The sequence below is a fragment of the Myotis daubentonii genome, chromosome 4 (genome assembly GCF_963259705.1).
Source record: "Myotis daubentonii chromosome 4, mMyoDau2.1, whole genome shotgun sequence".
Classification (NCBI taxonomy): domain Eukaryota; kingdom Metazoa; phylum Chordata; class Mammalia; order Chiroptera; family Vespertilionidae; genus Myotis; species Myotis daubentonii.
Window position 1 is genome coordinate 4,310,847 of NC_081843.1, and position 436,974 is coordinate 4,747,820.

At 41.2% G+C, this 436,974-nt stretch overlaps 1 protein-coding gene and 2 non-coding genes across 3 annotated transcripts; 1 reads left to right on the forward strand and 2 right to left on the reverse strand.

The window, feature by feature from the left end:
* Positions 1-1,852: 1,852 nt before the first annotated feature.
* On the reverse strand, positions 1,853-1,959 carry LOC132234044 (U6 spliceosomal RNA). The gene has a single exon (XR_009452857.1). It is a non-coding gene; the product is annotated as a U6 spliceosomal RNA (small nuclear RNA).
* Positions 1,960-107,336: 105,377 nt separating this feature from the next.
* Positions 107,337-430,376, forward strand: LOC132232635 (phospholipid-transporting ATPase ABCA3-like). The gene is made up of 30 exons (XM_059692030.1): positions 107,337-107,815; positions 108,115-108,367; positions 114,214-114,341; positions 143,455-143,596; positions 159,142-159,401; positions 161,516-161,632; positions 162,373-162,490; positions 190,276-190,449; positions 200,994-201,175; positions 207,833-207,970; positions 219,552-219,669; positions 254,155-254,309; positions 284,251-284,406; positions 284,756-284,966; positions 296,146-296,296; positions 304,640-304,738; positions 313,836-314,007; positions 314,751-315,045; positions 373,480-373,726; positions 373,868-374,072; positions 381,778-381,997; positions 384,198-384,362; positions 414,659-414,846; positions 422,842-422,967; positions 423,182-423,376; positions 424,362-424,549; positions 425,008-425,178; positions 425,582-425,772; positions 429,742-429,815; positions 430,196-430,376. The coding sequence occupies exons 1-30, from the start codon at positions 107,756-107,758 to the stop codon at positions 430,334-430,336; spliced, it is 5,040 nt and encodes a 1,679-aa protein (XP_059548013.1). The 5' UTR covers positions 107,337-107,755; the 3' UTR covers positions 430,337-430,376.
* Positions 323,516-323,622, reverse strand: LOC132233889 (U6 spliceosomal RNA). The gene has a single exon (XR_009452744.1). It is a non-coding gene; the product is annotated as a U6 spliceosomal RNA (small nuclear RNA).
* Positions 430,377-436,974: the final 6,598 nt, after the last annotated feature.

Sequence of the window (436,974 nt, forward strand, 5' to 3'; positions counted from 1 at the left end):
AAACTTTGCAGGCCAAAAGGAAGTGGCAAGAAATATTCAAAGTGACCTATAAGCAAGATTACCCAGCAAAGCTATCATTTAGAATTGAAGGTCAGATAAAGAAATTTACAGACAAGAAAAAGCTAAAGGAGTTCATCACCACCAAACCAGTATTATATGAAATGTAAAGGGTCTTATTTAAGAAGAAGAAATGAAGATCAGAAATATGAACAATAAAATGCAATAAATACCTATCTATCAACAATGGAATCTACAAACAAAATGAACAAGCACAACATAAATAATATGGGAAGGGAGAGAGAGAGGGGGCAGAAAAGGTGAAGAGATTAAGAAGTACAAATTGGTTGTTACAGAATAGTCATGGGGATATAAAGTACAGCATAGGGAATATAGTCAATAATATTCTAATAACCAGGCATGCTGATTGATAAGTACAGGATTTATTGGGATAATCATGCATTAAGTTATGTTAAGTCTGGTCACTGGGGCACACAAAATGTTTTAAAAATATAATAAAAATAAATAAATAACACTTAGAAAGATGAGTACAAAAGAAATATGAGATAACAAGATGGAAAATATTAAATAAATGTGAAAAACCATGGAAGATGGAGTGAGGAGATTTGATATATTGGTATAGAAAGAATTAGTGGAAGAGGAAGTAGTGTTAAAAAGATAGTTGCTGATAATTTCAGAATTGTTTAAAGACAGACATCCTAAGTTTCAGAAAGCCCACTAAATCATTTTGAAAAATTACTTGCCTATACATATCATCATAAAACTTCAGAACACCAATGCTAAAAAGATATTTGAAGCAGCCAGAGAGAAAATTTATGTAGGCATGATTAAATATTCAGTGTAAACACTAAAAGGATATTTTAAAAGAATAATTTCCAAAACATGAAAAAGAAGGAAGAAAATAAATTCAGTCACATCCAAAAAGGATAGAAATAAAAATGAAATAAAAATAATAAATAGCAAAGTAATGTGATGATAGTAATTAGCCCAAATATATCAGTAATAAAAATAAATAGCATCAAAAGAGGCTTATTAAATAAATGACAAAAACTGCTATTTTGGATCAATTTTAGCATTATTCCCTTTATAGGAGACATTGTTAATAAATAAAGATACAGAAAATAAAGGAATGTAGAAAGATATATTAAACAAGTGCCCACAAAATAATACTGATATCAGGAAAAAAGACTCGTTGAGATAAAAAGTATTACTAGAAATAAAGAGGCTCATTACATGATAGCAGATTCATTTGCACATTAAGTTGTAACAATTATAAAATTTTATTTAGCTAGTAATATTATCTAGAAGTATATTTAAAATTTCCAGAGCTACTTGAACTAGGCAAACTATACATAATAGAGGAGATATTAGTATACCTCTCTTGTAACTATAGAGAACATAGAATTTCAAACACATGTTTTCAAACACACATGGAGTCTTCACAAAACTGACTAGATGATACACAATGAAGACTAATGAATGACACATTCAATACCATTTTGCAATTAAATTAGACATTAGTAAGAAAAATAACACACAAGCCCTAACCGGTTTGACTCAGCAGATAGAGCACCTGCTGACTCAAGGATCCCAGGTTCGATTCCAGTCAAGGGCACGTTCCTTGGTTGTGGGCACATCCCCAGTGGGGAGTGTGCAGGAGGCAGCTGATCGATGTTTCTCTCTCATCGATGTTTCTAACTCTCTATCCTTCTCCCTTTCTCTCTGTAAAAATCAATAAAATATATTTTAAAAATATAACACACAACTGGGAATTTTAATACAAGTTTTTTTGGGGTTTTTTTTTTGGTTTTTGGTTTTTGGTTTTTTGTTTTCAAAAAATATGGAACGCTTCACGAATTTGCGTGTCATCCTTGCGCAGGGGCCATGCTAATCTTCTCTGTATCGTTCCAATTTTAGTATATGTGCTGCCGAAGCGAGCACACAAGTTTTTATACAAGTTTTTAATAGGCTAATGAGGGAATCATAATGTAAATTTGAGAATATTTAGAACTGAAGAATAACATAAATACTGTGCAGCTAGATATTTTATAGCTTTAACTATTACCATGAAAAAGGTTAAAACTTAACAAACTGTTCAACTTAATAAGTTAGGAAAAAAAGCATAGTAAACACAGTTGAAATAATGAGCAAATAAGTGCAAAAATTAATCAAATAGAAAACAAATATATAACAGAGAAGACCGACAGCCCCATGAATCAGCAGTTGGAAGAATTAATAAAATTTACATAAATATTAGGTATATATATATACCTGTGTATATATAGAGAGAATATATGTATATGCTAATTAGACCAGATGTCCTTCTGGACGTCCTTCCTTCTGGACAAAGCCGCAGCGGACAGAGGCCATGGCAGAGGCCGCAGAGGCCCTTGGCCGTGGTGGCGGGCGGGAGCCAGGGCCAAGGCCCTTGCATGAATTTCATGCATTGGGCCTCTAGTATATATATATTTGTTACACATTGAAAAATAAGAGAATATAATAAACAATGTAAGGACAAGTCTAAGAACTTTGAACAAATTGTTGTATTTCTAGGAAAAAATGAAATTCACTAAATTTGATTTAAGAAGTATTAGAAAATTCCAGTTGTACTACAAGAATCCAAGTAGTTAATAGTTTAAATTATTTTCACAAAGAAAACATAAGGCCTAGGTGACTACTGGTGAGTCCTGAATTGTCCTCCAGGAGATACAGAAGAGTAAGATCACACTTCCAGCCCCTTCTACAAGACTAGCAAAAGCCTCATGTCAAAACCTGACAAAATAATCATGAACTAATTTCATTCATAAACATAGATTCAAAAATGTTAAATAAAATATTAGCAAACAATCTAAAAAGGTTGTTTTTATATTAGAAAAATCTATAAATAAAATTCCCATTTTAACGGGTTAATAGAAGAAACATAATTATCTCAATAGATGCAGAAAAATAAATGATACGTGATAAAATTTCTTAGTAAATAGGATTAGGGGAGAAAAGTGCCTAACTTTATAAAGGACAAAACTCTATAGCAGGGGTCCTCAAACTTTTTAAACAGGGGGCCAGTTCACTGTCCCTCAGACCATTGGAGGGCCAGACTATAGTTTTTAAAAAAACTATGAACAAATTCCTATGCACACTGCACATATCTTATTTTGAAGTAAAAGAACAAAACGGGAACAAATACAATATTTGTATTTGCATGTGGCCCGCAGGCCGTAGTTTGAGGACCCCTGCTCTATAGCATAATATTTGATGATTCATTGAAAGCATTTCCTTTACAAATGAAGAGCTGGATAAGAGTGACTGCTGTTGCCACTTGTATTAAACATTATACATTAGGCTGTGTAATGTAGAAGAAAAGTAAATAAAACAAATGCAGAGTGGACAGAAAGAAACTACCATAATTCTAAAATGCGACAAACCAAGGAACTGCTACTGGAGTATATAAAACAAATGCTGGGGCTGGTGAAGTGAGCACATAAAATATGCCTTCGCTGGGAGTCTCTAGAGAAGAGGCGTCCCATCATGTACGTCCAGATGGCCACACCAAGGGTACAGTAGTTTACAATTTAGTTGATTTATAGTCTGTTCTGAACAGTCAATGCCCGTGCTGAGCTGGATGATAATTACTTTTAGTAACACTTTTTTTGCCAGTTTTTCCCTTTTCCCATCCCTAAAGAGTCTTTCATCGTTTGCCAGGTAAGATATTTTGTTTCTCTTCCTCACCTAAGATTTTTCTCTACTCTTTGGAAGAGAAGACACTCATGATTGCTACAGGGTGAGTTCACAAGATATCAGACTATATCTGAACTGTGTAATATGGTAGCCACTAGCCACATGGGGCTTTTTAAACTTAAATTTATTGAAATTAAATACAATTTAAAATTCAGTTCCATAGCCACACTAGCCACTTTCTAGTCCTCAATAGCCATACTTATATCTGAGTGCAGACATAGAGCTTCCCATGATTAGATATATTAGATAGTGCTAGTCTATAAAATTAGTGCCATTTTTTGCATTTGTTCAAGTAGACAATAAGCAGAATTCTTTAATCTGGATCAATTGTTTGCCTCTATATCAAGTTAATATCTCCACAGGACAGAATCACCATGGCTTTGGCACTGCTTGGTCACCTCTTCTTGCTCAAAGTGTCTTATGTGAACTTTGTGTTTAGGCTAGCCTGTATCTTCTTCCCCAAGAACAGAATTATCAAAATTCATAAATTAAGCATGTTCACATCTCCAGGCATTTAGTCTAATTATTATTCATATCCAATACATTCTTTAGAGAGATATCAGTTACACATCAACTGGTTTCTTTGAAGATTTTCCTGCTCTCAAATATATCATAAATTCCCTATGTGTTCTCTATTGGTGAATTCTAGGCTGCATCTCATACGTTGCCTCCCTGATTGATTTGATTCATTTAGAAATGTGGAAAAGAGACCGTAGTTGTTTTCTGTTCATAACGGTGCCAGGAAGACTTATGCTGACATCCACTTCATCAAAGAGACTTTCAGACTCTTCCGTTATCAACACAAACTGTTATTAGCTGTCAGCAGGAACAAACCTATTGGGAAATAGTGTTCTTCAAGCATAATCATCTGACTTTTGATTCCCTGCGCTTGGTTTGATTATAAATTGGGGATTTTTTTTTCCTGGGATAGTTCATTTCCTATAATGAGGCTCAATCTTATCATCTTTTTAGAAAATGAAAGTATGGTATCAAATTCCACCAGAACCTTCATACTGAGATCATTACTGCTCCTTCCCAATTACAACCTGGGGAAGTGCATCATGAACTATTTTGATTTCTACAACAATAAAAAAGTGTGCATGGAAAATCCTTATGCCTTCTTAGACTGTGATGAAAAAGGTAAGTATCTTGGGAGTCCCTAAGTATCTAGGAAGTTAGTTTCAGGGTCAGCCCATGGGACATGTGGGGTCTGCCCATATTTCAAAGGAGTCAGGCTACCTGTATTTAGGTCATTTTACAAGGCTGGGGAAAAGAACTTTTAAATATAATAAGCCTCAAAAGAAAATCCAAGGTAAGTTTGAAGTTGTCATCAGAACTAGGCGGTGCTAACAATCAACCACCTAATAACTTTATATACATTATTCTAAATCTTCACAAACTCAACCTTCTTAAAAGTCACTTTGAGGAAGTGCCTGTGCCCAATCTTACACAGCTTTCCTGGGCTAGGGCTGGGATTCACAGCTACGTTCTTTCCTTCTGTGAGGTACTTCCCCTATGGCAGGAGTGGGGGACATCCGGCCCACGGGCTGTCTAAGGCCTGCAAAGTCATCTGGTCTGGCCCTGCCGAGGCATTAGGGGTGAGTTATTTAAATGTTTGACCAAATACTAATTTTTAAACTGATAATTTTGTGTGGCCCACAAATTTTGTTATAAATATCCAAATGGCCGTTGGTAGAAAAAAAGTTTCCCCACACCTGACCTATGGGAAAGACCTCTAGGGGAAGGCTTTGTATTGTAATTGTATTATATTTACTTGTATTCCCACCAACACCATCACCACTCAGAATCACACATTAATTGGCACACAAGTTATTTCAAGGAATGAATCATTTGGGTATCCTATTAATAATTTGGAGCTCTAGCCAGTTTTGCTCAGTGGATAGAGCATCATCCTGCAGACCAAAAGATCCTGGGGTTTGATTCCAGTCAAGAGCACCTACCTCAGTTGCAGGCTCCTCCCTGGCTGGGGCGTGTGCAGGAGGCAACCAATTGATGTGTGTTTCTCTCACATCAATATTTCTCTCTGTCTTTCCCTCTCTCAAAAAATCAATGGAAAAGTATCCTCAGGTAAGGATTAAAAATAATAAATAATATGATAATTTGAGGAGAGGCATTATAGAATTTTTCTAGGATCATTTAATTTACCTACATTTTAAAATTTATTGGAGTAAATTTGTTTATAATATATTATGGTATTTTAACAATTATAAGTTTGAATAGTGATGTTGCCATTTACATTTGTGATATTCCTAATCTTTCCATTTATATTTTTTCTTGATAAATCTTACCAGAAGTAAGATTTTATCAATTATATTAGTAGTCTTTTAAAGAAGCAAGCTTTTACATTTATTGATTCTTTCTATTGTATCTTGGTTTTCTAAATTTTTTTAATTAATAAATCTTTATTGTTCAGATTATTACAGATGTTCCTTTTTTCCCCCCATAGCTCCCCTCCACCTGGTTCCCACCCACCCCATGCCCTTACCCCCCGCCATTGTTCTCAACCATAGGTGTAAGATTTTTGTCCAATCTCTTCCCGCACCCCCCACACTGCCTTCCCCCCAAGAATTGTCAGTTCACTCCCTTTCTATGCCCCTGCTTCTATTATATTCACCATTTTAATCTGACTTAATTTTTAGGTTCACTTGTTGATAGGTATTTGTTGTCACTTTATTGTTCATAGATTTTATCTTTACCTTTTTCTTCTTCCTTCTCTTCTTAAAGAATATCCTTCAGCATTTCATATAATCCTGGTTTGGTGGTGATGAAGTCCCTTAGCTTTTTCTTATCTGGGAAGCTCTTTATCTGACCTTCAATTCTGAATGATAGCTTTGCTGGGTAGAGTAATCTTGGTTGTAGGCTCTTGCTATTCATCACTTTGAATATTTCTTGCCACTCCCTTCTGGCCTGCATGGTTTCTGTTGAGAAAACAGCTGACAGTAGTATTGGTACTCCCTTGTAGGTAACTGTTTTTCTCTTGCTGCTTTTAAGATTCTCTCTTTGTCTTTAGCCCTTGGCATTTTAATTATGATGTGTCTTGGTGTGGTCCTCTTTGGATTCCTTTTGTTTGGGGTTCTCTTCACTTCCTGGACTTGTAAGTCTATTTCTTTCATCAGGTAGGGGAAGTTTTCTGTCATTATTTCTTCTAATAGGCTTTCAGTATCTTGCTCTCTCTCTTCTTCTGGCACCCCTATAATTCGGATGTTGGTACATTTGAAGTTGTTCCAGAGGCTCCTTACACTATCTTCATATATTTCCATTCTTTTTTTGTTTTGCTTTTCTGGTTGGGTGTTTTTTGCTTCTTCATATTTCAAATATTTGACTTGATTCTTGGGATCCTCTTGTCTGCTGTTGGATCTCTGTATATTATTCTTTATTTCAGTCAGTGTATGTTTAATTTCTGACTGGTCCTTTTCCATTTTTTTGGCATTCTCATTAAGATCCTTGAAGGTCTCACTAAGTTCCTCAGAGATTCATAGAAGATTCTTGAGTAGCCTTATAACTGTGGTTCTGAACTCTATGTCCTCCATTAGTTTGCTTTCCTCCATTTCTTTCATTTGTGACATGTTTCTTTGTCTTCGCATTTTTGGCTGACTGCGAGGACCCACTGTGTCTATAAGAAGAACTGCTGTGCTGGAGACACCCTTATGGGATAGGACTTGCTTCAGTGGGGCTTTGGTGCTCACTGAGTCTGCCTCTTGAGTGTGTCCCTTATGGATGTGAGGAGTTGAAATCTGGTATCTGACCAGGGGTACCCTGGCTCCTGGATCTCCAAGTCAACCACTGTGTGAGTCCACCCAGCAGGAGCTACAGCAATATCAGCAGATTTCTCCTCTTTGTTTGGAATTTGGAAGTTTTGGAGCTCTCTAACCCAGCTGCAGTTAGATTAGGCTGCAAAAGCTGAGGTGATTCCTTTGCACCGCTGAGCACAGCTTGGGAGGGATAAATTGACCAATTTGTAAATTGAATGGGGCGGGGTCTCAGAGCAGAGCGACTGTCGTCAGTGTGTCTGCAACTCCTGGCGTCTCTGCGACTCTGTGTCTCTGTAGTCCCACACCCCCACAGCAACAATGATCCCTCTAAGCAGCTCTGCGAGAAAGCCCCCCTCACTTTCCAAACCACTGAAAGGCAGTCCAGTTTCTCCCCGTAAGAGTCTGGGACCTCAGAATCTTGCCTTAAATGAGCTCAATGCATTCTGATTGAAAAAAACCGCGCACCAAGGTGCAGCCTCCTCGCACACACCTTCATACCTCTGTTCTTGGCGCCTCTGCACCTCCTACCTGTTCTCAATGAGCTTCATTCTTTCCTTCTAGTTGTAGAACTTCCACTCGGCCAGCTTTCCTGTGGCTCTGGATGATAGCTGTTTTGTCTTATAGTTGTAATTTCAGTGTTGTTGTGGGAGGCAGCACACACAGGTTTATACCTTATGCCGCCATCTTGGTTCTCCTGTTTTCTAAATTTTTAATTGATGTTATTATTTTCTTTCACATTCTCCATTTTGGGGGATTACTTTTCTAACATCATAAGATGGGTTCTTAAGTAATTTATTGTCAGCCTGTCTTCTTTTCATTACTAGGATATATCTCACTGGAGTTTGGGAGGTTTGTATTTTTCTTAATTAGATTCTCTGACCTTCTTGCCTCTGTGACTTGATGTCTCAATACTTTTGGAAAATTCTTATCTTGGGAAGGCAACACTTTTGAGAAGAGCAACTTGAAAGGCTGAACAATCCCTTAGAGGCCTGATATATAAAAAGGTGACAACAGCATAAGTTAAAAGTACTGCAGAAACAAAGGATTAAAGGGGAATTAGAAAACTTCATCCACACCACCACTAGCAGAAAAGCATTTATTAAAGAAATTATATTTTGCCGAAACCGGTTTGGCTCAGTGGATGGAGCGTTGGCCTGCGGACTGAGGGATCCCGGGTTCGATTCCGGCCAAGGGCATGTGCCTGGGTTGCGGGCACGTCCCCGGTGGGAGATGTGCAGGAGGCAGCTGATGGATGTTTCTAACTCTCTATCTCTCTCCCTTCCTCTCTGTGAAAAATCAATAAAATATATTTTTAAAAAAAAGAAATTATATTTTGACTTAACAACAGAAATAGCTTTCATATAGTAAGCAACCAAGTAATCATCCCAGAGCCATCATCACCACCCCATAACATTGTTGTTTTGATTGTGCAACAGAAAGAGACAACCAATAGCTATGCAAAGTTGATATGATTATAAAAATATAAATAAAAATATAAGAAATTAATCTATTAAAAACCATGGATTCAAGTTAATTAAATATATACATTTGGTGGGGGTAGGTATGGGGAGGAAATATGGCTAAGATAGTTGATACTAGGTGGAGGAAATGGTCTTTATTATACAATTCAATTTCACTTCATATGAGAGATTTTTTAAAATGACAGCATGGAGGGGGTATCCAAGATAGCAGCAGAAGTTACAAAGTTCAAGGTGGAATTACAAAGGAGTCAGCAGGGAGAAGCCATGACCCAGTGCCCCTAGACCACAGACAAACTGCTGGGACAAGAAACCCTCAGACACATGGGCCTGATGTTGCAACCTGGTGTGCCTGAACCATGACACTGGGATGACCGGTCCCACTGCCTAGCTGAGTACATGCCCAGATGCATAGATCTGATGTCCTGATCTGGCAAGCAAACCCACTGCCACTGGATGACTGGTCCCACTGCCTTGACATGGCGCACCTGGCCGTGCCACTGTGATTCAATGACCCCAGATGCATGGTTATGCCATCAGAACCCACTGTGCCTGACCCGGTGCTCCCAGATGACCAACCAAGCTGCCTTGAGACCAACCCTGCAGTTATGACCCAATGTTCCCTGCATCCATGACCTGATGCCCCTGGACATATGGACCCGCCACCATGACCCAGCACACCTAACCTAACAGAAGATAGGACCCACCACCACAAACCAGTGCAACCCATTGTCCCCAGATGCACAAACCTGCCCCTTCAATTGGTCCACCTCACCTGGTGCCCCAGACAACTGGACAGCTAAAATGGGGAGACAAAAACATAATTCCCAAATGAAAGAAAAGGAGGAATCTTGAGAAAAAGAACTAAATGAAATCGAGGCAAGCAATTTGTCAGATAAAGAATTCAAAGTAATGGTTATAAGGGGGCTCAAACAAATTAGTAAGAACTACAAGCAACTTAATGAGAACTATAAAGAACCTACTGAGAACTACACCAGCATGAAAGAAGTGGTAGACAATGAATAAGAATCAAGCAGAAGATTCCAACATGGCAGTTGGCAGGACTGGAGTGAGGGAGAGTGTGTGAGTGAGTGAGTGAGTGAGTGAGAGGGTGCATGTGTAGACGTGTGTGTGTGTGTGTGTGTGTGTGTGTGTGTGTGTGTGTGTAAGAGAGAGAGAGAGAGAGAGAGCGAGAGAGAGTCCTATGGTGCAGGAGTCTCAGGGGTGGGTGGTTTGGGCTCTCCTGGCCAAAGAGTCCCTGCTATTGCTACATGCATGCCCCTGGGTGTGGCTCTGGCTTGGAAACCATGCCATCTTGAAGGATTTACAAGGTCTTTCTTCGGAGAAGGCTGCAGGAAGTTTCAGAGGCTAAGCACCCAACCTCACCACTCCCCCAGACTAGCTGTAGTCAAGGCCTGAAACCACGAGCACCCCACCTCAAAACCCACACAAACATGTGCCCCAAGGACACAACCCATACCCAGTGCATGCCAGCCAAAGACACTACCAGACAGTACACTTAAATGAACACCAACTGGACTCTGTGTGTGCCTGCCACAGGCACTGCTGGGGCCCTGCACCTAAGTTAACATTAGCCCAGACACCCCTCTAGTCTGTGCAGCTATGTGAACATCAGCTGAAATCTCTGTGCACCTGCCACAAACACTTCCAGGACCAGCTCCATGGGGGAAGGGAGTGCTGCTCAGAACAGGAACAATCAAGACATGAGACTCAAGGCAGACCCAGCCTCTTGACTGAGGAGTCTCTGTCTTCTGGACAACTAGGGGCTTGATCCTCTCAGACCTCAATCAGGTTGCCCAGGGCCAGAAAGGAACAGTGAGTAACATTCGCCTGCACCAGAGAAGCTCCCAGGAGGCTCAGGATAGACACGCCAAGGGACCAGACTGAACATCAGAGCAAAATGCAGTGAGCAAAATAAATTGTGTACCCAAAGGATTGAGTGTGTGTGTGTGTGTGTGTGTGTGTGTGTGTTGTTTTTGTGTTTTTGTTGCTTGTTTGTTTTTTCTTTTTTCCTCTCTTCTCTTTTTTCTTGCATCTCTCTAATTTCTCTCTTTGATTCTATTCAACTTTTTTCTATTATTATTAATTTTTCTTATTTACCTTGTCTGTCTCCTTTTTTCCATTTCACTTTTCTATCTATATCTTAATATATCAATTATTATTATGTTTTAAATTTATTTTGGTTTCTTTTTATTTTTTCCTTCTATATTAGCTTTTTTTTTATATTCCTCCTTGCTTCCATGTAGCAATTTTTGGTCTCCTTCTTTCTCCCATTTTCTTTACATCACCTCTAAGTATTTGGTTGAGTGTTTTATGGTATTCTTTTTATATTTTCTTTGCTTTGCTTTCTTTTGTTTTTCCTTCTTAGTTTTCCTTTTGTTGCATTGAGTACCTTGATTTTCATGGTGTGATTAGTTTGGTCCTGTTGGTTCTTATTCTATTATATCAGCACCTGTATAATAGTTGGCACAATGACGTTGGGGTTGAATCTCACTGGCAGCAAGTCAGAAGAAAAATTTCTCCTACAAATGGGACATCAACAATCAAGTCCCAATTACAATAGGAGATCCCAAATAATACACACAAGAGGCATTCCTAGATATCAAGTTCAGGTGAACAAAGAGACTGTACCACTGAATCCCTCAAGATACTTTCTACATAAGGCCATCCCCAAAACACTGGAAGGCATAGCAGTTTTATCTAATATATAGAAGCAAATACAAAAAGACTGCTAAAATGGAAAGACAAAGAAACAATCTTCAAATGAAGGAGTCTCCAGACAAAGAACTAAATAAAAGGAGGCAAGCAACCTATCACACATAGAGTTCAAAGTAAAGGTTATAAAGGTGCTTAAGGAGCTTAGTGAAAATTACAAGGAACTCAGTGGGAACTATAGCAGCATGAAAAATGAAATAGAAACCATGAACCAGAACCAGATAGAAATGAAGAATGGTATATCTGACATCAAGAACACACTGGAAGGCATTAAAAGTAGATTGGATGAAGCAGAGGATCAAATCAGTGATTTGGAAGATAAGGTAGAAATTAATACTCAAAGCAGCAAATAGAAAAAAGAATGAAATAGCAGGAAGATAGCTTAAGGGAGCTCTGGGACAGCATGAAACAACAACCTTCACATTATAAGAATGCCAGAAGGGGAAGAAGATGAATAAGGAACAGATAACCTATTTAAAGAAATAATGGCAGAAAACTTCCCCAACCTGATGAAGGAAAATAGCAGTTTTATCTAATATATAGAAGCAAATACAAAAAGACTGCTAAAATGGAAAGACAAAGAAACAACCTTCAAATGAAGGCGTCTCCAGACAAAGAACTAAATAAAATGAGGCAAGCAACCTATCACACAGAGTTCAAAGTAAAGGTTATAAAGGTGCTTAAGGAGCTTAAGGAGCCCAGTTGGTGTTCACTTAGGTGCACTGTCTGGTAGTGTCTTTGGCTGGCATGCACTGGGTCTGGGTTGTGTCCTTGGGGCACATGTTTGTGTGGGTTTTGAGGTGGGGTGCTCATGGTTTCAGGCCTTGACTACAGCTAGTCTGGGGAGTGGCGAGGCTGGGTGCCTAGCCTCTGCAGCTTCCTGCAACCTTCTCCAAGGAAGACCTTGTAAATAATCACACAAATTCAGGGGGCAGAAGGGGTCCCAATAAAGATGAACCCAAAGAGAACCTCACCTAGACACATCATAATTAAAATGGCAAATGTTAAAGACAAAGAAACAATTTTAGGGGCAGCGAGAGAGAGACAGAAAATTATCTACAAAGGAGTTCCCATCAGAATGTCAGTTGACTTCTCAATAGAAACCCTTCAGGCCAGAATGGAGTGGAATGAAGTATTCAAAGTAATGAAAAACAAGGGCCTAAATCCAAGACTACTGTGTCTAGCAAGACTATTATTCAAAATTGAAGTTGAAATAAAAAGCTTTACAGAGAAACAAAGGCTAATGGAGTTTATTACCACCAAACTATAAATAGATGCAAAAAAAGCATTCAACCAAATCGAGCACCCTTTTTTGTTAAAAAACAATCTCAGTAATGTGGGAATAGAGGGATTATATCTCAACATAATAAAGGCCATATCTGACAAACTGACAGCCAACAGGATACTCAATGGTCAATAACTAAAAGTATTTCAGTTAAGAATGAGAACAAGACATGGATGCCAACTTTCACCACACTTATTCAACATAGTACTTGATTTCCTAGGCATAGCAATAAGATGAGAAGAAATTAAAGCCATCCAAATTGTAAAGGGGGAAGAAAACTGTCATTATTTGTAGATGATATGATATTGTACAAGGAAAATTCTAAAATCCCACAAGGGAACTACTAAAGTTAATAAATGAATTTGGCAAGGTAGCAGGATACAAAATCAACAACCAGAAATCAATGGCATTTTTATATACCAATCATGAACTCTCATTAAGAGAAACTTTAAAAAAATCCCATTTACCATTGCAACAAAAATATAAAATACCTAGGAATGAACTTAATCAAGGCAGTAAAAGACCTGTATTTGGAAAACTATAGGACATTGGATAAAGAAATAGAGGAAGAAAAAATGGAAATGTATACCATGTTCATGGATTGGAAGAACTAACATCAGTAAAATATCTATACTACCCATAGTAGTCTATAGATTTAATGCAATTCCTATTAAAATACCAACAGCATACTTCACAGAACTATAAAAAATACTCCAGAAATTTATATGGAACCATACAAGAACCTGAATACTGGTAGCAATTTTGAGAAAGAACATCGAAGAGATCACAATATTGCATATCAAACTCTACTACAAAGCCATTATAACCAAAACAGCCTGCCACTGGCGCAAAAACAGGCAATGGATCAGAACACAAACCCCAGAAATTGACCCACACAATTATGGTCAATTAATATTTGACAAAGGAGGCAAAAACAATGGTGGGAAGATCATCTTTTCAACAAATGGTGTTGGGAAAACTGGACAAATACATGAAAAAACCTCACTCTGAGCAGCAATTTGGGTGGGGGGAAGCAGTAGAAGAGTTTAACAGAGCTTTGGGACAACATTCTCATCATAGGGGTGACAGAAGAAAAAGAACATGAGTAAGGAATAGAGAACCTGTTTGAAGAAATAATGACAGAAATCTTCCCTGATCTGGTGAAGGAAATAGTCACACAAGACTAGGAAACACAGAGTCCCAATCAAGATGAATGTCAAAAGACCCACACAAAGAAACATCACAATTAAAATGGCAAACTTTAAAGACAAAGAAAGACTCTTAATGGGAGCAAGAGAGAAGCAGAAAATTATGTGCAAGGAGTTCCCATTAGGTTGTCACATGATTTCTCAATAGAAACACTTCAGGCCAGAGGGAGTGGCATGAAGTATACAAAGTAATGAAAAACAAGGGGCTGAACCCAAGACTACTATATCCAGCAAGTCTATCATTCAAAATTCATGGTGAAATAAAGAGCTTTACAGAGAAACAAAGGCTAATGGAGTTTATTACCACCAAACTATCCCTGCAAGCAATGCTAAAGGGACTGTTGTAAGAAGAAATGGGAGTGGGGTGGGGGGAGAGAGAGACACAAATATAAGTAATAAAAATGGCAACCTATCAATAACAATCTTATGTAAATGGCTCAAGTGCTCAAATGAGACTATACAGCATAGCTGAAGGGATAGGAAAACATGACCCATATATACATATCTTTATAAATAAAAGCCTATGCGACCATTATGACTGAACAACTGGAATTACCAGTCGCTATGATGCGCACTGACCACCAGGGGGCACACGCTCAATGCAGGAGTTGCCCCCTCGTGGTCAATGCACTCCCGCAGCCAACCTCCTGTGGTCCTTTCCACCCCACATGCAGGAATTCGTGCACCAGGCCTCTAATGCTATATATAAGAGACCCACCTCAGAACAAAAGACTTACACAGGATGTAAGTGAAGGGATGGGGGAAAATTTTTATGCAAATGGAAACAAAAAAGATGTGGGATAGCAATACCCACATTTCCCAAAATAGACTTCAAAATGAAGGCCATAAGAAGAGACAATGAAGGCCACTTCATAATACTGAAGGTATTGATCCAACAAGAGGATATAACCCTGGTAAACATATATGCACCCAATTTAGGAGCACCCAGATATATAAAAACAACTTGTGGTGGACTTAAAGGGAGAGATCTACAGCAATGCAATCATAGTAGAGGACTTTAATATTACTGATATTACTGGGTAGATCTTACTGATATTACTGGATAGATCTTCCAGACAAAAAATCAACAAGGAAACAGTGACCCTAAATGACACAATAATTTTAATGCATTTAATTGACATTTATAGAACATTTCACCCCAAAGCTGTAGAATATACATTCTTCTCAAATGCACATGTGACATTTTAAAAAATAGACCACATGTTAGGACAGAAACTAAGTCTCTACAAGTTCAAGAAAATTGAAATCATATCAAGCATCTTTTTGGATCGCAATAGCATAAAACTAGAAATCAACTTCAATTTAAACACCCCAAAGCATTAAAATGCATGGAGGCTAAATAGCATGTTATTTAACAATGAATGGATTACCAATGGGATCAAGGAGGAAACCTAAAACTTCATGAAAATGGACACACAATAGCAAAAGTAGTCCTGAGAAGGAATCTCATAGCATTACAGGCTGGGGAAACCACACCAGGGTCCCCAGATAGTCAAGGCCAATGGGAGCACAGAGGCCTTGTTGTCAATACACCAGAATGGCCAAGGCCGCACTGAGCATGAGCCTAATTGGGGTGCCCAAGGCCAAGATACCATGAGCGGGTGCAAGGACACTGTGCCCTTCTGTAGCCAAAATACGGTTGATGTAACTATTGGCACGAGCCTTCTTTGTCTAAGGAGTAATATACAAGCATATTACTAAGGCCAGTGTGTTGGGCAGAGCGGAGGCTAGAGAGCTCAGAGAAGCAGAGGCAGTAGGCACAGAAAACGTAGCTCCTATGTATGTGGGCGGGAGAGGCTAGAGAGCGCAGACGGAGCTGAGAGCAGCTGCTGTGATGTAAGATGAAGACTCATAGCTCAGAAGTAGCTACTATGTGAGGCTACAGAGACCAACCAGTGTGCTGGGGGCAGGGGAGACAGGAGAAGCTGCTGAGGCAAAGAGCCTAGGTACCACTATGATGTGAGGCGGTGAGTCTAGAGGCCAGCGTGCAGCTACTTAGATTAGTAGCTGTGGGTACAGAGACTGATACTGCTGTGTGGAAAAGATGTACAGGTTAACCAGCCAGTGTCCAGCTGCCTGCCCATAAGAGACTTTGCTGTATTGGACTGTCTTGTCTGATGGCTATGTGGCCACTGGCTTCTGCAATAAAGACGCATTCTTAGACACCCACAACCTCTCATGGCTTCTCCATCTAAGACCTGGTGTCCTAGGAGGTCCAGCCCCAGGCAGAGGGCTCAGACCCAACACTTGTAGCTAGTGAGCAGAGGACAAAGGAGGAACTTGGACTAAGTTCCCAACAGTTAGTACAGTGGGCAGGGTTCCAGAAGGACCTTCCCTGGCATAGTCCGGAAGCATTTAGAAGAATATATGGACTCAGGGCAACTCAGAGCAGCAGTGCTCAGGCAGTGATCCTGCTGTCTCTGACACAAGCCTACCTTAAGAAATAAGAAAAATTTCTAATGGACTATATAATCCTACAATTTAAAGAATTAGGAAGAGAACAATAAGCAAAGCCCAGAGTAAGTAGAAGGAAGAAAATAATAAAGTTCATAACACAAATTAATGACATAAAACACAGCACAAAAAAATCAATAAAACCAAGAGCTGGTCCTTTTAAAAGAGAAACAAGATTGATGAACATTTAGCCAAACTTATGAAGATACAATGAGAAAGACCTATATAAATAAAATCAGAAACAAAAGAGGTGAAGTATCAACTGACCCCACAGATATACAAAGACTTTTAAGAAAATACTGTGAGCAACTATATGCCAACAAAATAGACAACCTGGATGAAATGAACAAATTCCTAGAAAAATACAATCTTCTAAAACTAAATCAGAGAGAATCAGAAAACCTGAATAGGCCAGTAACTACTGATGAAATTGAAGCAGTAATTAAAAAAAACTCCCAGCAACAAAAGCCCTGACCCAGACTGCTTCACAGGGTAGTTTTACCAAATATTAAAAGATATAACACCTATATGCCTCAAACTATTCCAAAAATTCTAAGAGAAAGGAAGACTTCCAAACTCTTTTTACAAGGCCATCATTACCCTAATTCCAAAACCAGATAAAATCAAAGAAAGAATTACAGGCCAATATCCCTGATGAACATAGATGCTAAAATCCTCAACAAAATATTAGCAAATCGGATCCAGCAATATATTCAAAAGATCATGCACCATGACCAAGAGGGATTTATTCCAGTGATAAAAAGATGGTACAGAGAAACCAAGATGGCGGCATAGGTAAACACTGGAAATTGCTGCCTTGTACAACCACTTCAAAAATACAACTAAAAGACAAAACGGACATCATCCAGAATGACAGGAAGGATGGCTGAGTGGAAATTCTACAACTAGAAGGAAAGAGAAAAGCACACTGAGACTCAGAGGACGTGCGGAAGTAAAGTGCAGAGGTATGGAGGCACACGTGGAAAGGGCTGGCAATTGAGGACACGGTTGTCTTTTTCAATTGGGAGGGAGCCTCAAGCTCCTGACTGCTCTGAACTCCAGTTCTGGGTGAGTCTCTGGGGACCTAGACTCTTATGGGGAGAAACTGGACAGTCTGGCATCAGTTGGAACTCGAGGGTGGCTTTCTCTCAGAGGTGCTTGTAGCAATTACCAAGACACTGAGAAGCAGGACCTCTTATGGCAGGACTGAGGATCTGCCATAGCTGTTTGCTCCACCCTATTGATCCCCTGAGACCCCGCCCCACCCAAGCTGTGAGCAGAGGCTTTTGCATATGAAAGGCCTGGCCCTTTGCAATCTGAAAACTACCTAACAAACTGCAGCTGGGTCAGAGAGACCCAGAACTTCCAAAAGAAGGCCCAAGGCCCCACAGCAGCTTGCATTGCTTCACAGCTGGGCCTCATCTGGGCACCTCCAAATCCCAAACAAAGAAGAGGAATCTGCAGATCTCTCCATAGCTCCTGCTGGGTAGCCTCAGGCAGAGGCTAGATTAGCACCTCCTTAGAGATCCAAGAGCCAGTGTATCCAGTGGTCAGAGTGGGACCATCAGACTACAACTCCTCAGATCCATAAGGGCTACACTCAGGGGGCAGACTCAGTGAGCACCAAAACCCACTGAAGCAAGTCTTGCCCCAGAAGGGTGTCTCCAGCACAGAAGTCCTCCCACTGTAGACACAGCTGATTCTCACAGCCAATTGGCCTGGAGGTCAATTCCTCCCAGTGATACCTACAACAATCAAGGCTTAACTACAACAAGACTGTGCACAAAGTCCACAAAGGGGTGCACCAAGAATGTCCACCTCAGGTAATTGGGGAGGCTGAGCCACTGGGCCCTATAGGACACCTAGCACAGAAAGCCACTCTATCAACACAGGGAAGCATAAAAAAATTCAGAGACAAAGAAACAGGTCACAAATGACAGAAATGGAGGAAAGCAAATGACTGGATATAGAGTTCAAAACCAAAATTACAAGGTTTTTCAAGAATTTTCTAGAAACCGTCGATAAATTCAGTGAGACCCTCAAGAAATCTATTAAGACCCTCAAGGATATGAACAAGGACCAACTAGAAATTAAGCATACACTGACTGAAATAAAGAATAGTATACAGAGTTCCAACAGCAGACTAGAGGATCTCAAGAATCAAGTCAAAGATCTGAAATACGAAGAAGCAAAAATCACCCAACCAGAAAAACAAAAAGAAAAAAGAATCCAAAAATATGAAAATAGTGTAAGGAGCCTCTAGGACAACTTTAAGCGTACCAACATCCAAATTATGGCGTGCCAGAAGAAGAGAGAGAGCAAGATATTGAAAACCTATTTGAAGAAATAATAGCAGAAAACTTCCCCTACCTGGTGAAAGAAATAGACTTACAAGTCCAGGAAGTGCAGAGAACCCCAACAAAAGGAATCCAAAGAGGACCACACCAAGACACACCATAATTAAAATGCCAAGAGCAAAAGGCAAAGAGAGGATCTTAAAAGCAGCAAGAGAAAAAATGTCAGTTACCTACAAGGGACTACCCATATGACTGTCAGCTGATTTCTCAACAGAAACTATGCAGGCCAGAAGGGAGTAGCAAGAAATATTCAAAGTGATGAATAGCAAGAACCTACAACCTAGATTACTCTACCCAGCAAAGCTATCATTTAGAATTGAAGGTCAGATAAAGAGCTTCACAGATAAGAAAAAGCTAAAGGAGTTCACCACCACCAAACCAGTATTATATGAAATGCTGAAAGGTATACTTTAAGAAGAGGAAGAAGAAAAAGGTAAAGATACAAATTATGAACAACAGATACACATCTGTCAACAAGTGAATCTAAAAATCAAGTTAAAAAATAATCTGATGAACAGAATAAACTGGTGAATATAATAGAATCAGGGGCATAGAAAGGGAGTGGACTGAATATTCTTGAGGGGAAAGGGGTGTGGGGGGTGCAGGAAGAGACTGGACAAAAATTGTACACCTATGGATGAGGACAGTGGGGGGGTTGTAAGGGCAGAGGGTGGGGTGGGAACCAGGTGGAGGGGAGCTATGGGGGGGGAAAAAGAGGAACAACTGTAATAATCTGAACAATAAAGATTAAAAAAAAGATGGTACAATATCTGCAAATCAGTAAACATGATACATTACATAAACAAATTGAAAGACAAAAATCACATGATCATATCAATAGATACAAAAAAGAATTGGACCTATTCTACCACCCACTTATGATAAAAACTCTCAGTAAAGTGGAATAGAGAGAACATACCTCAATATGATAAAGGCCATAGATGACAAACTCATAGCTAACATCATACTCAACGGGGCCAAAGTAAAAGTGTTTTCCTCAAGATCAGGAACAAGACAGAGTCATCTACTTTCTCCACTCTTATTCATCATAGTAATGGAAGTCCTAGCCACAGCAATCAGATAAAATAGGAAAGGAAGATATAAAACTATATTTGCATATGGCATTATATTGTACATAGAGAACCCTAAAGATTCCACCAAAAACTATTAAAACTGATAAATTCATTTATTAAATACCAGGATACAAAGTAAATATTCAGAAATTGGTTGCATTTTTACACACCAAAATGAACTGGCAGAAAGGAAAATCAAAATATATTCTCATTTACAATTGCATCAAAAATACAAAATACATAGGAATAAAGTAAACCAAGGAGATAAACAAACAAATAAACAAACAAACCTGTATTCAGGAAATTATAAGACACTGAAGAAAGAAATGGAAGCAGATTCAAATAAATGGAAGCATGTACCATGCTCTTGGATGGAAGAATTAACATAATTACTACCCAAAGAAATCTATAGATTCAATGCTATTCCTATCAAAATACCAATGGTGTATTTCACAGAACTAGAACAAATAATCAAAAAATTTGTATGGAACCACAAAAGTCCCTGAATAGCCGCAGCAATCTTGAAAAAGAACAGAGTTGGAGTTATCATGCCACCTGATATAAAACTAAACTATAAGGATAAAGTAATCAAAGCAGCATGTTCCTGGCATGTAAATAGACACATAAATCAATGGAACAAAATAGAGAGCCCCAAAACAAGTCCATCGTTTATTAATAATTCACAAAGGAAGCAAGAACATACAATGAAGTGAAGACTGTTTATTTAATAAATGGTGTTGGGAAAATTGAACAGTTATGGTCAAAAAATGAAACTAGATCACCTTCTTACTCCACACACAACAATAAATGCAAAATGAATGAAAGACTTAAAATGTAAGACTCAAAACCATAAAAGTCCCAGGAGAAAACACAGGCAGTAATATCTCAGGCATTTTTCTTAGCAGTATTTTTTCTGATATATCTCTTCATGCAAGAGGTAAAGAAAAAAAAGAAACAAGTGGGACTACATGACACTAAAAGGACTTTACACAACAAAGAAAATCACCAACAAAATGAAGCCAGCCCACTGAAGGGGAGAAGATATTTGCCAAGGTTAAAAACACTCCTAATACTCAACACCAAAAACAAACCAAACCAACAATTGCCTGAAGGATGGGGAGGAAAAGGAACCTCATGCACTGTTAGTGAATACAGATGGGTCTGGCCACTGTGGAAAAATAGTATGGAGGATCCTTAATAAATTAAAAGTGGACCTGCTTTATGACCGAGCAATTCCACTTCTGGATACATATACAAAACATTAATTCAAAAGAATATATGCACCCCTAAGTACATTGCAGCATTATTTACAAGAGCTAAGATATGGAAGCAACTCAAGTGCCCATCAGTAGACAAGCGGATAAAAATGTGGTGGTACATATATACAATGAAATGCCACTCAGCCATAGAAAGGAACGAAATCTTACCACTTGTGACATGGATGGACATGAGGATATTATGCTAAGTGAAAAAGTTAGACAGAAAAAGACAAATACCATATGATTTTACTTATATGGATCTAAAGAACAAAACAAAGAAACAAACAAAAATTTAAGCAGGTTCATAGACACAGAGCATAGAATGATGGTTGCCAGCACGGAGGAAATTGGGGACCTGGGTGGCAATGGTGAAAGGATTAAGCAGTGCAAATTGGTTGTTACAGAATAGTCATGAGGATGTAAAATACAGCATAAGAAATATAGTTAATAATATACAATAACTATTTATGGTGTCAGGTGGACACTAACCACCATACTATAAACCTGAAACTAATACAAAATAATATTGAATGTCAAGTTTAATGGAAAAATAAATACTAAAGATTAAAAATAGAGAGATCTTCCCTGGCCAGTTAGGCTCAGTGGATAGAGCATCAGTCTGTGGACTGAAGGGTCCCAGGTTTGATTCTGGTCAAGGGCATGTACCTTGGTTGCGGGCACACCCCCAGTGGGGGGTGTGCAGGAAGCAGCTGATTGATGTTTCTCTCTCATCGATGTTTCTAGCTCTCTATCCCTCTCCCTTCCTCTCTGTAAAAAATCAATAAAATATATTTTAAAAAAATAAAAAAAATAGAGATCAGAAAAAAATAACATGGAGTAACAATAGTTTCCAGAAGACCACATTAAGTATTATACTATTTTTATGAAGTTCAAATTTTAAAATTAAAGTATTATTTACTGAATATATATAAATGTATAATTGTCTACTTGTATTTAAGATATGAATTCGAACGCAATTATTCATAGTGGTTACTTCTAGAGGATGGAAAAGTGAAGGAGCACATAAAGTATGGAAAGGGAGTGAAAGGAGTAGCTTGACAGCAGAGAGAGCTGACAAACTACCTCAATCAGGTGATCAAGGTCAACATCAACAGTGATAAATCATACTGATAGTATGGATTTTTTTGATGATATACAATGGTACTTCTGTGATATTCCTCCCCAAATCCCTAATTATTTTCATAATTAGATTTGTCTAATTATGGAAAAAAATCGATCCCAATTGAAGAGCATCCTATAAAATGCCTGACCAATACCACTCCAAACTGTCAGTGTCATCAAAAAGAAGGAAAATCAGAGAAACTGTCACAGCCAAGACATACCTAAGGAATCATGACTACTAAATGTAGTATTCTGGATTGGATTATGGAACAACAACAAAGGAACATTACATTATTTATTTTATTTTGAGAGAGAGAGGAGAGAGAGAGAGAGAGAGAGAGAGAGAGAGAGAGAGAGAGAGATTTGCTGTTCCACGTACTTATGCATCATTGAGTGTGCCCTGACTGGAACCCACAGCCTCGGCTTATCAGGACAGCACTCTAACCAACTGAGCTACTGCCCAGGGCAAGAACATTACATTATTTTAAATACTAGAAAATCCAAATAAATTAGGAACTTTAGTTAACAATGATGTATTAATATTTGTTCATTAATTGTAACATGTACCACACTTATGTATGCTGCTAATAATAAGAGAAACTGGATGCAGGGTATATGGATTTATTTCTCTGTACTATTTTCATTTTTTTGTTGTTGGTAAATTTAAAGCCATTCTAATTTTTTTAAAATAAGGGGCATTTGCAATTCTATCATAAAAATCATTCTGTTCTTTTTACTCAACTTTCTTCTCAAGAAAGTTCAGGCCCTGGCTGGTGTGGCTCAGTTGGCTGGGCGCCATCTGTGCCCAGAAAGGTTGCCAATTTAATTCCTGGACCACGTAGTCTGTCTCTAATAGGGGCCTGTGTGCAGGAGGCAGATGATTGATGTTCTGCTTTCATATCAGTGTTTCTCCTTATCTCTCCCTCTTCCTTCCTCTTGCTCTAAAACTCAATAAGCTATTCTTTTAAAAAGAAAAGAAAAGAAAAAAAAAGTTCACAAGTGTCAGGTGGTTATTTTTTTTTTACCATTTTAAAGCATAGTAAAAATAAATAAATAAATAAAATAATAAAGCATAGTATGTTATCTTTTTCAGTAGTCTTTACATTTTAATATTTTCCTCTAATTATCAATGTAAGATTTTACACTTCTGAAAGGATTTAAGGAATATTTTTATGGCATGAAATAATTATGAAACATATCAATTAACATGTCAATAGTCATAGGCTTATTTGATTAACTTGAAAATAAGCTTTCAAAATTTATTATTCAAATGGTATTTGTGTAGCAGAACAATCACTTCTCACACTCTAAATGCTTGTCAACTTAGCCTAACATTTCATTTTATCCTATATTTCTTACTATTTGCTGTTTTTCTTAGACTGTATTTATTCTGTCAATGTCCTGCAGTAAGCTCTCTCTCCCTTTGCCATTCTCAGATGCTGCAAAGACTGTTTATTCTTTGGAAAAGAAAAGGATTGGACTACATATGGTCATGATGAGTACCATAGGCTTTATTTGCCTTCTCTTGGTTTTTTTTTGTGACACAGCTTTGTGGAAACTAAGAGCATTTCTCAATCAATACATTTACTTTGGTATCTATAAGATATACCAGAAGGTGAGTAATTAATCATGTACCTTAAGAATAACTCTAAAAAAAATGGAGCACTAGACCTGAATAGCATGTTACTACATATAACTAACTCAGTCACTAGAGAAAAGAAAATACTATGTCTCCAGAAATATATTTTCTTAAATAAAATTTATTAAGGTATAATTTACCTACAGTAAACTGTATTCATTTTGTTGATCACTTCAAAGAACTAAATTTTATCTGTTAATTTGCTCTATTATTGACTATTTTCTCTTTTATTGAATTTTTTTTTTGGGGTCTTTATCATTTCCTTCCATCTACTTTTGGTTTACTCCCCTTTGTTCTAGTTTCTTTAGGTGAAACCTAAAGCCATAGCATTTATGTCTTTCTTCTTTTCTAATATAAACATTGAATGCTAAACATTTCCCTATAAGCAGTGCTCTAGCTGTACCCTGAAAAAATTTGATTTCTTATATTTTTATTATCATTTAAATGTTCAAAGTATTTTCTAATTTCCTGTATGATATCTTTTTTGACATATGGATTATTTAAAAGTTTGTATATTAACTTCCAAGTATTTAGGAGTTTTCTAGGTATATTGTTGTTATTGATTGCTAATTTAGTTCCTCTATGGTCAAAGAACATACTAGCATGTAATTTATTTTATTTTATTTTATACTAGAGGCCTGGTGCATGAATTCATGCATGGGTGGGGTCTCTAGGCCTGGCCAGTGATCAGGGCTGATCAGGACCTTCCAGCTGCCAGCCAGGACCTTCCTTCATTCCACGCCACCCCCTGGTGGTCAGCGCATGTCATAGCGAGTGGTCAAACTCCTAGTCGGTTGAACTCCTGTGGGGGAAATTTGCATATTAGCCTTTTATTATATAGGATTTAAAATTCTTTATTATTGAAAATATTATATATGTTTCTGTTTTCCTTCAATGATCTCTCCCAACCTGCCCCATCTCCCAGCATATGCCCTCACCCCCTACTGTCTGTGTCCATGGGTCATGCATATATGCGTACAAGTTCACTGGTTGATCTCTTCCCATCCATCCTCCCCTACCATCCCTCTGAGGTTCAACAGTCTGCACATGCTTCTATGTCTCTGGGTTTATTTTTGTTCATCAGTTTATGTTGTTCATTATACTCCACATATGAGTGAGATCATGTGATACTTATCTTTCTTCGACTGGCTTATTTCATTTAGCATAATGCTGTACAGGTCCATCCATGCTGTTGTGAATGGTAAGAGTTCTTTCTTCTTTACAGCTGCATAATATTTCATTGTGTAGATGTACCACAGGTTTTTAATCAACTCATCTACTGATGGGCACTTAGGCTGTTTCCAAATCTTAGCTATTATAAATTGAGATGCTATAAACATAGGGATGTATACATTCTTTCTGATTGGTGTTTTTGATTTCTTGGGATATATTCCTAGAAGTGGGATCACTGGGTCAAATGGGAATTCCATTTTTAATTTTTTGAGGAAACTCCATACTGTTTTCCACAGTGGCTGCACCAGTCTGCATTCCCACCAGCAGTGCATGAGGTTTTTTTTTTCTTCACATCCTTGCCAACACTAGTTGTTTGTTGATGATAGCCATTCTGACAGGTGTGAGGTGATGCCTCATTGTTGTTTTGATTTGCATCATTTGGATGATCAGTGACTTTGAGCATTTTGTTATATGCCTCTTGGTCTTCTATATGTCCACTTTGGAGAAGTATTTATTTAGGTCCTTTGCCCATTTTTTAAAAAATATTTATTGTTCAGATTATTACATTTGTTCGTCCTTTTCTGCCCATAACTCCCCTCCTCCCAGTTCCCACCCCACCCTCCGCCCTCACTCCCCACCCACTGTCCTCATCCATAGGTGCACGATTTTTGTCCAGTCTCTTCCCACATCTCCCACACCCCTTACCCCCCAAGAATAGTCAGTCCATTCCCTTTCTATGTCCCTGATTCTATTATAATCAACAGTTCATTCTGTTCATCAGATTATTTATTCACTTGATTCTTAGATTCACTTGTTGATAGATGCGTATTTGTTGTCCATAATTTGTATCTTTACCTTTTTCTTCTTCCTCTTCTTAAAGTATACCTTTCAGCATTTCATATAATACTGGTTTAGTGGTGATGAACTCCTTTAGCTTTTCCTTATCTGTGAAGCTCTTTATCTGACCTTCAATTCTGAATGATAGCTTTGCTGGATAAAGTAATCTTGGTTGTAGGTTCTTGGTATTCATCACTTTGAATATTTCTTGCCACTCCCTTCTGGCCTGCAAAGTTTCTGTTGAGAAATCAGCTGACAGTCGTATGGGTATTCCCTTGTAGGTAACTGAGTTTCTTTCTCTTGCTGCTTTTAAGATTCTCTCTTTGTCTTTTGCTCTTGGCATTTTAATTATGGTGTGTCTTGGTGTGGTCCTCTTTGGATTCCTTTTGTTTGGAGTTCTCTGCGCTTCCTGGACTTGTAAGTCTATTTCTTTCACCAGGTAGGGGAAGTTTTCTGCTATTATTTCTTCAAATAGGTTTTCAATATCTTGCTCTCTCTCATCTTCTGGCACCCCTATAATTCAGATGTTGGTATGCTTGAAGCTGTCCCAGAGGCTCCTTACACTATCTTCGTATTTCCGGATTCTTTTTTCTTTTGCTTTTCCGGTTGGGTGTTTTTTGCTTCTTCACATTTCAGATCTTTAACTTGATTCTTGCGCTCCTCTGGTCTGCTGTTGGGAGTCTGTATAATATTCTTTATTTCACAATTTTTTTTTAATATTTTTTATTGATTTTTTACAGAGAGGAAGGGAGAGAGATAGAGAGTTAGAAACATCGATGAGAGAGAAACATCGATCAGCTGCCTCCTGCACATCTCCCACTGGGGATATGCCCGCAACCCAGGTACATGCCCTTGACCGGAATCGAACCTGGGACCTTTCAGTCCGCAGGCCGACGCTCTATCCACTGAGCCAAACCGGTTTTGGCAGAGCTGCCTCAAACAGATTGTCAAACTGCAGTGGGAAGGCCGGGGAGGGTTGGGGGGCAGGAGGTAGGGGGGTAAGAGATCAACTAAAGGACTTGTATGCATGCATATAAGCATAACCAATGGACATAAGACACTGGGTGATAGGGGAGGCTAGGGGACTGTCTAGGGCGGGGGGATAAAATGGATACATATGTAATACCCTTTGTAATACTTTAAGCAATAAAAAAAAATATTCTTTATTTCAGTCAGTGTATGCTTAATTTCTAGTTGGTTCTTTATCACAACTTCAAGGGTCTCATTAGATTTCTTGAGGATCTCACTATATTTATCGGCGGTCTCACCAGGCTTTTCGAGGGCCTTACTAAGTTTATCGGTGGCTTCTAGACAGTTCTTGAGACACCTTAAAAGTGTGGTTTTGAACTCTATATCCTCCATTTCTGTCATTTGTGTCCTGTTTCTTTGTCTCCGCATTTTTTATTCTTTCTTGGTGCACCCCCTCGTCCTTTGCCCATTTTTTAATTTGAATATTTATCTTCCTTTTGTTAAATTTTATGAGTTCCCTATAAATTTTGGTGATTAACACCTTTGCCAATGTATCATTGGCAAATTAGTTCTCCCATGCAGTGGGCTCTCTTGTTATTTTTATAATTTTTTTTCTCTCTGCAAAAGCTTTTTATTTTGATGTAGTCCCATTTGTTTATTTTCTCCTAAGAAATGTATTGGTAAACATATTGCTATGAGAGATGGCTGAGATTTTTCTGCCTATGGATTCTTCTGAGATTTTAATGGCTTCCCATCTTACATTTAAGTCCTTTAACCATTTTAAGTCTATTTTTGTGTATGACATCAGTAGGTCATCTAGCTTCATTTTTTTGCATGTATCTGACCAAATTTCCCAACACCATTTATTGAAGAGACTGTCTTGACTCCATTGTATGCTCTTGCCACCTTTGTCAAATATTAATTGAGCATAATAGCTTGGGTTGATCTCTGGGTTCTCTGTCCTGTTCCATTGGTCTAAATGTCTGTTCTTGTGCCAGTACCAGGCAGTTTTGAGAACAGTGGCTTTGTAATGTAGTTTGATATCTGGAATTGTGATCCCTCTGAGTTGTTCTTCCTCAGGATTGCTGCGGCTATTTGGGGTCTTTTTATATTCCAGATGAATTTTTGGAGAGTTTTTTCTAGATCTTTGAAATATGCCATTGCTATTTTAATGGGGATTGCATTAAATCTATAGATAACTCTGGGTAATATGGACTTTTTAATGATGTTGATTCTACCAATCCATGAACACAATATATTCTTCGATTTGTTTATGTCTTCTCTATCTTGTTTTTCAATGTCCTGTAGTTTTCTGAGTACGGGAGGTCTTTTACCTCCTTAGTTAAATTTATTCCTAGGTCTCCTAATTTTTTGTTGCAATGGTAAATGGGATTTTTTGTTTGTTTGTTTTTGTTTCTCTTTCCATGAGTTCATTACTGGTGTATAAAAATGCCATAGATTTCTGGGTGTTAATTTTGTATCCTGCTACATTGCTGAATTCATTTAAATCTAGTAGTTTTTTTATGGAGTCTTTAAGATTTTCTATGTATAATATCACGTTATCTTCAAATAATGACAGTTTTACTTCCTCTTTTCCAATTTGGATGCCTTTATTTCTTCTTGTCTGATCACTGTGGCTAGCATTTCCAGTACTATGTCAAACAGGAGTAAAGAAAGTGGGCATCCCTGTCTTGTTTCTGTTCTTAGGAGGGATGGTTTTAGATTTTGCCCATTGAGTTGTACTCAATTCTTTTAAATCTAATCATATTTGTTCTTTGGCTCAACATATGATCCATCTTTGAAATGTGCCATGTGTACTTGAAATAAATGTGCATTTTGATTAGTTTGTTGTAATGGTATTGCTTATATCACTTAGTCTTTCACTGATATTTTTGTCTGACTGATTATTGATTGCTAACAAAAGCAAAATTTCCAATCTTGATTGTAAGTTTGTTAATTTCTCTCTTTAATTCTGTGAATTGTTCCTCTATATATTTTAATCTCTATAATTATTTCAATAAGCATTTATTATTGTATATCCTCCTGGTGAATTGACTAATGAAATGTCAACCTATATCTCTGGTAATATTCTTGGTCTTGAAGTCTATTTCCTCTGATATTCAAATGGCGCCTCCAATCTTCCTGTGCTTACTATTGTATAGTATATCATTTTACACCCATTTATTTTTAAGTGCCTTTATATTTTCAGTGGCTCACTGTAAACAGCATGTAGTTAGTTCCTAACTTTTAATGTATTTTGATGGTTTCTGGCGTTTAATTTGAGCATTTATTTCTTCATTGAGATGGCTGTATTTCCGTCTATGACATTGATTATTTGTCTTCTCTTTGTCCCTTCTTTTTCTATGCTTTCCCATTCCTGGCTTTCTCTGGGTTATTTTCATAAGCTTGGAATTCTATTTTAATTTTCAATTGACTCTTTAGCTATACTTCTTTGCATTAGCTTTAGTGATAAGTGTAGGGTTTACCAAATATGTACATAATGTTTCATAGTCTTTTTAGAGTTAATATTTTAAACTGTAGATGAATGAAACCATAAATGTCCATTTTAACTCCCTTGGCTATAATGCTATAGTTTTCATATGTCTTATATGTCTATGTCATTGTGTTATTTATTAACTATGATGCATAATACTATAAGTGTGGCTCTGCTTTCCACTTCAGTAATCATGTCCATTTATTTTTGGTGATGGAAAGCTGTCATAACATATTTCAAAGTAATTAATAGGAAAATTCTTTTGTATTTATCTAGATATATGGCATCTTTGGTGCTATTCATTTTTCCATTATATGTGAGTTTGCCTCTGCTATCATTTCCCTCTAGACTGAAGACTTTCTTAAACATTTCTTAAGTGAAGAACTGGAGAAGAACTATCTTAGTTTCTTTTATCTGAAAATTATTTGCCTTTATTCTTTTTTTAAAAATATATTTTATTGATTTTTTACAGAGAGGAAGGGAGAGGGATAGAGAGTCAGAAATATCCATGAGAGAGAAACATCGATCAGCTGCCTTCTGCACACCCCCCACTGGGGATGTGCCCACAACCAAAGTACCTGCCCTTGACCAGAACCAAACCCGGGACCCTTCAGTCTGCAGGCCAACGCTCCATCCACTGAGCCAAACTGGCCAGGGCTGTCTTTATTCTTGAAGTACATAATTTTAAAAGTCTGGATTTGTAGTGTTTTTTTTTCTTCCTTTCTTTTTTTTCTCAACACTAACAATGTCATGGTACTTCCTTCTGGTTTTTAAAAGTTCAGATGGGAAATTATCACTCAGATCATTTTCTTCTATGTAATGTATTGTGTTCTTTGCTTTTTCTCAAGAGATTCCCTTTATCTTTAGTCTCCACACCAGTTTGATTATTATGTACCAAGGCATGATGCCAACGGGGCTGAAGCCATGTTTCCCAGAACCCCATTCCCTGCATTATTCCAGTCTAGAGTTGGTGATGAAAAAATTCACATGAGACTGTGAAGACAGGACTGAAGCAGCACAGTGCTCTCTTAAAGTCATTGTGGTTAGTGGTAGTGAAGACAGCTGCAAAGGGCTGTTGGAGCCCAGCCTGTGTGTGCTCTCCCCAGCCTCCCTTCACTTCTGACAGCTTGCCCCTCCCGACAACAGCCAAGGCTCTAATGCACAGACCCCAGAGCCTCTCTATCCACTTTCCTCCAAAGTTCCACCCACCAGCTGGAAGTGGCTGGCTTTAAAATTCCCTGGCAGGTTCTGAACTCTCTACCTGCACTATTGCTACAGCATATCTGTTAGTGACTTTTCTCTGCTTTGCCAGTGTTTCTGTTTATTTTGATTTACATCTATTTTTTTCCTTCTTGAGTCAATTTCAGTAATTTGTGTCTTTGAAAAACTATAATTTCACCTAAGTTATTTAATTTATTTGTCTGCAATTGCTTATCCTATATAATAAAAGAGAAACATGCAAATTAACCATCCCTCCATTACACTCAAGCCATGCCCACAAGCAATCAGGAGCGAGTATGTAAATTAACGCAACTAAGATGGCGGCGGCCACAGAGCTGGAGCGAGCAGGAGGCTTGGGTTGCCCACGGCGATGGAGGAAGACAAGCTTCCCACCTGCCCTGGCCAGCCCTGGGCTCCACTCAAGGCTACAAAGTTTCAGGTATAGAAGATAAATAAATCCCAGATACCTGCTTCCAGCCGGCCGTGGCCTCCACTCAAGGAGGGGCTGGGATCCTAGGTTGCCAGGTGCAACCTTGGCTCCATTCAAGGCTACAAAACTTCAATTATAGAAGATAAATAAATCCCAGAAAAAAAGAAGAGGCTGGCAGCTTGGGTCGACTGGGGAGTGTGGCCAGCCTGAAAACAACCCTCAGCCCCTCACCCAGGCTGGCCAGGCATCCCAGCAGGACCACCACCCTGATCTGGGTCACCCTTCAGGGCAAACCAGCTGCCCCCCCTCCCACCATACACCAGACCTCTATCTACACTAATAAAAGACAAAGATGTTAATTGACCGTCCCTTTGCTATGCCCATCAGCCAATCAGAAGCATATGCAAATTAACCCAACAAAGATGGCCATTAAATTTGCATACTGCAGGAGGGGGGGACAGCACAAACCACCATTAGGGCCTCCTGTGTGCGACCCAGGGTGGTGGGGTGGGACAGCGTGAGCCGCTGCCCGCCCCTCTGCCATCCGGGCCTCCCATGAATGAGCCAGCAGGTGGTTATCCCCTGAGGGGTCTCAGACTGTGAGAGGGCACAGGCTGGGCTGAGGGCCCCCCCACCGAGTGCACAAATATTTGTGCACCGGGTCTCTAGTCCTATATAATAAAAGGGTAATATGCAAATTGACGCTAACAGCAGAATGACTGGGAATAACTGGTCACTGTGACACACATTGACCACCAGGGGGCAGATGCTCAATGCAGGAGCTGCCCCCTGGTGGGCAGTACACTCCCACAGGGGGAGCTCTGCTCAGCCACAAGCCAGGCTTGTGGTGGTGGTGGCGGGAACCTCTCCCACCTCCTCAGCAACACTAAGGGTGTCCAACTGCAGCTTAGGCCTGCTCCCCACTGGCAAGTGGACATCCCCTGAGGGCTCCCAGGCTGCTAGAGGGATGTCTGACTGCCAGCTTAGGCCTGATCCCCCAGGGAGCGGGCCTAAGCCAGCATGTGGACATCCCCCAAGGGGTCCCAGACTGCGAGAGAGCACAGGCCGGGCTAAGCCCCCCCCCCCAGCCCCCGAGTGCACAAATTTTTGTGCACCGGGCCTCTAGTTCCTTTATAAGCCCTATATATATGGATATATATACACAATACAGACACACACACACACACACACACACACACACACACATCAGTAATAATATCCTTTTTTCTTATTTTTAATTTTAGTAGCTTTAGTATACTCTCTTTTTGTCTTGATAATTATAAATAAAGGTATTGGGATGTTTTCATCTTTGCAAAGAATAAACATTGATTTTATTGACTTTCTTTATATTTCTACTAGAGGCCCAAGGCAGCAGCCCTGGCTGCCACCCCAGCCCTCGCAGCCCCGCTTTATCCAGAGGACATTCTATCTAATTAGCATATTATGCTTTTATTATTATAGATTTTGTTTTTATTAATTTCTGCTCTACTGTTTATTTTCTTCTTTTGCTTGCTTTAGGTTTAGTATGCTTTGTTTTTTTTCAGTGTCTTAATATGGCAGGTTATGAAGCTGATTTGAGATCTTTCTTCTTTAAATACAGATGTTTAGAGCTGTAAATTTCCCTCTAAGCCAGTGGTTCTCAACCTTCCTAATGCTGCGACCCCTTAATACAGTTCCTCATGTTGTGGTGACCCCCAACCATAAAATTATTTTCGTTGCTACTTCATAACTGTAATTTTGCTACTGTTATGAATCATAATGTAAATATCTGATATGCAAAATGTATTTTCATTGTTACAAATTGAACATAATTAAAGCATAGTGATTAATCACAAAAACAATATGTAATTATATATCTGTTTTCCGATGGTCTTAGGCGACCCCTGTGAAAGGTTCATTCAACCCCCAAAGAGGTCGCGACCCACAGGTTGAGAACCATTGCTCTAAGCACTAATTTAGCTGCATATCAAAAAGTTTGTTATCGTGTGTCTTAATTTTCATTCATCTCAAAAGAATATGGGGTACATATATTCTTTTAATTTTCTTATTAAATTTGTTAGGGTGATATTGATTAATACAATTATACAGGTTTGAGGTATACAATTGTACAATACATCATCTGTACTAGTATTGTGCATTGTGTGTTCACCACCCCAAGCCAAGTCTCTTTCCAGCACCATTTATCCTGTTTGCCCTCTACTACCTCCCCCTCAATCCCCTTTCCTCTGGTAATCACCATACTTGGTCTGTGTCTATAATTTTTTTTCTTTGCTTAATCTCTTCATCACTTTTTTTTTATCTACTTGTCTATTGATGGGCACTTGCATTGCCTTTATATCTTTGCTATAAATAATGCTGAAATCAGCATGGGGTGCATATACTCTTTCAAATTAGTGTTTTGGGATCCTTCAGGTCTATACCAAGGAGTGGAATTGCTGGGTCATAGGCAGTTTCGTTTTTAAGAACTTCTGCACTTTTTCCCATGGTATTGCACCTATTTGAATTCCCACTAACACTGCACTATGGTTCTCTTTTTTCTACATTATCAACACTTCCTTGTTTGTGGGTTTATTGGTGATAACAATTCTGACAGGTGTGAGGTGGTATTTCATTGTTTAATTTACATTTCTCTGATGGTTAGTGATGTTGAGCAAATTTTGATATGTCTATTGACCATCTCTACGTTCTCCTTGGAGAATTATCTATTCAGGTTTTCTGCCTACAATTTAACTGGATTGTTTGTTGAGTGTGTGCATCTGTGTGTGTGCGCACGTGTGTGTATTGAGTTGTGTAAGTCATTAAAAATTTTGGATTAATTCCTTATCGAATCTATCATTGGCGAATATGCTCTCTCATACAATCTTTATCTTTTTTTTTGCTGATGGTTTCCCTTCCTGTGCAAAAAAATTTAGTTTAATGTAGTCCCATTTATTTTTTTTTACCTTGCCTGAAGAGATATATCAGAAAAAAAATATTGCTAAGAGAAATGTCCGAGATTTTACTGCCCACATTTTCTTCTAGCAATTTTATGGTTTCAGGTCTTACATTTAAGTTATTAATCTATTTTCAGTTTATTATTGTACTAGAGGCCTGGTGCACAAAAGTTTGCCCCTCAGCCCGGACTGTGCCCTCTTGCAGTCTGAGACCCCTCCGGTGATGACCACCTGCTGGCTTAGGCCCGCTCCCCAGGGGATTGGGCCTAAGCTGGCAGTCAGACATCCCTCTGGCAGCCCGGGAGCCCTCGGGGGATGTCCACTTGCCAGCAGGGAGCAGGCTTAGCTGCAGTCGGACATCCTTAATGCTGCTGAAGAGGCAGGAGAGGCTCCCACCACCACCGCTATACTGGCAGCCATCAGCCTGGCTTGTTGCTGAGCAGAGCTCCCCCATGTGGGAGCACACTGACCACCAGAGGGAAGCTCCTGCATTGAGTGTCTGCCCCCTGGTGGTCAGTTGCCGGAAGCCGGTCCATCCTTGCTGTCTACACAGTTGCTGCAGGGAAGAAACATCTACACAGCATATGTTTCAAGGGACCTGGCGTATATGGCATACTGTTCTTAATATGTTTGCTCCCCTTCTTGGCCCTATGTGTTTTAACCAAGGTCACCTCTCTGAGAAAGGTTGTTTCCCCAGGTAAGGATTTTTCCCGGAAGTTAGGGATAGAATAAAACCCCTTAACTAAGTGCCAGGCAGGTAATTAATCACTTTAACTACAAACAATCACCCTTAAGCTACATAATCTTTACTCCCTGGAATGGAGATAAGAAACGCCCTAACCTTTGGAATAGAAATTGACAGGATTAAAATCAACTGGTATAAATACAGATGTAACAAGACAATAAAATACAGAATCTGGCTGGAGATCCTGGCTAGAACCAGGCAAGAGAACCTAGCTATGATGATCACCTGAATGCTGCCTCTGTGTCATTCCTTCTTTTCCGATTTGTCCACACCTTTGGGAACCCCTGGACCTGATGAGGCTGGACCCCAACAGTCAGTGTGTGTCATAGTGACCACTAATTCCAAGTTGCTCTGCTGTTAGGGTCAATTTGCATATTACCCTTTTGTTATATAGGATAGAGGCCTGGTGCATGGGTGGGGACCAGCTGGTTTGCCCTGAAGGGTGTCCCAGATCAGGGTGGGGGTCCGGCTGGGGTGCCTGGCCAGCCTGGGTGAGGGGCTGAGGGCCATATTCCGACTGGCCACACCCCCTTTAGGGTGGGGGTCCTCACTGATGTGAGGGGCTGAGGGCCGTTTTCAGGCTGGCCATACCCCCTTCAGGGTGGGGGTCCCCGCTTGGGTGCCTGGCAAACCTGGGTGAGGGGCTTATGGCTATTTGCAGGCTGACCAAGCCCCCCAGCAGGGACCCTTACCCCATGAGGGTGTGGCCAGCCTGGGTGAGGGGCTTATGGCTGTTTGCAGGCTGGCCACAGCCCCTTCAGGGTAGGGGTCCCTGCTGGGGTGACTGGCCAGCCAGGGTGAGAGGGTGATGGCTGTTTGAAGGCTGGCCACAGCCCCCAGCCACCCAAGCTCCCATTGGAGGCTGGCTGGAAGCTAGTATCTGGGATTTATTTAGCTTCTATAATTGAAACTTTGTTGCCTTTTGTGGAGGCCACAGCTGGCGAGAGCAGGCAGGAAGCTTGGCTTCCTCCATTGCTGGGGCAACCAAGCCTCCTGCTTGCTCCAGCTCCATGGCTGCCGGCCACCATCTTGGTTGGGTTAATTTGCATACAGTCACTCTGATTGGCTGGTAGGCATGGCTTAGGCATAGCGAAGGTATGGTTAATTAGCATCTTTGTCTTTTATTAGTGTAGATATGGTATGTGAAGATGGTCTAGATTCATCTTTTTTTCATATATTTGTCCAATTTTTCAAGACCATTTATTAGACTGTCTACCAAATTGAATGTTCTTGATTTCTTTGTCAAATATTAATTGACCATATAGTTTCTGTCTAGTTCCATTAATCTATGTGTCTATTTTTATGCCGGTAACATGCTGTTATTATTATTATGGCCTTGTAGTATAGCTTGATATCAGGTAGTGTGATACTACTTTGTTCTTTTTCAAGATTACTCCAATTAGTATTTGAAAAATTTTGTGTTTCACACAAATTTTTGGATTATTTGTTCTCATTCTGTGAAAAATGTCATTGGTATCTTGATAGGAATTGCATTTTTATCCAGTCATCTATCAGTGGACACTTAGATTGTTTCCATGTCTTGGTTATTGTTAATAATACTGCAATGGACATAGGGGTACATATATCTTTACAAATAAATGTTTTCATATTTTGGGGGCAAATACCCAGAAGAGGAATTTCTGGATATTATGGTAGTTCTATTAAGTTTTTGAGAAACCCCAATACTATTTTTCATAGTGGCTGCATTAATTTATATTCCCAACAGTGTACAAGCTTTTTCTTTATTCCATATCCTCAACAATACCTATTTCTTGTCTTTTTTACAATAGCCATTCTGAAAGTATCAGGCAATATCTCATTGTGATTTTGATTTGCATTTCACTGAGGATTAGTGATGTTGAACATCTTTTATTTTTAGTTTTTAAAATCTTTATTGTTGGAAGTATTACATATCTTCCCTATTCCTCCCCATTGGCTCCTTATAGCCCGCCCAGTCCCGGTCCCAAGCTTCCACCACCCTCTTATCTGTGTCCACGGGTTATGCATATATGCATACAAGTTCTTAGGATGATCTCTTCCCGCCCGCCCACCCACCCACCCTCTCCTTTCTTGTTGGCCATCTGTATGTCTTTGTTGGAAAAATGTCTGTTCTGATCTGCCTGCTTTTTAAACCAGACTGTTGGATTTTTGTTATTGAGTTTTAGGAGATTCTTATATATTTTGCATATTAACTGTTTGTCAGATATATGATTCCAAATATTTTCTACCATTTCATAGTTTGTCTTTTCAATCTGTTGATGATTTTATTTCCTTGCAGAAACTTTTTAGTTTGTTGTAGTGATGTGATAGGCATGAGCAGAGAAGAAAATATGGACCAAGTACAGATGGTCACAAAGATATAAAGGCCCGGGTGCCTAGCAATAGGCAAAATTGGGAAAAGAACTTGCCCCCCAGGATGACCTTTCTTTCTTTAGCACATTGCCGGACACGTGGTTTACATCCCCTGACCTTTCCTCCCCTGGCATATTGCTGGTCATGTGGTTTTAGACCCCTTAGAGGGGGAACAAGGGACAGGAGAATAATTTCATGGGCCTCCCATACAAGTCCTTGCACAACCACTCCCTTAACACGTTAAGCATCCAGTTAGTCACCGGTGACTGACACTATACGTCCGTCGGGAAGAAAAAACAGGCTGGGTGCTTAACGTGTTAAGCATTAATCCCTTGGATGGCCCAAGAGTGAGTGTTAGGTGGGGAAAAGGCTATATTGAAGCTCAGGTTCTCAGGATTTGAGCTCTCAGGAGCCAGGAAAGAAGGTGGTTGCTGGTTAAGAGGGTATGGGTTTTGGGAATCTACTGTGGGGGTGTATAAGGGGTGCAGGGGTTCTTGTCCCAGCATCAAGAAGGGTTCAGGAATCTGGAGAAGGCTGTGAGTAGATGTTAAATAAGAGTCCAGAGACTAATAAAGAATCTGGAGACAAGATATAATTTTGAATGGCATTTTGGGGGTCAGAGGAGCTTAGCTAAAGGAGCTAAGTTCTATGGTCTTAAGTCTAAGGCCTTAGGTTCTCTCCTCGTCCCCAGGGCCCCATGCTTTTTATTAACACAACTTGTCCTGAGGCGAGGCAGAGATATACACTTCAAAGGGTCAGGGTTTGGTACAGAGTCCATTGTCAGAATGCAGAAATTAGCCTGCAGCTGTTCCCGTGTTTGGCCAGTAGGAGCCAATAACATGTAGATTAAGATGCCCTTTAACTGTCTGGCAGCCAAGCAATAATCCCTTTTCAGGTTTGGGGAAATGCCTTCAGCCATTCCCAGATGCAGCCCTGCTGTCATGCTGGAATTGGTCTCCGGCAAAGCGGCTGGAGGTCGGTGGGTCAAAAGTAGATTCAGAATCAGAAGTGTTAGGGTAGCCCTAACTGGTTTGGCTCAGTGGATAGAGCGTCGGCCTGCGGGCTCAAGGGTCCCGGGTTTGATTCCGGTCAAGGGCATGTACCTTGGTTGCGGGCACATCCCCATGTAGAAGGTGTGCAGGAGGCAGGGATCGATGCTTCTCTCTCATTGATGTTTCTCTCTATCCTTCTCCTTCCTCTCTATAAAAAAAATCAATAAAATATATATTTTAAAAAAAAAGAAGTGTTAGGGTATGAGGTTTTGTGTGAAGGAGAAGGATCTGATGGGTAGAGAAGGACTGACAGAGAGAGGGTCTGAACTGAATGGTGAAAACAGCCTGGATGTAGGGAATCACTGACCAATTTCCATTGTGGTGACAGCATGATCTAAATCATGCAATGTGTTAAAATTGAAAGTGCTGTTTTCAGGCCATTAAGACTTATTATCTAGTTTATATTGTAACCAAACAGTGTTACAAAAGAAAATGAAGTGGTTGGGCATGATCTCCTCCATGAGTGTGCAGAGGGAGTATAGCATGGCCCACAAGAGAGGAAGGGTGACAGACCACAAATCCAAAGGTTACTGTTTAGGGCAGGCATCCCAACTGCTAAACCAATCATCACAAGAAATGAGGAGTGACCCTCCAGACTGGGTGTCCCCAATCCAGAAGGACCCAAAGCCAATGGCCGAGGATTCTTCTGACCAAGTGCTAAGACTTTTGCAATGAGAGGATTTTTAAGACGTCAGTGAGAGTGAGTTGGCAGAAGACTCAAGACAAGGGAAATTGTGGAACATCACTCACCTAGAGAAGATTGTTGGTGTGAGATAGAGGGTCAGCAATGGAGGAGAGACTCCCAATCCGCCATCCTCCTTGGCTGGTTCCGGAGGGCCATTAAGAGAGGGCAGTCTAATGGAGGCCAGCAATAGAGTCACCTGAGTAGATTCAGAAGCTAGCCCAGAATGAGCTGCTACTGCCTACTGCTCTCAGAGTAGCAAACTTGGGTTGACTGAAACCAGGGCAATGGCTCCCTGTGCAGTGCCAGCACAGCCAAGGGTAAACCTGAGGAGGGGTGGTGAAGGATTGAAGAAAAGACAGACAAGAGAATATAGCTGGGGCTCGGTGGATCTCCCATGCTTGGATGAGGACACAAAAGACCCAGCCTGCAAGCCGATGCTTTATTTTATAGTCTGATTAAAACAAGGGTAGAGTAACATGTACACAAATGTTCTTGTTTTGGCAACACTTGCTGCACTTCCCACAGCCAATTAGCTACTTAGGAAGGAATTAGGGAGGGCTACAAGGTCAGGCTTAATTATGCTAGGAGAGCTCTGCCCTCCATGCTGGGACTTGTTTGTGGCCCTGCCACAGGTCAGCCGGAGGCTTGACTCTAGTGCCACTCCCTACATCATCCCCTTTTTTGTTTTTAAGCTACTACAATAAAAATAAACTTGAACATAACTTTGGCTATTAAAACAATAACAAAACAATCTTAAAGCAACACAGCAATAAGAGAGAAATCAAACTGCAGTCATGTTTAACATTTTGGGCTACAAAATGATAGTTTCTTTTTTGCTCTGGTGTATATTTATTCAGAGTCCTCGGACTTGGCTGTGCAAGACTTTGCAGAAGACTGGCAGCTAACCAATGCTAGCACAGCCAGACACATGGCTGAAGGAGTAGCTTCCACTCCTTGCTTTTCTACCATCTGCTGGGCCTCAGTTGTTAGCTTCTTCAGCTGACCCCATGTTGGCCCCTTGCATAGCCTGCGTTTTCTTCTTCTTCCACGTTGCTATCATTGGGGCAACTCTCAGTCTTTTGAACGAAGAGACAAGGAGCTTCTCTGGGTCCACGTAACGCTCTGGCACCCAAATTAGCTGTACTGCTCCTTCTGGAAAGATATGAACACAACCTCTGCCCCACATCATTACTGGACAAAACCATTGTCCGTTTTGTGCATCCTTCCACTGGGCTAACCCAGTGGAGGCTATTGTACTGGAGCCCGATGCCTTTCAGCTGCTGTACGACCCTCTGCATCGCAATTCAAAAAATTTAAAGTATAAAGAGCATGACTGAGTTTATTTTGAGGTAACATTTGTCTCCCCCTTTTTTTGTTTTAGTAATTGCATTTTAAGAGTACGATTGACTCTTTCCGCTATTGCTTGAACTTGAGGGTTGTGAGAGATACCAGTTTTATGACAAATTTGATATTGCTGACAAAAGTGCTGAAAAGCAGAACTAGCATATGTGGGTCCATTGTCTGTTTTTAGCTCTAAGGGAGGTCCTAGTACCGCAAAGGTGGCTAAGCAATGATTAATTACATGCTTGGCACTTTTCCCTGTTTGAGGAGTTGCAAAGATAAAGTGGGTGCAGGTATCTACATTAACATGTACCCATCTATGCTTGCCAAACTCTGGGATATGGGTGACATCCATTTGCCAATTTGATTAGATTAAAGACCCCTAGGATTAACCCGTAATGATTGTACAGGGCAATGAATTACACACTGAGAGCACTGCTTAACAATTTGATAAGCTTGCTCCCGAGAAATACTGAATTGTTTGTGCAAGGCAGCAGCATTTTGATGATGCAATGTGTGGGAGGACTGGGCAAGAGAAAATGGGGTAGCCTTTTGCATTACAGCAAGGAGGCGATCAATAGCATCATTGCCTATAGCTAACGGACCAGGGAGACCTGAATGAGATTGGATATGACCAATAAAGCAGGAAAATTGTTGTTCTCTAATAACCTTTTGAAGGCTGAGAAATAAATGAAAGATTTCCTCTGAATTAGTGTGCCATATAGTAGCTGTTTCAATAATTTTGGCCATACTTATCACATAAGCACTATCACTATATAGGTTGATGGGCTCCATAGCAAAATCTGTCAAGGCATAAATAAGAGCTTGTATTTCTACCCATTGTGCTGAAATATAAGGGGTTTGAAGGACTTTTGCTCCCCTGTTGCAGTAGATCCAGCCTTTCCAGAACTGAATCCATTTGTAAAAATGGTTAGTGCTTGAGGTATAGGTTGTGATTTCACTATCTTTGGGAAGGTAAACGTAGTAACTGAGAGAAAATATAAGACTTTATTTGCAGGATAATGGTTATCAACCTGTCCGGAGTAATTAGCAAGGGCAATTGCCAACTTGATCATTGCCAGAGCCAGTCTTGCTGTATAGCTGTAAATGGCACTACAGTGAGGTCAGGGTCTTGGCCCACTAACTGGCCTGTTCAAAGGCGGGCTCAAGCTATTTGCTGGGAAACTGAATCATGGAAAGGAGTTAATACCTTGGTCAGAGAATAAGCCAAATATAGCCATTCAACAACTCCAGAAGCTTGCCAAATGACCCCAGTGGGTGTATGTGTAGTAGGGAAAACTAAAACCTGTAAAGGAACTTAAAACCTGTGCTGAACTTTAGGCATCCTCAACTTTATGTAGGGCTGTCCAAGCAGTGTGGGGACGATGGAGATGAATCTCCCCTAAGTATATTAAATAAAGGGCTTAAGTCAGCAGTAGTTAATTTTAAAGCAGGTTGAATATCTCCTAATAATTTCTGGAAGTCAATTAATGTAAGTAAAGTGCCAGTCTGAATTTGAATTTTCAGAGATTTTATTGTTTTCCCCTCAATAATGTTGCCAAAATAAGAAAATGGAAATGTCCTTTGAACCTTTTCAGGTGCTATGCATAATCCTGCACAATGCAGGGAACCCTGAAAATCTATATAGATAGTATTTAGAAGCGTTTCATGATTATGAGCTAAGAGAATGTCATCCATATAATGAATAATATAAGCCTTGGGATATTTTTTCCTTATAGGATGTATGGCTGCGGCCACAGAATCCTGACATCAGGTAGGACTATTGGCCATGCCCTGAGGCAATACTTTCCATTGATACCTCTTTATGGGCTCCTTAAAATTTATTGCAGGGACACTAAATGCAAATCTTTTGCAATCCTCAGGATGAAGAAGAACAGTAAAAAAGCAATCTTTAAGATCTAATACTAATAAATGATATTTCAATGGGATACCTGTAGGGGCTGGTAACCCCGACTGAAGGGGCCCCATAATCTCCATGGTTTTATTAATTGCCCTTAAATCTTGCAATAGTCTCCATTTACCAGATTTTTTCTTTATTACAAATATGGGTGTGTTCCATGGACTGTGAGTGGGTTCAATATGCCCTGCCTCAAGCTGTACTTGAACCAACTCTTGTGCAGCTTTTAACTTCAGGGGCCATCGATCAACCCAGAAAGGGGTATCTGCAAGCCAGGTCATTTTAGCTGCTGTACGCTGGGTGGGAGAGATAATCAAGGTCCCTGTTGAAAATTCTGGTAACCTAATCCGTGCCTCCTCTTTTGAGTGGACATGGGAATAGATGAATGCCTCCCTTGCTTATTCTTTCCTAAATTCCCTTAGGGGGTGAAATCCTTGATTAAGCATTTGAGAAGTAACAATGGAAATGGGACTTGTTACTAAAACCCCCATCTGCTCCAGCATATCTCATCCCCATACGTTAACAGGTAAATGTTGCAATACATAAAGTTGAAAATAGCCTGTATTTCTACCTGGATCTTCCCATCCAAGGAGTTGAGCATGCTGCAAGGGTTGAGTAACATGCCCCACTCCTTGCAATTCGGAAGCCATGAGGTTTAAAGGCCAGGCCTGCAGCCAGTGTCTGAAAGCTCCAATATCTATAATCCCTTTAAAAGGCTTCCCATTAATCCTTAGTTCTCACTCAGGCTAGCCCTGCTTAACTATTCTTGCTCAGTATACCGAGTCGCTGGATCCAAAGCCCACTGCACCACGGGGCTGACCGGTTAAAGGCGGCCCTTCTGGATAGTAGGGCAGAAGGAGAATTTGTGCTATTTTTGTTTCCGGTAAGACCTGAATTATAGTATTAGTTGTTTGTGCCATTACTTTAATTTCTCCAGTATAGTCACCAGGGAGAACTTGAAATCCTTTCAATGTCAAATTGCTCCTCCCTAAAATTAATCCCATCGTGCCTGTGGGAAGGGGACCATACACTCCCGTAGCAATGGCCTGAGGCCCCATCTCCGGGGTTAGTACACATCGGGAGGTGGGACTGAGGTCCAATCCTACACTTCCCGGGGTGGCACAGTAAAGGTTTCAAACAGTTGGCTTTGGGACTGAGTCGGCTGTAAAGGCTGCAGTGGGGTCAAGGATAAGGCCCCTACTGTTTGGTGGGACCGGGCCCTGCCTAGGGGGCATTGAGTTATCATCAACATCAGTCTTGGAGCGGCATTCATTTGCCCAATGCTTTCCTCTCCTGCATCTTGGACATGGTCCAGGCTGCTTGTTTCCACGCCCTGTAGCCTGTTGACTTCCATTTCCAGCACTGCAGTTTTTAGCAAAATGCCCTAGTTTGCCACAGTTAAAGCACCCCCCTTTCCTTTTCTGCTGACCAGCGAACAACATTTCTTTTAAGGCGGCAGCTAATACTGCACCTTGCACGTAGGCTGGTCCAAGCTCAGCACAAACGGATGAATCATGTCCAGGACCGTTCTTCCTGTGGGGACGTAAAGCCTCTTGACATACTCCATTTGCATTTTCAACAGCTAATTTTTTCACAGTATCATTCCAGCCTCAGGGTCAGCCACAACCCTGCCTACAGCTTGGGACAAACAGCCACAAAATCCTGATATGGCTCCTCAGGGCCTTGCCTAATCATGCTTATGTCTAGAGATTATTCCCCTTTTGTTGGTAGTTGCCTCCAGGCTTTGGCGGCACAGATTTTTATCTGCTGATAAACTCGCATGGGGTATACTAACTGAGCCTGCAAAGCCCCATGAGGCCCGGTGCCCATGAGCATATAAATTGTAATGGGTACCCATGAGCGTGGTTTCTGCTAGCCTGCTCCGCACTAAGCTCTGCCCAATTAGATTTCCACAGTAAGTAATCTCCAGGTGAGAGACAAGCCTTCGCGACAGTATTCCAATCACTAGGAGCCATAGCTTCCTCAGATACTGTATCTCGTAACCCCGGCACAAAGGGGGAGGTTGGTCCATACATAGGACAAGAAGTCCTTAACTCCTTCAAAGTTTTAAAAGGTATAGACTGATGGCCACGGAGCATCTGGCCTGGATTCTGAGGGTCAGGCTGCTCAAATATAGGGTATAGACTGAATGTTGAAGTGTCTTCCCCAGCCTGCCTGGCCTTTACGAGTCTGCTGGAGTAGAGACAAAGGCACTATATTTGTTTCTGCTTGTTTTGGGGGTGAAAGGAGAGGTGTATGAGCAACAGTAAACTCCCCGGATGCTGGCATCAGACCCCCACCATCCCATTCCCACTGGCGCTATTCCCTTGCTGCCTCCTCCTCCAATTCTCATTCATTTTGGGGAGGAAGCACATTGTTCAGAGGCTCTCCCCCACAGGAGCTGTAGCCCCAGGGACTGGAAGGGGCAGCGGAGGCACCAATGGTACAGGTGGAGTCGGAAGCCTCTGGTAACCTTCCCCCATCTGTCTTTTTTTTTTTTAATTGTTTTATTGCTTAAAGTATTACAAAGAGTTTTATATATGTCTCTTCTTTTTCTCCCCTTGACCTTCCCTTAGCCTCCCCTACCCCCCAGTGTCTTGTGTCCATTGGTTATGCTTATATGCATGCATACAAGTCCTTCGGTTGATTCCCCTGCCACATTCATTCATTCCTTTTCTGAAGTGGGCTCTAGGCAGTCCCAAATCTGGGACCACAGACTAAAAGGAGAGGCCGAAATTCCCTCTGGACCTTCAGCTATGTAATGATCTATAACTTGCTTTCCTACCTTCTCCCATGCCTCTACATTTACCTTTCCTTCCTCAAGAAACTACGGGCAAGTTTTATTTACAAAATCTAACAAATAAAGGAGCTGTTGATGTCTAACAGAACAGCCCCATGCTTGGAGCATAGCTTTATTTATTATTTTTTAAAATAAATCTTTATTGTTCAGATTATTACAGTTGTTCCTCTCCCCCCCCCCCCCATAGTTCCCCTCCACCCGGTTCCCACCCCACCCCATGCCCTTACCCCTCACCACTGTCCTCGTCCATAGGTGTATGGTTTTTGTCCAGGCACTTCCTGCACCCTACACCCCTACCCCCTGAGAATTGTCATTCACTCCCTTTCTATGCCCCTGATTCTATTGTATTCACCAGTTTATTCTGTTCACCAGATTTTTTTATTCACTTGATTTTTAGATTCACTTGTTGATAGATATGTATTTGTTGTCACTTTGTTGTTCATAATTTTTATATTTACCTTTTTCTTCTTCTTCTTTTTCTCTTCCTCCTCCTTCTCCTTCTTCTTCTTGTTCTTCTTCGCAAGAATACCCTTCAGCATTTCATATAATACTGGTTTGGTGGTGATGAACTTCTTTAGCTTTTTCTTGTCTGTGAAGCCCTTTATCTGATCTTCAATTCTAAATGATAGCTTTGCTGGGTAGAGTAATCTTGGTTGTAGGTTCTTGGCATTCATCACTTCGAATATTTCTTGCCACTCCTTCTGGCCTGCATAGTTTCTGTTGAGAAATCAGCTGACAATCATATGGGTACTCCCTTGTAGGTAACTAACTGTTTTTCTCTTCCTGCTTTTAAGATTCTCTCTCTGTCTTTTGCTCTTGGCATTTTAATTATGATGTGTCTTGGTGTGGTCCTCTTTGGATTCCTCTTGTTTGGGGTTCTCTGTGCTTTCTGGACTTGTAAGTCTATTCCTTTCATCAGGTAGGGGAAGTTTTCTGTCATTATTTCTTCAAATAGGTTTTCAATATCTTGCTCTCTCTCTCTTCTTCTGGCACCCCCATAATTCGGATGTTGGTACACTTGAAGTTGACCCAGAGGCTCCTTACACTATCTTCACATTTTAGGATTTTTTTTCCTTTTTGCCTTTCTGGTTGGGTTTTTTTTTTCTTCTTCGTATTTCAAATCTTTGACTTGATTCTTGAGATCCTCTCATCTGCTGTTGGATCTCTGTATATTATTCTTTATTTCAGTCAGTGTATACTTAATTTCTGATTGGTCCTTTTTCATATCCTTCAGGGTCTCACTAAATTTCTCAGAGGTTTCTAGAAGATTCTTGAGTAACCTTATAACCGTGGTTTTGAACTCTATATCCAGTATTTTGCTTTCATCCATTTCTTTCATTTGTGACATGCTTCTTTGTGTCCTCATTTTTTATGCTTCCCTGTGTTGATAGAGTGGCTTTTTGTGCTAGGTTTCCTATAGGGCCCAGTGGCTCAGCCTCCCTAATTACCTGGGTTGGACACTCTTGGTGCACCCTTTGTGGGCTGTGTGCACAGTCTTGTTGTAGTTAAGCCTTGATTGCTGTTTGTATGACTGGAAGGAATTGACTTCCAGGCCAATTGGCTGTGAGGACCAGTTGTGTCTACAATGGAAGAACTTCTGTGCTGGAAACACCTTTATGGGGCAGGACTTGCTTCAGTGGGGCTTTGGCATTCACTGAGTCTGCCCCCTGAGTGTGTCTCTTATGGATGTGAAGAGCTGTAATCTGGATGGTCTCACTCTGACCACTGGGTACACTGGCTCTTGTATCTCCAAGGAGGTGCAAAGTCAGCCACTGCCTGAAGCCACCCAGCATGAACTACAGAGAGATCTGCAGATTCCTCCTCTTTATTTGGGGTTTGGAGGTGCCGAAGCCACCCAGCATGAACTACAGAGAGATCTGCAGATTCCTCCTCTTTATTTGGGGTTTGGAGGTGCTCAGATGAGGCCCAGCTTCAAAGCAATGCAAGCTGCTGTCAAGCCTTGGGCCTTCTTTTGGAAGCTCTTGGGCTCTCTGACCCAGTTGCAGTTTGTTAGGTTTTAGATTGCAAAAGGCCGGGCCATTCATATGCAAAAGTCTGCAAACAGCTACAGTGGGGCTGTGAATTGGGTGGGGTAGGGTCCCAGGGAATCACCAGGGCAGAGCAAACAACAATGGCTGCCCGTTAGCCCTGCCCCGAAGAGGTCTCTGTGTCCCGCGGCACCATGCAGGAACAATGATCACTGCAAGCACCTTTGAGAGGAAACCACCCTCGTGTTCCGGCCCGATGCCAGACAGTCCAGTTTCTCCCTGTATGAGTCTGGGTCCCCAGAGTCTCGCCTGGAACTGGAGTTCAGAGCAGTCAGGAGCTTGTATCTCCTTCCTGATTGAAAAAGACAACCACATACCCAATTACCAGCCCGTTTCCACATGCACCTCTGTACCTCCACACCTCCTCCCAGTCTCAGTGCACTTTTCTCTTTCCTTCTAGTTGTATAACTTCTACTCAGCCATCGTTCCCATGGTTCTGGATGACATCCGTTTTGTCTTTGGTTTTAATTTTGATGTGGCTGTGTGAGGCAGCAAGTTCAGGTGTTTACCTATGCCATCATCCTTGTAGCATAGCTTTAAGCATAGATACATATAAGTTCTTTTCCTATGACCCTGAATTTTCCATTTTTTACACCTAGCTATTACTAAACTGCGTAAACTGCTCTCCTTACCTTACTTTTTGCTTTTTGCACGTGATTCACTGGAGCGTCCTTTCACCTTGCAATCATAGTTCCTCCCATACTCAGGCTCCATGTTGGGCACCACATATGCTGCACCAGCACAGCCAAGGGTGAACCTGAGGAGGGGTGGTGAAGGATTGAAGAAAAGACAGACAAGAGAATACAGCTGGAGCTCAGTGAATCTCCCATGCTTGGATGAGGACAGAAAAGACCCAGCCTGCAAGCTGATGCTTTATTTTATAGTCTGATTAAAACAAGGGTAGATTAACATGTATACAAATGTTCTTGTTTTGGCAACACTTGCAGCACCTCCCACGGCCAATTAGCTACTTAGGAAGGAATTAGGGAGGGCTACAAGGTCAGGCTTTATTATAATAGGAGAGCTCTGCTGGGACTTGTTTGTGGCCCTGCTATAGGTTAGCCTGAGGCTTGACCCTAGAGCAGCTCCCTACAGCTCCCTTTCCTTATGGAACCCTCCCAGGTTTTGGCAGCAAATTTTAGGCTCACCAAAGGAGAAATGCAGGAGGCAAAATGTATTAAGGGATTATGAATTTATTAGATCATCTTGATACCAGATGGGCTGAGCCCCAGAATGGCATCAGCCCCCAAGGACAGGAAGTCAGAGATTTTAAAGGACCCTAGGCAGGTTTTTTCTGGGTGGAGAATTCTCTGGGAGGGTCCAGATTCCTAGGAAGATCCGGAGGGGGAAGGAGAATAATCTTAGCAAGTGGTATGTGGTCTGAGCGAAATAGAATGTGGTCTAAGCCAAAGGGAATGTCGGCTGTGAAGTGGCCTAAAGGTCAGTTCCCTGGAGTAGGGGGATGGATTCAATTTTTTGGTCAGACCTAACAGTTATTTTGCAATATCTATCTTGAAAATATAGAGCATAGGGGGCTTAAGAAAAGTCTAGTTAAGTCTTGCTGATTTTTTTAGCTCTCACTGTTTCTTTTTGGCAAAATTTATTTATTATTAAAATTTTATGACTGTATTTTTTAGAGTTTTTTATCCTCTTGAGATAACTTCCTTCTTAAGAATCTGAGTGATAAAAACAAAACAAACAACAAATAAACCACACCCACTTACCTGAATATTTTAAATTCTGTCTTTTAAAGATTTAAATTTTACAAATTAGCATGTTAATTCACACTCTTTCTAGTATATGAAATAACCTTTCCTTATCCTCTGGGCTACCCCCTCATTCTAGTGATGAACTGTTTATTATTTTTTTAAAATATATTTTATTGATTTTTTACAGAGAGGAAGGGAGAGGGATAGAGAGTTAGAAACATTGATGAGAGAGAAACATTGATCAGCTGCCTCCTGCTCACCCCCTACTGGCGAGGTGCCCGCAACCAAGGTACATGCCCCTGACCGGAATCGAACCTGGGACCCTTCAGTCCACAGGCCGACGCTCTATCCACTGAGCAAAACTGGTTAGGGCTGTTTATTATTTAAAACTTAGTCAAGCTGTACATGGGATGCTGAGCTGATATTCAGAAATTTCTTGAATTGACTCAAACCTTCAGTTTTGACATCTTTGAGACTATCCTCCAGTCTAGGTTTCATGAAGCCATTCAGTCTAGACCAGAGGTCTAAAGGGTATCCACTTCTGTAATTTTTGTCTTGAAAATATAGGGGAAAGTGTCTGAGGAGTTATCTGGGGAATGTAAAGATGAAGACGTAGAAAATGAAAGAAAGAGGATCCTGGAGCAGCCGCAGGAGCTGCTGAATTCTTCAGTACTTATTAAGGAGCTCATAAAGGTAACATCTTTCACTGTCCAGCATAAGCTGGCTCCTTGCCACCCCAGAGCATGCCATTGGTGTCCAGGGTTCACTGTACTTCTTTGGGATCTGTGTATATTTCCCAGTGTAATGGAAGAATTTTTATTGTCTGAAGATAGTGGTCCATGGGGTTGTTTTACTTGACCTACAAATATTCTTTACTATATTGCTTTTTTTAGATCTATTTTAAGTGTCCAGTCATTCTGGCTGTGAAAAATATCTCCATTACAATCAAAAAGGGGGAGTGCTTTGGATTGCTTGGACTCAACGGAGCTGGAAAAACTACTACCTTCCAAATTTTGACTGGAGAAGAGACTGCTACCTCTGGGCATGTGTTCATTGAAGGCTTTAGCATCACTGACAATATCCAAAAGGTAAGACTCTATTACTGTCTGAGATGTGAGGTGCATGATGAGTGGGGTACTGGTAACAGGCAGATGGCAGGAGAGAATAGATAGGAATTATGGTAGGATTTGATATGATACTGTTGACACAGATTCTGGAGAGATAGTGAAGCATCAAAAGCAAAATCAACAGTATGTTTGAAACTGTTAGCGTAAAGGTAAGTTCTATCAATATCTAGAATATGCCAGACAGGATGCTGTAAGGAAAGAAAGACTGGCCTGAAGGAGAAGGTGACCTGAAATTGAGTTGCAAACTGAAGCTTTGATTCTCTTGTGGGGGAACAGGATGGCCTGACTGAGTAATCCCAAATTAAAACCAGATAGCTGGCTTCTGTATCCCTGAAAAGCCAGTCATTAGCTGCGCATGCTACATGAGAGGACATAACCTTGAAAAGAAACCAAGTGGGGAAAACATTCAAGAAGGAGAAAATGGTCAAAGATATCAAGTTCAAGGAAGTCTCAGGCACGGTAAAGCCCGAATAGGGTCCATTGGCTTTAGTGACTAGAACCGCACTGATGAACCGCACGATGCACTGGGGCTGCACTAAGGTGGTAATGGGAGCCGGGATGGTGCATTCTTTCCTCTCCAGTTCATTGAGAACCGCCATCATAACATCAGAAGATAGTGCTAGGAGAGCCTGCATATTGTAGGACAAGCATGTCAGAGTCAAAGGCTAACACGGGCCAAATAATCAAGGTGTAAGTTTCTGTGGGCCACAAAAAAAAACCCCAAAAGCTTCAATTTTCATAGAAACGTAGGTTTATTTCGATAGAGACATGCTGAATACAAAGGGCTGAAATAAATGAGTCATCGTTAACATAAAATAATAGAACATTTTAATACAAATTAATATTTTTTCTTGAACATTAACTTACCAGACACTGAATAACTGCACAAATTAATAAGCGTAATGCAAATAAACCTATTTTTCTTGTTCTCCAAAAGCAAAATATTTCCTGTTGTGCACACCACACAAGTCAGTCCAAGACTAATGACGTGGCAGTCGGCTGCTATAATATTCGCTGCTAGTATTAGTGGAGAGAAATGGTGCGCCTGCGCATAAGGCTCATAAGGGAAACGAATGCAACATGATTATAGTAATCAGTCATTGGCAAAAATTGTAGTTCATCATTAATAATTATGTATAACAGGATATTGTAAAAACTAAGTTACAAAATTTTTTATTAAAACATTTCTTACATACCATTATATTGGCTGGGCTGCAAAAATATTTGACAGTAGTCTGGTAACAACGGTGAAGCTAAGAATTTGGATTATAGTTTGAAGAAAGTTATCTGTGAGACAAAGGGGAGACTTAGAATTTATTCAGAGTTGTGAGAATGAGACAGCGGTCATTTTACACATTGAGCCATTTGATCACTAGACTGGAAGAAGTTGAGGAACTAGAGGAAGAAGTGATAGATGATGAAGAAAGGTGAGCGGGTCCTGTCAGGTGGTTCTTGGATGGAAGGGTGAGTGGGGCTCATCCTAAGTATCCCCATCCACACCACTGAGCAAGCCCCTGGGGGGACATAGGTTTGTGAGGAATGACAGAAAAATCAAATGAAGATGGTGCCAAACAGAAAAGGCTAACTTGGGAACAAAAGAGATAGTCCATATAAAGTGTCAAATTTAAAAAGAGATCATGCAGACAAGTAAGGAGCCTTTTGCAGTGGTGCATTCAGTGAGTCTGAGAGAGCTTTTCAGTCTTCAAGGAATCTCTCCAAGTTGGCTCATCTTAAACATGAAAGATGATCTTTTCATTTCCTTGGGCTTTAAAAATGTTTCTAACATTGTCCATTTTATTGTGGTAAAAATATGTAACGGGAAATTTACCCATTATAAACATTTCTGAATGTGCAATTCACTGGCATTCAGGACATGCACATTATTGTGCAAACTTCACCACTATCCATCTCCAGAACTTCTGCATTTTTTTCAAAATGAATGTCTACCAGTTAAACAGTAACTCCTCATCCCCCTCCTTCCCTGGTATCCACTATTCTACTTTCTGGTTTTATAAATTTTAGTATTCTAGGTTCCTCATATCAGTAGAGTAATATAATATTTGTTCTTTTATGTCTGACATTTTATCTAGCATAATCCTTTCAAGGTTCACATATGTATCAGAATTTTATGCCATTTCAAGACTGAATAATATTCCATTATAAAAGGACCATGCTTTGTCCATTAATCTATTGATAAATATTGGGGCTGTTTCCACCCCTTGGCTATTGAATGCTATTCTGAACATGAGTGTACAAATATCTTTCAATTATTTCGGATATATTTCTAAAAGTAGATTTTCAGACTATAGGGTAATTAGTTTAATTTTCTGAGGAAATGCCATCCTGTATTTTAAAGTGGCTGCACCATTTTATATTCTCACCAGCAATTCACAAGAGTTCCATTTTCTCCACATCATCACAAACACTTGTTTGTTTTTTTGTTTGCTTGTTTTTTATCGATAATACCCACCCTAATGGGTGTGAAGTGGTATGTCATTGTGGTTTCACTTGCATTTCTCTAATGATTTTGATGTTGAGCATCTTTACATGTGCTTATGGGCCATTTGTATGTCTTCTTTGAAGAACTTTCTACTCAATCCTTAGTACATTTTAAATTTGGGTTGTTTGATTTTTATTGTTGGAAAAGTTCTTTACCTAATCTGGATAATTATCCCTTACCATATGTGTGATTTGCAAATATTTTCTTTCATTCTGTTGCCTTTCCAATATCCTTTGATGCATAAAATTTTTAAATTTTGATGATGTACAACTTATATACTTTTTTTATTGCCTGTGCTTTTGGTTTCATATTCACACATCATTACTAAATCCAATATCATGAGCTTCTCTTACGTTTTTTTCTAAGAGTTTTATAGTTTTAGAACTTACTTTTAGGTTTTTAATCAATTTTAAATTAGTTATTATATAACAGAAGGTAAGGGTCAAAATTCAGTCTTTGCACCCTGGCTGGTGTGGCTCAGTTGGTTGGGCATTGTTCAGTGCACCGAAAGGTTGCCAGCTTGATTCCTGGTCAGAGCATATGCCCTAGTTGTGGGCTCATTCCCTGGTAGGAGGCATGCACGAGGCAGTTGATTGATTTTTCACTCTCACATCAATGTTTTTCTCTGCCTTCCTCCCTCTTCCTCTCTCTTGCAAATATATCATTTTAAAAAATCTTTTTTAAAAAAATCAGCCAGAACCGGTTTGGCTCAGTGGATAGAGCGTCGGCCTGTGGACTCAAAGGTCCCGGGTTCGATTCCGGTCAAGTGCATGTACCTTGGTTGCGGGCACATCCCCAGTGGGGGGCGTGCAGAAGGCAGCTGATTGATGTTTCTCTCTCATCGATGTTTCTGGCTCTCTATCCCTCTCCTTTCCTCTCTGTAAAAAAGCAATAAAATATATTTTAAAAATAAATAAAAAAAATGAAAAATCAGTATTTTCATGTGAATATATAGGTGTCCCAGCACCATTTGTTGAAAAGACTACTCTTTCTCTCATGAGTGTCCTTGGCACCCTTGTTGAAAATCATTTGACTATTTTTGCAAAGGGTCGTTTCTGAGCTATGTTGTTTCATTGTTCTACATGTCTGTCTTTATGCCAGTATTACAGTGGCTTTAAAGCAAGTTTTGAAATCAGGAAGTGTGAGTTCTCTAAATTTCTTCTGTTTTGAGATTGTTTTCACTAATTAGGGATTCAAGCTCCCCACACAAAATTTAAGAATGGGCTTTTCTATTTCTGCAAAAAAAAAATCATTAGGATTTTGCTAGAGATTGCATTGAATCTATAGATAATTTTTGGTAACTTTGACATCTTAATTTGAGTCTCTTAATCTATGAACATTGGATGACTTTCCATTTATTTATGTCATCTTTAAATGTTTTGTAGTTTTTAGTGTACATGTATTTTGTTATTTTCTTTTAATTCTCACCCAAGGATATTTTTTTCCATTGATTTTTAGAGAGAGTGGAAGGGAGGGGGAGAGACTGAGAGAGAAACATTGATGTGAGAGAGACACACCAATTGGTTGCCTCTTGCATGCAACCCGACTGGGGCCGAGGATCGAGCCTACACCCAAGGCATGCTTTTGACTGGAATTGAACCCAGGACCCATCAATTTGAGAGCCGATGCTCTATACACTGAGCCAAACCAGCCAAGGTTAGTGTACATGTATTTGGATTCCTTGGTTATTCAGAATATTTCTATTCTGAAGTATTTTATTATTTTTTTTGTTATTGTAGATTGAATTGTTGTTGTTTAATTTCCTCTTTGGATTATTCATTGTTAGTGTATAGAAATGTGACTGATTTTTGCATGTTGATTTTGTATTTAATAACTTTGGTAAATATGTCTCTTGTAACTGATTTTGTGTGTCTGGGGTTTCCTACATATGGGATCATATAATCTGTGAACAATGGTAATTTTACTTGCTTTTAATTTGAATGTTTTTAATTTATTTTTCTTGAAAATGTCTCTGTATAGAATTTCAGTCCTCTGTTAAATAGAAGTGGTGAAAGCATGCATCCTTGGTTTGCTCCTGATCTTTGAAAGAAAGCTTTCAGTCTTCCACCATTGAGTGTGGTGATAGCTGTGTATTTTTCTATATTTACTTTTTTATGGTGAGGAAGTTTCCTTCTATTGCTAGTTAGTTGTGTGTTTTTATCATGGACACATATTAAACTTTGTCAAATGCTTTCTCTTCATTGATTAAGTTGATTATTCATTCTGTTAATGTGGAGTATTATTTTTTTTAGTGTCTTTTTTTGTTTTTTTTAATTAAATCTTTATTGTTCAGATTATTACATTTGTTCCTCTTTTCCCCCCCCCCCATAACTCCCCTCCTCCCAGTTCCCACCCCACCCTCCGCCCTCACTCCCCACCCACTGTCCTCATCCATAGGTGCACGATTTTTGTCCAGTCTCTTCCCACATCTCCCACACCCCTTTCCGCCCCCAGAATAGTCAGTCCATTCCCTTTCTATGTCCCTGATTCTATTATAATCAACAGTTCATTCTGTTCATCAGATTATTTATTCACTTGATTCTTAGATTCACTTGTTGATAGATGCATATTTGTTGTTCATAATTTGTATCTTTACCTTTTTCTTCCTCTTCCTCTTCTTAAAGGATACCTTTCAGCATTTCATATAATCCTGGTTTGGTGGTGATGAACTCCTTTAGCTTTTCCTTATCTGTGAAGCTCTTTATCTGACCTTCAATTCTGAATGATAGCTTTGCTGGATAAAGTAATCTTGGTTGTAGGTTCTTGGTATTCATCACTTTGAATATTTCTTGCCACTCCCTTCTGGCCTGCAAAATTTCTGTTGAGAAATCAGCTGACAGTCGTATGGGTATTCCCTTGTAGGTAACTGAGTTTCTTTCTCTTGCTGTTCTTAAGATTCTCTCTTTATCTTTTGCTCTTGGCATTTTAATTATGATGTGTCTTGGTGTGGTCCTCTTTGGATTCCTTTTGTTTGGGGTTCTCCGCGCTTCTTGGACCTGTAAGTCCATTTCTTTCACCAGGTGGGGGAAGTTTTCTGTCATTATTTCTTCAAATAGGTTTTCAATATCTTGTTCTCTCTCATCTTCTGGCACCCCTATAATTCTGATGTTGGTACGCTTGAAGCTGTCCCAGAGGCTCCTTACACTATCCTCGCATTTTTGGATTCTTTTTTCATTTTGCTTTTCCGGTTGGATGTTTTTTGCTTCCTCGTATTTCAAATCATTGACTTGATTCTTGCGCTCCTCTGGTCTGCTGTCGGGCGTCTGTATAATATTCGTTATTTCAGTCCGTGTATGCTTAATTTCTAGTTGGTTCCCCAATATAAGATCGAGGGTCTTATTAGTTTTCGTGTAGATCTCATTAAGTTTATCGGCAGCTTCTAAACAGTTCTTGAGAGACCTTAAAAGTGTGGTTCTGAACTCTATATCTTCCATTGACAATTTTGTCCTGTTTCTTTGTCTCCGCATTTTGTTATGCTTCCTTGGCGCACCCCCTAGTGGTCTTTGTTCGAAGTCTTATAGTTAAATCTTGATTGTTGTAGCTAATTCCAGGGAGGGTTTGACCTCCAGGCCAAGTGGCTATGAGAATCAGCTGTGTCAGCAGTGAGAGAACTTCTGTCCTCTAGGGAGGTGCTAATCTAGCCTTTGCCTGAGGCTATCTGGCAAATGCCTCTGTGCAGGGCTTGGGCGGGGCGGGTCGCACAGGATCAACAGCGTGGGCCAGAGAGAGCAGTTATGGCGGCTCTCAGTCGTGTCCCCAGGGGCTCTGCCTCTCTGAGTCCTAGCACCCGCTGCAAAGCTCGGAGAGAAAGCTGCACTCGCTCTGACCGAAGCCAGACAGTCCCGCTTCTCCCATTTGAGTCTGGGTCCCTAAAGACTTGCCTGGATCTGGAGCTCAGAGTCTGCGACTCCCTCCCGATTAAAAACGCCAACCGCGCCCTCCGCGGCCAGCCTGCTCCGTGCACTCCGCACCTCAGAATTTGACTTCAGCACTGCGCCTCCTCTGAGTGTCCGTGTGCGTTTCTCTTTCCTCCTAGTTGTAGGACTTCCACTCAGCCAGCGTTCCTGTGGTTCTGGGTTATGTCCCTTCCGTTTTTTGGTTTCACTTTTGAAGTAGTTGTTCAAAGCAGCAAACTCCGGCGTTTAACCTCAAATGTGGAGTATTAAATTGATTGATTTTCATGTTAAACCATACTCACATGCCAGAAGTAAATCCCGCTTAGTCATTGTCTATAATCCTTTTAACAGGCTACTGATTATGTTTTGTAGTATTATATCAGGGGGTATTGCATCATTGTTCACAAATGACATAGGTCTGTTGTTTTCTTTCTATGGCTTTGCTTCTAGGGCAGTGGTTCTCAACCTTCCTAATGCCGCAACCGTTTAAGACAGTTCCTCATGCTGTGGTGACCCCCAGACATAAAATTATTTTCTTTGCTACTTCATAACTGTAATTTTGCTACTCTTATGAATCATAATGTAAATATCTGATATTTAGGATGTATTTTAATTGTTACAAATTGAACATAATTAAAGCATAGTGATTAATCACAAAAACAATATGTAATTATATATGTTTTCTGATGGTCTTAGGCACCCCCTGTGAAAAGGTCGTTCAACCCCCAAAGGAGGTCACGACCCACAGGTTGGCGACTCACAGCTTGAGAACTGCTGTTCTGGGGCATTGCTGGCATCGAAAAATTAATTAGAAAGTGTCCTTAAAATTTTGGAACAACTTAAGAAATATTGTTGTTAATTTGTAACTGGATAAACAATGGGTCCATGTTGCCTGTCACTACTTGAGCCAATTAAGCAGAGACAGGGTTGAATCATTATGAGCGTTTATCCCAATACTGCCAGCAGTACGGGAGAGCAGCAGGTCATCCACAAAAATCTACTCTGCCCCCCACCATAAGCCGGCTGTTTATATTGGTAGAAGTACAAAGGAAAGTAGGCAAAAGGGCAAATGGGCAGTTTACAGATATGTAAAAGAGCTAGGGTCTTCAAAGGGCTGGAGATTCTGGTTTCTGGCTTTAGTTTCTGCAACAAAGTTGTTAATCTTCCATGCTAATAGGCAGCTCCAAATGGAAAGGTTGGACCGCATTTCCAGGTGAGCTCCCAGGTCCAGAGTGCGGCTGCCAGCCAGGTTAGAATGTGCCTTCCTTAATCAGAGCAAAGCAATCACAGTTAACAGAGCAGGATTAATATTTCTCACAATCCTAGCTGGTTCCCCAGCATCCTGTTTCTGCCCTATCAAATTCTTCTTGAAGTGTTTGGTAGAATTCGCCAGTGAAATCATCTTGTTCAGGACTTTTCATTGTTGAGAGTTTTATGATTAGTGATTTGATCCCTGTTCTAGTTATCAGTCTATTCAGATTTTCTTATTTTTTTAATTCAGTCTCAGTATTTGTGTCTCTAGGAATTTTCCCATTTCATCTAGGTTATCCAATTTGCTGCTGTGCAGTCATTCATGGTAGTGCCTTATAATCTGTATACAGGGGTGGTGTCAGCCAGCATCAAGAGCACTGCACAGCTCTGCTGGGCTGACCGGCTCTGAATGGCTGAGTCCATGTATTCTTCTAAATCTCCCTATCTGACTATGCCAGGGCTGGTTCTTCTCGAACCCTGCCCACTGTGCAAACTGTTGGGAACTTAGTCCAGGTTCCTCCTTTATCCTCTGCTTGCTAGTCACAGGGGTTGGGTCCGAGCCCCTCTGCCTGGGGCTGGACCTGCTAGGACCCCGGGTCTTAGACAGAGAAGCCATGAGAGGCTGTGGGTGTATAAGAATGAGTCTTCATTGCAGAAGCCAGTGGCCACATTGCCATCAGACAGAACAGTCGTCACAGACAGTCCATGCAGGCAGGCAGCGGACACCGGCTGGTGAACATAGATTTTTCCCATAAAACAGCATCAGTCTCTGTACCCACAGCTATTATCTGAGCAGCCGCATGCTGCCTCCTAGACTCACCACCTCCTGTCATAGTGTGATCTGAGTTCTCTGGCTCAGCAGCTTCCCCTGTCCCTCCTGCCCAACTGCTCTCTCTAGCAGACTTCTTCACACTCCATCCCAGCTGCTCTCTCTTCATACTCCAGCAGACTTCTTCTCACTCCTGCCTCAGACAGCTAGACTGGTCAGTAACCCATTTTTATACCATTTAGACAAAGAAGGCTTTGTGCCAACAGTGACATCAGTTATATTGGCTATTGAAGGGCACAGTGTACCGTGTGTTCTTGCACCTGATCATGGTATCTTGGCCTGATTAGGACTCTCAGGCTCAGAGTCCTTGAACATTCCATGTAGGCACATGCCCAGAGCGGCCTTTGGCCATTCTGGTGTATTGATAACAAGACCTCTGTGCTCCCACTGGCCTTGTGCTCCCATGCCTGTGCTCCCACTGGCATGGTTCCCACAGGTGAGCAAAATATGTTTATAGTTGTTTGTATGGAAAAGTAATGTAATAATTAATAAATTACACAAGAATAAACTGTGTTTCACATATTCACAACTGTAAACTTACTTTTGCCCACCCCATATTTGTGTAAAAACAGTACTAATGTTCACATTTTACTTCTGATTTTAGTGATTTGTGTCTTCCCTTGTTTTCTTAGTCCATGTAGTAAAGGTTTGTTAGCTCTGTGATCTTTTCCAAGTACTAACTTCTAGTTTCACTGATTTTCTCCAGTGTTATTTTAGTCTCTATTTTACTTATTTACCTTATTCTAATCTTTATTATGTCTTTTGTCAACTGATGGTCATTGGCAGGAAGTCAAGGCCATCAGGAATTCCCAATTTGGGGTGTGATGAAGAAGAAAACTCTATTCAGTGCAAAGCAGCTCAACGGTGATACAGCAGACAACTCTGTTCTGCTCCATGCTGGTCTACTCGGCACCGTGCTGGTTTGCTCCCGGTGCTTTGGTCTGCTCTGCTCTGCCAGTCTGTTCTGGCCTGCACTGGTCTGCTTCCCTCTGCTCCAGTGAGACAACCTCAGTGTTTTAGCTCAGCCAGGGGATGTAGTCTTCAGTCTTGAAAGGAAATTACTCTCCTAGAGCCAGTGGGGAGCTGGCTCTCCTGGACAGAAGTCCTCACCCCTGGTCCCTGGTTGGACTGAGAACTCTAAATCCTTGCAGTTGATTGATCCAAAAGGGACTGTCCTGATTGGCCAAAATAGGGCCACTCTGGTTGGTCAGAGCTGTGCAGGTCTGATTGGATGGGAGAAGCCTCCGTCCTATTGGTTGAAATCAGATTCCAAGGACTCCTTCATAAGGGCTGGCTCAGATGCAGAAACACCATGCAGTGGGCAGTTTAGTCCAGAGGCAAGAAGTCCAGGGAAGGCTGCTCCCTGAAGTGCATTTAGTGAGAGATCCTCTATGTAGAAATGGCTGCTGGGTTCTGTTTTTCAAAAATGAGCCCAGTTAGCCACAGGAGCCCTTCTTAGTAGGTCTGTTTTTTCTGCTAGATTTGAGTTTAGATTCTTCTTTTGTGTACTTGTTAAAGATGTAAAGTTAGGTTATTGATTTGAGATTTTCCTTTAAAAATAGTTTTCTATTGATTTTTTTAGAGAGAGGGGAAGGGAGAGAAACATCTATGTGAGAGCAAAACATCTCTCAGCTGCGCCCCACACCCACCGTGAGTTTAACCGCAGCCCAGACATGTGCCCTGACTGGGAATTTCCTTTCTGTGCACAGATGACACCGAACCAGCTAAGCCACACTGGCCAGGGCAAGATATTTCTTTTTCAATGCTAGCATTTATAGCTATAAAGTGTTCCCCTTAGTATTGCTTTCAATGCATTCCATAACTTTTGGTGTGTTGTTTTAAGTATTTTCTAATTTCCTTTGTGACTTCTTCTTAACCCATTTGTTGCTGAAAAAAGGGTTGTTTAATTTCCACATATTTGCAAATTTTCAAGTTTTCCTCATGTTATGACTTTCAACATAATACCAATGTGGTCATGAAGATGTTTTGTATATATTTTTAAAGTATTAGACTTGATCTGTGGCATACTATATGGTCTCTCTCAGGAATACCTCATATATACTTATAAACGATGTGTATCCTATTGTTGTTGGGTCGAGTATTCTGTATATGTCATTAGTTCCAATTGGGTTACAGTGTTGTTCAAAAATTCTCTATTCAAGACTCTAATTCAGTGGTTCTCAACCTTCTGGCCTTTTAAATACAGTTCCTCATGTTGTGACCCAACCGTAAAATTATTTTCGTTGCTACTTCATAACTGTAATGTTGCTACTGTTATGAATCGTAATGTAAATATCTGATATGCAGGATCGTCTTAGGCGACCCGTGTGAAAGGGTCATTCGACTGCTAAAGGGGTCGCGACCCACAGGTTGAGAACCGCTGCTCTAACTCCTATTATTCAGCTGTCTATATCTCCCTTCAAATCTGTTACTGTTTACTTCATATACTTTGAAGCTCTGATGTTTGATGTACGTGTATAACTGTTATATCTTCATGGTGAATTGGCCTTTTATCAATTTATAACATTGTATTTGTTTGATTCTGAAATTTTTTTTATATTTTTCAATTAAAGTTTACAGTCAATATTATTTTGTATTAATTTCAGGTGAACACATAATAGTTAGACAATCATATACTTTACAAAGTGGTTCCCCCAATATTTCAAGTACCTACCTGGCACCACACATGGTTATTACAATATTATTTACTTCCTTATGCTATAATTTACATTCCTATAACTATTCTCTAACTATCAATCTGTACTTCTTCATCCCTTCAGTTTTTTCACCCATATTCCCAAGGTCCCTTCATTCTGGCGACCATCAGTCTGTTGTTCTCTGCATCAATGAGTCTGTTTCTATTTTGTTTGTTTATTTTGTTCTTTAGATGGCACATATGGCATTTGTTCTTGTAACAGTTATTGACTTAAATTCCATTTTGTCTAATAATGGTATAGCCATCCAGATCTTTTGGGCACTATTTGCATAAATTTATTTTTTGTCCTTTTACTTTCAACTTCTTTATGTCCTTAAATCTCAGTGAATCTCACTGATATCATATAGTTGGATCATTTTGTTGTTGTCTTTTTACATTCATTTTGCCAATATGTGCTTGTTGAATGAGGTATTAAATTCATTTGCATTCAAAATGAATATTGCCTTGCCAGTATGGCTTAGTGGTTGGGCATCAACCATGGGCCAGGTGATTGCAGTTCTGGTGTTGATCTCCAGTGGAGGGCATGCAGGGAGCACTTGATCAATGATTCTCTCTCAATATGATGTTTCTATTTCTCTCTTCTTCTCCCTTCCTCTCTCTGATATCAATTTAAAAAACATATTAAAGTGAATACTAATAGGGAGAGACTTATTTTTGCCATTTTGTTGTTTTATATATGTCTTGTTTCCTCCATTACTTTTTTCTATTGTATAGAGCAGCGGTTCTCAACCTGTGGGTCATAACCCCTTTGGGGGTCGAATGACCCTTTCACAGGGGTCGCCTAAGACCATCGGAAAACACATATATAGTTACATATTGTTTTTGTGATTAATCACTATGCTTTAATTATGTTCAATTTGTAACAATGAAATTGGGGGTCACCACAACATGAGGAACTGTATTAAAGGGTTGTGGCATTAGGAAGGTTGAGAACCACTGGTATAGAGTATTTTTTAAATAAATCTCTATTGTTCAGATTATTACAGTTATTCCTCCCCCCCCCCCCCCCCCCGCATAGCTCCCCTCCACCCGGTTCCCACCCCACCCATTGTCCTCATCCATAGGTGTAAGATTTTTGTCCAATCTCTTCCTGCATCCCCCACTTTCCCTTACCCCTGAGAATTGTCAGCCCACTCCCTTTCTATGCCCCTGGTTCTATTATATTCACCAGTTTATTCTGTTCTTCAGATTTTTTATTCACCTGATTTTTAGATTCACTTGTTGATAGATATGTATTTGTTGTCACTTTGTTGTTCATAATTTTTATCTTTACCTTTTTCTTCCTCTTCTTAGAGAATACCCTTCAGCATTTCATGTAATACTGGTTTGGTGGTGATGAACTCCTTTAGCTTTTTCCTGTCTGTGAAGCTCTTTATCTGACCTTCAATTCTACATGATAGGTTTGCTAGATAGAGTAATCTTGGTTGTAGGTTCTTGCTATTCATCACTTTGAATATTTCTTGCCACTCCCTTCTGGCCTGCATAGTTTCTGTTGAGAAATCAGCTGACAATCGTATGGGTACTCCCTTGTAGGTAACTAACTGTTTTTCTCTTGCTGCTTTTAAGATTCTCTCTTTGTCTTTTGCCCTTGGCATTTTAATTATGATGTGTCTTGGTGTGGTCCTCTTTGGATTCCTTTTGTTTGGGGTTGTCTGTGCTTCCTGGACTTGTAAGTTTATTTCTTTCACCAGGTGGGGGAAGTTTTCTGGCATTATTTCTTCAAATAGGTTTTCAATATCTTGCTCTCTCTCTTCTTCTGGCACCCCCATAATTTGGATGTTGGTACGCTTGAAGTTGTCCCAGGGGCTCCTTTCACCATCTTCATATTTTTGGATTTGGTTTCCTTTTTGCCTTTCCGGTTGGGTGTTTTTTTCTTCTTCGTATTTCAAATCTTTGACTTGATTCTTGGGATCTTCTCATCTGCTGTTGGATCTCTGTATATTATTCTTTATTTCAGTCATTGCATACTTAATTTCTAATTGGTCCTTTTTTACAACCTTGAGGGTCTCACTAAATTTCTTGGAGGTTTCTAGAAGATTCTGGAGTAACCTTATAATTGTGGTTTTGAACCACAATTTTTTTCATTTGTGACTTGTTTCTTTGTCTTTACATTTTGGCTGCTTCCCTGTGTTTGTTTCTATGTGCTGGGTAGCTGCTAAGTCTCCTTGAGTTGATAGAGTGGCCTTGTTTGGTTGGTGTCCTATAAGGCCCAGTGGCTCAGCCTCCCCAGTCATCTGAGGTGGACGCTCTTCTTGCACCCCTTTGTGGGCTGTTTTCACAGTCTTGTTGTAGCTAAGCCTGATTGCTGTTGGTATCATTGGGGGGAATTGACTTCCAGGCCAATTGGCTGTGAGGACCAGCTATGTCTACACTGGAAGATCTGCTACACATGAGACACCCTTATGGGGCAGGACTGGCTTCAGTAGGGCTTTGGTGCTCACTGAGTCTGCCCCTTGAGTGTGTCTCTTATGGATGTGAAGAGTTGTAATCCATTATGGTCTCACACTGACCACTGGGTACACTGGCTCTTGGATCTCCAAAGAGGTGCAAGGTTAGCCCCTGTCTAGGTCCACCCAGCAGGAACTACAGAGAGATTTGCAGATTCCTCCTCTTTGTGTGGGGTTTGGAAGTGCACAGACGAGTCCCAGCTGTGAAGCAAGGCCACTGCTGCTGCCAGGAAGTGGGCCTTCTTTTGGAATCTCTCAGGCTCTCTGACCCAGCTGCAGTTTGTTTTAGGCGAAAGGACAGGCCATTCATATGCAAAAGCCGCAGCTTGGGTGGGTTGTAAATTGGGTGGGGCGAGGTCTCTGGGAATCACCAGGGCAGAGTAAACAGCAATGGCTGCCAGTCAGCACTGAACTGGAGAAGTCCCTGGTTCTCTGCATCTCGCGCACCTGTGCAGGAACAATGGTCACTGTGAGCACCTCTAAGAGTAAGCCGCCCTCACATTCCTGTCCCAATGCCAGCCAGTCCAGTTTCTCCCCATATGTGTCTGGTTCCCCAGAGTCTTGCCCAGAACTGGAGTTCAGTTTGTATTTCCCTCCTGGTTTAAAGAACAGCACACCCAGGTGCTAGCACTTTCCGTACCTCCGCACTTCTTGTCGGTCTCAATGAGCTTCCTTCACCTCTCTAGTTGTGGAATTACCACTCAGCCAGCTTTCCCGAGGTTCTGGATGGTAGTTGTTCTGCCATTTAGTTGTAATTTTGATGTGGTTGTAAGAGGCAGCAAGTATAGGTTATTACCTATGCCACCATCTTGGTTTCTCCTTCTGTATAGAGTATTTTTTGTATTTAAATGTTTTGATACTTTTCTTGTTTCCTTTCATGTGTATTCAAAGATATTTCTTTGTGATTACCATGGGGATTTCATATAACATTCCAATGTTATCACAATCTGCTTTGAGTTGATACCAACTAAATTTCAATCACATATGAAACTCTGCTCCTATATAGCTTTGTTCCTGCCCCCACACTTTGTCATTGTTGTCACAAATTACAACTTTATACATTGTGTACCCACTACAAATTATAATTATCTTTATTCATTTTTTTAAAAATCCTGTATAAAATACAGTTGAGTATAAGTAAAAATTGCAATAGTATTGGTTTTTATATCTGCCAATGCACTTAGCTTTCCCAGAGAGCTTTATCTCTGCATATGCCTTTGATTTACTGTCTAGTGTCCTTTAATTTCAATTTAAAAGACTCTTTTTAGCATTTATTGTAGGGTAGATCTAGTAGTAATGAATTTCCTCAGCTTTTATCAGGGAATACTTTGTTGTTTCTTCTATTTTTGAAGGACAGTTTTGTTGGCATAGAATTATTGGTTGACAGGTGTGTGTGTGATTTCTTACAGCACTTTGTATCACTTCATTACTCTACAGCCTCCAAAATTTCAGCAGATGATCATATTAAGGATCCCTTCTATTGTGACTGCTTTCCCTTACTGTTTTCAGGGTCCTCTCTTTTATTTAGTTTTCAACGGTGAGATCATTATTATTTGTCTCATTGTAGATCTCATGCACTTTTCTTAGAATTCATAAGTTTCTTGAATTTGTAAATTTATGTATTTCATTACATTTGGGAAGTCTTTTTTTTTTCTGTTCATCAGATTATTTATTCACTTGATTCTTAGATTCACTTGTTGATAGATGCATATTTGTTGTTCATAATTTGTATCTTTACCTTTTTCTTCCTCTTCCTCTTCTTAAAGGATACCTTTCAGCATTTCATATAATCCTGGTTTGGTGGTGATGAACTCCTTTAGCTTTTCCTTATCTGTGAAGCTCTTTATCTGACCTTCAATTCTGAATGATAGCTTTGCTGGATAAAGTAATCTTGGTTGTAGGTTCTTGGTATTCATCACTTTGAATATTTCTTGCCACTCCCTTCTGGCCTGCAAAGTTTCTGTTGAGAAATCAGCTGACAGTCGTATGGGTATTCCCTTGTAGGTAACTGAGTTTCTTTCTCTTGCTGTTTTTAAGATTCTCTCTTTATCTTTTGCTCTTGGCATTTTAATGATGATGTGTCTTGGTGTGGTCCTCTTTGGATTCCTTTTGTTTGGGGTTCTCCGCGCTTCTTGGACCTGTAAGTCCATTTCTTTCACCAGGTGGGGGAAGTTTTCTGTCATTATTTCTTCAAATAGGTTTTCAATATCTTGCTCTCTCTCATCTTCTGGCACCCCTATAATTCTGATGTTGGTACGCTTGAAGCTGTCCCAGAGGCTCCTTACACTATCCTCGCATTTTTGGATTCTTTTTTCATTTTGCTTTTCCGGTTGGATGTTTTTTGCTTCCTCGCATTTCAAATCATTGACTTGATTCTTGCGCTCCTCTGGTCTGCTGTCGGGGGTCTGTATAATATTCGTTATTTCAGTCCGTGTATGCTTAATTTCTAGTTGGTTCCCCAATATAAGATCGAGGGTCTTATTAGTTTTCGTGTAGATCTCATTAAGTTTATCGGCAGCTTCTAAACAGTTCTTGAGAGACCTTAAAAGTGTGGTTCTGAACTCTATTTCTTCCATTGACAATTTTGTCCTGTTTCTTTGTCTCCGCATTTTGTTATGCTTCCTTGGTGCACCCCCTAGTGGTCTTTGTTCACAGTCTTATAGATAAATCTTGATTGTTGTAGCTAATTCCAGGGAGGGTTTGACCTCCAGGCCAAGTGGCTATGAGAATCAGCTGTGTCAGCAGTGAAAGAACTTCTGTCCTCTAGGGAGGTGCTAATCTAGCCTTTGCCTGAGGCTATCTGGCAAATGCCTCTGTGCAGGGCTTGGGCGGGGCGGGTCACACAGGCTCAACAGGGTGGGCCGGAGAGAGCAGTTATGGCGGCTCTCAGTCCTGTCCCAAGGGGCTCTGCCTCTCTGAGTCCCAGCACCCGCTGCAAAGCTCGGAGAGAAAGCTGCACTCGCTCTGACCGAAGCCAGACAGTCCCGATTCTCCCGTTTGAGTCTGGGTCCCTAAAGACTCGCCTGGATCTGGAGCTCAGAGTCTGCGACTCCCTCCCGATTGAAAACAACAACCGCGCCCTCCGCCGCCAGCCTGCTCCGCGCACTCCACACCTCAGAATTTGACTTCAGCACTGCGACTCCTCTGAGTGTCCGTATGCGTTTCTCTTTCCTCCTAGTTGTAGGACTTCCACTCAGCCAGCGTTCCTGTGGTTCTGGGTGATGTCCCTTCCGTTTTTTGGTTTCACTTTTGAAGTAGTTGTTCAAAGCAGCAAACTCCGGCGTTAACCTATGCTGCCATCTTGGTTCTCCGGGAAGTCTCTTTTAATAACCTTTCCTCCTCTTTCTTTCTCTCACCTTCTCCTGAGACACCAAAATATATATATTGCTTTCAATGATGGTGTGCCATAAGTTCTTTAGGCTCTCTTTACTTTTCTTCATTCTTTTTTCTTCTTACAAGTCATACTGAATAATTTCAAATTTTCTATACTCATCATGTTCACTGATTCTTTATTATACCTGCTCACATGTTCTGTTGAACCCCTCTAGTGAATTTTAAATTCACTTATTATATTTTTCAGGTCCCAATTTTCTCTTTGTTTTCATTTTATAATGTTTATTTGATGATTTTTCCATTTGTTTATGTATAATTTTCCATATTTTCTTTAGTACTTTGTGGTTTTCTTTAGTTCTTTGAGCATATTTAAGAGTTATTTTAAAATCTTTATCTAGTAAGTCTGATGCCAATTTATTTTCCTTCAATTGTTTGAGCTTATTTTCATGTTTACTTATGTCTTGAAAATTGGCTTTTGAAAATTAAAAATGTAACTGCCTTTGACTCAGTAATTCCACTTCTGGGAATATATCCAAAGAATAGTGAAATACTAATCCTAAAAAATATATGTATTCCTATGTTCATTGAGGCATTATTTGAAACTAGAGGCCTGATGCACGAAATTCATGCAAGAGTTCACCTTCCTTCCCCCGGCTGCGGGCACTGGCTTTCCTCTAGCATCTGGGACTTGGGCTTCCTTCTCAGCCCTGGCTTCATCCAGAAGGTCGTCCAGAAGGACATCTGGACTAATTAGCCTATTATGCTTTTATTATTATAGATAGCCAAGCTTTGGAAGTGCTCATAAGTAGCTGAGTAGATTAAAAAAGCTGTGGTACATTTATACAATGGAATATTACTTAGCCATAAAAAAGAAGGAAATCTTATCTTTTGCTACAAAATGATGGACCTAGAGGGTACTATACTAAGTGAAATAATCCAGTCAGAGAAGAACAAGTACCATATGATTTCATTTATCTGTGGAATCTAATGAACCAAACAAACAAACGAGCAAAATATAAATGGATTCATTGATATAGAAAACAGACTGACAGCTGTCAGAGGGAAATGGAGTGGGGGGCTTACGTGAAAAAGACAAAGGGATTAAGAAAATCCCAGTATGGTGATTACTGGGAAAGGGGGGTGGGGCAGGTAGAAGAGGTTAAATGGGGTGGGGGGGTAAATGGTAATGGAAGGGGATTTGATGTTGGGTGGTAAACACACAGTACAACATACAGATGATATATTATACAACTGTACACTTGAAACCTATGTAATCGTATTAATTGTCACCCCAATAAATTCAATACAATTTTTTTGATTGGCTTTTGAAAACAAGTCACCTCTCCCATCTTTTCAGACTGGCTCTGTGCCAAGGCACTTTTTCACTATTTAGCTAAGTATATTCCAAACCAGTGATGGCGAACCTTTTGAGCTCGGCATGTCAGCATTTTGAAAAACCCTAACTTAACTCTGGCACCATGTCACATATAGAAATTTTTTGATATTTGCAACCATAGTAAAACAAAGACTTATATTTTTGATATTTATTTTATATATTTAAATGCCATTTAACAAAGAAAAATCAACCAAAAAAATGAGTTCGTGTGTCACCTCTGACACGCGTGTCATAGGTTCCCCATCACTATTTAGCTAAACATGTTTTAAACCTAGGGATCAGCTCTAGGTAAAAATGTATGTTATTCTCATGTCCTTTCTGTGCATGCAGCTTGCCTGTGCCTGTTTGTGTGGGTTTTTATATTCTTCTATATACATGGCTTTTTAAAAAAGTCTTAATTTATTAAAGAGTGTCACTCCTGCTTGCCTTCGAGAACTTAGATGTTCTGTCTTCACCTGTAATCTCTTGGCCCAGGAGTCTGCAGGTCTGTAATCCCCCTGCAGCTTCCATGAGAAGTACCCTCTGGTTTGGGGCCGAGTTAAAACGAACACCAGTCCTTCAATCAACTCCCCAAACAGGTTAGGCCGCTGAAAATAAGGCTGGCTTTTCTTCTGATTTGAAAGAGGCAATAGGAAAATGGGCCGCTGCCTCCTCCCGACCAACACTGTCCTGAAACAGTGTTGTGGCAAGGGTGCGTAAACATGCCGCAGCGTTTCCTAACATTTTTGGAAATAGCTTTTTCTTGATTTTTCTGGATATCCACTTGGTTGCTGTAAACTTGACCTGTGTTCTAGGGTTCCTGTAAAGTCATTTCAGTCACTTTCTGGTTGTTTTAGTTTTCCCAGGAAAAAGGACTTGGAGCTGCCTTATCTTCTGTTTCACTAGTGTCACTCTGTAATATGTATTGTTTTGTAATTCTACCCCTGAAGTCTTTTACAGTTTAGCAGATTTAATTCCTTGTATCTTACATACCTTACTGATTTTATTTATGCTCTTAAGGCTGTCTTTTTTTTTTTTAATCATATTATAAAATGCTAGTATTTAGAAATGTTATTGAATTTTACATGCTGATCTTATTATCCAGAAACCTAGATCAACTAATTTTCTAATTAGTTTTTACAGTTTTTATATGATTATCTTGGCTTTCCTAGATAGACTTTTAATCTAGAAATAATGACACTTTTTCTTTCTTTTAAATTATCAAACCCCATTTCTTGTGCTATTGCATAAAGTGGGACCACTGGTACAATACTGAATACTGGTAGCAATAATAGATATCTTTTTTCTTTTTTTTGCTTTTGAATGGAATACTTTTAAATTTCTTCTACTGTATATTATATTTGGTAGTTACCCTTCATCAGTTTAAGAAAATTCATTTCTATGCCTAGTTTACTACAAGTTTTTAGCATTTTACTGTTGGTTTTTATTGTATGCATTTTTGGTATCATATGAAAATATTATATAGTTTTCTCTTTTAATTAATTACTATTTATTGTTAATGTAAATATTCATTTTTAATCAATCAATTCCAATGTAAACTACCATGCTGACTTTTTAATTACACATTAGTCTCACTTATTTATGAATATAATTGTACTGTATACTTCTTCCTGGCTTCTTTATTTCAATATTATGTTTGTAAGCTTCATCCACATTGTCACTTATAATGGTAGTTTGTTTATTTACATTGTTGTATAATATTTAGTTGTATGAATCTAAAACAATATATTTATTTACTGTAAGTTTGAGGAACATTTATATTGTTTCTGAACTTTAGTTATTATTAATTTGCCATGATGTCTTTTGGTACAAGTATGTACACATAATTACTGGATCTTAAAGTATATAAATATTCAACTTTAGTCAGTACTTCCAATACTTTCCATCATTCTACATCCTTGCCAATATTTGGTGTTGACAGTCTTTTGGACTTTTAATTTTGAACATTATGTTGAGATTTTGTACTTTCCATTTTTTCTTTGATAATGTATGAAGTTGAATAGATCATCAAATATTTATTGAAAACTTAGATATTTAAATCATTGACCCATTTTTCTATTGAATCACCTGTCCTCCAATAATTATTTGAAGAAATGCTTTGTATATTTTTCTTTTGATGGAAAGATTTTTTAAAAAAATTTCAATGCAGTCTCTTTTTTCCCTTTGCTCATTGTTTTATGAGTTCTGTTTAAGAATTCCTCACCAGTCGAATATTTAAATTAAATATTAAACATCCTTTGTTCTTGTGCTTAATTTCATTGCATTGCATTATCATTCACTTTCAATATTTTAAAAAATTCTTTATTGATTAAGGTATTACATATGTCTCCCCCCCACACACACTGCTCCCTCTGCATATGCCCTCACCCCCTTTGTGTCTGTGTCCATTGGTTATACTTATATGCATGCATACAAGCCCTTTTGTTGATCTCAAACCCCTTCCCCCACCCTTTCCTGCATTCCCTCTGAAGTTTGACAGTCTGTTTCTTTTGCTGTGCAGAAAATTTTTATTTTGATGTAGTCCCATTTGTTTATTTTCTCATTAGTTTCCATTGCCTTAGGAGTTGTATCTGTAAAGATATTGCTATGACATATGTCTGACATTTTGCTGCCTATGAATTTCTCTGAAATTTTTATGATTTCCCATCTTAGCTTTAAGTCCTTTATCCATTTTTATGTGTGGTGTAAGTTGGTGTTCTAGTTTCATTTTTTTTGCATGTATTTGTCCAGTTTTCCCAACACCATTTATTGAAGAGACTGTCTTGACTTCATTGTATGTTCTTGCCTCCTTTGTCAAATATTAATTGAGCATAACGCTTGGGTCGATTTCTGGGTTCTCTGTTCTGTTCCATTGGTCAATATGTCTGTTCTTGTGCCAGTATGAGACAATTTTGCGGTCAATGGCTATGTAATATAGCTTGATATCTGGTATTAAGATCCCTTCAACTTTGTCTTCTTTCTCAGAATTGCTGCAGCTATTTGGGGTCTTTTTTTGTTCCATAAGAAATTTTGGAGTGTTTGCTGTAGTTCTGTGAAATATGCTTTGGTATCTTAATGGGGATTGCATTGAATTTATAGATTGCTCTGGGTAGTATGGACATTTTAATGATGTTCATTTTACCAATCCATGAATACAGTATATTCTTCCATTTGTTTATGTCTTCCTCTATCTCTTTTTTCAATGTCTTGTAGTTTTCCAAGTAGAGATCTTTTACCTCCTTAGTTAAGTTTATTCCTAGCTATCTTAATTTTTTTGTTGCAATGGTAAATGGGATTTTTAAAAATTTCTCTTTCTGTAAGTTCACTTTTGGTGTATAAAAATGCCATAGATTTCCTGCTGTTAATTTTGTATCCTGCTACATTGCTGAATTCATTTATTATATCTAATAATTTATTTTGCAGTCTTTAGGGTTTTTTATGTTCAGTATAATGTCAATCATCTGTGAATCATGATAGTTTTACTTCTTCTTTTCCAAATTGGATGCCTTTTATTTCTTCTTCTTGTCTGATTGCTATGGCTAGCTCTTCCAGTACTATGTCGAACAGGAGTGGTGAGAGTTAGCATTCCTGTCTTGTTCCTGATCTTAGGTGAAATGGTTTTAGTTTTTGCCCATTGAGTATGATGTTGGCTGTAGGTTTGTCAGAGATGGCTTTTATTATGTTGAGGTATGATCCTTCTATTCCCACGTTGCGTTTTATCAAGAAAGAGTGTTAGATTTTGTCAAATGCTTTTTCTGCATCAATTAATATGATTATGTGATTTTAGTCTCTCAATTTGTTTATGTGATGTATCACGTTTATTGATTTGAGGATATTGTACCATCTTTACATTCTGGGAATAAATCCCACTTGGTCATGCTGTATGATCTTTCTAATGTAATGCTGGATCTGACTTGCTAGAATTTTGTTGAGGACTTCAGCATCTATATTCATGAGGGATATGGGCCTATAATTCTCTTTCTTTCTTTATATTGTCTCTGTCTTGTTTTGGGATTAAGGCAATGCTGCTTCATAGAAAGAGCTTGGAATTGTTCCTTCCTCTTGAATTTTTTGGAATCATCTGAGGAGGATAAGGTGTTTTTTTTTAATATATTTTATTGATTTTTTTACAGAGAGGAAGGGAGAGAGATAGAGAGTTAGAAACATCGATGAGAGAGAAACATCGATCAGCTGCCTCCTGCACATCTCCTACTGGGGATATACCCGCAACCAAGGTACATGCCCTTGACTGGAATCGAACCTGGGACTCTTCAGTCCACAGGCTGACGCTCTATCTACTGAGTCAAACCGGTTTCAGCAAGGAGGAGGATAAGTTGTAGTTCTCCTTTGAATGTTTGGTAAAACTCCCCTGTGAAGCTGTCTGGTCCTGGGCTTTTGTTTGCTGGAAGTTTTTTTATTGTTGCTTCAATTTCCTCCTTAGTTATCTTCCTATTGAGATTTTTAAATTTTTTTCTGATTTTATTTATTTGGGTCCTCTCTCTTTGCTTCTTGGTGATGAGTCTGGCTAGAGGTTCATCAATCTTGTTTATGCTTTCAAAGAACAAGCTCTTGGTTTCATTGATCTTTTACAGTTTTTTTTTTGGACTCTATGTCATTTATTTCTGCTTTGATCTTTATTATCTCCTTTCTGCTCATGCTGGGCTTTTCTTGTTGCTCTCATTCTAATTCTTTGAGTTGTAGAGTTAGATCATTTATTACCAGTTTTGTTTGTTTTTTTGAGATAGGCCTATAATGCTATGAATTTCCCTCTCAGGACTGCTTTCATTGTGTCCCATAGATTTTAGATTGTTGTATTTTCATTGTCATTGATTTCCAGGATGTTATAAATTTATTCTTTGGTCTCTTTGGTAATACAATCACTGTTTAATAACATACTACTCAGCATCCAAGTGTTTTGATTTATTTTCTTGTTTTTATTGTAGCTTTTTTCTAATCTTGTGCCATTGTGGTCTGAGAAGATGCTTGATATTATTTCAGTCTTCTTGTATTTAGAGAGACTTTGCCTGTGACCCAATAGGTGTTCTATATTTGAAAATGTTTCATTTGCACTTGAGAAGAATATATATTCCGGAGCTTTGGGTGAAGCTGTTCTGAAGATGTTCGAAGATGTGAAGTCTATCTGATCTTGTGAGTCATTTAGGATTGAAGTTTCTTTGCTGATTTTTTGTCTAGAGGATTTATCCAGTGATATTAATGGGGTATTAAAGTCCCCTACTATGATTGCATTGCTGTCAATCTCTCCTTGATATCTTCCAGGAGATTTTTTTATGTATTTGGGTGCTCCTGCATTGGGTGCATATATGTTTACCAGAGTTATATCCTCTTGTTGTATTGATCTCTTTAGTATTATGCAGTGGCCTTCCTTATCTTTTATTATGGCCTTCAGTTAGAGGTCTATTTTGTCAGATATAAGTATTGCTACCCCAGCTTTTTTTTTTTCATTTCCATTTGCCTGAATGATATTTTTCTATCCCTTCACTTTCAGTCTGTGTGAGTCTCTTGTTCTGAGGTGGGTCTCTTGTAGACAGCCTATATATGGGTCATGTTTTCTTATCTATTCAGCCACTCAATGTCTTTTGATTGGAGCATATAGTGCATTTACGTTTAAAGTTATTATTGAAAGGTACTTGTTTGTAGCCATTTTTATTTTAGTGCCTGTGTTACTTCTTCCCTTTTTATTTCTTCTTTTTAAAACAATCCCTTTATATTTCTTGCATTGGTGGCTTGGTAGTGATAAACTCCCTTAGCCTTTTTTTGTCTATGAAGCTCCTGATTTTCCCTTCAGTTTTGAATGATAGCCTTTCTGGATAGTGTAGTCTTGTATTCAGTCCTTTGCTTTGCATCACTTTGTATACTTCCTTCCATTCCTTTCTTGCCTGATGTGTTTCTGTTGAGAAATTATTTGATAATCTAATGAGAGGTCCCTTGTGGGTAACATTCTGTATCTCTTGCAGCCTTAAAGATTCTCTCTTTTTCATTAATGTTTGCCATTGCAATTATGGTGTGTCTTGGTGTGGGTCTTTTCAGGTTCACCTTGTTTGGGACTCTCTGGGCTTGTGTGACTTTTTTCTTCCCCAATTCAGGGAAGTTTTCTGACATTATTTCTTCAAATAGGTTTTCTAACTCTTACTCCTCTTGTTGTTCTGGCACCCTTGCTATACATATGTTGCTTTGTTTCATGTTGTCCCAAAGCTCCCTTAGGCTCTCCTTCTTTTAATTTTTGTCTCCAATTGCAGTTCATACTGGGTGGGGTTTGCTGCCCTTTCTTTTAATTCACTAATTCGGTTCTCTGCTTCTTCTAATCTAGTGTTGAAATCTTCCATAGTGTTTTTTTTAATTTCCGCTTGATTCTTACATAAGTTGTTGATTTTCTCATCCATCTGGTTTATGAGCTATATGACCCTGATTCTGAATTCTTTTTCTGACATATTGCACGCCTCCGTTTCATTTAGTTCGTTTTCTGGATTCCTCCTTTTCTTTTTTTGGTGGTTATTTTTTGCATCCCCATTTTGCTCTCACCAAAGGATCTAGGTATTAGATTGCACGGTCATGGCTCCTGGGTCAATTTTTTGGGCTTGGCAGCAGATCGCACCGTCACGGCTCTTGGGGTCAATGCATTGGGCTTGGTGGTTCTTTGTGCAATCACTAGGCCCAGGGTTGAAACTGCTGGCTTGGCTTGAGTAGTCGTGGTGATGCCTGCTCACGTGGCTGCTCCTCAGGCATTTGCAATGGTGGCTGCACGCGTGGCTGCTTTTGCAGTTGCGTGGCGAATACTTCTCGGGCATTTGAGGGCAGCGGCTGCTCCTCTGGCGGTCATGATGATGGCTGCTTATGCAGTTGTGGTGGTGGCTGCTGGCCTGGTTGCAGTGCCCAGGGCTAAAACTTTGGGCCACCGTTTTCTAACCCTGCCTCTGGTGTTTCTATCTGAAAACTAGATAGAACCTGCCTCTGTGGAGGATGAAGTCCCAGTCGTGGGTTCACAGCCAAGGCCTACCTTTCACCTTTAAATCTATAATTCATCTGCATACTGTCCATAAGGGTAAATATTCATTTTTTCCCCTAACATATAGCCAGTTGACCCAGCACATTTTGGTGAGAGATTGTCATTGCTCCAACTCCTCTACAATGTCAACTTTGTCAACTATCAAGTATTACCTAAATATGAGTCAGTTTCTGGACTATGTTGTTTTTCATAGGTTTATTTGTTTAGCCTTTAGCCAGTACTACACTTGCTTAGTTATAGTAGTCTTATAACAAGTCATAATATTTACTAGTGAGAAGTGTTCTTCAATGTTACTTTGGTTATTCTTGAACTTTAAAAAATTATAGATATATTGAGGAAATATCCTATCTTTGCATATACTTACTGAGATTGGGCATTCCAGAAGATTAACATATTTATAGTACATATGTCATTTCCATAAATTTTTTTCTCAGTAAGTGCCTCAGAATAATAGTTTAATAGTTGTGCATGGATGATACATTAATAAGAGAATTCAGCTTATTGTGTACAATTTATTTCAATATATTTTGTTTTAATATTAACTTAAATGATTTTATTTTTATGCCTTATTGATGGTCTATAAATTTACAATAGACTTTAAATACTAAACTTGTTCAAAAAAATGCTAAATTCTATTAATTCTAATATTTATTTATAAATTTTATTAGAATCTTTACTTACACAATCATGACCACCTGCAAATAACAAAGATTTGTTTTCCTTCCCAATCCTATGCTTGTTTCCCTTGTTTATAGCAAGGGCTAGAGCCTCTACCCCGCATTGAACAGCAATGGCAATTGCAGACAATTTCTCCCTCTCAATCCCAGGAGAAAACCTTTTATTATTTGTTTTCACTTTCTTTCTGAAAATGCCATTAATTCACCCTAACTGGCAAAAGATATTTTCACTGTGTGTAGAATTTGAGGTTTGCAATTATTATTTTTAAAATATAGTTTTATTGTTTGCAGAGAGGAAGGGAGGTGGTGAGATAGATAGAAACACCAATGATGAGAGAGAATCATCCATTGGCTGCCTCCTGTATGCCCACTACTGGGGATGAAGCCTGAAACCTGGGCTTGTGCCCTTGACCTGAATCGAACCCTGGATCTTTCAGTCCACAGACCAATGCTCTATCCACTGAGCCAAACCAGCTAGTGCTGCAATTATTTTTAATGAGCCAGTTATTATGTTGTTTCACTATCACCTAGCTTCCACCACTACTTTTAAGAAATCAGCTGTCAGTATGACATACTTTATATTATAATCTTCTTTCCTCTATGGGCTGCTTTATAATTTTTCTCTTTGTTTTACATAAGATTCAATATGAAGTACTTAGACGTGGATCTTTAAATTTGTATTCTCTTGAAAGTTATTGGCATTCTTGAATTCATTAATATGTTAAATTAGTTCTGTATAATTTTTATTAGTTTTCAGATATTTTTCTTGTTCCCATATTTTTGTCCAGATGCAATTCTGATGATCCAGACGTGATATTTCTAGTTTATCATCCCAATCTCTCAGTGTTATTTTGTTCGTTCCCCACTTTTTATTTTTGTGCTGCATTCTAGGAACTTTCTTATGACCTATCTTCAGCAGATTAATTTCTTCCATTGTAATTAATTCAACCCATTCACAGAAATTGTAACATGACTCTTTTTTTTCATTTTTAGATATTTAGATATATGGTTCATTTCTAAAAGGTCTACATGACTTTATACTTTCCTCTTTTATCAAATAGTTTTAAACTTTTAAAATTTATTTCAATATAATAACTACTATCATTTTTTTCATCAGATCTACTAATCCCAATACCTGAAGTTATTACAAATGTTTCTGATATTGGCATTCATGTTATTTTTTTCCTAGTTTGTTGACTTATCTTTGCATGTAGCTCATTTATTATATGAGAGAAATTATATGAGAGAATAATTTCATATCTAAAATAAAGAGTTTAGTTCATTTCTGCCAAGAGTCTAGGATCGCTGTAAATGAATTCATAAAATCCCAGAGAAAAGCTATGAATTTTACTTATTTAAAATAACTTTATTTAAAATGTTTAATTAATTAATTTTAATAAACTAATATTCATCTTTTCTCTGGATATGTAGTCTATGTACATCTGAAGACAAATATACAAAAGGCTTGGTTAACTGATAAAGCAACTCATTGATTTACCGTGCTTATGAGCATGGGAAAGGCCTGCTTCCAGTTCAACCTTCCTATGAAACGAGGTCTACAATGACTGTGCAACCTGTGCAGGGCAAGAACATCCTTTGTGGCCATGTGCCTTGGAATTCTTCATTAATGAGGAGAGAATTTAATATTCTAATGCTCCAAATTCAATGGTGCTATAGGATTTTATTTCTAACTTCTTCATCCTCCAGATTATTAAAACTGAATTGGGGAATCTGTTATTTTAATTTGAGACAATAGATCCACTCATCATAATTTGTAGTCTTTAGGAAAGAAAATTCTTGGTAGTACACTTAGAAGCATAGCCTGGAGAAGTGAAGGTCTTCTATCTTATTAAAAAATGCTCAGTGGGACTGATGACTTGGGTCCTTATCAAGGCAATTCTTATAATCAGGTGAAGTCAAGAGTTGGCTATTGTCCTCAGTCTGATGCCTTGCTGGAATATATGACTGGTCGGGAAATAATGATCATGTATGCCAGATTATGGGGAGTCTCGGAGTCCCAGATTCAGCTGTATGTGAGCAAATGGTTGACTTCACTGCAACTGGAGTCCCACGCTGACAAGATTATCAGAACCTATAGGTGAGTCAATATACTGATCTTTTCATTGTGGCTGCTAATGTTGTGATGCTTCCCTGTGCTTCTGATGTTTGAAATAAATGCTTACAGCATCACCTAATTCCCTCTATCACACAGTTATTTAATTGTGAAACTGTCTAATGAGTTGTTAGGTTAAAATGCAGTAATAAGACAGGTCAATGTGGTTCCATGTCTTTCCTATACAGAGATGAAACTCCAAATCTTAGTTATGATTGAACCATAGCCTCTGAATCTCAAAGGGGAGCATCTTATTCTTCCTAGTGGCCACATGGTTCTTTGTGTCCCAACAAATTATGGTGGAATTTATGTACCTGGAAAATCAGAACACCCTAAGAACTAGTAAATAAATGTCAGGGATAATACTGCTAAAATCAGTTACATAACAGTCACTCCTTTTCATTTCAAATGAAAAAAATTATCAACACTAATAAAAGAGAAAAATGGTAATTGGCGTACGAGCTACCCTTTTCATTGGCTAATCAGGGCTATATGCAAATTAACTGCCAACTGAGATGGCAGTTAACTGCCAACAAGATGGCGATTAATTTGCATATGTAGGCACAATGCAGGGAGGCCAAAGGGAAAGCAGGAAGAAGCCCCCTGCCACTGACAGTGATCGGAAACCCAGGGGGGAGCTAAGAGCTGGGGGGCAGGGCAAAGGCGGCCGCCTTTGCCCTGCCCCCCAGCCATGATCGGAGAATCAGGTGCCTTTTCCGCCCTGGCCAGTGATAGCAGGAAGTAGAGGTGGAGCCAGTGATGGGAGCTGGGCACGGTCGAAGCTGGCAGTCCCAGGAGCTAGGGGTCCCTTGCCTGGGCCTAAAGCGAAGCCCACGATCGTGGGGCCGCTGCAGCTGTGGGTCCCCGCTGCCCGGGCCGAACGCCTAGGCCAGAGGCATCAGACCTGGGCAAGGGGCCGATTCTGTGATTGGAGGGTGATGGGGGTCAACGCCTGAGGGCTCCCAGTATGTGAGAGGGGGCAGGCTGGGCTGAGGGACACTCCCCCCCCACACACACACCCAGTGCACGGGGATCAGCGGAGCCGCGAAGCCTCCCGGCACCGGCATCAGTGTGACAGGGGGCAGTGCCCAAACCCCCTGAACCCCCTGATCGCCCTGCGGCTCTGTGTGCGACAGGGGGCGGGGCCACAACCTCCCTATCCGCCCTGCTCTGTTCGGGACAGGGGAAGGCGCCCCAACCCCCTGATCAGCCCTGCTCTGTGCCTGATAGGGGGGAGCTCCCCAACCCCCTGATCGCTCTGCGGATCTGTGTGTGACAGGGTGCAGTGCCCCAACCCCCTGATCGGCCCTGCTCTGTGTGTGACAGGGTGTGGTGCCCCAAAACGGGTCCTGCTCTGTGTGTGACGGGATAGAGCCATAACCTCCCCTTCGGCCCTGCCCTGAGTGTGAGAGTGGCGGCGCCCCAACCCCTCTGATGGGCTCTGCTCTGTGAGTGACAGGGGCCAGCGCCCCAACCCCCTGATTGGCCCTGCTCTGTGTGTGACAGGGGGTTGCGCCGCAACCTCCCCATCGACCCTGCCTTGAGTGTGACAGGGGGCGTTGCCCCAGCCCCCCAACCCCCCAATCGGCCCTACCCTGAGCATGACTGAGGGTGGCATCGCAACCTCCTGATCCTCCCTGCTCTGTGCATGACATGGGGCGGTGCCCCAACTCCCCAAATGGCCCTGCTCTGAGCCCGACCAGGGGCTGCACCTAGGGATTGGGCCTGCCCTCTGCCACCCGGCAGCAGGTCTAAGCCAGCAGGTCGTTATCTCCCGAGGGGTCCCAGACTGGGAGAGGGCACAGGCCGGGCTGAGGGACCCCCCCCCTCCCCGAGTGCACAAATTTTTGTGCACCGGGCCTCTAGTATATATATATATCTGTACTTGAGCCTGCTACTTCATTGAAGTCACATTTAACCAGCACTGTGGATATCCATGTTTTGTGCTTGCTGAGACTCTCAACATTTGAAATGTTACTATCCTATAAGCAACTGATTTATATATCCTTCCCTTTCCCTGCATTCTCTCTCCTTCTATGACCATGAAGTGGAGGAAACAAACGTAGGCTGAGTACTGCTATTGCCCTGATGGGAAAACCCACAATCATTTTGCTGGACGAGCCATCAACTGGCATGGACCCAGTAGCCCGACGTCTGCTCTGGGATGCTGTGATGCAAGCACGTGAAAGTGGAAAAACCATTATTATAACCTCCCACAGGTGTGACTCATTGGGAGGCTTGGAAGAGGGTTGGCAAGCATTGTAGTGGTTGTTCAAGAGAATTATTTGGGGCTAGGAATATTGGACAGCAAACTTGCTTGAGAATGTGAGTTTCTCATTAATCCTAATCAGTGGAAGAGTCAAGAATCCATTAAGTTACATAACCAAGAGTGGGGAGAGGACAAGGAGTTCAGATGTTCTATGTGAGGGTTTCATACTCATTATTTGAAAAATTTCCATTTCTCAAATATGAGCTTTATGATTGGCAAATTCCACTTCCCTTTGGAAATAGAATCACAAAATCCTGAATTATAGAAGGTCCTCCAACAGGAAATGTTTCAATTTTACATTATTCTGGTACCTTATTTTGCTAGAATGGAGGAATGCGATGCCTTCTGTACCAGGCTGGCCATCATGGTGAAGGGAAAGTTTGTGTGTCTGGGCAGCCCTCAGCACCTCAAGAACAAGTTTGGCAACGTTTACATCCTAAAGGTCAAGGTCAAGACTGATACACACGAGCATACATTAAATGATTTTAAAGATTTCATCACAATGACATTCCCAGGTAAATTATATTGGGCTGTTTTGTTCAAGATGTATTATATCATATTTGTTGTTCTCAATATGCATAAGTTTTATGTCTTCAGTAACTGTTCCCTATGGGTTACCAATATAATTCCTTTTGGGATTGTTGTTTCTATAACTTCTTGTGTCTGGTTATGCTAAGAAATTTTGCAAACACAGAAAAAGGGTTCACACTAAATTCCTATATCACTTTAATAAGACAGATTTGGATTTCTTCTGTCCATGTAAACTATATCTCTAAGTCACAATTATCATCATAATTCTCAATTATCTATATACTAGAGACCCGGTGGACAAAATCTGTGCATGGGGTGGGGGGGAGGGGTGTGTCCCTCAGCCCAGCCTGCACCCTCTCCAATCTGGGACATCCCTCTCACAATCCAGGACTACTGGCTCCCAACCACTCGCCTGCCTGCCTTCTTGATTGCCCCTAACTACTACTGCCTGCCAGCCTGATCTCCCACTAACCACTACCCTGCCAGCCTGATTGAAACCTAACTGCTCCCCTGCCAGCCTGGTCACATCTAACTGCCCTCCATTGCCAGCCCCGTTGCCCCTAACTGCCCTCCCCTGCTGTCCTGGTTCCTCCCAACTGCCCTCCCCTGCCAGCCTTGTTGCCCCCAACTGTACTCCCCTGTAGGCCTGGTTACCCCCAAGTGTCCTCCTCTGCTGGCCTGATTGCTCCCAACTGTCCTACCTTTCAGGCCTGGTCCCTCCCAACTGCCCTCCCCTGCCAGCCTTGTTGCCCCTAACTGTCCTCCCCTGCAGGCCTGGTCACCCCCAAGTGTCCTCCTCTGCTAGCCTGATTGCTCCCAAGTGCCCTCCCCTGCCAGCCATCTTGTGTCCACATGGGGGTGGCCATCTTTGACCACATGGGGGCATCCATCTTGTGTGTTGGAGTGATGGTCAATTTGCATATTACTCTTTTATTAGATAGGATATATATAAAAGCCTAAGTGACCATTATGGTGGAATGACCAGAACAACTGGTTGATATGATACACACTGACCACCAGGGAACATCTCCTGCATTGAGTGTCTGCCCCCTGGTGGTCAGTGTGCTCCCACAAGGGGAACACTGCTCAGCCAGAAGCCAGGCTCACAGCTGGTGAGTGCAGCTACCATGGCGGGAGCTTCTCCCGACTCTGCAGCAGCAGTACTGAGTGACGGCAACAGGCACAGCGGGTCGGGATGAGCATGAATGGCACGGCCCCCGGCCCCAATTCTGGCTCCTCTCTGGCTGCCTGCCACTTGGAGCACTGCTATATCCCCCGAGGGGTCCTGGACTGCGAGAGGGATGTCCACCTGCTGGCTTAGGCCCCATACTGGTGCCGTTCTCTGTAGAAGGCAGTCAGTCAGAACAACTCAGTGACTCAGGGAAGTGCAAAGAACTCAGGGTGAGCCTGCCTCCGCATTTGACTCACCCACTCGATGGTGTTCACAGGACAGACCATGGTGACCCAACCCGTGCACGTGCAGCAACTGCTGAAGCTCATACAGCAGGCCGTACAGCAGCAGAAGGCCATCAAGCCACAAGCCAGCAGGCAGACATCCCCTGAGGGGTCCTGGACTGTGAGAGGGCACAGGCCAGGCTGAGGGACTCCTGCTCCAGTGCACAAATTTCATGTACCAGGCCTCTAGTTTTTATATAACATCCATGCAAAGTTTGAAGGCTTTTTCCCTCCAGCTGAACATGTAACTCTGGTCTTTTGGTCTTAGCCAGGACATGATATTACAACACAAAGAAGAACCACTAAGCTTTTCTCTCCTTTCAAGAACATATCTGCTGGCAGGGGGCAGGGGTGGGTAGAAGGGGTCCATGAGGGAAAGAAGGGCCATGTGTAATTCTTTCAACAATAAAGATTTTTTAAAAAGAACAGGTCTGCTTCTGTATGTTAAAATCAATAAGCCTCTCTCTGCCTACACGTTACCAGAGATAGAAACTCTTTCTCTCCTTTATTGCTCTTTCCTAAACATAAAACAGGGACATGGCAAGGCTCTTAATAGTTCTGTTTTTTATCTTAGTTTCTAATTTTCTAGGTTGTGCAAACTACCACAGAAGTTCCCATTGTGTGTCAGACTGAGGAGTTAGAAGTTTATTCCTAGGCAAGGGGAAATAGTATGATTAATTACACAGTAAAAATGGGGATCATAAAATTGATAAGAACTGGATGGTAGAGCAGATGTGGAGAACAGATGTATGGGAAAACAATTCCTCACTGCTGGTCATAGGGAATATGAAGTGCCTATGACACATGCACGTTGATATATTCATTCAGCAAATATTTTTGAATACTTTTTGCATCAGAGTTCTATTTCATGTGGCCTCTAAATTACCACAATGAGAAGTTGTGACCAGAAAACCTCTTTTACTGTCAACTGTCCTAGCAACTTGCTCTTCCTGAAGGAGAAACACTAAACTCCGACCCAAGACCTATCCTCAACAGTGTGGACACAAAAATGTGTCCTTTAATGGGAATGTGGGTTAGAGGCCCAGTTTCAACACTAAGGTGGTTGTTGCCAAGTCCTTCCTCACAATATCCTTAAACAAATAGCCATTAAAATATGACAGAATCAAAAAGAAATTAATATGAAACCTATACCTAAATATTGATTTTTAAAGAAAATAAATAAATATTACAAAATAGTCATCTAGAATATATATTTTTAAAAGGATCAAAGTAATGAGAATATTTAGTAATGATTCTACATAATCCCAAGGAAAATTAAGTAACCATGTATTTTTTTTAAATGCACATGTAAGATGATTTTGTTTCTGCCATATGGAAGATTAAGTACTCTGAAAAGCCATCCTAGTGAAATAAAACAAGAAATTGGTAGAAATTAAACGCCTATATCTTTAATTGAGAACTGGCTCAGAAGCAAAAGTCAGAAAACTCTTTTTAACAATCAACAGAGAAAACAGGAAAAAAAGAAGAAAAGTAAAAGAAAGGAAACTGAGCTGTAAGAAAATGCAAATCCTGGAAGCAAATACCATTGTCAGCACTGGGATCAGTGATAAAGCTCTGGACCCTCCCGTTGGGGAGCTCATGCTGAGATGCCCTGTGAAGGGGGCTTCTAATGGGTGGTCAGTAGCACCCTCTAATTCCAAGCAGGAGCACACGGCGATCTTCTGTTGAGAAGGGCATCCCTAATTTAGGTTTGGACTGAGGCAGATAGCAGGAAGTCCCAGAGAAAGATCTACACTGAGAAGCCACATGATTTAGTACATCCCAGAACACTCTGAAGAGGGAACCCTACAGTACAACCTAAAGCTAAGAAAGTTTTTCTGGGGTCCAAGATAGAGTATGACCAAATCTACAGCTATGTATGGAACAATTTCTGCTGAAAAAGACTAAAAACTAGCTGAGAAGCTTTTCCACACAGGAACACAAGGGCCACATCGAGATGTGTGGGAGCGGCAGAGGCACAGTCTCACCAAAACCATCCCTGGTGCAGAGTCCACAACAGGGGGGGATCTCCATGCCTCCGCTTCTCCCTAGGAGCGAGAGGCTTGAGCCCACACTGAGTACTCCAACCCTTGGGACCTGCCCTGAAGAGACGAGGCCCTCCAGGACATTGTACATGGGAAATCAGTGAGGCTATGCCTAGGGGTTGGGGGATCTGATATACTTCTTCTGGGGGCATAACATGACCCAGGACCTGGTGCAAGGGCAGCCGCAGTTTGAAAGGTACATGGATTATGTGTGAAGGCTTATTTGTTAATCTTGTGTGTGTGTGTGTGTGTGTGTGTGTGTGTGTGTGTGTGTGTGTGTGGCCTTGGAATTAAAGTGTTCAGGTCTCAGATCTGCTACCTTCATTGGTGTCTTTAATCTAGTGACTTATACTCTCTCTCCCTTGCCAACCTTTGTTTCTCTATCTGTAAAAATGTAGATAATTATTTTAAGCATAAGATTATTGTGAGAATTAAGTGAAATGATGTAAAAGTATTGGGCAATACATGCACTTTATGCAAGTATAAGGTATTATAATCATCAAATATTATATTAACTAGAAGCCCAGTGCACAAAATTGTGCATGGGGGTGGGGGTGGTGGTGTCCCTCAGCCCTGCCTGCACCCTCTCGCAATCCAGGACCTCTCGGGTAGGGTTCCTAGGCCTGGGCAGTAATCAGGGCCTATCAGGGTTTTCCTTCCCCTGGCTGCCAGCAGCTGGCCCTGCCCCCACCACTGCCACTGCTTGTGATCTGTGCGGTGCCGCCCCCCTCCCATGCCACCAGTTGCCTCCCTCTGCAGGCAGCAAGTGTGGGGTCCGATTGGTTGGCTGGCCTGGGCTTCCCTCTGCGGGGCTATCGCTGGCCGCCCTGCACACCTGCCACAGCGCCGCTGGCCAGTGGCCTGGGCCTCCCTCTGTGGGGCAATCAATTGCCGGGAGGTGGGGCGGGCTGATCGATGGCCCCAAAGAGGGAGGCCCCGCCCACCCAGCTGGACTCAGCAATTAATCGCAGTGCAGAGGGTGGCCTGGGCATCCCTCTTTGGGAAGATCAATCACAGAGCCCTCCCATTGATTGCCCTACAGAGGGTGGCCTGGGCAATCATGGGGTGAAGGCAGGGGCCCCTTGCCAATTGCATTGCACTCACTTTGGCTGGCTTGCGTGTCATAGTGTGGTCGTCCGTAAGGTCGTCCAGACAGTCGTTCTGCTGTTTGGTTGTTCAGTCAACTTGCATATTATGCTTTTATTACTATAGATAATGATATAATTCTAGGCACTATGATAGATTGTGGCCTTCCTGTGGCCACTCCCTTTATACTAGAACATGTTCTAGACAAAAATCTATCTTACTAAGGTAACATACAATGGGTGGAAAGGGATGCTTATTGGATTTTTCCAAGTATAAGTATCAAAACCATGACCACAATAGTAGAATGAAATCAGCCTAGTCCAGGTAAGTGTCTATAACAATTCCTGGAGGATTTCTTTAATTCTGAACTTTATGAAGTAAACAAGAGATAGTTTAGGAAGAAGTATCCGAGTCTACACAGAATCTATTAAAAGAGGCTGGTAAATAGTGTCTGCAGGCAAGGATCAGGAAATTGCTGGCAAAACTAAATCAACTCATCACAAATTGTCCAGTGGATATTTGATTCCTATGTATATTTCTTAATTCCATCTACTTCAATTATAATAATCAGCATCTAGACAAATATTGAAAAAAAGTTGAGTGATACCTTCATTTTTGCCTCCTTTCTCCCAATAGAAAAGTTCTTTGTCCAGTGCCCAGAGGGATCTGGCCAAATATACACCCTGGCGTTTCCCCAGGGACATCTCTTCCCATCATTCAGATAGTCACCCTTACAGAACAGTCACAGCATGCTCAGAAGGAGTGGCTGAGGCTGTGTGCCTACTTTATGGGCAAGACTTCAGTTTCCCCAGTGCTTTGAGTTTCATGGGTCTGCCATTTATGAATCTCCAAATCAGGATGTGTACCTTAAAAATGTTTTAAATTTGTGAGCCTCTTTTTGTAGAAAACCTGACAAATCACACATTTAGAAATTGCCTTACTTGAAATAAAAGTTGAATTCCATGAAATGGGACCATCTTTAAAAATGTGAAACGGTATTGTCCAATAGAACTTTCTGTCATGATTGAAATGTTCTAGATCTGTGCTGTTCAATGTAGCCATTAGCCACCTGTGGTAATCAAACACTTGGAATGTGGCCAGTGCAACGAAGGAAACTAATTTTTATTTTATTTTATTTTAATTGATTTAAATATTTATGGCCACATGTGAGTCAGTGTAGATTTTGGAACATACAGTAGCTTCACGTATTTAACTCTATTAGGGCTTTTTTTTTGGTTACACCTTTGTACCACCTTCTCTGTGGGCTCCTTCACATTCCTCTAACACCATAAAATGATTACACTTGCTGATATGAGGCTTGGACAGTAGCATAAAAATGTGTCCATTCTCTGAACAACTATATCCACGTGTCAAGAGTTTTATCTTGGGAACTTAACAAAGAAGATTTAAGAAGATTTATCATTTAATTAATATTAGGATAACAGTATGTGTCAGGCACTAAATGCTTTATCAATATGAACACATTTAATACCCATTACAATTCCATTTGGTAAGTACTCTTTTTTATTTTTTTAGTTAAAATATCTTTATTTTATTTATTTATCTTTTTTATTTTATTATTTTTAATATTTCAAGAAAAAGTATTTTAAATATAATAATGTTACATGCAATAAACATTAATATTTCAAGAAAAACTTTTAAAATATAATATTACATGCAATAAACATTAATATTTCAAGAAAAAAATTAATATAATAATATTACCAAAACTGTACTAACATAGTATAATATCATAAAAGTTATAGGAAATATAAAAAAACTACAAATAACAGGATTACTTCTATTATATTCTAGAATATTTTTTTTCTCTGGCTCTATTTTTGTTCATCAGTTTATGTTATTCATTATATTACCCCAAATGAGTGAGATCATGTGATATTAATCTTTCTCCGACTGGCTTATTTTGCTTAGCATAATGATCTACAGCCAACATCATACTCAATGGGCAAAAACTAAAACCATTTCCCCTAAAAACAGGAACAAGACAGGGATGCCCACTTTCACCACTCCTGTTCCACATAGTACTGGAAGTGCTAGCCATAGTGATCAGAAAAGAAGAAGAAATAAAAGGCATCCAAATTGGAAAAGAAGAAATAAAACTGTCATCATTCACATAAAAAACCCAAACACTCCATCAAAAAACTATTAGACTTAATAAAAGAATTTGGCAATGTAGCAGGATACAAAATTAACAACTAGAAATCTATGGCTTTTTTATACACCAATAATGAGCTCACAGAAAGAGAAACTAAAAAAACATTCCCTTTATCATTGCAACAAAAAAATTAAGATACCAAGGAATAAATTTAACTACGGAGGTAAAAGATCTGTACTCAGAAAACTGCAGGACATTGAAAAAAGAGATAGAGAAAGATATAAACAAATGGTAGAATATGCCGTGTTCATGGATTGGTAGAATCAACATCATTAAAATGCCCATACTACCCAAAGGAATCTACAGATTCACTGCAATCTCCATTAAAATACCAATGGCATATTTCACAGACCGAGAACAAACTCTCCAAAAATTCATCTGGAATAAAAAAAGACCCCAAATAGCCTCAGCAATCCTGAGAAAGAAGAACAAAGTTGGTGGGATCACATTACCAGATACCAAGCTATATTACCAAGCCACTGTTCTCAAAACTGCCTGGTACTGGCCTAAGACATATAGACCAATGAATGGAACAGAACAGAGAACCTAGAAATCGACCCAAACCATTATGCTCAATTAGTATTTGACAAAGGAGGTATGATCATACAATGGAGTCAAGACAGCCTCTTCAATAAATGGTGTTGGGGAAATCGGACAGAAACATACAAAAAAATTGAAACTAGACCCCCAACTTATACCATACACAAAAATAAACTCAAAATGGATAAAGGACTTAAACGTAAGATGGGAAACCATAAAAATCTTAGAAGAATCCATAGGCAGCAAAATATCAGACATATGTCGAAGCAATATTTTTACTGATACAGCTCCTAGGACAATGGAAACTAAGGAGAAAATAAACAAATGGGACTGCATCAAAATAAAAAGCAAAAGAAACCATCAACAAAACAAGAAAGCCCACTTCGTGGGGGAACATATTTGTCAATGCTATCTCAGATAAGGGTTTAATCTCCAAAATTGACAGAGAACTCAAACAACTTAACTTTAGGAAGATAAACAATCCAATCAAAAATGGGCAAAACCTAAATAGACACTTTTCAAAAGAGGACATACGGAAGGCCTAAAGACATATGAAAACATGCTCAAAGTCACTAATCATCCAAGAAATTCAAATCAAAACAACAATGAGGTATCATCTCACACCTGTCAGAATGGCTATCATCAACAAATCAACAAACGACAGGTGCTGGTGAGGATGTGGAGAAAAGGGGACTCTAGTACACTGCTGGTGGGAATGCAGACTGGTGCAGCCACTGTGGAAGACAGTATGGAGTTTCCTCAAAAAACTGAAAATGGAACTCCCATTTGACCCTGTGATCCCACTTCTAGGAATATATCCCAAGAAACCAGAAACACCAATCAGAAAGGATATATGCACCCCTATGTTCATAGCAGCACAATTCACCATAGCTAAGATTTGGAAACAGCCTAGGTGCCCATCAGCAGATGAGTGGATTAAAAAAAGGTGGTATATCTACACAATGGAATACTACACTGCGGTAAAAAAGGAATTCTTACCATTTCCCAATCTTAAAGCATCTACTAGCAGCAGTTCTCAACCTGTGGGTCCTGACCCTTTGGCGGTCGAACGACCCTTTCACATGGGTCGCCTAAGACCATCCTGCATATCAGATATTTCCATTACGATTCATAACAGTAGCAACATTACAGTTATGAAGTAGCAACGAAAATAATTTTATGGTTGGGGGGTCACCACAACATGAGGAACTGTATTTAAAGGGCCACAAGGTTGAGAACCACTGTGAGGGTCAGGGGCCAGCTGAGATTTTCTTGGGTAGTGGAGGTGCTGAAAGCTGCCACTTTTGTGCTCTCCCTCTCCGTCGCTAGCCCAGGTGGGCATGCAGGCCAGGCATGTCCCTCTTCGGGTGCTCCTCCTCTGCCGGGAGCCGGTCTATGCTTGCTGTTTCAAGGGACCTGGCATATATGGCATACTGTTCTTAATATGTTTGCTCACCTTCTTGGCACTATGTGTTTTAACCAAGGTCTCTGAGAAAGGTTGTTTCCCCAGGTAGGGATTTTCCCCTGAAGTTAGGGAGGGAATAAAACCTCTTAACTAAGTGCCAGGCGGGTAATTAATCATTTTAACTACGAACAATCATGCTTAAGCTACATAATCTTTACTCCCTGGAATGGAGATAAGAAACGCCCTAACCTTTGTAATAGAGATTGATAGGATTGAATGAACTGGTATAAATACAGATGTAACAAAACAGCAAGAGACAGAACTCAGAACACAGAACCTACTACACTCAGAACCTAGGCACAGAACCTACACAGAACTTATAAGACAGAACTTAGAAGAGAGCCAAGAAGACAGAACCTACACAGAACCTACAGACAGAAGAACTTCGCTGGAGAGAACATGGCAAAAGATCCTGGACTGAACCTGACTACAGAAATTGGCAAGAGAACCTGACTAGAACCTGGTGACTGAACCTGGCTGGAGAACCTGGACAGAACCTGACTGGAGAACCTAGCGAGGGAACATGGCTACAGAACCTGGCTGGAGATCCGAAACAGAACTTTGCTGGAGATCCGGACCAGAACTTGGCTGGAGATCCTGGCTAGAGATCCTGGCTAGGCTGCTGATCAACTGAACGCTGTCTCCGTGTCATTCCTTCTTCGCCGACTCCGTCCACACCTTTGGGGACCCCTGGACCTGCCGGGGCAGGACCCCGGCACTCCTCTGCATCGGTAAGGCTGTGGGCACCTTTCTTCAGCCGCACTAAATCTGGGAGTTCAGTCCACACAGGGACCTCCCTTGATCACACTGCCCTTGTGACCAGAGGAGCTTGTGTTCCTGGGCCCCTAGCCTGGTGACTGCACCCAATGCACTGCACAGACAGCGCACTGACACACCCCCCCAGTCTGCCTACGAAAAAGACTCCTTAGTTATCCTGGAGCTCAAACCTGAGATCAGGCTTCAGGTTTGCCACACATCAGGAGACTATAGAGGTGCTTAGGGAATGAGGGAGGGAGACGCCATCCTGGGGCCTCACCACAGCTCATTAGTTTCTCCCAGAAAGGAACTTACACACTCATCTGAAGCTGATTTTTTGCAGCTGTCACCCAGGAGTCACTTCCAGATTTCCTGGTCTAGAGGTCAGCAGCGTTTACAATGGCAGACCCACCAGACTGTATTTGCAACTTTAAAAGCTGCTGCCTGAGGATCTGGCTTCCACCCAGCCTGGAACTAGGTGCTGGCTGGGATCACCTGAGACCTACTGAGAATAAATCAGGCGCGGCTGGTGTTGCTCTGTGGTTGAGCATCAACCTATGAGCCAGGAGGTCAGAGTTTGATTCCCGGTCAGGGCACATGCCCAGATTGCAGGCTCGACCCCCAGTAGGGGGCATGCAGGAGGCAGCCAATCAATGATTCCCTCTCATCTCTGATGTTTCTATCTCTCTCTTCCTTTCCCTTCCTTTCTGAAATCAATAAAAACGTATTTAAAAAAAAATAAATCAGGCTACTAAAATAATCACAAAGGTTGAAGAGACAATCAAAAGCTAGGGCAAGGTTGAGTGATAAGGTTTATCTCCTATACAAGGCCATTCCTTCAAGAATGAAAGATGTCACTGTTTTCCTAATACATAGAAATAAGCACAGACAAGCAGAATACGGAAACAAAGGAATACATTCCAAACAAAAGCAGACAAGGAAACATCAGAAAAAGACCTCAGTCTTTTTGGAGATTAATATTCTTATACAGTGGGGCCTTGACTTACGAGTTTAATTCGTTCTGTGAGGGAGCTCCTTAAGGAGCTCGTTAAGGAGCTCGTTAACTCAAATTACTCTGTCAACTCAAAGCAAAAAATCAGCAGAGAGATGGCTCCTTTCTCGGAAAAACTCATTAGTCGGGACACTCGTAAGTCAAGGCCCCACTGTAGTTTCAGTGGCTAAATGGAAAATACATTGTGGAATATTTAGAAGCCAGATTATAGTTTAGAAAGGAAAATAAATGAATTGTAGCAAGATGCAACCACATAAATGAATCTTAAAAAACTGAGTGAAAGAAGCAGAAAGAAAAGAATGTATCCTACATGACTCCATTCACATAAGGTTCAAAAGTAGGAAAACTCTGCCTAAATTTTTAGGGGCACATATATAGATAAGAAGACACTAAAAAAGAAATGTCCACAACACCAGTGGCGGCATTGGCTATTTTTTATGGGGGCCAGAGGCTGGGAAATGGCACATGGAACTATCTGAGTTACTATTACTTGACCTAAATGAGGTAGTTTCATCAGTGTTTGCTTTGAATAACTCATTAAGCTAGCTGAAGTATTTCAACAGGCAAAAACGGAGCTTTATGTGATCATGGAGATAATACATGTGTTAAAATTCTTATTAAGAAAAGCCACACATCATTGTAACATGTATTTTTTTTTACTTTAATACATTTTAATTACAGTTAATCCAATTTGCAGTAATCTGCAAATATGCATTAAGTGTAAATACCTCAGTTCGTTCTAAATTAGAAATGGTTTCTTACCTGTAAAAGAAACAATACAGCCTCATGTAGGTGGTGTACTTGAATGGTGGCCCCTCTCACATGGTGTGTAATCGCAGCCAGGAGTACTTGTCCTTCTCTCCTCCCCAGCAAACACACTGTACAACACTCCTCCTCCTCACACAGGCAGGCTGAACGTCCTCCCAGTGCAGATGCTCAGCACATGTTTACAAATAAAGTCTACTAGTGATAACCTTAGAATTGCTGAAGGCTTGGTTTCATTCGCTGGGCATGTGAGCTGATATTTTGTGTGTGTGTGTGACTGCAAGCCAGCCTTAATTATTATAACCCTCACATAATAAGGCTATTTCTTCAGGAACAAATCTGCTGACAGGAATGAACCATGTCATGTAAATCAGAGAGAGTGGGCTATTTGATCATACCGCCTTTGTTATAACGGCATCTACTCATAGTTCTATTATATATAACTAATAAATGTAGCAATATCTTGGCAATTTTAAATGAAATCTGTAAGATTACTCACCTATGTGTAATATATTTACTTTTTTTAGGTAGTGAATTAAAGCAGGAGAACCAAGGGATCCTTAACTACTACATTCCCACGAAGGACAATAGCTGGTCCAAGGTGACTATAGAAATCATGCCATTCTAACATCACATGTTAAGAGAGCACTAATGATGGGGCAAATATTTGCTATTCAGGCATGGGTAATGGCAGCCTGTTATAGGAGCAGAGAGTGCAGGTTACTCTTCAGACACCCTAGATTTTAATTGCTTCAATTTCTGCTTCCTAAAGCCCATTGTTAGTCCATGTCCATCAACAGAACGGGGACAGAGAACTGCTTTCTCTCAGGCTCTCAGTTACGATGTCCTCCCATGTCCTCCCCTCCCCTCTGTGCCTTTTCCCCACGTGAACTTCGCAGCGGCTGGGAGTGGAGGAGAGGCGCATTTGGGTTGGGGCCGGAGGGGAGGACAGAGATGGTGATTGCACTTTTCTGTCGTTGAAGGTGTTTGGTGTTTTGGAGGAAGCGAAAGAGCAATTCAATTTAGAAGATTATTCTGTCAGTCAGATAACGCTGGAACAAGTCTTCCTGACCTTTGCCAACCTAGAGAACAATGGACTTGATGGCAACGAGGAGGTGCCCTGAGATTCAGTTACAACCCGAGGCCTGTCTTCTTAGGCCTCTCTCTGCTACACCTGGATACGTAGAGGGGCATTCCTATGCGTGTGTAGATGTTGGCGTAAATATGCTTATGCAATAAAGAGTCCCCCAAAGGACCATATGTCCCTTCTTTGTAGACTTACATGGGTGGCCTGTGAAGCCAGCATGTGCAAATCTAAAGACATGTGGTGAAATTCATGCTCTCTCTCCTAGAAATATGTAAGACCAGCGTTCATCAAGGTGGGAACAACCTATTTCTGAGAATTCTGAGTATTTGAACAGAAACATCCAGAAATGATGGCGCTGTTAGATGGGACAGCTGGAAGACCATGAGATTTATTTTTAAGTTGAGTTATGGGTAAGAGAAGCATTATGCCTGGAACAAAGCATATTTCCCGTGTGTGTGTGAATGCGCGCACACACACACACACACTCACCAATTTTATACCAAAAATAATTTAATACCAAAAGTAAGATATTTGTACCAAGACCATTTTAGAGTCCAAGAACATAAAGCAAAAACATTCTTTGAAAATAGAATGTTTTCCTTCCTACTCTTGCCTACCTCTGACTAAGAAGGAAAGAGGAGAAACTGGATTGTTAGGTAGGATAGATAGATACTAGGGCAGGAGAGGGGGCATATTATCACCCCCAAGTAGTCCTGAGACCTGCCAAGACAAGATTATCAACAGTTAATGACAAAGGGGAGCTTGCAACCCTGCATGCTAAACCCAATACCAGGCGAGGGGTACTTTGAAACTTGCAACAAAGAGATAGATAACCCTTATAACCCCAATGGGTGGGGTGCTCAGACTAGATGAGTTGCCTGTTTGTGCTTCATGCCAAGTATCCTATCTGATAAAAGAGAAACATGGTAATTGGCGTACAACCGCTACCCTTCCCATTGGCTAATCAGGGCAATATGCAAATTAACTGCCAGCCAAGATGGCGGCCGGCAGCCAGGCAGCTTAAAGCGAACATGAGGCTTGCTTGCTTCAGTGACGGAGGACTGCAACGTTCCCCACCTGCCGCTGCCGGCCTCTGAGCTTGCAGTTTAAAAAACATTGTAACAAATATAGAAGCAAAACAAAACCCCAGAAACCAGCTTTCAGAGAGCTGGGATCTCAGAGCTGGAGTTGATACAGTGTTTCGATTATAGAACCGAAACAAACCAGATACCTGTTTTCAGCAGCTGAGGCCTCAGAGCTGGAGCCAAGCCTCAGAGATAAAGCTGGCCCAGAATAAAAAAGAAAAAAGAAAAAAAGGAGCAGTTGGGAACTTCAGTCCCAGCCTGAAAACAGCCCTCAGCCCCTCACCCAGAATGGCCAGGCACCCCAGTGGGGACCCCCACCCTGAAGGGTGTGTGACCAGCTGCAAACAGCCATCATCCCCTCATCCAGGCTGGCCAGGCACCCCAGTGGGGACCCCCACCATGATCCAGGACACCCTTCAGGGAAAACCAGCTGGCCCCCACCCATGCACCAGGCCTCTATTCTATATAGTAAAAGGGTAATATGCCTCCCTGCACCGGGATCAGCGGAGCTGAGAGGGCTCCTGGCTCCGGGATCAGCGTGGCAGGGGGCAGCGCCCAAACCCCCTGATCGCCCTGAGGCTCTGTGTGTGACAGGGGGCGCGGCCACAACCTCCCTATCGGCCCTGCTCTGTTCGTGACAGGGGAAGGCACCCCAACCCCCTGATCGACCCTGCTCTGTGCCTGATAGGGGGGAGCTCCCCAACCCCCTGATCACCCTGCGTCTCTGTGTGTGACAGGGTGCGGCACCCCAACTCCCCCACCCCACGGGCCCTGCTCTGTGTGTGAGTGTGGTGGTGCCCCAACCCCCTGATCGGCCCTGCTCTGTGGGTGATAGAGGGTGGCGCCCCAACCCCCCCCTCCTCCGCCCACGGGCCCTGCTCTGTGTGTGATGGGGTAGAGCCATAACCTCCCCATCGGCCCTGCCCTGAGTGTGACAGTGGCGGTGCCCCAACCCCCTGATCGGCCCTGCTCTGTGGGTGATAGAGGGTGGCGCCCCAACCCCCTGATCTGCCCTGCTCTGTGTGTGACAGGGGGCGGTGCCCCAACTCCCCTATCGGCCCTACTCTGTGAGTGACAGGGGGGAGCTCCTCAACCCCCTGATGGGCCCTGCTCTGTGCGTGACAGTGGGGAGCTCCCCAACACCCTGATCGGCCCTGCTCTGTGCGTGACAGGGGGTAGCTCCCCAACCTCCTGATTGACCCTGCTCTATGCATGAGAGGGGGTGGCAACGCAACCTCCCCATCGACCCTGCCTTGAGTGTGACAGGGGGCGGTGCCCCAACCCCCCAATCAGCCATACCCTGAGCATGACTGAGGGTGGCATCGCAACCTCCCAATCCGCCCTGCTCTGTGCATGACAGGGGGCGGCGCCCCAACTCCCCAATTGGCCCTGCTCTGAGCCCGACCAGGGGCTGCACCTAGGAATTGGGCTTGCCCTCTGTCACCCGGGAGCAGGCCTAAGCCAGCAGGTCGTTATCTCCCAAGGGGTCCCAGACTGCGAGAGGGCACAGGCCAGGCTGAGGGACTCCCCCCTCCCCCCTGAGTGCACAAATTTTTGTGCACCGGGCCTCTAGTCCTATACAATAAAACCCTAATATGCAAATGACTGAATAGTGGAAGGACTGCCCGCTATGATGCACACTGACCACCAGTGGGCAGACGCTCAACGCAGTCATTTTGGGATGGTTTGTTCATGGTTTGTTCATCTTGTCTTACAGTACAAGATGATATCCACCAGGTATTCTCTGTTCTATTGTTTTTAGCTTAATATAACTTCCTGTGAGTCCCATTCCCATACTACCATTGGTCTCCCAAAAGCGATTTCTGTAATTGTAAAATTTGTTTCCCGAGCTAGCCGCGTTTCAAAGGGGGAGAGAAGCTACTTAGTAGCTCTTGCATCTAGTCTCCCAGTTGGCTTCCTCACTGACCCTTGAAGACATTCCCTTCCTCTGGTAGCCCCTCCCACTGTCCCTCCCTGCGCCCAGCTCACCTCTTCATCTTCCAGCAAGAAACAAAAAATATTATGCATCAGGTCCTCTGCTGAGCACTTTCACAGGGTTAGCTATAAGGAGGCACCTAAAGAGCATGCCCTAAGCCTAAGGCTATGGAAATGACCCAAGGAAGAAACAAATCTGAAGAGAAGGTGGGGATGTTGACTGGCCCTGGGCCAGGCCTGTTTCACACCTGCCAGCAGCAGGAAATGCCCTCAGGGCCAGCCTGGGCTGGCAAACAGGATACACAGTTCTGGGGTGGCTGGCAGGCTGGTGGGAAGCCACACTTAATGGGGTGGGGGGAGGTGAGTGAGGCGAGCGTCCTCAGGCTGCACAAGAGGATCCCAGGGCAAACGCCTGAAGCAACAGCGGAGGCCCTCGTCCAGCCGCATCCTCCAGCGCCCTCTCTGACAGCTTGACCTGTGGCTCCCAGAGCCCAGCTCCTGGCACCGCGAGGCAGTCACGGGACACCCGACAGCAGGGTCAGCATTCGGAACCTGTGACCCAGCCTGTAGGTGCACCGGAGGTGGAGGTGCCGTTGGGGCGGGGTCGGCCCAGAGGAGCGTCTGCGGACTCGGGGAGCAGGAGGAGGGTTTGCAGGTGGGTCAGCCGAGTGGCCGGCGGCGGCCCGGCAGCGAGTGCAAGGGCACGGGCGCAAGGCCTGAGGGATGTGGGGGGTGGGGAGGGACACGTGCTGGGAGGGGAGGGACACGTGCTGGGAGGGGGCGTGTCGGGGAGGGGCGGAGCGGAGGGGCGTGTCCGGGAGGGCGTGTCGGGGAGGGCGGAGCGGAGGGGCGTGTCCGGGGAGGGGCAGCGCGGAGGGGGCGTGCGGTGCGGTGCGGTGCGGTTGGGCGGGCGTTGGTTGCCGCGCGAGCCCTGCCGGGCCGAGGCGGTTGAGAAGTCCGAGGGGTGAGTGTCCACTGCTCCAGCTCCCGGTCCCCCGGCGCCGTGCCCGCCCCGTCCCTGCTCCAGGGGCTGCTCCTCGGACTCCCCTGGAGGCCGCCCGCTGTCCGCCCTCTGAGCGGTGAACCCTGAAGTGCGTACCCCTTCCCCTCGGCGCCGGAAAAGGACAAGCTCGGGCCTCCGCAGCCTCTCCCTCCCCAGCAGCCCCGGGCGTAGGTCACTGTCCCGACCGGGCCCGACCCGCGGGCCTCCCGGCGCGGCCCCTGGGGGTTCAGGGCGGAGGCGGCCGGGCGGCGGGCGAGGCGGGGCGGCAGGTGCCTTCCTCCCCGCGCAGCCCGTCCCGCCGCCGTCCCGCCAAGGGGCCGCCTGCGGAGCTCCCCGCCTTCTTCCCGCCGGGACCTTACAGTCTCTGAAGCCCGGGGCGTGGGACGCAGGACCAAGGAATCGTTCAATTCATTGTTAAAACTGTCCATTGTTCTAGTCTCTGAATTCAGAAAATCTGTTTGTCAGGTGTTTGCGGTCTAGCTTGGAACTTGGCTTCAGTGGTGTTTGCGATTTTAAAATTTGATCTGAGCCTTTGAATGAGGAATAAGCTCCCTTATTGTTTATTTTGCGGACGTTTACCAAACGCGCAATACCAACTACCGTGAGGGCACTGTTTGTACAGAATTTAATGATTATTTTGAAGGGAACCGAATAAAATATAACCGGTGAATGAAATGAAATTATGTAAGCCCTCCACTACCCCCTCCAATTAAAAATTCTCTTAATGTTAGAAGCCGCTGGCAATGGCCTAGAGCCGTGGTCTGCGAACTGCTGCTCGGGAGCCACACGCGGCTCTTTGGCCCCTTGAGTGTGACTCTTCCTAAGCCTTAGGAGTACCCTCATTAAGTTAATAACAGTGTACCCACCTATATAGTTTAAGTTTAAGAAATGTGGCTCTCAAAAGAAATTTCAGTCGTTGTCCTGTTGATATTTGGCTCTGTTGACTAATGAGTTTGCCGACCACTGGCTAGAGTACTTTGTTGGTTTGTCTAGTGTGTTTCCTTGGCCTTGGGAGATGACTTTGGGAGTGTTTTCTCCTCAATGTTTTTAGAGAGTTTATTCACAGTAAAACTATCTGGTCCTGTTTTTTGTTGTTGTTTTGTTTTTAATTTATTTTTTATTTTATTTTTTCCCATCACCATTTATCCCCTCTATGCCCTCTTCCACCTCCACCCCCTAACCCCCACAAATCGCCACACTTCTGTCCATGTCCATGAGTTCTCTCTCTCTCTTTCTTTTTTGCCCAACCCCTCCCCCCAAACACACACACACACACACACACACACACACACACACACACACACTCTGGAGCTGTCTGCCTGCTCTCTATCTATGAGTCTGCCTCTATCTGGGTTTTATTTTATTTTTTTGTTAGGAGGCTTTTGATTACTAATCCAACCTCCTTATTCATTATTGGTTTGTACAATGGCCAATTTTTGAAAATAACTTCATCGTGGTAGGTTGTATATCTAGAAATACATCAGTTTCTTCTAGATCAGTGGTTCTCAACCTTCCTAATGCCTCGACCCTTTAATACAGTTCCTCATGTTGTGGTGACCCCAATTTCATTGTTACAAATTGAACATAATTAAAGCATAGTGATTAATCACAAAAACAATATGTAATTATATATGTGTTTTCCGATGGTCTTAGGTGACCCCTGTGAAAGGGTCGTTTGACCCCCAAAGGGGTCACAACCCACAGGTTGAGAACCACTGTTCTAGATTATCAAATTTGTTGGTGTAGAATTGTTTATAAGTCGTCTGTCATGACCCATGGTATTAGTGTGGTGTCATTTGTCAATTTAATCTTTAAAAAAACCCAATTCTTAGTTTTGTTGATAATTTCTATTGTTTTTCTGGTCCCTGTTTCATTTATTTCTGCTTTTAAGCCTTGTTATTTCCTCCCCTCTACTAATTTTGGGCTTAGTTTGTTCTTTCTCTAGTTTCTTCAGGTGTAAAGGTAGGTTATCTATTTCAGATCTTTCTTTTTTCTCAATGTAGATGTTTATAATTATAAAATTCTCTCTTAGAATCGCTTTAGCTGCATCCCATTAATTTTGGTATGTTGTGTTTCCTGCTTCCTTAGTTTCAAGATGTTTTTTGATTTTCTATTTGATTTATTCTCTTTATTTTTTATTAAATTTATTGGGGTGACTTTGGTTAATAAAATTATATCCTGTGTCCCATGCCCCATTCAACCTTTACTTGCTTCAGAGAAGATTACTATATAGGTTTTAAGTGTATAATTACATCATCTATAATTGTATTGTGTGTTTACCACACAAAATCACATCTTCCTCTGTCACCATGTATTTGATGCCTGTTACACTTTACTGCCCCCTCCACCTCTTTTCCCTTTGGTAACTACCATACTGATGTCTGTGTCTGTGAGTTTTTGTTTGTTTCTTTTTCTTATTTGTTCATTTCTTGTGCTCAGTTTTATATCCCACATATATGAGTGCAATCATATGGCTCTTGATTTCTGTCTGACTTATTTAACTTAGCATAAAATTCTCAAGATCCATCCATGTTGTCACAAATGGCAGTATTTTTTCTTTTCTTATAGCTGAGTAATATTCATGGTATGTGTATACGTATGCATCTTCTTTATCTAACCATGTATGAGGGACACTTTCATTTTTTCCATGTCTTAGTCACTGCGAATAATGCTGCAATGCTTAAGAGTATATATAGTGGTCAAAGTATTGTTTTAAAATTTTGCGGGTAGTCAGAAGATGGGTTCTGGGTCATATGGTAACTCTATTCTTTAATTTTTTTGAGAAACTTCCATACTGTTTTCCATAGTGGTTGTACCAGTCCACATTCCCACTAACAGTGAATGAGGGTTCCTTTTTCTCCACAATCTTATTACTTGTCTTGTTGAAAATAGCCATGTTAACAGGTGTGAAGTGGTATCTCATTGTAGTTTTGATTTGCATTTCCCTAATAGCTAGTAATCTTGAGCATCCTTTCACATATCTGTTAGCCATTTGTATGTCTTCTTGGGAGAAGTGGATGTTGAGTTCCTCTGCCCGTTTTTTAATTGGATTGTTTGTTTGTTTGGTGTTAAGTTGTATGAGTTCTTTATATACTAGTATAGGATGTCCAAAAAAATGTATACACATTTAAGAGCTGATAGCTCAATTGATATTTATTTCTTTTCAGATTTAACAGATTGGAATTAATAATTATTCAAAGTGTGTATACATTTTTTGGGGGGAGCACTGTGCATTTTGGATATTAACCCTTTGTCAGAACTTTTGTTGCAAATATCTTTCCTGAACCGGGTTCAGCACGGCCAGGGGTGAACCTGAGGAGGGGCGGTGAAGGATTAAAGAAAACAGACAGGAGAACTCAGTTGGGGCTAGGTAGCATCACTGTGCCTGGATGAGGAAACCGTGACACAGCCTGTAAGCCGAAGCTTTATTTTATAGTCAGAGCACACAAAGCAAAACAAGGGGAGTGGTCAACATGCATACAATGTTCTTGTGATTTTTAAATCTATTTTGTTACTCAAGCCTTGTTTTGGCAGCACTTGCTGCACCTCCCACAGGCCATTAGCTACCTAGGAACAAGGGAGGACTATTAGGTCAAGCTTAATTGTGCTAGGAGGGCTCTGTCTTCCAAGCTGGGACTTGTTTATGGTGGTGCCACAGGTCAGTCCCAGGCTTAACCCTATAGCCACTCTCTACACTTCCCCAATTAGATTGGTTGCTTTGTTTTGTTTTGTTTTTTGTTGGTAGTTTCTTTTGCTCTGCAGAAACTTTTTAGTTTCAGATAGTCCCACTCATTTACTTTTCCTTATACTTCCCTTGCCTCTGGGATTAAATTCAGAAAATCCTCTCTAACACCAAGATGCATAAGTTTAGTACCTAACTTTTCTTCTATGTAATTTATTTTTCAATTTATATTTAGGTCTTTGATCCATTTGAGTTAATTTTTGTACATGGGGATAAACTGTAGTCTAGTTTCATTCTTTTCAATGTGGCTTTCCAATTTTCCCAGCACCATTTATTGAAGATGGTTACTTGTCATATATATATATATATATATACATATTTTGTTTTAGTGCTTAAAATATTACAAAGAGTAGTACATATGTCTCCTTTTTTCCCTACTGACCTTCCCCCGGCCTCCCCTAACACCCAGTGTCTTGTGTCCATTGGTTATGCTTATATGCATGCATACAAGTCCTTTGGTTGATCTCTTACAACACGTCCCCCCCACCCCCCTGAACCCTCCCCAGCCTTCCCACTGTAGTTTGACAGTCTGTTCGAGGCTGCTCTGCCTCTGTATCTATTTTTGTTCATAAGTTTATAATGGTCTTTATTATCCATAAATGAGTGAGATCATGTGGTATTTTTCTTTCATTGACTTGCTTATTTCACTTAGCATAATGCTCTCCAGTTGCATCCATGCTGTTGCAAATGGTAAGAATTCCTTCTTTTTTACAGCAGCATAGTATTCCATCGTGTAGATGTACCACAGTTTTCTTTTTTTTCCTCTAACAACAATAATTAGTTTTATTTATTTATTTATTTATTTATTTATTTATTTATTAGGTATTACAAATGTGTCCTCATTCCCCCCATTAACCCCCAACCTTCCCCCCACCCCCGCCCCGCACACTCATGCTCCCATCCCCCTGTTGTCCATGTCCATTGGTTTGGCTTATATACATGTATACAAGTCCTTCAGTTGATCTCTTCCCCTTACCCCCGCCCTCCCCTACTTTCCTTCTGGGGATTGATAGCCTGATAGCTGTTTCTCAGTCTTTGGATCTGTCCCTTTTCATCAGTCTATGTTGTTCTCTATAATTCACAAATGAGTGAGATCATGTGATATTTATCTTTCTCTGACTGGCTTATTTCACTTAGCATAATGCTCTCCAGTTCCATCCATGCTGTTGCAAAAGGCAAGAGTTCCTTTTTTTTTTTTTTTACCTCAGCATAGTATTCCATTGTGTAGATATACCACCGTTTTTTAATCCACTCATCTGCTGATGGACACTAAGGCTGTTTCCAAATCTTATCTATGGTGAATTGTGCTGCTATGAACATAGGGGTGCATATATACTTTCTGATTGGCGTTTCTGGTTTCTTGGGATATATTCCTAGTAGTGGGATCACTGGGTCAAATGGGAGTTCCATTTTTAGTTTTTTGAGGTAGCTCCATACTGTTCTCCACAGTGGCTGCACCAGTCTGCATTCCCGCCAGTAGTGTACGAGGGTTCCCTTTTCTCCACATCCTTGCCAGCACTTGTTTTTTGAAGATTTATGGATGATAGCCATTCTTATAAGCATGAGGTGATATCTTATTGTGATTTTAATTTGCATCTCTCTAATGATCAGTGACAGCATCTTTTCACATGTCATTGAGAATCTGCATGTGCTCTTTGAAGAAGTGTCTATTCAGGTCCTTTGCCCATTTTTTAATTCGATTGATTTTTTGGTGTTGAGTTTTGTAAATTCTTTATAAATTTTGGATATTAACCCTTTATTGGACGTATCATTGGCAAATATATTCTCCCATTCAGTGGGTTGTCATTTCATTTTGTTGATGTGCAAAAATGTTTGAGTTTGATGTAGTCCTATTTGTTTATATTTATTTATTTTTGTTTCTCTTGACTGAGGAGATATATCAAAAAATATTGCTATGAGAAATGTCCAAAATTTTACTGCCTATGTTTTCTTCTATGCCAGTGGTTCTCAACCTGTGGGTCATGACCCCTTTGGCAGTCAAACGACCCTTTCACAGGGGTCGCCTAAGACCATCCTGCATATCATATATTTACATTACGATTCATAACAGTAGCAACATTACAGTTATGAAGTAGCAACGAAAATAATTTTATGGTTGGGTCACAACATGAAGAACTGTATTTAAAGGGCCAGAAGGCTGAGAACCACTGCTCTATGCTTTTTATGGTATTAAGTCTTACATTTAAGTCTTTAATCTATTTTGAGTTTAATTTAGTACATGGTGTAAGTACATGGTCTAGTTTCATTTATTTTGTACATATCTCTTCAATTTTCCCAACATCATTAAATGAACAGACTGTTTTTACCACATTGTATATTCTTGCCTCCTTTGTTAAATATTAATTGACCATGACTTTATTGAGGTTGGGTTTATTTTTCTGCTTTCTATTCTGTTCCATTGATCAGCATGTTTGTTTTAATTAGAATAATATGCTGTTTTCATTACTATGGCCTTATAGTATAGTTTGATATCAGGTAGCATTATTCCTCCAACATTGTTCTTCTTTCTTAAGATTGCTATGTATTCAGGCTCCTCTGTGGTTCCATATAAATTTTTGGAATACTTGTTCTATTTCTGTGTGGTATCCCATTGGTATCATGATAGGAATTGTGTTGAATCTATATACTGCTTTGGCTATTACGGAAATTTCATGATGTTATACTAGTATATTCTTATGCACGAACATGGTATATGCTTCCACTTATTTGTATCTTCATCAATTTCTTTTTTCAGTGTCACATAATTTTATGAGTACAGGTCTTTTACATCCTTGTTTAAATTTATTTCTAGGTATCTTTTTTGATGCAATTATAATTGGGATGATTTTCTTAGTTTCCCTTTCTGATAGTTTATTTTTGGTGTATAAAAATCAACTGACTTCTGGCTATTTTGTATCCTGCCACTTTACTGAATTCATTTATTTGCCTATTGTTTTTATGAAAGGACTATGAGCAGTTTTCACAAATATTTCATGTGCGTTTGATCAACAATATGAATTTTTGTGTAGAAAAATATATCTATATATATAAAAGCCAAGTGACCAGAACAACTGAAACAACAGGAATGACCAGTCACTATGACATGCACTGTGGTGGCCAACTGCCCCGAATTGGGGCCCCAATCCCCCCCACAACTTCCCACGTCCCCTCGCCTCCTCCCCACTGACCCGGCCCCAGTCAGTCCCCATTGGGACAGGCTGGTTGGATCCCACCCATGCACGAATCCATGCACCAGGCCTGTAGTGTGTGTGTGTGTGTGTGTGTGTGTATACATATACATATATATATATATATATATATATATATATATACATATATATATAACTTGTTAATTATGTTGTGTTTGGATATTCTCTATTTTTCCTGGTATTTTTCTGCGCCATAGGTCTATATCAGTGATGGCGAACCTTTTGAGCTCAGCGTGTCAGCATTTTGAAAAACCCTAACTCTGGTGCTGTGTCACATATAGAAATTTTTTGATATTTGCAACCATAGTAAAACAAAGATTTATATTTTTGATATTTATTTTATATATTTAAATGCCATTTAACAAAGAAAAATCAACCAAAAAAATGAGTTCGCGTGTCACCTCTGACACGCGTGTCATAGGTTCACCATCACTGGTCTATATCTTTGTTTTTCTCCTAGTACCATCCTATTTCAATTCCTGTAGCTTTTTAATATATTTTGAAATCAGGAAGTGTGATGCTTTTAGATTTCACCCCTCCCCGCCCTCAAGATTGCTTTTGCTATTAAGTCTCTATGTCAGTGGTTTTTAACCTTCTGGCCCTTTAAATACAGTTCCTCATGTTGTGACCCAACCATAAAATTATTTTCGTTGCTACTTCCTACCTGTAATGTTGCTACTGTTATGAATCGTAATGTAAATATCTGATATGCAGGATGGTCTTAGGCGACCCGTGTCATGACCAACAGGTTGAGAACCGCTCCTCTATGTGTACTTTAGGGTTGTTTTCTATTTTGGCTTTAAAATCGTTTGAATTTTGATAGGGATTGTATTTCATTTGTAGATCCCTTTATTTTTTTTTAATTTACTAGTAAAGGCAGTGTTTATTAAAATACATTTCATTTTCAAAATGTAGAATTAGCTGTTAAGTGCATATACATTTTTTGGGGACACCTTGTATTTTCCGGGTAGAATGACAAGAAGAGTGAAAGTGAGGTGGAAATCACTTTTTAACTTGCTCTAATCTTACATATATTTATGGTATTTCTCAAAATATTTTCCAAATGTGTTAGATCCTAACATGTGAGGTTCATGATACCACACTTAGAAACAAATTTTAAAAACCAGTTGGAGAAAAACATCCTAATATGCCTCCACTTTAGCATTCCGTCCTTCCTTCCTCCGAGAGTGAAAAAATAAGAGCCCTTCAGACATTTCTTAATTATAACAGGAGGCTTGGTGAGGCAGGCACCGAACCTCAGAGCCTTCTGGAAAATAGAACAGAAATAGCCTTCCTCCCCTTAACGTTTGTATCCACTTATTATCATTGGGATTGAAGAGTGTCCTGAGGAAAAAAGACTAGAACGATTGCACTATTGGAATTCAGACATAAATGTGATGAATGGGTGGCCCTAGTGAAAGACTACAAGTAGGAGCCATAGGGCTTCTGCGGGAACATTAGAGCTAAAGCATAAAGTCAACATGTTACAATCTTCTATTTACACTTAGAAACATCAGAGTTGGTGCCAAGAATTGGTGAAACTTCTCTTAGACTTTTCGCTTGTACAGAGGGCATAAAAACACCTGGACTCAGAGGGCTTGGGAAAGGGGTTTTCCCTGAAGAGAACTGTGCTATGCGACCTTTGGGTTCCCCGGTTTGGAAGGCGGGGGGGACACTTGCCACTCATCACAAGCTAGTGATCAGGATTTCAACAGGCCTGCAGAGAACACACGCACTGCTGTCTGACTCTCACTTTAAACTTAATGAGTGAATGAATACAGCAAAAAGTAAATGGCGGCATGGGCAGCCTGTACTCTCAGGTTTGGTCAATGGGAAAAATGGGTGAGTGTTTCCCAAGGGCAGGGCTACCTAACCAAGAATGAATGTGGGGTCAGCTTTGGTTCTGTCCAGTGAGACTTCCTGGAGGGTCAAACCGGCCCTAGTGGAGAGAAGCTACAGATCGCACCAGGGATCTGTGGTGTTCCTAGACTGATGACCTTCCACTCTGTGGCTTAATCCCTTGTTTCTCCTGCTCCCTTCTCCTCCTTTCTCTCCATTTGTAGATCCCTTTAGATTATATGGACAGTTTAACAGTTACAAATCTTCCAATACATTAACACAGGACATCTTTCCACTTACTGGTGTCCGCTCTAATTTCTGTCATCAGTTTTATAGTTTTCAATGTACAAAATTTTTACCTCTTTGGTTAAGTTTATTTCTAAATATTTTTTTTTGTTTTTGATGCTAGTGGAAATGGGATTGTTTTCTTAATTCCCTTTTCAGTTATGTTATTAGTCTCTAGAAACTCAACTTATTTTTCTATGTTGATTTTGTGTCCTATAACTTTGCTGAATTCATTTAATTAGTTCTTTTAGTTTTATTAGTTCTAATACTGTGTTTTTTGTGTGGAGCCTTTAGGGTTTTCTGTATATATGATTATGCCACCTGGGAACAGAGACAATTTTAGTTATTTATTTGGATGTATTTGATAATCTTGAATATTGTTCTTATCAGGACTGCTAGTATTATGTTCAATAGAAGTGACAAGAGTGGGCATCCTTGCCTTGCTTTAGATTTACCAGGAAAAAGCTCTCTGTTTTTCACTTTTGAGTATGATGTCAGTTGTGAGCTTCTCATATATGACCTTTATTTTACTGAGTAATTATTTTTGTATATATAATTTGTTGAATGTTTTTATTCTGAAAGAGTGAATTTTGTCAAATGCTGTTTTTGCATCTTTTGAGGTGATTAGATGATTTTAAACCTTCATTCTGTTATGTGTTATATTACATTTAATGATTTTCATATGCTGAACCATCCTTGCATCCCAGAGATAAATTTCATTAGATCATGATGTGTGATTTTAATGTACTGTTGGCTTCAATTTGAACACATTGAGGATTTTTCATCTGTGTTTATCAGAGATATTGGCCCATTGTTTCTTTTTCTTGTAGGTTCCTTATCTGGATTTGGCATCAAGATAATGGTGGCCTCCTAAAATGAGTTTGGAAGTGTTCTTTACTCTATAATTGTTTTGGAAAACTTTGAAGAGGATTGGTATTAACTCTTATTTAGATGTTTGGTAGAATTCACCTGTGGATCTACCTGGTCCTAGAAACTAGGATAGGAAACATCAGGTTCTGGAGAAATAGAACCACTTCTTACTGTTATTTCTTTATTTTCTTGTGTTTTAAAAACATATTGGAATTTCATTAGATATTAAGTAAATTAATAGATAGAAAAATATAAACTATAATTTTCTTTATCTCAAATACATAATTATTCTTGTATCAATCTTTAAGTCTTAATAAGGAGAAAGTTAGGAGAAAGGAGTAATGCTGTTATTTGCTTGATCTTCACATTATTAGGTAGCTTAACATTAAAAAAAAAAAAAAACCTTTTCTCCATAATTGGAGTTGAATATACACTCTTTGTAGAAGAATGGATTTCTTGACATTCAATCAATTTGCCGTGCTTCTCTGGAAAAATTTTACCATAAAGGTAGGTAAAAGCATTCAAGGAAAATATCTATAAATGCCTGCCTGTTGCAATTCAGGATATGTGTGTTTTAAAAATCAATTTAATAGCTGTAGGTAGCTCTTCCAAACCTATAAAACTATATTAATCAATAGTATAGTCTGATCTATAAGAAGGTTGGTAGTGGAGAGGAGAGGGGGTGGTACAAGAAAGTCCAGGAAAGACTAGTATTTTCTAGTGTTAAATTAGAAGAATATAATAGAGCTATTTATTGGCATTTAATGTGGACTCTTAATTAACACTATCTTTTGTTCCTCTTCTAGAGAAGGCATTACATTAATTTATTGTTTGAAGTCCTAACAGCAGTGGTGTTTCCAATGCTGCTTTTGCTATTCCGTTCACTTACTACTATATATGTTGCTGGACCTCAATATTTTAAACCTCTACACGTCAGTGGTTTGCCTTCTTTCCTCCAAAATCCTCAAGAGTGGGAATTGATTTACGTGCCTTCTAATATTAATGTGGTAAAAGAGATCATTGAGAACATGAAGATGAATTTAAACATCAGTATAAAAGGTTAGAAATAAAGGTTTTCTGTAAAACTTATCCTTAATTTGTTATAGAACTAAAACAATCCTATATAATAAAGAGGTAATATGTAAATTGACCGTCACACCCTTGCACAAGATGGCTGCCCCCATGTGGTCAAAGATGGCTACCACAAGATGGCCAGCAGGGGAGGGCAGTTAGGGGTGACGAGGCCAGCAGGGGAGGGCAATTGGGAGGGACCAGGCCTGCAGTGGAGTGCAGTTAGGGGGGACCCAGGCATGCAGGGGAGCAGTTAGGTGTCGATCAGGCTGGCAGGAGAGTGGTTAGGGGGTGATCAGGCTGGCAGGCAGAAGTGGTTAGGGGCAGGCAGGCAGGCAGGCAGGCGAGTAGTTGGGAGCCCACAGTCCTGGATTGTGAGAGGGATGTCCGACTGCCTGTTTAAGCCTGATCCCAGATGGATCAGGCATAAACAGGCAGTCGGACATCCCTCAAGGGGTCCCAGATTGGAGAGAGTGCAGGCTGGGCTGAGGAACACCCCCCCCCCCCGCACAAATTTCATGCACTGGGCCTCTAGTGTAAGAAGTAATAAAGTTGGAGGAATTACACTTTAAAATTACAATTTTAAGACTTATAATAAATTGTAGTGTTAAAGACACTGTGCTATTGGAGGAATAGACACATAGAACAAAGAACCCAGTGATAGACCTACACAAATAGTCCAGAATATTTTTTATAATGGTGCAAAAGAATTCAGTGGAAGGATAATTTTTCAACAAATGTGCTGAACAATTGGACATCAATAGACAAAACAATAAAAATTGCATCAAAATGAATCAGATCTAAAAGTAAAATGATACAAAATTTGGAAAGAAAATATTTGTAACTTAGAGTTAGTTGAAAAATTTTCAAATATGACACCAAATGTATCACCCATGAAAGAAAAAAAATGGATTAATTATGCTTCTGGCATATATGGTTGATCTTGGAGTTAAAATATACATACTTAATTTTCACACTTTACCTAGTTTACCACTTGTCATAATGTCAAATGATTACCAATATATATAGATCCCTTTATTTATTTCTCTTTATGTTGTAGTTTTCAAATCTACATAAGTTGAAAATCTTACCAGGAAATGTTATAATTCACACACATATTTTAAAGAACATAAGAAAACTATTTTTTGCATATTTACCATAACTGTGGCTCTTCCTTGATTCTTGAAGTTCCAAGTTTTCTTTTTTCTTTTTCTTTTTTTTAATATATTTTATTGATTTTTTACAGAGAGGGAGGGAGAGAGATAGAGAGTTAGAAACATCGATGAGAGAGAAACATCGATCAGCCGCCTCCTGCACACCCCCTACGGGGGATGTGCCCGCAACCCAGGTACATGCCCTTGACCGGAATCGAACCTGGGACCTTTCAGTCCGCAGGTCGATGCTCTATCCACTGAGCCAAGCCGGTTTCGGCCCAAGTTTTCTTTTGATATCATTTTCCTTCTTTCTGAAGAAATTCCTTAAATAATTTCTTAGAATAGGTCTATTAGTAACAAATTCTCTTTGTTTTCCTTCATGTGAGGATGTGTGTATTTCAACTCCATGGTCTTGAGGTTATTTTCATTTGTTATAAAATTCTGGATTGACAGTTATCCCTTTCAGCATAAAAAAAAAATATTTGCCACTTTCTTCTGATCTCCTTGGTTTCAGGGAAAAAATATCTGTGATACTTTGAATCCTTGTTTTCCTATAGATAATGTGTCATTTCTCTCTGGGTGCTTTTAAGACATTTTCTTTCTTTGTCTGTCAAAAGTTTGATTATGTAATGTCTGAGCATGGATTTCTTTTGCTTTATTCTGTATAGAGTTCACTGAGCCTTTTGAATCTGTAAGTTTGTCTCTTTCAACAAATCTGGAGAATTTTGGGCATTCTTTCTCAAAATTGTTTTTCAGTAAGGCCTTCTTTCTCTTCTAAGACTATGAAGACATAAATGCTAGACATTTTGTATTTCCCAAAAGAGGCTCTATTCAATTTCTTTTCAAATTTTTTCCTCTCTTGTTTCAATTAGGTAATTTCTTTTTTTTTATCTTTTTTTTTTAATTAAATCTTTATTGTTCAGATTATTACATTTGTTCCTTTTTTCCCCCCCATAACTCCCCTCCTCCCAGTTCCCACCCCACCCTCCGCCCTCACTCCCCACCCACTGTCCTCATCCATAGGTGCACGATTTTTGTCCAGTCTCTTCCCACATCTCCCACACCCCTTTCCCCCACAAGAATAGTCAGTCCATTCCCTTTCTATGTCCCTGATTCTATTATAATCAACAGTTCATTCTGTTCATCAGATTATTTATTCACTTGATTCTTAGATTCACTTGTTGATAGATGCATATTTGTTGTTCATAATTTGTATCTTTACCTTTTTCTTCCTCTTCCTCTTCTTAAAGGATACCTTTCAGCATTTCATATAATCCTGGTTTGGTGGTGATGAACTCCTTTAGCTTTTCCTTATCTGTGAAGCTCTTTATCTGACCTTCAATTCTGAATGATAGCTTTGCTGGATAAAGTAATCTTGGTTGTAGGTTCTTGGTATTCATCACTTTGAATATTTCTTGCCACTCCCTTCTGGCCTGCAAAGTTTCTGTTGAGAAATCAGCTGACAGTCGTATGGGTATTCCCTTGTAGGTAACTGAGTTTCTTTCTCTTGCTGTTTTTAAGATTCTCTCTTTATCTTTTGCTCTTGGCATTTTAATTATGATGTGTCTTGGTGTGGTCCTCTTTGGATTCCTTTTGTTTGGGGTTCTCCGCGCTTCTTGGACCTGTAAGTCCATTTCTTTCACCAGGTGGGGGAAGTTTTCTGTCATTATTTCTTCAAATAGGTTTTCAATATCTTGCTCTCTCTCATCTTCTGGCACCCCTATAATTCTGATGTTGGTACGCTTGAAGCTGTCCCAGAGGCTCCTTACATTATCCTCGCATTTTTGGATTCTTTTTTCATTTTGCTTTTCCGGTTGGATGTTTTTTGCTTCCTCGCATTTCAAATCTTTGACTTGATTCTTGCGCTCCTCTGGTCTGCTGCCGGGCGTCTGTATAATATTCATTATTTCAGTCTGTGTGTGCTTAATTTCTAGTTGGTTCCCCAATATAAGATCGAGGGTCTTATTAGTTTTCGTGTAGATCTCATTAAGTTTATCGGCAGCTTCTAAACAGTTCTTGAGAGACCTTAAAAGTGTGGTTCTGAACTCTATTTCTTCCATTGACAATTTTGTCCTGTTTCTTTGTCTCCGCATTTTGTTATGCTTCCTTGGCGCACCCCCTAGTGGTCTTTGTTCGAAGTCTTATAGTTAAATCTTGATTGTTGTAGCTAATTCCAGGGAGGGTTTGACCTCCAGGCCAAGTGGCTATGAGAATCAGCTGTGTCAGCAGTGAGAGAACTTCTGTCCTCTAGGGAGGTGTTAATCTAGCCTTTGCCTGAGGCTATCCGGCAAATGGTTCTGCGCTGGGCTTGGGCGGGGCGGGTCGCACAGGATCAACAGGGTGGGCCAGAGAGAGCAGTTATGGCGGCTCTCAGTCCTGTCCCAAGGGGCTCTGCCTCTCTGAGTCCCAGCACCCGCTGCAAAGCTCGGAGAGAAAGCTGCACTCGCTCTGACCTAAGCCAGACAGTCCCGCTTCTCCCGTTTGAGTCTGGGTCCCTAAAGACTCGCCCGGATCTGGTGCTCAGAGTCTGCGACTCTCTCCCGATTGAAAACAACAACCGCGCCCTCCGCCGCCAGCCCGCTCCGCGCACTCCGCACCTCAGAATTTGACTTCAGCACTGCGCCTCCTCTGAGTGTCCGTATGCATTTCTCTTTCCTCCTAGTTGTAGGACTTCCACTCAGCCAGCGTTCCTGTGGTTCTGGGTGATGTCCCTTCCGTTTTTTGGTTTCACTTTTGAAGTAGTTGTTCAAAGCAGCAAACTCCGGCGTTAACCTATGCCGCCATCTTGGTTCTCCTCCCAATTAGGTAATTTCTGCTGATCTGTCTTCACTGACTCCTCTCTCTGGTATTTCAGTACAGCTATTGATCCATAAATAGTGTTGTTGTTTTTTAAAGCACAGTTTTAAGTGATCTCCATCTTCTGATTTACCTAAAAAAAGAGAAAAAAACCCAATAGCTTTTTTGAGATATAATGCACATACCATACATTCACTCATTTAAATTCAATGGCTTTTAGCATATTTCCAGAGTTGTGCAACTATTACCACAATCAGTTTTAGTGCATTTTTTCATCAAAAATAAAGTCTCATAACCTTCAGTCAGGACACCACAATTTCCTATCTTCACCAGGATTAGGAAAACATCTACATTTTTTCCAAATACATTTGCCTATTATAAACCTTTTATATAAATTGTTTATATACACCCTTTCCATATTGATTTTATATAAATGCAATATGTAAATTTTTGTGATTGGCTTCTTTCACTTCATATAATGTTTTCAGAGTTTATCCTTGTTATAGCATGTATCATTACTTCATTCCTTTTTGTTGTTAAATATCCCATTGTATGAATATACTGTATTCAGTTGGTATATCCTTCATCAGTTGATGGGCATTTGGGTTGTTTACACCTTTGGGTTATTATAAATTGTACTTCTGTGACTACACATCTGTTAGTTTAATGTAGATATATGTTTTCATTTCTTTTGGGTATACACCTAGGAGTAGAATGAGTACCTCATGTGGTAACTCTGTGTTTAACTTTTTGAGGGACTGACAGGCTTAATTTAAAGTTGTACCATTTTACATTCTGGTCAGCAGTGTATGGAGGAACCAATATTTCAACATCCTCACCAGCACTTGTTGTCATCTATCTTTTTATTGTAGCCATCTCAATGGATGTGAAGTGGTATCTCATTGTGATTGTTATTTGCATTTTCCTGATGAATAATGACTTACCTGTATACAGGGGTGGGCAAAACTAGGTTTACAGTTGTGAGTACATGAAACACAGAGTTTATTTTTATATTATTACTAGAGGCCTGGTGCATGAAAATTCATGCACTGGAGTGGGGGTCCCTCAGCCTGGCCTTCCCCCTCTCACAGTCCGGGAGCCCTCAGAGGTGGGAGGTGACCCAGTGATCAGGGCAAGGCGATGCCCCTATCACACCTCTGCTGCTGCCACTGCCGGCAGCGCAAGCCTCAGCTGGCCATGGTTACCTGAGCCTCGGGCGGCCCTAGGCAGCTGGGCAACCACCATCTGAGGCTTCCCTGCACCTCGGGATGGTCCTAGGCTGTTGGGCAGTTGCCATCTGAGGCTTGCTTGCGCCTTGAGCCAGCCCTGGGCAGCTGGGGGGCTGAAGGGTCTGGGGGACTCCAGGGGCAGGTGCGCGGCAAGGCCGGACCTGTCTGAGGGAGGGCCTGGCCTTGCCGTGCACCTGCCACCCTGGCGGGGCTCAGGGGACTGGGTGCTGCCATCTTGTGGCTGTGGGCACTGTCATATTTGAGAGTGGGGCAGTCAATTAGCATATTCCCTCCTTATTGGCTGTGGGCACTTCCATCTTTGCAATGGTGTGAGGGTCAATTAGCATATTCCCTCTTTATTAGATAGGATTTATTAATTATTGTATTATTTCCCTTCTGAACAAGTCTAAACCTACTTTTGCCTACTGTATATGCTTTATAATGATTATTTAAAATTGTAGTAAAATTTTATAAAATACCTAAAATTGTTTTGAACTCCAAATTCCATTAAGTAGTTATGATAGCAATATTTGAGAAACAGTGTTTTTAAACTTATAATATTTAGACAAAATTTTGTCCATGTAAACTAGTATCTCCCCCCTCATGAGGAATTATCAGACATTTTTATTTAAGTGAACACTTTTCCTCTCTACAGTTAAAGGCTTTTATTCAGAAAGTGAGTTTGAGAAGTATGTGAAGTATGACTATAAATCTCAAAAAGTGCTGGCTGCCATTGTTTTTGACAATGACTTCGAAAACATCAATGACTCTCTGCCACTTCAGGTGAGAAAGTTTTATTTATAATTTTCTAATAATTGCCCTTCTAGTTCCTAAAATTTTAATGAATTTGACAAAATTAACTCTATTTTATAAATGAAAAAACCAATTTTTCCAAGAGGAAACTGCTAGTATACGGTAGAACAAGAATATGAATCCAGATCTTGTGCCTTAGATTTATGGGAAACTTTGACTACTCAAACAATGCTTCTAGTTCTATGAAGCATGGTGGTGTGATAAATAAAGCAGATGCATCTTCACTAATAGACAACCAGTCATGAGAAAAAACCCTCTTTCTTTGAATGAAACAGAATTTGAACCCTTTCATAAATCTCTAGGGAAAATTCAAAGGCTTTGCCACACTGATTTAGAATTAGGTCATCTATAGGCATTGAGAATCTGATTATAGCATAGCCACTGGGAAGGAGAGAGAAAGCGCTTTGAAATTGTTATCTCCTAAGAAGATCCTATAGAGATTATATTGGTGGTAGTGATGGAAATAAATGGTCAGTCTGCAATATATAAACACTAGAAGCCTGTTGCACGAAGATTCACGCAATAGGCCTTCCTTCCCCTGGCTGGCGGCACTGGTTTTCCTCCGGCACCCGGGACCCAGGCCTTTGGTCCGGCCGCAGCGGAGAAGCCAAGCCTCTTCAGTTCTTCAGTCTTTAGTCTTCACTCTTCACTCTGGCTGGAGCCTCCCGTCTTTGCTCTGTGCCTGTGTATGCAAATTAACTGCCATATTGTTGGGTTAATTTGCATACTCATCTGATTGGCTGGTGGTGTAATGGAGTGACACCAATTTGCATGTTTCTCTTTTATTAGTGTAGATGGAGCCAAATTCTGTGTTTAAAATACAGATGCTTGTCAGTTTAAGGCAAGATTAGTAAAGCCACTACTAGAATAGTTCATGTTATTTCTGTGTGTCCCATCCTTACATCCTTCTGTTCCAACTTCTTTCCATTTATGGAATCAAAATTAATATACATTGGCTTAAAGTATATTCAGTGCTATTTCAACTTTTATTTTTATCACTGATTGACTGTGCTATGTCCCCAAATATTTGAACTCGATTCCTGACACCAAAATTTCTCAAATGTTTTGCTCAGGTGCTTGGCCTTCTCCCCCAGTTTTATTTAGATACTAGTGGCCTGGTGCATGAAATTCATGCACGTTAAAAGGGGATTAATTAGATTTTAATATTGCTATTTGCCCTTTCTCTATAATATTATATTTAGATTTTTTTCTCTATAATAGAATTATCAGAGATGAAAGAAAATTAGTAAAATGTATATAAAAATCTTCCTCCTGTCAGAGTCTGGGGTGCACCTCGGGACCCAGAGTCAAGTCCCCACCCACCCGCGTGTACCTCAAAATCGTGCGACGCCAGACCCAGTCAGCCCCCCTCATTGGGCTAGATCCAGACCTGGCTGGTCCCACCCTTGTCAAGCCCCACCAGGTGGGGGGCACAGCCTCAGGTCCCCTGGCCTGGTGCCAGGGTGAGGATGTGGCCTGAGGTCCCCCAGCCTGGGCTGGGGCAGGGGGCATGGCTTGAGATCCACCGTCAAGCCGCACTGGGCAGTGGAGTGGCCTGCCATCCCCCAGCCTGGCTCTGGGGCAAGGGGTGCAGACTGAGGGTCCCCTGTCAAGCCCCACTGGGTGAGGGGTGTGGCCTGAGGCCCCCTGGCCCAGCACCAGGGTGGGGGGCACACCTTGAGGTCCCTAGTTAAGTCCCGCTGGGTGGGGGGCACAGCCTCAGTACCCCTGGCCTGGTGCCAGGGCAGGGGCATGGCCTGAGGTCCCCTGGCCTGGCACCAGGGCAGAGGGCGCAGCCTGAGTTCCTCCAGCCTGGAGCTGGGACAGGGAGCAACCTGAGGTCCCCTGGCCCAGTACCAGGGCAGGGGGTGCGCCTAGAGGTCCCCTGTCAAGCCATGCCTGGCAGGGAGCGCAGCACCAGGTCACCTGGCCTGGCACCGGGGTGAGGGGAATGGCCTCAGGTCCTCTGGCCCGGTGCCAGGGTGGAGGGCATGGCCTGAGGCCCCCAAGCCCAGCACCAGGATGGGGGGCGAACCTTGAGGTCCCCTGTTAAGCCCCTCCATGTTGGGAGACACGGCCTCAGGTCCCCTGGCCCAGTGCCGGTGGGGGGCATGGCCTGAGGTCCCCCGTCAAGCCCCACTGGGCGGGGGTGTGGCCTGAGGTCCCCCCCTTAAGCTGTGCCAGGTGGGAGGCGCAGCCTCAGGTAGCCTGTCAAGCCCCACAGGGGTCAGAAGGCGCAGCCTCAGGTCCCTGCTGGGAACTCGGCCTCACCTGTGGGTGCAGCCATCTTTGTGGCTGAGTTATGGTCAATTTGCATATTCCCTCTTTATTTTATAGGACTAGAGGCCTGGTGCACAAAAATTTGTGCACTCGGGGAGGGGGAGCGTCCCTCAGCCCGGCCTGTGCCCTCTCGCAGTCTGGGACCCCTCAGGGGATGACCATATGCTGGCTTAGGCCCACTCCCTGGGGTATTAGGTCTAAGCTAAGCTGGCAATCAGACATCCCTCTGGCAACCCAGGAGCCCTCGGGGGATGTCCACTTGCCAGCTGGGAGCAGGCCTAAGTTGCAGTCAGACATCCTTAGTGCTGCTGAGGAGGTGGGAGAGGCTCCCACCACCACTGCTGTACTGGCAGCTGTCAGCCTGGCTTGTGGCTGAGCAGAGCTTCCCCTGTGGGAGCACACTGCCCACCAGGGGGCAGCTCCTGCATTGAGCGTCTGCCTCCTGGTGGTCAGTGTGTGTCATAGTGACCAGTTATTCCCAGTCATTCTGCTGCTAGGGTCAATTTGCATATTATCCTTTTATTATATAGGATAGAGGCCTGGTGCACGGGTGGGGGCCGGATTGTTTGCCCTGAAGGGTGTCTCGGATCAGGGTGGGGGTCCCTCTGGGGTGCTTGGCCAGCCTGGGTGAGGGGCTGATGGATGTTTGCAGCCTGGTCACACCCCCTTCAGGGTGGGGGTCCCCACTGGGGTGCTTGGGCAGCCTGGGTGAGGGAATGATGGATGTTTGCAGGGTGGTCACACCCCCTTCAGGGTGGGGGTCCCCACTGGGGTGCCTGGCCAGCCTGGGTGAGGGGCTGATGGCTGTTTGCAGGCAGGTCACACCCCTTCAGGGTGGGGGTCCCCACTGGGGTTCTTGGCCAGCCTGGGTGAGGGGCTGATGGCTCTTTGCATGCTGGTCAAGCCCCCCCAGTTGGGACCCTCACCCCATGGAGGTTTGGCTAGCCTGAGTGAGGGGCTGATGACTGTTTTCAGGCTGGCCACCCCCCTTTAGGGTGGGGGGTCCCCACTGGGGTGCCTGGGCAGTCTGGGTGAGAGTCTGAGGGCTGTTTTCAGGCTGGCCAAGCCCCATGGCGATGGAAGCTCCCAGCCTCTCCTTTTTTTCTTTATTTTTTTATTCTGGGATTTATTTATCTTCTATAATTGAAACTTTGTTGCCTTCAGTGGAGCTCAGAGCCCCGCGGTAGGCGGGAAGCTTGGCTTCCTGCTCGCTCCAGCTCTGTGGCTATGGCCAGCTGAAGGAGGTATCTGGGGTTTATTTACCTTCTATAATTCAAACTGTGTTGCTTTGAGTGGAGCTCAGAGCCAGCCACGGCAGGTGGGAAGCTTGGCTTCCTCCAACACTGGAGCAACCAAGTCTCCTGCTTGCTCCAGCTCCCTGGCTGCCGGCTGCCATCTTGGTTGGGTTAATTTGCATATAGTCATTCTGATTGGCTGGTGGGCATGGCTTAAGGCAGGGGTGGGCAAACTTTTTGACTTGAGGGCCACAATGGGTTCTTAAACTGTACCGGAGGGCCGGAACAAAAGCATGGATGGAGTGTTTGTGTGAACTAATATAAATTCAAAGTAAACATCATTACATAAAAGGGTATGGTCTTTTTTTTTTTTTTTTTTTAGTTTTATTCATTTCAAACGGGCCAGAGACGGCCCGCGGGCCATAGTTTGCCCACGGCTGGCTTAAGGTGTAGGGAAGGTATGGTCAATTTGCATGTCTGTATTTTATTAGATTAGATAATTGACATATAATATTGTATATGTTTAAGATGTACAAGTATATATTGCAAAATGTTTACCACAATAGGTTAACTACATATTCATCCCCTCACAGAATTACCATTTTTGTTGTGTGCTGAGAATATATCTATCTATCTATCTATCTATCTATCTATCTATATATATATATATATATAGATATACCCCTTCCCCCAGCAAATGCCTTCACCCCCCTAGTGTCTGTGTCCATTGGTTATGCTTAAATGCATGCATGGAAGTCCTTTGGTTGGCTCTATTGCAACCATCACAACCCCCCCTTCTTCCCTCTGAAGTTTGATGATCTGTTCCATGCTTCTCTGTCTCTATTTTTATTCATCAGTTTATGTTGCTTATTATATTCCACAAATGAGTGAGATTATGTGATAGTTATCTTTCTCTGAATGACTTATTATGCTTAGAATAATGCTCTCCATGTCCATACATGCTATTCCAAATGATAAGAGTTCTTTCTTTTTTACAGCAGCGTAGTGTTCCATTGTGTAGATGTACCACTGTTTTTTAATCCACTCATTTGCTGATGGGCACTTAGGCTGTTTCCAAATCTTAGCTATTGTGCTGCTATGAACATAGAGGCACATATATCCTTTCTGATTGGTGTTTCTGATTTCTTGGAGTATATTCCTAGAAGTGGGGTTACTGGGTCAAATGGGAGTTCCCTTTTTAATTTTTAAGGAAAGTCCATACTGTTTTCCACAGTTGCTGAACCAGTCAGCATTCCCACCAGCAGTGCAAGAAGGTTCCTTTTTCTCCACATCCTTGCCGGCCCTTGTCGTTTGTCGATTTGTTGATGATAGCCATTCTGACAGGTGTGAGATGGTACCTCATTGTTGTTTTGATTTTCATCTCTTGGATTATTAGAGACTTTGAGCATGTTTTCATTTGTCTCTTGGCTTTCTGAATGTCCTCTTTTAAAAAGTGTCTATTTAGGTCCTTTGCCCATTTTTTGATTGGATGGTTTATCTCCTTTTGTTAAGTTGTATGAGTTCCCTATAAATTTTGGAGATTTGAGATTGAAAAAGACACAATGAAATGGAAAGATCTTCATTGTTCATGGTTTGGAAGAGTCAACATAGTTAAAATGGCCATATTACCCAAAGCAATATACTGATTTAATGCAATTCCCATCAAAATCCCAATGAGAGCCCTAGCAGGTGTTTTCAATGGTTAGAGCATTGGCCCATGCACTGAAGGGTCACAGGTTCAATTCCTGGTACCTAGATTACAGGTTCCTCCCTGGTCCACTGGGGGGTGCACAGGTGGCAACCAATTGATGTGTTTCACATCGGTTTTTTTCTCGCTCTTTCTTTTTCTCCTCCCCCTTTCTCTCCCTCCCTTCCACTCTCTCTAAAAAGCAATGGAGCCCTAGCTAGTTTGGCTTAGTGGATAGAGCATTGGCCTGTGGACTACAGGGTCCCGGGTTAGATTCCAGTCCAGGTCACATTCCCCGGAGTTGCAGGCTCGATCCCCAGTAGAGGCATGCAGGAGGCAGCCAATGGATGATTCTCATCATTGATGTTTCTATCTCTCTCATCTCCCTTCCTCTTTGAAATAAATAATAATATATAGTTTTAAACAGCAATAGGAAATCTATCCTCCAGTGAGGATTAACAACAATAAAAATAATCCCAATGACATTCTATGAAGAAATAGAACAAAAACTCATGAGATTTGTATGGAACCACACACACACACACACACACACACACACACACACACAAAACAACAACCTGAAAAGCCAAAGAAACCCCCCCCCCCCAAAAAAAAGGAAGCTGGAGGTGTCACACTCCCTGACTTCAAATTATACTACAAAGTGACAGTAATAAAAACTGTACGGTATTGGCAGGAAAGCAGACACACATACAAATGGAACAGAATTGAGAGCCTAGAAACAAAACTACATGTGCATAAGCAAATAACTTTTGACAAAGGAGCCAAAGACATACAATTAAGAACAGAAAGCCTTTTCAATAAAACATGCTGTGAAAATTGGAAAGCCACATGCAAAGAATGAAATTAGACTTTTTTTTATTCCCACATATAAAAGTTGACTCAAAGTAGATCCAAGACTTAAATATAAGGCCTGAAGCAATAAATCATGTAGAAAAAAAACATAAGCACTAAACTTATGGATGTTGGTTTTAGAGAATATTTAAAGAATTTGATCCCAAAGGCAGGGGAAGGAAAGGCAAAAATAAATGAATGGGAATATTGGACTAAAAAACTTCTGCACAGCAAAAGAAACTGCCAAAAAAACAGAAAGGCACCCAAGCAAATGGAGAAGGTATTTGAAAACAGTTCCAACATTGGTTAATGTTGGGACTGTCCAGCAGACCCTGAGCAACTGATGAATGATTACTCTCACACATTTCTGTGAAAAAGAGGGCTAAGGGACTGCCTGGCTAAAGGAATCAGACAGCCCTATTCGCCTGCCTCCTTGGGCTTTTATTGTAGCAACAGTTTGAACTAAAATCTAGATGCTATCAGCAGGGTAAGTCTCCTTGTAGTGTCTTTAAAACAAGGACATTTTGAAGTCTAAATATAAAGATACCAGAAAAATACCCAGGCGCTCAGACTTGTTTGCAAAAGTCAAGGCAGGGTCTGCCACCTTTGGCAAGAATCTTTTAGAGCAGTGGTTCTCAACTTGTGGGTCATGACCCCTTTGGTGGTTGAACAACCCTTTCACAGGGGTCGCCTAAGACCATCCTGCATATCAGATATTTACATTATGATTCATAACAGTAGCAACATTACAGTTACGAAGTAGCAACGAAAATAATTTTATGGTTGGGTCACAACATGAGGAACTGTATTTAAAGGGCCAGAAGGTTGAGAACCACTGTCCTAGAGGCCTCCAACCTTTCAGTGAATCCTCCTTACAGACTTTCCAACCAAGTCTCTTCTTCCCCACAGGTTAATATTCAAAATATGTAAAAACTCATACAATTCAACATTACAAAAATAAATAATCCAACTAAAAATGGGCTGAGGACCTAAACAGACTCTTCTCTCAAGAAAACATACAAATGGCCAAGATATATATGAAAAGATGCTCAAGTTCACTAGCTATTAGAAAATGCCAATAAAAAATAAAATAAAGTGAATTTAAAATAAAAAACGATAATGAGATACCACCTTACACCTGCTTGAATGGCTATAATCAACAACACTAGTAATAACAAGTGTTGAAGAGGTTGTGGAGAAAATGAAACCCTAATTTACTACTCACTGCTGGTGGTTCAGGCACTAATGAAAACAATATTGAGGTTCCTCAAAATATTAAGAATAGAGTTATCATATGACCCAGCAACCCCTCTTCTGGGTATATACCCCAAAACTTTGAAAACATTTATTCATAATGATATATGCACCCCTATGTTCATTGAAGCATTATTAGCGGTGGCCAAGGCATGGAGAAAACCAAAGTGTTTTTTAATAGATGGTTTGATGAAGAAGAATGGTACATATATACAATGGAATACTACTCAGCCATAAGAAAAGATGAAACACTGCCATGAACAACATCGAAGGAGATTGAGAATTTCATGCTAAGCGAACTAAGTCAGAAAAAGTCAAGCACCATATGATTTCACTCATAAGTGGAATATAAAACTGAAAGCAACAAATGAACAAACAAGAAAAACATACAAAACTCATACACTCAGACAGCAGTATGGTTACTAGATGGAGGTGGGGAGTGTGGTAGGAAAGGGTAAGGGGGTCTAATACATGGTGATGGAAGACTTGACTGGGCACACAATGCAATATACATGACCTGATGTATGAAAGAAATGTACACTTTTTAAATTCACCAATGTCACCCCAATTCATGTAACTTTAAAAAAGAAACATTAAACAAATAAAACTAAAAAGATACCATCCATGGAGAGATTAATATTTAGAATATATAGAGAACTCCTAAAAGTCCCAACAAGAAAAATTTAAAAAAAGAAAATGAATTCAAAGATAGGCAATGGACATCAACACATTTCTTCAAAGGGGTTAAATAAGTAGTGAATAAGCACATGAAAAATGTTCAGTATTGCTAATCATGAAGGAAATATGCATCAAAACTACACTGAGATGCCACCTCACATCAGTTAGGATAGCTAATATCAAAGCATGGAAATAGGTCTTGGTGAGGATGTGGAGAATTAGAGCTTTATGGACCTTGCACTGTTGGTGGTAAAATGGTATAGCAGCTGTGGAATCACATGGAGGTTCTCAAAAATTAAAAATAGATTACTACATGTCCACACAACTCCACTTCTGGGTATATAATTAAAAGAATTGAAAGTAGGTCTCTTTGAGACCTCTTTCTACCCAATGTTTATAGAAGCATTATTCATAATAGCTTAAATGTGGAATCCACCTGAGTGTCCATGGGTGAATAGATAAGTAAAATGTGGTTTATACATACAGTGGAATGATATTCAGGCTTAAATGAAGGAAATTCTGATACACAATTTAACATGTATGAATCTTGAGGACATTATTCTAAGTGAAATAAATCCCAAATGACAAATATTGCATGATTCTACTTATGTGAGGTATTTAGTCAAAATCTTAGAGACAGGAAATATAATGGAGGTTCCTAGGAGCTGTGGCTGGAGGAAGAATGGGTAGTTATTGTTTAACTAGAGGCCCAGTGCATGAAATAATGCACTGGGGTGCAGGTGAGGGGATGCCTCAGCCTGGCCTGTGCCCTCTTGCAGTCCAGAACCCCTCAGGAGATGTCTGCCTAAACTGACAGTCAGGCATCCCTCTTGCAATCCAGGATCCCTCTCTCCTTACTGAGCACCTGCTCACTCCTTACCACTCGGCTCACTGCTCCTGAGCACTGCCGCAGAGGAGGGAGAGGCTCCTGCCACCACCACTGCACTCGCCGCCATGAGCCCAGTTTCTGGCTGAGTGGTGCTCTCCCTGTGGGAGTGCACTGACCACCAGGGGGCAGCTTCTGCATTAGCAAAATTCATGCTCAGGTAGGGTCCCTACACCTGGCCAGCGATAAGGGCTGATCTGTGAGGCGACTGGTGGGGTTATTAGGGGGACCCCACTGGCACCCGCCTTGGCTGGCCTGGGGCCTGCAGACTGGGGACAGCTCCTGTGTTGAGCCAGTCTGCCCTCTGGTAGTCAGTGCACAGCATAGTGACAGGTTGTTCCACCGGTCGTTCTGCCATTTGGTCAATTTGCAAATTAGGCATTTATTATATAGGATAGGTATAGAGTTTCAGTTTTACAAGATAAAAAGAAGTATAGAGATGAATGATGGAGATGGTTACACAGAAATGTGAGTATATTTAAAACCACTGAAGTGTACACTTAAAAATGGTTAAGATGATAAATTTTGTTATGTGTCTTTTATCATAAATTAAACAAACAAATAAATAAGCATACACAACTATTTAGCTAAATCTCCAAGGAATTATGTGGGTTGAAAAAACAATTTCAAAATATTACTACTGTGATTCCACGCATACAACATTTTTTACAATACAAAATGTTAGAAATGAAGAACATATTCTTGGCTGTCAGAGAATAGCTAGCAGGATACAAAATTAACACCCAGAAATCTATGGATTTTTTATACACCAATAATGAACTCACAGAAGGAGAAATGGAAAAAAAATCCCATTTACCATAGCAACAAAAAAATAAGATACCTAAGAATAAATTTAACCAAGGAGGTAAAGGACCTATATTCAGAAAATTATAGGATGCTGAAAAAAGAGATAAAGACATAAACAAATGGAAGAATATACAATGATCATGGATTGGTAAAATCAATATCATTAAAATGTCCATACTATCCAAAGCAATGTATAGACTCAATGCAATCCTCATTAAAATACCAACAGCATACTTCAAAGACCTGGAACACTCTCCAAAAATTTATCTGGAATAAATAGCTGTAGCAATCTTGAGAAAGAAGAACAAAATTCCAGATATCAAGCTATATACTACAAAGCCACTGTTCTCAAAACTTCATGGTACTGGCACAAGAACAGACATATAGACCAATGGAACAGAACAGAGAACCCAGAAATTGGCCCAGGTCATTATACTCAATTAATATTTGACAAAGGAGGCAAGAGCGTATAATGGAGTTAAGACAGTTTTCAATAAATGGTGTTGGGAGAATTGGACGGATATATGCAAAAAATTGAAACTAGACCACCAACTTACACCATACACAAAAATAAAATCAAAATAGATAAAGGACTTAAACATACAACAGAAAACCAGAAAAATCTTAGAAGAAGCCATAGGCAGCAAAATATCAGACATATGTCATCTTTACCGATACAGCTCCTAGGGCAATGGAAACTAAGGAGAAAATAAACAAATGGGAATTCATCAAAATAAAAAGCTTCTGCACAGCACAAGAAACCATCAACAAAACAACAAGAAAGCCACTGCATGGGAGAACATATTTGCCAATGTTATCTCCAATAAGGGTTTAATCTCCAAAATTTATACGGAACTCACACAATTTAACAAAAGGAAGATAAACAATCCAAAAAAATGGCCGAAGGAACTGAATAGACAGTTTGAAAGAGGACCTACAGATGGCCAAGAGACACATGAAAACATGTTCAGATGCAAATCAAATCAACAGTGAGGTACCATCTCACGCATGTCAGAATGGCTATCATCAATAAATCAACAAACGACAAGTGCTGGTGAGGATGCGGAGAAAAAGGAACACTCGTGCACTGCTGGTGGGAATGCATATTGGTGCAGCCACTGTGGAAGACAGTATGGACTTTCCTCATAAAGTTAAAAATGGAACTCCCATTTGACCCAGTGATCCCACTTCTAGGAATATATCCCAAGAAACCAGAAACACCAATCAGAAAGGATATATGCACCCCTATGTTCATAGCAGCATAATTTACAATAGCTAAGATTTGGAAACAGCCTAAGTGCTTATCAGCAGATGAATGGACTAAAAAACAGTGGTACATCTACACAATGGAATACTACGCTGCGGTAAAAAAGAAGGGATGCCTACCATTTGCAACAGCATGGATGGAACTGGAGAGCATTATGCTAAGTGTAATAAGCCAGTCAGAGAAATGTAAGTATCATATGATCTCACTCATTTATGGAATATAAAGAACAACATAAACTGATGAACAAAAATAGAACCAGAGTTGAACAGACTGTCCAACCTATGAGGGAAGGCGGGGAGTTAGAGATCAGCCAAAGGACTTATATGCATGCATATGAGCATAACCAATGAACACAGACAGGGGAGAGGGAGGACATATGCTGAGGTGTGGGGGTGGCGGGGGAGTGGGCAATGGGGGAAAATGGAGACTTAACATAAATATTATTTAAAGTATTACGTAAGTCTCCTTTTTCCCCCATTGACCACTCTCCCAGATAAGGACACGTGTAATACCTTAATAACAAAAGGAATCCAAAGAGGACCACACCAAGACACATCATAATTAAAATGCCAAGAGCAAAAGACAAAGAGAGAATCTTAAAAGCAGCAAGAGAAAGAAAGTCAGTTACCTACAAGGGAATACCCATACGACTGTCAGCTGATTTCTCAACAGAAACTTTGCAGGCCAGAAGGGAGTGGCAAGAAATATTCAAAGTGATGAATACCAAGAACCTACAACCAAGATTACTTTATCCAGCAAAGCTATCATTCAGAATTGAAGGTCAGATAAAGAGCTTCACAGATAAGGAAAAGCTAAAGGAGTTCATCACCACCAAACCAGGATTATATGAAATGCTGAAAGGTATCCTTTAAGAAGAGGAAGAGGAAGAAAAAGGTAAAGATACAAATTATGAACAACAAATATGCATCTATCAACAAGTGAATCTAAGAATCAAGTGAATAAATAATCTGATGAACAGAATGAACTGTTGATTATAATAGAATCAGGGTCATAGAAAGGGAATGGACTGACTATTCTTGGGGGGGAAAGGGGTGTGGGAGATGTGGGAAGAGACTGGACAAAAATCGTGCACCTATGGATGAGGACAGTGGGTGGGGAGTGAGGGCGGAGGGTGGGGCGGGAACTGGGAGGAGGGGAGTTATGGGGGGGAAAAAAAGAGGAACAAATGTAATAATCTGAACAATAAAGATTTAATTAAAAAAAAAAAAGAAAAAAATTTTTTTTTTTAAAAATTGTGTGTTGTAAAAAAAAAAAAAGAAAATAAACCTCTATAATAAAAAGGGTAGTGTCAGGGAATAACTATCAGAAAAAAGGGATGTTGGAACTGTTTTGTATCTTGAACTTTCACATCTGATAAAGTTGTATAGAACGTAATACATGTGACATGTGAGTACAAGTAAAACTAGGGAACTCTGAATAGGATTAGTGATTTGTATCAGTGTTAATACCCTGGGTAAAACATTTCTTGGGGGAGAAACCAAGATGGCGGCATAGGTTAACGCCGGAGATTGCTGCCTCCAACAACCACTTCAAAAAACAACTAAAAGATGGAATGGACATCATCCAGAACCACAGGAAGGCTGGCTGAGTGGAAACCCTACAACTAGGAGGAAAGAGAATATCATACCCAGACTCAGAGGAGGCGCAGTGCTGAAGTGAAATACTAAGGTGTGGAGTGCGCGTGGAGCGGGCTTGCGGCGGAGGGCGCGGTTGTTGTTTTCAATCGGGAGGGAGTTTCAGACTCTGAGCTCCAGATCCAGGCGAGTCTCTAGGGACCCAGATTCAAACGGGAGAAGCGGGACTGTCTGGCTTTGGTCGGCACTCGAAGGCAGCTTTCTCTCCGAGGTTTGCAGCGGTTGCTGGGACTCTGTGAGGCAGAGCCCCTAGGGACGGAACTGAGAGCAGCCATAACTGCTTGCTCTGCCCGCCCTGTAGATCCCCGGGGACCCACCTAGCCCAAGCCCTGTGCAGAGCCATTTGCCGGATAGCCTCAGGCAAACACTAGATTAGCACCGCCCTAGAGATCCAGCACAGAAGCTCTCCCACTGCAGACACAGCGGACTCTCATAGCCAGTTAGCCTGGAGGTCAAATCACCCCCAGTATTGCCGACAACAATCAAGGCTTAACTACAACAAGACTGCGCACAAAGACCACTAGGGGGTGCATCAAGAAAGCATAAAAAATGCGGAGACAAAGAAACAGGACAAAATTGTCCATGGAGGATATAGATTTCAGAACCACACTTTTAAGGTCTCTCAAGAACTGTCTAGAAGCCGCCGATAAATGTAGTGAGATCCTCAAGAAATCTAATGAGACCCTCGATGTTGTGATAAAGAACCAACTAGAAATTAAGCATACACTGACTGAAATAAAGAATATTATACAACCACCCAACAGCAGACCAGAGGAGCGCAAGAATCAAGTCAAAGATTCAAAATGCGAAGAAGCAAAAAACACCCAACCGGAAAAGCAAAATGAAAAAAAGAATCTGAAAATATGAAGATAGTGTAAGGAGCCTCTGGGACAGCTTCAAGCGTACCAACATCAGAATTATAGGGGTGCCAGAAGATGAGAGAGAGCAAGATATTGAAAACCTATTTGAAGAAATAATGACAGAAAACTTCCCCCACCTGGTGAAAGAAATAGACTTACAGGTCCAGGAAGCGCAGAGAACCCCAAACAAAAGGAATCCAAAGAGGACCACACCAAGACACATCATAATTAAAATGCCAAGAGCAAAAGACAAAGAGAGAATCTTAAAAGCAGCAAGAGAAAGAAAGTCAGTTACCTACAAGGGAATACCCATAGGACTGTCAGCTGATTTCTCAACAGAAACTTTGCAGGCCAGAAGGGAGTGGCAAGAAATATTCAAAGTGATGAATACCAAGAACCTTCAACCAAGATTACTTTATCCAGCAAAGCTATCATTCAGAATTTAAGGTCAGATAAAGAGCTTCACAGATAAGAAAAAGCTAAAGGAGTTCATCACCACCAAACCAGTGTTATATGAAATGCTGAAAGGTATCCTTTAAGAAGAGGAAGAAGAAGAAAAAGGTAAAGATACAAATTATGAACAACAAACATGCATCTATCAATAAGTGAATCTAAGAATCAAGTGAATAAATAACCTGGTGATCATAATAGAATGAGGGCCATAGAAAGGGAATGGACTGACTATTCTTGGGGGTAAGGGGTGTGGGAGATGCGGGAAGAGACTGGACAAAAATCGTGCACCTATGGATGAGGACAGTGGGTGGGGAGTGAGGGCGGAGGGTGGGGCGGGAACTGGGAGGAGGGGAGTTATGGGGGGAAAAAAGAGGAACAAATGTAATAATCTGAACAATAAAGATTTTTTTTAAATTTTTTATTGATTTTTTTGCAGAGAGGAAGGGAGAGAGATAGAGAGTCAGAAATATCGATGAGAGAGAAACATCGATCAGCTGCCTCCTGCACATCTCCTACTGGGGATGTGCCCGCAACCCAGGTACATGCCCTTGACCGGAATCGAACCCGGGACCTTTCAGTCCGCAGGCTGACGCTCTATCCACTGAGCCAAACCGGTTTTGGCAGAACAATAAAGATTTAATTAAAAAAAAATACCCTGGGTATGGTATTATATTATAGTTTCATGAAATTTTATCATTGGGGAAAATTAGTTGAAGATTATACACAATCTGTTTATTATTTCTTAAAACTGCATGTAAATTTACAATTGTCATATCTATCTTGCTCTATAATGCCTAATATGCTAAGTGTCCGGTTGTCCGATCATCTGTTCAACCAATCAAAGCATAATATGCTAATGATATGCTAAGGCTGCTCAACTGTTGGCTATGATGTGTACTGACCACCAGGGGGCAGACACTCAATGCAGGAGCTGCCTCCTGATGGTCAGTGCGCTCCCACAGGGGGGTGCTGCTCAGCCAAAAGCTAGGCTCAGGTGAGAGCAGCGGCCACGACAGGAGCCTCTTCCACCTCCAGGGCAGCGCTAAGGATGTCTGACTGATGGCTTAGGCCCGCTCCCCCGCCATCAGTCAGACATTCCCCAAGGGCTCCTGGATGGTGTGAGTGTGCAGGCTGGGCTGAGGGACCCATCCAAGTGCACAAATTTCATGCACTGGGCCTCTAATATGTTATATTACATTCAAAAAGAATTGTTTTCTTGATTGAGAAAAGGACATGTAATGCAAAATCACACTTTTGATAGTTGGAAATTGCCGATTGTTTTGCAGTACTTTATTATATTGGGTGTCTTGTCTTTCTTGCGTTTTTTAGTTAGCTAATGAATGAATATATTAGATAATTTGGGGTTTTAGTTGGGATTTTACTTCTTTGGATCTTTGCTGTTTCTATTAACCCAGTGGTCAGCAAACTGCAGCTCGCGAGTCACATGCGGCTCTTTGGCCCCTTGAGTATGGCTGTTCCACAAAATACCATGTGCAGGCACACATGTACAGTGCGGTGAAACTTCGTGGCCCATGTGCAGAAGTTGGTATTTTGTGGAAAAGCCACAGGGGCCAAAGAGCCGCATGTGGCTCATAAGCCGCAGTTTGCCGACCACTGTATTAACCATGGCATTATTTTAATAAATGTTATACTACCAACCTAAAAAATTAAAGTTGTTTTAATATTTAAATTAAAAATATTTTAAAAATCTATATAAGGAGGTAATGTGCAAATTTGTCCTAATGGCATCATAGTAATGACCAATTTGCATATTAACAGGCCAGCAGGAGGCTGCGCATGCAGCAGGGGTTTTTCTGTGCTCGGGCACTCACAGCTGCGGGAGTCAGGCCTGTGTCCCGGGCGCCTGCAGCGGTGGGAGTCAGGCCTCTGTCCTGGGTGCCACAGTGGCGGGAGCCAGGCCTGTGTCCTTGGCACGACAGCAGCGGGATTCATGTGTGGTCCATCACCAGTTAGAAAGCATCTCAGGGTGAGGACCATCACCTCAACTAGAACTCAAGATGGTCCCCTGGCCTGGCCTGGGCCCTCCTCAGAGGCAAGCCTTTCCTCCATATTCACTGCACAGGACAGACAGGGATGCCTAAGAGGTTGGAGCCATGGTGCCCCATCCCTACCCTACTTCCCTGGCCTCCTTCACTGTGGCCTCCACAGAAGGGTATGTATGAGAGCCCTTCCCCTGCTACCTCTCACCACTGTCTCCGGCAATCCTCAACACACAGGCTTTCAAGTGAGTAGTGCCCTACTCACTTCCTCTCACTCCATTCCAGGGCCTGTGCTCTGGATGGGGCCTTTGGAATCAGGGCTCTGGGGTTTTACAACAGAGCTGGGGTGGGAAAGGGTAAACAGCACCAAAGTTGGCTGATATGGCCACCCACCTCTGCCTCAGCTTGACCAATTAGTTCAGCCTCAGAACATGGCACTCAGGGAGGATCCCTACTTCCCCAGCAATGGCTCTAGGGCAGCCGTGGGCAAACTACAGTCCATGGGCCGGATCCGGCCCATTTGAAATGGATAAAACTAAAAAAAAAAAAAAGACCATACTCTTTTATGTAATGATGTTTACTTTGAATTTATATTAGTTCACACAAACACTCCATCCATGCTTTTGTTCCGGCCCTCTGGTCCAGTTTAAGAACCCATTGTGGCCCACCCCTGCTCTAGGGCCTTGGCCCCAGTACTAACCTCCTCTTCCCCTTGGCCCTCCCCACAGCTGGTGCTTGCTGAAGCTCCGTGTGCCTTACTTAACCACCTTCCTTCCTGTTCCTACAAAGGAAGCTGCATCTTTGTATGTTATCCTATATAATAAAGAGGTAATATGCAAATTGACCATCACTCCAACACACAAGATGGCTGCCCCCATGTGAACATAAGATGGCCAGCAGGGGAGGGTAGTCATGGGCGATCAGGCCAGCAGGGGAGGGCAGTTGTGGGGGACCAGGCTGGCAGGGAAGGGAAGTTAGGGGTGACCCGGCCAGCAGGGGAGGGCAGCTGGGGGCGATTGCGCTGGCAGGGGAGCAATTAGGCGTCAATCAGGCTGGCAGGGGAGTGATTAGGAGGTGATCAGGCTGGCAGGTAGAAGCAGTTAGGGGCAATCAGGCAGGCAGGCAGGTAGGCAGGCAGGCGAGCAGTTGGGAACCAGCATTCCTGGATTGTGAGAGGGATGTCCGACTGCCTGTTTAGGCCTGATCCCGGTGGGGTCCCAGATTGGAGAGGGTGCAGGCTGGGCTGAGGGACACACACACACACCCATGCATGAATTTCATGCACCAGGCCTCTAGTATTCATATAAACTTTGTAACGTTTTTTGGGGGGAAAAACGATGACCAAGAGAATGCCACAGTCACCGTGTCCGGAGTCCGGCTCAGGAGAACGGAGAGACGGGAGAATTCCATAAACTGGCCGATGCCAAGATATTTCTGAGTGACTGACTGGCGTGTGACAGTTGTGTGACCGCAGAGGAAGGAGTCCAAGTTTCTCAGCAGAACACCCAGGACTTCTTCCATGTTTTGAACCTTTGCTTTGGTTTTCAGAATTCCCTGCTCCCCATCTGTTGGCTCCCTCCTTCTGAAAGGTGCTGTCGTCATCACATGGGTGCAACTCGAATATTGTATCTCAAAAGGATTGCCCCAATGTATGTATCCTTTTATCTGACGATGAAAAAATCCCAAAGAATAAGAATGGAGACAGACTACTGACCTTTAGGCTTAAAAAAATCTGGAAGTGTCCTGCGAAGAGCTGAGACTTGGTTCTGTCCATGCACCTCAGAGAGATTAGATGAGGAAATAAATGGCCCTGTTTGGCCCTGATTTTACCCATTTATGTTACTCTTGAAGGTGACTTTGCCACAATGTGAATAAACTGCCACCTTTTGGAGGGGCTCATCCGAAAGTCTGCATTCCCAACTTTTCTTGAAACAGATCTATGTTCTGCAGCTGTGGCCATCATCCTGAGACCAGGTCCCGTCGCTGGGATTTAGGGGGCACTGGAGTGGAGGCTCTCCCCACCGTGCCCTTTTACATTCAGGGATTGAGCTGAACTCACTTTGGGGGAGGCCTGGCAAGGGTGACAGATGTCACAGATAGAAGGAAAGAGAATGGAGATGCAGACACCCTGCTTGGTCCCTGCCTGGGTAGGGTCAGGCAGATGAAGGTCAGCCAGCCTGCCCCATAATTGGGTGAGATAGTGTCTTATGTGTCCACCTCTCATCCCATGGACCCGGCCACACCCCTCAGCTCTGGACAGCCCACTGTGTTCCATGACAGCACGGTCTGCCCTCACATGTTGCTCGCCCTAAATGAGTAGGAAGAGAGCAGTTGGCCTATAGACAACTACACAGAAAGATAGGGCTCATGGCTGGTGAGTGCAGTAGTGGTGGCAGGAGTCTCACCTGCCTCCGTGGCAGCACTAAGGAGCAGCAAGCCAAGTGGTAAGGAGCAGTGAGTAGGCAGGCGGTAAGAAGCGAGGGGTCCCAGATTGCGAGAGGGATTTCCAACTGTTGGCTTAGGCCCGGGCCTAAGCCAGCAGGTGGACATCCCCTGAGGGGTCCTGGACTGCAAGAGGGTGCAGGCTGGGCTGAGGGAATTTTGTGCACTGGGCCTCTAGTACATTAATAAAATGAATTATCAAAGCACAGTGTTGGAGCATTTATTTACATATATGTGACAATGTATTAGCAGCGAAGATACTTATTTTTTATTTATATATTTATTTATTTTAAATCTTTATTGATGAGAGTATTATAGATTCTCCCAGTTTTCCCCCCATTGCCACCCTACACCCAGTTCCCACCATGCCCCAGGCCTTCATCACCCTATTGTCTGTGTACATAGGTAATGCATATCCTATGTAATGAAGGAAACATGCAAATTAACTGTCCCTCCACTATGCTCAAGCCATGCCCACCAGCCAGTGAGGAGTGAGTATGCAAATTAACCCAACAAAGATGGCGGGTAATTTGCATACACAGCAGAATGGGAGAGCCAGCAGCTTGCGGGGGGGGCATGACTCTCTTGGTCGCTACCTTAGGGGGACATGGTTCCCTCAGTCACTGGACGGAGAGCCGGAGGCTTGCGGGGACATGGCTCCCTTGGTTGGGGAAAACCCAGAGCATGGGGAGCACCAGGAATTCTGCGAATAGTAGTTTTGATGGCAGCCCCAGGACTGGAAGTGGAAGCCCAGAGCGCAGGGAGCAGTAGGAATGCTGGGAATTGTAGTTCTCCTAGACACTAGAGCAAAGTGAGCCTGGAGCAAGTTACTGTTGTGGTTGGGATGGAGGGAAAGCAAAGGTGAGAGACATAAGTAAAATCAGAGTGTCTAAGAAAAATTAAAGGGAAGATAACCTAAAACTTCCAGGAAATCTCCACCAATAAAGCAAAGAAAAAAAAAAAGCCTCTATTATTCTGTGAGCAACAAACCAAACTAGGTTGGGGGTTTCAGACAATTCACGCATATGAGTGCAAAGACAGACAGAAACTCCCGGATTGGAGAGGGCTCCCAGATTGGAGAGGGTGCAGATAGGGCTGAGGGCCCCCCCTCTCCACCCCTTTCCCAGTGCACGAATCTTCGTGCACTAGGCCCCTAGTATGCATATAAGATCTTTGGTTAATCTCTGCCCCCCTTCCCCTTGAGATTTACCAGTGTGTTCCATGTTTCCATGCCTTTGGTTCTATTTTTTTTATCAATTTATTCTGTTCATCAGACTCCTTGTTCATTTATTTTGATTTATAGATCCATTTGTTGATTGGTATGTGTTTATTGCCATTTTATTGTTTACTAGAGGCCCGGTGCATGAAATTCGTGCACTCAGGGGGGAATCCCTAAGCCCAGCCTGTGCCCTCTTACAGTCTGGGAGCCCTCGGGGGACATCTGACTGACGGCTTAGGCCCGCTTCCCACGAGGAGCGGGCCAGAGTGAGCCTAAGATGACAGTCAGACATCCTTAGCACTGCTGTGAAGGCGGGAGAGGCTCCTGCCACCACAGCTGTGCTCGCCAGCCGTGAGCCCAGCTTCAGACTGAGCAGTGCTCCCCCTGTGGGAACACACTGACCACCGTGGGGCAGCTTCTCCATTGAGCATCTGCCCCCTGGTGGTCAGTGCGTGTCATAGCAACTGGTCATTCTGCCATTCAGTCCATTTGCATATTAGCCTTTTATTATATACAATATTTTTTATCTTTTTATTCTTCTTATTAAAGAAGACCCTTTAAAATTTCTTGTAATATTGTTTTGGTGGTGATGAACTCCTTTAGCTTTTCCTTGTCTATGAAACTCTTTATTTGACCTTAAATTCTAAATGATAGCTTTGCTGGATAGAATAATCTTGGTTGTAGGTCCTTGCTTTTCATCACTTTGAATATTTCTTGCCACTCCCATCTGGCCTGCAAAGTTTCTGTTGGAAAATCAACAGTCACATTGGGCACTCCCTTGTAAGTAAGTAATTGCTTTACTCTTGCTGCTTTTAAGATTCTCTCTTTGTATTTAAATTTCTGCATTTTAATTATGATGTGTCTTTGTGTGAGCCTCTGTGGGTTCCTCTTTTTTTGGAACTGTCTGTGCTTCCTGGACTTGTAACTCTTTCTGGACTATTTCTTTCACCAGGTAGGGCAGCGGTTCTCAACCTGTGGGTCGCGACCCCTTTGGTGGTCGAACGACCCTTTCACATGGGTCTCCTAAGACCATCCTGAGTATCAGATATTTACATTACAATTCATAACAGTAGCAACATTACAGTTATGAAGTAGCAACGAAAATAATTTCATGGTTGGGTCACAACTTGAGGAACTGTATTTAAAGGGCCAGAAGGTTGAGAACCACTGAGGTAGGGGAAGTTTTCGGTCATTATTTCTTCAAATAGGTTTTCAATATCTTGCTATCGCTCCTCCTTCTGGCACCCCCATAATGTGAATATTGGTATGCTTGATACCAATTGATATGCTCGAAATTGTCCCAGAGGCTCCTGACATTATCTTCGTATTTTTGGATTCTTTTTTCATTCTGCTCTTCTGATTGGGTATTTTTTTCCTCATATTTCAAATTGTTGATTTAATTCTCAGAATCCTCCACTCTACTATTAAATCCCTGTAAATCATTTTTTATTTCAGTTAGTGTATGCTTAATTTCTGACTGGTCCTTCTTCATGTCTTTGAAATTCTCACTAAGATCGTTGCACGTCTCACTAAGTCCCTTGAAGCTCTCATTAATTCCCTTGAGGCTCTCGTTAAGATCCTTGAGCATCCTTTTAACCATTGTTTTGAACTCTGTATCTAAGTTTGCTTGCTTCCATTTCATTTAGTTCTTTTTCTGGAGATTTCACCTGTTTTTTCATTTGTGACACTTTTTTTGTCTGTATTTTGGCTGCTTTCCTGTGTTTGTTCTATGTATTAGGTAGAGCTGTTATGACTCCTGGAATTGGTAGAGTGGCCTTGTGTAGTAGATGTCCTGTATGGCCTAGTGCAGTGATGGTGAACTTATGACATGCGTGTCAGAGGTGACACACAAGCTCATTTTTTTCGTTGATTTTTCTTTGTTAAATGGCATTTAAATATATAAAATAAATATCAAAAATATTAATCTTTGTTTTACTATGGTTGCAAATATCAAAAAATTTCTATATGTGACACGGCACCAGAGTTAAGTTAGGGTTTTTCAAAATGCTGACACACCAAGCTCAAAAGGTTCGCCATCACTGGCCTAGTGGCTCAGCCTCCCCAGTCACCTGAGTGGGCACTCTAAGTGCAAACCTTTGTGAGCTATTGTGCACAGTCTTGTTGTAGTTGAGACTTGATTGCTGTTGGTGTCACTGGGAGCAATTGACCTCCGGGTCAGTTGGCTGTGAGGACCAGCTGCGTCTATAGTGAAGCGCTGCTAAAAAGACACCCCTAAGGGGCAGGACTTGCTTCAGTGGGGCTTTGGTGCTCACTGAGTCTGCTTCTTGAGTGTGTCCCTTGTGGATGTGTAGGCTTGTGATCTGGTTTGGTCTGAAGGTGTCCACCAGGTGCACTGGCTCTTGGGCCTCCCAGGAGGTGCAAAGTCAGCCACTACCTAGAGCAGTGATTCTCAACCTTCTGGCTCTTTAAATACAGTTCCTCAAGTTGTGACCCAACCATAAAATTATTTTCGTTGCTACTTCATAACTGTAATGTTGCTACTGTTATGAATCGTAATGTAAATATCTGATATGCAGGATGGTCTTAGGAGACCCATGTGAAAGGGTCGTTCGACTGCCAAAGGGGTCACAACCCACAGGTTGAGAACCGCTGACCTAGAGCCATCTGGCAGGAGCTACAGAGCCCCTTACAGATGGTTACTACTTGAATTGGGCTTGGAAGTGTCCAGGCCAGGTCAAACTGTGAAGCAAGGCAGGCTGCTGCTGGTACAGGGTCTGGGCCCACTTATTGATAGGTATGGGGCACACTGATGCCAACTACTACTTGTTTGAGAGATTTTAGAAAAGTCTGAAGACTGATCCAGGACAGGCCATTCATATGGAAAAGTCTCTGTAAACAACTTGGGTGAGGCTGCAAATTGGATGGGGCAGGGTCTCAGGGAATCACCAGGGTGGAGCGGACAGTGTGTGTCAGGCTGATGGAGACTTAGATATGGCTGCCAGACAGCTCTGCGACAGGGAGGTCCCAGCATTAGAACAATGACCCCGCAAGTACCCCTGTTTGGGAGAAAGCCATCTCCAAGTTCTTGCCCTGATGCCAGACAATCCAGTTTCTCCCCAAGTGTCCCAGGTTCCTTTTAAGCCATAGCCACGGGGCTGGAGCTCAGAGGGAGCAAGTCTGACTAAGACAGTGATGGCGAACCTTTTGAGCTTGGCATGTCAAAATTTTGAAAAACCCTTAACTTAACTCTGGTGCTGTGTCACATATAGAAATATTCATAATTTTTTTTAATATTTGCAGCCATAGTAAAAAAAAATTTATATTTTTGATATTTATTTTATATATTTAAATGCCATTTAACAAATCAACCAAAAATATATATAAAATGAACAAAAACAGAAAAACAATGTACATTTAGGAAAAAATAATAATAAAAACAATGATAATCAAATGGTATGAAAACTAGAAATTAGTGACTTTTTTGGTGCTGAAGTTTGTCTGCTAATTCTTCGATTGCAGGTTCATACTTGGTGCACTTCAAGGCCAAGCAAGCGCCACTAACTTCATCTGTTAGCCGGTTTCTTTTGTTTGTTTTAATATTATTTAATGCTGAGAACAAAGTATCACAAAAATATGTTGATGAAAAAATTGTTAGCAAAGCCATCGCTAGAATTTTTATGTTGCCAAAAGTGTCAGGTACTCTGTTCCAAGCACTCAAATTTCTTGTTCGTAGTTGCACTCTTCTTCATTATTCAAACGATTTCATTCGAGATTTTTAAGTTTCGACCTTAAGTCGACAAACACATGAGTCCAAATGCTACCTTGATAATTTGCAAGTTGCATCTCTAAATCGTCAATTTGCATCCATTGGAAATCCTTTAATTACAAAGTACTATAAACAACTACATCCGGATACTTAATTATTTTAATGGTCTGTTCTAGGCTTCTAAATTGGTTGAATCTTTCGCGGAACTGTTCAAATAACGAGTTTACTATATTCTGGTACATAAGTATGGACTCCATTACACTTGTTGTAGTGGCCTTCTCAAAATACTTTTTTATACAAGGAAAATACTTAATAAGTTTTAGTTTCAATATCTCGCTTGAAAATTTTGAGTTTACTTTCAAAAGATTTGACGTATCCAAACATAACGTCAATACTTTTGCCAAAACCTTGTAATTTTAAGTTCAGTTCATTCATATGAACAGTGTGATCTTAAAAAAATCTCAAATTGCTGACCCACTTAATGATCATTGATCTGAAGAAAGTTTGCCAGATCCTTATTCTCAATAAATGCCATAATTTCTTCAAAGCACTCCACAAATCACTCAAGTACTTTACCTGGACTCAGCCATCTCACATTATTGAACATCAGTAGTCCGCTGATGGTTTAATCAACTTCTGTTGAAAGTGCATAAAATTCTCGCTTGTGAAGGGGTCGAGAAGCTATAAAATTCACAATTTTTGTTACAACTGACATGAAATCATTCAATTCTGAGAATCCCGATTTGGCATACAACACCTCCTGATGGATAATGCAATGAAAAGGTACAAGTGGATGTCTAATAGCTTCCATAAACAATTTCAGGAATCCCACATTTTTTCCCACCATATTTGGTGCCCCATCTGTCGTGACTGACACAATTTTAGAGATATCAATGTTTAGGTCACTGAATGTTTTTATAACAACCTTACATATTTCGTTTCATGATGTACTTATTGGTACTGATTCTAACTTTATCAACTCTTCTCTCCTTGTGAGACCATCAGAATATCTAGCAATAATGGCCAACCGAGCATTTGATGTGACATCAGTAGTTTCATCAAGAGAAATCGAAAAATATTTACAACTATTTAAGTCTTTTTTTAATTGATGTTGGACATTTTTGTTAAGATCTATTATTCTGTCTTTGATAGTATTTCTACTGAGTGGTAACTCAGAAATTCTTTTAATAATATCATCTTTATTTTTCATATTGTGAAATAGAGCTGGTGCACATCTTAGAAATGTTTCCTTAATAAATTCTCTCTCACTGAGGGCTTTTCCATGCTGAGCTATGGAGTGAGCAATACAGTAACTTGCTGATGTTAAATTTGTAGAGCATCTTACAAATTTAATGATGGAATTTGATTGACTTTTATAGAGGTGTAGCTGCCTAGAAATGTATTCCTTCCTTTCATCAATACTTTTTTTCAAGAGCTGACAATGATTAGTTTCAAAATGTCTATTTACATTCCACGTTCTGCATACTACCGTTTCATTACACAGTATGCACAATGATCTGTTGTTTCTGTCGACAATCCTGTACATCTCGGTCCCTATATCTTGAAAGGGTCGGCTACTGCTGCTTCCACTTCCTTTATCATTCAATCTTGCTTTTTTAAAATATTTTTTTGTTTCTCCATCACAAGGCTGCAGAAATAAATAAATATAAATCACAGCGTCTTTTATAAAAGGTTGATAGGTTTCTTACCTATTAACTTTTTGCAGTGTTGTTGCACTGACTCCTGGTGCAAAACAATTCAAAGATAGTATGTATAACCAACTAATATATGGTGCTGTAATCAATTATCCGACACACAGAATGTCTCGTCGAGCCCTCTTGCACTGTATATCTTGTTCTTCTAACCCTCCCACTCCTGTCTCCTAACGAACATGGCGATCAAGTGCATCTGTTTGCCGAGTGCACCCGAACACACCGGAAGCTTACCCGAGGCACATGTTGACAATAAGGAGGCCGTTTCCAGAATTGGGCATTTTGTCATTCGAAAAGGTACAAGTGGATGTCTAATAGCTTCCATAAACAATTTCAGGAATCCCACATGTATCTTTGCTATACAACACCGATGTACATGTTTACATCCGGTTTTAGAATTGCATTATTGATCATGAGTAATGTGAGTGATGCCCAACTCTGGCCATTGCTAGAGACAGATATTTGAATTATGCAAATTTTTGTCTCTGTCAATGCGTGTCATCCAAAATGAGTTCATGTGTCACCTCTGACATGCGTGTCATAGGTTCACCATCACTGGACTAAGACCATGTGCTGGCCCTTTAAGAGGCACTGCTGAGTTTCCAGCAGCCTCAGTGTTACTCGCCACAATCCCCGCTGGTTTTTAAAGCCTGAAGTTACAGGGACTTCTCTTCCCATCTCTGTCACCTTGGAGTGGGGGTCTGGTGTGGGGCTGGAACCGCCTGCTTCTCATAGGTGGCCTCCGCAGTGAAGATATCCCTCCTGATTAAAAACACGACGCAGGTGGGTGTTGGACCAGCTCCTTCTGCGCCTCTGCCCCTCCTACCAGCCTCAATGTTCTTTCTTTTTTGCTTCTCTATTTGTAAAACTTCCATTCAGCCAGATTTCAGGTGATTCTGACTGATGCTGGTTCTGTATTTTAGTTGTAATTTTGATGTGGTTGTGGGAGGCAGCAAGTATCGCCATCTTGGTTCTCCCAAGATATTTTTAAAAGTCCTACAACTCAATAATAAAGAGACAGGCAGCCCAGTTTCAAAGATAAACAAAATATTCAAATAGTTTATCAAAGCAGATATACGAATGACTAATAAAGACATGAAAAGTATGCAATGCCATTATACATCAGGAAAACACAAATTTAAGCCATATGAGACACCTCTACCCTCCACCAGGAAGGCAAAAATTAGTCTGACGATACTGTTAAGGATGTGAAGCCACTGTTGGTGAGACTATAAAATGGTATGATCAGGTTAGAAATATGTCTGCCATTTGTTTGCTCAAATAAGTCTAAACACACATCTATTCTATATGAGTCATCAGTTGCACTCCTATGAATTACCCTAAAGAAGGAAAACATATTTTCACAAAAGAGATGTGTAAGAATGTTCATAACAGCATTATCCATATTAGCCGAATGATTATTGGGAACAGTCAGGTAATTTTCAACCAGAAAATTAATGACCTCTGTTATATTTACACTGTGAAATATTGCTCAGTGACAAAAATGAATTAACTACTGAAAAAAGCAGTTACATTAATGAATCTTATTCTTTCTGATAAAAGAAGCCTTATGGAAAAGAGTATAATCTTGTGGGTTTTATTTATATGAAATTATATTACAGGCAATATTACCCTATGTGCCGGGGTCCAGCCCCAGCGGGTCCAGGGGTCCCCAAAGGTGTGGACGGAGTCGGCGAAGAAGGAAGGGCACGGAGATAGCGTTCAGTTGATCAGCAGCCTAGCCAGGATCTCCAGCCAAGTTCTGGTCTCGATCTCCAGAGAGGTTCTGCTTCGGATCTCCAGCGAGGTTCTGTAGCCATGTTCCCTCGCTAGGCTCTCCAGCCAGGCTCCTTCCAGGCTCTCCAGCCAGGTTCTGTCCAGGTACTCCAGTCAGGTTCAGTCACCAGGTTCTAGTCAGTTCTCTTGCCAATTTCTGTAGTCAGGTTCAGTCCAGGATCCCTTGCCATGTTCTCTCCAGTGAAGCTCCTCCATCTCCAGGTCCCGCGTAGGTTCTGTCTTCTGAATTCTGTCTGAAGTTCTGAGTTCTGTCTCTTTCTGTCTTGTTACATCTGTATTTATACCAGTTGACTCAATCCCATCAATCTCTATTACAAAGGTTAGGGCGTTTCTTATCTCCATTCCAGGGAGAAAAGATTATGTAGTTTAAGCATGATTGTTCGTAGTTAAAGGGATTAATTACCCGCCTGGCACTTAGTTGAGGGGTTTTATTCCCTCCCTAACTTCAGGGGAAAATCCCTACCTGGGGATTCAACCTTTCTCGGAGAGGTGACTTTGGTTAAAACACAGCGCCAAGAAGGTGAGCAAACATATTAAGAACCGTATGCCACATATGCCAGGTCCCTTGAAACAGCAAGGATGGACCGGCTCCCAGCACCTATGGTGAAATCAGAAAAAAAAATGTATCTCTGAGGGAGTGTGATCAGGATCGACTGGAAAGGAGCATGAGAGAACTTTCTGGTGTTGAGGCTCTTGTTTATCTTGTATGTGGTTTGGATTATGAAAACTGTATTTGCTGAAATGTATGTACAGTTAAGCAGATATACAGTTAAAATTTGTCCATTTTATTGTATCTAATTTTACCTCAAATAAGAACTATAAACAAGTATTGAATTCTAGTAAATGCTGAAGTATTTTGGTGGAAGTGTACTTATATTTCCAACTTCTTTGGCAGTGCATCCAAAGATTAGATGTATTGATATATATAAATTACATAGGTATTATATATGAATGTATGGAGATATATACATTTAAATTAATATGTTATGTAGGATAAATTACACATGTATACCTCATTTTTTTAATGTATACTTGTCAGTCTCTTTTTGAGCCATAAATCCATTCTTTTACTCTGCTCTTTAATGCTGTAGCTACACTTTTGTTTTTTCAGCCAGCTCTATATAAGATTCTACTGTTAAAGCACAGGACTTGGGGAAGAAATTTGATCTTTCCTGTTGGCTTTCTGTCTGCTTGTAGTTCCTATGAGTGACATCCCAGCAACACTTCTTTTTTGGCAGTAGCACTTTCTTCCTATAGCAGCAGCCAAATACAGTTTGCAGATTGTCCAACAGTTTTCAAAATCAGCCTCATCACACCCTCTCAAAGGTGACCAGCTCCAGGTGGCTGGAGCTCCTCCTCAGAAATCTAGGTCCAGTCCCAGAGGGCCCTTCTCTCACACTCTGGGACAGCACCAGCTGACTCGTGCATTCTCCTCAGAAGTTTGGTGTTCAGCCCCACAGGACCTCTCCTCTAAGTTTATAATTTTTAGTAATTATAAACTCTTGCTCTTGTTCCCTTAGTCCTAGGGCTGGTGGCTGCTTGCTGCTGTTGCTACCTGATACCTTAGAATTTTCCTACCCTTTCTATTTTCTGCTGTACTTTGAACAGATACATAGCTCTCTATTATGTGCATATACCATAGTTTATGCAGTTTCCTATTTATGAGCAATTGATTTCAATATATTTCCACCACAGATAACATTAACAACTAACGTGTACACACCTTTTCTTCATATTGTTGGAGATATATATTTCAAGTCTGTTCCTGGAAGATTGCTGAATCAAACAGTAAATGCATATGTAATTTTGTTAAACATTACAAGATTCTCCATTACAGTTGTGCCATCTTGCATCCTACAAGCAATGAATTAAAGTGCCTTTTTGTCTATAATCTTGCTAACAGAGTGTTTGGTTAAGCTTTTTGATTTTTCCAGCGTGATAGATAAGAAAAATATCGCTGTGGTTTTAATTCGCATTTATTTTACGTGTGACATTGAGAAACTTTTCATGTATTTGTGGGCCACATATATATCTTGCTTTTGTGAACTGTCTGCACATTGAGAGGACTTCAGATGTAGATGTGATTGGAGCATCTATATTATGTTGGGAGTCACTGCCATTTCCAGGCATTCAGTATCATGTTGACATCAGATGAGTCTCCTCTTTCAAATCACATGGTTTTCCTTATGTTCTTAACTGTCCTTTATTTCTAATATTTGCTTTTCAGTTTGTTCAGTTTTAAGCATAGTTTGTTTCCTGTTGCTACTTCTAGGTAAAATACCATCTGCGTTTTGTTAGGATACAAAGGACTATCCAACATCCAAACCCGTCAGGCTGGAAAACATCCTTACTCTTTCCTATTTACCCCTCTTCAGGACCCAGGAACCCAAAAGACCATGACGGAGGGAGTCCTGGTGAGTAGATATTTAAGCAAACATATTTTATTATCCCAGTTGATACTAGCATATACATATATATACATACACACACATATACATATATACACACACACATAAATATGGTTTTATGTGTGTATATACATATACAACTATCCTATATAATAAAAGCCTAATATGCTAATAATATGCTAAGGCTGCTTAACTGCTTGCTATGATGTGCACTGACCACCAGAGGGCAGACAGTCCACTGGTCGACCAGTTGCTATGATGTGCACTGACCACGAGGGGGCAGATGCTCTGACTGGTACAGTGATGGCGAACCTTTTGAGCTCGGCGTGTCAGCATTTTGAAAAGCCCTAACTTAACGCTGGTGCCGTGTCACACAGAGAAACTTTTTGATATTCGCAACCATAGTAAAACAAAGACTTATATTTTTGATATTTATTTTATATATTTAAATGCCATTTAACAAAGAAAAATCAACCAAAAAATGAGTTTGCATGTCACCTCTGACACATGCGTCATAGGTTCATCATCACTGGACTGGTAGGTTAGCTTGCTGCTGGGGTCCTGCCAGTTGGGACTGAGTGAGATGGGCCAGACGTGCCCTGGAGCCCTCCCATGTCCCCTCCCCAGCTGGCCAACCTCCTGCACCCCTCCCCGGCCCCAATCATGCACAGATGGGTCCCTCAGCCTGGCCTGTGCCCTCTCTCAATTTGGGCTGAGGGACATCCCCCAAGTGCATGAATTTCATGCACCGGGCCTCTAGTACATAATAAGTTTGTTTATTCTTGTGGTAATTTTAAAAATTAGATTTATATTCTATGAAAACCACTTTTCAATCCCATATATTTGACAAACTTAAAAAATATATATAATATATCTATATCATGCTTTATTCTCTTTCAATTCTTTTTAAAAAAAATATATATATTTTATTGATTTTTTTACAGAGAGGAAGGGAGAGGGATAGAGAGTTAAAAACATCGATGAGAGAGAAACATCGATCAGCTGCCTCCTGCACACCCACTACTGAGGATGTGCCCACAACCAAGGTACATGCCCTTGACTAGAATCGAACCTGGGACTCTTCAGTCCACAGGCCGATGCTCTAGCCACTGAGCCAAACTGGTTAGGGCTCTCTTTTGATTCTTATAGCAATATATCTATCTTTATATAGTTGTGGTTTAGTGTTATGCTTTTCAAATGCGCATATTTTCATGTGTTGGCATTGCTTGCCTATTTATTTCTATATATAATTTTATTGATTTGATCTAAAAGTTTTTACATTGGGATGGTAATTTTTAAGTCAAATTTTTCACTTGGCATATTATCATATGTGAAAAACCCTTAATGAGGAATTTGCATTTACTGAATATCTTGAGATTTTATCTTTGGCAAATATTAAATAGAAGGAAAAACTATGCACATTCTAGCATTAGCAACAAAAATTGGAAACAACATAACCAGTAAGAGAATAGGTGAACCTGTTAGGCAGTCATTAAAAATACTCTTTTATGATATAATCTGTTGAGAAAAAAGTATTTAAATTAAATCTAGAGGTACCTGCATAACTAGCTAAATGGAGATGGATGGGGTTATTCCAGGCAATGGAATTAAACTCATGAACACATGTATGATAGGAGGCCACATTCAGGGAGCTACATGACCTTCTGTTTACTTTTTAATAGCTAGCATGGAGGGTGCACATGGGAGACTAGTAGAGATGAGGCTAGGAGGAAAATAGGTCATTAAAGATCTAGTTTGTAAAGTGAAAAAGTATGAAATTTCTCCTGGAAGTTATGAGAGAGAATCAGAATAATATTTAACATGAATTGGAGAAATGATATGATGTGGTAGTGGATGCATCTCTCCAAGTTTTTGTTTGTATCTGAACTCAAAAGTTTTGTTTTATACTCTTGCTAAACAAAGAATATTGTGACTTATGTTTTGCAATACTATATAATAAAAGCCTAGGTGGCGTCAATCCTCATGTGACATCCTTGTGCGATGTCATCACAAGATGGCTGCCACAAGATGACTGCCACAAGATGGGCAGCAGGAGAGGGCAGTTGTGGGCGATTGGGCCGGCAGGGGAGGGCAGTTGGGGGCCATCTGGCCAGCAGGGGAGGGCAGTTAGGGGCAATCAGGCCAGCAGGGGAGCAATTAGGTGTCAATCAGGCCGGCAGGGGAGCAGTTAGCGGGAGATCAGCTGGCAGGCAGAAGAGGTTAGGGGCAATCAGGCAGGCAGGCAGGCGAGCAGATAGGAGCCAGCAGTCCAGATTGTGAGAAGGATGTCCGACTACCAGTCAGTCCCATAGGGGTCCCAGATTGGAGAGGGTGCAGGCTGGGCTGAGGCACCTCCCCGCCCCACCATGCACGAATTTTATGCACTGGGCCTCTAGATTATATAATAATTTGTGTAATTAATAAAATTATTTTAGCTCGGCCATAGTGGCTCAGTAGGTTGAGCATTGTTCCATGCACCACAGGATTGCTAGTTTGATTCAGTCAGGGCTCATACCTGGGTTGCAGATCTGATCAACAGTGGGGGAGCATATGGAAGGTAACTGATTGATGTTTCTCTCTCACATCAATGTTTCTGTCTCTTCCCCTTTCTTCTCTCAAAGCATGTCTTCAAGTGAGGGGAAAAAAACCCTACAGTATTTAAGAGAATGACTTGTTTTTCCTTGAACATTGGGATTTTATTTTGTCATCACTTACCAATTTTGGGTGGCATATTACTTGAGAACAGGCAGTATACCCTTAAGTTTCCTTAATGCCACACTATTTCTGGGGGAATGTTAAATATAGAGAAAGAAGGATGAAAGACTGAACATTCAAATTAAGGAGAAATGACAAGAGACAAGGGTACAAGGACTAAGAAGGATTGGAAGGAAAACAAGTAGGAAATTTAGATATACATTACATGAAATGAGGGAGAAATGGAAAACTATGCCTAATATTTTAGTTCAAATCCACAAAAGACCTTATTGATATTTTTTCCTTTTTTATTAAATTTATTGGGGTGACATTGGTTAATAAAATTATATAGGTTTCAAGTGACATTTCTGTGATGCATGATCTGTCTATTACATGGTGTGTTTACCACCTAACGTCAGATAATCTTTCATCACCATATATTAGGCCCCTTTAACTTTTACTATCTCCTAAACTCCTTATCTCTGGTGACCACAATACTGTTGTCTGTCTATGTTGTTTGTTAATTTGTTGCTTTTAGTTTTATACCCCAAATATGAGTGAAATCATTATATGGTTTTTAACTTTTCCTGATGGACTTATTTTGCGTAGCATGATATTCTCAAAGTCCATCTGTGTTGTCACAAATGGTAGTATTTCATTTCTTATTATATCTGAGTAGTATTCCATTATATATATGGACCATATCTTTATCCAATCATATATCAAAGGACAGTTCAGTTGTTTCCATGTCTTGGCCACTGTGAACATTACTACAATGAACATAGGGGTGCACATCATTGTGAATCTGTATTTTCAAATTTTACCCAAAAGGGAATTTTCTGGGTCATATGGTAAATCTATTCTTAATTTTTGAGGAACCATCCTACTGTTTTCTATAGTGGGAATACCAGTCTACACTCCAACCAGCAGTGAATGCAAGTTTCTTTTTTTTCACATCCTCTCCAATACTTGTGATTACTTGTCTTATCCTATATAATAAAAGGCTAATATGCAAATCATCCCCTCGGGAGTTTGACTGACTGGGAGTTTGACCACTCGCTATGACATGTGCTGACAACCAGGGGGATGTGCGGAATGAAGGAAGGCCCCTGTTGGCAGCCAGCAGCCGGGGGAAGGAAGGCCTTGGCCAGCAGCTGGCAGCCTAACCATACATGAATTTAATGCACCGGGCCTCTAGTCTCTCTATATAACAGGCTAATATGCTAAGTGTCTGACCATTCGACTGGTCGCTATGACACACACTGACCACCACGGGGCAGGTGCCAACACAGAAGCTGCCGAGCTGCAGTGACTTAGCAGCGGCGGTTCTCGGATGACACACCCCGAAACCAGACAGGAGAGAGCCCAATTTCTTGTGGGGGCCACGCGATTCCACCTTCGGCTATGAATTATGTTGTTGCTGGGGCACTGTTGGCCCTGCATCTGGTTTACTGCACACTTGCATTTGTGTTCCACACCCTGTATGACTGCAACTTTGCAGAGTGCCCTCTCACACTCCGGGACCCCTTAAGGGATGTTGGAGAGCCCGTTTCAGCTCAATCCCCGCAGGACAGGCCAAGAGACCCTACCTGCTGGAGGGACCACACTAACTCCACAGACGTCTTTCGAGCCATGGCACCCCAGCTGCAGCTGGCTGGGGAGGGACCACAGAAGGTTGGCTCCAGTGCATGTCTGGCCCATCTTTCCCAGTCTCGCCCTGCCAGCCACCTTTTAATTAATTTCCTTTCAGTGTGCATGAATCTGTGCACTGTGTCAACTAGTTTATAGTAGCCATTCTAAAGGTGTGAGATAATATCTCATTGTATTTTTTTGTTAATCCTCACTCAAGGATATTTTCTCCATTTATATTTAGAGAGAGTGGAAGCGTGAGGGAGAGACAGAGCGAGAGAAACATTGATGTGAGAGACATATATCAATAGGTTGCCTCCTGCACAGCTTGGGACTGAGCCTGTATCTGAGGTAGGTGCCCTTGACCAGAATTGAAGCCAGGACCCTTCAGTCCACAGGGTGATGTTCTCTCTACTGAGCCAAAACAGCTAGGGCTCATTGTAGTTTTTATTTGCATTTCCCTAATAGCTATTGAAGTTGAGCATCTTTACCTGTTGGCCATTTGTATGTGGCCTTGAGAGAAGTGTCTGTTCAGGTTCTCTGCCCATTTTTTAATTGGATTATTTGAGTTGTATGAGGTCTTTATACATTTTGGATATTAAACTCTTGTCAAAACTGTTGTTTGTAAATATATTCTCCTATTTTGTTGGTTGTCTTTTGTTTGTGGTTTCTCGTGCTGTGCAGAAATTTTTAGTTTGATACAGTCCAATTTTTTAATTTTTCCTTTGTTTCCCTTGCCCTTTGAGATATGTAATAAAAAAATACTGTCTTTGCTCCATTGAGTGTTCTTGCCTCCTTTGTCAGATATAAATTGACCATAAAGATAGGGGTTAATTTCTGGGCTCTCTGTTCTGTTCCATTGATCTATAGGCCTGTTCTCATCTCAGTAACAGGTTGTTTTGATTATGATGGTTTTGTAGTATAGTTTGATATCTGCTACTGTGATCCCTCCAACTTTGTTCTTCTTTCTCAAGATTGCTGAGGCTGTTCAGGGTTTTGTCAATTCCATACAAATTCTGGATTTGTGAAGTATGCCACCGATATTTAAATAGGGATTGCATTGAATCTAGATTGCTTTGGGTAGGATGAACGCTTTAATTATGTTAATTCTTCTAATCTGTGAACATGGTATATATTGACACTTGTTTGTTGGTTAAGTTTATGACTAGCTACCTTATTTATTTTGTTGCAGTCATAAATGGGATTGTTTTCTTGGTTTCTCTTTCTGAGAGTTTGTTATTGATGTATTAAAATACCCCTGGATATTAATTTTGTATCTTGCCACTTTGCCAAATTCATTCATTCAATCTAATAGTATGTTGGTGGAGTCTTTGGAGTGGTTCTCAACCTCTGGCCCTTTAAATACAGTTCCTCATGTTATGACCCAACCATACAATTATTTTTGTTGCTACTTCATAACTGTAATATTGCTACTGTTATGAATCATAATGTAAATATCTGATATGCAGGATGGTCTTAGGCGACCCCTGTGAGTCGTTTGACCGCCAAAGAGGTTGCGACCCACAGGTTGAGAACCACTGCTTTAGGGTTTACTATGTATGATATCATGTCATCTACAAATAATGTCAGTTTTATTTCCTCCTTTACAATTTTGATGACTTTCTTCTTATCTGATCACTGTGGCTAGGACTTCCTGTACTATCCTATATAATAAAAGGGTAATATGCAAATTGACCCTAATGGCAGAACGACCAGGAACGCTATGACATGCACTGACCACCAGGGGGCATATGCTTAATGCAGGAGCTGCCCTCTGGTGGTCAGTGCACTTCCACAGGGAGAGTGCTGCTCAGCCAGAAGCCAGCTCATAGCTGGCCAGCGCAGTGGTAGTAGCGGAGCCTCTCCTACCTCCGTGGCAGTGCTAAGGATGTCTGACTAATGGCTTGGGCCCGATTCCCCGCGGGGGAGCGGGCCTAAGCCATTAGTCGGACATCCCCCGAGAGCTCCCAGGCTGCTAGAGGGATGTCTGACTGCCAACGGGCCTAAATGGATATTCACCTGAGGGCTCCTGGGCTGCCAGAAGGATCCCAGACTGCTAGAAGGCACAGGCTGGGCTGAGGGACACCACCCCTGCACCGAGTGCATGAATTTTTGTGCACTGGGCCTCTAGTGTTGAATAAGAGTGGTGAAAGAAGACATTCCTGTCCTGTTTCTGACAAAGGAAATACTTTTAGTTTTTGCCCAGTGAGTATGAGGGTGGCTGTAAGTTTGTCAAATATGTTGTGGTATGATTCCTCTATTCTCACTTTGCTGAGAGTTTTTATCAAAAATGGGTGCTGGATTTTGTTGAATTCCGTTACTGCATCTATTGATATGATCATGAGGTTTTTATCCTTTATTTTGTTTATGTGATGTATCACATCGATTTATTTACAAATATTGCATCATCCTGTACCCCTGGAATAAGTCTTACTTGGTCATGTGTATGATTTTTGTAATGTATTGCTGGTTCCAATTTGTTAAGATTTTGTTGAGGATTTTAGCATCTTTTTTTTCAGAGATAATGACCTATAATTTTCTTTTTGTATTGACTCCTTGTCTAGTTTTTCAATTAAGGATAATGCTGACCTCATTAAAGAAAGCTTGGAAATCATCCTTTATCTTAAATTTTTTGGAATAGTTTGAAGAGAATAGGTGTTAACTATTTGAATGTGTAGTAAAATTTACCTGTGAATCCATCTGAATCAGGATTTTTGTTTCCTGGGAGTTTTTTTTATTACTCTTTCAATTTCTCTTTTTTTATTATTAAATCTTTATTGTTCAGATTATTACATTTGTTCCTCTTTTTTCCCCCCATAACTCCCCTCCTTCCAGTTCCCACCCCACCCTCCACCCTCACTCCCCACCCACTGTCCTCATCCATAGATGCACGATTTTTGTCCAGTCTCTTCCCCCATCTCCCACACCCCTTTCCCCCCCAAGAATAGTCAGTTCATTCCCTTTCTATGTCCCTGATTCTATTATAATCACCAGTTCATTCTGTTCATCAGATTATTTATTCACTTGATTCTTAGATTCACTTGTCGATAGATGCATATTTGTTGTTCATAATTTGTATCTTTACCTTTTTCTTCTTCTTCCTCTTCTTAAAAGATACCTTTCAGCATTTCATATAATACTGGTTTGGTGGTGATGAACTCCTTTAGCTTTTCCTTATCAGTGAAGCTCTTTATCTGACCTTCAATTCTGAATGATAGCTTTGCTGGATAAAGTAATCTTGGTTGAAGGTTCTTGGTATTCATCACTTTGAATATTTCTTGCCACTCTCTTCTGGCCTGCATAGTTTCTGTTGAGAAATCAGCTGACAGTCGTATGGGTACTCCCTTGTAGGTAACTGACTGTTTTTCTCTTCCTGCTTTTAAGATTCTCTCTCTGTCTTTTGCTCTTGGCATTTTAATTATGATGTGTCTTGGTGTGGTCCTCTTTGGATTCCTTTTGTTTGGGGTTCTCTGCGCTTCCTGGACTTGTAAGTCTATTTCTTTCACCAGGTAGGGGAAGTTTTCTGTCATTTTTCTTCAAATAGGTTTTCAATATCTTGCTCTCTCTTCTTCTAGAACCCCCATAATTCGGATGTTCGTATGCTTGAAGTTGTCCCAGAGGCTCCTTACACTATTGTCATATTTTTGGATTCTTTTTTCTATTGCTTTTCCAGTTGGGTGATTTTTGCTTTTTCGTATTTCAAATCTTTGACTTGATTCTTGCGCTCCTCTGGTCTGCTGTTGGAACTCTGCATAATATCCTTTATTTCAGTCAGTGTATGCTTAATTTCTGGTTGGTCCTTTTTCATAACCTCGAGGGTCTCACTAGATTTCTTGAGGGTCTCACTAAATTTTTCGGCAGTCTCACTAGATGTCTTGAGGGTCTCACTAAACTTATCGGTGGTTTCCAGAAAATTCTTGAAAAACCTTAAAAGTGTGCTTTTGAACTCTATATCCAGTAGTTTGCTTTCCTCCATTTCTGTCATTTGTGACTTGTTTCTTTGTCTCCGCATTTTTTATGCTTCCCTGTGTTGATAGAGTGGCTTTCTGTGTTAGGTGTCCTATAAGGCCCAGTGGCTCAGCCACCCCAATTACCTTAGGTGGACACTCTTGGTGCACCCCTTTGTGGGCTTTGTGCACAGTCTTGTTGTAGTTAAGCCTTGATTGTTGTAGGTATCACTGGGAGGAATTGACGTCCACGTCAATTGGCTGTGAGAATCAGCCGTGTCTGCAGTGGGAGAACTTCTGAGGTTGAGACACCCTTCTGGGGCAAGACTTGCTTCAGTGGGGCTTTGGTGCTCACTGAGTCTGCCCCTGAGTGTGTCCCTTATGGATCTGTGGAGTTGTAACCTGGATGGTCCCACTCTGACCACTGGGTACACTGGCTCTTGGATCTCTAAGGAGGTGCTAATCTAGGCTCTGCCTGAGGCTATCTTGCAGGAGCTATGGAGAGATTCCTCTTCTTTTTTTGGAGGTGCCCAGATGAGGCCGAGCTGTGAAGCAAGGCAAGCTGCTGTGGGGCCTTGGACCTTCTTTTGGAAGTTCTGGGTCTCTCTGATTCAGCTGCAGTTTGGTAGGTAATTTTCAGGTTTCAAATGGCCAGGCCTTTCATATGCAAAAGCCTCTGCCCACAGCTTGGGTGGGGCGGGGTCTCAGGGGATCAACAGGGCAGAGCAAGCAGCTATGGCTGCTCCCCAGTCTTACCCTAAGAGGCCCCTTGTCTGAGTGTCCTGGTAATCATAGCAATCACCTCTGAGAGAAAGCTGCCCTCGAGTTCTGCCCGATGCCAGACAGTCCAGCCTCTCCCCGTATGAGTCTGGGTGCCCAGAGACTCACCCGGAACTGGACTTCAGAACAGTTGGGAGCTTGAGACTCCCTCCCGATTGAAAAAGACAACCGTGTCCTCAGTTTCCAGCCCTTTCCATATGCGCCGCGTCCTCAGCTGCCAGCCCTTTTGGCGTGTGCCTCCGTACCTCTGCACTTTACTTCCGCACATCCTCTGAGTCTCAGTGTGCTTTTCTCTTTCCTTCTAGTTGTAGAACTTCCACTCAACCAGCCTTCCTCTGGTTCTGGATGATGTCCATTTTGTCTTCTAGTTGTATTTTTGAAGTGGTTGAGCGAGGCAGCAATTTCCGGTGTTTACCTATGCCGCCATCTTGGTTTCTCCTCTCAAATCACCCTTATTTTTATTAAAGACTAATTTACTTTCTGTATTAAGTCTAGTTATAATTTGGCCTGGTTGTTTGCATGATTACATAGGCTATTAAAAAAATGCTTTGCTGGAATTGCATGAGAAAGTTTATTCCCAGGGCATAGAAACCAAGCCACACAGTTGCCATCAGACTTCGCCTGTAATACCTACAGAATTGGGGTGCACTCCTCAAGTTGAGGTCCCTACAGGTGTCTTGAGGTTTCTTTCATGCCATTTCTCAGGAAAGCCACCTTCATTCCTTACCTGGAAAGACTGCCATGAACTACGTAACCAAGCAAGGGACCAGGCTATTTATCCAAGGGGCTTATCGGCTTCAAGATCAGTCTTCATTCCTGGGAGCTTTCTGGTGACATCCAGAGTCCTGGCATGTCTCATTCAGACATGACATTCCAGCAAAGTTTTGGTTAATAAAACTATAATTGGAAACTGACTTATGTCCTGTTATGAAGAAATCAGATTCTTACTGGATTCATGCAAACAAACACATTACCATGAGAACAATAATTGCTAAAACTATAATTAATTTTAGTTCATTTAGTCCTATAGTAAAATTCTTTTTCTCCTGATTTTTCTTGTCAGTATTTCTATAAACCAGATACCCTATAGTGTTCTAATAAATTTTTATCCAATTTGAGGGGATGATATGAAAGTTTATTCTCAGAGATATGTAAAATAAATTGGAGTCCTTTCTATGGATTCCTCTAAAGATGTAATTTTGTTAATGCATTACAATTAAACAGTGACTGTCTTCAAATGACAAGAAATTTAAAATGACATGCTTATTGATTTGACTATAATGCAAATGACATGGAATCTTATCCTTTCTGTAAAACACAATATTCCACAATATTATAACTTGTAACTATTACTTATAAATAATTATAATATAATATATGTAATATGCATATGTAAATATAATATAATTATTATTTACTTATTTCACAGAGCTTCTTATATACCTCAAGTATAAAATTTTCCTCATAAGGAGAGAAAGCAAATCCTTGAAGCATTCCAGGGCCCATTGGAATGACCTAAAGCCAATTCTAGGTTAAGGAAAAGTTTCTTAAAATTCAAACCCTGGGAAGGTAGTCAAATACATTAAACTAAAAGATTATATATTATTATTATTACACTATTAAGTAATCTATTCATGTAAAGTAATAACTTCCTGATTAACATAACATAATCATTTTAATAATATATATAAAACCTTTGCTTCCTAGGCAAATACAGGAAAAACTTTTTTTCCTTACTTTCAGGAATAAGCTTATTTTTTCCAATGGAAAATATATTCACATTCTTAAGAAGCATAACAGAGATAGTGAATTCCTTAGCTGAGAATTCCCTCCAACTTGGAAATCCCAAGCGGGTTCTGATGACTTACTGCACAGTTACTTTTATTTTCTTACTCTTCATTTTCAAGGACTTCGTCACATTTCATTGCATACCTGGGTCCTCACATGGGGAACCACTTGCCAGGACTGACCACCAGATCCTGAGTGACAGATGAATGGATTACTCTGAAAACACATTCCTTTGAAAGAGAAGGCTAAGGGACTGCTTGGTTATAGCAACCAAGCAGCCTCATTCGCCTGCCTCCTTAGACTTATTGTAGCAACAGCTTGAATTAAAATTAACTATTAGATACTATGAGCAGGGTAAGCATCCTTGAGAAGGCACATGCATCTGAAGTGTCCTTTAAGCAAGGAAGTTTTGAAGTCTAAACATAAATATTCCAGTAAAACACCTGGGGGCTCAGACTTGTTTGGAAAAGTCAAGGCAGGGTCTGCCACCTACAGCAAGGTTCCCCTAGTGGCCCCCAACCTTTTGGGAAATCCTCCTTACAGACTTTCCAACCAAGTCCCGTGCTTCCCCACAATCTCTGTGGGAGTGAGGTCAGCCCCCCTGGGCTCAGGAGGACAAATCAAAAAGCCTCCCATTAGGATGATACCAGCCCAGCTCACAGGAGGGGACTAATTACCTTCACCCAGTCCTAGATAATAGTCTCTGAGGGTCTCATACTTTGATTGTCCCCACTTGAGCCTCTCTCTCTCTCTTCCCCCACAGAACTGTGCCAAGTGTAGCAGGGTCTAAACCAGGGGTGGGCAAACTTTTTGACTCGAGGGCCACAATGTGTTCTTAAACTGGACCGGAGGGCCGGAACAAAAGCATGGATGGAGTGTTTGTGTGAACTAATATAAATTCAAAGTAAACATCATTACATAAAAGGGTACGGTCTTTTTTTTTCAATAGTTTTATTCATTTCAAATGGGCTGGACCTGGCCCGTGAGCTGTAGTTTGCCCACGTCTGGTCTAAACTCACAGGGGAGCTTTGATATGCCTCCCCACAATGTAGCTGCAGAACTTTCCACTCACCCCTCTGATTCCCAGACAGAAGCCTCCCTGGGAGATACATTCCGAAAAACCCAGCTCTGTGTGGATCTCTGGCACCCCCATGCCATCAAACCCAGCAGGACAAGCCAAGAATCCCAGCCCTGTGTTCTTCCTCTGTGCCACTGAGCCCAGAAGGATGGGGCAGACCAAGTAGTTTAGCAGAGGGGAGAGGAGTGTGGACCATGCACTTGAGGTGGGTGAGTCTGATTTTCTTTCCCAAGTCACACAGTTTAGTCACTGACCGACTCTCTGCCCAAAGCCTTTCCAGAGAATCGAGGGCCCCCCTAAGAGGAGGGAATTCTGCAGCCACAATATCCCTCTGGCTTCTCAGCTGCAACACCTACACAAGGGTGCGCTCCCTTTAAAAAAATCTGTGTGTAAAATGATTCCCCTCAAATTTAGTTTTCTCTTGGTATCTACTGGCAATTGGTTACAGGACTTCCTGTGTATACCAAAATCCAAAGATACTATTAAAAAAAGTCATAGATCAGTGCACACAGTTGGCCCTCTCCTTTTGTGGATTGAAAACAGCATAGTTATTTTGTGGAAAACAAATATACTGTAAGTAGACCTAAGCATTTCAAATCGTGTTGTTCAAGGTTTAACTGTAATCAGAAAAATTTCAAATATGAGGACATATCTATAACATATCTATAATAATAACATATCTATAATAATAAAAGTATAATATGCTAATTGACCAGACAGCCAACAGCATATCTATAATAATAATCAACCTATCTATAATAATAAAAGCGTAATATGCTAATTAGACCAGATAGCCAAACAACCTTCTGGATGACCTTCTGGACAAAGCCGGGGCTGCAAGGCAAGCCCGGGTCCCAGGTGCCAGAGGGAAGCCAGTGCCGGCAGGAAGACCTACTTTTGCATGAATTTTGTGCTTTGGGCCTTTATAAGTAATTCATGAGTCAAAGAAGAAGTTACAAAGACATTGGAAGATATTTTAAATTGAATAATGAACAAAATATGACATGTTCAGATTTAGAAGTAAAATTTGGGGGACACAATGCTTTGAACTTTACCACTTTAAGTGTCTACACCATTGGTTCTCAACCTTCTGGCCCTTTAAATACAGTTCCTCATGTTGTGACCCAACCATAAAATTATTTTCATTGCTATTTCATAACTGTAATGTTGCTACTATTATGAATCATAATGTAAATATTTGATATGCAGGATGGTCTTAGGCAACCCCTGTGAAAGGGTCGTTGGACCACCAAAGGGGTCGCGACCCACATGTTGAGAACTGCTGGTCTACACTAATAAAAGAGAAAGATGCAAATTAACCATTATCTGTCACTCTGCCACTCTGCTACACCCACAAGCCACGCCCACCAGCCAATCAGGAGTGAGTATGCAAATTAACCCAACTAAGATGGCGGCTGCCATGGAGCTGGAGTGAGAAGGACGCTTGGGTTGCCCCTGGCGATGGAGGAAGCCAAGCTTCCTGCCTGCCCTGGCCGACCCACAGCTCCACTCAAGGATACAAAGTTTCAATTATAAAAGGTAAATAAATCCCAGATACCTGCTTCCAGTCCACCGTGGTCTCTGCTCAAAGAGGCGCTGAAAAAAAAAAAAGACAAAAAGGAGTGGCTGCGAGCTTGGGTCGCTGGGGGGCATGGCCAGCTTGAAAACGGCCATCAGCCCCTCACCCAGGCTGGCCAGGCACCCCAGCGGGAGCCCCCCCACCCTGAAGGGGCTGTGGGCAGCCTGAAAACGGTCCTCAGCCCCTCACCTAGGCTGACCAGGCACCCTAGTAGGGACCCCCACCAATAAGTATAGTACTGGCCAGTCTGAAAATAGCCCTCAGCCCCCCACCCAGGCTGGCCACACCCCCATGGGGTGAAGGTCCCCACTGCGGGGGGCTTGACCAGCCTGCAAACAGCCATCAGTCCCTCACCCCGGCTGGTCAGGCACCCCAGCGGGACCCCCTCCCTGATCCAGGACACTCTTCAAGGCAAACCAGCCGGCCCCCACCCATGCACCAGGCCTCTATCCTTCTATATAATAAAAGGGTAATATGCAAATTGGCCCTAATAGCAGAACGACTGGGAATGACTAGTCACTATGACACACACTGACCACCAGGGGCAGACGCTCAATGCAGGAGCTGCCCCCTGGTGGGCAGTGGCTCCCACAGGGGGAGCTCTGCTCAGCCACAAGCCAGGCTGACGGCTGCCAGTACAGCAGTGGTGGCAGGAGCCTCTCCTTCCTCAGCAGCGATAAGGATGTCCGACTGAAGCTAAGGCCTGCTCCCTGATGGCAAGTGGACATCTCCTGAGGGCTCCCGGGCTGCCAGAAGGATGTCTGACTGCCAGCTTAGGCTCAATCCCCCGGGGAGCAGGCTTAAGCCAGCAGGTGGACATCCCCCGAGGGGTCCCAGACTGCGAGAGGGAACAGGCCAGGCTGAGGGACCCCCCCCCCCCCGAGTGCACAAATTTTGTACATTGTGCCTCTAGTTCATATTATAAACACAGAAAAGTCTAAAATTAGTTACCTGAATTCCAAACTTAAAAATTAGTAGAAGAAAATAAAATTAAAGCTTTAGCTACCTTTTAGTTGTTTGGCTGACTTGATTTCAGTGAGACCATGTTCCTTGGGGCCATCTTGCATTACTAGAACAGTGGTTCTCAACCTGTGGGTCACAACTCCTTTGGGGGTCAAACAACCCTTTCACAGGGGTCGCCTAAGACCATTGGAAAACACATATATAATTACATATTGTTTTTGTGATTAATCACTATGCTTTAATTATGTTCAATTTATAACAATGAAATTGAGGGTCACCACAACATGAGGAACTGTATTAAAGGGTCGCGGCATTAGGAAGGTTGAGAACCACTGCACTAGAATATAGCTGTCATTCTGAGTTTTAGTTCTTTTATTACATTTCCAAGTCTTCATTCACCAATGTTTTATTAAAGCTGCATTTTACAGAGAGGAAGGAAGATAGAGAGTTAGAAACATCGATGAGAGAGAAACATCGATCAGCTGCCTCCTGCACACCTCCCCCCAGGGATGTGCCCGTAACCAAAGTACATGCCCTTGACCGGAATCGATCCTGGGACCCTTCAGCCCGCAGGCCAACGCTCTATCCACTGAGCCAAACTGGTTACAGCTAAAGCTGCATTTTTAGTAAAACTAAATTGCATTCAGCAAATCTACTGCTTTCCTTTAAGATACTTAGTTTTCAGAAGATATAAATCAGATTCAGCTGAAAAAGTCAAACCTAGAGGGAAGGCAAGGGGAGATGGGATGGGGGGAGGGTGAAAAGAGAACAACAAAATACTTTGTATGCATATAAGCATAACGAATAGACAGACAGTAGGGTTGTGGGGGCCTGGGCTGGGAGAGGACAGTGGGGAATAAAGGGGACATATGTAATACTTTCAACAGTAAGATCTTTTTTAAAAAAACACACAAAAAGAAGTATCCCTTTAGTGCCAAAACTGTGATATGTTCTCAGAGTAATTATGTTCAGTTGGCCTTGGTACAAAATTAAATTTATGTTCTGTAGATGACAAGCTATGACTTACTTGAATTGCCTTGTTCGTCGGAGCTGTCCCTCAGTCTGTTTTATTTGACACTGCTTTGTCATGCAGGGTACATCAGAGAAGGGTTCGTGGCTGTGCAGCATGCCTTAGATAAGGCCATCATGCTGTACCATGGGGGCCGTGCTGCCCAGAAGCTGTTTGATGGCATCAGTGTTCTTATACAGAGATTTCCACATCCAGCTTATGCTGAAGACAGGTTAATTAGGATCCTTAGTGGCTTCTTCCCTTTGATGTTCATACTCATGTTCTCTCCAACTGTACTTTCCACCATGCGAACCCTTGTGTCGGAAAAAGAAAAAAGATTGAAGGTAATCCCAATTATTATCTGATAAAGTTTCTGTAATTATATTTTTATGCCTATGGAGCTCTTCTAAATGGAGACTTAGACTATTTCTGCATATTCAGCATTGGTAGGTAGATGTTACGCCTCGTGGCAGCAAATTACATCTCAGTAACAGCAAATGTAGAACAGAAAGTGATGCAACTTTCTAATTTTTCAAGCTGGCAGAATTGCAGAGGCAAACCATCTCTGGGAAGCCACAAAAAGGAAAATCCTGAAGGCACGGAGGTCACTGGGGGAATTTGTAGTCTGTAGTACCTAGGAACCCCAAACACAGTTCACCACCTACCTAAATTAACTTAAATTCCCACTCTTTCAGTCTATTTACCTTGATAGCTACAGCCCTAGATAACATGTCTGGGTTTCAACAAAAAAAAATTACAAAGCACATCAAAAATTAAGAAGTGACAATCCAAAGAGTCAAATTAGTTATCAGAACGAGACTCAGATAAGACAGAGATGTTGGAAATATCAGACAAGGAATTTAAAATTATTATGGTTAGTAACTTAAAGGCTCTTAAGGAAAAGGTATATGTGTCCAGCATCAAGACCATCCCCATTTTCTGAAATGCAGTGGGACTCAGCATATAGTTATACTCACATCTGGAATTTCTTAGAGTGGTGTAGTAAATACCCATAGCTAGATCGTAAGAGGAAATGACACAGGAAAAGCCTAGAAAAATTGACCTTGCAAACACGACTTCCTAATTGTCTCAAGCCTCTTTGTTAGCTCTTTTCTGCACAGTAGAAAACATGCAAGATCAGACAGTTAATGCTGTTAGAGAGAGAAAAACTATAAGGAGTTAAAGGAACATGATAGAAGTAAAATTATGCTAGCAGAAATGAAGAATGCTTTTGACAGGCTCATCAGTACATTTGACCTTGATGAGGAAAGAATCAGAGAATTGAATAAAACAGTTGAAATTATACAAACTTTAATTAAAGAGAAAACAAAATTTAAAAATTCAGAAAAAAGCATACAAAAAGCGTAGGACAATATTAAATGGTATAACATGTACATAATTGGAATCCCTCTAAGAAGATATGAGAGAATAGAGCTAATGTGCAGAGTATTATGCTAAGTGAAATACCAGTAAGCTAGTGAGAAAAGACAAATATCACATGATCTTTCTTATATGTGGAATCTAATGAACAAAATAAACTGACAAACAAAATAGATACAGAGACATGGAAGCATGGAACAGATGATTCTCAGAGTGGAGGTGGGGAGTGGAAAGAAATTAACCAAAGAATTTATATGCATATGTGCATATCCCTTGGACACAGGCAATAGTGAGGTAATGGCCTGGAGGGAGGTTGGAAGTGGGGAGGAGGGTATCAATGGGGAGGAAAAGGGAACATCTGTAATACTTTCAACAATAAAGATAAATTTTAAAAAGAAGTAATGGCAGAGAGTTTTTTCCAAAATCAGTGGTACGTATCAAACCACAAATTGAAGAAGCTCAGAGAACACAAACCAGGATAAATACAACACTACACACACACACACACACGCGCGCGCACACACATGCATGCACACACGCGCACACACATACACCTAGACATAATTATATTTAAACTTCTGAAAACCAAAGACAAAGAGAATATATTGAGAGCAGCCAGAGGTGGAGAAAAGGCCACATTGTCTACAAGAAACAAGCATAAGAAGTATAACTGACTTCTAACTTACAATTGGATTTTTAAAATAAAAAACATAGACACATTTCTCTAATATTTTAATTTAATTTCTCTAATATTCCAGAAAGTATACTATAATATAAAAGAGATCTTAATATTTCAAAGTTTAATTTGAAATGCTTTCCATTTTGGTCCCATACTAAGTATAGTACTGAAAAAGATGTCTGAAATCAGGAGAAATATCCTATAATGCTAATACTGTCCTTATTAACTCCATAATTTTGACCAACATACTTGACTTTGAGCATTGCTTCTTCTCATTCACAAAATAGAGATACTACCTATTTACATAGGATTTTATGGGAATTTAATTTTAAAATGTATGTGAAAGCACTATGAATTACTGTTATATGTTATATTTGATTTGTGTTGACTTTCCTACAGGAGTACCAACTCATAATTGGACTTAGAAACTGGATGATCTGGGCTTCCTATTTCCTCATAGTCTTCTTTTTTTATATCATTATCATCTTTTTGATATGTATATTATTCTTTGCCAAGGCAAGTGTCTAATTTTGTGCTATCCAATAGATATTTGAGTCACTATGAAATATTAAATCTTTAGTAGCCACTATACATTTTAAAGAAAGAAAGAACAGGTGAAATTATTTTAATAATATATTTAATTTAACTCAATATATACAAAATATATCAACACGCAATCTATTTGAAAATTAAGATATTTTATTTTACATTCTTTTTGTACTGTCTTCAAACTGCAGTCTGTGTTTTATATTTAAAGCACATCTCAATTCATATGCAATATCATCATTAGAAGTACCTAATATGTACTTGACACTGTATTTGTTTTTTAATTTAAATTAAAGTAATTAAAATTAAATGATATTTACATAAGCTACCTTCTGAGTGCTCAGTAGCTAATGTGGTTCATGTCTGCCATATTGGATATTTTCTTCCAAGATGGTAGCCTGCTGCAGCTGTCCTCTGAGAGGGATAAAGTCATTCCTCTCAAGTGTGCACTGATTGGTCTCAGGAAGATGAAATATGGCTTATATTGTCTCCACTACGGAGACTCATAGGCTGCTGAATCTCCAAGGGAAAAAAACACCAGAAACCCTTCTGTAAGAAATAAGTTATTTAGTTAACTTTCCCACAAATTAAGCTTCAGTAACTGAGTAATGTGACCTATTTCTTTAGGGCCTTCATTTTCTCCTCCTTCCCTTGTGTTTATGTGACAGTACTTATGGTGTGCCTTAAATTGTCATATTGTTTTATTGTAGATTGTCAATGAGCCAATTTTCCGCCACAGTGACTATAGCTTCATCTTTGTCTTTTTCATGTGTTATGCCATTGCTTCAATATTCTTTGGCTTTATGGTTAGCACATTCTTCAATAAAGGTGAGTCACCCCATACATAATGCAATTTCTGTTCTAATTGACCAAAATGGGATCTTATTTGGGTGCTCCTTCTAGACATCTCATATGTAGTCTTTGTGTGTGTGTGTTGATTTTAGAGAGGAAGGGAGAGGGAGAGAGGGATAGAAACATCAATGATGAGAGAGAATCATTGATTGTCTGCCTCCTGCATGCCCCTACTGGGGATCAAGCCCACAACCCAGGCATGTGCCCTGACTGGGAATTAAACCATGACCTTCTGGTTCATAGGTCAACACTTAAACACTGAGCCACGTCTGCTGAGCTCATATGTATAGTCTTGACTTACATTCTATCATAGAAGATGAATTGTATATGAAATCATTTAACAGGAGGTAAAGAGAACATTGAAAATTAATGTGGCCCAATGTATATATTAAAAAGGATATAAAATAAAATTGTGACCAGTTATCACTTAGGATAAATAAACAATTCTTCCTGCAGAAGAATTGACTTTTTTAAAAAAATTTTTTATTTTCCCACCTTTTTATTGAATTTATTGGGGTGACACTGACAAAATTAAAATTATACAGGTTTCAGGTACACAATTCCAGAACACATCATCTGAACACTGTATTGTGTGTTCACCACTGTAAGTCAACTTTGTGACCATTTATCCCCTCTATGAATGCAATTTAAATTGGAGATTTATTTCACATTAAAGACTTTAATCCATTACTTTTTAAAAATTCTTTGTTGTATAAAGTATTACGTAAGTCTCCTTTTTCCCCGATTGACCTCTCCCTGGATACTCCCACCCTTCCGGCACATGCCCTCACCACTTAGTGTCTGTGTCCACCAGTGATGCTTATATGCATGCATACAAGTCCTTCCGTTTATCTCTTACGCCCGCCCCACACTCCCCTGCCTTCACTCTGAGGTTTGACAATCTGTTCCATGCTTCTCTAGTTCTGGATCTATTTTTGTTTATGTTGTTCATTATATTCCACAAATAAGTGAGATCATGTGATATTTATCTTTCTCCAACTGGCTTATTTTGCTTAGCATAATGCTCTCCAGGTCCATCCATACTGTAATGAATGTTAAGAGTTCTTTCTTTTTTTTTACAGCAGCGTAGCATTCCATTGTGTAGAGGTACCAATGATTTTTAATCCACTCATCTGTTGATGGGCAATTAGGCTGTTTCCAAATCTTAGCTATTGTAAATTGCGCTGCTGTGAACATATGGGTGCATATATCCTTTCTGATTGGTGTTTCTGGTTTCTTGGGATATATTCCTAGAGGTGGGATCACTGGGACAAATGGGAGTTCCATTTTTAGTTTTTTGAGGAAACGCCATACCATTTTCCACAGTGGCTACACCAGTCTGCATTCCCACCAGCAGTTAATAGTCTGTTTCTCCACATCCTCGCCAGCACTTGTCGTTTGTTGATTTGTTGATGCTAGCCAGTCTGACAGGTGTGAGATGGTACCTCATTGTCATTTTGATTTGCATCTCTTGGATAATGAGTGACTTTGAGCATGTTTTCATATGTCTTTTGGCCTTCTGTATGTCCTCTTTAGAAAAGTATCTATTTAAGTCTTTTGCCCATTTTTTGATTGGATTATCTTCCTTTTGTTAAGTTGTATGAATTCCCTATAAATTTTGGAAACTAGGCCCTTATTGGAGATAACATTGGCAAATACTGGTATGTTTTTTCATGCTTTCTTATTGTTTTGTTAATGGTTTCTTTTGCTGTGCAGAAGCTTTTTATTTTGATGCAGTCCCATTTATTTTCTCCTTAGTTTCCATTGCCTTAGGAGCTGTGTCGGTAAAGATATTGCTATGATATATGTCTGATATTTTGCTGCCCATGGAGTCTTCTAAGATTTTTACCATATGGCTTCCTGTCATACATTTAAGTCCTTTATCCATTTTGAGTTTATTTTGTGTGTGGTGTAAGATGGTGATCTAGTTTCATTTTTTTGCATTTATCTGTCCAATTTTTCCAACACCATTTATTGAAGAGACTGTCTTATTCCATTGAATGCTCTTTTAAAGGTGTGGGTTTATTTCTGGGATCTCCATTCTGTTCCATTGGCCTATATGCCTGTTCTTATGCCAGTAACAGGCTATTTGGATTATAATGGCCTTGTAGTAGAATTTGATATCCAGTATTGTGGTACCTCCCATCTTATTCTTCTTTCTCAAGATTGCTGTGGCTATTCAGGGTCTTTCTCAGTTCTATATAAGTTTGGGGAATATTTTTTCTAGGTCTGTGAAATATGCCATTGATATTTTAATATGGATTGTGTTGAATCTATAGATCACTTTGGGTGTAATGGATGTTTTAATGATGTTAGGTCTTCCAGCCATGAACATGATATATGCTTCCACTTATGTCTTCCTTAATTTTTTTCTTCTATATCATATACAGATCTTTTACCTCCTTGGTAAAATTTATTCCTATTTATTTATTTTGTTGTAATAGTAAATGGGATGGTTTTTTAAGTTTCTCCTTCTGAGAGTTCATTATTGGTATATAAAAATGCCATTGAATTCTGGATATTGATTTTGTATCCTGTAACTTCTGTGAATTTATTTATTAAATATAGTAGCTTTGTTGAAGTCTTTAGGGTTTTCTATGTACAATATCATGGCATCTGCAAATAATTATAATTTTACTTCCTCTTTTCCAATTTTGATGCCTTCTATTTCTTCTTGTCTGATTACTATAGCTAAAACTTCTAGTACTGTGCTGAACAAGAGTAGGAAAGCAGACATCCCTGACTTGTTCCTCATCTTAAGGGAAATGCTTTTAGTTTTTGCCCATTGACTATAATGTTAGCTGTGGGTTTGTCATATATAGCGTTTATTATGTTAAGGTATGATCCCTCTATTCGCACTTTGCTGAGAGTTTTTATTATAAAACTAGAGGCCTAATGCACGAAATTGGTGCAAGAGTAGGCCTTCCTTCCCCCAGCTGCCGGCACTGGCTTCCCTCTGGCACCCGGGACCCAGGCTTCTCGCTGGACGCTGGCAGGCACCCAGGACCCCCCGGGCTTCCCTTGCAGCCTTGGCTTCGTCCAGAAGCTCATCAGGTCTAATTAGCATATTATGCTTTTATTATTATAGATAGTACTAGATTTTATTGAAGGTTTTTTCTGCATTTATTGATATGACCATGTTGTTTTTATCTTAACTTTTGATTTTGTGATGTATGACATTTATTGATTTGCAAATATTATACCAACCTTCTATTCACAGAATACATCTTTCTTGGTCATGAATATATGGTCTTTTTATTCTATTTCTGGATACGATTTGCTATTATGTTACTAAGGGATATTGGCCTATAATTTTCTTTCTTTGTTGTGTCTTATCCGGTGTTGGTATTAGGATAATGTTGGCTTTGTAAGAAGAGCTTCAGAATCTTTCTTCCTCTTGAATTTTTTAGAATACTTTGATCAAGAAAGGTGGTATTTCTTGAATGTTTGCTAAAATCTGCCTGCAAAGCCATAAAGTCCAATACTTTTGTTGCTGAGAGTTTTTAATTATTGCTTCTATTTCATCATTTGTTATTGGTCTGTTCAGGTATTCCGCTTGTTCCTGATTGTATGTTTCTATGAATCTGTCCGTTTCAAATCACTATTTTGTTTCCATATAGTTGTTCATAATATTTTCCTAAAATCCTTTGTATTTCTGTGATGTCAGTTGTTACTTTGCTACTTTCATTTCTGATTCTATTTATTTGGGTCCTCTCTTTGTTTCTTGATGAGTCTGTTTAAAGGTTCACCAATCTTGTTTATCCTTTCAAAGAACCAGCTCTTGGTTTCATTGATCTTTTATATTTTTGTTTGTTATATATCATTTATTTCTGCTCTGATTTTTTATTACTTCCTTTCTTCTACTTACTGTAGGCTCTTCCTGATGTTCTTTCCCAAATTCTTTTAGGTGTAGGGTTAGATTGGTTACTAGAGATTTTATTTGCTTCTTGGGGTAGGCCTGTAATGCTATGAACTGGCAGCACTGCTTTTGCTATGTCCCATATGGGGGTTGTTGTATGTTCTTCATTTTCATTAGTTTCCAGGTAATTTATTTATTTATTTATTTTTTTAATTTTAATTTTGTCTCAAGAGTATAATTTATTTTTAAGATAGCATCAAAACTATGCTTTAGTTTTTCCCTACAACAATAGTAGACTTCTTAGAACACAGATTGCTGGGCCCTACCTGAAGAGTTTCTGAGACTGGAGGTCTGGCTTGTTGGCCATTTTTCATTTCTCAACAAATTCTCTGGTGTTGCTGATGCCACTGCTCTGGAGACCACATTTGAGAAGCTCTGATTTAGAATACTGAGTACATTCTAGCATGTACAAAGATTCACAAAGAAATGAAGATCAAGTCAATAAATATATTTGACCCACCACCTAACTGTGCTGGGCTGCATATCTGGCGCTTCGGCCAGGCGGGCACGCTGTGCTCTCTGTTCCTCGGGCACATAGATAGGAATGTGCTGGCGCTTCGGCCAGGCGGGCACACTGTGCTCTCTGTTCCTAGAACACATAGATAGGAATGTGCTGGCGCTTCGGCCAGGCGGGGCACGCTGTGCTCTCTGTTCCTAGCACACATAGATAGGAATGTGCTGGTGCTTTGGCCAGGCGGGGCACGCTGTGCTCTCTGTTCCTCGGGCACATAGATAGGAGTGTGCTGGCGCTTCGGCCAGGCGGGGCCCGCTGTGCTCTCTGTTCCTAGAGCACATAGATAGGAAGGTAGTCACTGTACTGATGCTGTACTGTGTCGGGAACAATTGTGTAAACAAGGCTTTGTAACTAACTTTGTGGTTTTTGCAAATAAAAACGCTGTAACTCCTATAGTCGGCACTGCAGTTCAGCCTTTGCTTCGGCAGAGTGCCATAACTGTAGTTGCTGGCCAGTTTAATAAAGGCTCCTAAATCTTCATCTGAGTCCCTGGTGGTCATCTCCGCGGGTCGCCCCATTACACTAACCATTTGCCACAGCATGGATGGAACTGGAGAACATTATGCTAAGTGAAATAAGCCAGTCAGAGAAGGATAAATACTGCTGGGGTCCAGCCCCAGCAGGTCCAGGGGTCCCCAAAGGTGTGGACGGAGTCGGCGAAGAAGGAATGACACGGAGACAGCATTCAGTTGATCAGCAGCCTAGCCAGGATCTCTAGCCAAGTTCTGGTCAGGATCTCCAGCGAAGTTCTGGTTAGGATCTCCAGCCAGGTTCTGTGTCCATGTTCTCCAGCCAGGTTCTCCAGCCAGGTTCTCCAGCCAGGTTCTGTAGCCAGGTTCTGTAGCCGGGTTCTTCAGCCAGGTTCTGTCCAGGATCTTTTGCCATGTTCTCTCCCTAGGTTCTGTCTCTAGGTTCTGTCTCCAGTTTCTGAGGCCAGTTTCTGTCCAGGATCTTTTGCCATGTTCTCTCGCTAGGTTCTGTCTCTAGGTTGTGTCTCCAGTTTCTGTCCAGGATCTTTTGCCATGTTCTCTCCAGTGAAGTTCTTCTGTCTCTAGGTTCTGTGTAGGTTCTGTGTCTAGGTTCTGTATCTAGGTTCTGTGTGGGTTCTGTGTCTAGGTTCTGTGTGTAATTTATTATTTATTTCTTGATCTCATTGGTAACTCATTCATCCTATATAATAAAGAGCTAATATGCTAATTAGACTGAACAGCAGGATGACCTTCCAGGCAAAGCTGGGGCTGCAAGGGCTGAGGCAGCTGGGTCTGCCAGGGCCAAGCCCTTTGCACCAATTACAAGCATCAGGCTATTTGGCTTCCATGTGTTGGAATATTTTTGAGCTTTTTCATCATGGTTGATTTCCAGTTTCATGCCATTGTGACCCAAGAAGATGCTTGGTATGATTTCAACCTTCTTAAATTTATTGACTTTTTTGTGTCCTAACATGTGGTCTATCTATGAGAATGTTCCATGTGCACTTGAGAAGAATGTATATTCTGATGCTTTGGGATGAAATGTTTTGTAAATATTAGCTAAATCTATCTGATTCAGTGTGTCATTTAAGGTTGGTGTTTTTTTCTTGTTTTTTTTGCCTGAAAGATCTATCTATTGATGACAGTGGGATGTTAAAGTTCCCTACTATGACTGTAATGCTGCTAATCTCTCCCTTAAAGTCCTCTAGGAGTGTGTGTTTGTGTGTCACACACACTAGAGGCCCAGTGCATGAAATTCATGTACGGATAGGGTCCATAGGCCTGGCCAGTGATCAGAGCCGATCGGGACCTTCCTTCTCTTGGCTGCCAGCCAGGGCCTTCCTTCCCCTGGTTGCTGGCTGCCAGTCAAGGCCTTCCTTCATTCTGTGCCGCTCCCTGGTGGTCAGTGCATGTCATAGTAAGTGTTCGAAATCCCGGTCAGTTGAACTCCCGAGGGGACAATTTGCATATTAGCCTTTTATTATATAGGAGATATAATACACAGACACACACACACACATATATACACACGCATATATACATATATACACACACATATGTATATATGTATATATGATATATATTAAGGTGCTCCTCTATTGGGAGCATATGTGTTTATAAAGGTTGTATCCTTTTATTGGATCAGTCCCTTTATTGTATAGTGCCCTTCTTTGTCTCTTTTTATGGTCTTTGTTTGAAGTCTGTTTTCTTAGATATGTGTATTTCTACCCCACCTCTATTTTTGCTTCCATTTGAATGAATTATAATTTCCATCCTTTCACTTTCAGCCTCTTTGTATCTTTTGTTCTGAAGTGGGTCTCTTGTAGACACATATATATGGGTTGCATTTTATAATTCATTTCTTTTTTTTTTAATCCAGGCATTCTAACTCCAAAGACCTAGTTCTTTTTTTCTTTTTCTTTTTTTATTGATTTCAGAGAGGAAGGGAGAGAGGGAGAGAGAGATAGAAACATCAATGATGAGAGAGAATCATTGATCAGCAGTCTCCTACATGTCCCCCACTGGGGTTGGAGCCCGCAACCCAGGCCTGTGCCCTTGACCAGAATCTAACCTGAGATACTTCAATCTGAAGGCCAATGCTCTCCCTACTGAGCCAAACCAGCTAGGGCTATAATTCATTTCTTATCTATTTAGCTACACCATGTCTTTTGATTGGAGCATTTAATCCATTTACATTTAAATTTGTTATTGATAGGTACTTATTTATTGCCATTTTTTTCTTTATGTCTTTGTTCCTCTCTATATGTATTTCTTCTTAAACAGTCCCTTTAACATTTCTTGCAGTGCTGGGTTGGTGGTAATAAACTCCTTTAGCCTTTTTTTTTTCTATAAAGCTCTTTATTTCTTCCATTTTAAATGACAGCCTTTCTGGTTAGAGCTGTCTTAGTTGCAGGTCCTTGCTTTTTATTACTGTGAATATTTTATGCCATTCCATTCTGGCCTGAAGTGTTTCTGTTGAGAAATCAGCTGACAGCCTTATGAGAACTTCCTTGTAGGTAACTACAAGGTAGATTGTTGACTTAAGATCCTTCTTTTTGAATATAAGCAATTACAGCTATAAATTTCCCACTTAGTACTGGCTTCAATGAATTCCATAGTTTTCTTGTGTTTTCATTTTCATTTATCTCTATGTAGCAGGCAATTTCTCTTGTGATTTCTTTTTAATCCATTAGTCATTTAAGAATGTGTTGCTTGGTTTTTACTAACCTGAATTTTCCATTTTTCTTCCTGTTATTGTATCCTAATTATATACTATTGTGGTCAGAGAAAATAGTTTGTATAATATGTCATTTTAAGTCTTATAATTAGATTTATGGGCTTGAGAAGACTGTATGATCTGTCGTTGGGTAGAGTGTTCTGTATATGTCTGTTAGACCTAGTTGATTTAAGTCCTCTGTTTTCTTATTGATATTCTGCCTAATTATTCTACCCATTATTTAAAGTGGGATCTTGAAGTCTGAAACTGTTACTGTAAAATTGTCTATGTCTCCCTTGAATTCAGTAAATTTTTGGTTCATATATTTTGAAAATGTATTATTAGGTGTGTAAATGTTTACAATTATTATATCTTCCTTCTGCATCAAACCTTTTGTTAGAAGATAATGTATTTGTCTCATCACTTTAATAAAAAATATATCTTTTCTGATAATAGTATAGCCACATTGACTAGCTGTTCTGTTCCATTGATCTATATGCCTATTCTTATGCCAGTGCTAAGCTGTTTTTTTAAAAGATATTTTTATTGATTTCAGAGAGGAAGGAAAAGGGGGAGAGAATAGAAACATCAATGATGAGAGAGAATCATTGATCAGCTGCTTCTTGCATGCCCCCACTGGGGATTGAGCCTACAAGCCGGGCATGTGCCTGACGTGGAATCAAACTGTGATGTCCTGGTTCATAGGCTGACTCTCAACCACAGAGAGCCACACCAGCCATACCAGACTTTTTTTTTATTACAGTGGCTTTGTAGTATAATTTTATATCTGGTATTGTGATTCCTCCAACTTTTGTATTGGGAGTTGTCCAATTCGTTGACATACATATTTGTTCATAGCATTTTCTTACAATCCTTTATATTTCTGTGACGTCCATTATTTTGCCTCTTTCATTTCTGCTTTTATTTATATGGGACTTCTCTCTTTAACTCTTGGTGAATATGTCTAAAGGTTTTTCCATCCTGTTTATCTTTTTAGAGAACCAACTCTTGGTTTCATTGATCTTTTGTATTATTTTTTTTAAGCTCTATGTAATTGATTTCCACTCTAATCATTATTATTTCCTTTCTTTTACTTTGTGCTTTTCTTGTCTTTCTCTTTCTAGTTCTTTTAAGTGTAAGGTTAAATTGTTTACTTGAGATTTTCATTGCTTCAGAGATAGACGTGTAATGCTATAAACTTCCCTCTCTGTACTGCTATCTCTGTATCCCATAGATTTGGGGTTGTTGTGTGTTCATTTTCATTTATTTCCTGGTAATTTTCATTTCATTCTTATTCTCCCTGGGAACCCCATCATCTATACTAATAAAAGGGTGATATGCTAATTAGACCGGGTCAACCGGCCATCTTCCGGACGTCTGACTTCCTTCCCGGACAAAGCCATGGTGGTGGGGGCCAAGGCAGAGGCAGTTAGGGGCAATCAGGCTGGCAGGGGAGGGCAGTTGGGGATGAGATCAGGCTGGCAGGGGAGGGCAGCTGGGGGCAAGATCAGGCCCGCAGGGGAAGGCAGTTGGGGGCAACCAGGCCAGCAGGGGAGGGCAGTTGGGGGCGAGATCAGGCCGGCAGGGGAGGGCAGTTAGGGGTGATCAGGCAGGCAGAGGTAGTTGGGGGTCGAGATCAGGCCAGCAAGGGAGAGCAGTTGGGTACAAGATTAGGCCGGCAGGAGAGGGCAGTTAGGGGCGATCAGGCAGGCAGGCAGAGGGGTTAGGGGCAATCAGGCAGGCAGGCAAAGGCAGTTAGGGGTGATCAGGCAGGCAAGCAGGTGAGCAGTTAGGAGCCAGCGGTCCCAGATAGCGAAAGGGATGTCTGACAGCCGGTTTAGGCCCGATCTCTGTGGGATCAGTCCTAAACTGGCAGTTGGACATCCCTGAAGGGGTCCCCAATTGGAGAGGGTGCAGGCTGACTGAGGGGAACTCCCCCACCCCTGTGCATGAATTTCGTGCACCAGGCCACTAGTTGTTTAATAATAGGCTATTTAGCCACTGTGTGTTTGAGTGTTTTTTGGCTTTTTTTATTGTAGTTGATTTCTAATTTTTTGCAATTATTATCTGAAAAAATGTTTGGTATGATTTCAATCTTCTACAATGCGTTAAGATATATTTTGTGCCCCAATGTCTGGTTTATCTTTGAGAATCTCCATGTACACATGAGAAGAATGTATATTGTGCTACTTTGGGATTAAATGTTCTGTAAATATCAACTAAATCTATCTGATCTAGTGTATCATTTAAGGTCACTGTTTCCTTGTTGATTTTGTTGATGACAGTGGGGTGTTAAAGTACTCTACTATGACTGTATTGCTTCTGATCTCTCCCTTAAAGTTCCCCAATTGTGTTTTTAATATATACTAGAGGCCCAGTGCATGAATTCGTGCACAGGTAGGGCCCCTAGGCCTGGAGAGCGGTCAGGGCCTATCTGTGCGGTGACCAGTGGAATGATCAGCCAAGAGACATATGAAAATATGCTCAAAGTCACTAATCATCCGAGAGATGCAAATCAAAACAATGAGTTACCATCTCACACCTGTCAGAATGGCTATCATCAACAAACCAACAAATGACAAGTGCTGGCGAGGATGTGGAGAAAAAGGAACCCTTGTGCACTGCTGGTGGGAATGCAGACTGGTGCAGCCACTGTGGAAAATAGTATGGATATTCCTAAAAAAAAAAAATTAAAAATGGAACTCCCATTTGACTCAGTAATCCCACTTCTAGGAATATACCCAAGAAACCAGAAATACCAATCAGAAAGGATATATGCACCCCTATGTTCATAGTAGCACAATTTATAATAGCTAGGATTTGGAAATAGCTTAAGTGCCCATCAGCAGATGAGTGGATTGGAAAAGAGTGGTACATCTACACAATGGAATACTACGCTGCTTTAAAAAGGAAGGAACTTATACCATTTGCAACAGCATGGATGGATGTGGAGAGCATAATGGTAAGTGAAATAAGCCAGTCAGTGAAAGATAAATATCACATGATCTCACCCATTTATGAAATATAATGAAAAACATAAACTGATGAACAAAAACAGATCCAGAGACAGAGAAGCATCAATCAGACCATCAAATCTTAGAGGGAAGGCAGGGGAGGGTGTGGTAAAGGGAGATCAAAGGACTTGTATGCATGCATATAAGCATAACCAATGGACACAGACACTAGGGGGGTGAGGGCATGAGTGAGGTGGGTGGGGGTCATTGGGGGGTTAAAGACAATATGTAATCTACACTAATAAAAGACAAAGATGCTAATTGACCATAACTTTGCTATGCCAAAACCACACCCACCAGCCAGAGCAACTCTATGCAAATTAACCCAACCAAGATGACAGCTTGCAGTCACGGAGCTGAAGCAAGCAGGAGGCTTGGTTGCCCCGGAAATGGAGGAAGCCAAGCTTCCCACAGCTGGCTGTAGCTTCCACAAAAGGCAACAAAGTTTCAATTATAGAAGCTAAATAAATCCCAGATACCTGCTTCCAGCCAGCCTTCACTGGAGCTTGAGTGGCTGGAGGCTTGGCCAGCCTGCGAAGAGCCATCAGCCCCTCACCCAGGATGGCCACACCCTCATGGGGTGAGTGTCCCTGCTGAGGGGCATGGCCAGCCTGCAAACAGTCATCAGCCCCTCACCCAGGCTGGCCAGGCACCCAGCAGGGACCCCCACCCTGAAGGGGGTGTGGCCAGTCTGAAAACGGCCCTCAGCCCCTCACCCAGGCTTGCCAGGCACCCTAGCGGGACCCCTACTCTGATCCAAGACACCCTTCAGGGCAAACCAGCTGGCCCCCACCCATGCACCAGGCCTCTATCCTATAAAATAAAATGTTAATATGCAAAGTGACCCTAACAGCAGAGTGACCAGGAATCACTGGTCACTATGACACACACTGACCACCATGGGGCAGATGCTCAATGTAGGAGCTGCCCCCTGGTGGTCAGTGCGCTCCCACAGGGGGAGCTATGCTCAGCCACAAGCCAGGCTGATGGCTGCCAGTACAGCAGTGGTGGTGGGAGCCTCTCCCGCCTCCTCAGCAGCGCTAAAGATGTCTGACTGCAGCTAAGCCTGCTCCCCGCTGGCAAGTGGACACCCCCCGAGGGCTCCCAGGCTGCCAGAGCCATGTCTGACTGCCAGCTTAGGCCCAGTCCCCCGGGGAGCAGGCCTATGCCAGCAGGTGGTCATTCCCCGAGGGGTCCCAGACTGCGAGAGGGCACAGGCCGGGCTGAGGGACTCTCCCGAGTGCACAAATTTTTGTGCACCGGGCCTCTAGTAACTTAATAAAGAAAAAGAAAAAAGCGAGTATGTGGGGGGTGGGAATGGCCAGGGATAGGTCAGTGGGGGGGGAAGGGAGACATATGTAATACTTTAAAAAATAGTTTTTTAAAAGGCCATAAAAGAGACAAAGAAGGTCACTGCATAATGTTAAAGGTATATATCCAACAAGAGCATATAACCCTCATAAACATATATGCAACCAATATAAGTGTTCCTAAATGAATAAAGAAAATCTTGGTAGACTTTAAGGGAGAGATTGATAGCAATAAAGTGCACTGGGTCTTTCTTTGGCCTGTGTAATTTTGATGTTGAAATACTATACTGAATTTTTTTTGTTGTTTTTGTGGTATTATTCAGCTCCAGAAATATTTTGTTTCTTTTTATGTTTTCTTCCTTATCATTGATATTTCTGTATTGTCCATACATCATTGTTTTTTTAGTTTGCCCTCTTCTTCCTTTAGTTCTATTAGCATCGTTAGAACCTTTGTCTTAAAATAATGATCTAGTAAGTCAACCTCTTGATCTTCCTCAGGGACAATTGTTGTTTATTTCTTTTTTCTTTTGGATAGCCTATACCCTTTTGTGTTAGTTTTTCTTCTGTGTTTTGTGAGATATTTTCAAAAGTTGACATTTAAACTTAAATTTTATAATGTGGTAACTCTGGAATTCAGATTCACGTATTATCACACAACTTTTAGGAAGGCTATTACCAAAAACAAAAAGAAGATAACATGTCTTAGTGAGAATGTGGAGAAAAGGGAAGCCTTGTACACTGGTGGGAATGTGCAGTGTTGCAGTCACTAGGAAACAGTTTTCAGTTTCCTCAAAGAAATAGAGCTATCATATTATCCAGCACTCTGATATTTATTACAGAATTTTTCACAATAGCCAAGGGATGGAAACAACCTAAATGCCCTCTGAAAGATGAATGGATAAAGAGAATGTAGTATATACATGCAATGAAATATTTTTCTACTTTATAAATGAAGGAAAGTCTGCTATTTACAATGATATGGATGAACCTGGAGGACATTATGCTAAGTGAAATAAGCCAGACACAGAAAGAGAAATAATACATGACACCACTTTTATAAGGAATCTAAAATACAGTCCAGAAGGAGAGTATAGAATGGTGGTTGACAGGTACTATGGGGAGAAGGAGCAGGGGAGGCATTATTCATAAGATAAAGTGTTTTATTATGCAAGGTGAATAAATCTTAGAGATATGTGTAAAATAGTGCCTTCAGTTGACAGTATTATATTGTACACTTGAACTTTGCTAAGAGTGTAGATCTATGTTAAATATTCTTAAAACGAAAAATGATAAAGAAGGCCAGAAAAAACTTTGGAAGATGATTGATATGTTTATAGTATAGACTTTTCTGATTGTTTCACGGATGTGTAATTATCTTCAAACTAATCAAGTTGTTTACATTAATTATATGCACCTTTTTTGGAAGTCAATGATACTTCAGTATGGCGATTTAAAATGATTTATAATATAGTTTTATTTGGTTGAGTTTTTACTTTTTGAGTCAATGTTGATTTCACATCATCTTGATAATCTTGACAAGAATACTTTTCCGAGCTTATGGGATTCCCATATTTATGGGCCTAACCACATTCAAATTTCAGTAATTTTTGTTTATTCAACTATTTTTTTTCTTTTGAGGATCATGCTTTATATTTGGAAGCATGCGTTAAAAAATTCATCTAGCACTTTTTATTCTACCCATAATTTCAAACTCTTTGAAAACACTAAGTATATCCAAATTTTCTAATATAGTGATGGTGTGCATTGATAATGTTTTCAGTCAAATGATCATGAATAAATAAATTTTAGTAAAAAAGGACTTTTCCATAATACATGTACTAGTAAAGGTTAATTTTGGGGGTTTTTTGTAAATATTTTTAAAATTATTTTGTATTTTTTAATTGCAGTTGACATGCAATATTGTATTAGTTTCAGGTGACTAAACTAAATGTGACTAAGCATTGTATAGTGTCCCAAAAATGTATACACAAACTTTGAACAATTATAAAGGCAGTGCTTACTAAAATGCATTTCATTTTCAAAATTGAACTATCAGATATTAAAGTGTGTATACATATTTTGGGACATGCTATATGACTTCCTAAGTAATCATCAAGGTGAATCTCAACCATCTGACAACACACAGTTATCAGAATACTAGAGGCCCGGTGCATGAATTCATACACCAGTGGGGTCCCTTGGCCTGGCCTGTAGGATCAGGCCAAAATTGGCTCTCCAACATCCCCCAAGGGGTCCCAGATTGCGAGAGGGTGCAGGCCAAGCCAAGGGACCCCACCAGTGCATGATCAGGGCCGGGGAGGGATGCAGGAGGTTGTCCAGCTGGTGAGGGAAGGCTCCAGGTTCAGCCCATCTCACTCAGTCCTGATTGGCCAGACCCCAACAGCAAGTTAACCTACTGGTTGGAGTGTCTGCTCCCTGGTGGTCAGTGCACATCATAGTGACTAGTCGACCAGCCGACTGTCTGCCCTCTGGGGGTCAGTGCATGTCAGAGCAAGGGTCTGAGTGGCCTTAGCATATCATTAGCGTATTACACTTTGATTGGTTGAGCAGATGACCAGACGAACAGACACTTAGCATATTAGGCTTTTATTATATAGAATTACTGACTATATTCCCTAAGCTGTACTTTACATCCTCAAGACTCTTCAATAACACCAATTTTTACTTTTTTTCATATGTACAATTTTCATTGTTGATAGTATTACAAGTGTCTACCATATTCCCTGCTTTATTACCCACCTCCCAGCCTCTACCCCACCCCTAGGTCTTCACCACCCTATTGCCCATGTATATGGGCTATGCCTATCTATAATAATAAAAGCATAATATGCTAATTAGACCAGATGTCCTTCCAGATGACCCTCTGGAAGAAGCTGGGGCTGCAAGAAAAGCCTGGGTCCTGGGTGCCTGCTGGCAGCCAAAGGAGAGCCCAAGTCACAGGTGCTAAAGAAAGCTAGTGCTGGTAGCGGAGGAAAAAAGGCCTACTCTTGGATGAATTTGTGCACCAGCCCTCTAGTCCTATATCATAAAAGCTTAATATGCAAATAGACTGGACGGCAGAATGACCGGTTGCTGTGATGCACACTAACCACCAGGGGGCAGACGCTCAATGCAGGAGCTGCTCCCAGCCCACAGACCTCATGCCAGCCAAGGCAGGTGCCAGTGGGTGCCCCCCGATTGCACCGCCCATCGCCCTGCAGAAGGAGGTGACCGGTGACAGTGGTGGGGGTTGGGGCTGGCTGGCGAGCGGGTGGCAGCAGGGGGCAGGGTCGGCCAGCAAGCTGGCGGTGCCAAGCCGGCCAAGGCGGGTGCCAGCGGGGGCCTCCCAATTGCCCTGCCAGTCACCCCACAGATCGGCCCTGATCGACTGGCCAGGCCTAGGAACCCTACCGACTGGCCAGGCCTAGGAACCCTACCGACTGGACAGGCCTAGGAACCCTACCTGTGCATGAATTTCATGTACCGGACCTCTAGTAGGTATATAAGTTCTTTGGTTTTTCTCTTCTTGTCCCCCCACCCCCACATCAAGGTAGCCAATCTGTTCCATGTCTCCCTGCATGTTTATTGGTCAGTTCATTTTGTTCATTTAATTCCACAAATAAGTGAAATCATGTGATATTTGTCTTTCTAAGATTGGCTTATTTTACTGAGTATAATATTCTCCAGGTCTATCCATGCCATCCCACAGGGTAAGATATCCCTCCTTTTTACAGCTGCATATTATTCCATTGTGTAAGTGTCCCATGGCTTTTTTATCCACTCATCTACTGATGGGCATTTGGACTGTTCCCAAGTCTTAGCTATTGTAAATAATGCTGCTATGAACATAGGGGTGTATATATTCTTTCTGATTGGTGTTTCGGGAGTTGAGGATATATTCCTAGAAGTGGAATTACTGGGTCAAACAGAAGTTCCATTTTTAATTTTTTGAGGAAACTCCGTACTGTTTACCATAATGGCTACACCAGTCTGCATTCCTACCAGCAGTGCACGGGGGTTCCCTTTTCTCTACATCCTCGCCAGTACTTGTTTGTTGATTTTTTTTATGATAGCCTTTCTGACTGGTGTCAGGTGATATCTCATTGTTGTTTTAATTTGCATCACTTGGATGATTAGTGACTTTGAACATATTTTTATTTGTCTTTTGTATGTTCTCTTTAGAGAAATGTCTATTCAGGTCTTCTGTCCATTTTTATTTGGATTGTTTGTCTTCATTTTATTGAGTTGTATGAGTGGTTTATATATTTGGATATTAACCCCTTATCAGATGTATACAGTGGGTTCCCTTTTCATTTTTTTAAAATATATTTTATTGATTTCAGAGAGGAAGGGAGAGGGAGAGACAGACAGAAACATCAATGATGAGAGAGAATCATTGATTGGCTGCCTCCTGCACACCCCCCATTGGGGATCGAGCCCGCAACCCGGACATATGCCCTTGGCCGGAATCGAACCTGGGACCCTTCAGTCTGCAAGCCGACGCTCTATCCACTGAGCCAAACCGGCGAGGGTGGTTCCCTTTTCATTTTGATGATGGTTTCCTTTTCTGTGCAGAAACTATTTATTTTTATGTAGTCCCATTTGTTTATTTTATCCTTTATTTCCTTTCCCTAGGAGATGTATCAGTAAAAATTCGACTACATGACACGTCTGAGACATGTCACCTCTGTTTTCTTTTGGTTTCATGCCTCATATTTAAGTCTTTTATGCATTTTGAGTGTACACTTGTGTATGGTGTAAGTTGGTGGTCTAGTTTCCTCTTTTTGCATGTGCCTGCCAGTTTTCCCAACACCATTTGTTAAAGAGTTTATCTTTACTCCATTGTATGTTCTTACCTCCTTTGTCAAATATTAATTGACCATATGGTGTGGGTTAATTTCTGGGGTTTCTCTTCTGAGCTATTGGTCTACTGGTATATGCCAGTTCTTGTGCTAGTACCAGGCTGTTTTTGTCATAATGGCTTTGTAATATAATTTGATATCCAATATTGTGAGCCCTCCAAATTTTTTCTTTTTCTCAAGATTCCTGCAGCTTTTGAGGTCTTTGATGGTTCCATATAGATTTTTGGAGTATTTGTTATAGTTTTGTGAAGTATGCCATTGGCATTTTAATAGCGATTGCATTGAATCTATATATTACTTTGGGTATTATAGACATCTTAATAATGTTAATTCTTTCAATTCATGAACATGGTATATCTTCCTTCTTTTTTTTTTTTTTTTTTTTTTTGGTATGTTCCTCTATTTCTTTTTTCAATGTCATGTAGTTTTCCAAGTATAGATCTTTTACCTCCTTGGTTAAGTTTATTCCTAGGTATCTTATATTTTTGTTGCAATGGTAAATGGTATTTTTTTTAGTTTCTCTTAATGAGAGCTCATTATCTATAATTATAAAAGCATAATATGCTAATTAGACCAGACGTCGTTCCTGACGAAGCCAGGGCTGTGAGGGAACCCTGAGTCCTGGGTGTGTGCTGGCAGCCACAGGAGGGAACCCCAAGTCTTCAGTGCCTTTCTTCATTGTAAATAAAGAACAGGACAAAGTCTATGAAACATCTGTTTGCAAACATTGGACAGCTGGCAATGCAGAATTTTGATCACTGAGAGAAGGGAAACAAAGGGAGAGAGCCCTAATATGTATGTCCCTGATTTTCTGCCTGGAGAAACTTTCTAGATCATACATAGTATGTGGAAGGGGATTCTAAACAGAGCATGGTCTCACTGAGTTGGGGAAACAGATCAGGGATCAGGGAGGCTGCAGTGGTTGGACTTTGTGGCCCATTGTATCAGAGAGAAAGGCATTGCTCAGATAAAGAGCCCCAAATATCTGCATGGGATCTCACTGAGTCACTAGCTGCATACTGTGCCCTGCATACTTAGAATGAGATTTCAAGTGGTTGGCCCAAGAACAATTACTGAGAACAGAAAAACTACTAGGAAGCTATAGGCTGAACAAGTCCCAGCACTAACAAAGAATTGAGAGATGGTAGAGTTCTGATCCCACACAGTAATGAGACCTTTTTGAACATCTGGTATAGTTAATAGAGACCCCCATAAGGGCCATGCCTTGATATTAAGGCTAAATAGCCCTAGATCAAAGGCCACCATAAGTCCATACCAACAGAGCTTAAATTCAAGTCTTGAAAGCTGATCTGAAGGCAATTTAACTGTCTTCCAAGTAAAGCTGCTATTTAAAAGAAGAACACAAAATTTAGACACGTAGCAATTATTGGGAAGAAGCAGGAAAGTGAGAATCAAAATCAGGAAATATAAATAGACTAAAAAAACCCAATAATGATCGAAAGCAGACAAGAATTTTAGACAGCTATTATAAATATGTTGAGGAACTTAAAGGAAAGCATAAACATAATAAGGAGATAAATAGAAGATATAGAAAAAAAGCAAAGTGTGCCCTAGCTGGTTTGGCTCAGTGGATAAAGCATCAGCCCATGGACTGAAGGGTCCCGGGTTTGATTCCAGTCAAAGGCATATGCCTGGATTGCTAACTTGATCCCCAGTGGAGGGCATTCAGGAGGCAGCCAACCAATGATCCTCTCTCATCATTGATGCTTCTATCTCTCTTCCCCTCTGCCTTTCTCTCTGAAGTAAATTTAAAAATATATAAAATTAAAAAAGAAAAGATCAAAGTATAACTTCTAGGAATAAAAGATCCTATGTAATAAAAGGCTAATATGCAAATCGACCAAATAGCAGAACAACAGGTTGCTATGACATTCACTAACCACCAGGGAGCAGACACTCATTGCAGGAGCTGCCCCTTGGTGGTCAGTGCGCTCCCACAGGGGGAGCACCACTCAGCCAGAAACCCTTAGCCAGGCTCACAGCTAGTGAGCACAGTGGAGGTGGTGGGAGCCTCCCCCGCCTCCGTTTCAGCGCTAAGGATATCCGACTGTCAGCTTAGGGGGAGCGGACCTAAGCCACCAGTCAGACATCCCCCAAGGGCTCCCAGACTGCGAGAGGGTGCAGGCTGGGCTGAGGGACCCCCCCCCTCCAAGTGCATGAATTTCATGCACCGGGCCTCTAGTTGGTGTATAAAAATGTCATTGATTTCTAGATGTTGATTTTGTACCCTGCTACATTGCTGAATTCATTTATTAAGTCTAATAGTTTCCTGGTGAAGTCTTTAGGGTTTTCTATATACGATATAATGAATCTGTAAATTATGAGAGTTTTCCTTTCTCCTTTCCAATTTAGATGACTTTTATCTATTCTACTTGTCTGATTGCTGTGGCTAGGACTTCTAGTGCTATGTTGAATAAGAATGCTGAAAGTGGAAAGCCCTGTCTTGTTTCTGTTCTTAAAGGAAACTCTTTTAGTTGTTAACCTTTGAGTATTCTGTTGGTTGTAGGTGTGTCATATATGGCCTTTATTATGTTGAGGTATGATGCCCCTATTCCCACTTTCTTGAGAATTTTTATCAAGAAAGGGTACAGGACTTTGTCTAATGCTTTTGGGGTTTGGGGTTTTTTTTTGGCACCTGTTGATATGATCATGTGATTTTTATCTTACAATTTATTTATGTGATGTATCAAATTTATTGATTTGTGAATATTGTACCAACCTTGCATCCCTGGAATAAATTTTACTTGATCATGGTGTATGATCTTTTTAATATATTGCTGGATCTGATTTGCTAATATTTTGTTGAGGATTTTAGCATCTGTGTTCATCAGGGATTTTGACCTGGAATTTTCTTTCTTTGTAGTGTCTTTATCTGGTTTTGGAATTAAGATAATGCTGGCTTCATAATAAGAGCTTGCAAGTGTTCCTCTTAAAAATTTTTTTGAATAGTTTTAGGAGGATAGGTGCTAGTTTTTCTCTGAACGTTTTGTAAAATTTTCCTGTAAATCCATCTGGCCCAAGACTTTTGTTTGCTGAGAGTTTTAAAATTACTGCTTCAATTTCCTCATTGTTATTGGCCTACTCAGGGTTTCTGATTCTTCCTGATTGAGTTTTAGAAGGTTGTATGTCTCTAGGAATTTTTACATTTTGCCCAAGTTGTCCAGTTTGATGGAATATAGTTCCCACAGTATTTGTTTGCAATCCTTTGTATTTCTGGCTGCCCATTGTTAAATAACTACTTTCATTTCTGATTTTATTTATTTGTGTGCCTGTCTCTTTGTTTCTTAATGAGCCTAGCTGGGGGTTGATCAATCTTGTATCTCTTCAAGGAACCAGCTCTTAAATATATTGATCTTCTGTGCTTTTTAAAAAAATTCTCTATATCTATTATTTCCACTTTGTGCTTTATTATTTCCTTCTACTTCCTCTGGGCTTTTCTTGATGTTCTCTTTCTAATTCATTTAGTTGTATGGTTAAATAATTTATTTGTTCTTTTCCTTGTTTCTTGAGGTAGGCCTGTAATGCTATGAACTTTCCTCTGAGGACTGCTTTCACAGTGTCCCATAGTTTTTTGCGTGGTTGTGTGTTCATTTTCAATTGTTTCCAGGAAGTTGTTTTATTTCTTCCATGATCTCATTGTTAACCCATTTATCAACTGATAACATGCTATTTAGCCACCATGTATTTGAGGGTTTTTTTATTGTAGTTGATTTCTAACTTCATGCCATTGTGATTCGAGAAGATGCTTGGTATTACATCAGTCTTCTTGAATATGTATAGATTTGTTTTATGCCTTAACATGTGATCTGTCTTTTAGAATATTGTATTTGCACTTGAGAAGATGCATATTCTGTTGCTTTGGGGTGAAATGTTCTGTAAATATCAGTTAGATCCATCTGGTGTAGTGTATCAATTAAGGCCACTGTTTCCTTGTTGATTTTTTGTATGGAAGATCTATCCAATGGTGTCAATGGGGTGTTGAAATCCAGTGCTATGACTGTATTGCTGTTAATCTCTCTCTTAAAGTCCATCAAGTGATTTTTATGAACTTGGGTGCTCCTATATTGGGTGCATATATGTTTACAAGGGTTATATTTTCTTATTGAATCATTACCTTTAGTGTTATGAATTGGCCTTCTTTGTCTGTTGTTACGGTCTTTGTTTTGAAGTCTATTTTGTCTGATATGAGTATTGCTACCCCAGATTTTTTTCCTTTCCATTTGCGTGGAATATATTTTTTCATCCTTCACTCACAGACTGTGTGTATCTTTTGTTCTTAGGTAGGCCTCTTGTAGCTTATATATAGGGGTCATGTTTTCTTATCCATTCAGCTATCCTATGTCTTTTAACTGGAACATATAATCCATTTACATTTAAGATTATTATTGATAGGTACTTATTTAGTGCCATTGTTATTTTCTTTCTGCCTGTGATCCTTTCTCTCTCATTTTCTTCTTCTTAAAGCAGTCCCTTTAACATGTCTTGCATTGCTATTTTGGTAGTAATGTACTCCTTTAAGTGTTTTTTGTCTGGAAAGTTTTTATTTCACCCTTGATTTTAAATGATAGCCTTGCTGGATACAGTAGTCTTGGATTTAGACCCTTGATTTTCATTACTTTGATTACTTTATGCCACTCCCTTCTGGCACAAAGTGTTTCTTTGTAAAGTCAGCTGACATTCTCATGGGAACTCCTTTGTAGGTAATTTTCTGTCTCTTTCTTGCTGACTTTAAGATTCTTTCTTTGTCTTTAACATTTGCCATTTTGATTATGATGTGTCTAGGTGTGGGTTTCTTTGGGTTCATCTTGATTAGGACTCTATGTGCCTCCTGAACTTGTGTGACATTTTCCTTCACCAGATTGGGGAAGTTTTCTGTCATTTCTTTAAACAGGTTCTTGCTCACCTTCCTCCCCTCCTGGTATTATTCCTATAATGTGGATGTTGTTACGTTTCATGTTGTCTCAGAGCTCCCGTATACTGTCTTCCTGCTTTTTCATTCTTGTTTCTATTTGCTGCGCTAATTGGGTATTTATTTCTACCTTGTCTTCCAAATCACTGATTCCATCCTCTGCTTCATCCACTCTACTTTTAATACCATCCAGTGTATTCTTGATGTCAGATATATCATTCTTCATTTCTGTCTGGTTCTTGTTTATGGCCTCTATTTCCATTTTCATGCTGTTATAATTTGCACTAATTTCCTTAAGAACCTTTATAACCATTGATTTGAACTCTATGTCTGATAGCTTGCTTGCCTCCATTTTGTTTAGTTTTTTTTCTGGAGATTCCTTTCTTTGGGAGTTCTTTGTCTCCCCACTTTATCTGTCTCTCTGTATTTGCTTCTATGTATTAGATAGAACTGTTATGCTTCCCAGTTTTTGTGGGATGGCCTTATGTAGAAAGTGTCTTGAGGGGTCTAGTGGTGCCATCTCTTTGTTCACCTGAACTGGATGCTCTAGGAATGCCTCTTATGTGCATTATGTGGGCTCTCTTGTTATAATTGGGACTTGATTTTTGATGTTTCATTTGTGGAAGGATCTCCTTTCTGACTTGCTGCCAGTGAGGTTCAACCCCAATCTCATCATGCCAGCTGTTATACAGGTGCTGACAGAACAGAATAAGACACAGTACTAATCCAAAAAAACGCACAAAAATCAAACTACTCAATACAACAACAGGAAATACTAAGAAGGAAAAAGAAGAGAAAGCAAAGCAAAGAAAAAATAAAAAGAATATTAAAAGACACACGACCAAAAACTTAGAGGGAGTATAAAGAAAAAGGGAGAAAAAAAAAGATGAAAAAAAACCCAAAAACTAAATCAGCAGTTCTCAACCTGTGGGTCGCGACCCCTTTGGCGGTCGAATGACCCTTTTACAGGGGTCGCCTAAGACCATCCTGCATATCAGATATTTACATTACGATTCATAACAGTAGCAAATTACAGTTATGAAGTAGCAACGAAAATAATTTTATGGTTGGGTCACAACATGAGGAACTGTATTTAAAGGGCCAGAAGGTTGAGAACCACTGAACTAAATGGTAGCAAGGAGGAATCTAGAAGTACTATTATAATTGGGAAAAAGGAAAGACAATAGAAAATAAGTGAATTAATAATGAATTTAAAATGTAGTGATAAATAATATAAGATATAGATAAAGTAAAATAAAAAAATGAGAAAAACAAAATAAGGAATATTAATAATAATAATAATAATAATAGATAAAAGTAGAATAGAATCAATGTGAAGAGAAAAATTAGGGATATGCAAGAAAAAGAGAAGAAAAAAGGGAAAAATAAAAAACCCCACTCACACACACAGATAGAAAATCATAATTGCACACACTGAAAAACCGTTGGGCCTGCTATTTGTGGAGCTCGCTGGATTTTGCTCTGATATTATTGAGTCTGGTCCCTGGTGTGTCTATTCTGGGCCCCTTGGAAGCTTCTCTGGTGCAGGTCAATGTGAGTCACTGTCACTTTCTGGCCCTGGGCAGCCTGATTGAGGCCTGAGGGGTTGAAGCCCCTAGTAGTCCAGTGGGCGGGGACTCCTTAGCCCAGAGGCTGGGCTGCCTTGAGTCTCACAACTTGATTGTCCCTGTTCTGAGCTGCACTCCCTTCTCCTCCCCCCATAGAGCTGGGCTCTGTGGGGTAGCCTGGTCTTGGCTGGGATGGTTTGGTCAGACTGGTGTTGGGGTTGGTGCCAGTAGCTTGGGGGTTGGTAGGCCCCTCCCCTCCTTCTAATGCCGCAGCTCTGTCTGCTTTGCTGGCAGCTCCTCTCTGCTACCTGCAGGGGCACAGACTTCCTGCTCCCCGCGGTTTCCCTCCCCTCAGGTCACTGCAGGTTGGGTCAGAAGCAGCTGTTTTGCCAGGAAAGAGGGGACCTCCCCTGTGTTCCAGGTGGGCAGGGCTGATCCTCCTTCCTTAAGCCACTGTCCAGCCCCTTTCTGCTCTCCCAAAGGAGCTCCTCCAAGAAATAGAGGGGCCCCCAGATTCAGTGTCAAGTGTGTCCTCCAGGCCCCTCCAGTGCAAGCTGGGCCTGAGCTCCACTGCCCGGCCCTTCCCACTGGTCGTAGGAGCTTCCCAGGCTGCAAGAGGGTGGGTGCCAGCGCTGCTCTATCCAGGGACTTCCGCCCAGGCTTCCCTGCCTCACCCAATCGTCTCCACAGCCAGTGCCCTCGGGCCTCCTCTCAGTCCCAGGCCTCCCGTCTCACCACAGATCCGCAGCCTCTTCAGTCTCCTCAGGTCCTCCGTTCTAGTAGGTCCAGGGCAGGGGAGGCCACACCCACCTCCCAGCCTTCAGCTTAGTTCCTGCCCCGGATCCCTGGTGCTGCAGCCGAGCAGCTGGGCTCTAGGGCAGCACTGGCTGCACCATAGCGGTGGTGGTGGGTGAGTACAGAGCAGGGCCCTGAGTCCTGCTGGGTCTGTGGCAGTCACGTGGTGTGAGGCACACGGGTTTAGGCTGGGTACATGCCAGGTGCAGAGGTCCCGCTGGTGTCTGTTACGGGAGTACGGGTCTGAGTTGTGACCTCTGTGGGCTCACGGGTTCCAGGCAGGGTGCACATGGCTTTGGACCCAGGCCAAAGTGAGTTCAGATGGTGGCGAGGCTTGGCGCCTGGCCACTGCCGCTCCCCAGGGCATCCTCCCAAGGAGGACCTCCTAAACCTTTCAAGGTGGCACCCTCTCCAAGCTGAAGCTGTGCCCAGGGAGTCGCTGTGGTGGTAGCAGAGGCTTCTTGTGCCCATAGTACAGGGCCCCACTGCTGTTTCCTCGGGTGCACGGGGCCAGGCCTTGTCTGGGGTGGGTGCTAATTTTTACTTCTTAAGCCCTCACCTTTTTCATGCATCCACCCCAACCTGCCTCCCATCTGGCAACCATCAACATGTTCTCTGTATCTATGAGTCTTTTTTAGTTCTGCTTGTTCATTTATTTTGTTTTTTAGATTTCATTGTTGAAAGATATATATATATATATATATATATATATATATATATATATATATATATATATTGCAATCTTACTGTTCATATTTTTATATTTTCTTTTTCTTCTTTTTAAAGAAAACTCACATTTCTTTTAATACTTGTCTGGAGGCGATGAGCTCCTTTAGCTTTTTCTTGTCTGGAATGTAAGTGATAGCTTTGCTGGGTAGAGTAATCTTGTTTGTAAGTCATTGCTTTTCATCACTTTGAATATTTCTTGCCGCTCCCTCTGGCCTTCAAAATTTCTTTTGAGAAATCAGCTGCACAGTCAGATGGGCACTCCCTTGCAGGTAACTATTTGCTTTCCTCATAGCTTTTAAGATTATTTCTTAGTCTTCAACTTTTGGCATTCTAATTATGATGTGTCTTGGTGTGGGCCTCTTTGGGTTCATCTATTTGAAACTCTCTGTGCTTCATGGACTTGTATGTCTTTTTCCTTTACCAGGTAAGGAAGATTTCTATCATTATAATTTTTTACATAGTTTTTCAATTTTTTGCTCTCTATTTTTTCTGGCACCGTCATGATGTGAATATTGGTATGATTGAAGTTGTCTCAGAGGCTCCTAAACTATTTTCATTTTTTTCATTCTTTGTTATTGTTGTTCTAATTGGGTATTTTTTGCTTCCTTATATTCCAAATTTCTGATTTGATTCTCAGATTCATCTATTCTACTGTTGATTCTCTGTACATTATTCTTCATTTAAGATAATGTATCCATCATTTCTGATTGGTTCCTGCTTATGGTATCTATGTCCCTCTTTATGCTGTTGGAGTTATTACTAAGCTCTAAGCATCCTTATAATGAGTGTTTTGAACTCTGTATCTATTAAATTGCTTGTCTCCATTTTGATTACCTCTTTTTCTGGAGTTTCATTCAGTTCTTTCATTTGAGACATGTTTCCTTATTTTCTCATTTTGGAAGACTATGTTTATTCCTATGTCTTAGGAATAGTTGCTGTGTATCATGGGCTTGGTTGCATGGCCTTATGCAGTAGGAGTCTTGTGGTATCAAGTGGCACAGCCTTGTTCACCTGAGCTGGGCATTCAGGTAACCCCACTGGTGTGGCTCTGTACTCCTTTCTGTTAGAGTTGCCTTGATTGCTCTTGGCAAGTCAATGGGAAGGATTTGCCTCCAGGCAGATTGGCTGTAAGGAGTGGCTGTGACCATTTGGAGGATCAGCTATATAGGGGCCTACCCCTCAGAGCAGGATTTACTTCAGCAGGGCTGTGGTGCCCACCAAGCCACCCTCCTGGATGTTTCACTTGAGGAGGTGGTTGGATGGTGCTTATCCATGGTCTGAAGCTGTCCACCGGGTGGGCTGGCTCTCGGCCTCCCAGGAGGCGCAGACCAAGGTCAGCTGCTGCCTGTGTTCTATTCTGGGCCACCCAGCATGAACTACAAAGTGACCTTCAGGTGGCTGCTACTTGTGCTGGGCTTAAAGGTTGTGAATCAAGTCCTGCTGCTGCTGCTAATCCAGACCTGGGGTCACTTAGCAAGAGGTACAAGTTCAGATGCTCCTTTTTGGGGAGATTTTCGGAAAGTCTGAAGCGTGAGCCAAGATAGGATGTTTGTATGGAAAAGTCACTGGAAACAGCATGGGTGGGCACACAAGTTGGGTGGGGTGGGATCTCAGGAAATGGTGAACAATGATAGTGAGATTGATAGAGATTCAGATATGGCACCCATCTGCTAGGCTGGGCGGGGGGGGGGGGGGGCGCGTGGAGCAGAGGGACAGGCTCAGAAAAGGAACACTGGCCTCTGCCAGCCCTTCTGTCTGAGAGAAAGCTTCCTCTAGCTCTATCCCTGATACCAGATGATTCAGTTCCTCTCCTTATGTCCCTGGTGCCTTTCAATTTGATGCCCCTTCCATGGAGCTCAGAGGGGCTGAGTCAAAGTTCCTATGCTGGCCCTTTAAGAGGGATGCCTGGGACTCCAGCAGCCCTCCTCCTCACTCAGACACAATCCTTGAGGCCTGGTATGGAGCTGGTATCCTTCTCTCCTGGGAGGAGATGGGAAAGACTTTTTCAGCTGAGATAGTCCTCTTGATTTTTATCTGCCACAGGTGAGTATGAGACCAGCACGATCCGCATCTCCACCCATCCTACCAGTCTTGATGTGGCTTCTTCTTTATATCCTTAGCTAGTGGCCCAGTGCATGGATTCCTGCACATTGAAAGGAAATTAATTAGAAGGTGGCTGGCAGGGCAGTACTGGGCGATACAGGCCAGACACGTCCTGGAGCCAACTTCCCGCAGTCCCTCCCCAGCTGGCCGCACCTGGGGCAGTGCTGTTATTCAAAAGAGCATCTGCGGAGTGAGCAGGGTCCCTCCGGCAGGGGGGGTCCCTTGGCCTGGCCTGCAGAGATTGGGTGGAAACTGGCTCTCCAACATCCTCTGGGCAGTGATGGTGAACCTATGACACGCGTGTCAGAGGTGACACACGAACTCATTTTTTTGGTTGATTTTTCTTTGTTAAATGGCATTTAAATATATAAAATAAATATAAAAAATATACATCTTTGTTTTACTATGGTTGCAAAGATCAAAAAATTTCTATATGTGACACGGCACCAGAGTTAAGTTAGGGTTTATTAAAATGCTGACACGCCGAGCTCAAAAGGTTCGCCATCACTGCTCTGGGGGGTCCCAGACACAAATGCAAGTGTCCAGTAAACCAGATTCAGGGCCGATAGTGCCCCAACAACATAACCCTCGGCCGAAGGTGCCTCTCCAGTCTCAGGGTGTATCACCTGAGAACTGCCACTGCCAACTAACTGCAGCTCAGCAGCTCCTGCATTAAGCATCTGACCCCTGGTGGTCAGTGCCTGTCATAGCATCTGGTCAGGCAGTCGGACACTTAGCATATTAGCCTTTTATATAGGTAAAAAGTTATTTGTAATTCATTATTTTGCATATTGCTTAAAACTGACCTTATAATTTCCATTTTATTTGCAGTCCATTTGGCTGCTTCTGCTGGAAGCCTCCTATATTTTGCCAGTTTCTTTCCATTTAAATCCATTATTGGTAAGTATGGACAGATAACCATCACCAACAAGGTGGCTGCCTGTCTCAGCTCAAATGTTGCACTGGCACTGGGGCTTAATCTTCTGCTCAACTTAGAAATAAAGGGTAAGTGTTTGCCTTGAAAATTTTGCCTTTACTTTTTGATTCCCAGAAAGGTAGAATAAGGCAGGGTGTGTGAGACAGTGGGAAAGAAGGTAAGAAATGTAACAAATATTATTTATTCCCAGATTTTCTTATTTTTTATAAAGACAATTATGTTAGCTGTAAAAGAAATCAGAAATGTGTAAAATTAAAAGTTCCCATCGCTTCACAATAAACCCCCAGTTATACTCTTGAATAAAAGAATTTTAAACTTTCTAATCTACACTGTGCTATATTTACCTAATGCTTTATATTTTCCTCTTCCCATATAGACACACTCCTTTTTTATTACAAAGCTGTATATTTCATTGTGAAGAAGTACTATAATTAACTAGTTTTCTCAATGCACATTTACGTGGTTTCCAATTTTTTGCTATTACTCTCATAGTACGTATATATTTGCTCATACAAAATGCATACTAATATAAAAAATTATGAGATATAAAAATGCTATCTTATAAAGTATTTGTAACTTAATTTTTTCTGATTATAATTATTATTAATAAGGCTAATAATAAGAAAGATAACCATATTTATTAGTAAATTCTCCAGATTTGAGATACAGAATTTGGTTACCACATTCATATTGGATTTATCTACATTGCTCTCCTCAGATAAGGCTGACCCAGACAAAAATCCACTTAGCTATTGCCAGTGTTATGATTAGCTATAGTGAACCTGCTCCTAAAATCACATGCTCAGGAATCCACTGTCACTGATGGAACCCTTCATAGATTTGGCTTGGTTGGACTCCATTAAACTAGAATGGAGACTCATAGTTTCATAATAGGATCCAAATTGCTCTTTTCATTGTACCTATTTTTGTCTGTAAAAAACAACCATTAGTTAACAACTCCACTGATCTCATCAGAGAAGTCTAAGTGTACAGAAACTCTCCAGCTTGTGGTGACAGACAATAGCTTCCCAAATTCTGTCTTTCATGTGAAAGCTTGACTTTATCATTGATAACATATTCAGGTGTGGGCAAAAGTAGGTTTACAATTGTTCATATGGAAAAATACAAACAAATAATTTAAGAATAAACTTTTGTGTACTCACTACTATAAACCTACTTTTGCCCACCCATGTATACTGTCAGTCAGATTTTAAGCACTTGATTATTAGCTAATCAAAAAAGTTTCTGGAATATTATTAGTACTTCTTTTAGTTCTTCATTGTTGAAAGTATTATATATATATCTCCCTTTTCCCCCCTTAACCTATCCCCACCCACTCCCACACCCCAGCACAAGCCCTCATCTCCCCACTGACTGTGACCATTGGTTATGCTTGTATGCATGCACACAAGTCCTTTGATTGATCTCTTATCACCACCCCCTCCTAAGTATCTCTGCCTTCCTTCTGAGGTTTACTAGTCTGTTGGATGCTTCTATGTGTCTGGATCTATTTTTGTTCATCAGTTTATGTTGTTCAGTATATTCCACAAATGAGTGAAATCATGTGCTATTTATCTTTCTATGACTGGCTTAGTTCACTTTGCATAATGCTCTCCAGGTCCATCCATGCTGCTGCAAATGGTAAGAACTCCTTCTATTTTACTGCAGTGTAGTATTCCATCGTGTAGCTGTACCACAGTTTTCTAATCCACTCATCTGCTGATGGGCACTTAGGCTGTTTCCAAATCTTAGCTATTGTAAATTGTGCTGCTGTGAACATAGGGGTGCATATATCCTTTCTGATTGGTGTTTCTAATTTCTTGGGGTATAGTCCTAGAAGTTGGATCACTGGGTTAAATGGCAGTTCTATTTTTAATTTTTTGAGGAAAATCCATACTGTTTTCACAGTGGCTGCCCCAGTCTGCATTCCCACCAGCAGTGCACGAGTGTTCCTTTTTTCTCCGCATCCTCACTAGCACTTGTCATTTGTTGATTTGTTGATGATAGCCATTCTGACAGGTGTGAGGTGATACATAATTGTCATTTTGATTTTTATCTCTCAGATGATTAGTGACTTTGAGCATGTTTTCTTATGTCTCTTGGCATTCTGTATGTCCACTTTCAAAGTGTCTATTTAGGTCTAGTGCCCATTTTTTTTATTGGATTATCTTCCTTTTGTTAAGTTGTATGGGTTCCGTATAAATTTTGGAGATTAAACCCTTATCCTATATAATAAAACCCTAATATGCAACTTGACCAAACAGTGGAACAACTGGTGAAACGACCAATCGCTATGATGCGCACTGACCAACATGGGGCAGACGCTCAATGAAGGAGCTGCCCCCTGGTGGTCAGTGCATTCCCACAGGGGGAGCACCGCTCAGCCAGAAGCCAGTCTCATGGCTGGCAAGTGCAGCAGTGGTGGCGGGAGCCACTCCTACCTCCACTGCAGATGGGTGGTAAGGAGTAAGGGGTCCTGGCTGTAAGAGTCTCAGACTGTGAGAGGGATGTCTAACTGCCAGCTTAGGCCCATCTCCCCCGCGGATCAGGCCTCAGCCAGCAGGTGGACATCCCCTGAGGGGTCCCGGACCAGAAGAGGGTGCAGGCTATGCTGAGGGAAACCCCCCCCCTCAAGTGCACAAATTTCATGTACCGGGCCTCTAAGTTGGATATAAGATTGGCAAATATGTTCTCCCATGCACTGTGCTTTGTTGTTGTTTTGTTGATGGCTTCTTTTGCTGTGCAAAAGCCTTTTATTTTTATGTAGTCCCAGTTGTTTATTTTCGCATATTTTGCTGCTTATGGCTTCTTCTAAGATTTTTATGGTTTTTTCCATCTTATGTTTAAGTCCTTGATCCATTTTATTTTTGTGTATGGTTTAAATTGGTAGTCTAGTTTCATTCTTTTGCATGTTTCTGTCCAATTTTTTTAATACCATTTATTGAAGTGACTGTCTGGACTCCATCATATGCTCTTGTCTCCTTTGTCAAATATTAATTGAACATAACGGCTTGCGTTGATCTGTTCCATTGGTCTAAATATTTGTTCTTGTGCCAGTACCAGGCAGTTTTGAGAACAGTGGCTTTGCAATACAGCTTGATATCTGGTATTGTGATCCCTCCAACTTTCTTTTTCTTTCTCAGGATTGCTGCAGCTATTTGGGGTCTTTTTTATTCCAGATGAATTTTTGGAGAGCTTGTTCTAGGTCTTTGAAATACTCCATTGGTATCCTAATGGGGATTGCACTGAATCTATACATTGCTCTGGGTAGTATGGGCATTTTAATGATGTTGATTCTACCAATCCATGAACATGGTATATTCTTCCATTTGTTCATGTCTTCCTTTATCTCTTTTTTCAGCATCCTATAGTTTTCTGAGTACAGGTCTTTTACCTCCTTAGTTAAGTTTACTCCTAGGTATCTTTTTTGGGGGGCGGGGGGGGGGTGCAATGGTAAATGGCATTTTTTTTTAGTTTCTCTTTCTGTGAGTTCATTATTGGTGTATTAAAAAAAGCCATAGATTTCTGGGTATTAATTTTGTATCCTTCTACATTGCTGAATTCATTTTTAAGTCTAGTAGTTTCTTGATGCAGTCTTTAGGGCTTTCTATGTACAATATCATGTCATCTGCAAAAGAAGACAGTTTTGCTTCTTTTCCAATTTGGATGCCTTTTATTTCTTCTTCTTGTCATATCACTATGGCTAGTACTTCCAATACTTTGTGTAACGGGAGTGGTGAAAGTGAGCATCCCTTTCTTGTTTCTGTTCTTAGAGAAAATGGTTTTATTTTTGCCCATTGAGTGTGATGTTAGCTGTAAGTTTGTCATATAAGGCGTTTATTATGTTGAGGTATGAGCCCTCTATTCCCATTTTGCTGAAAGTTTTTATCAAGCAAGAGTGTTGGATTTTGTCAAATGCTTTTTCTGCATCAATTGTTATGATTATGTGTTTTTGTCTCTCAATTTGTTTATGTGATATATTATGTTTATTGATTTGTGGATATTGTACCAGCCTTGCATCCCCAGAATAAATCCCACTTGATCATGGTGTATGGTCTTTCTAATGTAATGCTGGATCCAGTTTGGTAGGATTTTGTGGAGGATTTTAGCACTTATGTTCATCAGGGATATGGCTTGTAATTCTCTTTATTTTGTCTTTATCTGGTTTTGGGATTAGGGCACTGGTGTGTTCATAGAAAGAGCTTGGAAGTATGCCTTCCTCTTGAATTTTTTGGAATAGTCTGAAAAGGATAGGTTTTAGTTCTGTGAATGTTTGGTAAAACTCCTCTGTGAAGCCATCTGGACCAGAGATTTTGTTTGATGGAAGGTTTTTTATTACTGCTTCAATTTCTTCCATAGTTATCAGCCTATTCCGATTTTTTTTTTTCCTGATTGAGTTCGGAAGATTGTATTTTTCTAGGAATGTTTCCATTTCATCTAGGTTGACCAATTTGTTGGAATAGAGATGTTCACAGTATTTTTTTTACAATCCTTTGTATTTCTATGGGGTCTGATATCACTTCATTTCTTTCATTTCTGATTTTGTTTATTTGGGTCCTCTCTCTTCTTGGTGAGCATGGCTAGAGTTTCATCAATCTTGTTTATGCTTTCAAAGAACCAGCCCTTTTTTGTCTCTATGTTATTTATTCCCACTCTGATCTTTATTATTGCCTTCATTCTGCTTACTCTGGGCTTTTCTTGTTGTTCTCTTTCTAATTTTTCAAGTTATAGAGTTAGATTATTTATTACCAGTTTCTCTTGTTTTTTGAGGTATGCCTGTAATGCTGTATACTTCCCTCTCAGGACTGCTTTCACTCTGTTCAATAGATTTTCAATTGTTGTAATTCCATTGTCATTTGTTTGCAGGATGTTTTTTATTTCTCCTTTGATCTCTTTGCTAATGCAATCATTGTTTAATAATATGCTCTTTAGCCTCCAAGTGTTTGATTTTTTATTTTTTTTATTGTAGTTGATTTCTAATTGTATGCCATTGTGATCTGAGAAGTTGTTTGATATAATTTTAATCTTCTTGAATTTATAAAGACTTAGCCTGTGTCCTAATGTGTGGTCTATCTTTGAAAATGTCCCATGTGCACTTGAGAAGAATGTATATTCCATATTTTTGGGGTGAAATGTTCTGAAGATGTCAATTAAGTCCATCTGACCTAGTGAGTCATTGTTTAGGATTGCTGTTTCCTTGTTGATTTCTTGAAGATTTATCCAGTGAGGTCAGTGGGGTATTAAAGTCCCCTACTGTGGTTGTATTGCTTTCGATCTCTCCCTTGATATCTTCCAGGAGTTTTTCTTTTATGTATTTGGGTGCTCCTGAATTGGGTGCATATATGTTTACCATAGTTATATCCTCTTGTTGGGCTGATCACTTTAATATTATGAAGTAGTCTTCCTTATCTTTTGTTATGGGCTTCACTTTGAGGTCTATTTTGTCAGATGTAAGTATTGCTACCCCAGCTTTTTTTCTTTTCCATTTGCCTGAAAGATATTTTTCCATCCCGTCACTTTCAGTCTTTGTGAGTCTCTTGTTTTTAGGTGGGTCTATTGTAGATGGCAAATACATGGGTCATGTTTTCTTATCCATTAAGCCACTCAGTATCTTTTGATTGGACCACTTAATCCATTTATGTTTAAAGTTATTATTAATAAGTACTTGTTTGTAGCCATTTTTATTCTTTATGCCTGTGTCCCTTCTTCCCTTTCTATTTCTTCTTTTTAAAACAATCCCTTTAGTATTTCTTGCATTGCTGGCTTGGTTGTGATAAACTCCCTTAGCCTTTCTTTGTCTGCAAAGCTCCTGATTTCCCCTGCAATTTTGAATGATAGCCTTGCTGGACAGAGTATTCTTGGATTCAGTCCCTTGCTTTGCATCACTTTATATACTTAATCCCATTCCCTTCTGGCCTGATGTATTTCTGTTGAGAAATCATTTGATAATATAATGGGAGATCCTTTGTAGGTAACTGTCACTCTCTTGCAGCCTTTAAGATTCTCTCTTTATCATTAATGTTTGCCATTGTAATTATGGCGTGTCTTGGTGTGGGTCTTTTTGGGTTCATCTTGTTTGGGACTCTCTGTGCTTACGTGACTTTTTTCCCCAAATCGGGGAGGTTTTCTGTCATTATTTTTTCAAATAGGTTTTCTAATCCTTGCTCCTCCTCTTGTCCTTAAGGCACCCCTATTTTACAGATGTTGCTTCATTTTACATTGTCCCAAAGCTCCCTTAAGTTCCTCTCCTGCTTTCTAATCTTTTTCTCCAATTGCTGTTCAGATTTGGTGTGTTTTTCTGCCCTGTCTTCTAACTCACTGATTCAGTCCTCCACTTCTTCTAGTCTACTGCTGAAACCTTCCATTGTGTTTTTTATTGTAGCTGTATCATTCTTCATTTCCTCTTGGTTCTTACATATGTTGTTGATTTTTCTCATCCAGCCAGTTTAGGAACTGTATGACCCTTACTCTGAATTCTTTTTCAGACATATTGCTTTCCTTAATTTCATTTAGTTTATTTTCTGATGATTTCTCCTTTCCTTTCCTTTGTAGGTTGTTTATTTGTCTCTCCATTTTTGCTGTCTCTTTGTATTTGTTTCTATGTAATGTGAGTTGCTGTCACTTTCTGGCCCTGGGAAACCTGCTTGTGGCCTGAGAATTTGAAGCCCTTAGTGATCCAATGGTCCAGGATTCCTTAGTCCAGAGGCTAGGTCTGCCTTCAGTTTCATGCCTTTGTCTCTGCTCTGAGTTGTGTTCCTTTCCCCTATGGATCTGGTTCCTCAGTTGTCCAATGCAGGTGCTTGGGGTCAGCAGGAGCACGTACACACTTCTTCTGGTATATGACTCCAGCAGGGTCCCTGAAGCACTGATTCCAGGTGTGTGGCAACAGGGTGAGCTGGGTCTGGGCGTGCAGAGTCCCTGAAACTCCAGGTCCAATGGGGTCCTAAAATGCCCAGTCCCTGAAGCGGGAGCCCTAGATGCAGGGACCAGTGCACAGAGTCCAGTTTCAGTGTTGCTGGTGCTGGAAAGCGGGTGGTCCCTGAAGCTCTGGATCAGGCACGCAGAATGCGGACCAGCATGAGGTCCTGAAGCTCTGGGTCCAGTCACGCAGTGTCCACACACATGGGGTGCTGGCACAGCAACCAATCACTGGTGTGTGGGGGTCCTTGAAGCTCCAGGTCTGGGCATACAGCCACCGGGAGTGTATGGGGTTCTGAAATGCTGGGCCAGGCCTGCGGCTACCAGGAATGCTGGGTCCAGGCATGGAGTGTCTCTTAAGCTCTGGTTCTGTGCACGAGGAATGGACACACAGTGTCCAGGCGAGCCAGGTCCTAGTACGTGGGGTGCTGTCATATGGGTTGCTGGCACAGCGGCTGGGCGCTGGAGTGCTTGGGATCCTGAAGAGCCACATTCAGGCGCACCACCACTGGGTGCTCACAGGGTCCTGAAGAGCCAGGTCAGGCATGCGGGGGAGATGCACAATGTTGGAAGTCTCTCTGTCCTGCAGTCCCTCCTGGGAGCTGCCAGCAAGGTAGGTGCCACTCACTGCATGGGTGGCAGACGAGCAACTCACTGCGTGGTGCAGGGTGGTGTCAGGGGGCAGTCTGGGTGTTGATGTCACTGTGCTATTGGCCTCTAATGCTCCCCCTTCAAGATGGCATAGGCTCTTCCCCAAGCCAGCAGCAGGCCCATTTCAGTAGCAGGGGCTCCATGTCCAGGAGAGCCCTTTCCACCAGTCCCCAGACTCCTGTGAGATCTAACTGTCCCTCACTCACCCATACACACACCACACCCATCCACACCCACCCCTCTTTCTCCTTTACTCACTCACACGCTCTCCCTCACTGCCATCCTGCTGACCACCACGTTGGGATATCCCATAACTTAATTTTAGTTGCTTTTACAATAATCTTCAAAAAGAAATCAATTTCTCTTATGGTGCATGAGTTTTCCTCCATCCTTTCCAATAATACATTACACTACTCTCATTTTAAAAACAAATATAACTTCTTTGTTTCCTATAACTAATTTTCCTCCAAACTCTGCTCTACTGGGCTGAAAAAATGTCAGTCTAACCCAGTGACTTATTCATGTTCTGGATGAGTCAGTCTTCCAGGCATCTCTTCTCTTTTTATTCTTCAAAATTATATGCATGTGGGTGGGAATTTAGGAATCTCTTATGGTAGGTGAATATAGAGACCTCCAATCTATGTGGAATTTTTGCCTCTGTGGTAGAATACCAAGACTGAGCTGAAGTGTGATTATTTATGGCCCATGTAGCACAATGTACTGGTAGCTCATCTGTTAGATATGTGATTCTGGCTACTTTTCTCATCTGGGTCTCTGCCACTGTCTGGCTCTCTCTGAGAATCTTTAGCTTTCACAAACACTTAGAAAGTTCTGCAAGCTCGGACTTTTAAGACACAAGGAGCCAGTACACTGCCTTAGGCCCATGTATCTAGCTGCCTGATTTTGCCAGTACCAGTGCCACAATTACACACTGTTGGATATTTCTACATGATACCCTGAATGATTCTGCAGGGTCTCCCTGAAATTGGAAAACCTAGGATCCATATACCTGTTCTCCATCCCTTTTATTTTATTTTTACTGTGGGTCTAGGAGTGTGCCTTGCCTCCTTGTCTTTCTTTCTAGAATAGACTTCCTTTCTCAAATGACATTTGCATTGTTAGCTTCCCTAATTTAATGTAATCATTTTGTCAGTCTTTTCCAAGAAATCCTTTCATACCCAGAGTCATAAAGATAAAAATCTTATAATTTCTTCTAAATTTTATGTATGTCCATTTTTACATTTGGATTTTCAATAAGCATAGAGTTGATACATCTGTTTATTATGAGGTAAGAACTTGATTATTTTCAATAGGAAAATGGAGCTATTACAGTCATTTATTGGATAGTTTGTTCTCTGTTGGCTTCTAATTCCACCTTTGTTTTACACCAAGTTTCCATAGGTGCATAGATCTGTTTCTGGTGGTCTTTTCTGTTTTATTGGTCTTTTTTCATTTATTTTTTCTGTAAATACCCCAATGTTTTTACTCATTATTGCTTTACAAAAAGTTTTAATATGTTAGTCTTATACCTATACCTGTTCTTTAGTTACTCTTGTCACTTTGCTCTCTTCTTGAATTTTAAGTTATTTTGTCAAATCTAATGAAAATTTTTGTTGGGATTTAAAGAGAATTTTGTTGCACTTACGGATGGATAAGGAGGCTTGAATAAACATCTACTTCCAATGAGTAGTCAATTGAAAGGATATATGTATGATTTCTTTATAGATACTTATATTAGTCTTACTTTATACATGAAGCATTAAAAATTCACTAGAATTGATATAGATATGGGGTTTTCATTGATTTAATCTGCAACAGGATGTACACTTTTAGTTTTCAAATTGAGTTACTTTTATCCGGTTATTTTATTTTACTGTGTAGTTACTAAAGGCTCAGGGCACGAAATTCATTCACTGGGGTGGGAGCGTTTCTCAGCCCAGCCTGTGCCCTCTTGCAGTCTGGGACCCCTCACTCCTTACCCCCCACATGCAGCAGAGGTGGGAGAGACTTCTGCCACCACTGCTGTGTTTGCCAGCTGTGAGCCTGGCTTCTGGCTGAGTGGCACTCCCTCTGTGGGAGCGCACTAACCACCAGGGGGCAGCTCCTACATTGAGCGTCTGCCCCCTGGTGGTCAGTGCACATCATAGCAACCAGTTGCATTTGGTCAATTTTCATATTTGTGTTTTATTATGTAGGATTGTTTCTTTTCTATACTATTTATTTTCTCTTTCAGGAACTCCTGTTGTGCTTGAGTGTAGAATTTCTCCAGTTATGGTAGACTTTCTGAAAATTTATGTTATACTTTGTTTTTTCCTGTCGTTTCTAATTTAGTATTCCATGCCTCAAAATGGCTTTCATTTTGACAATCATAGCTTTCTGAAAGACGGTGTTCATGAATATTCAGCTGATGGTGCTGGTCTATAGGAAAGGGAGGGCTCATGTTGAAGGAAGGACAAATTACATGGGTCATTGTCATCTGCATATCTTGCCTCTTTGAATTAGGAGTTTACTGCAAGCCCTCATGCTTTTTTAGTTGCACTAACTTTGTCTAGAAATAGGGGAATTAGAAGAATAAAGGATTACTTGTCTTCTTTCAGTGGCTTCTTTTTTCCCTTTTCATCAGCACTATAGATAAGAAAAACTACTTTTTCTCTTCTGATTGGTAGTCAGCATCCATCTCTAGTGCTGCTGAATATTTTTCCAAGTTTTATATCCTTATGGTTATTTCAGTGGGAGTTTAGCATGAGGGGTAAAGTAGAAGGATAGGATCTTGTAGATCTGCTTTTTTTCTTGACATTTTTATTCTTTATTATTTCAGTTGTTGGTATTGTTGCAATAATTTCTATTTTTTGTAGGTTTTGAAGGGAGGAGGGATGAAACCAATGTTATTACATATTCCATTATTTTCTTAGATGAGCTACATACTAAGGGTATCAACATAGATAATTCATAGTGGCAAAATTTAGAGTATCAACTATCTTTTTTCTTTGCTGTTTTAATCACAGAGCTTTCATTTATGGTAAATATCTCTTTTTTATTTCAGGAATTGGTCTTAACTGGAATAACCTTTGGACACCGGCCAGCCTTGAGGATAACCTCATATTTGGCTATATGATGGGGATGCTTTTACTTGATGCTTTCTTGTATGGCCTTGTGACATGGTATGTAGAAGCTGTCTTTCCAGGACAATATGGTGTGTCCCAACCATGGAATTTTTTTCTTATGGTGAGTTTTAATGCTGCTGTTATTGTGAAAGGTCATAGTTCTTATTTCACAAAATAAAATCAAAAGGTCAGGTGCAGAAAATCATTTTCATCTGTATACCAGCTATACTGAAATGTTAGCCATTTCATAATCTACCTTAAAGCCTTACACATATGCAAATGCACCTATCTATGGATAAGACACTGACATCCCATACATTAAAAATTATGAGGACTGTAACCCTTCTTTAGTCAGGCAGTACGTAGTGAATTTGATTGGAGAATAAAGCAACCTAAAAGTCTCTGCAAAAGTTCTTCCCAACTAAATTAATATGTGATAGTTTCTTAGATCCTAGTGAGAAGAGCATTAAGTATTGCCCTTGCCCGTGTTATTACCCCCTGATTATTTTCAATTGCTAGACCAATGTACTTACAGTAGGATAACATCTGCATTTTAAACCTCCATGCCCCCTAACCATTACTGGATAATGGTACAAAGAAGTGCTCTGATCAAGTCTAATAAAGTGCATTGGTTATGACCTCATTTTTTAGTAATTCCATTATGTCCTTACTTCTTGAACACTAGCATTTTAAACGTTTTTGCTTCCAAACCCTGGAGTTTCAAATCATACACAATTTGCTGCAAAATATAATCTTTGAAAATACGCTATAACTTTATCCATCTCACAAAATAAACCAAGCCAAAGTGTTTTCAAGTTCTTATAATGACTCATTTCCATTTTTCACATTTTAATTGTAATTCAGATGGAATTCATATAACTTAGGGCAATGGTCGGCAAACTACGGCTCGCGAGCCACATGCGGCTCTTTGGCCTCTTGAGTGTGGCTCTTCCACAAAATACCACGTGCGGGCGTGCACGTACAGTGTGATTGAAATTTCAAGATATTTTCATCACTAAAAAATAAAACCCTATATCAATTAAGAAATCACATCTTAATTTTCCCTATCCTAAACTCCTAGCAACCACTAATCAGTCAGCTTTCTTTATATATGGATTTAACTGTTCAGGATATCCTATCTAATAAAAGAGAAACATGGTAATTAGCCGTACCTCCGCTACTCTTCCCATTGGCTAATCGGGGCAATATGCCAATTAACTGCCAGCCAAGATGGCGGCTGGCAGCCAGGCAGGTGAAGCGAACATGAGGCTTGCTTGCTTCAGTGACGGAGGAAGCCAATGTTCCCCACCTGCCACTGCCGGCCTCTGAGCTTGCAGTTTGAAACATTGTTAAAAATATAGAAGCTAAACAAACTCCAGAAACCTGCTTTCAGCCAGCTGGGATCTCAGAGCTGGAGTTGAAACAGTGTTTCGATTATAGAACCCAAACAAACCAGATACCTGCTTTCAGCAGCTGAGGCCTCATAGCTGGAGCCAAGCCTCAGAGCTAAAGCTGGCCCAGAATTAAAAAAAAAAAAAAAAGAAAAAAGGAGCGGTTGGGAGCTTCAGTCACCCGCCAGCCTGAAAATAGCCCTCAGCCTCTCACCCAGACTGGCCAGGCACCCCAGTGGGGACCCCCACCCTGATCCGGGACACCCTTCAGGGCAAACCAGACGGCCCCCACCCGTGCACCAAGCCTCTATCCTATATAGTAAAAGGGGAATATGCCTCCCGGCACCGGGATCAGCGTGACAGGGGGCAGCGCCCAAACCCCGTGATTGCCCTGCGGCTCTGTATGTGACAGGGGGTGGGGCCACAACCTCCCTATCCGCTTTGCTCTGTTCGTGACAGGGGAAGGCGCCCCAACCCCCTGATCAGCCCTGTTCGGTGCCTGATAGGGGGGAGCTCCCCAACCCCCTGATTGCCCTGAGGTTCTGTGTGTGACAGGGTGTGGCGCCCCAACCCCCTGATCGGCCCTGCTCTGTGTGTGACAGGGTGCGGTGCCCCAACCGCCCCCCCCACACACACACACACGGGCCCTGCTCTGTGTGTGACGGGATAGAGCCATAACCTCCCCATCAGCCCTGCCCTGAGTGTGACAGGGTGCGGCGCCCCAACCCCCTGATCCACCCTGCTCTGTGCATGACAGGGGGTGGCGCCGCAACCTCCCCATCGACCCTGCCTTGAGTGTGACCAGGGGCGGTGCCCCAACCCCGCAATTGGCCCTACCCTGTGCATGACTGAGGGTGGCATCGCAACCTCCCAATCTGCCTTGCTCTGTGCATGATGGGCGGGGGGGGCGCCCCAACTCCCCAATAGAGCAGGGTCTACACCTAGGGATTAGGCCTGCCCTCTGCCACCCGGGAGCAGGCCTAAGCCAGCAGGTCGTTATCTCCCGAGGGGTCCCAGACTGCGAGAGGGCACAGGCCAGGCTGAGGGACCCTACCTCCCCTCTGAGTGCACAAATTTTTGTGCACCGGGCTGCTAGTCCTATATAATAAAACCTAATATGCAAATTGACTGAATGGTGAAATGACCAGTCGCTATGATGTGCACTGACCACCAGGAGGCAGACACTCAATGCAGGAGCTGCCCCAGCCCACCGGGCTCAGGCCAGCCAAGGTGGGTGCCAGCGGAAGTGCCCCCTGGTCAGCCTGCCGGTCACCCTGCAGAGGGTGGCAACCAGCAGTGACGGTGGGAGGCAGGGCCAGTGAGCAGGTAGTGCCAGGCTGGCCAAGGCAGGTGCCAGTGGAGGCCCCCCGATTGCATTGCCGGTCACCCCACAGATCGGCCCTGATCACCGGCCAGGCCTAGCGACCCTACCTGTGCACAAATTTCGTGCACCAGACCTCTAATTTCATATAAACGGAATCATACCATATGTGACCATTTATGTCTGCTTTCTTTAACTGAGCCTAATTATTTTTAGTTTTATCCATGTTACAGTATGTATCAGTACGTTATTATTTTAGATTGCTGAATAACACTTCATTGTATATATATATAAAACAACTCCTATATCTGTTCATCTGTAGTTGAACATATAGGACATTTTTTGGTAATTTTCAATAGCTATGCTATAAATATTTCAATACAAGTATTAGTTTGAATACTTATTTCAATTCTTTGGGTAATATACCTAAAGGTAGAATATCTCACTCATATGCTAATTCAGTGTTTCATATTTTCAAGAACCACAAAATTGTTTTCTACAGTGTCTGCACCATTTTACATTCCTATAAGCAATATACAGGGTTCTAATTTCTAAACATCCTAATAAACACTTGTTATTCTCCTTTTTTCTTTTATTGTAACCACTAGAGGCCCAGTGCACAAAAATTTGTGCACTCGGGGGGGTCCCTCAGCCTGGCCTGTGCCCTCTCGCAGTCTGGGACCACTCAGGGGATGACCATCTGCTGGCTTAGGCTTGCTCCCCAGGGGGGTTGGGCCTAAGCTGGCAGTCAGACATCCCTCTGGCAGCCTGGGAGCCCTCGGGGGATGTCCACTTGCCAGTGGGGAGCAGGCCTAAGCCGCAGTTGGACATCCTTAGCGCTGCTGAGGAGGCGGGAGAGTCTCCCACCACCGCCACTGTACTGGCAGCCATCGGCCTGGCTTGTGGCTGAGCAGAGCTCCCCCTGTGGGAGCACACTGACCACCAGGCGGCAGCTCCTGCATTGAGCGTCTGGGCCCTGGTGGTCAGTGTGTGTCATAGTGACCAGTCATTCCCAGTCGTTCTGCTGTTAGGGTCAATTTGTATATTACCCTTTTATTATATAGGATAGAGGCCTGGTGCACGGGTGGGGGCCAGCTGCCCTGAAGGGTGTCCCGGATCAGGGTAGGGGTCCCACTGGGGTGCCTGGCCAGCCTGGGTGAGGGGCTGATGGCTGTTTTCAGACTGGTCATACCCCCTTCAGGGTGGAGGTCCCCACTGGGGTGCCTGGCCAGCCTGGGTGAGGGGCTGATGGCTGTTTGCAGGCTGGTCATGCCACCTCCCCAGTGGGGACCCTCACTCCATGGAGGTTTGGCCAGCCTGGGTGAGGGGCTGATGGCTGTTTTCAGGCTGGCCACACCCCCTTTAGGGTGGGGGGTCCCCACTGGGGTGCCTGGCCAGTCTGGATGAGTGGCTGAGGGCCATTTTTGGGCTGGCCAAGCCCCCCTGCTATGAAAGATCCCAGCCTCTCATTTTTTTCTTTTTCTTTTTTTATTCTGAGATTTATTTACCTTCTATAATTGAAACTTTGTAGCCTTGAGAGGAGCTTAGAGCCGTCCAGGACGGGTGGGAGGGTAGCTTGGCTTCCTCCATCACCAGGCGCAACCCACACCTCCTGCTCGCTCCAGCTCAGTGGCCATAGCTGGCTGAAAGCAGGAATCTGGGGTTTATTTATCTTCTATAATTGAAACTTTGTTGCTTTGAGTGGAGCTCAGAGCCGCCACGGCAGGCGGGAAGCTTGGCTTCCTCCATCATTGGGGCAACCAAGCCTCCTGCTTGCTCCAGCTCCGTGGCTGCCAGCCGCTGTCTTGGTTGGGTTAATTTGCATATAGTCGCTCTGATTGGCTGGTGGGCATTGCTTAAGGCACAGTGAAGGTATGGTCAGTTTGCATGTTTGTCTTTTATTAGTGTAGATTCTTATGGTTATAAAGTTGTATCTTGGGTTTTGATTTACATTACCCTGATGACTAATGATGCTGAGACCTTTACATATACTTGTAAATATTCTTTAGATAAATGTCTAGTTAGTCCTGTGTGCATTTTTAATTGGGTTCCTTTTTATGTATTCTGAACACTAGATCCTTATCAGAAGTATGGTTTATTAATATTTTCTTCCATTCTATGGACTGTTTTTTTTTCATTATTTTGATGTGTCCTTTCAAAATGTTTTAATTTTTCTTAACTCCAATTAGTTTTCCTTTTGTTGCTTATGAAATTGGTATCTTATTTAAAGAGTCATTATCAAATCCAACGTTTACCCATATGTTTCCTTCTAACGGTTTGGTGGTTCAATATTTTATATTTAATTCCTGGATCAATTTTGAGTTAATTTTTATTTAGTGTGAGGTAGGGATCCAATTTCATTCTTTTGCATGTGAATATTTGGTTGTTCCAGCACCACTCTTAGAAAAACATAGCTTTCCCCATTGGACCCTTGATAAAAATCAGTTGGCCATAGATGTATGGGTTTATTTTCCAACCCACAATTTTATTCCATTGAGATATATATATATATATATATTTAAGCCAGCACAATATTGTTCCGATTACTGTAGTTTTATAATAAGTTTTGAAATCTGAAAGTATGAGTCCTCCAACCTTTCTCTTCTTTTTTAAGATTGTTTTGACTATTAGAGGGCCCTTATAGTTCCATATGAACTTGAGGATTTGCTTTTTATTTCTGCAAAAATGGCCACTGGAATTTTCATGAATATTATAATGAGTCTGTTGATTACTTTAAATATTATTGCCATATGAAAAATATTATATTTCAATTCATGAACTTTTTAAAGATATATTTTTATTAATTTTAGAGAAGGGAAGGGAAGGGAAAGGGAGATAGAAACATCAATGATGAAAGAAAATCCTGCAGGCCCCCTACTGAGGATGGAGCCCACAACCCGGGCATGTGCCCTGAGTGGGAATCGAACCTGGGACCCTTAAGTCCACAGGCCGACGCTCTATTCACTGAGCCAAAATAACTAGGGCATGAACTTTCTATTTATATGTCTTTGAATTCTTTAACCAAGGTTTTGTAGTGACTCTTTTATTTCTTTGGTTAACTTTATTCCTATTTTACTCTGTCAGATGCAATGAAATTGTTAATATTCTTTTTTTGATTGTTCATTGATGGTATATAAAAACACAATTGATTTTTGCATGTTAATCTTGTATCCTGTATCTTTGCTGAATTTGTTTATTAGCTCTAGTAGTATGTGTAATGGTGATTCTTTGGGCTTTTTCTATGTGTGGAAATATATGTATTATGTCATCTTTAAATACTGATAGTTTTACTTCTTCCTTTCCAATTTGGATGCCCTTTATTTCTTTTTCTTACCTCATTGCTAAAACTAGTGTAGCAGTAAATACCAGAAATGAAAGGAGATATCCTTAGCTTGTTCCTAATTTTAAAGAAAAACTTTTCAGTCTTTCACCATTTGGTATGATACTAGATTTGGGTTTTCACATATGCCCTTGTCATTTTGAGAAAGTCCTCTTCTATTTCTAGTTTCCTGAGTGTCTTTAATCATGAAACCCTTTGTCAAACCCATTGATTGATGTTGCTATCTCCCATACTTATATGGTTTGTTCCATTTGTTCAATTAATGCAATATATTGCATTGATTGGTTTTCATATGTTGAACCTGCATTCCTGGGATAATTCCGCCTTGATCATCATCATGTATAATCATTTTGCTATGCTATGGGATTCAGTTTGCTAGCATTTGGTTGAAGATTTTTTTTATCTATATTGATAAGGGATATTGGTCTCTAGTTTCTTTCTTCATGATACCTTTGCCTGGCTTTGGTGTCAGAGTAATGCTGAGCTCACAGAATGAGTGAGAAAATGTTTCCTCCTCTTACACTTTTTGGAAGACTTGGAGAAGAATTGTTGTTAATCTTGTTTAAATGTTTGGTAGAGTTCACCAGTGAAGCCATCTGCTCAACTTTTCTTTGTAGGGAGGTTTTGCTCACTGATTCATGTGCATTACATGTATAGGTCTGTTCAAATGGAGTGTTTCATTTCTTAATGCATGTTTTGGTAATTACATTTTGGCTTTCTTTGTAGCGTTCATACTGGTATGGCCCTCCAAGAATTAGAAGGAAAGAGGAAGACATGAAAGGCTATGGAAGAACTCAAAGCAAATATTTTGAGGCTGAACCAACTGGTTTGGTGGCAAGTATCCAGATCAAACATTTGCACAAGGTATTATTTCAAAGGCAAATCCTTTATTATCCCTGCCCAGAGGTCCTGGGCAGGTCAGTTGAAGGGGACCATGGGCAGGCCAGATGGCAGCATCCGTAAATGAGCTAACTAGTAGGCTCTATGTGTGGGCCAGGTACTTGCATCCATAGGCAGGTAGTCCTGGTGCCAGACTCTGCATATGGTTGGGCAAGGTGCTAAGGTCCATGGGCAGCCCTGGTGCCAGGGTCCATAGGAGAGATGAGTTACTCTGCTTCTCCTTTAGTTTATGTTTGCCTGTTATATTTCCCCCATTCTTTTGCTATTTACCTATTTGTGTCTATAATTGAAGGACACTTTTATATACGTATATAAACATTTGGTTAGTGCATGCTCTTTATTCAATGTGATTCTTGCTGCTTTTTAATTGAGGCGATTTACATTTTTAATTTTTCAGTTACAGGTTACATTTCATACTATTTTGTATTTCAGGCCATTTACAGTTAATGCGATTATTTATATTTTTGGTATGGTTTCCATTTAGCATTAATTTGATTTCTAATTCTACCATATACTCTTTGTTTTCTTCCTCTTTCTTGCCTTCTCCTGAATTACTGATTTTATTCCTGAGATTCCATTATATCTCCCTTTCTATATAATTTTGTTTTGGTATTCAACTTGTTTATCTTTGATACATTATACAACTCTGACTTATCACAGTCTTCCTTCAAATGGAACCATTTCACATCTGCACTAATAAAAGAGAAACATGGTAATTGGCGTACGACCACTACCCTTCCCATTGGCTAATCCCCCTGTCACTCACAGAGTAGGACTGAGATATGCAAATTAACTGGCAGCCAAGATGGCGGCCGGCAGCCAGGCAGCTGATACGAACAGGGAGGCTTGCTTGCTTCAGTGACTGAGAACTCCAACATTCCCCGCCTGACTTGCTGGCCTCTCAGCTGCAACTCTAAGCAACTATGTTGCGAATATAGAAGCTAAAAAAAAACCCAGAAACCTGCTTTACTCAACGGGGCTTCAGCCAGCTGGACCGCAACATTCTATCAAATACAGATGGTAAACAAAGGCCAGAAACCTGTTTTTAGCAGCCGAGGCCTCAGAGCTAAAGCTGGCCCAGAATAAAAAAAGAAAAAAAAAAGAAAAAAAGGAGCAGTTGGGAGCTTCAGTCCCAGCCTGAAAACAGCCCTCGGCCCATCAGCCAGACTGGCCAGGCACCCCAGTGGGGACCCCCACCCTGATCCAGGACACCCTTCAGGGCAAACCAGCCAGCCCCACCCATGCACCAGGCCTCTTTTCTATATAGTAAAAGGGTAATATGCCTCCCAGCACCGGGATCAGCAGAGCCGCGAGGCCTCCCGGCACCAGGATCAGCCTGACAGGGGGCAGCGCCCAAACCCCCTGATCGCCCTGCAGCTCTGTGTGTGACAGGGTGCAGCGCCCCAACCTCCCCGCCCCCCACGGGCCCTGCTCTGTGTGTGACAGGGTAGAGTCATAACCTCCCCATCTGCCCTGCCCTGAGTATGACAGTGGCGGCGCCCCAACCCCCTGATCCGCCCTGCCCTGAGTGTGACGGGGTGGTGCCCCAACTCCCCTATCGGCCCTACTCTGTGAGTGACAGGGGGGAGCTCCCCAACCCCCTGATTGACCCTGCTCTGTGCATGACAGGGTATGGAGCCCAACCCCCCTGATGGGCCCTGCTCTGTGCGTGACAGGGGGTGGCGCCGCAACCTCCCCATCGACCCTGCCTTGAGTGTGACAGGGGGCGGTGCCCCAACCCCCCAATCGGCCCTACTCTGAGTGTGACTGAGGGTCGCATCGCAACCTCCAGATCCGCCGTCCTCTGTGCATGACAGGGGGCGGCGCCCCAACTCCCCAATCGGCCTTTCTCTGAGCCCGACCAGGGGCTGCACCTCTGCCACCCGGGAGCAGGCCTAAGCCAGCAGGTCATTATCTCCCAAAGGGTCCCAGACTGCGAGAGGGCACAGGCCGGTCTGAGGGACCCCCCCCCTTCCCCCGAGTGCACAAATTTTTGTGCACCGCGCCTCTAGTATCAACACTAATAAAAGAAAAAAATGGTAATTGGCGTACGACGATACCCTTTTCATTGGCTAATCAGGGCTATATGCAAATTAACTGCCAACTAAGATTGGCAGTTAACTGCCAACAAGATGGCGGTTAATTTGCATATGTAGGCACAATGCAGGGAGGCGAAAGGGAAAGCAGGAAGAAGCCCCCTGCCACTGACAGTGATTGGAAACCCAGGGGGGAGCTAAGAGCTGGGGGGCAGGGCAAAGGCGGCCCCAGGGCCGCCTTTGCCCTGCCCCCCAGCCATGATCGGAGAATCAGGTGCCTTTTCCGCCCTGGCCAGTGATAGCAGAAAGTAGGGGTGGAGCCAGTGATGGGAGATGGGCACGGTCGAAGCTGGCAGTCCCAGGAGCTAGGGGCCCCTTGCCTGGGCCTAAAGCGAAGCCCACGATCGCGGGGCCGCTGCAGCTGTGGGTCCCCGCTGCCTGGGCCGGACGCCTAGGCCAGAGGCATCCTGCAGGGGCAGGGGCAGAGCTTGCGCAATCGCGGCGCCCCCCACTGCCACTGCAGGTACCCGCTGCCCGAGCCGGACGCCTAGGCCAGAGGTGTCAGGCCTGGGCAAGGGGCCGATCCTGCGATTGGAGGGTGATGGGGGTCAATGCCTGAATGCTCCCAGTATGTGAGAGGGGGCAGGCTGGGCTGAGGGACACTCCCCCCACACACACCCAGTGCACGAATTTTGTGCACCGGGCCCCTAGTAGTATAATAACCTTACATCAGTTATACTTTTATTTTTATACTCAGACCCTTCATGCTGTTATTGTCATATATTTTACTTAAACATATATTATAAAACCTGCAATATTTTGTTACCAGTGTTCTTGATTTTCCATTTATATTTTAAGGAAGTTGAGGACAATGTGATATATAATTACCAGTGTGCTTAATAATTACAGTGTTCTCCATTTCTTTGTTTATATCTAGATTTCCATCTGGTATAATTTTCCTTCTGCATCACAGAGTATCTTTGACATTTTTTCTTTTTAATTCGGGTATGCTAAGTGATTAATTCCTTCATATTTTCTATGTCTAAAAGAGTCTTTATTTTATCTTTGCTTTTGAAAGATATTGTCACTCATATAGGATATTAGGTTAAAGATGTTGTTCCACTGTCTATTCACAGGCATTGTTTCCTGGAAGATTTTAAGGTGTTTATTTAGCAGTGGTTTTATGCAATTTAATAATGATGTTTCTTGGTAGTAGTTTTATTCTTGTCCTTTGGGTCTGTTGAGCTTTGAATGTGTAGGTTTATTGTTGTCATAAAATTTGAAAAACTTTTGGCCACTAGTTATCCAGTTATTTTAATGTCCCATACAGTGTCTGTTGGAGTTGCAGAGTTGTGTGGTCATACGCACACAGGCAATGAGAGAGGGCAGGGTCTGAACCATGGGCGCACTGTGAATAAGGTCTGAATTGCATGCTTGAGTGGCAGGAGCAAAAAGTGGGTCAGCAGACGCCCACCCTACAGAGCTGCTCCCCACTGCTAGGCCTGGCGGTTGTCTTTCAGACAGAGAAAGTAAATCACAGAGCCCTGCCACTAATTAGACTCCCAAAACTCACTTCCCGTTGCCCTTAGAGTTGGCTCCAGGAGTGTATTATCTGTAGGCCCAGAGCTGTTGCAGTAGAAAGTTTCCCTCTGTGACTGGACTCCAGAAGGGGTGCTTGGGCTGGATCCTTGGAGGGCAGGGGTCACATTACAATGAGGGAAAAACAAACCTCACCCCAAGCAGCAAAGGCTGTATAGCCCTACGGAAGCCATGGAGGCTCAAAACTGTGAGGCCACAAAGGTAAAAATCTTGTGAATCAATGCCATCTACTGGAACAGAGTAGAAAGACCACCTCAGAGATAAATGGGAAAACAAAAAACAGTGAAAATCATAAATAACCATGGTAAAGATGATGACCAGAAAGAAAATGAAAAATCCCCAGAAAATAGGCTGGAGCACATGGAATTACGTGATATGAATGACAGAAATTTCAAGATTGCAGTTCTGAAAATACTCAATGAGATGCAAGAAAATGCTGACAGGCATTTCAGTGCATTGAGAAAACAAATTAATGAACAAAAAGTATTTTTGCAAGAAAATTGAAATTTTAAAAAAGAATCTACCAGAGATCGTGGAAATGAAGCATTTAAAGAACTTAAGAGTGAGTTGTTGAGCATAGAAAACAGAACCAACCAATTAGAGGGGGAAAATTTGTGATATTGAAGATGGGAATCAAGAAAGGATGCAGAGGGAAGAAGAGAGAAACCTGAGAATAAAGAAATGTGAAAGAGCTCTATGAGACCTCTTTGATTCCATCAAAAAAAGTAACGTCAGAATCACTGGTATAGTGGAGGAAGAAGAGTGGGAGTATGGAATGGAGAGTCTATTCAAACAACTAGTATGTGAGAACTTCCGAAATCAATGGAAAGAACTAAATCCTCGAATCCAAGAAGCAAACAGAGCACCTAGTTACCTCAATCCAAAGAGGCCCTCTCCAAGGAACTTGGTAATGAAGATGTCAAAAATTAATGACAAAGAAAAAGTCCTCAAAGCATCCAGGACGAAGAAGGAAGTGACCTACAAAGGAAAACCCATCAGAATGTCACCCAACTTCTCAACAGAAACTCTACAAGCCAGAGAGAGTGGAACCAAATATTCAAACGTCTAAAAACGAGAAATTACCAACCATGCATGTATCCAGCAAACTTATCCTTTAAATATGAAGGAGAAATAAGAATATTCCCAGATGTATAGAAGTTGAGGCATTTTATTACTAGAAAACCTCCAATGCAGGGAATACTCAAGGGAGTTATTCTACCTGAAACAAAGGATATAAAGCCACACCACTATGAGTAGGGTCACCAAAAAACTTACAGCATAAATAGGGATAATTTGTGACAACAAAAACATACAAGGGGAAGGGGGAAAGGTATGAACTGGCAAAGAAAGATGAAGACCAGGTGCACTCAAAAGGGAAAAAACTATGGCATACATGCAACTTCACTCTTTATAAACCTAATGGCAACCATACACAAAGGTCCCCAAAATGGGACATACTGCTTAAAAAAGAGGAAAGATATATGGAATCCACCAAACAGACAGAAGCATAATGGAAAGGAACCAATGGTGGCACAGAGTTACCAGAAAACAAAAGATAAAATGGCTATAGGAAATCCTCATACATCAATAATTACCCTAAATGTAAATGGCCTAAACTCACCAGTAAAGAGGCACAGAGTAGCAGAGTGGATGAAAAAACATAACCCAACCATATGCTGCCTACAAGAGACATATCTAAACAGCAAAGACTAAGGTAGATTCAAAGTAAAGGGGTGGAAAATGAATCTCCAAACAAAAAAAAATCCACACAAAAAAAGCAGGTGTAGCCATACTTATATCTGACAGAACAGATTTCAAGAAAATAAGACACAAAGATGAACACTTTATAATGATAAAGGGAACACTACATCAAGAAAACTTAACAGTTCTTAGTATATATGCAACCAATCAGGGAACACTGAAATATATTAAACAGCTACTTACAGAACTAAAGGGAGAAACAGGTCAAAATAAATTATAGTTGGAGACCGTAATTCTCCATTGACAGCTCTAGACAGATCAATCAAACAGAAAAATCAATAAAGAAATATTGGCCTTAAATGAAACACTAGACCAAATGGATATAATTGACATTTACAGAACATTTTATCCCAGAATATCAAACTATACATTCTTCTCCAGCGTATATGGAACATTGTTAAGGATAGACCATATATTGGGTTACAGAACAAGTATCAACAAATTTTAAAAGATCGAAATTATACCAATTATATTTTCTTTTTAAAAAAATATATTTTATTGATTTTTTACAGAGAGGAAGGGAGAGGGATAGAAAGTTAGAAATATCGATGAGAGAGAAACATCTATCAGCTGCCTCCTGCACACCTCCCACTGGGGATGTGCCTGCAAACAAGGTACATGCCCTTGACTGGAATCGAACCTGGGAATGTGGTGGGCAATGAGGTTCCAGACCCATGAAATTCCAGAACTATCCTCTGCAGCCAGCTGCTACTGGCAGTGCAGCCTCCTGAGGTGGGAGTGGCATGAGCTTGGAAGCTGGATGGTGCCTATGTGGCTTTTTTATCCCAGTAATGGTAACTGGAAGACCTCCATAGCCTCCCCTCTATATCTCCGCTTGTCCCTGGGATTAGCCACAGAACACACCTATCACCCAGGGAAAAAATATTTCTGTTGTTCCAATTCTCAGATTTGTAGATAATGTGCTCTGCAACCCCTTTGCTACAGTTTCTTCTGAGGCCTGATGCCAGCTCTATGAGGGTGAAGGGAAGCAGCCTGGCTCTGTGACTTTGTTTTTCTATCTGGTGATGGCGACTGCCAGACAACTGTGACCATACCTCAGTGTTTTATTCATGCTCAGGTCACTGGGTTCAGCCACAGTGCATGTGGACCACTCCCGGAGGAATGCTTGTAGTTTCTCCCTGCTTCTCCCAGTTGAAGGGAGTGTTAACAGCAACCTGATTCCTCCGCCTGTCCAGAGACCCACAGTGAGCTTTGGTCTGTCATTTGCACAGTCTTAGCTCCTCTCTTTTTCTTCCTCTTTGCTTTGCTCTCACTCTATCAACTTCAGATGTTTGGAAGCACAGATCTCTCAGACAAGTTTGTGTAGTAGGCAGGAAATCCTTTGTTGAGTTACAGCTGTTCTGCTTGTTTTAACTTCAAGGGGAGAGAACAAGGGGAAGTCTCATGCCACCATTTTTCTGATGTCACTGTATTGGGTTTTTTTGTGTGTGTGTTTTTAAATTAAATCTTTATAGTTGAAAGTATTAGATACAGTAAGATACCCTCCCCCCCCCCCCCGCATTGATTCCTTCTAACCCGCCCCCTGCCCCAGGCCTTCACCACCCTATTGTCTGTGTCCATGGGTGATGCACATATGCATACAAGTTCTTTGGTTGATCTCTTCCCACCCACCCACAGACCCTCTACCTTCCCATTCCACAGTCTGTTCCATGCTTCCATGTCTCTGGATGTATTTTGTTTTATTAAATTCCACATATGAGTGAGATCATGTGATACTTGTCTTTCTCTAACTGGCTTATTTCGATTAGCATAATGCTCTCCAGGTCTCTCCAGGACACTTTTCCCATTGATTTTTTTTTTAATATATATTTTATTGATTTTTTACAGAGAGGAAGGGAGAGAGAGATAGAGAATCAGAAACATCGATCAGCCGCCTCCTGCACATCCCCCACCGGGGATGTGCCCGCAACCCAGGTACCTGCCCTTGACCGGAATCGAACCTGGGACCCTTCAGTCCGCAGGCCGACGCTCTATCCACTGAGCCAAACCGGTTTCGGCCCCATTGATTTTTTAGAGAGAGTGGAAGAGAGAGGGAAATACAGAAGAAACATCAATGTGAGAGAAACACATCAATTGGTTGCCTCCTTCACGTGTCCCGACCAGGGCCCAAGCTAAGGAGGATCCTGCAACTGAGGTACATGCTCTTGACAGGAATCAAATGTGGGATCCTTCATTCCACAAGCCGATGCTCTATCAAAACCAGACAGGGTGAGGCCCTTCTTTTTTACTGCTGTGTAGTATTCCATGGTGTAAATGTACCACAGCTTTTTTTACCCACTCATTTACTGATGGGCAACTTGGGCTGTTTCCAGGTCTTAGCTATTGTAAATTGTGCTGCTATGAACATAGGGGTGCATATATCCTTTCTGATTGGTGTTTCAGGTTTCTTAGGATATATTCCTAGAAGTGGAATCACTGGGTCAAATGGCAGTTTCATGTTTAAATTTTTCAGGAAACTCCATAGTGTTTTCCATAATAGCTGCACCAGTCTGCATTCCCACCAGCAGTGCACAAGGGTTCCCTTTTCTCCACATGCTCACCAGCACGTGTCATTGTTGATTTGTTGATGGTAGCCAATCCGACAGGTGTGAGGTGATATCTCATTGTCATTTTAATTTGCATCTCTCTGATAATTAGTGACTTTGAGCATTTTTTCTTACATCCTGGTCACTTGTATGTTCACTTTGGAAAAGTGTCTATTTAGGTCCTTTGCCTATTTTTTAATTGAATTGTTTGTCTTCCTTTTGTTAAGTTGTATTAGTTCCTTATATATTTTTAATATTAACCCTTTATCAAATGTATTATTGCCAAATATGTTCTCCCATACAGTGGGCTTTGTTTTCATTTTATTAATGGTTTCTTTTTCTGTGCAGAACTTCTTTATTTTTATGTAGTCCCAATTATTTTCTCATTTTTCTACTTGTTTATATCTTCCTATATCTCATTTTTTAAATCTTTAATTTCTTTATTGGTTAAGGTATTACAAATGTGTCTTCATCCCCCCCATTAACCCCTAACTCCCCCCCCCCACTCATGCTCTCATCCCCCTGTTGTCCATGTCTATTGGTATATCTCATTTTTTAATATTACATAGTTTCCTGAGTATAAGCATTTTAACCTCCTTGGTTAAGTTTATTTCTAAGTGTCTTAATTTTTTGTTGCAGTGGTAAATGGGAATTGTTTATTTAGTTTCTCTTTCTGAGAATTCATTATTGGTATATAAAAATGCTGTTAATTTCTGGGTACTCATTTCGTATCCTGCTACATTGCTGAATTCCTTTATTAAATCTAGTGGTTTTTTGGTGGAGTCTTTAGGGTTTTCTGTAGGGAGCAGCTCTAGAGTTAAGCCTTGGATTGACCTGTGGCAGAGCCACAAACAAGTCCCAGCTTGGAGGTCAGAGCCCTCTTAGCTTAATTAACCTTATAGCCCTCCCTAGTTCCTTCCTAGGTAGCTAATGGGCTGTGGGAGGTGCAGCAAGTGCTGCCAAAACAAGTGAAACTCACAAAAACATTGTAACTTGCCTGATATCTATTATAAATATCTATTATAAATGGAAAAAAATTGTTTCACATGTTGACCATTACTTTGTTTTTCTCTGACTATAAAATAAAGCCTCAGCTTGCTGGCTGGATCATTCTCTGTGGCCTCATCCAGGCACAGGAGATCCACCGAGCCCCAGCTATATTCTCTTTGTCTTTTCTTTAATCCTTCGCTGCCCCCATCCCCGCCCCCACCCCTCTGCCCCAGGCTCACCGAACCCTTGGCTGTGCTGGCACAGCACATTTTCTATGTACAATATCATATCATCTATGAATAATGAGAGTTTTACCTCTTTCTTTCCAATTTGGATGCCTTTTCTTCTTCTTCTTGTCTGATTGTTGTAGCGAGGACTTTCAGTACTCTGTTGAATAAGAGTGGTGAAAATGAACATCCTTCTCTTGTTCCTGGTCTTAGGGGAAATGGTTTTAGTTTTGGCTCATTGAGTATGATGTTGGCTGTAGGTTTGTCATATATGGCCTTTATTACTCTATTGTTTTTTAAATATTGTCAATATCTTAACTTTTTCAACAGATGACATACATTTATAATAATCATTTAAATGTGTCTGCTCATTTTAACATTTGTGTCAGTTCTAGTTTTATTTCGATTGATTGATTGTCATTATGGGCCAGATTTTTCTGCTTCTTTACATTTTAGGGTCTTGGGCATTTCTGTATTTCTTGAAATACACCTGAAATTTGGTTTTGGAAGAATTAAGTTACTTCCAAATGTTTTGAATATTTTATGTCTATTTTGCTTAGTCCAAAGTTAATTGTTTCCCACTATTAAGGCAAGATCCTTCTGTGTAATCTACTCACTTCTCTGTAGATCTTAAAATGTTCTAGTCTGGCTGTGGGAACAAGCAACCTTCCTGGTCCTAGATGAGTCTCAAGGACTGTTTCCTCTGAACCCTACATGGTTTTCTTTTCTCAGGCAGTTTCCTCACATGCATATGTTGATCATTTCTTACGAGAATATTCTTGGGGGCCCCACTTTTGATCTCCAAGTTTGTCTCGGCATGCTCTGTCTTTTCTTCAATATTCTCTCCTCACCAGACTCTCAGAATAAATTATTGGATTTAGTCTCTGTCTGCATTATTCAGATCTGTGTTTGCTTTGAAACTATGCTGGGGCATTTTCTGTTCAATTCTCAAGAATCATTACCTTTGTTGCCTGATATCTATTATAAATATCTATTATAAATAAGTATTTGTTTCACATGCAATACCATCACACCGTGGATTTTTCAAGCCCTTTGTTTTATTTATTATGTTGATCATAATTCATAATTATTTTATGTACCTTTGCTTTTTTCTGCCTTCCTTTACCAAAGCTTCATTAAAGGTGGAACTATGTATCACTTACTTCTAAATGTAATTCTAAAATATAGAACAATGCCTGGTATACAGTAGACATTCAGTAAATAGTTTTTGAATTAATTGGAATTGATTATTTATTGCCTACAGTGGTTAACAGCAATGAATTTTAGGGTTATATTCAGGTTTCCAGTTTGAACATCTTAGTGAATTTTGGGGTCATTCATTGACCTAAGGAGTACAGTTGAGGACTATAAGTTGAGGACATGATAATGAGCAGAGTTTTAGACATAATGAATTTGAAATATTTATAAATATTTAAACTTATGTTTCTGGTAGACATTTGGAGATATAGAGCTATAGCTTTGAAAAGATTATGAATGAAACAGTATTATCGACATCAATAAGGTAAATTAATTCATAGGAGAAAACTAGTTTCCCTAGAAAATTCATTTTAAACTGGGGATAATTATATCCATCCAGAAAATGTCTATAACAATACCTGGAGATAGTTTGGTTATCATAACCAAGGAAAAGACAGATGAGGAGAGAAGTGCTACTGGTATCTGCAGGGTAGAGACCAAAGAAGCTCCTAAGCATCCTACAGGTTAGAGGTGAGCCCTCCAAAACAAAAAATTCTTTAATATAAAGGTCTAGATTGCTACTATTGAGAAACCCAGAGTTTGTAGACACACTCTCCTAGTGTTGTCAATTTGCCAACACTAGCACCTCTTTCTAAGGTGTCTCCTACATTGCAAAAGAAAACCCATGAACTGCATTCCCCGAAATTGCCTTCTCTGTTTTCTTATTAGTTAGAATTTTTCAATTAGAGGAACCAACAGATGAGTTTAGATTCATCTAAGTGAGCTCTTAGGAACCACAGGATTTCTAATTTCAGACTGAAATATTAGAAGTTTCCAAAAGACACTTTAGTAAAGTTTTCAAACATGTTCTGTGAAGGACTGGATAAATATTTAGAGTCTTAATACAGTTGAATAAGCCCATAAATACTATATTACACTCTTTATAGATAGAATATAAAGAGGTCTTCATTTTTATTAGCAAATATAGATAAATATACATACCCCTGTGCCTTTATACTTACTTTGACTAATATACAAACTCAGTGCACCTGCAAATATTGTTTCTTGTTCAAAATATCATTATATATGATTATATAATGTTCATTGTTCTAAGAATAGAGGATATGAGCATTTGTCTTTCACAAATGAAAAATAACAGGTATCAAGTTATTTTTCTTTTATTTCATAGGAATTTGGTGCCAACGTAGCAGTAAACAACATGTCTTTGAATTTATATAAGGGGCAGATCACTATTCTTCTTGGAGAAAATGGGGCAGGAAAAAGTCTCACCTTGTCTATTCTCACAGGTATGTATTCAGCTCTGTCCAGAGCAGAAGTCAGGTTTCTTTTAAGACTGTAAATCAATCAATAACTTGTGATGTTGAGTATGTCACTTCAGCTTTAGTGTTCTTACAGTTTCAATTATTTACAGCCAAGATGCTTCATTTGATGTAAAACATTTTATTCATTTATTCAATGATAAATTTTATATATAATTATTTTTTAGGAATTTACAATACAGAGATGATTACAAGGCCATTACACTCAATTTTATACTCTGATGGAAATACAGACAAAAACACTTGAAACTAACACCATAAGTAAGATGATAGATATTATATGTAGTATACCATTCACCCAATAGAATAGTGATGAGGAATAGGGAAGTGACATCAATCTGAGGCAAATACAACATATAAAAAGCTATGAAGGAAAAGAAAGAAGAATATTATAGGTATAAGCAAAGACCAGGAGGCTCAATAGCAGAGGTCATCTGTACAACTAGATCAGATAAAAAAGAAATTTAATGGCAAAAGTTGGATGAATAATCAAAAGGTCAAATCACATCTGGAAGATGGCTGCTGATGGGACAGTAGGCTGTAAGATAGTGTGTGAGTGAGAGAGCAAAAGGAGAGTGTGTTAACATGTGGTGAGTGTCTGTATTTGTGAGTGAGGGACAGCTATATTCCATAGGACTGTTGGGGACTGGTGGACCAGGCTCCCCTGGCCGGGCAGCCTCTACTACTGCTGAAATCTCTCCCAGAGTGGCCAGCTCTGCTGCAGAGACTGCACCATCTTGAAGGGGAGAGCGGCTGTGATCAGAAGCCCAGCCTTACCTTCAACCGGGGAGACCTTGGATACCTCCCAGGACCCTAACAACCACAATGCCCAGGGACCAGTTGCCTCAGCTGTGAACCCACAAACACCGAGACTCCAGCCTCCCCAACCATGGGCGCCTAAAAAGTTTTACAGGGGAAGACAAAGTGGAGACAATACGCGGATGGGCACTGCGCCTTCTCACAGAGCAGATAGAAGGAGCAGCTGAACTGAATAACATCCACCTGGAATTGATGAATTAAACACAGCTGGTGATGCAACCCATGGATAGAAAGGTCAGAGATCAATCACCTAGAGCAATGGTTCTAAACCTTGGCTGCACATTAGAATCACCTGGGAATCTTTTTAAAATCCTGATTTCTGGGCCTCATCCTCTGTAAATTCTGTTTCTTTGTTATGGGGTGGGGCCACAACATGAGTAACGAAGAAACAGAATTTCTGGAGGATGAGGCCCGGAAATCAGGATTTTAAAAAGATTCCCAGGTGATTCTAATGTGCAGCCCAGGCTGAGAACCACTGGCCTAGAGAGAGGTGAGATCTGGGATCCAGGCTGGAGGGAGAAACATACACAATGGGATCTAGAGTCTCAGAGGAAGACTGCGCTCCACCAAACCCATGGTCCTTGGGTCAGTGTAGCCCTCTAAAGTGGAAGGGGGTCCACAGGGCTGCTGGCAGAAGCAGACTCTAGATATAAGCCCACAGCCGAGAGAATCTGTGCCTAGAAAGGAAGCCTGAGGTTCTATACCAGCTGCACAGTACCAGGAGAAACAGATGCTAGTTGACACAGTTCCCTTTGTCTTTCTCTTTCTTTTTCTTTCTTTTTTTTTTTTTTTTTTACCTCCTTGCTTTTGCTTGCTAAGTCCAGTACAGAGGATCTTCCAATTAAAAACACTCACCAAAATTGCAGGAGAAAGCTGTTTTTGTGGAAACTGGGGATCAGAATAAGGAGAATCAAGCAGGAAACCAGCTCTGGGGCAGTCCATTCCTCCAACCGAGTATTAAGTGTGGCAGGGAAAGAAGAGTCTAAACACTGTGTAGAGGGGCCATTTAGTCCTGGATATTAATACACAAATGCTGCCACCCAGGGGTTGTGTCAGAAATTGACTCTTTTGTAAATACAACGGAAGGCAGGGAGAAACAAAGTGAGCAAATAGATCCCACCTGCTTGAAAACAAATTTGTGGATTATGACACAGGAGCAGTGGATCACAGGGAACTTCAACACTGTGCTGACTATCTGACAGGAAACAGATGTGCCAAACAGAACAGTAGAGGAAGTGACCAACCTGCACTACTTCACTTATTTTATTTATTTTTTACATTTTACTTAAGAAACTAAATTTTTTCTCACTTGATTTTACTTTTTTATTATTATATATTTATTTTTAATTATTATTACTACTATTATTTTACCTTTTTTAAAGTTTTAGTTTAGTTTAGTTTCTTTTTGGATTAGTGTTCTACATTCTATTTTTATTTTACCATTATTTTACTTTATCTCAATTTTTCCTTTATGCCAATACTCTCTTCCTCACTTTTCCTCTTTTTCATCCGTTTCTCTTACCCTGTTCATGCTTTAGTTTTTTTTCTATCCTTTTTTTTTTACCCCTATTAAAAATTGATCTTACTCATATATCTAATTTCCTCTCTTCTGCTCCAAGTCCATGCACACTTCTCTCTTATTTTTCTTCCCTATCCAAAATGTTTTGCTTCCTTTTTCTTTTTTTTCTTTCTTTCTGTTTTGTTGTTTCTTATTTGATTGTTTGTTACTGTGGTTTTTTTCTGTTTTTCCTCTCCTTGTTTGTCCCCGTCTTCTACTAATAGCTTAATTAATTCCAATTACCAACTCAAGCCTATCTACTCTCTATTCTCATTTTCCAATCAATAATAGATGAATACATAGATAGACTAAAGGGGAAAATTTTATATATAAATTTGTTTTTTTATTTTTCTTCTTATACACTCATTCTCTTTTTACTTCCTCTATGCTGAATTGTGGCTATTTCCCCATTCATTCAATTCCTTGACCTTACCATCTGGAAATAAACTCTACCTCCTCATATTCTGGGTGTTTGTTGTTTGGGTGTTTGTTGTTTACATTTTTTGGATTAGTTGTTTGCATTCATCTCTGGGTGTTTTTTCTTTGCATTTATTGGATTATTAGTTGTTTTTGGAGTTTTATCCCCATATACATATATTTTACCCCTTCTTTTTTCTCTTTCCTCTCTTACACCTTATCTTTTTCTCAATATCATTTTTTCACCCTTCTCTCTCCCCTAATTCACTTTTCTCTGGTGGTCATCTTTATTTGGGGTTATTGGTATTGTGAATATGTTTGTATTTGGTGCCCTGGGTGTTGTGTCTTTTCCTGTTGTGTTTTGTGCCTTTAAGGCAATGCAGGAGAGAGAGAGCTACATAACCAGACATCCAGAGAGGAGCGATCATGGGGAGACAAAGAAACAGCCTGCACATGAAAAAAAGGAGGACTCACTGGAAAAGGAAGTAAATGAAATTGAGGCAACCAATATGTCAGAGAAAGAATTGAGACCAATGGTCATAAGTACACTAAAAAGGATGGAAGACAAATTCAACAATATGTGTAAGAATTAAGAGGAAATGAAGAACCAAGAAGAAATGTAAAATGACATCACTACAATAAAGAACACAATAGAAAGCATCAACATTAGACTAGAAGAAGCAGAGACTGCATCAACGAGCCACAAGACAAGGTAGAAAAAATACCCAAGAAGAGTGCAACTGGAACAAAAACTTTAAAAATAAAGAGGAAAACCTAAGGGAACTTTGGGACAATACGAAATGAAACAACGCCCACATAATAGTGATGCCAGAAGGAGAAGAAACTGAACAAGGAATAGAAAACCTGTTTGAAGAAATAATGACAGAAAATTTCTCTGATAATGGTAAGAAAAAACACAAGTCCAAGAAGCTCACAGAGTCAAACAATATGAACCCAAAAAGAACGACAACAAGACAGATTATAATTAAATTGGCAAACATCAATGACAAAGTAAGAATTTTAAAGGCTGCCAGAGAGAGACAGAAAGTTACCTACAAGGGATCTTCTATCAGATTATTGACTGATTTCTCAACAGAAACACATCAGACCAGAAGGAAATGGAATGAAATATACAAAGGCATCCAAAGAAAGGCTCTGAATTTAAGAATACTGTACCCAGCAAGGCTATCAATCAAAGCTGAGAGTGAAATCAGGAGCTTTACAGACAAAAAAGGACTAAGGGTGTTTATTACCACCAAACCAGCAATTCAAGAAATGCTAAACAGTACGCTATAAAAAGAAATAGGGAAGGAAGAAGGAACACCAGCATAAAGAATAAAAATGGCAACAAAAAAAATACCTAGTAATAACTTTAAATGTAATTGGATTAAATGCCCCAATCAAAAGACATAGGATAGCTGACTGGATAAGAAAACATGACCCATGAGAAACTAAGATGGCGGCATAGATAAACACCGGGAAATTGCCTCCTCCCACAACAATTGAAAAACACCTCAAAGGACAGAGGAGACATCATCTAGAACAACAGGAATGCTGGCTGAGTGTAAATTCTACAACTAGAAGGAAAGAAAAGCACAGGGAGAGCCAGAGGAGCTGCAGAGGTGAAGTGCAGAGGTACGGCGGCTCGCGCGCGCGCGCGCGCGCACGCGGAAAGTGGGTGGCACCTGAGGACCGGCTGTCTTTTTGAATCACAAGCTCCCGACTGCTCTGAACTCCGGTTCCAGGAAGTCTCTGGGGACCCAGGACTCATACCAGGAGAAGCTGCACTGTTGGGCAACGGGCGAACTTGAGGGTGGCTTTCCCTCAGAGGTGCTTGCAGTAATTATCGGGTCACTGAGACTCGGGACTCCTTAGGGCTGGGCGGAGAATCAGCCATAGCTCTTTGCTCCACCCTTTGATTCCCTGAGACCCCGCCCCACCCAGGCTGCGGCAGAGGCTTTTGCATGTGAATGTACCGGCCCTTTGCAAACTGATAATTACCTAACTGCAGCCGAGCCAGGCAGACCCGGAACTTCCAAGAGAAGGCCCAAGGCCCCGCAGCGGCTTGCATTGCTTCACAGCTGAGCCTCTTCATGGCTCCTGCTGTGTGGCCTCAGGCAGAGGCTGAATTAGCACCTCCTTAGATCCAGGAGCCACTGTACCCAGTGGTCAGATTGCAACCCCTCAGATCCATAAGGGACACACTCGGGGAGCAGACTCAGTGAGCACCAAAGCCCCACTGAAGCAAGTCTTGCCCCAGAAGGGTGTCTTCAGCACAGAAGTTCTCCCACTCCAGACACAGCTGATTCTCACAGCAAACTGGCCTGGAGGTCAATTCCTCCCAGTGATCCTACAACAACCAAGGCACCAAGAGTGCACCAAGAGTGTCCACCTCAGGTAACTGGGGAGGCTGAGCCACTGGGCCCTACAGGACACCTGGCGCACAAGGCCACTCTATCAACACAGGGAAGCAGCCAAAATGCGGAGACAAAGAAACAGGTCACAAATGGCAGAAATGGAGGAAAGCAAATGACTGGATATAGAGTTCAAGGCCACGTTTATAAGGTTTTTCAAGAATTTTATGGAAACCGCCGATAAATTTAATGAATCCCTCAATAAGTATAGTGAGACCATGGAGGACATGAAAAAGGACCAACTAGAAATTAAGCATACACTGACTGAAATAAAGAATAATCTACAGAGATCCAACAGCAGACAAGAGGATCCCAAGAATCAAGTCAAAGATTTGAAATACAAAGAAACAAAAAATACCCAACCGAAAAAGAAAAAAGAAAAGAGATTCCAAAAATATGAAGATAGTGTAAGGAACCTCTGGGACAACTTCAAGCGTACCAACATCAGAATTATAGGGGTACCAGAAGGAGAGAGAGGGCAAGATATTGAAAACCTTTTTGAAGAAATAATGACAGAAAACTTCCCCCACCTGGTGAAAGAAATGGACTTACAAGTCCAGGAAGCGCAGAGAACCCCAAACAAAAGGAATCCAAAGAGGACCACACCAAGACACATCATAATTAAAATGCCAAGGGCAAAAGACAAAGAGAGAATCTTAAAAGCAGCAAGAGAAAGACAGTCAGTTACCTACAAGGGAGTACCCATACGACTGTCAGCTGATTTCTCAACAGAAACCATGCAGGCCAGAAGAGAGTGGCAAGAAATATTCAGAGTGATGAATAGCAAGAACCTGCAACCAAGATTACTTTATCCAGCAAAGCTATCATTCAGAATAGAAGGTCAGATAAAGAGCTTCACGGATAAGAAAAAGCTAAAGGAGTTCATCACCACCAAACCAGCATTATATGAAATGCTGAAAGGTATTCTTTAAGAAGAGGAAGAAGAAAAAGGAACTCTTACCATTTGCCACAGCATGGATGGAACTGGAGAGCGGATAAATACCACATGATCTCACTCATTTGTGGAATATAATGAACAACATAAACTGATGAACAAGGACTGATCCAGAGACGGAGAGGCATTGATTGGACTGTCAGGCCTTGGAGGGAAGGTAGGGGAGGGGAGGGGTAAGGGGGAAAGATCAACCAAAGAACTTTTATGCAAGCATATAGGCCTAACCAATGGACATGGACAATGGGGGGGGGTGAGGGCATGAGCGGGGGGAGGGCGGGTAGAGGGTAACGTGGGGACAAGGACACATATGTAATATCTTAATCAATAAAAAATATATTAAAAAAAAAGAAACCAAAGAAAATTTTATCACCAAAAGAATATAATAACCAAAATAAAAAACTCAATGAATGGGCTCAACAGCATAATGGAAGGAAGAAAGGGAAGAAACCGTAAATTGTAATCTATAATAATAAAAGGGTAATATGCTAATTAGAAAAAAAAAAGAAAACATGACCCATATATCTGCTATCTACAGGAGACCCACCTCAGAACAAAGGACTCACATAGACCGATGGTGAAGCGATGGGAAAAGGTTGTTCAGGTGAATGGAAATGAAAAAAAAAAAGCTGGTTAGCAATACTTATATCTGCCAAAATAGACCTCAAAGTGAAGGCCATAACAAGAGATAAGGAAGGCCACTTCATAATACTAAAGGGATTGATACAACAAGAGGATATAACCCTTATAAACATGTATGCACCCAATTCAGGAGTACCCAAACACATAAAAAACCTCCTGGAAAATAACAAGGGAGAGATCAACAACAACACAATCATAGTAGGGGACTTAAACACACCACTGACATCACTGGATAAATCCTCTAGAAAAAAAAAAATCACCAAACAAACAGCAATCCTAAATGACTCACTAGATCAGATGGAATTAATTGACATCTTCAGAACACTTCACCCCAAAGCCACGGAATATACATTCTTCTCAAGTGCTCATGGGACATCTTCAAAAATAGACCACATATTGGGTCACAAACAAAGTCTGCCCAAATTCAAGAAGATTGAAATCATACCAAGCATCTTCTCAGACCACAATGGCATAATATTAGAAATAAACTACAATAAAAACAATACAAAAAACTCAAACACTTGGAAGCTGAATACCATGCTAATAAATAATGATTGGGTTACCAATGAGATCAAAGAAGAAATTAAAAACATCCTGGAAACTAATGACAATAACAGCACAACAATCCAAAATCTATGGGGCACAGTGAAAGCAGTCCTGAGAGGGAATTTTATAGCACTACAGGCCTACCTAAAAAAAAAAAAAAACAAGAAAAAATGATAGTAAATCATTTAACTCTACAACTCAAAGAATTAGAAAGAGAGCAACAAGAAAAGCCCAGAGTGAGTAGAAGGAAGGAGATAATGAAGACCAGAGCAGAAATAAATGACATAGAGACCAAAATAACAATACAAAAAAGATCAATGAAACTAAGAGCTGGTTCTTTGAAAGGTTAAACAAGATTGATGAGCCTCTAGCCAGGCTCACCAAGAGGCAAAGAGAGAGGACCCAAATAAAATCAGAAATGAAAGAGGCAAAATAACAACAGACCCCACAGAAATTCAAAGAATTGTTAAAAAATACTATGAACAACTCTAACAAACTAGACAAACTGGAGGAAATGGACATATTCCTAGAAAAATAAAATCTTCCAAAACTCAATCCGAAAGAATCTAGAAATATCAATAGGCCAATAACTATGGAAGAAATTGAAGCAGTCATCAAAAAGCTCCCAGCAAACAAAAGCCCGGGGCCAGAAGGCTTCACAGGGGAGTTTTACGAAACATTCAAGGAAGAACTAAAACATATCCTCCTCAGACTACTGCAAAAAATTCAAGAGGAAGGAACACTTCCCAGCTCATTCTGTGAAGCCAGCATCACCATAATACCAAAACCAGATAGAGACAACAAAATGAAAGAGAATTATAGGCCAATATCCCTCATGAACATACATGCCAAAATACTCAACAAAATTCTAGCAAATTGGATCCAGCAATACATCAGAAAGATCATACACCATGACCAAGTAGGATTTATCCCGGTGATGCAAGGATGGTACAATATCCGCAAATCAATAAACATGATACATCAAATAAACAAATTGAAAGATAAAAATCACATAGTTATATCAATTGATGCAGAAAAAGCATTTGACAAAATTCAACACCCTTGATAAAAACTCTCAGCAAGGTAGGAATAGAAGGATCATACCTCAACATAATAAAAGCCATATATGACAAACCCACAGCCAACATCATAATCAATGGGCAAAAACTAAAATCATTTCCCCTAAGAACAGGAACAAGACAGGGATGCTCCCTCTCACCACTCCTGTTCAACGTAGTACTGGAAGTACTAGCCATTGCAATCAGAAAAGAAGAAGAAATAAAAGGCATCCAAATTGGAAAAGAAGAAGTAAAACTGTCCTTATTTGCAGATGTCATGATACTGTACATAGAAAACCCTAAAGACTCCATCAAAAAATTATTAGACTTAATAGATGAAATCGCAATGTAGCAGGATACAAAATTAATGCCAAGAAATCTAAGGCATTTCTTTATACCAATAGAGAAATTACAGAAAGGGAGACTAAAAAAGCAATCCCATTTACCATCGCACCAAAAAAATTAAGATACCTAGGAATAAGCTTAACTAAGGAGGTAAAAGACTTATATGCGAAAAACTACAGGACACTGAAAAAAGAGAGGAAAACATAAACAGATGGAAGAACATACCATGTTCATGAATTGGTAGAATCAACATCATCAAAATGTCCATACTACCCAAAGCAATCTATAGATTCAGTGCACTCCCCATTAAATTACCAACGGCATATTTCACAGATCTGGAATGAACGTTTCAAAAATTCATCTGGAATAAAAAAAAAATACCTCGAATAGCTGCAGCAATTCAGAGAAAGAAGAACAAAGTAGGTGGGATCTCAATACCAGATATCAAGCTATACCTCAAAGCCACTGTTCTTAAAACAGCTTGGTGCCCGCACAAGAACAGACATATAGATCAATGGAATAGAATAGAGAACCCAGAAATTGACCCAAACCACTATGTCCAATTAATATTCGACAAAGGAGGCAAGAGCATACAATGGAGTCAAGACAGTCTCTTCAATAAATGGTGTTGGGAAAATTGGACAGATACATGCAAAAAGATGAAACTAGACCACCAACACACCATACACAAAAATAAACTCAAAATGGATAAAAGACTTAAATGTAAGATGGGAAACCATAAAAATACTAGAGGAATCCACAGACAAATCCATTCGCAAACATATGCCGAAGGAATTTCTTGTCTGATACTGATCCTAGGGCAATGGAAACTAAAGAGAAAATAAAAAAATGGGACCACATCAAAATAAAAAACTTTTGCACAGCAAAGGAAACCATCAACAAAACAAGAAAGCCCACTGCATGTGAGAACATATTTGCCAATGATATCACCGATAAAAGTTTAATCTCCAACATTTACAGGGAACTCATACAACTTAACAAAAGGAAGATAAACAATCCAATCAAAAAATGGGCAACGGACCTAAATAGACACTTTTCAAAAGAGGAAATTCAGAAAGCCAAGAGACATATGAAAACATGCTCAAAGTCACTAATTATACGAGAGATGCAAATCAACAGGACAATGTGGTATCATCTCACACCTGCCAGAATGGCTATCATCAACAAATCAACAAACAACAAGTGCTGGAGAAGATGTGGAGAAAAAGGAAGCCTCCTGCACTGCTGGTGGGAATGCAGATTGGTGCAGCCACTGTGGTGAACAGTATAGAGTTTCCTCAAAACACTAAAAATGGAACTCCCATTTGACCCCGTGATCCCACTTCTAGGAATATATCCCAAGAAGCCAGAAACACCAATCAGAAAGGACATATGCACCCCTATGTTCATAACAGCACAATTCACCATAGCTAAGATTTGGAAATAGCCTAAGTGCCCATCAGCAGATGAATGGATTAGAAAACTGTGGTACATCTACACGATGGAATACTATGCTGCTGTAAAAAGAAGGAATTCTTGCCATTTGCAACAGCATGGATGGAACTGGAGAGCATTATGCTAAGTGAAATAAGCCAGTCAATGAAGGAAAAATACCACATGATCTCACTCATTTGTGGAATATAGAGAACAACATAGACTGAAGGGAAGGGGAAAAGATCAACCGAAGGACTTGTATGCATGCATATAAGCCAAACCAATGGACACGGACAACAGGGGTATGAAAGTATGGGGTGGGGAGGTTAGGGGTTAATTGGGGGATGAGGACACATTTGTAATACCTGAATAAAGAAAGTTTAAAAAAAATAAAAAAAGATAAAAATTAAAAAATTCTGGAGGATATCAAGGGAGAGATTGACAGCAATACAGTCATAGTAGGGGACTTTAATACCCCACTAACACCACTGGGTAAATTCTCTAAACAAAAAATCAGCAAAGAAACATCAATCCTAAATGACTCACTAGATTAGATGGAATTAATTGACATCTTCAAAACATTTCACCCCAAAGCTACAGAATATACATTCTTTTCAAGTGCACATGGGTCCTTTTCAAAGTTATACCACATATTGGGACACAGGCAAAGTCTCTTCCAATTCAAGAAGATAGAAATCATATCAAGCATCTTCTCAGATTACAATGGCATAAAATTAGAAATCTACATTAAAAACAATAGAAAAAAATCAAACACCTGAAGGCTAAATAGCATGATATTAAACAATAAATGGGTTATCAAAGAGATCAAAGAAGAAATAAAAAGCATCATAGCAACAAATGACAATGAAAACACAACAATCCAAAATTTATGGGACACAGTGAAAGCAGTCTTGATAGGGAAATTCATAACTCTACAGGCCTACCTCAAAAAACAAGAAAAAATGATAATAAATTATCTAACCCTACAACTCAAAGAGTTAGAAAGAGAACAACAAGAAAAGCCCAAAATTAGCAGAAGGAAGGAAATAATAAAGAGTGGAAATAAATGACATAGAGACAAAATATATATATATATATAAAAGATGAACAAAACCAAGAGCTGGTTCTTTGAAAGGATAAACAAGATTGATGAACCTCTAGCCAGGTTTACCAAGAAGCAAAGAGAAAGGACCCAAATACACAAAATGAGAAATGAAAGCGGTGAAGTAACAACCGATCCTACAGAAATACAAACGATTATGAAAAAATACCATGAACAACTCTATTCCAACAAACTGGACAACCTAGATGAAATGGACATATTCTTAGAAAAATACAAGCTCCCAAAACTCAATCAGGAAGAATAAAAAATTAAAGCAACAATCAAAAATCTTCCAGCAAACAAAAGCCCTGGCTGGACTGGTTGGCTTTACAGGGTGTTTTACCAAGCATTCAAAGAAGAACTAAAACCTATCCTCCTCAGACTATTCCCAAAAATTCAAGACTAAGGCACACTTCTAAGCCCTTTCTATGAAGCCAGCATTACCCTAATCCCAAAATCAGATAAAGACACCACAAAAAAGAGAACCACAGGCCAATATCCTTGATGAACATGGATGCTAAAATTCTCAATAAAATTCTAGCAAATCAGTTTCAGCGTTACATTAGAAAGATCATACACCATGAGCAAGTGGGAATCATTCTGGGGATGCAAGGATGGTACAATATCTGCATATCAATAACTGTGATACAGCACATAAACAAATTGGGAAACAAAAATCACAATCATATCAATCGATGCAGAAAAAGCATTTGAAAAAATCCAACACCCTTTTTTGATAAAAAAAAAAAAAGAACTCTCAGAAAAGTGAGAATAGATGGGTCATACATCAACATGAGAAGAGCCTTATATGACAAACCTACAACCAACATCATACTCAATTGGCAAAAACTAAACTCATTTCCCTTAAGAACAGGAACAAGAAAGGGATGCCCACTTTCACTGCTCCTGTTCAATATAGTACTGGAAGTGCTAGCCACAGCAATTAGACAAGAAGATGTAAAAGGCATCCAAATTGGAAAAGAAGACGTAAAACTGTCCTTATTCACAGATGACATGTTACTATACATAGCAAACCCCAAAGACTCCATCAAAAAACTGATAGACCTAACAAATGAATTTGGCAATATAGCAGGATACAAAATTAACACCCAGAAATCTATGTCCTTTTCAGACACCAATAATGAACTCACAGAAAGAGAAACTAAAAAAAAATAAAAATAAAATTAAAAAAATCCCATTTACCATCGCACCAAAAAAATTAAGATACCTAGGAATAAATAACTAAGGAGGTAAAAGACCTGTACTAAGAAAACCATAGGACATTGAAAAAAAGAGATAGAGGAAGACATAAACAAATAGAAGAATATACCATGTTCATGGATTGGTAGAATCAACATCATTAATATGTCCATACTAACCAAAGCAATCTACAGATTCAATGCAATCCCCGTTAAAATACCAATGGCATATTCCAAAGATATAGAACAAACTCTTCAACAATTCATCTGGAATAAAAAAAAAAAAAACAGAACCTGAATAGCCACACAATCCTGAGAAAGTAGAACAAAGTTGGAAGGATCACAATACCAGATATCAAGCTATATTACCAAGCCATGGTTCTCAAAACTGCCTGGTACTGGCGCAAAAACAGACATATAGACCAATGGAACAGAACAGAGAACCCAGAAATTGACCCAAGCCATTATGCTCAATTAATATTTGACAAAGAAGGTTAGAGAATACAATAAGACAGTCTCTTCAATAAATGGTGCTGGGAAATTTGGTCAGATACATGCAAAAAAATGAAACTAGATCACCAACTTACACCATACAAAAAATCAAACTCAAAATGGCTAAAGGACTTAAATGTAAGACGGGAAACCATAAAAATCCTACAAGACTCCATAGGCAGCAAAATAGCAGAAATATGTCATAACAATATCTTTACTGACACAGCTCCTATGGCAATGGAAACTAAGAAGAAAATGAATAAATGGGACTGACTACATCAAAATAGAAAGCTTCTGCAGAGCAAAAAAAAACCACCAACAAAACAACAAGAAAGCCCACTGCATGGGAGAACATATTTGCCAATGCTATTTCAGATAAGGGTTTAATCTCCAAAATTTATAGGGAACTCTTACAACTTAACAAAAGGAAGATAAACAGTCCAATCAAAAAAATGGGCAAAGAACCTAAATAGACACTTTTCAAAAGAGGACATACAGAAGGCCAAGAGATATATGAAAACATGCAAAAAGTCACTAATCATCCGAGAGATGCAACTCAAAACAGCAATGAGGTACCATCTCACACCTGTCAGAATGGCTATCATTAACAAATCAATAAACAACAAGAGCTGGAGAGGATGGAGAGAAAAAGGAACCCTCGTGCACTGCTGGTAGAAATGCACACTGGTACAGCCACTGTGGAAGACAGTATGGAGTTTCCTCAAAAATTTAAAAATGGAACTCCCATTTGAACCAGTAATCCCACTTCTAGAAATATATCCCAAGAAGCCAGAAACACCAATCAGAAAGGACATATGCACCCCTATGTTCATAGCAGCACAATTTACAATAGCTAAGATTTGGAAACAGCCTAAGTGCCCATCAGCAGATGAGTGGATTAGAAAATTGTGGTACATCTACACAGTGGAATACTACACCGCTATAAAAAAGAAGGAACTTTTACCATTTGCAACAGCATGGATTGAACTGGAGAGCATCATGCTAAGCAAAATAACCCAGTTGGAGAAAGATAAACATCACATGATCTCACTCATATGTGGGATATAATGATCAACATAATCTGATGAACAAGAATAGATCCAGAGACAAATGGCAGGGAGGTGTAGAGAGCAACCAAAGGACTTTTATGCATGCATATTACCATAACCAATGGACACAGACACTGGAGCGGTGGTGGCTTGCCCAGGGTGGAAATGGTTGAGGGGAGGGGAGTGTCAATTGGGGAAAAAGTAGACTTATGTAAAACTTTAGACAATAAGAAAAAAAAGAAAAAAGGTCAAATCACAAACGTCTTTAGGGAAGCCATGCTATGAAGCTTAGAATTTATGAGAGCAATGAGAAGCTGTAAAGAATATTTTATGTAGGTTTATACTTTAGAAATATTGCATTCACCAGAAAGGAAGAATGAATAAAGAATACTAGGGACCATTAGGGTAGGGAATCTCATGTTGTGTGTTAACTTAGTGTAATTCCTAGGGGCTGGAGCTGGGCTAAACCTAGTAGTTGAGGTAAAATAGTTTCTTTTTTTATACAAAAGTAATGGCAAAACTAAGTCAAGAGGGGGAAGACAATACCCATATTATCTATTTTATGTATTTGACTCCCTCTAAATCTTAGTTAAAACCCTTCTTTAAAAAAATGACTTCTTATTTAACATCATAATGTTATGATAATTATCATTACTTTCATGACAACATATGAAAAAAGTATAGTTGATAAGCTTTATAAAAGTTATCTTGGAACACATTCCATGCGTTATATCAGAACACATATTATGTACTTCCTTATCTGCCTGTGCTCATGCCCTTTCTCTCATTGGGAATGCTTAGATAAACTCTGCACCTATTGAAATCTTATTTATACACCAAGATATAGCTCAAAAGCAACCATCTGAGAAAAACAGCAGAGGAGATAGTTCCAAGTTCCAGTCCCTTCACAGACAAAACTAATAAATAAGCACAAAAAGATTTAAAATGGCAGTGGATGCTACACAGACATGCTCCCAGGACCAAATTGGAATTACAGTAGGTCCTCAGGTTACATCGCAGATCCATTCCTATGGTGCAATGTAATGCAATTTTCGCCGTAAGTCAGAACCCACCTACATAAGCACCTGTGTCACTCACATGGAGCACATATACAGCAGTAATGAAATGAAACAGTTAAACAAATTTAAAAGAAAGATAACAATTCCTGACCTTTACTTGTGGTAAATAAATAATAAAAAACATAAAGCACATATGTACATATGTTGAAATAATGGAACTTTTATTTATAAATAAATGGGAGATGGCAACGTAACCGTGAAACGACGTATGTCGAGTCCGACATAACCTGAGGACTGATTGACTGTATAACTAATATTAAAAAAAAAAATCACCATCCTAAATAATCAACTGAAGACTGGTTAAAGAGAACCCCGGAATCTGAACAGCACCTCTAGCCAAAAGCCCTTTCAGAAACAGTCTTTTCAGTGACGAGGGTTGACAGCTGGTCAGCAGGCAGAGACAGGAGAAGGAAGAGTCCAAGAAACCTTGGGACATTTGTTGACCCATCCCTGGGCCCACGAGTGAAGCTTGGCCCCTCCTGCATGCAGCCAAGCCCTATGGAGAGAGATACAAAGTATGGATCATTTGACATTTCAAACAGGTTACTGAGGGCCAAAGGTGGACAGCTTCTAACAGTGGCTGGCAACAGAGTACCTCCCAGGAGGCCAAGAAACAGCAAAAACAGATCATCCTCAGTCAATGTAAGAGCAGGATCTAAAGGGAACTCCCAGGATGCACTAAACTCTGCTGAGATGAATGCTACCTCACTTAAAAAAAAAAAACTTTAAAAATTTTTTTTAATCCTTTATTGCTTTTTTATGTTTATCTCTCTTATTTTTCTCTCTTATTTTCCTCTTTCCTTTCCTTACTGTATTTTTTCTTTCTCCTTTCTGTTTTCTTTCTGTCTTTCTTCTCTTTTTCCTTTTTATTATGCTTTACTTCCTCTTTTATACTATTTTTCTATTCCTATTCTTGATTCTTATTTTTCCTCTTCCTTCTTTCATATTCCTTTTTCTTCCCCTCTCCTTTTCTATTTTTTATTATTATTATCTTTTCTCTTTCCCAATTCTCCTTTTTTCATGATTGTTTTTGTATGTTTTTGTTTCATTTCTTGTTTTGTTGTGTTTTGTTTTCTTCTGTCAGCACCTGCACAGTAGCTCACATGACATGGTTAGCTGATCTCAGTTAGCCAGCCTGAGAAGAGATTCCACCCATGAAAAGAACAACATTAAGACCCAATTACAACAGGAGAACCCAAATAACCCACACAAATCAAAGAGACTGTACCAGTGGGTAACACAGAACACTTCATACATAAGACCATCACATGAAGACTGGGAGGCACAGCACTTCTATCTAATACAGTGGTTCTCAACCTTCCTAATGCCGCGACCCTTTAGTACAGTTCCTCATGTTGTGGTGACCCCCAACCATAAAATTATTTTGTTGCTACTTCATAACTGTAATTTTGCTACTGTTATGAATTGTAATGTAAATATCTGATATTCAGGATGTATTTTTATTGGTACAAATTGAACATAATCAAAGCATAGTGATTAATCACAAAAACAATATGTAATTATATAAGTGTTTTTCTATGGTCTTAGGCGACCCCTGTGAAAGGGTTGTTCGACCCCAAAGGGGTCGTGACCCACAGGTTGAGAACTGCTGATCTAATACATAGAAATAAACACAAAGGAACAGAAAAAATACAGAGACAAAGAAACAACCTCCATATGAAAGAAAAGGAGGAAACTTTTTTGTTATGGGGTGGGGCCACAACGTTAGTAACAAAGAAACAGAATTTCTGGAGGATGAGGCCCAGAAATCAGGATTTTAAAAATATTCCCAGGTGATTCTAATGTGCAGCCAAGGTTGAGAACCACTGGATTAAGGGATCTTTGGGACAATATGAAGTATAACAACATCTGCATCATGGGGATACCAGAAGGAGAAGAAAGTGAACAAGGAATAGAGAACCTGTTTAAAGGAATAATGACAAGAAAACTTTTCTAACCTGGTGAAGGAAAAAGTCACACAAGTTCAGGAAGCACAGAGAGTTCCAATCAAGATGAACCCAAAGGGACTCACTCTAAGACACATCAATTAAAATGACAAATGTTAAAGAATCTTAAAGGCAGAACGAGAGAAAGTTACCTACAAAGGAGTTCCCATTAGAATGTCAGCTGACTTCTCAAGAGGAACACTTCAGGCCACAATGAATTGGCTTGAAGTATTCAAAGTAGTGAAAAGCAAGGACATAAATCCAAGAATACTCTATCCAGCCCAGCTATCATTTAAAATTAATGTGAAATAAGGAGCTTCCCAGAAAAATAAAAAGGCTAAAGGATTAGTACATTACCACCAAACCAGCATTGCAAGAAAAAAATTGAAAATGGAAGTACCATTTTCACTTCTGTGTAATTACCTGAAGGAAATGAAATACTTGAAGGAAAAAAAAAAACTTAATAATTACAATATCAAAGCAATAAAATAGAGAATATCAAGAAAATATTGGGGGGGGGGGGAGGAGAAAAAAAAGAAAAATATTGTAAGCCAGCCAAGTGAAGTTTATCTGGGCAACTTATGATGTCTGAAGCTCACTGTTTTGTTTGCTGATTACAGTACTCCTAGGCAGTACTTTTGTGTCAGTCAATGTCAGGTGCTGTCCAAGTTGACTCTTGGTGTTCTTTTGTAGCTGGCTGGTCTGAGGCTCTCTGCAGACCACCTCAACCTGTCAGCTACTCCGCCTCCCCACTGCAGTTGCCTGGTCTTTCTCCAGTGTCTCCTGAAGAGAGCATTTCGGATGGAGGCAACCTAGAGTGATTAAGGCTAGTGGGCCTCTTACTTAGAGATTTCACTGTCAGGTACTCACTGAGGGGAAATGAATCTCTTCTTCAAAGCCAACTCCTCAGTCTACATATCCTCCAACTCTATTCTCCCTAAAATGGACTGATGCAGGTTCAGATTGGATACAGCCTGCTGCCTTCTCGGTATGGGCAGTTTCAGCTGGCTAGGCTCACTGGGATTCATCAAAAGAGTCTCTGGTGAACACGTTGCCTGCCCGGCCCCCAGGAGGGGGTTAAGCATTTCCTCCTGTTCCCAAATAGTAGTCCCCAAGAGTCTTACTCTTGGAATGTCCTTCTCTGAGCTGTTCTCCCAGAGAGCTGATCCAGCGCCTTCCTGTTGGGAGATCCTCCTATCCTCAGGAGAGGTAGACATGCTCCACCCCTCCTTTCCCAGTTCTGGTCGCCTGAACTCAGGGTGGTTGGGTCAGACTCTCCATAATACAGACACAAAGCCCAGCTCCTGCTGGCCTGTCTCCCCAATATAAGCCTTCACGGTGGACGCTGTGGGGTGCTGTCCAAAAATCGACAACATAGAAAACAAACAAGCAGAAGGACTGCTTTGTGAGGACCCTGCATCATTGCGCCTCCAGTTCAGGTACTCGGGATTACAAAGTCAGCCCCATGCAAGCTCCCGCACAGCTGATCTTAGTAAAGCTCCACTTGTGATATAAACTCTCTTTAGCGCAGATAAAAAATCCCCACTCTGCCCTGCTGGCAGCTCCAGTCTCTTTCTCTGGCAGTTTCTCACAGTTTAGATGTTTTCTGGAGCTCTGCACAATGCCTTTCAGGAAAGCAAGATGGTCCCTTTAGGTCACTGCTGGGTGCAGCCCACAAGCCCGTTTCTATTCTGGAGCAACACACCATGGCACAGCCTTTCCAGCACTCAGAACTTGGGGTAGATCTCTCCTGCCTGGGCTGCTGACTTAGTACTTTCACTGGGAAAGTACTATAAACCACCTCCCAGGCAGACTGTCCCCATGGGTCCCTCTGCCTGGTGCTGCACTGGCTCTCCTTCCCATCTCTACTGCTCAGGGTTTGAGGTTCCTGCATTTAGATGCCAGTCCACAGTCCCAAATGGAGGGAGCTTTGCAGCCACTTTCCCTCAGACCTCTTAGCTGAGCACCAGCTCCAGGGGCCTCCCCCTTTGTGTGACTGCCCCTCAATTACAAGTCTCCGCACTGTTTCTTCGGTGCTCCTTAGACAAAAATATGTCCAGTTAACTGTACTTCTCTTGTTTTTTCAAGCGACCTGCACAGTATTGTAGCTGTAAATCCAGTCCATGGTGGGGAGAAAGGGCACTCCGCTGCTCCTTACAGTGCAGCCATCTTTGCTTCCCCCTCTGTTTCTTCTTGATTCATTGTTTCTAGGAATGCATTCATCTTCCCAGATTGCCCAATTGATAGCATATAGTGGTTCATAATATTTTCTTGTAATCTTTTGTATTTTGTGGTGTCACTTCTTTTTTATTTCTTGTTTTAGATATTCGTGTTGTCTCTTTTTCTTGATGAATGTGGTTAAAGGTTTACCATTTTGTTTATTTCTTCAAAGAACCAATTCTTGGTTTTATCGATGTTTCATATTATTTTTTAGATTCCATTTAGTTGATTTCTTCTCGGATTATTTTCTATTTCCTTTCTTCTACTCATTTTGGGCTTTGTGTGTTTTTCTTTTCTAGTTCCTGTAAGTGTAAGGTTTTATTGTTTATCTGAGTTTTTCATGTTTTTTTTTTTTTATGTGTGTGTGTTTTTTTTTACTTTTATTTATTTTTTGTTATTGTTTTTTTAATTGTTTTATTGCTTAAAGTATTACAAAGGGTATTACATATGTGTCCCTTTTTTCCCCTGCCCTTGACAATCCCCTGGCCTCCCCTAACCCCAGTGTCTTATGTCCATTGGTTATGCTTATATGCATGCATACAAGTCCCTCGGTTGATCTCTTACCCCCCTCCCTCCTGCCCCCGAACCCTCCCCAGCCTTCCCACTGCAGTTTGACAATCAGTTTGAGGCAGCTCTGCCTCTGTATCTATTATTGTTCATAAGTTTATAATGGTCTTTATTATCCATGAATGAGTGAGATCATGTGGTATTTTTCCTTCATTGACTGGCTTATTTCACTTAGCATAATGCTCTCCAGTCCCATCCATGCCTTTGCAAATGGTAAGAGTTCCTTCTTTTTTACAGCAGCATAGTATTCCATCATGTAGATGTACCACAGTTTACTAAAACATTCATCTACTGATGGGCACTTAGGCTGTTTCCAGATCTTAGCTATGGTGAATTGTGCTGCTATGAACATATGGGTGCATATATCCTTTCTAATTGGTGTTTCTGGTTTCTTGGGATATATTCCTAGAAGTGGGATCACGGGGTCCAATGGGAGTTCCATTTTTAGTTTTTTGAGGAAACTCCATACTGTCTTCCATAGTGGCTGCACCAGTCTGCATTCCCACCAACAGTGCACGAGTGTTCCTTTTTCTCCACATCCTCTCCAGCACTTGTCGTTTGTTGATTTGTTGATGCTAGCCAGTCTGACAGGTGTGAGATGGTACCTCATTGTTGATTTGATTTGCATCTCTCAGATGATTAGTGACTTTGAGCATGTTTTCATATGTCTCATGGCTTTCTGAATGTCCTCTTTTGAGAGGTGTCTATTTAGATCCTTTGCCCCTTTTTTTTGATTGGATTGTTTATCTTCTTTTTGTTAAGTTGTATGAGTTCTCTATAAGTTTTGGAGATTAGGCCCTTATCAGATATAACGTTGGCAATTATGTTTTCCCACACAGTGGGCTTTCTTGTTGTTTTGTTGATGGTTTCTTTTGTTGTGGAGAAGCTTTTTATTTTGATGTAGTCCCATTTGTTCATTTTTTCTTTAGTTTCAAGTGCCCTAGGAGCAGTATCAGTGAAGAAATTGCTTCGGCATATGTCTAAGATTTTGTTGCCTTTCGATTCTTTTAGAATTTTTATGGTTTCCCGTCATAAATTTAAGTCCTTTATCCATTTTGAATTTATTCTTCTGTATGGTGAAAGTTGGTGGTCTAGTTTCATTTTCTTGCATGTATCTGTCCAATTTTCCCAACACCATTTATTGAAGAGACTATCTTGACTCTGTGGTATGTTCTTGCCTCCTTTGTCAAATATTAATTGAGCATATTGGTTCGGGCCGATTTCTGGGCTCTCTATTCTATTCCATTGATCTATATGTCTTTTCTTGTGCCAGTACCAGGCAGTTTTGAGAACAGTGGCTTTGTAATACAGCTTGATAACTGGTATTGAGATCCTACCTACTTTGTTCTTTCTCAGGATTGCTGCAGCTATTCAGGGTCTTTTTTTATTCCAGATGAATTTTTGGAGAGTTCGTTCTAGATCTGTGAAATATGCCGTTGGTATTTTAATGGGAAGTGCGTTGAATTTATAGATTGCTTTGGATAGTATGGACATTTTGATGATGTTGATTCTACAAATCCATGAACACGGTATGTTCTTCCATCTGTTTATGTCTTCCTCTATCTCTTCTTTCAACGTCCTGTAGTTTTCTGAGTAGAGGTCTTTTACCTCTTTACATAAGTTTATTCCTACGTAGCTTAATTTTTTTGGTGCGATGGTAAATGGGATTGTTTTTTTAGACTCTCTTTCTGAAAGTTTACTATTGGTGTATAGAAATGCCTTAGATTTCTTGGGGTTAATTTTGTATCCTGCTACATTGCCAAATTCATGTATTAAGTCTAGTAATTTTTTGTGGAGACTTTAGGGTTTTGTATGTATAATAGCATGTCGTCTGCAAATAAGGACAGTTTTACTTCCTCTTTTCCAATTTGGATGCCTTTTATTTCTTCTTCTTGTCTAATTGCAATGGCTAATACTTCCAGTACTATGTTGAACAGGAGTGGTGAGAGTGGGCATCCTTGTCTTGTTCCTGTTCTTAGGGGAAATGGTGTTAGTTTTTGTCCATTGAGTATGATGTTGGCTGTGGGCCTGTCATATATGGCTTTTATTATGTTGAGGTATGATCCTTCAATTCCCACCTTGCTGAGAGTTTTTATCAAAAATGGGTGTTGGATTTTGTCAAATGCTTTTTCTGCATCAATTGATGGGACTATGTGGTTTTTTTCTTTCAATTTGTTTATGTGATGTATCACGTTTATTGATTTGCGGATATTGTACCATCCTTGCATCCCTGGGATAAATCCTACTTGGTCATGGTGTATGATCTTTCTGATGTATACAGCTCGATCAAATTTGCTAAGATTTTGTTGAGAATTTTGGCATCTATGTTCATGAGGGATATTGGCCTGTAATTGTCTTTCATTGTGTTGTCTTACCTGGTTTTGGTATTAGTGTGATGCTGGCTTCATAGAATGAGCTTGGAAGTGTTCCTTCCTCTTGAATATTTTGTAGTAGTCTGAGGAGGATAGGTTTTAGTTCTTCCTTGAATGTTTGGTAAAACTCCCCTGTGAAGCTGTCTGGTCCTGAGCTTTTGTTTGCTGGAAGCTTTTTGATGACTGCTTCAATTTCTTCCATAGTTATTGGCCTGTTGAGATTTTTAGATTCTTCCTGATTGAGTTTTGGAATGTTGTATTTTGCTGGGAATTTGTCCATTTCCTCCAGGTTGTCTAGTTTGTTGGAGTAGAGTTGTCCATAGTATTTTTTTAAAATCATTTTTATTTCTGTGGGGTCTGTTGTTATTTCGCCTCTATCATTTCTGATTTTGTTTATTTGGGTCCTCTCTCTTTGCTTCTTGGTGAGCCTGGCTAGAGGTTCATCGATCTTGTTTATCCTTTCAAAGAACCAGCTCTTGGTTTCATTGATTTTCTGTATTGTTTTTTTGGTCACTATGTCATTTATTTCTGCTCTAATTTTTTTATCTCCTTCCTTCTGCTCACTCGGGGGGTTTCCTGTCGCTCTCTTTCTAATTCTTTGAGTTGTAGAGTTAGATGATTTACTACCATTTTTTCTTGTTTTTTGAGATAGGCCTGTAGAGCTATAAACTTCCCTCTCAGGACTGCTTTCATTGTGTCCCATAGGTTTTGGATAGTTGTGTTTTCATTGTCAATAGTTTCCAGGATGTTTTTAATTTCTTCTTTGATCTCAATGGTAACCCAAACAATATTTAATAACATGCTATTCAGCTTCCAAGTGTTTGAGTATTTGGGGTTGTTTTTATTGTAGTTTATTTCTAACATTATGCCATCGTGGTCTGAGAAGATGCTTGGTATGATTTCAATCTTCTTGAATTTTGGGAGACTTTGTTTGTGACCCAATATTTGGTCTATTTTTGAATATGCCCTGTGAGCACTTGAGAGGAATGTATATTCCCTGGCTTTGGGGTGAAGTGTTCTGAAGATGTCAATTAAGTCCTTCTGATCTAGTGAGTCATTTAGGATTGCTGTTTCTTTGCTGATTGTTTGTCTAGAGGATTTATCCAATGATGAGAGTGGTGTATTAAAGTCCCCTACTATGATTGTATTGTTGTTGATCTCTCCTTTGATATCTTCCAGTAGTTTTTTTATGTATTTGGGTGCTCCTGCATTGGGTGCATATATGTTTATCAGGGTTATATCTTCTTGTTGTATTGATCCCTTTAGTATTATGAAGTGGCCTTCCTTATCTCTTGTGATGGCCTTCACTTTGAGGTCTATTTTGTCCGATATAAGAATTGCTACCCCAGCTTTTTTTTCCTTTCTATTTTCCTGAAAGATATTTTTCCATTCCTTCATTTTCAGTCTATGTGAGTCCCTTCTTCTGAGGTGGGTCTCTTGTAGACAGCAAATGTATGGGTCATGTTATTTTATCCATTCAGCCACTCGATGTGTTTTGGTTGGAGCATTTAGTCCGTTTACATTTAAAGTTATTATTGAAAGGTACTTGTTTGTAGCCATTTCTTTTTTGTGTGTGGCTGTTTTCTTTATGAGCTGTTTATTTCTTCTTTTTACACCAGTCCCTTTAGCATTTCTTGCATTTCTGGCTTGGTGGTGATAAACTCCCTTAGCCTTTTTTTGCCTGTGAAGCTTCTTATTTCCCCTTCAATTTTGAATGATAGCCTTTCTGGATAGAGTATTCTTGGATTCGGTCCTTTGCTTTGCATCACTTTGTAAATTTCCATTCATTCTTTTCTGGCCTTTTGTGTTTCTGTTGAGAAATCATTTGATAATCTAATGGGAGATACCTTGTATGTAACTTTCCATCTCTCTCTTGCAGCCTGTAAGATTCTCTCTTTGTCCTGAACATTTGCCATGGTAATTATGATGTGTCTTGGTGTGGGTCTTTTCGGGTTCACCTTGTTTGGGACTCTCCGTGGTTGTATGACTTTTTTCTTCCCTACCTCAGGGAAGTTTTCAGATATTATTTCTTCAAATAGGTTTTCTAATCCTTGTTCATCTTTCTGTTGTTCTGGCACCCTTATTATTCGTATGTTTTTTCATTCCATGTTGTCCCAATGCTCCCTTAGGTTCTCCTCCTGTCTTTTAATTCTTTTCTCCAATTGCAGTACAGTTTTGGTTTGTTTTGCTTCCTTGTCTTTTAATTCACTAATTCGACCCTCCGCTTCTCCTAGTCTACTGTTGAAAGTTTCAGTGGTGTTTTTTATTGCAGCTATATCGCTCTTCATTTTTTCTTGGTTCTTACCTAAGTTATTGATTTTTTCATCCATTTCTTTTTGATTTTTTTCATCTGTTTCTTCTTGCTTCTTGCATAAGTTGTTGATTTTTTCCTCCATCCAGTTTATGCACTCTAGGACCCTTAATCTGAATTCTTTTTCTGTCATGTTGCATGCCTCTGTATCACTTAGCTGCTTTTCTGGCGAGTCCTCCTATTCTTTCCTTTGTGGGTTTCTTTGTCTACCCATGTTTGATCTCACCGACATATCTAGATGTTGAGTCGTTCAGTGGCTGCTACCTGGGTAGCAGTGGCTCCTCAAGCTGTGGTTGCTCCTCAGGCAGTTGTTGTAGCAGCTGCTCCTCAGTTGGCAGCAGCTCCTCTGGTGGGTGCTGTTCACAGCTGTGGTGGCTCTTCTGGCTGGTGGAGGGAGGTTTCACACCCAGCTGGTGATCCTCAGACAGGGGTGTGGTGATCAGTAGGCTGCTGTTGCTTGGATCTTTCTGTCAGAAGCAGGACTCCAGGTAGTCACACCATCCCAGATCCGGTGTCTCCGGGTTAGCAGCCGATCTCTGGATGCCGGGTCTTTGGGTGTACCCCATGCATACTTGAGAAGAATGTGTTCTGCTGCTCTGGGTGAAATGCTTTAAAAATATCAATTAGCCCAACCAGTGTGGCTCAAGAGGTTGCTGGTTCAATTCCCAGTCAGGGCACATGCCCAGGTTGTGGGCTCAATCCCCAGTAGGGGGTGTGCAGGCGGCAGCAGATCAATGGTATTTCTCTCTTGTCTATGTTTCTATCTATCCCTCTCTCTTCTTCTCTCTCTCTAAAAATAAATAAAAATATATATAACATCAATTAAACTATTCTGGTCCAATGGTTTGTTTTTTTGTCTGAGAGATACATACATCCATTGGTGTCACTGGGATATTAACTTCCCTCACTATGGTTGTTTTACTATTGATCTGTCCCTTTATGTTCATCAATAATTGCTTTATGTATTTAAGTGCTCGCATGTTGGGTGCATAAATGTTCACAAGGGTTATATACTCTTGTTGGATTATCCCTTTATCATCTTTATGTTGTTTTTCTTTGTTTCAAATTATAGCCTTTGTTTTAAAGTCTATATTGTCTAATGTACACTATCCTAGCTTTTTTGTTTGTTTCTGTTTCCATGAAATATCATTTTCTATCTCTCCGTTTTCATTCTGTATTTATCTATTTATCTGAAATGGGTCTCTTGCATACAGCATTATGTATGGGTCTTGTTATTTTATCCATATAGTTATCCTATGTCTTTTGATTATAGCTTTTAGTCAATTTATATTTATTTTTTCCATCACCATTGATTCCCTCTATGCCCTCTTTCACCTCCACCCACCACCTCACAGTTATTATTAATAGGTATGTCATTATTTTTATTTTATTATTTATATTTATTTTCTTTTTTCTTCTTTTTCATAAAGCTCACCCACTAATATTCATTGTAACACTTTTAGTGGTGATAAATTTCTTTAGCTTTTTCTTGTCTGGAAACCTCTTTATCTCACCTTCAAATTTAAATTATTGTCTTGTTGGTTAGAGAAGTCTTGGTTATAGGTCTTTGCTTTTCATCACTTTGAATATTTTGTGTCAATCCCTTTTGGCCTAAAAAAGTTTCTATTGATATATCAACTGACAATCCTATGGGAGCTTCCTTATAGGTAAATAACTGCTTTCTTTTATGATTCTGTCTTTGTCTTTAACTTTTGCCTTTTTAATTATGATGTGTCTTGGTGTGAGCCTCTTTGAATTAATCATGTTTGGGACACTCTCTGCTTCCCAGATTGTATGTCTATTTCCTCTGCCAGTTATGGATATTTTTAGTCATATTCCTTTAAATAGATTCTAAATTCTTTGCTCTCTCTCTTTTCCTTCTGGTACCCTATGATGCAAATGTTAGATTGTATGTTGTTCCAGAAGTCCCTTAAACTATCCTCATTTTTTGAATTCTTTTTTTTTCTGTTCAGATTGGGTGTTTTTTGCTACCTTGTCTTCTAGGACAATTATTTGAGTTTCTCCTTCATCTAATTTGCTGTTGATCTGTTCTAGTGTATTCTTCATTTCACTTAAAGTATTTTTCTGTCTGGTTCTTTTTTATGACTTCTATGTCCTTTTGTAGCTTACAATGTCTTTGTTGAAGTTCTCACTGAGTGCCTTGAGCATCCTTATAACCAGTGTTTTGAACTCTGTATCTGATAAATTTCTTGCCTCCATTTCATTTAGCTCTTTTTCTGGAGAATTATTTTCTTTCATTGTGGTCATGTATTTTAAAGTTTTCCCTATTTTGTCAGCCTCTTTGTATTTTCTTTTCTGCATTAGGTAGATTTGCTACTTTTCTCATTCTTGGCAGGGTTTCCTTATATAGTAGGTGTCCTGTAAAGCCAAATTGTGCAGTCTTTCTAATCACCTGATCCAAGTGCTTTAGGAGTGTCCCTTGTTTTGGTTTTGTGTACCCTCCTGTTATAGTTGAGTCTTGACTGCTATTGGCACCTCCATGGGTGGGATTGACCCTCAGATTTACTGGCTTTGAGCACTGGCCATGACCACAGCATATGAGTTGCTGTGTGGAAGGTGACCCCATTGAGCAGTATTTGCCCCAATGGTGTCTGTTGCCTCCTTAGATTAGTCTTTGGGTGTGCCTCTTTTGAAGCTAAGGAGGTGGTACTCTATAGTGATCTGAAACTGGCCACCATGTATGTATTGTTCTGGGGCCTCTTGGTGGAGGGAGGCTCTGGTTCAGGTCAATGCCACCTTTTACCTGTGACTACCTGTTAGGAGATACAAAGCAGCCCACAGTTGTTAACTGTTTGTGCTAGGCCTAGATGGATGTAGGAGAGGCCATGCTGCAAACCAAGGCTAGCTGCCACCAATACTAGGCCTGGGGCACATCAACAAAAGGCAGAAGGCATCCCAAACCCTGCCACCACCTACTGGTTGGCTGTAAGGCTCAGCCACTTAGTGTCTCATGCCATACATATGTTGGGTGAGGTAGGACTTTAAGGATTTGCCAGAGTGGAGTGACTGGTGCTTACCAGGTTGATACATATTCAGATTGTCACCAGTGCTGAGCCAATGGTCACTTAGCAAAAGTTTCAGGGCACATGAGGCCACTTGATTGGGAACCTGGGGAGCATTGCAGTAGGGCAGGGTCTCAGGAAGTCTTCAGGGTGGACCTAGTAGAGTTCACCAGGCTAATGCAGAGTTATGTTTAACTGTGTTGGGTGAGGGCTAAACTGAGGGAAAAAGGCATCTATCAGCCACACAGAAATAGGGCTGTGCACTTGAATAATGGTAGGCATCCTCCAACCCATTCCCTGAAATCATACAACGTAGCCTCTCCTTGTGTGTTTCTGGCACTCCGCAAGCTTGGCTGGAATTCCTTGAGAGTTTTCAAAGAAAGATTGCAATGAGAGCTCAGACTGGTTGGCGCCTGAAGAGCCTTGGGCCATGGGAAAATTGGGTGGGGTGGTGTCTCAGGGAGCCATCGAGGTGAAGATAGCAGAGTTCACCAGGCTAATGGAGATGCACATTTGGTTGTGTTGGGGTGAGTGCTCCACACAAGAAAGAAGGCGCCCATCAGCAGTGTGGAAGGAGGGCTCACCACACGGAAAGTTGTGGCCATCACTGTAGCCCTTGCCCCAAAGCCACACAATTCAGTTTCTTCCTGTATGTCTCTGGCATCCCTTAAAGCCCAAAGTGAGTGCCTGTGAGTACAAGTTTGTGTACATGCTCCTCAAGAGGAGGCCTAGATTTCCGGCAGCTTTCTGTCTTTCCAAGATGAATGGAACCCAGGCTAGTTTTCACAGCCAGGTGTTATACGGGCTCCTCTTCCCAGCACTGGTGTTACAGGCTTGGAGATTGGCTTAGAGCTGAGACCCCTGCTTCACAGCGGGAACCTATGTTGCTAAGATATCCCTCCAGATTCTCCACCACCACACATGGTTTCGGGACAAGCCCATTTTGTGTGTCAGCCCTTTCTACCAGTCTTTATGTGGCTGCTTCTTTATATCTTTAGTTTTAAGACTTACGTTAAGGTAGTCTTCAGATGATTATACAGGTTTATTGCTCTATAATAGTGATTTTCAACTGGTGTGTAGCAACAGGTACACTGGTGTGCCACAAAACAATTTTTAGAACTTGACCTCTTTTTCCTAAGATTATCAAATTTAAATTTAAAAAATGACAACAGCTAATACAACAATAAGCTCTCCAGTATTAATGAATCTAAGTTATACCTAATTTTTGTCATATTGGCAAAAAATGTAATTTTTTTGGTATGCTGCAGAATTTTAGTAATTAGTTTATGTCTGGCATGAGATGAAAAATGTTGAAAATCACTGTTCTATAATTTACTTGTAATTTTGGTGTAATCATGGTATAAGGTGAGAACACTGTCCACTGACTCCACCATCTTCCATCTTGAGCTAGATTTATTTCTTTTGTTGCAGCATTATTTTCAATAGCAACAGCATGGGAGCAATCTAAGTGTCCTTTGCTGAAAGAATGGATAAAGACAATGTGGAGTTGATCTTCCTAACAACCTGGATTGTTCACTTTTGGATTATCCTGTGTATATAAAATTTGTCTTCTTTTAGCTCCTTTTACATAACAGTTTAACCTTTACCCTAACCCGGTAAAGGTCTGGTCCTCTGACCGTCAGAATCACCTTGGAATGTATTAGAAGTACAAGTTCTCAATGATGGATAAATGGATAAAGTAGACATGTGATATGTCTAATATATAGATATATAGATATAGATATAGATATAGATATGTATAGATAGATACACACACACACACACACACACACACACACACTAAGGGCCCGGTGCACGAAATTCATGCACAGGAGTGGGGGGAGGGGTGTCCTTCAGCCTGGCCTGCATCCTCTCCAATTTGGGACCCCTTAGGGGATAACCGGCAGTTGGACATCCCTCTCACAATCCAGAACCGCTGGCTCCTAACTGCTTGCCTGCCTGCCCGATTGTCCCTAACTACTTCTGCCTGCCAGCCTGATCATCCCTAACTGCTCCCCTGCTGGCTTGATTGCCCCTAACCATCTCTGCCTCAGCCCCGTACCTGGGACCCAGGATTCCCTCCTCCAGCCGACCACAGGCACCTGGGACCTGGGCTTCCCTCCCTCTGGTCAGCCATAGGCACACAGGACCCTGGACAGCTTTGCCCAGGCCAGCTGCAGCCACAGGGGATGGTGGGCAGGTGGCTTCGCCCGGGCTGCAACCACAGGTGCTGGTGCCCGGGACCACAGAGTGGGCAGCTTCTCCGTCTCCCGGGCCACAGCCAGACACAGGCACTGGTGCCCGGGACTGCAGGGTGGGCAGCTTCTCCGTCTCCCGGGCCACAGCCAGACACAGGCGCTAGTGCCCGGGACTGCGGGGTGGGCAGCTTCTCCGTCTCCCAGGCCACAGCCAGACACAGGTGCTGGTGCCTGGGACTGCAGGGTGGGCAGCTTCTCCGTCTCCCAGGCTGCAGCCAGCCGCAGGCACTGGTGCCGGGACTGCGGCAGACAGCTTCACCTGGGCCCAGCTTTGTCAGGAAGGATATGCGGATGGTCGTCCGGAAGACGTGCGGTCTAATTAGCATATTACCCTTTTATTAGAATAGATCATGGTTTTTTTTTTCTTGCCATCATTACCATAGTAACTGCTGCTTATGTATTAAAGTTCTATTCCTGCTAAGTCTAGAAGCAGCCTCAGAATACTTCTCACCATTCATCTTAAGTCTGATGCTTAGTTGATCAGAATTAATACCTGAGGTGAAGCCTCTTACTGCAGATGTATCCCAGAATGTGTGGCATCCTCTCTGCTTTGTGATCAAGCTAATAATACATTGCCTCAATCATGTTGATTGAGGTCATTTTTCCCCTTGCAGTTTCTGGTAGTAGATTACCATCTACTGCCTAGGAAGTAAAATTGTCTCCATGTAGATCGCAAAATAAGGCATTTTTCTCATCAATAAAATTTCATTCTTTCAGCATGAGTAATTTTGTCAACAACGTTTTGAGGCAGTAACAGTTTATAACAAATTGAGTGAATTACTGTTTTAGGTACTGTGCTGTGTCATACACAGATTTCATTTTACCTTTGCAACAACTCTATACAGTAGGTACTATAATGACACAGATGAGGACACTGAGATACAGAGAGATCAGGTAACTTGACCAGTAAAACCCAAAAGTGGCTGAGTCTCATTTCAAATCCGTGAGCCATGCCATTTAACCATTACACTCCACTCAGTATTGTGCTAGTAGAGCCTGCTCTTACTGGCTCACAAATTTTCAGGAATTTTATAAGCTGGTTGCTAAACATGTTCATTATTAAAAATTAAATTATATAATCTTAAAAGTGAATAAATTACATTACAACCAAAGGTAATACATACTCTAAATCAGGGGTCCTCAAACTTTTTAAACAGGGGGCCAGTTCACTGTCCCTCAGACCATTGGAGGGCAGGACTATAGTTTTAAAAAAAACTATGAACAAATTCCTATGCACACTGCACATATCTTATTTTGAAGTAAAAAACCAAAACGGGAACAAATACAATTATTTGTATTTGCATGTGTCCCGTGGGCCGTAGTTTGAGGACCCCTGCTCTAAATTCATCACTCCTCCATTATTTACTACACTTTACTGTTCTGACTCTTGACATTATTTATATCTTTTGGATCTTTCTGGTAGAATATAATAGTGTATTACTGCATGTTTCTCCTCAGCTCCGCATTTAGTGGCATCACATTAGCAGCTGAAATCAGTCATGGATGGAGAATTTATGCCACAGAAATTGGCCAATAGTATAAATCAGGGTTTTGTTTTCTTTGATTGAGAGCCAGTTGTTAAACATTTATCAGCACAACGCTGACCACATTGGCGGTGGTGGTGGTCTTGTCAAAATGTGTTAGATTATGCAGATGAAAATCTATTTAAACAGACTTGATGTAGATATTTTCAAAGATGGAAGAATTGTCCCTGTCAACTATTTTAGTTGATTCATATCTTCACTAATTGTCATCATTGCAAAGTTTTCAATCCCCATATGGATTGCTGGATATAATATGTCATGTCCTATCCCTGTCCCCTCCCTTTGTAGCCTTTGTTACCTTAAGGACTCTAGTTTTCCATTTATATGTTTAAGTACCAACATTACCAGCTTAAAAATGTAAGCTTTTAACACTGCTCTCTCTGTTCCGTATCCTTCCGATTAAAAGTGGAGTTGGGTTGTGGCAGAGGAGAGAAATTCAGAAGGGGAATATTGAAGTAATGACTGCAGTGGGCGAAGAGGCAACCTATATCCTGGGCCACAGGCGCTGGCGCCCTGGACCACAGGTGGGCGGCTTCTCCATGTCCCCTGTGATGCAGTGTGGGCAGCTTCTCTGGCCGGCTGCGGCCTGGGATCACCGGGCAGGTGGCTTCTTCGTCTCCCAAGACTCAGCCAGCCTCAGGCGCTGGGCCCGGGTTCTCTGTCTCCCCTGGGATCAATGTGGGCGGCTTCTCCAGCTGGCTGTGGCCTGGGATCACGGGGTAGGCAGCTTCTTCATCGCCCGGCCGAAGCCAGCCTCAGGCGCTGGAGCCAGACTTCTCTGTCTCTCCTGACTTCTGTGTCTCCAACAGGCCTGGAGCGGCCAGAGCCAGGATGCTTGCATGGTAGCCGTGGCTGCAAGGCAAGTATCCCGGCTCCAGTCTCTGCCATCTTTGTTGGGTTAATGTGCATATCACTCTGGATTGGCTGGTGGGTGTGGCTGGTGGGCGTGGCTGGTGGGCGTGGCTTAGCGTAGCAGAGGGATGGCTAATTTGCATGTTTGTCTATTATTATATAGAATATATATAGATATATATATAATTTAGGTATATAATTCAGCTATTAAAAACAAGGAAATCCTGCCATTGGTGACAACATGGATGGATTTTGAGGGCATTTTGCTAAGCAAAATAAGTCTGACAGAGAAAGACAAATATCATATGATCTCACATACATATAATCTTTTTAAAAAAATTGAACTCATAGAAGAGAGCAGATTGGTAGTTGCCGGAAGCAGGGGATAGGGGCTTGGCTAAATGAGTGAAGGGGATCAAAGGTACAAACTTATAAATATGTTATGGGACTATCCTAATAAAAGACAAAAAGGGTAATTAATCGTACCTCTGCTACGCTTCCCATTGGCTAATCAGAGCAATATGCAAATTAACTGCCAAGAAAGATGGCGGTTAACCGCCAACAAAGATGGTGGTTAATTTGCATATGTAGGCGCCAAGCTATGGAGCGAAGCCGGCTGGCCCCGAGCAGGAGCAGCGAGCAAAGGCTGGCGTGGCGAGCAAAGAGCAAAGAGGGGGTCCTGCCTGCCGCACGCCGCGGCCTCCACCACGCTCCCGGGGCCACCGAGTGGCGGGCCTGGGGCTTAGCTAGGGCTTAGCTAAGTCTTAGCGCATACTCCCTGGTGGCCCCACAGCAGGGCATCCTGGCAACCTCCTGACAGGAGGGCGGCTGGGAGAGCCAAGTGGGGCAGGGGCTGCAGGGAGCCAAGTTCCCGGGGGTCTGAGGAGAGTGCTTGATAGGAGCCCGGACTGCAAAGAAGGAAGAGGAAGTGGCCACAGGGAGCTCTTCCAATCCCCCTGCACGGACACCCTACCGCAGCCCCCATACTCCCGGGGGGACGGGGAGGCTGACCGGACAGGGAGAAGACCCAGCCTTGGGGGTAGCTGCAGCCCGTATCTCTGACTCCCAATCTCTTCCCCTGCCACCCCCGCCAGGGGTGCCCACAATAATAGCACCCCTGTGACAACCCGTCAGCGCCCCTGAGGCCCGTGGCCCGCTGCTGCTGGGCCCCCTCCGCTGGGGCCAGGCACGCCTCTCCTCCCTACAACTCCAGACCCGGGTGAAGGCAGGCCTAAGTGCCCCCTCAGGGTCAGACTCATCCCCCCCAACACCCCCTCCCTGACAACAGTGGTGCCATCTCCGCAGCAGAAGTGCACTGAACATTGCTGGGGGTGTGGCTAAACCCGCCCTCCTAGCCCACTAAGCCGTCAGTTGGACATCCCCCCCAGGGCTCCCAGACTATGAGAGGGCACAGGCCACATTGAGGGACCCCCCCCCCAGTGCACGAATTTTGTGCACCGGGCCTCTAGTAGTTAATACTGTATTGTATATTTGGAAGTTGCTAAAAGAGGAAACCTTGAATGTTTACATCACAAGAAAAAAATCTCTTAACTATGTATGGTAATGGATGTTAGCTATACTAAAGTGATCATTTAACAATATACACATATATCTAATCATGTTGTATACCAAAACTAATGTAATGTTATATGTCAACTATATCTCAATATCAAAAAGAATATATTTTAAAGTAGAATAAATTATTTATAGGGTTTAAATGATTATATAATTTCTATCTTACATATTACCAAATCGTTTCCCATAAAATCTGTACAGGTTGTTAATATTTAAATTTCTGAAGGATAAAAATTTTATATTATAAATATTTGTTTTTCATAGCATTTACACAGTACCTAACAGGTCACAAATATAGTAACTGGCTGGTTTCAATGTAAATATATTGGAATATAACAAAATATTTAAATGTTATTATTACCAATATAATCCATATCAATTGCAACAAACTAGTATATATTAGCAACAAATTAGTATATATTAGCAAAAAGAAAAGGAAAGGAAAGGAAGTTAAGTAGTATATAATATTAGTATATATTAGCGGAAAGGAAAGAAAAATAAAAGATAGCTAATTCCACCACCCAGATGTAACTCAACATTTTATTAAACTGTTCTTCTGCAGGAGATAGTGCTCATTCTTTTGAGTAATCCATAAGTGGGCTGAATTCGAGATACTAATTTTCATTGTCTTATCATGTTTGCTCACCAAAGCTCAGCTTCTATCATGTTTACTTGTAGGTTGCCATCCTCCAACCAGAGGAGAGGTCTATGTTAATGGATATCCCATCTCAAAGAACCTAACTGATATTCGAAAAAACTTTGGCTTCTGCCCACAGCATGACTTACTGTTTAATGATTTGACACTATCAGAACACCTTTATTTCTACTTTATGGTAAGTCAGAATTTTTTAAATTATACAGTAAATTTTACTTTTTTATATACAGATCCATGAATTTTAATACTTTTAACCAATACAGAACAGTCTCTTCACTCTAAAACACTCCCTCATGCTATTTCTTTGTAGTTATCCCTCTACCTCTGGTAACCACTAGTATCTTTCATTACTGTTGTTTTGTCTTGTTGAGAAATCATATAAATGGAATCATGTAGTAGATAACCTTTAGAGATTAGCTACTTCTACTGAGCAGAATGCCTTTAAGATCCATCTGTGCTATATATTTCTTTTAATTCCTGAGTAGTAGTACATGTTTGGATGTTACACAATATACCAATTGAAGGACATTTGCATTGTTTTCAGGCTTTGGTGAGTATGAGTAAAACTGAATTCTATGTATATCTTTTAAACATAAGTTTCATGTCTTTCAGAGTATGATTACTATATTATAAATATTTGTTTAACTTTATCAGAAACTGCCAAACAGCTTTCCAGAGTGATGGTATCATTTAGTACTCACACCAGCAATGTATGAGAATTATAGTTGCTCTATATCTTTGCCAAAATTTGATATTGTTAAGACTTTTAAATTTTTTAACTTTTCAAATCTATGTGTACTTGTATCTAATCATTGTTTAATCTGCATTTCATTAATTGATAATTATGTCATTATCCATCTTTCATGTGCTTATTTGCCATTTTTATATCCTCTTTGATGAAATATTTATTGAGGATTTGTGTCGATTTTTTTAGTTTGGATTATTTATTTCTTATTGAATTTTTGAGAGTCTTTATGTCATTTGATATATGTTTTATAATTTTTTTTCTAAACTGTAGCTTGTCTTTTCATTTTTCATTTTGAAATCCAATTTATCACATATTCTTAATGAAGCTTGCCTTTGCTGTCTTCCTAGAACTCTATACCTAATCCCAAGACATGAAGATTTTATTTTATATTTTCTTCCAAATATTTTTAGTTTTACATGTTACACTGAGATCTATAATCCATTTTTAGTTAATCTATGTATAAAAGTGTAAAGTTTAGGTCTAGGTTCATTTCCTTGCATACAGAAGATGAATTGTTCTAACACCTTTTTTTTGGAAAACACTTTCACCCTGATTAGTGAAGCTTAACAGTAAGTCTTAATATACTATTTTTTCAAATATATCCTTTTTTAAAAGTACTTTAGGTATTATAACTGCTTGGCTCTTCCTTATAAATATTTTTATGTATCTACAAAGTTCTACTGAGATTTTTATTGGTATTACATAAAATCTATATGTCACTTTGGAGAGAATTAACATTGTATCATTGTATCTCTCTTCATTAATTTAGGTTCTTTGAAAATTTTCAATTTATTGGGGTGACATTGCTTAATAAGATTATATAAGTTTCAAGAATACAATTCTATGATACATGATCTGTTTATTGAATTGTGTGCCTATCATCCAAGGTCAAATCTTCTGTTACCATATATTTGCCCCTTTTACCCTTTATTATCTCCAACCCCATCCCCTCTAGGAACCACCATACTGTGGACTGTGTCTATGAGTTTTTGGGTGTTTTTTATTTGTTCATTTGTTGCTTTTAGTTTTTTTGATTGAATTTATTGGAGTGACATTGGTTTGCAAAATGATATAGGTTTCAAGTGTACTATTCAATAAAACATCATCTGCAGGGATTTATAAAGATCATTCTCCAAAGGGAAGATCCATTAGATTTGCATCAAACACAAAGGAAAGGTTTATAGATCCAGTAAATAGGGCTTCTTTGCTTTCATAAAAGACTGAAATCCAGAGGTGTCTATGGTGTCACATGTAGGAGGGTACTCAGATAACACTTCATTAAAGGATATAATTGGAATCCCAAAGGCATATTTTATGATAATAAAAGGCTAATATGCAAATTGATTGAACAGCAGAACAACTGGTCGCTATGACGTGCACTGACCACCAGGGGGAAGATGCTCAATGCAGGAGCTGCCCCCTGGTGGTCAGTGTGCTCCCACGGTGGGAGCGCCACTCAGCCAGAAGCCGGGCTCATGACTGGCGAGTGCAGCAGCGGTGGCAGGAACCTCTCCCGCCTCAACGGCAGCGCTAAGGATGTTTGACTGATGGGTTAGGCCCGCTTCCTGTGGACTACAGGAGTTACATTTTATTATTAAATTCTGTGCAGGCCCAGAGGAAAATGTATCTTTCAAATTCTGGGCCCCCAGTATGGAGGAAACTCTCTTTATTTATACTTTTTCCAGTACTTTGTCTCCCAAATTTGGAATGAGACTTCCAGGCCTTCTGAGAAAGAAGGCCTGCCTGCTGGGAAGGGGCCATGAGACCATATCTCAAGGCCTGGCAACTCTCTGGGTGTCAGCACTGACAACTCTGTCTGGGGCATAGTTTACGGCCTCTCTGGAATGGGAGTAGTCTTATTTTCCTTATTATTTAAAACAGAAACCATACTACTAGGGTTAAAATTTCAAACAGCAGTTTTTATATAAGATGGATACTTCATTCCCCACTGGTTTTATGTACATGAGTCAAATCATTGACTCTTTTGGGTCATTGTTGGGGAGAGAGTTATATTGACCCCTGAGGACTATAATTAATTTTCTGCCAAATAAAGTCAGTGGGCCTGTTTATAAGATAAGGGCCTGGAATGAGGGCCAGAAGTAATCTCTAGAGGGTGCGAAGAGTCCTAGACTCTCTATTTTGCCTGGGCTGTCTTAAGCTGGGTGTGATGAAGCCACATCAGGATCCCATCAACCTTGACTGCCATGAGAGTGGTCCTTTCCAGGTAGGAGTCAGTCTTTGGGTGGCAAATTTCTTTACCCAAACAGAGTCACCAGGTTGGAAGGGATGAACTGGATACAGGCAGAGCATCTCGGACGTGCTTCTGGTCTGCTTTCTGGGTAGACTGTAAATCCTGTAAGAACTTGAGTAAAGATTAGTTGTGGATTTCAGCTTTTCTAGATTGGGTTTCCATGTAAGCTGGTGAGGTGGGTAGGTCAGGGTCTGGAAGAGTCACGAGAATCTGTAGAGGCCCCACTGGTTTTAGGGCAGCCTCCCGGGCTGCTTCGTCTGCAGCCTACTTCCCTCTTGCTTCTGGGGAGTCCCCTTGTCTTACATACATAGAGTTGGAAAGACTTAGTTACATCTGGAATGCCAATTGGCCCATCGTCCTTGCTCTGCTCATGTCTGTCTAACTGCCTACTATATTACCTCAAGGATCCTGGCTCTGAATTCTTTCAGGGAAAATGGATGTTGGATTTCTTCTGTAATTACTTCCTGCTGAGGCGGGTCAGAAGTTTCTCTTAGAGCCAAGAGATCCTTGCTGTCTGTCAGAGGGACAATGAGGTCTGGGCATAGAAGGAGGTGGGCTTGTGACAAACTGTAACAAAGGGCAAAGGGTCTGGTGGGAGGGAAAAAAAACATTTCAGTTTTAATAACCTCTATTGAAATAGAGTTTTTCTCCTTAAAATTATCCCTCTTTTTATTAAAATACTAATTTATTTACTGTATTCAATTTGGCATGATTGCATAAACACAACAAGAATGGTAACTGACTACCTTTGCTGGAATTTCATGATTGAATCTTAATGTGCCCCAGAGGGCCAGGAAACCAAGCCATCTAGCCTGCCTGCAGTATCTGCTGAGTTAGGTGAATTCCTCACCTGCTGTAATTAAAACAGGCATGTACTGGCACAAGAATAGGCATATTGACCAATGGAAAAGAACTAAGACCCCAGAAATCAACCCATGCCATCATGATCAATTAATACTTAACAAAGAAGGCAAAAGTACATAATGGGGTAAAGACCATTTTTTTAGCAAATGGTGTTGGGAAAATTGAGCAGGAACATGCAAAAAAAATGAAATTAGACTACCAACTTACACCATACACAAGAATAAACTCAAAATGGATAAATTTCAAGTCACAAAACCAAAAAATGTAAGTCATGAAACCAAAAAAACCTAGAAGACCTTGAAGAAAGCATATGTAGTAAGATCTGTGACATTCACATATTTTTGCCCCTACATCTGCTACGGCTAGAGAGACAAATAAAATGATAAACAAATGAAATACATCAAACAAAATATTCTGCATAGCAAAAAATAGCATAAACAAAATGAAAAGGTAGCCCATATTTGTCCCTGACACATCTGATCAGGGATACATAAATAACTTATACAACTTAACACCAGGAAAGCAATCCAATTTAAAAAATGAGCAGGTTGGACGGAAGATGGCGGCGATATAGGCAGACGCGTCCCAGGTCGTGTCCCGGAGCAAATGGAGTGAGCAGCTGAAACTAGTAACATTCACACCGAATTGACGAAATTGCTCAGCTGATGAGAGGGTTTGCAGCCGGGAAGAGCAGAACTCCCCTGGAAAGGTAAAAAAAACCCAGGGATTTGGGCAGGAAAGTTTGCCAGACCTCTGAGCCCAGAGGGTCGGAGGGAGACCACGTGGCAGACAGCCGCGTCCCCTGGGACAGGCACAGCCCCTGACAGGGGGAAAGGAGAACCGCGGGATTCCTGGCGCCGCCGGGGGGGGAGGGGGGGGGGGGATTGAGAGCTGGGTTCTGTGATCACGGAGGACTGAGCCTAAAGGGGGCAGCCTGAAGAGCTGACCTGACCATGCAGTCCCAGTAAGAGAAGAAGCTTACAGAAACCAAGCCTTCCCCGTTTCCGCGGCCGGCATTTGTTTGTTTGTTTTCACTGAATCCTGTTCATGGGACATTTCGGATACAGACACTCACCTGTGCTGAAGAGAGGGAGAGTGTGCGGAGGAGTGGAATCTGGGGAGAGACTGGGGAGAGAGGGGGAGCCCGGAGAAGTGGCAGCGAATTGAGTGCTGAGACACCCCTGAGCCCAGGACTGGGACAGCCATCCTCTCCAGAGAGTGAGACTCCTCCCCCCAGCCCCCAGGCAAGGAGCACAGCCACACCCAGATTCCACCCTGTACGAGATCAAGGATTAAGATAACCTGATCAGTCCCTGGGAGTTAACAGGGTCTGGCGTATAGAGGGATTTTCATTCCCAGCAACAACATAGCGCCGGTAACTAACTATTACGCAGTCAGCTCTGGGCAGTGAACTTCCACTGGACAGAGAGGCTCTATAGCCTCAGAGGCCAACCCCAGAACACTGCCACCCAGAGGCTGACCCACAAACTGACTCTTTGCTAAACACAAAATAAGGCAGTCTGGGAAATAAATGCAGCATGCTTTAAAATAAGGACTGTGGTTTACAACACAGAGGAACAGTATATCGCAGGGAAACTCAACACTCTCCTGAATACCTGGAAGGTCTAAGGCCAGCCACACTGAAGAATAGAAGAAATGAAGGACCTTCACTACTGCAATTTTTTGTTTTCTTTTTTCACTTTTTAACTAAGAAACCAATTTTTTTTCTTTTTCTTTTTTTCTGTTTTTTTTTTCTTTTCTTCTTTTTCCATCACCTGATTTTACCCTTTTAATTACTACCTTCTTATTTTTAACCAGTATTATTACTGCTACCATTTTACCATTTTTTAAAGTGCCATTTTATTTTCTCTTTATTTTATTTTGGGATTAGTGTTCTCCATTCTATTTTCATCGTTATATTATTGGTTGTTTCTAGTTTGCATTCATCTCCAGGGAGCTGCTGCTGGAATTTGTTGGGATTAATGGCTGTTCTATAGGAGTATTCTCCTCATATAAAAAGTCTCTTCCCCTCTTCCACTTCATTCTCTCTTTTCGCTCTTTTTTTTTTTCTTTTCTTTTCTCGCTTTTATTTTCCCCCCTCCTTTTTCCCAATTTCATTTTTGCACTCCTTTTTTTGGTCCCTACTTTTCTTTTTTCTCTTTTATCTTTTTCTCTTCCTTCTTCCTTATCCCCTAATTCTCTTAATTCAGGTGGTCACCTTTATTTGGGGTTATTAATATCATGAATATATTTGTGTATAGTGCCTGGTACGTGGTGCCTTGTTGTGTTGTATTTTGTGCCTTTAAATCAACGCAGCAGATCCAAGCAACAGCAACCTCCTGAGCACCACATCCTCTACTGAGGAACAGCAGCTGTACGTGAAACCTCGCCCCACCAGCCAGAAGAGCCACCACAGCTGTGAACAGCACCCACCAGAGGAGCTGCTGCCAACTGAAGAGCAGCTGCTACCGCAACCGCCCGAAGAGCAACCACAGACCAAGGAGTCACTGCCACCAAGGGAGCAACCACTGAACGACTCAACATCTAGATATGTCAGTGAGATCAAACTTGGGTAGACAAAGAAACCCCCAAAGGAAAGAGAAGGAGGACTCTCCAGAAAAGCAGCTAAGTAATACAGAGGCATGCAACATGACAGATAAAGAATTCAGAATAAGGGTCCTAGAGTGCATAAACCGGAGGGAGGAAAAAATCGACAACCTCTACAAGAAGCAAGAAGAAACAGATGAAAAAATCAATAACATATGGAAGAAGCTAGAAGAAACAGATGAAAAAATCAACAACTTAAGTAAGACCCAAGAAGAAATGAAGAGTGATATAGCTGCAATGAAAAACTCGATTGAAAGTATCAACAGTAGACTAGGAGAAGCGGAGGACCGAATTAGTGAATTAGAAGACAAGGAAGCAAAACACACCCAAAATGTACTGCAATTGGAGAAAAAAATTAAAAGACAGGAGGAGAGCCTAAGGGAGCTTTGGGACAATATGAAACGAAACAACATACGAATAATATGAGTACCAGAACAACAGAAGGATGAACAAGGATTAGAAAACCTACTCGAAGAAATAATATCAGAAAACTTTCCTGAGGTGGGGAAGAAAAAAAGTCACACAAGCCCAGAGAGTCCCAAACAATGTGAACCCGAAAAGACCCACACCAAGACACATCATAATCACCATGGCAAATGTTCAGGACAAAGAGAGAATCTTACAGGCTGCAAGAGAGAGACGGAAAGTTACATACAAGGGATCTCCCATTAGACTGTCAAATGATTTCTCAACAGAAACACATCAGGCCAGAAAAGAATGGACTGAAGTTTACAAAGTGATGCAAAGCAAAGGACTGAATCCAAGAATACTCTATCCAGCAAGGCTATCATTCAAACTTGAAGGGGAAATAAGAAGCTTCACAGACAAAAAACGGCTAAGGGAGTTTGTCACCACCAAGCCAGCAATGCAAGGAATGCTAAAGGGACTGGTATAAAAATAAGAAATAAAAAGCTCAGAAAGAAAACAGCCACACAAAAAAAGAAATGGCTACAAACAAGTACCTTTCAATAATAACTTTAAACGTAAACGGACTAAATGCTCCAAACAAAAGACATCGAGTGGCTGAATGGATAAAAAAACATGACCCATACATCTGCTGTCTACAAGAAACCCACCTCATTAGAAGGGACTCACACAGACTGAAAGTGAAAGGATGGAAAAATATCTTTCAGGCAAATGGAAAGGAAAAGAAAGCTGGGGTAGCAATACTTATATCGGACAAAATAGACCTCAAAGTGAAGGCCATAACAAGAGATAAGGAAGGCCACTTCATAATACTAAAGGGATCAATACAACAAGAAGATATAACCCTGGTAAACATATATGCACCCAATGTAGGAGCCCCAAATTCATAAAAAAACTCCTGGAAGATATCAAAGGCGAGATCAACAACAATACAATCATAGTAGGAGACTTTAATACACCACTGACAGCACTGGATAAGCCCTCTAAACAAACAATCAGCAAAGATACAGAAATCCTAAATGACTCACTAGATCAGATGGACTTAATAGACATCTTCAGAACACTTCACCCCAAAGCCAGGGAATACACATTCTACTCAAATGCTCATAAGACATATTCAAAAATAGACCATATATTGGGTCACAAGCAAAGTATCCCCAAATTCAAGATTGAAATCATAAAAAGCGTCTTCGCAGACCACGATGGCATAATATTAGAAATAAACTACAGTAAAAACAACCCAAAATACTCCAACACCTGGAAGCTGAATAGCATGCTATTAAATATTGATTGGGTTACCAATGAGATCAAAGAAGAAATTAAAAACATCCTGGAAACTAATGACAATGAAAACACAACAATCCAAAACCTATGGGACACAATGAAAGCAGTCCTGAGAGGGAAGTTTATAGCTCTACAGGCCTATCTCAAAAAACAAGAAAAAATGGTACTAAATCATCTAACTCTACAACTCAAAGAATTAGAAAGAGAGCAACAAGAAAACCCCAGAGTGAGCAGAAGGAAGGAGATAATAAAGATTAGAGCAGAAATAAATGACATAGAGACCAAAAAAACAATACATAATATCAATGAAACCAAGACCTGGTTCTTTGAAAGGATAAACAAGATTGACAAACCTCTAGCCAGGCTCATCAAGAAGCAGAGAGAGAGGACCCAAATAAATAAAATCAGAAACGATAGAGGCGAAATAACAACAGACCCCACAGAAATACAAATGATTGTTAAAAAATACTATGGACAGCTCTACTCCAACAAACTAGACAACCTGGAGGAAATGGACAAATTCCTAGAAAAATACAACATTCCAAAACTCAATCAGGAAGAATCTAAAAATCTCAACAGGCCAATAACTATGGAAGAAATGGAAGCATTCATCAAAAAGCTTCCATCAAACAAAAGCCCCGGACCAGACGGCTTCACAGGGGAGTTTTACCAAACATTCAAGGAAGAACTAAAACCTATCCTCCTCAGACTACTACAAAAAATTCAAGAGGAAGGAACACTTCCAAGCTCATTCTATGAAGCCAGCATCACCCTAATACCAAAACCAGGTAAAGACAACACAATGAAAGAGAATTACAGGCCAATATCCCTCATGAACATAGATGCCAAAATCCTCAACAAAATCTTAGCAAATCGGATCCAGCAGTACATCAGAAAGATCATACACCATGACCAAGTAGGCTTTATCCCAGGGATGCAAGGATGGTACAATATCCGCAAATCAATAAACGTGATACATCACATAAACAAATTGAAAGAAAAAACCCACATGGTCATATCAATTGATGCAGAAAAAGCATTTGACAAAATTCAACACCCATTTTTGATAAAAACTCTCAGCAAGGTGGGAGTAGAAGGATCATACCTCAACATAATAAAAGCCATATATGACAGGCCCACAGCCAACATCATACTCAACGGACAAAAACTAACACCATTTCCCCTAAGAAGAGGAACAAGACAGGGATGCCCCCTCTCACCACTCCTGTTCAACATAGTACTGGAAGTGTTAGCCATTGCAATTCGGCAAGAAGAAGAAATAAAAGGCATCCAAATTGGAAAAGAGGAAGTAAAACTGTCCTTATTCGCAGACGACATGATATTATACATACAAAACCCTAGAGATTCCATCAAAAAGCTACTAGACTTAATACATGAATTTGGCAATGTAGCAGGATACAAAATTAACCCCAAGAAATCTGAGGCATTTCTATACACCAATAGTGAACTTTCAGAAGGAGAGATTATAAAAACAATCCCGTTTACCATTGCACCAAAAAAATTAAGCTACCTAGGAATAAACTTAACTAAAGAGGTAAAAGACCTCTACTCAGAAAACTACAGGACGTTGAAAAAAGACATAGAGGAAGACATAAACAGATGGAAGAACATACCGTGTTCATGGATTGGTAGAATCAACATCATTAAAATGTCCATACTACCCAAAGCAATCTATAAATTCAACGCACTTCCCATTAAAATACCAACGGCATACTTCAGAGATCTAGAACGAACTTTCCAAAAATTAATATGGAATAAAACAAGACCCCGAATAGCTGCAGCAATCCTGAAAAAGAACAAAGTAGGTGGGATCTCAATACCAGATATCAAGTTGTATTACAAAGCCACTGTTCTCAAAACTGCCTGGTACTGGTACAAGAACAGGCATATAGATCAATGGAATAGAATAGAGAGCCCAGAAATCGGCCCAAACCAATATGCTCAATTAATATTTGACAAAGGAGGCAAGAACATACAATGGAGCCAAGATAGCCTCTTCAATAAATGGTGTTGGGAAAATTGGACAGATATATGCAAGAAAATGAAACTAGACCACCAACTTACACCATACACAAAAATAAACTCAAAATGGATAAAGGACTTAAATGTACGACAGGAAACCATAAAAATTCTAGAAGAATCCAAAGGCAAGAAAATCTCAGACATATGCCGAAGCAATTTCTTCACTGATACAGCTCCTAGGGCACTTGAAACTAAAGAAAAAATGAACAAATGGGACTACATCAAAATAAAAAGCTTCTGCACAGCAAAAGAAACCATCAACAAAACAATGAGAAAACCCACTGTGTGGGAAAACATATTTGCCAATGACATATCTGATAAGGGCCTAATCTCCAAAATTTATAGGGAACTCATACAACTTAACAAAAGGAAGATAAACAATCCAATCAAAAAATGGGCAAAGGACCTAAATAGACACCTTTCAAAAGAGGACATTCAGAAAGCCAAGAGACATATGAAAACATGCTCAAAGTCACTAATCATCCGAGAGATGCAAATCAAAACAGCAATGAGGTACCATCTCACACCGGTCAGACTGGCTATCATCAACAAATCAACAAACGACAAGTGCTGGAGAGGATGTGGAGAAAAAGGAACACTTGTGCACTGCTGGTGGGAATGCAGACTGGTGCAGCCACTATGGAAGACAGTATGGAGTTTCCTTAAAAAACTGAAAATGGAACTCCCATTTGACCCAGTGATCCCACTTCTAGGAATATATCCCAAGAAACCAGAAACACCAATCAGAAAGGATATATGCACCCCTATGTTCATAGCAGCACAATTCACCATAGCTAAGATCTGGAAACAGCCTAAGTGCCCATCAGTAGATGAATGGATTAGAAAACTGTGGTACATCTACACAATGGAATACTATGCTGCTCGAAAAAGGAAGGAACTCTTACCATTTGCAACGTCATGGATGGAACTGGAGAGCATTATGCTAAGTGAAATAAGCCAGTCAATGAAGGAAAAATACCACATGATCTCACTCATTCATGGACAATAGAGACCATTATAAACTTTTGAACAATAATAGATACAGAGGCAGAGCTGCCTCAAACAGATTGTCAAACTGCAGCGGGAAGGCCGGGGAGGGTTGGGGGGCAGGAGGTAGGGGCGTAAGAGATCAACTAAAGGACTTGTATGCATGCATATAAGCATAACCAATGGACATAAGACACTGGGGGATAGGGGAGGCTAGGGGACTGTCTAGGGCGGGGGGGATAAAATGGATACATATGTAATACCCTTTGTAATACTTTAAGCAATAAAAGTAATTGTTGATAGACATGTAAAAAAATAAATAAATAAAAATAAAAAAAAATAAAAAATAAAAAATGAGCAAAGGACCTGAATAGACACCTCTCCAAAAAGACATACAGATTGCCAATAGACACATGAAAAAATTACTCAAAGATACCAATCATCAGAGAGGTGCAAATTGAGACTATAATGAGGTGTCACCACACACCTGTCAGAATGGCTACTATCAATAAATCAACAAACAAGTACTGTCGAGGATGTGAAGAAAATGGAACCCTAGTGTAATGTTGAGAATGTAGACTGGTGTAGTCACTGTGGAAAACATCATGGAGTTTCCTAAAAAAATTAAAAATTGAATTGCCTTGTGACCTAGCAATCCACTTCTGGGAATATATCCTAAGAGACCCAAAACACCAATCAGAAAGAGTATATGCACAACTGTGTTCATAGAGTGTTATTTACAGTAGCTGAGATATGGAAATGGCCCAAGTGCCCATCAGTAGTACATTCTGTTGATACATTTTCACAATGGAATACTATGGGACTATAAAAAAGAAGGCTCTCTTACCCTTTGAGACACCATGGAGGGACCTGGTCATTATTATGCTAATCCAAATAAGCCAGTTAGAGAAGCAAATATCACATGATCTCACTTGTATGTGCAACCTAATGAACAAAATAAACTAACAAACAAAATAGGTTCAGAGGCATGGATGCATGGAACAGACACAGATTTCAGAGTGGAGGGTGCATGAGAGACGGTGAGATGTTAACCAACAAGCTTATACGCATATATGCACAGCCCACGGGCAAAGACAGTAATGTATTGTAGGTTGGGGTGGAGGTGGTGGCTGGGTGTCGGTGAGGAATGGGTGGATATGAGGACATCTGTAATACTGTCAAAAATAAAGACATCATCTGCACACTGCATCATACACCTGTCCCCCCATGCACAGTCTCTTTTTCACTTGTTGCAGTGGTTCTCAACCTTCCTAATGCCACGACCCTTTTATACAGTTCCTCATGTCGTGGTGACCCCCAACCATAAAATTATTTTCGTTGCTACTTCATAACTGTAATTTTGCTACTGTTGTGAACCGTAATGTAAATACTCCGTATCTGATATGCAGGATGTATTTTCAGGGGTCGCGATCCACAGGTTGAGAACCGCTGTTTTAGGGTCTTGTAAGCTAGAGAGCAAGACGAGGCCTCAGATCTCCTGTGAACCAACTCGTTCGTTGTAGGCAACTCACTCTTCAGCGCAGCTATGGCCACTGTCTGTGGGAGTCTAGTCCTTCCCATTGGGTCAGTACACCGTGTATCTACATCAAGACAATTCTCTATTACAAAGTCTTTATTTCATTTCGACTTAAAGTTAAGCACAATGGTAGGGGTTGCTCCCCCATCAAATGGAATAAATGTTTATTTCAATTGCATAGTTATTTTCAGTGTGAGTGACAAGTCCTTCAAGAATGGTTGTAATTCTGGACTCCTGTTTAGAAATATATGGAGCAAAGCTATAGGAGCATCTGATTTCAAAGATCACTGTCCCATTTTAGTCAAGGCAAATCCCCTGCTACAGGAATTATGTTAGCTGCCTTGAAACAACCTGATGAGGGACCTAGGCTACCAGATCAGAGATTATTGTTTTCTTAGATTGTTGGCAACAAATGGGTGGAGAGAAATAGAGTCAACCTCAAACTGATAAACCTCATCCTTGCAGACCTGTCTGCCCAGTAGAGAATTTTAGTTTTTGAGATTTCACTCCTCAACTTGTTAAATTTAGCCACTATAGGGTGGACAGCAAAGTTGATGGTTGCAGGAGTAGGGAAGGGGTCAATGTGGAGGTGGGCTTTCCTCAGCATTTTTGTGTGGTTTTATTAAATTTATTGGGGTGACATTGGTTAATAGGGTTATATAGGCTTCAAGTGTATATACTATGATACATGATCTTTATATTGTATTGTGAGCCCACCACCCAAATTCAAATCATCTTTTACCACTATATATTTGGACCTTTTTTACCCTCTACTAGCCTCCCACCCTCTTCTTTCTGGTAACCATAGTATCACTGCATTTCTGTGTCTCTGAGTTTCAGTTTTATATCTCACATATGAGTGAAATCATATCGTTCTTAGCTTTTTTTGACTGATTTATTTCACTTACATAATATTCTCAAGGTCCATCCATGTTGTTGCAAATGGCAGTATTTAATCTTCTCTTGTGGCTGAGTAGTATTCCATCATGTATTTGTGCCACATTTTCTTTATCCAGTCCTCTTTGGAAAAAAACTTTATGCTGGGGTCCAGCCCCAGCAGGTCCAGAGGTCCCCAAAGGTGTGGACGGAGTCAGCGAAGAAAGAATGACATGGAGACAGTGTTCAGTTGATCAGCAGCCTAGCCAGGATCTCCAGCCAAGTTCTGGTTAGGATCTCCATCCAAGTTCTGGTTAGGATCTCCAGCCAAGTTCTGGTGTTTATTGTCTTGTTACATCTGTATTTATACCAGTTGATTTTAATCCTGTCAATTTCTATTTCAAAGGTTAGGGCGTTTCTTATCTCCATTCCAGGGAGTAAAGATTATGTAGCTTAAGCGTGATTGTTTGTAGTTAAAGTGATTAACTACCCGCCTGGCACTTAGTTAAGGGGTTTTATCCCCTCCCTAACTTCAGGGAAAAATCCCTACCTGGGGAAACAACCTTTCTCGGAGAGGTGACCTTGGCTAAAACACATAGCGCTAAGGGGAGCAAACATATTAAGAACAGTATGCTATATACGCCAGGTCCCTTGAAACATATGCTGTGCAGATGTTTCTTTCCTGCAGCGACTGTGTCAAGCAGCAAGGATGGACCGGCTTCTGGCAACTTTAGTTGTTTCCATGTCTGTGCTACCATGAATAATGCTGCAATAAACATATTGTTGCATAAATGCTTTTGAGTTTTTAGGGTAGATACCTAAGAGAGGGGTTGCTGGGTCAGTAGGTAACTATATTTTTAGACTTTTGGGGAACCACCATACTGTTTTCAATAGTGGTTGTGCCACTTTACATTCCCACCACCAGTGAATGGGAGTTCCTTTTCCTTCACAACCTCTCCAATACTTGCTATTACCTGTCTTGTTGATAATAGCCATTCTAACAGATGTGCAGTGGTATCTCGTACTTTTGATTTGCATTTCCCTATATAGCTAGTGACGTTGAACATATTTTCATATATCTGATGGTTGTATGTCTCCTTGGGAGTGGTGTCTGTTCAGCTCCTCTGCCCATTGTTGTTGTTGTTGCTAGTCCTCACCTAAGGATATTTTTTCCATTGAAATTTACAGAGAATGGAAGGAAGAGAAGAGAAGAAACATCTACATGAGAGACACACATCAATTGGTTGGCTCCCACACATGTCCAGACCAGGGCTGAGGATTGAACCTACAACAATAACATATGCCTTTGACTGGGAACAGAGCTCATGACCCTTCAGTGTGCAGACTGACACACTAACCACTGAGCTCACCAGCCAGGGCCCTATGCCCTTTTTTTAGATTCTTTACATATAGTATTACATATGTCTCCCTTTCTCCCCCCTCCCCCATTACCTTCTCCCTGGCCACCCCCACCACCCAGCACATGCACTCACCCCCCTACTGTCTGTATCTATTGGTTAGGCTTATATGCATGCATACAAGTCCTTTGGTTGATCTCTTTCCCTGCCCCACCACCCTCCCACACCTTCCCTCTGAAGTTTGATGGTCTGTTCCATGCTTCTCTGCCTATGGATCTATTTTTTTTCCCATTAGTTTATGTTGTTCATTATAGTCCACAAATGAGTGAGATCATGTGATATTTATCTTTCTCCAACTGGCTTCTTTTGCTTAGCATAATGCTCTCCATGTCCATCCATGCAGTTGTGAATGGTAAGAGTTATTTCTTTTTTACAGCAGCATACTATTCCATTGTGTATATGGAATCCACTCATCTCCTGATGGGCACTTAGGCTCTTTCCAAATCTTAGCTATTGTAAATTGTGCTTCTATGAACATAGGAGTGCATATATCCTTTCTGATTGGTGTTTCTGGTTTCTTGGGATATATTCCTAGAAGTGGTATCACTGGGAAAATGGAAATTTCATTTTTAATTTTTTGAGGAAACTCCATACTGTTCTCCACAGTGGTTTCACCAGTCTGCATTCCCATCAGCAGTGCACAAGAGTTCCTTTTTCTACAAATCCTCATCAGCACTTGTTTGTTGATTTGTTGATGATAACCATTCTGACAGGTGTGAGATGGTACCTCATTGTCATTTTGATTTGCACCTCTCAGATGATTAGTGACTTTGAGCATGTTTTCATATGTCTCTTAGCTTTCTGTATGTCCTCTTTGGAAAAGTGTTGATTTAAGTCCTTTGCCTATTTTTTTTATTGAATTGTTTATCTCCCTTTTTTTTAAGATATATGAGTTCCCTGTAAATTTTGGCAATTAGGCCCTTATCGGAGATAACTGACAAATATGTTCTCCCATGCAGTGGGCTTTCTTGTTGTTTTGTTGATGGTTTCTTTTGCTTTGCAGAAGCATTTTATTTTGATGTCTCATTGTTTATTTTCTCCTTCGTTTCCATTGCCCTGGGAGCTGTGTCCATAAAGATATTGCTATGACATGTCTGATATTTTGCGGCCTATGGATTGTTCCAAGATTATTATGGTTTCCAATCTTATGTTTAAGTCCTTATCCATTTTGAGTTTATTTTTGTGTATGATGTAAGTTGGTGGTCTAGTTTCATTTTTTTGCACATATCTGTCCAATTTTCCCAACACCATTTATTGAAAAGACTGCTTGGACTCCATTGTATGCTCTTACCTCCCTCATGAAATATTAATTGAGCATAATGGCTTGGGTCGATTTCTGGGTTCTCTGTTCTGTTCCACTGGTCTGTATGTCTGTTCTTGTGCCAGTACCAGGCAGTTTTGAGAACAGTGGCTTTGTAATATAGCTTGATATCTGATTATTATGACCCCTCCAACTTTGTTCTTCTTTCTTAGGATTGCTGCAGCTATTCGGGGTCTTTTTTAATTTCATACTAGAGGCCCAATGCACAAAATTTGTTTTTTCAAGAGTAGGCCTTTGCAGCCCCAGCTGCCTCGAGTCTTGCAGCCCAGGCTCCGTCCAGAAGGTCGCCTGGAAGGTCATCCAGAAGGGCATCTGGATGGTCGTTCTGCTGTTTGGCTATTTGGTCGATTTGCATATTATGACTTTATTATTATAGAAGAATTTTTGGAGAGTTTGTTCCAGGTATTTTAAGTATGCTATTGGTATTTTAATGTGGATTGCATTAAATCTATAGATTGCTTTGGTTAGTATGGACATTTTAATGATGTTGATTCTTTCAATCCATGACCTCAGTATATTCTTCCATTTGTTTATGTCTTCCTCTGTCACTTTTTTCAGTTTTCTGAATACAGGTGTTTTACCTCCTTTGGTAAGTTTATTCCTAGGTATCTTAATTTTTTTGGTGCAATGCTAAATGGAATTTGTTTGTTTCTCTTTCTGTGAATTCATTATTGGAGTATAAAATAGTCATAGATTTCTGGGTGTTAATTTTGTATCCTGCTATATTGCCAAATTCTTTTATTAAATATAGTAGTTTTTTAATGGAATCTTTAGGGTTTTCTATGTACAATATCATGTCATCCACAAATAATGTCAGTTTTACTGCTTCTTTTCCAATTTGAGTGCCTTTATTTTTTTCTTCTTGTCTAATCACTATGGCTAGCACTTCCAATACTATGTCAAACAGGAGTGGTGTGAGTGGGCATCCCTGTCCTGTTCCTGTTCTTAGGGGAAATGGTTTTAGTTTTTGCCCATGGAGTATGATGTTGGCTGCAGGTTTTCATATATGGCCTTTATTAATGTTAGATATGATGTCTTTATTTCTACTTTGCTGAGCATTTTTATCATAAATGTTGCTCAATTTTTATTGAATGCTTTTTCTGCATCTATGGTTATGATCATGTTATTTTTATCCTTCAGTTTATTTATGTGATGGATCACATTTTTTATTTGTGAGTATTGTACCAGCCCTGCATCCCTGGCAAAATTCTGCTTAGTCATTGTGTATGCTTCTTTAAATGTATTTGTGGATCTCATTTACTAATGTATTGTTGAAGATTTTAGTATTTATGTTTATCGTGGATGTTGGCTTCTAATTTTTTGTTATTTTGCAATTAGGATAATGCTGGCCTTATAAAAATAGCTTGAAAGTCTTCCTTTCTCTTTAACTTTTTGGAATTGTTTTAGTAGGGTAGATGTTAGTTCTTCTTTGACTGTTTGGTAATATTAGCCTGTAAACCCATCCATTCCAGGACTTTATTTGCTCTGATTTTATTGATTACTTATTCAGTTTCATTAGTAGTTATTGTCTTTTCAGCTTTTCTGATTCTTCCTGATTGACTTTTGGAAGATTGTATTTTTCTAGGAATATGTCGCTTTGGTCAAGATTATCCAGTTTGTTAGAATAGAGTTGTTCATAGTATTTTTTTTAATGATTTTTTGTATCTCTGTGGGGTCAGTTGTTACTTCACCTCTTTCATTTCTGATTTTATTTATTTGGGTCCTCTCTCTTTGTTTCCTGGTGAGTCTGGCAAGAGGTTCATCAATCTTGTTTATTCTTTCAAAGAACCAGCTCTTGATTTTATTGATCTTTTGTATTGTTTGTATTTTTGGTCTATATGTCCTTTATTTCTGCTCTGATTTTTATTGTTTTCTTCCTTCTGCTTACTCTGGGCTTTCTTCTTGCTCTCTTTCTAATTCCTTAAGTTGGAGGGTTAGATAACTTATTACCAGTTTTTCTTATTTTTTGAGGTAGGCCTGTAGTTCTATCATCTTCCCTCTCAGGTTTGCTTTCATGTGTCCCATAGATTTTGAGTTGTTGTGTTTTCATTTTCATTTGTTTCTAGGATTTTTTTTTCTTCTTTGATATCTTTGGGAACCCATTCATTGTTTAATATCATGCTATTTAGCCTCCATGTATTTGATTGTTTTTGAGTGTTTTTATTGTAGTTGATTTCTAACTTTATGCCATTGTAATCTGAAACAATGCTTGATATCATTTCAATCTTCTTGAATTTGTAAAGGCTTAACCTGTGTCCCAATATGTGGTCTATATTTGAAAATGTCTCATGTGCACTTGAGAAAAATTTATATTCTGTAGCTTGGGGGTGAAATGTTCTGAAGATGTAAATTAAGTCCATCTGATCTAGTGAGTCATTTAGGATTGCTGTTTCCTTGTTGATATTTTGTCTAGAAGATTTATCCAATGATGTCAATGGGGTATTAAAGTCCCTAACTATGATTGTATTGCTGTTGATCTCTCTCCCCTGATATCTTCCAGAAGTTTTTTGTTTTGTTTTGTTTTTGTTTTTGTATTTGGGTGCTCCTGTATTGGGTGCATATTAGTATATTATACTAGAGTTATATCCTCTTGATGTATCGAACCCTTTAGTATTATGAAGTAGCTTCATTATCTCTTGTTATGGACTTCACTTTGAGGTCTATTTTGTCAGATATAAGTTTTGCTACCCCAGCTTTTTTTCTTTCATTTCCATTTGCCAGAATAATTTTTTTCTAGCCCTTCACTTTCAGTCTGTATGAGTCCTTTGTTCTGAGTTGGGTCTCTTGTAAACAGTATATACAGTATAAGGATCCTGTTTTCTTATCCATTCGGCTGTCCTATATCTTTTGATTGGAGCATTTAATCCATTTACATTTAAGATTAATGATAAGTTCTCATTTGTTGTTATTTTATTCTTTATGCCTGTATTCCTACCTCTCTTTCTATTTATTCTTTTTTACACCAGTCCCTTTAGCATTTCTTGCATTGCTGGCTTGGTGGTAAACTTCCTTAGCCTTTTTTTGTCTGCAAAGCTCCTGATTTCACCTTCAATTTTTAATGATAGCCTTGCTGGATAGAGTATTCTTAGATTCATTCCCTTGATTTTTATCACTTTGTATACTTCTTGCTATTCCCTTCTGGCCTGATGTATTTCTGTTGAGAAATCAGTTGATAGTCTAATGGCAGATCCCTTAGACTTTCTGTCTGTCTTGCAATATTATTTCTCTGTCTCTTATGTTTGCCAATTTAATTACGATGTGTCATGTTATAGGTCTTTTTGGATTTATCTTGAGAGGCACTCTCTGTGCTTCTTGGACTTGTGTGACTTTTTTCTTCCCCAAGTCAGGGAAGTTTCCTGTCAATATTTCTTCAAAAGGTTTTCTATTCCTTGCTCAGCTTCCTCTCCTTCTGGCACTCTATTATATAGATCCTAGAGGCCCGGTGCACAAAAATTTGTGCACTGCAGGGGGGGGGGGATGCCTCAGCCCAGCCTGTGCCCTCTCGCAGTCTGGGACCTCTCGGGGGATGACCACCTGCTGGCTTAGGCCTGCTCCCAAGGGGATTGGGCCTAAGCTGGCAATCAGACATCCCTCTGGCAGTCTGGCAGCCCTCGGGGGATGTCCACTTGCCAGCGGGGAGCAGACCTAAGCTGCAGTCGGACATCCTTAATGCTGCTCAGGAGGCAGGAGAGGCTCCCACCACCACCACTGTACTGGCAGCCATCAGCCTGGCTTGTGGCTGAGCAGAGCTCCCCCATGTGGGAGTGCACTCACCACCAGAGGACAGCTCCTGCATTGAGCGTCTGGTGGTCAGTGTGTGTCATAGTGACCAGTCATTCCCAGTCTTTCTGTTGTTAGGGCCAGATTGCATATTACCCTTTTACTATATAGGATAGAAGCCTGGTGCACGGGTGGGGGCGGCTGGTTTTCCCTGAAGGGTGTCCCGGATCAGGGTGGGAGTCCCGCTTGGGTGCCTGGCCAGCCTGGGTGAGGGGCTGATGGCTGTGTACAGCTGGTCACACCCCCTTTAGGGTCGGGGTCCCCACTGGGGTGCCTGGCCAGTCTGGGTGAGGGGCTGAGGGCCATTTTCAGGCTGGCCGGCAACTGAAGCTCCCAGCCTCTCCTTTTTTTCTTTTTTTTTTATTCTGGGATTTATTTACCTTCTATAATTGAAACTTTATTGCCGTCACTGGAGCTGAGAGCCGAGAGGCTCCTCCTCACTCCAGCTCTGAGGCCACAGCCTGCTGAAAGCAGGTATCTGGAGTTTGTTTAGCTTCTATAATTGAAACTTTGTTGCTTTCGGAGCTCAGAACCAGGCCGCGGCAGGCGGGGAACCTTGGCTTCCTTCATCACTGGAGCAAGCAAGCCTCCTACTTGCTTCATCTTGGTTCCCGACCGCCATCTTGGTTGGGTTAATTTGCATATCGTGCTGATTAGCCAATGGGAGGCGTAGCAAAGGTATAGTCAATTACCATGTTTGTCTATTATTAGACAGGATTATTGTGTGTTGGTCCTTTAGGTGCCTGCATTTCCAGCTGTCTCTGCCTGGCAGACAGCAACCCTCTGCTTTTCACAGCCAGATGTGATGGGGGCACCTTTCTCTGTTCTGGTATTTCCTGCTGGAGGGCCCAACTTGAGGATTAGATCCCAGAGTTCTCAGTGGCAACCCCTCACAGCTGAGATATCCTTCTGGAATTTCAGCTGCTCTCTGTGGGAGCCCATCCAGCCCTTTTGCACCTCCACACTTCCTACCAGTTTTTATGTTGTCTCCACTTTCCATCTTTGGTTATCAGGGTTCTCTCCAATGAGTCTTCTGTTGATTATTCAGGGTGGGTTTTTTTGTTTTTGCTTTTTTACTTTAGTTGTAATTCCAGTTTGGTTCAGGGAGCATGTCTGTGAACTGCCACTTACTCTGCCGCCATTTTTACTCTTTATGCCTATGTTCCTCTCTATATATTTTTTCTTCTTCTTACAGAAACCCCTTTAACATTTCTTGCAATGCTGGTTTGGTGGTGGTAATCTCCTTTAGCCTTTTATTGTCAGGGGAGATTTTTATTTCACCTTTAGTTTTGAATGATATCTTTTCTAGTGAGTAGTCTTGGTTTTTAAATCCTTGCTTTGCATTACTTGAAGTGTTTCTTTGAGAAATCAGTTGACTGTCTTATGGGAGCCCTTTTAAGTAGCTTACTATCTTTCTTTTATGGCTTTTAAGATTTTCTTTTTCTCCATAACTGTTGACATTTCTATTATGATGTGTCTTGGTGTGGACCTTTTTGGATTTATCTTGTTTTGGGCTCTGTGGACTGCCTTAACTGGTATGTCTTTTTCATTCATCAGGTTAGCCATTTGTTCAAATTGTTTCTTTATCTCTCTCTCTCTCTCTCTCTCTCTCTCTCTCTCTCTCTCTCTCTTCTCCTTCTGTTACCCCTATGATGCGGATTTTCTTTCTCTTCATGTTGTTCCAAAGGTCCCTTAAACTATTCTCATTTTTAAAGTTATGTTCTTTCTTTTTCTTTTTCTTCTTCTGTTCTGATTGGATGTTTTTCACGCCTTACCTTCCAGATTGCTGATGTGATCCTGTGGTTCATCCAATGTACTGTTTATTTCTTTAAGTGTATTCTTTATTTCAAATATTGTATTCTTTGTTTCGGACTGCTTTTATGGTTCTATGTGGTGTGTGTGGTTTTTTATGCTGTTGAGCATTCTTATAACTATTAGTTTGAACTCTATACCTGATAAATTGCTTGCATTCATTTCATTTAGCTGTTTTTCTAGAGAATTGTCTTATTATTTTATTTGAGATATTTTTCTTTGTTTCCTATTTTGGCTGCCTCTTTGTGTTTGTTGCTCTGTATTGGACTGATATGCTGACTCCCAGTATTTGTAGGGTGGCTTTATGTAGTAGATGTCATGGGGCATTGTGGGAGCACAGGTCCTTCTCTGCTAGGAACTGGAACTATGTGGATACCAGGCAGTGGATGAAGATGATATGAAGAGTCTTAGGTTTATAGGAGAATCGTTATTGTAGACCATGTAGCCATTATTACCAAAGAGCTATCAGATAAAACAGTTCTTCAAAGGAGCCCCACAAAGCATTTGCTGCTAATATAGCAGCCATTGCAAACACAGTAGCCCGATCAAGCAGCCCTTGCTAATACAGTAGCAAACACAGGAGCCATACCAAGCAGCTGTGCACTAGCTGGTCAACAACGCAACTTTATACCAACTCAGACAAAGAGGCTTCTTGCCAATTAGTGACATCAATATTTGGGTTATAGAAAGGTATGCCTGCACAGTCCAGGCAGCCAAATGCCATCAAACCATGATAAATGGTAGGGCAATGTAAACATCCCTGAGGGAGGGCGATCGAAGTCCACTGTCAACCCTTTCATGCAAAAGCAACCTGTCCTTGACTCTCTGGAGCCCTGTCCATGGAGAAGAAGGCACCAGCCAAGTGCAGGGTGATCTATGCAATCTGCTACATCCGGCACTGTGGAGTATAGCAGAGGAATCATTCTACTCAGTCCTCTGCAAGCCACGGCCAGTTGCCAGGTGCTGTCAGGCTTTTTGACTGGCCACACTGGAGAATTGTAGGAGCTGGATGATCTTTGCCTTCCCTAGCCGCAACACTATCTGTCCAATCTCCCTAAGATGCACTCTGGTATGGGAGAGAGTTGCTTGTAGCACATGGAAGCTCTGCCTCTGTACCATCTACATTAGCAACTAGGCCCGCATATCTATCCAGGCCACTACAGAGCAAACTGCATTCTGCACCAGTATCTAACTGGTCCTCTGGGCCCATTCTCCCAACTGGGTACCTCTGCCCATTCCTTGGCCTAGGAGATCAAACTCCTTCTCTCTGGAAGAGTCTAAAAGTCCTGGAGGCGCTCAGGCCTAGGGGTGGGCCTTCCCTCCAGACTCTCTTGGATTGCTGGCTCCACTGGCAGCTGCCCCGGGAGGACAGCAGCACACCACTGGGCCTTTCACCTATCCTCCCTTCTCTCAATGCTTGACTTCCAAGTCACCAGTGAGAATCAAAATCTCCATGCCCATTGCCAAAATGCTCGTTACCTGTGGCGGAGGCTCTGGCTCCCAGCCCTCCTCCTCTGCCATCTTTCACCTGCTAAGACTCCTGCTGTGGCCGCCCCAGGTAACAGCTGCCCCAGTGAAGCTGGGCTCACCTTTGCCTCCACCCAGATCACAGAAGCTCAGTCTCTCTCAAGCTGCTCTGCTCCCTGCTGCTCTTGAGGGATCTGGTCCGGCAGGGACCGCAGTGTCTTCTCCTCTGCCACTAGCATCACCTCGTCCTGTTCCCAATTCATCAGAACCACCACTACCAGAACCCCAGCCCAGTCTGAGGAAACATGACCTCCAGCAGGGTGAATGGGGCATTTACCCCTGGATCCTGTTCATAACGCCAAATGTCGGGTGCACAGGTCCTGAACCCTGCTCACTGCACCTTTCTCCCTAATCCTGCTCAACTATGCCAACTGCGGGGTTCATGGGGCCGTCTCTGCTAGGGGCTGTACCCCGTAGATGCCAGGTATTGGATGGAGAAGACATGAGGAGTCATAGGCGTATAGGAGAGTCACTATTGTAGACCATGTAGCCATTGCTACCAAGGAGCTATCAGACAAAACAGTTCTTCCAAGGAGCCCCACAAAGCAGCCGCTGCTAATATAGCAGCTATTGCAAACACAGTAGCCCGATCAAGCAGCCCTTGCTAATACAGTAGCAAACACAGGAGCCATACCAAGCAGCTGTGCACTAGCTGGTCAACAACGCAACTTTATACCAACTCAGACAAAGAGGCTTCTTGCCAATTAGTGACATCAATATTTGGGTTATAGAAAGGTATGCCTGCACAGTCCATACCGTACAATCGCTGTGACCTTGCTCAGACTGGCCTTGAACATCCAGCATACTCTGGACAGGGCCCCCACACTCCAATTGGCCTTGAACATCTGGCATATTCTGATTAGGGTTCCCACAGGTATCTAGTGTTGCAGTCTCCTTGACTACCTGAGCTGGGTGCTCTAGGAATGCCCCTTGTGTGTTTTATGTGGGCTCTCCTGCTGTAATTGAATCTTGATTGCTATTGGCTCATTTGTGCATGACATCAACCCTCAGGCTGGCTGATTGTGTGGCTGAACCCTGACCATGGCGTGTGAGCTGCTTTGCAGGTGCTGACAACACAAAACAGAATTTGCTTCAGCAGATTTGCTGCCTGCTGAGCTCTCCCTTTGGATATGCTGCTTGTGACGCTTACTGAATCCTGCCCAGATGTGGTCTGAGTCTGGCCACTGGGTGTGTTATTTCTGGACCTCTATGGAGGGGCTCTTGGGCAGACCAGTGTTTAAGACACTGCAATTCCAGCTTGGTCCCGGGAGGAAGTGAGTGTAGCTCCCACCTCCTCTGCCGCCATCTTGGATCTCCTGAAATGATGCTCCGATTAACATGTAACATCCCTCTTTTTCCTCTGGTAATTTTCTTCGCTATAAAGTCAACTTTATCTGATATTAATATAACCATTCCAGCTTTCTTTTGATTTGGGTTTGCATGGTATTTCTTCAAACACTTTAAACCTACCTATATAATTAAGTTTTAAGCAAGTTTTGGTAGACATTGTATAGTTGGGTCATGTTTTGTATACAATCTGATAGTCTCTGTCTTTTAATGGATGTGTTTAAACTATTTATTTTTAATGTAATTATTGATATATTTAGATGTAAATGTATCATTTTATTATTTGTTTTCTGTTTTTCTCACTGCTTCCCCACCACCACCACTACCCCTGATTCCTCTTTGCAGTCTTATTTTGGGTTACTTGGACTTCTTTCGTATTCCATTTTGTTTATTGTGATTTTTATTTTACTTTATATCTTGTGTACATTTTTATTGGTTATTATAGGGGTTACAAAATACAGACTTTAGCTTTTCAATTATTTGTAATTAATAGTTTTCAACTTTATTTGAATGTAGATATCTTACCACACCGTAGGTCCTTCCTTTAGGCCAGGGGTGAGAACTCTATTTCTGCCAAGGGACATTTGGATATTTATAACAGCATTCTCAGGCCATAAAAACTATCAACTTAAAATTAGCCTGCTATATTTGGTCAAACATTTAATTAACTCACAGGGCCAGATGAAATGATTTGCGGGCCATATATGGCCTGTGAGCAGGACGTTCCCCACCCCTGCTTAGGCTATAGTTGGCATAAATGACACATACATATACAGTGGGGCCTTGACTTACGAGTGTTCCAACTAATGAGTTTTTTGAGATACGAGCTTTGAGTTGCAAGCTAAAATTCGGGTTACGAGCCAGCTTCAGATACCCCACCACTAGTTGGCGCAGCGAACGTCACAGTGAACGCCACAACATCAGCCCAGCATCACCTGTCTCACTCGTTCACTTTAAGTTACGAGCTCCGTCACGGAACGAATTAAACTCGTAAGTCAAGGCCCCACTGTACTGAAAACATTACCAGAAAATATTATTTGCTTAAAATTATCTAGTGTGTTTAAAAACCATAAGAAAATAATAGTTATTATATTTAGTTATTATATTTACCATTTCTGCTGTGTTTTCTTTTTTTTTTTTAAATATATTTTATTGATTTTTTACAGAGAGGAAGGGAGAGAGATAGAGAGTTAGAAACATCGATGAGAGAGAAACATCGATCAGCAGCCTCCTGCACATCTCCCACTGGGGATATGCCTGCAACCCAGGTACATGCCCCTGACCGGAATCAAACCTGGGACCCTTCAGTCCGCAGGCCGACGCTCTATCCACTGAGCCAAACGGGTTTCGGCATCTGCTGTGCTTTCATTATTCATGATGTTTCAAGTTTTCTGCATCATTTCTCTTCTGTCTGAAAAGCATTCTGTATCAGTCCATTTACACCAATACTCTTCACTGAAGAGCCTCTTAGTTTTCTTTCACCTAAGAGTATCCTTAATTCACAAGGATATTTTTTACTTGACATAGAAATCTGAGTCAGTGGTTCTTTTCCTTTAGCACTTAAAAAAAAATGTTCTTCTTGCCCTGGCCAGTTTTCTCAGTGGTTAGGCATTAGCCTGTTGACCAAAGGGCTGTGGGTTTAATTCCCAGTCAAGAGCATTTACCGTGGTTGCAGGTTCCCAGGTCCCGGTGGGGCATATGTGGGACGCAACTAATCGATGTGTCTCTCTCACATTGATGCTTCTCTGACTATGTCTCTCCCCCTCTAGAAATCCCTCCCCCTCCTCTCTCCTTTTTATTCTCTCTAGAAATCAATGGGAAAATATCCTTGGGTGAGGACTGAAAAAAATGTTCTTGCCCTGACTGGATAGCTCAGCTGGTTGGAGGATCATCCAAATGCACCAAGTTTGCAGGTTCAAGTCCAAGTCAGGGGACATACAGGAAGCAATCAGTAAGTGTGTAACGGGTGGATCTCTCTCTATATCAATCAATAAAAAGATTTAAATGTTGTCCTACTGCTTTCTGGACACCATGTTTATAAAACATCAAAATTCATCTGAATTATTCCCCTATAATTAATCATTTTTTCTTTGAGTTCTGACAGGAGTTTTTCTTTGCCTGTACATTTCAGCAGTTTGGTTATGATTTATCTAGATCAGGTTCAATCAGCTTTTTCAATCTATAGGTTTGTATCTTTTGCCAAATTTGAGAAGTTTTCTGTCATTATTTCTTCAACTAGGGGCCCGGTGCACGAAATTCGTGCACTGGGTGTGTGTGGGGAGGGGAGTGTCCCTCAGCCCAGCCTGCCCCCTCTCACATACTGGGAGCCCTCAGGCGTTGACCCCCATCACCCTCTGATCGCCTGATCGGCCCCTTGCCCAGGCCTGACGCCTCCGCCAGAGGCATAGACCCCCATCACCCTCCGATCGCCTGATCGGCCCCTTGCCCAGACCTGACGCCTCCGCCAGGGGTGTCAGGCTTGGACAGGGGACCCCCATCTTCCCCTGATCACTGGCTCTGGCCCCCGCCCAGGCCTGAGGCCTCTGGCCCAGGAATCATGCCTGGGCAGGGGACCCCCATCTCCCTCTGATCGCTTGCTCCACCCCCCGCCCAAGCCTGACGCCTCTGACCCAGGCTTCAGGCCTGGGCAAGGGGACCATCATATCCCCCAATCCCCGGCTCCGCCCCCCCGCCCAGGCCTGATGCCTCGGCCAGAGGAGTTGACCCTCATCACCCTCCGATCACCAATCACCGGATCGGCTCCTTGACCAGGCCTGAGGCCTCCGGCAGAGGTGTCAGGCCTGGGCAGGGGACCCCCAGCTCCCTGCGGTTGCAGGCTCCGCCCCTGCCCAGGCATAACGCCTCTGGCCGAGGCGTTCGGCTCGGGCAGCGGGGAACCGCAGCTGCAGTGGCCCCGTGATCGTGGGCTCCGCTTTAGGCCCAGGCAAGGGACCCCTAGCTCCCGGGACTGCCAGCTTCGACCGTGCCCAGCTCCCATCGCTGGCTCCACCCCTACTTCCTGCTATCACTGGCCAGGGCGGCAAAGGCGCCTGATTCTCCGATCATGGCTGGGGGGCAGGGCAAAGGCGGCCCCAAGGCCGCCTTTGCCCTGCCCCCCAGCTCTTAGCTCCCCCCTGGGTTTCCGATCACTGTCAGTGGCAGGGGGCTTCTTCCTGCTTTCCCTTCGCCTCCCTGCATTGTGCCTACATATGCAAATTAGCCGCCATCTTGTTGGCAGTTAACTGCCAATCTTAGTTGGCAGTTAACTGCCAATCATAGTTGGCAGTTAACTGCCAATCATAGTTGGCAGTTAATTTGCATATAGCCCTGATTAGCCAATGAAAAGGGTATCGTTGTACACCAATTACCATTTTTCTCTTTTATTAGATAGGATTATTATTTTAGCCATATACTCTTTCTTCTCTCATGTTAGAAGTTCTGTGACATGCAGTTCTCCCCAAAAGTCCCTTGGGCTTTTTTCATTTTTCATAATTATTTTTCTTTCTATTGTTCAGAATGTATTATTTCTATTTATTTATCTTCAAATTCACTGACCCTTCTTTCTGTCACTTCTATTCTACTATTAAGCCAAATGAGCTTTTTATTTGGGTTATTAAATTTTTAGTTCTAGCCCTGCCAGTGTGGCTCAGTGATTGAGCATCAGACCTATGAACCAGGAGGTCACATTTGATCCCCAGTCAGGGCACACGCCCAGATTGTGGGCTCGGTCCCCAGTGGGGCACATACAAGAGGCAACCTATCAATGATTCTCTCTCGTAATTGATGTTTTTATCTCTCCCTCTCTGATATAAAAATATTTTTAAAATTTTTGGTTCTAAAATTTCATTTTATTTCTTCATATTTTCTATATGTTGATAATACTTTATATGTTAACTAGAAGCCCAATTCATGAAATTCATGCAAGGGTAGGTCTTGACAGCCCCAGCTGCCAGGGCCCTCGTGGTCCCAGCTGCCTCGCAGCCCCGCCCCCCACCTCGCCTGCATCCGCCTTGACCTGGTGCTGCCCGCATCCACTGCCACACACCCCCTGATCGATTGCCCCACCGGCCAGTGGCCTGGGCCTCCCTCTGCAGGGCGATCAGTGGGGTGATGGCTGGATCCCTGACCAATTGCATCGCACCCATATTGGCTGGCCTGATGCCAGTGAGTGTCATAGTGTGGTTGTCCGGTTGGTCATTCTGCTGTTCAGCCGTTCGGTCAATTTGCATATTACACTTTTACTACTACAGATTCCAACATCCATGCCATCCTATCATTGATGTCTATTGATTGTCTTTTCTATATGAGATGAGATTTTTGTGTGCCAATTGACTTTTGTTTTTATCCTGAATGTTTTTTAATAATATATCGTGACACTACATCTTTTTTTATATCTGTGGGCTGTGGTTCCCATATTAGTTCAATCTTAATAGTGCTATTTTAGTCTCAGCCTGTGTTACCCATTGGTCACTACACATCTCGGTAGAGATTTACTCATTAGCATAATTTTTAAAATTTGGTATTCTAATTAGGATTATATCCATGTGTGCAAATGACAGGGTGAACACATGAGCTCACCAACAACTTCCCCAGAATGTTCCAGTTCCCAAAAATTTCTCTTTCAGTCCCCCAGCCAGAAATCACTGACTTTCATGATCATGCCACATCCACATGGCAGGAAGACAGAGAGAGTGGTACAAAGCAGGCAGGTTTGGCCTTGTCCTTTTGGATCCAGGGCTTGACTAAACTGAGAAGGTTTACCTCCCTCACCACTTGAGCTCATTGAGAGTTCCCATTATTTTCTATTCTTGCCACCATCCCACCCAGAAGACTTCCCATGGTCTGGGCCACAAGAGAGCAGAGGGGAAATGGGATTGGGCCTTCTACACTCTCTCAGAACGTTAGGGGTTTTCCCTTTTCCACTCCTCAAACAAGAACTAGCGGGTTTCTCCTTAATCTCATTCTATTTACACTTCACTGCATTTCCAGGCTTTGGATTGCTTTGAGTTCAGGCTAGGGAATACACGAGGGGAAAATGGTAAACTCAACACCAGTTCAGTTGTATTTCAAGTTCTGGTTCTAGTATTCTTCCTGACCCAAGTGCTGATGTGTCTTACCATTATAATACAAATAAAATACAATAATTAACAAATAATAATATAAGAATAACTGTGTGTTTCACATACTCACAACTGTAAACTTATTTTTGCTAACCCTTGTAGATGTGTTATGATCTAAGAACTCTCTGAGGATAAAGTTGGCATCATGTAAATTCTGGCTTCTCTTTCTAGTCAAAAAGAAAATGTCAAGAGATGTACCCTATGGAAGCTGACCATATGCTGTCTACTTTTAACTTGCTAGAAAAGTGTAATACAATGTCAAAGTCACTGACTTCAGGAATGAAGCGCAAACTCTCCGTCATGATAGCACTTATAGTAGACGCTGAGGTATTAGAGAAGAAATAGAGAAAAAGGAGGGAGCAGGGTGGGAAGGGCATGCACACATACATGTACTGAAAATGGGTTCCTGCCAGCTGATCCAGGAAACTCAGCTGACAGAAACCTGAGAGTTGAGATGAACCTTAAGGGGATGTGGCCAATGATAATTAAAGAGAATTTGCATTATTGGGTGAGCTGTTATAATATGGTTTGGGATTATTTTTTCTAGTTTTTACCATTATTATTAGTCTAGATTTTGTATCTTAGTTTAAATGTGTTCCCCTCAAGTAGTAAATTATCCCACAAGTACTTTGGCATCAATTATCAATGGTCATGGAGTTGTTCTTCTGGTCTCTAGGTGGTGATTCTTGATGAGCCCACAATTAGCATGGACCCCATCTCACAAAGAGCCACCTGGGACCTCCTTCAGCAGTATAAACAGGACCGCACCATCTTAATGACCACCCACCACATGGGTGAAGCTGACATCCTGGGTGACCGCATTGCCATCATGGTGAAGGGAACTCTGCAGTGCTGTGGCTCCTCAGCCTTCCTGAAACAAATATATGGTCTCTCTCCCTTTGATCATTCTTAAGATATTAGTGTCTTAATCTTCTAACATGATTTTAATTATATTTTGTCTATTACCCAAAACTTCTTCAATGGCTTCTTCTGCTTTTTAATTAGGTCTCAGTTATCCTAATTAGTTTGTAAGACCCTTTGTAATCTGGAGAGTCCATATGCAGGTTGGGACAAAAGTAGGTTTACAGCTGTGAGTATGTGAAACACAGAGTTTATTCTTGTATTATTATTTATTAATTTTGTATTATTTTCCTACAAACAACTATAAATCTACTTTTAGGCTACCCTGTATGTACTTATTAATTGTTCTCCACCGCATATGTTCAGCCTCAGGAGCTACTTTTATTAACCTACAAAAGACTGTGCTTATTTCTCCCATGTTGAACCTACTGACAGTTTTCTTTGTTCCTAGAATACAGTTGTGCCTCCAAACCAATTTATTTTATTGAGTAATTGGTTGGTTGATGAGGAGAGGAAGTAGAGAAATACTGACCTTTGACCCTAGTTCTTTATTTGCCAAGTCAGTTTCTAATCCACAAATATAGCAAATGACAGTTAAAATGTAGTGCAGACTGAAAAAAAACAACATATAAGTGAAATAAAACAACCCTTGACTTTGATAGGAGGTAATACTGATACACCAAGCAGTGAATTGTTGAGGGCTAAAATTAATAGTAATTGGAATCCAAAATTGGAGGGTATAAATGTAAATAAAGATAATTGAGAATGAATTGCTTCATCATTAATTTACTTAGTATTTGAGTTTATTCAACTCACATTAATTATTTCCTCTATATCACATGGTACTGTGATATCCACTTTATACATCATATTTAATATTTAAAACAATAGCTCCATATTATGGAAGACAAATCTAGGGCCCAGATATATCAAAAGTGTATCTTAGTCATATTTATATAGCCATTTAATTCTTCAAAGTTTTTGATCACCTTATACATTTGAGTTTTACATCTGAAATTAGATTTATTCCATCTGAATTGAATGCACCTGGATGACGAGCCACATAAACATCTAAGCTTTTTATTAAATTTATTGGCATAACATTGGTTAATAATATTATACAGGTATCAAGTAAACAATTACATGGTACATTATTATATATGGCTTCGTGTGTTTGCCACCAAAACTCAAATCTCTTTTCATCACCATATATTTGATATCCTTCCCCCCAGTATTCTTTAATACCTCCTCATCTCCTTTCCTCTGGTAACCACTATGGTGTTGTCTGTGTCTATGAGTTTTTTGTTTGTTTATCCTGTTTGTTCATTTGTTGCTTTTAATTGCATATTCCACATATGAGGGAAATCTTATGATTGTTGACTTTTTCTATATGACATATGTCTCTTTAGCATCATACTCTCAAGATCAATCAATGTTGTAAAAAATGTCAGTATTTCATCTTTCCTTATGGCTGAGTAGCCTTTCATTGTATATATGTACCACATCTTCTTTATCAAATCATCTATCAGAGGACACTTTGGTTGTCTCTATAGTTTAGCCACTGTGAATAATGTTGCAGTGAACAGAAAGAGTGCATATATATCTTTGCAAATTTTCAAATTTTCAGGTAGGTATCCTGAAGATGGATTGCTGAGTCATATAGTAAATCTATTCTTAATTTTTTTTAGAAACCTCTATACTGATTTCCATAGTTGCTGTACCAGTTTATATTCCTACCAGCAATGATTGAGGGTTTCTTTTCTCCACAACCTCTCCAACACTTCTTATTTATCACTAAAGGCCCGATGTATGAAATTCGTACAAGAGTAGGCCTTTCCTTCCCCTGGCTGCCAGCACTGGCTTCCCTCTGGCACCCGGGACCTGGGCTTCGTCAGGAAGGTTGTCTGGAAGGACATTCAGTCTAATTGGCACATTATGCTTTTATTATTATAGATATTCCTTGTTGATAATAGCCATTCTGACTGGTTTGGTAGTATCTCATTGTAGTTTTGATTTGCGTTTCCCTAATAACTAAAGAAGTTGAGCATCTTTTCAGATACCTGTTGGCCATTTGTATGTCTTCTTGGGAGAACTGCCTGACAATTTTTTAATTGGATTGTTTGTTTTTTTGGTGTTGAGTTATATGAGTTCTTTATATGTATTAGTTATTAACCCTTTGTCAGAGCTCTTGTTTGCAAATGGCTTATTCCATTTTGATGGTTGCCTTTGTTTTGTTGCCAGTTTCTTTTGCTGTGCAGAAGCTTTTTAGTCTGATATAGTCTCATTCACTTACTTTTACCTTTACTTCCATTGCCTTTGGGGTCAAATTCATAAAATCCTTCCTAAGATCAAGATCCATAAGTTTAGTATTTATGTTTTCTTCTATGTAATTTATTATTTCAGGTTTTATATTTAGGTTTTCGATCCATTTTGAGTTAATTTTTGTATGTGGAGACAAACAGAAGTCTAGTTTTAGTCTTTTCATATGGCTTTTCAGTTTTTCTAGCACCATTTATTAAAGAGACTTTCTGTTCTCCATTGTATGTGTTTTGTTCCTTTATTAAAAATCACTTGCCCATATACTTTTCTTTTTTCTATTAATCCTCCTGAGAGTATTTTTTTTCCATTGATTTTTAGAGAAAGTGGAAGGGAAGGAGTGGGGAGAGAGAGAAAGAGAAACATCTATGTGAGAGACATCAAATCGGTTTCCTCCTACACATGCCCCAACCCTGGGCTGGGATTGGGCCTGCAACCCATGTACATGCACTTGACCAGGAATCAAACCTGGATCCTTCTTTCCATGGAATGATGCTTTAACCACTGAGGTAAAACATCCAGGGCTGCCAATATACTCCTGGGTTTCCTTCTGGTCTCTCCGTTTTATTTCACTGGTCTGTGAGTCTGTTTTCTGCCAATACCATGCTGTTTTGATCATCATTACTTTGTAGTATAATTTGAAGTCAGTGAGTATGACACCTCTGGCTTCATTCTTTTTTCACAGGATTGCTTTGGCTATTTGGGGTCTTTTGTGGTTCCATACAAATATGATGATTTTTTTGTTCTATTTCTTTTAAAAATGCCATTGGAATTTTCTAAAATTGATTTGAGAGAGAGAGAATTATTGCTCCACTTATTTATGCATTAATTGGTTGATTCTTGTATCAAACTTTGGCATATGGGGACAATTCTCTAATCAATTGAGCTACCCATCTAGGGCCCCATTGGGATTTTGATGGAGATTGCATTAAATCTGTATATTGCTTTGAGTAATTTGTACATTTTAACTATGTTGATTTTTTTCAATCCATGAAAATGGAATATCCCTCCATTTCTTTGTGTCTTTTTCTGTCGCTTTTAATAAGGCTTTGTGGTTTTCAGTGTATAGGTCCTTCACATCCATTATTACATTTATTTTTAGGTGTTTTATTCTTTTTATTGCAATTGCAAAGTGAATTTAATCTTTCTAAAACTTCGTTGTTACTATATAGGAATGTAATAAATATTTTTGATTTTTTATTAAATTTAATAGGGTTACATTGGTTAATAAAATTACATAGGTTTTAAGTGTATAGTTCTGGGCATTATCTGTATATTGCATATGTGCCCACAATCCAAAATCAAATCTTCTTCTATCACCATACACTCAAATGGATTTTTTGTGCATTTATTTTATATGCTACAACTTTACTGTATCTGTTTATTGTTTCTAATAGTATATTAGATGGAGTCTTTAGGGATTTCTATAAAAAGAATTGTGTAATCTGCAAAATGTGACTGATGAAGTCAGCTAGTTCTTGTAGAGTTGGGTTTTTGTGTGGTTTTTTTTTTTACTCTCAAGTTTCTCTGTTCTTCCATATGAGTCATTTCTAGATTTCTATTTTCAATGTCACCAATTCTTTCCTCTACCTGGTCAGCTCCATTTTCTAAGCTTGCTAGTTCATTCTTTATCTCTTTTATTAACTTCTCAATCTTTAAACAGCTAAACTTTTGATAAATAATTTATTGTCACTTCTAATATTACTTACTAATTTTATGAATTATTGATAAAATAGTATACAATAGTACTACTAGATATTTGGAGACATTCAGTTGCTTCTTACAGATGCTTAAGTTTAAATATGCCTAACCTCAGTTTTAAGAGGGTAAGATAATTGAGAAGCTTATTGTGTCATCATTGATGAGAAGTGAAAAACAATTTGTATATCATTTTGTAAATTAACCAAAAATAGTTTTGGTTCCCATAGCTAGTAAATAATGGATGTTGCCCTACTCTCTGGACTCTTGTTGCCTCATTTTTAAAATGGAATAGCAGTGTCTTCTCTACTATAAGCCAGGTAAATAAACCAAATTCTCAGCTAAGGTGATCTATTCTTAAGACCTATTATTTATTTATTTTAAATCATTTCTTAAGTCTCCTCAAGAAAAGGGGAGAGGAAGGGAAGGAGAGAGTGACGGGGGTGCGGGGGTGCGGGGGTGCGGGGGGGGGGGGAGAGAGAGAGAAAGAGAGAGAGAACTTGTTCCACTCATCCATGCACTGATTGGTTAATTCTTGTATGTGCCCTGACCAGGGATCAAATCTGCAACCTTGGTGTATGGGGACAATGCTCTAAGCAACTAAGCTACCTGGATAGGGCCTTTTTAAAAATCTAAATAAGAAGTATAAATGTAAATGCAATGACCATTTAAAATGCATACACTTAAAAGCTATGATTTTTTCTTTTAATTCCAGAAAATAATTTCTCTATCTATGTGAAGCACTACTTAAGTACAAAAGTTTTCTGATTTCTTTAAGATTTCTAATAAAGAAATAATTTATCAAATTAAAAACCTTCTTTCAACATTTCATACCTTCTTTCTCTGCTTTATCTTTTCTAACACAATATATATTTTAACTTATTTATCTTTATTATTATTTGTTCCCTTTGACTAAAAAGAAGCTCTTATGAGGACAGGAATTTTTATCTACTTTTTAAACTACTGTATCCCCAGGGCCTAGTTAATGCCTGATACACAATGGACAACCCATGATTATCAATGAGTATTTATTAAGATTACAGTTTCAGTAGTTCTAAGTAGATGAAAACAGGGGCATTTCTTTACATAACTACTGTATCTGTTTATATATTTAAACTTATATTATAATTTAAAATTTTATTTAAATTATAGGGGAAATTCCTAGCTATTCAATGACTTGGTTTCTGGAGCAACATTTGGAAATTTTAAGTTGAGCCTTCCTAGAGTCAAAATAAAATCTTTTGTGACATACCATGTCTCCTTCCTGTGGACCTAGGTAACCTGAACCATGGAAAGATACAGTTGGTCTTACAAGATGAAAAAGTACAAAACTTCTTCATTTGGTCTTCTAAATGATTTTTCTTTATTTTTATTTAATTAATTAATTAATTATTTTTTTAAATTGTTTTCTTGCTTAGAGTATTACATATGTCTCCTTTTTTTTTTCCTGCCCTTGACAATCCTCTGGCCTCCCCTACCCCCCAGCGTCTTATGTCCATTGGTTATGCTTATATGCATGCATACAAGTCCTTCGGTTGATCTCTTACCCTTCCCTCCTGCCCACCAATCCTCCCTGGCCTTCCCGATGTAGTTTGACAGTCTGTTCGAGGCAGCTCTGCCTCTGTATCTATTTTTGTTCATAAGTTTATAATGGTCTTTATTATCCATAAATGAGTGAGATCATGTGGTATTTTTCCTTCATTGACTGGCTTATTTCACTTAGCATAATGCTCTCCAGTTCCATCCATGCCGTTGCAAATGGTAAGAGTTCCTTCTTTTTTACAGCAGCATAGTATTCCATCTTGTACATGTACCACAGTTTTCTAATCCATTCATCTACTGATGTGCACTTAGGCTGTTTCCAGATCTTAGCTATGGTGCATTGTGCTGCTATAAACATAGAGGTGCATATATCCTTTCTGATTGGTGTTTCTGTTTTCATGGGATATATATTCCTAGAAGTGGGATCACTGGGTCAAATGGGAGTTCCATTTTTAGTTTTTTGAGGAAACTCCATACTGTCTTCCATAGTGGCTGCACCAGTCTGCATTCCCACCAGCAGTGCACAAGTGTTCCTTTTTCTCCACATACTCTCCAGCACTTGTCATTTATTGATTTGTTGATGATAGCCATTCTGACAGATATGAGATGATACCTCATTGTTGATTTGATTTGCATTTCTCAGATGATTATTAACTTTGAGCACATTTTCATATGTCTCTTGGCTTTCTGAATGTCCTCTTTTGAAAAGTGTCTATTTAGGTCCTTTGCCCATTTTTTGATTGGTTGTTTATCTTCCTTTTGTTAAGAAGTATGAGTGCCCTATAAATGTTGGAGATTAAACCCTTATCGGTGATAACATTGGCAAATATGTTCTCCCATGCAGTGGGCTGTCTTTTACCTCTTGAGTTAAGTTTATTCCTAGGTATCTTAAACAATCCCGATGGTAAATGGGATTGTTTTTTTAGTCTCTCTTTCTGTAAGTTCACTATTGGTGTATAGAAATGCCATAGATTTCTTGGCGTAAGCTTTGTGTCCTGCTAGATTGCCAAATACATATATTAAGTCTAAAAGTTTTTTGATGGAATCTTTAGGGTTTTTTATGTATAATATCATGTCATCTGCAAATAAGGACAGTTTTACTTCTTCTTTTCCAATTTGGATGCCTTTTATTTCTTCTTCTTGTCTAATTGCAATGGCTAATACTTCCAGTACTATGTCGAACAGGAGTGGTGAGAGCGGGAATCCCTGTCTTGTTCCTGTTCTGAGAGGAAATGGTGTTAGTTTTTGTCCATTGAGTATGATGTTGGCTGTGGGCTTGTCATATATGGCTTTTATTATGTTGAGGTATTATCCTTCTATTCCCACCTTGCTGAGAGTTTTTATCAAAAATGGGTGTTGGTTTTTGTCAAATACTTTTTCTGCATCAATTGATGTGACTATGTGGTTTTTTCTTTCAATTTGTTTAAGTGATGTATCACGTTTATTGATTTGCGGATATTGTACCATCCTTGCATCCCTGGGATAAATCCTACTTGGTCATGGTGTATGATCTTTCTGATGTATACAGCTGGATCCAATTTGCTAAGATTTTGTTGAGGATTTTGGCATCTATGTTCATGAGGGATATTGGCCTGTAATTCTCTTTCATTGTGTTGTCTTTACCTGGTTTTGGTATTAGTGTGATGCTGGCTTCATAGAATGAGCTTGGAAGTGTTCCTTCCTCCTGAATTTTTTGTAGTAGTCTGAGGAGGATAGGTTTTAGTTTTTCCTTGAATATTTGGTAAAACTCCCCTGTGAAGCCGTCTGGTCCTGGGCTTTTGTTTGCTGGAAGCTTTTTGATGACTGCTTCAATTTCTTCCATAGTTATTGGCCTATTGAGATTTTTAGATTCTTCCTGATTGAGTTTTGGAATGTTGTATTTTTCTAGGATTATGTCTATTTCCTACACGTTGCCTAGGTTGTTGGAATAGAGTTGTCCATAGTATTTTTTAACAATCATATGTATTTCTGTGGGGTCTGTTGCTATTTCACCTCTATCATCTCTGATTTTGTTTATTTGGGTCCTCTCTCTTTGCTTTTGGTGTGCCTGGCTAGAGGTTCATCGATCTTGTTTATCCTTTCAAAGAACCAGGTCTTGGTTTCATTGATTTTATGTATTGTTTTTTTGGTCTCTATGTCATTTATTTCTGCTCTAATCTTTATTATCTCCTTCCTTCTGCTCACTCTGGGTTTTTCTTGTTGCTCTCTTTCTAATTCTTTGAGATGTAGATTTAGATGATTTACTCCCATTTTTTCTTGTTTTTTGAGATAGGCCTGTAGAGCTATAAACTTCCTTCTCATGATTGCTTTCAGTGTGTCCCATAGGTTTTGGATTGTTGTGTTTTCATTGTCATTAGTTTCCAGGATGTTTGTAATTTCTTCTTTGATCTCATTGGTAACCCAATCAATATTTAATAACATGCTATTCAGCTTCCAAGTGTTTGAGTATTTTGGGTTGTTTTTATTGTAGTTTATTTCTAATATTATGTCATTGTGGTCTGAGAAGATGCTTGGTATGATTTCAGTCTTCTTGAATTTGGGGAGACTTTGTTTGTGATCCAATATGTGGTCTATTTTTGAAAATGTCCCGTGAGCACTTGAGAAGAATGTATATTCCGTGGCTTTGGGGTGAAATGTTCTGAAGACATCAATTAAGTCCATCTGACTAAGTGAGTCATTTAGGATTGCTGTTTCTTTACTGATTTTTGTCTAGAGGATTTATCCAGTGATGTCAGTGGTGTATTAAAGTCCCCTACTATGATTGTATTGTTGTCGATCTCTCCCTTGATATCTTCCAGGAGTTTTTTATGTATTTGGGTGCTCCTGCATTGGGTGCATATATGTTTATCAGGGTTATAGCCTCTTGTTGTATTGATCCCTTTAGTATTATGAAGTGGCCTTCCTTATCTCTTGTTATGGCCTTCACTTTGAGGTCTATTTTGTCCGATATAAGTATTGCTACCCCAGCTTTTTTTTCATTTCCATTTTCCTGAAAGATATTTTCCCATCCCTTCACTTTCAGTCTGTGTGAGTCCCTTCTCCTGAGATGGGTCTCTTGTGGACAGCAAATGTATGGGTCATGTTTTTTTATCCATTCAGCCACTCTATGTGTGTTGATTGGAGCATTTAGTCCATTTACATTTAAAGTTATTATTGAAAGATACTTGTTTATAGCCATTTCTATTTTTTGTGCCTGGTTTTTTTGAGCTTTTTATTTCTTCTTTTTACACCAGTCCCTTTAACATTTCTTGCATTGCTGGCTTCGTGGTGATAAACTCCCTTAGCCTTTGTTTTGTCTGGGAAGCTTCTTATTTCCCCTTCAAGTTTGAATGATAGCCTTGCTGGATAGAGTATTCTTGGATTCAGTCCTTTGCTTTGCATCACTTTGTAAATTTCTGTCCATTCTTTTCTGGCCTTTTGTGTTTCTGTTGAGAAATCATTTGATAATCTAATGGGAGATCCCTTGTATGTAACTTTCCATCTCTCTCTTGCAGCCTTTAAGATTCTCTCTTTGTCCTGAACATTTACCATGGTAACTATGATGTGTATTGGTGTGGGTCTTTTTGCCTTCACCTTGTTTGGGACTCTCTGTGCTTTTGTGACTTTTTTCTTCCCCACCTCAGGGAAGTTTTCTGATATTATTTCTTAAAATAAGTTTTCTAACCCTTGTTCCTCTTTTTGTTGTTCCGGCACCCCTATTATTCGTATGTTGTTTTGTTTCATGTTGTTTCATAGCTCCCTTAGGCTCTCCTCCTGTGTTTTAATTTTTTTCTCCAATTGCAGTTCAGTTTGGGTGGGTTTTGCTTCCCTGTCTTCTAATTCGCTAATTCGGTCCTCCGCTTCTCCTAGTCTACTGTTGAAACTTTCAATGGTGTTTTTTATTGTAGCTATATCACTCTTCATTTCTTCTTGGTTCTTACCTAAGTTATTGATTTTCTTCATCCTTTTCTTCTTGATTCTTGCATAAGTTGTTGTTTTTTTCCTCCATCCAGTTTATGCATTCCATGACCCTTAATCTGAATTCTTTTTCAGTCATGCTGCATGCCTCTGTTTCACTTAGCTGCTTTTCTGGTGAGTCCTCCTTTTCTTTCCTTTGGAGGTTTCTTTGTCTACCCATGTTTGATCTCACCAACATATCTAGATATTGAGTCATTCAGGTGCTTCTCCTTGGGAGGCAGTGGCTCCTCGGGCTGTGGTTGCTCCTCGGACGGTTGTGGTAGCAGCTGCTCCTCAGTTGGCAGCAGCTCCTCTGGTGGGTGCTGTTCACAGCTGTGGTGGCTCCTCTGGCTGCTGGGGGGAGGCTTCACACACAGCTGCTGTTCCTCAGACAGAGGGTGTGGTGATCATGAGGCTGCTGTTCCTTGGATGGGGGCGGGCTATACACACAGCTGCTACTCCTTGAACTGTTGTGGACTGCTCACGTGGCTGCTGATCCTTGGATTGGGGCTGGCTGCACGTTGCTGTTGTTCCTCTGATGTGGTGGGCTGCTTGTGGGGCTACTGCTCCTTGGACTTGGACAGGTTGATTGCAAGTCTGCTGCTCCTCAGACGGGGATGGGCTGCTTGCGAGGCTGCTGCTCTTTGGACGGGAGTGAGCTGCACATGTGGCTGCTCCTCCTCGGATGGGGGTGGGCTGCTTGCGCGGCTGCTGCTCTTTGGACGGGAGTGAGCTGCACATGTGGCTGCTCCTCCTCGGACGGGGGTGGGCTGCTTGCGCGGCTGCTGCTCTTTGGACGGGAGTGAGCTGCACATGTGGCTGCTCCTCCTCGGACGGGGGTGGGCTGCTTGCGCGGCTGCTGCTCTTTGGACGGGAGTGAGCTGCACGTGTGGCTGCTCCTCCTCCGATGGGGATGTGCCACTCAACCAGCTGCTGCTCGTCGGGCAGGTGCAGGCTGTTGTGGCTCTGCTCCTCGGACCGGTGCATGCTGCGCAGGGCTGCCACTCCTCAGACATGGGCGGTCTGCTCGTGTGGCTCTGCTCCTCGGACCGGTGCGTGCTGCGCAGGGCTGCCATTCCTCGGACCTGGGTGGTCTGCTCGTGTGGCTGCTGCTCCTCTGACCGGGGGAGACTGCTGCTGCTCCTCGAATGGGGACGGGCCGCTTATAGACCTCCTGCTCCTCAGATTGGGTAGCTGCTCGTGTGGCTGCTGCTGCTAGGATGAGAGCAAGATGTTTGTGCAACTGCTGCTCCTAGGATAGGGGCAGGCTGTGCAGGGCTGCCGCTCCTCAGACATAGGTAGACTGCTCATGCAGCTGCTGCTCCTCAGACGGGGAAGTGGACCACTCACACAGCTGCTGCTCCTTGGACAGGGGCAGGCCACATGAGGCTTCTGCTCTTAGGCTCGAGGCAGGCTGCTTACGGGGCTGATGCTCCCTGGACAATTGTGTGCCGCTCACGTGTCTGCTGCTCACGTGTTTGAAAAAATAATGTGAAAAGAAGTAGTAAATAAAGGAACAAACAAAAATAGGAGAACAAAGAAAAAAGCAAAAAAAAAGCAACAAACAAAAATAAGGGAAAACAAAGAAAAAGGCAAAAAAACTAACAAAATAAAAATAAAAATTAAAAATTTAAATGTCATTCCTTTGGCTGGCTTAAGATCCCAGTTTTCTGGAATGTCTGTGATTTTTTTTTTCTAAATGATTTTTCTCAGGTGCTACATATCGCATAGTCATGGAGATTGACCCACAGTGTGATGTTGAAAAGCTCTCTGCAGTGATTCGGTCTCATATTCCACATGCCACTTTGGAAGAGTCTACTGGAGCTGGGTTATCATTTATCCTACCCAAAAAGTATATACACAGGTATACATTTAGGGCGCTCGAGGTGGGTGGTTTGGGTCACCAAAACTTATTTTTAATTTTCCAGGTTTAGCAAGTTTAGTAAATAGTATTTTGCTAACAAACCATTTAAGCTGTCATTTGCCAACTATAGTTGAGAAGTTCAGAGCTGAAGATTTCTCTCACTAAATAGAGGATTGCTTCATCAATTCAAGTTCATTCAAAGCTTATTTGATGTTTTTCTTTCTTTTTTACTTTATTTTTAATTACATTTAGTTAGGTGACCTTGTTTAATATGATCATATAGGTGTAGGTTCCTGTGTTACAAGATCTATATATTGCACTGTGTGCCCAAAAATCAAAGTTCTGGTTTTTCTTTTGGAGAGAGGTTCTCCACTTATTTTCTACTAGAGGCCCGGTGCACAAAAACTTGTGCACTCAGGGGGCAGGGATTCCTCAGACCGGCCTGTGCCCTCTCACAGTCTGGGACCCCTCAGGGGATGTGTACCTGCGCTGGTTTAGGCCCACTCCCCGGGTGATTGGGCCTAAGCTGGCAGTCAGACATCCTTCTGGCAGCCCGGCAGCCTTAGGGGGATGTCCACTTGCCAGAGAAGAGCAGGCCTAAGCTGCAGTTGGACATCCTTAGCGCTGCTGAGGAGGCGGAAGAGGCTCCCACCACCACCACTGTACTGGCAGCCATCAGCTTGGCTTATGGCTGAGCAGAGCTCCCCCTGTGGGAGCACACTGACCACCAGGGGGCAGCTTCTGCATTGAGCATCTGGCCCCTGGTGGTCAGTGTGTGTCATAGTGACCAATTATTCCCAGTCGTTCTGCTGTTACGGTCAATTTGTATATTACCCTTTTATTATATATGATAGAAGCCTGGTGCATGGGTGGGGGCCGGCTGGTTTGCCCTGAAGGGTGTCCTGGATCAGGGTGGGGGTCCCACTGGGGTGTCTGGCCAGCCTGGGTGAGGGGCTGATGGCTGTTTTCAGACTGGTCATACCCCCTTCAGGGTGGAGGTCCCCACTGGGGTGCCTGGCCAGCCTGGGTGAGGGGCTGATGGCTGTTTACAGGCTGGCCACACCCCCTTCATGGTGGGGGTCCCCACTGGGGTGCCTGGCCAGCCTGGGTGAGGGTCTGGTGGCTGTTTGCAGTCTGGTCAAGCCCCCCCACCCCAATAGGGACCCTCACCCCAGGGAGGTTTGGCCAGCCTGGGTGAAGGGATGATGGCTGTTTTCAGGCTGGCCACACCCCCGTTAGGGTGGCGGGTCCCCACTGGGATGCCTGGCCAGTCTGAGTGTGGGGCTGATGGCCGTTTTCAGGCTGGCCAAGCCACCCCTCCCCGGCGACAGAAGCTCCCAGCCTCTCCTTTTTTTCTTTTCTTTTTTTTATTCTGGGATTTATTTACCTTCTATAATTGAAACTTTGTAGCCTTGAGTGGAACTCAGAGCCAGCCAGGGCAGAAGGGAGGGAAGCTTGGCTTCCTCCATCACCAGGAGCACCCCAAGCCTCCTGCTCACTCCAGCTCCATGGCCACGGCCAGCTGAAAGCAGGTATCTAGGGTTTATTTACCTTCTATAATTGAAACTTTGTTGCTTTGAGTGGAGCTCAGAGCCGGCTGCAGCAGGCGGGAAGCTTGGCTTCCTCCATCATTGGGGCAACCAAGCCTCCTGCTTGCTCCAGCTCTGTGGCTGCCGGCCGCCATCTTGGTTGAGTTAATTTGCATATAGTTGCTCTGATTGGCTGGCAGGCATGGCTTAAGGTATAGCGAAGGTACGGTCAATTTGCATGTTTGTCTTTTATTAGTGTAGATAGCTTCCTAGTGTTCACCAGAGTAAATCATGACAAGATGTTCATAGTAAACAAATTTTTTTAATATAATTTTGTTTTTTTACAGAGAGGATGGGAGAGGGATAGAGAGTTAGAAACATTGACGAGAGAGAAATATCGATCAGCTGCCTCCTGCACATCCCCTACTGAGGATGTGCCTGAAACCAATGTACATGCCCTTGACCAGAATCGAACCTGGGACCCTTGAGTCCGCAGGCTGATGCTCTATCCACTGAGCCACAAGCCGGTTAGGGCTAGTAAACAAATTTTATGTATGGTAAGATCCAGGGAGACATTGAGATGAAATAAGAAAGTAGCTTCGATTGCAACTCTTGGAGTAAGAATAACAAGGACAGTTGTTGGGTAATTATAAATCTGGAGGTTCTGAGTAATGCTTTAAAAGAAATTAGAGAAGCTGCTTAAATGTATCACATCTGTCCATCCTATATCATGTGTATACAAATGGCATTATCAGAAAGAATAATAAATACAACATTTATATAAAGTACAAAATAGGAAATGTAAGGACTTAGAAACAGGTAATATTTTTATCCTGTACTCCCACTAAATACTTTGAACATGGAAGGAAGAAAGAGAAAGAATTTCTGAGAAATGAATAACTAGCCATACAGTTTATTGTCAACAGTTTAACTGTGGAGATTCTGGGCCATGGACAGTGGACCTAGTAAGCATAAAAGTAAATCATGAAGTTAGGGGAAAGTATATGAACTCAGAATGAAATTAATTTTAAACCAAGTGTTGAAAGAGAAAAAAAACAACCTAAATAAAATGTCCATAGCCTGTTTATTCTCAGAATTATTCACTATAGTAAGAGAAGAATAAAATGACAGAGTTCTTGGTTATTTTCAAGACTTTGATAGCTTAACTAATTGTTTATTTGCTTTGGGATGGGCACAACTCTAAATGTTTTCCAACTGTGTATTTACATAAAAACGAGGGAGAGACTTAGAATCAATACTTATAACCTCAATACCTATATTCTAATCTATAAAATATGGCTAACAAAATGAACTTGAAATTTGTAAATTGGTTCTTTGAGAAGACCAGTGAGGTTAGTAAAACTTCAGTCATACCAATCAGAGGGAGAAACAGGAAAGACACAAATTACCAACACTATCTCAAGAAGAAATTAATTTGAAAATCTCTATTTATTAAAGACATTTAATTTGTACTTTAAGACATCCCCACAGAGAAAACTCCAGGACCAAATGACTTCACAGATGAATTCTACTAAATATTTAAAGAAGAAAAAGTAGCAATTCTATATAAACTTTTCTAGAAAATGAGAGAAAACAGAACATTTCCCAATTTGTTTTATAAGGCCAGTATTACCCTGGTACTAAACCCAGTCAAAAACATTACAAGAATATTATTATTATTCAATAATCCTTACCAGAATATATGGACCCTTAAATATAGGTGAATAGGGATTCTATTGAGAAGATTAAAAAAGGAAGATGGGAATGACCTTAAAATATGTGAAGAGCTATAATTGGAAGAGGGGTTAGATTGAACTGGGTTAAAAGTAGAAGTAAGAGTCATAGCTAGGTGAGGTTAGATGAAAATGGTGTTCAGCCTTAAATATGGATTAAATTTAGAAGTTGAAGAGTTTTGAGTCTACCATCTCGGAGGGTAATAACACATAGACTTGATAGTTCCTTACAAGGAATTGGAGGTGTGTTTAAGGAGTGGATGGGTCTCTGGAGACCATTTCAACCTAAAACAGTGTTCACTTTTCCTGGTAAAACTAGTCATGGAATCTTGATGTAACTGCACTACAATTAGCAATACCTTCATACAATTTACCTATTTGATTAAATCTCTCCAGTGCCCAGCTACTGCTTCACTAACTCTATTTTCTGTCAATTATGATTCATACCTCCTGTACTTTGCAAATTTTTTCACTTGATGTAGGAATCACATGTGAGTAAATTAAATTTTATTAACACTTCTAAAAATAAATTTATATTTTATTATTTTTTTAGACCACTGATTGTTTTTATTTTTTATTTTTTTATTTTTATTTTTTTTTATTGCTTAAAGTATTACAAAGGGTATTACATATGTGTCCATTTTATCCCCCCGCCCTAGACAGTCCCCTAGCCTCCCCTATCCCCCAGTGTCTTATGTCCATTGGTTATGCTTATATGCATGCATACAAGTCCTTTAGTTGATCTCTTACCCCCCTACCTCCTGCCCCCCAACCCTCCCCGGCCTTCCCGCTGCAGTTTGACAATCTGTTTGAGGCAGCTCTGCCTCTGTATCTATTATTGTTCAAAAGTTTATAATGGTCTCTATTGTCCATGAATGAGTGAGATCATGTGGTATTTTTCCTTTATTGACTGGCTTATTTCACTTAGCATAATGCTCTCCAGTTCCATCCATGACGTTGCAAATGGTAAGAGTTCCTTCCCTCTTAGAGCAGCATAGTATTCCATCGTATAGATGTACCACAGTTTTCTAATCCATTCATCTACTGATGGGCATTTAGGCTGTTTCCAGATCTTAGCTATGGTGAATTGTGCTGCTATGAACATAGGGGTGCATATATCCTTTCTGATTGGTGTTTCTGGTTTCTTGGGATATATTCCTAGAAGTGGGATCACTGGGTCAAATGGGAGTTCCATTTTCAGTTTTTTAAGGAAACTCCATACTGTCTTCCATAGTGGCTGCACCAGTCTGCATTCCCACCAGCAGTGCACAAGTGTTCCTTTTTCTCCACATCCTCTCCAGCACTTGTCGTTTGTTGATTTGTTGATGATAGCCAGTCTGACAGGTGTGAGATGGTACCTCATTGCTGTTTTGATTTGCATCTCTCGGATGATTAGTGACTTTGAGCACATTTTCATATGTCTCTTGGCTTTCTGAATGTCCTCTTTTGAAAGGTGTCTATTTAGGTCCTTTGCCCATTTTTTGATTGGATTGTTTATCTTCCTTTTGTTAAGTTGTATGAGTTCCCTATAAATTTTGGAGATTAGGCCCTTATCAGATATGACATTGGCAAATATGTTTTCCCACACAGTGGGTTTTCTCATTGTTTTGTTGATGGTTTCTTCTGCTGTGCAGAAGCTTTTTATTTTGATGTAGTCCCATTTGTTCATTTTCTCTTTAGTTTCAAGTGCCCTAGGAGCTGTATCAGTGAAGAAATTGCTTCGGCATATGTCTGAGATTTTGTTGCCTTTGGATTCTACAAGAATTTTTATGGTTTCCGGTCATACATTTAAGTCCTTTATCCATTTTGAGTTTATTTTTGTGTATGGTGTAAGTAGGTGGTCTAGTTTCATTTTCTTGCATATATCTGTCCAATTTTCCCAACACCATTTATTGAAGAGACTATCTTGGCTCCATTGTATGTTCTTACCTCCTTTGTCAAATATTAATTGAGCATATTGGTTCGGGCCGATTTCTGGGCTCTCTATTCTATTCCATTGATCTATATGCCTGTTCTTGTGCCAGTACCAGGCGGTTTTGAGAACAGTGGCTTTGTAATACAGGTTTATATCTGGTATTGAGATCCCACCTACTTTGTTCTTTCTCAGGATTGCTGCAGCTATTCGGGGTCTTTTTTTATTCCAGATTAATTTGGGGGGAGTTCGTTCTAGATCTGTGAAGTATGCCGTTGGTGTTTTAATGGGAAGTGCATTGAATTTATAGATTGCTTTGGGTAGTATGGACATTTTAATGGTGTTGATCCTACCAATCCATGAACACGGTATGTTCTTCCATCTGTTTATGTCTTCCTCTATCTTTTTTTTCAACGTCCTGTAGTTTTCTGAGTAGAGGTCTTTTACCTCTTTAGTTTATTCCTAGGTAGCTTAATTTTTTTGGTGGGATGGTAAATGGGATTGTTTTGTAATCTCTCTTTCTGAAAGTTCACTATTGCTGTATAGAAATGCCTCAGATTTCTTGGGGTTAATTTTGTATCCTGCTACATTGCCAAATTCATGTATTAAGTCTAGTAGTTTTTTGATGGAATCTCTAGGGTTTTCTATGTATAATATTATATTACTTCCTCTTTTCCAATTTGTGTGAGAAGAGCTCAGGAGATTTATCTCAGTGCAGTGGCGGATGCAATGGCGTGAGCGCACTCCGCCTATACAAGCTTCCTCTACACACCGGGAAGTGGCAGCGCCCGCCTGAGTAAGCCCCCTAGAGCCCCTACATAGTACCCTAACTTTCCTACCATTCGTTGCCCTAAGGATGTTGTAAACTTCTGATTGGTCCAGAAAGTTATATATGTCCCTGTACTTAAACAATAAAGTTCAGACTGCGTCTTGAACCTGTCTCTGGAGTCGGACATGCTTTGTTAGGACTCCATCGGCCTCACCCCCGCGGGACCCCCTGCCTCAAATTTGGATGCCTTTTATTTCTTCTTCTTGCCTAATTGCGATGGCTAGTACTTCCAGTACTATGTTGAACAGGAGTGGTGAGAGCGGGCATCCCTGTCTTGTTCCTGTTCTTAGGGGAAATGGTGTTAGTTTTTGTCCATTGAGTATGATATTGGCTGTGGGCCTATCATATATGGCTTTTATTATGGTGAGGTATGATCCTTCTACTCCCACCTTGCTGAGAGTTTTTATCAAAAATGGGTGTTGTATTTTGTCAAATGCTTTTTCTGCATCAATTGATATGACCATGTGGTTTTTTTCTTTCAATTTGTTTATGTGATGTATCACGGTTATTGATTTGCGGATATTGTACCATCCTTGCATCCCTGGGATAAATCCTACTTGGTCATGGTGTATGATCTTTCTGATGTACTGCTGGATCCGATTTGCTAAGATTTTGTTGAGGATTTTGGCATCTATGTTCATGAGGGATATTGGCCTGTAATTCTCTTTCATTGTGTTGTCTTTACCTGGTTTTGGTATTAGGGTGATGCTGGCTTCATAGAATGAGCTTGGAAGTGTTCCTTCCTCCTGAATTTTTTGTATTAGTCTGAGGAGGATAGGTTTTAGTTCTTCCTTGAATGTTTGGTAAAACTCCCCTGTGAAGCCATCTGGTCCTGGGCTTTTGTTTGCTGGAAGCTTTTTGATGAATGCTTCAATTTCTTCCATAGTTATTGGCCTGTTGAGATTTTTAGATTCTTCCTGATTGAGTTTTGGAATGTTGTATTTTTCTAGGAATTTGTCCATTTCCTCCAGGTTGTCTAGTTTGTTGGAGTAGAGCTGACCATAGTATTTTTTAACAATAATTTGTATTTCTGTTGGGTCTGTTGTTATTTCTCCTCTGTCATTTCTGATTTTGTTTATTTGGGTCCTCTCTCTTTGCTTCTTGGTGAGCCTGGCTAGAGGTTTGTCAATCTTGTTTATCCTTTCGAAGAACCAGCTCTTGGTTTCATTGATTTTCTGTATTATTTTTTTTGGTCTCTATGTCATTTATTTCTGCTCTAATCTTTATTATCTCCTTCCTTCTGCTCACTCTGGGATTTTTTTGCTGCTCTCTTTCTAATTCTTTGAGTTGTAGAGTTAGATGATTTACTCCCATTTTTTCTTGTTTTTTGAGATAGGCCAGTAGAGCTATAAACTTCCTTCTCATGATTGCTTTCATTGCGTCCCATGGGTTTTGGATTGTTGTGTTTTCATTGTCATTAGTTTCCAGGATGTTTGTAATTTCTTCTTTGATCTCATTGGTAACCCAATCAATATTTAATAACATGCTATTCAGCTTCCAAGTGTTTGAGTATTTTGGGTTGTTTTTATTGTAGTTTATTTCTAATATTATGCCATTGTGGTCTGAGAAGATGCTTTTTATGATTTCAATCTTCTTGAATTTGGGGAGACTTTGTTTGAAGATGTCCCATGAGCACTTGAGAAGAATGTATATTCCGTGGCTTTGGGGTGAAATGTTCTGAAGATGTCAATTAAGTCCATCTGATCTAGTGAGTCATTTAGGATTGCTGTATCTTTGCTGATTTTGTCTAGAGGACTTATCCATTGATGTCAGTGGTGTATTAAAGTCCCCTACTATGATTGTATTGTTGTTGATCTCTCCTTTGATATCTTCCAGGAGTTTTTTTTATGTATTTGGGTGCTCCTGCATTGGGTGCATATATGTTTATCAGGGTTATATCTTCTTGTTGTATTGATCCTTTTAGTATTATGAAGTTTCCTTCCTTTTCTCTTGTTATGGCCTTCACTTTGAGGTCTATTTTGTCCGATATAACTATTGCTACCCCAGCTTTCTTTTCATTTCCATTTGCCTGAAAGATATTTATATATTTATCTTGTTTGCTCATTTGTTGCTTTCAATTTTGTATTTTACATATGAGTGAAATCATGTTCTTAATCTTTTCTGATTTATTTCCCTTAGCATGATATTCTCAAGATCTCTATCTCTCTCAAATCAATAAATTAAAAATTGTAAAAAAATCTATCCATATTGTCACAGATCTCAATATTTTATCTTTTCTTATGGCTGAGTAGTATTCCATTTTATATATATATATAAAATTTATTACTAGAAAATAAAATGTATCTAAACTAGTGCTTTTTTTTTTCTTCTTGTCTCCAGATTTGAAGCTCTGTTTAATGATCTGAATGAGAAAAAGGGTGAGCTTGGCATTACCAGCTTTGATGCTTCAGTTACTACCATGGAAGAAGTCTTTCATAAGTGAGTAATAATGACCTTAAAAAAATTTCCACCACTAAAATTATACACCATTTTGAAGGCAAACCTCACCTCACCCTATTTGCATTGCAAGAAATTAATTACAGTTATGGATTTTTAAAAATATGTTAATATTTATGCTAATGTAGTTCTGTATTTTCAGCTATGAATGTGTAAAGATTTTGAACTTGGGCCTTGATGCATATGTCTTACTATGTTAGTCAAGAAAAAAAACAAAAATTAATATTAATGTTATCATAGGAAAAGTTAGAATTGTAATTGGAGTCTGAACTAGAAATGACTTTAAAATTTTGACCTAACCATGTTTCCATAATTTATTTAATTTGTACATTATTTTATTTTATTGACAGTGTTACAGATGTCCCTCAGTTTCTCCCCCGTTACCACCCTCTTCCCAGCACCTAGCCAACTCCAGCCTTCACCATCCTATTCTCTGTGTCCGTGGGTGATGCATATATGCATACACGTTCTTTGGTTAATCTCTTCCCACCCACCCACCCCCACCTTTCCTCTGAGATTACACAGTCTATTCTGTGTTTCCATGCCTCTGGACCTATTTTGCTCATCAGTTTCTTATGATAATTAGATTCCACTTATAAATGAGATCATGTGATATTTATTTGTCTTTCTCTAACCAGCTTATTTCACTCAGTATAATACTCTCCAGATTCCTCCATGCTGTCTCAACGGATAAGAAATACTTATTTTTACAGCTGTGTAGTATTCCATGGTGTAAATGAACCACCACTCATCTACTGATGGGTCCCTGGGCTGTTTCCAGATCTTAGCTATTGTAAACAACACTGCTATGAATATAGGGGTGCGTATAGTCTTTCTTATTGGTGTTTTGGGATTATTCTTAAGATATATTCCTAGAAGTGGTATTACTGGGTCAAACAATAGTTCCGGTTTTTTAAGAATATATATTATTTTTAATTGTTTACAGTATTAGAGTTATCTCTCATTCACCTCCTTGACCCACCTCTACCCAGCCCCTACCCAACTCCCAGGTCTTCACCACCCTATTCCCTGTGTCCATGGGCTATGAAGATCAGTACATAAGTTTTTTTGGTTTAATTTCTTCTCATCCTCTCACCCCCAAATTGAGGTATGTCTGTCTGTTCCATGCCTCTAAGCTTCGAGTCTTACTTTGTTGATCACTTTTTAAAAAATTAAAAATGGAACTTCTGTTTGACCCAGCAAATCCACTTCTGGAAATACATCCTAAAAAACCCAAAACACCAATCAGAAAGAATATAAACACCCCTATGTTTATAGCAGCTTTATTTACAGTGGCTACGATTTAAATAGCCAAACTGCCCATTAGTGGATGAATGGGTAGTTCATTTTTTATGTTTTGAGGAAACTCCATACTGTTTTGCATAATGGCTGCACCAGTCTACATTCCCACCAGCAGTGAACTAGTGACCCTTTTCTCAACATCCTCCCCAACACTTTTTGTTTGTTGATTTATTGATGGTAGCCATTCTGGCAAGTGTGAAGTGAGGGAAGGGTATTTCACTTAGCATAATGCTCTCCAGGTCCCTCCATGCTGTTGCAAAGGATAAGAGGTCCGTATTTTTTTACTGCTGCATAGTATTCCATGGTGTAAATGTACCACAGCTTTTTTATCCACTCATCTACTGATGGGCACTTGGGCTGTTTCCAGACCTTAGCTTTTGTAAATTGTGCTGCTATGAAAATAAGGGTGCATACATTCTTTCTGATTGGTGTTTCGAGTTTCTTAGGCTATATTCCTGAAAGTGGGATTGCTGGGTCAAATGGCAGTTCCATATTTAATTTTTTAAGGAAAGTCCACAATGTTTTCTATAATGGCTGCACCAGTCTGCATTCCCACCAGAAGTGCACTAGGGCTCCCTTTTCTCCACATCCTCGCCAGCACTTGTTGTTTGTTGCTTTATTGATGGTAGCCATCTGGCAGGTGTAAGATGACACTTTGTTGTAGTTTTTAATGTGCATCTCTCTGATGATAAGTGACACTGAGCATTTTTTTTCATATGTCTGTTGGCCATCTGTGTGTTCTCTTTGGAGAAGTATCTATACCGATTCTTTCCACATTTTTTTTAAAAAAATTTATTTTTATTCATTATTGTCTTAAGTTTTACATATGCCTCCTTTTCTCCTCAATTGACACCCCCCCCCCAACCATTCCCACCCCAGGCAGGCCACCACCGCCCCAGTGTTTGTGTCAATTGGTTATGCTAGTATGCATGCCTACAAGTACTTTGGTTGCTCTCTAATCCCCGCCCCCCATCTTCCCTGCCATTTGACTCTGAATCTATTTTTGTTCATCAAATTATGTTGATCATTATATCCCACATATGAGTGAGATCATGTGATATTTATCTTTCTCTGAGTGGCGTATTTCACTTAGCGTAATGTTCTCCAGTTCCCTCTATGCTGTTCAAAGGGTAAGAATTCCTTCTTTTTTACAGCAGTGTAGTATTCCATTGTGTAGATGTGTCACAGTTTTCTAATCCACTCATCTTCTAAAGGGCACTTAGACTATTTACAAATCTTAGGTATTGTAAATTGTGCTGCTATGAACCTTGGAGTGTATATATCCTTTAAGACTGGTGTTTCTGATTTCTTGGGATATATTCCCAAAAGTGGGATTACTGGGTGAAATGAGAGTTCCATTTTTAACTTTTTGAGGAAATGCCATACTATTCTCTACAGTGGCTGCACCAGGCTGCATTCCCACCAGCAGTGCATGAGGGTTCCTTTTTCTCCACATCCTCACCAGCACTTGTCATTTGTTGATTTGTTGATGATAGTCATTCTGACAGGTGTGAGATGGTACCTCTTTTGTTGTTTTGATTTTAATATCTTGGATGATTAGTGACTTTGAGCATGTTTTCATGTCTCTCAGCCTTCTGTATGTCCTCTTTTGAGAAGTGTCTATTTAATCCTTTGCCCATTTTTTGATTGCATTGTTTATCTTCCTTTTGTTAAGTTGCATGAGTTCTCTGTAAATTTTGGAGATTAAACCCTTATCTGAAATAGCATTGGCAAATATGTTCTCCCATGCTTTCTTGTGTTGGTGATGGTTTCTTTTGCTGTGAAGAAGCTTTTTATTTTGATGTAGTCCCATTTATTCATTTTCTCCTTAGTTTTCATTGCCCTAGAATCTGTGTCAGTAAAGATATTGTTATGACATATTTCTGCTATTTTGCTGCCTATGGAGTCTTGTAGGATTTTTATGGTTTCCCGTCTGCCGGAAGCCGGTCCATCCTTGCTGCTTGACACAGTCGCTGCAGGAAAGAAACATCTGCACAGCATATGTTTCAAGGGACCTGGCGTATATAGCATACTGTTCTTAATATGTTTGCTCCCCTTAGCGCTGTGTGTTTTAACCAAGGTCACCTCTCCGAGAAAGGTTGTTTCCCCAGGTAGGAATTTTTCCCTGAAGTCAGGGAGGGCATGAAACTCCTTAACTAAGTGCCAGGCGGGTAGTTAATCACTACAAACAATCATGCTTAAGCTACATAATCTTTACTCCCTGGAATGGAGATAAGAAACGCCCTAACCTTTGTAATAGAAATTGACAGGATTAAAATCAACTGGTATAAATACGGATGTAACAAGACAATAAACAGCAGAGCCTCTCTGGAGATCGAGACCAGAACTTGGCTGGAGATCCTGGCTAGGCTGCTGATCAACTGAGCGCTGTCTCCGTGTCATTCCTTCTTCGCCGACTCCGTCTACACCTTTGGGGACCCCTGGACCTGCTGGGGCTGGACCCCGGCACCCGTCTTACATTTAAGTCCTTTATCCATTTTGAGTTTGTTTTTCTGTATGGTGTAAGTTGGTGATCTAGTTTCATTATTTTGCATGTATCTGACCAAATTTCCCAGCACCATTTATTGAAGAGACTGTCTTGACTCTATTGTATATTCTTGCCTCCTTTGTCAAATATTAATTGAGCATAATGGCCTGGCTAGATTTCTGGGTTCTCTGTCCTATTCCACTGATCTATATGTCTGTTCTTGTGTCAGTACCAGGCAGTTTTGAGAACCATGGCTTGGTAATATAGCTTGATATCTGGTATTGTGATTCCTCCAACTTTGTTCTTCTTTCTCTAGATTGCTGCAGCTATTTGGATTCTCTTTTTATTCCATATGAATTTTTGGAAAGTTTGTTCCAGGTCTTTGAAATATGCTGTTGGTATTTTAATGGGGATTGCATTGAATCTATAAATTGCTTTGGGTATTCTGGACATTTTAATGATGTTGATTCTACCAATCCATGAACATGGTATGGTCTTCCATTTGTTTATGTCTTCCTCTATCTTTTTTTTTCAGTGTCCTGTAGTTTTCCAATTACAGGTCTTTTACCTCTTTAGTTAAGTTTATTCCTAGGTATCTTAATTTTTTTGGTGCAATGGTAAATGGGATTTTTTGTTTGTTTCTCTTTCTGTGAGTTCATTATTGGTGTATAAAAAGGCCATAGATTACTGGGTGTTAATTTTGTATCCTGCTACATTGCCGAATACATTTATTAGGTCTAGTCGTTTTTTATGGAGTTTGTGGGTTTTTCTATGTACAGTATCATGTCATCTGCACATAAGGACAGTTTTACTTCTTCTTTTCCAATTTTGAGTCCTTTTATTACTTCTTGTTGTCTGATTCCTGTGGCTAGCACTTCTAGTACTATATCAAACAGGAGTAGTGAAAGTGGGCACCCCTATCTTGTTCCCTATCTTAGTGGAAATGAGTTTAGTTTTTGCCCATTGAGTATGATGTTGGCTATAGGTTTGTCATATATGGCTTTTATTATGTTGATGTATGATCCCTCTATTCCCACTTTGCTGAGAGTTTTTATCAAGAAAGTGTGTTGGATTTTGTCAAATGCTTTTTCTGCATCATTTGATATGTGATTTTTGTCTCCCAATTTGTTTATGTGATGGTATCAAGTTTGTTGATTTGCGGATATTGTACCCTCCTTCCATCCACACTTGGTCATGCTGTCTGATCTTTCTAATGTAATGCTGGATCCGATTTGCTAAAATTTTATGGAGGATTTTAGCATCTATGTTCATCAAGGTAATTGGCCTGTAGCTCTCTTTCTTTGTGGTGTCTTTATCTGATTTTGGAATTAGGGTAATGCTGGCTTCATAGAAAGAGCTTGGAAGTGTGCCTTCCTCTTGAATTTTTTGGAATAGTCTGAGGGGTATAGGTTTTAGTTCTTCTTTGAATGCTTGGTAGAACTCCCCAGTAAACCCAGTCGGACCAGAGCTTTTGTTTGCTGGAAGATTTTTGATCGTTGCTTCAATTTCTTCAGTGGTTATCGGCCTATTCAGGTTTTTTTATTCTTCCTGATTGACTTTTGGGAGCTTGTATTTTTCTAAGAATATGACCATTTCGTCTAGATTGTTCATTTTGTTAGAATAGAGTTGTTCATAGTATTTTTTTCTTAACAGTTTGTATTTCTGTAGGATCGGCTGTTATTTCACCTCTTTCATTTCTCATTTTGTTTATTTGTGTCCTCTCTCTCTGCTTCTTGGTGAGCGTGGCTAAAGGTTCATCAATCTCGTTTATCCGTTCAAAGAACCAGCTCTTGGTTTTATTGATCTTTTGTGTTGTTTATTTGGTCTCTCTGTCATTTATTTCTGCTCTGATCTTTATTATTTCCTTCCTTCTGTTTATGCTGGGCTTTTCCTGTTGCTCTCTTTCTAACTCTTTGATTTGTAGGGTTAGGTAATTTATTACCATTTTTTCTTGGTTTTTTTTTTTTTTTTTTTTTTTGAGGTACGCCTGTAAACTTCCCTCTCAAGACTCTTTAAATGTGTCCCATAGGTTTTAGATTGTTGTGTTTTCATTGTCATTTGTTGCCATGATGCTTTTTATTTCTTCTTTGATCTCTCTGGCAACCCAGTCGTTGTTTAATAGCATGCTATTTAGCCTCCAGGTGTTTGATTTTTTTCATTGTTTTTATTGTGATTGATTTCTAATTTTATGCCATTGTGATCTGAGAAAATGCTTGATATGATATGATTTCTATCTTCTTGAATTTGAAGAAACTTTGTTTGTGCCCCAATATGTAGTCTGTCTTTGAAAATGTCCTATGTGCACTTGAGAAGAATGTATATTCCATGGCTTTTGGGTGAAATGTTCTAAAGGTGTCAATTCCATCTGATCTAGTGAGTCATTTAGGATTGATGTTTCTTTTTGATTTTTTGTTTAGAAGATTTACCCAGTGGTGTTAGTGGGATATTAAAGTCCCCTATTATGACTGTATTGCTGTCAATCTCTCCCTTGGTATCCTCCAGAAGTTTTTTATGTATTTGGGTGCGCCTATATTGGGTGCATATATGTTTACCAGAGTTATATCTTCTTGTTGAATTGCTCCCTTTAGTATTATAAAGTGGCCTTCCTTACCTTTTTTATGGCCTTCGCTTTGAGGTCTAATTTGTCAGATATAAGTATTGCTACCCCAGCTTTTTTTTCATTTCCATTAGCCTGAAAACCCTTTTCCCATACCTTCACCATCAGTCTCTGTGAGCCCTTTGTTCTGAGGTGGGTCTCCTGTAGACAGCAGATATATGGGTCATGTTTTCTTATCCATTCAGCTATCCTAGGTCTTTTGATTGGGCATTTAATCCATTTACATTTAAAGTTATTATTGATAGATACTTCTTTGTAACCATTTTTATTCTTTATGCCTGTGTTCCTTCGTCCTTTCCAATTTCTTCTTTTTACAGCAGACCCTTTAGCATTTCTTGCATTGCTGGTTTGGTGGTCCTTCCTTTGTCTGTGAAGCTCCTGATTTCACCCTCAGCTTTGATTGATACAGTATTGTATCAATACTTGTTGGGTATAGTATTCTTGGATTCAGACCCTTGCTTTGCATGACTTTGTATATTTCATTCCATTCCTTTCTGGCCTGATGTGTTTCTATTGAGAAATCTGTTCATAGTCTGATGGGAGATCCCTTGTAGGTAACTTTCTGTCTCTCTCTGGCAGCCTTTAAGATTCTTACTTTGTCGTTGATGTTTGCCAATTTAATTATAATGTGTCTTGGTGTTTGTCTTTTTGGGTTCATCTTGTTTGGGACTCTGAGCTTCTTGGACTTGTGTGAGTTTTTTCTTGCCAATATCAGGGAAGTTTTCTGTCATTTTTTCAAACAAGTTTTCTATTCCTTGCTCAGTTTCCTCTCCTTCTGGTACCCCAATTATGCAAATGTTGCTTTGTTTCATGTTGTCCCAAAGTTCCCTTAGGTTCTCCTCCTGGTTTTTAAGTTTTTGTTCTAGTTGCTGCTCTCTTGGGTATTTTTTCCTACCTTTTCTTCTAGCTCACTGATGCGGTCCTCCACTTCCTCTAGTCTACTGTTGATGCTTTCTATTGTGTTCTTTATTGCAGTGATGTCATTCTTCATTTCTGCTTGGTTCTTCTTCATTTCCTCTTAATTCTTACACATATTGTTGAATTTGTCTTCTATCCTTTTCAGCGCCCTTCTGATCATTGCTCTGAATTCATTCTCTGACAAATTGCTCGCCTCCATTTCGTTTACTTCCTTTTCCAGTGATTCCTCCATTTCTTTCATATGGGTGCTGTTTCTTTGTCTCCCCATGTTCGCTCCTCTCAGGGTGTCTGGTTATGGAAATGTTGGTCAAAAGGTACAACCTTTCAGATATAAGATGAGTAAGTTCTAGAGAATACAGGTCTCCACAATACATTATGGTAACTATATTTAATAATAATTGTAAATTTGAAATTTTCTAAGACAATAGATCACAAGTAATTTTTTTGCCCAAAAGGCAAAAGTAACTCTGTGATGTGATGAATTTGTTAATTATCTTGACTGTGGTAATGATTTCACAATGTATACACATACCAAAACATATAGTATATGTTCTATACTATAAATACATATATAATTTTTATATGTCAATCATACTTCAATAAAGCTAAAAAATAAAAAAGATAAATAGAAGGAAACAAGATGTTAGATATAAGCCCAAATATATTGATAATTATGTAAATGGATGAAATACAATTTGGATGCTACTTTTAAGAGAATGTGTGTATGTTTGTGTATGTTTTTTCCTGTTTATACATTTCTGTGGAAAATATCTCATCAGGATTCTCTCTAGGTAATAAGAATTTTTTTCTTCCACTTATTTATATTATTGGATGGTTTCCTAATGGAAATTTATTGCCATTGAGTACAATATGAAGAATTAAAAACTTCATATGACAAAGAAAAATATTAAATGATTATTTTAGAAAGTATAATGGTCCTCAAGACTTTTAGTATCAAACAACAGACAACCCTGCAGGGACGTTTTAAAGCAAGGTTTTAATATGCATATGTGATCTTTAAAGGCTACAGAAGTCATCAATCTACTCATTACTGGGAAGGTCATAATTCAGAATGATTAATGTTGTATTCCATACAAATGCTAATGGTGGAATTTAAATTACCTTGATAGTTCTATGGCTTAGAAAAAATACATCTTTTAAATCATGTATTTCTTACCAAGTGTTTTATCACTTTAGTGTATTTTTTCCTGTCTCTCAGTATAATATTTTTCTATTATTCTACTTAGTACTTTCCTCCTCAGATTGTAATTACTTGTGTATATCTCTTTATTTTTCTCGAATATCTATACCCAAAGACCCAGCTTTAAACATAGGCAGCAGTAAGAAATGTAAGGACTTAAAAAAAACACACTAGCCTATGTCCCCATAATTTCATAAAATACATAACATTGTAACCCTCAAAGGAGAGTTACTATCTTTCATGAAAGGTAACTTCTTTAACTTGTATATGTTTAGCTTAAGACAACATTGAATATATTCAAATATTTTTTGCATGATAACACAGTTCCTCAGAATTATCAGAACTCTGCCTTGAATTTCTGTTATCCCTCTGCCTGGTTTACTGGGATCCCCTGTTACCATGCTGCCTCAAAACAATATGCCGGCAGTCAGTGAGAACGAGGAAGGAGGGTCCATATTTGGAACTTTCTTTTACATTCCCCAAATAAAATAGTTTAAGGCTCTTGTCAAAATAAAATGTTTTGTGCTTTTTCTGTGTACTTGTGTGTATGTAGGGCCAATAAACTGGCACATTCCCAAATGGATAGTCTACCCTCCATATCCTCTTCCTTGGAGGGCCAAAGAAAAAGGCAAGACATGAAGCAGAATAGGATTATGCCCAGAAACTACAACACAACAGTTTTCTCCAGATTGAGTGAAATTACTACCATTGAATTTAACACTGGGGTGAGCACATTTACTAATAATTTAATCAGTAAGTTGGTTTGTGTTTGAGATGTACAATTTCAAATCTGAACTTAAAAGATGTTTGAAGTTTAGCCATAGAAGACCCAGACAGATATGGTATCCTGATGCAGGAGAAATGGATTCTAAAGAAAAGACAGCTGCTCTCACTATTGATATTTTTCAGAATCACTTTGAAAAGTACTCATTCATTTTCTCATAAATTTTTCCCTTTGTTCAGATCTAACAAAAAACTCAAGATTTATGACAGCTGTGATCAGATGATACTGGTTGATCCAATTAGGGGTATTTTTTTCACTATGAATCATAGTTTGTGTATTAAAACCTAGCAAAGGATAATACTTCCATATAAGTTTTGTAGGGATATTTCCTTTTAAAATGGAGAAATAGAAGGATGATTTTTTGATATTAAGTAAAAGAAATAAATATAATTTTGTTTTTCTAATCAGAAACACTATATGTATATTAAGGAATAAAATCATTAGATTTTTCATGTAGTTAGATCAGAAACCAGATTCTAATTATTTCCCTTATTACCTTACACAAATAAAACTTTTTACACCATCTTGTTATTTTCTTGGGTCCAATTCAAGTATATATTTCTATTATATGTGTATATCTTCTGCTGTAAAAAAATTGAAACATTTATATTAATGGGTTCCAATATGAATATCATACTTGAGTCACCAACAATTGTACTGCTATGTTTTTTTCTCTCTTTTCAGTTTCCACTTTACCGCCAGCAATTTTATTGCATGTTTGTAAAGAGAGCACTGTTCAGTTTGCGTAACTGGAAGCTGGTGTTACTACAGATATCAGTAATTGTCGTTGTCACTACATATCTATTAACAACTGAAAACTTACGTTCTGAGATACCCGTCAGAGAAATTGATTTGAGTCAGTATGGTCAAACAATTGTGCCTTACTCAGTTTCAGGGAAATCTGATTTGGCTATGAATTTAATAAAGAACCTTAAGATTTTTCTAGCACTTGCGAACCAACAATTGCATGAAGTGCAAGGTAAGACCCATCTATAATTAAAAAAAAAAAGTGTAATATGCTAATTAGACCAGATATCCTTCTGAACGACCTTCCAGATGAAGTCGGGGCTGCAAGGGAAGCCCGGGTTCCGGGTGCCAGAGGGAAGCCAGTGCTGGCAGCCAGGGAAAGGAAGGCCTACTCTTGCATGAATTTCATGCATCGGGCCTCTAGTAGGAAATAAAGAGACTGCTGCTATATGAAGACATTTGTATCACTTGCAAAAAAAAGGGATTTAACTGTGGTATTTAGCTACCCATTTCTTTCATTTTCTACAAATAACCTTAGAGGCAGCTAAATAAGAGGCCAAAAAAAAATGTACACTAAAGGCAACTGACCACAAAAGTAGTAAGTAATTAATGGAGGTGTTTTGGCACTGGGTGGTCTTTCAGCTAATTGTATCACCATTCAGAGGATGGGTAAAATAGCCAAAATACTATGTTGTGAAATTTAGCATAGATTTTTATTCTAACAAGAATATAAATATGTTTCTCCAAGCTCTCATAGGGTGAAATGTTGGTTTCAAGAAGGAACATTGTCCTTTAATCTAGTATATTGGCCATTCTAAAAACAAGTGGCTGCCCTATCTGGCTTGGCTCAATGGATAGAGCATTGGCCTGCGGACTGAAGGGTCCTGGGTTCAATTCTGGCCGGAGGCACATACCCAGGTTTTGGGCTCAGTCCCAGTGGGGGGCATGCAGAAGGAAGCTGATCAATGAGTATCTCTCATATTGATGTTTCTCTCTTTCCCTCTTTCTTCCTCTCTGAATCAATGAAAATATTTTTTAAATATATAAAAACAAGTGGCTGAAGACTTAGTAGACTGACTCCTCAAACTAAGTTTTTGAAGATAGTATAAGTAACTATCCTTAATTAGTTCAATGTTTATTTTCATATTGAACACATTTTCTGCATTTTTATTTTTTATGCTAAAAACACTCCTTTTATATAGCTTACTTGTTATCTATTGTGTAACAAATTTCCCCAAAACTTAATGGATGGAGAATTTGAATTTTTGGTATGGTGAAATGAACCTCTCTCCAACAAAAGCAACAAAGTACTTAAAAAACATTTTTCCCATTTTTAATCATCTTTATTTTTCAATTATAGTTGACATATAATATTATATTAGTTTCAGTTGTACATCCCAATGATTAGCCATTACATAACTTACTAAGTTATTATCCCAATAAATCTTACACCCACCTGACACCATGAATAGTTATTAGAACACTAATAACTATATTTCCTATGCTACACTTTACATCCCATGACTACTCTGTAACAACCAACTTGAATTGCTTAATCCCTTCAACTTTTTCACCCAACCCTTCAATCACCCTCTCATCTGGCAATCATCACAATGTTCTCTGCATGAATCTGTGTCTGTTCTGCTTGTTCATTTGTTTTGTTTTTTAGATTAAATTGTTGATAGAAATGTATTTATTGACCTTTTTTAAAATATATTTTATTGATTTCAGAGAGGAAGGAAGAGGGAGAGATAGAAACATCAATGATGAGAGACAATCATCATTGCTCAGCTGCCTCCTGCACGCCCCTTACTGGGGATTGGACCCACAACCCAGGCATGTGCCCTTGACCGAAATCGAACCTGGCACCTTTCAGTTTGCAGGCTGATGCTCTATCCACTGAGCCAAACCAGCTAGGGCTTTATTGACCTTTTATTATTCATATTTTTATCTTTTGTATTTCTTCTTCTTAAAGAAGACCCTTATCTAATAAAGAGGGAATATGCTAATTGACCCTCACACCATCGAAAAGATGGAAGTGCCCATGGCCAATAAGGAGGGAATATGCTAATTGACTGTCATGCCCTCAAAGATGGTGTTGCCCACAGTCAATAAGGAGGGAATATGCTAATTGACTGTCACACCCTCAAAGATGGCAGCACCCACAGCCACAAGATGGCAGTGCCCAGTCCTCTCAGCCCCGCCAGGGAAGCAGGCATTCCTCGGGCCTGCCTCTGGAGACCCCCAGTCCCCTCAGCCCCCCAGGCACCCAGGGCCAGCCCAAGGCTCAGGCAAGCCTCGAATGGCGGCTACCCAGCCACCCAGGGCTGCCTGAGGCTCAGGTAACGAGGGCTGGTTGAGGCTTGCACTGCCGGCAGTGGCAGCAACAGGGGTGTGATGGGGCATCATCGCCTTCCCCTGATCGCCAGGTCGTCTCCCACCCTGAGAGCTCCGAGACTGTGAGAGGGGGCAGGCTGGGCTTAGGGACCACCCCCCCTCTAGTGCATGAATTTTCATGCACCAGGCCTCTAGTTTCATATAATACTGTTTTGGTGGTGATAAACTCCTTTAGCTTTTTCTTGTCCAGGAAGTCTTTATATGTCCTTCTATTCTAAATGATATATTTGCTGAGTAGAGTAATCATAATTGTACGTCCTTTTTTAAAATTCTTTATTGTTTAAAGTATTACTTATGTCTCATTTTCCCCCCATTGACCTTTCCCCAGCCACCTCCCCCACATACACATACCCCCTTCCCCGTAGAATCTGTGTCCATTGTTTCTGCTTATACTAGAGGCCTGGTGCACAAATTCATGCACCAGTGGGGTACCTCAGCCTGGCCTGTGGGATCAGGCTGAAACTGGCTCTCTGACATCCCCCGAGGGGTCCCAGATTGTGAGAGAGTGCAGGCCAGGCTAAGGAACCCCACCAGTGCACAATCAGGGCCAGGGAGGGGCACAGGAGTTTGGCCAGCCAGGGAAGGATCTCAGGAGGGCTCCAGGGTGTGTCCAACCCGTCTCACTCAGTCCCAATTGGCCAGACCCTAGCAGCAAGCTAACCTACCAGTTGGAGCATCTGCCTCCTGGTGGTCAGTGCACATCATAGCAAGCAGTTGAGTGGCCTTAGCATATCATTAGCATATTACACTTTGATTGGTTAAACGGCCAATCAGACGACTGAACATATTAGGCTTTTATTATATAGGATGCATGCATACAAGTCATTTGGTTTATCTCTTCCCCCCTCCCCTGCCTTCCCTCTGAAGTTTAACAGTCTGTTCAATACTTCTCTGTCTCTGGATTTATTTATGTTAATCAGTTTATGTTGCTCATTATATTCCAACTGGCTTATTTTGCTTAGCTTAATGCTCTCCATGTTCATCCATGCTGTTGTGAATGGTAAGAGTTCTTTCCTTGCATTCTATGACTGAATATTTCTTGCCACTTCCTTCTGGTCTGCAAAGTTTCTGTTGAAAAGTCAGCTGGAAGTCTTGTAGGAATTCCACTGTAGGTCGCTAACTGCTTTTCTTTTGATGCTTATGAGACACTCTCTTTGTCTTTAACCTTCTGCATTTAATTATGATGTGTCTTGGTTTGCGGCTCTTTGGGTTCATCTTGTTTGGGACTCTCTGCACTTTTTAAACTTGTATGTTTATTTCCTTCACCAAGTTGGCAAAGTTTTCTGTCATTTTTTTTTCCAAATAGGTTTTCAATTCCTTGCGCGCTCTCTCTCTCTCTCTCCTCCTTCCATAATCCCCATGATACAAATATTGGTATGCTTGAAGTTGTTCCAGAGGTGCCTTACACTATCCTGATTATTTTTTATTCCTTATTCTTTTTGCTGTTCTGATTAGTGTTTTTTCTTTCTTAACTTCCAAATAGATGATTTGATTCTTGGTTTCATCTTCTCTACTATTGATATACTGCAAATTATACTTAATTTCAGTTAGTGTATCCTTCATTCTCCCTGGTTCTTTTTATGCTGTTGAGGTTCTCACTAATTCATTGAGCGTCTTATAACCAGTGTTTTGAACTCTGCATCTAGTAGATTGCTTGTCTCCATTCCTTTCAGTTCTCTTAATGAAATTTTCTTCTATTCTTTCATTTGGGGCATATTTCTTTGTCTCCTCATTTTGACAGCCTCCTGGGTGTGTGTATATATTAGGTAGGGCTGCTACGTCTCCCAGGCTAATGCAGTAGGTGTTCGGTAGGATCTAGTGGTATAGTCTCTTGATCATCCAAGCTGGCCCCCACATTTGGGTCCATGTAGACCCTCCTATTTTAGTTGAGTCTTCATCGATGTTGGCCCATCAATGGGAGGTAGTTACCCTCAGGCCAATCAGCTAAAAGGACTGAATACAACCACTGACCACCAGCCATTTTATTATTGAAAGTGTTACAGATATCCTCTGTTATTTCCCCATTGACTTCATTAACCCCACTCCCACTCTATTGTGTGTCCAGAAGCTGTGCATATATGCATATAAGTTATTTGGTTAATCTCTTCCTGCTACTCTGAAATTAGTCAGTCTGTTGCAAGATTCAATCTCTCTGGATCTGTTTTATTCGTCAGTTTATTTTATTCATTAGACTCCACATATAAGTGAGATCATGTGATACTTGTGTTTCTCTGACAAGCACATTTCACTTAACATAATACTCTCCAGTTCCCTCTATGCTGCCCCAAACAGTAAGAAATCATTCTTTTTTAGAGCTGCATAGTATTCCATTGTATAAATGTACCAGAGATTTTTAATCCACTCATCTGCTCAGGGCACTTAAGCTGTTTTCAGATCTTAGCTATTGTAAATAATGCTGCTATAAACACAGGAATGCATATATTTTTTTCTGACTGGTGTTTCAGGCTTCTTAGGATATATTCCTAGGAGTAGGATTACTAGATCAAATGGCAATTCCATTTTTAATTTTTTCAGGAAACTCACACTGTTTTCAAAATTTGTTGTACCACGCTGCATTCCCACCAGCAGTATACTAGTGTTCCCTTTTCTCCATATCCTTGCCAGTTCTTGTCATTTCTTGATTCCTTCACCAGTACTTGTCATTTCTTGATTTCTTGGTGGTAGCCATTCTGACAGGTATGAGATAATACCTCATTGTCATTTTAATCTGAATCTCTCTGATGAATAGTGATGTTGAGCATTGTTTCATATGTCTCTTGGCCTTTTGTATGTCCTTTTTGGAGAAGTGTCTATTTAGGTCCTCGCCCATTTTTTAATTGGGTTGCTTGTCTCTTTTGTTGATATGTATGAGTACTTTTTATATTTTGGAGATTAACCACATTATCAGATGTGTCGTTGGCATAAATGTAATCCCATGCCAGGGGTTCCCTTTTCAATTAGATGCTGGTTTCCTTTTGCTTTGCAGAAGCATTTTAGTTCGATGCAGTCCATTTGTTTATTTTTTCTTTTGTTTCTCTTTCCCTAGGAGATGTATCTGTGAAAATTCTAATATGTGAGATGTCTAATATTTTACTGCCTATGTTTTCTTCTAGGATTTTTATGGTTTCACAACTTACATTCGAGTCCTTTACTCATTTTTAGTTTATTCTTATGTACAGTGTAAGTTGGTAATCTAGTTTAATTCTTTTGCATGTATATATCCAATTATCCCAATACCATTTATTAAAGAGACTATCTTTACTCCATTATATACCTTGCCTCCATTGTCAAATACTAATTGAACATAATAACTTGGGTCAATTTCTGGGTTTTCTGAACTGATCCGTTGTTCTCTATGCCTGTTCTTGTGCCAGTACTAGGCTATTTTGAGTACATTGGCTTTATAGTATAACTTGATATCCAGTATTGTGATCCCTCCAAATTTGTTCATCTTTCTCAAGATTGCTGTGGCCATTTTTTTAAATTCCTTTATTGATTAAGTTATTACATAGGTGTCCATACCCCTCCTTTGCCCCCGACGCCCCCCACTCATGCCCTCAACCCCTGTTGTCTGTGTCCATTGGTTAGGCTTATATGCATTATGCATGTATACAAGTCCCTTGGTTTATCTCCCCACTTACCCCACCATCCCCTACCTTCCCTCTGAGGTTTGACGGTCTGATCAATTCTTCTCTGTCTCTGCATCTGTTTTTGTTCATCAGTTTATGTTGTTCATTATATTCCACAAATGAGTGAGATCATGTGATATGTATCTTTCTCTGACTGGCTTATTTCTTGAGTCACTTAGCATAATGTTCTCCAGTTCCATCCATGCTGTTGCAAGTGGTAAGAATTCCCTTTTTTTAGAGCAGCGTAGTATTCCACTGTGTAGATGTACCAGAGTTTTCTAATCCACTCATCTGATGATGGGCACTTAGGCTGTTTCCAAATCTTAGCTATGGTGAATTGTGCCTCAATGAACATAGGGGTGCATATATCCTTTCTGATTGGTGTTTCTAATTTCTTGGAATATATTCCTAAAAGTGGGATCACTGGATCAAATGGAACTTCCATTTTTAGTTTTTGAGGAAACTCCATACTGTTCTCCACAGTAGCTGCACCAGTCTGCATTCCCACCAGCAGTGCACAAGGGTTCCTTTTTTCTCCACATCCTCGCCAGCTCTTGTCGTTTGTTAATTTGTTGATGGTAGCCAGTCTGACAGGTGTGAGATGGTACCACATTGTTGTTTTGATTGAGCCTGTTTTTATATGTCTCTTGGCCTTCCTTCTGTCTTCTTTCGAAAAATACCTACTTAGGTTCCTTGCCCATTTTTTGATTGGGTTGTTTATCTTCCTTTTGTTAAATTGTATGAGTTCCCTGTAAATGTTGGAAATTAAACCCTTATCAGAGATAACATTGGCAAATATGTGCTCCCACGCAGTGGACTTTCTTGCTGTTTTGTTGATGGTTTCTTTTGCTGTGCAAAAACTTTTTATTTTGATGTAGTCCCATTTGTTTATTTTCTCTTTAGTTTCAATTGCCCTAGAAGCAGTATCGGTGAGGAAATTGCTTTTACATGTCTGAGATTTTGCTGCCTGTGGATTCCTCTACTATTTTTATGGTTTCCTGTCTTATGTTTAAGTCCTTTATCCATTTTGAGTTTATTTTTGTGTATGGTGTAAGTTGGTGGTCTAGTTTCATTTTTTTTTTCATGTATCTGTCCAATTTTCCCAACACCATTTATTGAAGAGACTGTCTTGACTCCATTGTATGTTCATGCCTCCTTTGTCAAATATTAATTGAGCATAGTTGTTTGGGTCGATTTCTGGGTTCTCTATTCTATTCCATTGATTTATATGTCTATTCTCGTGCCTGTACCAGGCTGTTTTGAGAATAGTGGCTTTGTAATCCAGCTTGATATCTGGTATTGAGATCCCGCCTACTTTGTTCTTCTTACTCAAGATTGCTGCAGCTATTCAGGGTCTTTTTTTATTCTAGGTGAATTTTTGGAACGTTCATTCTAGGTCTGTGAAATATGCCATTAGTATTTTAATGGGGAGTGCATTGAATCTATAGATTGCTTTGGGTATTCTGGACATTTTAATGATATTGATTCTACCAATCCATGAATACGGCATGTTCTTCCACCTATTTATGTCTTCCTCTATCTTTTCAGTGTCCTATAGTTTTCCATGTATAGGTCCTTTACCTCCTTAGTTAAGTTTATTCCTAAGTATCTTAATTTTTTTGGTGCAATGGTAAATGGGAGTGCTTTTTTAGTCTCTCTTTCTGTGAATTCACTGTTGGTGTATAAAAAAGTCATAGATATCTTGGCATTAATTTTGTATCCTGCTACATTGCCGAATTCATTTATTAAGTCTAATGATTTCTTGATGGAGTCTTTAGAGTTTTCTATGTACAGTATCATGTCATCTGCGAATGAGGACAGTTTTACTTCTTTTCAAATTTGGATGCCTTTTATTTCTTCTTCTTGTCTAATCACAATGTCTCATACTTACAGTACTATGTTGAACAGGAGTGGTGAGTATAGGCATCCCTTTCTTGTTCCTATTCTTACGGGAAATGGTATTAGTTTTTGCCCATTGAATATGATGTTGGCTGTGGGTGTGTCATATATGGCTTTTATTATGTTGAGGTATGATCCTTCTATTCCCACCTTGCTGATAGCTTTTATCAAGAAAGTGTATTGGATTTTGTCAAATGCTTTTTCTGCATCGATTGATATGACTATGTGATTTTTATCTCTCAATTTGGTTATGTGATGTATCACATGTATTGATTTGTGGATATTCTACCATCCTTGCATCCTTGGGATAAATCCTACTTGGTCATTGTGTATGATTTTTCTGATGTACTGCTGGATCTGATTTGCTAGAATTGTCTTAAAGATATTGGCATCTATGTTCATGAGGGATATTCGCCTGTAATTCTCTTATACATTGTGTTGTCTCTATCTGGTTTTGGTATTATGGTGATGCTGGCTTCATAGAATGAGCCGGGCAATGTTCCTTCCTCTTGAATTTTTTGGAATAGTCCGAGGAAGATAGCTTTCAGTTTTTCCTTAAATGTTTGGTAAAACTCCTCTGTGAAGCCATCTGGCCCCAGGCTTTTGTTTGTGGTAAGCTTTTTTATGACTGCTTCAATATTTCCATAGTTATTGGCCTATTGATATTTTTAGATTCTTCCTGATTGAGTTTTGGAAGGTTGTATTTTTCTAGGAATATGTCCATTTTCTCCATGATATCTAGTTTGTTGGAATAGAGTTGTTCATAGTATTTTTTTTTTTAATATGGAACGCTTCACGAATTTGCGTGTCATCCTTGTGCGGGGACCATGCTAATCTTCTCTGTATCGTTCCAATTTTAGTATATGTGCTGCCGAAGCAAGCACTCATAGTATTTTTTAACAATCCTTTGTATTTCTGTAGGATCTGTTATTATTTCGCCTCTTTCATTTCTCATTTTCTTTATTTGAGTCCTTTCTCTTTGCTTCTTGGTTAGCCTGGCTAGAGGTTGATCGATCTTGATTATCCTTTCAAAGAACCAGCTCTTGGTTTCATTGATCTTTTGCATTTTTTTTTTTGGTCTCTATGCCATTTATTTCTGCTCTGATCTTTATTATCTCCTTCCTTCTGCTCATTCTGGGCTTTTCTTGTTGCTCTCTTTCTAATTCTTTAAGTTGTAAAGTTTGATGATTTACTACCATTTTTTTGTTGGTTTTTTTGAGATAGAGCTATAAACTTCCCTCTCAGGACTGCTTTCATTGTGTCCCATAGATTTTGGATTGTTGTGTTTTTGTTGTCATTACTTTCCAGGATGTTTTTAATTTCTTCTTTGATCTCTTTGGTAACGCAGTCATTGTTTAATAGCATGCTATTCAGCTTTCAAATGTTTGAATTTTTTGGATTGATTTATTGTCAGTTTATTTCTTTTTTTTTAATGAAATCTTTATTGTTCAGATTATTACATTTGTTCCTTTTCCCCCCCCCCATAACTCCCCTCCTCCCAGTTCCCGCCCCACCCTCCGCCCTCACTCCCCACCCACTGTCCTCATCCATAGGTGCACGATTTTTGTCCAGTCTCTTCCCACATCTCCCACACCCCTTTCCCGCCCAAGAATAGTCAGTCCATTCCCTTTCTATGTCCCTGATTCTATTATAATCAACAGTTCATTCTGTTCATCAGATTATTTATTCACTTGATTCTTAGATTCACTTGTTGATAGATGCATATTTGTTGTTCATAATTTGTATCTTTACCTTTTTCTTCCTCTTCCTCTTCTTAAAGGATACCTTTCAGCATTTCATATAATCCTGGTTTGGTGGTGATGAACTCCTTTAGCTTTTCCTTATCTGTGAAGCTCTTTATCTGACCTTCAATTCTGAATGATAGCTTTGCTGGATAAAGTAATCTTGGTTGTAGGTTCTTGGTATTCATCACTCTGAATATTTCTTGCCACTCTCTTCTGGCCTGCATGGTTTCTGTTGAGAAATCAGCTGACAGTCGTATGGGTACTCCCTTGTAGGTAACTGAGTTTCTTTCTCTTGCTGTTTTTAAGATTCTCTCTTTATCTTTTGCTCTTGGCATTTTAATTATGATGTGTCTTGGTGTGGTCCTCTTTGGATTCCTTTTGTTTGGGGTTCTCCGCGCTTCTTGGACCTGTAAGTCCATTTCTTTCACCAGGTGGGGGAAGTTTTCTGTCATTATTTCTTCAAATAGGTTTTCAATATCTTGCTCTCTCTCATCTTCTGGCACCCCTATAATTCTGATGTTGGTACGCTTGAAGCTGTCCCAGAGGCTCCTTACACTATCCTCGCATTTTTGGATTCTTTTTTCATTTTGCTTTTCCGGTTGGATGTTTTTTGCTTCCTCGCATTTCAAATCATTGACTTGATTCTTGCGCTCCTCTGGTCTGCTGTCGGGCGTCTGTATAATATTCGTTATTTCAGTCTGTGTGTGCTTAATTTCTAGTTGGTTCCCCAATATAAGATCGAGGGTCTTATTAGTTTTCGTGTAGATCTCATTAAGTTTATCGGCAGCTTCTAAACAGTTCTTGAGAGACCTTAAAAGTGTGGTTCTGAACTCTATTTCTTCCATTGACAATTTTGTCCTGTTTCTTTGTCTGCGCATTTTGTTATGCTTCCTTGGTGCACCCCCTAGTGGTCTTTGTTCGCAGTCTTATAGATAAATCTTGATTGTTGTAGCTAATTCCAGGGAGGGTTTGACCTCCAGGCCAAGTGGCTATGAGAATCAGCTGTGTCAGCAGTGAGAGAACTTCTGTCCTCTAGGGAGGTGCTAATCTAGCCTTTGCCTGAGGCTATCCGGCAAATGCCTTTGCCTGAGGCTATCCGGCAAATGCCTCTGTGCAGGGCTTGGGCGGGGCAGGTCGCACAGGATCAACAGGGTGGGCCGGAGAGAGCAGTTATGGCGGCTCTCAGTCCTGTCCCAAGGGGCTCTGCCTCTCTGAGTCCCAGCACGCGCTGCAAAGCTCGGAGAGAAAGCTGCACTCGCTCTGACCGAAGCCAGACAGTCCCGCTTCTCCCGTTTGAGTCTGGGTCCCTAAAGACTCGCCCGGATCTGGTGCTCAGAGTCTGCGACTCCCTCCCGATTGAAAACAACAACCGCGCCCTCCGCCGCCAGCCTGCTCCACGCACTCCGCACCTCAGAACTTGACCTCAGCACCGCGCCTCCTCTGAGTGTCCGTATGCGTTTCTCTTTCCTCCTAGTTGTAGGACTTCCACTCAGCCAGCGTTCCTGTGGTTCTGGGTGATGTCCCTTCCGTTTTTTGGTTTCACTTTTGAAGTAGTTGTTCAAAGCAGCAAACTCCGGCGTTAACCTATGCCGCCATCTTGGTTCTCCCCCCTGGAACTTTCGTCAGTTTATTTCTAATGTTATGCTATTATGGTCTAAAAAGAAACTTGATATGATTTCTATCTTCTTGAATTTGGGGAAACTCTGTTTGTGACCCAATATGTGGTCTATTTTTTAAAATGTCCCATGTGCACTTGAGAAGAACATATATTCTTTGGCTTCGGGGTGAAATGTTCTGAAGATGTCAATTAAGTCCGTTTGATCTAGTGAGTCATTTAGGATTGCTGTTTCATTGCTAATTTTAGTCTAGAGGATTTATCCAGTGCTGTCAGTGGTGTATTAAAGTCCCCTACTATGATTGTATTGTTGTCGAGCTCTCCCTTGATAATTTCCAGGAGTTTGTGGTGGTTTGTTTGTTTTTTTTTTTGTATGTGGGTGCTCCTGCATTGGTTGCATTTATGTTTATCAGTGTTTTATCCTCTTGTTGTATCCATCCCTTTAGTATTATGAAGTGGCCTTCCTTTTCTCTTGTTATGGCCTTCACTTTGTGGTTTATTTTACCAGATATAAGTATTGCCAACCCAGCTTTTTTTTTTTCATTTCCATTTGCCTGAAAGATATTTTTCCATCCTTCACTTTCATTCTGTATGAGTCCTTTATTCTGAGGTGGGTCTCTTGTAGATAGCATATATATGATCCATGTTTTTTATCCATTCAGCCACTCAATGTCTTTTTATTGGATTGTTTATTTTTGTAATTGTTTTATTGCTTAAAGTATTACAAAGATTATTACATATGGCTCCTTTTTCCCTCCCTTGAGAATCCCCTGGCCTCCCCTACTCCCCACTGTCTTATGTACATTGGTTATGCTCATATGCATGCATACAAGTCCTTCGGTTAATCTCTTACCTCCCACCCCCTGCCCACCAACACTCCCCGGCCTTCCCACTGTAGTTTGACAGTCTGTTCGAGGCTGCTCTGCCTCTGTATCTATTTTTGTTCAAAAGTTTATAATGGTCTTTATTATCCATAAATGAGTGAGATCATGTGGTATTTTTCCTTCATTGACTGGCTTATTTCACTTAGCATAATGCTCTCCAGTTCCATCCATGCTAGTGCAAATGGCAAGAATTCCTTCTTTTTTATAGCAGCATAGTATTCCATCATGTAGATGTACCACAGTTTTCTAATCCATTCATCTACTGATGGGCACTTAGGCTGTTTCCAGATCTTAGCTATGGTGAATTGTGCTGCTATGAACATAGGGGTGCATATATCCTTTCTGATCGGTGTTTCTGTTATCTTGGGATATATACCTAGAAGTTGGATCACGGGGTCACCTGGGAGTTCCATTCTTAGTTTTTTGAGGAAACTCTATACTGTCTTCCATAGTGGCTGCACCAGTCTGCATTCACACCAGCAGTGCACAAGTGTTCATTATTCTCCGCATCCTCTCCAGCACTTGTCGTTTGTTGATTTGTTGATGATAGCCATTCTGACAGGTGTGAGATGGTACCTCATTGTTGTTTTGATTTGCATCTCTCAGATGATTATTGACTTTGAGCATGTTTTCATATGTCTCTTGGCTTTCTGAATGTCCTCTTTTGAAAAGTGTCTATTTAGGTCCTTTGCCCATTTTTTGATTGGATTGTTTATCTTCCTTTTGTTAAGTTGTATGAGTTCCCTATAAATGTTGGAAATTAAACCCTTATCGGTGATAACATTGGAAAATATGTTCTCCCATGCAGTGGGCTTTCTTTTTGTTTTGTTGATGGTTTCTTTTGCTGTGCAGAAGCTTTTAATTTTGATGTAGTCCCATTTGTTTATTTTCTCTTTAGTTTCCAATGCCCTAGGAGCTGTATCAGTGAAGAAGTTGATTTGGCATATGTCTGAGATTTTGTTGCCTTTGGATTCTTCTAGTATTTTTATGGTTTCCCGCCATATATTTAATCCTTTATCCATTTTGAGTTTATTTTTGTGTATGCTCTAAGTTGGTGGTCTAGTTTCATTGTTTTGTATGTATCTGTCCAATTTTCCCAACATCATTTATTGAAGAGACTATCTTGACTCCATTGTATGTTCTTGCCTCCTTTGTCAAATATTAATTGAGCATATTGGTTCGGGCCGATTTCTGGGCTCTCTATTCTATTCCATTGATCTATATCTGTTCTTGTGCCAGTATCAGGCAGTTTTGAGAACAGTGGCTTTGTAAAACAGCCACTTGATATCTGGTATTGAGATCCCATCTACTTTGTTCTTTCTCAGGATCGCTGCAGCTATTCGAGGTCTTTTTTTATTCCAGATGAATTTTTGGAGAGTTTGTTCTATGTCTGTGAAATATGCCATTGGTATTTTAATGGGAAGTGTGTTGAATTTATAGATTGCTTTGGGTAGTATGGACATTTTAGTGATGTTGATTCTACCAATCCAAGAACATGGTATGTTCTTCCATCTGTTTATGTCTTCCTCTATCTCTTTTTTCAATGTCCTATAGTTTTCTGAGTCTTTTACCTCTTTAGTTCAGTTTATTCCTAGGTATTTTAATTTTTTTGGTGCGATGGTAAATGGGATTGTTTTTTTAGTCTCTCTTTCTGTAAGTTCACTACTGGTGTATAGAAATGCCATAGGTTTCTTGGCATTAGCTTTGTATTCTGCTACATTGCCAAATTCATATATTAAGTCTAATAGTTTTTTTATGGAGTCTTTAGGATTTTTTATGTATAATATCATGTCATCTGTGAATAAGGACAGTTTTACTTCCTTTCCAATTTGGATGTTATTTATTTCTTCTTCTTATCTAATTAAAATGGCTAATACTTCCAGTACTATGTCGAACAGGAGTGGTGAGAGTGGGCATCTCTGTCTTGTTCCTGTTCTTAGGGGAAATGCTGTTAGTTTTAGTCCATTGAGTATGATGTTGGCTATGGGTTTGTCATATATGGCTTTTATTATGTTGAGGTATGATCCTTCTACTCCCACCTTGCTGAGAGTTTTTATCAAAAATGGATGTTGGATTTTGTCAAATGCGTTTTCTGCATCAATTGATATGACTGTGTGGTTTTTTTCTTTCAATTTGTTTATGTGATGTATCACATTTATTGATTTTCGGATATTGTACCATCCTTGCATCTCTGGGATAATTCCTACTTCGTCATGGTGTATGATCTTTCTGATGTATACAGCTGGATCCAATTTGCTAAGATTTTGTTGAGGATTTTGGCATTTACGGATTTTGGCATTTATGTTCATGAGGGATATTGGCCTGTAATTTTCTTTCACGGTGTTGTCTTTGTCTGGTTTTGGTATTAGGGTGATGCTGTCTTCATAGAATGAGCGTGGAAGTGTTCCTTCCTCTTGGAGTTTTTTGTAGTAGTCTGAGGAGGATAGGTTTTAGTTTTTCCTTGAATATTTGGTAAAACTCCCCTGTGAAACCGTCTGGTCCTGGGCTTTTGTTTGCTGGAAGCTTTTTGATGACTGCTTCAATTTCTTCCATCGTTACTGGCCTATTGATATTTTTAAATTCTTCCTGATTGAGTTTTGGAATGTTGTATTTTTCTAGGAATACGTCCATTTCCTCCAGGTTGTCTAGTGTGTTGGAGTAGAGTTGTCCATAGAATTTTTTAACAATAATTTGTATTTCTGTGGTGTCTGTTGTTATTTCACCTCTATCATTTCTGACTTTGCCTCTTGGTGAGCCTGGCTAGAGGTTTGTCAATCTTGTTTATCCTTTCAAAGAACCAGCTCTTGGTTTCATTGATTTTATGTATTGTTTTTTTGGTCTCTATGTCATTTATTTCTGCTCTAATCTTTATTATCTCCTTCCTTCTGCTCACTCTGGGTTTTTCTTGTTGCTCTCTTTCTAATTCTTTGAGATGTAGATTTAGATGATTTACTCCCATTTTTTCTTGTTTTTTGAGATAGGCCTGTAGAGCTATAAACTTCCTTCTCATGATTGCTTTCATTGCGTCCCATGGGTTTTGGATTGTTGTGTTTTCATTGTCATTAGTTTCCAGGATGTTTGTAATTTCTTCTTTGATCTCATTGGTAACCCAATCAATATTTAATAACATGCTATTCAGCTTCCAAGTGTTTGAGTATTTTGGGTTGTTTTTATTGTAGTTTATTTCTAATATTATGTCATTGTGGTCTGAGAAGATGCTTGGTATGATTTCAATCTTCTTGAATTTGGGGAGACTTTGTTTGTGACCCAATATGTGGTCTATTTTTGAAAATGTCCCGTGAGCACTTGAGAAGAATGTATATTCCGTGGCTTTGGGGTGAAATGTTCTGAAGATGTCAATTAAGTCCATCTGAACTAGTGAGTCATTTAGGATTGGTGTTTCTTTGCTGATTGTTTGTCTAGCGGATTTATCCAGTGATGTCAGTGGTGTATTAAAGTCCCCTACTATGATTGTATTGTTGTCGATCTCTCCCTTGATATCTTCCAGGAGTTTTTTATGTATTTGGGTGCTCCTGCATTGGGTGCATATATGTTTATCAGGGTTATAGCCTCTTGTTGTATTGATCCCTTTAGTATTATGAAGTGTCCTTCCTTTTCTCTTGTGATGGCCTTCACTTTGAGGTCTATTTTGTCCGATATAAGTATTGCTACCCCAGCTTTTTTTTCATTTCCATTTGCCTGAAAGATATTTTTCCATCCCTTCACTTTCAGTCTGTGTGAGTCCCTTCTTCTGAGGTGGGTCTCTTGTAGACAGCAAATGTATGGGTCATGTTTTTTTATCCATTCAGCCACTCGATGTGTTTTGATTGGAGCATTTAGTCCATTTACATTTAAAGTTATTATTGAAAGGTACTTGTTTATAGCCATTTCTATTTTGTTGTGCCTGTTTTCTTTCTGAGCTTTTTATTTGTTCTTTTTACACTAGTCCCTTTAGCATTTCTTTCATTGCTGGCTTGATGTTGATAAACTCCCTTAGCCTTTTTTTATCTGGCAAGCTTCTTATTTCCCTTTCAATTTTGAATGATAGCCTGCTGGATAGAGTATTCTTGGATTCAGTCCTTTGCTTTGCATCACTTTGTAAATTTCCATCCGTTCTTTTCTGGCCTGATATGTTTCTGTTGAGAAATCATTTGATAATCTAATGGGAGATCCCTTGTACGTAACTTTCTGTCTCTCTCTTGCAGCCTTTTCTCTCTTTGTCCTGAACATTTAACACCATAATTATGATGTGTCTTAGTGGGGGTCCTTTCCAGTTCATCTTATTTGTGACTCTCTGTGCTTGTGTGATTTTTTTTCTTCCCCACCTCAGGGAAGTTTTCTGACATTATTTCTTCAAATACATTTTCTAACCTTTGTTCCTCTTCCTGTTGCTCTGGCACCCCTGTTATTCGTATGTTGCTTCGTTTCATGTTGTTCCATAGCTCCCTTAGGCTCTCCTCCTGTGTTTTAATTTTTTTCTCCAATTGCAGTTAAGTTTAGGTATGTTTTGCTTCCCTGTCTTCTAATTCGCTAATTTGGTCCTCCGCTTCTCCTAGTCTACTCTTGAAACTTTCCATGGTGTTTTTTTTATTGCAGCTATATCACTCTTCATTTCTTCTTATTTTAAAATATATTTTATTGATATTTTTACAGAAAGGAAGGGAGAGGGATAGAGAGTTAGAAACATCGATGAGAGAGAAACATCAATCAGCGGCCTCCTGCACACCCCCACTGGGGATGTTGCCCGCAACCAAGGTACATGCCCTTGACTGAAATCAAACCCGGGACCCTTCAGTCCGCAGGCCGATGCTCTATCCACTGAGCCAAACAACTTAGGGCTCTTCATTTCTTCTTGATTCTTACATAACTTGTTGCTTTTTTTTCATCCCTCCAGTTTATGAACTGTGTGATCCTTTTTATGAATTCTTCTTCTGAAATATTGCAAGCCACTGTTTCACTTAGATGCTTTTCTGGTGAGTCCTTTTCTTTTCTTTTTTGGGGGGCGTGGCTTTTCTTTGTCTACCCATTTTTTATCTCACCGACATATCTAGAGGTTGAGTTGTTCAGTGGCTGCTCATTGGGTGGCAGTGGCTCCTCAGGCTGCGGTTGCTCCTCGGGCAGTTGTGGTAGCAGCTGCTCCTCACTTGGCAGTGGCTCCTCTGGTGGATGCTGTTCACAGCAGTGGTGACTCCTCTGGCTGTTTGGGGGAGGCTGCTCACACAGCTGCTGCTCCTCGAGCAGGGGTGGGATGATCATGTGGCTGCTGCTCCTCAGACGGGGGTGGGCTGCACGCAGCTACTGCTCCTTGTCCAAGCAGACTGCTCATGAGGCTCCTGCTCCTTTGACAGGGATATGTTGCTCACAGGACTGCTGCTCCTTGGACGGGGGCAGACCGCTCACCCAGCTGCTGCCCATCAGACGGGTGCGGGTTGCATGTGGCTGCTGCTCTTCATAACAGTGCAGACTGCACAGGGCTGCTGCTCCTTGGATGTGGCAGTCTGCTCATGTGGCTGCTGCTCCTCGGACCAGGGTGGGCTGCTCAGGAGACTGATGCTCCTCGAATGGGGGTGGGCTGCTTGCGCAGCTGCTGCTTCTTGGACGGGGTGTGCTACTCTCGTGGCTGCTGCTCCTTGGATGCAAGTGAGCTGCACATGCAGCTGCTGCTCCTCAGACAGGGGCAGGCCACTCACACAACTGTTGCTCCTCCGATGGGTGTGGGCTGCACAGGGCTGCTGCTCCTTATATGTCGGCAGTCTGCTCATGTGGTTACTGCTCTTCGGACTGAGGTGGGCTGCTCGGGCGGCTGCTGCTCCTTGAATGGGGGCAGGCTGCTCGCGGAGCTGCTGTTTCTCAGACGGGGGTAGGCTGTTCACAGAGTTGCTGCTCCTCGGATGGTGGCAGGCTGCTTGTGTGGCTACTGCTCCTTGGACGGGAGCTTGTTGCTCGCACAGCTGCTGCTCCTCGGATGGGTGCAGGATGAGGGCTGCACACAGCTGCTGCTCCTCAGATAGGGGTGGACTGCGCAGGTATGCCGCTCCTCAGTTGTGTTCAGGCTGCTGGTGCAGCTTCTGCTCCTCAGACAGGAGCGGGCTGCTCACGTGGTTGCTGCTCCTTGGTTGGAGGAGCAGGTCGCTCACTCAGCTGCTGTTCCTTGGGCAGGGACAGGCCACGTAAGGCTGCTGCTCTTTGGCCTGGGGAAGGCTGCTCATGGGGCTGCTGCTCCTTGGACAGGCACAGGCTGCTCACATGTCTTCTGCTCACGTGGTCGCAGAGCCCTGGGCTAAAGCGTTGTGCCAGTCAGAGGGAAGCGCAATTCAGAACTCACAGGAGCCTGTGCCCTGGGTTGCTGGAGACCTGGTGACTGTGAGACCACAGCCGAGGTAGCAGGTCCCTGGTGGGGATGGCTGTAGAGTCCCAGGAGTTATCTGAGGGCACCCTGGGTGGAGGTGAGGCTGGGCTCCAAGTTACAGCAGCTCTCCCCTCCAAAAAGGTGAGGCCTCTGAGGAAGAGCAGGCCTCCTGGTGCCATTTTCAACGGTAGCATAGGCTGCCTAGTTAGGGAAGCCCAGTTAGCCGACCCCCGAAGGTCCTGTGGGATCTAACTGTGCCTCACTCACACACACACACACACACACACACACACACACACACACACACACACCACGACCACACATTCCTCCTTTGCTCCCTTCCTCACTCACGCTCTCTCCCTCACTGCCGCCTTCTTCCTGTCTCTGTAGTTGGGTTTGGGGTATTATTGACCCATTCAGGATGGAGTTTCCTCTCCAGGTGTCTGGTTATATTGCTCACTCTCTAGCATATTGGCTGGACAGGATAAAATTCACCTTGACAAGACACGACACAAAGGGAACAAAACACGAATGTATTCATGACATCGATAACCCCAATATTAGTGATCACCTGAGAAAAGAGAATTAAGGGAGAGAAAAGTGATTACAAATGATGTCAAAGAGAGAAAAAAAGATAAAAGAAAAGAAAAAGGGGAAAATATATATATATGTGGAGAAAACATCACAGAACAGGTAAACCAAAAAAATGCAAACATCAAACACCCGGCAAAGAGGGTGGGGGCAGAATCTGTAGAGGCTGAGCTTATATACAGAAAATAAGGTTAAGAATTGCATCAACCAAAGGACTTATATGCATGCCTATAAGCATAACCAATGGACATAAGACACTGGGGGGTAGGGGAGGCCAGGGGATTGTCAAGGGCGAGGAAAAGAAGGAGACATATGTAATACCCTTTGTAATACTTTAAGCAATATTAAAAAAAAGAATTGGATGAATATGGGGAGTACATCAGTTCAGTATAGAGGAAGTAGAAAGAGGATGAGTGGATAAGAAGAAAGAGAATGAGAAGAAAATAATCTACACTAATAAAAGAGAAACATGCAAATTGGTTTCACTCTGCTACACCCACCAGCCAATCAGATGAGTATGCAAATTAACCCAACAAAGATGGTGGTTAATTTGCATATGCAGGCATGGAGCGAAGACAAGACAATGTAGAAGGAAGCCAAGTGCTGCAGAAGGGAGCAAAGCTGCGGAGAAGCAAGTAGGACAGCGGAGGCAGGAGGGAAGCAAGCGGGGTGGCGGAGGCAGGAGTAAAGCCCGCCTCAGCGGGTTTTGCTCCCTTCTCTGCTTCACTCCGGCCACAGGAAGCCATATTCTTGCAGGAACCTTCCTGCAATAGGCCTCTAGTAATAATAATATAATAATAAATTTGCAGAAAATTTGATTTTTTTAATTAAATCTTTATTCAGATTATTACAGTTGTTCCTCTTTTTTCCCCCCATAGCTCCCCTCCACCCGGTTCTCACCCCACACTCTGCCCTTACGCCCCACCCTCCACTGTCCTCATCTATAGGTGTATGATTTTTGTACAGTCTCTTCCTGCAACACCACACCCCGTTCCCCCCAAAAATTGTCAGTCCACTCCCTTTCTATGCCCCTGATTCTGTTAAATTCACCAGTTTATTCTGTTTATCCGATTTTTTATTCACTTGATTTTTAGATTCACTTGTTGATAGATATGTACTTGTTGTTCATAATTTGTATCTTTACCTTTTTCTTCTTCTTCCTCTTCTTAAAGGATACCTTTCAGAATTTCATATAATACTGGTTTGGTGGTGATGAACTCCTTTAGCTTTTTCTTATCTGTGAAGCTCTTTATCTGACCTTCAATTCTGAATGATAGCTTTGCTGGATAAAGTAATCTTGGTTGTAGGTTCTTGGCATTCATCACTTTGAATATTTCTTGCCACTCCCTTCCAGCCTGCAAAGTTTCTGTTGAGAAATCAGCTGACAGTCGTATGGGTACTCCCTTGTAGGTAGCTGACTTTTATACTCTTGCTGCTTTTAAGATTCTCTCTTTGTCTTTTTCTCTTGGCATTTTAATTATGATGTGTCTTGGTGTGGTTCTCTTTGGATCCCTTTTGTTTGGGGTTCTCTGCGCTTCCTGGACTTGTAAGTCTATTTCTTTCACCAGGTGGGGGAAGTTTTCTGTCATTATTTCTTCAAATAGGTTTTCAATATCTTGCTCTCTCTCATCTTCTGGCACCCCTATAATTTGGATGTTGGTACGCTTGAAGCTGTCCCAGAGGCTCCTTACACTATCTATGTATTTTTGGATTCTTTTTTCATTTTGCTTTTCCGGTTGGGTGTTTTTTGCTTCTTCGTATTTCAAATCATTGACTTGATTCTTGCAATCCTCTAGTCTGCTGTTGGTATTCTGTATAATATTCTTTATTTCAGTCAGTGCATGCTTAATTTCTAGTTGATCCTTTATCACAACCTCGAGGGTCTCATTAGACTTCTTGTAGGTTTCATTAAGTTTATTGGCAGTTTCTAAAAATTCTTGAAAAGCCTTTAAGTGTGGTTTTGAACTCTATATCCAGTAGTTTGCTTTCTTCCATTTTTGTCATTTGTGTCCTTTTTCTTTGTCTCCGCATTTTTTATGCTTCCCTGTGTTGATAAAGTGGTTTTCTGTGCTAAGTGTCCTCTAGGGCCCAGTGGTTCAGCCTCCCCAATTACCTGAGGAGGACACTCTTGTTGCACCCCTTTGTGGGCTTTGTGCACAGTCTTGTTGTAGTTAAGCCTTGATTGTTGTAGGTATCACTAGGAAGAATTGACCTCCAGGCCAATTGGCTATGAGAATCAGCTCTGTCTGCAGTGGGAGAACTTCTGTGCTGGAGACACCCTTCTGGGGCAAGACTTGCTTCAATGGGACTTTGGTGCTCACTGAGTCTGCCTCCTGAGTGTGTCCTTTATGGTTCCACGGAGCTGCAAACTGGATGGTCCCACTCTGACTTTTGGGTACATTGGCTCCTGGATCTCTAGGGAGGTGCTAATCTAGCCTCTGCCTTAGGCTATCCAGCAAAAGCCTCCCTGCAGGGCTTGGGCGGGGTGGGTCCCAGGGGATCAACAGGGCGGGGCTAGCAGTTATGGCTGCTCTCAGAGGCTCTGCTTCTCAGTGTCTGGGCAATCGCTGCATGCCCCTCCGAGAGAAAGCTGCCCTCAAGTTCCGACCGATGTCAGACAGTCCCACTTCTCCCGTATGAGTCTGGGTCCCCAGAGACTCGCCTGGAACTGGAGCTCAGAGACTGAGACTCCCTCCTGATTGAAAATGACAACCACGCCCTCAGCCGCCAGCTCTCTCTGCATGCACTCTGCACCTTAGTATTTGACTTCAGCACTGCACCTCCTCTGAGTCTCGGTATGCTTTTCTCTTTCCTTCTAGTTGTGGAATTTCCACTCAGCCAGCCTTCCTGTGGTTCTGGATGATGTCCATTCAGTCTTTTAGTTGTATTTTTGAAGTGGTTGTTCGAGGCAGCAAACTCCAGTGTTTACCTATGCCGCCATCTTGGTTTCTCTCTCCCTGCCTTTTTTATTTTTATTTTCATATGCATATAACATTTTTTTCTCTTCCTTCCCTGTAATTCTCTGTGAGTCTTTTGTATTGAGATACATCCCTTGTAGACTCTATATGTGGGTCACGTTTTCTTATTCAGCTATCCTATGTCTTTTTATTGGAGCATTTAATCCATTTACATTTAAAATTATTATTGATCGGTATGTATTTATTGCCATTTTTATTCTTTATGCCTATATTTCTCTCTTTCCATATTTCTTATTATTATTGCACTAGTCCCTTTAACATTCTTTGCAAACATCCCCACAAGAACAGAAACAAGACAGGATTGTCTGCTTTTACCACTTTTATTCAACATAGTACTAGAAGTCTTAGCCACAGTGATCAGACAAGAAGAAAAAAAAATAAGAAAGGAGGAAGTAAAACTCTCATCTTTGCAATGCTGGTTTGGTTGGTAATAAACTCTTTTAGCCTTCTTTTTTGTCTGGGAAGGCCTTTATTTCACCATCTATTTTGAATGATAGTCTTGCTGGAGATAATAGCCCTGGTTTCAGATGCTTGCTTCTCATTACTTTAAATACTTCATGCCATTTTATTCTGGCTTGTAGTCTTTCTGTTGAGAAAATAGCTGACAGCCTTATGGAGGTTCCCTTTTAGGTCTCTAACTCTCTCTCTCTCATTTAGCCCTTAAGATTCTCTCTTTGTCCTTAATGTTTGTCATTTTAATTATGATGTGTCTTGGAGTGGGTCTCTTTGGGTTCTTCTTGATTGGTACCCTCTGGACTTCCTGAACTTGTGTGTCTTTTTTCTTCACCATTTTAGGAAAGATTTCTGTAATTATTTCTTCCAACAGGTTCTCCAAGCCTTGCTCTGGTACCCCTATGATGCAGATGCTGTTTCATTTTATGTTGTCCCACAGTTCCCTTAAATTGTCCTTGTGCTTTTTAAGTATTTTTTTCTTTTGGCTGCTGTAATTGAGGGTGTTTTTTCTACCTTATTTTCTTATGTAATTATTTGATCCTCTGCTTCATTGAGTCTGCTTTTAAATACTTCCAGGGCATTCTTAATGTCAGCTATAATATTCCTCATATCTGTCTGGTTCTTATTCATAATATCTATATCTTTTTTCATGCTAATGTAGCTTTTACTAAGTTCCTTGTAATTTCCACTAAGTCCCTGGAAGTTTCCATTAAGTTTCTTATAATTCTAACTTCATTGAGCATCTTTATAACCATTATTCTGAAATCTATGTCTGATAATTTGCTTACCTCCATTTCATCTAGGTCTTTCTTTGGTGATTTCCCCTTTTCTTTAATTTGGGGGTTGACTCTTGGTCTCTCATTTAGTTGTCTCTTTGTGTTTGTTTCTGTGTATTGATATATTTGCTATGACTCCCTATCTTTGGGGTGGGCTTTTAGAGTGAATGTCCTGTGGAACCTAGAAATGCATTTTCCTTTGGCTTTGATCTATATGCACTAAGCATGTCCCGTTTGTGGGTTATTTGGCCTCTTCTGTTGAGATTGGGTCTAAATTCCTGTTGTCCCTTTGGTGAGAGTACACTCCTTTCAGGCTCGTTAACTGTGAGACTCGGCTGCTACCACATTGTGTGAGCTGTTGTATAGGTGCTGACAGGGTAAAACAAAAACAAACCAAAAGCAAACAAACTGGAACATACAACATGTACTGAAAATCACAGTTAAAACAACACAAGAAAAGAGAATTGGGAAAGAGAAGAGAGAAGACAAATACTAAGCCAAAAAGAGAAAATGATATTATTGCTTAAATAATAATAATAATAATAATAATAATAATAATAATAAAAGAAGCTACTGGGAGATAAAAAGGGAAGACCAAAGATTCTGAAATGAATCAAAATAAGGAAATCAAACAATAAGAGTAAAGAGTAGGAATAGGCAAGTAATTTTTAAAAATCAAAATAAAAGACAAGAAGACAGAGCAAAAAAGAAAAATTATGCAAGGGTATCAAGAAGAAAAAGAAAGGTAAAGCAATAGAAAAAATGAAAAATTGAAAGGGGGAAAAGAGGAAAAAAAGATAAAGAAGGAGGCCAATAAGAGATATGGAAGAAACAAGAGAGAAAAACAATAAACTTTATAATAAAAACATCAAAGTGATAAAGTAGAGAATATCAAAGAAGATATTGAAAAAAAGAACAAAAACTATAACAAAAGAAACAAGCAAAACTAAACTAAACTAGCAAAAGAAATGCCAGCCAAGTGAAGTTGGGCTGGGCAGCATATGATGTCTGAAGCTCACTGTTGCTTGCTGATTTCAGGCCTCCTGGGCAGTACTTTTGTGTCAGCCAATGTCACAAGCTGTCCAAGTTTGGCTCTGAGTGTCCTTTTGTAGCTGGCCACTCTGAGCTTCTCTATGGACCACCTACACCTGTCAGCTACTCCACTGCCGGGGTCCAGCCCCAGCAGGTCCAGGGGTCCCCAAAGGTGTGGACGGAGTCGGCGAAGAAGGAATGACACGGAGACAGCGTTCAGTTGATCAGCAACCTAGCCAGGATCTCTAGCCCGGATCTCCAGAGAGGTTCTGCTTCGGATCTCCAGCGAGGTTCTGTAGCCATGTTCCCTCGCTAGGTTCTCCAGCCAGGTTCTGTCCAGGCTCTCCAGTCAGGTTCAGTGTCCAGGTTCCAGTCAGGTTCTCCTGCCAATCTCTGTAGTCAGGTTCAGTCCAGGATCCCTTGCCATGTTCTCCCGCTAGGCTCTGTCTCTAGGCTCCGAGGCCAGTCCCTCTCCAGCATCCTCCGGCATGCTCTCTCCAGCGAAGTTCTTCTGTCTCTAGGCTCCGTGTAGGTTCTGTCTTCTTGATTCTGTTCTAAGTTCTGAGTCTTTCTGTCTTGTTACAACTGTATTTATACCAGTTGATTCAATCCTATCAATCTCTATTACAAAGGTTAGGGCGTTTCTTATCTCCATTCCAGGGAGAAAAGATTATGTAGTTTAAGCATGATTGTTCGTAGTTAAAGGGATTAATTACCCGCCTGGCACTTAGTTGAGGGGTTTTATTCCCTCCCTAACTTCAGGGGAAAATCCCTACCTGGGGATTCAACCTTTCTCGGAGAGGTGACCTTGGTTAAAACACAGTGCCAAGAAGGTGAGCAAACATATTTAGAACCGTATGCCATATATGCCAGGTCCCTTGAAACAGCAAGGATGGACCGGCTCCCGGCACTCCACCACCCCCCCCACCCCCCTGTGGTTGCCTGACTTTCTCCAGGGTCTGTTGAAGACAGTCTTTAGGGTAGAGTCAGGCGAGTGTGTAGGTAGGGCTAGTGGACCCCTTACTTAGAGACCTCCCCATCAGGCACTCACTCAGGGGAAATTAATCTCCAAAGCTAACTCCTCTGTCTCTACCTATCCTCCAACTCTATTACCCCTAATATGGGCTGATGCAGGTTCAGCTTGAATGCAGCCGACTGCCTTCTCTGTATGGACAGTTTCAACTGGCTAGGCTCACTGGGATTGATCAAAAGAGACACCTGTGAGCCCGCTGCCTACTGCCTGGTCCCAAGTAATAGTCCAGGGGATCTTACTTTTGGAATGTCCTCCATTGAGCTGTTCTCCCTTTCCCCATCAAACTGTGCCCAAAGGGTGGGTCTGGGACTTCAAAGAGCTGATCCCGTGCCTTCCTGTTGGGAGATCCTCCTAGCCTACAGGAGAGGTAGACATGCTCCACCCCTCCTCTCCCAGTTCTGGCCGGCTGAACTCATTGAGCACTTGGCTCACTCTCCATATTGCAGGCACAAAGTCCAGCTCCTGCTGGTCATCTCCTCAGTCAGCCTTCCTGGTGGATGCCTTGGGGTCCTGTCCAAACATAAAAGCATAGAGAGAAATGAACCACAGACAGCCTGCTTTGCAAGGACCTGGAGCTCTTGTGCCTACAGTCCAAGCAGGAGGTATTACAAAGAGCCCCATGAAGGTCTCCCACACAGCTGATCTCAGTGTAGTTGGCTGGGGACAAGGTTCTCCACTCCACTGGAAACCTCACCTCTCTGCCGTGCCAATCAAAATTCCCCACTCCGCCCTGCCAGCAGCTCCAGTCTCTGTGGTGGTGGGAGGGCCCCCTTTCCCTTTGCTGAACCACCCAGTTTAGATACTTTCTGGGACTCCATACAATGCCTTACAGGACAGCAGGAGTTCCCTTTAGATCACTGCTGGGTGCAGCTACACACCATGGCACAGCCTTTCCAGCAGTCAGTGCCCAAAGTGATCTCTCCTGCCAGGGTTGCTGCCATTAGGTGCATTCTTTCACGTGGAAGGTATGACCCCATCTCGCAGGCAGACTGTTCCCCTGTATCCCTCTACCCTCCTTCCCTCTCCATTGCTCAGGGTGTGAGATCCCTGCATTTGGATGCCAGCCACACTCCCCAGGGGAGGAGAGTTGCAGCCACTATTTCCCCAGCCCCTCAGCTGAGCACCAGCTCCAGGGGAGCTTCCCCTTTCCATGACTCCCCTTCTCACAGTTCCTATGTTGTTTTTTCAGTGCTCCTTAGTGAAAATATGTCCAATCCGCTATGTTTCTCTTGTTTTTCCAAGCTGATTGTGCAGTATTGTAACTGTAAATCCAGTCCAAGGCTGGAAGCAAGGGCACTCAGCCTTCTGTTAGAGTGTAGCCATCTTTGCTGGCCCCCTTTTTTCATTTATCTTTATTATTGAAAGTTTTAGAAATGTCCCCTTCCCCCACCCATTGACTGTCTCAGCGCATTCTCAACCCCTCCCCACACTTTCACTGCACTATTGTCTGTGTCCTGGGTTATGTATATACGCATATAAAGTCTTTGGTGGATCTCTTTCTATCCCCTGCCACTTCCCTCTGAGAATCCTCAGTGTTTGCATGTTTCCATGTCTGGCTCTATTTTGTTCATCAGTTTATTTTTATTATATTCCACATATAAATGAGATATCATGTGATATTTGTCTTTGACTGGCTTATTTCACTTAGCATAATGCATTCCAAGTCCCTTCATGCTGTCTCAAAGGTTAAGACTTTTTTTTTTTTACACCTGCATAGTATTCAAGTGTGTAAATGTCCCACTGATTTTTTTATCCAATCATCGACTGATGGTCACGTGGCCTGTTTCCAGATCTTAACTATTGTAAATAAAGCTGCTAGGAACATTGGGGTCCATACATTCTTTCTGACCAGTGTCTCTGGCTTCTTAGGATATATTCTTATACTTGGTATTGCTGGATCAAAAAGTAATTTTTTTTTTTTTTAGTAAATTCCTTACTATTTTCAGTAGTGGCTGCCACCAGTATGTATTTCCATCAGCAGTGCACTAGGTTTCCCTTTTCTCCACATCCTCACCAGCACTTGATTTTGTTGACTTATTGGTGGTAGCCATTCTGGCATGTATGAGGTGATACCTCATTGTTGTTTTTGGTTTTTTGTTTTTGCTTTATCAAAAATATTGTATTGGCAAAGTTGAAAGGAAGCATTTAAAGTTTTCCCACTCATTAGAAAACTGTGGTACATATACACAATGGAATACTATGCTGCGGTAAAAAAAAAAAAGGAACTCTTGCCTTTTGCAACAGCATGGATGGAACTGGAGAGCATTATGCTAAGTGAAATAAGCCAGTCAGAGAAAGATAAATACTACATGATCTCACTCATTTGTGGATTATAGAGAACAACATAGACTGATGAAAAGGGACAGACCCAAAGACTGAGAAACAGCGATCAGGCTATCAATCCCCAGAAGGAAAGTAGGGGAGGGCGGGGGTAAGGGGAAGAGATCAACAGAAGGACTTGTATACATGTATATAAGCCAAACCAATGGACATGGACAACGGGGGGATGGGAGCATGAGTTTGTGTGTGTGGGGGAGGTTGGGGGTTAATGGGGGGGATGAGGACACATTTGTAATACCTTAACTAATAATAATAAAAAAATAATAATAATAAAAAATAAAAAATAAAGTTTTCCCACTCTTTCTAGTATATTGTAATAAACAGTTTGTCTCTGAATAAAAGCATAAGATGAAGTCATTCTTTTATTGAAATATTTGCATACTTCCATACTGGTTTGTAACTATGTTTTATAATCTTTGTGATTTTTTTAAATTTGCCTCTCTCTGAGGATTAGTGATGTTGAGCATTTTTTCATATGTCTCTTGGCCATTTGAATGTACTGTTTGGAGAATTTCTATTTAGTTCCTCTGCTCATTATGTAAAAATGTTTTTTTTGTTTTGTTTTGTTTTTATTGTTTAAAGTATTACAAGTAGTAGTACATATGTCTCCTTTTTTTTTCCAATTGACCTTCCCCCAGCCTCACCTACCCCCCGGCACATGCCCTCACTCCCCTTCCAGTGTCTTGCATCCATTGGTTATGTTTATATGCATGCATACAAGTCTTTCAGTTGATCTATTACCTCCCCTCCAATCCTCCCCAGCCTTTCCGCTGTAGTTTGACAGTCTGTTCGATGCTTCTCTGGCTCTGTATCTATTTTTGTTCATCAGTTTATGTTTTTTATTATCCATAAACTAGAGGCCCGGTGCACAAAAATTTGTGCACATGGGGGCAGGGTCCCTCAGCCCGGCCTGCGCCCATTCACAATCCAGGACCCCTTGGGGGATGTCCACCTGTCAACTTAGGCCCACTTCCCGGGGGTCAGGCCTAAGCTGGCAGTCAGACATCCTTCTGGCAGCCAGGGAGTCCTCAGGGGATGTCCGACTAAAGGCTTAGGCCCCCAAGGGATCGGGTCTAAACCGTTAGTTGGACATTCTTAGTGCCGCCACAGAGGTGGGAGAGGCTCCTGCCACCACCACTGTGCTGGCCAGCCATGAGCCAGCTTCTGGCTGAGTGGTGCACCCCCTATGGAAGTGCACTGACCACCAGGGGGCAGCTCCTGCATTGAGTGTCTGCCCCCTGGTGGCCAGTGAGCATCATAGCAACCAGTCATTCTGCTGTTCAGTCAATGTGCATATTAGCCTTTTATTATTATTATATAGGATGTCCCTATTTCCCCCCCCTTTGCCCCTTCTACCCAGCTCTTGCCCCCCACTTCTCTCTGGCCATCACCATACTGTTGTCTGTATCCATGGGTTGTGCATATATTTTCTTTGGCTAATCCCTTTAAATTCACTTCTTTAAATTTTTATTTTCAGATAAGTGCTTTTATAACTACACTATTATATATGTTGTATTATATCATTTAGAATTAAGATATTTTTTAATTGAACCCTTGTAAATTTTAGCACAATTTAATAAATTATGCTAGAAGCAATTAGATTTTTCATGTAATGCATACACATTTCAATTAATACTTTATTGATTTTTTAATTTTTTAATATTTTAATTTGAAATCTCATACATGTAAAAAAACTATAAAATACTACAGCATATTATATGTACCCTTCACCCAATTTCTTAGGTGTTAATAATTTAAACATAACCATTATACAACTAAAAAAAATTGAAATATATTTTTTTATAATCTCTTTAATGTTACTTAATCCATTTACTTTGTTTTTGTTAATCTTCACCCAAGGATATTTTCCATTAAATTTTAGAGAGAGTGAAGGGAAAGGGAGAGACACATTGATTGGTTGCCTCCTGCACATGCTTTGATAGGGACTGGGGATCAAGCCAGCAACTGAGGTACATGCCCTTGACTGGAATCGAACCTGAGACCCTTCAGTCCATGGGCTAATGCTCTATTCACTGAGCAAAACCGGCTGCAGCTTAATTCATTTACTTTTAATCTATATGTGTCTTTATATTTAAAGTGGGTTTTGTTTTTGATTCACCCTCATAATCTGTCTTTAATTGATGCATTTATGCCACTGACTTTCAGAGTGCTTACTGATAGAGTTACTACCATATCAAGCGGCCTCTGTGGCTTCTGGGGCGGGCATGCCTTGCCGCCCTGGGACCCACCAATCTCGGGTCCCAGGGCAGCAAGGCACAGCCGGCTGCTGGGGATTTCTGGGGTGGGCGTGCCTTGCCACCCCAGGACCCGCTGATGGGATCCCAGAGAGGCCAGCCTGCCCTGGATGGCAGCACACTGGCAGTTCATGCTGTCTGGCCCTGCCTGCAGTATGCAAATTAGCCACCATCTTTGTTGGTGGTTAATTCGCATATTGTGCTGATTAGCCCATAGGAGGCGTAGCGAAGGTACGGTCAATTACCATGTTTGGCTATTATTAGATAGGATGAGTGTGATCATGTGGTATTTTTCTTTCACTGACTGGCTTACTTCACTTAGCATAATGCTGTTGCAAATGGTAAGAATTCCTTCTTTTTTATAGCATAGTATTCCATTGTGTAGATGTACCACAGTTTTTTATCCACTCATCTGCTGATGGGCATTTGACCTGTTTTCAAATCTTAGCTATTGTAAATTGTGCTGCTATGAACACAGGGGTGCATATATCCTTTCTGATTGGTGTTTCTGTTTTCTTGGGATATATTGCTAGATGTAGTATTACTGGGTCAAATGGCAGTTCCATTTTTAATTTTTTGAAGAAACGCCATACTGTTCTCCACAGTGGCTGCACCAGTCGGTACTTTACCAGCAGTGAAAAAGGGTTCCTTTTTCTCCACATCCTCTCCAGCACTTATCATTTGTTGATTTGTTGATGATAGCCATTCTGACAGGGGTGATGTGGTACCTCCTTGTCATTTTGAGTGGCATCTCTCAGAAGATTAGTGACTTTGAGCATGTTTACATATGTGTCTTGGCTTTCTAAATGTCCTCTTTCAAAAAGTGTCTATTTAGGTCATTTGCCCATTTTTTAACCGGGTTATTTATCTTCCAAGAAATCCCATTTACCATTGCAACAGAAAAATTAAGATACCTAGGAATAAACTTGATAAAGGACCTGTACTCAGAAGATTTCAGAACGCTGAAAAAAGAGATAGAGGAAGACATGAGCAAATGGAAGAATATACCATGTTTATGGATTGGTTGAATCAACACCATTAAAATGTCCAGAATACCCAAAGCAATCTATAAATTCAATGCAATCCCCACTAAAATACCAACAGTACACTTCAAAGACCTAGAACAAATTCTCCAAAAATTCATCTGGAATTTTTAAAAAAGACCCCAAATAGTTGCAGCAATCTTGAGAAAGAACAAAGTTGGAGGGATCATAATACCATATATCAAGCTATACTACAAAGCCATTGTTCTCAAAACTGCCTGGTACTGGCACCAGAACAGACATATAGACCAGTGGAACAAAACAGAGAACCCAGAAATTGACCCAAGCCAGTATGCTCAACTAATATTTGACAAAGGAGGCAAGACTATACAATGGAGTCAAGACAGTCTCTTCAATAAATGGTGTTGGGAAAATTGGACAGATACTTGCAAAAAAAATGGAACTAGACCACCAACTTACACCATACACAAAAATAAACTCAAAATGGATAAAGGACTTAAATGTAGGACGGGAAACCATAAAAATCTTAGAAGAAGCCATAGGCAGCAAAACATCAGACATATGTCATAGCAATATATTTAACAATACAGCTCCTAGGGCAATGGAAACTAAGGAGAAAATAAACAAATGGGACTACATCAAAGTAAAACGCTTCTGCACAGCACAAGAAACCATCAACAAAACAACAAGAAATCCCACTGCATGGGAGAACGTATTTGCCAATGTTATCACTGATAAGGGTTAATCTCCAACATTTATAGGGAACTCATGCAATTTAACAAAAGGAAGATAAACAATCCAATCAAAAAATGGGCAAAGGACCTAAATAGACACTTTTCAAAAGAGGACATTCAGAAAGCCAAGAGACATATGAAAACATGCTCAAAGTAACTAACCATCCAAGAGATGCAAATCAAAACAACAATAAGGTGCCATCTCACACCTGTCAGAATGGCTATCATCATCAAACGACAAGTGCTGGAGAGAATGCAGAGAAAAAGGAACACTCGTGCACTGCTGGTGGGAATGCAGACTGGTGCAGCCACTATGGAAGACAGTATGGAGTTTCCTCAAAAAGTTAAAAATGGAACTCCCATTTGACCCCCTGATCCCACTTCTAGGAATATATCCCAAGAAACCAGAAACACCAATCAGAAAGGATATATGCATCCCTATTTTAATATCAGCATAATTTACTATAGCTAAGATTTGGAAACAGCCTAAGTGCCCATCAACAGATGAATGGATTAGAAAACTGTGGTACATCTACACAATGGAATACTATCCTGCTGTAAAAAAGAAGGAATTCTTACCATTTGCAACAGCATGGATGGAACTGGAGAGCATTATGCTAAGTGAAATAAGCCAGTCAATGAAGGAAAAATACCACATGATCTTACTCATTTAATGATAATAAAGACCATTATAAACTGATGAACAAAAATAGATACAGAGGCAGAGCAGCATTGAACAGACTGTCAAAATACAGCAGGAAGGCCATGGAGGATTGGGGGGGGGGGGGGGACGGGTAAGAGATCAACCAAAGGACTTGTATGCATGCATATAAGCATAACCAATGGACACAAGACAATGGGTGATAGGGGAGCCTGGGGGAAGGTCAAGTGGGGAGAAAAAGGAGACATATGTACTACTCTTTGTAATATTTTAATCAATAAAACAAAATTTAAAATATATATACCAATGGCATATTTCACAGATGTAGCACAAATATTCCAAAAATTAATATAAAAACAAAAGGACCTTATATAGTCTCAGCAATTTTGAGAAAGAAGGACAAAGTTGAAGGAATCACAATACCTAATATTGTAAGGCCATTGTAATCAAAACAGCCTGGTATAGGCATAAAAACGGGCACATAGATCAATGGAACAGAACAAATAGCCCAGAAGTAAACCCATGTGTTTATGGTCACTTGGTATTTGACAAAGAAGGCAAGAGCATACAATGGTGTAGATTCCATCTCTTCAATAAATGGTGTTGGGAAAATTGGGCAGGTACATGCAAATATTGCAACTGGACAGCCAACTTACAGCACACAAAAGAATAAACTCAAAATGGAAAAAACACAACTGTAAGGCACAAAATCATAGAAATTCTAGAAGAAAACTTAGGCAATAAAATCTCAAGCATTGCTCATAGCAATATTTGTGTTGATATATCTCCTAGGGCAAGGAAAACAAGGAAAAAATAAATAAATGGGATTATATCAAGCTAACAAGCTCCTGCACAGCAAAAGAAACCACCATCAAAATGAAAATAGAAGATCTGAACATGGCAGCTAGCAGGACTGGAGTAAGGGAGAGAATGTGACACCTGTATAACAGCTGGCACAATGACATTGGGGTTGAACCTCACTATGGTAAGTCGAAGGGGAGATCTCTCCCACAATTGGGACATCAACAATCAAGTCCCAATTACAACAGTAGAGCCCAAATAATGCACACAACGGGCATTGTTAGAGCATTCAGCTCAGGTGAACAAAGAGTTTGCACCATTGCATGCCTCAAGACACTTTCTTCATAAGGCCATCCCACAAAGACTGGAAGGCATGGCAGTTCTTTCTAATATATAGAAGCAAATACAGAGAGACAGCTAAAATGAGGAGACAAAGAAATAACACCCAAATGAATGAAAAGAAGGAATCTCCAGAAAAAAATAACTAAATTAAATTAAGCAAAAACAAGCAAACTGTCAGATATAGAGTTCAAAGCAATAAACATGCTTAAGGAAATTAGTGAAAATTAGAACAGCCATAAAAAAGGAAATAGAGGCCATGAACAAGAACCAGACAGAAATGAAGAATTCTATATCTGACATCAAGAACACACTGGTTGGTATTAAAAGTAGACTGGATGAAACAGAGAATTGAATCAGTGATTTGGAAGACAAGGTAGAAGTAAATACCTAATTAGAGCAGCAAATAGAAAAAAGAATTAAAAAGCAAGAAGATAGCTTAAGGGAGCTCAGGACAACATGAAACATAACAACATCCACATTATAGGAATTGCAGAAGGGGAAAAGGTGAACAAGGAACAGAGAACCTGTTTAAATAAATAATGATAGAAAACTTCCCCAACATGATGAAGGAAAATGTCACACAAGTTCAGGAGGCACAGAGAATCCCAATCAAGATGAACCCAAAGAGACCCACACCTAGACACAACATAGTCAAAATGATAAATGTTAAAGGCAAAGAAAGAATCTTAAAGGCTGCAAGAGAGAGATAAAATTACCTACAAAGAAGCCCCTATTAGAATGTTGGCTGACTTCTCAATAGAAACACTTCAGGCCAGGAGGGAGTGACAGGAAGTAATCAAAGTAATGAAAATCAAGGGCCTAAATCCAATACCACTGTTTCCAGCAAGGCTAAAAATAGACAGTGAAATAAAAAGTTTTCCAGACAAACAAAAAGTAAAAGGAGTACATTACCACTAAACCAGCAATACAAGAAAGGTTAAAGAGACTGCTTTAAGAAGACGAAGAAAAGGAGAGAGAGAGAATCATCAGCATAAAGAAAATAACAAGGGCAATAAAAAAAAACCTATCAATGATAACCTTAAATGCTCTAGTCAAAAGCAATAGGGTGACTAACTGAATAAGAAAACATGACCACTATATATACTGTCTACAAGAGACACACCTCAGAACAAAAGATAGACACAGATTGAGAGTGAAAGGGTGGGAAAATGTATTCCATACAAATGGAAAGGAAAAAAAAAAGCTGGGGTAGCAATACTAATATCAGACAAAATAGACTTCAAAACAAAGGCCATAACAAGAGACAAAGAAAGCCACTACATATTACTAACAGGAATGATTCAACAAGAAACTATAACACTTGTAAACATATATTCACCCAATATAGGAACATCCAAGTTCATTAAAGAAAAAAAACTCTTGATGAACTTTAAGAGAAATATTAACAGCAATACAGTTATAGTAGGGAACTTTAACACCCCTACTGACACCACTGGATAGATCTTCAAGACACCTCCAAAAAAATCAACAAGGAAACAGGCCTTAAGTGACACACTAGATCAGATGAATCTAACTGATATTTACAGAACATTCACCCCAAAGCAACAGAATATACATTCTTCTGAAGTGCACGTGGAACATTCTCAAAGATAGACCACACATTAGGGAACAAAACAAGTATATACAAATTCAAGAAGATGGACATAATACCAAGCATCATCTGGGATCACAATGATGTGAAGTTAGAAATCAACTACACTTAAAAAAAAAACTCAAAACACTCAAATTAATGGAGGCTAAATAGAATGTTTTAAACAATTAATGTGTTACCAATAAGATTAAGCAAGAAATTAAAAACTTCTTGGAAACAAATGAAAATGAATACACAACCAGGCAAAACCTATGGGACACTGTGAAAGCAGACCTAAGAGGAAAGTTCATAGCATTTCAGGCCTACCTTAAGAAACAAGAAAAAGCACTAATAAACTATCTAACTCTACAACTAAGTGAATTAGAAAGAGAACAGCAATAAAAGCCCAGAGGAACTAAAAGGAAGGAAATAATAAAGATCAGAGTGGAAATAAATGACATAGAAAAACAGTACAAAAGATCAATGAATCCAAGAGCTGGTACTTTGAAAAGATAAATAAGACTGTTGAACCCCTAGCCAGGTTCATCAAGCAACAAAGAGAGAGGACCCAAATAAATAAAATCAGAAATAAAAGAAGTGGTGATATAACAACAGACACCACAGAAATACAAAGGATTGTAAGCAAATACTATGAACAACTTTATGCCAACAAATTGGATACCCTGAGTGAAATGGACAAATTCCTAGAAACATACAACCTCCCAAAACTCAATCAAGAAGAATCTGAAAACCTGAGTAGGCTGATAACAACTGAGGAAATTGAAACAGTAATTTTAAAACTCCCAGCCAAAATAAAAAAGTCCTGGACCAGATGGATTTATAGGATAAATTTACCAAACATTCAAAACGAAATAACACCTGCTCTCCTCAAACTATTCCAAAAAATTCAAGAGGCAGGAATACTTCAAAGCTCTTTTTACAAAGCCAACATTATCCTAATTCCAAAACCCAATAAAGACACTACAAAGAAAGAAAGTTACAGGCCAATATCCCTAACAAACATATATGCTAAAATCCTCAACAAAATATTAGCAAATCGGATCCAGCAATATACTAAATGATCATACACCATGATCAAGTGGGATTTGTTCCAGGGATACAAGGCTGGTACAATATTCTCAAATCAATAAATGTGATATATCACATAAAATTGAAAGATAAAAATCACATGGTCATATCAATAGGTGCCAAAAAAGCATTTGACAAATTCATCACCCTTTCTTGATAAAAACTCTCAGAAAAGTGGGAATCGAGGAATCATTCCTTAACACAATAAAAGCCATATATGTCAAACCTACAGCCAACATCATACTCAATGGGCAAAATCTAAAACCATTTCCCCTAAGAATAGGAGCAAGACAGGGATGCCCATTTTCACCACTCCTGTTTGACATAGTGCTGGAAGTCCTAGCCACAGCAATCAGACAAGAAGAAAATATAAAAGGCATCCAAATTGGAAAGGAGGAAGTAAAACTGTCGTTATTTGCAGCTGACATGATGTTGTACATAGAAAATCCTAAGGACTCCACCAGGAAACTATTGGACTTAATAAATGAATTTGGCATGTAGCAGGATACAAAATTAACATCCAGAAATTGATGGCATTTTTATACACCAATAATAAACACTCAGAAAGAGAAACTAAAAAAAAAATCCCATTTACCATTGCAACCAAAAGAGAAAAAGAAAAAAGGATACCTAGGTATAAACTTAACCAAGGAGGTAAAAGAACTTCAATTGAAAAAGAATAGGATATTGAAAAAAGAAGCAGAGGAAGATTGAAACAAATGGAAATGAATAGACATTTCTCCAAAGTGGACATACAAATGGTCAAGAGACATATGAAAAAATGCTCAAAGTCACTAATCAGAGGAATGCAAATTAAAACCACAATGAGATATCACCTCACACCTGTCAGAATGGCTATCATAAAAAAATCAACAAACAAAAAGTGCTGGCAAGGATGTGGAGAAAAGGGAACACTAGCTCACTTTTGGTGGGAATGTAGATTGGTACAGCCACTGTGGTAAACAGTATGGAGTTTCCTTAAAAAAAAAAAAAATTAAAAATGAAATTTCTGTTGCCCCAGCAATCCCACTTCTGGGAATATGTACTAAAAATCCCAAAGTACCAATCAGAAAGCATATATGCACCCACCCCTATGTTCACAGCAGCATTATTTACAACTAGAGGCCCAGTGCATGAAATTCATGCACTCAGGGGGTTTCTCCGCCTGGCCTGCACCCTCTCGCAGTTCGGGAGCCCTCGAAGGATGTCTGGCTAATGGCTTATAACAACTGACCATTGTTATAATTAATTCATCCCTGGGGAGCGGGCCTAAGCCATTAGTCGGACATCCTTAGCACTACTGCAGAGGTGGGAGAGGCTCCTGCCACCACCACTGTGCTCACCAGCCATGAGCCTGGCTTCTGGCTGAGCGGTGCTTTCCTGTGAGAGCACACTGACCACCAGGGGACAAGCTCCTGTGTTGAGAATGTTCCCCCAGTGGTCAGTGCACATCATAGCGACTGGTCGACCAGTTGACTTTCTGCCCCTGGTGGTCAGTGCATGTCATAGTGAGCGGTTGAGCAGCCTTAGCATATCATTAGCATACTAGAGGCCCAGTGCACAAAATTTGTGCATGGTTCAGTTCCCTAGTGGCTGCCGGCTGCTAGCTGGGGCCTCCCTTTCCCAGCTGCCATCTGCCTACCAGGGCCTTCCTTCGTTCCATGCTGCCTCCTGGTGGTCAGTGCAGGTCATAGTGAGCAATCGAACTCCCGGTCAGTCGAACTCCTGAGGGGACACTTTGCTTTTATATATGTAGATTACACTTTGGTTGAACGGATGACCAGATGACTAGACATTTAGCATATTAGGCTTTTATATAGGATAGCTAAGATTTGGAAACAGCCCAAGTGCCCATCAGTACATGAAGAAATAAAATAGCTGTGGGACATTCACATAATGGAATACTATGCAACTGTAAAAAAAAAAAAAAAAAAAAAAAAAAAAGGATATCTTACCCTTTAGGGCAGCATGGTTGAACCCGGAGAATATCACACTAAGTGAAATAAGCCAATCTGAGAAAGACAAATATCACATGATTTCACTTATTTGTGGAATCTAATGAACAAAATGAATTTACCAATAAAATAAGACCCAAAACAAGGAGGTATGGAACAGACTGACATAGCTTGATGTTGGGGTAGGGGGACGAGAAGAGATAAACGAAAGAATTTATATACATACTAGAGGCCCGGTGCACAAAAATTTGTGCACTCGGGGGGGAGGGGGGTCCCTCAACCCAGCCTGTGCCCTCTCGCAGTCTGGGACCCCTTGGGAGATAACGACCTGCTGGCTTAGGCCTGCTCCCGGGTGGCAGAGGGCAGGCCCAATCCCTAGGTGCAGCCCCTGGTGGGGCTCAGAGCAGGGCCGATTAGGGAGTTGGGGCGCCGCCCCATCATGCACAGAGCAGGGCAGATTGGGAGGTTGTGATGCCACCCTCAGTCATGCTCAGGGTAGGGCCAATTGGGGGGTTGGGGCACTGTCCCCTGTCACACTCAAGGCAGGGTTGATGGGGAGGTTGCGGCACCACCCCATCACGCACAGAGCAGGGCCAATCAGGGGGTTGGGGCGCTGCCCCCGTCACACACAGAGCAGGGCCGATCAGGGGGTTGGGGAGCCGCCACTCTCACACTCAGGGCAGGGCCGATGGGGAGGTTATGGCTCTACCCCGTCACACACAGAGCAGGGCCCGTGGTGGGGGGGGGGGGTTGGGGAACTCCCCCCTATCAGGCACAGAGCAGGGCTGCTCAGGGGGTTGGGGCCCCGCCCCCTGTCACACACAGAGCCGAAGGGCGATCAGGGGGTTTGGGCGCTGCCCCCTGTCACGCTGATCCCGGTGCCGGGAGGCATATTACCCCTTTACTATATAGGGTAGAGGCCTGGTGCATAGGTGGGGCCGGCTGGTTTGCCCTGAAGGGTGTCCTGGATCAGGGTGGGGGTCCCCACTGGGGTGCCTGGCCAGTCTGGGTGAGGGGCTGAGGGCTGTTTTCAGGCTGGGAGTGACTGAAGTTCCCAACCACTCCTTTTTTTTTTTTTTTTTGGGGGGCCAGCTTTACTTTGAGGCTTGGCTCCAGCTCTTAGGCCTCCGCGGCTGAAAGTAGGTTTCTGGCCTTTGCTTACAATGTTGCGAATCTGCTGGCTGAAGTCCGGCGGTATTTGTTACAATGTTTCTTAAACTGCCCGCTCAGAGGCCTGCAGCCGCAGGCGGGGAACGTTGGTTTCCTCCGTCACTGAAGCAAGCAAGCCTCATGTTAGTTTCAAGCTGCCTGGCTGCCGGCCGCCATCTTGGCTGACAGTTAATTTGCATATCTCGCTGATTAGCCAATGAAAAGGGTAGCGGTCGTACGCCAATTACCATGTTTCTCTTTTATTAGTGTAGATAGGTATATCCCATGGACACAGGCAATAGGGTGGTGAAGACCTAGAGGAATGGGTATGGACTGGGAGGAGAGAAAGGGGGATAGGGGTGGGAACTGGAGAGACCTGTAATACTATCAACAGTAATGACAGTTTTACTTCCTCCTTTCCAATTTGGATGCCTTTTCTTTTTTCTTCTTACCAGATTGCTGTGGCTAATATTTCCAGTTCTATGTTGAATAAGAGTGGTGCAAGTACACAGATTTGTCTTGTTCCTATTCTTAAGGGAAAAGTTTTTAGTTTTTGCCATTTGAGCATGATATTGGCTGTAGGTTTGTCATATATGGCTTTTGTTATGTTGAGGTACGTTTCCTCTATTCCCACTTTCCTGAGAGTTTTTATCAAAAATGGGTGCTGGATATTGTCTAATGCTTTTTATGTCCATTGAGATGATCATGTAATCATTATCCTTAATTTTGTTTATGTGATACATCACACTTATTGATTTGCAAATATTATATCAGCCTTGCATTCCTGGAATAAATCCCCCTTGGTCATGGTATACAAGCTTTTTAATATATTGCTGGATATGATTTGCTAATGTTGTTGAGGATTTTAGCATCTATGTTCATCAGAATTGTTGGCCTAGAATTTTTTCTTTGTAGTGTTTTGGGGTTAGGATAATGCTGGCCTCACAAAAGTAGCTTGGGAGTTTTCCATCCCTTTGAATTTTCTGGAACAGTTTGAGGAGAATGGAAGTTAATTCTTGCAATTTTTAGCAAAATTCAATTGTAAACCCATCTGGTCCAGGACTTTTGTGTGCTGGGAGTTTTTTATTACTTTTTCAATTTTATTAGTTGTTATTAGCCTATTCCAATTTTATGATTCTTTCTAATTGAGTTTTGGAACATGTTTCTAGAAATTTCCCCATTTCACCCATGTTGTCCAGTTTGTTGGCATATAGTTGTTCATAGTATTTTCTTACAATCCTTTATATTTCTGGGTGTCAGTTGTTATAATGCCTCTTTCATTTCATTTATTTTTATATTGTTCATACAGTTGTATTGATATATTTTCATTTTATTTTTATTTTTAATATTTTTATTTTTCTATTAGAGTTGAGGTACAGTATAGTTTCAGGTGCACAGCAACCCAGACAAAGTGATCATCCCAATAAATCTAGTACCATCTAACACCATACAAAGAAATTATAATATTATCTATATACTAGAGGCCCAGTGCACGAAATTCATGCACAGGGGCTGGCGGGGGGGGGGTGCCCTCAGCCCAGCCTGCACCCTCTCCAATCTGGGGGGTCAGGGGATGTCCGGCTGTCTGACCAGCAGTCAGACATCCCTCTCACAATCCTGGACCACTGGCTCATAATCACTCACCTGCCTGCCTGCCCAATCACTCCTCACTGCCTCTGTGTGCAAGCCTGATTGCCCCTAACTGCCCCCCCCCGGCTTGGTCTCCCCTAACTGCCCCCCACTGCCAGCCAGGTTGCCCCCAACTGCCCCCTCCCTGCTGGCCTGGTCACCCCTCACAGCCTCCCCGCCAGCCTGGTCGCCCCATGCAGCCTGCTGTTCAGTCATTTGATCATCCCTCACTAAACCCCCTGCAGGCCTGGTTGCCCCACACTGCCTGCTTGTTCAGTCCTTTGGTTGTCCCTCACTAACCTCCCTGCCAGCCTGGTCATAGGCAGCCATCTTGCGAGGGTTAATTTGCATATCACCTCTTTGTTATATAGGATATAGAAAGCCAGCAACCTTAACGCTGTCATGACCAGAGACCAGAACACTGTAGCCCCTCACCCAGGCCAGCCTTGACCCCCAGCAGAAACCCCCACCCCGATTGGGAGCATGGCCAGCCTGCAAACCGCCAGCGGCCTTTTACCCAGGCTAGCCTTGCCCTCCCAGCGGGGACTCCCACCCAGATCAGGGGCATGGCCAGCCTACAAACTTCCCGCATCCCCTTGCCAAGGCTATCCCCGCCCCAGCAGAGACCACCCACTGGATCTGAGGCCCCTATCAGGGCAGGCCAGCTGGTTCCCACCCGTGCACCAGGCCTCTAGTCCTATATAAGAAAAGGGTAATATGCAAATTAACCCTAAAGACAGAAGAACCAGAAGACCTCTGGACCAGTCACTATTGAGGTGCACTGACCACCTCTTGGTCCCTTTCCCCAGCTGGTAGGCTCCAATCGCCTGATGGCAAAAGAAGAATGGGGATGGGTGGCAGGGAATGGGTGGCGCCAGGCCACACACAGAGGGCGACCCACATTGGGGGTGGGGCCTGCGAGCAGGCAGGAACAGCTGACCTCTCAGTCCCTTCCCCCAGCCGTCAGGCACCAATCACCTGATAGTGAATGGGGAACCAAGGGCAGAGCGTGGGGCCGGCTGTGGGCAGCCAGGGAAGATGGCCCTGATCGCAGGTCAGGTCTAGGGACCATACCTGTGCATGAATTTCGTGAACTGGGCCTCTAGTTTACTATATTTCCTATGCTGTACTTTACATTCCCATGACTATTCTGTACCTGCTAATTTGTACTTCTTATTTTTAATTCTTTATTGTTGAAGGTGTTATATATGTCCACTTTTCCCCCACTGTCCTCTCCCAGCCCACCCTGCCCCCAGCCCAGGCATTGATTGTGTCCCACCTATTGTCTGTGTCCATTGGTTATGCTTATATAGATACAAGTACTTTGGTTGATCTCACTCATCCCCCTCCTCCCCACTGTTTGTTACTTCACCTCTTTCATTTCTGATTTTGTTTATTTGAGTCCTCTTTCTTTTCTTCTTGGTGAGCCTGCTAGAAGTTCATCAATCTTGTTTATTCTTTCCCAAGAACCAGCTCTTGGTTCTTTTGATCTTCTGAATTGGTTTTTTGTTGTTGTTTGTCTCTATGTTATTTATTTCTTCTCTGATCTTTATAATTTCCTTCCTTTCCAATTACTCTGGGCTTTTCTTGTCGCTCTCTTTTTAATTCTTTAAGTTTTAGGGTTAGATAACTTACCAGTTTTTCTTGTTTTTTGAGGTAGGCCTCGAGTGCTATGAACTCAGGATTGTTTTTACTGTGTTCCATCAATTTTGGATTGTTGTGTTTTCATTGTCATTTGTTTCCAGGATATTTTTTATTTTTTCTTTGATCTTTTGTAACCCAATAATTGTTTAATAGCGTGCTACTTATATTCCATGCATTTTATTGTTTTTTAGTGTTTTTACTGTATTTGATTTCTAATCTGATGCCATTGTGATCTGAGAACATGCTTGCTATTATTTCAATCTTTTTGAATTTGAAGAGACTTAGCTATTGTCCTCATATGTGGTCTATCTTTGAAAATACCCCATGTGCACTTGAGAAGAATGTATATTATATGGCTTTGAGGTAAAATGTTCTAAAGATATCAATTAGTTCCATATGATCTAGTGAGTAGTTTAGGTTTAATTTTTCTTTGTTAATTTTTTTTATTGTTTAAAGTATTACAATTAGTAGTATATATGTCTCCTTTTTTTCCCCATTGACTTTCCCCCAGCCTCCCCTAACCCCCGGCACATGGCCTCACACCCCCCGCCCCAGTGTCTTGCGTCCATTGGTTATGCTTATATGTATACATACAAGTCCTTCGGTTGATCTCTTACCTCCCCTCTATCCCCCGCCAGTCCACCCCAGCCTTCCTGCTTCTTTGTTGATTTTTTGTCTAGAAGATTTATCCAGTGATGTCAATTGGGTATTAAAGTCTGCTACTATTATTGTATTGCTGTTGATCTCTCCCTTGATATCTTCCAGGAGTTTCTTTTTTATGTATTTGGGTGCTCCTGTATTGGGTGCATATGTGTTTACCAGAGTTATATCCTCTTGTTGTATCAATCTTTTAGTATTATGAAGTAGCCTTCATTATCTCTTGTTATGGGCTTCACTTTGAGGTCTATTCTGTCAGGTATAAGTATTGCTACCCCAGCATTTTTTTCATTTCCATTTGCCTGGAAAAATTTTTCCCATCCCTTCACTTTCTGTCTGTATGAGTCCTTTGTTCTTATGTGTGTCTCTTGCAGACAGCATATATATGGGTCATATTTTCTTATCCATTCAGCCACCCCATGTCTTTTGATTGAAGTATTTAATGCATTTACATTTAAGGTTATTATTGATAAGTACTTTTCTGTTGCCATTTTTATCCTTTATGTCTCTGTTTCTCCTTCTCTTTCTATTCATATTTTTTTACACTAGTACCTGTAGTATTTCCTGCATTGCTGGTTTGGTGGTAATAAACTCCCTTAGCCTGTTTTTCTCTGTGAAGCTCCTGATTTCACCTTCAATTTTGAATGATAGCTTTCCTGGATAGAGTATTCTTGGATTCAGTCCCTTGCTTTTCATTACTTTGCATATTTCATTCCATTCTCTTCAGGCCTGATGTGTTTTTGTTGAGAAATCATTTGATAGTCTAATGGGAGATTCTTTATAGGTAACATTCTGTCTCTCTCTTACAGGTCTTAATTTTCTTTCTTTGTCATTAACATTTACTGTTGTAAATACGATGTGCCTTTGTGTGGGTCTTTTTGGGTTCATATTTGTTTGGGACTCTCTGTACTTGTGTGACTCCACTGCCCCATCCCCAACCCCCATGCCAGGGAAGTTTTCTGTCATTATTTCTTCAAATAGTTTTTCTATTCCTTGCTCAGCTTCTACTCCTTTTGGAACCCCTATTACGCTGATGTTGCTTCATTTCATATTGTCCCAAAGCTCCCTTAAACTCTCCTGCTTCTTTTTAATTGTTTTTTTCCAATTTCTGTTCAGATTGGGGGGTTTTTTCTACCCTGTCTTCTAACTTTCTGATTCAGTCCTCAGCTTCTTCTAGTCTACTATTGAAACCTTCCACTCTGTTCTTTATTGCAGCTATGTCATTCTTCATTTCCTCTCGATTCTTTTTTTTAATTAAATGCTTATTGTTCAGATTATTACATATGTTCCTCTCTCTTTCCCGCCCCCCATGACTCCCCTCCACCCAGTTCCCACCCCACCCTCCTCCCTCACTCCCCATCCACTGTCCTCATCCATGGGTGCACGATTTTTGTCCAGTCTCTTCCCGCATCTCCCAGACCCCTTCCCCCCCACCCCAAGAATAGTCAGTCCATTCCCTTTCTATGTCCCTGATTCTATTATAATCACCAGTTCATTCTGTTCATCAGATTATTTATTCACTTGATTCTTAGATTCACTTGTTGATAGATGCGTATTTGTTGTTCATAATTTGTATCCTTACCTTTTTCTTCTTCTTCCTCTTCTTAAAGGATACCTTTCACCATTTCATATAATACTGGTTTGGTGGTGATGAACTCCTTTAGCTTTTTCTTATCTGTGAAGCTCTTTATCTGACCTTCAATTCTGAATGATAGCTTTGCTGGATAAAGTAATCTTGGTTGAAGGTTCTTGGTATTCATCACTTTGAATATTTCTTGCCACTCCCTGCAAAGTTTCTGTTGAGAAATCAGCTGACAGCCGTATGGGTATTCCCTTGTAGGTAACTGAGTTTCTTTCTCTTGCTGCTTTTAAGATTCTCTCTTTGTCTTTTTCTCTTGGCATTTTAATGATGATGATGTGTCTTGGTGTGGTCCTCTTTGGATTCCTTTTGTTTGGGGTTCTCTGCGCTTCCTGGACCTGTAAGTCTATTTCTTTCACCAGGTGGGGGAAGTTTTCTGTCATTATTTCTTCAAATAGGTTTTCAATATCTTGCTCTCTCTCATCTTCTGGCACCCCTATAATTCTGATGTTGGTACGCTTGAAGCTGTCCCAGAGACTCCTTACACTATCCTCATATTTTCGGATTCTTTTTTCATTTTGCTTTTCCGGTTGGGTGTTTTTTGCTTCTTTGCATTTTAAATCTTTGACTTGATTCTTGCACTTATCTGGTCTGCTGTTGGGAGTCTGTATAATATTCTTTATTTCAGTCAGTGTATGCTTAATTTCTAGTTGGTTCTTTATCACAACATCGAGGGTTTCATTAGATTACTTGAGGATCTCACTACATTTATCGGCGGTCTCACCAGTCTTTTTGAGGGCCTTACTAAATTTATCAGCGGCTTCTAGACAGTTCTTGAGAGACATTAAAAGTGTGGTTTTGAACTCTATATCCTCCATTTCTGTCATTTGTGTCCTGTTTCTTTGTCTTCGCATTTTTTTATGCTTTCTTGGTGCACCCCCTTGTGGTCTTTGTGTGCAGTCTTGTTGTAGTTAAGCCTTGATTGTTGTAGGTAATACTGGGGGTATTTGACCTCCAGGCCAACTGGCTTTGAGAATCAGCTGTGTCTGTAGTGGGAGAACTTCTGTCCTCTAGGGAGGTGCTAATCTAGCCTTTGCCTGAGGCTATCCCACAAATGCCTCTGTGCAGGGCTTGGGTGGGGCCGGTCCCAGGGGATCAACAGGGCAGGCGGAGCGAGCAGTTATGGCTGCTCTCAGTCCTGTTCCCAGAGGCTCTGCCTCTTACGAGTCCCAGCAACCGCTGCAAACCTCGGAGAGAAAGCTGCCTTCGAGTTCTGACCGATGCCAGACAGTCCTGCTTCTCCCGTTTGAGTCTCGGTCCCCAGAGACTCGCCCAGAACTGGAGCTCAGAGCCTGAGACTCCCACCCGATTGAAACAGACAACTGCGCCCTCAGCCGCCAGCCCGCTCCGCACGCACCTCCGCACCTTTGTATTTTACTTCTGCACTGCGCCTCCTCTGAGTCTCGGTATGTTTTTCTCTTTCCTTCTAGTTGTAGAATTTCCCCTCAGCCAGCCTTCCTGTGGTTCTGGGTGATGTCTGTTCCGTCTTTTAGTTGTATTTTTGAAGTGGTTGTGCGAGGCAGAAATCTCCGGTGTTTACCTATGCTGCCATCTTTCCTCTCGGTTCTTACCCATGTTGGTGAATTTCCCATCCAGATGTTTGAGCATCTTTATAACCAGTATTCTGAATTTTCTTTGACAAATTGCTTGCCTCCATTTCATTTAGTTCCCTTTCTGACAGTTCCTCCTTTTCTTTCCTATGGGTATTGTTTCTTTATCTCCCCATTTTTGCTGTCCCCTTGTATTTTTTTTCTATGTAATGTGACTTGCTGACACTTCTGGCCCTGGACAACCTGCTTGAAATCCAAGAAGTTAAAGCTCTTAGTGGTCCAATGGTCCAGGACTCCTTAGGCCAGAGGCTGGGTCTGCCTTGAGTCTCAAGCCTTTATTGTGTCTTCTCTGAGTTGTATTCCCTTCCTCCACAGATCTGGTCCCTCAGTTTCCCACTGAAGGTGTACACATGCACAGTTCTGGTGTGCAACTCACTGTGGGGTCCCAGAGCCCTCTAGCATGAAATTCACTGCACAGCCCCAGCACCAATAACAGGGTGGTATCCTATAACCCTCTAGTTTGCCCAGTCTGCCAAGTCCTGGACAAGGGGCCATGTCGGGTATCCTTGGCTAGCACCATGGGAATGGTCCTTGGGGCTGGCCTGGGTACATCCTGACTCACATCATAGGCACGGCCCTTGAGAAGGACAGGGTGCTGTGCCAGGTGTCCTGGCATGCATCATTCATGTGATCCTTGGGGCTGGGCCGGGTCCAGGCTGGGGGTCCGTGGCTCACACCATTGGTGAGGCCCTTGGGGCGGGATGCTGGGCGGGTGTCTCCCACTCACAGTTGGCATGATCCCAGGGGATGGGAAGGGAGTGGGGTGGGGTCCCTCTGCCTTGCACTTACCAAGCGGGGTCTGGGAATGCAGGATCTGGGATCTCAGGGTCCAGGAGCCCAGCTGGGGAGGGGAGGTGCAAGAGGTCTCTCTGGCCTTCAGTCACTGAGTGAGTACATCTGGGAGCCAGCAGCGAGGTAGGGTGCCACTTACTGCAGGGATGTGGCAGTGGTCCCTCCTGAGTTATGCATGGTGAGTGGCTCACGGTTTGGGTTCAGAGTGGTGTTCAAGGCCAGTCTGGGTATTGATGTGGCTGCACTCCTGGCCTCCACTGCTCCCTCTACAAGATGGCGTGGGCTCCACACCTGAGCCACACCTGGCCTAGAAGTGCCACGGCAATACCAGGCACTCCCTATCCAGGAGATCCTAATCCACAAGTCCCTGAAACTCCTGCAAGATCTGACTGTCCCTCCCTCACCTACACACATACCACACATGTCCATACACTCCCTTCTCACTTCTTTACTCACAGTCTTTCCCTCACTGCTGTCCTGCTGGCCGCCATGTTGGGATCCTTCCCTCTTTCATTTCTGATTTTGTTTATTTGGGTCCTCTCTCTTTGGTTTCTTGGTGAGTCTGGTTAAAGGTTAATCAATCTTATTTATCTTTTCAAAGAACCAGCTCTTGGTTTCCTTTATCTTTTGTATTTTTTTAATTCTCTATGTCATTTATTGCTGCTCTGATCTTTACAATTTCCTTCCTTCTACATCCTCCCTGCTTTTCTTGCTGTTCTCTTTCTAATTCTTTCAGCTGTAGTATTAGATAGTTTATTAGAGCTTTATATTGTTTCTTGAGGTAGGCCTGTAGCACTACTTTCTTCTCACGGCTGCTTTAGCTGTGTCCCATAGATTTTTGGGTTGTTGGATGTTCATCTTCATTTCTTTACAGGAAGTTTTTTTTTATTTCTTCCTTGATTTCTTTGGTAATCTACTCATTGCTTACTAACATGCTATTTAACTTCTAGGTGTTTGAATTTGGGGGGGGGGGGTATTTTCATTATTGTTGATTTCTAATTTCATGTCATTGTGATCTGAGAAGATGCTTGACATGATTTCAATCTTCCAGAACATGTAAAGACTTATTTTGTGTCCTAACGTCTGTTCTATCTTTGAGATTGTTACATGTTCACTTGAGAAGAATGTATATTCTGCAACTTTGGTATAAAATGTATTAAACTCATTAGATCTAGTGTGTCATTTAAAGTCTCTGATTCCTTGTTGATTTTTTGTCTAGAAAATCTATCCAGTGATGACAGTGGGGTGTTAAATTCCCCTACTATGACTGTGTTACTATTGATTGCACCCCTTAAACTCCACCAAGAATGGCTTTATATATTTAAGTGCTTTTTTATTTAATGTATCTGTTTATAGGGTTATAACCTCTTGTTGGATCATTCCCTTTAATATTATGTAGTGACCTTCTTTGTCTATTTTATGGTCTTTGTTTTGAAGTCTATTTTGTCAGAAGTTATTGATACACCAGTTTTTTGTTTTGTTTCCATTTGCATGAATTTTTTCCATCTCTTCACTTTTAGCCTGTGTGAATCTTTTGTTCTGCAGTGGTTCTCTGGTAAACAGCATATATATGGGTTATGTTTATTTTTCCATTCAGCTACCCTATGTCTTTTGACTATAGCCTTTAATCCATTTACATTTAAGATTATTATTAATATGTACTTATTTAATACCATTTTTTCTTTATGTCTATGTTCCTTTCTCTATTTCTTCTTCTTCTTAAAGCAGTCCTTTCAGCATTCCTTGGAATGCTGGTTTGGTGCTACTAAATTCCTTTAGCCTTCTTTTATCCGGGAAGCTCTTTATTTCACCTTCCATTTTAAATTATAACTTTGCTGGATAGAGGAGTCTTATTTGCAGGTTTCTTGCTTTTCATTACTTTAAATCCTTCATGCCATTCACTCCTGGACTGCAAATTTTCTTTTGAGAAATCATCCAACAGCCTTATGGTGGCTCCCTTGTAGGTAACTAACTCTGTTTTTCTCTCTTGCTGCCTTTAGGATTCTCTCTTTGCATTAACTTTGACCATTTTAATTATGATGTGTCTTGGTGTGGGTCTCTTGGGGTTCCTCTTGATTGGAACTCTGCTTCCTGAATTTGTGTAACTTTTTCTTTCAGCAGGTTTGGGAAGCCTTCTATGATTATTTTTTCAAATAGGTTCTCTGTTCCTTGCTCACTTTCTTCTCCTGTTACCCTTATGATGTAGAAGTTGTTACATTTCACGTTGTCCCAGAGTTCTCTTAAACTATTATACTTCTTTTCTATTCTTTTTTTCTTTTTATTGCTCTGTCTGCGTGGTTTTATTTACCTGGTCTTTCAAATTGCTGAGTTGAGCCTCCACTTCCTCCAACCTACTTTAATTCCTTCCAATGTATTCTCTTTTTTTTATATAGTTTTGCACTTTATTTTTCTCAGACATATTACTAATAAAAATGCATTGAATATGTTTTTTAATATTTATTGTTGAGAGTATTACAGATGTCCCCCTACCTCCTCCCAGACTGCACCCCCAGTTCTTGTACCACCCCAAGCCTTCACCACTCTCCTGTCTGTGTCCATAGGTAAGATCTTGCACCCCTTCCTCCCTTCCCTCTGAGATTCATCAATCTGTTGCATGCCATTGACTCTATTTTATTCACCAGTTTATTTTGTTCATTAGATTTCTGGTTCATTTGTTTGGATTTTTAGATTCAATTGTTAATAGATATATATTTGTTGCCACTTTATTTCTTCTGCTTCTCCTTCTTCTTTTTCATAATCATCATCTTCTTCCTCTTCTTAAAGAATACCCTCCAATATTTCCTGTAATACTGGTTTGGTGGTGGTGAACTTCGTTAGCTTTTTTTGTTTGTGAAGTTCTTTATCTGACCCACAATTCTAAATGAGAGCTTTGCTGGGTAATCTTGGTTGTAGGTTCTTGCTTTTCATCACTTTGAATATTTCTTGCCACTTTTTCTGGCCTGCAAAGTTTCTGTTGAGAAATCAGCTGACATCAGATGGGCACTCCCTTGTAGGTAACTAGCTGCTTTTCTCTTCCTGCTTTTAAGTTTCTCTCTTTGTCTTTAACCTTTGGCATTTTAATTAGGATGTGTCTTGGTGTGGACCTCTTTGGGTTTCTCTTCTTTGGGACTCTCTCTGTGCTTCCTGGACTTGTAAGTATATTTCTTTCACCAGATAGGGGATGTTTTCTGACATTATTTCTTCAAATAGGTTTTCAATATTTTTCTCTCTCTCATCTCCTTCTGGCACACCCATAATGGAATGTTCTCCCAGAGGCTGCTTACACTATCTTCATATTTTTGGATTCTTTTTCTTTTTGCTCTTCTGATTGGGTGTTTTATGCTTCCTCATATTCCAAATCATCGATTTGATTCTCTGAATCCTCTACTCTACTATTGAATACCTATTATTTCAGTTAGTGTATGCTTAATTTCTGACTGGTCCTTTTTCATGTCTTTGACATTCTCACTAAGATCCTTGAAAGTCTCATGGAGATCCTTGAGTAACCTTACAACAATGGTTTTAAATTCTGTGTCCAGTAGTTTGCTTGCTTTCATTTCTGACATGTTTTGTTATTGTTGTTGTTGTTGTTGTTATTGTGTGTTTTTGTCTCCACATTTTGGCTGCTTCCCTGTGTTTGTTTTTATGTATTAGATAGAGCTGCTATGTCTCTTGGAATTGGTATAGCGGCATTGTGTAATAGGTGTCCTGTAGAGCCAAGTGGCTCAGCCTCCCCAGTCATCTGAGCTGGGCACTCTAGGTATGCCCCTGTGTGGGCTGTGTGCACAGTCTTGTAATTGAGACTTGATTACTGTTGGTGTAACTGGGAGGAATTGACCTCCAGGCAAATTTGCTGTGAGGACAGTGGGAGAGCTACTATGCAGGAAACACCCTTATGGAGTAGGACTTGCTTCAGTGGGGCTTTTGGTTGTTCACTGAGTCTACCTCTTGAGTGTGTCACTTGTGGATGTGTAGAGTTATAATCTGGTATGATCTGAAGCTTTCTACCAGGTGCACTGGCTCTAGGGCCAAGTGGTACCAAGGAGGTACAAAGTCAGCCAATGCCCATGGCCACCCATTTGGAGCTACAGTGGGATCTGCAGACAACTGCTACTTGCTATTTGTATTAGGCTTAGAGGTGCCCAAGTGAGGCCTAGCTGTGAAGCAAGACAGGCTGGTGCTAATTGGGTCTTGGGCCTTTCATTGATAGGTTTGGGGCACACTGTCACCAGTGTATGGTAAATTGACATTTTTAGAAAAGTCTGAAGCCTAAGTTAAGACAGGTCATTCATATGGAAAAGCAGCCACAAAAAGCTTGGGTGGAGCTGCAAATTGGATGGGCCAGGGTCTCAGGAAATCCCCAGGGCTGAGCAAACAGGGTTCTTCAGGCTGATGTAGACTCAAATGTGGCTACCAGTCAGCCCTGGGATAATGAAGGTCCCAGCACAGGAACAATGACCCCTGTGAGCACCCTCTTCTGGGAGAAAGCTACCCCCGAATTTCTGCCCCAATGCCAGACAATCCAGTTTCTCCCCATATGTGTCTGGATCACCTGGTGCTGGAGCTCGAAGAAAGTGGGACTGTGTAAGTTTGTGCACCTGTCATATAAGAAGAACACCTGGGATTCCAGCCGTCTTCCTGTCCCTTGGCCACAATCTGGCCTGGTTTTTACAGCCTATAGTTACAGGGACTGCTTTTCCCAGCTCTGGGAGCCTGGGTTGGGGGTTTGGTGTGGGGCTAGGACCTCTTGCTTCTCATGGGTGGGCCTTCTCAGTGACAGTCTCCCTCCCAATTAAAAAAATGTCACTCATAGGTGTCAGACCAGCCCATTCAGTGCCTCCCCTCCTCCTACCAGGCTCAAGGTGCTTTCTTATGCTTCTCTGGTTGTAAGATTTCCATTCAGCTGACTTTCAGGCAGTTATGAATGATGGTTGTTCTGTATTTTGGTTGTAATTTCAATGTGGTTGTGGGAGATGGCGAGTACAGGCATTTAACTACACCACCATCTTGGTTCTCCCCTCCAGTGTATTCTTTTTAAATATATTTTTATTGATTTTGAAGAAGAAGGGAGAGGGAGAGAGAGGTAGAAACATCAGTGGTGAGAGAGAATCATTGATTGGCTGCCTACTGCATGTCCCACATGGGGGATCAAGCCCACAACCCAGGCATGTGCCCTAACCAGGAATCGAACCGTGACCTTCTGGTACATAGGTCAATGTTCAACCACCAAGCCACACAGGCTGAGCCCCTCCAGTGTATCCTTCATGTCAGATATGGTGTTCTTCATATGGTGACTCCAGATGTCCCAGTTTTGATTTGCACTTCCTTCCCCCTGTGGGACTGCACTTGGCCAGCAGCACCAGCAAATTTGGGGAGTCAAATACAGACAGGCCTTTGTTGGGGGTGGTGCAGGCCCTCCTTGGCCATCCCTAGAGAGGGGAGCTAGCCTCTCACCATCTAGCTTTGTGGTGCCCCACCAGAGATCCTGAATGGAGGCTTGCAGTGTGTGCTTCCCCCCAGGTCCGCTGCTGCCCTCCATCTATTCCCAAGCCACTGCGTTCAATGCTTATCTGAGACTACCCATAGTTTGATCAGAAAAAGAATGCACTTCAGATCCCCCTTGGGTACAGCCAAGAGTTCTCTATGTGGGACTTGAGCTTGGCAGGGTGGTGTAACCAGTATTTGGAGAACAGGATTAGTGCACTTTCTCCGACTGGTACTGCAAGAAATGCTGGAACCTGGGAGATGGCACCCAAGGGCAGTGTGGGATTTGGCTCAGGACTGGGACCCTCCGAAGCCACCTTCTAGTCTCCAGAGCTATGCCACTCAGATCTTCTCTTTATGACTTTCATATGCCCCAAGTCTCTTTCCCTCTACCAGAGCTCTGGGTGAGTGTCCAAGAGCGAGTCCTTGTGCATTAGCCCTGAAGGAGGTCACCAGGGATTCAAGCAGACTGCCTCCTCTTTTCAGTGGACAAAATCCCCATTTATTTTTGCTGTCAAATGTTATGCAGGCTCTTCTTCTTGGCCCTGGTCTTCTGGGTTGGAGGTCCCAGCTGGGATTGAGACCCCACTCTCCTCCAAGGGGGGGCTTTGGCATCCACAGTATTTCTCTGGCTTCACAGCCACAGCCCCTGAGTGCAGGGATCCACCGTTTCTGTGTGTCTACCATTCTTACCAGTCTCTATGTAGCTTCTTTATTTCAACCTTGGATATAATATTCTTGTTCAAGTGTCCTCCTGTTGTTCATTCGAGTTAATTGCTCTACATTTTATAGCTCTAACTCAAGTTTGATGCAGGGAGAAGGTGTGTTGCTTTCACCTACTCTGCCACAATATTCCCACTGTATAACCATTGTTTTAAATTTTTCATCTGGTAATTTGGTTACTTTCATTTTATGTAATTATTTTAGGAGTATTTCTCTTGATCTTTCATTTGAAGCATATTTCTATGTCTCCCCATTTTGTGTCTGTATATTAGATAGATCTTCTATGACTCTCAAACTTGTTAGGATGGCTTTGGGCTCAGTTGGCACAATCTTTGAAATCACCTGAGCTCTGTGTTCCAGGAATGTTTTTTGTGGGTTATGTGTACCCTTCTCTTATAGTCGACCTTTTTTTTTTTTTAATTAAATCTTTATTGTTCAGATTATTACATTTGTTCCTCTTTTTTTCCCCCCATAACTCCCCTCCTCCCAGTTCCCACCCCACCCTCCGCCCTCACTCCCCACCCACTGTCCTCATCCGTAAGTGCATGATTTTTGTCCAGTCTCTTCCCGCATCTCCCACACCCCTTTCCCCCCCAAGAATAGTCAGTTCATTCCCTTTCTATGTCCCTGATTCTATTATAATCACCAGTTCATTCTGTTCATCAGATTATTTATTCACTTGATTCTTAGATTCACTTGTTGATAGATGCGTATTTGTTGTTCATAATTTGTATCCTTACCTTTTTCTTCTTCTTCCTCTTCTTAAAGGATACCTTCCACCATCCTATCTAATAAAAGAGAAAAATGGTAATTGGCGTACGACGATATCCTTTTCATTGGCTAATCAGGGCTATATGCAAATTAACTGCCAACTAAGATTGGCAGTTAACTGCCAACAAGATGGCGGTTAATTTGCATATGTAGGCACAATGCAGGGAGGCGAAAGGGAAAGCAGGAAGAAGCCCCCTGCCACTGACAGTGATCGGAAACCCAGGGGGGAGCTAAGAGCTGGGGGGCAGGGCAAAGGCGGCCCCAAGGTCGCCTTTGCCCTGCCCCCCAGCCATGATCAGAGAATCAGGCGCCTTTTCCGCCCTGGCCAGTGATAGCAGGAAGTAGGGGTGGAGCCAGCGATGGGAGCTGGGCATGGTCGAAGCTGGCAGTCCCGGGAGCTAGGGGCCCCTTGCCTGGGCCTAAAGCGAAGCCCACGATCGCGGGGCCGCTGCAGCTGTGGGTCCCCGCTGCCCGGGCCGGATGCCTCAGCCAGAGGCGTCCTGCAGGGGCAGGGACAGAGCCCACGCGATCGCGCCCAACCTCCCCCCCCCCCCCCCCCGCTGCCACTGCAGGTCCCTGCTGCCCGGGCCAGACGCCTAGGCCAGAGGCGTCAGGCCTGGGCAAGGGGCCGATCCTGTGATTGGAGGGTGATGGGGGTCAATGCCTGAGGGCTCCCAGTATGTGAGAGGGGGCAGGCTGGGCTGAGGGACACTCCCCCCACCCCCGACACACACACCCAGTGCACGAATTTCGTGCACCGGGCCCCTAGTTTCATATAATACTGGTTTGGTGGTGATGAACTCCTTTAGCTTTTTCTTATCTGTGAAGCTCTTTATCTGACCTTCAATTCTGAATGATAGCTTTTCTGAGTAAAGTAATCTTGGTTTTAGGTTCTTGGTATTCATCACTTTGAATATTTCTTGCCACTCCCTTCTGGCCTGCAAAGTTTCTGTTGAGAAATCAGCTGACAGCCGTATGGGTATTCCCTTGTAGGTAACTGAGTTTCTTTCTCTTGCTGCTTTTAAGATTCTCTCTTTGTCTTTTTCTCTTGGCATTTTAATGATGATGTGTCTTGGTGTGGTCCTCTTTGGATTCCTTTTGTTTGGGGTTCTCTGCGCTTCCTGGACCTGTAAGTCTATTTCTTTCACCAGGTGGGGGAAGTTTTCTGTCATTATTTCTTCAAATAGGTTTTCAATATCTTGCTCTCTCTCATCTTCTGGCACCCCTATAATTCTGATGTTGGTACGCTTGAAGCTGTCCCAGAGGCTCCTTACATTATCTTCGTATTTTCGGATTCTTTTTTCATTTTGCTTTTCCGGTTGGGTGTTTTTTGCTTCTTTGCATTTTAAATCTTTGACTTGATTCTTGCACTTATCTGGTCTGCTGTTGGGAGTCTGTATAATATTCTTTATTTCAGTCAGTGTATGCTTAATTTCTAGTTGGTTCTTTATCACAACATCGAGGGTCTCATTAGATTTCTTGTAGATCTCATTAAGTTTATCGGCAGTTTCTAGAAACTTATTGAAAGACCTTAAAAGTGTGGTTTTGAGCTCTATATCCTCCATTTCTGTCATGTTTCTTTGTCTCCACATTTTTTATGCTTTCTTGGTGCATGCCCTTGTGGTCTTTGTGCGCAGTCTTATTGTAGTTAAGCCTTGATTGTTGTAGGTAATACTGGCGGGGATTTGACCTCCAGGCCCACTGGCTATGAGAATCAGCTGTGTCTGGAGTGGGAGAACTTCTGTTCTGGATCTCTAGGGTGGTGCTAATCTAGCCTTTGCCTGAGGCTATCCAGCAACGCCTATGTGCAGGGCTTGGGTGGGGCGGGTCCCAGGGGATCAACAGGGCAGGCGGAGCGAGCAGTTATGGCTGCTCTCAGTCCTGTTCCCAGAGGCTCTGCCTCTTACGAGTCCCAGCAACCGCTGCAAACCTCAGAGAGAAAGCTGCCTTCGAGTTCCGACCGATGCCAGACAGTCCTGCTTCTCCTGTTTGAGTCTGGGTCCCTAGATACTCGCCCGGATCTGGAGCTCAGAGTCTGAGACTCCCACCCGATTGAAACAGACAACTGCGCCCTAAGCCGCCAGCCCACTCCACACCTTAGTATTTTACTTCTGCACTGCGCCTCCTCTGAGTCTCGGTATGTTTTTCTCTTTCCTCCTAGTTGTAGAACTTCCACTCAGCCAGCCTTCCTGTGGTTCTGGGTGATGTCTGTTCTGTCTTTTAGTTGTATTTTTGAAGTGGTTGTTCGAGGCAGCAAACTCCAGCGTTAACCTATGCTGCCATCTTGGTTTCTCCTTGTAGTTGAGCTTTTAATGCTTTTGGCCCTTTCGTGGGTGGGGTTTACCCCTCAGACAGGCTGACTATAAGGATAAACCTCGATCCCTGTGCACAAGTTACTGCCCTTCAAGTCTGTGTTGCTCCCAGCAGGGTCTGGCACCTGCCTCAATCTTCCTTTGGTTTTGCAACTTGTATGGTAAATTGGGTTGAACTTGATCTGGTCTGAAGCCCACCACTAGTTTTGTTGGTTTGGGGTCCATTTGGGTGGGGTTCAGGTATAGGTTGATGTAAGATGTTGTGGGTACCTGGCCTTGGGCTACCTGTCTGGAGATACCACACTGTTCACTGTGGCTCCATCTAATGGGCCTTTGTGTACAAGGGTTGACTTCCTTCAGCTTAGAGTTGGAGGCAGATCTATAAAAGATCTGATGCTAAGGTTCACCTGTCAGCTACTCCCCCTCACCGAGAGGTTGCCTGGTCTTTCTCCAGAGCCTTTTGAATTAAGACTGTAGGATGACCCCAGGGTAGCTGTAAGCCACAGACTCTTCACAGGTTGTGAGCTCAGTAAGACAGAGCAACTGTGTACAGGAGATGGGGCTAGAGGGCCCTTATTGGAGGTTATATGGTCAGGCATCAATGAGAGGAATGTGGACCTTATTCTAGACACTAACCACTCAGCTTCTGCCAGTCTCCAACTTCAGCTTTCCCAGAAGAGACTTCTTGCAGGTTCAGGTTGGATGCAACCTGCTGTCCCCTCTGCAGGAGCAAACTCACTGGGTGGAGGCACCTGGCTCAGGAGTACAAATAAAGAGTCTTTTGTTGGGGGTGATGCCAACCTATCCTAAAGGAGGGGGCCTAGCACCTTCCTCCTGGTTCCAGTCAGTATCTTCTGAGGGACACACACCATGAATGTCCTAGCTCCCAGAAGCTCTCCCTTCTCCCCCAACCCCTAGAAATGAGCTCAGCAGGGCAGGGAATCAGGGAGTTGGAGGAGCATATTCCCATTGAGGGTGGTGCCTGCAAGCCTGTTGGAGGGGGGCCAGGCTCTTTTTCCCCTTTCCAGGATAGTGCAGGCTGAGATGGCAGGGGGTAGAGGAGTGGCTCCTCCATCATGTAGTCACACAACCCAGCACCTGCCCATTTGATTCCTGGACAAAAGCCCTTCCAGGAGACATGCTTTGGGAGGCCCAGCTCTGCACGGCCCTCTGATTCCCTGTGCAACTGAACTCAGCAAGACAGGGTCAGCCATGTGATTCAACATGTTGCAGGGTGGGCAGTGCCAGCTGTGTGCTAGAGGTGGGGGAAACTGGTCTCCTTTCCAAAGTCACACAGTTCAGTCATTTTCTGAGTCTCCATCAAGAGCCTCCCCAGAAAAAGAGCACCCCAAAGTTCACTGCTGGATGCATTCTGTAGACCCCTCCACAGGACCTGGACATGACAGAGTGTCCTCACCAGCCATTGGAGGACCAGACAATGCACTCCCTAAGCTGGTGCTATAATAGGAGTGCTTATGCCTGAAAGATGGCGTCTGGATTTTCAGCAGACTCCTTCTCTCCCAGGCAAATTGAATACCCACTGATTTTTCACTATTAGATGGGTCCTCTTCCCCTCTCTGTTGCTTTGGGTTGAGCATCCTGGCATGAGGTTGAGATCCCGTGCTCCTTGGGGGCAAGGGAGTTTTGCAGCATAGATATCTTCCTGGCTTCTCAGCCACTGCATATAGGTGAGAGGGCCAACCCTTTCTGTGTCTGTACCCTTCTTACCAGTCTCTATGTGGCTTCTTCTGTAAATCCTTGGTTATACTACTTTAGTTCAGCTAGTCTTCAGTTGATTATTCAAGTTTGATTGCTCTATAATTTATAAATCTGGGGCTGGTGTCAAGTGAGTATAGCTGCCACCTACTCTGCAGCCATCTTGGAATCCTACTGGTTTTTTCCAAGTTGTAGAGTATAATGTGAGATTGTAGAGAGTAACAATGGGGTAGAATTATTGAGAATCAAGACAAAAAATTTAAGTAACCATTATGAGAAGTTGGAAGAAGAACAGGAAAAAAAAATGCTTGGTCTTTCTTCTCCAATATAAGAAGTAGGTGATTTATTACATGTTGACTCACTGACCAATTTCTTTCTTTTTTCTAGGTCATGTAACAAATTACATATTGAGAATTAAAAAGTTTAATGACTTCTCCATTATTGCCTTTTCCATTGACGTTGGAAAAAACAAAACAATGTTGACTATTCTGTTCAATAATGAGGCATATCATTCAGCTACAACATCTCTGGCAGTGTTAGACAACATCCTCTTCATGTCACTCTCTGGCCCCAGTGCTTCCATTAAAGTCTCCAACAATCCTCAGCCTCTCCCTCTTTATGTTTCTCATGCAGTGTGCGTACCATTTTCCTTTTATTGAAATGAGTCTTCATATATCCCCTTGTAATTTGGCCATTACAAGAAAATAGCTACTAAAATCATCATTTTCTACTTTTATTTCATCATTTATTTGAATTTTTATTTCATCCTTTGTAGGCCTACAGAAGGAAGACATATAGTATTACATTTGGCATTTGGCATGGCTGTTGTAGTCGCTAGCTTTGGCCTCCAGACAGTGACTGAGAGAATCACTAAGGCAAAGCACATCCAGTTTGTGAGTGGGGTCTATATCCTCACCTACTGGCTTTCTGCTCTCCTGTGGGATCTCATCTACTACTTCATTTCCTGCTGCCTACTGCTGGTGAGTGTTACCCAAAGTTACATGAAGGCTAATTTTTCTATATCACCCACCAGAAATTCCTAATCAAGTAATTGTATCCTAAAATAAAACTTGTAAAGAAGTTTACAAGTTACTTATGTCAGAGAATATATTGTGGAAATGTTCTCCCTCATATTCTTTCAGCTGGAGAAAATATTTTTCTTTGAAAAATCTCTCAAATTGGTTTCTTATGTAATTCTCAGCATGATGCCCTGGCCAACAACTCTAGGATGGACTATTATTTGTCACTCGTCTCTCACTACCCATATTACTTCCCAATGCTGTGTCCTTTGGTAAAATTGGACTATAGAAAACAAGGTAGAATCAAGACCTAAGTTGCCGGGGTCCAACCCCAGCAGGTCCAGGGGTCCCCAAAGGTGTGGACGGAGTCAGCGAAGAAGGAATGACACGGAGACAGCGTTCAGTTGATCAGCAGCCTAGCCAGGATCTCCAGCCAAGTTCTGGTCTCGATCTCCAGAGAGGTTCTGCTTCAGATCTCCAGCCAGGTTCTGTCCAGCTTCTCCAGCCAGGTCCAGTCACCAGGTTCTAGTCAGGTTCTCTTGCCATGTTCTATAGTCAGGTTCAGTCCAGGATCCCTTGCCATGTTCTCTCCAGTGAAGTTCTTCTGTCTCCAGGCTCCGTGTAGGTTCTGTCTTCTGAATTCTCTTCTAAGCTCTGTCTCTTTCTGTCTTGTTACATCTGTATTTATACCAGTTGATTCAATCCCATCAATCCCTATTCCAAAGGTTAGGGCGTTTCTTATCTCCATTCCAGGGAGTAAAGATTATGTAGCTTAAGCATGATTGTTCGTAGTTAAAATGATTAATTACCCGCCTGGCACTTAGTTAAGGGGTTTTATTCCCTCCCTAACTTCAGGGGAAAATCCCTACCTGGGGAAACAACCTTTCTCAGAGGTGACCTTGGTTAAAACACATAGTGCCAAGAAGGTGAGCAAACATATTAAGAAAAGTATGCCATATGTGCCATGTCCCTTGAAACAGCAAGCATGGACCGGCTCCCGGCACTAAGTAAAGCTTCCTGCTACCATTCACCCCCACGCCCCGCCCCACCCCACCCCCTCCACACACACACACTTTCATACCTCAAACTCAAGATGGCTAGGTCTGCAAAGCAAAACTTGTTTTGACTCAGACAACTGATTTTAGACATTGAGAAAGTGGCTTAAAGAATGTACATGTAAGGATAGTACAGCAGCTTTTAATGTAAAGACTTTGCTCATTAAGGAACTTGGCAACTTCTTCTGTATGCATATTGAAGTTGAGGAAGATATGAAGCTATGCAGTTACAAGAGGTAAACACAGGAGTGAAAGAGGTAAAGCTCCTTTCTTTGCAAGAGTTACTGGGGAATTAAGTCGAATAGGATAACATCTCAGCCCTCAAATAGTTCACTGTTTAGCAATGGACACAGTAGTGAAATAGATCATTATAAAATAGCATGCTAATTGCCACTATAATGGATAAACCACCATAGAATGGTAAAATTAGTTGTTGGAGGAAAAAAGAGAAACTTTCCGTCTATCTGGCTCCAACAACTTGTGAATATTGCACAGGGCCTAATATTGGTTCTGAAGGAGAACCAGGATCTCACCAGCTAGAACAGCTTCTCAGCACGGGCCAGGGGCTAGGCTGGTTGGGGCAGGGATGGTGAGGTAGTGTAGTGAGCAAGTAGTATGTACAGAAGAGTCCCAAGATGCAGAGAGCAGTGTGGGGCTGCCATCGTCTCACAACAGTGCACGACTCCAGTGGTGTTCTCCTGCCAGTCTCTTCTGCTCACAGCTCACCAACCAGCCAGTGTAACAAGAGAAAATCACCATCCTCTGTAACGGATGCTCCTCTCATTCTTCACCACAGGAACTTGGGTAGCTACTCCAGACAGAGTCTCTGGCTTTACTAGCTCCCCTGTGTAACTCAGTGCTCATTGAATCAATCAGAAAACCCCTGAATAATTTCATCTCCATGTCGAGAATCCATTCTTTCTCTGATTCTTGAAGCTTGGCTGACACACCCAGCTATCCTTTCCTAGTTAACAGGCCTATATAGAAGACTATCCATTATTAATACTTATGCAAATATTGGCATTTATGGCTCATGAGAAAAGTTACTTGTCATATGTTTTTTATGTGTTACATCATTCAATAGTACAATGATGTTAATTCATTATATTTATATACAAGGAAACTGAGGCTCACATAAATAAGTTACCTGCCTAACTTCACTCAGATAGTAGTTTCAAACCCGGGTTGTGGTTATTCCAAAGCTCATTTGCTGGGGTCCAACCCCAACGGGTCCAGGGGTCCCCAAAGGTGTGGACGGAGTCGGCGAAGAAGGAATGACACGGAGACAGCATTCAGTTGATCAGCAGCCTAGCCAGGATCTCCAGCCAAGTTCTGGTCTCGATCTCCAGAGAAGTTCTGCTTTCATGTTCTCTTGCTAGGTTCTCCAGCCAGGCTTTGTCCAGGATCTCCAGCCAGGTTCTGTCTGAGATCTCTAGCCAGGTTCGGTCACCAGGTTCTAGTCAGGCTCTCTTGCCAACCTCTGCAGTCAGGTTCAGTCCAGGATCCCTTGCCATGTTCTCTCCAGCGAAGTTCTTCTGTCTGTAGGTTCTGTGTAGGTTCTGTCTTCTTGGCTCTGTGTTCTAAGTTCTGTCTCCTGAGTTCTGTGTTCTAACTTCTGTGTCTTGCTGTCTTGTTACATCTGTATTTATACCAGTTGATTCAATCCTATCAATCTCTATTACAAAGGTTAGGGCGTTTCTTATCTCCATTCCAGGGAGTAAAGATTATGTAGCTTAAGCATGATTGTTCGTAGTTAAAGTGATTAAGTACCCGCCTGGCACTTAGTTGAGGGGTTTTATTCCCTCCCTAACTTCAGGGGAAAATCTCTACCTAGGGAAACAACCTTTCTCGGAGAGGTGACCTTGGTTAAAACACAGCGCCAAGAAGGTGAGCAAACATATTAAGAACCGTATGCCATATATGCCAGGTCCCTTGAAACAGCAAGGATGGACCGGCTCCCGGCACTCATTGTCTTTTATATATTCAAGGTCTTCCTGGATAATATACTACTAATGTATGTTAAAGTCATGTCTACATCTTACTCCAGCTCCTCTATTTTGTTTGTTCTCTCTGTCCTTCTATCTCTTCCTCTCTTCTCTCTCTCTCTCTCTCTCTCTCTCTCTCTCTCTCTCTCTCTCTCTCTCTCTCTTTCCCCCCCCCCCCAAATTTCCCTTAATGATTCTCAGACTGTGGTCTATATGGCTTCTTAGCTTTGCTTGCTTATCTGACTTGAATGTCCCGGTTTTCAGTGGAATACTCTTCCACCCTGCTCTGATTCTATGAAATGCCACCAACTGGACTCATTCTTGGACTCAACAAGAGGAGGCAAGATTCTATCATTTTGCCTAGCAGCTAGGATTCCTATTTCACCCCTTCTCTGCTGGTCAGATTCACAGAGCAGGGGACTTTACTGCTCATATGTCAGAGACAAGGATTAAGCTATGTTGCTGACTCCAAACCCTGATGCATTATCTTCCCCCAACACTGTTTTCCCAGCCACCCCAGGAGATTGTTGGTGAGGTTTAGTGAAGTCCTCTGCCTATTCCCATGACTGAGCCCATGCATGAAGGCTCAGGAAAGAAGAAAAAGTAACTTTTCTCGTGTGTTATGTGACCAGGGACGCTGTGCGGTGAGGCTTCCCTCTCATGCGGTCTGTGTGCCTGTCTTGATGACGGTTAGATATACTATATCGCCACCTTTCTGCACACATAGAATTATTTATTCAGCAAACATTGAACTCCTGCTTGTAAGCTAGTCTATGCTTTAGGCATGGATACAGCATGGGGAAGGTAGACAAGGGCTCATCTCATACTGGTCTCACCAAGGACTTGAATAGTTAGCTCAATGTCACTTTGGAAATGTGTCTCTCATAAGCCTTCAGATGCACTATTTTCATCATTGTACAGTTCTGGAAATTTGTCCAGGAGCTACCCTTTTCTCTCAATCAGGCCATTATGCATTGGACACAGATTACTTTGCTAGTATTATTTTTTGCTATTTCATTCTCATTCATTAATTTATTTTTAAGTAAAGAGCCAAGTTAGTATTCACTTTTTTCCCTAAGTAGCTAACCCATTGTTCTACCATCTTTTTTTTTTAATTAAATCTTTATTGTTCAGATCATTACATTTGTTCCTCTTTTTTTCCCCCCCATAACTCCCCTCCTCCCAGTTCCCGCCCCACCCTCTGCCCTCACTCCCCACCCACTGTCCTCATCCATAGGTGCACGATTTTTGTCCAGTCTCTTCCCACATCTCCCACACCCCTTTCCCCCCCAAGAATAGTCAGTCCATTCCCTTTCTATGTCCCTGATTCTATTATAATCAACAGTTCATTCTGTTCATCAGATTATTTATTCACTTGATTCTTAGATTCACTTGTTGATAGATGCATATTTGTTGTCCATAATGTGTATCTTTACCCTTTTCTTCCTCTTCCTCTTCCTCTTCTCAAAGGACACCTTTCAGCATTTCATATAATCCTGGTTTGGTGGTGATGAACTCCTTTAGCTTTTCCTTATCTGTGAAGCTCTTTATCTGACCTTCAATTCTGAATGATAGCTTTGCTGGATAAAGTAATCTTGGTTGTAGGTTCTTGGTATTCATCACTTTGAATATTTCTTGCCACTCCCTTCTGGCCTGCAAAGTTTCTGTTGAGAAATCAGCTGACAGTCGTATGGGTATTCCCTTGTAGGTAAGTGAGTTTCTTTCTCTTGCTGTTTTTGAGATTCTCTCTTTATCTTTTGCTCTTGGCATTTTAATTATGATGTGTCTTGGTGTGGTCTTCTTTGGGTTCCTTTTGTTTGGGGTTCTCCGCGCTTCTTGGACCTGTAAGTCCATTTCTTTCACCAGGTGGGGGAAGTTTTCTGTCATTATTTCTTCAAATAGGTTTTCAATATCTTGCTCTCTCTCATCTTCTGGCACCCCTATAATTCTGATGTTGGTACGCTTGAAGCTGTCCCAGAGGCTCCTTACGCTATCCTCGAATTTTTGGATTCTTTTTTCATTTTGCTTTTCCGGTTGGATGTTTTTTGCTTCCTCGCATTTCAAATCATTGACTTGATTCTTGCGCTCCTCTGGTCTGTTGTCGGGCGTCTGTATAATATTCGTTATTTCAGTCCGTGTGTGCTTAATTTCTCATTGGTTCCCCAATATAAGATCGAGGGTCTTATTAGTTTTCGTGTAGATCTCATTAAGTTTATCGACAGCTTCTAAACAGTTCTTGAGAGACCTTAAAAGTGTGGTTCTGAACTCTATATCTTCCATTGACAATTTTGTCCTGTTTCTTTGTCTCCGCATTTTGTTATGCTTCCTTGGTGCACCCCCTAGTGGTCTTTGTTCGAAGTCTTATAGTTAAATCTTGATTGTTGTAGCTAATTCCAGGGAGGGTTTGACCTCCAGGCCAAGTGGCTATGAGAATCAGCTGTGTCAGCAGTGAGAGAACTTCTGTCCTCTAGGGAGGTGCTAATCTAGCCTTTGCCTGAGGCTATCCGGCAAATGCCTCTGTGCAGGGCTTGGGCGGGGCGGGTCGCACAGGATCAACAGGGTGGGCCAGAGAGAGCAGTTATGGCGGCTCTCAGTCCTGTCCTCAGGGGCTCTGCCTCTCTGAGTCCCAGCACCCGCTGCAAAGCTCGGAGAGAAAGCTGCACTCGCTCTGACCGAAGCCAGACAGTCCCGCTTCTCCCATTTGAGTCTGGGTCCCTAAAGACTCGCCCGGATCTGGTGCTCAGAGTCTGCGACTCCCTCCCGATTGAAAACAACAACCGCGCCCTCCGCCGCCAGCCTGCTCCACGCACTCCGCACCTCAGAATTTGACTTCAGCACTGCGCCTCCTCTGAGTGTCCGTGTGCGTTTCTCTTTCCTCCTAGTTGTAGGACTTCCACTCAGCCAGCGTTCCTGTGGTTCTGGGTGATGTCCGTTCCGTGTTTTAGTTTCACTTTTGAAGTAGTTGTTCAAAGCAGCAAACTCCGGCGTTAACCTATGCCGCCATCTTGGTTCTCCTCTGTCTGTAGGTTCTGTGTAGGTTCTGTCTTCTGAGCTCTGACTGCTAAGTTCTGTCTACCATCTTTTTTTTGACAGCCAACTCCCACTGATTTGAAATGTATATCACCTAATACTCATTTCAGTATATTTTATGTGTCTGTAATTTTCCATTACCAATATGTTTTGATTATGGTAGTTTTGTAATGCATTTAATTATGTTTTCTGTATTGACCTTTCTTACCTTTCCCATTAATCTTCTGTGGAATTTCCTGACCATCTTGACATGGTGTGTGTTTTTACATGTAATGTTTAAAATTAGATTATCTAATTTCAAAAATACCTGTTTCTATTTCTATTTAGAGTAATTTTGGGAGAATTTACACTTTTATCATGTTGAGTCATACCTTACCTAAAAATAGGATATGTGTTTCCATGTATCCAATATATCCAAATAGCTATTTAAATTTTCTTTGTAATAGATTCTGAGACATCTCTAAGCATTATAAGGCTTGGAACAAAGCTGCTAGGTTACTTGCTATTTTTCTGACTGTGTTTATTCTTTTTATTTCACCCTCTTAATTTGAATGGGGGAAACAACTGTACTTATAGCTGTTCAAGTTCTTACACCTAAGCTGGCTCATTCTCTACATATACTTTCTTTACACACTATTGCTTAAATAGAAACTACCTCTAAGAGCATCATAAGGTTCTAATAGGGGCTATTCTTATTTTAATCCTTCTTTTCCTCTGCTAGTAGCCTTGCTAAACAATCCTGTGATTGCTCCAAAGAGGCATCCTGGCTATCTTTAGAGAAACTGTAATTACCAACTATAATCATACATATTTCTGGAAAATTCTTTAAAAGCTCTGGCAATTCTCCTCCTCCTAATCTAGTGCAATCTAAAGTTATGCCTCTTTGTCTGATTTGCAAATGGATTAAGAAATAAATGAATAAGGTGGCCCCTGATATGAGGGGCTTGGGGGCAGTCTAAGCGTGTGGCGTTATGCAAGAGAGGTTACATAATATGACAGCAGCCCCAGGGAAAATCTGTAGAGAAAGAGTCTACTTCCTAGGTCATTTGTTTTTCTGGGAAAATTCAGAGTCGGGCTTAAGGCAGACATAATTACTTTTACTTTAATCATGGGGTCAGGGTAGGGAATCAAAAGTAATATTTTCCAAATGGGGGAAGAAAACAGAAAATAAAAGTATAGTCCTTCTGTTCAGGAGAGTCCTCTATTGAGGAAGAGGTAATTTAGTTCAAGCTCATAAGCTAAGACTAGCTATTATTTCAGAAAGGAAGGGAGAGGGAGAAAGAGATGCGAACACCGATGATGAGAGAGAATCATTGATTGGCTGCCTCCTGCATGCTCCACACTGGGGATTGAGCCTGCAGCCTGGGCATGTGCCCTGACCAGGAATGGAACCGTGACCTCCTGGTTCATGAGTTGATGCTGAACCACTGAGCCAACTGGCTGCGTGAAGCTAAGGCTTTTTTTACTGGGTAAGCTGATTTAAGTAATAAGTAGTTTTATGTGCTAATGATGCAGTGCTTGCTGTCTCCTCAGTGTCTGGCTTGGCTCCTTGTTGCACTGTGTCCTTCACCTGCCCTTACTCTGCATTTGTCTTAGGGAGTGTTCAAGTACTGCGAACTGGGTGCATTTGTGGAAGACTACAACTTTCTGGACACAATGCTGATCTTTATGCTGTATGGTTGGGCTACTGTTCCTCTCATGTACCTGGGAAGCTACCTGTTTTCTAGTAGCACTGCTGCCTACATCAAACTCACCCTCTTTAACTACTTTTCAACTGTGTTCAGCGTCATCGTTGATACCATAATGCACCTCCTTGGTAAGGACTTTCCACACTTTCCCTTTTCTCCAGGAAATATATTAAATAAATGAGGATGAAGGAGCTAGAGAATAAAATAATAATTGTTAAGCACTTACTTTCCAGACATTTGAAAAACTATGCTTTTTGGAAAACAGCAAATATTTATTGAATATGTGAAAAATAGAAGTTGAAGGAGAGAGGGAGAGAAAGGAAATGGAGAAGAGAAAGGAAGAGAGAGAGAGGCACTAGGCCATCTGAAGGAGATGGGCTTGGTATCACTCTAGTTTCATTAAAGAAAAAGAAGAGTAAAAAACTACAATATAAGTGTGCAAACCATTTATCTCCTTTGAAATGTTCCCCCTCTCCCAGACTTAGTCCTTCAGTTCTAAATCTTAACAGCACTCACTTTGAAGCAAAGTAGGGAGATGGAAGGGTGGGAGGTTCTATGGGCTGACTTCTGCCTAATTTAATGCAGCACATCATCCTGACCCTTCAAATGAGATTTTTTCTGAAGAAAACAAGGAAATATGCAACAAATGTAGTTATCATTAAACCATTTTCCCTTCTTTTGAGTAGATTTTCCCTGTCTTCCTTCTCTGATTATAAAATTTGAAGAGAGTTTGACTGCTGGTGATTATCACAAATAGGATTTGTTTGGTTTTAGAACATTCCTTGGTTAAACTTCTGTTTAAACATGAACTTTGAACTGTGTTAATCATTTTAGCTCTTCCTGAAGTGGTAGAACTTTACCAAAAGAGCTTCCAGACTCATTCCCTAACTTTAGGTGTTGGCCTTACACAAAAGGAAACAGAGTGTGTGGACCAAGCACATTCTTTTGCAGTCTTCTCCAAGAAGTGGTATTATGCCTGGTGAGGAAGACTTGAGCCCCTGCATAATAAGCCAAGCAGGAGTTATGCATTCGTGCTCATTCCCTGAATCAGTGGTGGTATTGTCAATTACTTTTTTACTACCTATAGATTCTACCTGTGTTCTGTCCTATTACAGTTCATGTGCCACATATGATGTTTCGGTAAATGACAGACCACATATTCAACAGTTGCACAGATTATAACAGAACTGAATTTCCTGTAAGAAATGGAAGGATATGTCATTTAGGAAGAATTTTTTCTTTGATTACAGCAATATCTATGGGGCTTGACAATAGGTTCCCTCTCACTCACAGCTCCTCAGTTTTGAGTACACAACTTAGATTCCAATCAGTCAACCAATGACCTGTTTCAGCACAGAGGAGCCTGTCCCCCCAATACTAATTTTCAAAAGATGCTACAACCCTCCCAGCTCTGGCTTGATGGTCTTCAGAGCACATTATTATAAATTCTTCGTTGAGGACATAAGATCTTGTACAAGAACCCAGACGCACAGGAACTGCCTCAACTAGTACGAAGTACCACTGACACTTCAGTAAAAGGGTTCTGTGGCAGTTTGGAGCCAGCCCATCCCTGTGCTTTGAAATATTTTCAGGTTGTACTGATGTAAAGCATAGGTAAGTTTTATTTCTTTAATAAATTCAATGCCAGAGAGAGCCTGTTGTGCCAGATAGGGTCAATGGAACAAAAAAACAAATTTCCAATATCAAAATATTGACTCCTGAGTTCTGTCCCTCTCCATTTTAAACACCATCTTTTTTATGGATACCACAAAGTTTCTTAATCTGACCACTGCTCCAGCATGCAAGAGCCAAAACCATGGTGCCATGACACCCCCGAAGTCCTTCTCTCTCCACCTCGGTTTCATATTCTTACTGATCTTCAGGGCCCCTCAACTCCCTCCTGACTATTAGTATTATGGTGACCTGGTCCTCACCCAGCCAGTTTCTCCTCACTATTTCTAGTCAGTTCACCCCACAATCTATTTCTGAAATCTCCCTTCATGATAAGTGCCCTTCTCTTTAACTCTATAATTGATAAATCCATGTTACAAGCTATCAAGATGAATAAGCTTAGTGACTTAAATAATGAGTGTTTTCTCAGGGATCATCTGCTAGATTGGTAATTATCTGAGAATTGTTTAGTTATCTTGAGGAAGTTTATTATGGGAGGTTCATTACTTTTTATAATTAATCTATCCTCTTTTATTTAATTTTTAATTAAATTAATTGTGGTGACAGTGGTTAATAAGGTTACTATTAACCAAGTGTACATTTCTATGATACATGATCTGTATATTGCATTGTGTGCCCACAACCCAAAAATCACAGGCAATGAAATTTCTTACTTCACTAAAGTCTTCATAAGTAATGTGTTAGTGATGCTTCCCAGTTACAACTTTGCAATGAGTGTCAGCAAATTCTTTGATGACTATGAAGTAAAAAGACTGTGTACCCAAGAAATTCAAAACGTCTATGTGGACTGTAGGAAAAAATGTGAGTATTGGGACTCCCCATGTTGTTAACCACAACCTATCCCTGTCCAGACTTCCACATTTAAGCTTAGATAAGAAAATCAGAAAAACGTGTTTATCCTCCAGTGGCTGGGCTTGCCATTTTGAGTGTTGAGTGTTTTGTGTACCAGTTACTTTCACAGACGGGCGGGGAGGGAGGGCTGAAGCCTCAAAATAAAATCCAAGATGAATTTCATGGAGTCACAACCAGATTTTGAATGAATTACTACTACTACTCACTCACCTACTGTGTGAGAATAGCTTAACATTATTTTGAATATTCCCAGCACTCTTTGAGTTAGCTAATATTATCACAGTTTTATTCCCAATGAGGAAACTGAGCTCTTTACTTAAACTGGATATTAAATAAGTTCCCTGGGACACTAAGCTTTAAGTGTCACACAGATAAAAGAAAGGCTAATTCCCAGAAAGATCAAAATGAGGAAAAAACAAATGCATTCTATTAAATTTTCATATTTTAGGCTGATTTCATGTTTCAGACTGATTCTAAAAATTTATAAGCCTATTTACTGTGTGTGTATAATTTGTTATAGAACCAAATAATTTATATGCAGCCACAGAAAGAGAAATGTAATTTTATTTTACTAAATCAGTGCAGGATAAAATATAATTATTAGGGTCAAATAAATTATATTTTCTTAAAATCTCTGAATAATAAAAATTATGTCATATTTTAGTTTGCATCATATTTGGATTATAAAATCCTCTCTCTGCTTTTTAAAAATAGCTCTATTGAGTTATTATTAACATACTGTAGTCACCAGGTTTAATTAACCTGTTGGATGGAAGCGGGGAGGGCTTGTTGGACAGTGTTTATAAAGTCTATAGTAGCGGTCCACACTATTATTGAATTAAAAATTTAATTTATTTCATTCATTATTTTAATTCACTGTTCTAAATTAGTTAATTAATTAATTAATTCCGCTTCCCCTGTGTTGTGTATTCCTTCTAATGTGTTCTTTATAGTGTTACTAGTATGTCATTATTTATTTCTGACTGGTCTTTTTCCATAGTTACTATATCTTCTTTCATACTGTTGAGTATCCTTGCCATCATTATTCTGATCACTATATCTGATAAATTTATTATCTCCATTTCATTTAGTTTTTCTTCTGGAGAATTCTCTTGTTCTTTCATTTAGGGCTTACTGTTGTTTTTTGTCTTCCCATTTTTGGTTGCCTGCTTGGGTTTGTGTCTATATACTAGGTAACTCTGCTATGACTCCCAATCTCTAGTGCAGGATAATGTCAGATGCTGTGTGTAACCGGCCCTGAGTACCCTCTTTGGAGCTATCAGCCACCCACAGCTAGTGGCTCCCTCTGCTGGGGCTGGGTGCCTTTGGAAAGGACCAGGATATGGATCAAGGTTAGCTTTTCCTAGCCCTGGGTCCTGACTTATATCAGGCAATGACTCAAAAGTCTCTGATCTGCCTCTGCCTGCAATCCGATTGTTATTCATTCTTGATTAGCCTTGGGCTATTGCCTACTGGCTGGGGGAAGATATTTTCCAACAGGTTGGGGCAACTTCTTCCCCCAAATGCAAAAGCTTCCTGGATGGTAAAGGTCTGCCCGAGAATGATGTCCTCTGGAGTATGAGGGGATGACTCAGCACTGGAAACCTGGGTGTCTGCCTTTGAGGTCTAACCCCAAATCTGGATTCTGCTCACACAGCTCCAGTCCACTCTGCCCTCCCTCTGCCAGAGCCCAAGGTATGTGGCTGCACAAGAAATTTTATTCATTGGCCCTTTAAGAGGGTGCCTGCATTTCCAGCCATCTCTCCCAGATGTTGTGTGGGCCTTCTCAGTTATGGTTCTCTAGACTGGGAGGCCCAGCTTTGGGGTTAGACCCCAGAGTTCTCAATGAGAAACCCTCCCTCCTAGATGAAATATCTCTCTGGAACTTCAGTTGCTGTCTATGGGAGCGTGGCCAGCCCTTTCATGCCTCCTCCCCTCCTACCAGCCCCTATGTGATTCTACTTTATGTCCTTGATTATTATGGTTCTCTCAAGTTAGTCTTCAGTTGATTATTCAGGATGGTTTTTCTGTATTTTAGCTGTAATTTCAGTTTAGTCCTGGGAGTGTGTCAGTGTAGCTCCCACTTACTCTGCTGCTATTTTAAGGGTGTCTTTTGAAGCATAAAAGTTTAGAATGTTGAAGGGGTTCAAGATGGCTGCAGAGTAGATGGAAGTTACACTTACTTCCTCCCAGGACCATATCAGAAGAGTAGCTAAAGTATGGGAAAATCAACCGAATAACTATCTGAAGACTAGTTGAACAGAAGTGTTATAACTAAGGATTGAGAGTAACATCCAACAAAACCTGTAGAAAGGGAAGAGCCACAAAAAGGCTGGCCCTACACCAGGTGTGCTAGGAGAGAATCCAGAAGGATATCTCAGGTAATGAGATTCCCCCTGGAGAAGGGAGTGGCCTCAGCCCCAAGCTGGGTACCCTAGCCTGGAGAACTAGAAAATCAGCAGGAATTTAACTTTCCCTGGTGAGAAGGGAAATGGCTTTCTTAAAGGGCCAGTGATTAGAATCTCAGTCACATCACTCACTCTCGGCTCTAGCAGGGACAATAGTGGCTCTCAGTAGACCAGAGTCATAAAAAGAGAAATTGAATGGCATTGCTAAGGAAAGAGAACTGGCATGAGAGCAGCAGGTACCATGTGCTGCGTTGGGTTCCTTGCCCATCTAACTCATAGATGTCATCTTCAATAAAAACATCTCAGGCCAGAAAGAATGCTATGAAATAGTCAAAGTGATGAAAAACAAAGGCCTACACCCAAGAATACTCTACCCAGCAAAGCTACCATTTAAAATTGAAAGAGAAATAAAGAGCTTGCCAGAAAAGAAAAGGCTAAAGGGGTTTATTACCACCAAACCAGTAAGAAAAAGGAAAACAAAAGAAGAGAAACATAATTATAAAAATAAATTGGCAATAAATACATACAAATTAATCATCACTTTAAATGTTAATGGATTAAATGCTCCAATCAAATGACACAGGGTACTTTTGGCCAGTGTGCCTCAATTGGTTGAACCATCATTCCATGAATTGAAGGGTGGGGGGGTTCAATTCTCATTCAGAGGATATACCCAGGTTATAGGTTCAATTCTCAGTTTAGGATGTGTATTGGAGGCAACCAAATGATGTTTCTCTCACACATCAATGGTTATCTTTCTCTCTTATTCTCCCTTCCTCTCTCTCTTTCTAAAATCAATTTTAAAAAACTTATACTTGATCAAAAAGCAACCATGTTTGTTACATTTGTTGCTTGGTGTTAAAAAAAAAAAAAAAGAAAGAAAAAAAAAAACGTATTCTTGAGTGAGGATTTTTTTTTAAAGACACAGGGTAACTGAACAGATAAGAAAACATGACCCATATATATTCTATCTACAAGTGACCCACCCAGGAACAAGAGATTCACACAGCCTTAACCGGTTTGGCTCTGTGGATAGAGCGTCAGCCTGTGAACTCAAGGGTCCCAGGTTCAATTCCTGTCAAGGGCATGTACCTTGGTTGCGGGCACATCCCCAGTAGGGAGTATGCAGGAGGCAACTGATTGATGTTTCTCTCTCATCGATGTTTCTAACTCTCTATCCCTCTCCCTTCCTCTCTGTAAAAAATCAATAAAATATATATTTTTTTTAAAAGATTCACACAAACTGAAAGTGGACAGATGGAAAAAATATTCCATGAAAATGAAAATTTAAAAAAACAATGCCGGGGAAGCAATACACATATCTGACAATACAGGCTTCAAAGCAAAGGCCATAATAAGAGACAAAAGCAGGCATACACAGGGAGAATGCCATGGAAAGATGAAGGCAGAGGTTGGAGTAATGCAGCAGAAGCCATAGTACTGGAAGTCCTAGCCAAAGATTGGCAGCAGCCACTGGAAGCTAGGGGAGAAGCCTGGAACAGATTCTTACTCACAAACTTCAGAAGGAACAAACCTGTCCACACCTTGAAGGACTTCTAGGCTCCAGAATTATGAGATAGTTTCTATTGTTAGACTTCCCAGTTTGTGGCATTTTGTTTGTGGTTGCCCTAGTAGACTAATAAAGCATACCAGGGAGGAAAAGGAGACAAAAACAGGCCATCACATAATACTGAAGGAAATTTTACCAAACATTCAAAGAAGAACTAACACCTATTTTCCTCAAACTATTCCAAAAAAAAATCCAAGAGGAGAGTACACTTCCAGGCCTTTTTGATGAAGCTAGCATTATCCTAATGCCAATGCCAGATAAATACATTACAAAGAAAGAAAATTACAAGCCAGTATCCCTTATGGGAACATACTAGTACATGCTAAAATACTCAGCAAAATATTAGCAAATTAGAACCAGTAATACATTAAAAATATCATGCACTATGACCAACTGGAATTTATTATGGGAATGCAATAAATTGGTATGATATTCACAAATCATTAAATGTGCTACATCACATAAACAAAATGAAGAATAAAAATTACATGACCATATCAATAGATGAAGATAAGCATTCCACAAAATCCAACACCCATTTATGATAAAAACTCTCAGCAAAGTGGGAATAGAGGGATCATAACTCAACATAACAAATGTCATATATTAAAAAACCTATAGCCAACATCATACTCAATGGGCAGTTATTCAACATAGTACTGGGAGTCCTAGCCATAGGGGTCAGATAAGAAGAAATAAAAGGCATCCAAATTGAAAAGAGTAAGTAAACTGTTACTATTCACAGATGGCATGCTATTGTTCATAGAAAACCCTTAGGATTCCACCAAAAAACTATCAGACCTAATTCAGCAAAGTAGCAGAATACAAATTTAATTCACAGAAATCAGTGGTGCTTTTATACATCAATAATGATCTCTCAAAAAGAGAAACTAAGAAAACAATCCAATTTACTATTGCAACAACAACAACAACAACAAAATAACGTACCTAGGAATAACTTAACTCAGAAAACTATAAGACATTGAAGAAGGAAATAGAGGAAGATACAAACAAATGGAAGCATATACCATGTTCACAGATTGAAAGAATTAACATCAGTAAAATGTTCATACCACCTAAAGCAATCTATAGATTCAATGCAATTCTTATTAAACTACAAATGCCGTATTTCACAGATCTAGAACAAATATTCCAAAAATGTATAGGGAACCAAAAAAGATCCTAAATTGCCTCAGCAATCTTGAGAAAAACAAAGTTGGAGGGATCATATACCGGATATCAAACTATATTAAAATATATTTCTTTATTGATTTCAGAGAGGAAGGGAGAAGGAGAGGGAGATAGAAACATCAATGATGAGAGAGAATCATTGATCGGCTGCCTCCTGCACACCCCCTACTGGGGATCGAGCCCGCAACCCAGGCATGTGCCCTTGGCCAGAATCGAACCTGGGACCCATCGGTCCGCAGGCTGACGCTCTATCCACTGAGCCAAGCCGGCCAGGGCCAGATATCAAACTATATTACAAAGCTACTGTAATGCCAATAGCCTGGTAATGGCACAAGAACAGGTTTATAAGTCAATGGAACAAAACAGAGAGCCCAGAAGTCAACCCACACCTTTATAGTCAATCAATACTTGACAAAAGAGGTAAGAGTATACAATGGAGTAAAACCAGTCTCTTCAATGAATGGTGTTGGGAAAATTGTACAGACACATAAGAAAAAAAAAGGAAATGAAACTAGACCACCCACTTATACTACACACAAGAATAAACTCAAAATGGATAAAAGACTTAAATGTAAATCGTGAAACCATAAAAATCCTGGAAGAATCCATAGATAGGAGGAGGAAGATGGTGGCCATATAGGCAGACCTTTCTTATACCTCCTCCAACAGACAGACTGGAAATATAACTAAATTGGAAAAAATTCACCGGGAATTACTAGCTGAGTTCCACTTGAGGAGAAGACATATAACGAAGGGAGAGAAAACACCTGGAGACTGGTAGGAAGGGTGAGATCAGGAAAGGGCCTGGACCCAGCTTCCACAGGTGGCAAGCCTAGAGTGAAGAGGGACCTCTCAACTATGATAGGGTCCTTTCCCTGAAGACATTGAGGCCCGGAACCCAGGCTGGGCTCCACAGCCCAGAGCACCAGACCAAGATCAGCAGCCCACCTCACATCCAGCCATGAAAGGTGGCAGGGCTGCTGGCCACCAGGGAGTCTGGAGCAGGTCAGATATAAAGCCACAGGTTTTTTTTCCTCTTTTTATTTTTTTTGAAAACCCAGATCACAAGATTTTCATTTGCAGCTACTTACCTGAGACTTCAGGGGAGGGAGGGCAGTGTGGACTGAAGGTGCCTGAGGAGAGGCTGAGGTAGGAAGCATTGGGGGAGATGTGGAAAAGAGGTGACTGGGAGACCTGCATCAGTCATATCCCCCAAACCGAAATGGCCATTTTACCTCAGAGGCGCTGGCCCTTTCCACAAGCCACAGCTCAGGAAAAGGAGAAACCCACCCTAAGTGGTACAGCCCGCCCTACCCTCAGGAGCCTGTCTGCCACACCCTGCATCTTGACTTTGCAGAGGAGGCACAGCAGAAGCCAAGCCTAGGGGTTAGATCAGTTCCAGGAAGCACCAGTCACTGGCTTGGGGGTAGAGCTGTCTACCTCACTAACCCAGGAACCTAGCTGATGAAAACTCCAGCTTTCCAGCTGATCCCACTGGACTGCACATGAGGATCTCTGTCCAGCAGTGGGCAGGGAAATATTCTGGGCCACTCTACAAGGGGTCGCTCTGGGAAGGGGAAACACACCCACTTTCCCTGAAATCTGAATGGCACTTCCCCCTCATGGAAGACCCAGATGTCTAGACTCCCTATTCTGCCTAAAGCCCTTTCAGAAACAGACTTTTGAGTATTAAGATAGACAGTTGGCTGGCAGGTGAACGCAAGCAGAGGCAGAGCCTGGGGAACCTGGAAAAGTTAGCCGACCCAGCCCTGAGGTCCCTGCTGCTAACAAACTGGCCTTAGAGCGCAACTGGGCCTCTCCCACATGCAGGCATGTCCTGTGGAGAAAGACACAAACTGTGGATCACTTGAAGCTTCAAACTGGTCGCCGAGAACCAAAGAAGGACAGTTTCTGACAGTGGTTAGTATATAAGTACCTCCCGGGGGGTCCAGCATTGGCAAACAAAAGAGTCTGCCTCAGTCATCAGAAGAGCAGGATCCAAAGAGAGCTCCCAGGAGGCACTAAACTCCCAACCACATTGTTCGAGCTGTTTTGCAGGTGCTGCTAGACAAAACAAAACACAAGAAAACAAGAAACAAAACAAAAACATACACCAGACCCTTACAACCACAAAAGCAACCACAAAGGAAGAGAGAGTTAGGAAGAAAAAAAGAGAACAACACCACCTTACTTTTTTTTTATCGTCTTCATTTTTCCTCTTATTGATTTCTTATTCTTTTAGTCTCTCTTTTTTCTTTCATAGATCTAATTTTTCCCTCTCCTTTTCTTACTTGATTTTTCTTCTTTCTCCAGCTTTGTCTTTGTTTTTTCTTTTCTAATTTTTTGTCTATCTTCTATCTCCTCTATTTTCCTTTGCACAATTTTTTCCTCTTTTATAACATTTCCTTTCCCTTTTCCTTATTCTTATTTTCTTGTATCTCTATGCTTTCATATCCCCTTTTCGTCCCTTTTTTTCACCTTGTATTTTTTTTATTTTCTATTATGGTTCTCTTTTGTCCTTCCTAATTCTCTCTTCCTTTGTGGTTGCTTTTGTGGTTGTAGGGGTCTATTATATGTTTCTGTTTTGTTTCTTGTTTTGTTTTGTTTTTGTGCTTTGTTTTGTCCTAGCAGCACCTACACAACAGCTCACACAATGTGGTTGGGATGAGCCTCACAGTCAGCCAGCCTGAGAGGAGATGACTCCCACAAGCAGGACAATAACATTTAAGGCCCAGTTACAACAGGAGAGTCCAAATAACTCACATAAGGGACATTCCTAGAACAACCAACTCAGGAGACCTAAAAGACTATACCACTGAGGCCCACAAAACTTACTAATTAAGGCCAACCCCTGAAGACTGGGAGGCATAGCAATTTGATCTAATACATAGAAACAAATACAAAAGGGGAAGCAAAACTGGGGAGACAATGAATAACAACCCCTAAGTAAAAAATGGAGGAAACCCAGAAAGAGAGCTAAACAAAATGGAGGCAAGCAATTTATCAGATACTAGAGGCCCGATGCACAAAAATTTGTGCACTGGAGGGGGGGGGTCCTTCAGTCCCAGCTTGCACCCTGTCACATACTGGGAGCCCTCAGAGGATGTCCTACTCCCCGCTTCCTGCTCCCCTAGGGGAGCGGGCCTAAGGCACAGTCTGGCCTCCCTTTGTGGGAGGCGACCGGGCTGATCAGGGGAAGGCACTAGCCCAGCCGTGGGCAAACTATGGCCCGCGGGCCGGATCCAGCCCATTTGAAATGAATAAAACTAAAAAAAAAAAAAAAAAAAAAAAAAAAGACCGTACCCTTTTATGTAATGATGTTTACTTTGAATTTATATTAGTTCACACAAACACTCCATCCATGCTTTTGTTCAGGCCCTCCGGTCCAGTTTAAGAACCCATTGTGGCCCTCGAGTCAAAAAGTTTGCCCACCCCTGCACTAGCCCCATCACCCTGCTGTTGCAACCACTGCCAGTCACCGCAGCCACCAAGGTGTTTTCATGGACTCCAGTCCCTCTACCATGAATAAATGACAACTTTCTTTAAGCATTTTCAAGATGTGTCTTTCATAGGATATGACATTTCTTTCTTTCTTTCTTCCTTTTTTATTCTCACCTTAGGATATGTTTCCATTGATTTTTAGAGAATGTGGAAGAGAAAGGGAAAGACAGAGAGAAACATCAAAGTGAGAGGAACACTTTGATTGGTTGCCTCCTGCATGAGCCCTGACCTGGGCCCAGGCCAGGGAGGAGCCTGCAACCTAGGTACATGCCCTTAGTCAGAATTGAACCCAGACCCAGCAGTGGGCAGGCCGAGGCATTATCCACTGAGCAAAACCAGCTAGGACAGGATATGACATTTCTTAACCCTCCAGCAGCAGACCTTCCTTTTTTTCTCCAGGAATGTGGTGAAAAACCCTAGATCACCTATTTGGATTCCTATTACCCAAGTTACTAAGATTATTACCAGTGGCATACAGGGAGCTAAGCCAATGAGCAGTCAGAAAAGGTGTTTCCTCTATAGTTCACACCAATCGCCGACTTGGCCCCTGCCCAAGCCTAATGCCTCTGGCCGAGTCATTAGCCCTGGGCAGGGGACCTCCAGCTCCCTCAATCGTCGGCTCAACCCCTGCTTCCCATAATCGCTAGCTCTGCTCCTGCTCCCCGTCATCGCCAGCTCCCTCCCTGCTCCCGCAAATCACTGGCTGTACCCCTGCACAGGCCTAACGCCTCTGGCCAGGGCATTAGGCCTGGGCAGGGGACCCCCATCTATCTGCGATCTCCTGCTCTGCCCCTGCCCAGGCCTTACGCCTGTGACTCAGGCATTAGGCCTGGGCATGGGACCCCCAGCTCCCCACAATTGCCGGCTCCACCCCTGCCCAGGCCTAATGCCTCTGAACAAGGAATTAGGCCTGGGCAGAGGACCCCCAGCTCCCACCATCGCTGGCTCCACCTCTGCTACCCGTGATCGCTGGCACCACCCCTGCTCATGCCTAATGCCTCTCACTGAGGCGTTAGGCCTGGGCAGGGGACCCACAGCTCTCCGCGATCTCCCACTCTGCCCCTGCCCAGGCCTAACGCCTGTGGCCAAGGCATTAGGCCTGAGCAGGGGACCCCCAGCTCCCCTCAATTGCCGGCTCCGCCCCTGCTTCCCATGATCACTGGCTGGGGGCTCTTGGCTGCCGCCTTGGTTTCCGATCACCGTCAGCGGCAGGAGGCTTCTTCCATCCTTCTCCTTTTGCCTCCTAGCATTGTGCCTACGTATTCAAATTAACTGCCATCTTTGTTGGCAGTTAATTTGCATATCACCCTGATTAGCCGAGGGGAAGCATAGTGAAGGTACAGTCAATTACCCTTTTTGTCTTTTATTAAATAGGATAGAGTTCAAAGCAATGGTTATAAGGATACTTAAGAAACTTAGAGGGAACTACAACAGCATGAAACAAGAAATAGAAACCATAAATAAGAATCCGTTGGAGATGAAGAATAACATATCTGACATTAAGAATACACTGGAAGGAAACAAAAGTATAATAACTGAGGCAGAAGATCAATTAAGTGACTTGGAAGAAAAGATAGAAGAAAACACCCAATTAGAGCAGCATAAAGAAAAAAGTAAAAAACAGAAGAATAGTTTAAGGTACTTTGGTACAACATGAAATGTAACAACATCTGCATCATAGGGTTATCCAGAAGGAGAAGAAAGTGAGCAAGGAATAGAGAACCTGTTTAAAGAAATAATGACAGAAAACTTCCCTAACCTGATAAAAAGTCACACAAGTTCAGGAAGCAAAGAAGGTCCAATCAAAATGAACACAAAGAGTCACATGCAAGACACATCATAATCAAAATGACAAACATTAAAGACAGAGAAAGAATCTTGAAAGTAGCAAGAGAGAGACGAACTAGTTACCTACAAGAGAGTACCCATTAGAATGTCAGCTGATTTCTAAACAGAAAAACTTCAGGCCAGAAGAGATTAGCATGAAGTATTCAAAGTAATGAAAAACAAGGACCTGAACTCAAGACTACTCTATCCAGAAAGACTATCATTTAAAATGGAAGGGGAAATAAAGAGCTTCCCAGGTTAAAAAAAAAAAAAAAAAAGTAAATGAGTACATTACCACCAAACCAGCATTGCAGAAAATGTGAAAGGAAGTGCTTTAAGAAGAAGAAGAAAAAGAGAAAGAGAGGAACATATCTATAAAGAAAACGTGACAGTAAATGAGCACCTATCAATGATAACCTTAAAGGTAAATGGATTAAATGCTCCAATTGATAGACATAGATTAGCTGAATGGATAAGGAAACATGATCCATATATATACTGTCTACAAGAGACCCACCTCAAAATGAAAGATTCACACAAGCTGAAAATTAAGCGATGGAAAAATAATTCCATGCAAATGGAAACTTAAGAAAAAACAGGAGTGGCAATAAAATAGACTTAAAAGCAAAGGCCATAACAAGAGACAAAGAAGGCCACTACATAATACTAAAGGGTTAGATATAACAAAAGTATATAACCCTGGTAAACATAGGAGCACATAAATGTATAAAAAGCTCTTGGAGAATTTAAGGGAGAGATTGACATGGGACATTCTCAAAGATAGACCACATGATAGGACACAATATAAGTCTCTACAGGTAAAATAGGATTGAAATCATCTCAAGCATCCTCTTGGATCACAATGGCATACTACTAGACATCAATTACAATAAAAGCACTCAAAAACAGTCAAACACATGGAGGTTAAGTAACATGTGATTAAACAATTAATGGATTACTAATGAAATCAAGGAAGAAATAAAAAACATCTTGAAACAAACAAAAATGAACACACAACAACCCATAATCTATGGGGCACAGCAAAAGCAGTCCTCAGAGGGAAGTTCATAGCACTACAGGCATACCTCAAGAAATAAGAAAAACCTCTAATAAACTAACATTACAACTAAAAGAATTAGAAAGAGAGAAATAAGAAAAGCCCAAAGGAAGTATAAGGAAGTAAATATCAGAGCAGAAATAAATGACATAGAAACCAAAAATTTAATTAATTAATTAATTAATTAAACAAACCAATAAATCCAGGAGCTGGTTCTTTGAAAAAATAGAGGACCCAAATAAATAAAATCAGGAAAAAAAAAGTGGAGAAGAATTGACACCACAGAAATACAAATAACTATGAACAACTATATGCCAACAAGCTGGACAATCTGGACGAAATGGACAAATTTCTAGAGAAATACAATCTTCTAAAACTGAATCAGAAAGAATCACAAAACCTGAATAAGCCAATAACAACTGATGAAATTGAAGCCGTAGTCAGACTCCCAGCAAACAAAAACCCTAGTCCAAACTGCTTCACAGGGGAATTTTAACAAACATTCAAAAAAGAACTAACACCTATACTCCTCAAACTCTTCCAAAAAAATTTAAGAGGAAGGAACACTTCCAAGCTCTTTTTATGAGGCCAGCATTATCCTAATCACAGGATCAGATAAAGACACTACAAAGAAAGAATTACAGGCCCATATCCCTGATGAATATAGATTCTCAAAGGATGTCAAAGGAATGGCGACATGAGACATCCCCGTGGCCTCTCTCCCCGAAACTACAATCAGTTTACCAATTAAAATTCAACAAAGAATTCCTTGCTCAATGCAGAGGCATGTCTGAGAGATCCGCACATTGAAACATCTAAAGGTTGTAACGGGGAATCAAAAGGGAGATGAGAAGGGAGGAAAGCGCAGACGGCCCTCAGATGCAGCCCTGAAGGTGGGCATTTTTAGCTAGGCCTGGAAAGGGGAGAAAGTCTGTGATTCATTCAGGCAGGAAGAACAGAGAGCTGTAGGGACCGCGGGGAGGCCCATCCCAGCAGGGTGAGCAGGAACAGAGTGAACAGTGTCTGAGGCAGCAGATGCCTGACAGAGCACAGGTTTCTGCATTCAGCTCTCCACTGTTGGGCTGTGTGGTGGTGTTTCAGAAAAAGAAATGGAATCACAGAGACCCTGCCACCACTTGGACTCCCAAAGCTCACCCCCTGTTGCCCTTGGAGTTGGGCCTAGGAGCATATTATCTGAAAAACAAAAGCTATTGCAGTAGAACTACTGTTTCCATCTATGACTGAGACCTAGGTGGGTTGCTTGGGGTGGGACCCCATGGAGATCAGGGGGTCACCATTATGATGAAGGCAAAACAAACCCCACCCCCAAGCAACAGCTGTACTGTCTTTTTTACTGGTGACATTTTCTTTTTTAAAATATATATTGCCAGCCCTGACCCTCCCCACCCTATTGCCTGTGTCCATCAGCTATGCCTATCTATACTAATAAAATGGTAATATGCTAATTAGACCAGACAAAGCCACGGTGGTGGGGGCAAAGGGAGAGACAGTTAGAGGCAACCAGGCCAGCAGGGGAGAGCAGTTAGGGGTTATCAGGCAGCAGGCAGAGAGGTTAGGGGTGATCAGGCAGGGAGGCAGGTGAGCAGGTAGGAGCTAGCAGTCCTGGATTGCGAGAGGGATATCTGACTGCCGGATATCTAAACAGGCAGTCAGACATCCCCCGAGGGGTCCCAGATTGGAGACGGTGCACGCTGGGCTGACGAAACCCCCCCCCCCCCCGCACGAGTTTCATGCACTGGGCCTCTAGTAAGTATATAAGTTCTTTGGTTTCTCTCCTCTTCCCCCCAATCCCCATACCAATCTATGTCAATCTGTTTTATGCCTCCATGTTTCGGGTCTTATTTCATTGGTCAATTCATTTTGTTCATTAGATTCCACAAATAAGTGAGATCATGTGATTTTTTCTTTCTCAGATTGGCTTATTTCACTTAGCATAGTAGTCTCCAGGCTCATCCATGCAGTCCCAAAGGATAAGAGACCCCTCTTTTTTACAGCTGCAGAGTATTCCATTGTGTACATATCCCACATCTTTTTAATCCATTCATCTACTAATGGGCACTTAGGCCATTTTCAAATCTTAGCTGCTATGTTCTTTCTAATAAGTGTTTCAGGGATTTTAGGATATATTCCCAAAAATGGGGTCACTAGGGCAAACAGAAGTTCCATTTTTAACTTTTTGAGGAAACTCAATACTGTTTTCCATAATGGCTGTACCAGTCTGCATTCCCACCACACATGAACTAGTGTTCCCTTTTCTCCACATCCTCACCAGCACTTGTTTGTTGATTTTTCATGATTAAATAAATTTAATTAATTAATTAATTAAACAAACCAATAAATCCAGGAGCTGGTTCTTTGAAGAGATAAAGAAGATTGATGAACCTTTAAGCATGAAAACCATGACAAAAGGCCTCACAAAGCCACCCACCATACACACATCTGTGGGTTTTTCCATACAGTGGGCTCCCTTTTTATTTTTATAGTAGTTTCTTTGGCTGTGTAGAAGTTTCTTATTTTGATGTAGTCTCATTTGTCTATATTTCCATTGTTTCTCTTGCCCTATGAGATGTATAGGCAAAAATTCTGCTACATGAAGTGTCTGGGATTTTACTGCCCATGTTTTCTTCTAGGATTTTTATGGTTTTATGCATTACATGTAAGTCTTTTTTCCATTTTGAGTTTATTCTTTTGTATGGCGTAAGGTAGTGGTCTAGTTTCATCTTTTTATATGTATCTGTCCAGTTTTCCCAATACCACTTATGAAAGAGACTGTCTTGACTCTATTGAATGTTCTTGCTTCCTTTGTCAAATATTAATTGACCATAATAACTTTGGTCAATTTCTGGGGTCTCTGTTCTGATCCATGGGTCTATATACCTGTTCTTATGCCAGTACCAGGCTGTTTTGATTACAAAGAGTGAGACTGAAGCATAAAGAAAAATGAAAGAGCTTTGAGAATTATATGACTCCATCAGAAAAAGCAATATCCTACTCTTCCAATATTCTGGAAGAGGAAGAGACGGAGCAGGGAATGGAGAGTCTATTCTAACAAATAGTGGATGAGAACTTCCCAAAACTATGGAAAGAACTAGATCCTCGAATCCAAGAAGCAAACAGGATACCTAGTTACCTCAATCCAAAGAGGCCCTCTCCAAGGCACTTTGAATTGAAACTGTCAAAAATTAATGACAAAGAAAAAATTCTCAAAGCTGCCAGGGAAAAGAAGGAAGTGACCTGCAAAAGAAAACCCTTAAGAATTTCATCTAATTTCTCAACAGAAACTCTACAATCTAGAAGAGAGTGGAACCAAATATTCAAACAACTGAAAGAGAGAAATTACTAGCCAAGAATAGTATATCCAGCAAAATTATCATTTAAATAGGAAGGAGAAATAAAGACATGCCCAGTCATACAGAAGCTGAGGGATTTTATCACCACAAATCCTCACTGCAGGAAATACTCAAGGGGGCTATTCTACCTGAAACAAAGAACATAAGCTCACAACACTAAGAGTACAATCAACCAAAAGATTTACAAAATAGACAAGGATAATTTGTGACAACAAAAATATAAAAGGTGCAGGTATAATGGTCTGAATTGGCAAAGGAAGATGAAGATCAGATGCATTCAAAAGAAAAAAACTGTATATATGAAACTTTATTTTTTATAAACCTAATGGTAGCCACAGACAAAAATCCCCAAACTAGTACACGTAGTTTTAAAAAAGAGGAAACAGAGGAACAGAGCTAGAACACCACCAAGTAAAAATAACAAACAGAAACACAAAAGAAAAGAACCAATGGAAACACAGAACTCCCTGAAAACAGAAGATAAAATGGCTGTAGAAAATCCTCATACATCAATAATCACCTTAAATGTCAGTGGACTGAATTCACCAGTAAAGAGGCGCAGAGTAGAAGAGTGGATTAAAAGATAATACCCAACCATGTGCTGCCTTCAGGAGACACATATAAGCTGGAAAGATGAAGGTAGATTCAAAGTTAAAGAGTGAAAAAAATGATTCTCCAAGCAAATAAGAGCCATACTTATATCTGACAAAGTAGATTTCAAGATGACAAGAGACAAAGATGGACACTTGATATAATAAAGGGGACACTACATCAAGAAAACATAACACTGCTTAATATATATACACCCAGCCAGGGAGCATCAAAATATATAAAACAACTGTTCACAGAACTAAAGGGAGAAACAGATAAAGACACAACCATAGTTGGGAACCTTAATATTCCATTGACAGCTCTAGACAGATTAACCAAACAGAAAATCAATAAAGAAGTATTAGTCTTAAATGAAACATTAGACTAAATGGACAAAATGGACATTTATAGAACCTTTAAACCCAGAATATCAGATTATACATTTTTCTCCAGTGCACATAGAATATTCTCAAGGATAGACCATATGTTGGCTCCCAGAACTAGCATCAAAAAATTCAAGAAGATCGAAATTATACCAAGCATATTCTCTGATCACGGATGCCTTGAAATTAGAAATCAACTTCAAATACATGGGGATTAAAAAACATACTACTAAAGAATGGCTGGTTCAAAGAAGAAATAAAAGATGAGATAAAAAGATATAGAGACAAATGAGGACAAAAATACAACATATCAAAACTTCTGGGACGCAGTGATAAGAGGGAAGTTTATATCATTACACACCTATCTCAAGAAACAAGATATATCCCAAGTAAATAACATTACATCTAAACAATCTAGAAAAAGAAGAACAAAAGCAATCCAAAGTCAGCAGAAAAAAAGGAAATACTAAGAATTGGAGCAGAATTTAATGAAATAGAGAACAAAAAGACTATACAAATTATTAATAAAACAAAGAGCTGGTTACTTGAAAAGATTAATAAATTGACAAACCCCTGGCTAGATTTGCTAAGGAATAAAAGAGAAAAGACCCATATAAACAAAATCAGAAATGAGAGGGGAGAAGTCACCACAAACATCACAGGAATACCAAGGATCATACTAGAATAATATGAGAGACTATATGCCACCGAATTCAATAAAATTTTTAAAAAATGGACATGTTCATAGAAATATATAACCTTCCTAGAAGAATTCAAAAATCTAAATAGACCTGTCAGCAGTAAAGACATTGAAACAACCATAAAAAACTAGAAACATCATTCAGAAAGGATATATGTACTCCATATTCATAGCAGCACAATTCACTATAGCTAAGATTTGGAACCAGCCTAAGTGCCCATCAGCAGATGAGTGTATTAAAAAGCTGTGTTACATCTACACAATGAAATACTATGCTATGGTAAAAAAAAAAAAAAAAAGGAGGAGGCGGAGGAGGAGGAGGAGGAAGAGGAGGAGGAGGAGTTCCTAACATTTGCAACACCATGTATGGAACTGGAGAGCATTATGCTAAGAGAAATAAGCCAGTCAGAGAAAGACAAATATCACATGATCTCACTCATTTATGGAATATAATGAACAACATAAACTGATGAATAAAAACAGATCCAAAGACAGAAAAGCATAGATCAGACTGCCAAACCTCAGAGGGAAGGTAGGGGAGGGTGGGGGTAAGGAAGAGAGATAAACCAAAGGATTTGTAGGCATGCATATAAGCCTACCTAATGGACACAGACAACAGGGAGGTGAGGGCATGAGTGGGGAGGCCAGGGGGCGGTATGAGGGGATAAGGACACATAAGTAATACCTTAATCCAGTGGTTCTCAACCTTCATAATGCCACGACCCTTTAATACAGTTCCTCATGTTGTGGTGACCCCCAACCATAAAATTATTTTCGTTGCTACTTCATAATTATAATTTTGCTACTGTTATGAATTGTAATGTAAATATCTGATATGCAGGATGTATTTTCATTGTTACAAATTGAACATAATTAAAGCATAGTGATTAATCACAAAAACAATAAGTAATTATATATGCATTTTCCGATGGTCTTAGACGACCCCTGTGAAAGGGTCGTTTGACCCCCAAAGTGGTCGCGACCCACAGGTTGAGAACCGCTGCCTTAATCAGTAAAGAAAAAAAAAATACCAACAGCATATTTCCCAGATCTAGAAAAAATACTTTAAAAAAATTCATATAGAACCAAAAAAGACCCCAAATAGAGCAATCTTGCAAAAGAAGAACAAAGTTGAAGGGTTCTCAATACCAGATATCAGGTTATACTACACAGCCACTGTAATAAAACTAGTCTGGTATTAGCACAAGAACAGGCATACATATCAATGGAACAGAACAGAGACCCCCAGAAATTGACCTGAGCCAATATGCTCAATTAACATTTGACAAAGGAGGCAAGAGCATACAATGAAGTAAAGATAGTCTCTTCAATACATGGTGTTGGGAAAATTGGACAGATACATGCAAACAAAATGAAACTAGACCCCCAACTTACACCACACACAAGAATAAACTCAAAATGGATAAAAGACCTAAATGAAAGTCCTGAGATCATAAAAATCCTAGAAGAAAGCATAGGCAACAAAATTTCAGGCATCTCACATAGCAGAGTTTTCACCGATACATCTCCTAGGGCAAGAGAAACAAAGGAAAAAAATAAACAAGTGGGACAACATCAAAATAAAAAGCTTCTGCTCAGCAAAAGAAACCAGCATCAAAATAAAAAGGAAGCCCTAGCTGCTTAGGCTCAGTGGATAGAATGTTGGCCTGTGGACTGAAGGGTCCCAGATTCAATTCCAATCAAGGGCACATGCCCAGGTTGCAGGCTTAATCCTTAGTAGGGGGCGTGCAAGAGACAGCTAATCAATGATTCTCATCACTGATGTTTCAATTTTTCTCTCCATCTCCCTTCCTCTCTGAAATCAATAAAAACATATTTTTAAAAAATTAAAAGGGAAGTAGAAGATGGCGGCATAGGTTAACGCCAGAAATTGCTGCCTCAAACAACCACTTCAAAAAAACAACTAAAAGACGGAACGGACATCATCCAGAACCACAGGAAGGCTGGCTGAGTGGAAATTCTACAACTAGGAGGAAAGAGAATATCATACCCAGACTCAGAGGAGGCGCAGTGCTGAAGTGAAATACTAAGGTGCGGAGTGCACACGGAGCGGGCTGGCGGCGGAGGGCGCGGTTGTTGTTCTCAATCGGGAGGAAGTTTCAGACTCTGGGCTCCAGATCCGGGCGAGTCTCTAGGGACCCAGACTCAAACGGGTGAAGCGGGACTGTCTGGCTTCGGTCGGAACTCGAAGGCAGCTTTCTCTCTGAGGTTTGCAGCGGTTGCTGGGACTCTGTGAGGCAGAGCCCCTAGGGACGGAACTGAGAGCAGCCATAACTGATCGCTCCGGCCCGCCCTGTAGATCCCCAGGGACCCGCCCCGCCCAAGCCAGATAGCCTCAGGCAAACGCTAGATTAGCACCACCCTAGAGATCCAGCACAGAAGCTCTCCCACTGCAAACACTGCTGACTCTCATAGCCAGTTAGCCTGGAGGTCAAATCACCCTCGGTATTGCCGACAACAATCAAGGCTTAACTACAACAAGACTGCACACAAAGACCACTAGGGGGTGCACCAAGAAAGCATAAAAAATGCGGAGACAAAGAAACAGGACAAAACTGTCAATGGAGGATATTGAGTTCAGAACCACACTTTTAAGGTCTCTTAAGAACTATCTAGAGGCCGCCGATAAATGTTGTGAGATCCTCAAGAAATCTAATGAGACCCTCGATGTTATGATAAAGAACCAACTAGAAATTAAGCATACACGGACTGAAATAACGAATACTATACAGACTCCCAACAGCAGACAAGAGGAGCGCAAGAATCAAGGCAAAGATTTGAAATGCGAAGAAGAAAAAAACACCCAACCAGAAAAGCAAAATGAAAAAAGAATCCGAAAATACGAAGATAGTGTAAGGAGCCTCTGGGACAGCTTCAAGCGCACCAACATCAGAATTATAGGGGTGCCAGAAGATGAGAGAGAGCAAGATATTGAAAACCTATTTAAAGAAATAATGACAGAAAACTTCCCCCACCTGGTGAAAGAAATAGACTTACAGGTCCAGGAAGCGCAGAGAACCCCAAACAAAAGGAATCCAAAGAGGACCACACCAAGACACATCATAATTAAAATGCCAAGAGAAAAAGACAGAGAATCTTAAAAGCAGCAAGAGAAAGAAACCCAGTTACCTACAAGGGAATACCCATACGACTGTCAGCTGATTTCTCAACAGAAACTTTACAGGCCAGGAGGGAGTGGCAAGAAATATTCAAAGTGATGAATACCAAGAACCTACAACCAAGATTACTTTATCCAGCAAAGCTATCATTCAGAACTGAAGGTCAGATAAAGAGCTTCACAGATAAGGAAAAGCTAAAGGAGTTCATCACCACCAAACCAGTATTATATGAAATGCTGAAAGGTATCCTTTAAGAAGAGGAAGAAGAAGAAAAAGGTAAAGATACATATTATGAACAACAAATATGCATCTATCAACAAGTGAATCTAAAAATCAAGTGAATAAATAATCTGGTGATCATAATAGAATCAGGGACATAGAAAGGGAATGGACTGACTATTCTTGGCGGGGAAAGGGGTGTGGGAGATGCGGGAAGAGACTGGACAAAAATCGTGCACCTATGGATGAGGACAGTGGGTGGGGAGTGAGGGCGGAGGGTGGGGTGGGAACTGGGTGGAGGGGAGTCATGGGGGGAAAAAAGAGGAACAACTGTAATAATCTGAACAATAAAGATTTAATTTTAAAAAATCGTACACCTATGGATGAGGACTTTGGGGGGCTACGAGCAGAGGGTGGGGTAGGAACCGGGCAGAGGGGAGCTATGGGGAGAAAAAAGAGGAACAACTGTAATAATCTGAACGATAAAGATTTAGTTTTTAAAAAGTTTATATTTAAAAATATCTTAATTAATAAATAATTTTGATATAAAAAAGTAAAATTTTAACGATTAAATAGAAATATCCTTATAGAATAAGGATATAAACAGAGAAAATATTTTTGTACAGCTATAGAATGTGTTTAAGCTAAGTGATATTACAAGAGTCCATGTTTTACAATTTTATTTTATTTTATTTTTTTATTGAAAAATAACAATTCTTTAATAACATCAAATATAGCCAGTATTCAAATTTCAAATATCTATAGAAATGTAAAACATTTTATTTTATTTTTTATTTTTTTATTGCTTAAAATATTACAAAGGGTATTACATATGTGTCCTTTTTTTCCCCCCGCCCTTGACAGTCCCCTAGCCTCCCCTATCCCCCAGTGTCTTATGTCCATTGGTTATGCTTATATGCATGCATACAAGTCCTTTGGTTGATCTCTTACCCCCCTCCCTCCGGCCCCCCAACCCTCCCCGGCCTTCCCGCTGCACTTTGACAATCTGTTTGAGGCAGCTCTGCCTCTGTATCTATTATTGTTCAAAAGTTTATAATGGTCTCTATTGTCCATGAATGAGTGAGATCATGTGGTATTTTTCCTTCGTTGACTGGCTTATTTCACTTAGCATAATGCTCTCCAGTTCCATCCATGCCGTTGCAAATGGTAAGAGTTCCTTCCTTTTTACAGCAGCATAGTATTCCATCGTGTAGATGTACCACAGTTTTCTAATCCATTCATCTACTGATGGGCACTTAGGCTGTTTCCAGATCTTAGCTATGGTGAATTGTGCTGCTATGAACATAGGGGTGCATATGTCCTTTCTGATTGGTGTTTCTGGTTTCTTGGGGTATATTCCTAGAAGTGGGATCACAGGGTCAAATGGGAGTTCCATTTTCAGTTTTTTGAGGAAACTCCGTACTGTCTTCCATAGTGGCTGCACCAGTCTGCATTCCCACCAGCAGTGCACAAGTGTTCCTTTTTCTCCACATCCTCTCCAGCACTTGTCGTTTGTTGATTTGTTGATGATAGCCAGTCTGACAGGTGTGAGATGGTACCTCATTGTTGTTTTGATTTGCATCTCTTGTATGATTAGTGACTTTGAGCATGTTTTCATATGTCTCTTGGCTTTCTGAATGTCCTCTTTTGAAAGGTGTCTATTTAGATCCTTTGCCCATTTTTTTATTGGATTGTTTATCTTCCTTTTGTTAAGTTGTATGAGTTCCCTATAAATTTTGGAGATTAGGCCCTTATCAGATATGACGTTGGCAAATATGTTTTCCCACACAGTGGGTTTTCTCGTTGTTTTGTTGATGGTTTCTTTTGCTGTGCAGAAGCTTTTTATTTTGAAGTAGTCCCATTTGTTCATTTTCTCTTTAGTTTCAAGTGCCCTAGGAGCTGTATCAGTGAAGAAATTGCTTCGGCATATGTCTGAGATTTTGTTGCCTTTGGATTCTTCTAGAATTTTTATGGTTTCCTGTCATACATGTAAGTCCTTTATCCATTTTGAGTTTATTTTTGTGTATGGTGTAAGTTGGTGGTCTAGTTTCATTTTCTTGCATATATCTGTCCAATTTTCCCAACACCATTTATTGAAGAGACTATCTTGGCTCCATTGTATGTTCTTGCCTTCTTTGTCAAATATTAATTGAGCATATTGGTTCGGGCCAATTTCTGGGCTCTCTATTCTATTCCATTGATCTATATGCCTGTTCTTGTACCAGTACCAGGCAGTTTTGAGAACAGTGGCTTTGTAATACATCTTGATATCTGGTATTGAGATCCCACCTACTTTGTTCTTTTTCAGGATTGCTGCAGCTATTCGGGGTCTTTTTTTATTCCAGATGAATTTTTGGAGAGTTTGTTCTAGATCTGTGAAGTATGCCGTTGGTATTTTAATGGGAAGTGCGTTGATTTTATAGATTGATTTGGGTAGTATGGACATTTTAATGAAGTTGATTCTACCAATCCATTAACATGGTATGTTCGTCCATCTGTTTATGTCTTCCTCTATCTCTTTTTTCAACATCCTGTAGTTTTCTGAGTAGAGGTCTTTTACCTCTTTAGTTAAGTTTATTCCTAGGTAGCTTAATTTTTTTGGTGCAATGGTAAATGGGATTATTTTTATAATCTCTCTTTCTGAAAGTTCACTATTGGTGTATAGAAATGCCATAGATTTCTTGGCATTAGCTTTGTATCCTGCTACATTGCCAAATTCATGTATTAAGTCTAGTAGTTTTTTGATGGAGTCGTTAGGGTTTTGTATGTATAATATCATGTCGTCTGCAAATAAGGACAGTTTTACTTCCTCTTTTCCAATTTGGATGCCTTTTATTTCTTCTTCTTGCCTAATTGCAATGGCTAACACTTCCAGTACTATGTTGAACAGGAGTGGTGAGAGGGGGAATCCCTGTCTTGTTCCTGTGCTTAGGGGAAATGCTGTTAGTTTTTGTCCATTGAGTATGATGTTGGCTGTGGGCCTGTCATATGTGGCTTTTATTATGTTGAGGTATGATCCTTCTACTCCCGCCTTACTGAGAGTTTTTATCGAAAATGGGTGTTGAGAAAAAACCAAGATGACGGCATAGGTTAACGCCGGAGATTGCTGCCCTCGAACAACCACTTCAGAGATATAACTAAAGGACAGAATGGACATCATCCAGAAACACAGGAAGGCTGGCTGAGTGGAAATTCTACAACTAGGAGGAAAGAGAATATCATACCCAGACTCAGAGGAGGCACAGTGCTGAAGTGAAATACTCAGGTGTGGAGTGGGCACCCGGAGTGGGCTGGCGGCGGAGGGCGGGGTTGTTGTTTTCAATCGGGAGGGAGTTTCAGACTCTGAGCTCCAGATCCGGGCGAGTCTCTGGGGACCCAGACTCAAACGGGTGAAGCGGGACTGTCTGGCTTCGGTCGGAACTCGAAGGCAGCTTTCTCTCTGAGGTTTGCAGCCATTGCTGGGACTCTGAGAGGCAGAGCCCCTGGGGAAGGAACTGAGAGCAGCCATAACTGCTCGCTCCGGCCCGCCCTGTAGATCCCCAGGGACCCGCCCCGCCCAAGCCCTGCAGAGAGCCATTTGCCGGATAGCCTCAGGCAAAGGCTAGATCAGCACCGCCCTAGAGATCCAGCACAGAAGCCTTCCCACTGCAGACACAGCGGACTCTCATAGCCAGTTAGCCTGGAGGTCAAATCACCCCCGGTATTGCCGACATAAATCAAGGCTTAAAGGCAACAAGACTGCGCACAAAGACCACTAGGGGGTGCACCAAGAAAGCATAAAAAATGCGGAGACAAAGAAACAGGACAAAACTGTCAATGGAGGATATTGAGTTCAGAACCACACTTTTAAGGTCTCTTAAGAACTGTCTAGAAGCTGCCGATAAACTTAGTAAGGCCCTTGAAAAGACTGGTGAGACCGCCGATAAATGTAGTGAGATCCTCAAGAAATCTAATGAGACCCTCGATGTTGTGATAAAGAACCAACTAGAAATTAAGCATACACTGACTGAAATAAAGAATATTATACAGACACCCAACAGCAGACCAGAGGAGCGCAAGAATCAAGCCAAAGATTCGAAATGCGAAGAAGAAAAAAACACCCAACTGGAAAAGCAAAATGAAAAAAGAATCCAAAAATACGAAGATAGTGTAAGGAGCCTCTGGGGCAGCTTCAAGCGCACCAACATCAGAATTATAGGGGTGCCAGAAGATGAGAGAGAGCAAGATATTGAAAACCTATTTGAAGAAATAATGACAGAAAACTTCCCCCACCTGGTGAAAGAAATAGACCTATAGGTCCAGGAAGCGCAGAGAACCCCAAACAAAAGGAATCCAAAGAGGACCACACCAAGACACATCATAATTAAAATGCCAAGAGCAAAAGACAAAGAGAGAATCTTAAAAGCAGCAAGAGAAAGAAACCCAGTTACCTACAAGGGAATACCCATACGACTGTCAGCTGATTTCTCAACAGAAACTTTGCAGGCCAGAAGGGAGTGGCAAGAAATATTCAAAGTGATGAATACCAAGAACCTACAACCAAGATTACTTTATCCAGCAAAGCTATCATTCAGAATTGAAGGTCAGATAAAGAGCTTCACAGGTAACGAAAAGCTAGAGGAGTTCATCACCACCAAACCAGTATTATATGAAATGCTGAAAGGTATCCTTTAAGAAGAGGAAGAAGAAAAAAAAGGTAAAGATACAAATTATGAACAACAAATATGCATCTATCAACAAGTGAATCTAAGAATCAAGTGAATAAATAATCTGGTGATCATAATAGAATCAGGGACATAGAAAGGGAATGGACTGACTATTCTTGGGTGGGAAAGGGATGTGGGAGATGCGGAAAGAGACTGGACAAAAATCGTGCACCTATGGATGAGGATATTGGGTGGGGAGTGAGGCGGAGGGTGGGACGGGAGCTGGGAGGAGGGGGATTATGGGGGGGGGGAAAGAGGAACAAATGTAATAATCTGAACAATAAAGATTTAATTAAAAAAAAGAAGTAAAAAAAAAAGAAAGAAAGAAAATGGGTGTTGAATTTTGTCAAATGCTTTTTCTGCATCAATTGATATGACCATGTGGGTTTTTTCTTTCAATTTGTTTATGTGATGTATCACGTTTATTGATTTGCGGATATTGTACCATCCTTGCATCTCTGGGATAAATCCTACTTGGTCATGGTGTATGATCTTTCTTATGTACTTCTGGATCCGATTTGCTAAGATTTTGTTGAGGATTTTGGCATCTATGTTCATGAGGGATATTGGCCTATAATTCTCTTTCATTGTTTTGTCTTTTCATGGTTTGGGTATTAGGGTGATGCTGGCTTCATAAAATGAGCTTGGAAGTGTTCCTTCCTCTTGGATTTTTTATAATAGTCTGAGGAGGATAGGTTCTTCCTTGAATGTTTGGTAAAACTCCCCTTTGAAGCCGTCTGGTCCTGGGCTTTTGTTTGCTGGAAGCTTTTTGATGACTGCTTCAATTTCTTCCACAGTTATTCGCCTGTTGAGATTTTTAGATTCTTCCTGATTGAGTTTTGGAATGTTGTATTTTTCTAGGAATATGTCCATTTCCTCCAGGTTGTCTAGTTTGTTGGAGTAGAGTTGTCCATAGTATTGTTTAACAATCATTTGTATTTCTGTAGGGGCTGTTGTTATTTCCCCTCTATCATTTCTGATTTTCTTTATTTGGGTCCTCTCTCTTTGCTTCTTGGTGAGCCTGGCTAGAGGTTCATCAATATTGTTTATCCTTTCAAAGAACCAGGTCTTGGTTTCATTGATATTATGTATTGTTTTTTGGTCTCTATGTCATTTATTCCTGCTCTAATCTTTATTATCGCCTTCCTTCTGCTCACTCTGGGTTTTCTTGTTGCTCTCTTTCTAATTCTTTGAGTTGTAGAGTTAGATGATTTACTACCATTTTTTTGTTGTTTGTTTTTTGAGATAGGCCTGTAGAGCTATAAACTTCCCTCTCAGGACTGCTTTCATTGTGTCCCATAGGTTTTGGATTGTTGTGTTTTCATTGTCATTAGTTTCCAGGATGTTTTTAATTTCTTCTTTGATCTCATTGATAACCCAATCAATATTTAATAACATGCTATTCAGCTTCCAAGTGTTTGAGTATTTTGGGTTGTTTTTATTGTAGTTTATTTCTAACATTATGCCATCGTGGTCTGAGAAGATGCTTGGTATGATTTCAATCTTCTTGAAGTTGGGGAGACTTTGTTTGTGACCCAATATGTGGTCTATTTTTGAATCTGTCCCATGAGCCCTTAAGTAGAATGTATATTCCGTGGCTTTGGGGTGAAGTGTTCTGAAAATGTCAATTAAGTCCATCTGAGTCATTTAGGATTGGTGTTTCTTTGCTGATTGTTTGTCTAGCGGATTTATCCAGTGATGTCAGTGGTGTATTAAAGTCCCCTACTATGATTGTATTGTTGTCGATCTCTCCTTTAATATCTTCCAGGAGTTTTTTTATGTATTTGGGTGCTCCTGCATTGGGTGCGTATATTTTATCAGGGTTATATCATCTTGTTGTATTGATCCCTTTAGTATTATGAAGTGGCCTTCCTTATCTCTTGTGATGGCCTTCACTTTGAGGTCTAGTTTGTCCGATATAAGTATTGCTACCCCAGCTTTCTTTTCATTTCCATATCCCTAAAAGATATTTTTCCATCCCTTCACTTTCAGTCTGTGTGAGTCCCTTCTTCTGAGGTGGGTCTCTTGTAGACAGCAAATGTATGGGTCATGTTTTTTTATCCATTCAGCCACTCTATGTCTTTTGGTTGGAGCATTTAGTCCATTTACGTTTAAAGTTATTATTGAAAGGTACTTGTTTGTAGCCATTTCTTTTTTTGTGTGGCTGTTTTCTTTCTGAGCTTTTTATTCCTTCTTTTTACACCAGTCCCTTTAGCATTTCTTGCATTGCTGGCTTGATGTTGATAAACTCCCTTAGCCTTTTTTTGTCGGTGAAGCTTCTTATTTCCCCTTCAATTTTGAATGATAGCCTTTCTGGATAGAGTATTCTTGGATTCAGTCCTTTGCTTTGCGTCACTTTGTAAATTTCTGTCCATTCTTTTCTGGCCTGATGTGTTTCTGTTGAGAAATCATTTGATAATATAATGGGAGATCCCTTGAATGTAACTTTCCGTCTCTCTCTTGCAGCCTTTAAGATTCTCTCTTAGTCCTGAACATTTGCCATGGTAATTATGATGTATCTTGGTGTGGGTCTTTTCAGGTTCACCTTGTTTGTGACTCTCTGTGCTTGTGTGATTTTTTTTCTTCCCCACCTCAGGGAAGTTTTCTAATATTATTTCTTTAAATATGTTTTCTAACCCTTGTTCCTCTTTCTGTTGTTCTGGCACCCCTATTATTCTTATGTTGTTTCGTTTCCTGTTGTGCCATAGCTCCCTTAGGCTCTCCTCCTGTCTTTTAATTTTTTTCTCCAATTGCTGTTCAGTTTCCATGTGTTTTGTTTCCCTGTCTTCTGATTCACTCATTTGGTCCTCCGCTTCTCCTAGTCTACTGTTGAAACTTTCAGTGGTGTTTTTTTTTTAATTTTTTTTAAAAAATATATTTTATTGATTTTTTACAGAGAGGAAGAGAGAGAGATAGAGAGTTAGAAACATCGATGAGAGAGAAACATCGATCAGCTGCCTCCTGCACACTCCCCACTGGGAATGTGCCTGCAACCCAGGTACATGCCCTTGACCGGAATCGAACCTGGGACCCCCCAGTCCGCAGGCCGATGCTCTATCCACTGAGCCAAACTGGTTTCAGCTCAGTGGTGTTTTTTATTGCAGCTATATCACTCTTCATTTCTTCTTGGTTCTTAAATAAGTTATTGATTTTTTCATCTGTTTCTTCTTGCTTCTTGCATAAGTTGTTGATTTTTTCCTCCATCTGGTTTATGCACTCTAGGACCCTTAATGTGAATTCTTTTTCTGTCATGTTGCATGCCTCTGTATCACTTAGCTGCTTTTCTGGCGAGTCCTCCTTTTCTTTCCTTTGAGATTTTCTTTGTCTACCCATGTTTGATCATACCGCCATATCTAAATGTTGAGTCATTCAGTGGCTGCTCCTTGGGTGGCAATGACTCCTCGGGCTGCAGTTGCTCCTCAGGCGGTTGTGGTAGCAGCTGCTCCTCAGTTGGTAGCAGCTCCTCTGGTGGGTGCTGTTCACAGTTGTGATGGCTCCTCTGGCTGATGGGGGGAGGCTTCACACACAGCTGCTGTTCCTCAGTCAGAGGGTGTGGTGATCAGGAGGCTGCTGTTCCTTGGATGGGGGCGGGCTACACAAGCAGCTTTACAATTTTTAAATCTATACTAATAAAAGGCTAGGTGGCCCTCGTGCCTTGGTGCAATGCCCTCACATCATCACAAGATGGCCGCCCCTCATCATCACAAGATGGCTGCCACAAGATGGCCTCCACAAGATGGCCAGCAGGGGAGGGCACTTGTGTGCAGGGGAGGGCACTTGTGGGTGATCAAGCCTGCAGGGGAGGGTATTTTGGGGGGGACCAGGCCTGCAGGGGAGGGAAGTTTGGGGGGGACCAGGCCTGCAGGGGATGGCAGTTGGGGGCCATCGGGCCAGCAGGGGAGGGCAGTTGGGAGCCATCAGGCTGACAGGGAGCAGTTATGGTGCAGTCAGGCTGGCAGGCAGAAGCAGTTAGGGCCAATTAGGCAGACAGGCGAGCAATTAGGAGCCCAGTGTCCCGGATTGTGAGAGGGATGTCAAAGGGGTCCCAGATTAGAGAGGGTGCAGGCTGAGCTGAGGGACACCACCCTCAATGCACAAGTTTTATGCACCGGACCTCTAGTGTTTAAAATAAAAAAGTTGTACAGTGGGGCCTTGACTTACGAGTGTCCCAACTAACGAATTTTTCAAGATATGAGCCATCTCTCAGCCGATTTTTTGCTTTGAGTTGCGAGCTAAAATTCAGGTTACGAGCCAGTTTCAGATACCCCACCGCTAGTTGGTGCAGCGAACATCACAGTGAACGCCACAACATTAGCCCAGCATCACTTGTCTCACTCATTCACTTTTTGATTTGACAGACGAGTAATTTGAGTTACGAGCTTTGTCATGGAACAAATTAAACTCGTAAGTCAAGGCCCCACTGTAGTAAGTTAAGTTTACTTTATTATTAAAGGAAGAAAATAATTTTTATAAATTTAGCATAGCCTAAGTGTACATCATTTATAAAGTCTAAAGGAGTGTACAGTAATATGCTGGGCCTTTACACTTACGCATCACTGACTCACTGACTCACCTAAAGCAACTTCTAGTCCTCCAAGCTCCATTTAATATAGGGCTGTATGTAGGTGCACCATTATGTTACAACTGCCTGCAGCATTCATGCGGCATGCTGTACAGGTTTGTATCCTAGGAGCAGTAGATTCTACCATATAGTAGGCTATACCGTCTAGGTTTGTGCACTCTGATGTTCACACAATGACAGAATTGCTTAGTGACACATTGCTCAGAATATATACATCCCTGTCAATAAGTGATGCATGACTATATAATGAATATAGGCAATAATATTGTACTGTAAAGATGTAATGTGATAAATATTGCTACATCATCAATCATTACAATACATAAATGTTTCAAAGTAACATACTTATATCTTAAACTTACACAATGTTACATGTCAAATGTATTCCCTAAAAAAACATATCACTTCACACATACTTGGATGGCTGTAATTTAAAAAATGGAAAGTATTAAAAGTTTGGTGAGGATATGAAGAAATTGTTACTCTCATTTCTGGTAGGAATATAAAATGTTGCACCTGCTGTGAAAAATTTTGGTGGTTCCTCAAAAAGCAAAACATACAATTACCATATGACCCAGCAACTCTATTCCTGAGTATAAAACCCCAAACTCTAAAACAAGTATATAAACAAGAGTTTTACAGATATTTGCATGGCCTACAATAATGGTTAGATATGTCATAAATACCTTTATTTTGCTTTCTTTATTTAATTACTAAGCATTCTTCTCACAAAGGCTCAGCCTTTGACATTTATTATGTAGTAAGGTGATCTCCTGTCAAGACTGGTAAAAATTATTGGCAGGCAAACTTGCATATTAATTATAAATATCAGGGAAGATCAAATAAGACAAATAGCTTATGAAGACAATTACTACCTCTGTTCCATACTTCTCTGAATCTAACTTAAGTGCACTTTGAATCTGTATTTCTTGACATATGGTATCATCGTAGACTTTGCATCAGTTTTTAAAGTAAGGCTGTCTCTCTTATTATCCTCAGTGACTAATAACAGTGTCTATAATTTTGGAGAGAATGGGATTGCAAAGTTTTTGATTTCGTTGGCTGTCCTGGGCTTATTTTATCTCCTCTTGCTTTTTTGTCTGGAGACTACATCCTGGAGATTGCAAAACTTTCTCTTTCAAAAAATTGTGTCTAATGTGTACAACATATTCATGAAAGGCAAGAAGGTGAGTAACATAGACTTTTGATACAATTCAAAGAAGGCTCAATGTTAGGCCAGCAAGTATTAATTTGCATATTTCTATCTCTATTATTTGATGAAAGTATCATTTAATTATACCAAGATCTAATGGGTACTAATTGAAATTACAACTCTTTCATCTTAGTTTGTATCTTAGGCTCTAAGCTTTGAATCCTCTACCAACCAGGAAATAATTTATTTGTAATGGATTTGTAATAATTTATATGTAATGATAGAAATAACATGGACATGTTACCTTTAGATGTATTTGGTTGCAGTTATGAAGGGACTTTAAAACCATGTGGGCTTATAGGACATCATAGCCCCTACTAGTCAGATTATTAATTTTTGCTGTAAATAACACTTACAATTTCACATAATCCCAGAGTTTTGCCTAGAATTTATATATATTTAATGGTCCATTGTTCTGTAATTTAATCCCTAATGGTTTATATGAGAATTTCTGTTGAGACAGAAAACCGCTACATCTATCTCTTTGTAATTTCTCTTCATTCATCCCAATTCTCTGTCGGGGTGGCTCTAGATTTTGTCCATAACATTCTCTGAGTCAGCATATCTCTAATATTTCAGAGGGAGGATATCTTGAGACCATAATGGCCTTTGCTACCAACTGGAGTTGTGACTAGTATGATTAGCATTCCACCTGCACTTCAGTTGCCTCTTATGTGTTGCTAACTAATGACTAGAACTATATAACAAATCAAAAGTGCTATTCTACCTACTTTTACACCAAAGCCCATCAGATCTTACTACTGTAAACAAGATACCTGGTCTAAGATATGGCAACAAGAATAAATTTAAGGTTTTGAGCAACATGAAAAAGAAAGGATTTATTTCCTGGTGCCTAGAATTAAACATGTGAATGTTACCTTGAGACTTTTTCCTGCCCTGACTTTCCTAAGCTTGAACAGTAGCCCCTGAACCATGTCACACTTCAGAAGTAAATGTGATAAAAAGAAATATAATGAGTATGGAGGGAGAATTCATGGTAAAATTATAAGAATATTTGGCTTCTAAATGCTTCCCCTTTTTGTCACTACTGCTGAATACAGAAGAAAACATGGCCAAGCAAAGGAGTAATATTTACATTAGACCAAGGCCTCAATCTTCATATAGTTATCTAATAAACTAGTTTGGTTAACCGTGGTATCCTTAAATCAAAATAAACTGAATTTCCTAAGCCAAAGGTTCAATCTCACTTTTTTAACATTCCAAAATAAGAAAAAGTCACCCCTGTCAATGAGAAGTACAAAATAGTTCATGAACTATAAAAAGTGAACATCTTACATCTTCACTGACAGATGTTTCTTTCCTTCCTGAGAGCACATCACACCACTGCCCTTCAGACCCCACTGTCTCTGTGACAGGGAGCCCAGATTTCATGAGGAGCTGGCTGTTCATCTTGTTGATCTTTTTGTGTTTAAACTACTTGGAATTCATTTAAATTATTGGATGTATAGATTAATATTTTTCATGAAATTTAAGAAATTTTTGGCCACTATTTCTTCATGTATTTCCATTACTAAAGTAAGGTCATAATAGATCTGTTTCATAGAGTTATTAAGAAGGTTAATTACCTGTGAAGGGCACATAATAAATAATAAATGCTGGGTTTTAGTAGGAGCGTTATTGTTGCTTATTAACATCCTCTTCTTCCACTGCCACAAAACCTCCCAATGTTCCCTATTTTAATAACTAACACCATCAATTATATATTTGTTGAATAGAGAAATCTGAGACTTGTCCTTAACTTCTTTTTTAAGTTTCATCCCTAATCTAATCTATCTAAAATCCATGTAAATGTGTTTCACTTTGTTTCAAAAGGACTTCTTGGTACTTTATGCTAGGATCAAACATTTTCTCTGTGGCTGCTATGTATGTCCCAGAAAATCAAAGGGTAGAGTGCACTGTCGAGATCCCCCTTCAGTGGAGTTGGTGCCCCCAGCTTCTCGGGAACTCTGTCTTCAGACCCCTTCAGCTGCCATTGTCTTCATGGATGCTTTAGCTGCAGAGATCCTCCTCTCCCAAGGTGATACTCTTCCCAGATGACCTGCATCCAGTCACTCGCAGATGCAGAAGTAAAATGTTTGCTCATCTCAATGCCACTCAAACAACTTTAGGACTTCCCACTGGTCAACTGAGGATGGCATTTGACCTTCATCATAGCTTGATTTCTATCCTTTGCCTACTCCTGATTTTTCTCTCCCTTCCACAGGCGTTGATACCAAAGGAAGTCCACCTGCAACAGTACCAGGAGAGGTTTGAGAAAGTACACAATCACATAGGGTTTTACTGAGGCCCACATGACTGGTGGTAAAGGAAGAATAATAACCTCTGGCACAAATAATAGTCCAATTGTAAAACTTTTTTATCTGTTCTGACCTGGGACAACATACCAGAGGAACAGAAAGCATGTCTGATGCGATAAGTCAAGTATTCTTTAAAAATGGGGGAAATAGCAACTGAAAGAACAATGGGGATATGAGTTATTGGTAAGCTCCTTCCTCCATAGGATGAAAAGCTGAGAGTTATTAGTAGGAAATTGAAAGCCAAGTGTGAGAGTCAAAGAGCCTCTTTGGTAGCATTTCCTGCCATAAAAGGGCAGAGAAAACTGAGTACTCAGATCAAGGTTTAACCTTCAGATTAGATGAGCTCCAGGAAGATCAAACTCTCAACCAAGGCAGATCTGCTCTGCCAAGATCACACCTCTTGTTAGAAGAGCGGTGCCCTAATTCATTAGATGGAGACATCTGAGTTAATGACCCTGCAACCTTAAATCCGCACACTTCCCTGAACACTGAGTTTAAGAACTCCCACTACCCCCTCAGATAAAAATAAATACAGGGGTCTCTGCTTCAAAACAACATATGCTCATTCAGTTGTGTTGGTAACCAATCAATTACTCCTCTAGTGATCAGTAGAACACAGAGACAGAAAATTATTAATAAAAGAACTGCAAACTACTAACTAGATCTAACTGGTATTTAGAGAGCATGCACCCAATAAAAGCAGGACACATGGAACATTCACCAAGACACACCATTCACAGTTTTAAGAGATTTAACATAATGAAGAGTATGTTTTCTGATCATCATGAAATTAAACTATAATTTAATAACAGAAATATAATAGGAATATCTCTATAAACATTGGGAAATTAAACAACACACTTCTCTCAAACCCATCAGTCAAGATGAAAGTTGCAGAAGAAATTAGAAAATATTTTAAACTAAATGAAAGGAAAATACAACATATCAAAACCTGTGGGGTGCACCGAAAGCAGTGTTTCCGTGGGCATTTATAGTCTTAAATATTTACATTAGAAATGGAAAAAGGTCTCAGTTCAGTAATTGAAGTTTGTATCTCAATAAATTAGGAAAAGAAGAGCAAAAAAACTCAGAGCAAACAGCATTTAAGTTAACAAAACAAGAAAAGGAACTGCAAACAGAAACACAACAGAGAAAAATCTGTGAACACAACCAAAAGCTAATTCTTTGAAAAATGATTAAAAGTGGTAAGCCTCCAGGCAGAGTGACCATAAATTAAAAATAGGTGACACATACTAACCAATGTAAAGGCAAAATGAAAGTGCATAGTTTAAAACCTCCAAAAAAAAAAAAAAAAAGAAAGAAAGGAAAAGAAAACACCACGCCGGGACAATTCCACTGATAAATTCTACCAAAAGCAGCAGCAGCAGTTCTTGTAAAGTATACCGTAGGCAATAATACTGTAACAATTTCATATGGTGCCAGGTGGGTACTGGAAATACCAAGGTAATGCTTTGTAAAGTATACGATTGGTTAACCACTCTCCTACACCCCTAAAACTAACATTGAATGTAAATTGTAATTAAATTGAATGTAATTAAATTGAAAATAATATTGAATGTAAACTGTAATTAAAAAATAAATTAAAAAAACAAATAGCATCAATTCTATACAATTTCAGAGTATAGAAGTAGGAGCTTTTTCCAATTCTATTTATGAAACTATTATTACACTTGATACCAAAATCAGAAAAAGTACAAGAAACTAATATCCCTTATGAACACAGAAACACAAATCCTCAACAAAATATTCACAGATAGAATCCAGGAATACATAGAAAGACTACCATGAACAAGTAGGGTTTATTTCATAAATGTAAAAAAGCTAGTTTAATATTTGAAAATCAATGGTACCCATGAATTAATAAATGTCAAGAAGAAAAGCCACATGTTTATATCCACATTTCACACTCATATACATAAAAAGTGTCAGAACTAGGGAAAGAAAGGAGCTATCGCAGCCTGATCGGTGGCATCTGCTTATATATATAAAGCCTACAGCAAACATAATGGCAAAAGATGTCATGAGCACCCTAAGACTGAAAACACAGCAAGGATGTTCACTTAGCACTCTGATACAACCAATTTTAAAATTGGGGAAAAGCAGTCTTCTCATTCTTTGGATTATCCTGTTTACTGGGCTGGATAATATAATGAGTACTTGATGTAAAAGTAGGCAATTCAAATCAACCAATTTTTGCTCAAGCAGTATGAGTTACTAATCCCAGTGTTACCAGAATGCTGGCCTGTCGCGTGTGGGTTCTTGACTTCATGTAGGGAAGATCTCACACCATGAGTCCGGATGGGTTTGAGAGTGTTTATGAAAGGTAGGGACAGCAACACAAAGGAAGGACTTGGGGTAGAAGCAGCAACAGGAGAGAGCCTAGGCAGCGCTCTATTTTAGCTCTCCAGAAATGTTTTAGGAGAGACGTGAGCCTGGGCTGTCAGATCACTAGGAAGTTGAAGTCACAGTGATGGAAGTGGGCTGGGCAGGGCTGCGTTGGCTCCCTGGGAAGTCAGAGGAAAAGGGGGCCTTGGAGACAGGGCCAGAGAGTGAGCCTGGGTCGAGTTGCTACTGCCCAAGGCTCCCCTGGTTGCGAGTCTCATGGGGACCCTTAGAAAGAAAGTTCACGCCTGAGAAGGGGCATGATCACATCCTAGAGGGAGTCTTTGTCCTGGGGGCTTTTTATCCTTTTTTCTTCAGGTGAAAATCTTAGGGGAGGGTTTCAGCAAAATATTCATCAGCGTTCCAGGTGCATTTTTAATATGCTGAGGCATCAAAATAAGTGTGGGTGGGAGTTTTGGATTGTTCTTTGGTCTATTGTACTGTTATCTTCGGTCTGTCTGGCTTTAATGGGGTTTTGTTATTTGTTACCCACTTCCATCTGTCCCTGGCTTGAGCTGGCACACATGGCGTTCATAGTGTCTGTGTCCTCTGTTGTCCCAGGCCAGGGTGAGGTAAGCTAGGTGTTTTCTGGTTATGACCCAGCTGCTCTCCAGCATCCTTGGTGAGGGAAGATAAGGTCTTGCAGTTCACAGACTGGCTGTAAGTTGCCCAAACTGTTGAACCGTATTTAATTTTTTTTCATTAAATTTTTTTTAATCTTTATTGTTCAGATTATTACAGTTGTTCCTCTTCTTTCCCCCATAGCTCCCCTCCACCCGGTTCTCACCCCACCCTATGCCCTTACCCCCTCCCCCTGTCCTCATCCATAGGTGTACGATTTTTGTCCAGTCTCTTCCTGCACCCACCACACCCCTTCCCGCCCCCCGAGAATAGTCAGTCCACTCCCTTTCTATGCCCCTGATTCTATTATAATCACCAGTTTATTCTGTTCATCAGATTATTTATTCACTTGATTTTTAGATTCACTTGTTGATAGATATGTATTTGTTGTTCATAATTTGTATCTGTACCTTTTTCTTCTTCCTCTTAAAGGATACCTTTCATCATTTCATTTAATACTGGTTTGGTGGTGATGAACTCCTTTAGCTTTTCCTTATCTGTGAAGCTCTTTATCTGACCTTCAATTCTGAATGATAGCTTTGCTGGATAAAGTAAGCTTGGTTGTAGGTTCTTGGTATTCATCACTTTGAATATTTCTTGCCACTCCCTTCTGGCCTGCAAAGTTTCTGTTGAGAAATCAGCTGACAGTCGTATGGGTACTCCCTTGTAGGTAGCTGACTTTTTTTCTCTTGCTGCTTTTAAGATTCTCTCTTTGTCTTTTGCCCTTGGCATTTTAATTATGATGTGTCTTGGTGTGGTCCTCTTGGGATTCCTTTTGTTCGGGGTTCTCTGTGCTTCCTGGACTTGTAAGTCTGTTTCTTTCACCAGGTAGGGGAAGTTTTCTGTCATTATTTCTTCAAATAGGTTTTCAATATCTTGCTGTCTCTCTTCTTCTGGCACCCCCATAATTCGGCTTTTGGTATGCTTGAAATTGTCCCAGAGGCTCCTTACACTATCTTCATATTTTTGGATTCTTTTTTCCTTTTGCTTTTCTAGTTGGGTGTTTTTTCCTTCTTCATAGTTCAGATCTTTGACTTGATTCTTGCGATCCTCTGGTCTGCTGTTGGGAGTCTGTATAATATTCTTTATTTCAGTAAGTGTATGCTTAATTTCTAGTTGGTCCTTTATCACAACGTCGAGGGTCTCACTAGATTTCTTGAGGGTCTTATTAAGTTTATCGGCGGTTTCTAGAAAATTCTTGAAAAACCTTATAAGTGTGGTTTTGAACTCTATATCCAGTAGTTTTCTTTCCTCCATTTCTGTCATTTATGTCCTGTTTCTTTGTCTCGGCATTTTTTATGCTTCGCTGTGTCGATAGAGTGGCTTTCTGTGCTAAGTGTCCTATAGGGCCCAGTGGCTCAGCCTCCCCAATTACCTGAGGTAGACACTCTTGGTGCACCCTTTGTGGGCTTTGTGCACAGTCTTGTTGTAGTTAAGCCTTGATTGTTGTAGGTAACACTGGGAGGGATTGACCTCCAGGCCAATTGGCTGTGAGAATCAGGTGTTTCTGCAGTGGGAGAACTGGCTCCTGGATATCTAAGGAGGTGCTAATCTAGCCTGTGCCTGAGGCTACTCAGCAGAAGCCAGCTGTGAAGCAATGCAAGTTTCCCTGGGGCATTGGGCCAGCTGCAGTTTGTTAAGTAATTTTCAGATTACAAAGGGCCGGGCCTTTCATATGCAAAAGCCTCAGTGCACTGGCTTGGGTGGGGCGGGGTCCCAGGGGATCAACAGGGTGGTGGGAGCAGTTATGGCTGCTCTCAGTCCTGCCCTCAGAGGCCCCGGCAATCGCTGCGAGCACCTCTGAGAGAAAGCTGCCCTCGAGTTCCAACTGATGCCAGACAGTCCCGCTTCTTCCGTATGATTCTGGGTCCCCAGAGACTCACCCGGAACTGGAGCTCAGAGCTTGAGACTCCCTCCCAATTGAAAAAGACAACTGTGTCCTCAGCCACCAGCCCTCTCCGCATGCACCTCCACACCTTTGTATTTTACTTGCGCACCGCACCACCTCTTAGTCTCGGTATGCTTTTCTCTTTCCTTCTAGTTGTAGAATTTCCACTCAGCCAGCCTTCCTGTGGCTCTGGATGATGTCCGTTCTGTCTTTTAGTTGTATTTTTGAATTTGTTGTGGGAGGCAGCAATTTCCGTGTTTACCTATGCTGCCATCTTGGTTTCTCCGGTGGCCTTTCTTCTTATCCCCACCTGTGTTCACGCTCTCAATAGTCCTTTGTATTCAATTCAGCCTTCCCTCAAAAAGAAAGAGGCCATTTTCTCCTCTCTCAGTTGACATTGTCTCATGAACATATTTTAGTTGTAACAAATGGTACTTAGACAATAACAGTATTGATGTGGCTTTTGTTTTCCATGATGTGTCCATTTTACTGACAAGAACATGCTGCTTCCTCACAGTGGTAGAAAAACTTGTTCATTCTATAGTTTCCAAAAGTAAGCAAGTCAAGAATAAACTTTCATAAGAATTTAGGAAATTGGTAGGAAGGCTTTTGAAAATTAGTCCAATATTTTCTGACATCTTTGAAATTACTCCTTCAGGTCAGCTTTCAAAATCCCACTCAGTTTATACAAGATCTCTAACATGTATTCACATCTGTGGTCCTTGTTTTGAAAATATAGGCTAAAGAGTCCATGCATGTAATCAACGAATATGTGGATGAAACTGTAGAAAATGAAAGGAAGAAAGTCTTGGCACAGTCTCCTAAATTGAAGAATAGCCCACTGCTTCTCAAAGAACTTGTGAAGGTAAAGCCGTACAGTGACAATATTTCCCTAGCTTTGTCCCTGCCAAGGATGTATTGGACGAATTCATTGGCTGCTGTGGGGTCTGTGCATATCCTAGTAAAACAGATGGCTGGAAGGCAGAGTGCTCCTGAGAAACTGTCCACAGGTAACAGTTATAATTGTGGGTGACCCACTATCTGTGCTTCAATACATTGTGATTTTTTAATGTTTTCAGACTTATTATAGGTGTCCAGCTGTAAAGGCTGTAAGAAATGTTTCCCTTGTCGTAAAAAATTCTGAATGCTTTGGATTATTTGGATTAAATGGAGCCGGAAAAACCACTATATTGAAAATGTTAACTGGAGATGAGACCATAAGCTCTGGAGTTGTATTAATTGATGGCATTAGCCTCACTGAAAATATCAGAAAGGTAAGTGTGTTCCTAATCACTGAGTTTTGCCCCAAGGGAGGAGGTAACCAGGCAGGTGGGCGGGAGACATGGAAGGGAAGCTGGGAGAATTCAGATATATAAGATGAAAGATAGATAAATGCTAGATAGATAATAGGTACATAGATAGGATAGAGATAGATGGAGATAGAGGTGTGAAGTGATATCTTGTGGTTTTTATTTGCATTTCCCTGATTAGTGATGTTGAGTACCTTTTTGTGTACCTGTTGGCCACCTATGCATTGTTTTTTGAAAAATGTCTATTCAGATCCTCTGCCCAATTTTCATTCAGATTGTCTGGGAAGAGGTTGCTATTAGGTTGTATGAGTTCTTTAAAGATTTTAAATATTAACTTTTTATCAGATATGTGACTTGGAAATATTTTCTCCCACTTAGTAGGTTGCTTTCTTTCTTTCTTTCTTTCTTTCTTTCTTTCTTTCTTTCTTTCTTTCTTTCTTTCTTCCTTCCTTCCTTTCTTTCTTTCTTCTCCCTTTCACTTTATTGATGACTTCCTTTTCCTTTGCTGTGCAGAAGTTGATGTAGTTCAACTTGTTTGTTTTTTTATTCTTTATATATACAAAGATATACATAATATATATCTTATCATTCTTGTCTGTGGGAAGATTAGCCTGATAGAAGTTACTTGGCCAATGTTGGAAGTGAAGTTCTATACATTATCTTAATGGGCTTAATAGAATGGCTTTGCCTAATGATAGCTGAATAGGCAACTTCCTCTAACAAAAATCTCTACACAATAGATGTTTGTTGAAAATTTCAGTTAGGAATGTTAGTATGACATTTTACACAGTGAGTTGCTGCTATAAACATTCTTTAGACTAGAACTCTGTGGGTATCAAAGCTTCTTCACAGCATGGGCTTAGGTTGCTTTTAGCTCATCTATGTGAACTGTATGCTCAATGGAACAGTTGACTTGGATCTTTTGCTTATTATTACCATCTTGATTCAGGTTAGGTCAAGAATTGGCTATTGTCCTCAATCTAACCCTTTGCTTAACCACCTGACGGGCCGGGAATTGCTGATCATGTATGCCAGGCTGCAGGGGGTCCCTGAGCCAAATATCTGCAAGTATGTAGAAATCTTTTTGCTTTCAATGCACCTAGAAAACCATGCTGACAAGTTTGTCTACACATACAGGTGAGATATTATTCTGCCTGCCTGTGTTTCTACTGTTTAGAAAGAATGCCTGCTAACACAAACTGATCCCTCTGTCACACAGAGGCAATGACTATGAATAGCCTCATGTCTTGTCAGGGTTCTAATGTAAGGAATAAGGCAGATAAAGTTAACCTTTTGTAGAGATGAGCTATAGCCTTTGCATTTAAAAAAGAACACCTGCATCCTTATCTCCCTATGGTTCTTTATCTCCCAAAACAAAAATATTACAGCAATAATGATGCTGAAATAAATTACCAGAAATGCCATTTCAATGAAAATGAGTTACTATATACACCTGGATTTGGGCCTGCTACTTTGTGGTTCATATCAAATCAGCATTCTGGATATGTGAGCTAATTATGTCCTGGAAATTAATGACTTGTGTACCCTTATTTTTTTCTTTCTCCTCCACTTTTCTCTCTCTTTTGACGATAAAGTAAAGAAAACAAACGTAAATTGAGTACTGTCGTTGCCCTAATGGGTAAGTCCTCAGTTGTCTTCCTGGATGAGCCAGCTGCTGGCATGGACGCCATTGCCAGGCGCCTGCTCTGGGACACAGTAACGTGGCTGTGTAAAGCTGGCAAGACTGTCATCATAACTTCCCACAGGTATGACCTACTGGGATGTTTGGTTGAGAGTTAGGAGAGTATAGGAGGGAATTAGTTGGAGCCGGGAATATAAGTCAATGAACTTATCTAAGTATATGAGCTACATACATAAGAGGAGCTGTGGGTAGAGGCTAATTTGGGCTAAAGTCAAGAATCCTAAATTGAGTTCTGAAATCCAGAAGCAACAGAAAATAGGAAGTAAGGTCTTTCTACCATGGATTTAGAAATCAAATGCTTTCAATTTTTAAAATCTTCTCTTCCCAAATATGGTCTTAGTGGTGATGTTCTGCAACACCAAGCTTTCCTACTGCAAATATTACTGTATGGTCTTAGCTCTGCTTTGAAATACTGCCCTTATCCCCTGAAAGAGAGTCTCTTCAGCCAAATCTTCTTTGTCCCCTAGCATGGGAGAATGTGAGGCCCTTTGTTCCAGGCTGGCAATCATGGTAAAGGGGAAGTTCAAGTGCCTCAACAGTCCTCAGCAACTCAAGAACAAGTTTAGTGATATATATACTCTGACAGTAAAGATTAAGATTGATAAGAATGAAAATAAGCAAAAGGAGTTCAAAGAATTCATTGCAACAACATTCCCAGGTAATATAGGTAGGGCTTACTTGTTACAGCTGTGTTAAGTCAGATCCTATGTAAAAAAAAGCCTAATAGGCTAAGTGTTCAGTCATCCGGTCGGCCGTTCAACCAAAGCATAATATGCTAATGATATGCTAAGGCACTCAACTGCTGCTATGACATGCACTGAACACCAGGGAGCAGTCTACCGGTCGACCAGTTGCTATCATGTGCACTGACCACTAGCGGACAGATGCTCCAACTGGTAGGTTAGCTTGCTGCTGGGGTTCAGCCAATCAGGACTGAGTGAGATGGGCTGGACATGCCCTGGAGCCCTCCTGCAGTCCCTCCCCAGCTGGCCAACCTCCTGTGTTCTTCCCCGGCCCCAACTGTGCACTAGTGGGGTCCCTCAGCCTGGCCTGCACCTTCTCACAATCTGGGCTGAGGGACCCTCCCCCTCCAAGTGCACAAATTTTGTGCACTGGGCCTCTAGTATATAATAAAAATAAATGAAGTACAGCTTTACACAATATGAATGAGAGAAAACATAAAATTAATGCAAACTATGTTTTTGCATTTATATGAAGTACAAAAGTGCAAAACCAAACTATAGGCTTCAGGGTTCCATATTTAGGTAATCTACACTAATAAAAGACAAACATGAAAATTGACCATACCTTTGCTATGCCTTAAGCCACGCCCAACAGCCAATCAGAGCAACTATATGCAAATTAACCCAACCAAGATGGCGGCCAGCAGCCACAGAGCTGGAGAAAGCAGGAGGCTTGGTTGCCCCAATGATGGAAGAAGCCAAGCTTCCCGCCTCTGAGCTCCACTCAAAGCAACAAAGTTTCAATTATAGAAGGTAAATAAACCCCAGAATTAAAAAAGAGAGAGAGAGAGAGAGAGGCTGGGAACGTCCATCACCGGGGGGCTTGGCCAGCCTGAAAATGGCCCTCAGCCCCTCACCAAGACTGGCCAGGCACCCCAGTGGGGACCCCCCACACTAAAGGGGGTGTGGCCAGCCTGAAAAAAGCCATCAGGCTCTCACCCAGGCTGGCCAGGCACCTCAGTGGGGACCCCCACCCTGATCCAGGACACCCTTCAGGGCAAACCAGCTGGCCCCCACCCATGCACTAGGTCTCTATCCTATATAATAAAAGGGTAATATGAAAACTGACCCTAACAGCAGAACGACTGGGAATGACTGGTCACTATGACACACACTGACCACCAGGGCCCAGACGCTCAATGCAGAAGCTGCCCCCTGGTGGTCAGTGCACTCCCACAGGGGGAGCTCTGCTCAGCCACAAGCCAGGCTGACTGCTGCCAGTACAGCAGTGGTGGGTGGGAGCCTCTCCTGCCTCCTCAGCAACGCTAAGGATGTCCGACTGCAGCTTAGGCCTGTTCCTCGCTGGCAAGTGGACATCACCCAAGGGCTGGACATCCCCCACTCCCTGGGGGATCGGGTCTAAGCCAGCAGGTGGACTTCCTCTGAGGGGGTCCCAGACTGCAAGAGGGCATAGGCCGGGCTGAGGAACCCCCCCACCCCGAGTGCACAAATTTTTGTGCACCGGGCCTCTAGTCTATATATATAAAAGGCTAATATGCTAAGTGTTTCTCCTACCATCTGACTGGTCGCTATGATGCACACTGACCACCAGGGGGCAGACACTCAACCCAGGAGATGCCATGACAGGCACTGGCTGGCAAACCAACACTTGTCTTCCCCCAAGAGGGACACAGGCCCTGCCACCAATCCAGAACAACACCCCACCAAATCACAGCCAATGCTGCCAAGACCCCATGGCACAAAATGCAGCCCACAACCCATTCCAGTCTGGAAACTGTCGCTGTGGGCTCCAGGTAATGACGTCACATAGCAACACCCAGCTTCCTCTCCCTAGCAACTAGCTTCCTTGCAGTTTCTTCAGCCCAGGAACATAGATGGAAACATTTTACACTTTAACCAAATGTCTATAAAGCGTTTTCCCACGCCTCATATCATTTGATCCTCACAGAAGTCCTGGAGTAGGTAGATAGGAGACTCAGTGGAATCCTATTTTTTGTCTCATTAGCCAGAAAACAGAGATTTAGAAAGCTTAGAAACTTGACCTGACTGAAAAGAAGTAAGAAATGGTGGACCTTAAAAATGACTTCAGGTTTTCTCACTGCGCAGAATATAGTCAAACACTGCTGCAGTTAAATATTTCACCCTTTGTTCTTCCTGTGTGATCTACAATAATAATCTGCTTCGTGTTGATATTTACTGCTGTGTTGCTGAAAATTACCTGAATGAGAAGTTGAGGTGCTTCACTGGGCTGGAAAAAGTTTAGCTACATCAGAAAGCAGGTCTAATTAAGCAAGTTTATTCTATAAATATAAAAGGCTAAGTTGACTCATGCATGCACAATACATATAAAGCTCTCACTGGTGCCAGTTGCACCCATGTGTTTCCATCTGTCATTGTCGATCGTGAATTTGGTTGGCACTTCTATTATAGAGAAAGGGTGAATAGTGATATTAAAATATTTCTTCTAATTAATTTCCTTTCGATGTGCATGAATTCATGCATTGGGCCACTAGTAAATTTATAAAGAATAGCAAATAAATGCTTACCATAAAAATCAAGATAGTTTCTTTAAGGGGGAGGAAGTGAGTCTTGCTAGTGGCATATAGGTGACTTTTAGAATTCTAGGTGTGATGACATAACTTTATTATAATTCACTACACTGTATATTTATGTTCCATACACTCTTTATATGTTTGATATATATCACAATTTTAAACATTTTTTAAATTTTTACTAGAGGCTAGTAAAAAAAATGCTACATACTATTATTGACATATAGCTTATTTATTTTAAATATTTTAACTTCAATGAATATCACTTGCAATAATCGCCAACTGTGTTGTAATAAATATAAAGTCACACTATCAACAAGGAATGGCTGCCTACAATATTACTACCATATGTTCAAAAGCTGTAATAGCTCCTTGCTCCAGTGAGTGCCTTCACATTTGTGTTTTATATACATGAATTATATCTTTCCTTTAGAATGAAGGTTGCCTCATCATGAGAATAGTATAGAGATGTTCTGTGCCAGCATAGCCAAGGGTGAGCCTGAGGGGGCGGATGGGGGGCGCGGGGCAATGAAAAGACAGGCAAGAGAATGAAAGCTGGTTCTCGGCGGGACACTGCTTCTTTGACGGAGAGGCAGCGACAGCGCCCGCAAGCCAAGTCTTTATTTTATAGCAGTTTCCACAGGTAAAGTAAGGGCGTGGTCAGGGTGTTAAACAATGTTCTAATCTACTCAGTTACATGCACCTGAACTCTATCAAGCCCACATCACTAAGTTACGTGGGGCCACAGGTTTGGACCATAAGGTCAAAGTTAAAACTATAGCCTTTGGCTATCAATGGGCTGGGAAGGGCTCTGCCCTCCAAGCTGGGACTTGCACGTGGCTTTGCCACGAGTGGACTGTGCCCTCTCAGTCCGAGGCTTGAACCTGTCCAAACACTGTAGCTGCTCTCCACATAGAGATCCTAACACACACACACACACACACACACACACACACACAGACACACACAACTGGGAAAAGAAACCACGCCACAATTTTATGAGTATAGTTTCAGGACAATGTCTAGAAACGGTTCCACACAAAATTAGGATTCATATACATCAGGTTTGGCAAAGTGAGCATGTGAGCTCAATTTTTCAGTGACTAAAAGTGATTATCCCAACTCTACAATTTTTACTAACTACAGGCAATAAAACCATATTTCATCACATGGATGTAAATCTAGTGAAACACTTGATATATACTTAACATATGCTAAAAAGAAAGGGCTTTGGAATTCTTATCTTTTGTATAACTTGCATGTGATATCTCTTCCATTGGTGTGGACAATTGGAATGGGAATTATTGGGGAATGTTGTAAAACATCAAATATGGAGCCCTCCCTGTTCCTTACCTTTCAAATCTTTCTTAGGTAACATTGTAAACCAGGAGTATCAAGGAATCATTTACTACCACATTCCCAGAGATGAAATCTGCTGGGGAAAGGTGATTATTAAAATAATACCAATATGACACTGTGTGCTAATAGAGGACTGGCAGGGAGTGCGAGGATTCAGGCCTGCGGAATGGGGCCTGGCATTGTTGGAGATGGAAAATCTAACTTTCTTTTCAGTGTCCTCTGTGGTAGGACTAAGACTTCTGGCCTCAATGCTATTATCCCATACCTATCAGAATAAGATGGAGAACTGCCTCCTCTTCTCTCTGTTTTCCAACCATCTTTTCCTTCTACTTTCTAACTTCCCCCTTCTATATTTTTTTGCCTAAAGTATAAATCTAGCAGGAGTGAGGGGATGATTGGGTGAGGGGTGAGGAAAAGGTTCATCTGGGATATTGCAATGATAACACCACCATTTTTTCTGTTAAAGGTGTTTAATATTTTGGAAGAAGCTAAAGTGCTATTCAATTTAGAAGACTATTCTATCAGTCATATAACACTGGAACAAGTCTTTCTGGCCATTGCTAATGTTGATAAAATGGAAAGTGATCAAGGAGTTAAGCTGCTATAAAATTCAGTTCCAATAAGTGACCTTTATGTATTTCTTAAACTGCTGCCTGCAACTAAGTACATAGAGGTACCTTTCTCACCTCTTTTTTCTTTTTTCTCCTCCTCCTCCCCCTCCTCTTCTTCTCCCTCTCCCCACATTCTCTGATGCCCCCTCTCTCTCTGTATGTGTGTAGAGAAATTGAAAGCCCCAAAAAGAGAGTTTGCAATCTTTGGAGATGAAGATAAGTGACCTGTTGTCAATATTGAACTGTGATGGGCCTGAGATCTTACTCTACTTGCAGGTTATCAGATTAGCTTACCAACGGTTCAGGAACACTGGCAGAGGGCATGGGATTCTGAGTCCAACACCCGGGACTTTATTGCTCACAGCCATAGCAGCAGTCAGAGATCATAGCTGTGCCAGTTCCCCAATCTCTAATTTTCACAAGACAACACAAAGAAAGCCACGTAATGCCTGTAAAGTCAGTGGGTGGTGGTATAAGAGAGGAACCGTGAGCTTATAAACCTGAATCGCTTATAATGGGCCGTAACTAAACCTATCGAGCTTTGCTCTAGAAAGAAACACTTTGACTATACGGAACAAAGAAACATTCTGACTGTACTGAACATTAAGTAAATCTTCCCTCGGCCTCTTTTTAAAGGCCGTTTGCACTACAATCATTCTTCTTAAAACAGCCTGAGACAGGGAGGCGGTTATCCTTCTGTGTGCAAGTAATGCAGAGATGCAAGAGACCTATGAGAATGTCTCCCAGAAATACCCACCCTAGTTTCCGTACCATACACCCCCCTCTTCCCTCATCGACTTTTAGGTTTATTTTCATTTCATTCATTTTAGGTAGGAGAGACACCAAGTCCTCCTTAGCAAAGACTAATGTTTTAAACTAAAGAAAAAAAAATATATAAACTAACTTAATTTCCACGGTATATGGAGGTAATAAACCTAAGAGCATAAATTTACCAAGAAGGGGTGGGTGGTCCTAACTGGTGTAGAGGGAGGCAGAGGGCTTGGCTGGGGGAAGCTTGAAGCAACACGCACAAGGACTCACATTCAGCACTTTCTTTTACCCCATTTTGCCCTGCTTGGGGCTCTTGCCCCTCCCGGCGATGTTCCTGTTGTTCTCATTATAGGTTTCATGATTAACGGCCTTCAGTTTCCAGGAAGCTGCGTCACTCAGATTCCAGTGGACCGCCTGCACCCGGCCCCCACCTATACCTGGTCTCCACCTGCACCTGGTCCCCACCTACACCTGGTCCCCACCTACACCCAGCCCCCACCCACACCTGGTCTCCACCTACACCTGGTCCCCACCTACACCCAGTCCCCACCTACACCTGGTCCCCACCTACACCTGTTCCCACCTGCACCTGGTCCCCACCTAACCCATTCCCCACCTGCACCCGGCCCCCACCTATACCTGGTCTCCACCTACACCTGGTCCCCACCTGCACCTGGTCCCCACCTACACCTGGTCTCCACCTGCACCTGGTCCCCACCTGCACCTGGTCCCCACCTACATCTGGTCTCCACCTGCACCTGGTCCCCACCTACACCTGGTCTCCACCTGCACCTGGTCCCCACCTAACCCATTCCCCACCTGCACCCGGCCCACACCTACACCTGGTCCCCAATTACACTTGGTCTCCACCTGCACCTGGCCCTCACCTACACCTGGTCCCCACCTGCACCTGGTCCCCACCTACACCCAGGCCCCACCCACACCTGGTCTCCACCTACACCTGGTCCCCACCTGCACCTGGTCCCCACCTACACCCAGTCCCCACCTACACCTGGTCCCCACCTACACCTGTTCCCAACTACACCTGGTCCCCACCCACACCTGGTCTCCACCTGCACCTGGTCCACACCTAACCCAGTCCCCACCTGCACCCGGCCCCCACCTACACCTGGTCCCCACCTGCACCTGGACCCCACCTACACCTGTTCCCACCTACACCTGGTCCCCACCTACACCCAGTCCCCACCTGCACCCGGTCCCCACCTGCACCCGGCCCCCACCTACACCTGGTCCCCACCTGCACCTGGCCCCCACCTACACCTGGTCCCCAATTACACCTGGTCTCCACCTGCACCCGGCCCCCACCTACACCCGGTCCCCATCTGCACCTGGCCCCCACCTACACCCGGTCCCCACCTGCACCTGGTCCCCACCTGCACCCGGCCCCCACATACACCTGGTCCCCACCTGCACCTGGTCGCCACCTGCACCTGGACCCCCACCTACACCTGGTCCCCACCTGCACCTGGTCGCCACCTGCACCTGGACCCCCACCTACACCTGGTCCCCACCTACACCTGGTCCCCACCTGCACCTGGACCCCACCTGCACCTGGTCCCCACCTGCACCCGGCCCCCACCTGCACCTGGTCCCCACCTGCACCTGGTCCCCACCTGCACCTGGACCCCCACCTACACCTGGTCCCCACCTGCACCTGGACCCCACCTGCACCCGGTCCCCACCTGCACCCGGCCCCCACCTGCACCCCTTCCCACCTGCATCCGGCCCCCACCTACACCTGGTCCCCACCTGCACCTGGTCTAACCTGCTACTCTGACTGACTCTTACAAGGACATAAATATCCCATTCCCCCTACTCTGCCCCTCTGGTGCCATTTTGGTCTTAACTCTTCTGCTAACAGATATAATAATAAATTTATAATTCTTTACCCCTTTTGGCCTCATGTGTTGCCCCTTCAGCGGCCCTAACATTTGGTGCCAAAATCCAGGAGGGTTCCACAGGGAAGGGGAGCCATCACCCTGGCTGCAGTCACCCCGAGTTTGCTACTCTGAGAGCAGTAGGCAGCTGCATCTCGACCTGAGTTTATCGCCGAATCCTCCTCAGGGGACTTGATCACTGGCCTTGCTCTTGCCTCCCTCCCTTACTGGCCCTCCCAAACCAGCTAAGGAGGATGCTGGATTAGGGACCTGTCCTTCCCATTGCTGACCCGGAGGCCTCTGATCTGTCCTACCTCAACGCTTCAGATTATTCAATTTTTCATTTCCCTAAGGGTCCCCTGAACTCACCTTCTTATGTCCCTCCTTCGACTGCCCCCTGTCTTCAGACTCTACCTCTTCATCCACCCCTTCCTTATTGAGCCCCCCTCTTGCTTGTTCCCATGCCACTCAGCCTCCAGCCCTTGTCTTTCCCTTCCAAGAGGTGGCCAGGGCCGAGGGTATTGTCCAGGTTCACATCCCATTTTCTCTGTCCAACCTCGCACAGATCGAGGCATCTATTACCAGGGAAGTTGAGTACCTGACCCAAGTCCTATGACCTGACCTGGCATGACATCTATGTCATCTCGTCCTCCTCTCTCACCCCGGAGGAAAAGGAGCACATCTGGCCAAGTCCTGCCCAAACCCAAGACCCCCCACCTGAGCCCTGCCCAAGGTGTAGAAGGGATGGCTACTAGAAGTCAGACTGCATTCTGGCCACTCCATGTTGGCCCTCCACAGACAGGACACGGTGGCTAACTCGGTTGGCACTGACACAGTTCCTCAAACTGACCCGATGTGGGACTATCAGGTCAATTCTCTAGGGCGCCGGTCCATAGCCATATGATCATCTGCTTCATTGCTGGACTCAAAAAAGCTGCCCATAGGCAGACAACTATGACCAACTTAACGAGATCATTTAAGGCCCTGAGGAAAACGCAGCTCTCCTTCCTCACAAAGGCCTTACAGAAATATACCCAATATACCCCTTAAGCCCCACCTCCCCAGAGGGAACCCACCTTCTGAACATGCATTTTATATCCCAGTCAACCCCTGACATACAACATAAACTCTGAAATATAGACACAGGTCCACAGACCCCTCAAAAAGACCTCCTTAACCTAGCCTTTAAGGTCTTTAATAATAAAGATGAGGAGACACAAATCCAAAAACAAAGGTGACATTAGGCGAAGGCTGAGGCCCAGAAGGAGGCCTTTCAGCTCCTAGCCACCACTCTCATGAACCCCAAATGAAGTGCCAGTCCTCCAACCAAGGGTAAGTCAGGGGCCAAGCCTTCTCCAGGCCCATGCTTCAAATGCAGCAAGGAAGGACACTGAGCCAAGTCCTGCCCAAACCTCTAGATCTGGTTCAGGGCTCCCAGAAAACCTGGAACTATCCACCAAAGACTGAGGCTGCCCAGACCCCAACAAGGCCCCACAGACTTACATCACTGAGACAGAGCCTCGGGTAACAACTGTGGCAGGTGAGCCGGTCTCCTTTTTATTGACACTGGGGCCGCTTATTCTGCCTTTCCCAAACTGCCATTAAACACCTCACCTCTCTACTGTATCTAACTAGACACCCCCTTTATCCACTCTTTTCTTGTTCTACCGCACATCCCCTCATAAAGCCCAGTTGTCCCGAACCACAGTCATCTACCTCAGTTTCACTCTCACCCCACAAAAATGAGCCATTACCTTGAACCATAAATGCTTTATCTCCTCCATTACTGTTCCCTCCTCTAACTTTTGTTACAGAAAATCTATAAAGTAGATTTGGAAATGTTAATGTAATGTCTTGTGCTTTGTTGAAGGTGTGTTTTTTGAAAGTGAGAGTGTTCATAAATGTCAATCTAAGAAATGCTAAATGTCTACTTTTTGGTTAAATGCTGGTTACTTACTTTTTTGATTATCATTTGAAAATTAAGGTTTCTAAGAGTTAACAATTCTAATTAAATTGGAAAAGAATTGTATGGCTTTAGTAATAGAAGGCCTGAGGCATGGACATGCATTTTGAAAGAACAAGAAAGTGATTTAAAATTGTAAGAAGATTCATGAAGTTGTAAGAAGGCTTGTTAAAATTGTAAAAACGTTTGTGAATGTTAATAGAAGGTCTGTAGGGAGAAGTGTCAAAAGGAAGTTATATAAATGACATAGGCCAGTAAGTCAGAACGAGCAGGATAGGGAAACTGAGAGAGTTAAACAGCAGTTTGCAGCTATCTAGTAAATCATATCTTCCCTAAACCAAGGACAATTAAGAGTAACTAATTTGCACTATTCCTTCCCAGCCAGAGGGTAAATAGATTACATCAATGTACTCAGGGAGACAGCAGAAATCCAATTAGGGCTATTTGCTGACCACACCCAAGGACATATGAAGTTAAGAGAATAAACCTCATCCTATCTAATAAAAGAGAAACATGGTAATTAGCCGTATATCCGCTACCCTTCCCAAGGCTAATCAGGGCGATATGCAAATTAACTGCCAGCCAAGATGGCGGCCAGCAGCCAGGCAGCTTAAACTGAACATGAGGCTTGCTTGCTTCAGTGACGGAGGACTCCAACGTTCCCCGCCTGCCTTGCCCGCCGCTGAGCATGCAGTTTGAAACATTGTTACAAATATAGAATCTAAACAAACTCCAGAAACCTGCTTTCAGCCAGCCAGGATCTCAGAGCTGGAGTTGAAACAGTGTTTTGATTATAGAACCCAAACAAACCAGATACCTGCTTTCAGCAGCAGAGGCCTCAGAGCTAGAGCCAAGGCTCAAAGCTAAAGCTGGCCCAGAATTAAAAAAGAAAAAAAGGAGCAGTTGGGAGCTTCAGTCACCCGCCAGCCTGAAAACAGCCCTCAGCCCCTCACCCAGACTGGCCAGGCACCCCAGTGGGGACCCCAACCCTGAAGGGTGTGTGACCAGCTGCAAACAGCCATCATCCCCTCATCCAGCTGGCCAGGTACCCCAGTGGAGACCCCCACCCTGAAGGGTGTGTGACCAGCTGCAAACAGCCATCATCCCCTCATCCAGGCTGGCCAGGCACCCAAGCGGGACCCCCACCCTGATCCAGGACACCCTTCAGGGCAAACCAGCCAGCCCCCACCCCCCGTGCACCAGGCTTCTATCCTATATAGTAAAAGGGTAATATGCCTCCCAGCACCAGGATCAGTGGAGCCGCGAGGCCTCCTGGCACTGGGATCAGCGTGACAGGAGGCAGTGCCCAAACCCCCTGATCACCCTGCGGCTCTGTGTGTGACAGGGGGTGGGGCCACAACCTCCCTATCTGCCCTGCTCTGTACCTGATAGGGGGGAGCTCCCCAACCCCCTGATCACCCTGCAGTTCTGTGTGTGACAGGGTGCAGCGCCCCAACCCCCCCACCCCATGGGCCCTGCTCTGTGATAGGGTAGAGCCATAACCTCCCCATTGGCCCTGCCCCGAGTGTGACAGTGGCGGTGCCCCAACCCCCTGATCGGCCCTGCTCTGTGGGTGATAGAGGGCGGCGCCCCAACACCCTGATCGGCCCTGCTCTGTGTGTGACAGAAGGCGGTGCCCCAACTCCCCTATCGGCCCTGCTCTGTGCGTGACGGGGGTGGCGCCGCAACCTCCCCATCAACCCTGCCTTGAGTGTGACAGGGGGAGGTGCCCCAACCCCGCAATTGGCCCTACCCTGAGCGTGGCTGAGGGTGGCATCACAACCTCCCAATCCTCCCTGCTCTCTGCATGACAGGGGGCAGTGCCCCAACTCCCCAATCAACCCTGCTCTGAGCCCGACCAGCGGCTGCACCTAGGGATTGGGCCTGCCCTCTGCCACCCGGGAGCAGGCCTAAGCCAGCAGGTCGTTATCTCCCGAGGGGTCCCAGACTGCGAGAGGGCACAGGCCGGTCTGAGGGACCTCCCCTCCCCCCCGAGTGCACA

Bases quoted from the DNA above. Each gene is read 5' to 3' on its own strand.
- LOC132232635 (XM_059692030.1), top strand. From the start codon at position 107,756: ATGGATTTCTTGACATTCAATCAATTTGCCGTGCTTCTCTGGAAAAAT. The intron at 161,633-162,372 runs GCAAGTGTCTAA...GTTTTATTGTAG, and splicing joins GTATATTATTCTTTGCCAAG to ATTGTCAATGAGCCAATTTT. The intron at 296,297-304,639 runs GTATACATTTAG...TCTTGTCTCCAG, and splicing joins CCCAAAAAGTATATACACAG to ATTTGAAGCTCTGTTTAATG.